This window comes from Leptosomus discolor, chromosome 3 (genome assembly GCF_034619465.1).
Source record: "Leptosomus discolor isolate bLepDis1 chromosome 3, bLepDis1.hap2, whole genome shotgun sequence".
NCBI classification, from domain to species: Eukaryota; Metazoa; Chordata; class Aves; order Leptosomiformes; family Leptosomidae; genus Leptosomus; species Leptosomus discolor.
Genome location: NC_141393.1, coordinates 85667705 through 86244420, shown reverse-complemented (window position 1 = coordinate 86244420; position 576716 = coordinate 85667705). Strand labels below are relative to the sequence as shown.

At 42.2% G+C, this 576716-nt stretch overlaps 6 protein-coding genes and 2 long non-coding RNA genes across 11 annotated transcripts; 3 read left to right on the top strand and 5 right to left on the bottom strand.

Annotated features, from left to right (window-relative positions):
- Positions 1-51400: 51400 nt before the first annotated feature.
- On the bottom strand, positions 51401-52846 carry LOC147415909 (endogenous retrovirus group K member 8 Gag polyprotein-like). The gene is given in 4 exon segments (XM_086463070.1): positions 51401-51563; positions 51565-51696; positions 51698-52137; positions 52718-52846. Coding segments are annotated over 4 exon segments (864 nt in total).
- Positions 52847-54094: 1248 nt separating this feature from the next.
- LOC147415908 (uncharacterized) lies at positions 54095-55477 on the bottom strand. Its single transcript, XR_015183418.1, has 2 exons — positions 55223-55477; positions 54095-54746 (listed from the first exon to the last, which is right to left on the bottom strand). It is a non-coding gene; the product is annotated as an uncharacterized LOC147415908 (long non-coding RNA).
- An 8671-nt stretch (positions 55478-64148) lies between these two features.
- On the bottom strand, positions 64149-72956 carry LOC147415907 (uncharacterized). 3 transcript variants are annotated; one of them, XR_015183438.1, is made up of 11 exons: positions 72918-72956; positions 71344-71492; positions 70891-70989; positions 70454-70509; positions 69005-69067; positions 66541-66739; positions 66231-66340; positions 65130-65164; positions 64850-65016; positions 64696-64748; positions 64149-64582 (listed from the first exon to the last, which is right to left on the bottom strand). It is a non-coding gene; the product is annotated as an uncharacterized LOC147415907 (long non-coding RNA). The 3 variants fall into 3 exon arrangements; XR_015183437.1 differs by having other exon boundaries at positions 64149-64748; XR_015183439.1 differs by lacking the exons at positions 70454-70509; positions 70891-70989; positions 71344-71492; positions 72918-72956 and adding an exon at positions 70040-70266 and having other exon boundaries at positions 64149-64748.
- Positions 72957-78385: 5429 nt separating this feature from the next.
- CFAP57 (cilia and flagella associated protein 57) lies at positions 78386-87165 on the bottom strand (the record flags this gene model as incomplete). Its single annotated transcript, XM_086461977.1, is given in 12 exon segments — positions 78386-78462; positions 82169-82203; positions 82205-82246; positions 82248-82330; positions 82940-82983; positions 82986-83083; positions 83085-83149; positions 84007-84120; positions 84511-84627; positions 84935-85081; positions 86868-86943; positions 86945-87165. Coding segments are annotated over 12 exon segments (1119 nt in total), but the record flags the coding sequence as incomplete, so codon positions are not given.
- Positions 87166-87374: 209 nt separating this feature from the next.
- Positions 87375-92991, top strand: LOC104341352 (putative rRNA-processing protein EBP2). Its single transcript, XM_086462920.1, has 9 exons — positions 87375-87437; positions 87565-87648; positions 87904-88061; positions 88667-88790; positions 90826-90915; positions 91129-91204; positions 91476-91566; positions 91859-92021; positions 92711-92991. Exons 1-9 carry the CDS (start codon positions 87375-87377, stop codon positions 92759-92761), a joined length of 900 nt encoding a protein of 299 aa, XP_086319046.1. The 3' UTR covers positions 92762-92991.
- A 19151-nt stretch (positions 92992-112142) lies between these two features.
- ST6GALNAC3 (ST6 N-acetylgalactosaminide alpha-2,6-sialyltransferase 3) lies at positions 112143-346985 on the top strand. 2 transcript variants are annotated; one of them, XM_086463569.1, is made up of 6 exons: positions 112143-112200; positions 169397-169413; positions 231888-232082; positions 274696-275105; positions 343026-343133; positions 344805-346985. In XM_086463569.1, the coding sequence occupies exons 1-6, from the start codon at positions 112143-112145 to the stop codon at positions 344989-344991; spliced, it is 975 nt and encodes a 324-aa protein (XP_086319695.1). In that variant the 3' UTR covers positions 344992-346985. The 2 variants fall into 2 exon arrangements, with proteins under 2 accessions (XP_086319695.1, XP_086319696.1); XM_086463570.1 differs by lacking the exons at positions 112143-112200; positions 169397-169413 and adding an exon at positions 122779-122994.
- A 69042-nt stretch (positions 346986-416027) lies between these two features.
- ST6GALNAC5 (ST6 N-acetylgalactosaminide alpha-2,6-sialyltransferase 5) lies at positions 416028-488729 on the top strand. Its single transcript, XM_086462900.1, has 5 exons — positions 416028-416093; positions 416733-416951; positions 475665-476074; positions 481207-481314; positions 488498-488729. Exons 1-5 carry the CDS (start codon positions 416028-416030, stop codon positions 488727-488729), a joined length of 1035 nt encoding a protein of 344 aa, XP_086319026.1.
- An 8088-nt stretch (positions 488730-496817) lies between these two features.
- PIGK (phosphatidylinositol glycan anchor biosynthesis class K) lies at positions 496818-563038 on the bottom strand. Its single transcript, XM_086463069.1, has 11 exons — positions 562967-563038; positions 561407-561460; positions 559093-559184; positions 554278-554413; positions 552884-552995; positions 552461-552557; positions 552021-552138; positions 551120-551230; positions 546148-546320; positions 518572-518647; positions 496818-496958 (listed from the first exon to the last, which is right to left on the bottom strand). The coding sequence occupies exons 1-11, from the start codon at positions 563036-563038 to the stop codon at positions 496842-496844; spliced, it is 1158 nt and encodes a 385-aa protein (XP_086319195.1). The 3' UTR covers positions 496818-496841.
- Between the last annotated feature and the right edge of the window lie 13678 nt (positions 563039-576716).

The window sequence follows — 576716 nt, the reverse complement described above, 5'->3', positions numbered from 1 at the left end:
CCTAACCCTAACCCTAACCCTAACCCTAACCCTAACCCTAACCCTAACCCTAACCCTAACCCTAACCCTAACCCTAACCCTAACCCTAACCCTAACCCTAACCCTAACCCTAACCCTAACCCTAACCCTAACCCTAACCCTAACCCTAACCCTAACCCTAACCCTAACCCTAACCCTAACCCTAACCCTAACCCTAACCCTAACCCTAACCCTAACCCTAACCCTAACCCTAACCCTAACCCTAACCCTAACCCTAACCCTAACCCTAACCCTAACCCTAACCCTAACCCTAACCCTAACCCTAACCCTAACCCTAACCCTAACCCTAACCCTAACCCTAACCCTAACCCTAACCCTAAAACCCTAACCCTAACCCTAACCCTAACCCTAACCCTAACAACCCTAACCACCCTAACCCTAACGACCGTAACCCTAACGACCGTAACCCTAACCCTAACGACCCTAACCCTAACGACCCTAACCCTAACGACCCTAACCCTAACCCTAATGACCCTAACCCTAAAACCCTAACCCTAATGACCCTAACCCTAACCCTAAACCCTAACTCTAAACCCTAACTCTAAACCCAACCATAACCCTGAACCCAACCCTAAACCCTAACCCCTAAGGCCCTAACCCCTAAGGCCCTAACCCCCTAAGGCCCTAACCCGACATCCTAAAACCCTAACCCTGTAAACCTGGTAGCCTGATTGGGGTTGTGTAGGTGTGCTGTGGTGGTAGTTGTTGGGTGGTGGCATTTGGTTATCTGGGTGGTGGAAGAAAAATTTGCATCTCATTTGCATAATTATTTGGTTAATTTATGTCATTAATTGTGTGGGTACTCTATGTGTCAGGTGGGGAATATTTAATGAGGTATGGGTTAGTAAATAAAAAGAATAAAAATAATAAAAAATGCATGCAGCAGCAGGGCTTGGCTTGCTCCTGGGGCGTAGTTGCTCCTTAATAATTTATTAATTTTCTTTAAAACTTGTAACAACTATGCCCCAGGAGCAAGCCAAGCCCTGCTGCTGCACCACTTTACAAAAAAAGAAAGAGACACACAAAAAAAGACAAACACCAAGGAGTAAAAACTCTTTATTAAACTTTTTCCTTTGCTGCTTATTTTCTTTATTTCTGTCAAACTTGACCTCAATGACTGTAGCTCTGCAAAGTACTGAGCTCACAACAGCTACAACACTACATAACTCAGGCGCAGAGCCTACAGCAGGCACAAAGTGTACAGAGCTCAGGCGCAAAGCGTACAGAGCTCAGGCGCAAAGCGTACAGAGCTCAGGCGCAAAGCGTACAACAGTACAACACATACATAGCTCAGGCCCAGAGCCTACAGCAGGTACAAAGTGTAGGCAACTAAGTCATGCCCAGAGCATGCTGAAGACACAGAGCTTACAGATTTAAACCACACAGCACAAACAGCACAGATTTCAATCACAGAGGACCAAGCTTACAGTTTACACACTCAAGGGCACAGCTTTACAACACTGAGTACAAACTGTACCCGCCGTCTTTCCCATCGGACGCTCTCACGTACACGGGGCTCGCATCCCTCGCTTGGCGTCCGTCCCTTTTCCTCTTTAGAGTGACTACTTCTCCAAAAACTACGATGCCCGGGCAAAGAGCCGGCTGGCTCTGCTCCTCCTGACGGGACCTGGCCTTTGGCACCTGCATGCAAACAAACAATTTTTAACAATACCATTACAGCAAAAAACACACAGCCACAGTTAAAAGCCTAGCCATTTAAAATACAGAGAGGCCCACTTCACAACCCTGCCTTCCTCAAAACAGACTATCTAGCCCCTCTCACTGTACCTTTTTATTGCAGGATCCTCAATTGCCTTCCTTAGACACTCATCTAAACATAGCACCTTACAATAACAGAGAAATAGCCACATTCCAGACCGGCTCTCCTCAGGAACAGCGTTCCCGGGGGCCTCCAAAATCACCCTGCCTGCGAAAACCCCGGCCCTAGGCCCTCCGCCGCCCAAACTTTGGCGATGATTGTCGCCATGCGGAGCGACCGGGACCGGGGGAAAAAAAAACCCAGCCGGGGGAAAAAAAAAAATCCCCCGACTGGGGTTTTTTTTATTCTAAGTTGTGGTTGGTTAATATTTTTTTTTAAAAAAAATTAATGCCTGGAAAAGACAAAAAAATCTCAACTCCATATGCAGCACACTAACAACTATTACATACTAACACACAACCATACAAACCCACACACAGGCACAACGCTCGCTCGCCTACCCAACAAACCAACCCTCCCTCTCTCTGCTGCCCGCCGCCCCATCTCCGTGGCTCTCCTCGGGAACGGGGTTCCCGGGGGCCTCCAAAATCGCCCTGCCTGCGAAAACCCCGGCCCTAGGCCCTCCGCCGCCCAAACTTTGGCGATGATTGTCGCCGTGCAGACCGACCGGGACCGGGGGAAAAAAAAACCCAGCCGGGGGAAAAAAAAAAAAAATCCCCCGACTGGGGTTTTTTTTATTCTAAGTTGTGGTTGGTTGATTTTTTTTTTTATACAATGCCTGGAAAAGAAAAAATCTCAACTCCAAATGCAACACGCTAACACCTATTACATACTAACACACAACAATACAAAGCCATGCACAAGCACAACACTCGCTCACCTACCTGACAAACCAACCCTCCCCTCTCTGCTAATCCCTTCGCCCAGCACCACGGGCCATCGCCCCGTCTCTGCGACTCACTGACAATGGCGATGCCGGGAGACTACAAAATGGCCTTCTGTGTGAAAACCCTGGCCCTAGACCCCTCGCCGCCCAAACTTTGGCAATTGATGGCACCCTACAGAGCAATGAGGACCTGAGAAAAAAAAAAAAAAAAACAAACAACACACAAACACCCAGCCAGGGAAAGAAAAACAAAACAAAACCAAAAACCCCCAGCTGCTTTGGTTTTTTACTTTCCAGTACTCTCAAATCAATACCTTACTGTCAACATTATATCCTACCTGAAATAAAAACAAACAAACAAACCACATTCACACACCCGTAAGTTTACACACAATAACTCCCATTCGTTCGTTCGTTCATTCATTCAACTCCCATTCGTTCGTTCGTTCATTCATTCAACTCCCATTCGTTCGTTCGTTCATTCATTCAACTCCCATTCGTTCGTTCATTCAACTCCCATTCATTGCTCCCCTCCTCCAAACATCTCTGCTTCACCAGTGACCTTCTAAAATAGCATATTTCCCCCAATTCCAGAAGCAGCCCACAAATTGAGTCACTAGGATCCTCCAAACAACATCACCGCTCCACTCGAGGCCAAAATGTCAGCCTTCATAATGGGAAGCACAGGAAAACGTCACATCGCGCTTGAGACCCGGGGCAATGCGGAGCCGTATCGTGTGACACAGTCTCACAACACGCTCCAGACCTGGGGCAATGCAGAGCCATACAGTGTGACGCAAGACCCAATGCAATACAGAGCCATAGAATACTAGGCAGTCATAGATCACAGTTGAGACCAAGCATAATACAGACCCATACAGTGCAACGCAAGACCCAGCGCAATACAGAGCTATAGAATACTAGGCAGTCATAGATCACAGTTGAGACCAAGCGTAATACAGACCCATATAGTGCGACGCAAGACCCAGCGCAATACATAGCTATACGGTGTGATGCAGTCTCACATCACACTCCAGACCCACAGCTATATGGAGCAACGCAGTGCGACGCAAGACCCAGCGCAATAAGGAGACAAACAGTGCGAGCGCTCTTGAATCACAGTCAAGACACAGGGCAATACAGAGCCACAGAATACTACGCAGTCTTACATCACAGTCGAGACCCAGCACAATATGAAGCTGTATGGTGCAACACAAGACCCAGCACAATGCGGAGCCATATGGTGTGACACAGTCTCACACCACGCTTGAGACCCAGGGCAACGCGGAGCCATAGAGGGCGACGCAGTCTCACATCACAGTCGAGACCCAGGGCAACGCGGAGCCATAGAGGGCGACACAGTCTCACATCACAGTCGAGACCCGGCGCAACGCAGAGCCATAGAGGGCGACACAGTCTCACATCACAGTCGAGACCCGGCGCAACGCAGAGCCATAGAGGGCGACGCAGTCTCACATCACAGTCGAGACCCGGCGCAATACAGAGCCATAGAGGGCGACGCAAGACTCAACGCAATACAGAACCAAACATTGCGACGCAGTCTTGAATCACAGTCAAGACACCGTGATACAGAGCCATAGAATGCTACGCAACCTTAGATCACGGTTGAGACTCGTTCCTTTGCCTGGCCAAGCAGAACCGACTGTGGACAGCCCTCTCCCCTAAGCTAACTTTAAAATTCCCTCGCCAATATTCCCAAATTTATCTCCCCCTCAGTCCCACCCCCCTCCCTTCAAATACACATCCCAAAACTTAGCTTGCAGAGGGCCGGGGGGCGCAAATCCATCCTCAGCAAAGGAAACACATTGGCCAAACGGGATGCTCCCACTGTCTCCAAACTCCTCCTTGTTGTCTGGAAAATCCAAAGAAAACAACTAAATATTGCTGGCAGACAGCACCGCACCGCTCACTTCCAACCTCTGCCACAACACACGCACCCAACCACCGCCAAGAAGGGCCGAGGCGTTCCACTCCTCACCTGCCCTGCACCGGTTCCAGACTTGGGTGCTGTGGCCCTCAGCGCTCGCCGCACCTGAGATACCAAGAAACAAAAATCACTGGTGCGCTTGTGAGAAGTCACCGGCTCCATGATCCTCCTCCGCCTCCCCCCGGCTCACCTCAAACTTTCATCCTATTCCAGAAGCAGCCTGCACTTCACCTGCAAAAGAAAAGGTAAGTGCTTAAATAAGCTGCCATGTAACACTTGGCTCATAGCCACCGAGGCAGCCCACAACAGCCTCACCTTCTCCGATTGCTCATCGACATGAGGCTTCGTCACTCCCAGCCCGTGTGTGGCACCTGTTAAACACAAAGCAGAAGACACATTTTGAGTTACTGCCCAAAACCAATGCCTGCCCGCAGCGATGCGTACATCCCGCCTCCTGTACCTTGCCTGCTCCCCTGTCCAGCCTCTGTCATTTTAGGCTGCTGCAATGAGGCTTGCGTACCACCTGTAAAACACAAATAAGAAGGAATGCTTAAAACTTCATTGGCAATACGACAACTGAAAAATAACCGCTACTTCAGCCCGCTAGCCATGGCTCACCTTGCCAGAGTCAGCACCAGCACCAACATCCCGCTTTGCGCATCACTGGGCACCTTCAAATCAGAAAAAAAAACCCCACACAACCCATGATGTAGTCACATCGCCACCGGTCACAACTTCTCTCCGACACACTGCACTGACTCACCTTCTTACAATGCTCTGCTCAGCCGCTCACTATGGTCTGCTCACCTCCTCTGTTGCTCTTCGAAGCGCATATTGTCCCTCTGCATCGGAGAAAACAAAAACCCCAACCAAAACTTGTGACATGGGGCACCCAGGTGCTGATCAATAGCTTCACAATTCCAGAGCTCTCGCCTCCATTGCGGAGTAGCACCTAGAGGCAAAGGGCAGCCTGCCATTCAAAACAACACACCGACATTCGCGGCCCACAGACACAGTCCTTTACACCTTTGAGATGCAATCTGCTTCACTCCCGCTCAACAGCCCCTGCCCAGAAGGGTCCCAGCCTCTCCATGAAACACTCCCAAAATGACTGGCCGCATAGCCTGCCAACAGCTACTCAACCAGAGATGACTGTACAAACGTTGCCTAAACAGTCTATGCATATCATCAAGACATTAACCAGAGATGCTTATCGCTATAACACCTACCCCTGACTCTACAGCCCTGGGCAGAGCAGCTCCAAGCCACACACACACACTCAGAGAGCAACGCTACACAACTCTGCAACCAAGAGAGTTTGTGCAAACAAGGCGACTCAAAGAGGAGGGAAAACTCCCAGCAAGAAGGATGACAGCCGATTGAGTTGCGCTGTCGGGCAAGATGACATACAGAGCCGTAATGCAAGGCGAGGGGTTCTATGGCAGGCCCAGAAAAAAAAGTGGCACGAACTTAATGGCCCGTTCTGAGAAGTTACGGTCAAAACCGAGATGACTGATGCGCAGGAAGCCTGCCTTCAAGACCTATGAACGCAAGGATGCAGGGAAGAATTCTCAGTATATAGAAATGGACAGCTAGCGAGCAGAGCTGCTGGTGCAGCCCAGAACCACACCACAAACGAGGACAACCCGGAAACTTCCGAGATGCAAGACCGATCCACGCTAGAAGCTCGTCACGCAAAGAAAAAAAGAAATGCCCGCGTGGCACTACGCCAAACAGCACAGGCATTCGAGACCACAGGGATGGCGCCCGAGATGTCTGGCTCGCTCTCGAGCGCAAAGAGGAATGACGACATTGAGACCTCAGAAATCTGTAAGACACTGAACGGACTAGACAAACTACAGAACAACACAGAGACAGGCTGGAACTGCCCTGCCCGTGCTACTCCGGTGCCAAAAAGTAACCCGCTCCTTTATCCGCCCAAGGAGAACTGACCCTGGACAGCCCTCTCCCCTAAGCTAACTTTAAAATCCCCTCCCCAAAATTCCCACATTTCTCTCCCCCTCAGTCCCACCCCCCTCCCTTCAAACACACATCCCAAAACTTACTTTACAGAGGGCCGGGGGTGCAAATCCATCCTCAGCAAAAGAAACACGATGGCCAAACGGGACGCTCCCATGGTCTCCAAATTCCTCTTACTCGTCTGTAAAATCTAAAGAAAAACCAAAATATTACTGACAGACAGCACCGCACCGCTCAATTCCAACCTCTGCCGCAACATCCCCACCTCCACCAAACCACCCCCACCCCCAAGAAGGGCCGTGCCATTCCACTCCTCCCCTGCCCTGCACCGGTTCAAAAGCTGGGCGCTGCAGCCATCATTGCTCACCGCACCTGAGATACCAAGAAACAAAGTTACTATTACGCTTGTGAGAAGTCACTGGCTCCGTGATCCTCCTCGCTAATACCCAGCTCACCTCAAACTTTCATCCTATTCCAGAAGTAGCCTGCATGCCACCTGCGAAACAAAAAGGTAAGCGCTTAACCAAGCTGCCATTTAATACTTGGCTCTTAGCCACTGACCCAACGTTCAACAGCTTCACCTTTTCGGATGTCTCATCAGTGTGCAGCTTTTTTCCTCCAAGCCTGTGTGTGGTACTTGCAAAGAACAGGGCAAAAAAACGCGTGCTGAGATACTGTCCAAAACCAAAGACTGCTTGCACCGATGTCTACGCCCCACTTCTTTACCTTGCCCGCTGCCCAGTGCGACCTCTGTCATCTTGGGCTGCCGCAATGAGGCTCAGGTACCACCTGTAAAACACAAAAAAGAAGGGATGCTTAAAACTTCACCGACAATACGACAACTGAAAAAATAACTCCTACTTCAGCCCGCTAGCCATGGCTCGCCTTGCCAGAGTCAACACCGGCACCAACATCCCACTTTGCACATCGCTGCGACCCTTCAAATAAAAAAAAAGAAAACAAGGCATGATGTAGACATGTAGCCACCGGTCACAACTTCCCTCCGACACCCTGCACCGTCTCACCTTCTTACAGGGCTCCACCCGCCTCCTCTATTGCTCTTCAAAGCACATCTTGTCCCTCTGCAATTGAAAAAAAAAAATTATCAGCACCTGGGTGACTTGTTTAAGTAGCTTCACAATTCCAGAGATGTCATCCCCATTTCACAGTACAACCTAGAGGCCAAGGGCAGCCTGCCATTCAAAACACACCGAGCTTTGCAGCTCAAACAAACATCCCTTAAGACCGTTGAGATTCATTCTGCTTCACTACTGCTGAACAGCTCCTCCCAGAAGGCTCCCAGCCTCTCCATGAAACACTCCCAAAACAACTGGCTGCACAGCCTCCCAATGGCTACTCGACCAGAGATGACTGGAAAACCATTGCCTAAATGGTCTATGCATATCATCGAGACATTAACCAGAGATGCTTGTCGCTATACCACCTACCCCTGACTCTACAGCCCCGGGCAGAGCAGCTCCAAGCCACACATACACACTCAGAGAGCAACGCTACACATAACTGTGCAAACAAGGTGACTCAAAAAGGAGAGAAAACTCTCGGCGAGAAGGAGAACACCCGAACGACACAAGGTGTCGGGCTAAAAGACCTACAGAGCCGCAACACAAAGCGAACAGGTTCTATAGGGCAGCCCCACAAAAAACAAACCTCGAACGTAACGGCCCGTTTCGAGAAGTTAGGGTCAAAACCAAGATGACTAACGCGCAAGAAGGCTGGCCTCAAGACCTATGAACATAAGGATGTGGGGAAGAAGTCTCAGTCCCTGAAAGCGGACAGCTAGCAAGGAGAGCTGTTGACACAGCACGGAGTGACGCCACTAACGAGTAATGGCCAGAACTTGCAAGATGCGAGACCAATCCACGCTTTAAGCTCCTCATGCAGAAAGAAGAAACGCCCCACTGGCACTACGCCAACCAGTACGGGCGTTCAAGACTGCAGGGATGGCGCCCGAGACGTCTGGCTTCCTCTCGAGTGCCAAGAGGAATGAGGACATCGAGACCTCAGAAATCCGCAAGACACAGTAAACACACTAGATAGACTACATACCACAGAGACAGGCTGGAACTGCCCTGCCCGTGCTACTCTCGTGCCAAAAAGTAACCCACTCCTTTATCCGCTCAAGGAGAACTGACCCTGGATATCCCTCTCCCCTAAGCTAAATTTAAAATTCCCTCCCCGACGTTCCCAAAGTTATCTTCCCCCTGAGTCCCACCCCCCTCCCTCCAAACGCACGTCCCAAAACTTAGCTTGCAGAGGGCCAGGGGGCGCAAATCCATCCTCAGCAAAGGAAACACGTCGGCCAAACGGGATGCTCCCACTGTCTCCAAACTCCTCCTTGTCTGGAAAATCCAAAGAAAACAACTAAATATTGCTGGCAGACAGCACCGCACCTCTCAGTTCCAACTTCTGCCACAACACACGCACCCAACCACCGCCAAGAATGGCCGAGGAGTTCCACTCCTCACCTGCCCTGCACCGGTTCCAGACTTGGGTGCTGTGGCCCTCAGCGCTCGCCACAACTGAGATACCAAGAAACAAAAATCACTGGTGCGCTTGTGAGAAGTCACCGGCTCACCTCAAACTTTCATCCTATTCCAGAAGCAGCCTGCACTTCACCTGCAAAAGAAAAGGTAAGTGCTTAAATAAGCTGCCATGTAACACTTGGCTCATAGCCACCGAGGCAGCCCACAACAGCCTCACCTTCTCCGATTGCTCATCAACATGAGGCTTCGTCACTCCCAGCCCGTGTGTGGCACCTGTTAAACACAAAGCAGAAGACACATTTTGAGTTACTGCCCAAAACCAATGCCTGCCCGCAGCGATGCATACATCCCGCCTCCTGTACCTTGCCTGCTCCCCTGTCCAGCCTCTGTCATTTTAGGCTGCTGCAATGAGGCTTGCGTACCACCTGTAAAACACAAATAAGAAGGAATGCTTAAAACTTCATTGGCAATACGACAACTGAAAAATAACCGCTACTTCAGCCCGCTAGCCATGGCTCACCTTGCCAGAGTCAGCACCGGCACCAGCATCCCGCTTTGCGCATCACTGGGCACCTTCAAATCAGAAAAAAAAAAAACCACCAAGCCATGATGTAGTCATGTAGCCACCAGTCACAACTTCCGTCCAACACCCTGCATTGACCTTCTTACAGAGCTCCGCTCACCTCCTCTGTTGCTCTCCAAAGCGCATCTTGTCCCTCTGCTTCTGAAAAAAAAAAAAACCTAAACAAATCTTGTTACATGAGTCACTCAGAGGCTGATCAATAGCTTCACAATTCCAGAGCTCTCGCCTCCATTGCGGAGTACCGCCCAGAGGCCAAGGGGAGCCTGCCATTCAAAACAACACACCGAGCTTCGCGGCCCACAGACACAATCCTTTACACCTGTGAGATGCACTCTGCTTCACTACTGCTGAACAGCCCCTCCCAAAAGTCTCCCAGCCTCTCCATGAAACACTCCCAAAATGACTGGCCGCATAGCCTGCCAACAGCTACTCAACCAGAGAAGACTGTACAACCGTTGCCTGAATGGTCTAGGCGTATCTTCAACACATTAACCAGAAATGCTTATCGCTATACCATGTACCCCTGACTCTACAGCCCCGGACAGAGCAGCTCCAAGCCACACACACACACACTCAGAGAGAAATGCTACACAGAACACTGCAAACAAGGCGACTCAAAGAGGAGAGAAAACTCCCGGCAAGAAGGATGACACCCGAACCACACAAGGTGTCGGGCCAAAAGACCGACAGAGCCGCAATGCAAGGCCGAGCGGATCTATGGCAGCCCCACAAAAAAGCCTCGAATGTAATGGCCTGTTATGAGAAGGTACGGTCAAAACCAAGATGACTAATGCGCAAGAAGCCTGGTCTCAAGACCTATGACCGTACGGATGCAGGGAAGAAGACTCAGTCCGTGGAAACGGACAGCTAGTGAGTAGAGACACCGTCGCATCCCAGAGTGACGCCGCAAATGAGGACTGCCTGGGAACTTCCGAGATGCAAGATGGATCCACGCTTGAAGCTTGGCATGCAAGACAAAGAAACGCCCGACTGGCACTACGCCAACCAGTACAGGCATTCAATACCACAGGAATGGCGCCCGAGATGTCTGCCTTGCTCTCGAGCGCAAAGAGGAATGAGGACATCGAGACCTCAGAAATCTCCAAGACACAGTAAACAGACTAGACAGACGACATAACACCACAGAGACAGGCTGGAACTGCCCTGCCCGTGCTACACTGGTGCCAAAAAGTAACCCGCTCCTTTACCCGCCCGAGGAGAACTGACCCTGGATATCCCTCTCCCCTAAGCTAACTTTAAAATGCCCTCCCTGAAATTCCCAAAGTTATCTTCCCCCAGTCCCACCCCCCTCCCTCCAACACCTGTTCCATAACTTATCTTGCAGGGGGCCGGGGGGACACATTTATCCTCAGCAAAAGAAACACGTCGGCCAAATGGGATGCTCCCACAGACTCCTAATTCCTCTTCACCGTCTACAAAATCTGAACAAGAAAACAGTGTTGGTAGACAGCAACGCACCGGTCGATGCCAGCATCTACCACAACACACACACAGCCCCAGAAGGGCCATGTCATCCTACTCCTCATCTGCTCCTCATCAGTTCCAAAGCGAGGGGCTATGGCCATCATCGCTCACCCCGCCTGAGATACCAAGAAACAAAATTACTGTTCTGCTTGTGAGAGGTCACCGGCCCCAGGATCCTCCTCGCTAATCCCCAGCTCACCTCAAATGCTCGTCCGACTCCAAAGGCAGCCTGCACGGCACCTGCAAAAACAAAGGTAAGCGCTTAACCGAGTGGCCACGGAATACTTGGCTCTTAGACGCTGACCCAGCACGCTAACACCTCACCTTCTCGGACGGCTCGTCAGCATGAGGCTTCGTTCCTCCGAGCCTGTGTGGGGCACCTGCCAAACACAAGGCAAAAGACACCTGCTGAGATACTGCCAGAGACCAACTCGTGCCCACAGCAATACCTAGCTCCTTCTGCTTTGCCTTACCCGCTCCCCTGTCCTGCTTCTGTCATTTCAGATAGCTGCATTGAGACCCAGGTACCACCTGTAAAACAAACAAGGGATGCTTAAAAGTTCACCGGCAATACAACACCTTGCCCGAGTCACGACTGGTGCCTGTATCCCGCTTTGCTCATCGCATCGTGCCTTTAAAATACAAAAAATGACCAAAAGATAATGTAGTCAAACAGCCACTGGTCACAACTTCCCTCCCAAACCATGCACCGACTCACCTTCTTATAGTGCTTCGCTCGCCTCCTCTGTCGCTCTTCAAAGCGCACCTTGTCCCTCTGCATCTGAAAAAAAAATAGTAACAAGAGCCACCCAGGTGCTGATCGATAGCTTTACAATTCCAGAGCTCTTGTCTCCGTTTCAGAATACCGCCTAGAGGCCTTAACACCTGTGAGATGCACTCTGCTTCACTACTGCTGAACAGCCCCTCCCAGAAGGCTCCCATCCTCTCCATGAAACACTCCCAAAACAACTGGCCGCACAGCCTGCCAATGGCTACTCAACCCGAGAAGACTGTACAACCGTTGCCTAAATGGTCTAGGCGTATCCTCAACACATTAACCAGAAATGCTTATCGCTATACCACCTACCCCTGACCCTACAGCCCCGGGCAGAGCAGCTCCAAGCCACACGCACACACCCAGTGAGCAGCGCTACACGGAACACTGCGAACAAGGCGACTCAAAGAGGAGAGAAAACTCCCGGCGAGAAGGATGACACCCGAATGAGACAAACTGTCGGGCAAGAAGACCTACGGAGTCGCGACGCAAGGCGAGGAGGTTCTACGGCAGCCCCACAAAAAAAGCTTGAGTGTAATGGCCTGTTTCGAGAAGTTACGGTCAAAACTGAGATGACTGATGGGCAAGAAGGCTGGCTTCAAGACTTATGAACATAGGGATACAAGGAAGAAGTCTCAGTCCGTGAAAACGGACAGCTAGCGAGCAGAGCCGCCGACGCGGCCCGGAGGGACGCCGCAAATGAGTAAACGCCCGGAACTTTCGAGATGCAAGACCGATCCATGCTTCAAGCTCGTCACGCAAGACAACAAAACGCCTGACCGGCGCTACGCCAACCGGTACAGGTATTCGAGACCACAGGGATGGCGCCCGAGATGTCTGGCTTGCTCTTCGAGCGCAAAATGGAACGAGAACACGGAGACCCGAGAAATCTGCAATACACAGCGAACAGACTAGACAGACTACATAACACCACAGAGACAGGCTAGAACTACCCTGCCCGTGCTGCTCCGGAGACCTATTCCTGGACAGCCCTCTCCCCACTATGCTATTTTTAAAACCCCTCCCTACAACTCCCAACCTTGTCCCCACCTCCCAGAACACCCTCCCAAACACCCATCGCTCCACTTAGCTTTCAGACGGCCGAGGCTCTGAATCCGTCCTCGACAAAATACCGCATCGGCTAGCCAGGATGTTCCTGCAGCTGCCAGGCTCATCTTCATCTGCACAGAACCAGTACCAGCAGTAAGCATCGATACAGACCTCTTCTACTACACCCTCCTACTCAAATAGAATGTGGCCTTCTGCTCAACTGCAGCAATTCCAGCGTTGGATGCCAGAGACATCGTTGCTTGAGGCACCTAAAATACCGAAAGACAAAAGATTGCTGTTGCGCTTGTGAGAAATCAGGTAATTCACGATCTTGTGACTGCGTGCCAGATATTTGCCCTAGCCCCTGCTAGTTAACCTCACCATTGGTCCTATTTAGAGAAATAGTAACAATTAACTCGGTATACACTAAAACTAGTTCCATTTCAATAGCTAGGAGTTCCGAACAAACACAATAGACATAGATTAAAAGAAAAAGCATGCTACTTTTACCAGCCCAGAACAAAATTTTTGACCTAAAAAAAGAAAATTTGTATATAAGCATACTTTGTAAGATAAATGCAGCTGAACTTCAACCACTCCAGAAGCTCCTACCTCAAAGAGAGCCCACTGTTTCTTTAAGCGTCAAGGCATATCTGCCAAAAATAGCTTAGGCAGTTCAAAAACTACTAATAACTGAAGGCTCGGCAGAACACTGACACCAAAGAAGCCCCAGAGCAGAATGAGCTCCCTGAACAGAGCCCGAGGCTCATATACTCCAGGACCCGCCCACCACCCTTCCCACAATCCCCTGGGAAAGAGGCAGGGTCTACCACCATAACACATAAAGGCACCCAGAGGAGCAGCAGGGACTTTTCTCATCTGCTTTCAGTTTACAGGATACAAAGCACTGAATAGAGAAAGCCACCTGGACTAGAAGTTACTCTTCCAGCTCTTTTACTGTGGCTATATCCATTACATCAGCAACGTGACCAGGTAGGGAATTCAACTTCATTTTTCTGGGGTGTAGGTAGAAAAACATAGATGCCTTACTAAACTATGGAGAGAAGTCACTCGTTGATTATAACGGCAATATTATTATCAAAAATTATGTCCTTTTACTTTACCGGTTTAAAAAATTCCATAATGGTAACAAAGGGAAACCAAAATAGGTCGATAAGAAGGAAATGTTAAAAAGGAAGGAGGGAAATAGGGTCATCAAACTACAAGAATGAAGATATTGAAACAAAACGTAAAAGGTGATGAAGATGAGGATAGGCAGGAAGACAAAAAAAACCCAGCAGGGACTTGGATAAATAGAGACACGAAAAGAAAATTTAGAGAGAGACCTAGAAATGCTGTTTTCACAATCAACAAGGAAGAATGAAATAAGAGCCGGTGGGCAGATAGAAAAGGAAAGACATAGAAAGAAAAGGTAGAAGGTGACAGTTGACAGGGCAATGTTAGCAGAAGAGGAAAAAGCTTTGGGGAAACAGACAGCCTGAAAAGGAGAGGAAGGCAAGGACAGGCAAGGAGGCAGGCAGAGATCTAGAGAACTGCGGCGGGGATGGACCCCGGCTAGAGCCCGTAGGGAACAGAACACCCTGGGCCCACGGCACATCGCCCCCTCCTCTGCGGCCCGGCGGCCGGAAACGCATCCGGGATTGCAAACAAGGCGGTGACGGTTTGTGCCTTCGTGCCCTTCGGAAGTCCCGGCGGTGAGTTCGCTACGAGGATCGATGTCTGCAGGCAGCAGGAAAAGAGGAATGAGGAAAGCAGGAGGCAGGCCAGAGGAAAGGTAGGGGTGTGGGACGGGGAGCTGGGAAATGGGATACCGGGAACGAGACGGGGACGGGGAACTGCACGAGGGTGTCGAGAGAGAAACGGAGCTCGGCAAGGAGGAGGACGGAGAGGTGCGATAGAGAGGGATGGAGAGAGCGAGGTGCCCGCAGCCAGGAGAAGAAGAGAGTGGACGGGGGGGTTGTGGATTTTACTACAATAGGGAACCGGATAGAGGGAGATGGAGAGAAAACTATAAAAGAGGAAGAAAGCAGAAAGAATTCTTTTTAAAAAAGACAGCTGCATACCGGCATAGACAAATTGAAAAGCGACAAACCTGGCAAAAAATTCAAAACTAGAGAACGTAAGATGACTGGAGTAACAAACAGAAAGGGAGCGGAATTGGGGCAGAGCGGCGATGAAGGAGACTCCAACTTCGTAGCCTTTTTCTAGGTATATTCTTTAATTGGCACGGGCGTGTGGCATAGCAAAGGAAGCTCTCTCGCTTCTCTTTTTCAAGCAACTACATAGAGGTCTCTCATGCCCGAACTATAAAGCCAAGCAGGATGTTTTATATTCTTCTCTGGCACACCCACGCTCGTGACTCTTTTCAGCCATGTCTTTTCTCATGCACGATCCCGGGGGGGTTTCCAGCCTGGCCTTTTCATGCGCTCAAGTCTCGTTCTCCTGTGTGGAGAGTTATTGAGAACACCTGGTCTTTTATGTTTATTCTTACGTATTGAGTATTAGCCTCGTGCTTCTCTTTTAGTCTTGGTCGTTCGTCCGTATGGCACCGCTCCCACGTCTCCCCCTCTTTGTTTTGGAACGTCGGGTTCACGGCAAGAGCGGCAAGGAACCTCGACTTCCGTTCTTCTGGGATCTTGTATGGTTCCCCAGATGATTCTGAGCGCTACAAGTATAAAAAGGACACAAGTGTGGCCGAGACCAACAATTGCCCAAATTTGTAAATTTAATCCGGTAAACCGATTTTTCTGGGGGGCTTTGGCCGCGTCATGCTATCAGAGATGTCATCCGATATGCTTTTATGTGCTAAATCTTGTAAGCGCTGCCACTTGTCCTTGCAAAGCGAGGGTCAAATCTTGAACCGTGCCATCTATGTTAGTTGAAAAAGCATCTTGAATGTGCTGTTTAATATGATCCCACGTATATACGCTATCGTTCCATACTAATGGAGTAATGCATAACTTTTTTCTTTACATTCCCAGTCGCATTTGTAATTTCATTCGATTAGCCGTTGCATTTTACCTATCGCCTAACCGTATCGCTGCCGCTTCCGATACGTCTAAGTGCGTTAATATTTGCCGATCGATATTTGCTTGCGTAGTTAATTCTTGGCTTATGTTACTCAATGTTCCCGCTACTTTGCGTGCGGTGTGTACAGACTCTGCTAAAGCTGTAGCGGTAATAGCTGCGGTAGCTAAGATATGGATTGCGGATATTATAAAAGCGATGACCCGTCCTATACAGAGTTTTCTTCTTTGTGGAGGTTGTTTCAGTGCCTTTGCTAACCGACTTAGGCCAGAATCCCCTACCCGTTGTCGAGTCGCATTTACGAGAAGACGTATCTCGGCTTCTCGTCTCATTGGTATTGTGGCAGATACATTTAATTTAGAGATTTTTGTGTGTGTAATGCAACTGAAATGATATGAGTTCTGTAAGGTGAGTTCAAAGGTATGACTTGTTTTTGGAAATATTAATCTCAGATGCGGCCACAAAAGCGTAAGGATGCGAGGTACAAATAATAAGAGTCATTATGAAAATTGGTCAACTGTAAAGAATATTAATTATTATTTTTTGAATAGACTCCACGTGCTACGTGTCTGAGTTTAAACGGCGAGGCCGATCAGCAAAGCTTTGCAAAATATGAACTAAAACTCTCCTTAAACTGAGCCTGTAGCACGGGTCCTGAAAGACCTCCTTCTGACCGCTTCGACTCATTAGTTAGTGCATAAAAAATTTACATCCTTCGAGGAATTAGTTATGAGGTGTCCGTGGGGACCCAGGTCCCAAAATATTAAATGGGTTGTGTTTTGCAGCACAGGTTTTTGGTAGGCTATGAGGTGTCCGATTAAGATTTGTTACATCCTTTGTCATATCTCTGGGGATCTTACATAAAGGTAAGTTAACAGGGGGAATCGTGGTTGCATTTTGACTGACGACCGCGTCGGCTATTCCGGGAGCAGAGCTGAATGTTAAATGGCTAGTTGCTCCTTGTCTATTTTCCCATGTTGATAGATGAAATTTTTCTCCCGTATTAAGGCAATTCGGTATTGGCTCGTTTGACGTGCAAATGGGTGATAACTCGGTATGATACTGATGGGTGTCGTTACTTCGTATCCCGTCCTTGCCTTCCATTAAAGGCCCTGAAGGGGGAATTCGGGTTCCCTCCGTCCATTTTGAATCGTTATCTGAAATGGGAATTTCCGGATCCCACCAGGTATTTCGTTTAAATGGCGGTGAGGGGTCCGACACACGTGCCCGATACAAATGTCAAGCTCGAGTAGGATGACGTATCGCGTAAAGAATAAGTATACGTCCTTACCGTACTGGTCCTGGCGATGACGGCTAAGTACGCCAAAAAAGGTGTTTGCTGGGGTAGGCGATGCACCCGCAGATGCTGTCGTTGTACTTGTGCTATGTTGTAGTTGCTTCAGTTTTCCCCGGGCGACAGGATCATCTTTTGTTGTTCTCTTTCATTTCCGTGGTCTCTTATTTTCATTTGGGTTCAACTTCTCCATCTGAGGCGCTGGATTCCGGGTCACATCTTTGCAGCTTGCGATAAGGCTTGATATATCGTGCCGGAAACCATTGCGGTCCTAACGGAAGAAGAACGTGCGCGTACCCCTCTCCCCCACGTGATCGATTCGGCGGAACGGTTCTGTCGGTCGTTGGCGCTGGGGCCCCTGTATGTAACCTCTGGACGATGCGATTGTTTCTCTGAAATTGAAAAATGCCTTTCTGCGGCGGTCGTGTTTCTGCCAGCAATATTCTTGCGCTCGTAAAGGCAGATAAAGGATTTTGGGATCGTATCCTGTCTGCGTCCGAATACAATGACGCCCTTTTGTAATTAACCATGTGACCAGTTCTAAATAAGGGGTTATGATTGTGTTAAGCGCATTTGGTAAAAAACAACTGTTCTAGGTAAAAAAACTCGCTTATTGTCTACCGACAACTGACCCACTGACCCGATGGGTTGACGTTCGGTTCTGAGGATGAAAAGACCCACGGGTAATTCTGGTCAAATTCTGTCGGCTTGAAGCTCAGATAATTTTTGTGCTACAGGGTCCAATTCTTTCTTTGTTTCTGCTGATAAGCAGCATCCTGAGGTAAAGTTGCTATCCCCTTTCAAAGGTGCAAATGAATGACACTTCCCAATTAGAAATACCCGGCCGAGGGCGTAACCAATTGGTGGTTCCTAATAACTTCTGTAAGTCATTCAAGGTCTACTTTGTCTTGTAAGTTTTAGTACATTTTCTGATAAAATACACGCCGGCTATTTCCACAGTGGCAGTTCGTACTTTTTAATCAGCGATTTGCAATCCATGAGACTTTATTTCATCTGGCATATGATGCAGGATGTTTTTCAAGTATCCTTTGGTTTTTTACACAGACAAGAATGTCATCGGTGTAACGATATATCGTACCGGATGGGAAATTTTGTCTCGTCGATTGCGGAGCGGTCACGACCGCAGTCCGACAGACGGTTGAGCTGTTCGTTGTGCCTTGCGGTGTAATAAAGAATGGCTAACTGGCTTTTAGAAAAGTGCTGCTGACCAGCCTTTAGAGATAGGGAGGGAGGCCGATTTGTGCTAATCGTTATGCATATATCCATTGTGGACTAACTAACAAACACTTTAAAGATAAGAACGAAGCAGAATCCGCCAAGTGAAGGACACCAGGTGCAATCCTCCAATCAGACTGTGGGGCTCAAGGAACACAGAAGACTAAGCAGGAGAGATAGGGAGAGCAGCTAGCAAGAGCTGGTCCTGCGGTTTGGAAAAGACCCAGGATGGTACAGGGCATGCGCCACAGGACAAGTTTAAAAGTTCAACTGTGAGGAAGACTCGGACCTTCATCCCCAATGACCACCAACGACCCCTGACGGGGGGGCGTAAATTGGGCGGACTGGGGTGGGACTATGGGAAGAACTTAAGGAACTTATGTTAACGAATTCCTGGAAATAATTAGAATAACCCAACCTTTTCTTAGAAATGTAATGAATAAACATGAAAGCTGTAAATATAAGGCAAGAATCCTAACGCTTGAGCGTGCACGTACGGAAGGAGCTATCCCCTGTGCTGCCTGGCGCCGCAATAAAGAATACCTGCTTAATAACACTTGGTTGTGACTGAGGTTTCTTGGCTTCAGTGTTAATACTGTCCGGCAATATCTTTTCATGGGTTTTGTCAAATTTTTACTCTTGCGCGTCTGCCGCTTTTCAGGACGCTCCTGGCTTGTATGTCCTTGTTTACCACAATTAAAACATTTAACAGTGTTCCGATAACTTTGCAATTTTAACAGTGTTCCGATAACTTTGCAATTGAGATAATGTGGCGGTGAGAACTGATACTCTGTGAGTCTCAGTTTCGATGTTTTGATGTACTTTAATATATTCCCCTACGTCCATTGCCTTTCCTTTCAATAGTAGTAGCGCTGATTGACAGTCACTGTTAGCGTTTTCAAAAGCCAACTGGAATAACAAAGCTTTAGCGGCTTCAGGATTATCTACTTGCCTTTGCCCCCTGCAGTATGTCTTCAAATGTCAGAGGGCTCCCGAGAACCTCATCTTATTGTCATAAAAGATCCCGTACGATGTCCCGACTTGTGGCGGATGAAGGGCATGGACTCCGATTGGGGATGAACCGAAGACCTTTATTGTTTCTTACTACCATCATTATATACTTTTCTCTATTAGCGCACGCACCACTACGTAAGCTATGATTGGTGTACAGGCATGGTTCACGCGTCGCTACTGCTAACTCCCTTGGCTGCTATCCTGCAGGCTTGTGCTCCTCTCGGACCTGATGGTCTGCACCTGTTTACTTCCCTGTTATCTTTCTTTACTCTTATTCAAGGCTCAGGGCGGGACGTGCCTGAATCCTGTTAACTCTTTCCATCCCTTCTCTCCTTGTTCCTCCTCACTGACCCAGCCGGGCTTGTTCAAAAGCCCATCTATCCAGGGCTATTTGTGCCTGTGTGCTTATATGTTGTCCTGTGCCTGTACGCAGACCCTGATGAATCGGTATTCCTGCACTCAAATTATCCATCGCCTGCTCTGTTACTAAGTCATAATATTCTAATTGCCAAACCTCACGGCGTGCCGAAAATAATGTTGTTTTCGTTAATATTTTCCAAACCCGTGGTGTCATGATGTATGCCACCCGCACTGCCTCTGTTAATCCTACGGTGAACGTATTTTGTAATTCATTTTCTGTAATAGTTTTTTTTTTAAGCTCTTTAGAAACCTGGTAAGGCAAACCCTCATTAGCTGGGGACCGGTTTTATTTCTTTATAACAGAAAGCAAAAGTAAAATTAGCCTGTTTTATAGATGCTTCTTTACATTTCTGCTCTACCGACTTGATCTTGGATAACTCCTTCAGAAAGGGATTAGCAGGTACCGTAGACAATATAGAACGTAACAGCGGTGGAAGTGAAAATTTCAGTGGGGGGTGGGGGAGGTGGGGGCGGTGTCTCTAATGGCTGAGGAGGTAATGGTAATAGAGGGTATAAGTCTGGTTCCCCCTCTGCACTAAGCGGCCCAGGGTCAAAAGGGTCTTCAGTCTCAGAATTATTTGGGACATCTGTAGCTCGATCATATATATTTTGGCCCTTTGGCCCCCGTTTCTATCTTTTTTCTTTTTTTTCCCTTTTTCTAACAATAGCCTCTAAAGGTTTGAGCTGAGCCAACATGGAGTATAAAAACTGCCGTGTCACAATAACAGCATCAGGAATCTCAAAACCTAGCCCTTTAGGTGTCTGTAAGCATTCCCCTACTCGCTCCCACATAGCGCTATCAAGTGCGCCATCTACTGGGAACCAATTACAATTTTTTTTACCAACAGCAGCGATCACATTAGATGGGTTTTAGTTACACGGTAACCAGCAGCACGCAATACCTGTTGCGGTGCTTTTTAATGTAATTTAGCTCTTGCCAAGCCATCTGTCCCATTACAATGATCCTGTAGTTTTCCTGTTCAATGGGTGCAGGTGTTCCTATTTAAGGAATGTAGCCACAAAAACCTTAGTATAACTATAAAAAGCAAACTCGCCCAGAGGTTTTCCCTCACAAGGGGCACCTATCTGCAGTGATGAAGGAGATGCAGACTTTGTAGCTTTTTTCTAGGTATATTCTTTAATCGGTACGAATGTGTGGAATAGCAAAGGAAGCTCTCTTGCTTCTCTCTTTCAAGCAATTATACAGAGCGCGCTCATTCCTGAACTAAAAAGCCAAGGGGGATGTTTTAACATTCTTCTCTGGCGCGCCCACGCTCGTGACTGTTTGCAGTTACGTCCTCTCTCACGCACCCTCCCAGGCGCTTTCCAGCTTGGCTTTTTTGTATGCTCAAGATTCATTTTGCCATGGGGCTTGTTTGGAACACCTGGTCTTTTAGCGTGTTTGTTCTTACATGTTGAACACTAACTTCACACTTCTATTTTAGTCTCAATCAATCTTCCATATCGTTGGCACTGCTCCCAAAAGGTAGCAAATTCAAAAACTTGTTAGGGGGAGATTCAAAGCGGAACATAAAAAGCCATGGGCTAAAGTTTCTAGGACAGGAAACTCGGTAAATGATAACAGAAATAAAATTTTTAAAGCAATATGGTACAGGACAGGAAAAAACTAAAACAAGGGAAAGGGAACTAGATAAATGGAGACATTAAAATAAAATTTAAATAGCCAGAGTAAGGAAAATTTAAAAAGAAATAGGGAGCGCAAACTGAATAAAGGACAAGAGAGTCAAATGTGACTGGGTATGTAACAGACAAGAAAGGATTAAAACACAGGGATAGTCAGCTTACCAAAACGAGACAGAGAAGGAAACCTGAAAATGCAAAAAGCTAAGGTATGGTCATCAGAGAACTGAAAATAAGAGACGGCAAACTAAATTACCTGTACAGGTGTAGAAACGCTTTTTAAAGCCAAGAGATTGAGAGAGGAAAAGAATTCAAAAACAGAGACAACAATCTAAATGAATAGACTTGTGGAAAAAAAAAAATCATAAAAGAAGCACAGGCTGCAGGACACATGGGAAGGAAATAACAAACAAACATGTTAGCTGGGATAAAATTAAGCACAGAAAACATAAAAAGCCATATGAGGCAAGACAAGCAAACCTAAAAAATAAAGGCTGAAAAAGAGACGCACGTCAAAAGTAAATTCAAAAAGTGACCGGGTACTCAAGAAACTGGAAACTATTAAAAATAAGGATAGAGAGCTGGGTCAAAGGAGAAAAAAAAAAAGTGACTAGGTAGAGGACAAACAAAAAACTTAAAAACACCACCAGCAAACTAGATAAAAGCAGGCACAGAAACAAAATTTTTAAAGCCAAGAGACTAAGACAGGAAAGAATGGAACAATAGCCAAAATAACAAGAGAGGAAAGAACAAAGAGCCACAGCAAAAGAAAATGCCAAGGTAGAAAGAATATCTAAATAGTGAGGGCGCAGAGGAATGCACAAAATAATTTTAAAATGTCTCAAAATTAAGACAGTAAATGGGATCTAAGGAGACAAAATTTTAAAAGGAATTAAGACAAGAAATTTAAACACAATGATGGAGAACTAAAATGGATTTAAAAAAGTAAATGAAAGAGCACTAAGGAAAGAAAGGAAATAATAAAAGTAGGCATAAAAAAAGAATAAAAAAGGTATGGTTACTAGGGAAATGAAAAAATTATTAAATAGGGACAGCAAACCAACAAGTAGAAAGAAAATATGAATAACATCAGCACTAAGGAAAACTAAGAAATAATTTAAAAAAACAGCAAAGGGTATAATCACTGCTACTCTCCATTTCTTTCTCCTCATTTGCCCCAGTTCTCCCTCGTTTCCCCATCTTTGCCTCCGTCGCCCCTGGTCCCCCTCCCTTCTCCTTTTTATCTGTTTTCCCCCCATTTCCCCCCTGTCCAGTCTATGTGGTGCTGAACCTGGGCCTTTCTCACAGCTCTTACCTGGAAAAGACGACTCCGGTTCTCTCTGTGACTAAAGCCCAATGCCCGCACATCCGGCCAGCTGCGGAGCTGCCACCACCAGTGGAGCACCCACCCCAGAGCAGAATGAGCTCTCTGACTTACCAAGAGCTCCACAGCGTCCGTTGGTCTTTCCTTAACCCCGCCGTCACTCTTGCTCCATTCCGAAGTGCACTATGGCTTCTGCCGGACTTTCCCAAAGCACACCAAGCTCCCTACTAAATCGCCGAGCGTGCTGTGTCTTTTCCCGGCTTTCCCGAGGCCCAGCAGGGGACATGCCACTTCTCCGAGTGTGCCAGGGATCCTGCCGGGCTTTTCAAAAGCCCACCAAGTACCCTGCTGCCTTCCACCATCCAAACTTTGGCAGAAATCATCTCTGTGCAGACCAATTAGGACCCAATTAGGTTAAAAAGAAAAAAAAAAAACAAAACAAAAAACAAAAAAACCAGCAAGTGGAAAAAAAAAATCCCCTGACTGGGTTTTTTTTCTTATTAGAATATCTTGGGTTTGGGTGGTGTGTTTGTTTTGGGGTTGTGGTTTGTTGCTTTTTTTTATACAAGGCCTGGAAAAGAAAAATACCTCGACTCCAGCTATAACATGTTAACAACACTTACATACTACCGCACAACCAAAGCCACACACATGCACAACTCTCACTTCACCTACCCTGCAAACCACCCCTCCCTCTCCGCTCTGCCCTTCGCCCATTGCCTGCCACCACAGGTCTGCGGCTCTCCTCAGGAACAGGGTTCCCGCTGGCCTCCAAAATCGCCCTGCCTTTGAAAACCCCAGCCCGAGACCCTCCGCAGTCCAAACATTTACAATTAACAGTGCCACACAGAGCGATAGGGACTGGGGAAAGAAAAAGACCCACACAGACAGGGCAAAAGAAAAAAAAAAAAAAAAAAAAAAAAGAGAGAGACCCGGCACCGTACGGTGCAATGCAGTCTTAGATCACAGTCAAGACCCAGCGCAACACAAAGCCATGTGGTGCAACGCAAGAGCCAGAACCGTACAGTGTGACCCAGTCTTAGACAACAGTCAAGACCCGGCGCAATACGGAGTCATAGAGTGTGATGCAAGACCCAGCGCAATACATAGCTGTACGGTGTAACGCAGTCTTAGAGTACAGTCAAGACCCGGTGCAACACAAAGCCGTACGGTGCAATGCAAGATCCAGTGCAACATGGAGCCGTACGGCGTGACGCAGTCTTACGTCACAGTCAAGACCTGGCGTGACACATAGCCATAGTGTGGGATGCAACACCCAGTGCCATAAGGAGCTGTATGGTGCAACACAGTCTTAGTTTACAGTAAAGATCCAGCACGACACAGAGCCATAGAGTGTGATGCAAGACCCTAGGAATGGCACCCGAGGCACGTGAAGTGCTCCTTGAGCACAAAGAGCAACGAGGACATCGAGACCCGAGAAAGGTCCGATACACAGAAGACACGCTACACAAGCTACGCAGCTACAGGCTGGAAGAGTCCTGCCTGGCACAAGCTAGTATTGTGCCAAGAGCAACCCGCTCCCTTTACCTGCCCAAAGGGGATGGTTCCTGGACAGCCCTCTCCCCACGCCAATTTTGAAACCCCTCCTTACAGCTCCCAACCTTGTTCTCTCCTCCCAAACATCAGTCCCTCCACTTAGCTTTCAGAGGGCCGAGGCTCTGAATCCATCCTCAACAAAATACCACATCAGCCATCCAGCATGTTCCTCAGTTACCAGGTTCCTTTTCCTCTGCACAGAACTGGTACCAGCAGTAAGCATCAACACAGACTTTGTCCACAGCATTCTCCTGCTCAAAAGGAACGTGGCCTTCCTCTCGTCTGCTCCAATTTTAGCCTCGGATGCTGTAGCCATCATCGCTTGCAGCACCTAAAATGCCAGAAGACGGAAAACTACCATTGTGCTTCTGAGAAATCGCATAATTTGTCATCTCACAGATGCATACAAGATGTTCACCCTAACCCCTGTTAGCTAACCTCACCATCAGTCCTATTATAGAGAGAAGGTAACAACGATTAACACAATATACAACAAATAGTTGTATAGCTCGATAGTTCCATCTTCAATAAAGTCAGGAGTTCCAAAAAAGCATGATACACCTAGATTAAATTAAAAAAAGGCACACTATTAAGCCCTCTTGCCAGCCCAGAAGACTCAAAACAAAATTATTGACCTAAAAAAAAAAAAGCTGTATACAAGCATACTTTCTGAGCTAAATGCAGCTGAACCTTGACCAATCCTGAAGCTCTTACCTCAGACAGAGCTCTCCGCTTCTTTAAACATCAAAACATATCTGCCCAAATATTTTAGAGAGGTCAAAACCTGCCATTACCTGAAGGCCCAGCAGAGCACTAACATCAGAGAAGGCCCAAAGCAGAATGACCTCCCTGAGCAGAGCCCGGGGGCTCATATACTCCAGGACCCGCCCACCACCCTTCCCGCAATCACCTGGGAAAGGGGCAGGGCCAACCACCACAACACATAAAGGTGACTGGAGGAGCAGCAGGGAGTTTTCTCAGCTGCCTTCAGTTTATGGGGTGCAAATTGTCAAATGGAGAAAGCCACCTGTACCAGAAACATATATTCCTGCTCTTTTACTGCAGCTACATTAATTGCATCAGCAATGTGACTGGATAGGGAATTCTAAAGAAAAAAAAAATATTTTTCTGTGGTGTAGGTAGGAAAAAAGATAGATGCCCTATCAAGCTGTGTAGGGAAGTAGCTCATTAAATACAACAGCAAGATTATTATCAAAAATTATGTGCTTTCCTTTATCTATAAAACAAACAAAATGGAAGCAATAGCAAATTAAAATAGGCAGATAAAAAGGAAATTTTGAAGGAAGGATTAAGAACAGAGCACGGCAGGGGAGAGAAATAGGGTCAGCAAACTAAGTAAGTGAAGATATTAAATAAAGGTGACGAAGGTGCAGAAGACATAAGCCACACGAACACGGACCCGGATAAATGGAAACACAAAGAGAAAATTTAGAGGGAGACTTGGAAATGCCATTTTCACAAGCAATGAGGAAGAATGAAGTAAGCTGGTGGGGAGACAGAAAGGAAAGGTACAAGGTGACAGTTTACAGAGCAATGCTAGCAGAAGACAGAAAAGCTTTGGGGAACCAGAAAGCCTGAAAGGCAGACAGAGGCCGGGACAGGCAAGGAGGCAAGCAGAGATCTGGAAAACCACGAGAGGGATGGGCCGGGACCCATGTGAGGCGACACGTGGCTCCCGGCACCAACGGCAGACCTCCACCACCCCAAAGCTTATCTCTCTGTCTCTGCCCCCTCCTCCTCCACAGTGCCAGCTGCCTGACCTTAGGAGTAGGCAGTGGGTGATTCAATGCACCTCTCCCATGATGTTTCCTGGACACGCAGCAGCTCAAGTGTGTGGCCGATGGAGGCAGCAACATCCTGGTGTCGTGTGTCGGTCAGGCGCTCTGTTGGGGATGGCTCTTTCCTTGCCACAGTGTAACGGGTCTGTGTGGCAAGGTTTTGGTAGCAGGGGGGTTACAGGGGTGGCTTCTGTATGAAGTTGCTAGAAGTTTCCCCTATGTCGGATATAGCCAATGCCAGCTGGCTTTAAGACGGACCCACCGCTGGCCAAGGCCAAGCCAATCAGCAACAGTGTTTTTCGCCTCTGTGATAACATATTTAAGAGAGTGAAAAAGTTGTTGTGCAGCAGTAATTGCAGCGAGTGAGAGGAGTGAGAATATGTGAAAGAAACATCCTGCAGACACCAAAGTCAGTGAAGAAGGGGTGAGGAGATGCTCCAGGTGCCAGAGCAGCGATTCCCCTGCAACGTGTGGTGAAGACCATGGTGAAGCAGGTTGTCCCCCTGCAGCCCATGGGCGGTGGAGCAGAAGACTGCCTACACCCCGTGGAGGGCCCCCACGTCAGAATAGGTGGATCCCTGAAGGAAGCTGTGACCCTGTGGAAAGCCTGCACCGGAGCAGGCTCCTGGCAGGACCTGTGGCCTGTGGAGAGAGAGAAGTCCACGCTGGAGCAGGTTTGCTGCCAGAGACCCCGTGAGGGGGGCTCACGCTAGAGCAGTTGGTTCCTGAAAGACTGCACACCATGAAGGAGACCCACAATGAGGCAGTTCATGAAGGACTGAACCCGTGGAAGGCTCAGGCTGGAGAAGTCACAGAGGACCTTCTCCTGCGAGGGGGACCCCACATTAGAGCAGGGGAAAAAGAGTGAGAAATCCTCCCCCTGAGGAGGAAGAAGCAGCAGAAAACAACAGTGTGATGAACTGACCCTAACCCCCATCCCCTGTTTTCCCCCCTGTGCCACTGGAGGGGAGGAAGGAGGAAAATCAGGATCAAAGTTATGCCCGGGAAAGGAGGGAGGGGTGGGGGGAAGGTGTTTTAAGATTTGGTTTTATTTCTCATTACTCCTCTCTGAGTTAAGTGATAATAAATTACATTTCCTTTCAGTTGAGTCTGTTTTGCCTGTGACGGTAAATGCTGAATAATCTCCCTGTCCTTATCTCAACCCCATGAGCCTGGGTTTTTTTTGTTGTTTTTTTTTTTTCCCTCTTCTCTCTCCTGTCCAGTTAAGGAGGGGCAGTGATAGAGTGGCTTTAGTGGGCACCTGGCATTTTGGCCAGGGTTAACCCACCACACACCAGGACTGGCTGCTCCTTGCTGGAGGCAGCTCCTTGTGGAAGCCCCTTTGTTTGCCTCCTCAGCCAGTTCCTGCAGCTGGGCATGCCCAGGCAGTCCCCTTCATAGCCCACAGCAGGGCCAGCCCTACTGTCAGCCTCACTGGCCACACCTGCCCAAGCTCCAGCTGGAGTCCATTAGGAACAAGGGCCTGGCAAAAGCACAGTGGCCCCTCCCTGGCACCTGCCCACAGCCACAGGCTCTGCACCCAGGGGCTTGAAAGCCATCCAGGGGCACAGGAAAAATTTACTCATTCCTGCTCAGAACAAATCCTGGCACCGAGTCGGCTACAAGGCTTGGTGCCCAAAGGCAGCAGGACAGTAGGAGACAAGAGAAGAGAAAAAGCAGGAGGAAGATAGAGAAGAGGTGGGGGACAGGCAGCAGGGAAACCAGATGCTGCAGATGGGAGAGGGACGGGAAGCGGGGCAACAGTAGAGAGAGAGGAGAGCTGAGAGATTGAGCAAAAAAAAAAAAAAAAACAGGGAGAGATGGAGGAATATATAAGGGGTGGTGGGGGTGGGGGGTGGGAGGAGGGAGAGGCCAAAGGGACCAGCAGGACAACAAAGTAGAGACAAGACAAGGGACAAAGGAAAAATCTAAAGTGATAAGGGAAAAGAAGCAGAAGCAAGAACTAACACATAGGATCAGGAAGAAAGAAAGAGGGAGATTTAGGACAGTGAACTGCACTAGTGCACGTAGTAGATACATGGCTTTCATTTCCATTTCATTTTATACATATAAATGAGTATTATTGCCTCTATACATATATATGAGACATTTTTTGCTATTTCAACACCTCACACCCATATTTACATGTTTTAATATTTTTTTAATCCCCCCTCATGAATTTTCAGGTGGTTTTTGGCTATGATCCCCCCCCTTTTTGGGGGAACCCCACAACCCCCCTCATCCCCCACTCACCCACTACTCTGCTGCATCATCACTCCCTGTGATACTTAGAAGCCCAAGTGACATCACACACACAAACCCCTTTTTATTCACTCAGAAAAAAACAGTCACAAAATGAGGGAAACTGCCCCAACCAGCAGCTCATTAACTCTGAGAACACTATTTACATACGTACAAATCTCCACCCCATAAAAGGGGAGCTCTGCTAGAAAAATAAAGGGGGATAGACCCCCCAGATGGCTGCAGGTCCCTCCCAGCCCCTATCCCACAGGCTGGCGGCTGCCCCATGGTGGGGCAGGGAGCGTGCCAGAGGATGGTGCCACTTTTCTTGCTCAGGCTCTGCTGTGCAATGGTCAAACCCAGGCTTGGAGGGTGATCGATTGAGCACCACAAGATGCTTGCAGACACACATCCAGAAAACAAAAACCCCAAATATATTGCAGCATATTAAAAAAATAGTACAGAAGAAAGCAGAGGAATTAGTTCAGAATAAGGGATAGGATAGTAGTCAAGCTAGAGGAGGATTCTAGGTAAACAGGGCAGCTCAAAACACAACACATCCTTTAAAAGCCATTTGAACACTTAAAAGCAGTATTAAGACTAGAATCATTGAACGGTTTGTGTTGGAAAGGACCTTAAAGACCATCTAGTTTCAACCCCCCTGCCATGGGCAGGGACACCTTCCACTAGACCGGGTTGCTCCAAGCCCCATCCAATCCGGGCTTGAACAATTCCATGGGAGAGGGCAGCCACAGCTTCTCTGGACAGCCTGCTCCAGTGCCTCACCACCCTCATAGCATTTCTTCCTAATATCCACTTGGCCTGCCACCACTTGGCCCAAAAAAAGACGGTGACAGGTGGCAGGCCAGAGGGACAAGGAAAGACAGGAGGAAGGACAGAGCAACATAGAAAACAGGTGACTGACAGGGAGCCAGAAAGCAGGAAACTCTGAAAGAGTCAGGGGCGCAGGGAGCTGGATATCGAGATAGAGAGATGAGAGCAACAGAGCATGACAGGGACAGAGGTGAAGTAAAAATAACAGGAACAGGGAGAAGCACAAAGGGTCAGAGAGAGGAAGAGATGAACAGCAAGGAGGAACGGGACAGTGAGATACAGAATGAAAAACACAGCGACAGTAAGCAAGACAAAGGGGCATAGAGACACAAGGAAAAAAGAAGGAGAGCTACCAGAGGACTGAAAAAAAAATTCAGAGTTTCCAAACCCCCTTGCTTTCTAACACTTCTCACAGAGGTGGGAGGCTAGGTGCGGCCGGGTAAGGATTCTGAGATGAAAACTCAATAACAAGAGTGTTATTAAACAGGCATTCTTTATTGCAGCACTGTGGATTGCTCCACCGGAGGGGTTTCACAAGGCAGTTTAAGTACAGTTTAATCCATCCACATTCAATACGTATTCAGTACTTTCCTAGAATTGATTACTACATGTTGATGATCTTGGAACATATTTTTCGTTACCCCGATCTCATGGTTTACTTGTGCATATTTCCAAGTTCCTGTTGTTTACATATGGTGGTATACCTATATCTTCCAATCACCAAAGGTCATTTTTCTTACTTGGCAAAAACGCATGATAAGTTCCCTATCTCTTTGACTGATCTCTGACAGACAAATTAGGAGGGACGTCTAGCCAGCTGCACCGCCCAGGAGAGATGCCACCGAAACACACCATTGAAAACCAGAGAGAAATAAAGTACTTCAGAACACTCCATCCAAACATGGGGAAAAACACCCCTAAAATTCAGCAGCCTCTCTTTTTAAATGTTTAGAACAAATACTGAGCTGCTTAAATACCCCTCATAAATCACACACTGCGACTATTTGGCAGTTACAGTTTAAACCATGCAAGCCCATTTGTAAGTTACACAATTTTAACTTTTTTTTTTTTCCTGTCATAAATCAAACTTATAAAAAGCCAATGAGATAAGAGATCCCCCATATGGTTTCACTTTTTTTGGAAAAAAAAATATAGAATCGTGGAATCATTGTGGTTGGAAGAGACCTTTAAGATCATCACGTCCAACCGTTATCCTAACACTGCCAAGCCTACTACTAAACCATGTCCCTCAGCACCACACCTATAAGTCTTTTGAACACCTCCAGGGATGGTGACTCCACCACCTCCCTGGGCAGCCTGTTCCCATGTCTAATCACTCTTTCGGTAAAGAAATTCTTCCTAATATCCAATCTAAATCTCTCCTGGTGCAGCTTGAGGCCATTACCTCTTGTCCTGTCATTAGTTACTTGGGAGAAGAGACCAACACCAGCCTCACTACAACTTCCTTTTAGGTAGCTGTAGAGAGCAATAGGGTCTCCTCTCAGCCTCCTCTTCTCTCGGCTAATCAATCCTAATTCCCTCAGGAGCCCCTCATAAGACATTTTTTCATGACCCCTCTGCTTCATTCCCCTTCTCTGGGCCTGCTCCAGGACCTCAATGTCTTTCCTACACGGTGGTGCCCAAAATTGCACACAGCACTCAAGGTGGGGTCTCACCAGTGCTGAGTACAGGGGCACGATCACTCCCCTGCTCCTGCTGGCCACACCATTGCTGATCCAGGCCAGGATGCTGTTGGCCTTCTCGGCCACCCGGGCACACTGACAGCTCATGTTCAGCCGACTGTCAACTAGCACCCCTGGGTCCTTTTATGCTGGGCAGCTTTCCAGCCACACTTTCCAAAGCCTGTAGCGCTGCATGGGGCTGTTGTGACCGAAGTGCAGGACCTGGCACTTGGACTTGTGAAACTTCATGCAATTGTCCTCAGCCCATCCATCCAGCCTGTCCAGATCCCTCTGCAGAGCCTCTCTACCCTCAAACAGGTCAACAGTCCCGCTTAATTTTGTGTCATCTGCAAACTTGCTGAGGGTGCACTCGATCCCCTCATCCAGGTCGTTGATAAAGGTATTAAACAAGACCAGCCCCAATACTGAGACCTGGGGAACACCGCTTGTGACTGGTCGCCAACTGGATTTAACTCCATTTACCAAATCTTTCTGGGCTCGGCCATGCAGCCAGTTTCTAACCCATCGAAGAGTACACCTGTCTAAGCCATGAACCACCAGCTTGTCCAATAGGATGTTGTGGGAAACGGCATCAAATGCTTTACTGGAGTCCAGAGAGACAACATCCACAGCTTTTCTCTCATCCACTAGGCAGGTCACCTGATCATAGAAGGAGATCAGGTTGGTCAAACAGGACCTGCCTTTCATGAACCCATGCTGGCTGGGCCTGATTCCCTGGATATCCTGCACTTACCTTGCGAGCACACCCAAGATGAACCGCTCCATAATCTCGCTCGGTACCTAGGTCAGGCTGACGGGCCTGTAGTTCCCCAGATCCTCCTTCTAGCCCTTCTTGGAGACGAGCATCTGTCTTGGTTTGAAAGACAGGTGTCTGCGGAGGAAGGCAGGAGCCTCCCTTGAAATGGAAAATGCAACCCCCTTCCCTCCAAATTATTATAATTTTGAAGTTAACGGGCCTTCAGGCAAAGATATGGGGAATAGGAATAACAGTTCTTTAATTATATATATATATATAAAAAAATAACACAAGGCAGGGAAAAAAAAACAACCCCCTGGTTTACACTGACAGAGTCAGAAATACAACCTGACACCCTGTTAGGGTGGCAGTAGCAGTCCGAAAAGATGGTGGCTGCAGTCCTCCTGAAGCGATGGATGTAGTTCTGTTGAAGCAGCGATCTTGGAAAAGGGTCTGGTCTTCCTCCGAAGGTCCAGTGGTAGGTAGGTAGCTCTTGTCCTCTGGAACTCCAGTGGGGGAAAAAACTCCTCTGGGAATCCAGTGGAAGAAGGCTGCTAGGGTGTTCGAGATCTCAGTTTTTATTTAGCATGGTAATAGAATACTTTTTTTTCTTTTGGCACATTTTACACTGTAACCTAGGACAGCGTCACATTGGTAAGCCTCCAGTCTTCCGGGACTTCTCCTGTTGACCAGGATTGCTGATAAATGATGGACAGAGGCTTGGCAAGTTCCTCCGCCAGCTTCCTCAGCGCTCTCGGGTGTGTTTTATCCGGCCCCATAGACTTGTGAGTTTCCAATTGGCAGAGCAGGTCATTAAGTACCACTTCCTGGATTATGACGGAATTCTCCTGGTCTCCATCCCTGTCCTCCTGCTCAGGGGGCTGATTACCTTGAGGGTAACTAATCTGACTATTAAAGATTGAGGCAAAGATGGCATTAAGTACCTCAGCCTTTTCCTCACCCTAATAACAAATCCCCAGCGCTGCAATACCTAAGGCTACCAATCAGGACTGGTAGATGTACTGGGGAAAAAAAAAAAAAAAAAGAAAAAGAAAAAAATAACCTTGATCACTCTTAGTACAGATGTCAGTGTCTCAGTCAGATTTTCACATACCCCTAAAAGATACTTTAAAAGCTTACAGACTGAAAAAGCATAAAGCTTTTATTGTGAAAACAGTCCGTTTCTTCAGAACACCCGAACTGTTATGCACAGTTTCTTTCCTCTTTGAGTACAATACAACTCTCACAGAATCATTTCTTAGTAAGCGCACAGAAACAGAAGAATACACACGCTTGCAGGAAGAGAAAATAAACAGAGGGAAGTACATTTTCCTTTGGCCTAACCTGCTCCAGGATAGACATTATTTTATTTATCCAGTCACGATGGAGCAGTGGGGAAAGCGGCAAAAGCGAAGACAAACAGCAGCAATGTTAAGTGAAATCCAGCTTTAATTTTGATCACGTCTTTAAGAGACTCTCCAAGTCTACACTTCAGTCCTACGAAGGACAAGCTCTTTTTTGGAAGGACAAGCTTTTTTTTTTTTTTTTTTTTTTTTAAACATAAAACTCCTAGACTGAGGACTCCACAGAACAGAATTTACTCACCTCTGCCCAGAACAAACCCTGGCATTGAGCTGGCTACAAGGCTCACTGCCCAAACGCAGCAGGACAGCAGGAAAGAGAAAAGCAGGAGGAAGGTAGAGAAGAGATGGGGGAAAGGCAGCCAACAAACGGGATGCTGCAAACAGGAGAGGGACAGTGAGCAGGACAGTAGAGTAAAGAGAAGAGTACTGGGACACTGAGCAAAAAACCCAGGGAGAGATGGGGGAATACATAAGAGAGAGGGGGAGCAGGAGAGAGAGGCCAAAGGGACCAGCAGGACCACAAGGCAGGGACAAGACGACGGACAGGGAAATATTCTAAAGCAATAGGGGAAAAGAAACAGAGACAAGAACTAACACATAGGGTCAGGAAGACAGAAAGAGGGAGCCTTACAAAGACCATGTAAAAAGTGACACCATTTCCACCCCCTCTTGACTTCCACAGTTTCCCTGCCTTCGCACCCCATCTCAGCCTCCACTTTCTTCCAGCCCTGCCACACCCCGCCCCCCCCCCCCCCCCCCCCCCCCAGCTTGAGGGGAAGCCACGGTGCCCTCGGAATGGCAGCAGGGTGCCTGGCAGGCTTCCACAGCAAAGGGGCCAGGACAGAAAGCCATTGTCGGCCCTCCCCATCCCTGGGCAGCCCTTTCCCCGGCAGCGGAAGGAGCAGCAGGCAGGGCAGCAGAGATGGACCAGGATGTGCATGGGAGAACGTGTGACTCACCCCAGCTCCTGGCACTGGCTCAGGCCTTCAGCACCCCAACACTTTTCTCTCAACACCCCTCCACCGCCAGGCTGGCCAGCGGCTCACACACACAGCCGATGCAGGCACCAAGCTCCCAGCAACGTGTGCTGGTGGTCTGCTCCGTCATGGTCTGCTCCATCCTTCCTCACCACAGGGACCAGCCATTCCATGCTGGAGGCACCTCCAGCTCCCTCCTCAGCCATTTCCCCTTTACCAGCTCCCTCAGGCAGCCCCTTTATAGTCCACAGCAGGGCCAGCCCTCTCATTAGCCCCATTGGCCAAACCTGGAGCCTATCGGGAACAGGGGCCACAGGCAAGAAAAAACACCCAGGGACAAGGAGCTCAGAAGAGGGAGATGTAGGAAGAAAATGTAGAAAGTAATGCTGCTTTTCAACTCTCCCACCCACCCCTGCCCTTGGCAAAGCCTGTTGGAAACCATGAGGCTTCGGGGTGCCCCTGCTGGGTGCCCCCCATTTCCCCTGACGTCTACTGGTGATGGCATTTTGGGCCTAAGCTTAGGGATTTGGGGCCCAAGGAAGTGCCAGAGCAAAGTTTGGAATGCAAACAGTTTATTGGTGCTGTACATCTGGAGCAGCAGTTCTTGTGGGGGCAAGGCAGGTGCATGGAGCAGGGACAAGGGGGGGGACAAAGCATGCCCATGGGAGGCAGGTACAAGGCACACCCATGGCGGGGGGGGGGCAAGACAGGTGCACAGGGGGAGGATAGGGTGTTAGCTATGCACACCCATAAAGTGGGTACAAAAAGCAGGCAAGGCACACCCATGGGAGGCAGGGACACGAGAAGTAGGGCCAGGCACACCCACCCTTGGCAAGGCCACCAAGTTGGGGGTGGCATGGGAAAAACCCCACCTGCAGGCACGGACAGGGGGATGGGCGGGCATAGACAGATGCAGACATGGTGCACATCCTCATGGCTGCTCGATAATCTAACCTTCAGTCCTAGGAAGGGAAATAGGGTCAGAAACACTCCTCACAAAAACCAAGTTGCCATCCTGCAGGAAGTTCAGAATTCCAGGAAAATCCAGTGCACCTAGAACAAAACAAAAGCAGCAGCAAAAAAAAATCAGTTAAAGCTATGTGTTTTAAAACCCTCTTGTCACCCCTGGACACTCCCTAGGAAACTGCTGACGGAAAATAAAAAAAAAAAAAAAGCCCAAGCTGCATCCCAGAGCATTCGCTCCTGTGGGTGCTGCTGGACCCTACCCAGTCCCACAGCTCCCGCCTCGCACAGAAGGAGCTCCCTGGGCACAGCCCGGGGCTCATCTACCCCAGGCCCCGCCCAACGCCCTTCCCACCATCCCAAAGGAAAGGGGCGAGCACAGGGCACACGGGGGGAGCACGTGCAGTGCGCAGCACACCCACTGTAGGCGGTAGCAGCAGAGCGCGTGGCAGCGTGCCGCCAGGGCTGCAGTACCGCTTTATGGTCACACGTTGGCCGCGGAGAGGGCGGCAGCGTGCAGCCGGGGCTGCTGTACCGGCTTTTGGTCACAGGGTGGTAGCAGAGAGCGCGGAAAGCGTCTTCGGGGCTGAAGTACCGCGTTTTGGTCACAGGGTGGCAGCAGAGAGCGCGGAAAGCGCCGCCGGGGAAGAGGCTGTAGAACAGGAACCTCTTGGTCAGGTTGCCCGGCCAGCGGCCAGAAGACCAGGCACGGGAAAAGCCTCGCATGGGCAAAAACCTCTCACGGAGGCATGGACAGGTGGATAGGGAGGGGCATATACAGGTGCATACATGTTGCACCTTCTGATACCTAATAATCTCACCTTCAGTCATATTAAGGGAAAAGCTGTCAGCCAAACTAGAGAAAAAAACAAGGTTCCATTCCGCTTCTCTCCATGACTAAACCCCAATGCCCACACAGCCCAGCCAGCTCGCGAGCTGCCACCGCTGACAGCACCAACAGAACACCCACACCACAGCAACCTCAGAGCAGAATGAGCTCCCTGAGCAGAGCCCAGGACACAAATAACCCAGACCCCGACCACCACCCTTCCCACAATCACAGGGAACTGGTTAAACAGAGACACGGGGAGGGGGAGACCTAGAAATGCCGTTGTCACAAGCAATGAGGAAGAATGAAATCAGAACTGGTGGGGTACCAGAAAGGAAAAGACATAGAAAGGAAAGGTAGAAGGTGACACTTTACAGGGCAATGCTAGCAGAAGACAGAAAAGCTTTGTGGAACCAGACAGCCTGAAAGGCAGACAGAGGCAGGGACAGGCAAGGAGGCAGAGATCTGGAGAACCAGGGCAGGGATGGGCCCGAACAAGCACGAGGCGACATGTGGCTCCTGGTGCCAACGGCAGACCTTCACCACCCTGAGGCTTTTCTCTCTGTCTCTGCCCCTTTCTCCTCCACAGTACTGGCTGCCTGACCTTAAGAGTAGGCGGTGGGTGACTCAACACACTTCTCCCACAAGGTTTCCTGGACATTCAGCAGCTCACATGTGTGCAGCCAACAGAGGCGCCAAGGTCCTGGTGCCATGTGCTGGTGGTGTGCTCTGTTGGGGACGGCTGGGAGGGATCCTTCCTTGCCACAGGGACCATCTGGAGACAGCTGCCTGTGGAAGCCCCTTGGTTTGACTCCTCAGCCAGCTCCTGCACTTGGGCATGCCCAGGCAGCCCCCTTCATAGGCCAAAGCAGGGCCAGCCCCATCATTAGCCTCACTGGCCACACCAGCTGGAGCCCATCAGGAACAGGGGCCTGGCCAGAGCCCCACAGCACATGGCCCCCTCCCTGGCACCTGCCCGCAGCCACGAGCTCTGCACCCAGGGGCTTGAATACCATCCAGGGCCACAGAGGAGGCAGGAAAAGTTTACTCACTCCTGCCCAGAATAAACCCTGGCACTGAGCTGACTACCGGACTCGGTGCCCAAACGCAGCAGGACAGCAGGAGAGAAAGGAAGAGAAAAGCAGGAGGAAGGTAGAGAAGAGATGGGGGACAGGCAGCCAGCAAAAGGGATGCTGCGAACAGGAGAGGGACAGGGAGCGGGATAATGGTGTAGAGAAAGAAGAGATGAAAGACTTAGCAAAAAACCCAGGGAGAAATGGAGGAATACATAAGAGAGAGGGGGAGCAGGAGAGAGGCATGGAAGGGACCAGCAGGACAACAAGACAAGGGACAAAGAAAGATTCTACAGCAGTAAGGGAAAAGAAACAAAAGCAAGAACTAACACATAGGGTCAGGAAGATAGAAAGACGGTGACTTAGAAAGAAAATGTAGAAAACCGTGACACTACTTTTCCACCCTTCCAGCTTGTCTTGACTGCCACATTTTCCCTGATTTTGCACCCCATCCCAGGCTCCACTTTTTTCCAGCCCTGCTACCCCCTCCTTGACTTGAGCAGAAGCCCTGGCACTCTCAGAAAAGTGGCAGGGTGCCTGGCAGGCTCCAGCACCAAAGGGAGCAGGACAGAAAGCCATGGCTGGCCCTCCCCATCCCTGGGCAGCCCTTTCCCAGGCAGGGTGGAAGAGATAGACCAGGATGCACATGGGAGAACCCTCAACTCACCCCAGCTCCTGGCACCAGCTCAGACCTTCATCTCCCCGAAGCTTTTCTCTCAACACCCCTCCACTGCCGGGCTCGCCAGTAGCTCATATGCATGACTGACACAGGAACTGAGCTCCCGGCACCACATGCTGGTGGTCTGCTCCATCACAGACAGCTCAGGGGGATCCTTCTTTGCTGCAGGGACCAGCCATTCCATGCTGGAGGCACATCCACTCCCTCCTCAGCCAATTCCCCTTTACCAGCTCCCTCAGGCAGCCCCTTCATAGCCTATAGCAGAGCCAGCCCTCTCATTAGCCCCACTGGCCACACCTGGAGCCCATCAAGAACAGAGGCCACAGGCAAGAACAAACACCCAAGGACAAGGAGCTCAGAAGAGGGAGATGTAGGAAGAAAATGTAAAAAGTGACACCGCTTTTCCACCCTCCTGGCCTTGGGAAAGCCCAATGGAAGCCTCGGGGTTTGAGGATGTCCCTGCTGAGTACCCCCCTCTTTCCCCTTGGCATCACTGGTGATGGCATTTTGGGGGTAAGCCCAGGGATTTGGGGCCTGAGGAGTTGCCAGAGCAAAGTTCAGGGTGCAGACAGTTTATTTGTGGTCTGTGTTTGGAGCAGCAATACTTGGAGGGGTGGGGGCAAGACATGCCCATGGGGCAGGGGCACAGGCAAGGCACACCCAAGGGAGGCGGGTCAGCGGTGGGACCAGCACATGCACAAGGGTGGGTACCACAAGAGGGTCAGGGGCAGCACCAACATGCCCCCAAGGGGCAGGATGGCAAAGGGCTTGGGGGTGGTGCCGACACACCGTGGGGGTAATTTTGATGCAATCCCAGGGATTTGGGGCCCAAGGAGATGCCAGAGGAAAGTTAGGAATGCAAGCAGATTATTGGTGGTGTGCATCTGGAGCAGCAGTACTTGGAGAGGTGGGGGCAAGGCAGGCACATGGGGTGGGGACAAAGGGGGAGACGAAGCATGCCCACCTGAGGGAGGTGCAAGGCAGGTGCACAGGGCGAGGACAAGGGGGTGAGGTGTGCACACCCACAAAGTGGGTACAAAAAGCAGGCAAGGCACACGCATGAGAGGTGGGGTTGTGGGAAGGGGGGCTAAGGCACGCCCATGGGGTGGGTAATTGGGAAGGGCACGAGGCACGCCCACGGGAGGCGGGGCTGCATGAGTCAGGGGTGACAGGTACACCCACGTGGGCTACAGGCCCACAAAATAAGCACAGTCTTGATGCTAATAAACTCGGAAGAGCTTGCCACGAGGTGCAGTTTTTAGGGACAATGTGGTGCTCTGCAGGTGACTGGGAAAGGCAATGGGCCTTCTCAGACCCTGAAATACACTATGCTTTATGTTGCTGCTGCTATTTTGAAAAATGCTCAAACTCTGTATACAGATGCATACAAGGTGCTCACCCTAACCCCTGCTGGAAAACGTGACCATCAGTCCTATTAAGAGAGAAAATCAGCATAGATTGAAATATCGGCAACTTACAGAGCCTACAGCAAAACCGGTGGGAAAAAAACAAGGTTCCATCTTTCATAGTCAGGAATTCCAGGAAAACACAACACATCTAAAATAAAAGAAAAAAATTGCACACTATTAAACCATCTTGCCACCCCCAAACCCTCAGCAGAAAATTACCAACCTGAAAAACAACCAAAAACTGCGTACAACGGTAGTTCCTACTCTATGTGCTGCTGGACCTTGCCTTGTCCCGCAATGCTTACCTCGGACAGACACCTCCACTTCTCTCCATGACCAAAGCCCAGTGCCCGCACATCCAGCCAGCTCCAGAGCTGACACCGCCGGCAGCACCGGCCGAGCACCCAAGGCCAAAGCCTTGACCCATAAACTTTTGACCTTGACCCTGTGGTCTTTGAACCTGTGACTTTTTGACCTTGATCCTGGGACCATTTCCCCTTGACCTTTGACCATGTGACCCCTGGCCTTTTGACTTTGACCTTTGACAGCATGGCCTTGTGACCTTGACCCGTGCCCCTTTGACCCTGTGACCTTTTGATCGTGGTACTTGACCTTTTAAAATTCAACTTTGACCTTGTGACTTCTTCCTTGGCCTTTGACCCTTTGACCCCATGCCTTTACCTCTGGCATTTTGACCTTGACCTTTTGACTGCTGACCTGTAACTCTTGGCAACTGACCTTTTGACGTTTGACCATGTGACTGTTGATCTTTGACATATGAAATTTTTACCTTGACCTTTGACCCCATGACATTTGGATTTACCATTGACCCCATAACCTCCTGACCATTGACCCTGTGACCTTTTATCCTTTGACCCCCTACTTTTGACCTTTTTGAACTTGACCTTTCACCCCCACTACCTTTTGACCTTTGATCCCTTGATCTTTTGACCATGACCCGCGACCTTTGATCCATGGCCTTTTGACCTTAACCTCGTGAACTTTTTGACCTTGACCCCTTGACCTTTTGACCTTTTGAATCTTTGACCTTGATCCCGTGACATTATTACCTTGACCTTTTGACCTTGACCCCATGACATTTTTACCTTGACCTTTTGACCCTTTGACCTTGACCCTGTGACCTTTTAACCTTGGTCCCTTGACCTTTTGACCTTGACCCCTTGACCTTTCGACCTTTTTACCTCGGTCCCATGACTTTTGACCTTTAACCTTGACCTTTTTCCTTTGACCTTGACCCTTTGACCTTTTGATCTTTAACCTTGACCTTTTGGCCCTTTGACCTTGACCCCATGACCTTTTTAGACGTTTGTCCTTGACCCGTGACCTTTTGATCTTGACCCTGTGACCTTTTGACCTTGACCTTTTTTTGCCTTTGTTCTGCTCTTTTGACCTTTTGACCTTGACCCCGTGATCTTTTGCCCTCTTGCCCTTGACCTTTTGACCCTTTGACCTTGGCCCTTGACCTTTTGACCCTTTGATCTTGACCCCGTGACCTTTAAACCTTGGTCCCTTGACCTTTTGACCTTGACCTGTGACCTTTTGACGACCGCTTGAACTTTCGACCTTTTGACCTCGGTCCCGTGACTTTTTGACCTTTAACCTTGACATTTTGTCCTTGGCCCCTTGACCTTTTGCCTTTGACCTTGACTCTTTGACCATTTGACCTTGACATAATGACCCTTTGACCTTTGACCTTGATATTTTGACCCTTTGGCTGACCCCGTGTCTTTTGGCCCTTTGACCTTGGCTCTGTGACCTTTTGACTTTGACCCCGTGACCTTTTGCCCCTTTGACCTTGACCTTTTTGACCTTTGATCCTGACCTTTTTGACCTTTGACCTTGATCTCATGACCTTTTGACCTTTGACCTTGACGTTATGACCTTTTGACCTTTGACCTTGATCTCATGACCTTTTGATTTTTGACCTTGATCTCATGACCTTTTGACCTTTGACCTTGACCTCGTGACCTTTTAACCTTTGCTCTCGACCCCGTGACCTTTAACTATTTTGTCCTTGACCCCATGACCTTTGACCTTTGGTCTTGACCCCGTGACCTTTACCTATTTTGTCCTTGACCCCATGACCTTTGACCTTTGGTCTTGACCCGTGAACTTTTGCCCTTGGCCTTTCAGCCCTGTGACCTTTTCACCTTGACTCTGTGATATTTTGACCCTTGATCTCTGACCTGTGGCCTTTTGACCTTTGTCTCCGATACCTTTTGACCGACCATGTGATATTTTGACCCTGCGACGTTTTGACCTTAGCTCTTGAGTCGTGATCTTTTGAACTTTGACCCCGTGACCTTTTGAGTTTGACCCCATGACCTTTTGACCTTTGACACTGCTATATTTTGACCTTGGCTTTTAACCACATGACCTTTTTTCCCTGCAACTTTTTTTGCCTTTGACCCGTGACCCTTTGACCTTGAAATTTACCACCGTGACCTTTGACACGTGACCTGTTGACCTTTGGTCCCGTGACCCTTTCACCCTTCTCCCTTTTAACCTTGACCTTTGACTCCATGACCTTTTGACCTTTGACCCTGCAATCTTTTTGGCGTTTGACTTGTGACCCTTGGTCCTTAACATTTCCCTGTGCCCTTTAGACCTTGACCTTTGACCCTGTGACACTTTGACCCTGACCTGTGACACCATAACCTTTTAGCCTTGATCATTGACCACTTGGCCCGCCGCCACCCAGAGATAAGGAAAGACAGAAAAAAAAAAAAAAGACAGTGACAGGGAGCAGGCCAGAGGGACAAGGAAAGACAGGAGGAAGGACAGAGCAACATAGAAAACAGGTGACTGACAGGGAGCCAGAAAGCCGGATACTCTGAAAGAGACAGGGGCAGGGAGCCAGATACCCAGATAGAGAGAGGACGAGAGCAACAGAGAATGACAGGGACAGAGAAGTGAAGTAATAAATAGCAGGAACAGGGAGAAGCACAAAGGATCAGAGAGAGGAAGAGATGAACAGCAAGGAGGAACAGGACAGTGAGATACAGAATGAAAAACATAGCAACAGTGGGCAAGACCAGAGGGGCATTGAGAGAGAAGGAAAAAGGAAGGAAAGCTAGAAGAGGACTGAAACAAAATTCAGAGCTTCCAAACCCCCTTGCTTTCTAACGCTCCTCACAGAGGTAGGAGGCTAGGTGCGGCTGGGTAAGGATTCCGAGATGAAAACTCAAAAACTAGAGTGTGTTATTAAGCAGGCATTCTTTATTGCAGCGCTGGGCAGCACTGGGGATCGCTCCACCAGAGTGGTTTCACAAAGCAGTTTAAGTACAGTTTAATCCATCCATATTCATTACATATTCAGTACTTTCCTAGAATTCATTGCTACATGTTGATGATCTTGGAACATACTTTTCGTTACCCCGATCTTATGGTTTACTTGTGTATATTTCCAAGTTCCTGTTATTTACATATGGTGGTATACTTATATCTTCCAATCACCAAAGGTCATTCTTCTTCCTTGGCACAAACACATGATAAGTTCCCTATCTCTTTCACTGATCTCTGACAGACAAGCAATGTAAATTACAAACACAGGGCATAAGGTCAAACGGTTCTCAAAGTCTAAACTACATAGCTTAAAACAACCAGGGCTCGCAACGTTAATACGGGAAAATCTTAACCAGAGCAGGACAAGGACATGGAACAGCACATACAGGTGCAAAGAAGAAAAGAGTGCCAGGAGACAGGCCAGAGAAATGGGGGGGTGTGGGGGGTTTGGGGGGTGTGGAAAGAGAGACAGATGAAAATCAGGCCAAAGAGACACAAAAAAAGGGAAAAACAGCAGTGGGCTACAGGGCAGAAACAGGATGAAAAAAAAGGAGAGGGAGCAGGAAGAAGTGCAGAGAAAAAGAAAAGAGAGTAGTAGAACAGGAGAGAGGAAGGGAGAGAGGAAAAGGGAGCAGGATAGAAGAGAAGTATAGGGAAGAAAAACCATCACAACAGCATGGGAAAGAGAAAGGGCTAGAGGAGGGGTGGGGGTGGACTGGGATGCACAAGGGGTGACAGGGCCCCCCAGGGCCCAGGACTCACCACAGCTCTCACACTTGATGCTGCCAGGAGTACTGTCGTCTCGTTTGCTCAGTCAATAAATCTGAAGAGTGAAGTGTAAAACTTTAAATAAAAATAATAAAGTCAAGTTTAAAACTTTCTTTAAAGAAAGAACAAATCTCAGTAATTTGCTTTATACTACAAAGGCACGTGGGTGTTTATGTACGTCCAATAAAAATGCTTACACTACAAAATTAATTGATTTTCCATCTGCATTAACTGAACTTGCCTAGCTGTCAATGGATATCATTAAATTACCTGGCTCCAAAATACACCGTTCCGATCCAACTAGGGGTTTTCCTGTGCATTACACCATTAGGAGGGATGTCTAGCCAGCTGCACCGCCCAGGAGAGATGACACCGAACGGCCAGGGAAACACACCATCAAAAGCCAGACAGAAATAAAGTACTTCAGAGCACTGTGGCCAAACATGGGGAAAAACACCCGTAACATTCAGTGACCTCTCTTTTTAAACATTTAGAACAAATACCGAACTGCTTAAACACCCCTCATAAACCACACACTGCGGCTATTTGGCAGTTACAGTTTAAACAACACAAGTCCATTTGTAAGTTACACAATTTTAATTTTTTTTTTTCCTGTCATAAATCAAACTTATAAAAAGTCAATGAGATAAGAGATCCCCCATATAGTTTCACTTTTTTGGGGAAGAAAAAGATAGAATGACAGAATCATTTTGGTTGGAAAAGACCTTTAAGGTCATCAGGTCCAACCGTTATCCTAACACTGCCAAGCCTACTACTAAACCATGTCCCTCAGCACCACACCTATAAGTCTTTGAAACACCTCCAGGGATGGTGACTCCACCACCTCCCTGGGCAGCCTGTTCCCATGTCTAACCACTCTTTCGGTAAAGAAATTCTTCCTAATATCCAATCTAAATCTCTCCTGGTGCAGCTTGAGGCCATTACCTCTTGTCCTGTCATTAGTTACTTGGGAGAAGAGACCAACACCAGCCTCACTACAACTTCCTTTTAGGTAGCTGTAGAGAGCAATAGGGTCTTCTCTCAGCCTCCTCTTCTCTCGGCTAATCAATCCTAATTCCCTCAGGAGCCCCTCATAAGACATTTTTTCATGACTCCTCTGCTTCATTCCCCTTCTCTGGGCCTGCTCCAGGACCTCAATGTCTTTCCTACACGGTGGTGCCCAAAATTGCACACAGCACTCAAGGTGGGGTCTCACCAGTGCTGAGTACAGGGGCACGATCACTCCCCTGCTCCTGCTGGCCACACCATTGCTGATACAGGCCAGGATGCTGTTGGCCTTCTCAGCCACCCGGGCACACTGACAGCTCATGTTCAGCCGACTGTCAACTAGCACCCCTGGGTCCTTTTATGCTGGGCAGCTTTCCAGCCACACTTTCCAAAGCCTGTAGCGCTGCATGGGGCTGTTGTGACCGAAGGGCAGGACCCGGCACTTGGACTTGTGAAACTTCATGCAATTGTCCTCAGCCCATCCATCCAGCCTGTCCAGATCCCTCTGCAGAGCCTCTCTACCCTCAAGCAGATCAACAGCCCCACTTAATTTCGTATCATCTGCAATGTTGCTGAGGGTGCACTCGATCCCCTCATCCAGGTCGTTGATAAATGTATTAAACAAGAACAGCCCAATACTGAGCAAGTTCCTCCACCAGCTCCCTCAGCACTCTTGGGTGTGTTTCATCCGGCTCCATAGACTTGTGAGTTTCCAATTGACAGAGCAGGTCATTAACTACTAAATCCTGGATTATAACAGAATCCTCCAGCTCAGGGGGCTGATTACCTTGAGGGTAACTAGTCTGACTATTAAAGATTGAGGCAAAGGTGGCATTAAGTACCTCAGCCTTTTCCTCACCCTAATAACAAATCCCCAGCGCTGCAATACCTAAGGCTACCAAACATGACTGGCAGAATTGCCAGGGAAAAAAAAAAAAAAAAAAAAAAGAAGAAATAATAACCTTGATCATTCTTAGTACAGATGTTAGTGTCTCAGTCAGGTTTTCACATACCCCTAAAACATATTTTAAAAGCTTACAGACTGAAAAAGCATAAAGCTTTTATTGTGAAAACAGTCCGTTTCTTCAGAACACCCGAACTGTTATGCACAGTTTCTTTCCTCTTTGAGTACAATACAATTCTCACAGAATCATTTCTTAGTAAGCGCACAGAAACAGAAGAATACGCACGCTTGCAGGAAGAGAAAATAAACAGAGGGAAGTACGTTTCTCATAGGCCTAACGTGCTCCAGGACAGATATTATTTTATTTATCCAGTCATGACGGAGCAGTGGGGAAAGCGGCAAAAGCGAAGACAAACAGCAGCAACGTTAAGTGAAATCCAGCTTTAATTCTGATCACGTCTTTAAGAGACTCTCCAAGTCTACACCTCAGTCCTACGAAGGACTAGTCCTTTTTTTTGGAGGGACAAGCTTTTTTTTTTATGTAAAAGTCCTAGACTGAGGACTCCACAGAACAGAATGTGGACTGAACCACAGGACAAGCGGTCATCAATGCTCTAATGAAAAAAACAAATCAATTATAAACCAAGTTTAAACATCACTTTCCATCCTGTTTCTTTGGTTACATTTCTACCGGCATCTAGGTGCTCAAAAGTTCACTGTGCTGACACCACAGGTTACTGACAAGGTACTTGGGCATCGAAAAATAAAAGGCCACCTCCATCTCACCCATAAAATTAGGGTGAACCAACAGAAGAGAAACAGACAAGGTAACAGGCAGTTCTTACTTTAGCACAAATGAGTCTTTTCCTTTACCTGGAATGAAAACATTTCAAACTCCCAAAGGCCCCCTTGAGGAACAAGCCGTGCTCTGTTAATGGCACTTTGTCACCAGCTTTTCTGCCCTGGAAGCAGATGGGCCGTTTTCCAGGCTTGAGTGGGGAGGGGCGGGGTGAGGTCGCGCAAGGACGGACTGCATACCAACAAATATGGTTTCAAGCAAAAGCTGTTTATTGAACGTTTGGCTGCGTCTTATATACTGTTTTATTTCCGCACATGTGATCATGCATTTTCAGATTGGCTATCTCGCTTTGTCCACCTGCCCAGCATGCAGTTACCTTACTTACGCGATTGGTTACTAGTTCTATGTGACAGTGTCTGTTAGTACCTACTATTGACCCCTTATTTCCTCTATGTCCATATTAAGTATGCTCTCTCTCTGCTAGATAGTCTCCTACAATTCCCCCTTCTTTTGTTTGTAAAGCAAATACAGAAGCTACAGTGTGCTCGAGCGCTTTTCCTACACAGCTTAAAATCACAGGTATTAATGATAATATTAAAAGTACAACGATTAATAAAACAAGCCCTCGCACCAGTAACCCTTTAAGCCAACCTGGAAGATTTATTCCCCATTTGCCCCATATTTCGTCCCACCATGTTGATTGTCCACTGTTTCACAGATATACACTTGGAACAGTTCCCAGTTGTTTCGCCCACCTTCATCCGGGCCCCTCGTAGGGTTACGGAACTGCAGATCAGGACTCCACACTCGCTTCACAGTAGCACTGCGTCTCACTCACTCACACATTCAAATACAGATAACCGGTTTTTACGCTATCACACAAGGAGCTCCTTTACACCATTCACACAAAGGACATAAGGGGACACTTGCAACTATGATTACTACAATAGCAACTATAGCATTAAACAGACTAAAATCCAGTATCATACATGTGTCAGACAAGTTCCAATTCACGTAGTCAAATATCAATGTCAGTGATCAAAGTACATGTTAACATCAATGCCGACCCGGTTCACAGTGCGAGCACTGAGCAAATTACAGAACCAGATCAGAGCACATTCCAGATCAAGTGCTATGCATTATCTTGCCAGATGTACAGTGCCCATCATAGGATGTCTCCTACGTTTTATGGACACCTTCCAGAGGGTATACCTGAACCAGAACCAGAGAGAATACCTTTTTCCGTAGATGGTCCTTGTCTGCCCCTGCAACGAGCCAGATGAGTCAGGGAGTCCCTCCGAGAAAAGGTCCCGGGGCGCGCCTAGGAAGTCCCTGTCCTCAGTGGCTTCTGCAGCCGGACAGAGATTGTCGCATCTGGGTTGTCAATTGAATCTGAGAAAACTCAATAACAACTCAGTGTTATTAAGCAGGTATTCTTTATTGCGGCACCGGGCAGCACAGGGGATAGCTCCTTCCACACGTGTGCCAACCAGACAAGTATGCCCGGGATTAATCTGATGAATGGCTGAGCTACCAACTACTCCTAAAATGCCCCATATTACAAACTTTAAGATCCTCATCTTTGATAGACCTGTTGTTGCTTCTCGCATTTTCGTCGTTTTTCCTTCTGTTTCTGCTCCTACCTATGCTTCCAAACAAGCCATCTTTCCTTTTTTGCCTTTTCCCACTGTCAAGGCCACACTGACCATAATACCGGAACCTTGATCTGACTTCCACGCTCTACCCAACACAGTCCACATGCAACCAATACCCAAGTTCAACACTGTCCTTTATGTTCCGGGCATGTAGATGGCTTCGTCAATGGTGACCAATGGTGTTGAACCGCCAGGTTGTTCTTCTTCTGAATTTGATTCCTTCTCTATACGATTCTTCCACGGCCAGACCCACTTAGCAGGTATCCATCGTGGACCGCTATTTGTAGAAACACAAGCGTATCCCCTTCCCCACATCAATAAATCAGCAGGTCCTTGCCAAGCATTCGTGTTAACGTCCTTCCATAAGACTTTCAGTTTCTCCTGACCCCAATGCTGCTTTTCTCCCATTAACCCTTGTATATGTATTATTGCTGGCGGAAATTCCCTCTCATTTGCTAATCTTAAATAATTTAATACATATAACATCTTATCTATCCGGGCTAATGGCGATAATCCTCCACCCTCCCCCTTCTTTTGTTTTTTGAGGAGGGATTTCAAGGTTTTATGGGCTCTCTCTATAATTGCCTGTCCGGTTGAATTACATGGTATGCCAGTAATGTGTTTAACTCCCCAAGTTTGCAAAAAATGTTGTGCAGATACAGCAACATAACCTGTCCAATTATCAGCCTTTATAGCCTGCGGGATGCCCATCACCGCAAAGCATTGTCACCAGTGTCTTATAACTGCTTTAACATTTGTGGATGTTAAAGGGGTAGCCCAAATCATTGCCGAGAAGGTGTCAATAGTAACATGCACGTGGCGCAAACAGCCAAATTCTGGGACAACAGTGATGTCAGATTGCCATAATTGTAATGAGTGTAATCCCCGCGGGTTAACTCCTGGGCCTGCTAGGACTGATTGTCCTTGGCAGTCAGGGCACATGGCCACTATTGCCCGTGCATTAGATAAAGGAATCTTATATTGCCAGGATAGTACTTTAGCAGACTGATGAAAAAAGGCATGTGAACTTTTGGCTTGAGTGAGAACATCTACTGATGGAGACACCGTCGCCCATGCTGGTGCTACTAGTTGGTCGGCTTGCTCATTTCCTTCTGCCAAACCCTCCATGATGCCAGAGTGACTGCGAATATGCACTACATAATACAACTGTTTTCTCTGAGCCAAAAGCTCCCATAGTGTTGTTAACAAGTCCCAAAGATTCACATTAAGCACTGCTTGTAATAAAGAACCCTCAAGTTGGGAAATTACTCCCGCCACATAAGTGGAGTCTGTAACAATATTGAGTGGATGGTGAGGCCATTTTTGAAAAGCTCGAACCACAGCTCGCAATTCCAATGTTTGCAAAGAACCCTCCCCCACCACCAGCTCCTGATGCCATTGTTCCTCAAACCATACTAGACCCGCACGTTGTCGTCAGCAGCCGGCGTCTGTAAAAATTGTGAGTCCGGAGACAGGTATTGGAGATAGCCGCGGTGATTGCTGGATAATAAGGTTAATATTGAACAGGCGGTGTTTAGGATAATGGTTATCTATGTGTCCAGAAAATCCTGCCAACGCTATTTGAAAGCTTTTTTCATGTTGCAATAATTGTGACAATTGTTCCATGTCATATGGGCAATTAATACATGCGGGATCATTTCCACTGATATCTACAAGGCGCTTGGGGCCTTTAGCGATACACATTGCGACGGCTGCTATTCTGGTGGTAACAGTTCGAGGGAGCTGAGTTAGTAAAAAGACCCATTCCAGGACTACCAAAGGCTCTGATAGCTCACTATTCCATTGATATAATATTCCTGTAATGAACTTAGCCAAATTTAATACATCCAATTTTATTGACAAATCTGGATAAACTCGACCAGAATAAGCCACCGCAATTTTTTCACTAATAATTGGTATTGCTTGGTCCTGTTCCTTTGTTAAACTCCTTGGCTCATTAGCTTGAGTGCCTCCCTTCAACAAACTCAACAATGGTTCTATATCTTCGTTCATGATACCACACAAAGAACGCACCCATTGTATATCTCCCACTAATTTCTGTGCATCAGCTAACGTTTTAATGTCTGTCTTTATTTGAAGTTTCTGAGGGCGGACCTTAGCGTCCGTAATCGTCATGACAAGATATCGATATGGTGCCTGGCGTTGAATTTTTTCAGGCGCAATTATCAAACCACCGTGACCTAATTCACGTTGTAAGATGACAATCCTTTCATTTATATCCATACGCTTTCCAGCTATCAAGATATCATCCATATAATGATAAATTATCATGTTCGGTAACTGAGCCCTAATTGGTTTCAAAGCCCATGCCACATAAATTTGACATATGGTAGGTGAGCTTTTCAGCCCTTGAGGTAGCACACGCCACTGAAACCTTAGCGCTGCTGCTTGCTTATTCCTAGAGGAAATTTCTCCTTATCATCAGGATGTAATGGGACAGTAAAAAAGCAATCCTTTAAATCTACTATCAAAAGTTCCCAATGAGCCGGCAGCATGACAGGCGATGGCAACTCCAGTTGTAAGGGTCCCATATCCTGCATGACTGCGTTGATTGCTCTTAAGTCATGTAAAAGCTGCCACTTCCCTGATTTTTTCGGGATTGCAAAAATAGGTGTGTTCCACGGACTAACAGAGGGTTCTATATGGCCCTGATCCAATTGTTCCTGTACCAATTCTTCTACACGGGTGAGCTTTTCATCTGATAGCGGCCATTGATCAATCCAGACTAGCTTTTTAGACACCCATGATAATTTCAGGATTGGTCGCCTCTCAATGGCCGCCCCACAAAACCCTCATTAGACATTTGAATGCCCCATTGCAACAACACATCGCGCCCAATTAACCATATTGAAGTGTTCATAACGTAAGGGCGAACCTTAGCCCTGTTCGAGGGTTCCTCCTCAGGCCATACCATTACAAACTCATCACTGATGCAAGTCAGCTGTGCTCCGCCCACTCCCATTATTGGTGTATTCAAACTGGCCAGGGGCCAATTATGGGGCCATGCCAACCTGGGAACAATGGTTACATCTGCCCCGGTATCCAGTAAGGCCGCATTACAGTGCATGGTGTTTCCATCCGGCCCCTTAAATGCTACCGCTTTTACAGGCCTCTTTTCGGTAATTGGCACAGTCAAATATACCTGAGGAGATCCCATCGAACCAAATGCTCCATCCCCTCTAGTGTCCACTTCCGGGTGAGGCACACAAGCGCGGAAAGGCACAAGTTGCGCTAGTCTCGTCTGCTCGGGAACGTGAACTGGAGGTTGTATCGCCTGTACTATGATTCCTATATTTCCGGTATAGTCTGCATCGATTACACTAGGGATTACTAAGATACCTTGCCTGGAAGTAGAAGATCGTCCCAATAACAAAGCGCTCAATCCATTACCTAACGGCCCATTAGCTGTGGATGGAACTACATGAACTTGTTTGTCTTCTATGGTGATTGGGACGGCAGTGACCACGTCCACTCCGGCACTTCCGGCTGTTGCGGATTGCATACCGGCCAGGCAGCCTGCCCTTGAGAGGGTATTGGTGTCATCGCACTCCCTCTCCCTGCGCTCGTTTTCCAGTTTCCCGCCCCCGAAGCTCGCGGGGCAAGGGGGGTCCCGTCCCTTCTAAAACGCGACCAACATTCATTCTCCCTATGCCCAAGTCTTTGACACGGATGACACGCCCCAGCAAGGCCTGTACCTGCCCATGGTCCCCCGTTGTTGCTGTTAATTGTTGGTTCCTTTTTCTCTTTGTTATTGGGACACTCTCGCCTAAAATGACCTCTTTGTCCACAAAGAAAGCAATGTTGTGACCTCGGTCCCTTATCCCCTTTTTATTTCGTTATAAACTGCTTGAGAGCAATGGCCAATGCCTGCGCCTGAGCCTTGACATGCACCATTGCTCTTTCTTCCTCTTCTACCAATGAAGCCTTAGAGCAGGCTTCTATCATGTCTATTAATGTAGCAGTTTTGGGAAGGGCCGCAATTAACTTTCGACGTGCTATTTGCATTGTGGGTTGCCAATTCCATGTCAAGTGTAGCCTTCATGTCTGCAGTTAGCCCAGGCACCGCATCTAATGCTGCCCTCAAGTGATCCAAAAATTCTACAAATGACTCCTGATCCCTGTTTAACGGTTGTATATGGTGGCCGTGGTTTTCCCATTTGTGGGACTTGTTTTATCGCAGCTGTGGCCAGAGCTTGTGACTGTTGCAAAATGGCAGGGTCGAGTTGTGCCTGTATCTGGGGGTCAGTAAATGGACCCTTTCCTAACAGCATATCCTTTGTGGCCACAAACAAGGGGTCATTTGGATTGCGGTCAAGATTTCGTAATATTGTAAGATCGACTCGAGACTCCCAATCTGCCTGCCACAACAACCGTTGCGTAGGGGTTAAGAGCATTTCAGTCAGCTTAATACAGTCAAAGGGTGTCAACAACTGGCCTGAAAATATAGAATCCACTATGGCTTGTACATATGGATTTTGTAAACCCCACTGTTGAATTGACTTTTGTGCCTTGCGGACGAGTTTCCAATCCAATGGAGCCCACTGCCGATGTTGAGGGCGAGCTCTCTGGGAAAGCATTAGGAACAAATTTGCCCTCAATTATGGCTTCTCTTATTATCCCTTGCCATTTCTGAGCAGGATCATGGTTCAGGAGGGCCACTCCTGCTTTCCGTGTCGTGTCCCCCCCCATCCCCCAGCGTCGTTGTCCCGTCCATGTCCGTCGTGTGTGTGTCTCCCCCCGCCAACCCTCTGGCTGCTCTTTCCTGGGCGGAACAGTTAAGCGGCGCATTCCTGAGAACTTAGTTGTTTCTAAATCTAAGTGTCTGCTTGTCGCTCCCCCCGCACCTTTCCCAGACAGATTGGTTAAGCAGCACCTTTCTGAAAACTTAGTTGTTTCTAAATCTAAGTGTCTGCTTGTCGCTCCCCCCGCACCTTTCCCAGACAGATCGGTTAAGCAGCGCCTTTCTGAAAACTTAGTTGTTTCTAAATCTAAGGGTCTGCTTGTCGCTCCCCCTACACCTTTCCCAGACAGATCAGTTAAGCGGCACATTTCTGAAAACTTAGTTATTTCTAAATCTAAAGGTCTGCTTGTCGCTCCCCCCGCACCTCCCGCTCCCCCAACTAATTGTTGCACCATCTGCATTACATGCTTTAGTTGTTCCTTCTGCTGTAAAAACTCCTCATGTAGCTCATGGTTAGTAGGAGAAGCAGGAGAAGACAATTCAGGCTCCTCTCGTATCAGTTGTAGCTTAAACTCCTCAGGCTCTGTTTCCATCGGTGCATTCTCCACGGGGGAGTCGTCTAGCGGCGGCGCGAATGGTAAAGGTGGTGCAGGCACGGACGGTAAAGGTGGTGCAGAAGGAATTATTTCATAATCTTCCCCCCCCCCCCCGCCTGAAAAATCATCAAGCATCCACAGGATACGCTCGCAACTCATTAGGACCCTCGGCTTCTGGGGTCAAAGCCTGCTGGGCCGAAAGCACTACTCGTTTTTCTGTTTTAATATCCTCCAAAACGGTCTTAATCTGTCTCCAGATGGGAGCGAGATTAGCTGCTTCCTTCGAGCCAGCACTGACAGAGTCCCACAAGTCCCAACCCATATCGGCCCATATTCCAAATTCAAAGACATTGTTCGGGGTTTTGAAAAATCTTTGTCTTTGTCCCCAATGCAACAATTTAGTCACAGTTTGTTTATCAATCTTCACATCTCTCTTAGAGAGTATAAGTAGCAGTATTTCCCGAACTTTATCTTCCTCTTTACTTAGAGGGATTCCCATTCTTCCCGGTCACCCACCTGCAATTTCCCAGGTGATTCGTGTGCACACTTCCCATCTCTCGGATGCCCGGAGAAGTTCGTCTTCTCCCGGCTGACCGGCCCCTTGCCTGCTTCCGATGTGCGATCAAGCCTCCTTAATTGTTATCACGTCGTGGTCACCAATTGTGGTCGCGCAAGGACGGACTCTGCATACCAACCAATATGGTTTCAAGCAAAAGCTGTTTCTTGAACGTTTGGCTGCGTCTTATATACTGTTTTGTTTCCATACATGTGATCATGCATTTTCAGATTGGCTATCTCGCTTTGTACACCAGCCCAGCATGCAGTTACCTTACTTAAGTGATTGGTTACAAGTTCTATGCGACACTGTCTGTTAGTACCTACTATTCACCCGTTATTTCCTCTATGTCCATATTAAGTATGCTCTCTCTCTGCTAGATAGTCTCCTACAGCAGGGGAACCCTTCCACTCGCCCCGGTGCCTCCACACACACTCTCCCAGCCCCACATGGGCCATCGCCCAAGCAACGACCGCAGCCGCTTGCACAGGATTTCCCTTGTGGGACGTGGAAGGTGACACTGGGAAGAGGCGGTGGAACAGGAACCTCTTAGTCAGGATGCCCGGCCAGCAGCGATAAGACCAGGCAGGGGAAAAGCCTCACATGGGCAAAAACCTCATGGAGGCATGGACAGGTGGATAGGGAGGGGTGCGGAGACGGGAGTTGGAGAATCCACAAAAGACTCAATATGAGTTATATCAAGAAAACTCCTTTTATTGTGCAGATGCACTTTCTTATATAGCATAATTTTCCAAAGTCATCATGACTTGCAGTTTTTCATAAACTCCAATTGTGCTATACATACATCAGTCATCTGCTTCTACCTATCACTTTACTATTAATACTAATGCGTTCCGCCTCATACGGATGTTAGCTTCTAATTCTTCTATTCTGACCCTCAAGGTCAAAGCGTCCTTGAGGCCTACTATATTAGTTTAGACAAACTGTTCAACAGAGTTTTCCCTGTGCAGGCCCTCTAGCATTCCATGCCTGTTTTCAGCGAGCTACGCTCCCACAATTCCCCCTTTTTCGTTTTGCACAAATAAAACTCTGTGAACGAGACTCGATATGCCTTTCTGCAGCAAATTCCATACGAAGCCTAACCCTAGCAATAGCAATATAATTATAATAAGCCATCGTATGCTTTGTTTGATTAAGCCTAGTAACCAAGGGGAGAGATTTCCAAAGATGTTTGCAGCCATAAGTCGAACAAATTCGTATCCTTCTGAATCTTTTGGCTGTGCTCCTTCAGCCACCGCAACTGCTGATGAATCAATTCTCCATGATCGCTCAGGTTGAAGCAACACATCCCTTAGACACCTTCACACCCATGATCTTGTGCTAGAAGCAAGAAATCAATAACCGCACAGTTCTGCAAGACCACATGTCTTAAACTAATTTAATCTAATAGCATCTATTCTAATCTGTTCTAGGATTTGCGTAGTTACACTCGACTGCTTTTCTGATCAGCAAGCTAATTTCTCTATTTGCTTGCCTCTTTTTTTTTTTTTTTTTTTTTTTTGGTGTGAAAAGAGGCAAAGTGCTGTTAACACTGTGTCTCACTCACTCACTCATTCAAATATTGGTAACAAATTTTACACTATCACACAAGGAGCTCCTTTACACCATTCACACAAAAGATACAAGACGACCTGTAAACATGATTACTACAATATCAACCACAGCACCAAGCAAACTAACCCCATTCACATAGTCAAATATCAGTGCAAGTGGTGAAAATACACATTGACATCAATGCCGATCGGTGCACAGCGTGAACATTTAGCAAACTACAAAAAACAGACCAGAAAGAATACCTTTCTCCGTAGATGGATCGTGTCTGCCCCTGCAGCGAGCCAGATTGAGTCAGGGAGCCCCTCCGAGAAAGGGTCCCAGGGCGCGCCTAGGGAGTCCCAGTCCTCATTGGCTCCTGCAGCCGGACAGTGATTGTCACATCTGGGTTGTCAACTGAATCTGAGAAAACTCAATAACAACTAAGTGTTATCAAGCAGGTATTCTCCATTCCCCAACGCACTTCAAGAAATCTGACAAAAGTTTTTATATCTTTTACATAGAACTCCCTTTTTCATTGTGGTTTTTTTTTTTTTAAACAACAAACAAACAAAAAAAAAAAGAAAAAAGTTTTAAAACAAGGACCTGCTTTGACCTTATTGTAACGACTGAAAAATTAAGTACTTTTTAAACCTGCCTGGCAAACACAAACCTACAGTGCAATTAGAATTTGGTACGCCGTGTAACTGCGGAGGTTTGATTTACAGAGGGACTGAAATGAGTTTACATTGGCTCATAAAGTGACCCGTTGTCCCGTAACTGAAATATCTCTTTTGCTTGCCTCTCTCCTTTCTATCTATGAGGGGTTGAACAGCACTGTATACAGCAGCAGCAAGTAAGAATGCGATACCATTGATGCGTTCTATAACTTCAAGCATATCAACTACTTGTGCATCTCTGGGTAGGGTACTTAAAGCTCTTTTTGTTGTATCATTAGCATTCTCAAAGGCAAACATTTTAAAAACCTTTTCCTTCATTCCCTCATCCAAATCTGGATAACTTCTAATAACCTGATATAAACGATCAATAAAAGAAGGAAAACTTTCTTGTGGACCCTGCTTAATATTGGCAAAGGAATATGCCTTTCCTGGTTCCCCGATTGAAATTATTGCTTGGTAAGCTAACCGCTGTGACAATTGTAATACCTCTCCTATAAAACCTTGTTGTAAAGCCGCACTCGCAAAAGGACCTTGGCCTGTTAGCATTTGTGCTTGTACCCCGTACAATGGACCCCCTTGCTGCCTTGGTCGTGCAGCCTCCTGGTCACAGAGTTGTTGCAGGCCTTGGAGAACATAAGCTGCTGAGAAGGGGACAAAAGAATGTTAGCAATCTGTTGTGAATCAAGTGGCAACATAACACCTGCTGTAAAAATAGATTGTAATAATTGCTGAGTATAACTAGATTGAAGCCCATATTGTGATACTGCTAAACATGCTTTTTCAAGGATTTTCCAATCAAATGGTTCCCATTTTCTACCTCTTGCCTGATCTGTAACGATAGGAAAGGCAGAAGGAAGAAAATTTCCTTCAATTAGGGCATCACGAATAACTCCTTTCCATCTTCGTCCTGCTTCTTGTTCATTTAATAGTGTATTTGAAAATGAAGTACTTGGCACAGGCATTTGCGACAAAGGCACTGGTAGTGATGACGGTACAGCAAAAGGATTATGAGTTGCAGCGTTTTCTGGATTCTTCTTGTTGCTGTCCGCTGCGATATTGAGTTCCGATAGTTTGTTTATGAGTTGCTGTAGGACTTCATCAAACAGTTCCTCTTTCTGCTTTTGTTTTGACATGATCCCTGGAGAAAGAGAGTCTCCCTGTAGGCGGGTCGTTGTGATGTGGGGATAAAGGCGGGATTCTACTGGTTCACGTACTTGTCCCTTTTCTTTGCCCACGCCCTCTTGTAGTTTTTCTGCGTTCTCCGCCAAGTCCCTTGTTACTGCGATCGGGTCGGCGCCATTATGGCGAACCTTCTCCTCCGAGGGTGCGGTCCCCGCGGAGGCCCCACCAGCCCCCGAACTCGTGGTCTGTGTCTGATCGGGGTGAGATTCCGTAGTCGTTTCACGACGAGGCGCGCGCCTTCCTTCTCTCTCCTCCTGCCTAGTAACTATGTGAGTCACCGCTTTTCCTCCGGCGGTGCGCTCGGCCCCCCCGCAGGGTACTGCCCATCGGGGGGGGAAAAAACGGGGGCGCAAGCGGGAAGACGTCAGACCCGGGAGACATCCGGGGTTTCGTAAATACCGACGAACTCTCGACCGCATTAAGTCGTCTCACGGCGGCAGCCGCCACCAATAGTTCCATTTTATACTTTTTCAAACAGTTAGTTACTTCCCGCCATGGCGCCCCCAGCCTTTCTGCCGTTCGGTCCTTATCAATAACCACATCCCATAACGAGTCCCCACATCTACGCCACTCGGACACATCAAACAATGTGCTTGAGTCCGAGAAATGTCCTTTTACATATCCCCAAGTATAAAGAGATATTAAAGTCTTTTTTCCAATATTTACACTCAGCTTTCCCAGAAAGCTTTTCAATAGTGATAAAGTTACTTCTTTTTCCATTATCTTACCGCAGTGTCGAGTTCCTTTTTTTTTTTTTTTCCCCCCTCCGGCTTTCCCTGACGGGCCGCCTGTTTTCTTTTTTCTCCGGCTTTCCCTGACGGGCCGCCTGTTTTCTTTTTTCTCCGGCTTTCCCTGACGGGCCGCCTGTTTTCTTTTTTCTCCGGCTTTCCCTGATGGGCCGCCTGTTTTCTTATCTCCTTTTCTCCGCCGAGCTCCAACTCTGCTGCAGAGGTGAGCTTTTTCCTTAATTTCCCCAAACGTGAGTCCTGCTCATTCTTCGGGTCCCTGTTCGGGCACCACTTGCGGAGAAGGGAGTTGGAGAATCCACAAAAGACTCAATATGAGTTATATCAGGAAACTCGTTTTATTGTGCAGATGCACTTTCTTATATAGCATAATTTTCCAAAGTCATCATGACTTGCAGTTTTTCATAAACTCCAATTGTGCTATACATACATCAGTCATCTGCTTCTACCTATCACTTTACTATTAATACTAATGCGTTCCGCCTCATACGGATGTTAGCTTCTAATTCTTCTATTCTGACCCTCAAGGTCAAAGCGTCCTTGAGGCCTACTATATTAGTTTAGACAAACTGTTCAACAGAGTTTTCCCTGTGCAGGCCCTCTAGCATTCCATGCCTGTTTTCAGTGAGCTACGCTCCCACAGAGGGGCATATACAGGTGCATACATGTTGCACTTTCTAATACCTAATAATCTCACCTTCAGTCATATTAAGGGAAAAGCTGTCAGCCAAACTAGGGAAAAAAACAAGGTTCCATCCTGCATGAACTCCAGAGTTCCAAGAAAATCCAGTGCAGCTAGAAAAAAAAAAATTCAGTTAACAAAAATTCTGTGTTTTTAAAGTATCTTGCCACCCCTGAACACTCAGTATAAAATTGCTGACATCAAAAACAACAAACCAGCATCCAATGGCACTCTCTATGTGCTGCTGGACCTTGCCCAGTCCCACAACTCTTACCTCACTCAGATGCTTCCGCTTCTCTCCATGACCAAACCCTAATACCCACACAGCCCAGCCAGCTCCTGAGCTGCCACCACTGACAGCACCAACAGAGCACGCACACCACAGCAACCCCAGAGCAGAATGAGCTCCCTGAGCAGAGACCGGGGCTCATATACCCCAGACCCTGACCACCACCCTTCCCACAATCACAGGGAACTAGATAAACGGAAACACCGAGAGAGGGAGACCTAGAAATGCCATTGTCACAAGCAACGAGGAAGAAAGAAATCAGAGCTGGTGGGGTGCCAGAAAGGAAGAGACATAGAAAGGAAAGGTAGAAGGTGACACTTTACAGGGTAATGCTAGCAGAAGAGCAAAAAGCTTTGGGGAAGCAGACAGCCTGAAAGGCAGACAGAGGCAGGGACAGGCAAGGAGGCAGGCAAAGATCTGGAAAACCAGGGCAGGGATGGGCCCGGACACACACGAGGGGACATGTGACTCCTGGTGCCAACAGCAGACCTTCACCGCCCCAAGGCTTTTCTCTCTGTCTCTGCCCCTTCCTCCTCCACAGTACCGGCTGCCTGACCTTAGGAGTAGGCAGTGGGTGACTCAACGCACTTCTCCCTCGAGGTTTCCTGGACATGCAGCAGCTCACACTTGCAGCCAACAGAGCTGCCAAGGTCCTGGTGCCATGTGCCGGTGGCGTGCTCTGTTGGGGACGGCTGGGAGGGATCCTTCCTTGCCACAGGGACTGGCTGGAGACAGCTGCCTGTGGAAAGCCCTTGGTTTGACTCCCCAGCCAGCTCCTGCAGGCAGGCATGACCAGGCAGCCCCCTTCATAGGCAAAAGCAGTGCCAGCCCCATCATTAGCCTCATTGGCCACACCTGCCCCAGCTGGAGCCCATCAGGAACAGGGGCCTGGCCAAATCCCCACAGCACATGTCCCCCTCCCTGGCACCTGCCCACAGCCACGAGCTCTGCACCCAGGGGCTTGAAAACCATCCAGAGGCACAGAGGAGGCAGGAAAAGCTTACTCACTCATGCCCTTAACGAATCCTGGCACTGAGCTGGCTACAAGGCTCGGTGCCCAAATGCAGCAGGACAGCAGGAGAGAAGAGAAGGGAAAAAGCAGGAGGAAGGTAGAGAAGAGGCGGGGGACAGGCAGCCAGTAAACGGGATGCTGCAAACAGGAGAGGGACAGGGAGCAGGACAGTAGAGTAAAGAGAAGAGTACTGGGACACTGAGCAAAAAACCCAGGGAGTGATGGAGGAATACATAAGAGAGAGGGGGAGCAGGAGAGAGAGGCCAAAGGGACCAGCAGGACCACAAGGCAAGGACAAGACGACGGACAGGGAAATATTCTAAAGCAATAGGGGAAAAGAAACAGAGGCAAGAACTAACACATAGGGTCAGGAAGACAGAGAGAGGGAGCCTTACAAAGACAATGTAAAAAGTGACACCATTTCCACCCCCTCTTGACATCCACATTTTCCCTGCCTTCGCACCCCATCTCAGCCTCCACTTTCTTCCAGCCCTGCCACCTCCCCCTGGCTTGAGGGGAAGCCCCAGTGCCCTCGGAATGGCAGCAGGGTGCCTGGCAGGCTTCCACAGCAAAGGGGCCAGGACAGAAAGCCATTGTTGGCCCTCCCCATCCCTGGGCAGCCCTTTCCCAGACAGCAGAAGGAGCGACAGGCAGGGCAGCAGAGATGGACCGGGATGTGCATGGGAGAATGTGTGACTCACCCCAGCTCCTGGCACCGGCTCAGACCTTCAGCACCCCAACACTTTTCTCTCAACTCCCCTCCACCGCTAGGCTGGCCAGCAGCTCACACACACAGCCGATGCAGGCACCAATCTCCCGGCAACGTGTGCTGGTGGTCTGCTCCATCATGGACAGCTTAGGGGGATCCTTCCTCACCACAGGGACCAGCCATTCCATGCTGGAGGCACCTCCACTCCCTCCTCAGCCAGTTCCCCTTTACCATCTCCCTCAGGCAGCCCCTTGATAGTCCACAGCAGGGCCAGCCCTGTCATTAGCCCCACTGGCCACACCTGGACCCATCGGGAACAGGAGCCACAGACAAGAACAAACATCCAGGGACAAGGAGCTCAGAAGAGGGAGATGTAGGAAGAAAATGTAAAAAGTAATGCTCTTCCACTCTCCTACCCACCCCTGCCCTTGGGAAAGCCCAATGGAAACCATGAGACTTCAGGGTGTCCCTGCTGGGTGCCCCCCATTCCCCCTGACATCTACTGGTGATGGCATTTTAGGGGTAATGTCAGGGATTTGAGGCCCAAGGAAGTGCCAGAGCAAAGTTTGGAATGCAAACAGTTCATTGGTGCTATGCATCTGGAGCAGCAGTACTTGGAGATGTTGGGGCAAGGCAGGTGCATGGAGCAGGGACAAGGGAGGGGGGGACAAAGCATGCCCATGGGGGGGGGGGGGAGGGGGCAAGGCAGATGCACAGGGCGAGGACAAGGATGTGAGCTATACACACCCATAAAGTGAGTACTAAAAGCTGTCGGGGATAACCTGACTGAAGAAGATGAAGTTGACCTTGACAGCATTCCAGTATACCCTTGAAAAGACAGAAGTTGATGAAGAATGTTGTAAACAAGTTTGAGGAAGTGATAAGAGACTGAGCAAGAAGAGACTGAACAAGTCATTACCACAGAGCAGAAACTCTACAAGAGAACAGTAGATACAGTGGGAAATACAGTAGGAGCTCCAGCTAATCAGTATGTGAATAAAGGCAAATGGACAGAGCTATTGAGCGAATCATTTTAGCAGCCTTAGTGCATGAACAGGTGGACAGATAAAAAAGGTTATAAAACGTTATGCTTTTTATGCTGCGCCATCTCGGCCATCTTGGCTTTTGCAACTTTAAATAAAGACTACCTTCTTACATATATTTTTGTCGCTGTCTGTCCCTGCTGTGACAAAAAGCAGGCAAGGCACGCCCATGGGAGGCAGGGACACAGGAAGTAGGGCCAGGCACACCCACCATTGGCAAGGCCACCAAGTTGGGGGTGGCATGGGAAAAACTCCACCTGCAGGCACGGACAGGGGGATGGGGCGGGCCATAGACAGGTGCAGTCATGATGCACATCCTCATGGCTGCTCAATAATCTGACCTTCAGTCCTAGGAAGGGAAATGGGGTCAGAAACACTCCTCACAAAAAACAAGTTGCCATCCTGCAGGAAGTTCCGAATGCCAGGAAAATCCAGTGCACCTAGAACAAAACAACAGGAAAACTATCAGTTAAAAAGCTGTGTGTTTTAAAACCCTCTTGTCACCCCCGAGCACCCCGTAGGAAACTGCTGACGTAAAAAGAAAAAAAAAAAAAAAAAAGAGCCCAAGCTGCATCCCAGGGCACTCCCAACCGTGGGTGCTGCTGGACCCTGCCTAGTCCCACAGCTTTCACCTCGCACAGAAGGAGCTCCCTGGGCAGAGCCCGGGGCTCATCTACCCCAGACCCGCCCACCGCCCTTCCCACTATCCCCCGGGAAAGGGGCGGCCACGGGGCACAAGGGGCAGAGCGTGCAGTGCGCAGCACACTCACTGTAGGCGGTACCAGGAGAGAGCGCGGTAGCGCGCACTCGGGGCTGCAGTACCGCTTTTGGGTAAGAGGGTGGCAGCAAGGAGCGCGGAAAGCGCCGCCGGGACTGCAGTACCGCTTTTCGGTCACAGGGTGGCAGCAGGGAGTGATGCAGCGCCACAAGGGCTGCAGTACCGCTTTTTGGTCACAGAGTGGCAGCAGGGAGCGCGGCAGCTCCGCAAGGGCTGCAGTACCGCTTTTCGGTCACAGGGTGGCAGCAGGGTGCGCAGAAAGCGCCTTCGGGTCTGCAGTACCACTTTTCGGTCACAGGGTGGCAACAGGGAGAGCGGCAGCCCCTTCGGATCTGCAGTACCGCTTTTCGGTCACACGGTGGCAGCAGGGAGCGCAGAAAGCGCCACCGGGGCTGCAGTACCGCTTTTCGGTCAAAGGGTGGCAGCAGGGACCATAGAAATCGCCTTCGGGGCTGCAGTACCGCTTTTCGGTCACACGGTGGCAGCAGGGAGCGCAGAAAGCGCCGCCGGGGCTGCATAACCGCTTTTCGGTCACAGGGTGGCAGCAGGGAGCGCAGAAAGCGCCGCCGGGCCTGCAGTACCGCTTTTCGGTCACAGGGTGGCAAGAGACCGCGCGGAAAGCCCCGCCGGTGCTGCAGTACCGCTTTTCACTCACAGGGTGGCAGCAGGGAGCGCCACAAATCGACGGCACCGCACACCCGCGTGTACCAGGCTCAAGCACCCAATTCTAGTGAAATGGTGGTAGTAGAGAGCGCCGCAAAGGTCCGCCAGCGCGCATGCGCCTATCCCGGCTGCGCTACTGCAGCCCCCCACGCGGAGGCAGCATAGAGCGCCGTTACACGTAGCACCCCTGTGCGGTCACAACGGGGCAGCAGCACCTGCGTCCTTCTCTAACACCGGGGGTACAGGTGGACCCGGAGAGCGGTGGGGGACGACCGACACCCAGGGCTCCCCCCGGCATAACACATAGCCGAGCACTCACCTGCCACAGCCCACGAGACAGAATCCACGCTCGATACCTGCCCCACGCTGGATCATCGATGCCGGCTGTTGCACAGCAGAGGGGCGGGGTCATCCGCCAAAGGACGGTGCCGTGGCTCTTGCTTGCACTCGGCTCTGCCACATTCCCCCTCTCGGACCACGGCCGGATGGGCCCCCCAGACCAGCAACTGCCCCTTTCCCCACTGGACAGCCGTGGCTGCTGCACCTGCGGGGCAGCCCTTGGATGGAGACAGAGCTGGCCCTGCGGGGCAAAAGCGCTGGCGACCGGGGGGCAAATCTGGGGGGCAGGTGGGGGAGCTGCTGCGCAGCACTGGACACTCACAGCAAGAGATCGGGAAACAAAGAGCCCCAACCGCAGTTCAGCACGTTAGAAGAACCACACAGAAGAAAGGAGAGTAATTCAATACAACGAGGGACAGGAGAGCTGTAGAACTGAAGAAGACCAGCCCGAAATACAGACGCATGCTCTACAAACCAGAGTGATTTGAATTCTTACACTCCATAGTAAGACAAACAGATACATTTTCCAACACACTCTTAGCAGAAAAGGAAATGCTCTTGCTCGTGTTTGACGCCCTTCCTTACAGCACTGCTGCAGGACAAGGCTGTACACCCCCATCTAAACCTATGCTTACACCTGTCTCCAAAACACACAGTTGTTATTTGACTCTGCTCCCACTCTTTGTTCTATTGTGTCACATGATTAGAAACGAAGTACTTCAGAGCGCTCTGTCAACACACGGGGAAGAAATCCAGTAACACGCAGCTGCCTCTGGCTTGGAAGAGTTAGAGAAACCCCTGACCGCTTAAGTACACCTCATAAATTACACGCTGTATTGATTCTGCAGCGAGTTTAAACTGCATTAGTCATTCTGCCAATTATACAATTTTAACTTTCTCTAGAGTTTCATGTATGATAGGAAAAGATCAGTGAAATAATAGATCCCCCACATGGTTTTACTTGTTAAAAAACAAAACAAAACAAAACAAAACAAAAAACCCAGAAATTCAAATCCCCAGGGCTGCAATAGGTGAGGCCACCGAACGGAACTGGCAGATGCGCTAAGGCTTCTGGCTGTACCAAAGCACGCAGAGGAACATTTTTTAATTGTATCTCGACCGTTGCAACCAAGAATCCAAAGATCAGCGATGCCACCCACTTTTGGAACACCTGCTGTGCTTCGGTCTTCAGAAACAAATTGACTTTTCTGTTGTTTTGTTTTTCAAAAGAGGGCAAAAAGTCTCGCTGCTCATGACTTCTACAGCCAAGCACACAGACTCTGACAGGCAGTTTGTACAATGCAATTTCTTTGAAGGAGAAAGACTTCCATTCCGGGAAAATCTCTTTTCCAACTGAATTCAAAGTTACGCACTGCAGGACAACGGTCCCCGGGTCCCTCAGCTTCACTTCCAGAAGACGGCCGGCGACCCGCGTCCATCCTCCACAGAAACCACATCAACTAACTCGATTACTCCTGTAGTTGCCACGTTCCTCTTCATCGCCTGCAGAAAAAAAAAAACCCACACACCGCTGACAGCAGTAGATGTCACACGGGTCAACACAGACCTCCTCCAAACACCCTCCCCCTCAAAAGGAACGTGGTCTTCCACTCAACTGCTCCACACCCATTCTTGTGTTGGACGCTGCAGCCCTCATCACTTGCGGCACCTAAGGCAGGAACAGACAGAGAAATACCATCACGCTTGGGAGAAATCACCAGCCCCACGCTCCTCCTCACTGCTCCTTAGCTCACCACCTCAAAAGCTCACCCAACTCCAAAGGCAGCTGCCTAACACCGGCACAACCGAACAGAAACGCTTGACCGAGCTGCCGCAGGACACTCCACTCTCGGACGCCAGCCCGGCTGACAACCGCCTCGCCTCCTCAAGCCACTGGTCGGTGCGCGACTTCACCCCTCCGAGGCTACGTGTGTGACCTGCGAAAGCCAGAACAAAAGGCACGTGCTGAGATACCGCCCGAAACCACAGCCTGCCCGCGCCCATTCCCCTCTCCTCCTCCTCCTTTACCTCGGCCACCCACCCACCCTACCTCTGCCGGCTGCCATGTTGAGGCTCGGGTACCACCTGTAAAACACAAACAATAAGGGACACTTATAAACTTCATGAACAACACGACACCTGAAAAGTAACTGCGCTGCTGCAGCCCACCAGTCCCAGCTCGCCTCGCCCCAGCCACCTGCGGTGCCAATATCCCACTTCACTCGCTGCTTCGCGCCTTCGGAATACAACAAACCTACCAAGACCTGTCAGCTGCTCACACAGCCACCGGCCGCATCTGCCCGCCGACACTGCGTGCTGACCCGCCTTCTTACGGCTGCTGTCCCGCCCCTCCTCTAACCCTTTGCCACACAGCTCGTCTCTCTGCATCTGAAAATGGCATCGAACAAGTCACCCGGATGTGAAAGCAACAACTTAACAGTTCTGGAGGTCTCCTTTCCACGTAGGAATACCCTCTAGACTCCAACAACAGCCAGCCAGCCATCACAGAAAACCAAAGCCAAAGCAACACCTGGCCCTACGCATACAACCCTTAACACCTCTGAGATTCAACCCGTGCAACTACCGCTCGAGTGGCCTCTCCCAAATACTCCCCCTCGCCCGCTACTGGGGACTACCTGCTCTGAGGCGGACTGCGCGGCCTGCAGCCGCACGGTCGAGGCCCATCGACGTTCCCGATCGACTCTGACTGTCGCGCTTCCCTCGACTAACATCGCCACGCGCCTGGCAGAGCGGCTCCAGCCCAGACCCGTGGGCAGACCAACACCACATGCAAACAAGACAGTCAACTTCACCCGGAGATGTAAAAAGACTCTCTGCAAGATGACTTATTCCCAGAGGAAAGACTCCCTTAGGGGTGAGAAGACCTAGAGGGCCGCGAGGGTGAACCTACGGCCGCCCTGGAAGTCAAATGCCACGGCCCCTGACAAAAAGATACGGCCGCAACTGCAACGGTGGACGCACGAGAAGCCGGGCCCCAAGACCCAACATCCACAGGACGCGGAGAAGTCGCCACCCCAGAAGAGGGCTCCATGAGAACAGAGCAGCATGTGAAATATGGGGACAAGGGAGGGACAGGGAGGGCCTGGGACACACAAGTTGGGCAACAGGGCACCAAGGGCCCAGAACTCACCGCATCTCTCACTCTCAGTGCTGCTGGGAGAATTTGCCAGTTCAGACACTTCCTTCTCTTTCTCTCCTCCCTTCCTCTTCTGTAGCTCTGGTCACATGGTGGTTCTCCACCTAAAAGATTACATGGCTGTCTCACAGCTCTTGTGAGACAAGGCTTCCTAGACACGAAGCCTCGCTCGCTCGTGCGTCACACGGCCGTACCGCACCGTGGGTTACACACACGGACCCTCCGGTGCACACTGGCAGGCTCGGTCTTGCCTGCAGCAGGAGGCAGCTGCCAGCCAGATGGCCTTCGATTCCTTCTTCTTTACCTTTCTCTGGCCTCTCCAGCTTCAGCCGCAGCAGCTCCTGTCCACTGCCCACAGCCAGCAAGCGCTCCACCCGTCCCTTTTTGCCCCCACGCCGCGACGAGAGCGAGGCCAGGCAGAGACAACCCAGGCAAGCCTGAGGCGGGTGCAGACAACAGCATCCCCAGGGGAGGAAGCGACACCTGTGCCCTCAGTGCAGCCTCTGGCAAAGGGAAAAGAGAACCGGCGACCGGTGCTATAATCAGGTCTGAATTTTGAATAGATAATTACCTTTCATTGATAACTAATTGCTTTTAATGAACTTCTTAATTGCTTTAATGAACAACTAATGTTTTGTATTAATTTCCTGATTCAATCAATTTACATTACGGTAAGAAATACACAAAACCTCACTCATGCTCAGAGACAGCAGCTGCAGCCCTTACGAAGATGGCCAAAGCTAAAGCTGCTGCGGATTGCGAAATTGTACAGAACACAGAATAGGGAGGCAGATGCAAGGAGTGAAATTGTACATTCTCAGCTAGTTATTTTATGCAATGAAACCGTAGAAACAAAGAAATGTTGCTGTGAAGACTCTCACATCCTCCCCATCCTAATTTGTATATCAGAGATTTTAATCAGTAAAATAACCAATGATTATATTAGTATAAGAATATTAATAAAGTCATATAATAGGGTGGACCAATCATTGTAAATGTCAAAATTAATAGCGGGCATAACGTGCACGCTTACGTTAAAATATGTTAAAGATCATAACTTTGCTGAAAAAGGATATAAAAAATGTTGAATTTTAATGTAACTCTGAAGCACGTCAGGAGGAGCTATTCCCCGTGCTTCCCAGCGCTGCAATGCAGAAGTGCCGGCTTCTCTGCAACTGTGGAGATAAGTCTGTCGTGATGGCGACCCTCCATCAGCACCGCTATCGCCACAGATCGTCCCTGCCCAAAGCCCCTCCCCTTCCGCAGGGGCTTCTGCGGGCACCTCTCTGTCCCTGCACGACAGCTAATGCCACCCACATCACGGAAGGATCGAGCCCGTTCCATGGCCGCCACGCTGCCGTCACGACAGGGCTGCAGGGGGGGTGACCTGGGGCTGCGAGACAGGCTGCAGGGGAGGTGCTGGAGCTGGGGACAGCTGCGCGGGCGAGCGGGGCCGGGGGAGGCTCAAGGGGAGCTCTGTGAGTTGGGAAGGCACCCGGCGCCTGGAGGGGCGTCCGCCTCCTTCCCCTCTTCCCTCCCACCAGCTCCCGGGAGCTCCCCGGGGCTGCCCTGAGCCGGCTCGCCCCGAGCAGACCGGCAGCCCACCGCAAGCACGGGTTTTGAGGCTTCCCGTCCCGCCGCCCCCGGCGGCCAGCGGCCAGCAGAGACCCCGCCACACCCGCCGAAGGAGCTCGCTCGACCCACCGCCGCCCTCGGCCCTCACCCGCCGCCATGCCGCTCCTGCACATCGCGCATGCGCCGGCCGCCAACGGCGCGCCGGAAGGTCCACATCCGGCGCGCGACCGCCGCGACCGCCGGGCGGCGCGTGCCCGGGGCGGCCCCAGCGCTGCAGCCCCGCGCGCCGAGCGCCCGCCGGCCCCGCGCCCCTGGGGCGGCAGCGGCGCGACCCGACCGGGAGGCAGCGGCCAGCGCCGGGCACCGCCCTGCGGGCACCGCGGCGGCGGCGGGAGGACACGCCCCCGGCGGGGCAGGGCGGGTCTGAGCTTGGGCTGGGGGCGAGGGGCAAGTCGGGGGGTGCAGGCGGCCCCCGAGGTCCGGAAGCAGAGGGGCGGCAGGAGGGCGGTGCCGAGCATGGCGGGGCGGAGGGGGCACAAGGTAGGAGGGCAGGGGGTTCGGGGGGCACGTCCAGCAAAAACCTCCCATGAGGCAACATCTCCGTGGGAATCACTTGGGGGGGCAGGGATGTGCCGGGCGGGGGGCAGGGGACAGCGGGGAGGAGACCGTCTTGGCCCCAGACTCTCCCCACCGGACAGCCCCGACTGCAGCACCCGCGGGTCCCCGCTGGAGACAGAGCCAGAAGCCTCCGGCCGCAGGGCTGGCGCCGCTGGCCGAGCACGCTGAACGGCCGGCAGGCAAACCTGGGCGGGGGCAGCTGCCGAGCAGCACCGGACACAACACGACAGCTCTAGAACAAAAACCCCAAATTATGTCTCAGCGTATCAGAAAAGTAACGCAGGACAAAGCAGAGGAATTCAGTAAGAATAAGGGATAGGATAGTAGTTGAGCTAAAGGAGGTCAGCTCAAAATACAACACATCTTTTCAAAACCAGAGCCATGCGTACGCTTAAAAAAAAAAAATCAATATTAAGACTCATCGATAGGATTTTGAACGCATTCTTGGCATAAAAGCAAACACACTTGCTGGTGCTGGAAAACGTCTCGTCCCTTTCTCACGGCACCCCTGGGGGGAGATAACAGCCCCCCCACACCAAGACCGCAGGACGACCTCGTACCGTCATTGGACTCACCGCAACAGCTACAGCCCTTGTGCCACCACCGCTGCTGCTGCACGTCTTGCTTGGTCAACGAACCTGCAAAGTGAAATGTAAAACTTTAAAGAAATATAATAATGTCAAATTTAAAACGTTCTTTAAAGAAAGAACAAATCTCAGTCGTTCACTTTATACCAAAAAGGCACATGGATGTTCACATATGTCCAACAAAAATGCTTACGCTACAAAAGTAATTGACTTGATGTTTGTGTTAACTGAACTCACCTAGCTGCAAGCAGATACCATTAAATCACCTGTCTCCAAACTACACCGTTCCCATGTGACTGGGGGGTTTCTTGTGCGTTACACAACTAGGAGGGCCGTCTGGGCAGCTGCACCACCCAGGAGAGATGCCACCGAATGGCCAGGGAAACGCGCCATCAAAAGCCAGACACAAATAAAGTACCTTGTAGCGCTGTGTCCAAACATGGGGAAAAACATTCAGCAGCCTCTCTTTTTAAACATATAGAAGAAATACCTGAAAGAGCTAAACCCTGACAACCCCTCACTAAGGCCTCACTGTGATACATAAAAGCTTCACTCCCATATTTTTGTTTGGTTTCGCTTGTGTCTTTGTTTTCCCGAGTTTTCCCTCCCCTACATGGATGGTTTTAGCTATTCGCTGAGCAAAGTTGATACATAGGTCACATCTTGCCTGACACCAAGGAGACAAAGCTCCAGACATTAAACAGACACTTCCAATACACAACTGATTGTTACAAAAGGTTGCATCAGAAAAGGGGCCCTGGCTGGTGCTCAAGAAGGAGGATTCAACTAGAGGACAGGACAGTGTGAGGGAGACTATGAACACCATGAACTCATCACCATAAGACTGCCCTTCTCAGGAAATCTAATGAATATGTATGACTTTTGTGTATATGAACTGATGTGTTTTGCTAACCCACTGGAGCACTCCTGGTGGAACATCCCCAGTGCTGCCCAGCGCTGCAATACAGAATGACTGCTTAATAACACCCTGTTGTTATTGAGTTTTCATGTTGGAATCCTTACCCAGCTGCAGCCAGCCTCCCACCTCCGTGACGAGTGTTAGAAAGCAAGGGGGTTTGGAAACTCCGGATTTTGTATGATACCGAACTGCTTGAACACCCCTCATCAATCATACCCTGCGGCCCTGAGGTGGTTACAGTTTAAACAAGGCAAGTCCATTTGTATATTTCACAACCTGAACTGGTTTTTTTCCTATCAGAAATGAAACAAAAAAATTAGTAAGATAAGAGATCCCCCATATTATTTTACTTTGGGGGAAGGGCGTGGAAATCAAATCCCCAGTGCTGCAGTACTTAAGGCTACCAAACAGGACTGGAACATTTGCCACAGAGGCAGGGAAAAACACACAAACACACACACAACAAAAAAACAACCACACAAACAAGAAAACCACAAAAAAACCCACACCCAACTCACGACTTTGATTGCTCTTAGTACAGATGTCAGCATCTCAGTCAGGTTTTCACGTACCCCTATGAGATATTTTAAAAACTTAAGGACTGAAAAAGCAGAAAGCTTTTATCTGGAACACAGTCTGTTTCTTCAGAACACCCAAACTCTGACACACAGTTTCTTTCCCCTTTCAGTACCACATGATTCTCAGAGAGCCGTTTCTCCACAAGCGCACAAAGCAGAAGGCTACACGCGCTCTCAGGAAGAGCAAACAAACAGAGGGGACTACGCTTCGCACAGGCACAACGTGCTCCAGAACAGACCTTACTTTATGTTGAGTGTTTCTGTTAAGTATTTCCTATCAAAACTAGAGAAGGACAGCTGGCACATTCTTCACATTCACTTTAAAGTTCGTACTACAAGTACCCGGGGAAAAACGCAGACACACGTGGCAGACGTACCTTGTCCTTGCAGGCCACTCGGGATCTTTTCCACCCGTCTTGTATCTTCACAGTAGAAGAAAAGGTCACCATGGTGAAAGGCTGCCAGTTGACATTCTGCTGAGAGAGGAAAAAAAAAAAACCCTTTAGCACAAAGCGGGCTAGGAATCGAAAGCTTCCTATTTCGGTGAAGGTTTGCAAAGACTACAACTGAGTGCAGGAAAAAGCATTTTGCATCATCTTTGGTACAGCTGTTGTGACAGGCCACTAGAGATTTTGGCTTTCATAGAAAACTGGGCGCTTTTTGCCTTTCTTTTTTCCTTCTGACTCATTGGCAGCTTCAGTCTCACCGGAACTCCATTCCCTAGATCCACACAGATAACTACGCACATTTTCTCAAGCCTACATAGAGCCAGGGTTTCCTCACCCTAGGCGTCCCAAGATGAATATTTTCCTTAGAGTACAGCGACCCACCTGCCCTCGTCAACAGTCTCCTTGCAGAAACTGCCCCTTCACAGCTCATCCCCATCTCAGCGGATTGTCCTGCTGGAGGATGAAGTGCAGAAGATCCGTATGCCCAAGACATTTGCCTGTGAGGGTACATGTTCAGAAATACTCCGGATCTGTAAGACAGACAGACACACATCATTGCTGTGGTTTCAACCATCAGAACTCAATTCTAAGGACTTCCACGTTTGTGAGGAAACAAACTAACTCTTAAATGTAGGGTCTCTACACTACAGTCCTTGGGGATGGGGGGAGGCAGGGAGAAAGGCATTACAGATTGGAAAAAAACAAGGGCATGATTCGGAGTTCCCAAGCATGTCGGAGTGGTGGGGACAGTAACAAAAGCAAAGACAAACAGCAGCAATGTTAAGTGAAATCTGGCTTTAATTCTGATCACGCCTTTAAGAGACTCTCCAAGTCTACACCTCAGTCCTATGAAGGACTAGTCCTTTCGTGGAAAGACAAGCTTTTTTTTTTAACGTAGAAGTCCTAGACTGAGGGCTCCACGGAACAGCATGTGGACTGAACCACAGGACAATCGGTCATCAACGCTCTAATGAAAAAAACAAATCGATTATAAACCAAGTTTAAACATCACTTTCCATCCTGTTTCTTCGGTTACGTTTCTACCGGCATCTAGGTGCCCAAAAGTTCACTGTCCTGACACCACAGGTTACTGACAAGGTACCTGGGTATCTAAAAATAAAAGGCCATCTCCATCTCACCCATAAAATCAGGGTGAACCAACAGAAGAGAAACGCTCAAGAAGGCAACAGGCAGCTCTACACTTATCACAGCAGAAAGTCTGTTCCACGACCCGAAAAAAAACCCACTCCCGGCTCCCAAGGGACCTCCCGGGGAACGAGCCGTGCTCCGTTAACGGCGCTTTGTCACGAGCTTCTCTGCCCCAGCAGCAGACAGGCCGTTTCCCGGGCTTGGGTGGGGAGGGGTGGCGAGGCCCTTCCACTCGCCCCGGTCCCTCCGTGCTCTCCCAGCCCCACACGGGCCATCGCCCAAGCAACGACCACAGCCGCCCACGCGGGATCTCCCTCGCGGGACGCGGAAGGTGACACTGGGAAGAGGCGGCGGAACAGCAACCGCTTGGTCAGGTTGCCCGGCCAGCGGCGAGAAGACCGGGCAGAGTTCTGCCCGAGGGGCCGGGCGGTGTCGGCCGGTTTCTCTCCCCTTTGCCCGGCACCGAAGAGACCCTGCCGCCCCGCCCCGGACAGCGGTGAGCACCGCCCGGCCCGCTCCGGCGCACCGGCAGGGCCGCCCGGCAGCGCCGCGCCCTGGGACCGCCGCTCCCGCCGTGCCGCGAGAGGCACCCGTCCGGCTTCCGGCCCTGCGAGGACACCACCGTCCCACACACGGCGCGGCTCCCCCCCCGCCCGGCTCCGGGCAGCCCCCGCCGCTCCTTCCCACACGGCGCGGCTCCGCCGCAGCCCCTCCGCTCTGCGCCCCCGACACGGGCCCCGCGGCCTGGCCGTCCGCCTCACGGCTTTCTCCGGAACCCGCCGGTCGATCGCCCGGTCCTCACTCACCCGCTCCCTCGGCGGAGCCCGAGCCAGAAGAGCCCCAGCCGCAGCCCCAGCCCCGCAACGCTCGGCGACCGCCGCTCCTGTCGCGACTCGCACCACCGGGCGGGGCACCAGAGAGTGCAGGAAGCAGGAAGTCACGCTCCCCGGGGAGGCGGGGAGAAAGGCGGAAGCGACGCTTCCGACGGGGCGACAGGATGAAGATGCGGCCACGCGGGCGGGGGGATGCGGCGAAGCGCGCCCCCTGTCGGGCGGGGGGAGCACGGGAGACCCACCCCGGGGCGGGCGGGAGCAGCGCGGGGCAGCGCCAAAGCACGCGCACAAGGGGCGGGGAGCGAGACGACGACGACTCGCTCGCCTCACCAGTGGCCTCGGCCCTCTCCCGGTGCGCCGCCATGCTGCTGTCGGGCACGCGCTTGCCCCGCCCACCAACGACGCGCCGGAGGGGCCGGAGCCGGCGCGCGAACGCCGGGCTGCAGGACCGCGCCTCGGGTACGGGGCGAGGGGCGGAACGGCAGCGCCGGCCCCGCGCCCGCGGAGCGGTAGCGGGGCTGCCTTACCAGGAGGCAGCAGCCAGCGCCAGGCAGCCCCCGCGGTGTCGCACGGCCGCTGCGGGCGAACGGCACCGTGGAAACACCGAGCATGCGCGGGTCGGGCCGCAGTACTGGCTTTTGATCACAGGGTGGCAGGAGAGAGCACGGCAACGCGCCGCCAAAGCGCATGCGCGGCTTTCAGGCTGCAGTACCGGCCTTTGGTGACAGAGTGACAGCAGAAAGCCTCGTAAAGCGCCGCCAAAGCTGCAGCATCGCCTTTCGGTTACAGGGTGGCAGCAGAGATCGCGACAACGCGCGGCTCCCCGGCAATACTCAGTTTTGGTCACACGGTGGCAGCAGGGAGCACGGCAGCGCTCCGCCACAGCTCCTGTGCGGGTTCCCTGCTGCAGTACCGCGCTCTGGTCACAGGGTGGCAGCAGAGAGGGCGGCAGCAACTGCTCTCAGAACTCGAGCTATTAAAAGCAACGGGGATTTACAAAATAAGGAAAATTTTGAAAGCAGCAATGGCGGAGTAAAATAGAGATGGAGAAAATTTGACTGCAAGGGCACCAAGGAAAGGCAAGAAATAATAAAACACAGCAAAGGAATAATCAGCATAGAAAGAATTATTAAAAAGCCATGGGTATTAGGGAAACAAAGGACAAAATTCTGAGAGAGGGCCAGTGACCTAAAATGAACGAAAATTTTAAAAGCAACAGCACTAAGGAGAAACAAGACGATTAAAAAACAGCAAAGAATAAAAATAGGCATAGGAAAACACATTTAATAAGCAATGGGATTAGGAAAATGAAAGAAAAATATTAAATAGACACAGTGAACTAAAACAGATGTAGAAAGAAAATTAAAAAGCAAGGGTGCTAGGGAGATACAAGAAACAAAAGAAAAGCCAGCGAGAGCAAGACAAGCAAATGGGATAAAAATCGACTGAAAATTTTAAAAGCAATGGGGATTAAGGAAACGAAAAAATAAGTTTGCAATAGCAAACTAAAATGGAGAAATAAAAAGAATCTGAAAGTGAAAACAAGAAGAAATAATTAAAAATAGACACCAAAAGGCAAAAAGTAGACATAGAAAGAACATTTTAAAGGCTTTTTTTTTTTTTTTTGCTTAAAAGCAAAAATAAAGGAAAAATGTCTAAAAAAATAGTGGCAGCAAACTAAAACAGAGACATTGAAAGAAAATTTGAAGAGGAGGGCAGTAAAGACAAGATATAATAAAAAAATAAAGACGGGAAGCAGGATAAAAGTAGACAGAACTTTAGAAGCAACAGGATACAAAAAACCCAGAAAAAAAACCCACAAAAAACAGGGACAAGGAGATGGATAGAAGGAAATCAAGAAATAAAATTTTTGAAGTGACAGTGTACAGGATGGAGGAATTAAAAAAGAGGAACAGGACACCAGAGAGAAGGAAACATAGGAAGAGAAATTGAAATGGAACAGGTTACAAGAAATACAGGAAACCATTAAGAAAGAGGGAGAGGGAGCCTGAAAACAGAACACTGCAAACAAGAGAGGATGGGGAGCAGGACAACAGTATAGAGAGGAGAGCTGAGTTTGCACACAAAAGAACAGGGACAGAGAGATGGAGGCGCAAATCAGAGAGACAGGGAGCGAGGCAGAAGGGACCAGCAAGACAGAGACAAGACAGGGGATGGGGGAAAATTCTAAAGCAATAAGGGAAAAGAAACATAAGCAAGAAAAAAATAGAAACAGGGACCCAAATAGTAGATAGAGAATGAATATTTTAAAAAGCAACAGTGTACAAGACACATAGGCAAGAACTAACATGTGGGGACAGGGAGATAGAAACAAAGGAAGAAAAACTAAAGAAGTGATCAGGTACAGGGCACAAAGAATTAAGAACTAGAGACAGAGAGATGGAAAGAGGCAAACATAGGAGGAAATTTTTGAAACATGCAAGAATTTAAAAAATAGGGATGGAGAGACAGTGTTTCAAAAGCGATTGGGTGCAAGAATGAAAAAATAGGAACAGTGAGCCTGATAGAAGCAAACTGTGCTGGGTTGACCTTGGCTGGCTGCCGTGTGCCCAGCAAGCTGCTCCATGGCTCCCCTTCCTCAACCAGACAGAGGGAGAAAATACAACAAAAAAGCTGATGGATCAAGATAAGGACACAGAGATCACTCACCTGATCTGAACTACTGCCACAGACAACACAGACTTAACTCAGGGAAATAATTCTAATTTACTGTCAAAATATTTATTATCAAAATCAGAGTAGGATAATGACTGCGAGGGGAGAACAGGCACACCCAGGGGTGGGGCCACCACTGGGGGGGATGACACACACCTCGCAGGGGGGCACAGGTAGGTGAGTAGGCAGGGGCACATGCAGATGTAGACATGATGCATATCCTGACACCTGCTAGATAATCTCACCTTCAGCCCTATTAAGTGAAATGGTGTCAGAAACACTCATCACAAAAAACAAGTTGCCATCCTGCATGAAGTTTAGAGTTCCAGGAAAATGCAGTGCACCTAGAATTGAAAAAAAAAAAAAAAGAAAAAATTTTGTGTTCTTAAACCATCTTGCCACCTCAACTACTCAGTATGAAATTGCTAACATCAAAACCAATCTGCATCCCAGGGCGCTCTCTACTGTGGGTGCTGCTGGACCTTGCCCAGTCCCACAGCTCTCACCTCCCACAGATGCCTCCGCTTCTCTCCATGACCCAACCCCAATGCCTGCACAGCCCAGCCAGCGCCTGAGCTGCCACCACCAGGAGCCCCAGCACAGCACCCACACCACAGAAGCCCCAGAGCAGAATAAGCTCCCTGAGGAGAGCCCGGGGCTTATATACCCCAGGCCCTGCCCACCACCCTTCCCACAATCCCCTGGGAAAGGGGCAGGGCCAACCACCACCACCCATAAAGGCCACCGGAGGAGCAGCCATTTTCTTATCCACCTTCAGTTGGTGGAGTACAAAAGGATGGAACAGGGAAAGGTACTGGAGATGACCATCCCTGCTCTTTCACTGCAACTACATCTATTGCCTCACCAATGTGACTGGGTAGGGAATTCAACTGAATTTTTCTGGGGTGTAAATAGGAATAGACAGATGTCTTACTAACCTACATGAGAAAATAGATTCTTAAATACAGTAATATTATTATCAAAATTTGTGTGCTTTAGTTTCCTATTAAAAAAAAAAAAAACCAACAAACAAACCAATAGGATATGGCATTATGCTTCATTCCAAGCAAGACCACGCACGCTACCTTAGCAGAACCAGCTGTAAGTGGCTTCTAGAAACCCCCCTGGCTCCAAGTCTGACCTGTCTGGCCAAGGCTGAGCCAGTCAGTGACAACAGAAGCGCCTCTGAGATAACATATTTAAGAGGGGAAAACTTGCTGGGCAAGCTTTTTGTTTTGGGAGCAGAGAAAGGTGGGAGATGTGACATGACTGTGAGGAAGAAGCGGGGAGGTGTGCCGGAGCAGAGACTCCCCCCATGGTGGGATGGCAGGCTGGCCCCGTGCAGGACCCCACCCCAGAGCAGGGGGCTGTGTCCCAAGAAGGCCGTGACACCAAGGCAAGCCTGCACTGGAGCAGCTGGTCACTGGGAGGACCGTACCCTGCAGAAAGGGCCCACGCTGGGGCAGTTCCTGAAGAGCTACAGCCCCCTGGGAAGGGCTCGCATTGGAGAACTTCCTGGAGGACTGTCTCCTGTGGGAAGGATGCCACACTGCAGCAGGGGAAAAACATGAGGAGTCCTCCCTCTGAGGAGGAAGGAACGGCAGAAAGAACTTGTGATGGACAAACTGACTGCAACCCCCATTCTCTGCCCCCCTGTGCCGCTGGGCAGGAGGAGGGAGAGAAATTGGGAGCAGAGCTGGGCCCAGGAAGAAGGGAGGGGTGGGGGGAAGTTTTTAAGATGTGGTTATATTTCTCATTATCCTGATCTGATTGATAAATTGGTGGTGGTGTTCAAATTAAACTGCTGTTGCTTTCCTAAGTCGAGTCTGTCTTTTGTCAGTGGACAGTTGGTGAGTGAGCCCTCCGTGCCCTTCCCTCCACCCTTCAGGCTTTTGCTGTATTTTCTCCTCCCCATCCTGCTGGGGCAGGGGGTAGGAATGAGCAAGTGGCTGCATGGGGTTTTGTGCTGGCTGGATGGGCTTTCACCAGGGTGGGCTTTCACCAGTAGTCTTTTTTGGTGCCCAAGGTGGGGCAAGAAGAATTCGAGAAGATAGCATTTTGGAGAGGTGATGGGCAAAACATGGATGGGACTTGACAAGGTTATTCGAATAACTATGGGAATTTGGGTTGTAATTGTGGTGGAGGGATGAGGAGTGGATTGTGTGTAATTTGTCTACTTTTGTTCAGTATTGTGATGATGTTATCTTAATTCTGGTGTGAGGAAGTCTTTTTGTTGACGCAAGTGAAGTTTATGAAGTCTGTGTGATTAACGTGGATTGTAATGATAATTCTTAAACATGTGACTCGCAGAGGCGAGGGGTGCGCAGGGGTGGCAGTGGCGCTCCCTTACCAGGAGACGGCAGTGGGCATGGCGGCACCACCCCGCAGGCACCACAGCACCGCGTGGCATCTCCTGGCATGCCTCGGGAACACATGTGGCTGCCCGGCAGCCCCACGCCCTGGGACCACAGCTCCCGCCATGCCACAAGGGCCTTCCTGCTCTCTGAGCCCACAGGGACACCATTTCCCTCTGCAACACCACCACACCCAGAAACCTGCTGAGCCCCAAGCGCAGCCCTGTACTCCCCAGCGCGGCTCTGGGCAGACCCCGCTGCCCTCCTTGGGGCCTTCCCGGTGACCTGCTGGTCGATTGCCCGGCGCTCGCTCACCTTCTCCCTTGGTGCACCCACAGCCTGCTGATGCTCGGCAACTGCTCTGCTCCTCCATGGGGCAGGGCAGCATCCCCTCCACCAGCAGCCACCCCTTTACAGGGAGGAGCTGTTGCCATCAGCCTCACTGCCCCCACCTGGGACTCCTCCAGCCCCAGCCCACACCTGGAGCCCTGCAGGAGCAAAGAGACATTGCCAGACCCCCACAGTGCACCACCTCCTCCCCCGGGCTCCCTCACAGCCCTTTGCCTGCTGTGAATGGACCGTAGCCAGGAGGGCAAAGGAGACCGCGAGTGTGTGTTCAGTCACACACTTAACAAGTCCTGGGAGCGAGTCTGCTCTGGGGATCGGGGCTTGCCTCTGGGGTACCTCGGCAGTTGTTCTCCAAGACATGCTCGTTGGCCTGGCAGGAAATGGATAGTTGGTCAGTCAGCTCCTGGAGCAATGGGCTGCTGGGCAGAGGTTGAGGCTACCTGTGCTGGTTCTGGCTGGGATAGAGTTAGTTTTCTTCACAGTAGCTAGCATGGGGCTATGTTTCGGCTTTGTGCTGAAAACAGTGTTGATGAGGCAGAAATGTCTTTGTCGCTGCTGAGCAGGGCTTACACAGAGCCAAGGCCTTTTCTGCTTCTAACCTCACCCCACCAGCAAGCAGGGTGGGGGTGCACAAGAAGCTGGGAGGGGACACAGCTGGGACAGCCGACCCCAACTGACCAAAGGGATGTTCCATACCACACGACATCAAGATCACTGTATAAAGATGGGGGAAGGAGGAAGCGGGGGACGTTCGGAGCAATGGCATTTGTCTCCCCAAGTAACCGTTATGCGTGATGGAGCCCTGCTCTCCTGGAGATGGATTAACTTAAATGGATTAACTTAATCACACAGAAGGCCCAAATAGGGAATCCCAATCGTCCTGGAATCCTGGAAGTAATCACCGATTGGCCAGAAGGCAAAGCCTTTATAAGACCACCAGAAGAAGTGATGACACCTTCTGCCGAAGCCTCACCATATAATAAACTATCAGAAGATGAAAAATGGTATGCCCTATTTACTGATGGATCCTGCCGCCTTGTAGGAAATCATTGGAAGTGGAAGGCTGCTATGTGGACTCCCACACAACGAGTCACAGAAGCAGCTGAGTGAGAAGGTGAATTGAGCCAGTTTGCTGAGGTAAGAGCTACCCAGCTGGCCTTGGACAGTGCTGAAAGAGTAAAGTGGCCAGTACTCTGCCTCTGAGTACTGACTCATGGATGGCAGCGAATGCCTTGTGGGGATGGTTGAAACAATGGAAGCAGAATAACTGGCATCGCAAAGGTAAACCAGTTTGGGCTACTGTGTTGTGGCAAGATATTGCTGCCCAGCTGGAGAAACTAGTTGTAAAGGTACGGCACGTAGACGCTCATGTACCTAAAAGTCAGCAACTGAGGAACATCAAAACAAACAGAGAGTGGATCAGGCTGTGAAAGTGTTCCAAACAGACCTAGACTGGGAACACAAGGGTGAACTGCTTCTAGCCCGGTGGGCCCACGATGCCTCAGGTGATCAAGGAAGAGATGCAACATACAAGTGGGCCTGTGACCGAGGGGTGGATTTAACTATGGACACTATTGCACGAGTTACCCATGACTGCAAAACACGTGCCACAATCAAGCAAGCTAAGCGGTTGAAACCTTTATGGTATGAAGGACGATGGTCTAAGTATAAATATGGAGAGGCCTAGCAGATCAGTTATATCACACTTCCTCAAACCTGTCAGAGTAAGCATTATGTGCTCACAATGGTAGAAGCAATGACCGGATGGCTGGAAACATATCCTGTACCTCATGCCACTGCCCAGAATACTATCCTGGGCCTCAAAACGCAAATTTTGTGGCGACAGGGTACTCCGTAAAGAACTGAGTCTGAAAATGGGACTCATTTCAAAAACAGTCTTAAGACAACTGGGCTAGGGAACATGGTATCGAGTGGGTGTATCATATTCCCTATCATGCACCGGCCGCTGGAAAAACTGAATGGTACAATGGGCTACTAAAAGCTGCTCTGAAAGCAATGGGTGGTGGAACTTTTAAAGACTGGGATAAGTACTTAGCACAAGCCACCTGGATAGTTAATACCAGAGGAGCTATCAATCGAGCTGGTCCTGCCCAATCCGACCTTTTACATACAGTAGAAGGGGATAAAATCCCTGTAGTGTGTGAAAATAATTTGTTAGGGAAAACTGTGTGAGTGTCTCCTGCTTAGAGCAAAGGCAAACTCATCTGTGGGGTTGCTTTCGCTCAAGGACCTGGTTACATTTGGTGGATAATGATGAAAAATGGCGAAATCCAATGTGTACCCTGAGGGAATTTAACTCTAGGTGAGAACACTAGGTGCTGAGCTTTCTGATCAACAGTGTTCAATGAGTGTCTTTCAGGATAACATAATGATGACAACTTGAGCTAGTGTTGTTGAACGGTGTCCAACAACTTCCTGAAGATGGACTGACAATCTGTGGGCATGAACCATGATGATGTTTGTACCATCTTTTCCTGCCCTGAGAGACTGCAGCGATACACGGAATCCACCAGACTTGACAAATGCAATGAAACTTTTAGACAAATAACCTATGAACAGAAGACTGGTAACTCTCTATATATATGTATAGAGGTACTGAAAAATGCAAAGAATATTAGTGATGTGGGCATGACATAAATGGTATGGGCTAAGGGGTGGAATGATGTCCTGGTTTGGCTGGGATAGAACCATAGGCTAGCCATTGGCAGGCTCAGGCCAGCCAGGGCAGCTGACCTGAGTTAGCTAGAGGTGTAGCCCAGACTATAATGTCATGGTCATTACAAAGACAGAAGGTTTACCGAGGAGAGCGAGCTCCCGCAAGGTTATTCCTGCTGGGTTCCTCCTGCTCCTCCTCTTCTGCTGAGGACTACTCTGACAACAGCATATTCATTTGGCTAAGTATTTTTGGTTTGTACTGGTGGTGGTTTCATTAAACCAGTTGTACTTTCACCTACGGGTCCTCTCTCCTTTTTCTCGATTCCCCTCCCTGACTGGTGAGGGTTCATCAGGTGATAGAGCAACTGTTACATTTATCCCCAGGAACAGGCTAAATGTAGACAAACAGATGGCTAAACATTTTCTTTTGAATCTGCAAATAAGCCCACCAAGAACTACCTAATAATAACTGCTGCCACCTCCTCCAGACCTCCTGTGACTGTGTGTCCTGGCATAGAGCACCTGGGAGTTGTCACAGCTTAAGAGTGAGGTGAAAGTAGAGTTCCATAACTGAAGTTCATAGCCTAACGTTGGACTGTGCAGCTCTAAGTCAAGGTGCTGTATTTGACAGTGATACTTAAAATGCAAAAGTTACAAACAGCTTTAACAAGACAGAACATGTGACTTCCTGGAGAAAGTGCCCTGAAATGTTCCATGGTTGCAGGCTCTACTCACCATATCCCCACCTTTCAGATGCTGTTCGTTAGCCTTTTAGAAATACATTCTGGTTAACAGACCAGCACTGTAATCTCTTCTGCTCTGTACCCTGACAGCAAGCTGCTTAATACATTTCTCTCATTCCTCCTTCCATTCTCACAAGAGGTTTTCAAGCCTGCACAACTTTATCTTCCACTTTCCAGAAAGACCTATATCAAAGTTCTCCAGCAGGGAAACGCCATGTTACGTATCCTGGTGCAACCCACTTTTTAGCCAACAACAGTGACATCTATTTCTAGAGGCAGGACTTCTATGAATGCTGCAATATTCACACATCCCACGCAGGCTCAACCTTAGGTTTAACATATTATGCTATGAGATGGGAAGGCGAATCAGCACTAAAGGAGACCAGTGTGCAGCTGGTATCGTAAGGAAATGAAAGTCCTCAGTTACCTTTTGTAACAGCACCTGCATGAGCCTGATACTCTGAAATCCCTTGTCAAAGGTAATGGGTACTTCATAGCTGGAATACAGAGATGTTCCAACAAATACCATGTACCCAGAGGGAGAAAGAGCTATTGCAGTATAAATACCACCAAAAGCAGGCACTCCATGCTAGATCTAAAAAAAACCTCAAAACGACACAAAACCCTCACATTACATTAAGTTCCCCAATACTATTTGATTACTTATTGCATGAGCAGTTGTCATACCTCTGCTCTGCAAATTATGCAGTTAAAAGAATCTACACGCCTATAGGAGTAAAGCTATGATCAGTGATTAGTATTAAGCTTTGTAGATATGCACTCTTAAAATTTCAAGCCAAGTTCCACACACTGATCACTTCTAAAAAGTAATGGTTATCACATACATTTAGTACTTTTCTGGGAAAAAAAAAAAAAAAAAAAAAGCATGTAGCTTACAGTGATAGATGCAACACACTTGTATTTCAGCAAAACAGTTGATATAATATTGCTAAGTTAGTTTATCAGCTGGATTAGAAGATTTCTAGGTAAATCCAAATAAAGTTATAAAAATACAAAACTACAACAAAATTTTAGGTTTCATAGTAAAGGACATAAGAACACAAGAAAAGTGTCAGTAAACACTGCAGCTATCAAAACCAGACTGATTCCTACTTATCAAATGGCTGACAAGGAAACCAAAGCACTAGGTACCCTCCCCAGAGGACTTCACAAAATCCCAGAGTGCTCATTAGCTCGCCGAAGACTCTGAAATTTCTTTGAGAGTTTGGTCAGATCCAACACAAAGACGATTTTGGCACCAGAAGACAGGGCAATGCTGCTGTAGATGCAGGACTTGAGCACACACTCTGACTCCCTTCTACCTGTCAACAAGTTCCACTCACACATGGTGATGTGTGTCACAGGAGACTAGTTTAGGATGGTCTGCACTCCATTTAACTGTGTGTGTCTGGCAAAAGCCAAACACGCGATGTGTAGGTTACAGACATACAGCATGGCATCATTTTACTGATAAATCCACGACAACTTTGGAATCATACTTCTAAGTTTTACTTAAAAACCCCTACATGTTTCTCAAGTAATTCCATTTTAGCATTTTAAAAAAGAAATCGGTAAGAACTATGTTATGAACACACTGTCAGGAAAAAGCTCATTTCAATAGTGAGTAATACATTTTACTTTTATAATTTATTACTGGGAGTTTTTTCCTGCTTCAGCTACCTGCCAATCATTCACTGTGGGGGATCTCAGCTGGACTGAGGCCCCTGGACAGGACGACTTTGACCTTGAGAGGATTCCAGTCTACCCGTGAGAGAACAGACAAGAGCAAGAAGAGCCGCAGCTGCAAGATAACCAAGTCCTGAGAAACTGTCGACTACAAGACAAGGCGTACATGTCCTTTTGGCAGAAGAGCTATAATGAACTGTGCAAATAACAACTGTAAGATTGTATAACAATTCTGAACCAATTAGAAAGAGACACATCTGGGACACCTAAGGGGAAAGAAAGTATAAATGAACAGGCAATAAAGGCTTTGGTGCTACCAGGCTTTCAAAAAGATTTGTTGTCTTGTCGCTTTGTCCATCTCAACCACGACAATTCGCCTTCAATTTAAGGACAGACTCTTTAGATGCATCTAGTGGACATGTACATTTGACTTCTGACTGAAGAAAACTGAATTAGTATTTCTATTTTTAATTTTTGGGCCCATTTCTGATCCAAAATTGTACTTTACCTTTTCCAAATGCATCTTACCAACTAGTTTATTCTTTAATGAGTTGGATCGTATAGGATTTGTTTAATAACCTTCCCATTATGCCCTTTCAGGTTATTGATATTCTCAAAAGTGATGCTGGAATAAATTTGAATCACATTTCCATTAACTGCCGCAAAAAGATGGCCTCTGTTACTGAATGAGCACTACAAAAAGAACATAACCACCCATTACTGTAGATGCAGTAGATAAAAACATTCATGTATTGAATTCCAATGACAGCGCCTAATATCGGAATGTTACACAAGAAGAAAACTCCATGACATAATTAGCCTCACAGTGCTTTCTTAATTGGTGCTTTCCCCTGTAAAATTCAGTCCTTGAGTATTTCTGAGCAAACTACCCCTTCTGCTGCTTCCCACGTCCACAGTTACGCAACGACCTCCAGGCTTATTTTCCAAGTCATAATCCTTTTGTCTATGTGTTGATATCCTAAATCCTACCAGGATCTACTGGAGAGGTTTCTACCTTCTGTCATGTTCTTCACCACTCTGCTCCCTATAACTCCCCAGTTTCATTTTTGCATCACTCCCTACCCCTCTACGCTTTCTCACAGCAGACTGCTTTGAAACATGCATGTCCTCATACAGTAGACTTCTAAATCATAGTTTGTCAGAAAACCCAACCAAGCAAAAGCAGCCAGTGGGATGAAGCTAAAAATCTGTTAAGGCCTTACTTAAGTGGTTCAACAGTGACACGCACCCTTGAACACTCTTAATCATTCTGCTGAATAACATCAGGTATTTCAAATATGGAGGGATGCCTGAGCAAGGGGCTACTGAAATACAGCTCTGACAGAAGCATGCAGAGCGCTTCATACCATGAGCTTTAAGGGTTCAGATGCTATTTGATGGATTTTATGAGAATGCATCATAGAAAGTGACAGTGAATAGCCTGTGCCATTACAACACACCCCTTACTGTATGTGATGGCTGTGGAATGTGGTAAGATTGCACTCACCTTCATAAGATCTGAGAACATAGTAAACATGTAAAGGTGATTTTTATTTGTGTTAACGACCATGTTTTCTGCAGAAGGGCCAAAACGTACACATATGTCCTGTCTGCCTGAATTTTTTGGCTTACTGCTGAACAGGTCCTGAGGAAGCTGCATAAGAAATGCTTTCCATGGGATATTCCAGGTTTCCATGTTTTAGGTGTAGGTGTGCGCACACACACAAACTTTTGCTGTAATGCTACTCTAATAAGCATATACATAATATCAGTCAGACAACGTGGATGTTTAATAGTACATAACTACTGCAAGGCAGGGAATAGAGGACAATATAACCTAACAGCATCTATAGCATTACAGCTGAAAAAGTATCAGTGGACATCTCAGCAGTAATCTTAAGTACTGCACTAAACAACAATGAAAATGGTAGCAGAAAAACATTGAGGAAAAAACCTAGCAAGTGTCAGAATGAAAACTGCCTGAAAATTGTGGTCTCAGAGTAACAGTTCTTTGCAGTGTATCATTTCAGGCTGGTAAGTCTTCTTACAGGGTCTCACGCATAGGGAAGATCTGAGCTTTTAGGCCCAGAGTATGAAGGCCTAACCAGGTCAGCGTTAGATGTTCTTACCCAGAGACTGCAGTAAGCCAACGGAAACAGCTCACTATAGAACAGAAATCTTACTAGATTACTTAAGAGTACACAAGTCTCATGACAGCTATAATAAATATCCGAGGGAAGAAAAGCTTTGCCTTGGAAAAAAACAAGTAGCCTAGTTTTTCAAAACTCATGCAGACTACTTCTTAGCTCCAGAAGTCTCATTAAATAAAAGTTTCTTAAAGGTTTCCTGAAGTTTAGCCGCCTCAAAGCATGTGTGAACGTGCAGAGTTACCTTGCAAAAGAACATCTGTCACTGATTTTTGACTCCCTTCATTATGACAACAGCAGAGTAGTCATCTCAATATCCAGTGTGAAAGAGAGCAGGGGTAGTTAGACCTCATTTTCCATACCTAACGGGACTTTAGACAGCAGTTGTCTTTACAGTCATTGTCCTCTCTTTACAAATTGAGCTCACGAAGTCAGTAGTTCACCCGATCTCTGCCTGTAGCTGTATCCCAGAAAAACTGGCAGCTAGGGTCCAAGCAACCTAGGTACTGGAAGCCTCTTACCTCCCTGCAAGAAAGACAATAAAAAAGGGCACCCAAAGCAGGATGCAGGAATTGTCTGAATGCCACCAGCCTGCTCCTAGCCACTCTTCCTGAGCTGCTACTCTGATCTGCATGTAGAAAGACTGCAGGAAAGAAAAGGTGCACGAGCATGCAGAGAACTTCCAAGATGCGTTACACCTACTAACACACAGCCAATACATTTAACGAGAGTGTCTGCAGGGACACAAGGGACACATTGAACGCTCACCGGCCGGCTGTACCAGTCCCATACCATAGATCTCATGTGATGTAGGAATATGGACATGAGAATGTCCACTATGGGTCAAAGCAAAAATTTATTTAGCCCAGTCTCCTATTGCTGAAGAAGGGCAACAGCAGATGCCAAAAAAGGCCACAGAAACTATATAAGATCTACAGTCCGGAGCGCTCTCCTCCCTCGGATAGAAGCCATGTGGCCACAGGAAAACGTACTGCACACATACCCTGCAGACTGAACCTAGCTGCTGCCTGGCACCCAGTAGTTCTTGAACTAATGTTCGATCACTTGGTCCACCGTTTTCAAAGAACGCAATAAGCTCCAAACCAACCAGTAAACTGTGAATCAAAATGTTAAAAATAACCCGCAGAGACGCTGGCCCAGCTCGGTTTTGGAGGCAGGCGTGTGCACCCCCATGCCCTGGTGAGGCCGGGGGGAGCCGCGTGGGCCCGGGGCTGGCACGGTGGACGTGGGGCCCGCGGGGGCCCCGGCCGTTAGCTGGCAGACTACACTGACCGGGGCCTCGACGCGCACCGCCGCCATCAGCCGCTGCTTCTCCCAGAGTCCGCAGGTGAGGTGCCCCTCGGGGGGCCGTGGCGGTCACCGGGTACCGGCAGCCGAGGGAGAAGGCCAGGACAGCCTCCCGCGTCGGCAGCCAGGCGGTAGCCAGCGCCCCCCGCCGCCGCGCCGACACGGGCGACAGCTCGTAGACCGTCAGGGCCGGCTGCTCCGCCACTGTCTCTAAGACGGCCAGGTACGGCCGGTTGGGGCCGGCGGCCCGCGCCTGCACGCCCCGGCTCTTCCCGATGCCGGAAGGGAGGGGAGGGCCCACCTGGGATGAATTTGTGCCATTTCTGTTCGAGGTGGAGCTGGCGGCAGCGCGGTCTGGTCCTCCAAGAAGCAGACGTCGCTGGTGCACCGTGGCCACACCCGCCGCCATCAAGCCACTGCAACCGCGGCCCCGGCACCGCCGGAAGCGGCGGCGGCGCGCGCGCGGCCGGAAGGGGCGGAGGCGGCAGCAGCATGGCGCGGAGCGTCTGCGGGTCGGAGTCCGGCTCGGAGGACTCCTCTCTCTCGGACTCGGAGGTGAGTTCGTGGCCGCGCTGGCGGGGCCGGGGCGCTGGCCCAGCGGTGAGGCCTCCCCCGGCAGCCGCGGGGTGGGGCTGCCCGGTGCCCCCGCCGGCGGCATGGCCTTACCGCGCCCTCTCCGCAGCTGCAGGAGGCCTTCCTGAGGGGCGCGCTGAAGCCGGGGCTCAACGTGGTGCTGGAGGAGCGGCCGAAGCGGCGCAACGACGCGGTGAGCGCGGCCTGCGAGGAGGGACGGCGCCTTCCCGGGCCAGGCCTGAACCGCGGGGCGGGGAATTCCCGGCAGGGACCGGGGCCGGGGCGGAGGCAGGGCGGCCTTCTGGGGTGCCCGCGCTGCCGCGGTGATCCGGGGTATCGCCCAGCGGCCCCGGCGGGGCACTCCGCGGTGTGAGCCGGCCGTTCAGCCGGGCCAGCCGTGGAGCGCTGGCTCTGTGCTGTGGTATGCGGAGCTGCGCTTCTCTCGCAGGAGGGCCTGAAGCGGTGTCTGTCCGAATTCGAGCAGCGGCTACCATGGGTGGAAAGGCTGGACGTGACTTTGGGGCAGGTCGTGGACCCCGTCTCACAGAGTGCTTCTAGCAAAGATGCTGTTGATCCTGAGAATGATTTCCAGAGAGAGATGAGCTTGTAAGTGTCAAAAAGGGAGACTTCTTCTAGTGTCTTGACACGCTGCTGCATGCTTGGAGTTGTGTTTGGCAGGCGTGCTGCAGACTGCCACACTGACCGTCACCAGTATCATGTCACTTTTGGGCCGTATATATACATTTGATGCCTCTGAATGTTTTCCAAAATAACTATGAATTAGTTCTGGTATATTTAACTTGTCTCGTGATTGGAAATAATGTCTGTTCTTGCAGCAGGCTTCCATCCTTTGCTGAAAAGTTTATTTAAGAAGTTCCTTGGTTGCAGCACTATGGCTTTAACACAGGATATGTATTTTTCTTTGTGGATTACGGTTCTCTTGTTTTGCCTTGCCTTTTATAATCCAACATATAAAACTGTAACTGGAAGCTAGATAAATGTGTATGTGCAGGATATAAGTGTTAGTATTGTACTGGCATGTACTAAATTACTTTTAGTAGCACTGAATGCTGTAGGGCACAGCATGTTGATATAAATCTAGATTAATGCTTGTTGGATCCCAGTGTCAGATACCTTATGTGAGCAGAATTTCTGTCAGCGCGGTGACAGTGATACCCAGTGACAGAGCTGGTGCTCTGCTGTCTCCCTAGTTACCGGCAGGCTCAGGCGGCAGTCCTGGAAGCCCTGCCAAAGTTGCGTAAGCTCCAAGTTCCTACTAGAAGGCCAGATGATTACTTTGCAGAGATGGCCAAATCAGACCAACAGATGCAGAAGGTATGTGCAGTGAATAATACCTTTTTTTTCCTGTATTATGTGTCGGTCTTAGCCTGTGTTAGGGATTAACTTCAAGGTGTGACATGTGAGTACTTAACCTTTATCTCTTTGAGAAACATCTGTGATGCTGTGTTTGAAATTTTGTTTTGACTTGCAGTCAGTTGTGGCATTAATGTGATCCTTTTTCCCTGTTTAAGTATCACCATTTGTTTACACTTCTATGTTCTCTGTGATTTTAAACTGTGTTACTGAATTAGTCTGTCATGGTTACTAAGTCAGATTTCTGTAGGAAGTAGGAATTTCACGAACTTGCTTCTCGATTGTGGTCTTTGTTCAAAATGGAGCCCTATTTTTTGTTTTAGTTTTGGAAAAAAAGACTACATTGTGTAAGTTAAGTGTGACCTGGAGTCTTAGTTAGGAGGTTCATATATGACTTGGTCACTGTTTTGATGGCTGATAGAATCTTCCTAGAGAAGTTGAGGATTAATAATTAGCTTGTGCCAAGGCTTAAATCAATTCTGCACGTTACTGTTACCTTCTTTTGCTGGCTTCTTTTTGAAGAACAGAGTTTTTATTTCCTAGTGGGTTATAGACTGAATCCAGAAGATCTGTGTTGAAATCTTTCTAATACCTTGTAATGTAGCATCCTTATAGAAATGTTTGCGAACAAGGAGGGAATGAAAAAGATGTTTTCTATGGCATGGAAGGGTTGTTGACTCTTCTTCAGTGCTTTAGTTTTAATAATGCCAAGAAAGAAACTGTCGAGTCTTCTACATGCACCTCAGTAGACTGACAAGATGTGACAAGACACTCCTGTTTAGCGGTTCCGTTAGAGCCCATTATAGGCTTTTGCTTGTCTTGTCTCTGTGTGAGTTTTCTCTTTTTAACCAGATTTTGGCTATGGATCAGTTCAGGAGTTTCTGTAATAACTTGAGTTGAGAGAACATTATGCCTTATAAAGCATTATCTGATTGAGAGATATTTTTGGTTTTACTCTCATTGATAGTTCACATAATTATTGATTTCAGGACTGCACAGCAATCATAAAATTCTCGTCAATGATCTGTATAAGGGAACAGAGTGCACTGTTGGCAAATTTGCTGATGACACAAAACTGGGGGGAGTGGCTGGCACACCAGAAGGTTATGCTGCCATTCAGCAAGACACAGGCAGGCTGGAGAGCTGGGCGAGGAGAAATTTAATGAAATTAAAATACAACGAGGGCAAGGGTCGAGTCTTGCATCTGGGAAAGAACAACCCCATGTACCAGTACAGGTTGGGGACTGAGCTGTTAGAGAGTAACGTAGGGGAAAGGGACCTGGGGGTCCTGGTGGGCAGCAGAGTGACCATGAGCCAGCAAGGTGCTCTCGTGGACAAGAAGGCCAATGGCATCCTGGGGTGTATGAGAAGAGGTGTTGTCAGTAGGTGGAGAGAGGTTCTCCTCCTGCTCTACTCTGCCCTGGTGAGACCCCATCTGGAATAGTGTGTCCAGGTCTGGGCCCCTCAATTCAAGAAGGACGGGGAACTGCTGGAAAGAGTCCAGCGCAGAGCCACAAAGATGGTTAAGGAGGTGGAACATCTCCCTTATGATGAAAGGCTGAGGGAGCTGGGTCTCTTGAGCTTGGAGAAGAGGAGACTGAGGGGTGACCTCATTGATGTTTACAAATACGTAAAGGGAAAGAGTCAGCAGGATGGAGCCAGGCTCTTCTCGGTGATGGCCAATGACAGGACAAGAGACAACGGGTGCAGGCTGGAGCACAGGAGGTTCCACATGAACATAAGGAAAAGCTTTTTCACTGTGAGGGTGACAGAGCACTGGAACGGCCCAGAGAGGTTGTGGCGTCTCCTTCTCTGGAGACATTCAAAACCCGCCTGAACGCGTTCCTGTGTGATCTACTCTAGGTGGTCCTGCTCTGGCAGGGCGGTTGGACTAGATGATCTTTCGAGGTCCCTTCCAACCCCTAACATTCTGTGATTCTGTGATATTTTCCTTTGTGTTACTGATAAATTTTGTTTTTTTCTGTCCCCTAATAAGATTCGACAGAAGCTTAAGACTAAGCAGGAAGCAATGGAGAGGTCTGAGAAAGCAAAACAGCTCCGTGCAATGAGAAAATATGGCAAGAAGGTGAGGAGGAGCTACACAAGGGGCCTATCTATAAGAATCTGGAGCCTGAGTGAGGAGCGGTGAAAGTGAGACCACAGGAGGCTGGCTAAAAATATATGGAATCTGTCTAGTCTTCTGTCTTCCTGCTTTGAAGGAAGACAGAGCAAAAAATTGAATACTTTAAAGTATGGGACACTACAAAGAACAGCACTAACATTCTGTTTCTAATCTCAGGTGCAAACTGAGATTCTGCAGAGGAGACAAAAGGAGAAAAAAAATATGTTGAATGCAGTCAAGAAATACCAGAAAGGTAAAGTCGACTTGTCTAAGAGAGCAAATGTGTAATGGGAATAGCGATGTGTGAGCAATGTAAGGCAGTGTGATGTGTGGTGTCAATCTGTAGCGCTGGGCAGTGAGCCTGAAAGGCTGCTGCTGTGCAGAGTCATATGCCAGTGGCAGCGAAAATCCTCCCAAGCAGCTGTTCTTCAGTGAGGGTGACTTGTCGCTATTACTTGCTTAGACTGAAAATTCGTATTTTCTGCAGTGGTAGCTGAGCAACTGTTATGTCTTCGCTCTTGCAGGTCTCTCTGACAAGCTGGATTTTCTAGATGAAGAGCAGATGTCGTCTCAGGGGAATAAAAAAGGCAGTGCAAGTCAACGGATAAAGAAGGGGTGAGACCAGAAAAGAAGGATATTTAAATGCAGAATCTCTGATTATTTTTTTTCCAGTCTTTTAGGGGGTCATTTTGTGGAACAAGAGAGCTTTTCTGATTAATGTTTGTTAAAATAAGTCTGAGATGGCTTTCTGTCCCTACAGAGGAGGAAAACGATGGCCAGAATGGAACAAAGTCTGAAATATGCTAGTTTCTGTCTCTTCAATAAGAAGGGAAAGGTTTATGATGGCTTCTTGAGAGCTTCCTGAGGAAAGGAATATAGGTGATGATGCTGTTCGGTTGTTTTTCAGACCAAATGCCAAAAGACGATACAAGAATCAGAAGTTTGGTTTTGGTGGGAAGAAGAAGGGCTCAAAGTGGAACACGAAGGAGAGTTTTAATGATGTATCCAGCTTCCGGTCAAAAGTGGCTCACAACAAAGGCCCAGGAAAAGGAGGGAAAAAAGCCCTCAATGTAAGTAAAATGTTGCATGCAAATGATCCTGGTTCACTAGGAAGCCAGCCCTGGTGTGGGAGGGAGAGCTGAGTACATGATGGATGCCTCCAGCATCTGGAGGTAACAATGCCTGTCTTTGGGAGCTGAGGATAATTCAGTTGCAGGCAGAGTTGAGGATGGTGGTTCAGTGTCTGAGCAGGAAAACGAGTGGGAGAGTTAGCCAGTACTCTTTGTTGCTAGCTGTGTCCCAAAATCTCCATCTCCAGAGGTACTGCCAAATATCCTCTCCTTGGTATCCTCCCCAAGCTATAGAGCTAGAACAAAGATGGAGGGACATGAAAGTAAAGATCTGAATCTGTCCTGAGAGGAGACCTTATCGCTCTCTACAACTACCTGAAAGGAGGTTGTAGTGAGGTGGGGTCAGTCTCTTCTCCCAGGTAACTAGCAATAGGACAAGAGGAAGTGGCCTTCAGTTACACCAGGGGAGGTTTAGATTGGACATTAGGAAAAATTTCTTCACTGAAAAAGTAGTCAAACATTGGTGCCCAGGGAAGTGGTGGAGTCACCATCCCTGGAGGCGTTCAAAGAACATGTTGATGTGGCACTTCTAGACTTGTTTTAGTAGGCGTGGTGGTATTACGTCAGTGGTTGGAATTGATCATCTTAGAGGTCTATTCCAACCTTACAAATCTCTGATTTTTTTGCAGAAGAGACCTGGAAAGAGAGCAAGGCAGAAAATGAGGAGCCGAGCACGATAGGAGGACTGTGATCCCCAGTAGGATTCCTGTGTTTCTGTGTGTCACAAGATGTTTTTCTGCCGTCATCAAGCAGCTAACTGCGGAGCAAGCTGGATGCTTCCAAGTGGCAAGAAGAAAGTCAGTGGAAACCAGTGCCTTATCACTAATTTCTTCTTAATGTCTGTTTTGTTGAAGGATTGTTTTCTGCTTAAACCTTTGGTGTGTGAACGCATTAAATGGTTTGCACAGAACTATGTCAAACTTGTGTTTAGCTGCGTTATGAATGGTGGCTGAAGCCTGCCCTTTGTTCACTTCATTCTGACGGCTTTTTCCACAGGTACTGTTGATGTGTACTTGGTGAATTTGGGTTCTGGGTCATGTTGCCGATATCAAAATACGAAGTCTGAAGCCTGTCAAGATGTTAAAGTGTTTTTTCGACTATTTATATAGATGGGTTTGGAAACGGCAGTGAGATAAATGTAGCAATCTTATAAATAGGTTTATTTCTGTAACTATTGTCAGGCTGCAAATCTGGACAGACTGAGGTTCTCTTTTCCCTTTTCTCGCTACCTTCTCTGGCCAGAAATCTACTGGACTCACCTAAGAGCAAGCAGGACCCCCATTAGATGTCGTTAACTGCTTCTATCTAAGTTGTATGGCTTTGCCTCTCTGCTCCTGCAGGTTCTCAGACTGCTCCTCGCCGTGCCCCATGGCAGCCATTTATTTAGTGATAATGGTTCTCCGGCGTGGGAAGTGGAGTCTGCAATCAGTATGGTCCATGTGAATCTGGGAAAGGAAAATGAATAGTCATGTGCTTTTACTAGAATTAGTAGTAGTAGTCCCTCTTCAAAAGAGTGATGCATGCTGTTCTTGCTGCTGAGAAATGCCCAAGTGACAAACGAGTAGGGTACTGCTTACCTGAGAATATACTGTTTACTGCTAAGTTACGGTAAAACCTGGTGAAGAAGGAAAACCTAACATGAAACGGCATTATGAGTCATGACTTTATAAATGTAGCTCTCTTCCGTACATGCAAATTTAGTTGTCTTTTTCCTGCCGGTGTAAAGCCCTGCTGGGATGTCTTATCATCCAGCTTTATCATGAGTAACTAGTTTACCTGAAGTGTAATATGAAAAGTTGCAGAAGTCTATCTTATTTTCTTGTTTATCTTAGTTTGCTTTGTAACAGGCCAAAATTAATCAGGCCCTCATTTGCCTTTCTTGAAACGCTAATTACAAAGGTCAGTCATCATCACAGCTATTCATTTGTCAGATGTGCTTGCTATGTCAGCTTGTTAATAAGATTGATTTTCCTTCTGCTCATTCAAGCTTCCCCAAATGAATTCTCACTGGTGTATTCTGCCTCAGGTATACTGAGCTGATTATTAATTTTATGGTTCTGCTTGCAGTTTGAAAGATACTGTACAGCAGAACATTTCTTTTCACAGTACGTTTGTGTATCACTTCACGTTGCTCACTACACCATTTCTCATGGCTGAATGCTTTAATAAACAGCTGTGACTATCTATGTGGCATTTGGCAATATGCTTGGGGTCAACTGTCATTGTAGATATTTTGCAGGCAAGTTTCTCAGGGGAAGTCTACTGTTTCTGTGTTCCCAAGCCTATGCCAGTGGAAGAGTCCTCTTAGGTGTGAATTTTAAAATTAACGGTTCTGCTCATTCCTAGTCATTCCCGTTTTCCATGTTTGTCACAAATTATTTTCTTGCATGAATATCTTTCAGTGTGATGGGCTGAACATCTCTGAATCCTGCAAAGAGCAGCGTCCTTAATGCCTCGTGCTCATCCAAGGTGGCATGTTCCAGCCAATTTCTTGGCTTTCAGTTTGTGGCTCTGAATATTTCTTTGTTACCTCCAGGGCTGCATGGTGAATAAGGTTCAGAAACTCAGCTATTGGTTTGAGACACAAATATAAATGAAAGAAAGTACGTTTAAAAAGCAGTCGGACATGGTTGTATGTTAGAATGGGACATCCTAACAAACTACTCTAGGTGGTCCTCCTCTGGCAGGGGCGTTGGACTAAATGATCTTTTGAGGTTCCTTCCAACCCCTACTGTTCTGTGATTCTGTGATCCTAACACTGTCCAAGCAATAGCAAGAAAGCCAAGGCTGAAGGCAACTTCTGTGCTTGTGCAAATGATCTTGTAAGAGAATGCAGGGTGAAACTTCTACTCAAATTTATTCCAATGTAGTTTCAAGACTTGCCTGCCTATACCGTTCTGTTAATTCTGTCATCCCTGTCCACTGTATTGCAGCATCTTACTTTTCTTATACCACATATAGTCTCAACCAGCGCGCCACGTTAGCATTCGTCTTTCTCAGTTGCCTGAGACCTGCTGCCTTTCCCTGTTTTGGTGTGGGTTTTGTTTTTTTTTTTTTCTCTTATTTCTTAAAAGAAATTTTTTTTTATCAGCAGGTAGGTGAATATGTATCTGAATCACACCTTCCATCTACTCTTCCCAGGTAACTAGGCTGTATCAGTTTTCTGTAGGTATATAATACTTGTTTTTCTTTTCCAAAATTATTATTAACACCCTGAGGATTATAGGGGGATTTGCCTAAACTTTCTGTTGGGTGTTGGGAGTTAGTCCAGGTCTTCAAAGATACTGGATCCTGCTTTCCTTATTGAAAGATGTGTGATTCCCTATTATCAAATATCAGCTGAGAGGTTGTAATGTGTTTTTTGCAGATGATGCTAGACATTAGAGTAAAAACATAAAGCTTCAGCTTCTTAAGATTATTCCAGTAGCTAATAATTCACAAAAGCAAGATTTTAAAAAATCTTTTAATATCTCCAGCTGAAGTCTGGACAGACTTGTTAAATATAATAAATAAAATACGAAAAACACTTATGTGGATTAATATAAGAACAACTTCGTTTAAAAATAGCTTTTAAAATTTGTAATTTATCTTGGAAGTAGTACGTAATGATCATCTTGGTCTTTAAATTGTTCTATGAAAACGTTCATTGAGAGAAGATAATTGATGATAAAAGCAGGGGGAGAGCGCACTTTTTGATCTTACATGCTATGTAAGTGACGTACTGTCAGAAGAAAACTGCATTGCCTGCTTTAGCTGACTAAACTTTGATAGCAAGCTGAAAGCTGCTGTTATTTTTCTGTCAAAAAGGTAAGATTTTAAAAAATCAGTTCTACAGCTTGTAAGCAATATGGAGGCTTAATTGTTTCCTTATGCTTCATTCTACAAATATACTAAACATTAACAATCAATTAGCTACTGGTGTGCCAGACTGTTCAGTCATACGAAATGTCTGCTGTGTCTTAATTTCTGCCTTGAACAGGTATTTTCACAGGGAAGAGGGGTAGAGTCCTTGTTGATTTTTTTTTTTTTTTTGCAAGCTGTATCCTCCTTCCCTGAAAGATGAGATTGCAGTATCCTTGACACACACATTGACACAGCTACAACAGGTCTAATGACCGCACTTAAAAACAAAACAAAACAAAACCCAAAAAACCAAAACAAACAAAAAAACCCCCAACCAAAAAACCAAAGCCCCACCAAAAAAACCCCAAACCCAAAAAAAGCCACACACCAAAAAAAAAAACCAACCCCAAAAAACCCCAAACCAACCAACTCTGCAAATATTTTGTGTCCAGTTTCTTTAACTACAGTTGGAAGAACTTTTTACCTGATCCGTCTTAAATTTACTCACCTTTAGTTTAGCAGATATTTCCCTGTACCCAGAATGTTAGGGGTTGGAAAGGACCTCTGGATATCATCTAGTCCAACCCCTCTGCCAGAGCAGGACCTCCTAGAGCAGGTCCCAGAAGAACATGTCCAGGCAGGTTTTGAATATCTCCAGAGCAGGAGACTCCACAGCCTCCCTGGGCAGCCTGTTCCAGTGCTCTGTCACCCTTAAAGTAAAGATGTTTTTCCTCATGTTCAGATAAGATCCCCTCTCAGTGTTCTCCAGGCTGAACAGACCCAGGTCTCTCAGCCTTTCCTCATAAGAGAGATGATCCAGTCCCCTCATCATCTTAGTAGCCCTCCGCTGGACTCGCTCCAGTAGTTCCCTGTCTCTCTTGAACTGAGGGACCCAGAACTGGACACAGTACTCCAGACGTGGCCTCACCAGGGCAGAGTAGAGGGGAAGGATAACCTCCCTTGACATGCTGGCCACACTCTTCTTAATGGACCCCAGGATACCATTTGCCTTCTTGGACACAAGGGCACATTGCTGGCTCATGGGTAACTTGCTGTCCATCAGGACTCACAGAGCTGCTCTCCAGCAGGTCGACCCCCAGCCTGTACTGGTGCATGGGCTTATTCTTCCCCAGGTGCAGGACCTTACACTTGCCCTTGTTGAACCTCATTAGGTTCCTCTCCACCCAGCTCTCTAGCCTATCCAGATCTCGCTGAATGGCAGCACAGCCTTCTGGTGTATTAGCCACTCCTCCCAGTTTTGTATCATTAGCAAATTTGCTGAGGGTATGCTCTGTCCCTTCATCCAGGTCATTGATGAGCGTGTCGAAAAAGACCGGACCCAGTACTGACCCGTGGGGAACACTGCCACCCACAGGCCTCCAGCTGGCCTCTGCATTGCTGATCACAACCCTCTGAGCTCTGTCCTTCAGCCAGTTGTCAATCCACTTCACTGTCCACTCATCTAAGCCACACTTCCTAAGCTTACCTATGAGGATGTTGTGGGAGACAGTGTCAAAAGCCTTGCTGAAGTTGAGATAGACAACATCCACTGCTCTCACCTCATCTACCCAGCCAGTCATGCCATCATAGAATGCTATGAGATTGGTCAAGCATGAATCTGTGTTGAATACTTCTGATGACCTTCTTTTCTTCCACATGCTTACAGATAACAGCCAGAATAAGCTGTTCCATCACCTTTCCGGGGATGGAGGTGAGGTGGACTGGCCTGTAGTTTTCTGGGTCCTCCTTCTTGCCCTTTTTGAAAATTGGAGAAGAGCAGCATAATTTTCTTACCACATTTCATTTTCAAATGCATCAGTTAAACCCCTTTCTTTAAGTTGTTTAATGTGACTAGTGTTTAGAAAGACATGGATTCTCTTGAGTATGGCTGCCTTCTCTTGAGTTTCAGTTGGGGCCCTAGCTACTGGGCAAGGTGGATCAGAGTTGTATGCACTGCAACTGGGAGCCTGGGTGCACAGAGTAAGCTAAGTTATCTTCAGTCTGGTCAGACATAACCAATGTTTAGACATTTACTTCTTATATTTTAAGCTCAGCAAGTGTAGTCTCAACATAGTTTATTACTTCAGTGATTAGCTCCTCTGGAAAGTGTGAATATTATGACTAAACGACATGTAAACATCACCTGTAGGTATCAATGGGAGTTTTGCACAAGTGTTTGCATGCAGTTTTATGATCCAAAGTAATTATTAATCACACGCAAACTTTAATGGCACCACTATTAAGTTTTCTTTTATCCTAGAGAAAGCGGTTCATTCTAAGTATCTTTGCTTACGTTTATTGTCTAATTATTTCTTTTCCTCCAGTTTCTTACAAGGAACATTCAAGACATATAGGACCTGTAGTCCATTTCATCCAAATTTACGTCAAAGCATGTGAGAAGCTATATATCTAAGGATTAGACTATCACAGTATTGTTTTTTTTCTTGCAGTTTTCACTAGCAGCTGTTTGAAAACAGTAATAGCCAGTGAAAATACAGAAAGGCATGTGGAACTTAGGGCACACTAAATACAATGTTGATTAAATTCATAACAAGATCACTTCCTGGCCAGGAAAGCTTGTTCAGCCAGCCACAGAAAAGAGGAAAAGACAAATATTCACCCTGGCTTTATTTTCAGTACTCGAATCTTCAACCTCAAGGTTCAGCAGTGTGTTTATACCAAAGCTTTATCAGGATCTGTATTACTGAAAGCCTGTCCTGTAGAGAAGCTCACATTACCGCAGCAATCACCCCTGACAATGGAAACTTAAATGCAGCTTAATTGCATAAATATAGCCAAAACTCAAGGTGTCTACATGCTGCATCAGGGGTAGCTTAAAATAACATGTTCACAAACCTTTCAGTTCTGGTAACAACTGGTAACCAGCATTACTGAGTAACACAGCAAAGCGATTATATACGTTTGTATGTATCCCCTCTATACAAGGAATCAAAAATGTTGTTCTACTGCAGTGTATGAGACTTGGCTAGATGTTGGTGTGATGAGATAAACTATTTAATTGGGGCTTTAGCACACTAGCAACTTATCTGTCGCGGTACTTGGGATTCAGGGACTAGGGAGCCATTGAAGAATATCTTTCCTGAAGCACTTGAAAATGGCATGTCCTTTCCACTTGCTTTTCTCTAAGCTGCTTCTTCTGAATATCCTATTTACCTTTTGGAATCTCCCTCTTTTTCTCTGTGTCCAGTCTCCGAGGGGAAGCTTATCTTGGAGTTGTTCTCCCATCTATTTCTCTAGCCAGATGAAAGCCTCTACTTATCTAAAGGAGTCCGAGGCTGTATTAACTTGTGCTTTTTCTCCCTCTACAATACACTGCCTGCATTCAGAAGGCAGCTACAATCAGGGAGGCATTGGGAGTTTACTGCTTGAAAGGTTTACAGTGTGGATTATGCTGCAAAAAAAAGAGGAGTTTCATGTGGATGTCCAGTGATTCTCACAGGTTCTGGGAGCATCCCACTTTCCAGATGTGTGCGTTCCAACTTTTCTTATTAAGTGATAGGAAAGGTGGAGACACTTATCTTAAACAAACAAAAAAACAGAAGAGCTACGAACTAGTTGTCTCTCCCAATTTTATGTTCTGCATCCAATAGAAGGGGCACACTGTTACTGCTGCATACTGGTTATGGTCCAGTTCACTCAGATTGTCTCTGCATTTCCAGAAGCGAAAAAAAATGATCACAATAGAGAAACAGCAGCAGGATACAACTGAGGGCAATGCCTGCTGTTACATGGTCATGAGGAAGGGTAAAGGAAAAGTTAAATAAGAGGCTGAGCACTGAATCTCTCTAGTCTGATGAAATAGTCTGAAATACATTGCTTCTTTTTCACATGTTTGTGTAGATTGTTGATCAAGTCCTGAGGCTGCAGTTTGACACAACTGGGAATGTGTTAATTTACAAATTGAAAGTGCTTGTAAAGTTTTGCTGGTGTTTAATATACATGTATTCAATTCCTCCTTCGTGGTTACCAAAATATCAAGCTTTATTCACATTTCCTTTTTAGTTGGTAAGGAGAAAGAGTAGAGCGTGACATGTTTTTAGTATTTAGTAAGCCATTTAGCATTTTAATACTGTGTACACTGCATAATGAGTATCACTAGGATAGTCTTGATAGATCTGTAGCTGTCAGTGAGTGAGGCAATTACTAAACGAGGGCATAGAAAAATTCTTGAATCAAGACTGCAATAAGCTGTCATTTTTCTAGGTACTAGAGAGAATATATTTCACAGTAAAATATAATTTATTATATTTATTCGGATTTGGAAATTGCTGAACAGCTGGGCAGTCAAGTTACAGGGCTGCGTTTGTAGGTGTCTGCTTGCGCTTTATCTTTTGCACGAGTAGAAGGATTCCTACACCATCCATTTGCAGAGATGGGTTCTGCCAGTCAGAGAACATAATAGCCTTCCCTTAGATACTCCCACCAAGCATCTGTTTAGCAGTCACCCTAAAAACTCAACTCTGAAATGCTCTGGATTCTTAGAGTGCTAAGTTTTATGCCCTTCTGAGCAGTGGGACACAGGGGAGATTATTTTGTTGGCTTCAGCTTGTTTTTTCAGAATGCCTGACTCATGCTGACAGTCATTGACTTCCATTCTTTCATCCCACTGCTAGGCTTTCTGTGCCTCAGGATAGTCTTTAAATCGAAGAGCCTGATCTTCTAATGTGCTGATTTCCTACTATTCCACCTGGCTTCAATTGGCATTGTGAGTGCTCAGCACTAGTGAAAATTAGCCTCCAGGTGTGTAACTGGTAGCATGTGTTCTTTGTTAGCACTGGCTCTGCCTTTGCTACTTCAGTAATTTTGAACTTTCTTAGGTCACGGATTTACAGTTCATTTCCTATTGGAGTTTATTGTATGGGAAAAGCTTTGTGTTGTGAAAGAAAAAGGGAAAGGACATACTGGATTTGTGTTCCTATTTGTTACTCTTTAAGTTAGTGACCTGAAGGGTAAAGGTAAACTGTTATATAGAAGTAAAATATTTTGTTTTAAACTCCTTTTCCGTGATGTGACAAGTTACTCATCACTAGTATTTGTATAGGCTTATTTAAGTAAGAGTATTAGTGGCTACAGCTTAACACAACATCCTTCTGGGACACAAGACAGATGCCCCTGAAGTTTACCCAGGATAGAGCAATTTGCTGGTGTCCAAACAGGCCTTTTTAACACAGCACCATGCCAGTCACTCAGCAGACTGTATCCTTTGGAGCAGCCTGTACACCCAGTGGTAGATTTGGCATGGTAAAATTCTCCTTCATCTGTTCTTTCAGGTAAGTTGATGATTAAGAACACAAAAGGCAAGAATATAGTAGTGCGTTACTAGCCTTCCTAAGGTTCTTGTGAGCAAAGGCTGCTCGTGAGGTATGCCAGGTAAGCATGTTTGTCTACCTGTCTCAGCTGTATTCCCTTATCCAGCACCATTGTTTCTGCAGGAGTTAGTTGTTTTGGCATGCTATATAACTGCAGTATTTCAATCACATAGCATAGAGGACGTAAACTAATGGGATTCTACATTCTTTCAATAAGAATTACAGAAAATGGAAGATCACAGCAAAATGGCAGTGGGGCAACTGTCTGTAGCTATGGAAAAGAGATGGTGGGACGCACAATAGCTGTCGTGATTGCCTGCTTAGCATACATTGAAATAATCCATCTTCCCACGACTTTGTCCTATGATGAAGGCAGGTTAAACGATGTTGCAAACACTGCTCAGAGAGAGAGGTGGCACTGTAGTCCTCTAGCTGTGAGTGCCAGCAAGGGCAAACTGTGTGTAGAAGCTGGGAAAAAAAGTAACCTTTAATCGCCATCTCATCCATTCTATTTATCTATTTCATCTAAGAACAGTGCCTGCTAACAAAAGCAAGATAATTTCAGAATAGAATAAACCCAGCATGGACTCAAGTGAATACATAAAAGGTGAGTTGAGGTTCCTATACCATAGAAACACATTAGGGAAAAAATGCTCCATTTCTGCCCCCTGTTAATCCCCCAAAACATCCTTTATTTGCGCTAGAAGGGCTTTCTATTGTAGTATCAAGTGGTCTGTGATTATCTGTTGAAGGAAAAAGCTACAGAACACTCAAGTGACAATCTAAAATCAATGCATCAGGTACTGTGGTTGGACTACTTCTTGTCCTCCATGGCTGTTTGTGGTGGTCGTGGTAAAAAAACTTGACACTTCCAAAGCAATTAATGTCATTAGTGTGCTATAAAAACAATTAATTAAGCTTCACCAGGAAAAAGATCTGTGACTTTTGCTTCCCACATCTTTCCCTTTTGCAGTCAAATTTTCAACCCTGCAGATCTGGGAGACAGTTTGTGTGAAAGAAGTTGGGAGAGATTATCTTATGTAGCAGGTACAACTGTCAGGGAGGGCTAAAAAGGTCTTTATGTTATTATTTCCTCTTACATTTTGACTATTGAATAGACCAAAACAAGGCAAGTTAGGGGCTAGTTTGGTATATGGCTGACTCCACAGTGATTTTCTGTGAGTGGATTTGTGGTTAAAAGCAGCATTCAGCACTGCAAATGCAGCCCCAGATGTGCCAGCCCTGACTAGTACCCGACCCTTCTCTGTGGCAGGAACTGGCTAGGCTTGTTTCGTCTGTCCTAAATGACTCATTTATAGAGGACATTTTCTTCCTATGGGCTTGAAGCTCCTGTAACATACTTGTATCTTTCCAGAGTATCATGTGACGGAGTGAGGTGGCCTTGCTATGTACAGCAAAGTTGTCTTTGCTAAACTTGGGCCGTTTCTGAACTTGAATTAGAAATAAGAGTTTCTTGTGGTCTCTATAGGAAAGTGGTCGGGTGATGGCGTCATCAGCATAGTTTGACTACCTAAATGGGATTCCAATTGTCTACCTTGGTTTTCTAGCATCTACTTTAAAATTAAATGTGAAATGAGATAATGAATGGAGTCCCAGCAATAAGCAATAAATGGGAATGGATTTGAACTATGTAAATCTAACATGATGGAAAAAAAGAAGACAATACGTAGAGAGAGCGCCAGGGAAGGAAAAAAGATACTGACTGGAGGAAGTGACACAAACGAGCTGTTTGTGCCAAATCCTCAGACTAACTCTAACTGGAATTGGGAGATGACAGATTGCACAGAATTAAGGGCTAGAGCCACAGAGATAATTAGATGTGCCTCTGGTTGTAGTAAATGAGTCACATGCCTGAAAACCTGGTCCTTAAAATGCTTAAATGTGTACAGCTGTTGTAGAATTTGCAAACCTCCCGTAGTAACTAAAGAAGTGAACACGTAGGACATGACAAGCACCTTGGCTTTGGCAAAATAGCTGCAGAACAAAAGCTTCTGCCAAACTAGTCACAGCTGCCTTGCGATTACCCAGGAAAGGTGGGGTGGTTTCTTTACTGCTAAATGCTTAACAAGCAGGTTGACCTCTACTGCTAATATAGTAGTTTATACTATATATTTTTTATGTATAAAAACCCAGGTGAAAGCTAATTTCTAAATGGACAGCATTTCACTCAGGGTTTGCACTAAGGAAAGCAAGTTGAGAGTTTGATGTCGGGGAAGTGTGGAAGGAGTTGGATGTGCTCATTAAGGTTGGTTCACGAATGAAGCTGTATTGATGAGGTGTTATCAGTTGTCTTTGTTCTTAAAACTCTGTGTGCAGTGCTGGCTTTCTGATGCTAACGCATTTCAGAATATTTTCAGTTGTGTGGGCTTTGCTGTCTCTAAAGCGGGCCTACTGCTTCATGATATCTGCACGTTCAGGATACTGAATAGATGCTGTATTTGTTTCCTTTTTTGGAATAATTTTTTATTTTGTACTCAGTGGAAATTCTTTCTCTTTGTTTTAAATTGTTGAACTAATGTGGACCTTGAAGTGTCATGAGGATTAGCTTAAATATTTGTACAGTGCTTGCTTTGAAGATGTAGAATACTATTTAAGCGCTAAGATCTAAATATGGGCTCTGAAGAAAGTGTTGCTGATGGAATTTTCAGAGGCAGCTTGTTAAATAACACTGAGTTTGTTATTTAAAGGTAAAATGAAAGCCATAGGAAACTTTTCCAAATTATGAACAGTAGCAAAAACTTCTTAATGACTTTGCAGAGATGAATATGTTTGTTTTATGGTACTTAAAAACTTTAAGGGCTCAATATGGATAAGTAGACTTCTACAGAATATGTAAGGGACTGTGGTGGGAATGGTAGTCAAAGCTCATCATTTGGCCTGGGACTATCTCTTGGGTCACTAATGATGCCAGGAATAATTGACACTTCATAGTTTTTTGTTGTTTTAAATTTTGAACCGTGTATGCAAAACAAATGGAACAAACAAAGAAAAGCTTTACTTATGTGCACTACAGCCCAGAGGACAAGGAAGTACAGATGGGCAGGCCTTAGAAGGAAAAGTTGCAATTTTCTTCTTAATGAAATACTATTCTGCAGAAATCTACAGCATAGATACGAATGGATTAAGCTATTCTGTTAAATATATTGTCAAGGCACCAGAAAAACACCAGAATTTAATTCAAGTTTTCTTCAGGGAGGAATACAAGTGTATAGATTTTAGTGTTGATTTCTATGTAGCTGGCATAAAATCCATCCTGCAAATTTCCTTTCATTAATAAATAATTATAATGGAAACTTAACAGTATATGCGCATAAGAATTTATGTGTTTCTAGTTTTTCCTCTTCAAACAGCAACCATTTTGAAGTCTGCCTGAAAAATAATATTGATGACTCTTTTGCAGAATGTGCAATATACACTTAAAATGTTTCCTCTGTTAGCTTCTTATGGAGACATGTTTCAGAAAGTTAAAAGCTTTAAGTATGAAAGGCCTTCTGACTTGAGTGAGAATATTTCAGACTAACCTGAAAGGAGTTTTTGTGTTCCCCAAGCAAACTACAAAATCAGTTATTTGCATAGTCTTCATGTGTATCATCTGCTATTGTGTATTCTCAGGAAGACAGTACTCCTCTGATATGCTGGCACATTTTCAAACAACCTAAGTGATAGCTTGTATTGGTTTGATTCTGGGACTTACCATTTCAACATAAAGATGGAAGCAAATCTATTTTCTATTTGTTTTGGCAAGAAGCTTTGTTTCATGCAGCAGTATTTTACCACACCTCACCTGACAGAATAGTCCTTGTAACACATTCTGAGTAGCATGCTGTAAGCATATTTCAAAAGAAAGGGAAAAATACATTCTCAGAGGGACCTGCACTTCTGATAAGAATGAAAGGCCAATGAATAGTTGTTTAGGATTTCTGTCTCCTTTTTCTTTACCTTTCCCAAGAGATTTCACAAACATATTTTGACAAAATATAGTTATCGGCGCTGTGAAACACGGAATGACTGTACCTTGCCAAAAATATGATGTCATAGTGCAGAAGCTGTCAAGAACAAGATGTGTTTTCAATTCTGGAGGACTTCTTAAATTACAAAATGGAGTGAAAATCTAGATTTTTGATTCAGTGTAGACCTAGGCATAATTTAAGCACTGTTTTTGCTGATTAGCTAGAGAAACAGATTTATCATGTGAGAGTGTGCTGGATTTGGAGAACTAGTAACTGAGGTAAGAGTGTTGCTGCACGGAAGCATCCAGGGGTGGCTAGCACTGGGCAGAAAGCATTACATTGGCTAGCAAAGCCAGGTATCAAAACAAGGAGAACTGTATACAGCACATATCTATTTTGTACTTGGTAAGCTGATTTTTGATCCTTATGACATGATGGACATTTTCCCCAAATCAGAGGTTCAAACTCTTACTTTCACGGCAAGGTTTTAGTTTGAAGTTACGAGTCAAGGTAGATGATCTGACTTGCTGTGCTTTGCATCTGGTAGGTAGGTGCACCCTTTATGAGGCTTTGGCTAGGGATATCTGTTGTTTTCCCAGGGTCTTGCCTGGCATTGATTGCCTTAGTATTTGAGTGCTTCCCAAACATTAAGTGACTTGTATGCAACATGCGTTGCTTTGCCAGCTGCAGCCAACAATAAAAGCTCCTGTTGGAAGCACTTGTAGGAAGAGAAGAACACTGTCCAAGCTTTGCTGATGCATGTTGGTGACTTACATCCTAGTTTAACTTTTCAAACTAAAGCAGGTAAGCTTCCAACTACTTGGTTATTCAACAAAGTCTGCAGAAACAGTTAACCACCTTAATGCAGTACAAAGCAGCACAGTAGATATGAAGAGGGTGTGAATTTTGATTTCTGTTCACTTGCTTATTCTGTTGCAAGCCATTGTTATTTACTTTCCAGCACCATGTTACACGATGACCAGTGGACAACACTGTGCCATTAAATTGCTGCACATGAATTTCAGCTATCTGTACTCATATTAATATGTTTAAGTAATTACTTAGCCCTGTACGCAGTCACGTCACAGTTTGTGCATTGAACAACAATGCCAGTGAAGTAATTCACTCTTCTCCAAGGGGTTACCTGTATGTACATCATGAACTGCTGCCGCATCAGGACTGAGGGTGATGGCAGGTGCAAAGTCCAAGTGAAACAATAGATCAACTTCAAGGAATTTTGAAAAATTAAATGGAGAACATAGGGAGACAATATGAGTGTTTCCTTAGTATAAGGAGCCAGACTAGAGCATTAAAAAAGGGTGGTATCTTCTTGCTGCTCATCTTGCATCACATTTGGCTAGTCATAGTATTGCCATCTTTTGTATCCTCCCCCAGCTCTGCAGAAAAGGCAGTCATCCTTCAGAAACTGAAGGATCCAATTTGAAGCATGACTCTGACCATTGAAGGCTTATTTATTTATTTTAATATATTTTAGTGGTCAACATCAGCCGTTTCCAACTGTTAACAGAAGTGGGAAATTTAAATAGACAAGGCCATTCCATTATTTCATTCCAACAAGAAATAGTAGACTGGATCTTGGTCAGTGAGAGTTGGTTCAACATGCTGCTGTTATTTGCTCTGGGACACCTGATAGCTATTTTTCCTTTATTCCTTTTCCTCTTGAAACTATAAGGCAAGACAGGCCTAAGTGATCCTGCTCACCTCTGTGTGTCCGAGACAGTTTTTGCTTTACGATCTTCTAGCTATATAATATAACATTACATGCCTGTAAATCTTTTTTTTTTTTTTTTAAATAAAAATAAATTGGTTAGGCCACAAGTAATATAGGAATACAAATGCAGTGTCTGGTTTAATTATTATAATTCTCTAGATTTGTGGAACTATTTGAAAAGACAAAAATACTGTTTGTATGCAGTGATGTTTAGATAAATCAGGCTGAGTTCACATCACCTGTGCTACCAGAATGCTGCACTTGAGACCAGTAGAAAAGAGAGCAGCAAGGTTACAAAGGGCAAGTTAGAAAGCTCTGACTCAAAAAAGTAATTCAATCTTCTCACCTGCAGTGTCTCTGTTAAGTACAAGCTATGAATTGCACTGTTGTAGTTCTGGATGGTATTTAAGAACTGCAGTGAGCTGTTGTACTGAGCCAAATACCATGAAGGGGAAGGGAGGTCAGTGTCTGTGCTTGGGTGCCTCTTGAATTTGTCACTTTAAAAGTGTTCATTATCTGAATACTACTGCATGCATGCTCCTAAGCAAAAGTCTTCAGTGAAAATTGGAGAGCTGGATGCTAACAAGTTCATTCTCCAATGTTATTTTATGTTTCACTGCCCTTTGCTGAAATCTTGACGAAAATGTACTACTTTTTTTTCTATGCCAGTGGTTTGCCTTTGAAGCCACAAGAGGAAGGCCGCGGCTATAGGAATTTGGGTTAGAGCACTCTGTCTAAAAGCACAGCATAACCCCATCACAAACATTCTGCCTTAGAGGTCACTAATGCCAGATTTTAGTATTGTTCTTGTGCTCTGCTACTGCTAGAGTGCTGGTTCACTCCAAATTCTGTTTATTATACTTTCAGGAAGGTTTCTTCTCTCATACTTCCCAACACAAACAAATCTAAGTGTTCACTATTTAAGTTCTTACTTTATTAGATAACTAAGCTGTTGAGGTCTGTGAGACAAATACCATAAAATAATTTTGAGGGGTAATGTGAAGAAATTGAAACGTGTTCACAGCCACAGAAAGGAAGCTAATAATATGAGGATTTTATATACATACACCCACAGGTGCACATGTGTGTGCACATGGACACATGTACGTACCCATGCTGGTGGCTAATTAAGTTGCAGATCACTTAATAAGCTCAACTCCTTTGGATCTACTTCTGGGTTGCAATGTCCATATAGGAATATCTGATGTGAAATTTGACAGTCCAAGGTGAAAAAAGAAACCCTTGTAGCTTGTCATGACATGCACCTAGTAATATTTCTGTTATGAGTCTTACCTGTATTTCAAATTTCAAGATATTTTTAATATAAAAAATAAAATGTTTATAGCCTCTTTTCTCCCACAGTTCTCTTCCTGCCTGAAGACCATCACTGGTTGCAGTGTTGTGTAAATGCAGATGTCAGGCTTTCAGAGCTTTGGTTAGTGTATCTGCCATGTACTCCGTTGCACCATCCAGTAGCCTGTTCAGCCTCTGGTCAGGAGGCCCTGCGTTGTGCCTGAAGTGTTTCATAGCAGATCAAAAACCTATTATAATGCCACTTCATTTTCTATTTTACAATTATTTTCCCGGCTCTTTCCAGATGAAGCTGGTTTGTCTTGTATGTATGGGAAGATGGTTTCATGCAGTTTACCAGTCTACTGTCTCTGTGACTGGAGAGAGGTATTTACAGTAAATAGAACTTTCAGATAGAAAATCGATTTTTTAATTGTGGTTTGTTTTTTTTTCACATGGATCTTCCTGCTTTCCTGTTGAAATGTGCCAAACTTGGTACCTGGTACAGCTGCTCTTTCTTGTATCTTTCCTTTCTGCAATTCTGGGTTCTTTAGATTAACCTTCAGGGGCTTTCCAGCATCCCTTTTGTGTCCAGGGGCCTGGAACAGGACTCTAATCCATACCTGTTGCTCTCAGTTAAAAAACAAACTCTCAGGAACTAATTATCATATTTGCATAGTTAATATGCATGCAGCCTGGGTCTCTGAGGCGCTTCCATGGGGGTCTTCGGTGGCCTCTGGAGGCCGTTGAAGAGGTGTCTTTTAGTGTCCTTTCCATGAACTCTGAGTCTTTCTTCTGTTCCTGTAAATAGATTCATGTTTTGTTTGAGAATATTTTCCAGTGATTCTAGCATATTATTGAATTTTTTTTGCATGGCTTTAGAAGCAAACTGCAAATGTGTGCTAAATGGCTGAGCCCCCCTTGCTATGTCAAAATTACTGTTTTCCAGTACTTACTTATTTGCCTGACTACATTAATATTATAAGGTTTTATATACGTGGACAGTCTCCAATGCTATTCTAGCTTGGCTGTGGTCAGTCATCCTTGCTGCTGCTTTGAGCTGGTTTGGAGAGAGGGAAGTGTGGGCAAAGGAGAGCAAGAGCGGGGGAATAACCCCGCACCTCTCTGCAGCTGTTCTCAAGGAGAGACCGAAGAGCACGAGAACAACTCCAAAAGCTCTGTTCAGAGCAGAGCTGCCGTCTGAGACGCGTTCAAAGCCCCGTTCCCCCGCTGTGGGACGCTGGGCTGGCTGATGTCGAATCGCGTAGCGGGGGTCGACCCGAGCGAGGGCCGGCTGAGCATCGGGCGGACCCGGGCCTAGGCCGGGGCTGCGCCGCTCGTCCGCCTCGCCGGGAGCAGGGCGGCCGTAGCGCTGCCGCTCCGTCCGCACCGGCGGGGCGAGCCCGGGGCGAGGCGGGCGCCGGCGGCTCCGGGGGAGCCAGAAGAGTCGCCGCGCGGAGCAGCTTTGCCCTGCGGTGCTGCCCCCGCTTGCTCCTCTGGTCAGCACCGCGACGAGCCGTGTTAAGAGCCGTCCGCACACGGTCGTGGACTCGGTCCCACCTCACCCGGGTTATAAATCCGGCAGTTTGAATCCTCCGTTCTGAGGGCGAGAACTCCAACTGCCGGGCGGGCCGGTGGGCCTGGACCCCTTTCCTCCCCAGGCAGGAACACCTACTTGGTGAGAGTCACGATAATCGGTTATCGTGCATGCTTAATCTATGCTCGCTTATTGTAGTGCTTTACTTGTTATGGTGTATGTATAATTAATGGTAGTCAATAGAGATGTGCGTGAGTGTTTTAGGGTGGCGTTTATATTTGTGTGAGACAGTGCATTCCACAAGGGCAATTCTGGACTTGTTACATCTGTTGCCTTAATGAATTACCTGTTTTTGCAACTTTGCGAAACTGTTTCAGCGAAAATCCTTTGAGGATTCTGGGATAGGATTAATAAGACCAGAAAAAGGAGTCTGGAAGTTGTACACCAACACTGCATACATGTTTAGACATAAACTGTCGACCAGGACTGGGACTATGGGTGTGTCAGGCTGCACCTAGGCTCCTCTCTGAGGGGAGTTTGGAGAGCGAGGGGCAGTCCAATATCGGAAAGATTAGCATTGAGCTGGGTCCTGTTTTTCACAAGACACGGGGCCCATTGTTTTATCTGATGGACCAGGCAGTTTGTCGGCAGTGCCTGCCTTACTAACCATTGTGCGCTGTAGTAAGAACTGAAAGACTGATTAGAGAGGAAAATGCTACCCCAAAAGGCGCCACAAGATGGACGAGTGCCCCAGAGGCATGGCGTCAGTAACCTTCCACAGGAACAAATGTGGTATAGGCAAGGACAACTAACTGCTGAAAAACACTTTCGAGGAAGGACACCCTTGAAAGTATGTAAGCTAATTAATTTTGAGTTTACTTAGTTTTGAAGTGGTTGGCATAACAACAGATACCCTCTGAGCATGTGTAATAATTGAGCAAGTATGTAAATTACTTGGGAGGTGTCGAAGGTGGGGAAGACTGCAGTAAGAGTGTATGTAAACTGCAGCGAAACATGGAGGGATGCTAGCTTTTTGGAATTTCCACCTAGCACCCTTTTCTGCACAGAACCAAAATAAATAAATATCTTTGCTCTGTGTGTACGATCAGCTTGTTGCACAGCAAGTACCAGGCCCTGCTTGTGGGACAGTAAGGGGGTCTGCTCTGAACCTCCAGACTGGACAGGGGAATCTCCCTGATCACAGACCCGTCTCCTGTCCTTAACGCAGCACCCATTTCCTTTCTCTGTATCCTTAGTCATAAACTGTTGACCAGGTGTGGGACTAGGATGGGATCTAACTGTTCTCTCTGTAGGGGTTTGGTGAGTAAGGGCGTCCTCTCTGAACCTCTGGACACAACAGGAGGGCTTCCCCCCATCCCCTCCTCAGCCTCATGCTCCTTTTGCAACACCTGCCCCTCCAGTAAACTTATTTTATGTAACTGCGTGCATAAGAAAAGCTTCAAGCAATGCAAATAATGGCCGCCTTCTGAAACCCAGATAGAAATAAACTGGGCACACGGTAGAAATTTAAATGTCACTAAAATCTCAAGTGAGTTTAAATACTGCTTTGAAAATTCACAAACTTGCTCTCGCTTACCCAGGGCTTATCTTTGGGAGACTATGTTAAAGGAAGACAATTTGGCTTTAGAAAAACAGTTTCCATTTCTATTCGTGAAAACAGAATTAATCACAAATCTGTCAGCTATTTACCTAGCCCTGATGCCAGTCTATTTGACTATGCCAGCCAGTGTCCGTGTGCCTTTACCTTTCTAACACAGAGCTGTGTCCCCTTGGGGGAATTGCTGATGCTTCACTTTGTGGAATTTAAAAATAGTAACCAGGGAAGAAAGGAAGGAAGGAAATGCTCTCAAAGTTGCAATAGGGGTAATTTCCTGTCTGACTGCCATTTTTCTGTATTCCTCCTCTGCTCCATATTATCCCAAGGCCGTGACTGAAACCTTATTAATGTTACAGCCCTTAGACTATAGCAACAACAGCAACTGCATGGCTCACAGAAGGGAGGTGTGACTGCAAAGCCTGATGTCCTTCTTGACTGTTGCAGAAGGGGAACTCTTTACTGGTTACTATTATATTAGACTAAGATTTTTACAGGACCACAGCAATCTGTGGTTCTCTTTATTCTTATCAAGAGAAGGTAGATACATGTTAACTTGCAAAGCAAATTGTCCAAGAATACAAAGGGTATGATGGAGCTATGACTTAAAAAGCTGTCCTTTCTGGCACTTCTGAACCAGTTGCCTCTCAGTTGTTCAGGACCTCACCTAACAGTCAGGTTTATATCTTTCTTCTAAGGAAAACTCTGTAAGGGTTGTGATTTATACCAAGATGAACATAAATATGGTCCTGGGCAAAGTCCAGTGGATCTGGCCATTTAGTCTGTGGCATCCACTTCTGGAATGATACTTCATTAAATGAATTAAAGGACAGTATTAGACCGATATAATTAAATCTCCCTCTACCCCCAGCTCCAAAATTATGCATCTCTACTTTAGGACCTTTAACTGCAAAAAATAGCTTTGTTGCAGATGAATAAAATAGAGGAACTCTGTGTTTGCAGATAGGTGTTGCATTTAGTCTCACATTAAAAAAAAAAAAAAAAGAATCTAGGCTATCCATGTACTCTGACACTTTCTGGTGTTAGCAGCTGTCCTGCTTGTTGTGGACTCCAGAATTTAAATTGAACTAGTCCCTAAAATCTTTATTTTACCTTGTCCTGACAACTCCTTGCTTCCATGACTGCTATACAAAATGTCTAAACGGGCATAAAGTCAATCTTGCCTCCTGGTGTGTATTTTTTTTCAGTCAATGACTGCTGTTTCTCCAAATGCTGCTGTAAATTTTATTAAAATGGAAAGCCAGACACAGTAAGTTTATCTCCAACTATAAAGTATGTTCTTTATCATATACTGCAGCATTTTAGAGACAACTGAGCTATGGGAAGACTTCTGTCACATCTTGATAAGGAAAATCCTGGAAGGCTTTGAAAATAATGAAAATGTTACAAGATGTGTTATGGTACACGTGATAAATCATGGACTACTTTTAACTTTGATACTTTCTGGTAGATTAACAGAAATACTGTAGTTTTATTGAGATTAACACTAATTCTAGTAGTAAATCTCTGGGGGAAAATGAGATGAGGAGCAATACCCACCTGAGGATGGTTAAAATTTTTTTTCCAAAATGTTTTCTGTTTAAAATGTGTCTCTTTTATTACCTCCTTGCTGTTCACATAGGACGTTACTTGCACTTTTGTTTGCAGGAGAATCAGGGTGCTATGTGATTTGCAAACACTAATGGCTATGCTATCAATAAGAACAAACATAGGAAAATGATATGCTTATAACCATCTTGAAAATACAGGGGCAGGAAAGCTCTTGCACATTAATGTTAAAAATCTGCATTACGAGCGCATTTCACATAGACGTTCTCAAATGGTTTTGGCATCAAATTCTGATTGTACTGAAACTGCTGAGAATATTTTTACAGAGGTCTTTAAATTGTGGTGAGGGAGGAATGATAGCTATAACGGTTTGTAAATGGTTGTGTGATTGAAGACATGGTAAATTTCTTCTGGAGATAGGCAACTTACTTCCAGTGAAAACTTTGCAAATTGAATTATCTTTGCAAAACCTGGTATTTTACACCAAAGGCCACTGAGTCAATAAAGTCCCTCACTGGTTTAGAGTGATGTATGGCAGGATTAAATTGCTCAAAAATTGGCTTTTTAAAAATAGTCAGACCACCAAATCTTTGTGTTTTACCACTATAATAGATCTTCCACTTTCAGTCTGGGGAAGCTGTTAACAGAGGACTTAATGTCTTTTTGAAATTTCATCAGGACCACCAGAAGTCATAAATCACCAAAATTAGCATACACGCCACTTTTCTAATTGTCCAGGGACCATTGTATGAACTTTATTTGGACCATTAACTGGATTTACTCCGAGACTTTTTGGTTCTTAAGATACTGGGACTCTGAAAATAATGTGAGGTTTTTAGCTGGCTCTTAAAATAATGTGGGTTGTTTTTTTTTTTTCTTCTCAGAGTTAGCATTACAAGGACATACAGTCTTTCTGTGGCTTCTAATTGAGAAAGTATGTGTTGATAGTGACAAGTTGTATCCTATTAAATGCAGAGTTGGTAGATTCAGCAGTAGGTATTAACTAGATTGGGGTTTGTCACAGGGCAGAGTCTTGCCTTTCTTTGCTGCCACCACATATCAGGGAAAGGTTGTGTCTTGTACTCTAGGTCAACAATTGACTGCTGTTGCGCGAGTTGTTGGTTTCTGAGGAGTGGTGTCTTGGATGGTCCTGGAAGTTAGAAAACTTTACTGGCAACCCTATGAGTGCCACTGTAATGGCAGGAGATGGAATTTGTGCCTCTGATTTCTAGGATACAAAAATAAAAATAGTATTAAATAACAAGTCTAGATATTCAAAAGCTTAAAATGGCAAGCTGATTACCTCTGCAGTCTTAATTTGGTCAAATTATCTCCTAAACATTATGCATAGTTTAAAATAACATGATCAATAACATGGGTTTTGTTCTAATGCTCCTGACGTGTTTATGTGCACAGGCTGGCCAGGGGCAGGTGTGTCCCTGTTCGGGCGCCACTTGACCCGGAAGTCACGGACACAACATGCACGACCAATGTGATAAGTTAATGCCACTTTATTAAGGGATACACAGCAATTTATACACTAGCACAAGGTACGCGCGTTACGTCCTGATTGCTAATAGGTCAATGCTGCTTGTCCATTCACCTTCTGCCTTCTTATGATTGGTCCTGGTGTGGTGTCCACCCACCGTGCTCTGTTTTCTAGTTTTTGCAGTCCAACTTCCTTATCTCTTTGCACCATATGCAGTTTCTTAATCTCCCTGACCTTGCTTATGTCTGCAACAACAGCTGCAGCCTGCTGTTACAGTGAGGCCCCTTGGTCTGGATCGTGTTTAATATGTCCGTTTTCTTTTCAGCCACTCCACACAGGTGGACAGCAGCTCTTTATTATTCTGTTTGCTCCTTCTTGCCAAAGTGTGGCCCTGGGCCACATGTTACTTCACGGCAGTGAAAGCATTTCCTGAAGACAGGATGCCTAATTTCCTGATGGACACTCTTATGCCATTCACTGTAATACGATGTATTCGCATAAAAAATGATTACTGTTTTATGGGAAAGAAAGTCACAGAAAAAATAGTTGAAGTGTCCATTTGTTCTGCTGTCCAATATAGGGTGCCTAAGATTTCTTTTTTTCAGAGTACTTAGTATTATGTGTCAATTAATATGCTCAAAATACAACTCCTACTACCTTCAGTTGCAGCTGCAAGTACGCAGTGCATCATTGAAGAAGCCCTTGTGGTTTCAATTTGGGAGCCCAGAAAATGAGGGAAAATAATACCTAGTGCCTAGCTGTTAATTCAGAGAGCATTGCATAGCATTTGTGTTAGAGACAAGTTTGGAATCCACCTCTTCACAGCTGCTTTCAGTGATTTAAACTGTTGGATTACTTCGGCAGTTTTTCCTTAAAACTGCTTCTCATTCACTATATAAATTTTATTTTTTTTTCGAGTGAAGCAGTGATCCCGTAGGAAGCAGCATATTCACGTGTTTCTGATTCATCTTCTGCAAGTTTCATCTTTTGAACTAGAAAAGGGAGGAAAAATGAAAAAACAAACAAACAAAACCAAACACCACCAAACCTGAAAAGAAAAACCCACCCCAAAACCCCACAACCCCAGAACTTCCTTTGGAGAAAGAATTGTGTGATCATGTAATTTAGAAATTCTGAGTTAGGTATATCCAGGCTGAATTCCTGTTTTTCTTTATTCCTGTGTTCAATTCTGCAACTCTAATTGCATGTTTTCAATAATATCATTTATGTGTAATTCAATTTTTGTGTTTGGAACCCTAAATCTTTAAAGTCAGGGTTGCTGATTGTTCCAGTAAGGCAATATCCAAAAGTTCTCTCACTCACTAAGCACCTTAAAACCCCTTATAACTGCATATTTTTCTTGTCCGGTTCAGTATTTCACCGCAGCATAGAAAACTGTCAGAGGCAAGCTCGTTGTCAGTTACAAACCTGTAATGTTGTCTCTGTTAATTAAAAGCATTACATGGAATAATATGTTTTGTTAAAAGTCTGGTCTGACAGCTATCGGATGTTTCTGATTTTGTTGAGAATATGTTTATAGTTTGAGATAGACTCTTCAAGGCACAGCTAAGTTTTGCTACTGGCCATTTTCATGGGTGAAAATAGCTTTAATAAGAAGGTAGATGTATTCTCCTTAGATCCAGTGAAGCAATGCCTGTTGATGTTAGGACACAGCATAATGGCTGGCTAGTGCCTCCAAAGGCTTCAGGAAGAGTGTGGATTTAATAGGGCAGTAAGGTATCAGAGGAGAAAAGCTGCTGATTCAAGATCTGTAAGCAGCTTTTATTGTTTCTGTTTCTCAGGCTGTGGCTAGGTAAGACTTTAGATATGCCAAGAAGAGAATTTCATTGAGAGAATTTTAGTGGAAGGAGTGGAGTTGGATTTCAGGATGATAGTTGTATTGGTTTAATAATTCAGGAATCAAGTACAGAATGAGGTTTAAAACCAGGAATGTGTGGATTCTAGTGACTTTCTGACCGTCTCTGTAAATCTCTCCATATGATACCTCTGTTAACAAGAAAATATTGCTTAATTTTCTGGTGTATAAATAATATCTTTTTGCTGCATGTCTGAACATTGGGGCCATAACTGAATAAAATATATCCAAGACAGAAAAAAAATCTGTGAAACAAATTTTTGTTCCTAAAATAATTGTCATCATGTTACAGTTTCATTTATAGCCTATATATTCTAAAATAATGCCAATTCATAACGCTCAATGAAACAAGACCCCAAGTTGCACTTGGTGCTAGTTTGTGTCCTGTGCATGCTGCTAGCTTTGGTACAGGCAGCGCAGGTGATAGTGTTGCAGAATTGGACCCATTTCCCATTATCTTTGCCTGTTTTTCTGTTGAAAGCCTGTAGCTACAAAGAACTCTAAAACCTGAGTCTGAGATTAGAAAAAAATCCTTTGAGTGCTTTTGTCTCTCTGTTGTGCTAGTTTTAATTAGCAATAGAAAGTTCTGGGCCATAGGCCAAATCTGCCTTCACAATTTTATTTTTCTGGACCCCAGCCACGTGCAGCCTCTGTCCTGAACTCTATCCTGCCTGTTATGCTGCTCCCTTAGTCTCTTAAGATGATGCGGGGCAGAGAATCTGTCGTCCCTGGTGGCATGGCATGTCCCTTGGTGGCATGGCACATTCCTCTGGCTTTCTATTTGTGGCACAGCAGAGCCTGTTGAGCAGTGGCTGCTGCTGCTGCTGTCCCCACTCAGAGCCCTGTTGCTGCCAGATAGAGCAGTGGAAGACCTCCAAGAACCCTCAGAGGATGCTGACAGGGATGGGGTCTACACAGTGCCTAAAAGGAAAATGTATGGGACACTGGGTAGGCAAGGTGAGCGTCAGGGGCTGTCTTTCCCCTATTTCCCTATTTTCCAGCCTGTGAAGTAGAGATGGGTCCTGTTCTTCACCCCTCCCTTGCAAAAATAGGATTCTCAAGTTCTCATCTCATTCCCAGAATACAGATGGACTGATTTATTTAGTTATTTTCCCTGGAGGACAGTTCTTCATTCCAGACCAAGACTGGGCTTTGGGATTCAGAGTATCGTGATGGTATGATGTGTAGCAGGATGTTGTGGAGTAAGGTGGCTCAGATTTGACAGTGCTGGGGCTGAGCCCCTCTAGATATGTTACATGAGTGGTCAAAAAAACCCTACACACTCCCTCTGCCCCTGAACAAAATTCACTCACTTCTACATTAAATACATCTATCTTTACTTCTGCGCTTTTAAGGTTTTCCTTTCAAGCACAAAGGAACATTAGATAAAGCCTGGGGAAGGGATAGGGATAGGGACAGGATTTTTTTTTCAGAAGACAGGCAGTTTGGATAATGACAGAGCTTAGCCTGTAAAACCAGTACCTGACTGGATCTTTGGAGGAAGCACGGCAGGGGACAGTCCCCACTTCTCCTGCAGTTCAGGAGGAGATATTCACCTAAGTTGAAATGATGGATTTAAATTTTCTGTTCCGATTTAGAGCCTTCAATACTGTGATTGAAGTCGTTGCTGGTTCCTTTTTCTAAGCTCCTTTTTGTGAACAGCTGTATTCTCCAAGATAAAATCTCGTTAGAGGGTAATGTTTTTGTGATGTTAGAACTGGACGTTATAAAAATAGTGGGAGTGTAAGGCATTAATAATAGGCATAAAGAATATAAAAATTAATAGTGGAAAAGCCAAATACATCCTTGGCTGAAGAACTTGCAAGAAATGCTTATCAACCAAGCATATGCTCTAGTCAGCAACATTACTTTTAAATGAGTGCCTTTTCAAACACACCATTTAGCCTTTAAATGCCCTTCAGAATATTATTGGTGGGTTTTCTTCTCGTGGAGACTGCAGTAAGTTATTCATTCATTCATCTTACTATTTTTATACAGGCAAAACAGCTGGTGGCACAAGCAGACACAGCACTCTTCAGCTTTACTTAGTCTGTTTTAATTAGAGGAAAGCTGCCTGGGAAAATGGACAGTGTTCTTCTCTGAGCATGTCTTTTTGCTGCATTTTAAATTCCATTTGTTCTGTTAAAACAAATTTACAAATAACAGATATGACACACTTTTTCATTAATATAAAATAGAACAATCTGTAGTTCAGTGTAAAATGATTACTTTTAATAAACATCTTCAAAAACAGAAATGTGAAGCTCCCAGATGAGTTTGGACTGAAAATAAAATGACAACATTCTGAAAAGATTACTAATTTTTAGGGTTTGCTTTGTTCCACTTCCCGGAACTTCTACAGACCTTTGTGTTTTAATCTCTGAATATACATGCATTTAAAAATATTGTGGTTTTTAATTTTCTTTTAAATCACAAATATTTATTGACAACATTGTGTGCTTTGTATAAAAGCCATATATTACAGATATAGGATAGACTATATCCTTTATATCCTATAGATATAAAATAGCATGGTGTTTACCTTATTCAAAGATTTGTCTTGTGTTAGAGAATCAAGGGAAAATTTTTTCCTAAAACTGTTAGGTCTGACTGACACTTGATTTTTTAATTTTTTTTTAAATTTGGGTTGATATAGTTTTGGTGTTTTTTTTTTTTTTTTTTACAATATTTAGTTGAAAGAAAGTTGGGAGTTACGGCTTTGAGAGTGTCTGTATGTGTGTATTACAAAGGGGCTGGGAGGCGTGGGGGAACTCAAGGTTCTGAAAGTGCTGTGGGGCTATGCTAAATAGTTACCATGGCTCTGAATAACAGCGAGGTGATGAGCTGGATTTCTAATTGCATTAATGGTGCTGAGCAACCCTTGTCTCCTGCCGGTAAAACATTCAGAAGTAGTGCACACCAAAACCTTTTTTTTTTTTTTTTTTTTTTTTTAAATGCATCATGTTTTTCCTGCAGCTCGGTAAGTACAGATGGATTGTGCTGAGAAGGAAGCTGGCTGGGGCAAGATGTACTTCCGATTGGGCCCTTCTGTAATGTGTATGTGGCATGTTTGTTTTAAGCTGTAAGGATTTTCTGAAAAGTAAAGGTAGCATTCAGACTGTGTCAAGCCCCATGTGTTCTCCTCTGCTTCTGGACTGCAGACAGAGTGTAGCAGGAGTTCGCCTCTGAAAAGAAGCACGCTGGCTTGATTTTGCCTTTTTTCTTACCTGAAAAGTCAGGCTCATGAAAAGGTTTATATTAAAATGACATGTAACCTTTGGCTAACCTGATAAGATTTCCTGTTCAAATCATAGCCTGCTGTCTCCCTATCATCCCATCTTCTACCTCTGTCATGCCGAGGTACATGCTGAATAGCTTGTATTGCTTACCTCTAATGGTGAGTTACACGAGGTAAGGAAAAATGGATACAGAAGGCTTGGAAGATGAGATGTCTGGGTAACAGTAGATCAGATGTGTTACGCCACCACTGCCTCAGGTTGCACCGGAAGGGTGAGAAATACCATCTCATGTTATCCCTGTCTGACAAAACTTTGCAGTGCTAGCAAGCGTAAAAATAGTTTCTTCCTTTTTGGCATGTTTTCACTAGATGAGCCAGTGTCTGATTTCAACAGTTAGTGAGATGATAATCGTTTTCAGACTTCCTCTAAGCATGCACTTTAAAATACAGAGTATGGGACCAACAAATAAACTTACACATTGTTTCTTACTTATTTGTGAGGTATTGGCTTTGATGTTATTATCGTAGGTGAAAGTACAGCCTCGTCAGCTACGTGATGTCCATTCACCACCAAACCTGCTGAGCAATAGTCATGGCAGAGATTAGCCCAGCATAACTAGCCATATTGGCAGTACAGAGGAACTCTTACTTGAATGCTGGTATTGTGTAGCTGTTTTAATCTTTGCAAATTAAAGTTTAGTCAACCTTCTCCACAAAGGATTGATTTATTATGACAAGAGTTCGTTTTTTAAGACCTAGAATTTAAAAGGGTTGCTGCCCAAACAACTGTATGTTCCCTGAGGTTGCATCTGCATAGGAATGTATTGGAAGGGTTTGAACTAGATGGCAAATATGCAAAGTATTTGTCCTCAGAACCAGAAGTAGTGACTTTGTGTGGCCTGTCATGATGGCTCAGACTTGAAAAGCAGTTTCATACTGCCCTTGACACCCCTACCAGGCAACAACCCTGTTAATTTTGGATGAGAGTTGCAGGCACAACTGAAATTTGTGTGAACTATGTTTGACCTAAAGCTGATTTCAAGAGCATTTTAAGTTCAAGTAAAACACTTCATGAGGCTTATGGAAAAGAAGTGCTTACAATGTTTGTTTGCTTTTAACATTTGGTGGATGCATTTCTTAATTTTGTTTCTCTGAGGTGAAATTAGCTCAGCCTAGGGCTGGGCTTTCTGCTGCTGTTTACAGTGATCTCGGCTAGAGTCACACCTTCAGGTCTTGTCCCTAGGAGCAAATAAAGTGGAATCTCATATCCCTCCATAAAGAAAGGTGCATATTTGTCTGAAAGGCATGGGTTTAGGTTTTCTCTGAATTAAGCTCTGGAAGAAAAAGTTCAAGCTTTGCCTGCATCTGCGGAGAACTGACACAGTTTCACATGGCTCGCTTGCAAGCACCAGCAGAGCATTTTCTGAAACAACAGCTACTGCTGCTTCAGGGTCCTGGTGGGCTGGGAATGGCCAACAGGAGCTGTGGGGGACTCCCTGTACTCTGTGAGCAACTCATGGGCACTTAGACCACTTTTAGTATTCCAGAAGATCTATTTGACTGTATTTCACTAAACTAAGAAAATTTAGAGGGGCTGTAGCTGACTGTTGGGCAATCTAAGAAATTACTTTTGTTCTGCCTTTGAAAAGGTGTCACACAGCATCCCAGCAGGCAGGTGAATAAGAGGTGGTTGGATTGTGGTGAGTCACAGAGGGAGGGAGGGAAGGAAGGATGGCTGTTGCCAGAATGAAGTAACAATGAAGTATCTTTAAGGTAAATGTCCATTTACAAAAAGTCTAAAAGTTAAAGGTCACCATCTTTTGTCTTCTGTGGTGTTTAGAATCAAAGCATGTCAGAGAAATGCTTAAGACACCTGCCCACATCTCTGACTTTCCTTAAGGAATATCATTCACTGGAAATCCCTCAATGCTTTGGACATATTGAAATGGTTGACCTTTGAAAGGCCAAACACAAATTGGCATCGTCTTTGGAACTGTGCAGAAAGGCAGCCAAGGAGTGTGAGCTGGAGAAAGCCTCCCTACTCCCTTTTTGTTCTGCTCTTGGGGTGATTTGCCCCTGCATAGGAATGAGGACAGCTAATTCCTTTAGTTTCAATGTACTTACTGTCTTGAGGGATTGCACCTGAACAGGAGAGGCTTGCTAGGCAGGGAACAGTATTGGTTCTTAAACTTGCAGCACAGTATTAACCTCTTCTGGATTCCACATATTAAGGAGCTCTGTGGTAAGCGGTTTCGTAACACTGAATTTATTGGCTGCATGTAAACAAGGTACCCTGAGTCGCTGCAGAGGGGTTGAAGACATCCACTACAAGGAATTTATTAAGGGAGAGGTGTATTAAAGCAGCGAGAATGAAGTAATGTAGCACAGAAGGAATACAGGGAAGGTGCCAAGGACAGAAAATGCAAAGCGTTCCAAGATGTAGTAATGAAAAGTACTGGGAAAGTGTAAAAGGGGGAGAAAGAGACTGCAGAAGTGACAGATAGGAAGCAAAACCTTTCTAATATAGAGAATATGATACATAAGAGAAGAATTTGATGAGATGATGTAAAGTGAAATATTTCTTCAACAGCTGAATGTATTAATCTGTGGTTAATCCCACTGCAGTGTAGGAAAGCCCAAAGGAAGTTCAGAGAGCCTTTATCAGACTTGGCAAATAAAAAAAAAAAACCACAAACACCAAACCAGAAAAAACCCAACAAATCAACCCACACTTTCCATTCGCTGAGGTGTATGCCAGCCCTTTACGCAAAAAGGCATGTGCAGCAGAATGCAAGCACCTCTGGTGGGGTATTTGTGGTGGTTGCTGATAATGATTCTCTCACAGGGAAGCAGTTGCAGCCTTCAGACAAAGGGAAGCCTGCTGTACAATGAAAAGGGCTGAACACAAAAAGATACTTCACGCTAACAAGCAGCATAAGGATTTTTAGAGCCTGAGTAATAGAGAGTTTGGACTTTTCTGATCAACTAGCAGCAGCTGTCTTCTGAGAACATTCAGAGTTGCACAGGAATTAATTATAAACACGCAGCTTGATTTCCACCCATTGCAAAACATCTGCAAGGTATAGATTGCCTATAGTACTGCACGAGAGCGCCCTGGAGCTTACAGAAATACATGCTGGAGCCATGAATCAAACTCGGTCATGTGATGGAGGGGAGGTACTGGGCTGGCTCCCAGCCAGTGGTAGGAGCTGATGGGTGGAACGAACGGGGCATAAGAAGGCTAATATGACTAACGGATCCTGGATGCGTGGTACCCTTCTTTGGATCTACAGGAATGTAGGCTCTGGCAGTTCTGCAGCTCTACCAGCCTTTTGCCTGACACTGGAACTGCTGCTCACAAAGTAGAATCCTGCTGCTCTGTGGTAGGAACGATAGAGAAAGAACATGGCCTGCATTTTGAAGGTAAATTTCTGTCTGTTGCTTGAATGCATTGTTAGAGAGCCCCTTGCTGCTCAGAGGCATGGATTTGGTATGGTCCTATTGCATCTTCGTTGTCTTTTTGAATACTGGCTTTGTTTGGCAAGCGAATATGGAGAGATTCTGCAACGTACAGACGTGCTCTGCTTCCCTCTGCCATTCTTTTCCTCTTTCCCTGCATTGTCAGAACTGCAAGCTAGCGGGAAGGGAACTGTGTACTGAATGAGAGGAGGGGGGTGAGGGGCTCTGGTTTGTCTCAGCTGACTCTGTCTGAGCTGAATTCCTTCAGGAGCAAGAGCACTCGGGCAACAGACTTTCAGTGCAAAGGACAAAACGGGGGAAGCTATTTTCTTTTTCTGACCGTGCAGCATTTACTGCTTTTAAAGCAAAGGTTGCAGATGTACACAGCTGTCCCAGTTTCTCCTTAAGCACATGCTCCCCTGCTGAATTTACCCAAGATCCACATGCTCCACACAATTAATAGGTAATTGTACTTGCTAATTAAGTGACCTATTTGATAGAGGGGTTTTTCCCCTTCATGCCAGCGAATATCAGCATAAACTTCCTGTGTGATCATATGCTTTCTCCAGGCTGCTTTCCTCACCAAGATAAAAGTATTTGTAACCAGCATGTCATGGAGACAGAGGGAGCATCGCTATCACTAAGTATTGAATGAAAGGGGAGGAGGCGGAAGTGCAGTCAGTGGAGAACAAACAGCGTTTGTTCCCTTGCACTGTTGTCACTTGCAGGGAGTTGCTCTCCTGTGCCTGGCTTGGAAGTGGTGTGTTTCAGATTCATTTTCTATCTGCCTTGCTCCTTTCTGTGTGTATTTTGAATACATTTGCACTCTGTTCCTTTTAGTAAATAATCTGTAAATGCTTTATTTTCAGTCTGATCTTCTAACAAAGCATTGATTATCCCAAACTTTGGGATGGCCTCTCATAGCAGTTGCCTTCAGCGTATCAGCAAAATGGATAAATTGCAAAGCTTCAAAATAGTCCCCAAATAATAAACATTCATATGTCTCCTTGAATCCAACTCTTACAACTTTTTTTTTTTTTTTTTGGTATTCAGCTTTAGAAACAGCTTCTTATTTTGCTGCACTGTTTTCCGCTTTGATTCATTCCCTACTAGTGGGTCTGTGGTACCTGGATGTTTTTTGAATTTTCTTTTGTGAGCATGTAGATTGTGGCAGCTTATATTAATAAATATAGCAAAGTCTGCCTCAAGTGCAGAAACTGCCCTGAACTATCAGGTTCTGCTTGGAAATAGATGGCAATGAACTCCTTTAAGAAGACGGCACTGACGCAATTGCGATTTAAGTTGTGACTTGGGATGAGGACGTACGAGCTCTGTGAATGGAGCCTGACTTCACAAAGATAAGCATGTGCGCTCCTTTTTAAACAGGCGCTGTATGACTTAGCTTGGCTCTGCAAGTGATCAAAAGACAGGATTTCTTGACTTCTTTTTGACTGTGTGGAGAGATCACATGCAAAATCTTCTCTCTGGCCCTAATTGTTAAATAAGAATATCCTTTTATAAGAAATCTCCAGTGTCTGTTTTCCACCTCCCAATCATTTCATCTGCACGCTGTGGTGACACAGGCATGACTGCTGCAGGGCCTTCCTTCCTTTAAGAGTCCGAATTATAACACCTTCCCTTTGCCTAGGCCTGGAGCTCCATTTGGTTGTAAATCTGATGATTAAATCAGTAGATAAATTGGTATTCCTTGACAGACAGCCCTCTGCCAGCTTAATTCTTAATCTTGTTAATACAGGCAGGTGCAAGGATAAGAAGTGAAACAGATATGTGAAGATTAGCTTTGCCATGAGGCAGGCTGGACTTTCTCAGACAGACATCCCATAGGAGTAATTTACATTTCTAGATCAAGGTACTTAACAGTATGTAAGTTTCTATTGTAATGCCTACAGGTACTCCTCAAGCTTTTACCTTAACAAGGAAGTTCAGAATAATACGTATATTTTGATTTGACACCAGGCTAATTCCTTCCTGAAAATACAAAACTGTTAGCTATACCCTCCTCCTTTCTCTTAGGTTTGTCCTGTCTCATTTGTTCAGTCAGTAACCTGTGTGAAAACATTAAAAAAAAAAAAAAAACAACCTGTGCTACAGCTATAGGTTTTAACTAGGTAGTGGCATAGTGGATGGGAGGCCAGAACAACTGTGCATCCTTGCCACTTCAGCCCTGAGTGCCTCTGTTCCTCAATTTTTAAATCCTCCCCTTCTTACTCGTTCCCAGCACCCGCCCCTGCGCCCTGAGGATATTGAGACTTGTGGAATGTTGAAGTTCTGTATGCGTAAGAGTTTAATACAAATGAGATTGGGTAGAGATGTCTGTAATGTGCAAAGAAGAATGGCGGCTATTAATAATTAACTGGAGTTACTTGCAGTGGTTAAGAGCATATTAGAAAAAATATATAACCTTCAGAAACAAAGACCTCCTTTTATTACGACTGCTGCATGAAATCTCTGTGTGTAGCCCTCATAGAAACTCTGGGGAAGGTGATTCTTCCCAGGGTGAGTGCTGTCTGTGTGGTGTTTGTTGTGCACTCTCCCTGAGTAAGACTGGCAGGGCTGTCACACTGGTCATGGCTCCAGAAACTTTGTTTCCCAATCAGTAGTGGCACATTCTCATTAAAACCAGTGCAGCTTTCTTCTTCTGAGGTTTTATCTCTTCTGTTGAGGAAATACAGAGAAGACATAGGGTGTGTTTTTATTTTTTCCATCATGTCTTTAAAAATTGTGGCAGCATAGCTGGGTGAAGTGTAGGCATTTCTTAGAAACAAACAGTTGATCTTATGCTTGTAACTATGGCAGCTACATGCCACCTTGCTGATTACTAGATTAATTGAGTGATTACTATTTATGTAGTCACTATTATCCCTGAAGATGTTGAACTCCCTAACTTCCATGGTATAAGCCACTGACCCTTTAAAGTGATGACAGATGTTATTCAATAAATTACTTCAAAGAAATGCTAGTTTTTGCATAATTGAAAAATTATACTTGAATATACCTGTGGTCTTACAATAAATACAACATGAATGATAATGATGCTCTGTAAAATGTTGACATCCTCCACTGAGGACTGGACCATGATATTTTAAAGCAAATAGAACAGGTAACTTAGTTCACATGTGCTGCACTTTGCAGTGGATTATGCCTTCCCCTATTTACAAACTCTCCTTTTTAAATGGAGGCTTTGAAGAAGATGATGGAGGTGGATTACGTTGTCATTGTAGTACAATTTTAACTGCGTAGGCTTAATGTGGTAGAATTTAATAAAAAAAGTCCATGTGTGATGGGCCCATACAGTGGGGACTAAGTGTGAAATCTAGAAAGAAGTTTCCTTCTGTTTTGTGTGCTGTGTATTTACTGTGCAGTGAATAAGAGATTTCATGTGCCCATAGGCTGTACGTGACCTTCTACCATCAGAGATCACGAGTTGAAACCTTCAGTGAAATTCTGCGGTCTAAATAGTATTTGTATAATGTGAGGCAATGTTCTTATTACCACAGCTGATTGTAAGTTCTTCTCTCAAAGTAATCAGGTAGCAACTAAAACCCGTAGCTTCTTTGGTATTTTTTTTTCTATCTAATTCAAAGATTGAAAGAACTGTTTTGCAAAATGTAACTTACAGGTTTCAACCAAACAAAATCCTTCAGCATGTGCTTATAACAGTTTTCTGCAGAATGCTGTCAAAGTTGACCATACCTGTGTGTTCACCTATGATTGTTTTGCATGTTTCTTCTCTGTGGTTATCTCAGCTGGTTTAATTAAATGCACAGGTTGCATTTTCCCCTTAGTTCACATGGGAAACCGTTGTTTGTTTTTTTTTTGTCAGGAATTTTCTTTGAGAGTTTTCTCTGAGTGTTCAATGGCCTGCTTCTGCTTGGGGTCTTCAGACACTGCAGTAATACAGATAACATTACTATCTCCATGCATATTCTCCATCTGCACTTTTGAGACTAAAATAGCAAAGCTGATCTCATTATATTAAATTTTCCACGCTGGCAAGTAGCTGTTCAGAGGGGAGAGTCAGAGGGCCTAGAAGGATCTGGTCCTGGTGTTTGGATGTTTGTCATTTTGGATATATAGTTATCAGTCTGATTTTTATGCTTTCTTAACCCCTGTGTAGATGACAGAGATGGTAGATATTTCCTCCCAAGTTTCTACACCATCAGAAGCACGTTCCTGGTTTCAGTTCGTCTCTGTTTTGCAGGGTAGGCTTTGTGTCTCACCATAATTCCATTCACTGCTAGGGATTTGCAGGATGCAGGGCCGTCCATAGAGATGACCTCTATATCCTGCTTGAATTGGGTCTATGATAATTCACATACTGCCTTGACTGTTAAACTGACTGCAGCAATGTTTATGCATGGCATCCATCCGTTTTCCTGTGCTGAGAATTGTACTTGCATTCTGTTTGATTCTCATGCTGTGCTCTTTGCTCTGACATGATGAGAGATAGAGGGATCCTAGGGAAAGGAACAAAGGTGGCCTCCCCTCCTCATGGGAGGATGCCCATGAGACTGCTCCTTTCTCAGCAACATCTAAATTTGCTGCAGGTTCACTGTAATGCGGGCTCTCTTCTCAGCCTGTCTTAACCTGATGATCAACAGTTTTGTGGGCTGTAGTATTTCAGTTGCAAACTGGAATCATTCCTAGGAGTATATGGTTATATCTCTAGGGATGGAAGGTGTAAATATGCAAAAGAGCCCCTAATGAGATATAGACAAATGAGTTGGAAAATAACAGGCGGGTGCAACAAGGAGTTACAGGGAAGAATCAGGATTTCTGAGGCCAGTTAACCAGGCTTCTTGTCGGATCACTCCATCCTTATTTGCTATGGCTGATTTTTTGCTGCCTCCTACCCCCCGCCAAACACAACTAGCAGAACTCCATAGTTAATTTTTCCTGATGCTCCTTCTAGACTGGATATTTCTATTTTAAGTACACCTCTTAAAATTATGCTGTTTCTAAGTAAAAGACTTCTCTTTTTTTGCTGTTCTACATTGTTTACTTCCAGGTTGCTCCAAAGTGAATGAAGCTGCATTAATGAATCTGGCAATGTGCAGGGCTGGGATTTGCTGGATCGTGGTCCAGTGGTGCTTAATTACCATGTAAGGTTTTATGGAGTGTAGTACATGGAATTTTGTAATGTGTTCTTTATTATGTTGGCTTCTTGAAAATTTCAGGAAAATTAAATTCTAAGAAGCATAAAACCACTCTTCATTCTCACTTGCAATGATCTTAAAGTAATTATACTTTAAAGATAATATATTAGACCCCTCCCAAGCAGAAGGAGATGGTAGTCTAGTCAGTCTACTCCTACAAGAGCACTTGCTTTGGTTGAATGAATTTGATTTTGGTGCCCGAGTAGCTAAACCAAGACAATCTCCAGCGTAAGCATACTTCAGTTGGTTTTAAACTGGTGTTTCCTGTCTGAATTCGTTAGATGTGTAAAAACTAAAACCGCAAACGAGCATGAAATTAGGAGCTGTCTTACACTAAGAGTCTGACATTTAGGTAGTTCTGTAATAAAGAAGTAATGAGGGAAAAGTTTTTGGTTTGCAGTTCTTATTTAAGCAATAAAGCATGTGTCATCCAGGTGTTTTAGGCTTCCCCTCTGCCAGGGATAAACAATTGTTGTGCACATTATCACAGGTATGAAGTTGCATATTAAAGGTAATCTTCTCAAAATTCAGCCTCTCTGTAGACTTGTGTGTGGGCTTCAGTGGTCTTGTTAATTTTTTTCCAGTTTTCATTTTGACGTGTCATGGATGCCAGATACCTTGGCATGTCATAGTACGATATCAAACATCATAGGAAGCAGCAAACTCTTATACTTCGATGTAACATATTAAACCTCTTGAGATATTAGGATGTACTCCTCACTGTTTCTAGTGAGATGGCAGCCAAAAGGAAAGTATACCTCATTTTGTGACAGCCACTTAACATTCATGAGTAATGTAAGGGGGTCTGAAATGCAGCCTAAAAGATCCTGGGTTTTGTTTTATTTTTTAGGTTTTAGTTACAACTATCACAACATCTGTGCAACTATTTTGAAAAAGCAGAGCTTCCAGCGTTTTTTCTGTTCCTTCGCCATGTTTCATTCCAGCAGTATCTGTGCACCTTCCAGAAGTGTAGTACCGAACATGGTGATTTGCCCAGGGTTTGTTCTTTCATCTTTTCCCAAGGAAGTGATATCTGTGCAGCAGGTTGACTTTCTTTGTGTGTATTGCTTAAAGGAAATTTTTATTTTTACATATATATATATATATATAAAAAAGGTTTCTGTGTGTTTGAAGAAAGTAAAGGTCAAATGCTCACACATGGAATGGAAGGTGAACAACTTTATTTTCCTGTGGTTATTGGATGAACGTAATTGTTGGACCAATCTCCTCTCCAGAGTGGCTTTACTATAAAATAAAGATGTATTTTGTGCAGAAAAAATAAATTATTGATTGCAAATTTATTTTAGATTTTTAGTTTGACTTTCAGATATTAAACTGATAATTTATTTTGTCGTTGTTATCTGTGACATCATCCCAATACCTTCCTCTGCCTATGAGTTGCTCTCCACGGTTTGATTCGTAGCATAGAAGGTTAGATGCGTGCATGTACATTGCAAAGAAGAGGTGGAGGTGTGTTTTATATTGCTAGTATTTGAGACCACTCCCCAGGAGCTAGGAAGAATTGATCTTTGTGGGGATCTGTAAACAAGGTGGGTAAAGGCGGCTCTATTGGATGTACTCCCAAGAAACAAGGCAAACATCTGCCTTGGTCACAGTCATCTCTTAAAGCTGAGGGAGCAGTTGCCTTACTGTTGTCAGCATCAGGTACTCATGTGGGATGAATTTTGCTATTCCTGTGGAGGAGAAACTTCATCTACTGCATTTTGTGTGGTGGTTCTTGTAAATATCCCATGCACTGCTGAGGTAAGAAAGATCACCACCTTTCTAGTGGGTTCATTGGTTTCTCCAGAATGAGAACTTGAACTAAAAAAGGACAATGTGTGGTGTAATGTATGTTGTGTTCCTGAGTCTGAGGTCAGAATAAAATATGGCTGGATGAGGTGTGAACTGCTGTATGTCAACTCAGAAAATGCTAAATATTAAACGGAATCTTTTCTGCGCACCCCACCCCCCCTTCAAGAGCACCCAATATTTATGCAGATATTGCCTTTACACTGTTACAAATATGATTTTGACAGCAGTGTCACAAGTTTTATTGAGTATGATGTACTGGTGCATTCATATGCTTTTCAGGAGCTGTAAAGGTATACCACTTTTCTTTTTTAAAATCGACCAACCAACTGAAATTGTTATCAGTACAAAATTTATATAAATGGGATTTGTATTTAAAATCATGACAGTTATTTTGCTTCTGCTCATTGTAGCAGAAGCACCTGGAAAACATGCTAATTCTCTGTTTATATATTTGAAATTGATAAAATACTATGTGGGATATTCTTTTTCATCTTTACTATTGAGAAGAACAAAGCTCAAGTAAGGAACTTTTTTATGATGAGGGTGATGCAACACTGGCACAGGCTGCCCAGAGTGATGGTAAGGTAGAAGCCCCATCCCTGCAAACATTCAAGGTCAGGTTGGACGGGGCTCTGAGCAACCTGGTCCAGCTAAAGATGCCCCTGCTCCCTGCAGGGGGTTGGACCAGATGGTCTTTAAAGGTCCCTTCCAGCCTAAACTGTTCTATGAATCTGTGAACTGAACTGGAAGGGTTTGGGAGAGGAAATCTAGTAAGTGATGCCATTAAATAGTAATGGCTTGTGTTGTCTAAAGGCAGTCCTGTTAAGCAGTTCTTGTATATCTGTATAGCGTGTCTGACATTTTAAAATTAACATGGGAGCACCACACTTGCTAATAATGAAAGGAAGCGGTAGCTTCTTATGAAAGGTACATTTCGCAGCAATTTCCATTAACAATAGGCAGTGGAATGCCAGCCTAGGCAGGTAAGATGCAGATGTGGAGCATTTGGAAGTAATCAGAAAAACGTGTGTATTTCATGGCAATAGAAATTTGTACAGAAGAAATGCAGAACGAATTATTTATGGATCCTGTCTCTTCTAATGATGCATTCCTTACGTGTTGGTTTGCTGCAGGATTAGGTATCTACTGTCTCCTAAAATTCTTTTCCTTAAAATTATACATAATCTCACTACTAGCAAAAGTTTGCCTAGTCTTTTGGCAAAGGGAATGCCCTTCTGAGCAAGTAACAACATGAGATATCATTCCATGAGGTTTGGTGGTTTAATTCTGAATAGGAAAAGCCAGAAACCAAATACCCCCCCCTTTTTTTTTTCCTTACAAGTTTCACAACCGTTTGCTAATCATAAGTTTTTAATTTCTTACAAATCTGTTGTTTACTTGGATTTAAATGTAATTTTCTTCTTGGAATGATGGGATGATGTTACATTTAAGAAATAACAATGTGTATTTATTAGCTCTTTAGTATACATATTGGTATTACTACAAGCTAAATCGATCACCAACTGGTGTACTTTGAATAATAATTATTATTTTAAATTATGAAATTATGTGCTTGTGGTTTATGTATGTACTCCTCTACATTCCTAAGATTTGGCCCTTTGTCATGAGTGGAAGTCACTTCATTTTTTTGGATTAATGCAAGAAGATTAGAATGTTTTAATGTGTTGTGTTCTACTTTGAGGTGCAGTTACACTAGAATAAAGTTCCTATACCATTTTGTTTGTTCTGATTTGGCAGAGGAATAAAGATTTTTAATTCCAGTTTATGTGTGTCTACACTGGGGCTTATGTGTTTATTGATATTCATTTTAGTTTTACTGAAATTTTTTTGCCAGGTGAATAAGCTATTTACAAGTTACTGCATGTCAGCTGATCTATTCTAATTTTCCTGTGTTTGCTTTCATCTGTGGCAAGCTAGTCAGGTAATTATTAACTGTTAACAGAAGAGAGCTTTCTATTAGTGCTTCTTGTGTGGAGACAGAAAAAATCGCCTTTGCATTTTAAAAAACAGAATGGAGAATGAGACTGACTCATTCTCCTGTGGGATCCTTGGGAGCCGTGGAATGTGTAACATGGGGAACAAAAACTGGTTGAAGACACATCTTTTGTAATTGGGATATGGAATCTTTGCCAAAATAAAAGCTTTTGTAACTTTTTTTCCATATGATTAATGAGAGAATTTCAGACAGCTCTCTCTGCGTGTCTCTGTCCCTCTTCTGTCTTTTTAAAATTTCCTTCCACAGGGCATAAAAATATTTTTAACAGAAAAATTAGTTTTACCTTACTAAATGTTTTTCTTGAGTAGAGAAAGGGGAAGAGAAAAGAGGCACTGAATGTTCCAAACGAGACAAAACAAATGGCATCTCTAGGAATGCTTCCTGAACTGTGTCCTTACTTCAGTGTGCAAGTTCCCTCAGCTGGCACTAACTGCGCTGTACCTGTTGTTGAGGCATGGCAGTCTGTCTCTGCCATTCACAACTCTCACTATGAAATGCAATTCATACTATCTTTTTCCTTTGTGTTCGCTGCCACTTGCCCACTCATATTTCATTAAGCCAATTAAGGTATCTCAGTGGTTTTACCAGGTCACTTCAGATGAAACCCGAGAACTGAGGACCTTGAAATGCCATAGAAAGTTTCCCCATCTAACCACACTTCCTCTTGAGAATAGTAATTGTAGAGACTCTATCTCCCTGTCTGTAACCGCAGCCCTAACCATGCGAATAGACTCTGATTCAAATCCATAATCCAAGAGCCAGATAAGCAATGTGTGGTTGCTGTCCCAGGGAGCAGCACCTCTCTCCCTTTCCTCAGTGTAGCTCTGGCTTCAAAGACTGGCGCCTCTGACAAGCCACCTGCAGCTATTTGCTTCCCCCTCTGTTGTGCCAGCATAGCTGTGTGCGGGGCTGCGGTAACAAACAGAAAATGGAACTGGATTAGAATAACTCTCTTTGCTTTCCAGAGGGTTGTATTTAAGGATAGTTAGTTTCCTGAATATTGCAGAGGTTGCATCGGGCCCATCTGAGGAGGTGGTGCGAGCATGACAGAGTAGCCTATAAGGGGTCAGGAAATCATTATGTGTGTTCTACTACCAAAAAACTTGCTGCAGTAGTCTGAGTTCATACTGTTAACTGCCCTTCACTAGGCAGCTGCTTGCCAATTTTTAGGCAATAAGCCTAGCCTGGATCTAGCCACTATTTAAATGGGAAGAGAAGCTATATGGGAGGTTCTGTAGCAGAAATGTAGCTTTATTATGTGCGTGCCCCGCAGCCGTGAGTTATGAAGGCGGCAAGTCCCCTTGTCCGGTCTGATAAATGGGTGCATTCTGAGCACTGGAATATGGTTTTAGTGTGCCTAGAATGGAAAAAGGGAGTTGTTCCCTGCTTCATCTAGTCCTGACGGAGATCATTGTTTATCCTGGACTTGTAGATGCCTCTATAGCCTTTACCAGCCCTGATCAGCTGAGCTGGTTGCATGCTATCTAGCTTTGCTACCTCCGAACGACACTCCTGGGCCATCACCATCTCCTTGCCTGCAGTCCTGCACAGGCTCCAGGTACCACAAGATACTTGCATTGCTTAACTTCTGCATTTCACTGTAGATAAGTCTGAAGGATTTAGGAAGCAGTAGTGTGTTCTAATAGCACTAATGCTATAGTTTTAGATAGTAATTGTACTCAAATAGCCTAACAGACAGTTAGTGACCATGTCTGTTGGATTTCGGCACTTAGGCCCTTTATTTCTTCAGATGTGGTCTCTTCTTCAGCATATAAGCATATATATATATATCCCTAAAATGTTTTTGGTTCTTTTCTGCTTCCTATTTCTGCAGGTAATATATTTTGTTTCTATCACTGTGTCCTGCAGTTGATTTTTCTTTTTTGGTGTAATTAAAAGAATTATTATCTATAAATGTATCAGTTGGAGATCTTGAAGAAGCCATTTGAAGTCTGCTCTACTTCAGTCTGTTGTGTAATATGGCCAAATAAGACTAGACAAAATTTTCCCTTGTTGGATCCTGTGAGAGCAAGAGACAACAGTGACTGCACTCTAGCTGGTCGTTATTTAAAGTATGATACTGAATGTCTGTGACATACAGAGAGAATATTAAAATTGCTCCTGGTCTTGCATCTTGCTGGCCTCTGAAGATACTTTGTTTCCTGTTGTTTTACTAAATACCATCAGTATTCCAAGTTTGACCATGCGTCTAGAAGGCAATGTGTTCGTTCGTCTACTGTCTCCTGGGGGGTGCTTGTACTTTTGAGGTACAAGAGGTGAAACTCAGCTGGCATTTTGTTAAAGCTTTGCTTGTGTAGCTTTCTTTGCCTATTGGTGCGTCTAGTATTTCAGGTGAGGGTTGGAAAATGAATGTTTCTAAGATTCAGCTCTCAGTATTTGCTGAACCTAATGTTATGCTTGATGGCACTTACGAATTAACCACAAGATTGACTGTGCATTTTCCCCCACTGAGGTCTTGCGTAAGACCTGATTGCTACTCGCCATTCATTGATTTCTGTGGGAGAAGCTGACTTTGGTGTACTTGTTCTAAATGCAAACTGCAGGAGCTGTTAGAGCTACCGACCTCTATTTTACCTTTTACCTCTGATCATCCATTTCAAATCTGCCCGAGGCCATTGCAGTGAGGAACAATGGTAAAGTGAAAAGTTCACCCCCTAAAAGGCAGATATCATGCAGGTCACAGACATGTGGAAGTGGATTGTAGCTGATTTTTAGCTTCAAAATCTGCAGGAAAACATTATCAGTGACACCGAAAAGAAAATGGAGTTTTTCAGACTTGCTCCTTTTTAGTTTTTCCTGTCTTTTTGCCAAATCTTGCTCTCAAAAGGAAGTTCTCAGCCCCTTATGAATAAGGTCAGAGTGTTAAATTTCCTTTTGGGCCTCGAGGCAAGGTACCATGGCTTGTCCCGATTTGCTAATGGCACCATTAAGCCACTGTTGTTGTATTTGTAAAGTGTCTTGTGAAGCATTGCATGAAAGTGCTCTAAAGCAATTTATGGGAAAATGTAATCCTTGTAAGAAGGAAAATGGAAAGAAAATGTAATCCTTGTAAGAAGGAAAATGGAAAACTCATCAGTAGTTTAAGTAAAACTGTGGGAAGTCTACGGGGGGGTGGGGGGGGGTGGGTGGTGGTGGTGTAACTATAGTATAATAAAAACTGAAACATCCAATTGACTTAAAAATTATTTACTGGCAGGAAACAATTATTTTATTGTACCAAACAAAAATGAGTTTTGAAATAATTGTTCAGTGTTCAAGGTCTATGGCTCTACCAGCCTGAGATGTCTAGTCATATGTTTCTTCACCTAGTAAAGAGTTCCATAAACAGCTGTGCACCCTATTATTATTGTTTATCAGTATTTTATTACTAAAAATATCCACAAAAAAAAAGATGCTATTTTCACAGACTCATGGAATGGTTGGGGTTGGAAGAGACCTTTAAAGGTTATCTCATTGCTTGGACCAGAAATGGTATGATAACATAGTATTTCCCTTCAGTGGACATGGGATTGTTTTAACCTTCATTCAAAACATTTTATATAAATGAGTTATGCTTTGTTTTTCAAGTCAATACTTGAGAGCTTTTCATCCAAACGAAATGGGAAAAATTGCTTTACTTACATAGCACTACCATCTCTTTATCTTATCTTTCCTACTGTCTGTAGTTGGAAAAAAAGTTGGTATTAAAAATTTCAGAGAATGAGCCAGGTTTTGCTGATCTTGTGTGAAAGTTCCCTCCTAATATTCCGTTTATGTGATTGCAGACTATGATAATAACTTAATTAGTGTGATACATGTACAGTATTGTTATGTATATGTAATGTACTTTCTTAGCAGTTTCTTTGGTTTTGTACTTTTATTAGTCATCTATTTACCATGCAGTCCATGAGGAAAGGTAATGAAACATAACAAGGGCTGTGTCCAAAGCTGTGGAAGGAAGTAATTAAACTTAATTGCAGTCATTTCTTTAAGTATAATAGCAGATGCGAAGGTCTAATTCAAAGCAGATTTAGGCAATGCATGCTTTGAAATGCTAGCCTGCAAATAGATAAGTATTGCCGTTGTTTAAATAAAGTTACATGAAACTGTCTTCTGAAACCTGAATCTGGAGATCAGGTCTAGTAACAGACACTTGGGTTAAGTTTTGATAAGGAGTGTCGCTTTCCTGATTTATTACACTCTCCCAGGCAGAACTGAAATCCCAGAAGTGCTGTCCACATGTTATGAAACAACTGCAATAGAACTGGGAATTAGCCAGAGTTGTCCCTGAAGGTATTCTATGATGGCAACTTCATCATCAGCTGTGATAAGCCCTCAGTTTAAAATTATAGGAAAAACTACAAAAATGAATCTGAAATCAAATTACATTGTATTTAGAAATGTAACCTGAGAAGGTATAAGATTTCTTGTATCTTTTTACTGTAATGTTATGGATTTTAAAGGTTCAGACAGTTTTACATGAGGAGCTTGTATCAGGCTTATTTCAGCAATAAACAGGAAAACATACGGGAGAACCTCGAACATAAATCTGAGGTTTTGTTTTCTTACTCTTTAGTGCTTCAGGATTGTTAATTTCTTCCCACCTGTACAATGATTCTAAATTAAAAAAGATGTCAAATATCTCAGTGGACTAACTGCCCTGTCAAACTCCAAAGAAGCTAGATTTGAGTATAACCTTTCCTTCCCAGACCCACAGTGGGGGAAAAAATATAGGAATAAGAGCTGTGAAAGACTGTCCCTCTCTGAATTCAGGTGATGGTCCAAGTGCTGACGGGCTGAATGTGGTGGTAAGAGCAAAGAGGAAAAGCAGGGGCTGCCCCTGGCTGCATATGGATGGGGAGATAAAATTTTCCAGCACTGAAGTGGTAAAATGTCACTAGCCATGTACAGACTGGAAGATGCCTACCATTAGGAATGGCAGTCTGGGCTTTTTTCTTTTAATTTCATTGTTGTTACTGAAGCACTAAACAAGTGTGGGTAAGTAGAGATTTACCGCAGAACTGCAAGAGGGACTGCACTTTGTGTTTTCTTGGGGTTAATTTGTGTCTTAGACTGTTGGTAATTCATGCTGCAGGTGGGGATTTTGTGGCAACCTGTGCATAATGCAATAGGCTGCATCACCAGGCGTTTCTGATCTCTTTTCCTTGTGAGAGGAAGGAAAAGTTGGCTTCTCCTTTCTGTGTTATAACACTAGATTTTTGATTGTTTATTTTATGTGTGTTGGTTGACAAAAAAAAGGATCCAAACAGTTTGTTTGTTGTTCTGCTGAGAGAAACGTTGTTCCATGAAAAGCCAGCTGTGGGAGGGCTGGTTGTGACATCAAATGATTGCCTCGCTAGCAGTGCACATGCTAAGGGATCTAGTGCTGCTTTGCCGTGGGGGCAGGACCGTGCAGGTATTGCTGCCTCTCTGAAAGCCAACAGTGGATTGCACCTGAGCTGGCTGAATAAGTGGGGTGCTTGAAGGAATTTCTCATAATGACAGCCTGTCATTTGGGCTAATTAAAGCCTCTCTTCAAAAGAGAGGTCTCTGCTGTATGGATTTTTAAAGCTTGTCTCTTCCCTGGTAAATATAGGCGCCCAGTGGAGATCAGGGCTTGTCCCTGTTCTTTTCCTGCCACAGACCAAGAGTAATTCTGAAGTGTGACAAAGCAGATGGAAGGGATTTGTTGGATCAACCCTAGGCAAGTTTGCCCCCCATCCTCATCCCCTAGAACAAATGGCAAGTATGTCTGTGTGTATGGGAAGTTGGCGTGTCTGTAGGAACTAAAATTAAAAGCGAAAAAATCCCTATCTGAGGTTTCTCCTTTGCAAAGAGTAGTAGGAGGCAGATAACCACCCACTAACGTCCTAGTTGTTAGAACAGGAAAATCTTACGAAGAGGGTCTGAGGGAGCTGGGTTTGCTCAGCCTGGAAAAGTGAAGACCTAGGAAGTAGCTTCTAGCAGTCTCTAACCCTGCCTCTGGAAGGGTTAGAGGAGATTGAGACAGGCTTTTCTCAGAGGACCGTAGTGGAAAGTGTCAGCAACCACAAGTTGCAACAAGGGAAATTCCAACTAAATAAAAGGAGAAAAAATTTACACTAAGACTGGAATAATACTGGCACAGGAGCCTAGCACAAACAGCCTTGGAAATATTCAAAACTCAGCAAAATGAGGCCCTGAGCAACCTGATGTGGCTTTGTAATTAGGCCTACTTTAGGCAGAAGGTTTGACTAGGTGACATCTAGAGGTCTCCCAATCTTAATTATTCCATGATTTTATGATTTCTACAATGCTGCTGTTCGTGATGTTAATTGTGGTGTGCCATATGTAGCAGGTTTATTGAAACGTGGCTAATAGTTAACAGAATCTTCCTCATCTATGGGTGGGTCAAGCATTTTTCTCTCTTTAATCTTGCTGAGGTGGCATAGCGTTATAGCACTAAGGTAAAAACATTGAAAGTTTAATTATTTTACATGTAGAGGAGTAGATTGAAGAGCTGGAAATGGTGGCCTTTCAATCATGAAGTAGAGGAACCATTTACTAATTGGCTTAGGGCCTGAATAAATTATTGACTGGTTATCCTGAATGCAGCATTCTTGATTCTTTGTTAATGTCTCTGCAATTAAGTGCAGGCTTCTGAAAGGAATTATAGTTTGCAATACTCTTAGGAAAGCTTGAAGGATTGTATTTGGCAGCAAACTTTAATGTGGCAGGATTTGGTTTTTTGTGGGTTTTTTGATTTTTTTTTTTTTTTTTTTCCTGGAGCCTGAATTTAATTTGTTCATACATAATGCACTCAGTTGAGAATTTTCTGAAGTGATGGGGCATAACTCTTCTTCTTCTGCCTGTGTTCAACTAGACAGGAAAATCTAGTTAAACCAATAAGCTTCTAGTAGTTTCATGGTTTGTGAGAGAGCAAGTGAAAACATGGTCTGTCTCATTTCAGCTCTTCTTTTTGCCAGTTCACTGGCTCATCTTTCCTTGTTGTTCCCAAAGGCCCTATTTAAAACTTGTATTTGTAGAATCATAGAGTGGTTTGGGTTGGAAGGGACCTTAAAGATCAGCTTGTTCCAACCCCTGCCATGGGGGCAGGGACACCTTCAACTAGACCAGGTTGCTCCAAGCCCCATCCAACCTGGCCTTGAACACTGCCAGGGAGGGGGCAGCCACAGCTTCTCTGGGTGACCTGTGCCAGTGCTTCACCCTCACAGTGAAGAATTTATTCCTAATATCTCATCTAAATCTTCCCTCTTCCAGGTTGAAACTTTTACCCCTCTTCCAGGTTGAAACTTTTACCCCTCGTCCCATCACCACACCCCCTGATCAAGAGTCCCTCCCCACCTTCCCTGCAGCCCCCTTTCAGCACTGGAAGGCTGCTGTAAGATCTCCCCGGAGCCTTCTCTTCTCCAGGCTGAACAACCCCAGCTCTCTTAGCGTGTGCTTACAGGGGAGGTGCTCAACCCCCTGAGCATCTTTGTGGGTCATTCATATTCTGGGTTGTTATTTTTTTCACCAAAAAAGTAAGCTTTATGTAATTATACAAGAGAGACTACCTGGAATGAGGTTTATAACTTACTACTGGTATGAAAATTCCATGGGAGTTTTTTGGTATTAAGGATACGTGAGGGAATGTTTGATACATACGCCTTTAATAGAGTGAAGTATGATGAACAAGAGTGATTTATTCCAGCTGTCTGTTTCTGCTGAAATCCACACCTTTTCTTGCTTCTCGAGGGTTGCAGTGCAGGCACAGTAAACTTGAGTTCTGCTCACCCAAACCGTGCATGGTAAGGCTGTGCTATTTGCATTTCACATTATTTTTACCTGAATGGTAGAATGTATGATGTTGTTCATGAAGGTCTACTGGATATGCCCAAACATAGTCTTCTAGGTTTCAGAGGAGTTAGAGAAATGCTTTGCTTTGTTCTTATCTTACATTGTTCTTGAGGTTTATGATGCAAACGTATTGTCAAACTTTCTGGTTTTCCTTTTTTTCCTATTTGCCTCTTGTTCACCATAGCTTAAAATCAACTGTCAGCTAAAACACTTACTGGTACAATTACTCTAGAAAGTTTGTAGGAAACAAAGGTCGAACCACTGGTGCCTGTAAAGTGAATTCATGCTAACATTATGGTCACAGATCTCTACTTCAGTGTGGTTGTGGCCCTCTGCTAGCAATACTTATTTGTCATTTGGAAAAGTTCAGATGATCATACTGTGCCTAGTACGCTGCGATGTTCATCTTTTTGGATTCAAGGCTAAACTTAGTCCAGCTTCTCAGCCAAACCATTTAACTGGTGGATGGCATATGCTTTGGAACCTCTGACTCCTGAAGTAAATTACATATTTTTACTTTGGTACGAAGGTGGAAAACAAATACATGAGTTCTAGAGATTATTGCAAGCACCCCACAGCCCCAGAATCTATTTTATTACAGGGAATATTATTGCAGGCACACTATCAGTAGCAAATATGCACAATTTTAAATAGAATGCTGTTTGCAAGTCTTGCCTAGAATGTGTGTTTGCATGCATGTCCACATTCTGGTGGACAGAGGACAAGGGCAAATGTAACTATTGACTTTGTATCTCATACCATCTGTATTTCTGGATGTAGTTTCTGGCTTTTCAATACTCTTCCCAGTTCCTAAATTTTCTTTCTTAGACATCTGATACGGACACAATATTTTTAATATTTTCTGTTTGCTAGACTGGAGGCCATAAGTGGATTACTACGCATGACTAAAATAAAGCTTCATTTTCAGCAGTTAGGACATCCACGTTCAAAAGCAACAAAATATTCCAGCTTTTTCAAGGGAAGGGTCTGTGTTCCATCTTACAGAAGCTGTAAATAAACAGTGCTTTCTGTCAATTTGTTGGTTTAGTTGCTCTTACTGTGCTTAGCAGATTAGAATTTTTTCTGCTCTGGCTTAAAGCAAAACTCCCTGTTGGGTTCTCTCCTCTGGAGCTATAGCCAGAGATTTTGATACTGTTTCTACTCTCTCAGGAATCATTTAATATCTCCTTTTAGTAAAGGATGTAAACAAAAGGACAACTGAAACAGCTCTGTTGCCTGTATTAATTTACACCTTGATTGAGCAATACTGTTGTCTCTTTCAGCACCCTCTGGTATTTTAAGGAATAATTACTAAAAATAATCTGACAAAATAATAAGCAGAGACTGGACATAAATCAGAATAATGTCCCGTCTTAAATCCAGTTTATTGTCTGTTGTTTGGTTTTTGTCTAAGCAAAACAACAGTTTAGTGCAATTTGCCAAGTGGTTGTATTAAATCAAGTCTAACTTGGCTGTCAAGGACAGTATCTCAGAAGGGTCTTTTTGAATAATCTGCTTTCTGAGACATCTAGTTGAATTTAGAATCTAGGAAAATAGGAGACTGCAGATATTTTATTTACTTTTTTTTTTTTTCCTAATGGAACAGGTATTTTTTTACTGCAAATGGTACAACAACAACAGAAACTTCTGATCAGCCGCAAGAATTTGGAGTCTTAATCTCTTCTATTAATTTGAATTTCTCTTGTTTAGGGTTTTGCATATTTCTGTGAAACTTGTGCGAGGTCAACTCTTGACTGCACTCAAGTGGGGTTAATTAGTCTTCTTTCTGTGCAGCTTGATCTATACTGCGTGGAAGAAAGGATCGATCTTTCTTAAGCACTGCTTTTTACAGGAGTATCATAAAGAGCAGTGTTAAAAGTTTTAAAAAAATAAGTTTAAAAAATTAATGCTCTCGTGGCTCTTACTCAAAATCGTTGAATTGTCAGGATTGCCTTACTGTAGCAATGACTTTTCAGGGCAGATCTATGGATTCTTTAGTTTCAGTAACACGACTACTGGTGGTCCTGGTGTAAGGAATTTGGTTTGCTTTAAGCATTTTACTAGCCATACAGGATTATGAAGCCATTTTATGTTGTTGTGTTGCTTTTGAAGTAAACTCTGTTCTCCAGAAGACAGAGTGAATTTTTTGTGTGTGTTGTTTTTTTTCTTTCCAACAGGAAAAGAATAGGGAGAGAATGGTGTTGGGACAGAGAAATAAATACAGCAGGTCTTTTGAGCAGTACTGAGTCACCCTGCAGAGGTGTTGCAAATAGGCTTGGGTGCTTCTGTGAGCCAGAACACATCATCAATGGTATAAATGATGCAGCACAGAGCTCCTTCAAATGTAGAAGACAAAATATGTAAAGCAACAAAGTTTATCTGCCACCAATAACCAGATTTCTAGATAAAGTGGCACAACTTCATTAACATCAGCAAGGGTTCACTGGAGTAAGAAAGAACAGAATTGAATTCTGCAGAGCTTCTGTCATTATTGAAGCTGCAAAGTAACAAGGTAATGCTCTACATAGCATTTCCAAGAAAAAGCATAGCTTAATTGATTTCAGGTATAGTGACAAAGGTATGTCCCAAGGCAAAGGTAGGTGGTGGTCAGTAGTCAGGAAATGTAGCAGTGGTTGCATCTGCATCTTTTCTTTTGGGACATGAATGACATTTGAATAAAGAAGAATCAAATTCTTACATGCAAATCATAATTTTACAAAACAGAAAAAGGTGTTTAATTCTGCCTTACTTGATGGAGAAAAATGGTTTTCTTGGTTAACTTTTTAAGCTGCTTGAAAGTGCTGGGGTCTTTGACCTCTTAACTGTAATGTAAGTGTCCTATTTAAAGGTACTGCACTAACTCCCCTTCTCACACTGAGACCAAAACACTGCACACTGCTAAGTCATAAACACATTGTAGAAACAGTATGTAAGCTTTGAAAATCTGAAAGCGAAACTAGCAAGTCTTAAGGTAGTTGCAGAAGTTAGAAGACATGTAAGAACCAGCCCCGTGTTTTAGAGGATCCTTCCAGGACCAAAGAAAGCAGTGATTTTGCTCTGGAAGTCCCCAAGGGCATGGTGCTCACGTGGTATTTCTCTACCCCTGCTGTTCAGTTCTGCTAGATATCCAAATGCATGTCCTCTCTAATGTCTTCTGTGTTAACTCAGGATAGTCTATAAATTGTTAATACATTTGTCGTAAGCTGTGAAGTAGTTACTGTGTAGAAGACCGGTGCTATTTCAACAGCTGTGAAAACGTGTGTTTTGAGGGCTGCATAACTCGGAATAAATGTTTGATTAAATGTGTTACGAATGATCTATTGAACAACTAGACAGGTCAATAATCTTTAGAATTAAATCTAGTGGGTTTTTTAATTAAACGTTGTCTATTTCAGTGGTGAATAGTAAGCACGTGGCGCTATAGACAGATACTTCATGTGGTCTGTTATGAGTGCTTTATTAAATAGCTAGTCGATAGCTGCATTTACCAAATGAACTTAATTTATTGTATTCATTTTTTCTAAGGGTTTCACAGTTCATTATAAATGATTTATTGAACATATATAAACCAGTTTAGTAAGAGATGTTTTGTCTCTTAAAATGAATGCGTTGCTAGTAGGCCTTGGTATTGCTAACACTGTGTAAATTGTTTGAGCGATGTTTATAAGTTACGGAAACATCATCAGAAAATGTTTATTTACGCACAGCTCCTTAAAGTCATCGTAGATGACTTTAAAACATCACATTAAGTCTGTAGACTATGGTGCTGTCTGCAGTTCACGCTTACTGGTAAAAGCAGTTTGTGGGGATTTGTCCCATATACTATAGTGTTGTTTTCTTAGCAACAATGCATTCAAGGTTGCATGTGGAACTGACATTTTGAAAGTTACCCTGCCTCATGTTCTGGCCTAAGATGGGTGCTTGGTGTGTTTTAAGACTGTGATTTGGAGGTGGGTCTTTGCCTGCCAGCAAAGAAAACAGTTTTCTGCTTTAGTGGCTGGATCGATGTTTAGTTAGAGAAAGAATAAATAGGGCATATTCCTACATTAAAGGTGATCTTCAGGGTTGTTGCTAATGTTACTGGTAGCTGGGCTGTGAATTATCTGAAAGAGCTAGTTTGTCTGGCAGAGTTACACTGGTGAACAAGAACCTGGAGCAGAGAAAGTATCTATAAAAAGTCAGAAAAACAAGGAGAAACTGTGACTGGGAGCTGTCTGGTGACTGCTTTGGGCCAAGGTCCTTATTCCTTTCTAGCACTCACAGCTTTTTGTTTCCTTTTCCAGAAGCGTCATGAATTAATATGTTCAATTTTTACTTTCCTTGGCTGACCATCAAAGTATTTCGGTTCTAAGCCAGGTGGTCTCATCACTGTGCCAGTGTGCCGTTATCTCACTGCGAAGGCTAACTGGGTCTGATTAAAGCTCCATGAATGGGAGTTTGTATGCGGGGGTGGCATCTCAAATAGAGCTTTTAAGCATACACTGGATGAAAAAAGTGGTTTTGTGGACATGATAAAACCCACTGAAGGGCTTTGACTGAGGCAAGGAGAAGGGACTACAGAGCCAAGTATGGGTATTTTTAAGTAGTCTATAAAATAGAAAAAACCCCTCACACTTCTATTTTGATTGTTGTTCTGCAAAATGGTGGTATATCACACATTAATAATTAATATAATTGGAAAGCTTAGCTGAAAGTATCTTCAGAATGTGCAGCATGTGAAGTCCCCCTTGTTTTTTCTTTTTTCTAAAAAAACCCCAAATGCGATGAAAATTCATTCAGAGTTGTAGTATGGAAATGTAAACAAATGTCAAAATGCTTTCTCAAGGACTATATTTGGAGAGAGCATACAAAATTGGAAGTGTAAAATACTAAACTGTGTGCATGACAGAAGAAATAAGAGTAAACATGAAAAACATTTTGTCTTTTAACATTGCCTCGGAAGAAGAGGGAGGCAGCAGACAGTGATAGTGTTGGAAGCGTCATATATTGCACTGTTATCGCTGAGAAAGAGTATGGAAGAGCGGGAGGTTGATCACTTCAGATGAAAGTGAAGGTGCTTGTATTGGCAGGTTATGTTAGAATTCAAAGCATGGGTGGGCAAGATGAATCCATTTCTGAATGGCCTTTGGTGCTCAAAAACTCGTTTACAATCCATAAATTTAAGATGAATAACGAGGTATTAGACATTTTTGCCTCTATCTTGTGGTTTCCTAAAAAGCTCCAAAACCAACCAACCAACCAACCCCCCTCGTAATTGCATTAAGTAATCACTGTGTGTTTGTAGGATCTTCTTCAGCAGCTTTTGCTCTCCGTTTGATTTTCCTTCTTTTTTCTGTTTCCTAAGTAAGGAGTTGCTGTACAGTGTTGCTAGTACAAATTTTCCGCACACTTTGTTCGACTAATGACTAGACTGTGATGTCCTGAAATCTACATACAGAAAAGTGCTTTAAGTACAATAACATTGTAAAAGACTGGATTCCTCCTCTAAGATAATGAGTTAGCTCAAGCATGGAGGAGAAATACTCTCTCTTGCACAGACCTCTGAATCCTAGTTTAGCTGCACTATTACACCCGCTCTCCTTGCAGCTTTGTAAGAAGATGAGTAATTATTAGAGCGGTTGTTTGTGTTAGTCATAATTTGAATTAATCCATAACATCCTTTTCTGCTCCTAGTACACTGAACCAAGATGTCCAGCCTTAAAGAGAGTCTGATACCAAGTCTCATTATGCATATGCAAGACTGGCTTGTTCTGTGCTGACTCCCTTCCCCCTGCCCCTTCTGCTGGAACGTAAAGGCTGCATAGGTGACTTGGGCACATTTAGAGTCTTTAGGACCCCTTAGTATATTCCAACATGCCAATTCCTGAATAACTCAGTAATTTGGCTTGTAAAGGTCCAAAATTAATTCTGTCTCTTCTCCTCCCAGCTGTTTTCTACTGGTGTTAGTAAAATCTGCTTTCTCTCCCATTCAGCAAATGGATATGCAAAACACTGGGAAAACTTTCTCTTTTTGACAGGGACAAGATGAATACTGTAAACTCTACATTGGCCATGACAAGTACGGGCTTGAGCCAGAGCTCACAAAAGTCAATGGAAGAAGCTGATGGACTGGAGTGGATCTTAACTCAATCCTTGTGCTAGCAGAAAAGGGAACGAAATCAATCGGATAAGAAGTCGTGCATGTCTGATATTGCATGAGAAAATATTTGTGCCTAATATATTAGGAGATTTGTCAGCTTTTGTTATCAGTAGTGTTAATGCTACTGTGTGCATACCATTCTTCTCAGTGCATTGACGTTATTTGGGTTAGATTTAGCCTTGTGCCCTATATTAATTTTGAAAGAGTTAAACCCCTGACAATCCCTGACTAAGATACATAAAAAATTTGCTTGCATTTTTCCTGAGTTTTTCTTCCCCTGCAAGGATGGTTTTAGCTATTTGCTGAACAAAGCTGATAAATAGATAACATCGTGCCAGACATTAAGGAGACAAAGCTCCAGACATCAAGGAGACACCTCTAGTGCACAACTGATTGTTACAAAAGGTTGCATCAGAAAAGGGGCCCTGGCTTGTGTGCAAGAAGGAGGATTCAACTAGTAGACAGGTGAGGAAGACTCTGAACACTGTAAGACTGCCCTTCTCAGGGAATCTGATGAATTTGTATGATTTTTGTGTATATGAACTGATGTGTTTTGATAACCCGTTGAAGCACGTATGGAAGGAGCCATCCCCCGTGCTGCCCGGCGCCGTAATAAAGAATCCTTGCTTAATAACACTTAGTTATTATTGAGTTTTCTTTGCCTCAATTTCTTTGCATCCATCTCGGAAGCCTCTGATCCTTCTTGTATGCTCCTGCCTTGCTTTCTCCCCTTTTTAAGACTGTGTGGTATTGACAGACATTACAGTAAGATTCCTGTTTGCTACAGACCAATCTCTTGCAGCTGTTGTCACTTTGATTTTTCAGCAGCTCTGCTCTTTTTCCTGGATCTGGTTTGTCTATTACTTGCCATATTTCTATCAAAAACAGACAAACAAGCAACCCCCCCCCCCCCCAAAAAAAAAACAAACCAACAAAGAAAAAAACAGCCAAAAAAACCCCCACACCTAAAAAAGGCCAAACCCAACCCTGTGATCCTGCTTTTTTACAATGCAGGAATTAACCAGGTTGGTGATGACTGGGAGCAAAGTCATTTGATTCCTGATGGCAGAGACCACATAGGAGCATGGTGACACCCATCGTGTGAAAGCTTGGGTCCCGTTCCATAGAGTATAATGGCATAATCTGTGTTGTTCCTGTCTATCCAGTTTCTAGTACATGCGTATCTGTGTCACGATGGCTTCCCTTCTGCTATGGAATGGCCCAGATGATGGCTGGCAGTGGTGTCAGTCTTTTTGAGTTACATAGGACACATCTCATAGCAACTGCAATCTCTTTTTTGTTGGGTTTTGGGGATTTGGTTTTTTTTTCTTTTTTTTCTTTTTTTTTTTTTCTCTCCAGTAATCCATCAGCCATTTTTGCCAGACAGTCTTGATACCAGGTAATGGATGGAAGGAGTTGTGGGGAAAGTGAGGGGGAACAGGTTTGGTTTTTTCCTTTTTTGTGAATCTGCCTCTGCCAGTCACACATCCGTTGCTGTCAGAACAACTGCAATCCAGGCCCTGAATCTTACAAATGAAGAATATTGACCAAAAAGACTAATCAGTTCCAGAGACTGCTCTATGGATATGTTTGGGGTTTTTTTTGTGGTTTGCTACTGTCCTCCAGGAAGCCTGGTTAGAGGCATAAGGAGGTGTCTGAGGTAGTGGCTATGCAAACCCAGCGTGTGCTGTTAATCAGGCAGCTGAAGAGGAGCCACATCCAGATTGCTGCCAGATGTTTGTCTCTGCACAGATTCTCAAGCTGTGAAGCTGGGTCCCTGCCAGGACTGATAAGGCTAAGCATAAAATATTGGAGATGGCATCATGTTGGCCCAAAGGGTAACATTTCAAAAGCTTGTCATGCTTGGGATTTAAGAAATTTTTGCAGGGTTGCTGGGACTTGGTCTCATTTTTGAAAAGCAGTTTAAGCATTTGGGCACACAATAAGGAATATACTTGGTGCCTGATTTCTGTTTCTTTGCTATCAGTGAGAATTTAGGTCATAGGAATCTGTATTATAAGGATCCCAAGGCTTCTGAGTTGCTTTTCAAGCATCTTACCTGAAGTGGTGTTTATTTTGGAGGACTTAGCTTAAACAGGTACTTGTAGATACGATGAAGCATTTTACAGCTGCTGTGTGGGGTGAGCCCTCCCACTCCTGCTTCTGTGCAGGTGCTTTAGGGCTACCAGCGAGGTATTGGTCCCTTTCATGTTCCAAGAAGTTCTAGTCCTGTGCTCATCCAGCATGATGCCCCGATCCTCATGAGGACTTTTAAATATTATTGTAATAATAAGGATGTAAATTGTACTAATGCACATATAAGACTGGCTGTGAAAGGTGAGACCTAAGGCCTACTTGGCAGAAGTAAAAGACCAAAGCAATCATTAGACAGTGCTTCCCCTGCTCTCTCCCAGGTCCCAACGATCTGGGAGGGAGGACCTCCTGAGCCAGCAGTGGTTTCTGTTTACTCCATAACCCTTAACAAACTTCTCTCATGAACTTGTGCAGTCTTATCTCGAGCCCACATAGTTTTATCGTGTACTGTGGCAAGGAGTGCCACAACTTAAGCCACATGCACAGAAAACACCTCTAACCTCACTTGATGCCCCTATTTTTTTCGTGAAAGGGACAATGAAAAATGATTCCTCCTTAGCCTCTCCATACATAGTGGTATTTATTTCCCCAGCTACTGGGGGAAGGAAGATTTTCAGCATAGTCCCTCAGTGCAGCCCAGAGAAGCCTACCACTACATGAAGTGAAGCTTCTCTTTTGCTAAAAGACACAGTTGTCTGGAAACTTTGAGTGTGGAAAAGAGTACTGTAGTGTTCCGTAGGATTAAATATGACGCTTGTCTGGATAACATCTCTATGAGTTATGTATGTCTGTTATGTTAAAAGAGGTTGTTGCTCTTTAAAGCCAAAACCGTGGCCAGTAGAGATGTGAAGTTTGTTTGTTGCCATGTTAGTAACCCATATTCTGATTACCTAAGTGTTGGGCTGGGAGATGGGAATTCCTGCATTTTAATCCTTAGTCAGGTTTTTTTCCCAAATGTGAGACAATGTGCTTGCATTCACTTTTCTCGCTTTCTAAAAAATTGAAATATTGTTTAAAGAATAATAATCTCTTTTACCATGAGAATCAACCAGCCAGCATTTTGTAAACATGTAAGAGCATTCCTTAACTAATTTTCTATCGCTTTTTTAAAATTATTTTTAAATATTAGTGTTTTCATTAATGCGGATGTTAAACTACTTGCACGCGTGCCTGCATTAAAAAGACCTTGTAGTAAATAGAGCACTGTGAAGGCATTACACTGTATTACATTTAAATATTAGTGAATACTTCAAAAGGCATTACTCTGTTGAACACTCTTGCAAGTAGTGTCTGCAACCTTCAAGCTGTATCTTCAAGTCCCATTTTGGTTAGGAAGATGAGATTGTGGTATGTAATGGTTTAGATGCTTCAGTGCTGGATGTAATAGAGATAAACTTCGCTATCTGTTGCTTGTGAGCCGTGCTTCATAGTCTCATTGTCTAGAAAATACATTTATATTTTCTCACCCCTTAAACTCTGACTTTCTGATCTTTTTTCTAAGCATTCCAAAACCTTAAGTTTTCCGGACAGCACATAGACGTTATTAGGCATATACGGAAAATTAAACTCTGCTGTGAAATCAGTCTTTAGCACTATACCCACTAGTATTGGATCACATCCCTGGCTGAGGAGTTTGGTTGATGAAAAATACAGTCCAGAAACAAGGATGATGCGAGTGTCTTTGAAATAATGCAGAAGGGCTGTGGTTAACTGAACAGATCTGACTATATGCTTTTTGAAGCTCACTTGTCCACAACAGATGTTCTCCATTCCAGGTTGATAACACTGTATAGCCGTGCATTTATTCTATTGCCCTGGCAAGTTTAGGTTTATTAAAATATAGCTCTAGACCAAGGAGAGGCATCCTTCATTCCCACAAAAAAACCCTGCCTGCCCCCCCCTTCACTAAAAAAACCCATAAAGAAACCAAACTCCAAACAAATGTCTGAGAAGTTTTGAGAGAATAGTTCAAGATCAGTGCAAACTCATAGCTTCTTTCCATCTTGCTTGTGAGCAGGCTGAAGATCCTTTTCACAGAGTCCATACAGAATGGCATGGTTTAAAATCATATGGAGCACACCAAAGTCTTTCTATCACTTAAATGTCTAAACTTTTCATTGCAAGGTGTGACCTAGATTTCTTACTTCTTGCCCACTTCAAAGCTTTTCTCCATGGCACATAAACTCAGGGTTCAAGAGAAGCTGCCCTTTAACCTGTCCTTGCAGTGCAGATCCCCTTTGGGAGGAGTTCTAGAGGTGTCACAGGCCTTCTGATGAGGAATGGGCAGCAAGATTCTGTTTTGTACTGCAAAGAAACACAAGGAGCACAACAGGCTTTATTGTTGTGCTTTCACGTGGTAAGCGGGACAAACTCCTGCTGATAATCCAGGAGCCTTTGTATGTACCGCGCTCGGAGTTCAGAATTTTTCTTTGTTCCTGTTGCAGGTAGTGGGTTTTGAGGTATCATTTTTCCACCAGAAAAACTTAGATAGCTGTAGGAGGGTGTTCCCCTCCAAAAGGGCACAAGCAATTAACTGTTAACTTATAGGTTTAATTGGGGGTTGCGGGAGTGGTGGGCGTGGCATTGTTTTCATAATGTGCTTAAGAATTGTTAAAAGGCTGTAGGTGAAAGAGCTAAAGCCTGACAATCCCTGACTAAGGCCTCACTGTGATACATAAAAGCTTTACTTGGGTTTTTTTTCGGTTTAGTTTTGCTTGCGTCTTTGTTTTCCTGAGTTTTCCTTCCCCCACAAGGATGGTTTTAGCTATTTGCTGAGCAAAGTTGATAAATAGATAACATCTTGCCTGACATCAAGGAGACAAAGCTCCAGATATTAAGAAGACATTAAGGAGACGCGTCTAGTACACGGCTGACACAAAAGGTTGCATCAGAAAAGGGGCCCTGGCTTGTGCTCAAGGAGGATTCAACTAGAGGACGGCGTGAGGAAGACTCTGAACGCCGGGAACTCATCACCATAAGACTGCCCTTCTCAGGGAATCTGATGAATTTGTATAATTTTTGTGTATATGAACTGATGTGTTTTGCTAACCCGCTGGAGCACTCTGGTGGAACATCCCCAGTGCTGCTCAGCGCTGCAATAGTGTAATACAGCATGCCTGCTTAATAACACTGTGTTGTCATTGAGTTTTCATCTCTGAATCCTTACCCAGCTGCACCTAGCCTCCCACCTCCGTGAGGAGCGTTAGAAAGCAGGGGGGTTTGGAAGCTCCGACTTTTGTATCATAGGGACCAGTTAGGACACTTCTAAATAACTGGGATTTTCGATTACCTCGTTCAGTCCACGTTCCAGGATAGGGAATCCGTAAAGGTACTCAGAGCGCTAACGAAACACCAGTAGCTGATGTTCTGTCAACAATCCTGTTAGCAGCTCTGATTTCTGAAGTTGTGATCGGCGTGAGATGTACAATGTCCACATGTATTTGTAGGTCAGCTGGAGCTTTGTGTTCAGAGAAGTTGAGCAGAGGCTGTTCGGAGCAGTTCCACAGAGCAGTCTGTAGTCCTTTCTGGGACACAGAATTGGAAGGTTTTACATTCCTGCTGCAGCAGGAAGGAAAGTGGAGTCATGCATGTTACTCTCATTTACTGTAACATGTCTCAGCTTGTAAGTCTTGTGTTGCTTCCAGCCATTTGTAAGGCTAGGGGACACCTGCCTGTAACAGCAGCTATTTTCTGTCCTACTAGAAATTTTTGTGAAGTCATTTTTGTTGCTTCAAGACAAACTCTAAGTAGACTGTTGCATGTAGGATTTGGAAGGATGTTATTTTTCAGCTAACTTTTCTATTTCCACTTGTCAGCTTTAATACAGCCTTTGTCCTAACCAGATCTTAAGCTTTTCCTGTAATTCTTAACAATTGAATGTTTCATCCTTTGGAGTCATCTGACTTCCATTCAGTTTCACTGACCTAGATTTTGCTGGTTGGGATTGATTGCTGGGATGATCTAAGCTGCTGCCTACTAAAGCCTTAAATTCCTTCCTTTTTATAAAGGGAACATTATTTCTTGACTCCTTGTTTAAAGTATTGTCAGGAGAGACAAATTCAGGTGGTTTTTAACATCAATTTTTCCTTCCTGGGGAAGTGATCCACCTTGGATTTCACTTAGTAAATAAACATATAAAAGTGTAAACTGAATTTGCTGAGGCAGCAAACCTACAAGCGATGTGACAGCTCCGTGCTGCCTTGCGCTGCAGGAGACCCGAGGCCAGCGAAATTGTTCTTCAGGCAGTTGTGATGTTAACGAGTGGCAGTGGTGCTGCTGGGCTTTAAAATGTTAGAAGAAAAAGTGGTGGGTGCTGCTTGCAGTGTGCTGTCGGTCAGTCCCCGAAGTCCTGGAGGAATGTTACTGTGGGTTTGGAGACATTTCAGTAGTGCTGTGTGGTGAAGAGGTGCTATTTTTGTGCCCTGCCCCCCCCCCCCCCCCTTTTTTTTTTCCTACTACTGAAGCTTCGAGGGGAATAAGAATGCTCCACAGCTGAAGATAAATCACGAACTACCATATGTGGGAAACCATTGCATTTCTTTCTTTTTTGACTTTTTTTGGGGGGGTGTGTGTGTGTGGTTTTTTTTCCTTTTTGTTGTCTTTTGTCTCAAGCTGTAAGTAAAACAGGAAGCTATTTCAGAGGTGTATTAAAATATTGCTATGGCTTTGAGGTAGCTAAATACCTGATTTTGGCTGGGACAGTTAATTTTTTTCATAGTAGCTAGTATCCCGATGTGGGAGGAGTGAGTGAGTGGCTATGTGGTGCTTAGTTGCTGTCTGGGTTTAAACCATGACAATACCTTAGCAAATACAATTTGAAAGTTCTGAGGACATGATTTACTGTTTGGTAAATGGATTGAATTTCTGGCTTGTGGAAAAAAGCAAGATGATAAGTTCACTAATAAAAAAATGAAGTTTCCCTATTTCTGTCAGAAATAATTTACGTATGTTATTATCTGCATCTCAGTGTACATATGTACATATTGCCATGGTCTGGAAGAGTAGTAAAGGAGAAATGATATGTGTATGAGAGAAGGGGAGGTAAATACCTTGCCTGGTCCCAGCCCACTTTTGGCTTGCTTGCAGCACCGAGGGTGTGGGTACAGAGGAAAGACTGTGTATGAGTTAACAGTGGCACACATGCTTGATTAGGATTCTTGCCTTTGCAGGATGAGAGGAATGTCTTAGTGCCTTGGCTTACGGCCAGCAATGCCAGCAGTTATTATAAGATTTAATGAAATTTTGTGTTATTAATGCAGGACTCTGTAAAGGCAGTAAGTAGGTCTGGCATATGGAGACACCTGTAAAATAGGTAACACCTTTTGTTATAAATAGCTTTTAATGCATCTTGATGTTTACAGGTAGTATTTTCTCTCTGGGAGTCTCACTGGTGACAGACAGGCCCACATCACAACGTATTCTGGGGAAGCTGTGCATTATTTTTCATTAGATCCAGTCCGTGTACACTGTTGGCTGTAGCTGATCATTATTCTGCATGTTCATTCTGATGTTAAAGGGCCCATGCTCAGTTGCAGTTGTCTCCCATCTAATTTTCATGAGTAGCCTCTTGCATGGAAGGGTGTCTGTGCAGTAATTTTGTCTTTGTCTGGTTTCATTGCCTTTTTTACACAGCTGAATATCAACAATGGCAGAACTTTCATTTTCTTTTAGCCTTTCTTAACCCTTTACCAGTGTTCTGCAGCATGACAGCCCATTTAACTCTATTGAGGATAATCTAAGCAAAGTTAGAAGTACTGATGTTTCATATTTGGTTTTATGAACACTTTTTGCCTTTTTTTAAAAACTTTCTCCTATAGAAGCCCCTTGAAGGACAAGGCAGAAATAAAGGAGTTGCCATTCAGTAGGATAGCTTAGCATTCTAGTTCATGTGTCTCAAGAATTTTCTTCAAGATACACTCCTCTTTCACTTGTAATGGATGGTAACATTTCTAATAACAGTAGATTCTCAGTCACATCAAGGTTTTTAAAATTGTTTTGTCAACATATATGCAGAACTAATCACATGAAGATTTACTTTCTGATACCTGAGAAGAGACAAAAAAGCTAGCTAGCTGTAAGAGACAAAAAGCATACATTTTTAAAAATAATAACAAATAAGTCCTCTGGAAACATCCTCACCTGACTTCAGGACCCCTTGTTAAGTGTCTACATAGGGAAAGAGGTCATTATTACTATGAAGTCTCTTCATAACTGAAGTCTTATGGTGCAATTTAGAGCCTACTATTAATAGTATTTTTTTTAATGTAGTGGTATAAACTTCTGAATGACATCGGTTGCTAAAGATTCTGTAATTTCGAAGATTGAGATGCTTACTGGGTCCTAATTCTGATGCATTTTCAGTTGTTTCTGCATTCATATGATAATCAGGCTGCTCACAGTTGCTACTTGTTTCCAGTGTTGTTTAAAGAATAGAGAGCAAAAGCATGTCTGGCCAGAAGCTTTCATAGATGTAAGCAGTAAGATGATAAAGCTCATAAAATTCACAGCCCATCATGTGCAGGATAATGATTAGAAAGCAGCTAAGCCTTTCTTGTCAACGTTCTAGCTAAAAGGAGAAAAAGTCTATGTTGTAAGCAACATGTTAGCATTTTAACCGAGATGAATGTCAGCATTTCCATAAATCTCCAATTTAGAAAATTAAAATACTATGGGGACCGTAAAGGGCTGAAGCTGATGTCTAGTTTCAGTTCTGTGATGCTGCAGAAGACAGACTGTCAAGGACGTTCAGTTTAATTGCTTGGGGAAGGCAAGCACAAAATTAAAAGAATGAGTAACGCAAGTGATGAGCGTTTCATGTTCTATGTGGATTCAACTTGTAAACGCCTTTCCTCTCCCTTTCTTCTTTCATCTTTCTAACTTTGCTTTAGGCCTTTCCATCTGCCTCTCTCCCTATTTCCTTTTACCCACTCTTCCTCAGTAGCGCAGTCTACTCTACTTTTGGTAGTTATGGCAGCTTTAACAGGCAACGTGTGCATTTTCCCTAGTAAATCTGGCTTCACTCTGGCTGCTTTTATTTGTGCCTTTTAATGAACACCTGTCAATTTGAAATCTGTGGCGTTAGTCAATACGTTACCCCCAGGCAAGTGGCTGTGATGCCTTTAGGTTTTCATCTTCCTCTGTGCCAAATGATGCTTTCCTGTTGACATTCAAGTGTAAATAGGACGTTATTTTCTGGAAGTTTCCCATTGCAAACTGTCTGATTTTAAGATGCACAGGGAAAAGCAAGCCGAGTCCCCTGCTCACTCACCTCTCAGTTACGTTTTTTTTTTTTTCAGTTTTCTCCTATCAGCTTGAAAATGTTGGCTGATATTTTCTTCTTATTTTTATTAGGGTCTGGTATGTGTCAGTGTTGCAGCCTGGAGGAAGTACCGTTGCTGCAGAGCTGAGTAGGGAAACACCGGAGAAAACTGTATGAGACAAAATAAGGAATAGATTATTTTGCACTGATTTGGCTTTGACTTTGCCTGCTCATGTGTCTGTGAGAATAGAAATCCAGTGAAACAGGTTGGAAGAAAAAAAATCTACGTGTCAGAAATAGGCAAGTAAGGGGGGGTAAGAGGGAATGAAATTACCGTGTTGCAGCCTTTAAACCTCCTTGCATACAGCGTAATGTCTGGCAGTTTTCACACAAGAGGGCGCTCTTGGAATTGTAAAAGAAATACTAGGCTCTATTCGGGCCTTTTTTACATGTATATCTTAACTTACCATTTTCGAAGCTGTCATGATTTACTAAGGTTCTGTCTCGGAACCTTAGAAAGTGGTGTCTCCCTTCTATGTTTACCATCACAGTGATTAATACAAATAACCATGCGATATATTACAACTTGTAACCACTAAATCCACTCAGTGAGAAGGGACGATTGGCAGCAAATCTGAACAGCATAACCATGCAGATTTTAATAACAGCTATGTAAATAGTGGGTGATCACTCTTGTGTAGGATGTAATATTTGAATAGTGTCAGTCAGATATATGTTTTAGTTTACTGATAAAGCAAATCCTTGTATTAGGAAAGTATTATTACATTTCTACTGCCTGGAGAAAAGCATCTGTATTTAGGCTAATGTAGAAAAAAACCCCAATGAGAAACCAGAATCTCTGCAGCAAATCACAGTGGGAGGGTTGTTCTGTAAGGAATTTTTTTGTTGTTGTTGTTTAACACACTAAAGAAGTGTGTTCAGCTGAGATCACTGTCTTGGGTACAGCCAAAAGAGGGTAAGAGATCTGGCCTGTGTTGCAACGCAATAATAAAGTATGGTGATGCGTTTGTGAAAGGTGGAAATTTTATTTCCTACTGAGTTCATCTCGTCTGTTGCCACTTAGGTATGATGGTTTTTGAATGCTCACTAGCCTGGTTATGATTTGAACTGAATGATGTGAAGCTGCAAGGCAGTGTAGGTCATGAGCACTGTGCTCTGATACCCAGTTTCCATGGTAAGAAATGTTAAATGTTGGTGAGAGAACACCAACTTTCTGGGAAGACAAATGCGTTAAATCTGGTTCTGGCTTTCTGGAGCTTCTGGGAGCAGGTTCTTCCTGTTCCTTGGAAATGCAAACACTTTTCCATGACTTCCTTACCACCTACCTACACTGTTTTTAAAAGAGAGAACACTTGCTAAGCAGATTACAAACCATAGTAAACCAGATGTTAATGCATTGGTTTTGGAATGCAGCGTTATCCTGGTCCTCTTGTGAGTATTGATAGGCAAGGTTTTTCTCTTAATATCTGGGCATGCAGATTGGTGCTGTCTTTTAGGACAGGAAATTGTGGAGGTAATCGGTCTCATCCTCGCTTATGTTCCGAGTGAACTATTCTTTGTGTTGCAGAATTGCCATATAAACAGCCATAAATAATCACCTTACTAGTGCTATAGCTGCACAGCCCTGGGAAGTTTGAGGATATTTTTCAGTGTCTATAAAAATGAATGATTGCTTTTAGTAAGGTATTTAACATTCAACCTGTATGTTTCTGTGCTAATGAATTCTATGGCCTGGTAAGCTACTGTGTTAAAGAGTATTTGCTGTTAATTTACTTGTTTTGCTTCTTATCTTCTGTCTTTCAGATTCAGTGACTGCTCTAGTTCTTCCACTGTTCACAAACTTACAGGTCTGGAAAGGACCTCCATGATCATGTCTGTGATCTTGCCCTAAGGCAAGGTCAGCTATATTGGTCCTTTTGGGTGGATGATTGTCTGACTAGTTCTTAATACCTTCAATAAGGCAGACCTTGCAGGCTAAACTACTGTATTTCATTACTGTTTGAAAATGTTGTCCTTACTGGTCTTGCTGAAACTTAATCCCTTTACTACTTGTACTGTCCAGCAGGCACGAATAACAGTAGCCTTTTATGTATTTGAAGCAATCAATCCTTTGAATTAATCAAAGTGCTTACTCTAGCCTTTCCTCATCTCTTTTGAAATCTCCAGTCTGATCATCCTCATTGCTGATCATTCTCTGGATTCCTCATTTCATTTCCATTTTTGTGATGTGTGATGCTCAGAAGCAGGAATGATATTTTAACTGGTATTTTACAGTCTTGCAGTAGGACAGGAGTATACTTCTGTATAGAGATGCTATATAATATTTACCTTTTTTTTTTTTTTTTGCAAGGCAAACCAAGGCATTTTAAATTCCAAAGTAATTTTTTGTGTCTTTAATAGAAATATATTTCTTTTTTCTTATTTTCATGCTCTGAATCATAGAATGGTAGGAGCTGGCAGGGACCTCTGGAGATAATCTGGTCTAACTCCCCCGCCAAAGCAGGTCAGCCTAGAGCAGGTCACACAGGAGCGCCTCCAGATGGGTTCTGAATGTCTCCAGGGAAGGAGACCCCACAGCCTCCCTGGGCAGCCTGTTCCAGTGCTCTGCCACCCTCAGAGTAAAGAAGTTCCTCCTCATGTTCAAGCAGAACTTCCTGTGCTCTAGCTTGTGCCCGTTGCCCCTTGTCTGTCACTGGGCACCACCGAGAAGAGCCTGGCCCCATCCTCTTGACACCTGCCCTTTAGGTATTGATGTTAAGGTCCCTCTCAGTCTTCTCTTCTTCAGGCTAAAGAGCCCCAGGTCTCTCAGCGTTTCCTCGTAGGAGAGATGCTCCAGTCCCCTCATCATCTTTGTAGCCCTCTGCTGAACTCTCTCCAGTAGTTCCCTGTCCCTCTTGAACTGGGGGGCACAGAACTGGACATAGTACTCCAGGTGTGGCCTCACCAGGGCAGAGTAGAGTGGAGGGGATGACCTTCCTCGATCTGCTGGCCACACTCTTAATGCACCCCAGGGTGCCGTTGGTCTTCTTGTCCACAAGGGCACATGGCTGGCTCATGGTCGTCCCGTTATCCACCAAAACTCCCACGTCCCTCTCTGCAGAGCTAGTTTAATCAAACTGCCAGCCTGAGTTCAGTTTTAGGTTTCCTCTGTAAACCAGCTAATCCCAAATTTCTCAATTATATGTGCTCCAGTCATAGAAGTCCAGTTCTTCTGTTTATTGTAAAACAGGGGTGTCAGAACTGACTTTGTACCACTTTCTGTCAGTTTAACAGCATCTTAATACTTTCAATAGTTGCCACTCCTTGCACAATCATTTTATTTATCTTTAATCAGTAATCCACAGTGAACAGGAACTATAAAATCCGGGATTTTGTTTTGTTTTTTGCCCTCAGTGCTTGTAGTTAACCTGGAAGCTAGCAATAATAGTTTGAATTACTCTTTTCTGCATATATTACACACCTCAAAATTTACCTTCATCTTGATGCAGAGTATTGAGTTCATGACTAAAATTTCTGTAGTCCCTAGCCATCTTCTTTGCTTAACCTAAATAATTAGATGCTATATTCACATGTTGCTGCTCTACTCTTTACGTAACTACTGTTCTTCCCTTTTCAAAGGAGTTTTAAACATAGCAATAAGCACAAAACATAGATTTATGGGTTTTTTTGAGGAGGAGGAGACAGAAGGTTTTCTAACTTCTTGGTTTGTCAGATCAAAGTGGATCTTGTTAAAAAGCAGCTCACCTTTTCCTATTTGTTTTACGTTACTTGCCTTTCACTATGAATTGCACCAGTTCTCTTGTTTCATGTTTCCTAAATCTTTATTTTCTACTTTTCTCTCTGAGGTCCAGGCAAGTGCAACACATGAGAAACAATCAAAATGTTAATGTAATTTTAAATTACTTTAAGTCCAGCCCTAGTGTTCTCTCTTCCTAGAGAATGACCTTCATTTTTGTCCCTGCTGGGAAGAAATCTTCCTTTGGCAACTGCAGGCTGTAATATGCCACTGTTTTTAAGCAGAATTCCCCACTGATTTCTCCAGGGAGTTCCACTTAAAATGCAACATCACGGCAGAGCTCAGCCTAGTTACATATATCAAACGGAAGGATGCAGTTCACATGCATGCTTGAATCCGGTGTCCAAGCTCCAGCGGCCACTAGAGGGAAAGAGAGATCCCAGACTGTTTCCATGTCATAAACATTTTTTTTTTCTCATTAGTTTTAGTCTCGTCTCTAAGAAGTAACTGCTAATCTATATTAGCTCATCTTTTTTTATGATAAGAACATTAAGCATGTGCATAAATGTTTGTATTTCTTAACTCCACTATGTGTTTTGTAGCTCTTCAACAGAAATCAGATTGTTCCCACAAAAAGACTTGCAAACCATCAGTACAAGAATAAAAAAGGGGATTCTGATTAAAAAGGAGCGTTGTTGTCTCGTGTCCCCCCCCTCCCCCCCCAAGCTCTAGAGCTACTGGCAAAATATTGGATTAGGGTTGCAAACTGCCGGGGCCTTCATTTATAATACTGTCAGACTGTTTATGCCAGACACTAATGACTACAGCAGAGTGGGCATTTTATGTTACTGAAAAATCTAAATTACATTCCAGACAAGTTGACACTGATGCTCCAAAGACCAGGTTTGCAAGATGATAATTCCTAATCTCAGTAGAAAAGAGGTGTCAAATTCAATTTTGCTGAGGGACTGATGGTAATTTGCCTTTTAACTCTAGGATGCTACAGGAACAATCCACTTGATTTGGCTTTAAGAAAGTGTTTTCACTTTTTGTTCTGCCTGTATGTAAGCATAGTGTACATAAGCTCATGTGTCCCTTTGAGTTTCTAGTTACCCATTCTGTGTAAGCATGACTTAATCTTACGTAAACTTAAAACTTTCTGTCTTTTAGCTGTCATTAATCCTGAAGATGCGTCGGGAATTGAGCATGGGGATGTTTGAAATAGATTGGTGCTCTGAGAAATGGGGATTTCCTGGGGGTGGAGGGGAAGTAGTATGATTTAGGCTTGCAAGAGGGTTAACAGGACAGGGAGACATCCCCCCCCCCCCCCCCCCGCCACCCCCCTTTCTGGATTGAAATATGTGTCCTAAGACTCAGTAAAATCTCATATTTGTTTGAAAAATCTGTGGGGAAATCTAGGGTTTGAAGGTTAGAGTAACTTAGAGCGCCCTACATGTGCTTCCACAGAAGCTAATAGAAGCATGTGTGTGAATAGGAACTGCAAGAGAGGCTGTTCATCAGTGTGAAGTTTGTCCTTCACATATCCAGAATGATGATATGCTAAGTGGTTTAGGATCCTAAAAATCAAAATAATAATCCGATGTTATGTTCTACAACATCTTTTGAGGTTCATACAAATTCTAGTCCCAAAGCACCTCAAAGAATAGACATCCTGAGTGTATAATACAGCTAATGCAACAAACAAAAACCTTGTTTTAATGCCCCTTTTGAAGGGAGATGAGAAGGAGTGATATTGGGGTGAAAGCCCGAACAAAAAAATCCCCGTAATGAGAGATTTTGGGGTGTTTTGATAGCAGCTAGTGTTAATCATGAAAAGCTTTGAGCATACTGTTACAGCCTTTTCAAGATGGATAATGTTACATTTAAAAAGAGGCTTAGAATGAATTTACTGATAAAACAAGCTTCGGTATACACAGTACCTACTGGTGCTGGACCAAATGATCTAAAAGAAATATGTGCGTGCCCTAAAATAAATAAGTTTGGGCTCTCTTATGACTTTCAAAATACATACTAATTTAAGAAGAATAGATCTAGATATCTTTTGTCCTGAAATAACTCGCCTAACCTCAGTATTTGTACAGTGTATATTTGGATCACTTGCTAATATTAACATGATCCAAATTGCTACTCTGTGCAAACATTTACTAAGGCAGTGTGAGGTATAGTCCGTAGTTTGATGGAACTTAAAATGCCAATTAAAAATGATGACTTATTTAATGCCAGCAGGCCATGCCCTGCAGTCCTTACTCAAGCAAAATTCTAATTGACTCCAGTGGGAGGTTTGCTGAAGTAAGAACAGTGAAGAGAGGAAGAGGCATAAGCAGAGGCACAACCTCAAATATTACTCCAGGCATCATAAGGGGAAGCATTTGTGTTCCCTGGCACCAGTGAGGAACCTGCCTTGCTTATGGACAAAGATTGGAAGAGCAGGGATTTCTTTGCCTATCCAGAACTCCCTGCAATAGTAGCTCCCTTTAGGGAATGTTTTTGCTGAAAGCTGACTTTTCATTGAAAAATACAGACTTAATGACAGTGAAATAACTCACGAGCTTGTATGTGTTTTCCCAAATGGACCTGGGATGGTGGAAGGGGAGTAGGAGAGGAGATAGCGTTAAAATGTACCTGCAAAAAGTCAATTTTTACAAGAATCTTTTTAGTTTTGGAATGTCCTAATTTAGAAGTTTTCTTTCAATTTTATGAAGTGAAAGCCCATAAATATTTGAACTAGAGACAAGGTATCTTAAAGAAAACATGCAAGTGAACAAAAAAAAAAAATTTCCATCCCTGTTAGGCTTTTTTTAGGGGCTTTCTGGTTCTCCATGTCCTGATTCTAGCAGTCAGAAAAACCTGTTCTTTTCATTGTGAACTAGTAAGGTAGAAGGAGCATCATCTGAGTGATTGTTCTGTTTGTTGTCCTTCTCTGTCCATTGTTTGACTGTTACTTTTATGTACCTTTGGAACTCAAAATAAACTGTCTGTGCAAGTTTTTGGTTGCTACTACTTGAGATGTGTTCACTAGACAGACAGGTTGGAAGGGTTTCCTTTGGCTTCATCACTGGATTTATTCCTAAATGCTTTTGACAGTACCAAAAACCCTAGAGAGCAAACCTGATTGATTACTATTGACTGATGGATTAGTTGGTTTGTTTGGGTTTTTTGCAGGTAGTAAGTTACTCTGTATTCAGTGTGTACCCATAAATTGTAGTGTTTTAGTTACCTTTATTTTTAATAATTGCTTTAATTTAGTAGACTCCTTGCACGGCTTTACTAGTATTACATTTGAATCAGCAGAACGACTTTATTACAGACTGATACATAATGAGAGGTGTGGTAAGATGCTGAAGCAAAATAGTAATAGATACTTCTTGAAGTTTTGAAACCTAAGACAGAACAATTTCATAGACTTGACTTTTTATATCTACATATGTCTGAGTGATGTAAGCTTAAATGTGGCTGACAAATCCATTTACACTGGATTATATACCTCTCTAGTAATTTCTGTGCTACCTTCTCCACTTTGTTCTCAGAAAACAGAAGTGTTTTAAGAATGAGGAGGAAATGAAAGTTGAGATTACATGGTCCTTTTGAAGAACTTTGGCATTTATTGCCAGAAATACTGTCTTTTCTTTTAATTTACTCATTGCTCATTGTGAGCAAGTGATGTCTTGCTCTTATTTACTGTCTTTGTGACTTTATTTTTAAAAATGCCTCTTAAATTTTGTTAACTGTCCCGAGGGATAATTAGATTATCTATATATGGAATAAATAAATTGCTCTTTAAGTGCAGCTGTTGTTCAAGCAGTTAGAGATGTCAGCTGTTGTTTTGGTGGTAGAGGGTTTAACCAGGCATGGGCATGTCAGAGGAACAGGATTGTTAAAGGCCCATGTTCACTGCAAGTTCACTTTTTGTCCTTTCTAGTCTCCGTACAAGAGGCAAAATGGCAACTCTGCATTGGAAGGCTGAGCATTAAATTTAGAGAAGGAGCAACTGTAAATAACAACTCTGTCATTATTATTTTATATGTGAAATGTCCAACTTGGTGGTATCTTTCTAGCACAATGAGTATTGAAGCTGTCTGAAGCCCATTTGCCTTTGATAAATCTTGGGTTTTTTCTTCCTCTTTGTAATCTTGTTCCTTAAATGGTAGATACTTAGGAAGGAGTGTTCATTGATTTAGAGCTCTTTACTCAATGCCATCTCAGGTTAAGTTTAAATCACTGGAAATTTTTGCATTAGATTTTGACATCAGCAGTGCTGTATTTTGCAAGGATTAGACTCTAGTAAGACTGTGTCCTACATCACTGCTAAAAATGAGAGATGTGTAGTTACTATGAATGTTTTCCTTTAGTAGTATGACACAACTTCATTGTGACTAGGACAATCATCATGATACCATATATAATGGTAGCAGTAATAAATAAACTGAACAATAACCCTATATGGATTGTGTTTAAAATATAATTTTTGTACTGATGTGCCCCTGCTCCCAGGCAGCTGCTTTAAATGATACCAAAAATTTTCTTAATGTTATGCAAGTCTGTAACATTTACCTGGCTACATTTAGATTTTAGTATTTCGAATGCTAAAAAAGCTAGCAATTTAAAAAATCTAAACGTTTACCAATGAATCCTGTGATTACAGAGAACTAATTTTAAATTAGTATTTTACTTTTCTGACAGCACACTTTTTTAATAAAGGTTGTAGTTTGGTTTTGGTTTTCTTTTGTACTTGTGATGGGAAGCTTCAAATTTTCATGGACTATTGAGAATATTTTCCAAATCATGAGGTATACTGCTTATGTTAATTCATGGAGTCTCTTGCATAAGGAGAGGTGGGTTTGGAATTTCGCAGTCTAATGAAATTTGGCACCGTTAATGTAGAGCACTAAAATACAGTGAAAACAAAAAAAACCCACCCCACACTGAAATTTAAATTCACTTGTGCTTAAAAAAACACAGTGATTTAAATATTCTTTCTCCTAATCTTTTTGTTGGTACCTGTAATTCAGTAGTGCAGGTGAACAGATGAAAACTGTGCAGATGTTTGGTTTTTTGGTTTTTGGTATTTTTTTTTTTTAATGGTTTGCTTCAGTGTAAACGGTATGAGATTTTTTTTTTTTTTTTTGCCTTTAGTTATAGCCTTTACTTTCAGCTAATTTCCGCTAGTGTTCTTTGTGCAGACTGTGTTTGAGTGCATATTCGAAGACTTAACCATGCGCGTGGTTGTCTGCAGGGCAAGTGACTGCTGCAGTGCTTCTGCTGGCATTAGAGACCCCTAGTGATCGTAAAATCAAGGGCAGTCATAAGTGTCTTCCAGGTCAGGAGCAGATGTTTCTAGGGGCTAAAATATATCCAGTTAAAACATACACCTTCTGTAGCTGTATCTTATGGAAGGTCTTATGGCCACTCAGCTAGGAAATTCTGTTTAAAAACCACTTGAATGTTGTCACATAAGCAGCCCTGCCTAGCTGATCACTCAAGTGCAGAGGACCTTGGGTTTCCAGAATACCTGTAAAATATTAGCTAAGCTAAACCCAAAGATGACTAGCCAATATTTTATAAATACTTTTTTCCCCCTAAAACTTTGCTTCTTGGTAAATATCCTGTGTGTGGCCCTTATAAAAGATGTATTTGTTAGCAAAAATGCCTTTAAGTGAGTTTGCTCTCCTGAAATGCAGCCTGTTTCCAAGACCTATGCCAAGTGAAACGTATCGTACCAACAATGACTGTAGGGAGAGCAAACAAGTAAAAGATTGAACTGTGCTTTTGGCAGTCATTCATCACAAAGGAGGGCACACATGGAGTTTATTCTCATTATTACTTTTACAGCTTGGACGCTGGTGACTGTTCTCTTCTGCTCTGGTTGTGTGCTCTTGCTGTTTGATCTTTCCTGTGGAGCATCCTTTTATGTTTCTTAGAGATTGAAAATGTTGTATTCTAGATTTGTTCAGTTTAGTGAAGAATGATTTTATCTGCTTCATAGCAACTATGCCCTCTAATCCATATTAAACACTGCAAGTATACACATAGGCTAGCATCCCCTCCCCTGCCCCTGAACCCCTCCTGGAAATTCTGAGTTGGTCGCACCCTGTTGTTGTCACCCTAATCCCGAACTCACATTCCCAACAAAATTATACTTTTAATTGTTTGCAATGCCATTGTGAAGTTTATCATGCATTCCAAATGATTTAAGATACTTAAATGGTATTGGAACAAATTACTGCCTTCATTATGACAGGCAACAGATGAGTACATTATGCTACTTAGTCTCAGCTTCTTTAACTAAAATATGTGATTGTTTTCCATCCAGTAGTTCTGTAAGTACTTTTTCTTTATGTTCACTGTAAGAATTAAGATGGCTGGGTTTTGTGGTTGGTTTTTTTTTTTTTTTTTTTAAATGGCACAATCAATATAAATCTTGGGCATTGTTAGGAAGATGATCAATTATTTAATTCCTTTAAGCATGAATGTGAGTAGGATGGTGATTTAAGCTGGGTAAAATTTGGCAAACATACTTTGCTACTTTCTATAACTACCTTCTTGGTGCCCCTCCCTTTATTTCGTTGATTCTGTTGAAAGATTTCTTGTAGTAAATTTAAAGAAGCTGAGCACATTTACTAGATATAGCTAGATCCTATGCTGATAGGATCTAAGCTTTTAATTCTGAGGAGTATCAAATACCCAGCACTTTCATCACTAGGTGCCCACTTTGGCTTACTGGTTAAGGAAATGCAAATTTGATGCCTCTGTTAAAGAAAGGATCAACTGAGGTTTTAGTTAATATGAGTTGGTACGGGATTCTCCCCTTGGGGTTTACAAAGATCAGAAACGGTGTCACTGCAGTTTCACGCCATCCAGAAGGGTGTCCACAAGAATCCATTGTGCGTGTGTTGTTCAGCTTTATTCCTGATTCCAGTCTGTCACGGTTTGAGGCTGGGCCGGCCACTAACAAATGACAGATGCTCTCTACTAACCCCTCTCCCCTCCCAAAAGGGAAAAGGAAAGAGAACAAGAGAGAGAGACTTTACGGTTTGGAAAAGAAAACTAAAACAGCTTTAATGGAACAATAACAATAAAAGAAAAGATAATAATAAGAATAAGGAAAAAATGAAATATATACAATATGTACAAATATATACAAAACCAATACCAAACCCAACTCCCCCTACCCTGATGACAATACGTCACCACCACACCGCAGGGCTGGCACTGGGGCAGTCCTAGACTGGACTCGGCAGCAGACAGGGATGGGATAGAGGAGCTGGACTCAGGCACTGGATTCAGGGATGCATGGATCGGGATCGATGACAGAAGAACAGACAGAGTCCTCCTCAGATGTTGGCCATCGAAGAAGAGAGGAAGAGACGAAGAGAGCAAGACCCTCATGATCTCTCAGCTTTATACTGAATATGACGTCTATGGGATGGAATACTCTGTCGGTCAGGTTTGGGTCACCTGTCCTGTTCGCTTCTCCCTGTAGGTGTGACCCTTTTCACTCCTGGCACCCCAACATGGAGTACAAGATTTAGAAGTGACCTTGGTCGCCATAAGAACAAGTATAAGCAAGGCCCTCTCTGCACACCATTCCTTGGTACGAACTATAAACACCAGGCCTTATCACTGCTAGGAGCAGTCACTGTCTGGAAAAACAGGCTGCTGTTTCAGAAAATGCCGTTAGTTAGAGGAGACTTAACTGAAAAGTTAAAGCACTAAAACAGAATTAGTTCTGATTTAGCCCAAACCAGGACACAGTCTTTCCAACTGTGCTGTTTTGCTGCACATCTGGGTGGATGTTCCACTGGATCACATCTGATGTGTGGGAGGTGGTCAGCTCCAAGCAGCTCTACTTTCATTGGTATGTTGAACAATTTCACATTAATTTCAGCTCGAGTGCAAATAAACCAGAAAATTTTGTATACTGTGCCATGTTCTGTGAGGGCCAGTGAAGACACGGTGTCTAGAGGGCCTCCATATTTTATTGGTTAAAAAATGATCTAAAGTTAGTGCACTGATAAAAGATGATATTTAAGAAAACTGTGATCTGAATTGGCCTCTGTGCAAGAAAGAATTTGTAAACAAAATTTTTTCAAGTATGTCCGTATTTCTAATGAAGTGTTTGGAGTAACCAGTACATGCTGGGGCAAAATGACAGCATTTTATGTATGTGGGATTAGATACCTTTGTGAAGACAGGTATTTAATGACATAATGCTGTTATTTTATCAGTGCTTTGCTTTTGAAGGAGCTCTCGATGAGGTAATGCATCCACATAGAGCTACAAGCACAGTGGCTGTCTGAAGCAGTTGAACCTGTGACTGATCGTTCCTTCCACTCGATGCATGGCCTGCACTGGGGCTGTGTTTCTGCTGGAGGCAACTTCTGAGGATGTAAGCAAGGGCGAGGATGTGAGGGAGAAGGGTATGCTGTTCTCCTGGGATGCTGAAATGATCCCATGTCATCAAAAGAAAAGTGTTTTCATAGAAGAATTGCCGAGAAAAGAAACCGGTACTTAATGTAACCATGTGCTATACACACTATAGACTATTCCAATAAATACTAGATCTTAGCTCACAGAAGTCTCCAGAAGTCTGATATAGTTAAACACACTTTTTCCAAGGACTCTTTGCCATTGCTTTGAATTGCTCCTAAGGAAATTACTTAAAGGGCTTGGAGAACTGAGATGTTAAAGAATGTAGTCCAGAAATAATTGATCCTCCTGGTTTATTAGGTTGTGTCCCTGTTGTGGAAGTTTTGTCAATAACAATAACATTGTAGAGATGTCTGTCTGCAGTTAGTCTGTAGCTAGATCAAACATTTCATGGAGTTCTAGCTACATGATTTCTCCTTGAAGTAGGTGATGTATTGCTTAATTTGGAACTAAGTCCGGGGACATCTTGAAGCACAGCATTGTTATTTATCTTTGCTATTCCAGGCAAAATCCACTGGTTGTATACAGCACTAGCCTGAGTTTGTGAAAATCTGTCTTGCATACTGTTGATAATGATTTTGGAGTATTTTCAGAGCAGAATTAAATATGTAACTTTTTAATTTGATTTGAAAGTGTAGGGTGTTTGAAGGAAACCTTTCAATATAATGTTTACTGAGCTCCTGCTTGCAGTTCTTAGGCAGTAATTTCATTTGTATTTCATAATTTTGAAAAATGCATTTGTTTTTAAATACCAGTCCAGCACAAGGAAAATATTTCCTCAGTAGGCACCAAGACACTCCCTCTTGTTTCTCTAGTGATGATAAAGGTCTGTTTGCCTGGATCCAGCACTGAGGTTCTGTGTTAGCTCACAATTAGCGAGCAGTCTTGCTTAGAGTTACTCTTTATAATTGTTTGGACTCTGGACAGTGTTGACATTCTAAATGTTTTGGCAACCCTATATAAAAATCTGTTGCTGCAATTGGTATGCTAACATTTCTGCATTAGTAACATCGTGCAGTGCAAAGTAGTCTCTGATGATTTCCTTTACCAACCTTCACATGATGAATTAAACCTTGAGTTCTAAGTATCTGTGCTGACCTTCACTTCAAGGAGGCTTTTTATTTAAGCTTTTAGCCTTCTGACAGACAAACACTACCGTCAATAAAAAAAAAAAACAAACCACTTATTCTTGCATCCTCTGCTTATTGAACAGGAGTGTTCATAAATGTATATTAGTTTGGCAAATACAGGCAGTCTGTTGACTATATTTACATTTAAGAATTTACTGCAGTGAGGGTCATTCCAATTAGAAAGAAAGTATTTGGTAGATGAGTTGGCAAGCAGAATGACTGTAGTGTTTGAAGGAGCTTTGCCAAGAACTGGCTGGAAAATGCTTGTTGTCTGTTTGCACCTTTTGAAATGAGAAGGTAGAGAAGACATTTGACTTTAGTAGAATAAAATATATGAGACTGTCTTAGTCAATGAAGGAGCTGCCATATTCTGGGATGTAATTAATTGTGACCTCTGCCTTGAAAATGTGAATGAAGGAGGAAGAAATTTGATGACCAATGGCAATGGTGCTAAATTGTGTAAAAGGGGATGCAGCCATAAAATAAAGTTACTTTTATGAATTACTTTATGGAAGTTTCAAAACCCTTCTCCTGAAATGCTAGTATAATGTAGGCCATATAGCATATTCAAAATATACTCTGCATAGTCCAGGACAATAGTGAGAAAAGTCATGCAGGAAATTAGGACATCCAAAGATGGTGATGGACCTGGAAGTTTACTTCTCTCACTATCAGTCAAGTAGTCGTGGGATGCCAGTATTTTACCAAAGTGCTACTCTCTTCATCTCGGCTTCTTGCAAGTGGGCTCCAGTGAGCTGTGCTCAGTGCATCACATTCTCAATATGGTTGATGCCCCATTAGTGCAGTGGGGGAATGGGGCCTCTGGCCCAATATTTGTATGACACTGTTAAGAGTAAAGCAAAGGAAAGCTTTGAACTGTGTGCAATTTACATCATATTTGTAGGAACTGGAGACTGGAGGTAAGTATTTACATTTGTTTCAGATTAACTGTTTCCTGTCCTTCCTAAAGGAAATAATCTTTCCCTGCTTTTTCCTTTATACAGCCATCTATTTTACTTTTTCTTCCACTTTCTAAGAGAAAAGCAAGTAGGAGGGAAAGAGAAACCTTTGTTTTGCAAATGCTTGGGGTGAATGGACACTTGCATGACATGAGTAAGGAGCGCACTCTCTTGTTATAACTTGTGGTCTACATCCAGAGTAATCAAAGGAACCCAGAGTGTAAAAGCTCAAGGCTGTTCTGAACTAGAGAAGATGGGAAGATGGTACGGTCCAGAAGCAAAAAACTTTCCCAGAAATTTCCATGCCAAAGTCCTCTGCCACTTACAGTAAAGGAGATTTGGTTCTAATCTGCCACTGTGCGAGGTTTATTTTGGTTTTGTTCTTAATGAGCATTTAGCCTCACATTTGAATCTGGTTCCAAGATATTTCTGTGGTCAGACTGGCAAAATACTTAGGATAAGATTAAATTTTTAGTCAATAAGAGTGCTTTTTTATTAATTAAAACAAGATAGGACATCTCTATGAAAAGAGTTGATAAACCCCATGTTTTCTTAGTTGTGTTGTGCAAACCAAACTGATGATTTTTGTGCTTTAAACGGCTGAGAATTAATACCTGGCAGTAAATACTAAATGTGTGTGTAGGGACCGACAGATTAAGCACTAGGGATTCCAATGGAGATTAGACCACACATTCTGAAAGTGCAGATGTCAGTACTATTTTACGTCACAGTGCTGAGCTTAGCTGCCTTGTGTTTCACATAGAATCAGGGGCTGTTATATCACCCTTTTTTTCTTTTTCTTATTTTTTGGTCTTTTTTTTTTTTTTTTGGCCCCATTTTCTCGTTTTAGTCGCTTCACACTGGTGCTTTTGGCACTCTTCATCCTTGCAGAGATCGAGTGATAACTGATGCAGCAGAAACGTGAAAGGCAATGTAAGGCTGTGAGCCTACTACATGAGTTAGGTGGCCTTTTTGTTGAGTCTGAGAGAGGAGGAGAAAGAGCTAGAGGATTTGAGAGTGGGAGGTGGAGTGAGGCAATTTAGTGGCAGAACAAAAGTAGGAGAGCAGAGATGGAAAACTAAATGAGACATGACTTTGGGAAAGCTGTGTTGTATGTATCTGATACTTGTCAGAGCTGCCACCTTTCAGTTGTGTTGCTCATAGTTTGCTAGCACTCACATAGTTTACTAGATAAAGTGCATCTGAGATGAATGTATATATACACATTACGAGTATGCATATGAATTCATGTAGAACAAGTAAAAGTCATAAAAGAAATATGTCCTGTCCTGAGGCCTTAAAATCGATGTGGGGAGAAGTGGGCTATGGGCATAAACCCAGCAAAGGGAGAGAATGAATTCACTTGCACCAGCTAAAAGACTGCAGCCAATTCTGAACAGAATTATCTGTACGTAACTGATCGCCACTACTCAGCAATGCAGCGGGATCTACTGAACAGTGACAAATGCTGCTAATAAGTCTAGTAATATTATCAAGAACAGACTTAGCCTTTGTAGCAAACATGTCATTACTGACTCTTGCTAGTTTTCACTGCACTCAAGGGATGGAGCGTTGGAACAGTGCCCTAGGAAGACAGTGGACTTGCATCACCATGAGTATTTAAGGAGAAATTGGCTGCTTCTCTTGAAATATCTACTTTGATGCAGTTTGGGGAGATGCTCTTTACTCTGTATGTACTGGAGGTGTGGAATTAAAGGTTCCTTGGCCTGTTTCTTTCCTTCAGTGAACCCTGAAAGGAATTAGGGGTAGCTTTTATTACACAGAACTCTGCATTAATATGATGATTATATTATATTTCATGCATCAGGGCTTCTGCTAATTGCCTTCCACGAATGAATTCCTCTTCTGCACTCTGCCCATTCCTCTTACGTATTTGAGCTTTGGTGAAAGCAGGGTTTCTTGTGAGCATCAAACACAGGTCATAGCTGGCATCTGGATAGTAAGTAGGTCAGGTCAGCATAATCTCCTGGAAGATGGTGCAGAGAATTCCCTTGTGTATCTCGACAGCGATTTGCTTGCAGGCCTGTGATCATTCAGGTTTTTCTTCTGGCTTAGCCTGGCCGGAGCTCTGGGAGTATTTCAGCTTTGTAATGCAGAGGTATAGTTTGGCTTTTGGAACTGTCTGGACTTCCTTCTGCTCATTAGTTCCTGGCCATTGCAAAGGCTTTGTGTAACATTGGTGCTTTGGCTTTTTCTTGCCTGTGGTTATGGTAGATTAAAAGGTGTAACTCAGGTCTTTCAGCTTGATACAGGTTACTTGGTGAAACATAGTTGTGCATGATATAGAGGTCAGACTGGATCAGAGATCAGAAAGAATCTGTTTTGCCCTGGCCAACTAAGATGTATGCCTTGCTATACAAAAAGAATTCAATGTTTTACAAGTCTGACTCTCAGTGTTCAGGTAGCTGAAATTAGAATTAGTCTCTCTCAAGCAGCCCCCTGTGTCCAATCCTTATCATAATTCCAAGGACAAAGTTAATGTTTTGCCTGTGTTTTCTCCAGACTGAGATGTCTTCAAAGAATTATTGTTTTGCACTTGACTGTAAAGCACAACAACTCCTCCAGCAACTTAACCAATAATATCTGCCAACAGAGGGACTAAATTAGCAACAAAGGAGGCTAAGAAACCTATTTAACTTTTTCAAATAGAAAACCATGTCTTACGCATTCCACATTGCTTCTGAAGTTGCCCTTTTCTTTCTTCCAGCACTACAGAAGCAATTTTGAATGGATGAGAACCAAATTGCTTCAAAAGGAGGAGGATCCTCTAACACCATAATAATATTAAAGGGATAGGAAATATGATAGTTGTAGCTTCTTCAATTTTAAACTCTCAAACCTAGTCCTCTTGCAATTGTGCCACATGCAGAAGGTGGAGGACCTGTTGGAACTTCTTCTTCAACTCATGCTTTTGCCTAAACTGTTTTATTTGGGCATGCTTGGGAAGTATGGCAAGGTGATATTTTGTCTTTACTTGGCCCTCCACAGACTTCAGGTTTCTTGCATAACAAATGACTTTTTAATATTATAAAAGAGCTTTGGAAAAGATGTTAGATTTCTCCACTTGTGGGCTGCACTATTTATGTAATCTAGTACTTAGAAAATGAGATCTTAAACTAGGTAGTATTAGTGCTATAAGCACATTCTTGGGACACAGCCAGACTTCTTGGTTTCCCCACAACGTTTAGAAATGCACAGAGCAGATCTTTGCATGATTAAGTGAAGTCCATTTTCTTGTAAATCTTCCATATTAGTGTGCTTTAATAGTTAGTCAGTGATGTGAACAGAAGATCCCTGTGGACTGATGAGTAATCATAGAATCACAGAATGGTTTGGGTTGGAAGGGAACTTAAAGATCGGCTTGTTCCAACCCCACTGCCATGGGGGCAGGGACAACTTCCACTAGACCAGGTTGCTCCAAACCCCATCCAACCTGACCTTGAGCACTGCCAGGGAGGGGGCAGCCACAGCTTCTCTGGGCAACCTGTGCCAGTGCCTCACCACCCTCACAGTGAAGAACTTCTTCCTAATCTTGTCTAACTCTCCCCTCTTCCAGGTTGAAACTTTTACCCCTCGTCCCATCTCCACACCCCCTGATCAAGAGTCCCTCCCCACTTTCCCTGCAGCCCCCTTTAGGCACTAGAAGGCTGCTCTAAGGTCTCCCCGGAGCCTTCTCTTCCTAGGCTGAACAACCCCAGCTCTCTCAGCCTGTGCTCACAGGGGAGGTGCTCCACCCCCTGAGCATCTTCATGGCCTCTGGGCCTGCTCCAACAGGTCCGTGTCTGTCTTGTGCTGGTGTCCCCAGAGCTGGATGCAGCCCTGCAGGGGGGTCTCACCAGAGCAGAGCAGAGGGGCAGAATCCCCTCCCTCGACCTGTTGGCTGCACTTCTCCTGATGCAGCCCAGGATGCCGTTGGCTTTCTGGGCCGCGAGCGCACGTTGCCGACTCATACTCAGTCTTTCACCCACCAGCACTCCCAAGTCCTTCTCGGCAGGGCTGCTCTCCATGCACTCATCCCCCAGCCTGTGTCTATGCTTGGGACTGCCCTGACCCAGGTGCAGGACCTTGCCCTTGGCCTTGTTGAACCTCATGAGGTTTGCCCGGGCCCATCTCTCCAGCCTGCCCAGGTCCCTCTGGATGGCCTCCCGTCCCTCCAGCATCGACCGCACCACACAGCTTGGTGTCATCGGCAAACTTGCTGAGGGCGCCCGCAATGCCACTGTCCGTGTTGCCAACAAAGATGTTAAACACCAGCAGTCCCAACACCGACCCTTGAGGAACGCCTCTCATCACTGGTCTCCAATTGGACATTGAACCATTTACCGTGAGCCTTTGAGTGCGACCGTCCAGCCAATTCCTTATCCACCGAGTGGTCCATCCATCAAATCCATGTCTCTCCAGTTTAGAGACAAGGATGTTGGGCGGGACGGTGTCCAATGCTTTGCACAAGTCCACGAGATGATGTCGGTTGCTCTTCCTTTATCCACCAATGCTGTAACCCTGTCATGGAAAGCCACCAAATTTGTCAAGCACGATTTGTCCTTAGTGAAGCCATGTTGGCTGTACGAATCACCTCCTTATTTTCCATGTGTCCTAGCATGGTTTCCAGCAGGATCCACTCTGTAATCTTGCCAGGCACAGAGGTGAGACTGACTGGCCTGGAATTCCCAGGGTCTTCCTTTTTTTCACCCTTTTTAAATATGGGGGTTGTGTTTCCTCTTTTCCAGTCGTCAGGAACTTTGCCAGACTGCCATGAGTTCTCAAGTATGATGGATAGTGGCTTAGCAACTTCATCCGCCAGTTCCCTCAGGACCTGTGGGAACTATAGCTGCTGTGAGCCATAGCTACTTAAAGGATAGACACAGTGTGGGTCAGCAGGGACTGGATGCCTCTGGCACCCAAAGCACCATCTATGTAATTCAAGCAAAAGAGCAATTCCCCTAGCAGTAGTGAGCTGTTGTCACTAACTGCTGCCAACAGTAGAGGATGGAACTGCGCTTGTGAGACCCATGCTGCAAAGAGAGGTGTGGTGGCACCTGTGATCCACGATCTACAGTGGTGATACACCGATTGGCAAGACCATACACTACTCAGGTTTTATGCTTTCCCATCGTTGAGCCCTGTCTGGAGATGGATCCATGTACCCTACCATTAATGCAGCCATGCTACTCTACCACAGCACTGTCTTTTGGGAATCTGTCCTACCCTGCTGTTTAATCTGAAATGGCGGTGCTGAGAAAAACGCATCGTTCATTGACTCTTAATTACACTTTTAAAATTTGTCTGTATATTTATATAATAAATACAAGCGAAGGAAAGGCAAAACAAATTGGTGCTTTAATGGCTGGAAACCTGTCTGCTTTTGAATGTGTTAATCTTTCACAGTTTAATTTGTGTTGGGAACTGCTAGTGACACAATTTTTTTTTTTTAACATTTTAAGCATATCTGAATCTTTCTTTTCAGACAAGAAGAAATTCTTGATAGAATAGGATTTTAGAGAACTTTACCATTTTCTTTTGTGATCTGCTGATCAAGTCTTAAGAGCATATTTTGTCCTCTTCAGCGGTCCCAGTTATGACTTGGTTTGTCATGAATGACTCGCGTTTTTGTAAAATATATCCTAGTCCTCTGCAGTTTGTTTATGAACAAGTTAGTGTCTGTTAAACAGATGTAGCTTTGCTGCCATGCAATTCACCTTGAATTACTGACTCTGTCTTCAAAGGTAGTTGAAGTTAGGCCACCTTCTTTAAGGCTGACATGCAACATAATGCCTTTAAACAAAGGAATGTAAAAATATATATATTTTTGTTCTAATTTTTGACTTCTGGTTTTGGCTTTGCTACTTGCCCAGCATGGAGCAATTTTATAATGTCTGACTATTTTGCTGGCAATCTGTAGGGCCCTTCCTACATTGTGCTAGTGTCTTGTCTTTTGCTTAGACTGGACACCGTGTATGAGTTGTTGATGTTCACTGTGTGTAGCATCCATTGTTCATATCACAAAAGATGTGTGAGTTAGTATTTAGAGAATTTCTTTTCTCAGTGATAATTTCTCACTGAGATCCAGCCACCACCATATCTAATTGTGCCTTGTACCCTTACCTCATAGCTCTGGCATGCAGGGAAGGAAGGTCTTTCTGTTCTTGGGAACTTGTATGACTGGGAAGGAGCATCAAACTGAAAAGGTAGATCTAAGACTGAGTAAGCTTTTGTTCTTCATGATTTCTTTCATTCATTCTACCATCTCCCTTGATATGGGCATAAAACTGTTTCAGCTGAGTCTGTCAAACTGAAGAGTTAATATTACTGTTGAGCTGCCATATTTTGATGCTGCAAGGTTGAACTGGAGATATACATATCTGGGAAGTCAGTTATGTATATCTCAGTCTTTTTTTCTTGTCTGTCTTTTATTTTTTTAAAAAAAAACCAAACCAACAATAACGACAAAAAACAACACAAAACCCCCAGCGCTCTGGTGATTTATGATCTCTTTCCACTAGAATGGCTTTCTGTCCTTGAACCAATCTTTTCACATGCAAACGCTACTCTTAAGACATTTCAATTAGGTGTATAGTCTTCCTCTGGTGATGATGACCTTCATGCACAAGGTACTGACTGTCCCTTTTATAGGACTGAACCTTCAAGCTCCATCTTACTGGCATTGTGTTGTGTGATTGCCTTTTCATTCATGTAGTGCTTCAAGGTGGGATGGTTGGTAATAAACTTCATCTACCTCTGATGGCTGTATCAAGTTGAAAGAGGCATATTCAGGCTGCATCTTTATTTTGCATCTGCTGCATCTCTCATAGGAATACTTTCCTTGTTTTAGCATTGCTAGAAGCACCCATTCGGTTGTTACAACTGAAGGCAGTGATTATGTTGGCTGTACTTTCTGAAACTTCAGTGTGTGTATTTATTCTTTGGTGGTTTTGTATATAATTTACTTCGTTCAGTTTCATGATTATTTAATTCAGTTTGTCTGACCATAGCTTTGCATTATATTCTTGTGTAATTGTGAGGAAATTTGCATGATGTAGTACATGGACTGATGTTCATATTGCATTTAATTGTTTGGACTTTGTCTATGTCTGTCTTTTTCTCTGTACCTAGTGCTGTCTCTGCATTGCAAACGGGGCACTGCATTAGTGTTATACATGCAAAATATTATCTTCCAAGCCACTGATACCTATTGCTCCCTACTTCAATATGGAGCATTATCTTCTTGTCTGGAAGCTGTGACATAATTATTCCCTCTACCATAGTTAATGCACGTGACCTGTTATACAAAACATTGCTTTACTATCTTGGGTATTTTTCTTCCTGATTCCCACATGTCTTTGTATTAAGCTCACCTGTGTTTTGTACTTGTGCATTTGCTTTTTGCTTGCTTTCTTACCTTCTACTTTCTTACCATTCTTGGATGAATGGGCTCTAAGCCTATACCACGCATATCTCTGTTTGGATGTGGCCTTTCTCACTAGCTTTGCATGGATCTGTAGGTCTTAACAGAGTCCCAGAGTATTCTTTTTGGTTTCCTGTATTTTTATGTCTCCTTATTAATCTATTGCACATTAGTTCATCTTTTTGAGATTTCATAATAGCATGACTTGGCCGTTTCATGCAGACTGGCAATCTACCAATCTGCTTTTTCTCCAAATTCATTATTATGCTTTGTTGATGAATGACGGACGTTGTGGATTGAATATGCTTCTAAAATTTTATATAGATCCTCGTCATTTGTGCTGAGAAATCCAAATGCTGTTTGTAGCCTGTGGTGGCCATTGCCTATTCCAGATGATGATGTGGCTGCTCTTATTCTGGTTCTCTTTGCATTCACTGTGATTTTTCATTGTGATGAGAAGGATTTCCAATTTCTAACTAAATTCTTCTTGTGTCTGTCTGCTCAGAGACAGGACTCTGGTACATTGCCATCATCATTGTTTGCTCTTTGTGTGTGTGTGCAGGAGGGAGATTCAGTATTCTTAGCTTCTGATATCAGGCATCTGAAGGAGCTAATTCCTTTCTGTCACCAAGTTCACTGCAGGAGAATAAAAGATGGAGCCTTCTGTCTAACACTTGAGCTTTTTTCCTTTCTGTTTGTGTACTATCCTATCTCATCAAGTACTCTTTAAATGCAGAGCTCTCTAGATGTTGCTTTGTATGTGAACATACCATGAAATCTCCTATTGGGTAGCAGTATAATCGTAAAACAACAAGCTTGGGAAACCAGCTTTTATTATCTTCTTCTTTTTTTTTTTTTTTTTGTTAACTCATCTTAAAATAAGTTGAAAAGAGTTTGGTTTGAAAATTTATATAATCCTTGAAGATTTGTGAATGAAAAACTTGATTGAACTGCAAAGTTTGTGGTAGTGATGGCTGGTTTTGTTCACATTTGGCTTTATTATTGCAGCTGCACACTGAGCCGTTTCCCCTCCTTGCCCGTACTTGAGCACTTTCTTCTCTGCACACAACTCAACAAAATGTCTCAACAGTTTACATTTCTTCAAAGAACATAAATGTGTTGCTCAGTTAGACCAATGATACACAGCCCATCGCTGTGTTCCAATGGTAGCAGTACTCCATTGTAATCCCCAGCATGCACCATCACTGTCTTAGGGATGTTAGAGGTATGTTTCTGCCTCTTTCCTGTATAATCTGTTTATGGACAGACTTTTGCAAAAATTCATTCTCCCTTTGCTGTAAAATATATTGGTTGAAGCTTATCAGTATTGAACTGCTTTACTATCTATTAGCCTGTGCAACTGCTCTTATATCATCTTCCTTCTTTTGCATGTGATATAGTTTGTAGTGCTCACTGATTTATGACTATTGAATATTTTAAAAGTAAAATCTTCTTCTGCTCCTACCTGTTGTGTATCTAAAACTTGATACCCCACTTGACAATATTGATCCTAATTCCACAGAACGGCTGGATTGTGTTGGGCATAGGTTAATCTCCAGCTGTTTCCCCAGTGATTCACCTGAGCATAAAGGTGGAGTCTGTTGCAGTGTCTACGTTCATCTCTCTTGGCTTGGCCCCAGGGTCCCTAGCAGGGTCCTGCCTGTAGGCTGTCCCTGCTCTGTCTGCTGTCATCAGTAGTTCCCAGGCACAATGCCTTCCATGTATTCCACACAGAGATATCACCGATTTTGGCTCCCTTGGGTTGGAGGCCAAGGTGACCCTATGGGTTCTTCAAGGGTCCTTGTGCACTGCTGAATGAACACATCTTCCATAACAATCGCAACATACAATGGAAGGTAGACAGCTTTTGCTGGAGGATATGATCCAAAGTGTGTGTTCCATGTGCAGAGGCCCTGATCATAGTGCAGAGGTGCAGAGAGGACACTGTATCTCTGTCTTCCTATACTAAGCCTTACTCGGCTGCCTGATCCCCATTGTTTCCCACTGAGCAGGGCTGAGTCTGTATAGGTCCTCTTCCACTTCTGGTCACGGGCAGAAATGGGAAAGGAAGAGATGCTGTTTTTACTAACAGTTTGCTTACTTCATAACCTTTGGCCATTCTCAAATTTTAAAGTTAGTTATTCTCAAAGATAGTTCCCTGTCCTTGTAATTAAGCTCTTACCTTAAAGCTCACCTCAGTGATGTTTCATTCTTTTTTTGTTAAAAAACAAATAAGTTGAATTATTCTGTGATTTTCATCTTGGCAGTGTCATCAAAGAATCTCAATTGATCAGAGACAAGCTTTTTTTTTCCCTTCTGGAAATAGATCAAATTTGTTTTAATCAAGCAAATTCAATTTCGTTGTTCCTCTTTTTGATCTTAAGAAAGCACTTTCCATTAATTCAGGTTTGTCTAAACTCTGTGATTCCCTAGGGCATATATGTAAGCTTGTGTGATAGAATGACACTTATCCCTAACTCTAGGAGTCTTACTTGGCCTGAGCCTGTTTAGAAAAAAATATCTCTTCGAGTCATCTGGGTATCATGACTTAGCGCCCTTCTAGATAGGTATCCCTTAATTTTAAATAATATCTTCAACAGTGTGTTAGAAGTAAACTGGGATTGTCGTCTTTGTCACTGAAGACATTTGCTTTAACCTTACCTTGTTAATTAAGTACCTGTGTTTCGTACAAATGTCTTAGTTAAAAACCCTAATTGGCTGTGGCTGCAAAATGTGCACGTAGTTGGAAAAATGTGAATGTCATTCATAGTTTCTGGATTTCTCCCACTACGTGTACTATGTGAAGTGTCTTTATATTCTGGATTGCAGGTTGAAGCTCTCTACTGATTTCATTATGCTAAGGCTTTATCCATCTAAACTGAGGTGGTGGTAACAATTATGTTTTATTCTTGAAACTTAAGAATCTTAATTAAGGACAAGAACCTCTTGTTCAAATTTGTCTTCAAATAAAGAGCGAGGAGTTGCAGTGCTTGTTTCAGGGGGCTTAACAGCAAACTTTTTATACTTAAACTGTGGAGTCACAATATGAATTTCTTAGCAAAATTCTCTTCATAGGTGTGCAAATGTTTGGCTTCTACAAAAAATATTTTCTGACGAGGAGCAACTCCTTAATATATTTACTCTGTTTATTCCCTTTTTTGTTTGCTTGGTTTTTGGTGGGTTTTTTTGGCTTGATAGAGGGGAAAAAAAAATCAGTTCATGCCTACTGAAGAGTATTCCCTGGGCTGGATCACTTAGTTTTGTCCAGGATCACTTAGTTTCGTGCAGGCATTTGATATTGAAGACATTATTTTCAGGTTTGATTTGTAGCTCGCTTATGTTGTCAGAGGAGTTACATGCTGTCACTTCCGTTCTCTGTCCCTATGACAGTTTGAGCATTCCAATGCACGCATGCAAAGACAGACTTTGGTTTGTACAAATGCTGTTGTACGCAGCCTTGAAAACTGCAGGTTTGGGCATTTTTTTGCTAAAATTTCTGTGAACAAAGATAATCTCTGAAATTCTGACAGAAAGCAGAAGAGCTAAAGGGAGACCAAGTGTGGCTGAAATGATCTTATTACAATTGGAAGCTGTGAAGATCTGGCATGACTTAATTACGTGGGGGAGTTAGGGGGTGATTTTTTTCAATATTTGACCTCTGTGTAGAGACAGAGCAAGGAACAGCAGGTTGGGAGTATTGGAAAGGGAAGGAAGACATTTTACTTTGTTTCTATCAGACAAGGCTTTGTAGACCTCTGCTGTGTGGAGTCCCAAAGAGATGAAGCAACAGTCGGATGAACTGAAAGTGTGTTAGCAGCCCGCAAGCTTCTGAAAGAAAAGGTGGGGTGAACATTGCAAGGAGAGGATGAAGTTGGCTTCTGCAGGGTGTAACAGCAGCTTCTTTTTTATTTGGATGGAAGGGGATCCAATGAAAATAATCAAAGCAATAAAAGCCTTGGGGAAACTAGAAGATGTATTTGGCAGCAGCTTTTTGGGGCATTTGAAATGAATAAATTTTTAGCAGCTGTGGGAAGGGAAAATCATCAAAACTGAAATAATAGGGACCCAAATTAGTTTGCACTGCTGTGCACACAACAGAAGAATGTGCTTTGGAGATGTTATATAGGAAGTAGCCTTGAGACACTGAAAAGGTTTCTTGAGAGGGAAGAGTCAAAGGTGCCCTCCTGACTATGGGCCCAAGTATTACAACTACAGTCGTTTTTTGTAGAAATATTCCACAGTTTTAACCAAGATCTGTTGATTATTTCTCACACATGTACTGTGGATTCAGAGAGTGAGATGAACAAGCCCTTGTTTTTCTTCTCAGCAGAGATGTCAGGGAACAAACTTTGGCTACCTTTACCAGAATTTCTGCTAGCTAAAATAAAAAGCAGTGCTTTAAGGGAAGTGAAAATCTCTGTAAACTAACGAAAAGGAAATGGAATGTGTGGGTTTTTTTTTTTTTTAAATAAGTCTTGCTTTGTATTTACTATATATGCCTGTGCAGCAGTATCGTTTTTTCGGAAATTACAAATAACAAAGTCACAAAGTTGGAAAATGTGTTCAAATCCACATTATACTGATCGTAAATTTTATTACCCTTCCATTTTCCACTAATACTCACATTGCAAAAGAGATTATATTAATTGGTTGATAGTATGCAACAGGTGTTTTCAGGGTAGGGAGGTTAAAGGTAATCCAGAACTGGTTTGTAGATCATCATAACATTATTATTTCAAACAATTTGTGTACAAAAAAGGTCAATAATGCGTTAGAAAATTATTTTTAATTTTCCTTTAAAGTTTTAAAAAAGTATGTAGTGCTTTGTCATCAGTTAGCAGCAGGAGGGCAAATTAGAGTTACATTAAACTGTGCTCGCTATATAGATCACAAATCTTGTTAGCAAAGAATTAACATCGTAACTGGTAATTTAAAAACTGCCTTTAGCTCTGAATAAGGATTGGCTGTAGACATATTTTAATGGTACTGATGAAGTAAAACTAGATCTCTGTCTTGAAAGAGAGTTTCTGGTGGTAGTGAAATTAATTATCTGCTGTTTTATGAAGTGGTAGTGTCTGTCTTAGCCTTAGCTGTGAAATGGTAATGAGCTATAGAAAAGACCGGTTATCTTTTCCTTGATCCATGGCCCTGATTCTAGATTTAAAAAAAAAAAACAACAAAAAAAAAAAATATATAATAATGGAAAGACTTGGTTATATCACCAAAGGACACAGACATCTAGTTTTCTCACTTGTGTTGGCTGTTTGGGTACAGATGCATGAAAACTGCATGACTTCTCAGATGCGGATTAATAATAAGGAAGTCAAGAAGAGAGGTGGTGGGGTTTTTTTCCCTCCAGCGTATCAAATATGTTTGGTGTGTTTCCGAGACAACAGACAAATTGCTGAGTTGCACGCTCCACGACTTTACTCCTGCAGGCTAATGACGTAGAACAAGACATAGAAGAAAAATACACCTTTCTCATTGCTTTGCGGTATCACATTAATTTTCTTGTGGATTCTTTCAGTGTATTGACAACCTCAAAATGGAGCCTATGCAAACAGTAAATTGTAGTTTGCAACGTGTGTTGGATTTTGGTTTGTTTTGTTGGGTTTTTTGTTTGGTTGTTTTTTTTGTATGTTTTGTTTTCTTTTCCCTGGGGAGCAGCAGGAGAGTAGTGTTATGCATGGCATTAATGCAAATTAAAGGCGGTCTGCTTATGCTGAAGGCATTCCCTTCTTCCTGTATTCCCTTTGTGGTTTCACTTGATCAGTCTCCTTTTCTTGCTGACCTCATGCCCGTCCTTCTCTCTTCCTCGCAATAGGTTGGGAAAAGCTGCACAAAGAACACCTTAATCTTCAAAACCAGTTTATTTTAGTGTGAGTCTTAGCATGTTGTATCCTTTCTTATCCTAGTACATACCTAAGTCAGTTCATGCTCTTATATGCTGTGAGGTCTTCAAAAGCAGTTTAAGACTGTCTTCCCTTACTAGGGCTGGTAGCTTTGGTTGAAAGAAATATGTTGTGCAAGTATTTTGTTGCTCTCTTGTAATAATGCTGCTAATTACTACTTAAAGACTCTTCCGAATTTGTTGCAGTTAGGCTTGATCAAAGACTGATATAAACAGACATTATGGCTGGACACTAGTGTTTATTTAAACTCTTAATAGCTTAGAGAACTCAATTAGAAGAGAAGAGCACAAAAAGATTGTGTGCAATGCAAAAGAATAAAATAAATAATTTCCATAGCCTCTTTAATTTTTTAGGTACTTTCCATTTGGTTAACAGATGTGGTGTTCTGTGGTTCTTCATGCTATTTCAAATTCTGTTAATACACTTTTAATGTTTCTGTAAGTCACAATGTGTAGGCATTAGATACAAAATTCAAATTCGTGCTCTTGATGTTTTAAAAGAGGGACCCATATTTTTCATGCATTTCTTTTTTCTTGTTGTTTTCACTTAACTGGTTTATTTTGACATTTGGAAGGCATTTAATGCAGCCTTGGTAGGGATGAGAGGTAGATGTCAAGAAAGATTAACTTTACGGTAGCTTGGACCTGTTTTCTTTGTCAGCAATAAAGAGGTCCATAACAGAGAGTATTCCTGCTAGCATTTGTTTGGTTTAGTTTGAGACGATTAAAGAAAAAGATCTCCCCAATATTGTATCAATCCCAGACAGTCATAATGTGTTGTGCTGAATGTATGGTATTCCAGAGCAGAAACTATATTCTGAGTAGATCCTTTGAGGAAAAAATTAGATATTTGAAATACCTTGTTATGTTATGCCTTGCATTTTCTTGTATATGTGGTTGTGAGGTATCAAGTCAGCTTTTTGGTATGATCTTGTGGGATCACAGAATCACAGGATGTTAGGGGTTGGAAAGGACCTCGAAAGATCATCTAGTCCAACCCCTCTGCCAGAGCAGGACCGCCTAGAGCAGGTCACACAGGAACGCGTTCAGGCGGGTTTTGAATGTCTCCAGAGAAGGAGATGCCACAACCTCTCTGGGCCGTTCCAGTGCTCTGTCACCCTCACAGTGAAAAAGCTTTTCCTTATGTTCATGTGGAACCTCCTGTGCTCCAGCCTGCACCCGTTGTCTCTTGTCCTGTCATTGGCCATCACCGAGAAGAGCCTGGCTCCATCCTGCTGACTCTCTCCCTTTACGTATTTGTAAACATCAATGAGGTCACCCCTCAGTCTCCTCTTCTCCAAGCTCAAGAGCCCCAGCTCCCTCAGCCTTTCATCATAAGGGAGATGTTCCACCTCCTTAACCATCTTTGTGGCTCTGCACTGGACTCTTTCCAGCAGTTCCCCGTCCTTCTTGAATTGAGGGGCCCAGACCTGGACACACTATTCCAGATGGGGTCTCACCAGGGCAGAGTAGAGCAGGAGGAGAACCTCTCTCCACCTACTGACAACACCTCTTCTCATACACCCCAGGATGCCATTGGCCTTCTTGTCCACGAGGGCACCTTGCTGGCTCATGGTCACTCTGCTGCCCACCAGGACCCCCAGGTCCCTTTCCCCTATGCTACTCTCTAACAGCTCAGTCCCCAACCTGTACTGGTACATGGGGTTGTTCTTTCCCAGATGCAAGACTCGACCCTTGCCCTCGTTGTATTTTAATTTCATTAAATTTCTCCTCGCCCAGCTCTCCAGCCTGCCTAGGTCTTGCTGAATGGCAACACAGCCTTCTGGTGTGCCAGCCACTCCTTCCAGTTTTCTTTCATCCGCAAACCTGCTGACAGTGCACTCTGTTCCCTTGTCCAGATCATTGATGAATATATTGAACAGTACCAGTCCCAGTACAGACCCCTGAGGGACTCCAGTAGATACAGGCCTCCAACTAGACTCTGTCCCATTGTCCACAACTCTCTGACTTCTTTCCTTCAACCAATTCACAACCCACCTCACCACCCAATCATCCAGACCACACTTCCTCAGTTTAGCTGCAAGGATGCTGTGGGAGACGGTGTCAAATGCTTTACTGAAATCAAGATAAACCACATCCACTGCACTACCATCATCTGTCCACCTGGTTATGTCTTCATAAAAGGCTGTCAGCTTGGTCAAACATAACTTCCCCTTGGTAAAGCCGTGTTGACTGCTCCTAATGACCCTTTTATCCTTGATATGACTAGAGACAGTGCTGAGAATAAGTTGTTCCATCACCTTTCCAGGGACGGAGGTGAGGCTGACCAGTCTGTAGTTACCCGAGTCCTCCTTCTTGCCCTTTTTGAAGACTGGAGTGACATTTGCTTTCTTCCAGTCCTCAGGCACCTCCCCATTCCCCATGACTTACCAAAGATGATGGAGAGTGGTCTAGCAATGACTTCCGCCAGCTCCCTCAGCACCTGTGGGTGCATCCCATCAAAGCCCATGGATTTATGTATGTCTGGATTGCTTAATTGACCCCTAACCCAGTCCTCATCAACCAAGGCAAACTCCTCCTTTATCCTGACTTCCTCTGGGGCCTCAGGGGTCTGGGGCTCCTGCGGACAGTCTCCAGCAGTATAGACAGAGGCAAAGAAGGCATTCAGTAGCTCAGCCTTCTTTGTACCCTGTGTCACCCGCTTCATGGAGCAATAGAGCTTTCCTGAAGCTGTGTGCCAGAAAGAACTGATAGTGTTGAAAAAGACACTAGTTCTTAAACTGCTAAAGTAAGTGGATTTTGAATACTAAATTAGGTTGGAAGAGGATTAGCTTAAGTGAACTTTGACATCTTTTTTAAACAGTTTTACTAATCTTTTTTCACTTGTGGAAGATGTATTTAAACTTAGCCTTTTTCTATACTGAGCGTCCCAGACAAGGGTGGCTTTTATCTTGGAGTTAGTGGGGTCTTATCCCCACCAAAACTTTACAAAAGTGGCAAAAATACTTTCTGGGCATTCTGCATTGACAGTAAGGTCCCATGGTGGCATAATGGAGTGAAAACTAGAGAGAACAGTATCATAGCATGGAATAAATTCCATGTAACAACTTGTTATGATATTTAGCATTCACTACAGATCTTAGATACCTTTATGCTCCTTCTCCCTAGCCTGCAGTAGGATTCTCATGTTCTGTCCCCAGCCTTCCTGGGCTGGGCGTGCAGCCTCTTGGTCTGAGCACCAAGAGGGGATGTGTAGGGGAAAGTTGCAACATCTTCTGTAAAATAATGGATTTTTTTTTCCCCCCTCAGCATGAAAATATTCTGGCCTGTGCTATACCTTTTTGTATGAGTTTGTTCTCTTTAACATCTGTTGTATTACACATGCATGCATGTCTACTACAAAATTTGAGATCCCCCACCAGCTAAGAATTCTACAGGCACCACCCATTCTAGAATAAATTGAATTGTGACTACCACATTGTTTAATACTAAATACTTTGGACCAAAACTATGAATTTATCTAACTCACACAGACATAAATGGAACTGTGGAGGGTTGACCCTGGCAGGACACCAGGTGCCCACCAAAGCCACTCTATCACTCACCTCCTCATCTGGACAGGGGAGAGAAAATATAACAAAGGGCTCGTGGGTCAAGATAAGGACAGGGACATCACTCACCAATTACCGTCACAGGCAAAACAGGCTCGACTTGGGGAAAAAGTTAATTTGTTGCCAATCAAATCAGATTAGATAATGAGAAATAAAACCAAATCTTAAAAACACCTTCCCCGCACCCCTCCCTTCTTCCCGGGCTTAACTTTGTTCCTGATTTCTCTCCATATTTCCCCTGAGCAGTGCAGGGGGATGGGGAACAGGGGTTGCAGTCAGTACATCACACGTTGTCTCTGCCGCTCTTTCCTCCTCGTGGGGAGGGCTCCTCGCAGGCTTCCCCTGCTCCAGTGTGGGTCCCCTCTCATGGGAGACAGTTCTCCACGATTTCTCCAGCGTGAGTCTTTCCCACAGGCTACAGATCTTCACAGCGTGGGTCCCTTCCACGGGGTGCAGTCCTCCAGGAACAGGCTGCTCCAGCGTGGGTCCCCTGAGGGGTCACAAGTCCTGCCAGCAAACCTGCTCCAGCCTGGGCTCCTCTGCCTCCACAGGTCTGCAGGTCCTGCCAGAAGCCTGCTCCAGCACGGGCTTCCCATGGGGTCACAGCCTCCTTCGGGCATCCGCCTGCTCTGGCACGGGGTCCTCCACAGCTGCAGGTGGAGATCTGCTCCACAACGGACCTCCATGGGCTGCAGGGGGACAGCCTGCCTCACCATAGTTTTCACCGTGGGCTGCAAGAGAATTTCAGCTCCAGTGCCTGGAGCACCTTCTCCCCCTCCTTCTTCACTGACCTTGGGGTCTGCAGAGTTGTTTTGCTCACATAGTCTCACTCTTCTCTCTGGCTGCAATTGCTCCTGTGCAGTAACTTTCTTCTCTTTCTTAAATACGTTATCCCAGAGGTGCTACCACTGTCGCTGATGGGCTCGGCCTTGGCCAGCGGTGGGTCTGTCTTGGAGCTGGCTGGCACTGGGTCTGTTGGCCATAGGGGAAGCTTCTAGCAGCTTCTCACAGAAGCCACCTGTGTAACCCCTGCTACCAAAACCTTGCCATGCAGACCCGTTACATTCCACTCCTTGCCTCTGTGAATCATGCATTTAAGAATTGTCATTAAAATCAACATTCGTCACACAATCTTAACAAAGTTCACTCACATCAACAAGAAGAATTCAAAATACACCAAAATCAAAATAACATCATCACAACACCAATCATCTTTTGGTCCATCTTTTATTGTCTTTCATTTTCGGTTGGTCAATAAGACTTGAAACTAAACATAGGACATAATCCTATAGGCCCTCCTTAGGGGGTTCTGCTGAGGGCTCGCACTAGGCCTGTGGTATCACTTAACACTTTAGCTGAGGCAGCGCTTCGCGTGTGCAGTCTGTGAACAAGAGTGGGTGGATGGGGTCTTTTCTGAAGAGACATGAACTTCTATTGCTCTCGGGCACATTTCAACCACATTGCTCTCAGAAGCAGTCAGATCATATTGTTTTTCTTTTCCAAGTTTCCTGTCTTTCAGCACATAACTGTTACTGGAACATGTAATGATGCAGAGCATGGTTGATGAGCCCTTGGTAGAACCATGTTCTTGTGTCATAGTTGATGAGGCGGGATTTCTTTATTGCTTTCGAACTTCATCTACCAACTCATCACACAGAGCTACTCTATTTGCGGTATGTTTGGGGTATGTTCTTTTTTTCACATACTTCTTTTCTTTCTTTCTGTATTTTTTTATTCCCAGTGACACAAAAACCTTAAGCAGAGAGTTCTTTGTGTGGTGCTTTGTTTTTGGGGTTTTTTTTTGATTGTTTATTTTACTCTAGTCAAACTAGCTAAAGGGGAAATGAATTTCAGATCGTTAAACAAGTTGAATAAAGTGATTTGGGAGCAGCTAGAAAACATGGAGGAAGGGACTTACGCTTCCTTGTGGATCATCTGTTCTCCCAGGATATGTGTGTCTATGTGTGTTTCTTTACACGTATAGATCCTTTTGAACTACTTCATAACTAAATTTACTGACAGTATTAGCCATGGGAGTAAGTTGACCTCATACATCATCAGCGTTATGACGCTGTTATGATCCCACATTAAGAAACTGAGGCAAAGAAGTTTAAATGATACTGCCAAGGCCAGAAAAGGTATTGGTAGTTTCTGGTTACTGGTCTGCAGCTTGGGCTCATTGTCTCCTCTGAAGGACTCGTGGGTAGGAGTCACCTAGTGTTCTTTTGTTTTAAAAATCCGTGTTTAATTCTAGTGAAGGTTAATAAAGCCTTTTTCTATTTGCTGAGTTTAAAAAAAAAGGCAAGCATAACAGATGACTTCTTTGATGCACATATATTATAGCTGCTTTGACATTTATGTTTTCCATGCTGATAGATGAATGATTTCTGTGGAAGTAAATAATTGCACCAAAACTAGTAGTACAAAGCACCGGAGTCTCCCTGGTCTAAGAGAACAGAGGTTTTAAAATATTTTAAAATATAATTTAACACATTTCTTTTCTAGAAGAAGTTGTTAGAGCTTTTTGGTCCTAAAACACACGTGACAAATTGCAACTTGGTGTTTAGTGTAAACATACATTCACATTTCAAGGAGCTGCTGAGCTTACTTCTGAACAGGAGGTTAAGAAACTCTCTGACTTCTTCCCAGACATTCAGTGTTCCCTTCTTTACTAATTCACTCAGCTTTCTTCTACCTAACTCTAAATAGTCATCCTCAACTTTCAGTCAAACTATTGTTACTTGTTGCAGTGTTTTCCAGCCAGTAGAATGCAATCACTTGTTATTATTAACAAAGTAGTTTTCTAAGGAATGCATCTTTTAAATATTTCCTTGCAATTGCTTGCTTATAAAACACAAAGGCAAGTCAGGTGTAGAAAGAATGTGCTAAGCATCATAAAGATTTTGGAGAAAACATTAGGTAATTCAGTGATTAATTTCATGATTGGGAGTCAGGAGAAAGCATTATTATGTATTATGAGAGAATTTGTAGGAAAGGTATATAAAGAGATTTTGAAAAATCTGTACCAGTACTCTTGATGAAAAATTTTACTTTCACAGAACAATTTGAATAGCAAAACATTTACTTGGTTTCACTGGCCCCCTGTGGATTCCCAAATGATTATTGCATCTTCCCTAACTGTGAAACAACATGAAATACTATTATTATAACCATCTACTGTTGTAAAATAGCACTGACTGATATGTAAGCCCAAGTGAACAGTGAATTTATAGGATACACCACTCTTAAATCTATAAGCTTGATATGGTCTTTGGAGAATCTGTCCTTTAAGACAACAGTGGAATTAAAGTGTATACAAGGAGTACCTAAAGCCCTGAGGTTCCTCTTTGTCTGTCCTGACCTGTGCTGAATTTAGAATAGGTCTTATCAGACTGATATAATTCCCTGCTTTGGGAATATCTGTACTGAACAATGGGGTTCAGTTACTTTAACACAGGTGCCTAATTCCATTTCACACGTACTGGGACAACAAAAGCTTGCACACTCACTGGTAGGTATGACACAGCCTTCCTGGAAATCAGCTGGAGACCAAGGCTTGTAAAATAGTGGTAGACATGTGTGTAGTAGGTGATGTCCAGCTAATTTGTCTAGAGTATTTGTCAGAACAAAGATCATAGACTCTTAATGGGACATAGCTGACCAAAAAATCGAAGCTGATCAGTCAGCTTTGGTATCCAGCATATGCAGTTGTAACAGGCAATGCTGATCTGAGAAGATGAAAAAAAAGATATTCGTTTCTTCTGTGGAGGGGGAAAGAAAAGTGTATAAGGACAAAGAAGGACCTTTAATTATTTTCCTCTTAGAAGCATTTTTTTATTCACCCTTCCTTAAGTTCTCCCCTATTGAAACATAGCTATGGGAAGGAAAATGCAGTCCCTGTGGGAGTTCTGCTGATTTCAAGGAAGAAAGCTCTCATCACTGTACGTATAAACTATCTACTTAGAATAAAGAAGTCTGTCCCTTACTCTGACATGTGTGCCCTTATGGCTTATTTTTGTTGCGTCTGTTACCATAAAACTGGATGCTTTCAGACAAGACCTTTACAAGTATATCTTTCTTTTTATAGAACTGACTTCCCTACGGCAACCTTTTTTTCAGATGATGTTTATTCTGGCACCTTTTCGGTCTGCTTTCTTCAAAACCGTGCTGGTTTGGGGCACTGGATGGCTAGTTTCTCTGTTACAGAGATGGCTGGATTTCAACATGCTGTAAGAATATAGTCTTTAAAGCAGCTGGCTTTAAGATAAATAAATCATAAAATCATATATAATATTTATGTTGTTCTCTTGGAAGACTGCTCAATGGTGCAAAGTTCTACTAGTAAGAATCTTCAGTATTGAGGATTAGGAAAATTTCTGAGTAGCTGTTTTACACATTTAAGTATGGGTTTTTAAATAGCTATTTTTCACTCTAGCTAGATGTTACCAATCAGGAAAGTGACATAAAAGAATGATACTTAAGCTAATGCTCTTTGGAGTTTCACTGTGTATTCTTACTGTGTATTCTGTCTCACATAGATTTCTTCAAAATAAGCGCTACAGATTTCAGAAAATCTTGTTTACATCCACATTATTTTCAGAATTAACTTTGCAAAATATGTTGTCTCCTTAAAAGCAATGGCAATGCAGCTTTCTTCTGTGGCCCACGGTTGTGCGTGTGGCCTCACTGGTAGCAATAAGGTACTTTCTGAAGGGACCTGACACCAAAAGCAATGAGCTGCCTTGTGTTGTCACTGTTATTCGCAACCTTTAATTCAAAGGCGTTGCAGTAAGAAAGTGGCACCATCAGCTCAAATAGCATTTTGCGCATTCCCTGCTTAGAAGTATCGTTTACCTGTGGGGAAGCTATGGGATGACCAGGCAGTTGCAATACAACACACTCGAAGGCCAGAGTACTAACATATCACTAAATGTCAATGAATACCTTTAGGTATTGGGATTCAGAAAAGGTATCTTGTTTTCAAGACAGACTGAAGAGAACAGAAAGAGGCACGCAGACCTACGGCAGAGGCATAGATCAATGGAGGATGCTTTTTAAAAATGTATAGGCCTAAAAATCTTTTCAAATGTCTTTCTGGGATGAACTGGGAGAGTTAGTAATTAATTTTGCATTGACTGATTGTAAAATAAACACAATTAAGGGAGTGTCTTCAGCTTCCAGGTGATTAAGACTCAGGAACTGGAACAGATATGAGTAGAGGACCGTTATCCTATCGCTGCCAATGGTGTGAGCAGAACAGCCATTCCTGTGCATGGTGTCCTTGTACCAGCACAGAGCTTGTGGAAGGCAATTACTAGTTACAGAACTGGAGCACGGTTCCATTTTTACTGAAACCTCCCGGGGGATTATATTCTGCCTCCTAAAGGATTAGCCAGGGATTATGGATTGGAGACAGTTTTTATTCATTAAACAGTAGCAAAAATAGGCTTCCATTCGTCTTTTGCATTCCATGATAGGGCTTATTTTGTGTCTTATTTGGTGCCCAAAACATGTTAAGTGCAATAGTAAAAGTAAGCAGCAGTCAAAGAGTTTGTACGATGATAGATCTTGACACAGTGAGTAAGAATAGCTCCAGCAGGAGAAGAGAGAATAAGTTTTTCAAACTACTCATTCTTGCATTAATTTTTTTTTTTTTTTTCCAGGGTAGTAATAGTTTATTTGTTAGGCAGTGAGCTAAGCCTCAGTATTTAAATGAGGTCCAGACTTTCCCAAAGTTTGATGGAGGAAGAGCCCAACTTCTGTTTTTGGTGTTCTTTCTGGATCCTTATCAATAGTGCAACATCCTAGTTACAGGCAGGGCTAACTTTCAATGACGCTGCTTCTTCATTAGTAAAAAAGAGTTTGCATTTTCACGGACGTGAGTGGCAACCAAGCTTTGTTGGTCAAGGTCTTAAATGTTACCTTCTCAACTTCTAACTCTACTAGTTTCTTATGTTCATAAATGTAATGCCAACTTCTTTCTTAAACTCAAAATTTTTCTTCTTGATTTTTTTCAAGGAGCACACTTGAATAGGAACAGATGACACCTGACCCTTTCAAACATGAGGGCCTTTTCTAGAAGTGATTTTTAGCTGTGGCTCTTTCTGTATTTTGAGCATGTAGCTTTGCAATTTAGATAGTGTATAGATTACATCCATTACCTCGGGATCTGCAGCATGACCACACTGTCCTAACCACTGTCTGAGTTTGTGCAAAGATGTGGTCATTCCATTGAAATTGTAAAGTTTGTTGCTGTATATTGCTATCAGTTTCAGCAGAATGGAAAATCACATGTAATATAACACATAGGTGAATATTTAATTTGTTTTGATTGGTGCTGTTTTCACAGCTTCTGTAATCTTTTCCCAATTTAATTTTACCTTTTGTGTCTAAAGTCATGCAGCTCAGTAACAGTTGTGCCTGTACTAAATGGCTGAGTTAAAAGGCGGTATTAATGCTTGGGCAACGCACAGGGGTATATGCACATGTTCTTCTATTTGGATTGCATTCAATGAATTTTCAGAACCATATGGCAACGTACCTTAACTGTTCTTTCTGAAATAGTCTAACTGTTGCAGCCTTCTGTTCTAATTAGTTACATCTTCTGAGCTTTACCAATTCACTGGAAAAACTGCACACTTAATATTGCTTAAATTTTACACAAATGCCTTTTGTTCTTGTGGGTATATTTTAATGCTGTGCATGTGAAATGCGGAAAGCTTCTTAGTTACTCTCTTTACTTTTAGTCTCTCCCCAGACAATATATCACTATTTTAAAATGGTTTCCATTGTTTATTACAGTCAAAAGTATTTCTGCTAAATTGTTGGGATTTGATAGGTTGTGAAAGTCACACAGATATGCTTCCTCTGAAACCAGAAGAAGATTTTGTTGCAGAACTACAATGAAATACATTTGCTATGTCCATTCCACTGCTTTGGGGCAAGGGGGAGCAGAGCACAATGTTTCAGATGGAAGTGTGCTAGCATCACTTCCAGACATTTGAATATTCTCCTGGAATATGTTCTTCTTAAAGGACTTGGTGTCACGTAAAAGAATGGGCCATTTGTTTAACTATTTTTATAAGGTAGTCAAATCATTCTCACAACACAAGTAAGTAGTCACAGGGTTTTGCAAACTTTTCTTTTGCTCTTACATCTTTTTCTCTTGCGATGGCAAACACAGCAGCGCATTCTAGACCACTTAGCTCTGCTGCTTATGCAGTTTTCATTAGCAAATGTGATAAGAATGATATGGTTTGTACTATTCAGTTGATTAAAGGTGGAGCTGTGTCTGCATCATGTGTAAACTTTAATTCACCTCTTTAATGGGAGTATCAAATTTACTGGTTTTATTACCCAAAACAGTTCAGAAACTGGAAGAAGCACTAAAGGTTGGTTGGCATAAGTGTATGAATACTGCTGCCTTTTTTTTTTTTTTTTTTAGGAATTAGTAGGCTCTTTGTGTTTGTGTGTAGAAGAGAGGAAAATATCTACCATAGGACCTTTTCGTCAGTAAAAGAGAAACTCCATTCTCTTGTTCCCAAAGGCACTGTGCGAGTAGAATAATATAAGCTGTAATATCAAATCAATCGTATTTACATTTCAAAAGCATCCTTCATTAAAGTGCCCCAGAGGGCTGTATCTAGCTAATAAAAACACAAATAAAATAAAATATTCAGCAAGATATATCAAGCACAGGTAGGTTGTGCATGGTTTTTAAGCCTGACCTTAAAAATGGACAACAGATCAGAATTTTTCAAAGAAAATTTAAAAAAGAAAAAAATCGAATGTTTATAGCTAAGGACTAAAGCATACAAACACGCAGTGCAAGGAATCCATAGTATCTGCTCATGGATCAGAGAGGAAAGCCACTGAAAAACAGAGAAAAATGGTCATATGGCGTGAAATACCACAACACTGCACTGCAGAGCAGTTGTTTTGCAGGAAAAAAAAATAGGGCCTTCTTAATTGGTTGTTCAATATAGGACTAAGTTTGTGGGATCAGACACTGAAAACTGAAACACTTGCTTAAAATTACATTTATTCCCAGATTACCACAGCTGGTTTGAAAAGAACTGGATGAAGTGTGGAGATTTATGTTTAAAAAGGCAAAGAGAAGTGGCCTTGGATGGCCTTTGAGCCAAGGACGTTTTAAGCTGGCCTTTTGCCATAAACACTTTCATGCTATCGCTTTTCTTTAGCATCAAAAAGGTTCTGCTTAAAGGGTTTAAAGCAGGGCAGACCCACACACTTGAGTGTAATGTTACTGTCACTCTTTAGTTCCTTCACAGTCTTTTGGGTTACTCTCAGGCAACTTTTTTTTTTTTTTTTCTCCTTTTTTTTTTCTCCTTCTTAGGTGGTAATGCAGTATGTATTTTTGCCTTATATTTTTGCTACTAGATATTGTTCTGTCTTGGACTAAAACTATTGCTACCAATGGGGAAACAAGAGTTGCCCTTCATCTGGGAAAACCATTATGAAACAGAGATGCTCTTTGACGGAACAGATGGCAGAGTGATAGCAGCTTCCACTTCAAACATGAGCAAGCACAGGGTGCATGTGGGCAGAAAGTTTCATTGCATATGATTTTATGAAGGCTTGGATATATGGGTGAGAGAAGGTAGAAAGAGTACTAGAGCACTGAGAGAGGTCTGTATTTAAAGCATCGGATGGAGTCACAAAATCCTTGGCAGTCTAACCCAGAGGAAAAGACAAAAGAATCCTCCTGAATTGAATGTCAGCTGTAAAAGAAGTTTGTCACCGTGCAAGTAAAGAAAATACCTCCTTTTACCTTAATTTCTGTTGCATTCAAGGTAAGTCTGGGTTTTATTTTGGTTTGGTTTTATTAGCAGACATAACTGCATGAGATACTTTGTTCTATCATAAATTTCTCATTCTAATCAAAATGAACTGCAGGACTCCTGAGTTGGCTAATGAATTCTGTCAAAAAGGATTAGCAGAAATAGGAGTTCTGTGTATTTGCTCTCGTGTCTCAGTAAGCAAAAATCTTATACTTTCTCCATGGAAGCATTTTGTTTCCTGATAATAAGCAATGTATTTATGTAAAAGCACTAGTAGTCTTGTCTGACTTGTGCTGGGCCGTGATAAGCCCTGAACTTGTCTGCTACACGCACGTGGTGCCACTGGAACTTGCTTTATGATGGGCAATGTTGGACAGCTATTGCACTGCTAATAGAAGTCTGAGCGCTTTACTTGTGACCTTATGCAGATACTGAAATACCTTTGCATTGACTCATTTGTCTTATGGACGTATCGTTATCTAACCCTCTTAACGAACCTCTCTGTACTGGAAACAATCAGAACAGACACCAAGAGACTGTCTAAAGTGAGTTTGTTAATGAGCAAGAAGTTATTCCATCAGTAGTGGAATTCATACAACCTGGTTGCCTCGGGATGGGGATCTCATGTCATTATTGTATGCTTCCCTCCCTCCTTCCACCTCACAATATCTCTTGCTTTTCTGTCTGCTTCCTCTTAGCCTTTATGAAATGGCATCTCCTTGCAGTACCTCTGATTTTATTCCTCTGTGCTGTCTAGCTCTTTTCCTTACTAGCAGGGTGCTTTCAAATCAGAGCTGTGGCAGATCCTGAGCTCCAGGAGCCCCTGGGTAGTTGGCTGGTCTGTGTGTATTGGTATGGACCAGCAGTGCAGTGACTATGGATAACTTTTGAGTATAGAAGCAGATTTTCACAAAACTTGTAAGGAAATACGATTATTGAATGTGGTGAATGGACAGGCAGGACATTGTTGTCTCTGACTTCTTTTCTTCGAACAGCAAGCTAAAAATAACAAATGAGAGGGAAGATGCTGGAAAAATAATGGGATGCTGCTCACCGCTTCTAGTGGCCTATCAGCTGAATCTCATGTGTTAGTGCAGGTTCGATCAGTTCCTTTTTGTTTCATGCAAGTATGCAGTGCCTCCTGTACTAGTCAAGGTTGTAGTGACAGACCTGTTTTTGTAACTGATGGTTTCATAGAAATGGTAGGGCTAGGTAGGACTCATGAGTTTTCTTTATATTTAGCAGCCAGGTCCAGTGTGGATATAGTGACGCATCCACCAATTGGCGAAGTAATGATGTCCTTCTCTCTGGGCATCCCTTCCTTCTCCCCTCTGCATGCATGTATTTCCTTCTCTGTTTTCTGATGATGTCATAAATTCATACTTCAGCTTCTTTATTCCTCAAGCTAACTTTCAGCCTAGTTTGCTTTTTGACCTTTTTGTATTTGCATGTACGTGTGCAAATTCACAATAGACATTACTGGCGAATCTGTACCTCCCCCTTCTGAAGACAGTGTTTTGTTTGTATCATGGCTTTGCCCCCAGGAGTTCTCACCCTGTATATGTGTGTCTGCTGTCAGCTCAAACACAGACTATTAGGATCAGGGAGCTTTTTACCCTGGAGTGTTCTTTTGGTGTCCTACAGTATTCTACACAACATCAACCTGTAGTTTGTCTGACCGTGTTTGACTCTGCGGTGTATGAAATTTAAGGCCTATTAAGTTTTTGCAGCAATTGAAATTTTTGCTGGAAGTGGTCTTGGGTATTTTAAGCAATATAAGGATGGGTATAAATAGACTGTCATTTTGAAGTTTTGTTTCACTTAAACTCTCATCTCAGTTGAATTACAGTAAAACTGTAGCAAAACATTTCAGCTAATTGTTAAATAGTTCAGAGGCAGAGCTTGGTTTTAGATGAGATTTGCAGAATAGGACAGCTCATAAAACAGGCTTACTAGGGGTGAGGCGTAGATGTCACTGCAAGTCTTCCTGTGGTTGGTACAAAATTCAGTCACTGGTTTTGAAACAATTGATTAGAACCAGTTGATCACAAATTATCTTCCACAAAAGGCTTTTGTTTGAAAACAGTAAGAATATAAAAACCAGTTAGAGTCTAGTTTTTTCTTCAGTTTATCTTGCATTATATAGGAATAGATAGCCTTTCTCACTTCCTTTGCAATTTCTGTCTCTTAGTATGTGTTTTCAAACCAGTGAAGTTTTGGAACAACTTTTAAAACAACGATAAAAAGTGGTGTTTAATGTTGGAAGGGATGCCTACCTCAGTCAACTAATTTAAGGGTGACATCTTCGGAGGCAGTCTCCTGTGCTCACCTCATGTTTGTGTAGATGAAGGGCTGCTGTAGTAGAAAAATATTTACTATCAATTAACAAAATATTTTAGTCATGAGAGTTCCTGGTTGGGAGTTACGAGGCTACAAAATTGGCACTGAGTGGGTCTTTGGCTTCTGAAATAGTTGTTTGCTTACTTGCTGGATGCCTTTTTTCTGACACTCAAGCCTTCATGAGGGAAAGCTTTCCTGAATTATATGTACATTTTAATACTGTGTTTTAGCCATAGGTTACTTTCTTCTTTGCTTGAAGTATTCTGTTCACGTGCATTAACTTGTCACTTGCATTTGAATACTTTGGAAGTCTGGGAAAAAGATGATCAAGTGGATGGTGAAAAACTGAGGTATGGAATTTGGCTCAAACTTTGTCCTTGTTTGACACTTGCTTTCTGTATACCATAGGCTTTTCTTGAGGAGAGGATACAGGAGGGAAAATACTGATACTATGTGCATCTTTGACAAAAGTTGAAGGGAAAAAAAGTAAACTGAAAATATATGTTTTAAGGGTATGGAAACATATACTGTTTTTTTCAGTAAGGGATACATTTGAGGTAATTTGCTCTTATCTCAAGCAATGTGAAGCAAGTGAAAGGGAAATGAAAGGATATTCATTTCACGACTTGTTATCTTTTATCTACTAACAATATCCGAAGGTTTCTCTGAACAGTTGAAGTGTTAAGTGGTGCAGAAGCCTTGCTTGCTCTCTTATTTGCTAGGTAGACATAATTTGAGTATTTATGGCAGGGACATTATCCTGCATGATAGATTTCTACCTTCCTTTTTACTGTTTATTTACAAGCCAATAGTGTTACTATAAAGCCAGCAATTCTTGGCCTTGGAAAATATAAACATTTTAAATTTTTGTCTTCCTGCTGATAAACAACTGGGGGATAGTTCCCAGCAAATTTATAACAAGATGCTGTTTGACTTAAGTAATTTCAGACTCTGGGCCAAATTAAGTTCCAGTGAAGTGGATAGAGTTTTGGCAGAAGCGTGCAGGGTCTATGACGGTTCTGGCATGTGCAGTTACTCTGAGCATGGTATAGATGGGCTCCAGGCAGAATCTTAGGAGCAGTTTGTGACTCCAGATCAGCATTCATATTCAAAACAGTCACTGCTTTGCCCTGAATTCAAGCCACAAAGGCTGGGCAACTGAGGACCCCAGATCCCTTATGCATCTTTCATTTGGGATTTGGATTCTGCTAATAACTGTAGTGCAGAGGCAAGTGTGGTTGTTTCTTGCCAGTCTCTGGAGTATGAGACTAACAGGTACAGTAGAGTTGTGGGCTGGTCTACAGAGTTTGTCTTAGATTTGAATGCAGATCGGTCTCTAATTACTATGGGGTGCAAGTTTGACTAGGAACTTTATTATTTGTCTTTTGACTGCTCCATTTCTCGAGATGCTGGGAAAAAAGGGAGGTACTGCCCTATAGTTTTAGTTTAAAAGCAGCATGTGTGTACAAATACCTGATTCTGTCTGCCCTGGGAAAGGTACACAGGGTGCTTATTGTGATTAAATCCAACATAGACAGTAGAGAATGCTGAAACAGGGCTTATGGTAGCTATAACTACACTGCAGGAGAGGCTGTGGGAATCATACTACATTGCTAACATGCTAGTTTTTGCTATGAGGGACCGTCATTCCAAAGGCAGATTAAAACAGTGTGTCTTTAAGGCATCTAGATGGCTTTGAAATTTCTAATCCCAGTCTGCTTGCTGCAGTTTAGAGCTATGTCAAGTTCAGCAACACTCAAAGACCACTACTAGGAGCTTTTATGCATAGTGGGGAATAGTTACTGAAGTGTTAGTGGGACTTCTACATCAAGGGTGTGCAATCTAGTGCCCATTCTATTTAAATCACAAGACAGGACATTAATTGATGTAGAGAAGACTAGGGTTTGCAAGAATGGACATGGCCTGCCTTATCAGATGAATTTTTGCTTTGGTACTCACCGTGGTATTGTGATTAATACCATTTAGTCTGAGAAATTGGTGCAGAAGTGTCTGTTTAAAGAAAGAAAGAAAGAAAAAAGCTTGCCCCACCAACAGTATGTTTCTGAGCATTTTATTTTCTTTCTTTTTCTCATCTTGGATTCATTTTGACGAATCTGATACTGGTCCAAAACCACAGAATTTGTGCATGGCAAGGAAGGGTTGGTATCTGGTTCACACAGCTGCAGTTTTTAGTATGTCCACAGGATTTAAATACAGCAAATAATGCTGCGTGCCTTTACATTTTATGTTGCCCTGCCCTATATAATTATATGCATTATATCCTTTTGATTTCTTAGCTTTCATTAGCAAATGGAACAGGGTGCTAGTATGCCTAGCCCACAGTGCATGACACATGATTTTTTTTTTCTTTAGTTTTCAGAAGCTTAAGCAGAAATCATTGTCTTGATGGTCTGCACTGCTGTTTGTATAGAGTACTGCTTTTTATTTCTAACTCTGCAGAACCAGAAATTGTGAGAAAGTCCTGTGACCTGTCAACAAAAAAATGACCTGAAAATTTATTTGGCAGCAACAGAGAGGCTGTGTTCTGAAAAGAACTGAATGGAAGTATGCTGCTCGCACGTGGGCAGCAATGACCTTTAAAGGAATGCCGAGTCACTTTGTAGAGATCCTCTTTATAGGCTATGAAAATGACATGGCATTTTGGCCTCCTCTTGATTCACCAAACTTTAATTTACCGAAGACCATTTACTACTTTATTCACCCCCAGTGTAAATGTGCACAGGAACTAGTCCCCCACTGAGGAACAAACAGCCCCAGCAAGTAATACTCATCCCTGACATTACACCTTCCTTCCAAATATAAGATGCTTCAACTGAGCTTTCTCTGACATAAGTGCTGTGGCATTAAAAGAAACTCTAATGCCTGTAGCTTGTCTTTCAGACAGCTGATGACAGCAAAAAAGGCCAAGTTTACTTAATGTGTCTCTTGACAAATAATAAATCAGTTTGAGCTCTCACCCAGAAATCTAGTAAAGCTCCCTTGCTTGGTGCCTTTGGAAGTAGAAATTCTCCATCCATGAGCATGGAGGAGAAACTTTATGATTGCAATACTTCCCTTTTAATCTGAAAAATACCAGAACAACACTATGATGAGGTAGTGAGACAATATTCTGGGGCAGCAGTTTACCCCACTGTGTTTTCTACTCCTATAAAAATAATTATCTCGTTGATAAGTGGGTCCTCAGGTGTCACTGTAGGCCAAGCATCTCCTTTCAGATCAGCCCCCTGTGCCAGTAGTGCTTTCTTGTTCTTGCCTCAAGTTCTGGCACCTGAAGCAAATTAGTGCTGCAGATAGCAAATAAGGGAGGTTCTCCTGGCTTTCACTGAGGGCCCTGACTGCTTCAAAATGGTCACTCTTCTCCAGTGGGCACTTGCTAGCCTTTAGGACACAGGCAGTCCTGGTGCTACAGTGAGCTCTTTAAAGGATTAGGAGACCAGCTGGATGAAGCTCACTAATAGCAGCATTTCCACTTTTTCCCTAATGAAGCACACAAAAGCTCTGATTTTCCCTCAGAAATGTCTTACAGCTAGACTGCATGATGGGCACACACAACTGTTTCCCTGGGGAGGAGCTGAGAAACAAGGAACTGCAAGTAACATTGTGCCTGTTAATGCGCTTCAGGAGAGTATTCACGTGCCGTAGTGATCATGTTAGGAGAACCTGTGAGGAGCAGAGCAAAGGCATGGCTTGTGTATCACCTTTTCTCTGTACTAACTGGAGGGAACTTAATGGCTTATGGAGAATGCGGGAAGAAAGTAATGAATTTAAAAGCAGCATACTTGCTTTTAACCCCATCAGTATAGATCTAGGGCATGTTTTAATAGCAGAGAAGCAGAGCTAATGGCCATATAAATAGGGTGATACTTAGCTTAGTGACTGTGCTCTCAGACCGAACAGCTGAAGGAACTAAGATTTAAACCTGGTTCCTTCTGCACGACAATGTCTAACAATAAACCAACTCCACGACATGCTGAAATCCGGTAACCTTAAACAAAAGCTAAGTATATACCTTTGAAGAGAACAGGCAGAAAGAAAAGGAGGCCTTGACAGGAGAAAAATAAGTAAAAAAGTGAAAATAAGACACAAGAGAATGAAACCAGAAAGCATGAAACAAAAGGAAAACCAAATCTGCTAATAAGAGAATTGTCAGACAGGAAAAGAAAAAGAGAACAAACAGAGAGCAAGACAGAAGTAATGAGACGGGGGAACTCGGATTCAAAATGAAATCTGGTAATAAAAGAACTGTCAGACATAAAACAAGCTAATGTATGACAGAAAAAAAAGCTAAGGAGACAGAGCAAGGCACTTTTTGAAGACTTAAACTAACCAGATGTGGCCTCCAAAGGTAATTTGAAGACATGTTGATACTACTCCTGATTTCTAATGAAAACCTAACTCTAAGAAGCACATTTCTTTTATACTCTAAGGAAAAAGTTTGAGTGGGTTTTTTTTGTGTGTGTTTTGTTTTTTTTTTTTTTTTTTTGAATAAGGAAGTATACAAGAGAAATCAGTTGTTTGCATTACTTTTACACCAAGGCAGTTTTGTAGCTAAGGCCATGCTGAAAGTGATTAAACTAAGAAATTGTAATGGATCTTGTGGTTTTTGTGCTGAATCTGGTGTGCTCAGATGTTCACCCTTATCTGGGTTACTTAACCTATCTGCATTAGTTTCCTGCATTTCAAAACTCAGATTGTAATATATATGTGTATATATATATATAAAAATTACACACACACACATCACTAGGACTGGAGTGGAACAGAATTAAAAATGTTCATAAAGGCTTTGGTCGCAGGAACCGTTTTTTACCTTGACAGAATTTATAAATACTTTTAAGTGTAGTAAAGATCTTGACAGTGGAAGCTACTGAGAGAATTTGAGTTTTTCCTCTGAAGCCAAAGGCGAAAAGAATTCAGTGGAGAAAGTGGACTATTTTACTCAGGCAGAATAAACTCATTGAGTTCAAGAGATCTAGGATTTGAAAGAAAGACCACTGTTTTATTACGCTAGCTCAAGAAACCCAGAAGTCCCCTTAAAATGTTTGTCATGTTGGGATTCTCAAAGCTCCTTGTATCCAGAGGGTTATACAATAAAAAAATCAAATGCCCATATTGGAAATGCAGTTTCTGGATACGTACTGCCTGCTTCACAGCCACTCCCTACTTACTAGCAGTAATGTCGTTGGTGATTGCCTATGGAAACAACCGCTTAATGCCCTGTGAAAACTCACCGTGTCTTTACTTACTGGGCTTTGGATCAGATTCTAAAATGGGTTCAGCTGAGCTGGCATCAGCATTTTCATTCTGGAATCTTAGAATGCTTTCTCGCTTTTTGCCTGAGAGATCTGAGGATATTTACAGAAGGCATTTCTACATTGCAGTTGCTTTCTTTCACTTGTACAAGACAGAAAGCTTTTTCTTACCATTTTGGGCAAACAGTGCATTCTTGTCTGTGCTGACTTATCAGTGTTACTTACCAGTAGTTTAGCCAAACAGTCTCTTGCTTGATGTAGAGTATTCCACTTGACAACTGCTTGTTTTACCTTGTTTTTCTTTCTTAGCTGGATGGCTAAAACTTCTCAAGTAGAAATAAAAACTAGTATTAACAAGGAATATACGTATTTCCTCATGTACAAGAATATAGATATTTGCACAAAGTGTTGCTGTTTCTCAGATATGGATTTTGAAGGGAAATACAGAAATAACAACTGAATCACTAGTACAGGCAAACTGAGAAGGCAGTCATGGACTGAATGCAAGGTCAGGACCGCTGCAGAAAAAAGTTGACCCATGCCTTCCTATGCACTTCAGTGACACTTGGAGGAACCTCTTTAGAGTTCTAGTGATGTTAAAAGTAGCTGTGTTCATTTTATCTACTTTTAGTTTTGAGGATAACATAGAAGGATGTACTGGCTCTGTGGACACAACTGGGTTTATTTTTTTTCTTTTTCTTCTTTTCCCTATTGTTTTTCTTTAGAAGAAACTAATGCATTTTCTGTGTATGTGGAAACTGAACGTTTACACTGGGATATGCTTGAAACAGTATTTCTAGCCACACATGTATGTAGCTGTGTGAAAGTTAGTGGGAAGGTGACATTTGGAGAACTCTTCTGAGAACACTCAGGGTGACAGGAGGGAATGAATAATAGAAGTGGTGCTTGCAGAGAGTTTTCTCTTGTGAGATTTGTCACTTACTGAGTTATCGTGTTTGATGCACTCAAAGTAGTAAGTTACCTCAAGGTACCTTACAATTTGCCACAATTGTAGGCTAATCTGCCTGGAAGGTTTTTGGGGGGGGCTGGGGAGGGAAATGTTCAGAATGTTTGTTTGGTCAGCTGGAGAGAAAGATTCAGAAATGCAGGTTGAGAATATGATTCCATTAGGTAAATGTTTGGGTTTGGAGATATTTTCATGGTTCTACTTACAGTTTAGAAAATAGTGCTTGTCTACAGTATAGTCTTCAAGTGAAAGATCATTTAACAGAGCTCTTGAAAATAAGCTTAAATATAAGAAATGTGGTTTCCACACTAAAGTTCTGGATCTCAGACAATTCCTCAGATGAAATGCACATCATATTTGGAGATGAGGTTAATAATTTATACAACCATACTGGAATTAAACTACCTAGGGCTTCATGTGCTTATAAGGCAACTGCATGCAGAATGATGCCTTAAGGATTAAACTTGTGATGGCAGCAATAAATAATGTAGAAAATTCAGATACTGAATGCAGAAGAGACTTCAATCGGGCAGAGCCTTGCTGAGATTTCTTTTCACACTGCTCTGTTCGTATTCTTTCCACTGTTGTTCCTAAAACTAGTGGGCCTCCTCTTGAGAATTTTATTGTGAGCCATATGTATGCTTTGGTGCAGTTTAAAAACGAATACTCAACTTGAAGGCAAAATGAAAATGCAGGAGGATGGAACACTACCAGGGTCAGGTCCCAAGGTACACCTCAGTGCATTTCACTGAACAATTTCTACCCTGAGAGTTGTCATGTAAATGATAATACGATAATGAAACTCCGGTGGGATTTGAAATCAATAGGGCAAGAGTAGGAATACACATTTGATGCATTTATTTTTATTTGTTTTAAGGAGGGACCTCTTTTATTAGATTGTTATCCAACAAATAACACAGCTACTTTAGTAGGTAGTCCAGCTAGAAGGTCCTATAAACATGTTAAAAGGAAGATGCAGAGACGAGAATTCAAAAGCTGAAACATCAAGCGGTGACAGAGTTGGTGAGCTGTGAAACCTTTAACTGTGTATGCTTTTGGGTTTTCTTTATAATGGAGCCACTATAACCTCCATCTACCTGTCAGCCATTATTGTTTGCAACAAGAACTAGGCTCAAACTCTGGAGCTTCTATGTAGAAATATGAAATAGAATTATTTTGTGCTCCTAATGAGTAACCTGGGAAAAACTTGAGCTTGCATGATGGGTGATGTTTCCCCACTCACACAAACCGACTTTGGTAGCATGGTTTCTGACTTTTTAATAAGTGCATTTCTTAAGAACCCCTTTACTCTATATCTGCAGAGATAAAACTGTGGCTAGGATTTAGAAAACTCTGTAACAAACTGGATCATTGCATAGGTAGCATCAGGAGCCAGGCACTCATAAGAGTATAGAAGCCAGACATCCCTTCTGTAGTGTCCGAGCCTAGTCAGTGTCCTTCTCGGGGGATATAAGGGCTTCTTTATTGAACTTGTGGACAAGCCTCTGGGGAAGCCCTGTGCTTCTGTGTAGGACCTAAACAGGCATACTACAAGTGTACCAAACCATTTTGTTTGGGATGGGGAATGCTTGAACACGTGGACAATTAACTACCTCCTCAGCACAGTTGCATGCGTGGTTGCTAACTCTTCTGAGAAATACTTTGTCTTAGAGACAAAACCACTCAATTGTAATGAGAGAAACCTTTATTAACCATACTGAAGTTGCTGAATGGTGTCTCTTGCCTTCCCAGTCTAACGTGACAAAACTTAACAGTGCTGGTATGTGTCAGTGGTGCCATAATGCTGTTCCCTCTGAAAGGTCCCCAAGACCCTCATAAGGGACACTGAGGAGGTAATTGCACGGTGTTGATCAAGGGTCTGCATGCTCCATAGAATGGACAAAGCGCTTGCTGAAGTCTGCAGTTTGTTCGTTTCACGTGTACGTTCCTATCAAAGTCTATTCTTTCAGTTTACCTTTGATCAATGCTCCGTAGGAAGGAGACGTGAGGCAGATAGATCCCTCCAGTCCTTCAGGACTGTGTGTTTCTGTGGCTGGGTAACACACAAACGGCTGGACAGAGAGGCAAGGCTGCAGATCACTGGTGTTGCTGCTGCAGTCAGGCTGTACTTTTGCTGTTCACATACAGCTGCAGCTAGTAGAGTGAATACAATTATGGATAGATGCCGCTGCAGATCCAATTAACAGTTAATGCCACTTGCTTGCATATTTTATCCCATACCTCTTGATGTCAAGTGGTCAAAGTTTAACTTTTTGTTCATGACTTTCTAAAAATACTCTGAACTTACTATTTGCTGCAAGATTTCAAAGCACAGCTGGCCACTTTTCTAACAGTGTTAATCGAAATTTTTCTGTCACTGAAATTTGCTGTAACTGAAACACCACCAATGTTGGGAGTGGCCCACTGCGTGTTGCTTCTCTAGATGATGTCAAGTTGGTAAGTGTTATTTCTGTTGAAATACAAAGTCATTTACTTTTCATGTTCCTTTGCAAGCAGTTATTATTGCTGCTTGGTTACTTTGGATACTACTTTTAATATATTTCTTTCCTGGCAAAGGAGTGTAATCCTTGTAACATAGTATACCAGAAAACAAAAAACAACAGGCAGAAAAGGCTAAATGTGAAGATCTTTTAACAAATCTACCTATAGGCTATAGCTGACTGCAACTGCCATGGAAAATTCAGTTTTGTAGGTGCTATGGCTACAAAAGGACTAATGGCTTGCATTTGATGAGAGAAGGATTTATTCTATCTGAAGAGTGATAATGGCAGAAGAGCTCAGGAACAAATTCTATTAAAACACTATTTGACTATGAAAATGAAAAAAAAGAGTATTCTTTTTCAGCTGCAGAAGCTGAGGAGACTGGGTGCTGTTGGAGTTTAAGAATGTGTATTTTGCACAAGAGTGCTAAAGTGACAAGAGTTGATTCACTTCACACAAGTAAAAACCGGACAGTTCAGGAACAGTGTTATGAAAAAGGTGTCTGAAATACAACTGCAGGAAAGCCAGAAGGAAGTTAAAAGCCAAGCTTCTGTGAAAGAGTGGATATTCCCACTCCTGGGATTAGAATCTTTAAGGATTTTGAAATGATAGTTTGACAATTCCTTATCCAAAAAACATATTTGTTTTAATTTGGTTTATAAATTGAAAGCGATATTTGCATAGGAAATAGTCAAGGAGGCTAGTCGTCTTAGTTTCAATAGGATTTGTGTGCAGTCATGGCAGAAACTATTTTGAAGTTGCCAAAGTAGAAGCAAATTCCCAGGCTGTATTACTGGGAAAAATATTTAGCTGGCATTTTATCAGCTACAAGCAAAAGCAGCACAGGCTAAAAGGATGTCTTAGTGGTTAGCTGGAGCTCTGTGTTTGAGTTGAAGCATTGTTTGTTTTTCAAGACCCAAAGTATGTTCTAGACTTGCAACAAGGAAGGATGCTATTCTGTTCAGTGCAGGTGACCTCCCTGAATGACAGCACTCAGAGAGTAGTGCAGCCTTTTAAACGAATAATCGTGTTGCTGATGAGACCATTGTGAGAGCAAAACAATGGAAATTGTGCCACGGAGTTCAAGCAATATAGTCCACTCCTGTGAAATTGCTATATGCAGAAAATGAGCTGATCAATGAAGCTGCAGCATTTCTTCCCGAGGGAAAGAACTCTCCAGAGGCAAGCCATTGAGAATGGAACTAAATGTCAGTTAAATGAAAGGTGTGAGAGTAGGAATTAAAGCAGGCTTTTCAGACAGATTGCTGATGCAATGGCAGAGGAAGGAGGCTTGCAGACAAGCAGCCAGTTTTGTGCATGTTCCAAGAATGCTGCCAGTGGAAATGCTTTTAGGGTTCTGTGTGAAGAAGGACCATGTAGGAAACGTGAAGAGGCAGCGGGGGGGATACACCCAGGAGACAAAGGCTGGCAGGCAAACTCCAGTGCTCCCAAATTTTGTGCTGTCCAGGGTAACTATAAGGTTCATGTGAGCAAGGTTACTACAGCATTTGAGTTACAAGGACTGAGTTATGCTTCTTATTTATCTCCTAAGTAACAAACCCAGACTAGCTATGCATGTTGGCATAGTGTTCCCTCACCACACTAAGTACCCAAGTCCAGTGAGGTGTTAAATCCATGTGTGCTGTTTCTTGAGTCTGTGGCTAGACAGTGATTTCACCTGTTGACAGTTAGAAAATATGAAGAGTCACTGGAAATGGAAGGTTGGCTTGTTATAACCTTGCCTTATGTTGGATATTACTGATGAAACAGGAAGGGCCGCTTATTAGAGAATTAGGAATAAAATCCTCTTAAAGCAGAAGGCTTATTTTTTCAGTTTGCAGAAGGCTGTCTGAGGTCCAGAGTGGTACATATTTTGAAGTCACATAATTGTAATTGTTTCTAGTTAAATATTATGGGACACTCCCGTACATCTTTACAGTCCACAGTGTGACTACAGATTGACAGTCTCCTCTGTGGTCAGTGTATTTGGTAAAAACCTTTTCAAATGTTAAGGGATAGCTGCAGTTGAGTAACTTGGATCATAGAAAGGCTATACTTGATTTTTTTCAGTTTATCTAATCCTTCAGTATAGTGAAATGCAGTTGGCTTAATTGTAGATTTAGATGCCTCACCCCATGCATCCACTCGAAATGTAGTTGAGTCCGGTTATTCTAGTTAGGCTCTGAGTAGCAGGACACAATGGCACTGCATTACCCAGCTGGTACAGAACGATAGAAAGATATTACAAAGTGATTACTGGACTACTAGACTACTCATCCTATCACTGCAGGCTCTTGTAACATGAAGGCTGGGGAGGGACTTTTTACAAGGGGTAATTATTGGAACCTGGGAGACGGCAGGTTTAGACTAGGTACAAGGAAGAAGTTCTTCACCCTGAGGCTGGTGAGGCACTGGAACAAGTTGCCTAAGGAAGTTGTGGATGCTCCATCCCTGGAAGTGTTCAAGATCAGGTTGGATGGAGCCTTGAGCAACCTGGTCTAGTGGGAGGTGCCGCTGCCATGGCAGGGGGGTTGGAACCAGATGATTTCTGAGGTCCCTTCCAACCCAAACCGTTCTATGATTCTATAAAAACTTTGTTATTTTTACATTTAGAATTAAGACTAGACCCTCGGTTCTATAGTCTTACAGGCATCTTGTTTAAGTCACTTATGATTCAGTATTAGTTATTTCTGGTTTTTTTTTTTTGTTCCCCCTTTTGCTTTTTTGTATTTTCACTTCTTTATCAATGTCAAAATCTGACATTAGCCTACATGTGCACTCAGGCTCACCAGGGCAGAAATACTCAACATGCTTTGTGTGGAACACATTCCAGCATTGCAGCAGAGACATGGGTGCTGGGATAATTGAGATCTGAGAAGTGCAAGTACAAAATTCTTTCTCTACTTCCAAACCCGCCCCTCCTCCCCCACCCCAAAACCTCCTTTAGTGACTTTTATTGGAAGTTATTGACTGCTATGTAGACTGAAAGCCTGATTCAGTGTTCCTTGGTGAGAAAATTACAGCAGGTTATCTCACCATCTGTGATACTCATGTGGACTCTTCAGAGAAATGGCACAGTTGTTATCAATCAAATTGCTTTATCAAACAGACCTCTGCACTATCAGAAGAGTGTGTTCACAGGACAAAATAGAGGAAAAAATTACATAAGATACTACTCTCCCCTTTTCTAAGATGCTTGGGTCCTTGATTTACTGCTGTGTAGGAAGGCAGGCTTGCTGAATTCATGTGTAAAATTTTAGATGCACATTGTGTACGATACCTTTCACTCAAAGGTGCCCTCCAGCAGTTGTACAACTCAGAAATGTAAGTCTGTAGGTTGTAATGCTTTGACACAGCTTTCTCAGTCTTCTGGCTTGAGGTATAATCAGACCATATTTCTGGAACGTGCTAAACCAGTCAGGAGAAGACATTTTCCTACACGTTAAATGGCTTTTTCAAGATGGTCTTTTTGAAATCTTAAACCAAAATGTTAATTGAGCAATATCAGATTCTTGCATACCTCTAAATCTTTTCCTTTGTTTAAACTGAGTTTAACAATGGAAGTGTTTCTGAAGCTAGCTAGCCAAAGCCTGGGAATGCAAAACAGTTGTCTCTAGTGAATTTTCTGTTTTCCTTTCCTTAATTAAATATTCAACATTGTAGCATCCTCATTTCTCACTTGTTTGAACTGGATCAGCTTCCATTCTCAGAACATTTCAATGCACCAATTCATTGTAATCACGTTGCTGCCTTGAGAATGTATTTAAGTGCATCACTGGGAATAGAAGCTGTGTAGGTCTATCCGCATGCATTGTCTATCCCCAGATTTCAGGATTTCAGTTTTTTTTTTTTCTTTTGTTCACCTCCACCCCATCCCTGGCTTTTTGTGTAAGCTTCCCCTGCACCCAAACCTCATGCAGTGTATTTTGCCTACCATCTCTAGTGAGATGCCGGAATAGCATGATTGTCTAACAATGTATTTTTGTCTATTTATCAGTTTGTAAATTTTACCATTCATATAGAAGATAACACAGTCCAATAAAGATCAGTCACTTACTAAATCTCTATTATATGCATCTTTCAGCCTCTCATCTAGTTCATGGGATTTAAAAAACTTAATTATTGCTTAATCTTGAACCGAATTCTTTTCGCACTGATGAAAATCGGGGATAGTTCAATTGACATGAATTGTAATACTTCACATTTACTGATGTGTATGAAGAGAAAATCAGGTTCTGTCAGTGCAGTGTGATTGTGGAACTATTTGTATTATATGATTTAACAAGTATTTGCATTTTCCAGCTTTGTTGTGTTAAAGCATCTTCTGAAGTAAATTTGAGGTCTACAAGTATAATGGCACATAAGATTCTTCTAACTTCAGCTAATCATGTCTGAGATACTGAGAGAGATTTAGAATTTCTTTACAAGATCGGTGATAATTGAGTAAGCACCTTTTCTCCGTGAGTGGTCATCTAATGTGCCCTTTATCTTCCTCATACACTCCTGCTTCCTTCCTCTCTCTTGTACTCTCGGCATGCAAGATGACAAACGATCTGTTAAGTCTGAAGCTTTGGGTGTACACTGGTCAGCCAGCAAAATGTCAAGCAAGATGTTGAATAGCTGAGTTGTGCCTATCTGACCTCAAGTGTGGGTGCTGATCTGATCAGCTGCTGTTTTTTCTCTTGGGAATGTAGTTACCTTTGAAATAAGAAACCAGGCTGGCACTCTTTCTGATTTTGCTGAAATTTGCAAATGCATACCCAAGTTGCTAGGGGCAGAAGGGAGGGATAGCAGACAGATAAGTCACATTTAAGTTGCTAACAAAAAACTAAACAAACCAAACCCAAAGACAAAAACCACCCCACGCCCCCCCCCCCCCCAACCAAAAACAAAAAACCAAAAGCAAACCAAACAAACCCAACCATCGTTATCATGTTTTCAGCAGGGAGTTCTTTAATATTAAAGTTATTTACTTCTTGTAGATCTTACTTTTTATGTAACAGTGAACTAGTTAATGATTATATACTTCCAACAAATGGAATAAAATTATGTAACATGTACTTGTTTTTGGCAACATTCAAGAAAAAATCCTTTTTGGCTTGGAAGGATTAAAATCCATCTCAGTTGCTTTAAAATGTTTTGCTGGCCATGCTGCTCAATGTGGTTACAACCGTGAATTCCTGCATGGCCCTGGATTTACTGGAGAATTTACTACAGCCAGCATGGAACCAGAATTAGAGTATTCCAGCCTACTTTACTACATACATCTCTAAAGGCCTTTGCTGTTACAGTGTACTTAAGTACTACAAAAAATGAGTCAACACTCACTAAGTTGAATCCTGTCTTGCTGTTCCTAAGAAGTTAAGACTGCCAAGAAATGCCCATAAATGCTTGTGAAGAACAGGTAGAGCATTGATGTTCTTTCTTATCCTCAAGTTTGTAGATAAGTGAGAAAAATCCATACTTTAAAAGTTGTTCAGTCTGTCTGAACTTATTATTTATTTAAAAATTGTGTTGTGCAAGAACCACAAGGAAAGAACTAGAAGGATAGTCGCTATTTAAGTTTCATTGGAAATAATGCTTATATAGCCCTGGTGCTTACCCGCCTGTTCATCTGTCTGTCTGGTCCTCTTTTCCAAATAGCTTCTGCATTTCCTGATCATCTCAGAGCTACTTATGTTCCTAAAAGTTTTGTGAACGTTAATGACCATCTAGAAGAGGAGGATCCAAAGTAAGGTCCCAGATGAAGGAAAGGCAGGCAAAGCTGAGCTGTAACACACACTCTTCTTGGCGGCATCTGCCAGCTAATCAATGCATATATAATTTGTTAATAACTTCAGTGTATGCTGTCTCTGGCCTGGGGAGAGTGTCTTAGAGGACATAGTTTCATCATTTCCATTATTCATGGAACATCTTGTAATGCTAAATGATGTACAAGCAATGGGAAGATGGAAAACTCATCTCTGTTTGATCATAAATGGCAGAATCCTCCAGGGACTAATGAGTATAATATTGCTTCATGCTATTGCCTAGGCCCGATGACAAGCAGAAAATCCACAGCTAGATGTAGATGAGGAATCATCCATCTGTATTCTTGACTATCTTTGATCCAACATTACAGTTAAGTAGTTGCAAAGGATGTGTGGTGTATGTGTGCATGCACGTGCACGTACCTACATGGATATCTTAGCTCTGGTGCTTGTTCTTCTAATTTACAATCCACATGAAAATTGAGAGCATGCCTTACCTCCATTAGTAATGTTATAATTTCTGTTACATTCTGAACAAGTGTACTGTTTGTAGTGATACAAAATCTTCCCCATGAGACTCTCCTTTTTTAAATATTGTACTTTTGTGTGAAACAAAAGACACTTTAAGTTTCATTTTTCTTTTACTTCTGCCTCCTTCAGATGTTAAAGAATAAGGTATCCTGTTAATTCTGCTTGTAGGAATTCGTTCTGCTCTTATAGGACCAAAAGCGCATCTTGAACCATACATGTGTTGAGGGTGTATCCTCCTTTGTTCTTTTAGTCACTGTGCACCAAACTGTTCTATTACCAGAAAATGAAACATTATGCCTACAATGTTTTTATCACACTGTCTAAAAGACCAGCCAGGAAACCAGTGCATCAGGAATAAACAAGATCAGAAACCATACAACAGTTTGGGTTGGATGGGGCTTTAAGGACCATGTAGTTCCAACCCCCTGCCATGGCACCTTCCACCAGACCAGGTTGCTCCCAGCCCCATCCAACCTGGCCTTGAGCACTGCCAGGGAGGGGGCAGCCACAGCCTCTCTGGATGACCTGTGCCAGTGCTTCACCACCCTCACAGTGAAGAAGTTCTTCCTAATATCTCATCTCAATCTCCCCTCTTCCAGGTTGAAACCATTACCCCTCGTCCCATCTCCACACCCCCTGATCAAGAGTTCCTCCCCACCTTCCCTGCAGCCACTTTCAGCACTGAAGGCCGCTCAAAGGTCTCTCCGGAGCTTTCTCTTCTCCAGGCTGAACCACCCCAACTCCCTCAGCCTGTGCTCACAGGGGAGGTGCTTCACCCCCTGAGCATCTTCGTGGCCCGCTCGAGCAGGTCTGTGTCTTATGTTGGAGGCTCCAGAGCTGAATGCAGTAGTCGAATAAGAGCCTGTTGTGTTTTTGGATAGCAATGTGCTGCTATCCAACACCTTTTAGGTCTGGTTTCCAGCTCTCCTACCACTTCTGCTTCTGTTGAAAGATGACTTAGGGAACAAATCCATATGGTGAGCTCTGGATGATCAATGCAGGAGAAAATAAAAGAAAAAGCAATGAGGACGTGAGTTTGAAAGAAAAGGATGGAAAGGGGGAGGTGTAGATAATTTTTTTTTAGCCTTATCTGCAGGTCCCAGTTTCAAATTTCTTTATACTGAACAGTCAAAGTGGGCTACCAGCAATATATGGCTTTTACTGGAACAGCCTCTAGTGAGCTAGAATGTCTCTCAGAAGTTAGGAGAAATGTTCCTGTTCTTTTGACAAATTTAGGATCAGATTTCTGTAGTGGCTGCTTACTGCACCTGCAGATTTCTGGATGCATGCAGGCTCCTAGAGTCATTGTGTGTGTTGCCAGTGGAGTCTGGACAGAGATTGATCTTTACCCATGCTGGTATTTCTTTGCAAAAAGAAAATGTGCAACAAATAAAAGGCATTTTCAGATGGTTCTATCTATGTGGCTTGCTCTCCATTCATCTCTTGGTGCCTCGTGCTTAATAGCCTCACTAATAAAACAAGAAAATCAATTTCATTTCACAAGATTTCCCACGGAGAAAGCAGAAGTATGGGTGGTGTTTTTGGTGGAGTTTGTTCTTGAAGCTTTGTTGCAAAAGAGCTCTAGGCCTTACTGAATGCTTCACCAAATACTTCTGACTGGGGATCGAAGGCCATACTGCGAGGTCCTTCTGCTGACTCTGGTGCACACATGTCATTTGAATTCAGCACATTTAGTATCTGCTAAATAGTCTGTCAGAACCTCACATTATTTCCCCAAGAAAAAAGAGTTCTTTGCTTGGTCGTAAAATTATAGCTAAAGCAGTGATTTTATCATGTTCTGTTCTTCAACACATTGCACTACGTAAGAGGTAAAACTAACTGGCAATTCAAGGAATGGGAGGAAGGTTCTTTGTCTTCCATCCAGCCTTTCTTTGTTTAGTCACAGTGTTATAGATGTACATCCTTTAAGTTTGATCTTTACTGAAGTCTTGGGATGCATGATTCTAGGTTTTTCAGTTCAGTGATCTGCTTTTGTTCTGCTGGTGTCTGTGTTAAAAGCCTAGATGTTTTAAAACATGATACACGAATCATCACGTGGGGGAACGCTGTCGTATAGCAGAATAGCACTTTCCATCTGTCCATGATTACAGGGTGTTCCGGGGATTCCGTGTGTGCATGAAAACAATTCTGTCCTCTTTTCAGCTCTTGAAACAGAACACTTTGGTAGCCTCTCAGTGTATTGTAAGGAGGTTTTAACAAATAAGAGCTCCATCCATCGCAACTCAAAATGTTTTACTATTTGTTAGACAGATAGGGCAATGTGGCGTATAGCTCATCAGAAAACTCAGTGACTAATTTCTGTTGAAACTTTACATGCGAATACAAGATTCTAGTCTTTATATTACTTTCCATTCATTGTTCAGTGGATGCTATTGCTGCCATAAAGACCTTACAATTAAAATTTTAAACCTAGGACCTATGAATCAGATACATGTTTGGGACAGAACTAATTGACAATTGTAGAAATTGATTTCACATGATGGAAACGTAAGGAAAAATTTAAAACCTATGCTTAAGTATTTTATTTGCCTTTTTTACTCTTGTAAGGCTTTGTTCTTTGTATTTACTGTCAGCTACTGCTTAGGGTTAAATACGTGCCCAAGGCCGTACAGTTTGCCAGCAGAATAGGTTACAAATGAAATTACTTGTCAGACATGTTCTTTATGTGGGACTCTATTATTTGAGTGACAGAGTCCTTCTCACCTTGAAGTTCTAAAATTCAAAGAATTTTACTCATATCCACTTTTAATTCATGCTCATGTTAAGCAATACTATGGACTACATATAACAACAACAATCTACTTAGATTTTTTTTTTTTTCTTCTTACAGCACTCCTGGAGTTTCCGTAAGATGATGTATTCTTAGTTAGAATTAAAGTCTAGTGACCGTAAGTTCAAGGTTCTCATCTGCTGAGAATAATATTCCTGGACTATTGCCTATTAATTATTCTCTCACCATAGCTTTGCAAGCAAGTATCATGGGTCAGGATGATTTAGACTTCCTTAAAATTACTCTAATTAATAGATAATTTTACTATTGTACTTTCTAAAGAGATGATAAAGTTAAACAATAATGGACTCTGCTATGGATTTTTCTATCTATTAATATCATTATAGATCAAATTTGGTGATCAAATTAAGTCATAGATGGATATTAAAAACCTTTGATGAAATGGTAACTTTGTTTTAATCTCCTTCCAGTACTGTTGTAATTATACTGCATAGGAGGAGAGAATAAGATGAATCAAACCTAATTTATTCATTACTAGACAATAGTATAACTAAAAAAAGTCAAATTTTGCTTTCTTAGTGATGTGATTACCTTACCCGGTTTGAATCTTAGATTTTTCAGTTGGAGTAACTGGCAAATTCTGAACTGCTTTGCATTTTGATCGGATTGTTTTGAATGTGTGCTTTAGTGTACTATTATTGTATCATTTCTTTTCTTCTGATGCAATTTTTAATGGGCTCTTAGTTCAGCTTATTGACCTTGACTATTTAGCAGATGCTAAGAGCAGCTTTGTTTGCACTTGTATTGGGTTCACCATGTGCTTAAAAGAAGAGCAAACCATCTCCCCCTCTGTAACAGAATAACCGCGGCATAGCCTGCTGTAGCATGCTTTTGCTGCAGGTGGCGAAGGGCTTCTTTTAAGGTCTTTATGTTTTCATGGTGCAGAGGCGATTCTCTAACTGAGCTTGTATACCAGGACTGGTTGTTCGATTGCTGTCTTTTTTTTTTTTTTTTTTTTCCCGCATATTTGATTTATCGAAACCTCTCTGCTTTTCCTTTCTCCTAGGTCTCTGTGCAGTAAAATAGTAATTAATCCACAATTTTTCTATGCATAAATATGTAGGCAATCTATCCTGTGGTCAGGCAAGACAGGGAAAACTGAGTTTTTTAACCAATGCAGAGCTTTCCTGTAGATTTCAGTAGTCTCTGGATCACCAAAGGGAAATACTTTGAGTGTAAGAGAGGAAGCTGCATTGCTTCTCCGTTTCTGTAAGCATCCAATAACAGGAAGAAGAGACAAAAGTGAAAGATGAGCAGCAAATGTCTTTCTGTACTTATTTAAACTGATTTTTTCATCTTCAGTTCTATGATGCCCCCAAAATCTCTTTTCCCTCTCACTTTAAAGGGACTTGTCAGCTGCTGTCTCTTTGAGGTGACAGTATGAGGCTTTTAGGAGATGATAGCTCTGGTGCTCAATAAAAATAAGGCAGAGGAATGGAATAAAATGTGCGTAACCCTAGTAGTTTACTTCATCCTCTAATGCTTTGTACACTTTTACCCTTCAGTGGACCACATATGACACTCCTTGGTGCAATCTTGGTCAAAATTTGAGAGGCTAAATTATTTAGTGTGAAAACTGTTTTTAACTCTGTTTAAAAGTATAGTGAATGTCCTTATGCGAAGTGACCTGACTGTGGTAGGTTTTCTGTTGTGGTACAGCCAGTGCACAGTGAGTTTCTGTAAGACACTTCCAAAGGAATGTGAGTTGAGGTTGGCCGTTGCAAACTGGTTTTGACATAGTGTCTAAAGATTTAAAAATAGATTGAGATGCTGTTTTCAAGACCCATTTCTATAACTTCTCTGTCAGAAAGGGGAGAGCACTTTAAAAAAATCTGACCCTAAACACAACAGCTCCTGTTATTCTAGATGCTACAGCCTCTTCTGTCCTGCTTGGCATTACTGAGACCTGAGCTTTTCTGAAAGTCTTTTTTGTAAAAGTTTTCTGGAGGTTGCTTGGCTCCAAAGCTATAGTTACGGAATACTCCGGGGATGTTCTGCAATGTAAAAAAAGAAAAAAGAAAAGAAAATATTATCAATTAAACAAGCTCTAGAAAAACAAAGAAATCAAGCAGCCACTGTGCTTGATATACTGGCAGCTCATCAGCTGGAAACAAATGACATAGAACTCATTATGGGTATGGTGATCACTCACAAGATGATCAGGAATCTAAATAAAATTGAACCACAAAATACCTTAGTTCAGGGAAGTTTTATAGCTGATACGTGCACACTAGTGAGATCCCTTTTGAAAGACTGGTTGCAATACCTATAGTCAAGGAAGATGACCTGAAAGCAGAAGAACAGGGGTTGAGAAGCTAGTGTACTGGGAGAATGGAGGACCTGCTTGTTGCAAGATACAAGAAGAATTTAGTTCAGTTAGCTTGTTAAAACTAGTTGAGAGGAGATACATCAAAGGTAAATTTCTGAGAATGGATAGGACTAAATAGATACGTTAAATGCAGTGTGTTGTTTAGAAAACTGCTTCTAGTCTACTGGCCTTTCATTTAGATTAATGCTTTTTAGGCAAATACATTATGAAAAGGCGGTGTGTCCAGTAATTCCCCAAAGCACATTCTTTCCCTTTAGCGCTGTGTATTTCTAACTGCATATTCCTTGCCACGGAGGGCACCTTGCGGGCCTAAGTGGAACAGTACTTTCTTTTTCTGATAAAGCAGCAATCAAAACATCTGGATCTTGGTGTCATAGGCTTAAGAATATGAATAGGGCTGAAATACAGCAGCCCATGACCATTACAGCAGCCACAGGTGTGGTATCATCACAGAAAAACGAAGGCTAAACAACAGCAGGAAAAAGGTGCACATTACTGGTCTGCAGTGGGGAAGTGACGCTGTTTCGAGAAAGAGAGAGGGTATTTTATATGATAAAAAGAAAAATTAACGTGAGATGAAAGAGGATGTTCTCAGAGGAATTTAGGATGGAATTAGTCAGCTAGACAGAGTAATATATATAAATGAAGAATAGTTAAGTACAAGATTCTTAAAAGAAATTATTAAAGGGGAAACTGGCAGGAAGGTTTAAGAGTTGAACAGGAAGCTGGGGTATAGCTGCAGAAAAACTATGGGATTAAAGATGGCGACTCCTTAAGGTCAATAAAAGAGGAGAATTTATAAACAGTGTCATTAGATAGCTAGAAGTTGTTGAAGCAGAGGCACTCTCCAGCACAACAAAATGGGGAGTACTGCATGACTTTTTGGGGGATTAGAATATCTAAGAATGGTCAGAGGGTATAAAATTAGATGTTATGACACTCAACAAGGTAATAAACTTTCAGGCAAGAGGAAATGGAGTAAGACCAGCTGAAACTTGGCTGGTGACATTTGTGGTGAATGTTGAGTAACTAAGAATGAGAAATTGAAAATACCAGGATTCAATGTCTTGGAACATTAACATCTGAAGTTGGATCTTCTAGACAAAAAAGTTGTTGGAATCCCAACAGACCGAGGGTTTAAACTGATTAAATCTATTTTCTAGCACTGTGGGGTTAGTTAGAGATGCAGAAGCAAGGAGATTGCAGAGAAATATTCTGATTGCTCACATACTCTGTTTCTGATTTAATGAAACAAAGTATAAAAAAAGAGATTTAATGAAAAAGGAAGGGCATCATTAATTTTGGCACCTAAAATCAAATGAAAAATGATCAGCTGATTATTGATGTGCATGTTGTTCTTTGAACTTCTTCAATAATGTCTGAATGTCACATTATATAACACTTACAATGAATAAACCTGGAAATTAGATAAGTTAGGATGGATCTTTGTGTTCCTCCCCTGACTAGTGGACAACTTATCTCATTAATCCGCATGGCAGTGTTAAATTAAACAAACAGCATTATTTGTTGAGATTTATGGCTAAAAGACTTAGAGGTTCACTGAGAAAATCTTGTGCTGCTTTTTCAGAGCACTGGGGTAATTTTTGACTTGTAGTGATTGCAGCAGATCATAAACTCTTATAACTTGTAATGACTGTACAAACTACTACAAACCCAAATACTCTGACAGAGAGCATGGGCATCATGAAAGGTGGTTGGCCCCATGTGGCCACAGTGGGGTGCTCTGGCCTGTCCAGATTTGTTCTTTTATTACTGTTTAAGCAGCACTGGGGTAAAACTAGAGATAAAAATTGATAACTATTACCTAAAAATGAAGACCTTTGAGAAAAATAATGGAAAATATTGAAAACAGATGAAACAGTAAATATAAGAGTAACATTACCACGTTCATTATGCCTGCTTTTTGAGTATCACAGATCCTAGGCACTTGAACATTAAAAATAATGCTTCCTTTTAGAAATAACTGAGTATGATTCTGGTTCTAAATGAACTTTAGGAAAACCTAGCTTTGCCTAATACTTTCATGGGTCTTGGGGCACATCATTTAATCTCACTGGTGTCTCTGGCAGATTCTCTGATGGAAAGGAAAACATCCTTTTGGATGTTTTGGATTGAACCTCTGGGACAGATAAGTAAAACAGTGCATGAAGGGAACAGTGATTTGGAATATTTTCTGCTATCTGACAGTCCCTCTATATTTCATGGACTAAAGGATGGAAACCTGTGCTAGGTGCACATTTGTGTCATATTTCTTCCATCAAAATGTCCTGGATCAGCTCTGGTACAGTGGCTAGGAGTGGATTCTTTTCAGTTCCAGGAAGCCATAAATAGGATGTATTTGCTTTTTCACACGTAGCACTTTTAGTTTTTAATATGTATTCATGTCCAAATGTATTTTTATTTAAGCTTTATTAGACAGAGTTTGATAATCTTCTGTATGAATTTTCCATAACGTTTTCCTTGTGCATGTGCTAGTTCAATGATGCTTTTTCATATGAAATACATAAAGCCTTTTTAAGCAAAAATAAAAGCACAGAAAATCCAAATCAGTTCAATTACACTTGCAGATTGAAATAAAACTGTAATATATATCTATTGTATCGAAATGCTAACTCTGTGAATTTTTGATCTGCTTAAAAAATGTAAATCTTGGATTTGATTAGATTAGCTCCAGAGTAATCTACACTGAATAAATCTGTCTTCCTTTCATGTGATTTGTCAGTGTTTATAGTATGTTTGTACACACAGCTTTCACCATTATTTTCTAGGCAATAAATGCAGCCATGCAGAAAAGCCACCCATAAATGTCAGAAAACAGACATATTTTGTTGCATTCCAAGGGCTTTGAAGGTCAAGTTCAATTCAGTTAGCTCACCCAGCGTGAGAGGAGTGTGATACAATGATAGAACGTGTGTTTGGGTAGGATATATATGTTACTGTCCTGTACTATTCTATCAGGATAACAGATCAGTGAGAGATTAAACTTTACTGCTTGGAAGAATTTCTTTCAGAAAACTGTCAATTTTTATGATTTCCTCTAGCTCCTGTTGAGATGCTCTGCAGAAATAATGAATCCAAAGAATTTGTAGCTTTTGGTACAGTGGGGATTGGCTCCTGATTTTGGCTTTTGGGTGCTGTTCCACTGCAGCTATACCGTTCAGCTGCGTGTATTCACAAAATAGGTCTCAGATCATGGATTTTACTGTAAATGTGAAATTGTATTTTGCTTCCTTCTGATAAAAACTAGTTCGCATAAGGTTATTTTCCCGATTCCTAGAAGTGAGAGGTCGTCATAGAAGGCAAAGATTGTCCATTGTGGCTTTGTCAGCACAGCCAAGGAGTCTGTTCTGCAGTGTCCCACCAGGCCTTGCTCCAGGTTCAGTGCTTCGTGGACAGCTTCTTTTTTTCGTTTGTAAAGAGAAGACATAGAATCATTAGGTTGGAATAGACCTCTAAGATCATCAAGTCCAACCATGGACCTAATACCACAATGATCAATAAAGCTCATAATTAAATTGAGGCTACTGCCTTGATCAGTGCTTTTATCGAGTTTCGGTGCCCTGATTTAAGGAGCTCCCTAGTCAACTGAGGGATATATCATCAACTTCTTGAGCAGTATGTGAGCACTCATTATGTTCTGTGACTCTAATGCTGCATATTCTTTGCTATCTGGAGAGTCTCCCTTGTGGCAACTTCTGATAACTTCTTGCTCACGTTATCCAAGGATGAATAATGAACAGACTCTTACACGTAGAAGGGATACAATTGTACTCAACAGTCAAGAAATTTTGTTTAAATTCCTGCTGGTTTGCAAGATTTTCCGGTGATTGTATCGGGAGAAGTGAGTAAAGCGGTGTTAAATCATGCCAGTACTTGAAAGGAAAGTCTCTGCCAAAAATGTGTAGGCTGTTTGCCCCTCTCTGTCGGTACAGACACTGCATTGCTCAGTGCAGCCCCTCCTACAAATGAGATTTAAAATGTAGGCCTGCCTTCTCTTTTTCCTTTGTATCATAAAATTGTTGAATCTGCTGCTATGAGCATACAGTGTTTAACACAGTTGATCTGCATCCTAGATGGAAAGCTCTATGCTGTAGTGCTGTGATAATAATATGATTGTTAATGTATACTATAAAAAGTGCCTTGCTGAGTTCTGCATACCTTCATCCAAAAACAACCCCCTAAAAACCCACCCTAGAAGTAAATTTGATGTATGTCCTGCAGATGGCACGTTGCTCTTGCACTGGAAAATTAACTCCTCAGATAAAATGAACCCTAATGTGACCATCCCAGCAAATACCGCATCCTTCATGTGCCTCCATTCGCTCAAAAGTTTGCTGCGCTGGAGGGTTGTATGCCACAGAAATAATTTGACATCTACATCTAAATTTTGGCTTTGAAGATCTCATCAAACATGACACTGCCATGCTGGCGTCTAGCTTCTTTATCAATCCTTTTTCAATATTTTTTCCCAAAGTCCCTTTTTCTAAGCTTCCAATGGAGAAAACAGCATAAAGAAAATAACAAGAATTAAGTAGGGAAAGTGTGTTTTGCTCACTAAAAGTAGTATGTTCCCAGGTATGTGGCAGAAAATTTGAAATTCCTGTTATGAAATATGAAAGTCTAGGTCTCAGCCTAGACTTCTCTGTAATTAGGTCTTGCTTTTTATCAGCTATGATTATGCCTATTGAAATGTTACTCCACGTGCCAGAAGCAGACAATCCTTGGAGGCATTGAACAATGTATTTTACTTTTCTGATGACATACATGGTAACTATGTATGGATGAGGTAGGCTAGAGCACGTTTATCCAAAGAAAAGAGGGAGATTCCTGGGTCTGATGAAGGGAAAGGGCCTTGCCAAAACAATTTAAATTCCAGGTTTACTTAGTTTATGTAAAAGGTCATTGATTTGCCTCCTGCCAACCCAGTACAACATGGCAAGAAAGAAGAGGCAAAAAAAAAGGAAACTACACAACTCAAGGAACAAAAGACCTCCTGCAGGCTGGATGAAGAGCATCATCTCCGCTTAAGAATAACTTCTCTCTAATTCACGGTAGTGTTCTTTTTTTTGTTGTGTTTTTTTTTGTTGTTGTTGTTTTTTGTTTGTTTGTTTGTTTGTTTTTTTCCCCTCCTGGAAGCCCAGTTTGAAAAAACCTGTCTTTCTACTCTCCGAATTTGGACCTTTGCCTGGTGGCTGTGAAGGAGATCTCTAACCCTTATATTCAGTACTTGCACCTTCTTATATTTCAGAGCAGAGCCCAGCATTCAGCCAGGCCTTGAAAGAGCCCATATGCCTCCTCACACTAAGCAGTGCTTGCATCCCTGCCACTGGAACAAGCCATTAGTCTGTGTTGGGTTAGGATGCACTGGCTGTCCGAGGGTGCCTAGCACAAGACTAAAATGAGTAATGACCACCTGCTTCTGTTTTCCTTTTCAAGCTTCTGAATATCCATGCGCTGCATGCACTGAGACAGAGAGAACATCCAGAGCAACCTTCCAAAAGTGCTGGCCTCCCAGAGAACAGCATGAGATGAAGCTGATGTGAAGGGCCAGAGCAACAGTCCTGCCAAGTGACAGTCTGGGCAAGATCTCTTTTGTCTTTCAGTGTTATTTGGCCTTCAGAAGGAAACTGAAGCGTGGGGCCAATTTTTATTAGCTTCAAGTCCAGCATGGCAGTCAGGGATCTTTACAGAGGTAAATTCAATGGAGGAAGTTTGGGCTTGTCGAGATGGTGGTACGCAATTACATTTCACTTGTGTGAACTTCTGGTTAAGCAGTTTTTTTCTCTATAGCATAAACTTTCCCCCACAGGTAGAAGTGAGCTGCGGGCAAGTGAAGGTTTCCAGCAAAAAGCATTTTTTTTCCACAGATGTGCAGACTGAGAATACTGAGAATATGGGGTTGTTACAACATTTTATTTACTTTCATTTCTTCTGCCCCTGGGCTGCTGTCATATGTTTAATTTTGTTTGATTTTTTTTTTTTTTTTCCCTTATCTGGAAGTTAGTACTTCTGGAGGTTACATCCCAGTGTAGTGTTTGCTAAACATATAAGTATGTGATTAACATCCATTCCTCCTGCTGCATCCCAAATGCACTGATGATTCTACTGCTAGGAGCAGAAATTGAATTTATCTCACTTTCACTTCGGAAGGCATGGCATTCCCTTTCCTGTGAATTTTCGAAACAAGAAATTGAGTATTTCTGATATTTCATATAAAATAACAAAGAAATGCAATAGGCTTTTAGTAATTACATCTTTTTTTCAAATATAGATCTCTGCAGACCAGAGGTCTGCCGGTATTTTATTGTTTTCTAAGAATCTTTCTTTATACATCTGTGGGGCTTTTTGTTGTCGCTTTTCTTCTGGTTTACGCATTTTTGAATCTATTTCTGGTTGAAAGAAGCAACTTTTTGAAAGGGATTTTTCGTGAAAATGTTGGCAACTATAGGGTGTCTTTCAGAATGCTTGTGAAAAACTGTCCAGTTAGATATTCATTGTTATGATGTTGCCTATCATGAATCTTTATGTATTTCTGTAGAGGAGAGAGAGAGGTCATGTATGTGAGGTGTATCTGGCAGGTTAAGAGTTAATACTCACATATGGGTGGTTTTTTTCTTTGAAGTTTTTTCTCAATAGGTGAAAAATAGCTACAATCAGGTGGTACTTCAGTAAGTAGTAACAGCCAATTGCCAGGTTGAAAGATCACGAATTCTTGTACCAGCAGTTCTATTATAGGGAAACGTAAGTCAGCCTCTGTGTGTGTCTGAAAGTGTGCCAAGCTATTGATAAGAAGAGCTGGGCAATAATCCAGAGTGTGAAAAACAAACAAAGTACCATTTGAGAGCTGTACTGCAGAGGCTTTTTTTCCTTTTTAATACTGCTTTATCATGCAAAGACTACGTTAGTATTTATATAATGTGCATCTGCAGTTACTGATGAAGTTCACCCTAGTTGTGAAGGACGTTGATGAATCAGTAACAGCAGTTTTAGATTAAATATTCTTAAGAGATCTTGTAGAATGAAAAATAAACCACCTTATTTAAAGTGTGCTTCTCTGCCATGGTCATTTTAATAGGCTCAACCTTTGAAGCTACTGGACAGCTTTCAGTTGCAGTATAAAATGAAGTAGCAGACTGGCCAAAGGCATGCCTTGCTCAGATGTTTAGGTTGCCTTAGTGGTACTGTGACTTTCTGGTTTGTGAAGGTGGGAACTGTGCTAATGATGGGTTTGTGCCTTGCTAGGAGTAGAGGCTGTTTGCGTAGGGAGCCCTAGGCCAGAACTAGACTGCTGAAGGAAATACAAAATCAGCCTTGACTAAGCAGGAAAGGAGTGGGAGAAACAAGTCGCTGTAGGATACAGAGAACTCAGAGTGCTGGAAAGCCTGAAATCACTTTAAGGGATAAGAGTATCTCCAGACCAAAAAGTGCTTCTTCTTGTCAGGCTTTGAGTTTAGGGCAAGAGGGAATAGTGGTGCAGACTAATTCCTGAAATCTGGCAGCACTTTACGGTTTGAAGGGCTCAGAATCACTGGGGCTTTTCAAATGCAGGAACTTCTTACGCATGCTAGCATATGGGAGACCTTCAAAATACTTCAGCAGTTACTCCTTGAATCTTTGAAGTTCTTCACCTGACATAATTTCATATTACTACCCAAATATGTGTGTTATTTCTGAGGGGAATGCTGTATGTAATAAAGTTACACAGTTACCTGAGACTAAATGTCAGTAGCAATAATCCTCCTATATGTAAGCAGTGAAGGCTCTTAATAGACTGCTGCTTCTGCTGCAGTTGTTTGGACAATACTGTGCTGATTCCTGGCTTTGTTCATCGCTCAGGTCTTAACCCCAGTGAGCCTGAGCACTCTTTGCGGATATTTTGCCTTAATGAATGAGGTGTTTGAATATGTTTTATTTTGCTGTGAAAAATACTATGTTGAGCTGTTATGAACCTAGATACACCACCATTCGTAAGGAACTGCATTGTGAATCATGGTGGAAACTGAATTATGTAACAAGTTTTCAGCAAACGACAACAATAAAAGAAGTACAATGAGCGGCGTTCTTGAGAGCTCTTCAGCTGCCTTAGCTATAAAAAGGCCAGAACTCCTACAGAGAAGGCACACAAGAAGTAATGTGTCTTCTATTCATGCCTTCTCAAACATCATAAGCTGTGAAAACAGTCCTGATTCAGAGTATATTGTTAGCAAAAACACTTTCTAGGCCATATGAAAGGCTAGAAGTCATATGTTTCTTTCATTGTATTTCTTCTATCTATTTTTATGTATACTACATTTCTTGCCTTGCTTCTCCATCACTGAACTTTATTTCTGCTCTCACTCCTCATCTTCCTGGTAGCTTACATTCCAGTTTACCAAAGGTGCCCTTTTCCAGAAAAAAAAAAATTAAAAAAATTGCTTTAATCTTTAATTTTACTGGTTTTTGAACCCAAACCAGATTTTACTTCTGATATAACCCCTTACCTGCTTTGTTTACTTCTTCTGAGGCAGAAACATTGACAGCCATCTCCTGTGGAGCCTTTGAACATGTTCAGGTTAACTTTTACTTCTGGAGGAGACTAAAGTACATCTTCAGCTACCGATTTTATGCAAATGTTGTTTGACACATATCTATTTCTAAAAGGATCTTTGTTACATAGTCTTGCTCCCTCTTTGAAAACTTCTAGGACCCCTGCCTGAATATCTCTCCAGCAGCCCTGTTAGAGGACAAAAGAAATAGCTGGAAGGCATATTTATTTCCGATACCAGTGAAATCAGTAAGGTATATTGAGCTTGTGTCCTGAAAGAGTATAATTTTATGCTCTGTTGTAACAGAAAGTGGCCTTCGAAGAGGATGCTCAACTATAAAAGAGAAAATGAAATAAAACTATTTTTTACATAGTGGTCTACAAAATAAAACAAAATCAGGAGGTGTAGTGTAGCTATTATTATTTTCAATTGGTGTTACACTTGAGTAAAAAACCTGAAACCCTGCATCAGTTCTATAATAAAAGTAGTATAATGTGCAGAGATATTAAAAAAAGTGATTGAGTTATTCAGTATGCTTGTAAAGGTAGGTATTGTGGAACTAATACAATATTGCTGCATGTTGTGTCATCTAATAGACTCAAAGCCCTTATGTAAGTCTTTACCTTTGATTTGTCCTTCCAAGCACAGTGTTATCATGTATCTATGAAAATAACATAAAAAATTAATACTGTAAAACATAAATTTCTGAAAAAAAGGTTTATTTTCAATTACTTTTTGGGAAATGGAGCTTGACTGGTTCCAAGGGTTCTTTACTAGAATCTTCCATAATATCATATTCAACTTTGGCACTTAATTCAGGCACTTGGTTATAATAGAAACAATAAACCTGAGGAAGAACGTAGTTCTAGAATAAAAGTTTAGGAGTAGCTTCTGTTGATTTCTTTGTGATCTTAGGGAAGTTGCTTTCAGCCTCAGTTTATGCATCTGTGAAATGAGTCTTTACTGTCAATCTCACTAGGCTGAGGATTTATTATTTCTTGTGAAGTGATTTGATAGTCTCTGCCATATAGTACCTTCCAAGTGGCAGGATGTTGCTCTTAGGCTAGAAAGTAGAATGAAGATACTTAGTACCTACCTCAGTAAACTTTACAACTTAGGAAATTCTCTTATGCTGAAAATATTTCCTTTCTTCCTTACTGCTAGACAACTGTATACAACACAAAAAAATGTTTGTGTCTTATTATTCTGTCAGGCTTTATCGAACTATAAAAAATGGTCTTGTCATCTTGCACTTCTGAAGAGATTATGAAAGAAAAATTACTAAAACTTGTTCACTGTCAAGTTTTTGCCGAACTGAAGCTAATGAATCACCTTTGCACTAGTAAATGGCCAAAACCAGATGATATGAAGGTTATAAATAGTGTTAGGGACTGTATTGCCAAATAGAGGTCTGTGTACACATGAAAATACTGTTGTTACTGTCTTATTTCCATGAAATTTTTAATGAAACCAGCGTAGTAGTATGACACTCCATTCAATTCTTGTTTTAACAACATAAATACAAATTGAAGCCCTTAGAAGTGTGAATTGTGCCTACTGCTTATTGATTTTGATATGCACGCTAGGCACAATGAAGCTGGCATCTGAGAAGTAACTGAAACCGAAACTGGGACTATATTATTGTGGGATTGAGTGAAAAGAGTTGAGAAGAAACTGTTTAGTTCTAGTGTGCGCTGCCCCAGATATTGCAGTACATGTACTCTGATCTGAAGTGTGTCCACTTTTATCTTTTTTTTTAAAAAAAAACCTGTGAATGAGCAGCCTCTTAGCCTTAGTGTCATTAACAAATAGGAAACTCCATCACTCTGCTGCTATAGGATCTTCTCTTTATAAGTATAATTTTCTTGTTGCAACTGTCATCTAGACTAGTCACTTGCTATAGCAAATGAAATAAAATATTACAGAAGCTAATATACCGTGCAAGTCATCCAGCTAAGAAACCATTTAAAATATGCCTTATTGTTTACTCCTCACTAAATACACATAAAAAATGTTTATAACTGAATATACATTTTTATTTAAATGTTAGAAACCTCAAAATATCTACATTAAATTAGCTAGAAAAACAAGGATTTGCATGAGATTTATACAGGGGACGTTTCCACGTTAGAGAAACATTTCTTTTGTTGAAAGACTATTTGCATTCATGAGAACTGAAAATTAAGAAGGAATAAGATTTGTTTCTCTGCAGACTTGCTAATTACTGTTGGTTTAGCTCTCCCAAATGGTAGGATGTTTAAGTATTCGAAATGTTGATGGAGACAGACTTTGAGACAAATTAGAGTCTGGTCATGGTATTCATCCATGTATATAGCGTCCTAGTTCTCTGTCATATCCTAATGTCATGTAGAATTCCTGGAGTCTCTAATGCTAAATTTTATCAGAGGAAAGATAAAATCTATCTGCAGAATGGGAAATTTTACAAGAAGCACTTACTGTCAAATAGCACCTGTATTTTTTTTTTGAGAGATGGAGGAACTTAAGAAGAACAAATTACTTTTAGAAGTGCCCTTTAGAATACTCTTAGCCACTGAGCAGATGGCCTTACTTGATGCTTAAGAAGGTTAAAATTATAAGTATGTGCTTTGTTGTTTTTCAGTATTTTTACAGTGAAATTTATAGAGCCACTGAAATTCCAATTCGCAAGTCTTTCCCTCTGCAAATGCATGTTTTTGGGTCTCGTAGCTTTAGCAAAAATTACAAGGGAACTGAATCCTGAACACAAGCATCCTTTGTACAAGTTGATAGTAGACATTGTGTTTGCATATGGCTAGATTTTTTTTTTCCCAAAACAATTATAACAGATGCCTTGTTTCCTTTCTGTTGTAAAAATTCCTTTCTCTCATTGCGCTGTTCTAGTTAATGCAGGCTCTTTCTGGCTAAGCAACACACAGAAAAACCTCTGCTGCTTTCTTTTTCAAACAATATTTTCTTATGTAAGAAAACAAAACAAGGCCACACTCTTTTCTTTTCCCCAGTAGTACAGCGTATTTAAAGAGAAGGAATATAAAACTTAGATGGCATCCTAATGAAGGCCAGGAAATCTAGCTATACAATCTGAATCTTCTTGAGGCAGAGGCTCTTTAGAACAGCTCCCTGTGAGAAGCACACGAAGCTGATTGAAATGTTTTCAAGTTCAGAACATATCTGTGCAAAATAAAGGAAGTTAAAAATTATATTCAACAGACCACGAAGATAGAGTATGTGGAAATCAGGTAGTGGCATCATAAGGGGCTGTATTGCCGCTTCCTGCTGTGAGCGCTTTGATTGAAGCATGCTCATGTAGTGGAGTGAGACTCTAGATTCCCCTTTAAATGTCTGCAATATTTTAATTCTGATTTGCAATAAATAATATGACTAATTCACGCTCCTCATTGCTTTATGATTATCACTTCCACTGCACATCTTGGCTGCTCTTAACACTTACAAGGCCCTGATATATAGCTAAAGATTTCTGACTCCATCTGGTATGAAGAGAAGTGACAGAGAAGTGCTCCCCAGCCAGTTTATCGCAACTGAATGCAAATCTGTTATAATGCAGCTGATGAAAAGTGCAGTGGCTTCCGTGAATTCTGCAAGCTGTGATTGGGTTGTGGTGCTGCACTGCCCTCCGAAGATGAGCTGGGTTTAATTTTACATTGCAGAGCCATTAGCTGACTAGGATTCCTCACTGGATCACGTTGCCACAATACTTCTCCTCTTCATCATCCTGTTCCCGTTCTCCTCACAGTGACCTTGTTCACCTGAGTTTTCCATCTCAGGCTTTCATTGCTTTTATCTCATATATTGCAGCTTTGTGATACATCAAAACAAATAGAGCCATGAACTGACCCACACAATGTACTGTTTTGTTAACTCTTCTGTGTGGGAATACAGTTAAGAGCCCTTCCAATTTGCTGATTGCTCTTTGTGGTTCTTGCCATTTTCGGTGTCCGGAAACTGAACTAAAGCTTGGCAGCAGTGCCTGCAGGCCTTGTACAGGGGCTCACAGGCCTTGTGAGCTCATGTTCAGTAAAACTTTGTCTATGTCTTTCCCAGTATGTTTGCTGTGTAAATGTTGTTTCTTCTGCTCAGCATTTTGAATTTTAGTTTCTGCGGACTGTCAAATGAATCTCCAGGCAAAGAACAGATTCATCTTACATGGCTGCAATCAGAGCTCACCCCTCCATCACCAGAGCAGCATGTGCGATCTTATTGCCATCATGTGCAAAAGTGGTCTTAAATGCATACTCTGCTGGTTCCTGCTAGTTGGTGGTATTTGTAGACATGAATTGGGGTCATCAGATTCTGTCATCCAGCATGAAGTGTTACCATATACTTATGTAGGCCCTTAGGCAAATAATTTCCCCCTCTCTATTTTCTCTATATATTACTGTTTAGAGGGATAGAATTACATTCAGTAGGGTGATTAAACTGTGGCAAATTAGGTAAAGCTAGGATGTAATTAAACTACAGTAAAAACACCTGTAAATGATCACAGTTCCATTCCCTCAGGGAAAATTTTAAAATAACCTTTATGACAGAGTATCATACTTAGAATCTTACATATGCCAACTAACATGTTTTGCCCTTAAGTAATTTGTCTAGAAGTAATTGACTGCAGTATTTAAAAAACAGATAAAAATGAGGGGAACATCATATTTCTTCTGCATTTTTCTCCCGTAGACTGGGGAGTTATGCAGGGAAAAATTTGTTATATTTCTATGGTTACATTCACCAGCGCAACCAACTGGATAGGTTAGAGGTGGAAAACAACGGCTAATGAAATACAGGCTTCAGATCTGTTATGTTATTAACAATGGAAGTCATCTTGTCTGAGATAATAACGCCTCACTTTGTATATTTGTGAACATGGAATAAGGCAGAACGTTGTTCTGACTTTGCCGACCATTTATTCTAAAATATTTAAGGTTAGAGTGTGAGTTCTTTTGCACGGGAACAATTTAAAATTGATGCACAATAAATACAATCCGTAGTGATCATCATCTTCACAATAAACTTTGTATGGTGTGGCTGCAGATGGCATTTTCCCTTTGTGTGTTTGTCATGTGTCTAGAGCACTGATGATTTTGAATGGAGACTTTGGTGTGGATGTTTACATAAAATCTTCATTCCAAATACAAATAAAATTTAAAACTGATAGATGTTTTTTGAAACTTTAAAAAAAAGCTGACTTTTTTGGAGAAAAACTGATTAATTTCCAACCAGTTCAAAAAGGAACTCTCAAACCTTTGAAATACAAATTTATTGAAGCAAAATGATCCAGTCACCTGTCTCCTTGTGCTCCTGCAGCAAGGTGACTACCATAAAAAGAATTTCACATAGAGTTTTCTAAAGTGTTTTTTCTTCATCCTACAGTAGAAGATATTTCTTATCTTTTTTTATCAAATTTTTTATCAAAACCTGTTCTTAATTTTAATAATTGATTTTCTTCTTTTCGTTACAGAGAAAGTCCATTGTTGCTGTGAGTTTCATTGCAGCGTTCCTCTGTCTGATCATTGTTCGTCTTACAAATGAAGTAAATTTCCCTTTGATCCTAAACTGCTTTGGACAAACCAGTGTCAAATGGATACCATTTTCCAATGGCCAAAGGCAGCCTCTGAGAACTCATTATGGATATATAAATGTGAAAACACAAGAGGTAAGACCTGGTGTCAAGAGCACAGCAAAATGAACCAGGAGACTTCTCTTTCTCTGATCCCACGTCACTGCTTTTCTACCAACCTGCTCAGTGTAAAAACTAAACCAAGCAATGTTTCTGACCAAAGTGTCTTTTTTGAGTGTGCTACCATTTAAATGGCCATTGAATTTTTTTAAATTTCTGTCATGTCTGCAGTGCGAGAGAGCAGTGAGCGGGCCTCAAAAGCATGCTTGGTTGCAGTGAAAACTGTTGTTTACACAAGCAAGGGAATTTTAAAGATTAATTTCAAGCCTTCAGTCCCTTTAACTCGAAAGGAAATTTTCTTGTGTGTGTTTGTATTTGAGTCTAAAAATGTTTAATTTTGCCTGGGATGCCCAAGGAAGAAGCAGTTTATTTGTGTTTTTTATATGCACGGAAAAGGAAATGGGAATGACTTGTGAAATGAACATAGGGGAGCATAGAAAATTTATAAAGCTAGAGGTTTACTGGATTTTTCTGAAACTATTACATTAACAGTTGGTAGCTATTTGAAAGCTAGGTATGTATTTGCAGTCTGTATTTTAAAATGCTTTGGCCTGTATCTGCTTTGCAAAATATTTGCTATGTGAAAAAAAACCACTTGCGGGATAAAATTAGGTTTTACAGGGACTCAGGCTTATAACTTTGTTGGCAAAATATCTAATGACATTGTTAAGTTTTGGTGGTAGTGGTGCCTTTTCCCCAGACTCTCCCCCCGCCTCACCTCCCTGCTGTTTGTAACAGATGCAAACTTGCAAAATAAGCTAACATAAAAAATCAACTCTTTCTAAAAGTTGTTGCTGATCAGTTACAGCACTGTCAGTCATGAGAAATACTATCAGTCTTCCACTTCTTATTTTTCTTCATCAAATTGCAATTATAATATTCATGAACGAAATTCATCCACAGAGAATGAAAATACCACTTCATGATATTCAGACCTATAAGTGTATTGGACAACTTGGTTATAATTTTACCTTTAGAGTGTTAGATAAGAAAATCAGAATGATAGAGGGTTATAGTTTTTAGGAGACAGCTTCTTTTAAATTTCTGTGGCTTTTAATTGTTGCCCGTATATTGCAGACCAAACTATGTTGTCTACAAAGCAGAAAAAGGACAAGCACCCGAAAGGAAATCTGTCTGAGGCAGGATGTGAATCCTAGTCCCAGTGAAGTGAATGGGAGCTGCCATTGAGTTCAAAAGGGCTAAGACTCAATCTGGCATATCTTAAATACAAAAGGATGAGGAACCCACTAAAAATGAGAGGGCAGTGTGTTCTGCATGTCCCTGGCTTATTGCCACAGTGGCAGGCGTGGAATCTGAATGAGGTAGAGCTGCCACGGTCACTTGATCACTATCAGTCTGAACTGGTAAGTGAAGAGGAGAGGAGCATGCTAATCAGTTTTTATTCACCATTGCCTTCATCAGAGCTTTGATCTAGCTTGTGGGAGCGTTAATTCATTCTAAATTTGATAACACGCTTGGAAGTTCTAACAGTAAATGGAAATGGATGTCTTGAAAGTTGGTGACCAGTATCAATTAGTAAGACGTTGGTCTTAATTTAGCTTTGGTCGTGAAGGACTCATTGAACTTAGCAATTTTGGTTTCCCCCTTGTATTTGCAGATTACATTAATATTTGCTCATTAAAATGATAGTGAAGAAACTGAACATGCCTTGCTAATTGTGAATATCTTCTGACTTAATTACTCCCTGTGTGAGGGAAGTTTTATTGTGCTGCCCGTGTGAAATGCTTTTACACAATTCATGTTCCTAACTCACACTCACAGCTTTCTTAGACTACAATTTTTATAACACAGATTGTTTTATAAAATGAGTGTTTGTATACAATTTGTATTCAAATGGTCAGCAATGCTCAATTGTTCATAGAGATTAAACTCTCAGATCTCTCATTTCTGTAGAAGTGCCAAATACATTGAATTTCTTCTCATTTCATAGAACTAGGATATGCTTTTCTAGTTGTTTTTTTCTTATGCTGCTGTGGTATGTAAGATAAGCAGAAGGTCCAGTCTCTGAGTGCAGCTAATGCCCTAAACAAATGTGGCCAAGGATTTTGCAAAATGGGACACATGCTATCTCAACAATGGGCAAGGACCAAAAGGTGAGAAACTATACTGTAATGGATTATCAGAAAATGATGTGATCGAAGGGAAGATAGGAGAGAAGGCTTTTAAACACATGAATTTTGGCTTTCTCTCATCTCTTTTGTTGAGAGCATCTTTGCACACCTGTTGAATGTGTTCATAGTCTTCTAGAGTGTCCTTTGAAATCTGTCACCCCACTGGGTCCTACGTGTCTCCTGCTGTCTGATAGCACTCCATCCTGTTCCTCAGCCACTTCCAACATCCTTCTCCTTCTTTTCTTCACATTTGTTCTTTGTTCTCCTTTACCTGTTTCTCTCCGGCTCCCCTCTGAGACCTGGCTGCATGTAGTATGCCAGGGCTCTCTAATTCCACCTTCTCAGCGTACTTAAATAGTACATATACAGGGTCAACAAAGCAGAGTAGTTAATGTACCACCAACCCAGTCACAGGGAAGCTAGAAAATCTAGATGAACTCTACTACTCTACCTTTCCTGTCCCTCCCTTGCATACTTACTTTCTGAGGACAAAAAACCTGCAAGACTTTAATCCATAGGAAAAAAAGTTGAAGTTAGAAGATTATTTCTTTTGTGGTGAGGCTGAGTGGGATGAGACTTTAAAACCTTATGAGATGATGGAAAATCAATTACTTTGTGGTCAAGGATGAAGTGATTAACGATTTGTATTAAAGAAGATCAGGAAATATGCTTATATGAACATCTGTGTTTATCTCAAGTGAAAAACAGTGACGTGTATATTATTCATTATGATCAGAATAATGCCGTAAAGATTTATTTCAAGGGTGTTGTGTATTTGACTTGACAGTATAATACTATGGAATGTTTATTATTAAAAAGTCCAAAAAAGAATTAAGATTAGTATAACTAGATTATATGGGAGTATTTAATATAAAATGCAAAGAGAGACATAACTTAATCCCTAATTAAGGCTGTACATAATACAAGGTTGTTGCTATGGTTCCCTTGATTTGTAGCTATAGCAACAGCTTTGGAAAAGCTGACTTTATGTACAGTAAACATACTTTATTTAAAACATAAATAGATGTGAAGTGTTGTACTATACTGACCCATTATGTCTAGACACATTATAGTTTGACTCCTGAGATATTTCTGAAATAGGTAATTCTTCGCCTAGAGAATTTACATCCAGTGCCTGCCCTCCCTCACCTCAAAAGAGGAGGATTCCTTAGCAGTCCTCCACAATGGATCTCTTTTCCCTTTTCAATGGACAGATCCAAGGGGACTCCCTGAGATTTGCGAGAGACTATGGCTGCCTCTTTTGCAACATCGTTCTCTTGCGCAGGTACAGGAATTTTGACCTTTCAGTGAAAAGGAGGTGTATGGGCAAGATGACCTTTCTGTCCCTTGTTTTCTCCACTTCGTACCCATGGATTTTTGGTGATATGGTCCCTTGAAATCCATCCTGAAGAACTGTCATGCCTGTTATGGGTTAGTTACTTTTATCCTATTGGTGGATAGAAAATATTCCTTTGATAAAACTCCACAGTGGTCACCTAGTTGAAACCTATTGTCATTTGAGTAAATGTCACCCCCCCACCCCAAGCTGATGTAATGAATCTTCTTACGTATCAAAAATAGGCAAGCAGATAAAAAAAAGCAGATATAGAAAATATAACATTCCTCCTTCTTTCATACCCCTCCTACTCTACAAAGAGTTCTGGCAAAATTAATGAACATCATGTATTTAAATTGCAGCATTATGACATCAATTTAAAACCCATTAACAGTTTGAAACTTTATGCTAGGCAAGTCTAGTAGTGTTCTTGGATATTTGATTGTGCTTCCTGAAAGGTGAATATTGAATAGATTTTTACTCTACTGTCAGTATTAAAATAATATAGCATTTTCTTGCATATGTAAAATCTGAAATATAGCTGCAATAACACTTGAAACATAATTGTAAGAGGTAGATTCAAGTACTATACAAAGATTAAAACTGTTCTTGGAAAAGGATAGGTCGTGAGATGACCTAAAATCGCTACGTTAGACTACAACTGTAAGAACTAATGGCTTAATCTAAAATGAATTCTGAGAGAGAGGAGACCCTTTGTGTCATGAGCATTGAAGAATCTCACAGTATAGTGACAAGCACTAGACAAAAGGAACATGCATTGCAGTAGTTAAGATTTTTTTAAAAAATCCTATTGTAACTGAAAAATTCATCAATGCTGTGTTGATATTGAAGAAATAAATTTGGGTCATATTATCACATACCATTTTGTTCTATAACTGAACAAACTGGTATACAAGCATTAATTGCTTGCCAGTTGTGGCACACCCAGCCACATACATGTGTGAATGCACAGCCTAATTTCTGACACATTTGTGAGTCTTTTCCTTTGGGATCTTATTCATTGTTATAGCTTAAGAATTCATAGGATATTTTGTTAAGAAAAGGTCATCTGTTTCCTGTTTCATACTCATCATTTATACCCCATTTAAGACACAATTTTATATCAGTTGCTTAGTTAGATCATTTCAGCCTTAGTAACCACATAATAATAAGAATACTAATAATAATGGAAGTAAAACTAAACATGCCATGTATTCTTCTGGATATTTTTCTGCTTCTGCTCTGTAAGTTTTCAGGAACAACTTCTCTTGGAAGTATTACAGAAGGATTGGCGACATAAAATTTTTAATAACAATCACATTGCTTGTTACACTTCTGAGGGAGATTTTATGGTGGGTTGTTGGTTCCTGTCCCCCCACACCTTTGTGTTTGCTAACTATACCAGAGCTCCCATTTCTGGCTCTGTGGGCTGTAGGGACACACTTGAGAATAAAATTCCTGCCAAACACCTTAACCACCAAATGAGCCCATCTTATATTACGGAAATAGACTTCACTAAACAAATTATCACCAGAGTTCCCAATGCCCTCTTCCTCTTTCCAGCCTCTTTTTGCCTGGGAGAAGAGGGAATACCAGAATAAGCTGCAAGGCCCACTTGAAACCACTCAGGCTGTTATGAACCTTACAGGAGGGAGGTGATGTGTGTCCTCAGTAGAGTAAATCCTGCCAGCTCAGCCTTTTTCCTTCTGTATATATGGAATTAGCTTAGGTTTTTAAAGCTGTCACAAATCTGATGGTGTCTCATGAGAGAAAAATCAAGTGCCAGGATAAATATATCAAGTATTCTATACAAAGGAATTAAATCTGCTCCACACAGGCCTGAATGTGATGACTCAAGCAGTGCTGCCTGTGTGGCAGCTCTGCTTTTTAAAAAAAAAAAAAGACTAAGGGACTTGAGATTACCATCAGCCGGTGAGCTGTGCCATCAAAAGTCAATCCCTAAAGAATCTGGGCTGGTAGAAATAAATGTCTGCTTTGCACAGCCATGGGCTGGATTGATCTGTGGAACAGAGCTTACAGGTTGTTCAAGAAAAGGGGCCTGGTGTCATAGATTCGCCATACACCTTGGTTATATGTAATTTCCAGAGATTTCTCCCACCTTCTGGAGGATTTTTTTTCTACTAGCAAAGGGGAGGTTTATATTAAATAATGGTAGACTCTCTACAAGAAGGTGCCAGTTGTTTTTTCAGTGTGAGAAGTGTGAACAATGCCTCTCCAAATGAGAGACATGACAACATGAAAATTGACTTGAGACCATTTGGAAAACAGAGGCAAACCTACGTTTTGCAGTTAACCAGCTTGACAGACAAACTTCTATCAGCAAAATTTTTAGTTAAATGGCAGATGGACCAGACAAAGTGAATGGAATATTCTTTGGACTGGTAAAGAAAACAGCAGAGACGTTTGGTGTAATAGCTTCTTGAATGAGACCATAGGAAAGGTGGGGTCGCTGGTGTAATAAGTAGATGAGAGTGAGGCTTGCAGTCAAGGGGAGGAAGAAGGAACTCTGGATGAGAACATGAATTCATGATGTGACTTCAGCTTTTGTTAATAATGGTTGCTAAATGATGGAGGGGCTGGTTTGCCTTAACAGCAAGCAACGTGTCTCCATTTCATCAGTTGGGAGATCAGTGCCCTGTCATTTATGTACTGAATAGCCTTCCACTGCTGCTGTTTTAAAAATTAAGATGCTTCCATCGTAAGAAGTTCAGCGTCACTCTCCTGAGTTTATACCTGGAATCTATTTCTTGTAGAGGTTCAAGGTATCCTTTGCAGCAAAGTGTTGCTAGCTGTGGTTGCAGTGATGATGGCTAAGGTGCACTTTGGTGTATAAAACACATTACAGAGTAAAAAGAGCCAGTGAAAATGGAATTTTGCTCAAATGATTGTTTCGGCAAAAGAAGTTTCTGCTGACTATGGCAATCAGTGCTTTCAGCTCTTTGAGCTCTTGCCCAGCACAGCTATTCTGGCAAAGATGTGCAGCACTGAGCTGACCCGAGGCTGTTAATACTTCCCTGCAGGGAAGCAGTGTGCCAGCCACACGCACAGAGTCACACATACGTGCATGGGTGTGCACATAAACACAGCATCTAGCACTTGCTCAAGAGACAGACTCCTAGCACTGACAATCATGCCAATTACTAGATAGTTTTAAACCTCAGCCATCTTCCTTGAAATCCGTTGCTTTCCAAGTTTGCTCCCATGGCCATCTGTCATAGCCTGCCTTTGGCAGCTTCAGGTTCTGCTGTGAGGCTCTGTGGATTGAATACATAGTTTTGTATTTTTTTTATTGTTCTCTGAGTTGGTGGAAAGTTTCTACCAAACAAGTCTTTTCTCTTAGGCTTTTTGTTAGATTGAAATGTGAACCTTAAATGCATTTTTGAGCTGTTAATCTGTTCTATCTGCTCTCAGACCAGGCTGGAACAGGTGGACTGGTGTAACTGCTGGGTAAAGAGAAATGAGCTGAGTCCGCCTTAGAGAAGATGCAGATTGCACCAGCAATAATTGCTTTTCTTGGGATAGCCTCACTTGTCTGGCTGAATACATTAATCCATACTACCAAATATGTGTTATTTGGTCTGTAAGAGGGCCTGTGTGACTGTCATATGAAAAACCTCATGCCCCTTGCTGGAATTACTATGCTGGCACTGTGTGCATCTTAGAGGTCTACTTGATAGAGTTACAGCATCTGTAACAAGAAGCTACGCTTTGTGTGGGTGTAACTGTAAATTTTGTCTATTCATCATAAATAGTTTTTGGACAACCTCTAAACCAGTAAGTGATATTACCACCAACATTGAAAAGTTGATGGTAAATTGTGTCCATCGGGCTGCACCCTAAAATGAAAACCAATTCAGTCTGGGGACGGGTGGTGAGAAAATTAAGTTCTGTGTTATTTGCAGTATTTCTTTCCTTCATCTTTATTTTTCCTTCTCTCCATTTGATAAATTTTTCATATTCAGCTAGTCAGAGATTACAGTAATCTGTAGTTTCCTGTCACTCAGAAAAGCAGTTGGCATGCCCATTAGATGAATAAATACAGTGTTTAATGAAATTCCCAAAACGAGTGCAGAGAAATTACTAGAGTGATTTTGGGATTGTCCACTTAATAATAACAATTCATCCTCCATTTTTATCCCCAGCTGCAGGGGTGCACGTTACCTCCTTTACCTTTTTCATACCAGTAAAGTCCTCCTTTCCACAAGTAATAGAATTATTTTTCAAAGTACAGCTTCTTGAATTTGTCTTGAAGAGTCTCTTGTAGTTAGGACCCAGAGTTCCGGATATGAAATGGATGGAAATGCCGCAGGTCTTAGATCAGTATTTCTCCAGGGGGCAGAAGCTTCTTGCTCCAGTTAGAGACTGCAAAGAATCCTCGAGGGCTTCATATTAATATTACAGCAGCCCAAGTGCAAATTGGTTTGGGTGGATTTCCCTGGTTTGAGTTCAGTGATGCTACCACCCTCCCTCCCTTCTGTCTTTTTGAGTACTGGGTGCCTCGGGTTCACATTGGTAAAGAGAAAATATAATTTCTGGAATGCATCAAGTTGAAAAAGTGTTTTTTAAAGCTTTTCTTCAGGTGGCTTCAGAGTCCTGTAAAATGCATGACTGCATGCACAAGAGTCACCCCAAAATAGTTCCAGGGCAGTACACTGGAAGCTTAGATCAGCACTAGCAAATATCCTACAATAGAAATTAAATGCTAAGGTGAAGGACAAAGTTTGGCCTTTAGGTAAAAACAATAACCCTATATTTGATGACATGCAGTGTATTATGGAATTGATCAATGACTGGCAATTTTGTTCTCAGGTACCTTTTGTGTAATTAATTTTATTGATTTATTAACATTTTCTAGCTTGCAATACAGTTTCTCATGTCATCTTTTTTCTGACATGTAAAAGAACTGTAATATCTATCCTATTGCCTGTTAGCTCTTCCTTCTTAGTTCCAGTGCATGTCATCCAAAACTGCTGATTTCCTTCTTCAGCCTCCTCGCTGATTTGGCTTGCCCTTCACTGCCCAAAATTTCTTTCACTAGATCATCAGATTACCTCTTCTCCAAAAATGCACCACTGTTCAGGACAGCTTTGAAGGCATAGCTTGGAGATTTAGGAGATGAGAGGCTGTTCTTAAGCCAGCTACTGCTGCATTCTGCACAAGGTTTCATTCCTGGATGGACTCAAGACGTAACCCCAAGATGAATGCATTATGTTGATCCAGTCTTCTGGTGACAGGCTTTGAAAGAGCAACTGGGAATAGATTTCAAACCAGAAGAACCTATGGCAAAATTGTGTCTCAGGTCAGGGCTCACGTGCATTTTTAAGTTTCTTTCTGATGTCTTTACAAGCATAGTTTCTTTTTCAAATGGAATGAGTCCCTAAAAATTTTATTTGCAGCCACGCCAGCATCTTCCAAAGGCTGAGTACAGGCCCTTTTCAGTGGTTTTGAGGCTAAACTGGCTGTCTAGTTAGAAGCCAGAGAAATGTAGTTTTTCAAAGACATAGTAGATGGTGTTTCATCTTGAATTCTCCCGATGGCAGATCTTCAGGGAGTCCCCCAGGAGAGTGCCTTGGAGGTAGAGGGACTGTCCTGTGGGATCCCCCGTTTGGGTGAGTCCGCTCTGGAGCTGTCCTATTAATTTCTGATCCAGCTGGTTCTTGATGTCAGATACGCCTTGTCATCACCAGTATCAGTGACAACTGACGGAGCTGATAACATTACTGTAAGGTAAATGATGATTAATGCTGATCTTTTACATGGAAGAGAGCAGGCGGAGGAACAGGCTGGAACTCATATGACCTAGCCTCAATTTCTGTTCTGCTGCTGGCATGGGCCAAAGTATCTTCACTGCTTGAGGTTTACATCATGTTTGTAAAGGATTCAAGTTTGTGAAGAGCAAGTAGCATTTTTGGATCAAGTTGCTTCTGGTCGTGTTCAAAAAGTAAAATGGGGGCAGTCAGATTGACTGTCATAAAATAACTGTTAATCTACTATCCCTGATAGATTATCACTTGCTACCATTATGTTACAGCAGAACTTCATTGTCAGAACAACAAAAATAATCTTTGCACTACGCTGATGCTTTATTCTGATTGACAAAGGACAAAGAAATCCAGGTACGCTGACAGCAGTGTTGGTGTGTATTATATAATGATATATAGCAACTTCCATAGACTGTCATTAATTTCTGCATGAATTTCTGCCTGTCTTTGATAAGCATGTCCAACTCCTAACAAATTATTTTGGAGCTCAGCACAAGAATCAAGGAGAAATGGACTTTTGTAGGTATGGAGGCTGCTGATAGCTGAAAGTGGGAAGGCAAAGCTGACAGATAACTGTGGAAGACAAGTCATTTTCAAGCAATGGATGGGGGTGATATTGTTTCCTGTTTAAAATTACTTACCAGCTCGGCTGTCCACGTGAGGTAAATTCTGTCATGAAATCTAAAACATTTGTTATGTTCAGGCTGTTGATAATCACACAGTAACCAGCATTGTGGAGCTCCCTCCACTTCCTCGTAAATGGTTTTCTCCCATTCTGGTGGGTGTTATCCACTATTCATTTCGTGGGGAAGAAATGGCTTTCTGTGAGGTCGTTTATCTGAATAGCGCAGAAATAATTTTCTGCAAACCTAACTATTATCATAACAGAATCCTTAAAAAAAAATTACGGTGACACTCTGAAGTTTCTGAGATTAGTGTCTTCCTTTAAGGCCTCTATTTCCTCTGGTATTACTTCGAGACCTGTTCAGTGAAACTACAGTGCATGTCTACCACGAATAGCATGAATAATGCATATATTTTTCTGTGAGTTTCAGCGTGTGCTAAATCGTTGCATATACAAAAAATAAAATCTAGAGCTTAAAAGAACCAATTAGCTGCTTATCTCCCTGCTAGTATGTGATTGACCCATATTCCACATTAACTCAAATTTTAACCTGTCTGCTTTTATATTTACGATTCTTGAGCCTTTGCCCACATCCCTTGGAAGATCATGGGGTGGACTGTTAGTCCACGACTTCACTTTTTTCCTCTGAATGAAGTGTGGGAAATACTACAGCTGTTTATACCTCTTTATTTCCTGCTTCTTTAATGATCTTAAATATTTCCACTTCTCGTTCTCTTCTTTCTTCCAGTGTATACAGATGCTTGCAGTTCCACCTTTTATCACCATGTTATTAAGAAAAATTCTTCCTTATTTTTCCTAGTTCACCCGTAGCAAAAGCCCACCCCCTCCTCACTTGTCACTGTCTCAGTTTTCTGTTTCCATGTCTGGCATGGGATTCAGCTGTAATGGAAGAGAGGAGATGACATAACGTTACTTCTGCTTCTAGATATCAAATTTATTTTTCCTAAAATGTCTTGGATGTTTTTTTCATGAGACAAATCACTTCCTGGTATCCCAATAGGATGCGCAGCTTGTTACTTTCCTCATGCTGTTCCACTCTTTCTGCAAATATTGTTGATTTTCTCCTGAAGATCTTTTGTAAAGATAAGGCAGATTTAATGAGGAAAAGTTCACAAAGATGTTTGTTCGCTGTATGAGACCAATTAAAAAAGTTTTAGTACTAAAAAGCAAAGTGATTTTTTTGTTTGGTTTGTGGGTTGTATTTCTTTATTGTTTATTTGTGTCAGTCCAAATGAGAAATCTTACAGTGGTTTGAGTGATTCTTGGAAAAAGGACTTATGGCCATAATTTTTACCATTCAGCCTGTAGTAGCGTTCTTACAGTTTAAATGTGTTTGTTCGTTAGAGGAATAGCTTTCATAATGGAATGTGCCAGATCTGTTAAGAAATTAGCAGTTAATTTTATGTTCAAAACACCTGATTTGTATATTCAGATTAATTGTCCAATTATCTAGGAAGTAGTATTCTGAATTCCTGAAAATTGATCTTTTTATCAGTCTTTACTAAATGCAAAAATGCCTCTAGTAATTTCCCTTCACTCACTAAGCATGTCATTTTTCTTTGAAAAATCTAGTTTATCTGGCAAGCTCTTTATAAACATAAATATAATTTTAGCAACTACATATCACTAGCAGGCATTTCTACATTAGATGTGAGTGAGTAGATATTATTGCATAATATGTTTTAAAATCTGTTTGAATTTTTAAATTTCTAGATGATTCAGGCATGAGCATTTTTGTTTCTTTCTAATAGGAGTATCTGTTTGTATAACCATTAGTTAATCTGGATGCAATGAAGTGTTTGTCTACCTAAGGATGCCCTAGTTTTCTGTGACTTTTTTTGTCGTAGAAGTATTTGAGGTGTTGTATTTAAGACACGATAATCTTTGAAGTGCTATATACAGAGGTAGCGTCTACTATTTAACGATCGAAGTGAATTGGGAGGGCAATTGTGTTTCTAGACAGCTTGTTCAGGTTTGCTTTGTGGAACCTCTGTGTGTCTGGAAGACTCCCTGTTAAATAGATGTGGTGTTTTGTCAGGTTCACAGCTCACCTTCTGTTGCCCTTCGCAAAGCAGTGGTCACAGCTTCCTGCAATAGTTTAAGAGCAAGGGAGACTGAAACAAGGCGAGGAACCACCTGCGTATCGGCAGCTGTTATGCCCAGCCCTATGCTTGGTGACATTTTAAAAACCCATGTCTTGCCCCATCGTAACCGAACTGTTTATGGTAATCAGTAGTATTTGTGGCTGTAATATCAATTCTACTGTGAAAGGATGCCTAGTTTCATTTTGCAGCAGAAAATGGACTTGATGTGAGCTTTGGTCCATAGGTAATAGGTTCTTGAAGGCTCAGTGTTACTTTCAGCAAAATGCTAATCTCACAAATTGATACATTTAACAGTCATCCACAAATGTACGTTTTAAGTCATCCAGAAAAACACCCTTTTGTGTAATATGCAGTTGATCGTAACAAGTATGGGTGCTATTTAGTGGTGCCATCCTTAAACCTTCCAATGTGATACTACCTAGAGAATTTATTACTGATGAAATTGTTGTGGTGTTATATAAATGAAATAGATTGCTACCAAAATTACTCTCAAAATCTAATTGTAACTTCAGTGGAATTTTTCCCATGATGGATGTTAAGTATATGTATATTTCTTATTTTTATATTTATAGTTTGTATACTTAATTTTATTTCACTACCTACTATCTGTATGTTATGTTTTGCTTCTCATTTTAGTTACGGTTAAAGATAACTTTAGTCCAGTTTGCCTTTTATCTGATACTCTTACTCTTCTATTTTTATTTCTCCTGTCACGTAAATGTACGTATAAAGCAACGTATTTCCTTCCTTGGGACCTGACTAGGATTGCTCAAATTAACACAATGAAGAGCCCTGTTTTATCAGTACCTGAAATGATGCAAGTCCTCTCAATTTCCTTTTGAGGGCTTCCTTGGAAAGAAAAACATGCTTTGTAATTTCTTGCCTGCAAATCAATTCAGATTCCTATTATTATTTTTTTTGCATCAGGTCTCGTGCTGTACCCGAAGGTTTCTTTATAGGCTTGTGATTCCCCCTCATCTTTGGTTGATTATAGTCCATGAAGAATAGGTGAAATCCTTGATCGGAATGGGAGATTTCTGTGACTGCCCGAGATCCTCAAGTGCAGTGCCCCAGACTTCCATGCCATCCTGTTACGTTATCTCTGTATTGTTCTAGTTCTTATTAAAAGACGTCATATTTCACCACTTTCAGAGTGACAGCCTGACATCCATCGGTAGTTGTACCATTCCTTCTTTCTTCTCTTGATCTTACAGTATAGATTGATCCTATGAAAGCTCAAAAATGCCCATGTCTGTTCATCAGATTCCTGCCCTGTGGTCACAAAGCTGGGGCACAGAGGGAGTAGATGGCCACCAACCACCACTTTTGTCACCAGCCGTAGAATAAACATGGCTGCTGGGCTCAGAGGAAGATGGCGCAGAAATAGCTTTTACTTGCCATAATCTTATGTTTCTTGTGTTTTTTCCCTCTTGCTAAAGCAGCAGACTGGCTGAATGATACTAACCTAGTTTGATAATTATCATTGCAAATTTGCCTTCAGGAAACTGGAAATTCATCAATTCGTGTTTCTAAAAACTTACAAGTATATGCTGCATCTATACAAAAGGTGTTAATGTGTACTTGGACTTGGTACTCTCACTGTACTTAGAAGAAGGCTACCCTTCCTCTTAAGCAAAGAAAGCTTTGCAGAATAAGGAGGGCAGTACCATTGACATGGTTTGGGTAGTCCCAGGGGTTTCTAGTATTTTGCTTAACAATTGCTTCCAAAGAATCTCAGATACCAGAAGCTATTTGTTAGGAGCAAATATTGTTAAGACCATGGTGCTTAAGTCCTACTGTTGTGAAAATTGCCATGGGATTAGTGCTTTTCGCCCAGGTTGACCCCACTGATGGGCAGAAATGAACTTGATTTTATGTCTTATCTGAAGGCAGGCAGCTCTAACAGTGCAACATCACCCAAATGCTCTGTTGCAGCGTCAGCATTGGATACAAGCCCATGTCTCCGTCAGAGATGTGCATCTCTGACCTTCTAGCATAGAGGCAGTAGTGCTGCCAGCTGTGTTATGCTGACAGGCAAAGGACTTGTTTTTGAAACCCAGGAGTAAAGAAACTGAGTTAAACACAACACAGACTTCTACTGTTGAAAAAAATGTGTCAATAAACCCCAGACAATCTTCCCTTCAGTTTCCAAATTACTTTGTTTTCCAGGTTGCTGGGAGTAATTTGCTTCATTAATGCAGTTCTGCAGCATGATCTATTTAAATTTTATCCCAGAATGAGTTCTTTTAGTTGAATAAAAGCCTTTTGGAAAACCTGATTTATGTCACAGTCACAGCATTAGAGCAATTCTGGTTCAGTGGCAAAGCGGTGGCATCAGGGTCTGTGGTCCATGTTTTCTAAGTGCTGTGTGTGGATTTGCATGCACGCAGCTTACATTAGCACTAACACAATTTGTACATGTGGCCCCTGTGCAGCACTTTGGGGATGTAGCCCTCAATAGAGAAGATATTTACAGCACTAAAGCTCATGTTGGGAAATATGAACAGCTGTGCTCCAAACAGAAAACACACATCTGAAGTAAGACAAGCATACTGAAAATTATGTCTTGGCAGTTAACGTTTTTATTTGTACGCACTGCTGTGCAAAACTGAAAGGAAATATCATTCTTTCAGGATTAATATGATTTACAGGGCTAATAGGAAAAAAAGCCTGTCATCAGAAAATATTTTTGCTGATTATAATTTTTTTTGCTGCAGTTCCTGTAGTGTTGGTACAAAAGAAATACGATTAATAAGTAAAAGCTATGTCACTCTGCTAATTATGTTTTACTAGCAGAGAGATGACCTCTTTATATTTTTGAATAGTCGGTTGAAATCATTCCTGTAGAACCTATATTTACACAGATTTTTAGATGATACTATTTTAAATTTTTGGTTCTAATATCCAAGCACTTACTGTGCACAGGAAGCGAGCACCCAAGAAAGGCTGCATTCCGTTGCAGGATCCCTGTATGTACTCCACCATGTCTAGAGCTGGCCGATAGCTAAAGCCACACCAAGCGAAGAGGGCTTTGCAAAAAGAAATTTTAATCCATTTTATATTCGACTGATGGTGTGCGTGCCAGTTCCTCCCCCCTCTGTGCTTCCCTGGAACTGATCTGCCCATCTGTTCTCCAGTCCCCGCAGGGTGACACCTGGAAGGTCAGAGGTGTGCTCCTCTGGTTTCCATGCGCAGGGAGCAAATAGGGCTTTTGCAGAATACATGATAATTCTCTACCTAAACGGACCATGGTAAATACTTCACTTTCACACACAGTTTTACATGTGGAGAGGTTTGAGGCTTTTTTTCAGTAACAGTAGTGTAACAAGTCCATACAGTTCTTTTTGAGATCAAGTATCAGTCCCATTTTGCAGTTTTGGAAAGTGAGAACTTGAGGTTGTTGTTTGCCTGAGACCACAGCACAGGTCAGTAGCAGGCCAGACCTCAGCTCAGGCTTCCACAGTTCAAGGCTGCTGTTCTGACCTCTAGACTTTTAGTTTACTTTGCTAGCGGGGTGGTGGGCTTCTATGTCCAGGGAATAATTTGTATTCCGGAAAGGAGAACTGGTGGGTGAAAGACACAAAGAGCAATTTAGAACATATTCTTGTTAAATACCTCTTAATAGTTTACAAAATGAATTTTTGAATATGGCTGCCTGTTAAACTCAAAATTTTGGATGCTTCTTTAATATGAATATTTTATTTCTTAATGACATGTTTGTTGGTCGGGGGAAAATGTATTATTTTCACTAGAACTGGTTGGAAAAATATTTTCCCAGTAACAATCATGATGTTATGATTAGAAAAGAAAAATAGTGTGGCTATTGAAGTAGAGGGTGGTGTTCTGCTGCTGCCACTATTACTGCCTTGGTTGAACTGACCAAAATCTGTGTTGTGGATAGGAAGGTTCTGGCCCTGCCATGGACAACACAGGCATCACTGTCATGCTGTGGACAGATTTCTTGGGTTTTTTGGTATGCTTATGTACCTCAGGAACTGGGAAACGCCATAATTGGAATCACCTGTCCACTTTTGATTCAGACTTCGATGTATTCATGGCTGTGCATAGTGGAACAGCATCAGCCTTATTCATTGTCCAGATTTTACCATTTCTGGTGCCAGCTGCAAATGTACAAAGAAGGTTGCTGGAACTGCTGCACCATTTGCTGAAGAACTGGCAAAGTGTGAAGGAGTCAGGACATCACAGGAATGGAAGGCAAGGCTGTCATGGTTAAGCACTAATGCTAGCTGCTAGATTCTATTCTTGCTTCTGTAACAGATTTTCTGTGTGATTCCTATCTAATCAAGCCATATTTTTACTAATGGTGCATTGTTTACTCTCTGAATGCTTAGTTTGAGACCCTTGGGTCTGATTTATGAAGCAGTAAGCAGTGATCTTTCACCGAGATAGCTCAAGTCAATGAAAATTATTTGAATATACAAATGACCACAGAATTCTTGTTGCTCCAGATTCTGTGTGTCTGTCAGTGTATGCTTCTTAATTTATAACTTTCACCTTAATTTCTCAGACTCCTTCTGCTGAAGATGGCTAATACAGTCTGTTTCTGTCTTTCTTTAGGTGGTATTTGAGAAGTGAGGAGCTACTATAATATAAGTACTGTATGACAGTCCAGGCAGAAATTAGTAAGTCTCAGAGCAGGGTGTGAATAGCGCTCAATAAATGAGGCACGGGGACACATTGACTAATAACAAGAAAACAAAGGCATTGAGTAGCTGCTCATTATGTCAGTCAGTGCAGGCAGGGGTCCAGTGGAAAAAATAGTAGGTGGTCGGGTAATTAAAGACTGTATCATAATGTCTGCACGCAAGGTTGCCCAATTAGGGCTGCACAGCAACCTTAATTCTGACACTTCCCTAAATTTTCAATGCTTGATTTTACATGTTTAGTGTTCCCTAGCATATTTTTGGTGTATTTACATATATATGCTCCCCATTGCCTCATTCATTGCCAAACTGTTAATTAGGTAGAACTACTGAGAAACACAGTTAGCTGGATAAACAGGGGTTTGCAATGAACCTTGGATGTCATGCTGCAGAGCCGGAAACTTCGGGCTGTCAGACCTTTGAAGGGTTTTACATCAGTAGTGATGAATTTGTTTTCTTTGCTTAATTATTTTTAAGAATTTAGTTTTGTTTTCAGTGCAGTCTCTTTTCTTACACACTATGTTACATTATTTCTAGTTCTGCTTCTACATTAATTCTTCATGGCTCATTGATGACGGTGTGGATGAAACACCTTTTTAATGAGAATTGTGTTCCTAAGACTCTTCTCCCTTGGGCGTGAGCTGTCTTTAGCTATGGCCCTCATTTTAGAAGATCATTTTATTTCATCCATTTCTCCTTTTGGGAAAATATTCCAGATATTTTGGTTCTAAAGTGCAGCTTCCTAATTGGTATTAACTGCTTGTGTGATTTGGAACTTTTCAGAATATCGGTGAAGAACGATAAACATAAAATTGGAAAAATGGAGAGACTGGGACAGGAGAATGATGGACAAGGAAGTGAAGAAGGCTTATCCAGACTTGTTCTCCTTTGCATGCAAATAGATTATTTCAGTGGTTCAGTGATGCTACTCTCCTGAGCCATGCCTCTACGATTGCACTGTAAGTGGTCCACTTGAACTAAGATGTCGTTATTCTGAAATACGCCCTCACCTGAATACGAATATAGCCAAGGGTTGAGCAAGGGCTTTGTTCCCTGTGCTTCCTGGTTGAGGTGAGATGCCTAGATGTCTAAATTGCTGCTGTCAGATGCCAGGTCCCCTTTACCTACCTGTCAGAGGAAAAGGGGGGGATATTGGAATGTAAGGATGTCTGAGTTAGAGCCACTTTTGCCAGCATGCGTCCCTGAAGGCACCTCCTTTGCTCCAGTACCTGTCCACCTTCACAGTCTGTCCCTAAGAGCTTGCAGAGTTAAAGCAGTCTTGTTGCCTTGTACAACTATGTTCTTATATTCTTACTCATGATAAATATATCTTCATACCAAAGGGATGTTGTTCGGTAATCTTCAGCATTACTAATAGTAACAAAAATACAAACCCAGGTGATAGGTTCAGGATTAGAAAGCCTGAAAGAGTCAGCCTTTTTTTCGTGTTGTGCTCTCCACAAGCTCATAGCTCAATTATTTTCCTCCCCTTTTCTAAGATTTTACCTGAAATAAAAAGGTGTCATCATAGGGACAAGATATCATGAATTGACATGTATACATTATATATTAGGCCATGCAGTCATCATCTTTAGAGCACTATTTGTGTTTTTTTTCCAGAACCAGTAGTTCTTGGACTTAGAGTCAAATGTGCTATAATTAAACATTAATGCACAGGAATGAAGGGATTTTTTTTTTCTCCTTTAAGGAAGTGAATTTAAGTTGAGTAACGGAACAATAGAAGCATAGTATGATTTTTTTTTTAGTGACAGAAAATAAGCTACAAGTGACCTTTTACTTGCACTTAAGTACTTAGCATTTATTTTAGTTTTCCACTGGAATTGTCTTTAGTTGCATCTTTTTCTTTTGATTGTTTAGCATTCAGGAATGATGCATCTGTAAGGTGCACCTAAAAATCTCTAAAACCATGAAAGCCTTTCACAAAATACCTAAAGTAGTAGTGAAAATAGATGGCTAACTCTGAAATTGTATTGACTCTTTTATTGCAGTTTTCCTATCAATTTTAACACACTTTTACAAATCTTTCTATTCTTATAAAGCTTTCTCTTTTAGAAACTGTGTGGAAAACATTTGCCAATGAATTATGCTATAGCATAGCCTAAAATTATTGTTTTATCTCATACTGTGATGTCCTTTGGAATCTTTTTTTTAAGACTTAGGTTGGTACAGGCTCTGACAGTCTTGGAATATATGTAAATTACAGAAGCTTTTCAGATGCTTTGTTATATTAGGCTTCATATCTGAATTTTGTTACACATTGCTCACTTTTCTAGTTAAGGATTTGTTTTCCTGTAACACCCTGTTCGTGTGAATTAAAATCAGAAACACGGCGAACTCAGAGGATCAGATGATAACAAATCAGGATGACAGATCAAGCCAAAGGACATGTGAAGCTCAGTACTTGCCCAGACCTTATAATATCTTCTGCTGCTGTATTCGGGCTTCTTCAAGAAGCTGTTCTTGAAGTGTCCAAATGGTTAGACCTTACCTTGTTTACCACTTAATGTCTCAGATAGACTAGTAGCATTTAATATAACAGACAGAAATGATTTCTGTGAGATCTGTGTTTCTCTCTGATACTGGTTTAGCAAAACACTTCAGCTCATGCTTAGCACCAGGTATATTTAACAGGGGCCTCATCCAAAACCAGCTAAAGACATTGATTTTTCATGTATTTTGGAATGGGTCCCAAAGCATTTAAGCACATGCTGAATTACCTCCAATTTGTAATAGATAAAGTTTTAAAGGGAGATAGTCAATGGGAATACAGTGAAGGCGGCGAAGCTAAGAGACGTTTGTACTACATGAGAATATTTCCTCCATTCTTCTTCTTTCTTTTTTCCTTTTTTTTTGGGATTTGGCACTATAATACTCTGCCAGTGTTGCCTAGTGATTGCATACAATTTACTGATATTTTTTTCCAAAATTATGACTTCAGTTCTCTGTAGTCTTGCATTTAAAAGCAGCTCCTGTGGACCTGAACCTTCCTCTCCGACTTTCTGTACAAACACAGCTTATTGCTAGTTCTACGCAAAAAAAATAAAACCCAATAAAATACATTTAGCAGAAACTGTAATATGTAGAGAAGACTTGACTTTGTTTTTATCTAAGTGCTATTTGCATATCTAAGATATATATTGCTGATAGTTGACAGAAACTACATGTTAGACTGGAAATTACCTCGCTATGTCTAAGAAAGGCTCACTGGCTAGCATAGCAGGTTGCAGTTCATTTGTTTCTGCTTGGCAAAAGGTTTTTGTTATCCATTTTTGTTTTTATGTTTGACTTACATTAGATGCCCTGAATGATTTTCTTTGTAATGGTGACAAATGGTATAAAGAAAGCTTAAGTGGTTCTAGTAGATACTTGTATGGGACTACACATTCTCTACATTAAAACCTTGAAATGTTCCTTTTATAGACATCCTTGTTTTCTTCTTTATGGAAAGATTTATAACCTGCTCTATTTTCTGTCTTTCTCAATGCCATGCTTTCCCACTTTAGAAATCAATCTGTTGGATGAAGCAGTATCAAATCGTTTCTTGAGATCCAGAAAAAATATGTCCAGCCTTACACCTTTTTCTTTGATGAACAGTGAGAGGATTTCAAGCAGGTTTTTTTACACACAGCCTTCCTCTTTTTTTTAAAAAAAAAAAAAAAAAAAAAAAGCGCAAAAGCTCTTGTGACTGATCTTTCAGTCTTTCAGCTCACTTGGGGTTGATAAAGATACTTGCCTCTGGGTTTTGAAACTCCGGAGATCAACTACTTCAACCTCCCTCCTCAAAGCAGTCGGCTACAGCAGGTTGCTCAAGGCTTTGTCCAGTTGTGTTTGAGAGCCTCCGTGGATGGCGACTCCACAGCATCACTGGATAACCTGTTCCAGTGTTCACCCACCCTCACAATATAAACGCTTTTTACATGTTTGAACAGAATTTCCTGTATTTCTGTTCATGCCCACTGTCACTGGCGCCACTGGGAAAAGTCTGGTTCCACCTTCTTAACTCTCACTCACCCCAGTCAGGTATTTATACCAGATCCTTGAACAGGACAAAGTCTTGGTGTTGCTGTTAAAAGTTGTCAATTCAGATTTGCTCCCCTGGGCCAGGATCTACAAGGTCTATATTGTTAACTGTCCTTTAGACTTCAGCTCCATATGGACTCTGCTGTCCCTGTCTACCTTCTGCCTTGTTAAAGTTCTGTTGCCATTTCTTTCTCCCTGAATGTATGTGGAGTCTCCCCATAGGAGAGAGCAAATGTTACACAGCATAAAAATGAATGTTCCCTCAAACTGCAGTATTCTGGGCTCTGGTGAAAGTAAGCAATAGCTTGCTCCAGGAATAATGCTATTAATTGTAGAAGGCCTATTCAGAAGGAAGCACTGCTGAAGGTCACACTGTCAGGCTTAGAGTCTAAGGGAGCGTGAGTTATATGCTGGTCATTATGCATTTGCTCCAAGACTAGAAAAATTTATATTTCTTTGAGAAATAACTTGATATCAGAAATAGCCCTGATGGCCACTCCACCAATTTAGAAGTTCAGAAATTGATATGACTGCCAAAGTTCAGACTCCTAAATTTGAAAATGCACCCACAGCCAGACTCAGCCTTTTCCACTCCATGCTGTTTATTGCCTCTTCACAAGGAGTTGTTTCATTACCCTCCTAGTTACCCTTCATCTGTACTCTTATGTACCCCTTTAACAATACCACCTATTTATTACAAAGGTCTTTTAAACAAGTTGATCTTTGTTTAAAGGGTATCTGTATTTATTATTATTTCTCATGTATCGTGCTTTTGGGGAAGAGATTTGGGATTTTTTGTGCTCGGTAACAAGGACAAAAGTAAAAAGCACAGTTATAAACCAGAAGCAGTATCTTCCCTCAGCGCGGCAGTTTTTCAGCAGAAACTTGTGCAGTCTCTTTACCTTTCTTTGTTTAGATCTCTCCATAGCGGGTTACAATTCACAGGGCAGGTTTCTTATTTCCGCCACTGGCATAAATGGCTTACCCGGGATTTCAGGTTTGTATTAGTGTGAAAGGAGAATGAGGTCCTCTGTTCCTTTTCACTGCAATGAGACTGTGTGCATTAGCAGATTCATACAAAGTCAGGAGGGGTTTTTTTAATATTTTTTTTTTGTTAGTACCAGTGGTATAAATCTAGCCCTTGTCATAAGTAAATAAATAGAATAGTGGTCCAAAGGTTGCATCATAGAGAAAATCTCAGCATCGGTGTGCTGAATACAGTGACCTTGTTGTGCTATTACATTTAATATTTACAAGCGTAAAGTCAAAGACAGCAGAAAAAAGCCTTAGGAATCTGGCTCTCACATCTCAGTGCCAATAATTGAAGCACATCAGCTTCTGCAATCTGTCTTTCCCAAGCCTTTAGTCTTTATTTTGCCTTATAACCTTTCCTTCCTATTGTAGCAGAGCCCTCCCGCTGCATAGCCGTGTGGAAGTGGTTCTGTTTCGAGTAAGCTCTGGCAGCCTGCAGTATTTGCTTCCAGTAGGGGAAGTGGAGCAGTCAGCCTGTTCTCTGTCAGAGAGTTGTTCAATGCTTAAACTGGTTTGCCTATATTGAGGCCAGGCTGTAGTTCACTGAACAAGTTCAGCTGTAGTGATGGACATGGAAATCTACTGCAACAGAATCTCTACGTGTGCCTTTCCACAGATGATGGGTTTTCTTTGATTGTGAACTGAATGTCACTGTTTGACAATACCTCTCTGATGCAGGGAGCATCAGAGATTATGCTCGATACACTCATGTTTTATCAAGGGTTATTGCCATTGGAACCTCATTGTCTGTTTTTTCAAGTGAAACAGTTACTTGGTCAGCATGTAAGCCTGCAAGAGCTTGCAACCAAGCAACACGTGAAATGCAGATTTGATCTGTGTGATGTAGGTCAGTAGGCTCGGTCACTTGGCAATGTTTTTAAAGCATTCATCATTATATATTTCTTGAATAAATTATCAAATGTAGTAGCCAAAAACTAGCATTTCTTTACCATAGGACATGTATGCTGCCTCTGCAGTAAACAAATGTATGTTTGCCTTCACGGGACAATCCCACCAAGGAAATTTAGAGCACAGCAGGCTAGACTCTGTCTTCAGAAACTTTCTGCAGAAGATTCCTTCAAGGCTTCATTGCCCGTGAGTGATTTGTAGTGCCTGATTCATTTTCCACTGGCAGCTATGTATGAAGATGAAGCTAACAGTATGGCAAAGTTTTGGAAAAGTGATAGTGAAGAGTTGATTAGAAACATGTGAAAATGCACACCCTCAGATTGACTTTATAAACACAATTTTTTTACTCATATAGAAATTCTTATACTTGAAATATGCATTTAACACCACAGTCAGTCTAGACATATCACTGTTCCAGACTGGGGTATGTACACTAGGCAGTTTTTGAAAACTAACTCATACAAAGTGTTATTTATTTGCGTGACCTTGAAAGCAGGGTCTAATTGCTTATCATTTTACAGACCTTAGAACAGAAGAGAATTTGACATCCTTACTCACAATGAGTGGTACTTTATTCCACAATTACTCCTATTGTTTCTACAAAAAAAAAAAAAAAAAAAGAAGATAGCAAGTCTAAAGCTATCATAAACTAAGAAGAACTACAGCTTTTACTCAAAGACAGCTTTATATCTACTGATGTCAAGAAGCAGAGCTTTGCTAAGAATACTTCAGGTAACGTTTGAATAGATTTAGAGGAAAGAAAGGTTGACTGCAACTCTTCTGTTGCATTTAAGCAGGATTTCAGCAGAAATCTTAGAAGGTGATGGGCTAGTGAATACCTCCATTTCAGTTCCATTTTGCTGTAGCTTGAACTTTAAAGTCAGAAGTGTTTTAAAACAACTGTTAATATTTAGCAAAATATTCTTGACTTTCTAAAAAGTTGGAAGTTGTTATTATTGCTGCTACTATATTATGGAGAACTAGATTTGTTCTCATTTTACTGATTTCTCGCTCTGGGGATTAGGATGTGTCAAATTGCAGGTCACTTTACTAGTATGTGAGTTACAGTCATGTACATGCATGCACACACACAGCTGTCCAGCTACCTTTTTGCTATAGGGTACCTGGGTAGCTCCTTTTCCATGTAGGGCAGAGCACAGTGCTGAGCTAGAGACCGGTACTATACGGCACCCAAGACGGCTAAGTTGTGAAGTGCTGTACGTGTATCAACCTACTAAAACTCACTGAATCATGGAAAATAGGATAAGGACAGACCTCAGGAGTTATCTAGTTTGTAATTGTGCCCCTGGCAAGATTGTTTATAACTATATTTTAGTGTATTACTTGCTAGAAAGCTGCTTAAAATCTTACCTGCATCTCTCTTGCTACCACCTTGCTTGTGTAGAGCAGACATGGAGAATCCTTTTCCGCATGTTTTACATATTTGGAAACATTTCTCATTTCTCCTCTCGTCTCTTCTCTGCACTAACCCAGTTCTTCCATTGCTGGTTAAATTTTCTAGGGCATGGATTATTCTTTTTGCTTTGTCTGGCCTTTCAGCAGCTGATCCAAATCTGTGCTGAAGTCAAATGCCCAGACTGAATTTGCTATAGTTGCTGCTGAATAGAGTGAAAGGATAATTTCAAAACCCTTTATGTATGTCTCAGGATTATGTTGGCTTTTTCAGTTATTAAAAACTGTATTGATGATTTTGCTGCCACTGAGCACACATTTGTGACTTGTAGCTCAGGAGATGACTGCCATTGTCAGTAAGGTTGCCCCAATTTAGAAAGTTAATGCATCAATTAAATTAGCTAAATGTTTATATTGCTGTGATCTGTCCAGCAGAACAGATACATCTTTTTTTTGGAATAGAAATCCATAGAAATCAAAGGTCATGCTCACAATAAGATTATAGCATCATAATCTCATTACTTGAATTGGGAGGGGGATGTTGAGATTAAAAAGAGAGAAACTGAATGAAGTATACACCAAAACTGATACTTGTTGCAGAGCAAATGCAAAAGAAAGAAGTTAGAGGAGACATGCCTGATTTGAACATCAAAACAGTGAAAATAGCATTTCATTTCTATTTTTATTTCAAAACACATCCGAGAAAAGAAATAATGTAGATGGAGACAAAAAGAGACTTCTAAGTGCTTTTCTTTTCAAAATTTGTCCTAGTGAGAGATGGATGGCAGGGGATTTTGTGCCCCAAACAGAACTTATAGGTGCTTTTGCTTTTTCAAATACCATCCTTAGTCTGAGAAAAGGAGAGGAAGAAACAGACAAGGTGCCCTGACACATCACTTCTAAGTGATTTCTGTCCCGAAAGTATTCAAAAGACTGATAGAAGATTTTTTTTTTTAAATATATTTGTTTTGTTCTGTGACTTGGCAGAAATGAAGTGGGAAGATGAAGGGAAGCTCTAGTGAATTTTTATTTCCCAAGGTCAGGAGAACAAAAGTCAGTTTTTCTCCTCTTTTTTTTTTTTTTTTTTTTTTTTTCTTCTCTCTCTTCTGATTTGATAGAGATGCAGTAAGGCTTCTTTTGAGGAGCTAAGGTAAAACAGAGATATCTTCCTTATGTTTTGTAACAGTAGTGGCAGTGAAAAAGATACAAGGGTGGGCTCTTATTTTCAGCATAGAACAAAACTCTGTGAGCTTGTGATTAAAGCAAAAATAATCCAATAGTATAAGAAAAAGAACAGCTGACCTTAAGTGTTTTGCAGCATCAGAACCTTAAACTGACATGACTTGCTGTGGGATCACCCAAAACTATTGTGCAGAGACATAGTATCCTCAGAGCTGAACTCAAACCTGAAGGTAACTGCATATAGAAAATCTCCCCCAACCCTGAAAGACATGTTTCTTCATCTACTTCTTTAGAAATGGTTGTCTGTAGTGTTCTAGACGGTGACCTAGCCTTCCACCTCCTCCAAAGTGCGGGGACTGGAATTTTACAATGCAATTACAATGTAGCTGTGCCTTTTCAAAACCACAAATCATTCCTTCATGAATCTGGAAAAAAATTATGTTCTATTACCAGCTTTTTCAGTTCATGTTCAGGTAATAATATCATGTTCAGGTAATAAAATTTTGTCATCTCTATCGAGTAAATGCATTGCATGTATGTTCCTAGACCAAGCACTCCAGACAGCTGTCACTAATTGGTTTCCCTACGAGAAATCTTCAGAAATTAAGGTTCTGTTGAACTGCTCCAATTTCTAGGTGAAGCCGGACTGTTCTTTAGCTGCAGCTGGGATTAGGAGGAGTTTGTTTCCCCTCTTTCCTTCTTTTGAGACAGTTGAAGATTTCGCTGTGTTCCTGACTGCTTTGTAAGGATACAAAGACCCAGCATTTTGGCTCTGAATTCTCCTGTGTCATAGCCAATGAGCTGTCACTGGAGAGACTACAGAATATTTCATGGTAAGAAAAACACACGGTCTGTTATAAGGTGGGAATAGTAAAAACAATGAAATAAAGAAGCATGTCTTAAAGGTGCAAGTGTACATTAAGTTTCTGTGTTGAGCAATGAACTTGGAAATGCCTATGGAACTGTGTTCCTGAGCTCCAATATCAGCAGGTCTCCCATGTTCACATATGCCAGCTGGTATTCTTCGAACAGGGCTCTAAATATGAATCAGTATCCACATCAGAGCCTCAGAGCAGTCACAATCTGTTCTACCAAAAAAAATCCCCAAACCCCAACCCTCCAAAGAAAGCAGTATCAGAAGGCATTTAAAACAAAACGATGAATTAAAAATAAATATTCACCGCAATCAGAAGATTTTTCATTTAAGAATTCTAAAGACTCTGAAGAAAATGAAATGTCTCAGCATCACAGGGAGGTTATCCTGCAAGTTAGCTAGTAGTGTGATAGGAAATAAAAACTAAGGACAAATGGTCTATTTTTACTTGGTGGCAGGAAGGGAGAAATAAGATCCAAAAAGATCTCTGACAGCCCTTCTCTGATCTCATCTGCTGGATTCAACTTTTTTTACAACAAAGTCTTGTTCCTGGATGTCAATGGGATGGAGGTTTTGAATTGGTGCCACAGGAAGATCCTTGCCTGGACATCATGTGCAACTTCAGCTACCAAAGAAACATTTCAGTCTAAAAAGGAAGTTATCTTGCAAGTCTAAGGCTGAACGTGTGCTAAGGAGTGGGGATTGTAAGGGTTTGCATTTTTTGATTTGTCACCTAAAGATCACCTAAATTTCTTTTCAGATTTGGCCTTAGATACATCAGCATTTGTGAGGTGATGAGGCAATGTTCATAAGATCGTGGAGGCTCTACAAATCTCAAGCGCAAACCAAGATGTTATCTAGTTCTTGCCTGAGAGCTGTTATTCCCCATTTTTGGGGAAAAAAATTATTAATTATTTATTAATACAACACCCTCCCCCACCACCACCCCCCCAACACCAAGGAGGATTTGGCTGCTTAACAAAGACCCTGAAATATTTAGCCAGTAGTCTCGTGTTTGCATGCTGAATGCAAGCCAAAGAGCTCTTGTTTGTGGAACAGTATTAGTTACCTGACTGTAGCTTTAGTTGTGAGGGTCATAGGCAGGATAACTGGCTCTACTTGGAATGGCATGCTACAGAAAATTATTGTTATGTTTTATGTGTTTCTTATTGTGGGGCTCCTGTTCCAAAGTATGTAGCGAATCCTACCTGGTAAGGTAGTAAATCCCAAGTCAAATTGTCTCATGCATAAAGAAAGACAGTTTAGAAGGCAGGAGTCATTAGAGGGAAAGGATTTTTCATTTTAGTTATGAAACTTAATTTCTTTTCACTTTCTTCCCTCCTTTGCCTCTGTAAAATATTGATATAGATTATAATATCTGACAGCAATGTTGGTTGTAGCATGTAAGTAGTATCCAACAGCTGGAACAGATGGTGTGATATTGTGATGGGGTCCATCACGTAGTGACAAGATTGGAAGGTGCAGCTGAAAGAGTGTATAATTTGGCATAAATGAGAATCTTGAGTCTGAACACTCCTGAAATTAGAGAAAGTTCAGATCTGAACACAAACTTCACAGCGTCATCCCAGTTCTGAATTTCAGCAGTGATTGTTCAAGTTGGGAGGCTGAGCAGCAGTGTGTGATCGTAGAGATGGGGATGAGAAGGAAACCTTTCCTCAGCAATATAGCACAGTACCAAGGAAGCACATGGATTTTAGTCCTGCCAGAAGATGGTTTTGTCTTATGTTGCTTCACAGCAGATCCTGCCTTTCCAATTTTGGATTGCTTTCAATCCATGTCATTAGTGATGGTTATCATCAGACACCTGTGGTCTCACTGTGATGGCTGATTGATCATAGATGCAAGACAGAGAAACAACCTTGCAAACCTTCAATCACTGTTCTTAAGTAGAATATGTTTTAGACATTAAATTTGACTCAAGGTTTTTAGGATCATGGACTGAAGGTTGCTTTCTCTTTGACAAAAGTTTCAGAGTATTTGAAAATTGGGGAAACTTTCTGTGCATGTCTATGCTTTCTTAGTTCGGTTTTTTTCATTAACCTTTTTTCCAAAGCAGTTGGGTTTTTTTTGTTGTTGGTTGGTTTGTTTGTTTGTTATTCTTGAAGTTTTTCCAGCTGCTGATAGTGTTCAAATAGCTCCCTGCTACTTGGGATCAAAACAATTTTGGCAACAAAATAAAGCACAGCATTAACTGGTTTGTTTCAACAATAAAATGGGAAATAAATAATTAATTTAAGAAAAGAATTAAATTATTGGGTAAGCAAGATTCTGGAATTAATTTGAGGTGTATTGGTTATCTACACAGTTAATTACATTTTGATTTGAAGTGCATATGTGTGGAAGTAATCAGCAATGTGTTCAATAATTACGGTATTTGGGTCGCCCAAATAGCATTTAATCCACCCCACGTCAAATGGTTTGTGGGTAAAAAAGTGTCCTGGGAATATCAAGGCCCAGCAAGATAACAGCCATGCTCCTTACATTTAACTTATTAATCAACAGGTAAGAGGAAGAAATGGTTTGTGTCTGGTCAGCTCTCCATGAGCAACAGCCAGATGCTTTGCCCTTTCCAAATGTACTCTGAATAAAATGAAACCATGCAACTTGTTTTGCCCATTAGATAGCATTATCTCTGTGGAATGCCAATTCATATCTCCTTGTGCTGTGTGTGGTTCTCACATATGGGATTTTAATAACCTTCATGCTGTGCTATGAATTCGTAAACAGGGCTGATAGAGGAAAAGCACCACAGGACTTTATTTTTTCATTATTGCTCTTTTGAAAAACAGGGTCTGTAGGATTTTTGCAAGGATCTTGTAACAGAACTAGCTATGGTTTTGCTGCTATAGTGGGGTTATTCCAAGGAGAGGGGATAAGTACAGTATTCGCTTTTGATATACTTTTCCAGAATTTATTTTCATCATCCTACATTTGGTAGCTGCTATAATTCTGCTGTATTATAGTTGGAGCTTTGCAGGTCTGATTGTATGGGAGTTTTTCCCATTTTTCTAGAATGCGATGTGCATTTGATTTCCTGCAACACGCCTCTTCTCCTCCCCTCTGCCCCAGCCTGTGAAGCTACAGCTTACTGCTCAGTGGTCACATGACAGCAGTCTTGACTTCTGTTTTGGAAAAGATCATTCATTCTGGATCAGTGGCCTTTTTTTCTTTCTTTTTGCCCCGTTCCCATCCCCAGAGTCTGTTAGAGCTACTGCTTCTGCATCTTGGCCATGTTCCAGTACTGGTGGAGGCACCACTGTTAGTAGAGCTGAAAGTAGTAACAAGAACTCACAGCGTCAGTTTCCAGGCATGATGTGATATATCTCACCTTGTATTCATTGCTAACAGGCCTTAGAAAGAGACCTATGAGGAGGACTCAGCTAAAATTTACAGTCTCTACAAATATCCTATGAAGTAATGAACCTAAACTGTTTGAAACAGCCACTTTTAGCAGTCCTGGAGGTAGTTCACGTATGCTAGGAAGGAAATTACACTGTGTTGCCCGCCCGTACCCTGTGCTATGCTGGCTGGAGTGCACTTCTGGTTATGAGCTTAAGTCAATCTGGATTCCAGTCTTGTAACTGTGCCTAATAACATTGTATTTGGAATAAGATTTATTAGGTGTAGGCTCTGTGCAGGGTTGCGATATGACATGCAGATCATATCTTATCATCCCATTTTCATTTTAGGAATGTTTCTCTCACCTGCTGTATTTTATGTGGCTTTGTATGTGACAGACAGTAGAAAGAATGAAGAACAGACAAGGAAAGAGTAATTTTTCACTAATTATTCAACTTTCAGTCTTGTGGGGTTTTTGGGTTTTGTTTTGGTTTTGGTTTGGGGTTTTTTCCATTAAAATTCACCCAACTTCCCTTTGGCTATTCAAGTGATAGAATTATAGATTTATTGAAAAAAATAGGTTGGAAAGAACCTCTGGAGTCCACCTTGAACAACGTCATCTATAAATAGGACTAACATCAAGGTTAGGTCAGGTCTGTGCCTTGTCAAGCTTTGGAAGTCTCTGGGGATGGAGACTCAAGAATCTTCTGGGCACCTGTTCCAAAGCTTAATTGCCTTCTGTTACAAAGGTGCATTCCCTGAAGAAAGGGATCTTTTTTCATAGGTCATGTAGCCCATCGGTATTCCTTCCTCAGCTCATCTCCTTTGGTCCTTTTTAGCCATAAGAACACTGTGCATGTCAGACCATGTGTGATGTGGCAGCTGAAAACACACATTTTTCTTTCTAGAATTCTGCAGTATTATGACTCAGAGAGAGAAGATGCTGAAGCTTTCACATTTGCTTTGTAAATATTTTCTTAAAATGAAATTAATACATCATCTAAACTCTCCATATCTTTCTCTCGCTCTTGCAGCTTTTAATTTTGTTAATACATATATATATGCACTTTTTAATAAAGTCACTAAGCAGACAAAAGAACATAGAACTAACATGATTATAGAAAAGTTTTCCAATATATATATTGGAAATATACTGTTCATGAAAATGAAGAAATGCTATGTCTGTGCAAGCCAAGGTTCATTGCTGTCTTCTGGGCTTTTCCCTCGACATCAGCTGTAACTGGGTGGGCATTTCCTTTGGATGTTTATTTTATAATTAGTTGATGACTTCAGTGGAATGTTTTTGGTTTTTTTAACTATAGTCCCTCAGACCATCTTTATGGCAGTGGGGTGGAACTTGGCCTCTGAAGTTCCCGGTGTGCAGCTATGAGCTGTCGATAGATAACTAGAGGTGCAACAGAGCCTGTGGCACTGAGCAGCATTGTTCTGGAAGAAGGAGGAAAGAGAAGCACAACCTGTTTGCTATAGAAGGCCGTTGTCCATCTTCCGTTATCTCTTACCTTGCTAGGCCATCGGTTGACAAGTTATTTTGCCATATTCATAGTGACAGCAAGCCAAAGTGGTCAGAGGGCGGATGCTATCAGAGGGCACCTGGTTTCCCTCTTTATTGCTGTCCCCAAGAACCTGTTTTGTCAGAACCACAGTAGTCATTGCTAGATCAGTTTGGAGTTACAGAGCAGCTGATGAGCTTTGGTGTTGACCTTTAAGATTGCTTTTCAAGTGTCAAACAATAAAGATCCTGCTGTCATTACAGTCTTTGGAAACATGAGGAATCACAAGCTTCATTAAAGTCAACAGGTTTAAAAAAAACCCACAAACAAACCAAAAAAACCCCAAACCAAGCCAAACCAAAACCAAAAAAACCTACACAAACCCTGTGCACTCACAAGCAGGGTTGAAATGTAGAATCTGGCTCAACCTATTCAATGCCAGCAAGAGCAGGAAGCTAACACGGCCTTGCAGCTTTCCATCCCAGAAGTAGACTCAGGGGGGAAATAGTTTCAGTAGTTACCAGGTAAGTCATTATAGCACGGAACATCAGTACGCATGCTCACGTACGAAGAAGGAAGGCTGTCATCCAGCTGTGTGAGTAGATAGCTTATGTCAAGAAAATACCCTGACTCCTGTTCACAGGTTGAAGTAGAATCGTAGCTGAGAGGCCTCTGCTGCTGCCCAGGCCAAGGAGCAGCACCATGATCTTGTAATCACACGTAACATTTTTTTCTGAGCTATTTCATTTTATGGCCCATGTCTAAATTTATTCTTCAGAGTAGAGGATATCTTGATGAGCCTAGCCCTGCACAGATTCTCACCCCAAGCTGGACATGTCACATGAGAAGTTTCCTTGCTGTTTCTCTTGCCGCTGAGCTGAATCTCTTTACAGATAGAAAGCTTTTCCATCTATGAACTGAGAATCCAAGTTTCTCTTTCCAAAATTCAGACATCAGGCGAAGTCGTGCCTCCAATGATGTCAGTGGGACTGTATCTGACTGTAGTGGAGGCTATGAATGTGCTGTAGATTTTCCTAGAAAGTCAGTGTATAGGTACATTGCTGAGGTATTTTTCTCCTTAGGATGTGTGAAGGGCTAAAAATTAATTTATCTCTTAAAAATTTAATTTATAGGTAGAAGAGGTATATACTGACAATGATATAGCTTGCAACTATATCATTGTCAGGCCAGACTACAGTGGAGAAAAGATTGAAAGGGATGATTATTTTCTTTTTTTAATAAGATTTTGTTTTGCAATTACTTCTAGCATGCTTTGCCTCGTAACTTACCACCTTGTGTGTGTGTGTGTGTGTGTGTGTGTGTGTGTTAGTTGTTCAGCACCTCCTCAGGCCTTGATCTTGTTCTGGGCTCTTTAGTGGTGGTGCATGGACCTGCCCAAGGCCCTGTTGACTTCTGTAAGATTTGGCAGAGGCCACCATGCTCAGGGGCTTTTCTTTAACCAAGGCATTTATGTGAGGGGGAAACTGGGCTGGTGTGGGATGTGGTAGTAGCAGAAGCTACACCATCAAGCTCCATGAGGAAGGGGAACTGACACAGAACCATCTTTGAAGTATTTACAAACCATTTAACCCAGTAGTTCCCACTTGACTGTGCTTGCAAAGTTATCGCAGGTGATGTTAGTCCATGATACAAACTGGTGCCTGCAATGAAATCTGCACTGATTAACATTTGGTTAGCGGACATACATGCTGAGGCAATGATGTAAAAGCAATCAGAAGAGAGTATATGTGCAATGATGTTTTCCTTTGAAACAGGCCTTTAACTTCAGAGTTTTTAAATATGTATCTATGCTTCAACAGCTTCAATTAATGACTTGAAAGACCTTAAAATAAATCTTCCTAATTATTTACGCAGAACTCTCCAATCCAGTTTGAATTTCTGTCCTAGTGTCCAATGCCATCTGAAAGTTCAGATATCTGAAAAATTTTGATTTAACCTTGTATCTTTCTGCAGCTGAAATGATTTAAGTACCTTCAAATAAAAGATATTTAAAACAAGTTAATTTTTGGACTAGGACCTTGTAAGCAAAGTTTTAACATGAAATAAATTTTTACAGAAGATTTTAAATGTTTGTAAAGCTGACAGTCTAAAGTGGTACAGCAAATATTCCCAATATACCAATGAGGGGAAAAGAAATGCATGTGGCCAGAAGAAAGTATGTATTCTTTTTTATATAAGGCATTCTGCAATTAGAAACATTAGACTCTGAAAGCTTCTTAAGGCTTATTTTGTCACATGAAAAATGCTACTGGTTTTATTGTTATTGTAATAAACCTTATTGTTATTCCTGGCGTGGATATTATTTTTTTTATTTCAGAAAAATGGATAATTAGCATTTTAGCTTATCACTTTCCTTCCATGCGTACAAATAATTTCACAGATAGACCACCAAGGGAGACAAAATTAAATAATAGGTCTAGACAGCATGGAACTGAAATAAATTAGAGGTTAGGCTTCCAGCTTGTTAGGTAGATTTTCGTGGGGGAAAAAAGAGAATACAAGGTAGTTTTTCTGAGAGTTTTTGCTGCTTACCTCAATATTGTTTCCTTGTATCAGATCCCAACTAAATTGACTTGAAATAAGATGTGAACTTCATATTAGAAGTCCCATAATTTATTTGTGTGTAATTTTTTTCAAATGTATTTAGATTAGGGGCCTAGCAGCCATTCCTGCATCTGTGATTCAGCCAAATAAGTTCCTAGATAATGGACCATGATTAATGGTGAGTGCTGATAATAAGAGGTTATTAAAGAAAGCAAACTTGGAACAAATCTGCTGTATACATTATATACTTTACCGCCATCTGTGGGTATTTATAATAAATACAAATTAAAGTCAGCGGTTCCAGAGTAACCAATGTTTTGCACATGTGACAAAGAATTCCTTAGACATAATCTTATAGTAGTCAACTTCATAGTGAAGAATTCTCATAATTTTTTTTGCACCGATACTTATTATTATTTGCAAAGAAAACCCATCTTCTGTGGACAGAGTCCATTGGGCCTCGGTTGCTTTCAGGGATGTCATTCCAAAGTCCACTCTGTAAGGAAGGGTTTGTGTTATGCGTTACCTGTGCTCTGCTGCCATACACTGTGTTAGATGTGAGAAATTGGTTTTGTCCTTTCGTTGTGTGGTTCATTCGCTGTTCAGTCAATGTGCTCACAGTACATTCCTCTCTTTTATGTCTGCTTGAGTTGTATGTGACATTTTACCTTTTGTATTGTTCGCTGAGCAAATACGCCTGTATAGAGAAGAAACAAATTTTATCTTCCTTATTGCTACATATAAAAAGAAATGCAATGTAAACAGAGAATTGCAGCAGATAAAGTAAATCTGGATATTATAATACCAATAACTTACTGGATCAAGTGATGACGTTTTTTTGCTGGTGACAAAAGGGATGCCATAGTTAAGATCAGCTGATTGTGTGGTGTTTGAGGTTGTGTATGAGGTTTGTTGGACAGTGTCTGGTTTAAATTGTGTTTCTCCAGCAACCTTTGTGCACAACATTCAAGAATCATCATGTGCTAACGAGGGCAAGTGAGCAATGTGGTGGATGTTAAGATACATGACTTATTGGATTCAGCATTCCGCAAGCAGCATTTGGTTGGAAGAATTCCCGGCTTTTGAACTATTACAAAGCCATGATATTTCAAAGGCTGTGTGTTTGCAAATGAGTGATACATGGAGTGTCACAAAAGTTCTGGTTATTTATGGTCACCAGCTAAACCACTGGGCTGAAGGTAGGGGTAATCTGTATAACTGATGTAGTTTGTTTGGTTTTCCTTTTTGAACAACTGGGAAATTAATTTTTTCACAGGCTGTTTTTCAGAGTGAATGTTATTTTAGTGCCTTGTCTTGTGAACTTGCTGAATAGGGTGTGCATGATGGAGTTTGCCACACCCCTGTAACAATTAAGCATTAAATCCTCGACTGTTTGACACGAACGTTTCCACGTACGTTCTTGGGCATATTTGTGTTTTTATCCTGGTATTCTGTATGCCAAAGAATATTCTGCTTTTCTCTCCCCCACCCCAATTCAGAGGTGTTAATTATGTGGATCTGGAGCTGTAGACATCTGTATGTCTACAGATGTCAGGGTTTCTGGTTACTTACAAGCTGTAGTTCTATATGCTGGAGTGAGTGTATTGGTTTCCATTTGTTTTTTGCTTGGGCACTTGCAGTTCAAAGGAAAGAAGTTATTCTCTCTGCCTAACGCTGAGTTATTTGATTGACATGTCTGATAAAGGTTTCTTTGCAACAATTAGTTTATACCTTAACAGATACCTCTAGGTGTTTTAGTTCTTCTGTTTTGCTAGATTTCATTCCCAAACATCATGGTTTATCTTACTGGCTATATGTCAGTATTTCACTTTTCCTCAAATCCTCTTTCCCCTTACATGTTTCTCTTTTAAACACTAAATTGTGTTCTGCCTTTTCATAGCCTGTTTCAGTTCTCTGAAAGTTTTTCTGTCCTCTCTTCTCTTTCGATACCCTGCTTCTGCTTATTTCCTTCCCCTTTTGCCACACGTTCATTCACATTAGTAAGCGCACATCCCTTCTGCCATCCTACCTTGGGAGAGGAGAATTTAGCAATTGCCTGAGACACAAACTAAACTGCAGATTCTACTGATGGAGAGTGCAGGTCCTCACACAGCCTTCAGGCAATGCCTTAGGGCATAACTTTCTTCATCTGCCACTCTCAGTGCTCAAAGTCCCGCAGGGCTGCTGACCATCCGTCCTCCAGTGCTCGGCCTCTGCTGGGTCTGTCTGCTGGACTTGCAACAGTAAATCTGCAGCTTCTTCCTTCATTAACCCTCCATGGAGAGACAGAAAAGTTTCTCCTGTTCTTCATTTACTCTCTGCCACCTTTCTATTTTTGCAACTTTTTTACCAATAGAGCCATCAATCTTTCAATAGTTTATTATTCCAGAAGAAAATACTGGTGTGGGCTTATTTAAAAGGTGTCGGTTTCAATAAAGTTTCATCTGGAAATCAGGAAAAGAAGGAAAAAAATGAAAGGGACTGTTCTGTTAATATGAACTACCATGCTTTAACCTTTTCATAATGCAGAAAAATGTTCAATTGAAGGAGCATTTTAATTCCATTTTAGAAAACTATTTAAATATGATTTTTAAAAAATAGAAAGTTAATGTATTTTGATCAAGCCGGACCTGATTTTACTCGAGTTCTGTTTCTTGGGATCATCAAGAGGGGTATTATCTTTGACATTTCAATTTTTGCTTTATATTAGAGTACAGGAAAATACATAAAAAGACCTGTTTGTCTTCTTTATAGGTCATATACTTGACTGTTGCTACTCAGAGTTTTCTCACGTATATTTGAGGCATTTGTTTTCCAGCTTTCAGTTTCATGAGATGTACTTGATTCTTGCCTTGTTTCTAAGCTGTCTATATTGTTCCCAATAGCAGTAACAAACTCTACAACATTCTGGTGAGTATTTGCTCTGCTATGTCTTGAAAGAGGTACGAGCTGGCATGGAGTAACTGGAGCCGTCTTGAAAGTGAGAAAGATGACACTGCATCGCTTTGCACTGTGGTTCATGTTCAGAAGGTTTGGGTTTGTGGGTTTTCTTTTCCTTTCCATGAGAAAGAAATCTAAAATGTTACAAAAATGTACTTGCCAAATGAAAGTTTAGATGGTGCTGGAGACTCTGACGTGCAGGTTTCAACCTCTGCCCAAAGTCTGAGCTCCCTTCCCTGTCTCTTTACCACTGTTATCGGGAATCCACGAGACACTTGTTCAAGCAAAGGGCTGATACAGCCCTTTTAAGGAGCTGTAACATGAGCTGCAAATCAAAGAACAGCAGTCCTGTAACAACTGGGGCAGCGTATATAGAAAGAATTTCAGTGATAGTTATTTATTCCATCTCTTACTGTAAGATTAGTCCCATTATGTGGCTTCTATGCATTCCCTTCCAAGTCATTCAGTTTAAATACAAACTTCCTGCTAGCACTTATGTACATATCAGTGACAGTCATCTCAATAAAATATCCCAAGCACTTGAGTCTCGGGAACAGTCTTATGAAGAGGCAGATCATATTCCATTTATTTGGAAATGGGATGCATGTTGACATAGGGCTTATTTCAAAATAATGTCAAAATGTTAAAAATCTTTATGAAATCTTAACATTAAATTTTATGAAGACAGAGATGTTTGCTGGAATGTGATGCCGAGGGCTAGGACAACTACCTGAAGATTGAAAAAACCCCACAACACTACCACAGGAGGGAAGGGGAAACAACCAGAAATGCATGATAATCAGACCTGTGGGTTTCCATCATTTTTATTTTTATTGCTTGATGTTAGTTATATAATGTGATTTATATATAGTGCTTCTAAGTGCTGTATTAAATTGATCGCTCTTGCTGGGTGAACACACAAGTACGATCTTTCTTTTCTTTAAATGTGCTGAATTTTGTCTGAGAGAAGCCTGGCAAGTCTTTCCTCCCAGTCAGAGGTCTGAAGAAAGTAAGTGTAGATAAAACCAGCTTGGTTAATCATCACTGAAACACAGGAAAAATTAAAATACATTTTTTGCTTGTAAAGTAGAGAGAAGCAATAAAAACAATGCCAGACGGTTAATGCCTCTCTTGTACCTTTCATTTCAAAGACCTCAAAAGAACAAGAAGAATAAAGGCACAATCTATTCCCTATTGGCATCATTATAAATGTTGTATCCTCTAAAACTCTAAAGACCTCCAAGAAGAGTAGAAGAATAAATGGCGTTGAAATAAAGAAGGTCTCTCTGGAGCTGTGTTCAATCGGCTTTGTTAGAATTCACTCAAATAGGATGATTATAAGAAAAGATCTCATTTGTTTCAACATTAAAGGAGCAAATTAATATGTGGTGAGCTGCTAGTAATTGCCTCATTATGTAGTGAATGAGTATTGCATCCAATTTACAAAATTACAGTCATATTGTTAAAGTAACAATTGGGAAAGTTTAATCTGAATTTCCTACCTATCTGTACAGTTAGTTGTGGGATTCACAGAGTGAAGCCGAGTTGGTGGTCGGAGTGAGCTCTCCAGCACACCACCAGCCTATAGGGCTAAGAAATCGCAAGAGAAATTCAGCTTTTTATTACTGTAAATTACATCTGTGTAAGTCCTGAGCTAGGTTTGATCCAACTGAAGAGTGAATCTAGGAGTCCCTGCTAAGACGGGAGCTTGGCACCTGACTAGTCTGCCGAGATACTGTTTTATTGGACTCTGCTGACTTGTGCTAAAGTCTTGGCCAAGAGATTGAGAGACCTGGTCTGAGATCATCCCTGCTTGGGACTTCAACAGACCTACAGGTCTGTGGCTGGGAAACGTGCCGAACCAGGGTCTGGGCCATTGGGAAACCCACCAGTCCGAACAGTCCCATAGCTGAAATTCCAGTCTCTTGGTGGAGACATTTGCAATGGTGAGGGAGTTGTTTCAAATTGGAAAGCAACCATCTCTTCAAATATTGGAATCCTCTGTGGAAGAGAGTCATGTTTTGTGACCTACTTCTAGTTAGATTTGCTTGTGACCTTTTCTAATTCTGGCTGGTTTTGTTATTTAATGATTTGACCTTTGATTCTGTGGAGCCACTTCAGTGCTAAATGCAAAGATTTAATAACTAGACCTGTTTGATAAGTGACCTTTATTACACAGCTATTTCTCTTTGCTAGAGAAACAGCACTGTTTTGCAAGTTCTAATTCACAGTTTTAATTATCTTTTCTGTTGTCTGTAAGCTTGCACAGGAAATGGAAAGGTCAGACATTTCGTTTTCTTTACTGATTAAAATATAAGTGCTTCTCAAAAGTTACAATGTATCATTCAGGAAAAAGATGGGGCAATTTATCAGAATCGTGCCCAGCTGCTCCACTTAGGACTTCTACATCCTTCTGGTCGGCAGCAAAACGTGTAATTTTCTAGAAGCAATAATAGCTCAGCCCCCATGGTGTGTAGAGGTGAAATACGCCTCTAAATACATGAAAAGAGAAGAAAAGGTGAATGGTTCCCAGTGTTCTTTTCTTTACCTCATATATCCACAGTGCAAGCCAATGAAGATCTTGTGCAAGGCAGAGGAAAACCCTTAATGGTGTTCTTGGTCCAGAGAGCATAAACTGTAACAGCGTAGGTTTCTGCCAATCTGTAGAATCCCGTTGCTGCTGGACCATCTCTACAGATGAGAGGGCAGCCTGGACTGCCTGCCAGACCCATTTTTGGTTTCTCTGATAAGGCTGCTGATGAGTTAGTGTTTAATTGCTATCCTGATGTTTATGGTGTGGACGCCTGTAAACAGCTACTGTTAATTGCAAAACAAATCACCAAGAAGGTGCCTTTTCTCTAATTCTCCAGTTTTCATCTCGGTATTCCAGTTTCTGTGTGTAAGAATTGTCTCTCTGCTTCTGTTCATCCTTGATGCAAACAATACAAACAATACAGCAAGTTATATGGAAAAGTGGTAGTTTCTCATACAGGTTAGGGCTATTGCAGGCAACATTGCTGTCAAAAATCTAAATAGGGGAAAAGAGTGCAAGGGACGTAGGACCCCAGAGTATGGGGTGAGGGGGAGACAACAGCACATCACTCCAACTCCTCAAGGGTCATAAGGAGCTGTCAGCTGTGTCCTAGTTCAGTAGCAGCCACAACTACCAAGGTGCTTCCCAATTCTAGCCCCTTGGACACCCAGATCCCTGTGCCTGAAAGCTCCTGTGGGAGCCACCTGGCAGAGGAGCTGCATTTGAGCAGCTTTTGAGTCTTAAAGTGGTGGGACAGCTGTAACTGAGCTAGGGTGTAATAACAAACAGGAACATCATATTAAAGGAGGAGAATAAGAAAGCTGTTGTCTATGGGTTACTGAAACTGCCCTTTTTGTCTGTGGTACTTATAAACCAACACCACAACGTGCTGACCTGTCTCCGTATGAGGGTTCAACAAACGAGTATTATCATAGAATCATTTTGGTTGGAAAAGACCTTTAAGATCACCAAGTCCAACCATTATCGTAACACTGCCAAGCCCACCACTAAACCATGTCCCTAAGCACCACATCTATACATCTTTTGAACACCTCCAGGGATGGTGACTCCACCACCTCCCTGGGCAGCCTGTTCCAATGCCTGACCGCTCTTTCAGTAAAGAAATTTTTCCTAATATCCATTCTAAATCTCAGCTTGAGCCATTACCTCTTGTCTTGTCTTTAGTTACTTGGAATGTGTGTTTTCTCATTTGTCGAGGAAGATATGATGCAAAAAGATAAGAAGTCAGTGGATGATTCTGGAGTCAGTGGAATGTCTGTCATGGGTCTCAGTCAGTCTCCTAACTCCCTCTGGGATCTCTGTCAGGTAATATGCATATTAGGCCATGTAAAATTTCTCTACATTGTAAAAAATATTTATTATGAGATGGGGCTTGGAGCGGTTAAGCCTCTGCCTCTATTGAAGAAAAGCAGATTATATGTTGACCTAGTGCAGGCATTCAATATTATGAAAGGGCTTTATAAATTCGAACAAGATAAATGAATCACAACGAAAGAGTTAGAAAACCAGGGGGGACAATTGCAGGAGTGAGTGTACTCAGTTTATTCGAGCAGAACAGTTACCCTCAGTGAACAGAAGATGTGCCGTGCATTTCTAAGGTCAGAAAATCAAACAATTCCAAGTTTGAGAGAGGAGCTCCATTTTAATGGAGAAGAATATATGTTGGGGGAAAAAAAAAAAAAAAAAACCCCACCAAAAAGCAACACTGAGGTTGAGGCAAATTTAAATCGGACCAGATTCTTGACCAAATTGACTTTTCCTATCTAGCAATTTCATATTCAGTATTTGTTAGTTTGAAAGTTCACCCTGTAAGCTATAAATTAATCTACTGGGACTTTAACAATTCACTTCATGTTAGGATGTGAGTTATGCTTATGGATTTGTTTAGGTCACCCAGCCGTGTCCTCATAATGTATCTTAGAGAGGATTTCTGTAACTAAGAGGTAAACAGAAAGACTGTTGTGTTCAGCTGCATCTCCTGGGATTTCATCCCGCCTGTCAGAGAGCTATGCAGAACAGCTCTCTAAAACTACAACAGCTATAAAAAACCCCATAGTGTTCTGTAAAGAAAATGTTACCAGTGCTTTTGCATGCAGTCAGGCATCTTTAACTCCTGATTAAATGAGGAAAGAAGTTTTTCATGGACCACTCATGTAGAGAAATGAAACCAATCCCAATAGAGAAATCATACCTTCACAATTGTGAGATTTATTGCAGGAGTTTGGCAGGATGCGCCTTAGTTCAGTACAATATTTTTCACCTGAAGATGAGCTATTTTAGCTGTTATATTTTGGCTTTCTTCAGATTTTTATCTCTTGTCCTTATATAATGCACCATTATCTAAGAAGTTTGATGTTTTGTCAGCCACCATGTACTATGGTTATAGTGGTCAAATGTAGCTGATACCCATATCAGCTAAATGAGGTGTGATTTTGAAGGGAAATAACCACAAGTCTGATCAGAAAAGCACCTAGCATCCTGTCAGGCTTAATGTCTGAAGAACATAAAGGAAATTATTCCTAACAAACATTGAACTGGAGTCACTGGCTCCAAATTGGGAGCATAACAGAAGATCACGTCTGTGACCATACAAAAAATTGCAGATGATCTATGGCTTGGACCGTCTTCTGTAGGGTTTTTCACTGGATCTAGTTTTCATTTGATTTACATTTCTAACCAAACTTTTCATAGAATCCAACTTAAATACAGGGCATTTCCTTCTAGTCTGTTGGTACAAAATAACCAAAAAGACATTTACTGTTTATACTCAGACAGGAACATCAGATGGGTCCCTGTATCTCTGTTAGACAGATAACTGTTCCTATTTGCAATTCATACTGGAGAAATAGTACCCTAGAACGCGGTCAGGAAATACTGTCTGTGTCTTCAGTTTGCCTAGGATTAAATTCTTAGTTCATGTGTCACCAGTCCGTCTGCCTCTCATTTTTCATGGGTCTTAACCATCCTCTGCAGAGAACAACATATTCCTCTCTCTACATCTCTTTTCCAACTGCAGGATTTTCATACTACTAAATTGCTTTTCAGGGTTACATCTCAGGTTTGACTTCTGTCACAAATTTGGGAACCGTTCATTCAGACACATAAACACAGTCGATGTATAGTTAAATTTCTGGCATTACTTTTTCTGTACTTTTTTCCTATTGCTGACAGTACCTTGTTAAAAAAGAAGGCGGCATTGATCTAAATATTTTTTTCGCTACTTCTTTCTTTCATTGTTTTCTAGTGGGAAGAGTAACATTTAGGGGGAAAAAAGGAATGATTATTTTTCTAGTTGAGTTTGCAAAGTGGAAAACAAAAGAGAAGATTGGAACTGCCAATTTCAGTAAAAAAGAATTGCATTCGGAGCTTTGTAGTGGTAGGGTTTTCTACCAGCTCTACCACATGGAGATTGTTAGGTTTTTTTAAAGGGAAGCATTGCTATCAATTTATTGTACTGTGCCCATCTTTCTTTTAGCTGAATTTTCAGTCTTCATGTTTTACAGAGAAAGACTTGCCACGTACTTTTGTTTTCTTTCTTCCAGCCTCTACAACTTGACTGTGACCTCTGTGCCGTTGTTTCGAATTCAGGACAGATGGCTGGCCAGAAGGTGGGAGCTGAGATAGACAAGTCCTCCTGCATATGGAGGATGAACAATGCTCCCACAAAGGGCTATGAGGAGGATGTTGGGAAGAGGACAACCGTAAGAGTGGTCTCTCACACAAGTGTGCCTCTCCTACTCAAGAATCCCGAGTACTTTTTCAAGGAAACAAACAACACTGTTTATGTGATCTGGGGACCTTTTAGAAACATGAGGAAGGATGGAAATGGCATTGTGTACAACATGCTGAAGAAAACTGTTGACAGCTACCCAACTGCCAAAATCTATGTGACAACAGAAAAGCGAATGAGTTACTGTGATGCAGTATTTAAGAAGGAGACAGGAAAAGACCGGTAAGTCCTAAAAGTGAGGAACAATTGTAATGTTTGACAAAAGATACATGAGAGAAGCCCATGCCAGGTGCCAGCTACTAAATGAGTCCCCAGATACGTTTTTAAAGGATTGTTATATGGTTTTGACTGTTAGAAGCACTTGATGAGGCAGCAGCTAGGCCAATTTACCCCACCTACGCTACCTTCTGTTCTTTCCATTTCTGTTGGCTTGTGTCCCAAAAATATTGGATGTCTTCCTGAAACGTTTTCAAAGCTGTGTGTTGTTTTCAGCTCAATTTACTATTGATTAAATTGACATTTTATTTGAAGAGGATAATCCTACACAAACAACATTTCCAAATGCACAACCTCAGGATAACTCTGGATATTGTATTTTCTTCTCTGTTGAGTATCATAGTAGCTGTTCTTCAAACACAAACCTCAGGGTTATGCATTATATCTATTTCTTGGTAAAATGGATTATCAGTGATACTCTAATAGATTTAGGTTTTTACTGGAATTATGCTGAAATTCTGTTTTCCATGCCTGAGAATGTGTGTTTAGGCTGCTCAAGTTGGGGCTGTAAGGAGATGAAAGTGTGACAGCTACTGTTTTGGCTAGCACGTTCAGATCAGAAATTGGATTTGTGGAATTAAGACCACAAATTGCAGCATCTTGTAACCAAGCTGCAAGAATTCTCATCATCTCTGTCTTGGCGTGGAAGAATACCTGTCATGCCGGCTTGCTGGAGCTAACTAGGAAGGAGTTTCCAGATCACTGCTGTGCTTTAGTTTAATTTTTGAATTTGCACATCCTGAATTTCCAGTTATGAAGGGCTGTAGGTATTCTGACCAAATTAAAAATTCAGATATTCACAAACAGTTTAACTTAGTCCGAACTTTTGACTTAGCTTTGAAGTAGACCTTTTTCTCTCAAACTTCCTTGATTTATTATTAAACTGTCGGAATTTGGTTAGGGTTGATTTTTCCTTTTTTTAAAACAATGAAAACCCCGGGAAGAACTTGCCCCTCAGCTTGTTCACCATGTGCACATGTTGCTGCTGCAATTCTGGAGTCGGAGGGAGCTCCTGTATGTCATAAAGGTGTCAAGGGTGTCATGGCTTCTTTAGTTTAACTGAACAGCTGATGAACAGAGGCTAATAGAGAAGATATGCAAGATTAGTTCTTCAAAAATGCCCTTTAATAATCCAAATCATCCAGTTTACATATTAATCGAGCTAAATATGATCATGGGTACATTATTGCATTGCTAAACATAAATTTGTTTATATTTATGACTCTTCTATGTTAACAGTCAGCCAGGCCACAGTGACTTGATAATATTTCATTATTGTGAGACCAGAGCTTAGTATATCCTACCAAGAAATCTCATCATCCAAAGTCAAGGTGTCCTCATCTCCAGCCTAATCTATTCCTCTTTCACAAATTAACACATCTCCAGGTTTTATTATTACGCAGTTAACACAATACAAATGCTTCTTTTCACGTCAAAGGCAGATTGAACTTCTATTCTCCCAGTGCTTATGAACAAATTTCATAAGCATCCTAAAGTCAAAGTGGCCTGATTCCTTTCTCCTTAATCCATTACAATAGCTAAAAGTTTCACATTGTAAACAGTGTCCCATGGCAAAGAGCCTGCCTCACAACCCACAGCACATTGTGTTTGCACGTGCCTCCCTTTAACAGTGAGAAAAACCTGCCACTGCAACTTTCATTTTTAGTCCTACTTTTCCACATCAAACACTAAGTTGTGTTTTTAACATCATTTAGTGCACTTGTCAGCCAGAAACAAGGGAAACAATTGACATGTCACCAGCCAACACCTTCTATACCACAAGAAAACATCCTGCAGTTCCCTGCTAATCAGGGAACCCCAGTTTGGAAATAGTTTCATTTTCTGTAATACCTTCAATTCGCAGGATCCATCTGCTGTTTCTAGGGAGGATCATGAGGCTGTTAGAGGTATATAGCATTTGTGGAAACAGTAAAGAGAGAGCACAAGAGATTTGTGGGTGATGGAAATAGTTTGGTGTGTTGTGCCAGACTATTATGATGCTGAGACAGACTCAGGTTCCTCAGCCAAATATTCCTTCAGTTCCTCAAAGAAACATGAACTCTTGCTTGCAATATTAGGTTGAACAGAGGTCTGTTTCAGCATGTTCCCAGCAAAAATTCTGGAAGGAAACCGAGTTCAACTCATATTTTAAAATGTGCTGAGTGGATTGTAACCATGTCTATTTTAGTTTAATCCTAAAATACTGTCCTTATGTACAGTGTATGCTACTAATGCTTAGTAAGATTGCAACAGATTTCTGGTCTGTCAAGACTTTAATGAGCTTTCTATTTCTACTCTTTGATGTACCATCTTTTTAGATAATTAGTGGGACTTTTCAGTAGTTTCATCCTAGTGGTGCTCAAGTTTTAAAGGAGGTTAGGAGAAGCAGCTAACAGGTATGTGCTGCAGTCACTTCTCTACTGCAGAAGAGCTCTGGTCCTGCACCACTCATGTTGGAGCTTCATCCCTGACTTCACTGAGTGCAGGTACAAAGCCCACAACATTGGTATTGACAAATGTTTTATTATTGGTTCATGGAAGAAACAAGAATTGCCTGTAAATAACTTCCAACAAACAAGTTTTATTTTGCAATGAAGCATTTTTTTATTCTACAGCAGTACAAAATACCCTCTGATATGGGCTATCCACTCTGTAGAATTAACCTTGCGTGTGGTGTTATGAATCTGGGGGACATACATTCTTTCTGGGAGTCTTCGTTAGTGAAGCGTTTGAATTCAGGGTGGTGAACGCTCATCCACTTTGAATTGCTGTACCTAAATAATATTCATTACCAGACATTCACAATTTTTCATTACTGCATTTTACTTGATACTTTCCTAGAGGGAGCGTAAAGCTAGCAGCTTCTTCCAGTACTTCACTAATATTTTGGTATAAGTATTGAGTCAAGTGAAAGGATTTAAAGAAACATTAGGTAATTACTAAATGTGGCATTTTCGTACATACCTCAATCCAGGTAAGTGGTTCTAAAGCCGTCTATGTCTTTGCCATGCATTAGAAATATAATGCAATATGATATAACAACGTTTAATTGGTAATGACAGCAAAAACTATAGTCTTCATTAAAGCAGCAGAGCTAATTCTGGTCTGATGAAGTGCACTGAACAGCCCTAAATAGGTTTTAATTAGCTGGCACCAAAGCTGTACCACCCTTAGGGAGGGTAAAATTAATGAAAACTAGTAGCAAATAGATCAGTGCTGCTGGATGTTATTGCCTTAGGTGAAGGTGATGAGGAGGAAGAAAGGAGTGTCTTTTAAGAATCATTTAGAATACAGTCTGTATTAAAAGTCACTTTCAAAAAGCAGTAATGAAATAAATCTGTGCTAATATCAGTGAAACAGTCTCATGTCATCCAGACTGCAGACTCCATTTGTGTTTGTACTACAAACATCTCAGGCTAACCACTCAGCATGTGCGTCTGAGTAGTGCCTCCGCTGGCTCATCTCCACACCCCTCTTGGGGCTGACGCTGTGATCAGATGGCTCCTGTCCCACCGCACGCGGGGGACGTCCAGCCCCAGCATGCAGCCAGTGATGCAAGTGCTGATACCACTCAAAGCACAGCTTAACCTGGTGTTTGTAGAAACTCTTCTTGTGAATAACTACCGAAAAGAGCCTGCTGAGCTTTGCTGAGGCAGTGTATTCTGAGATCCTAAAATTGCTGTTAAGAGACATGAGATAATGTTCTGAAACCCAGCCACTTTAGTAGACAATTGACTTTCCACACATGCTGTCTTAACTCTGACAACACCCATCCCATACCCAAACAATTCAGTTCAACAGCATTTTATGGAGAATATTAGCTATACAAGCATGTCTACAGGAGGCAGGTTACTGGGCCACATTTGCAGTCAGATGACTGTTTCTGAAGGATTTTTGTTAATATCTTGGACAATTCTGAAGAAACTACATTGCTTTTGTGCTTCTCTACCAGAAGTTCATAGTTGCCTCTGTTCATGCCGGATGGTGCTATGTGTTGGGTTGTGAGGCAGGAAGATGGATCATTCTGATCACTGACTTTTGCACCAAGATTCAAAATTTGTGAGTGTGCTTAACCTGCTATTTTACTCAGTTCTGCTCACTAATTATTTATGACTTTGGCAATATACGAGATCTATATTCTATCTCCATCATTTAGAGCTAGCAAATTATATTCATCTAAAGTTCAGGTTGACACTGTTAGACAACTGCAGTCATCACAGCTTCACCTCAGCTAATATGTGGGTTTTGATGTGTCTGACTAATCTACATGAAGTTGTAGTCTAGCAAAAATATCATTGGAATGAATAAATGAAATTACATTCCCTGAGGCTCAAGTAGCTGCAACTTCTATTGTTTGGTGATATTGCCTGTGAATTGAGTAGCAAAGCTGTCAGGGGCCAGAATGTCAGAGTTTTATGCCACAGTTCTGGTTGTTGGCTTGAATGAAATATTATAGTTTTGCTATTTTTGTTTTTGCACTTGCTTACATATATGTATTAGTTTCCCTATCAAGGCAATTCAGAGAAAATAGAACAATCTTAGCTGGTGTTAGGTAATATTTGCAGAAAGCTGTTTTTCATTGGGAAGCTGTAAACATTGACACTGGATATGGCTCAGAGTTAGATTTTGGGACTTGGGAAGTACTTCCCATCGCTTTGTATTAACATGCTTTTTCTAAAATAAAATAAATTCTGGAAGATGAGTAAAAGTTCATTTCATTTTGTAAGGAAAATGAGCAGAGTTAGGGACTATCAGCATCTTTAAATTATGGAACTCTTGGAAGAAAATAATGGAAAAACTGATTCAAACTGACAGAGGAAGTGTGAAATGCCTCTTGAAACATTTTTAAGGACAAAAATGAATTGTAGTTTACATTTTGATACAGTCTTTATCATGATGATGTAGTGTGTGCTGCTGCACCAGTAAAGCCAGCAAAAAGTTCTCAACTGCCTCTGAGCATCACAGCAAACCCCAAAATATGCATCTGATAGAGTGGCCGTTTTTCAAGTGCTTGACAGTGGATCTTTCTTGAACCATTGCTTGGCACTTCCATTCTTTCTTTTTATAAAGTAATTCCTTCAAAAAATGCTAATGGATTTGTCCATGTTAATTCATAGAGGGTTTAAATAGCTTCGTTGTCAGCTAAGACTGCCTTATTACCTGAAAAAACAAGGGTCTAAAGCATGAGACCTTAATGAAATAAATAGATTTTTCATTATAAAACACTTAAAACCTCAGCTTCTATTGCTGTTTGTGGTCAATCACTGGACTGCTAACAACTGTTTTGGGGTTTATATTCTCTCTTCCTAGTAAAAGACCAGTTGTTCTGAGTGTCCTAGATTTATTCCCTGCAGCCCATTAGTAACTTCATTTATATGTCTTTATGAAGATTTTCCTAATTAAAATGAACATTTTTCCATATTAGACGGATGGAACTGAATAGAGGAAGTCTGGGTTTTGTTAACATGCCAGTAAACGCTGTACAAAGCACCAGCATTTCCATTAAGAAACACTGCTCCTACTACGTTACTCTAATTACATAGTGAACTGAAACTCTAGTAAAAATATCAATACTAGCTAATATTTTGTGGTAAAGCTGTGGCTGCATATAGATTGGTGTGGGTTCAGAGACCTGTTGATTCTGTGGTGAATGCTGACTTTATCCATGGAGTTCTTTTTACCTAATGATTTATGTCAAGAAATACATAATCAGGATCTACTTTATCTTTTTTATCCATTTTCACATGTTCTTTGAATTAATCAAACACCTATTGCTTTTAATTTATCACATCTTCTTTAAGTGCAAATGATTCTGCTTTCTGCTCCTGACAAGCTGTATGTTAAATCTTTATACAGTGTTTGGTGTTGTCCTAATTACACACACACCTTTGCTATCCTTTAAATATTCTGCAGCTTTTATGGTCATGAGAGTATTGCTGATGTCTCTCATGAGCAACACTGGGATTGCACCTGTAGGTGAGATTCTGCTTTGCATCCTGTGAACAAACACCTTTTGAAAGGATTGTGTAAGTCAGTGATTCATATGCTAGCAATCCTGGTAGCACTGTGGACCACAGTGGTTCCAGTTTTGCTGCTGGTGGTGAAGATATTTTATGGTTACAAAAGCAGAAGTCTTGGAGGGAAAAATTAGCAGAGGCATAAATTTTGAATGAAGCCTTTCATGTTCATAGAAGCTTCACTAGATCATCTTCCATAGTTTAACATTTTTGATTTTTCAGATCACAATGTTTAAAATAGACCTTGATTTTCCTAAAGGAGCTTAAAATTGTAAAGGAACAGAATAAATTTTTTAAAAATAAATAAATTAATCTATTGTTTTAACTCACCTTTGCTGCCAGCTGTTTTAAAAACACAGAGTGATTACTATTGAAGTCTCTACTTATCACGAGTTGTCACACAGCAATGCTTTTCTAAGATATATTAAATAGGTTAGAAAATAAATGCAATGTTGCTATTACTTTGTTCTGGTACCTGTCCGTTACTGATAACTGTGGGCTTTCTAATGGAAGCTCCCTAAAGTGCATTGCGCAGTATTTACAGTGTTTAGCAAAAGACAATGTATTGCAATCAAACTGCATGAGATGCACTGGGAGATTTTGTGCATAGAGTTACTGCTCGAGTGAGGATAGCAACTTTAGGAGGGAGGGAATAAAACACTACAGTGATTTGTTGCTTCAGACAGACAAGAGTTTCCTGTACACCTGCCCACCCACTAGCTAGTAAAACTAACTAGAAAAGACTTTATAAGAAAAGGAATATGAGAACTAATTTCAAATATCTTACTGAATGATGTCTAGAAAAGATTGTCTTCCCAAAGCTTTGAACAAGTAGGCAACACAGCAAAAGTAAAACTGTTTGGAAGTAGAAACAGTTTAGCCTGAAATGAAGTTGGAGTATTTTACCTTAAAATGTAGAAAGATTAGTAAGCAAATAGTGCACTGAGAATTCAATCAAGCCTGTGTGAGACCTCATACAAATAGATGTGAGGAAACTGGGGGAAATGGTGAAATTTTGTGTCATATTAAATTAATTTAGAACTCACTGTTAACTAGGCCCTTGCTTATGCACATCTTCAGTATGTACTTTTACCATATGAAAACAAAACAGATGTTCTACATTGTTTTATTTATATGTCTGTTATCAAGTATCCCTTATAAAGAATTCAGGCTGCAATTTCAGAACAGTGACACTGTACAGATATATATATATATGTGCACGCATGGATTTATAGCACACATCTTTGAAGGCGGCTCAGGATTCACAGCCACGCTTCTCAGAGAACTTGATGTGCTATTGGGATATGCTACAGCCTGTGTTTAGAAAACAGTTGCTGACTACATCCTGTGCAGTTCCTGTGATACTCAAATTCTCTGAGCTTTTAACAGTGAGGCAGCTATGCATTTAAAGAGTAACATGCACAAGAGCAGCATGTACAATTTTTCTCAGGCATTCATGTCTTCAGCAGGTTTTGGAAGCTATAACAGTTTAGAAAAACATAACTACAACTCTGGGCATTTATTATGAATCTTGAGGAGTGTGCTCACATAGTTTGTCTGACACCTTGGATACTGATCCACATGTAGCTTATTTTGGGTGTGAAGGGGAATAGTTTTTTTACACAGATGTTCAAAGATTCAGCCATTCTGTTTTCAAGATTTTGTAAGGAATTCCTGTTTGCAATAGCATTCAGTACAGTTGGGACCACATACCAGAGACACAACTCATCTCAGAACCTGAGCAACCCTAGCCAATAATTTAGTATTCAGTAAACATGCAACTGCAATAGAAGAAGAGGTTTCCAAATGCCCGTATTTGCTCTTTGCAAGTTTGCTCTTACTATCCCATTCTGATCTTTGGAGGCTTCTTTTTCTTTGTTTCTATTTTTAAAAGTGAGTCATCCGAGCAAGCATATCCTGTCTGCTACGGCCATACTGGTTACAGAAAGGAGGCTTGAACTCCCTGTCAAACATTCTCTACATGACTCATTAGAACTTCCAAAGTACAGGATTTATCATAGAACGGTTTGGGTTGGAAGGGACTTTAAAGACCATCCAGTTCCAACCCCCCTGCCATGGCAGGGACATCTTCCACTAGACCAGGTTGCTCCAAGCCCCAAGTCTCCCCGCAGCCTCCTTTTCTTAAGACTAAACAGCCCCAGTTCCCTCAGCCGCTCTCCATAAGACTCATTCTCTAGGCCTTTCACCAGCTCCATTGCCCTTCTCTGCATTCTCTCCAGCACCTCAATGTCTTTGTTGTATTGAGGTGCCCAGAACTGCACGCAGTACTCGAGCTGTGGCCTCACCAGTGCCGAGTACAGGGGGACAATCCCCTCCCTCGACTGGGAGTGCTAGCCACACTTCTCCTGATGCAGCCCAGGATGCCGTTGGCTTTCTGGGCCGCGAGCGCACGTTGCCGACTCATACTCAGTCTTTCACCCACCAGCACCCCCAAGTCCTTCTCGGCAGGGCTGCTCTCCATGCACTCATCCCCCAGCCTGTGTCTGTGCTTGGGACTGCCCTGACCCAGGTGCAGGACCTTGCCCTTGGCCTTGTTGAACCTCATGAGGTTTGCCCGGGCCCATCTCTCCAGCCTGCCCAGGTCCCTCTGGATGGCCTCCCGTCCCTCCAGCATCGACCGCACCACACAGCTTGGTGTCATCGGCAAACTTGCTGAGGGCGCCCGCAATGCCACTGTCCGTGTTGCCAACAAAGATGTTAAACACCAGCAGTCCCAACACCGACCCTTGAGGAACGCCCCTCGTCACTGGTCTGCAATTGGACGTTGAACCATTTACCGTGAGCCTTTGAGTGCGACCGTCCAGCCAATTCCTTATCCACTGAGTGGTCCATCCATCAAATCCATGTCTCTCCAGTTTAGAGACAAGGATGTTGGGCGGGACGGTGTCCAATGCTTTGCACAAGTCCACGAGATGATGTCGGTTGCTCTTCCTTTATCCACCAATGCTGTAACCCTGTCATAGAAAGCCACCAAATTTATCAAGCACGATTTGTCCTTAGTGAAGCCGTGTTGGGTGTCACCAATCACCTCCTTATTTTCTGCAAAACTTCAAAAATTGCTGCAGATGATGTCACTAGTGTAGAATAAAACAGAGAAAGGAAAGAAAGTGGCAGCAGATTAAATTGTAAGAAACAAACAGCATGCTTCTATCTTAACAATAAAAACAGTGATAAATGTCAGAAATATGTGCTCTGTGTTCAGTTTGCTCTCCATATGTTGTTTTGGAGTTTTTCTTGAAATGATGCTAGTGCTCCTGTCTCTGAAGAGCATCCCAAACATTTTCTGTGGGGGCATTTCCAAAAAAATTGCAGATGTCACTTAAGCCTCAAAATGCTTTTGTGAGGGAAGGAATATTTATCCCCTATTTACAACTTGACTTCCCTGAGAAAAGGACAAGCAGAAAAAGGGGGGAAGTAGGAGCTACTGCTGTACAGAAATTCATGCCCATAGGGCTTTTTGAATGTCATATGCTTACCATGAAGGCATTTCAATCTCTTACAGTGCTAATTTTTGGTTAGAATGGCCTGGAACTGCAAAATGGAACCAGTTGCTGCTGCTCTATAACCTGTTTTCAACCAAACACGGTAATGTTCCAGCACTTCCTTCTACGTGAAGTAGCAGTAGTCTCTTGACTTTCTACAATCAATCAAAACATTAAGGCAAGAAAATAATCTGAAGAGTATTTACAGAGCAGTGTTCCTGTAAAAGAAGAATTTTTGTTTCATTTCTTTCCAGTATTACTTGTTTTCCTATCCTGTATCTATCCGTCTTAGCGTTGTTTCCACACCTTCCTCCGGTCCCGTTAAGAAATGTGACTAGTGTTTGTCATGTGTAGCTTTCTCTTTTATCAGGGGAAAATTGTATCTTTGCTGGAGCTTAGTGGCTGTGGTTTTTTGCTCTCTCTGTCTGTGCTGCTCTGATTTTGTATTAGTGATGACACTGTTGAAAGGTGTTTCATATTTGGAGTAGGAGAAAGCAATGGTGCTTAACTCCTCTGGGCTTATGTCATGGTCTCAAATTGCCTTTATCTCCTCTTCCAAGAAAGAACAGTGTTGAACAGAGTTGGATTTCAGCTCCACTGTACAGATCCTGCCAGGGACTCTCAGCTGCAGTAGCGTCCCAGAGCCGTCTCACTCCTCGAGGTATTTTGGGTCTCGCTCATGGAGTGCCTTACGGATATGAAACTTCATTTAATTTTATATAGAATATCTGCAAGCTTTATGTACTGCTTAGACCTGCCTAAGCACTGGTGCCTTCCTGCCAAGCTACACTGCTTTGCTTGGTTAGGAGAAAGGCAATGAATGGTTGAGTAACTACGTCCAGTTCGTTGTTTAGCAGTGGGAAATAGAGTATTTCAGGCAACATTTCTGGATATGGTTTAGGATGGTACTCGGGGATGATAAATTCAGGGAAGACTTATTCCAGTTTCACCTCCAAGCTTTTAATTCTGGATCACTTAAAAGTTTTCCTCTGTTTTTGAAGTAATAACCACTGGTTTCATATGTATTTGACCAGCTTCAGGATAGCAGTAGCAAGAGCAGCTCCACATGTTTTCCTTAAAGAACTTCTGTGTACCAGAACTGAGGCTGACATAAAATATACATATTTTCTTCATTATTACTTTACATTTTTCCCTGAGGCTATCATACTGATTTCAAAACCATTGTCACCATTGTACTAAAATGGTGGCTTTAATACATTGATCTCTGTGGGTAGATTATAATAGAAAGTTTCAAAATCATTGCCTACTAATACGAGAGGTGGAAGTATGTATAGTATTATATTGTTTGTAATGTAACCATTAAAATCACAATTATGTGGTAATGAAAAGACTCATTATGCTTTAGTTTACCTTTATATAATGTTAATAGCTAATGAAAACAGGGAAGATTATATGTGATTACATTTTACAATACTATTGCACTTCCTGTAAAGAGAACATTTAGCAGAGGATTGTAGACTCGCATGCTTCAGTAAGGTTTGTGTCCACTCTCCATGTACTTCAAAATATGACTATTTTAAAATCAATGGTTACCAGTTCTTTTTTATCAAATGGTACGTATAGTCTTCACAAAGAACATTTTTGAAATTAAGTTATTGGAGGTAGTCAAATCTTGCAGCATGGCTGCATTGAACAAAAATCTAAAAATAATTTTAGGTTTCATGTGTTAGGAAAAAGAAGGTAGCTTGACTCTGAGGCTGTAGACTACCATCTCTCTTTAGGTGAATGAGAAATGTTGTGTTCATTATCATCTGTGGCAATTTTGGTATAGTATTGACTACTGCCAAGTAGTATTGTCAGGGACATGAACAAGTTCCTTTTCTATTGTATCCAGAGGTGGAACATGGAAGAAAAAATAGAAAAACAGTGCTTTGACAGGGATAGAGAAGCCTCTTATTTTGTATGTTGGGATACTGAGCTCAAAGTTAAAAGTGCTTAGTTCAGGAATGCGTAGGAGAGCTCCCAAATTCTCTTAATGGCAAGAACATTAATTAGAATTAAGACATTTTGGTATTTGCATATCCAGATCAGACTACACTGATTTTAAATATGCAGTAAGATTGTCCTCCAGTTTTCAATACTTTACATATTTTCTAAACATATTGATGTAGCTGAATGTTACTCGTGGAGGTGGGAATTACATCATCGGATCCATTTCACTCCAAAACAAAATTAACAGATATGAACTAAGCAGTTATGAACTAGGCATTAAAAATACAATTGCATTGATTTTTCTAGGTATTATGCCAAATGACATCAATAGAAAACGTCTTTGGTCTAACAGTGTGATATTTAATTAGTTTATGTTAATTGCCTACATTTCAGAAACAAATGGCTTGATTTCTTTATTCAATGAATGAAGGAATGGCTTGGCCTTCTGCCATTCCTCCACTGCCCAGTGTCCTACCCCCCTGTATACACGGGGCGTGCTCTGGACCTGACTGGGAGGTATAAAGATGGAGACAGAAGGGGGTGAGGAGCGTCACAGATACAGCTGGCAGCCTCACCACTGCCAGAAGTCCACAGCAGCCTGGCCTCCCCGCCAAGGAGTTATAGAAGCCATTCTCGCCAAGGGGAGGGGATTGGGGACTTCCACCTTTCTACCACATCCCTGCTGCTCTTGCCTGTAGCCCATGGGAAGGCTAAGGCATCTCCAGGCTGCTGGAGTGGGAGCGCTACGGAAGAGAGTAAGGCTGGAGGCCAGCTGAGTTATTTGGTGCATCCACCTAAAGGATTGTCTCCTTGGAGGTCACAGTTCTTGTGTCTTTGCAGAGGTAGGCTTTAATTTTCTGTTCCAGTGAGCTAAATGGTGGGTTGAATTTGTGAGCCACAGTGTAAATAGTTGTTTGGTGGTGTTCAGAGCCTGGTTACTGTCTGAGTCTTTGTTCAGATGCCAGGAGAGCTCAGTACATACTAAGGCATACGTTGTCTGTGCGGCCTGAGGCCTGGCCCCAGGCAATTCCTGAAGCATTTCAACTTTTGTGCCTTCTCCTTACACCCATCTCGGGCTCTTTCATTTGGATTAGCTGACTCAAATCACAGGCTGTAATGTTGTCACTGTACTTCGGTCACAAACTCTTCCTTGTTCATGTTCCTCTTTAATGGGATACTGGTTTCCATTTGGCATGTTTCTTTCTTCCCTTCAAATATTTTTTTCCTTCTCTATCATTACTTTACTGGTATTTACCTCATTGATTTCCTACCTCTTTGTTTGTAACTGTATCATCTATATAGTTTTCTTCTTTTGTCCTTTTATTGTGAAACATATTGCCTTGAACACACCTCCTGTTTTCAACACCATCTCTTTTAAAACATCTCACAGACCTGCAAAGTATCTGATGAAGAACAGTTCTCCCCTCTGTGCCCTTGCCCCTGAGCTTGCTCTTCGACTTGAATCCTGGAGCAGAACACCTGAATGTCTGGTCTGGAATTGCAGATCCCAACTCAGTACATCTAGTACTTAGAAACAAACCATCACAGTGGGATAGAGAAGCTGTGCATGATTATTTATTGATGATTGTTGGTTACAGGAATTAAAACAGCAGGGAGCTCAGATTTTGATCAGAAGCCAAGTGATTTTTCTGTACAGTTTTTATTGTAAAATGTGAATATAATATAAACCCATTGTGCTCGTGCTGTTAAATGCTAAGCTCTGGCATGACCTGCTGTATGAACAATGCGTGTCCCCCGTTACACGAGTGTGTAGCTCTATGCGCATGTCGGTGCTCAAGTGTACCAAACACCCAGCACAGCGTGATTCCGGTGTGAAATACAAAGGGATCTGGTATGGGTCTGCCCGACTGGAGCTAGGACAGCCTTTCTGTGAGCTTCCAGCATGAGAGGTGTTCACACAGCGACTCACTTCATGTGTTCTGTAGTGTTAGCATTAAGCAAGGTCCTTGTGGTTTGATTTGGCTTTTTCCAAGTACTTTTCAGTTATGACAGTACAAGATAGCCAGACCGGCAGTGACTTTTAGGTCTTTATGTGCTACAGATATAATTTATTCACTTTTAGTTTTTGTAACATCCCCAACTGCTAGGAGAATTGATGTTTAATATGTTTCTAAATCAGTAAAACTAAAGTATAAATAAATAATGCCTGGTTTATTAGTCCAGGTGTTTTCAGCATTGCCGAAAGTGGTTTGATGACAGTCACCAGCATGAGCAGTGGAAAAAATCCTGATTTCTCAGTGATTATTATCATTATAATAAACCATAATTGAAAGATTACAAAAATTGATTCTTTTAAAAATTAATGTTGCATGAGTGAGCAGGCTCTGTGGCATTCAGATTTTTTTCAGTGTTACTTGGAAGGAAAATGGCTTCGTTTATTTCCTGGCAGAGAACTGCTGATTTTCAAACAATCACATTAGAGAAAACAGTCCCAGAGGGTTACAGGAGACAACAGACCTATGTCATTATGCTTCACCCTTTCCTGATGGGTTCGGAGAAGAGCCAGAAACAAAGGAAAGTTACATTCATTATTGAGAGAGCCTTGGGAAAATCTGTTTGGCCAAGCAATTTTGCATGAAACAAGTGAGGAAATATTTGACTGCAGTGAACATAAACTCCTTCCATCAATATGCAATTTTCTGGATCCATTTGCCCAAATGATTATTAAGAACAGTTTCTAAATTTGTGGTGCTTTACAACTTCAAAGGGCTGTGAAAGCATTAACTAGTTAAAAGGATGCAAGTGCTTTTTAATAAAAAGTAATAAAAAAAGAAAGACCAAAGTCAGTTGTCAGACAGTTTAAAGTTCAAAGTGTTGAAAACAGCAGGAAATTTGAGGACCTGGAATACCAATCATACAGTACCATCCGCCCCAATCAGGAAAGTGGAAACCACAAATTTATCTTTGATGATTTCCTGTAAATATGCCCTTTGAGGACAGATTGCCCTGCCCAGTCTCGTGAAAAAAAGCTGGGAGTTACATCTCTTCTCACCACAAAATACGGATCTCAGCAAGCCCTGGTTTTCCATTTCCAAAGTCATTCCTCAGGTGCAAAAGTCTGAGCAAAAACATAGTGAAATATTGTTGCAAAAACGCTGGTTAGCATCCTTCAAACCTGGTCAGTTTAGCCGGAAAACAGCTTTCTGAGGGTTTTTTTCCTGGCCATTTTCTTTTATAAGGTCTGCCCAGTTTACCAGACCTTCTGCTACCTAGGGGAAGTGGGTTTGTTGTTTTCTTTCACTTCAGAATACCATGTCTCATTTTCCCCTGGGATGCAGCAGCATAAATAGCTTTGCTCCCCCTAGGAGTGTAGCAGTTGCGCTAAGGGCTGGGGAAGGTACACTTGGGTCTGTCTCTGAGTGCCCCCACCTGCACACTCTGTAAAGACTACATCTGCTTTGTGATATTGTTAGCAGGATGGCTGTTCTGTGTTTTCAGGGAGGCTAGTGCAGACACGGGGGTCTGATCTTACTTCCTCACTACCTCTTTGTAACACTTAGCCTCTCCTGATGTCGTGTTACTGGGTCTGAAGGTCTGGGATCTGGGCTGTGGCCAGCAGTGTTGCATCTTGGTAGCTTGGGGTTTCCAGCCCGTGCCACTTCCCACATTCATGAGACACAAACATCAAAGAAGCCCATGAAACTGAGTTAGCTGTGGCTTATTCTTTTCGCTTATATATCCTGAAGAGAGCCCATACTATTCCATTGCAAAGCTGATGTTTATACACTATTTAACATTGTCCAGGTAGTTTGTAGTCTCTGAAGAAGTTTTCTGTGCTTGAAGTTACACTAGACATATAATCTACCACATTTCGTATCTGTGCTGTTACTTGATGACAATGTCCTACTGGCCGTAAGCAATGTTTTATTAAATAGAGGGACACTTCCCAAGCCCATCTTCCTTCCCAAGATTGAAGTCAGTGTTCTTCCTCCAGTTAGATTTCATCAATAATATTTAGCATTTCATAATGCATATCATCCACAGACCTTAAAGCACCACAGGACATTAAATCAGTTTTAATTTCCCTGTTTTTTCTGCTTGCAAAATTCATGCAGGGAGTCATTTGTCAAGTTGTGCACAGATATCACTCTGCAAGTCTGTGGCAGAGCTATGAAGATATCCTTCAGTCAGGGTTCCCAAATGGCCCCTGATGCACTGCCCTGACATTCAGAAAGCACAAGAGTGTATTCTTGCTTATGGAAGTTAATGCTTACCTGGGAAGATGTCCTCGATGACCACGTGATGACCAAATCCATATCAAGAGCCTTTTTATAAGCGGGCAGAAGTGGAACTTCCTAAGTGAATTCACTAGAAGTTGCACATTTCGTAAAATTCTGTATGACTAGACCCAGCTCTTGTGTCTTGGCCTCTGTGCAAAGATAGGCTTGTATTGCTCAGCTAAGCCCTGTTTAAAGATCACACCGTGCAGGAGGGAGAGGTGATCATTAGATTTGTGAAGTAGTCTTACGAGACACGTCGGAGAACACTGCATCCGAGCAGTTGCATTCCTGGCACTTTCCAGCAGTCAGCACTGCCCATCAAAGAAAACTGCTAAATAGCTCTGCTACATCATTCTTCATTTGCATTAGAAATGGCTCTAAGCAATAACAGGATTACAGCCAAAAAGTGCCAGCACTTTATCATTCATTTATTTGATTTAATATATAGAGGTACCTATTTGAAACAGCATTTACTTTTCTTGAGCTCATCATAAAACCCACTCTGAATGGAAGTGTTTAAGGTAATGATGACTCCGATTAATTCCCTTAGAACAGCATGACTGGAATCAGATACACTATTTCTCTTTTCATTAGGCATTTCTGAGCTGCTATGAGCGATCTTATAGCATGAGAAGAATGAAATTAGCTGAAGAAAATGTGATGAAAATAGTCCACAATACACTGCTATTCTTCTTACTTAACATGGTAAACTGTGAGCTCAGATGTTTTTGCAGTGGCATCCAGATAGAATTCATAGAAACTGATGCAAACTTTCCTGTCAGGAAAGGTGGAAAAGCTGTGCTTGCTGTGTGCTGTAGATTTCCCTTCATCTGCACTGTGATTGAACACTGTTACAGCTTTCTCATCCAGCCATTACCACCTTCTTCCCCTCTCCTCACTGCCACCAAATCCTTGTAAATCCAAACTGAACAGCAGATCCATAACCTGGTTTTCAACATCCCCCACCAAAGTCAGGAGGTCAGATGTTGTGTGGCACTTTTGTTCACAGACAGGATTGCTACATGAGATGGGGCATCAGGAGCTGATTTCTCTCTTCAAAGTGAGGAAGAGGTTTCAATTTATTCTAGGAAATTTGAGAGCTGGCAGCTGAGTTTTGCCAGTGTTTTATTCCTGTTTACATTTCTTGATCATCAGTAACTACTGATAATCAGTGGACATGGCACAAATAGAGGGAAAAACATTTTCCAAAGCACCTCCTTGACCGAATGGGTATTACAACTGAAAATGAAACAGTTCCTTGAGTGATTTAGGCATCATTAGTTATTTTTTTTTCTACTGAAGTATCTGGAATTCCCGTGAAATACCTAGAAAGCAGAATTGTGAACGCTACTGTAGGATGTTTTCATTAGTTGGAGAAGCAGAGATTTTCTGGTACCATTTGTCTAAATCTCTTGTGCTGTTTTTCCTAAACATAATTATGAAGTTCTGAATGATTGCTGTTGTTGCGGGTATATTAGTATTGTAGTATTACTATCTTAGTAGTAAATAAAAGATGGATATGCTGGGAATATACTGAAGATGGAGGTTTTGCAGTATGTCCTGTCCATGTCTAAAAGTAATGTACTCCAATATGACAGCAGAATGATGCATTTAAATATCTAGATACTATATTTTAGGCAGAAAACATTATTCCTAAGGTCTTGGTCTCTCTGCCCATTCATTCCTTTTTAGGCTGCCATGAAGTGTACTTTGAAAGGCTTGGTAATTTTGTGATATGAACATTCCCTACTTTCCGCAACTACAGGCAAAAATTCATCTTGCATGCAGTTGGCCATCTAGTAATAACTAGACTTTCTGTCCCTGTAAACTGGGCTTAGATTCCTGATCTGCTTGGGCAAGTTGTATCCTTCTCACTCTCTGAAAATCTTAGTTTATGTATAAATAGCTTGAGTAATTTGAGCACCCACGAAAGTGACAGACTAATGTCAATACCCCAGAACCAGGTAAAACCTTTTCAGTTTTGTGATTTTGCTTGTCTCCTGAGCAAAGATTGCTGGTCCAACTAACGTAAACTGGTCTTTTACTACATACATGAAGTGCCACAATGAACTATGAGGTTACACCAGTTTGTCTAATCTAGATTTAACCTTAAATCTCTGGGGTAAAAAAATCATATAATAAACCAATGCAGAGGTTTATTGTTTAGTAGTATTTTTAAACAGTTTGAAGAAATATGCAGTAGCTATGCACACAGTTTAGTCATTGCCTTAAAAGTGAAGGACTCCAAAGTGTAACTTGATGTCCGATGGGCAGAAGCAATAAGTCAGAAGGAGTGGGCAGGAAGGCAAGATGATACAGAGAATCTCAGTTGAAAAACTGCCTAGAAAATACTGTTTAAAGTCAATGTTACAAAGTGCATGCTTTTCTTCTGAGGACCAAACCTATTGGTTTTAAATTAAAGGCTGACATAGAAGGTGTATCTACTGTGTCTAATATGCAGTAATTGATTCTTCTAATTCCTAGAGGAACTCTCTCTGTTTAAAGTACAATTGAACTCCAAATTACAAGGTTACAGTCTAAGAAGTTGTATCAGCCTAGCGCTGAGCGGTACCAAATGGGCTGCAGATGCACACAGAAATTTTAGACCCTTTCCACTTCTTTGTTTCGTGCCCTTTGGATGCTAAGTAGTCTGATCAGCAGCCTCCCCACCTTGTACTTAGTACATGCTTTCCTTGTTTACGTTCCTGTGCGTGGCAGCAGAACAGGAGAATTCAAAACGGCATGGTTTGCTTTCATTCAGCCTGGCTTATGGGTTGGGTTTTCTCTTCTGCTTTCTCGTCTGAATCCTAAAAAAACCCACATGTAATATCAAGCCTAATACAATGGTCTGATTTTCATCACTGTTTGAATAAATTTTCAGGAAAAAGTTAGAATTCTGCTAGACCATTACCTTATCTATCAGAGGAAAATTTATTTATAAGCCTCTGTGTGGAAGATTATATGAAGGTAAGTTGTATCTCATCATGTGATCCACACTGTTAGGATTTTAGATCTACTGGTCTTACAGAATCAGTTTTTAGCATTATTAGTGGCTGTAACTTTAGTCGTCATTTCTACAAAAGAGTCTGGCTGCAACTAACAAACTGTGTGTATCTGTATTTATAACGATTGTCTTGATAGTTTCACGTATCCGTTCAATAAAACATCTTCCACTCAGGGGAGACATTTGGGCAGGAATATCTCAGTGACATCCTTGCCATTCCCATTACCATCACTACAAACTCAGGGCAATGTATGTTTTAAAAATTGATTGAGTGTGTATTTACAACATAGATCATGAGACATGATTTTTTAATGGTGAGAAACTCCCAATGATGCGTTCTGTGATCTCTAGCATTGGTTTGGATTCTTTGATTTTAGTGCTACAGAATAGCCATAAAACTTTTAAACCCTTAATGTCATAGGGTGCAGCTTCTTGACACAGATGCTGATGTAAAAGGAGACAGCTACTGCAGGTGAGAGCTCCCAACCCAAAGGCTTGCATTAAACATAGTTAACTGACTGAATTTGTATTCTTAACATACTAAATATAAAATATAGAGAACTTTATTGAGATCACATAAGGTTGAGATGTAAAATCCCTGATGCAGGTAGACTTTCAGAGGGTCGCTTTGGCAGTGTGGAGGCTAGGCATTTGGTTTAGGTAGTTCCCTCACCGTCCTTCAGGCAGTTTTCAGTAAGCACCTCCGAAAAGAATTTTTCTGAGAGAGTTGTCTAAAGATAGGTGAAGTGAATTTTCTGCCCCTTCTCTGTTGTCTAAAGGGAGTCTAGATGCCTGACCTACACGCTTACCTCTTCATTAGCAAAGAAAGGTGAGGTAAGTAAGCTTAAGTGTCTCCTGGTTACATGTTATATCTTCTCATAGGCATGTGCAGTTATTCAGCATGCTATTGTACTTAGTTCAAGGTTTTGGTAAAGACAGAGGTGGTATCTGTCATGTTCTTAGTACAGCAGAAAGTTCATCTGCTATATCATACTCTTTTCGGTCTGGTTGCCATCCTGGATCTTAAAATTACTTATTTCTGGCAACATAAAACTGGGTCTAAAAATTCATTCCACCCTGGGACAGAGGAAAAAGTGAGAGAGGTACCAAAAAAATCACAGAAGTTTGACCAGATAGCTGGGGTGCTTTTTCCAAGTGTAGGAATGATAACTGTTGAGTATTTTTCCATGGAAGTGGTTATAGTGAACAGTACTGGGAAGCTGTTAATTGTTTCACAGAAGTCCTATAAAGATCCTAGATGCATTAGAGTTCACTTGGATGTAGAAAAGTCCTGACATTTTTCACTGCACTGAGATCACTCTCCGAAGTTATCTGGAATCCTTCCAGTGCAAAAATTGAGTTTAGATATGTCCAAAATCGCTTTGTTCTAGTTCTGTAGTGACTAAACGCAGCTGGGACATTCAAGCCAACAGTACTGTGGACTTCATGTGTGTGTGTTTGGCAGCTTTAGTTGACTGCCTTTTTCTTCTAAAATTCATTCCTCCCACTGGTGCGATGATATTTGGTCTTCTCAGTTCTTAGAGCATTGGTTGAACACAGACTACTTTTCATTAAATTTGCATTTTCTTTTTAAGAGAAGAGTGAAAAGCTAATTGTGTGTGTTTGGGGGAATGCCTTCTATTTGTGACAGGCAGACTGAAGTCTCTGCACTGAGAAGTGCCTGTTTCTTTAGGGACTCACATTGTAAGCCTGTAGTACGCCAGTAGGTTGATAATTTGGCAATGTGAGCGTGGACAGAGCTTGCTGCTTCTCTCAATGTTGTTACCTGTTCCCCCGTGGCATGTGGGACCAAGGGCAGAGCAGTGAGCCCACTGGAGGGAATGGTACAAAAGAAACTCTCTTCGCAGAGGAGCAAGATACCTTAAGCTGATGCTCGATTGACCTGTCTCTATGGCTAACCTTTCGTGGTGTCTGCCGTCCAGGAGTGAATTAACTGTCCCATCTGTCATGAGCAGATGTCACCTCTGAATGTGGCTATTCCAAATGTTTCCCGATGCTCACCAGCAGTAAAGCTGTTAACAAGAGTGTGCCCACTGGCCAGGCTGGGGCCCCGGGAAAGGCTCGCAGTAAACCTTCGCGACACTGCTGCCTTCCCTGCACATGGGCCCAAGACCCATACCGCCCACCTCCTCACGTCGCAGAGCCATTGCTGGGTTGTCCAGCGAATGGCAGCTGCCCCACTGTCGTTTGGGATACTTGAATCTCCATCACCTTCCCGTGCTTTTGGGAGCTTCAGGTTCGTTGAATGGAGGGGATCCAGCTCTAACAGCCTGTCTTTCGTAGTTCCAGCTGTTCACAGCTGCTCTACAGCTGATTGAAAAGGTATTTACTCCCCTCATGTGAATAACCTTGAGGGATCAGGAAGTCAAGTGCACAAAGAACATACAGTCAGTGCAAGATGTGCAACCAGGAGCCACGGCGAGGATGCTGGCATTCAGAGGAGCTTCTTGGTCCCCTGAAGGGACTGGTAGGCAGCTGCAGTGACTCAGGAGAACTTAGAGCTGGTGCGAGGGGTGCAGAGGTTACCTAGCACACAACTAGCAGTGTTTTAAAAGCTCTATTTGCACCTCCTTTCCAGAGCAATACTGAGTATACGTGCCTTGTAGCTTCTAGTCTGTTGGTTAGTCTGTGAATGGAACAAACATTACTTTTATTGTATTTCATTGGTTCCATCTGGTGCCAGAGTGGGGAATGGAGACCCTTTCTTACCTTACGAAACATTACATACCTTCCCTGCCAAGCTGCTCTACTGAACAATAGTTAGAGCCTGAGGCTAACTCTAAATGTAAAGATTGGGAATCGTTTCTCCATTGGTCTTCCCACAGATGCACGCTTGGCTCCCTAGATCTGGCCGCTGTCTAAAGAAATTAAGACCAACAGTATTTTGTTTAAAGCAGTAGTATACCATAAGTAAGGCCAGAGATGCCCTGTGTGATACCCGCAAAATTAGGTATCTGTCTGGTTCTTTTCTACCTTTTAATCGATAAAAATATGATTTCCCCCTAGTTCAAAGGAAATTGAATTTTCACATAGCAGGGGAAAACAAATGCCCTTCAGCATTAACTATCAGTGAATTGGGGCACCAGATGTCTTTTAAACAGGTCCAGCATATTGTTTCTCCATTTCCAAGTCACTCTTTTATGCTTCTGTTTATTGTAGGCAATTATGCTTTGACCCAAAGACATAATCCTAGTGGATTTAAAAACCATGTGCCCTCTTTGTGTAAAAAAGCTGAGTCTGATTTTTATGGAAAAGAAGTGTAGAGAATGAATCTATGGGAAATTAGGCCGTAGTATTTGATGACTGTAAATGTATTTATTTATAACAGCTAATCTTGGGGGAAATGAAGAAATAAGATTAAATAATTAACTTTACTATTTATAAAAGAGTCTGTTTTATCCCATGTGAAATGCAGCCACCTCTAGGATGAAATGCAATGGCTGCTAAACAACATATAAACATTTAGCAATGGAAGGAAAGAACAAATGTGCATTTTGACACAGTGGTGAAAATGCAACGTGGAAGGAAAATGTTTTCATGAAAATGTTGCCCTTTTGTGTTGAAAACATGTTTTTAACTGGCTCTTGTAATTATTCAAACTCAAATTTGGTCGTAAAAGTAAAATGCCTGTGGCCTTGCAAGATGTGCTCTGATATTTTTAATAGCTCCAGTACTGAAAAGCATTTACAGTAAGAAAGACCACTTGCTCTCTGAAAGATAAAGGGCTCCATTTTCCTCTCACTGGTCTCAAAGACCAGTTTTACTGATGATTTCACCGGAGTCACTGCAGACCTAGAACAGTGCAAGTGCAGGAGGAATCAGGGCCATTGCTCCAGCAGCACCAGAACAGAGGTAAGAGTGCTGCCTACTGAATTAACAGCCCTTTTCATAAAGCCGGGGAGTGAAGGAGTAATAAAGGGGTTGGCTGGCTGTTGGTGAATTCTCTGACCGTATGCAGTGCATCCTGGAGCTCCAGTTAAACCTTTATATATCTCAAGAGAGAAAGAGAGCAAATGATATTGTAAAGAGCACTTTGCCAAATAAAATGGAAAGATCCCTGGGATTGTTACGCTATTACAAATGTCAGCACACAATTAGGAGTCAGTTTATACCCATAAAATGTTTTACTGAGCTGGATGTGTGAAGTTTACAATTTATATCAGGAGACGTATTGAAAGGTAAACCACCACACACCATCTGTGATACACGTACTCAAAAATGCCCCTGCTTAAATGAGATCACTAAATTTAAGTACAATACGTGCTGTTTCACATATAACTATTATCCTCTATCCAATCCACTTTCAATCAGTGTTATTCAACTTACATGCTGACTGAATGTTGGAGAGAGACTGAGTCGTGGCAATTTGAAAAAAGGCAGCAGTGATTTTAGTATCTTGGCACTGGTGATTAAATGTGTGAAGCTAACTAAGAAAATAATCTGCGAGGAGAGATGTTGTGATAGCGGTCACGTTGTGTCATCGATTTGTATCAAAAGCTAGGGAAGAGAGACAACTGTGAAGATTTTCTTTTCATTATGGTATGAATTGATGTTCAGGTACTAAAATGAAGTAGATTTGCATAAGAGTTATGACTATCAAAAATATTTGGAATTTAATTCTGTGCAGAGAAATTAATATTTTGAGTGATTATGTGAAAGACTTTCTCTTCTGAAGCAAGGTTATAAAACCACAGCTTTCCCTTGTCACTGGATCTTTAGATTAGGTGAAGTTCTTACTGTTTGTTTTATCTCATCTCAAATGCTTTTTAAGTGACTTGCTGGGTTAATATCATACTAAATTCAAGAAACTATGGTGATGGAACAGTATGCTTGAGGTTTTAACTGCATGTAAAGATATTCAAAGTTGTAGGTTGTACAGCTAATGCAAGTCAACCATCTGGGTGTATACACACGAGAAACATTCATTTCAGTTTATAAAAGCAGTGTAATTGAGTACACTGGGCAGATACACCATTAGCTACATGTAACAATACTGTCTGATCTGTTAGCAGCAGCAGAACACTCAAAATGCAGAATCTCTCGACATTCTTCATTCGTTTCCATAACAATCAACCACTCAAACCACTCAGTTTTGGAGGAAATAATGACGCTGCAAAAGGACTGATTTTTACAGCATGCTTTCAACATCCTGGGTTCAATTAAAATGGAAGAATATATTCTGAAATCATGAGACTTGTCCTTTGAACTGGCATCTGCAGATGAACATGTGTGATTCCCATTGTCCTAGATTTCCCAGATAAGCTTAACTAAATCTTGGAAAGCAGAGCAATTTTGAGAGGTCTCAAAGTTATGACTGCTGGATTTCAGAGCTATGGTATTTTACAGCATTTGAACGTGCCTAAGGTGGTTGCTGTAGGATTTAGGGGCCTATTGTTATTACTGCATGCTAGAAATAGAGACTTTGGCCATACTGCTTTATCCTTTTAGAACTATTAGAACAACCAGATAGTGGAATCCACAGCTTTATACCACCCATTAGGAAGATCCTAATGGGCATTGTAACTGTGGATCTGAACGACTCGGTCAGCAAAGAGCTGTCAGATAGCGATGCAGCATAGAACGTGCATAGGTAAGCTTTTGTGCATCTAAAGCTTTTAGCCTGATTTTGCACTGTTTGCAGCTATCATCTGTTTTAAAAGAAACAGTAAACCAACAAAATTGCCCACTTGATGACAGAATCAAATATTGTTTTGCATGAATGTAATCAAATGCTGAGATAAAAGCACAAAATGTGTGCACTCTTTTGAATGAATGCCCACTCAAATAAATGCACTTGTGTTTTCTCTTCGGAAAGAGTTTCTAGACATGTAGTAACAAGCCTTGCATTTTTTTCACTAGCATGCGAGGTCACAGCTTCAGTCAGTTGTCTTACCTTCACGTCTCAAAGTGTGTTTGTTGGTTTTCTTGCTTTTTGAGCTTTGGCTCTTTGGTGCAGTGGAACAACACTGTTGGAAAAAACATCAGATGCTACAAGAAGGTGTCTCTTTGGAAATGGCACATGCGCTCGTTGTCCCATCTGCATTGACACAGACTATGGAGCTTCTTTGAGTCCCTGTGTAGATTCTGGGCCAGGAACAGGAGTTTGTCTGAGGTGTCTTAATGCCATCATTCCCGAGTGTTGAAGGCTGGAGCTGAGCCTCCCAAGATGATGAGATTTCAGAAGGAGGATAATCGTGGAATTCTATGAATTTGTGTTCTTGTTCTTGGGCTTCCAGAGACTGTTTTCCAGCTGTTCTCTGAAATCATGATGGCTAGAAAATTTCTTCTGTTTTAGCAAAAGTGGCACCTCCCACCTAGTCAACTGATCCCAGAAAGTGGGGCTCAAAGAATGATAGGTATTGTAAAACTTACAATAAAATTGTGAAATCTCACAGCCCTAGGGCCTTGCCATCAAAGCAAAAGATGTTTAGATCAAATTTTCCTGTATCTGCGTGGATGGTTTACTGCTCTGTAGAGGATAAGACATCCTGGAAAATGGTCTCGCTATGTTTTTAACGTAACAGCCTATATTGGATTAACTCTCCTTTTTTCGCTGCAGTGTCATTTGAGTTAAGGTTACTACTGGCTTTTGCCCTGGACTCTCAGCAGAGGCAATGTGAGAGGCAGGCGCAAGGCTGTTCAGAGATCCTTGAGCTCTGCCAAAGGTTCGACTCCCCATGCTTTTCAGGCATGACTATGCTGCTAAATTTGCATTCCCTTTCGTCTTAACTGTAGCCTCTTGGACAACTTGCTTTATGGGCTTGCAGCCAGCACGGCATCCTGTGAGGCTGAGGAAGGTGTTACAAAGACAATACAGCAAACTAGAACCCTTCAGTCCAAACAGTGCAAACTTTCTCAGGAAAAAACGGGCTTTTAATAGCTCCAACAACACGGTGCCATCTCGACTCTGCCACACCAGTTACTGGTGATAATACAGTACAGAATAGATTGACAAAATTGTTCCAGAGCTCAGACATCAATACATTTCATCGGTAGTAGCTTCTCTCCTTTTGTCAGCTCAGCTGTGTTTAATAGCTTTATACTCAGATGGCAACTTAAAGTGATACTAGACCATTACTTTTGGATTGTGATCCAGGGACCTGATGAAAGAGAAACTAAAGTGTTAAACCGTTGGAAGGGCAAATGCATGCACCTATGCAGTCGAAAATACATTACCGCATCACATCCTGATGACAAAAGTAACCATAAACAAACATGAAACAGACCATATTTTTTTTTCACAGACTTTGCCAAGCAAAACATAGAGGCCTGTATAAGAGGCTTTTAAAAAATCCTGTTGTTTTCTGGAAATCTTCAGGTGCTCACTCAGGGACTGTGTTGCTGAGATACTGAATTGGCAGTGTCACTTTGGCATTACTGGGGAACCTTAGGGTAATTTTTCCTTTCATACCTACCTTCCAGGGTGAACTGGTCCTTTCTGATGACATTGGAGACCGGCTGAAACTGAACACCAACCTCACATACTTTGAAAACAGAGCCTTAGATAGGCTACATCTCAGTGGCTTACGGTGCTTGTGTTATCATTGTGGCACTTGAATTTCAGCTAAGACAACCTACTGTAATTTTTGTACCTAAAAAAGGCTGTCTGAAGTTAAGTCTCCATATAGAAACCTAAAATATAACCCAGTTTTTCAAAGTACCTATGCAGCAATTCCTGTATTTTAAAACCATGATTTTTTTTCCTTTTAGTGTCATTCAAAAATAAGGTGAAAATTAGGATGATAATTATACAGTAGAATGCATTGGCTACAAGTGCCTGGTGCTGAGTACTGAGCAGAAATACACTTCTAAACATCCAAGTAATTAATTTGGAGGTAATGTTTATTGATTTTATAAAAGGTTCCTACAAGTCGATCTAAAATGTGTTGTCCAAAGATGTATTGTTAGAAATACGATAGTGAGCTTTGCACTGGATGTGCAGTGAGTGTAATGTTTTTTGAGTGATCCCAATTGCATTATTTATGTATCAAGTCACCTTAGATTTCACAAAGATAGTTTCCATGAAGGACTGAAACTGTGGCAAATAAAAGCCTGGCAAACCTAGCCTTTGATAAGGTGTCACGGTGGGGAGATCTCCAGAGGTTTCTTTCCTCTCCCGTGTAGCTCTTTCATCTCCAGTGACAGGTTACCTGGGCGCCTCTCCCGGCGCAGGCTGGCACGGTTCTGCCCCAGATGCCCCCTCTCTGGAGTAATCGTCACTTTCAAGCCTGTCAGACACGGTTTAGAGCAGAGTGACTGCAGCTGTGGCACGAAGAGATGGTGCACAAGTAGCAGTTAAAGTCTTGAGGCATTGATGGACGGTGTCAGAGTTGCCACTCTAAGTGTGCATTTAGTGCACCTAAAACTTGAGATTTTCTGCTATCGCCCCCGAGGTGGGGGTGGTTGTGCCGCAGGCATTGCCACAGCAGAATTGTGGTTCAGGAGTTCTTCAGGAAAGTCAGATTTAGATTTCAGCCCTTTCCTCCTTTACTCCCAAAAGTATTCCTGAGGGTTTGATTGTGAATGTTTATTATCCTTACCTCTGTTATAGCTGGCTTCATTCCTGTGCCGAAGAATTTCTAGTTTCAGGGATATCCATGTTTAGTGCAGCCCTTCTTGTTAGACTCTAGATGCACAGCTGAGAGCAAAGTAACAGCATTAATCTCCACAATGAAAATGTATTTTGGGACATTAGCACACATATGGTGTGAATTTTTTAACCTCCATTGCTGTATGTAACTTTGCAGCTTAATTAATGAATTAGTGTTAGTGCAGTTTGTAATCGAGTCCAAGAGTGATTGATGCACGCCGTATTAATTGCAGCATTCACATGAAGCATGTCATATACACGGTCATTTTACAGCTGGATTTCACATTGGGTTGCTCATAAGCACTTAATGGCAGGAATATTTTAGACTTGCAATCAGGGAAATTGTATTGCATGATATGCTTTATATGTTGTACCCCCTGCTTAGAGAGTAACTCCTCCGTCACTGGTGTATCCTCTCTCTCCTCCCTCCTGGTTCGATAGTTGGCAAAGTAGTCTGTTTTCAAAGGCTTTCCTTTGCTGTGGAACAAGAGGTATAATTAAATTGTATCCCAGTAGTGAAGGTTTCTAATGATGATGAGCCAAAACTAATTGTATTGATTTGTTTATTACTGGCTTAGGAAGCTCATCAAACAAATGGACTGAAACTATTTCCATATTCTTATCTGTTTGGTAAATGAGAAACAAATAACTCTTCCATATGTCTGCTGCATGGTGTCACGGTATTAATACTAATTCTGCAGACAGCCTCAAGCGCAGGAAGGGAGGTTATCCCCAGTACAATGTTTCTACAGCTAGGAAACACGACATTTTTTTCCACATTTGTGTTCTGAGATGAGCAAAATGATGTTATTTTCTTTCTTTTCTATTCTTTTAGTAACAAATGTTACTACTAATGAAGTTTTTCTGACTGGCACAACTGGAGAGTAGCAGCCTATGCCCAGAAAGTGTAAAAGATTGGGGCAAAAGAAAGGAGACTGGTATTATGTTCTTGCCTCCATGCATGTTTGTTCCTTGGTCTCTGCATTAAACAAAGCTGGATGAATAATATGAACTAAAAACTTCTATGAATATTCATTTTAATTTTTGAATTAATTTACTTCACATTCTCACACTAACTCTGCAAACAGTCAAGCAATCACAACTGGTATAAACGTTTGCAGAAAGTAAATTTCAGTATTTTATGTGGGAGTTTTTGTAGGAACAGAGTTTTAATTTTGAATGCACAAAAATGCATGTTAATGCTCACGTAGTTGTGGGCCAGACACAGGTTTATCTGACCTGGGTGAAAAATTACTTTTGTAACATAACAGCTTAAAACTGCTGGGCCTTTTATTACTAAATTTTTGTGATCAATTCTTAGAGCAAAATGCTGTCCAAGTTCATTTAAACAGGTGCTGATCTGAAACTGTTGAAGCCAGCGGTGGTCATTCATTGGCTTGGGTGTGGTTGGGATCAGTCTCCTCATGGACACAGTTGAGAAAATCCAGAGCTAGGAAGAAAGACCAAGTTAATTGAACAAATTGTTATTTTAATTGAATTTGGGGGAGTGATTGTGTTGGTGCTGTGGGAATGTGGATTCCTCCACAGTGACACGTTGACTTGGGCCGTGTTTCACTCTTACAGTAATCCAAGTGGCTACCCTAATCAAGTTAGAGCCTGAATCTGCTTCCAGTGGAAACAAAACCAAGCCTTTGAGTCTTAGGAGCTGGGTAACATTAGTGAAAACTGCTATTTATACATGTGGAACTATCCCATTTGTTTTCTGAAATACAGCTAACTTCCTCTTGCACTCAGCTGTGTGCTTTCAATTACAGATGTTCACCACATCTCACATCTTTTATATGCTGTAGCATATGACACGTCGTGGCAACTTTTGTTCAGCTAGCAGGTTTTGGTCCAAAGAGGATTCAATGAAGTTGGAGGGTGAATTACCCTTACATCCCTTGAGAAGCTGATCCTGTCAGCTTGGCAGAGCATTGCTCGAACTACTGCACTGCATACTATGTCTAGATTCTGGATAAGTTAATAACACTGGTAGAGATAAGGGTAGAGGGAATTAAAGGCCACAGTTATTAAACTTGGACCTTTATGATGCTTTAAAATCATAAAACATTTTAAAATAGCTATGCTACATCCCGGATAGCGCTACTGTCGGAAAAACTGCCTCTCAGCACAGCACACAGCATTTATATCAGCACCTCTCTTCATATTCCAATTTCTGCATGTAGCAGTTAAGGACTGGTAGCGCCACCTTCCTTCTAGTTGGGTTGTCTGTGGAGATCTGCCGTTAGAGATGAAATCCGGTGTGCGGCGATGTGGAGCATCCCATCCTGTTTGTTCTCCTTTTGTACAGCCGTTGCACAGTTGCAGTGCTTTACAGGCTTCAACATCAGCCTCGTGGCCCTGGCGCCGGTGGATGGAAGGGGCACCAGCTCTCCCATTTTGCAGATGAGAAAACTGAGGCACCTGCTTTTTTTCAGGCGTAGGTCTTCTGGAATGAGCAAAAAACAGAAGTGAAGCAATTTAAACTCCTACTCAGAAACCTACATTAGAAGATTTGGCTTTCTTGCTCCTTCTGTATTCATTGGAGAGAAAGCCTCTTTCCACAGCTGTTGGAGTCCTTTCGAGAGTCACTGGAGAGAGAGGTGATTAAAAATAGAGGCCTGCTTAGGGGCTCTGAGTTGCCTTGTGAAGTTCTCTCTCTTCAATGGCTGTAGAAAGCCTGGGGAAAAGTGTCTCGATTAAGCTGTGTGACTACCCTCTCTCCCCACACTGCACCTTGTGCTCTAGTCGTAAGACAGCCTTTCCTCCCTGTTTGTTGCATTGTTCTGCACAGGGAAGAAACACAGGTATTGGGAAACAAAAAAATTCAAACTCTAGACCTCTGATTTGAGCCCACCTGTTAGCAAATATCTCAAAGGTAAATGTTTTTCAGAGTCAGAATTTGGATTTGGCTTGTTTTAAAGATTCAAGACCCTTTGCAAAATGTGAACATTTCCTGGTTTAGATGTCATGCATTGCTGTCTTTCCTCATCCACACAGGGCTGAATAAGCACTTACTGGTCTCTGGGTGTCAGAATTCACCACCACACATAACAAGTTGACATTCACAGAGGAAAAAACGTGCTTTTTTCTTGGCAACAAACACAGAGTGCTTTTTTTCCCAAGCTGTCTGAAAACCTGCCCATACATTGGTGCACACACCGTTATTTTGTTTAATATTTAAAAAACTTACGGAAGTTTTTGCATTTAAACTTACAAAATGGTAGGTGAATCAGAGGTCTTAAAAGCACTCAGCCAAACCTGAAGGAGCCATTTCCATATGTCACGTCATTTGACTGAAGTTTGAGTTCAAGGAAAAACAAACTCTTAGCCTCTTAGTATGCAGACATTTGCATGTGCCCTCCAGTTGCTAAGCTTTGCTCCAAAAGTCAGCTCTGTGGCCACTCCACACATTCACAATACAAACTTGGAGACTTCTGTTTTGTCTTTTGCCTTGCAATAGCAAAAATGAAAAGATGAGATTGGTCCCACAGGTACGAAGTGCGTGCATTGAGCGTTGGAGACCTAAAGCAACAGGAGGAGTGCTCAGCACCAAGCAGGGGGCAGCCAGCACTTGCAAGATCAGATTTTCTGCATGCAGTTGAAAAGATCTAGTCTCATTTCATTTCAGAGCTGTTAGCAGAGCACAAAGCAAAATCTTCAAGCCTTTGAATAACACTTTTGGATTTTTTGCTTGCACTGTTTTTATGCTTTTGCATCGCTTTCGTGTTGCACAGCTGTGATGTTGGAGTGCAAAGCGGTTCTCAGATTTTATGAGGCTGTTCACTTTGCCCGCTGCACCTCAGAACAGAAGACAGCTACTGGCAGTGCCTCCTTGTAATACTGAGGAGCAAGAGGGAGAGAAGTTTGTCACCTGTCAAGGCTGTGTAGCAGAAATGACCTTCTCCATGCTTCACTGGAGAGCAGCAGATATTCCAGGGAGAATCTACCCTGTGGAACAGACATCCCTGTGGCTAAGATATGAGCTTCTTATGGTGCTTATTCCACAAACATTCTTGGGAAGAAAAACCTTGGAGATGGGTTTCACTATCAGCAAAGGCTTATCAGGGCTTCCATTAGGTAAGGGGTGCTTTTATCTCTTGCACTAGCAGCAAAGTAAACAATCACCTAAATGCTTTTGAAAATCCTTTCTTTTGATGCTGGGATGTTTGTAAATATGCAAACAAAGAGAGATGAGAGTAGGAGCGGAAGTGTCAAGGGATTTTATTTATGAAGTTGTTGACAAATACCTTTTGCTCTGTTTACTCGCCTCTTCCCTTAAGGAGAAAGTAGATAATGCCAAGGATCTTTATGAAACCAACTGAAATTCTAATACAGCACCAAAGCCCGGAATTTGTCTCTTAAATTTCACTACGATTGATCTGCTGAGCATGGGATAGTGGAGGAGACATGAGAAAACAACAGAAAAAAACCCTGAACACAGGGGCAATTAGAGATGGTAGACAGTGTTTTAAAGATCGGATTGGTCTGAAAAGTAAAACACTTCAAGGTCATGGAAACCTGTGAAATGAAAGAATCCAAAGCTAATATTTCTCCACTCTTGCTATCATAAAAATTAATTTTCAACTGCCCTTATTGTAGCTACTGTCAGTGGGAACAGTTCAAATTCCTGTACCCTGCAGATGAAGAACACCAAATTGCCTCTTCCTAAGCATATCCTCACGGATAGCTCAAAAGCTGGATAGCCTTCTGACGCTCTCAGGTGCAATTGGCACAGTCACCGGTCACTATACCAAGACCGGCAATGCTTCCTCGTGCTTGAGCGCCCATTCCCGGGGATCACAGTGACTCCTGATGCAGACTGCATAGCGAGGTGCATGAGGGCAAGCCTGGTTTGGAGGTGACCTGTCCTCTTGCAAACCCAGGAGGATTCACTTGCTGTCAGGGCAGCCTGTGCAAAGCCGGAAACTCACTTTCCTAGTGAATCAGCCACTGATCGTTCTTTCGCCATCTAGCTCTCACTGATTTGTTCTGCAAAAGAGTGAACGCTAACGCTTTCTTTACCTTCCTGTCGCAGAGGAGAAATCTTGGCCTCAAGTCACAGCTGCACGGCTCTTTTCCTCTTTATTTTTTGTTCTTACCCAGCTTTCTCCTGACGATTATCCAGCTTTGCTGCTGTAGGTTGAATAATTCAGGTGGAATGAACTGTGATTTGAAATAAGTAGACAATGTTCCACCACTTGTCCACTTAAGTTATTCACAGATTGTCTTGAAATAGGACCTTTGCTCTGTGTTTTAGGTAGAGTTATGACTATATGGTAAACAGCTGTGTTCAGTTTCAAATACTCAGGCACGAAATACATTCACATTTTTTCCTTACTGTATAACTGAACATGTATTCTTTAATTTTAAATGCTATTTTGGCCTGACACTAATGAGTCATGTCATTGCACTACATTCTCTTATGCTTTTTTTTCAGTGTTTCTTCAGTGCACTTCACATTATTAGCTTCTCGCATTAGTTCCTCCTGAAGTTCCAGTTACCAAGCTCGTCTTAAGCCAAGTTATGTATTTGAGTGTCATAAGTCAATGTCCTATTTTCTGAAAATCTTAAGTTCCCCCAAACTTCCATCAATGACATCTTTAAAATCTATTTGCAATGTAAATGACTCAAAGTATAATCCATTCTGCTGTGTTCCAGAACACTTTCTTCTTATTTAATTGCCATAGACACTTTAGTTACTAATTAAACTTTATTGTTTATGATGTTGCATTTCATTAATAGTTGTGATAAAAATTGCATGTTCCAGCAGATTTCTTGCATGTTAATGCCACTAGTGGGGTAGAATTCAGAATTCATGGGAAAGAGCTCATCTCAGAGGTTTCAAAATTGCAGTCTTAAAACTACGTAGTGAAACTGCCCCACAGCATGATCTTGATAAAAGGGGGTGCGTGTCTGGAGTGTAGAGTCTTTCCCTTCTCGTGTGATGGAAGAAATTAAAGCTTACTTAATTGTAATGAAGCTACTGGAAATGTCATCACAGTCATTTGCAGAAGAAATGTTTCAGGTTACAGGTGTGTGTTTATAAGTATTTGAATGACAAAGTGAATGATTAGGAAAGGTTGGAACAGAGTTTGAACTAAGAATTTTTTAGGCTCAAGAGCTACTAAGCCCATTCACCCCAAAACTGTAATTAAAGATATGACGGAAAACATAAGGCTGAAGCTTCACCACTAGGTACAAGAAGCGAATGGGAAGTAAATTTGATGGAGGGCAGCCGAGAAATCACTGAAAAATAATATAAACTCAGTTCTGTGATGAGGAAGCTACCTTAATTTCTGAATAGATGAGTTTTGCACCTCCCAGTCCCAAGGTTTAAGGGAAAGGATCATTTAGGTCCAGAAGCTCTGAAGCCACTCATTATGGGACCTCTCTGTCCCCACTGTTTCACCTCCCTCCACAATACCACTATGGCCCAGTAGCTTTAGTTCTATCTCTAGCAGTACTGAAATAGCACCTGGCCTGTGCTGGATCGCCCAAAGAAAAGGGTGCAGTGCAGCACCACTGGTATTTGACGGTACAGAAAGCCACATTGATCCAGGTTACTTTTTCCAGCAGAGCATGTTTCTACCAGGATTTTGTCCTAGTGAAGCTATGTTTGCTTCCATGTGCAGAACAGAGACCCTGTTTCTTCTGTGACTCCTGCACAAAAATCCTCAGGGACAAGAGCAATGAGAATCACTGGTTGTAATCTCTGCTGCTTCCCACCCTGGAAGGAGGAGCACAGGCAGAGGTTTCCCTGGAAGACCCTCCCTCAGTGTTGGATGCAATTACAACACATTCTCTCACTTCCAAATTTCAGCTGCACCTGCACTTGAGTAAACAGGCTTGCTGATTCGGGTGTTATTTCTTGATGGAAACTGATCCTCTCTTGCAAATACAAGAGGTAGATGACTCCTCTAACCTGCCTGGGCCAGGTATAGGAATACAGCCAAGTGAGACAACTAATTTTGTATACTCTTTCATACCCTGTTGCTCCAGACCTCAAGTACTCACAAATAGCACATTCAGCACCATTGGCAAGATGCTAAACAACTGGCACCGTCTTACCAAGAAGTTTCTTTTTCTGGATCCAGAGCAATTCTTTCAGGTTGAAGCTGTACTGAACTGATCGTGTGAGCAGAGCCAACCGGTGCTGGGCACTCTGGCAGTCTGCAGAGTGCAGGATTTGTCCTGCAGCTAAACAATAGCGCTCCTGCACCTCCGCATCTCTCATGATGCAGCCCTTTCGATTCAGAAGAGAACTTTGGTCTCCTAATGACTTGCAAGTCTAAGCTGGCTGTGTGATTAAGACTTATTTCTTTTGTGCCGTCGCAGAAAAAGAATTCAAATAGATGTGATAATAGTGTTGCATTCAGCACATAAAATCTTTGAATGTAAAGGTGGAACAGAATGTACTTCTGTCTCACAGAAAATGGCATTTAGAGCTTGATGCTGCTTCACTGCTTTTGTAGTAATGCTTCAACCTCAGACCTTGGATCTCAACATGAGTATGTTGGCGTTTTACACAAAGGAGTCAGAGAACAGCTATTGTCTCCCAAAAGCTGAGAAATTCTGGAAGGTGCATTAAGACACGATGGGATTCTTCCCCTGGTGACTCCCAGAAAATCACAAAAAAGATTGTTTTGGAGTAACTAATTTTTAAAGAACACTTTATGTAACAGGATTATGTCATGATGCTTTTTGCGCATGCCGGCAGGGCCACAGATCTCCTGCAAGAGGGAAAGAAAGAGAACTGGGGAGAGAATAAATGCTGAATTAGGAGTTCTGACTTCAGCATTGCCCAGAAGAGTTACTAAGTGGCACCGGAAATGAATAATTACTTTTATTTTGTCAGCCATTGTGTATAAAACACAGTGAAAATATGACTAAGATTTGCACACTTAGGTACCAAAGGTTAGATGTTCACTCCAGAGTTTGACAGTGATGAGATTTCCCAAGGTACACTTGGCATTTCTGCTCCCGTAACTGGATGTTTTCCTTGTGAAAATCTTCCACTTAATAAATAGCTTTAGATTAAATGAATTCTGAAGTGCAGCAACTTCACTAGTAGCTTCTGGGTATTCATTACTTTAGAAGGTCAAGCCACTTGGATAGACATTTCTTGCACTGTTCTATTACTGTGCAGACAGGAGACAGAACTTGTTTGCACTTCACTCCTCCAGCTAAAGTTGAATATCTGTATTTTACATTGCACTGTTTTGTGCTGCAATGGTGTACCCTTCATTCAGAAAAGCAGAGGAATACTGAGTATTAATCAGCCATATCTATTTTCGAAATATAGCATGATTCTTGTAGGTCGTATTTGCAGTGCACTCAAAATAGTGCATAACAGACTACTGGTGGTTTACTGGAAAAATAATAAATGAAAATTCAAAACTAATTTTGAAATGAAAATTTAAGGATAAAAAGCGGCTGATGACACAGCTTGTAGAGTTCTGCTTCGGAAATTATCCTTATTAGTTTGCAGTGAAATTGAATTTTGCACTGTCAAAAATGCCCATAAAATGGGAATCAAGTTCTGGCCCTGTCTTTTTGTTCCAGCCCATCTTCATCACTCCCAGAAAGACACCTTGTGGGATGTGAACTGGCCTGACCATAGCTCTTCTCGTTCTTCTGGATGATATTGCACAAAATAAGGGTGCTGGGCAATTTGCCTTGTCCAGACTGAAATGCCACTTTGAAGTAGAGTGATGATTCTTGCTTGGCTCTGTAGATTTCAGCAGTTTTTAAATGAACATTTAGGGGGGGAAAAAAACTCAAATCTATTTTTATCTTAATCCAGCTACTCTGGTAGTTACAGTAAGATGTGTTTTAAAGACACGAGGACAGTATGCTATACGCACATTTTATAAAGTTATTCTTTTAGGTATAAAAAAATCCAACAAAGTAGTGAGTTGAAACAGAGTGTTTAAGCTGTGATACCAGCATGTGGATGTCCTTATCCATTCATGTACCAAATATGGGCTTTTGTCCTTGAAGAGGTACTCTGCATCAGTTTGAGCTAAGGCAGCTTCCTAATCTGAAATCCCGTTCTCATCCATTCGAACCCCTTTCCTGTGCACAAGCTGGTTCCAGCTTCCCACACCAGCCATCCTTTGCCACCTCTCCTTGCTTGTAGTCACACTTCCAGCATATGCCAGTAACTTACAGAAGATCCTGTGGGATACAGGCTGTCCTGACAGTAGCTTTTCTCTTTCTTTAGGGAACAGAGTGTCTCATCTTCTTCATGCCTCAAGCTACCAGTATCTAGAGTCCCCTGATGCCTCCCAGAGGCAGTTCAGATTGGGTTAGCAGCTGAGCCATTAGAATGACAGCAGAAAACAGACTGGTTTAGACAGCATGAGAAGTGTGCAGTGATACACAGTGACCTCCTGAATACAAATATGTGTGACACCTTCATATTCGCAGTTTTCTGAGGAAGCAGCAAGCCAGGTCATTGTAATGAACTGGTAAACGTCACACCGTATTGTATATGAAATTCATCTGCTAGAGCTCAGAAGCGGGGTGTTAATGCAATACTATGAAGTTTGCTTTGTGATATTGGTATGATGCGGTCTTCTAAAATATTCGTATCCTAGTCATACCATACCACTGTGTTATTAGCCTAAATTTATGAAGACAAAAAAGACTGGGAAGGAAGTTAATTTCACTTTTGGTTTTCAATTCTTACGGACTGTAACAGAATGTGAATAACCTCATTACTGTACAATTTTTGTGTGTCACATAATGACCTCTATACTAAAGACCAAAGTTTGTGTAATTGAGGAGAGACTCACCTACAACAGCATTAGAATTCATTAGCATAAGGCTGAAATAATGCTAAGGAAATAGCTTTTGGTATCACCTACTTAAAATGAAGCACTAGGTGTTTTCTTCCCTTTGGACTTCTTAAAGGCATATGCTCATGGTGGGGAACATAACTGGTCTTACTGAATCTGGCAAATTGTGGGAGGTGATCCTGTAACTCACTCATCATCCATTTACATAACACATGGAAAGGGGCTGTTCTTATGTAGCTTTAAAGTTTCTTGCAAATATCAGTGAAGTACATGTTACTTAATAGATTTATTTTTATAGGCGATTTATTCATATATTTATCTTGACTTTTAAGTGTTCATCCTTCATGCTAGGCTCTCTGTGGCAATTAAAATATACCATAAATCATATCCACTGTAATTACCAAAATATACTGTAATTGTCTGACTATCTTTTGCGCCTATTAAATAACTATTGAGATGTTTCAAAGCTGAGTTATTTTTGTATTCCTTGAGACAAACTTACTGCAAAATGTTGGTAATTCACTTAATGTTGCAGCATAGATCAGCTCTGGAGTGTTTCCTATCTTCTCCCCCTCTCCACTGTAATGTTATGGCAATTCTGTTGACTATCGTTTTGTTAAAAATCACATTTATGAATGACACTGGAATCCTGAATGCTATTCCAGCTGGCGACAGTGTCCTGTGGTATGGAGTTATCAAGGATCACTCTGCAGGCAGCTATTCCTTTCATCCTGCGCTTTGTCTTTAGCATGACTGCAGACAGGAATCTTACATGAATTGAGGGAATTCAAACCCGAGTTGGAAAAAGGAATCACTCTTATCTGAAACCTGCAGGTAGTTAAACTACTTCAGTGCACCTGCTCAGAATGACAGTTGTGAGCCCAATGGTAATAAGCACAAGTGTACAAAAACAACCTGAAAAATGGCAAAGTATTTCTGCTTGACTTCAATGGAGGTATAAGTATCCATGTATGAACATGCGTAATGTAGGTTTCATGAGCCTTGGGACAGATTCACCTGCCATTGCTTACTGCAACATTTCCCAAGCTTTTCCCTTTTCACAAGTATTAATTCTAGCTAAAACACAGGAGTCTTGCCAGATTTTTTTAATATTACCCATTCCATGGTTGTATGAGAAGTATGAGGATGCAATTTGCTGTAGTGTTACATCAGAAATCGAGGTGGGCCTGAGTGGAATTACGTAGGTGTCGGTTAATTTTCTTACTCTTCATGGAAAAGCATTACATCAGTTTCCTGCAGGCTTGAATTTCCACTGGTAATATCTTGCAGACACAGGTTGTGTGTAACGTAGCAGTGGTAAATTCTTGTCTTCAGAGATCTGTGCAAGTCATTGTTTAAAAATAGAGATCTAGGAGTCACAGCTGGCTCATTGATCTGTACCAGGGAACGCAAAGTGCCTGGCCTTTCAGGTATCCCAGTGATGGCTGAGTAAGCTTGCAGTCCCATCAAATTGTTGCTTCTATGGTGTTTCTTTTTGTTTCTTTTTTTTTTCACCTTTTTTTTCACCTTTATTTTTTTGCTGTGTAAAAAATAGGTGCTGAAACAATCAGCTTATTGCAGACACAGTTTTCAAATAATTGCATGGATCTAGTTCAGAATTAAAAATGAGTTAGAAATAACCGGCGTACCTCTTTCCATGATGGACTGAAGATTTGTTCCGCATAAGCCTGTCAGGAATGTAACCAGCCATGTGTCACTTCCAGGTTGTGTATGATACAAATTTACCACTGCAGTAATTCAGCCTTATTACCCCATATTACCGTGTTTTGCTTTTGGTCTTGTCATGCCGTTCTTTGACATCTACTGTCACGTTGCATTTAACTTTAACAGCCCTATGGCCAAACCTGAAAGCTGCCCAATTGTTAAAATAAGACCAAAACCAAGATACATTCTGTTTATGTCAATATTAGAGTAATTCATACTATCAGTAAATAGAAAAGGTAAAACCATGTGACTGTAATAAAAGTGGGGATATGCAGTTCACAGGAGTGGCTGGGTGTTGTGGTACCCCCTCACAGCCCAGAATACGGCCTCTTTGCTTCAAACACACCGTTACCCATTATTCGTTTAGTTACCAGTAACTCCAGTGAAGAACTAAATGAATTATATTCTTTAAAATGTATGTATCTATTGACCGAGGTTATCAATGTCTATGTAGGCAGGAATCACAGTCTTTAGCAAAAGATTATGTATACCTTTTGAATTTCTGTGCTAAGGCTTGAATTTCTAAAACAGCTGCAGGGAGGTTTAGATCTAATTGGAATCGCATAAATAAAGTAAGTATGAGAAGGAGGCTCATGTCAGATCACGATTCCCTTCAGTGGAAACGAGTGCCAGAACCATAATCTTGCTGAGTCCCACACAGGGTAGTGGAGCTGAACTGAAACGGAGGTAGCAAAACACATGGGTTTTGTGTACTATGGTAAATCCGTCTAAACTTAGCAAGTATGTTGTTACTTTTTGAGCCTCTTTCTTCTATATGTTTACACAAAAAAGTCCCCTCTTTCCTGTAACCTCTTCCTCCCCGCAGCAGAAAGCCTTACAGGTTTAACACTATTCCAGCATGTTCACTTTCCAGATGAAGGCAAATGTGTTTACTGGCCTCTGTTCCCGCAGCTGTTTGGAAATACAATATCCCTGGATCAGGAGACAAGGAATAACAGACGCCTTACACCAGTCAGCCTCTATGATGCGGAAAAGAAAGATGGCGGTGCTCTTAATCAGTTTTATGTCTAGCAAACTCAAATGACAACACCTCAATAATTGCTAGTTTTTATTCTTTATCTGAGCAGCATGTCCTGTTTATCTCACACAATGCCACTCTTCCCAGTATAAGACTGAGATGCTGTTATCTTAGTCAAATCAGATGATTCAAATGGCTTGTTCTAACACAGAACTGTGTGAAGCCTGCTGTCTTATACCCAAGCTATGTCGCTGAGCAGTGCCAAGTGGCAACCATAACCAGCTACCCCATTTAAAGATAATTTTGGTCATGTAATTAGATGCAATTGTTAATGTGTTTTTTCTTAGTTAATGCACAGTCTTAACAGTTTGTAAAGTGAAGCGTAGTACATAGGGCTTTCCTGTATTTTAAATCAAAATTATTAAGGTCTTTCTTTGGTTCTGTCAGCAAGAGTTGTCATTTGATCCAGAGCAGATTTTTTACCTTACTATTCCTTAGTGTCAGATGAAAGGAAGAAAATACTTATGTAAAGTTATTCATGGATCTGTAGGGCAGAAGTGAGAATAACACTTTCTCTTGCAGAATCCTTTCAGGAGTACCAGTAGGCATTGTGCTAATTATAGTGTGACCATAACTATCTGTAGGGAGGGAAGAACTGATGGGTAACACTAACAGGGGTGAATAGTTTTCCTTTTCTGTCTGCGTGGATTTAGTCCTATGTGTCAGATTTGATGGAAGGAGACTGCTTAACGCATGTGGGAATTGGATTAAACTGTCCTTGCGATGCAAGGCAAACTTACCTCAAACTGTGCTTCTAGTGTCCTACACTAGTATTTGTGAAGATTTAATTCCCTCACCTGTCTGCATACCTTGATGACATTTTTACAATATTCTTTTTGTCTAATGTCCTGTGTGTTAAGGGCCAAATCACGTGAGATGCTGAGTATCTCCCATGAGTCTGTGTAGATATTGGCTAGTGGTGATATCTAGGTTTATTTAATGAATTCAACTGTAATAACACATTTTCTAAAAAAACCCTGTGGAGCAAACCGGGATGCTTGTCTTTTCTAAAGTGCTAGAGGAAATCTGGTATGTTGCTGGCTGCCCAACATAGGCAGACATATTGCCTTTTTTAATAGTAAATAATATTTCTACCATTTTATGAAATTCAGCTTTCTGTGACATAGCTGATCCATCTGGTGGAAACCCAGTCCAGAGTGGCCTCACAGGGAGAAATGCTGAGCTCAGTAATTAAGACTAGGAAGACTGACCTACACTGTATGCCTTCCTTCCATTCCTCTCTTTTACTTCACTCTTTGCTCTGGAGCAGTTATGACAAGTCTTATGTAGCCTAATGTAAACAATTCTGAGACCAAAAGACCAAGAAATAACCACAAATAATAACCAGAAAATCTTTGACCAGAGGTAAATTTGTGCATAAATATTATTCAGACTCATAAGATGAATCATGACATGTCTTGATCTGTTAGTTTTAAATCATCTTGTGAAATTAGAGCATTTAAATTAATCCTCAGAGAGATACGCTACAACTCCCGGAACCTTTTCCTGCTGGTGGAAAGAGAGAGCTCAGAATGACCTCTGCTTACATTTGTTTACATTTTATTTGTGAAAAATGCAGGGAGGAATGATACAAAACTCTCAGGAGTTCACTCCATGATTAACCATGACGTAATTGACTGAGGAAAACAGCAACAATTCACACAGCCGGTAATTAATCTCTAGCTGTATGGCCTACATTTGCCAATGGTCTCCATATTTGATGGAGGGAGTGACTTGCTGAATGTGTAGTTTCCTCAGTGACAGCTAAGGCATGAAATCAGATTCGAAGATAAACATCTTCTGTGGCTTCTGCTTACAAAAAGAGTAGCCAATTAAGTATGCTTGCTTAGTCCTTGCAAATATTTGCCATGGGATTGACATAGGAAATGGAACGTAATTCCCTTTCCTAGGTAGGAGCTCCGCCTCACTAGCTGCTCACCCCCTGCAGTATGTGCTCAGAAGGATTCCTTGTTCCATGCACATGAACCATGAAAGTATTTTACTTCTGTTCTTCTTTTTTTGCCTCTGTGTGTTAAGGGCCAAATCACGTGAGATGCTGAGTATCTCCCATGAGGAGCTGCATACCCTGGTGGGATGTGAGCAGTTTGACATGTCCCAGGAGAGGATTTGCACCTCTTGGGATTGGCAAAACAAGTAACTCGGAGAGCAGGCAGTGAGTGGTTACAGTGAATTCTTTCCAGAAAGATTTTCTCTGTGTACTGAGGGGAACAATTTGTATGTGCGTGGTTTTCATGAACAGGCCAACTTGCCTGTCTGACCCACACCACACACTGCTGACCTGCAGGAGAAAACTTCTCCCTTCTGCTCTGCCCTGAAAATTTGACAGTCTGTCCACATTCTGCATCCTCTGGACAAGTCAAACAATCTGCAAACAAACCGACAGCTGCAGCACAGAAATAAGAGAGGAATTTTGCCGTAAGAAAGAATTTAAACTAGTGTTCTGCTCACCTGCATTTGATTTTTAAACTAAATACACTTGAGATGTTTCCCATTTAGTAGTATTGAAAGAGTAGTTGCTTGACACCGTTTCATACAAAACAATCAGGAATGTGGACTCAGGCAGCTGTAAATGTAACAGAACTGTGCTTGTCAGAATCCCCTTTATTAAGTTGGAGTTGATAAAGGAAATAGATCTATTTTTTTTCTTTAATGTGCTTTTGTTTTGAACTTGTCATTTTGATGTGCCTGTGAGCTTTGTTTTGATCTTCCTTGAAGATTGCTGGTAACAATAATTGTTTGCGACGGGAAGATTCATGTGAACTGACTTCCGTTTTAGACTTCGGTTCCTGTAAAATGAAAGGGGATTGCAATGTGGATGTGAGCAGAGAGGACCGATGCTTCTATACAATGCACTTCTGCTCCAGCTGTAAATATATTTTCATGATTAATAAAAAAAGAGTAGTAGGCATTGTACTCTGTTAGGGTTTTATTGATGGCCGTTCCCCAGCATACTGAAAAGATGCTATCGATACTCCTGACACTCTGCTTAATCAAGATGTGACCCTCCAATGGAACCAGACAGTATGCTTGCTTCAGAGACAGAACGATGCTACCAGATAGGGGAGAGGTGGTTGTTGTTACTTTTGGTTGATTTTTTTTTTGGTAATTTCATTAAAATGTAGTTGGTGACATTAAATAATATTTAATGCCACTAAAGAGCTGTTGGACACAAATAGGAAATCTATCAGTTTGTTCTCTAGTTCAGTGGCCTTCAGCCATGTGAACTGCATAGGTCGCTCAGGGGGAAAGGCTGCACCTTGCACAGTGGACCAATTCAGATCAATACTAGCATGTTCGGTTTAGTTTTTTAAATTGCTTTTGCTTGGAATGTGCCAATGGGCACATTCAATACCAGATATCTGGGCTCGGAACAAGAAGTTTTCAAGTGCACCCTTATTGTTTGCAACTTGCTAAGTATTTTTGTTCCATAGGTGCTGCACATCAAAAGCCAAAATGACAAGAGTGGAGGTTCCCCTGGGCAAGCTGGAAAGACTGTGCCTACTGTCAAATATACACCATGACCTCTTAGCCCGGTGGTGGAATTAGTCAGGCATGCTTCTTGATGTGCTTTGCAGTTTGAACAGGAGGTAATCTTCATTGGCTCGGTGCTTTCGTCCTCATTTGTGTGCAAAGATGCGTTGGTAAATGCACCCTAAGAAATAGGTGGCAATTGAGATAGGTTGGGAATTGAACCACGCTCTGGCCTCTGTTACAACCAGTCCCTGGTGGGTCAATGGAGTAGGGTAGTTGCCTCTGAAGGATTTAAGAGGATCCCATTAACTGCAGTGGATATTTGTTCACATTCCCTACCCCTGGGGGCAGGGGGAAAGGATTACAATCAGTAGCCCCTAGCAAAGAACTCTGCTGACTGTTAGTAATGTCTTCATAGGACTGGGGAAAACGGAGCAATTCTGTAAAATTTTAAAAAATCCAGACCAGAGGCTTCTGTCTTCCTTCAAAAACTCCATGTGAGGTGAGTTTTCACACGAACTCAAACTATTTCAAACCCTCCCGCAGGGTCTGGGCAGAATGCGTTTGACAGTTCCTTGCGGCTGTTTAACTCCAACATAATTGCCTTTGAGATTTCCTTCCTGATTTTTCTGTGTAAGATGCATTAAGCTATGTAGATAAGAAGCAATCCATACATTCTGTGTATAGGAGTAAATCAAATAATATAATGCAGATGGATAACAGCAAGCAAAAGACTCAGTTCTTGTAATTTAAAATACATTTCAATCTGAATCCCACTGAGTTGAAATATCTAATTTCCAAGAATTTCCTGGGGCAGGAAGCATGAGGTCACTTTATTCTGCACCAGTCACATCAGTCTACAAATTAAAATCTAATGAAGCATGTTTGAAACAATTGCACACACCTTTTCTGCATTCTTCACACAATAAATTTATACAAACCGTTGAATGACTAGCAATTGTTGATGACAAATATGATAATAGTTAAACATGATGCTACATAATTGTACTGAAAATGTGGAGGGTTTTCTGCTCTCATCGCACAAAGATGGCTTAATCAACTTTCTGTCGTCTATAGGTGACAGATAGAAGGAATTATTAAGTCTGTCCCTTTTGGATGTAATTTCCCTAGATACTGAATCCTCCTCTACTCTATGGGCACTTTAAAACCTTGCCTTACTGACAGTACCGATTCCAATTGTCTTTTTCATATAGATCCTAAATCCTAAATGACACATTGAGATATTCTTGCCAGGGTCTTTGAGTACTCACCCTGTTGGAACAGAGCCATGGGCTATACAAACGACTGTATTAGACATTTGGTCCCTGACAGGTAGGTGTGGGAACAATTGAATATGATTAAAAAAAAGAAGAGGGAAGGAAGGAATGGTGGCAGCTCGGATCAGAAGAAGAAGGACTGTGTTAGTGAAGGGGAAGAACTGAATACCTTGCATCCCCAGCTCAGCCATATCTAATCCCCACTCTCCTCTAAAGAAAAGCAAGATGTGCACTGCGTGCAGCTGGAAGAGCTGTTCAAACCATGCAGTATGAGCACGTTGCTCTCTTTTGTGAATTTAGTTCCTCACATCATCTTCATCCCAGCGTGAGAGAAGTCCGTAAGCTCAGTGCAATCGTATCATCATTTGGATCTCTACAGGAGACTGAAGTCGTGTCACCGGAATGCATGAAGCCAATGCATGTGTCGATGCACAGCTACATATCCACACAACAGTTCCAGGCCCATGGTGACATTTTTCAAACTAGTATATTGACAGGAGTGCCAGGGTATTTTTTAAGCATATCCAGGAGGAAAAAGAGCATTACAGTGAGGAAGAAAACGCAGCAGAACACTGACACCCAAGTACATTACTTAGTGTGCAGTTGCATTAATGAACCATTACTTCAAATCTCAGGTTTGCCAATAGTGTCACTGTTCGTTTATCAAGGCAGAATCATCCTGGATGTGAACAGAACGCCTGAGGAATAGATAACTTAGTCCTCCCATACCATACATTTCCTTGAGCCCATTACAAAAGATTTATTTTGAAATAGGAATCTTTTTTTTTCCAGCTGGACAGAATGAGACTGTTTGTTGAACAAACAGTGTTCAAATCCCCAAGGGTCTGACTTACTTCAGTAACGACCAAGACTACTGCTTGAGCCAGCTGATGGTCTTTTAATGAGCACTGCTTGTCAGAGGATCATATCTGCAAGTTCTGTATAAAATAACCATTTTCCATGAGTTCATAAAGCAGTCTCTCTTTTGAAATGGATGAGGTGTTGTACCAATCTCTGCAGCACAGAACAGACACTTGTTTGAACTGAAAGGGGGGGACGGACACCCAGCCCAAAGCATATGACAGGGTTTTTTTCTTCCTTTTTTTTAAAGTTGTTTTCCCTGTCTATGGCAGACAGCTTTGTGTTTTGTACATAACAAGCTCAACAGATTCAAGAAGAAAAATGCTGAAATACAAGCTTCAGAATGAATTTCAGCTTTGGCCTGAGTGAATTAATACAAGTTTGAATTGTTGCTTACTTAGCAAACTGGGTGGACAGTGAGATAAAGCCTTTTCATATGACAAGACATGCCAAAAAGGTCTCTCTTTGTCCCTCGTAAGGTTTTTCAAGGCAAATCAAGAAGGGACTCCCAGACAAATCAAAATGACAAGTTCAAAACAAAACAGTTGAGTCCTTTTTCAAAAAGGATCATCATCCCCATACCAAGCCGAAGCTTAGCAGTGTTGATTTGTGACAAGCACAACCACTTTATCATTTTGCCGAGTCTGTGGACCTGATTGTTTTTAAATAAATTGTACCATGTAACTACTGTACTGCTACTAGTACTGATGGATTCAAAGCTAAGATCACGCAGTAAAAGAACAGCATTTAGTAGCCCAGCCATCAACCTGTTCTTTTTAATATACGTGTTATTTATGGCTGCAGGTTAGGTTATACCCTTGAATATCCCATTTCTCACCAGAAACAGCAATGAGTAATTACGTACTGCAGGGTTTAATGTGCAATACTGAGTCATTTTGATTAGACCCATATTTTATCACTTGTGCTATTAACATCAAAGGTTTTTTAAACTACAATACTCTATACATTTGGTTTTAATGTGAATTAAGGAAATCAGGTTCTAACATACTCAAGTGCCTTCGGGTTTTTTTTGTCCCATGCATATCAAACCAGCCTAAGTCACTGGTAAAATTCAGAGTGCACTTGTGTGCACACCAACTCTGTCCTATGAAAATGAACCACTGAAGGTAATTCAGATTTGTTCAGAGCCTTGGACAATATAAGTAATGAATCTTTCAGACAGTTAATTCAAGCAGAACAGAAATAGATTCCACTTAAATGTTACTACTGCTTGGATTGAATCTTACCAGCCTGGATAGGTCTGAAGATCCAAGTCTCAGTGGATGAGATCTGCAAATCCTGACTTTGACCACAGCAAAGAGAAAGGTGATGACCTGGTCTTTGTTCATTCAGTGAAATGACTGCCCTAGCTTACTTTTTGACCTGAAACATAAATATATAATTCTATTTTGCTCTAAAAGTAATTGTTACATTTTGTAAACCTTTCTCCATTTTGCAGATCTTACATCCAGGCTGATAAAATCGTGAAGTGGGAGTAATAGCAATTTCTTGCACAGAAAAATGTGTATGTTAGAGACCTTGGTTGAATGTTTCACCTCTATTAACCTCTCTTCTAAACCAGCAGAGAAGTGGGAATATTTACTTATCATACAAATTCAAACTAAGATGATCTTCCTGTGAGCAAAAATGCTCTCGAACTTTATTTGCAAGGGTAAAGTCTTGCGTGGTTTGTGCATATATTACCTTCGCTGTAGTTCTTCAAGTTGTTTCGTGTTCTTAATATTAGGCAGATAGTGAGAAACATTCCCGCTGGTATTTAACTTTTTACTTCAAAACTGGTTAGACTTTTACTCCTATCTGTCTGCCTCAAGTTGTCACAGATTTTCCTATAGTAACTAAGTGGCTGTGTTATGATTGGGCTCTATACATGATATTTAGCATCCTGCTTCTCTTTAGTGTTCTAGTCTGCATAGAAAACAGCCTCTAGCTTATTAACTGCCTGTTTCACCTGAAGTAAAACAAGAAAGCATTTTAAAAGAGAAGTTTTCCCTTGTCACTTTTCCTGCTTGTACTGTATATTATTAGAGCCTTTTCCTCCTCATGTAAGCAGAGGCAGATATAGAGAAAAATGTGTTCCTTAAACCATGGGAACACTTTTCTTTGCTGTTCTATTAATATCTGACTGAAATAAAAAGGAAAAATTCTGAATAAATGACTACAGGCTTCTTAAAACCTGTAAAATGATTTTTTAAACAGTGCTTTGGCTAACAAAAATGGGATCTGAACATGTGTGTAATGGAGCCAGACTCACAGAGGAAAATGGTAATTTCTTATGTCTGGCACCTGTCAGGTTTCTTTAAGTCTAAATGCATGTGTTATCACTGATAACTAGCCTTACTCCCAAATAGCCAATCAAAGCCTAATTTCCAGAAGTAAATCTTGGAGACTTTTCAAAGTCCAATTTTGAAACATGATCCTGTGTTATCCAACAGAGGCCATTCTCAACTAGATTTGTTTGCACCAAATGTAGCTTTGAAGGATAGCAGTGGTAAGAAATCAGAGACAGTCTCTTGCAACACTGAACAACGCGAGGTGACAGCGTAAGAAGTAGTACTAGTCCTAAAACTTGCCTCTCTGCTCCAGTGGTTTTACACCAGGGGTTTAGAGATGATACACAGAGCCTCACAGTTGTGATTCCGCTAAAACCTATGGTGAGGTACTAGGAGCAGCGTTCAGCGCAAGTAGCAATCATATTGCCTTATATATCATGATTAGGCCAGGACAAAGAACAGATGGCCTGAGGAGGAGATGGATTCCATGAATATGGAGTGGGTGGCAATTGTAGCTGGTCCAAGCTCCGAGACCTGAGAGTGGTATTGGCAAATAGCGATAAACGTGAATGTGTTGGTTTTTGGGTATTACAAGCTACAGAAAGACAGAATGGAGTTGTCAGCTGTCTGACAACTAATTTTTATACAAGAGGGTTTTTTTATGGCTGCTTTTATTCTGTGATGTGTTGTTTCATTTGTTTGTTTGCTGCCAGGCATTCACTGTGAGATTTTAGGATTCCCAGTTTATGAAGAGGTGGCTTTGTGTGGGAAAAGCCTGTGAGACCAACCAGGGAAGCTGTGGTTTCACAGTTAGGAAAGATGAATTCACAACTAGTAGTGAATTTTTAAGCCCTGGTTTTCGGGTAAATGAACACAAGCAAATACATTTGACTTTCCTTTGAGTTTTGTGCCACAAAGTGAAATGCTTGATACTGAGTTTTTATTGATGGTTCCTTTTCTGCTCTGTAGTTACTGTATCGGGAAGAGGGGTGCTCTGAAAGCCAGGCAGAAGAGGAAAGTACTCCAAAGGAAGTTGGACTAAGTCTCCTGAGACACCCAGTATATAGATTTCTTTGCCTTCTTACGAAAGACACATCAGTCACACTTCTACTCAGGATCAAGTCTAGCCTGTTTCTGAGGCTTAGTGTCATAGGCGGCAAGTAAGAACTCTACAGTGGAGAGATGGCATGTTTCAATGGAGATGCCAAGGTGTAAGCATGGATTAATTCAACTGACTACTTCTAGATGCCTCAGAAGGTGTCAAATGACTCAGCAGAGCCCATGGGAATACATCCGGGATTTTAAGGATTTTCTTTCTTTGCCCTTACAAATTAATTAATTAATTAATTGCTGGTTTTTATCCTTTCAATCCCTGTGATACTCATTTTTATTCCAGAAGAAACCAGAAGGGTAGTGTTGTACAGTTTCATGATTAGAAACTGTTGACTAGATTTTTTGTTACTGTTTTCTTAGGAGAGTTTATCTCTGTGCCTAATACATACTTCAGCGTGTAATAGTTATAGACTTTCAGAAGATTTTTACTTCTCTTTGCAGGAAAAGAAAATGAATTTCACAGTTCCTCACAGGAAAGCTATAAAATATTTCTGCTTCATGCCAAAGCAATATTTGCAACATTTTCAACACTTGCACTGTTTGTCTTCTAAGTAATTCCTGCCTTTTCTTAGAACTCAGAAAAAGGCTCTTGGTGCATTTTTTCTTTAAGAATTATTTTCTATTATATAAGATTGTGTTTATTTCAGGTGAGGCTTCAACTTCTTTGTGGATGCCATATAGGTTAACGTTAAGATACTGTTTCTGAGTGATATAAATTCTGTAAAGAATAATGGTTATTTTCCTTTGGCTTCAAAGTTCATTACTTGCCCTTTCCAGAGCAGTTCATTTAAATTTTCGAGGATTTATTCAAACTCTATTGAAAGGGACATTTTGGAAAAGATGGAGAACAAGAAATACAAAACCAGCAGGAACATCAGGTCAATTAATTGAAGGGAATTCTGCACCATTTTGGGAGATGGGGTTAAACAATCTCTGGTTCTTTCCTATTTCCTGTGTGTAGGAGCCTGCATTCGGTGGCATGGCAGTTGTTTTGATGTCTGGTTTGTAGTATGGTTGCACTCCTTAGTGCGAGGAATGTGCGGGGCTGGCTGAGAAAAAAACCCTCTGTGAGAATTTGAGCCAATGAAGGATGGCACTCTGGGAAATCAGCTTCCCTGTATTTCAAACCTGTGTTCAGTGGACAGACAGTCTGCACAGTGAGGCACAAGGGAAGAGGATTTACTGGGGTTTAATCTTGTTAGAAATGCTGTACTTTGAAAAGTTCTCTATGCATTCAAGCCAGGATGAAGGGTTTTCTTCATATACACCCCACTTAGATATTTACGATAATTGGGGGAATATGTTTTTTCTAATAGGGGGTCATCAGGTTTATCAGGTCTGCTTGAGATTCAGGGGCAGAAGCAGACAGGGATTTTCACTTTTTAAATGGGCCTCCAATTGCTTTTCCGTCAGAATTGCACGGTTACTGGCACATTGTCCACCTGTAAGGGAGACACTCAGGAACTGCTGGGACAAGTTGTATAGGGGTAGTCATGTTGCAAATGCCTGCATCCCCCTTGTGGGATGTGCCATAGTAGCTATTGCTTTGTGCAACTTGTGTTTGCCAAGCACGTTGTCTTCGTGTTGTCCTGTAGTCTACTATGCATTCTTAACGCAATTGATTGAGAATTAGATTTATCTTTTGTTGATTTACTGCTTACTCTGGGCTTGATCCTATGACTGAAGACAATGAGAACACTGCTGGTGGTTTCAATGCAAGCAAGAGCAAGCCCTTTGGATATCTCACATAGCTTCTGTGTGCTTCAGTTCGTAAGTTAGAATTCCTGCTTAATTTGCAGGTGTACTAATAGTTGAATTCATTTGGCTTTCAGGAAGTACTTTGAACAGAGACTGAAAGATTGCTGTTTATTTCAGAGCACTCCAAAATGTGAAGGCAACTTAATAATTCAGTACAACTGTGTGCAGATGCTGGTTCTTCACACTTGGGCAGCTTAGGCCCTCCATCCACGAAGGCATTTGGATATGAGCTCAGTACAGTGTAATGTCAGACCAAAACCCAAAAGAGATCACAAAGAACATAAATAATTTTACCTTCATTTTATGACATTTTTGGAAAAAAATAATTGGATTGAAACTTTTTTTTTTTTACAAACAGGAGGAAAGAAAAGGATAGATTGTTTTCTAGAAGGTGCATTGAACTCATCCTCCAGCTGCTGCTACTCTATGAAAATCCGCAGTAATGTAAGCCTCCACCCAACCACTCTGTCAAGTATCTTTTCTGCCTCTCCTCATGATTATTTTTGAACAAAGTTAAGCACCTAAGGCAAAGTACTGAAAAGCTCTCACCATTATTTACTTAGGGAGGAGTGCTTTACTAGTGTTCTTGTCTCAAGTTGGCAATATTCTGTTGCATTGTCTAATATTTGAATTGTGGGGGTTTATAACCACCATTCAGGTAAATGGCATTGTGGTGCCAGCTAAAAGATACAAAAAGGTGAATTGAATGATATTTAATCATAGCTGTGTCTGCTACTCAGGCTCCTGGAGTGGACTTCTGGAGTGGCAAAGCAATTACCATTACAACAATGATCTTTCTACATGGATACAGGCATGCTTCAATCCAGGCTTGAAAAAGATGTGATTCAGATAATTGTCTTTACAGGCACAAAGTCTTTTTCAAGCTATTTACTTGTCTGTAATAAAAAAAATCAGATATTTTGCTCTCCTCAGACATGTTTATTTTCCCGGTTGCCTATTAATAGAAAATGCTAGGAAGCTGCTCTGTCAAGGCTCATGAATGCACGTTCCCGGAGGGTCAAGATACATATTCCTGGCTGGACTGCTTTAAGACACAGCCAATTCCTACCTGCCCAGCGCAAAGTCAGCTGTCTGCTGTTGTACTTCCAAGGTACACGAGTTAGTCTAGTCTGGCTATTGTGCTTGAAGCAGGTTAGAGACCTGCATCATGTGCTGCCAGAACCAGGGCATCAGTAACCTCCAGTTGTTTAGTGGTGATAAACAGTTGGAGCAGTAACATCGATTCAGGCGGTGTCTGACAGGCTGTAACATCATCTACCACACAGCTAGATTCAGGCGGTGTCTGACAGGCTGCTAAGCATGAGTGAGGATGGTATGTAAGCTCAGCATAGATCTAACTGAGCTGTGTAGACCTCAGCTTTGTCCACCCGAGTCTTAGCTTTTCTGCTTGTTGGTAATATTTGTCCTTGCATAACACTGTGAGGTCTCGTTTACTTGCAGTATTAAACGGCTTAGAAAGCACCATGTTGGCAATGTATATGTCTTCTGGATTGCAGTGTAAAATGCATTTTTTCCCATGGTTAATTTTCACGCATTCATGCAATGTAGAATTGCATTTCATGCGATTTATGCCCTAGGGAAATAAGTTATCAAGAGGAGATAATTTTGTATTTGTTATGCCTTCACCACAGACTCTCTTCTTAAAGGGAAATCTTTAGGAAAGTAAGTTAAAAAACCCTTCCTGGGAGAAATGAGGTTTGTCTTATGTATTCATTTACTGTGTTTGAGGACTGAGGCAGATAAGATCTAGCATCTTTTCAAACACTGCTCTGTACAAAACAATTCTGTTCCAGCTGCTTCTTACAGCCTCTATAAACTCTGTTTATATGTGATGGAAGCTGTCTAGTCTTCATCGTAGTCTGCAAGTTAGTTTTAAATGAGGAACTTATTCCACAGTGTGTGAAAACAAGCACCATTGTTCTCTGGTTGTCCTTGTAGAAGTAAATGGCAAACTAGAATGATCTCAATTGAAGATGTTCTCTCTTCTTTCTCCACCTGTATTATTGTTCTCAGGTCTTACAAAAGCTTTTGCTCTTGAACAATTGCTGAAATTTATTGTCTGGGTCATTTTAAGGAATGGTCTTCACAAAATAGTTTAATTTATATTCCTTTGCCACACAAGTAAATTTTTATTTCTATGCCCTCTTAGGAACAAATTGAAGGAAAAGGAAGTCATAATGTCACAAAACCATTCAACGTTTACAAAGAGTGATCCTTTAGTATATAAAAGATAACTCATTTGCTTTGTCTTGTAAGCTTAAGGAATACCTGTGATAGACCTAGGTGCAATGCATGTCTATGGTATCAGTAAATCGGTTAGCTTAATCTGTGCGTGTTGTGTACACCTGCAGAGGTAGTGCATGACAAAGTGTGTGATAATGGATACTGCACAATGGAGGACAATACTACACAGCATAAAGATAAAGGATAAAGACATCACTCTAAAATAGCAAAGCCCTAAGCAATGCTAGGAAACCTATGAGGAAATGTAAGATGTCTGCATTGTTCCGTACGGTAATAATCTGTGTATCCATGTAATTTTTCATGATGATAGATGGATATAGACTATTACATGAGCAGTTCAAGAAGAAACTACCTGTTTAAATTGCATAATTTACATATGAGTGGTTTAGGATTGTCGGTTTTCTTGCTTTGCATTTCTGAGGTCTGCAGTTTCTTTCTAACACTGGCTTCTTACCACAAACTTGCAGCCATACAACCTGGTCTCAGATCAAACAAGCTAAACGTAGCCAAATCCGGTCAATTCTTAGATGAACGATTTCCAAGATAATTCAAGAATTCATTAGGAAACTGCTCCATATCAGTATCCGTCTCTTGACAGCACTGAACAAGCATCTCCGATGCTTTTGGGGAGTTTATTTGATACATGGCTCTTCGTCCTCATCCTAAATTGTCCTTTATCATTGCCATGCTGTTAAACACCTTCCACGTTCCCCCACAAGTGGCTGCATTTGTCAGGGTGTATGTAGTCTACCAAGAGCTTTTTGGGATGAAGGGTACTACATAAGCAATGGTGACAGCTTAGACGCTATATTTTACATCAGATTTCTGCACCCTGATTTTAGTGTGTCCTGACAGAATGTTAATTTTGAAGCACCATTTAGGTCAGCCTTTCACTGAAGAGTACAGAGCACTGTTTCCTTGCCAAAAGTTCTTATGCAGAATCAGGAGAAGTGCTGGCATATATCTGTCAGAAGAGCAAGATAAACCAGCATCTCTATTATCATCTTCTGTGAGATAAAACAGAATAATCATGGCCATTTTTTATTCCTTGGTAAGCTGTGATTCAGTTGGCTTATTGGACTTAACTGAAAGCTGGACCTGGACATTGCATCTTGAGTTTTCCGTTTGCTTTTACCCTAAGCCAGTTGGCATTTCTGGATCTGGCTGAACACGTAAGGTGAAATCTCACACTGTGCAGACTTCTGCTTCTTCTCAGTTTTGTGTAACAGCTACAATTCTACCTCTCTTGGGGAAAATGTATGGGAAGTCCATACACGAGGACTGAATATTGTAATAGCTAAGAGCTACGATAAAGAATACCAACTCACTTGTAATCATCAAGCTATAAGCTAGCAGCAGTGCAAAATGAAATAAGAGGCTATCAAACTTATTGGCAGAGGAAAATAAAGATTAAATACAAATAAACACACAATACAGCTGAAAGATGTGAGTGGACTTGTATAATGAGAAAGAGGGAGCCCAACAAGCTGAGTAGCTTCTTTACTGCTTAGTATCATACTCCAAAGACAAATATTACAGCTAATTTTTCAAAGAAGAAGTCAGGCTTTTCTTCTGTATTTTTCCCTGAATAAATAGCAAACCATGGAACAATTTCCTTAACGGAATACACAGAATGAGACATGCAGCAAAAACCCACTACTAGTGTGATCATGATTGTGATTAGGTAATCACAATTGATTTTTTTTCTCTGAGACAATCATCATCCACCATTTTGAAGGAAAACAGTGTGTGGCATAATCATACAGGAACTGTGTATATAATAAAGAAATCTCTGAGCCATGAAGCTAGAACATAGATGACATCTTCCCACAGGTTCAGGGTGGGCCCTGTACTAGGGGGCCTCATCTCCAAAAGGCGCTGCTGCCCCTATACCAGACCATACACCAGTCTCACAGAAATTCAGCTCTGGCAGAAGTGGCTCCAGTGACTTCAGTGGCATTCTGCCTGACCGCACCAGAAGTGGATTTCACTCACTGCTATTAATTCGGGGATTCAGTCTGTACACTGTGTCAAAATGCTGACGCATGCGCTCTGACAACTTCCAGTGAACACATCTCTTTAGAGCAAGCAGTAAAATGAAGTGAGGTGTCAACCATTCATAAATCTCTTGTATTTGTATATAAAGCTGCGTAGGAAATCTGATTACATATCAAAAGTATGTACACTTCCAGAAGGAACAAAGGAATGAAATCTCTCTTTGTTATTGTTTTTTCTTCTGGTTTGGAAAAAGAAATATTTTCATAAACATTCTGGATACTTTGTAACATGCACTGTCTACTGTTTCCTTCCTTTGGTGCTAAATGAGGATGCTCGTTTCCAAAACCTCTAAAACGTGGACAAGTTTGCCTATGACTTTTAAATTTGGATTTAGGTAAGGAAGTCCAATTTATACAAGCTTGGAGAGGTTGTGTTAATACCAAGCATATCTGAATATGCCTGTCTTTGTACCTTTGCAGGATTTTGCATTGCCTAATATAATGTTTGTCATGGTTTTAATTTTTCCTCATAATGGATCTCTTTTATGTCTGCTATTTACCATCCTCGTGAGAGTCATTGAGCACAGGAAATTCAGTATCTACAAGATGCAGAAACTGCTTTCTGCCTCACACTCGTGTAACAGGTAATGGATGGTTTTAAGAAAGGATCTTTACTCTACACTTTACCTATTCATGTGTAGGATTTTGATTTCATTCGAAATGAAAGGCATAAACCTCAGGTCTGGAAACTAATAGAATTTCTGCATTTACCTGCTGATCCGTAGCCTTTAGGTTAGATTGTGTGTCAGCCAGCAGTCAGCTTGTTGAATGAAGCAATACTTTAAAACTAAAATGAAAAGATTTCTGTTATACGTAGCCTGACACCAGATACGAAGGCAGATTTCTGGTGGCTTATTATTGGAAATATTTTCCAGTGTGTCTGATAAGTGAGACTGAACAAGCCGGAGGAGGTAGACCTAATCAGATAATGCTGACTTGCAGACTAGAAAAAAGAGAAGAAATATATTTTGCCTAAGTGCTATGCCTTCTCTTGTCAAGACCGAGGAGAAAATGTCTGGTGTAGTGGCAAAAGGCGCGGTATTTACTTAGATTCATTGTCTGTATTATGGAGAGTTTCTGTCCAAGGGTTGAGTGAGTTGGGAGTCTGCAGATGGGGCACATAAAAAGGACTGGGAGACCATCAGACTGGATCAGCTATTCATTTTTCAGTGATTCTGGGTGTTTTTTAGGACCTTCAAAGGCATTTAAGATGTGGACTTCTGAGCAGAGTCCTCCTCTCAGTCCGTTCAGATCCTTCATGGAAATACATTTGCACACTAGGGATATTCTCAGGATGAGCAAATTCGCAGTATGATTTGAGGACCTTTCATGATGTTGCAGGATGGAAGACAAAGGAAGGTCTTGTAGAAATGGTTAGAATGAGTTCCCAAAGAACTGAAGCAAAAAGATTCCTTCATTGTTTCCATGCCTAAATATGAAGTAGTTGTTACCACGGATTGATATCTAACACAGAAAGATATTTACCACAGCCTCATATTCTTTCATCTGTTCAGTTTGCATGTTGATAATAATTACGTCAAATGCAAATACAGTCAGTGGTGCATTAATATTGCATGACAAACATGCATACTTTTATTTGTTGGCCTGGACACTGTTTTTTAACTATTGTTGGAAGCTCCTGTTAGTTCTAAGTTTTTTTGGAAACAGCTCAGCTCTTGGCTTTGTACCTTGAATGTCTGTGCTCAGGGAAAGAGGAATTTGATTGAATAAAACCTACTCTGCACTGATTTTTTACAAACTACTCCGAGATTAAAGTTTTAAATGGAATGAGTGTCTCTGTAAGTATATTCACATTCATACATGTCTGGAGTAAACATGCCATCTGGAACTTCTGCTTTATTTTTCTTACTGTATATTTGGAATTCAAAAAAAGCGCTTTTTGTGAGGAAAAACCAATAAATCATTTCAGTTGTCCCACACTTTGTATTACTAGTTGTAATTAGTATAATGTCTGTTGGCAAGGGCTTATCAGGCAAATAGCACAAAGAGGCAAAGAAAAAGCCTCAAAAAGAATGATGTTATTTTGTGAAGCTAATTGTGACACTATCTCTGGTTTTGTGTGTGATTGAACTCTTAATTTATAATCTGGTACTTCTTCCAGCAGTGTAGCTACTAGTGTTACCTGAGGTTCTCTGTAATGTAACTATATAACAGATTTTTGGCAGTTTTGAATTTTACAATTTGGTGCCAAAAAGATGTAGTCTTGAGTCATCTACATTGTAACACTGTTGTTTCTAGTAGTAATGAATTGGCTTGTTTTTATGTTTGTTATGCAAATCTTAGAGATAATAATTCAGTTAACTGTGAATATAATATACGGAGGAGAAATCGGAGTGTTTATTTATAAAGCAAAGGACCACTGTCCTGCTTCATGAATGTGTCCTAATAACTTTGCTTCACTGGAAATATCAAATCCCTGAAGCTAACTGAATTCTTCACCATACTTGATAACTAGTCATTAGCTTATACTGACAGCGAGCTGTTGAGATTAGTCTGATAATTCTTGAGTTTACTATTCTCAAAAAGCTGGATTGTGAAAGACTCAGAATGTTAACTAATTTGCTACTTCAGTTGATAGCAGGGAAGCCATAAAAATTCTCTTTCAGAGCATTTCACTGCCATTCTAACAAGCATGGAGATTTTTTTCTCCAGCTTCCACTTGTATGATTACCCTCCTGCAGTCTGTTCAATGAATATGGGAAGAAAATACTCTGAAATTGTCCGGTGTTGAAGGAACTATGCAGTGGGCTAGAAGGGAATCTACTCTGATCCACAGTTCTTCTTCCTATGAGATTCTTCTTCATTTCTAAGTTGTTTGCTGTATCACGTGTTTTTCTAAAGGCTGCCATCTGAGAGAAGAAAATGCACCATTCCTTGTCTGTTCTGCCAAATATGTCTGTCTGACATCAGCGTGCTGCCTTCAGTGTAAATATTTGTGTCAGCAGCTGCAGGCACCTGGCCTTCAGAAGACCCAGCTGCGTAAATGTAGTGGCTCTTGGTGAACAGAAGGGGAAAGACAAAAGCTAATCTTGAATGTCCTGAGGATTTGGGACCCTGTATTTCAAGTGGGGCTTTAATTAGACCTCAACCTTTTCTGTTCACAATGTACATCAGCAAGAGGGCCCCATCAGAAAGCCAGCTTCTATGTAAACAGAGCAATGGAAAAGGTAGGGGAAGTTTCAGTAGCCCAGAGGCTAGGATTATTGCTTCTTTCTGGATAGCTGGACAGAGGTGAGTTAATTAAGAAAACAGCGAAAGACTAAAGACATTTGGTTGGAATAGAGAGAGTAAGCAAGACCATGATATTGATACCAAACAGTAGTATGATACCTATGTGTGTGTCTGTTTCATTAAATCGTATGTCAAAAAAAGAAAAGGAAAGAGAAATATTTTGTTCCTTTTTTACATTAAGGAAAAGTTCGTCTGGAGAAAGTTAAAGTAGTAAAAGGGAAGGCAACATCTGTGTTAATTAGCAGTTCATCTTCAAAGCTTGACTGATGGGTTACATTATGGCCTCTTGCATTTGAATTAAAATTCAGACCCACGCAAGTTCTATTTTTACCTCTTTTTTTTCAACATCAGAATAATTTGTCTGGATTTAAGATTTCATTTTTGCTAAAAATGTTGATGTTCCATAATCTAAAATGAACTTTTGGGTTGTGCAAATAGGCAGTGTAGAGAAGAGCAATGTGGCTCCGGATTCAATTTCAGAGAATGTGGCTTTATAACACAGTGCAGTATTGTAGGAAGTTTCTGTGGAACAGTACTAGAAGGTCTTGCATTTATTTGATTCCATTCTACCTGCTATACTTGGTGGAGAAACTTTCACATGCATGTTAAATGACTACTAATATACATGCCTTAAATGTAACGGAGGAAATCTCAGTATGTATCAGTTCCCTGCGAGAACTAGGGATAAGGAAATGTACGTTTTCCAAAGAATCTGTTTCTCTTGGTTATTTGACAGTTGAGCTCTTTGGGTCAAGGACCGTCACGTGTGGGTGTATAGTGCCTTGCACAGCAAGGATTTGCAGTGCTACTGTAGTGCAAATAATCAGTGAGTAATTTAGCAACAAATTAGGAATTAATTTTAGAATATCTGGAAACACTCTTATGAATATCGCAGCTGGGGAGGGACAAGTTGTTGATAGAGGGATATGTACCAATGAAGGTCTTATCTGTGGGGTCTGAATTCTCTTTTTTCAGTGAATATTTTCCTTTCAGAAATGAAACTTCCCATTAATACTAGGGCTGGCCCTCCATAAGCTTTTTTTGGATGAGCATCCATCCTGGTTAAAAGCAAAGTTCTCAGATAAATGTGGAATGTAGGGAGAAAAATGTAACATTGCCTTCCCTTCCATGTTAACATTGAAGAGGTAGTGATTGAACTAGCACAATGACAGCAGATTGTAGAAAATGTAAAAGGATATCAGCTGATGTACATCAGCGTGGTTTCTGTCGGCTGAGTATCTGGTTCAGTGTTCTCCCCGCTCAAATGAGCAGAGTTAGGGTACAATCTTGTGCTAGCTCTTCTTTCATTTTCACCATAGTAGTAAAACAAATTACCTTTATAAAAGCCTCTGCTCACATCCCAACATCACAGTCATACAATGTAAACCTTTAGAAAGTTGTCTTACATCTTTTGCTTTAAACGTTAAAAAAAAAAAACTAATAGAAAATGTTTTTATGAAAAATTTAAGCTGCTTTCAGCCAAGGTTAGATGAACTCCCTTCAATATCTTGTCTTGACAAGGTAAGAGCTAATCAAGAAATTTGTGTATTCACCAACAATAGATTTCAGTAAAATATGCAGCTAGGAGTAGTAAGTGCCCTTTAATACCAAAAGAAAAGGGTGCGAAAGCCTTAATTAATTAAATATGTTCAGGGATCCTGGATTAACTGCAGCACTGTTTAGTTTATATCCTCCATGGAGAAAAATGTGCAGACCCAAGACAGCAAGTATTGATTTAAACGTAGATGCCGGAAAAAGTGACTGTTGTGGTTTTTTCTTCCACTTGACACACTTTTGAGTTTTGATTCATTTTTGGTTACATAGGATGAAAATCTAAATCCTTCTCTACTCCCTTTCATGCTGTGGGAAGATGTTGAACCAGCGCTGAGCAAACTGGATGCAGCTACTGGTGAAGCGAACTGCACATAAACCTGCCCTGCAGAGGCCGTGGCACAAGTCATGACACTTGGTTTCAACCGTCACTCCCTCTGTCGCAGCCATCAGGGATTGCAAGAAGTCCTTGACCTAGCATAGGCCAATCCAAAGTGCAGAATGGTGGGATAGGAGTACACCACGGTGCCACAACTATCTTGCAGGCTTGAATACTGTCCAGGGAAAGCAGATTTGACATCACCTCCCATTTGCTTCAACCACGGCAAGCTTAAGTAATCGTACTGTGGAGCAAGTGCTATGCTGGCGTAGACCAGAAGAGCTGCATTTCCTGATAAGCTCAGTCTTCCTAAGGGTGGAGTGAATTTTACTCAGGTGATTTTTGAAGAGAAAAATGTCTGCGTAAAGATGCGAACAGCTTAGCCCTCAACTCTGCTTATGTGAGTTAGTTTCCCTTCATTCCAAACATACTTGTATAGTTGTAACTGTCGACACTTCCATGGCTCCTCTTCTGATTTAAACATCCATTTGCTCATCAGTGAAATCCAAGTGCAAATGGAGACATGTGGATCCATACACTTCTCTTTCTGCACAATACATCTCCAGTGGGTCAAGGTTATCGGTAATCATGCATAAACTACTTGACTTCAGATCCCAGGTGGCAACTGCAACCAGGGCACTTAGAAAAGGCATCTTTTACTAATAACTTAAGCACACATAATAGCATGGGCTGTCCCTCAAGCCACAGTTTGTACTTAAGAAAGGGAAATAAAGAATTCTTGGTCCAAGAGAAATCAAGAGAATATGTATGTCTGGAAACAGGATGATTAGGGAAGAGAGTGGGAAAGAAAAAAGATTGGGATTGGAATTTACTGTTCTGTCAACAGTTTGCATCAAGAGCACGATTTGTATTTGGAGTCAGTGCAAGCTGCAGAAGCCCAATAGCTGTAAGAAATTTAGCTAGCAGCTCTTGTTCTCTAAGGCAGATGCCATTCAACTTGAAAAGATTAGCACAGGTTTTCCTGCACAAGAATTGCCTTGAAATAATACATATATATCTATATCTGTATACCTGTATCTCATCTGGACGGCAGGGTTTACAGTTATAGTTCTTTATTCTTGTTTCTTTTCTGTGTGCTTTGCAGCAAGCTGGACCTCTATGATTACTCTTGATAAACAGGAATTCTCCTTTTCTTCTCTGAGCGCAGCAGCACAGGCATCTGAAGGAACGCTCTCTGCTGGATGAAATGCCTTCCTCCTCTTGTGGCCTGAGTTCATGACTGAGCTGAGAAGCATCAAAGTCATGTCAAGGAATCAGAAATAAGGAAACTAGAGAAGCCTGGGCAGCAGAAGTCAATTTCTTTAAGTTGCTTTTTTTTTTTTTCCTCCCCCCACTTTGTTTCAGGTTTGCACATGTACATTGCATAGAGCAGGGAAAGAGAGGAAAGGAAAAAAAATATGTACACAACACAAAGACTGGAAAGACATGCACAAATTCCATACCCAAGCACATGCTGCATGGATTTCAGTAATTGCAGTTAACAGATTCTTCCTTATTTCTAATATTGGTTTTGTCTGTCTTGCCAAAAATTGTAAATACTAAGTTGAATAGTTGTTTTGGTTTTTTTTTTAAATTAGATGCAGTTAAATACAAAGCCATCAATTTCCTCTGTTCCCTTTTGTGATCTCTCAGAAGCGTCCTTCCTGTCTTTTTTACAAGGCCGTTTTGACATAGGATTTATCAATTGTTACATCTCTTTTAAAATGAGATTGTGAGGGGAGATTCTAATGGGCTAGTTTATGACCGAGGAGTAGCCTGTACTGCGGGTCTGTAGCAAATTCAACTGAAATGGAGTCTCGCCCTCTGTGTTGCATTAGTGCAGTATTAATATAGATAGAAAACTTATACTTCTGGATATTAGTTGGACAGTATGCCACCTGACTGCAGTTTGTTTTCAGAATTCACAGTAAGGATGATCTACCAAGAGTCTGGGCTGGCAGGAGTGCACCACTCTTCCACTCCTGGGGACACCTTGCTGGGCACAGCCACTGTCTGAGCCTGGAACATGGTCTGTGCTGTTCATAATGCATTCCACTTGTTTAAGCTTTGCCTAAAACCGTACATGATGGATAATAAAACATCTGTCCATGTATAAATGTTTCACTTTTCAGAATGACCTGAAGCACCGTGTGGGCTTTTGAATGTGTGAGACAGTCTGCTCACTGCTAGAGGAAAAGGGTGTTTATTATTAGATGTCCTGCATCATTATGGCATGGAAAGCAACCATGTGCGTGCACACACACACATACAAAAGAATGAATAATTATGATAAACAACTGCCTAACAGGTATCTTTATAATGCAGAAATAGCAAGCATTTTTACCAGGTGAAATCAATTCTCTGTGCTTGCGTCTTCATTGCTCTTGTGCTATTTTTTTTCTGCGGAAAGTATATAAGGAAATTATTAGCCACAAAGCACTGAGTCTTACAGAAAACTGTATTAAATCTAGGCTAGCGCTAATACTCTTCACCATTTAGAGTCCTGCTGTTCTCCTGTACCAAATGTACTTCCTTTTCTCCTCTCAAGAAGACAGCTTTCTGACATGAGAAGTATACGTGCTCCTCAAAGGAGAGGTGCTAGGAAAATGAGCCTTGCTGTTCTGTCAGAGGTGGGGGCATTTTTCTGTCAGCTCGTTCTAATCTGTCATTTACGAATCTACTTTTGATATGAAGAGGAAGGCATAGACCAAACCTGTTACTTAGGGAATGTGGGCGTTTAATTTGGCAAAGAAGTAGAGTTGTTCAGCAGCTGTATTCAGAGATACTCCCTCAGAAAAAAGAGAAATCTCAGTCAACAGAAGTACAATGGTAGCATTAATTTAGTTAGTACAGAATTAAGTAACGGATCAACAGTTTATGCTGGTAAATACATTTTCGATATTTTTAGTCTGTTATTCAGCAATGCAAAAACCTACAGTAACCCAGGGAGAAAAGGAGCTGGTTGTCTTTAACAAGGGAGTGCAGAGGGGACATTATGAAACCTCCATTCTGGGGATTACAGGTCTCTTAGTTTGTTTAGACCAATACCCTTATTTATACGTATTTATTAATCAAGAGGCCTGACAAGCTGCTGCAAACAAAGCTGCTGCTGATTCAGTAGTTTGGTAGGAGGGTCATCTGAGGATTAGAGTCTATAAACAGCCTTTATAAAAAGATAATTTTTTTTGTCAATTGGCCTGGAGAATCTTGTCATTTCAATCTGTCACTGTTGAATTTTATTTTACTGCAATATTTTGAAATGAAGCAAAAAAGGAAACTGTCTAGCTAATGCATTTGGCAAGCTCTCTGTTACTTAATAGCTTCTTGAAGTCCTAAATTTCTTCATTTTTCATCTTAATTAACACTCTTAATTGACCTTCTGTGCTCTTTAATTTCTCCCAGTAAGGAATTAGAAAATAGGCTTCTAAATTCTTTTCTGCAGTCAGATTGACATGAAATTGCTAGTCTACAGATCATCTCCGCCTTAACAAACTTTTTTTTTTCATTTTTATGTTTTTACCACTGAAGTTCCCACTGGAAATTACAGTCCATTGAACCATAGACCTAGAATTGATCGTGCACATAAAAAATCCTGGAGCAATTGAACAAAGTAAAGAACTCCTGGGATTCTATGGTAAAATCAGAACCTAAGTGACAACAAAACTTTTACCCAATTTGAACTCACCTGCCGTTGATCATTAAGAAAATATTTGATGTTCCTCCATTTTCCCCTGATGAGAGAAGGAACTAGTTTTTCCTTCATTTAGTCCACATCAAAGCATGGTTATAGATGTCAAAGAAGATGAATTTCAGTCACCAACAATTTTATGAGGCACTCTCTATTCCATCTTCTTTCTATCAATTTCTTATGCTTTTTTAGAATATTGGAAAGCTACGGCTAAAGAACCCTGTCTAATTGCTTTTCTTTTTAATTAATTTTTAATTACAGCTTTATGTATCACACATTACAATTCTAGCAATCCTAAACGTGTTTTTTACCATTTCCTTCTAAAATATAGAAGGCATGTCTCCTTTTTAAGGTTGTGAGAAACTATAGTCAGTTCTTTCTACTGGAGTTTATGGAAAGCATTACTAAAAGTGCAAATTCTGTATTTTGAGACTGGAAACTTGCAAGTTACTATTAATTTTGGAGTTTACTTTTATATTCTGAGGTGAAATAATGTCATTTTAAGCACTTAAACCTTCACTAAGAGCAAGATAGGCAAGCATATACTTTGTCTCAAGCACATTAGTTGATTCCATTGTTTTCATGTGTTTAGTGTTAAGCATATGCCTATGTACTTTTCTGAAATGCTGGATGGTACTTAGCAGAATGAACTACATCCCAATAACTAACATTTCTTTAAGAATCCTAATAATGTGAGTAGTAAGCAAAATAAGCTTTCATTTTCAAGATAAACAAAGTAACTTTTTGTGAGCATTGGCTTTTTATTGCTGCATCCAGCTGTAAACCTTGAAAGCAAAACCATCTTTTTAAATACATTTTTTGAAAAATAGTGCATTATTTTCTCCTGAGCTGTTGAGACAATTTTCTGCCTAGATCTGGTGCCCCATTAATTTTAAAGTGTAAGAAAAAGTCACTGTGAGCCATAGGGAACAATTTTGGATTTGCTGCACACTCACAATAGATCTGCCTATAGCAGTTCTACGGATGACGTTTAACAAACTCCTGTTTTCCCTATTTGAGATTAATGTCCCATTTCCCTCAGATTTGTGCAGTTAACATAGCCTTATGCTACACATAAATGGAGGATTCTTTTCAGTGTGTAAAATTTGAAATTTGAATGCAATTACAGTAACAAGAGGAACTCTTTCTAATGAGTCTCAAAAAGCCGTGTCCAAAAACCATGTAAAACTCTCCTGTAGAGGAAGAAATCGAGTGCACAGTGTTGGCATAATAGCAAGGGCTGAGACATTGCTTTGCACTGCAGTTTTATGGGATGTTATTTTAAAAGGTATTCAGAGATTTATGACTTTTTAGGGACAGCTAAAATTGTTTTCACATTTCTAATATTGCTTTCATTAGAATGTTGAAAGTATGTTTACAGTATCAGATTGAATTCTAAGGTGTTACCAAATCATCCAGAATCCCCACTGCTTAAGTATATTCGCTTGTATCCTGATGTATCTTCAGAGGAAAAAATGAAAAGAATGTAAGTGCTCTCTTTTAAAGTATATGATCTGTATTCTGTCATGTACTTCATCTCCCAGGGAAGGTATCTGGGAACTCACTCAGCTGTTTTTATTTATCCTGCCAGTGTAGTATATAGATGAGAGGACTAAGGTCCAATGGTGTTAAAACAAGACATGAAATATTGATTAATTCTTTTTTTAAAATTCCTTTTTCCTCCTGAGTATAGCAAATTTCAGACGCCACTGTCAATATAGTACTCTCCAATAAACCTCCATTGTTGGAAAGGTCCTGATATTCATAGTGTTCTTATAAATGGTTATTATGATTCTAAATGGCTTTAAAAGTTCAAAGCTGGTGGTGTTCTGGTGCAAGAGCAGAAAGCAAGTTAGAAGCAATGCAGCTTTTTATCACGGCAGAATGTTACTCTGAAATAACATGAATCGGATTGGGCATTCTCTTTGCTAGACAGTAGCAGAACATTCTGTTTGAAGAACTGAAGCTCCTAACAGGACAGATAAACAGGCGTACGGTTCCGTGGCCATAAAGGTGTCAAGGAAAGGAGCCCAATTATAGTTGCTGTCCACCTAATGAAACACAGGTATTTGACACCCTGCCTTTGTTCCCACTGGTCATTTTCCAGTGCTAAGTTAACCCTTTATTTATTGTTTCTGGAATAGTCCTTTACAAAAGCAGCTAAACAGATACTTAGGAGTTTCCCCAAGGAAAAGGACATTCAGGAAAGGTAGGGATAGAAGTTCATACCAGCTAACCCATGAAGGATGATAGACATGGGCAAGGCAGAGAAGATGTAGCCCAAACTGCTTTCAGTGTTCTTGAGTACAATAAAACTCTCTGGTAGTTGAGGTAGTTATTTTAAACTAAAAAAAAAAAATAAAATATTTGTTTAAACTGGAGCGTACTGGAGTTTCTTTAGGAATGTAAAGCTCTTGGAGCTTTTCTACTGTCCGTAATAAAAGCTATTCATCAGAGATGGAATTTGAATCTCAGTCCTGTATGTGTCAGGTAAATGTTATTATAAAGGTTGTACAACTACATTTTTGCCCATTGTCTTAATTAGTGTTTAATCAAACTTCATCAAGAAAGAGCAAGGAAGTAACACAGAATCTGAGTGAAAAGCCACTGATTGGCAGATTTACCTGGAGGCAGGAGACCATAATACGTTCTTGCTCTGAACCAGGAAGAAACACCTGAAGTTGGTTCTTCTGTCTCACAGGAAAGTTGTGTTTTATAAGCTGGATAAGTTGCTGTATTGGTTTTTTTTTTTTTCCACATGAAAGCTTTATTCCTAGCCCAGGATGAAAATGTTTTCACAAGATTTTGTTGGTGGGATAACTGATTCATACATAGGCCTACTCAGGAGTTCTTTTGCAGCAAAATTTAATTGCGTGCAAACTTTAGGCTACTTTAACTTATGATGGAGAACAGACTACTCCCTGCTGTATCCAAAAGCTAAGAGATGTGGCATAAAGCTAAATTACCTTCACTCACTCACACCCAACTCTCTCATACTGAGCCAAAGTTGGGGCTCTACTAAGATGGTTTTATGACTTTTGTGATATCTTTCTATGGAAACTGGACAAGTTATTTATAATTTTCAATTATTTCAGTCAAACCAAAAGCAATACATGCACAAAGCTGGACTTCAACCAGTTTGTGAGCAGTGAGTGCTAAGTGTGTTCTTATTACTTGGAGGTTTTAAAGCAGCAAGTCTTGGTTGCCCAGGTGTGTGGGTAGCTCTGTTGAGGCCCGTCCCCCATTGGTAACACCTGCGTGAGTGGACGGAAGAGGATTTGGTCTGTAATTAACAACACCTACGTTTGCTCACATGGCCAACGTGTGAGCCAAATCCTTGCACATGCCATTTGTCCTCACTCATGCAGGTAATACGTTTGGACTGATTTAATGCAGCTAGTTATTTGAGCAGAGTTTATTAATCTGTGCGCTGTCCTTTTGTGGTTTTCTCTCTGCTGAGTTATCTTAGAGAATGATAACACAAACTTATGTAGTAAAGGGATAGGCACAGAATTTTGGTTTTCAGAGCCTTGCATTAGATGGTTTTCTGCCAAAATATCCTTAAACATTTCAATACAGTGTGAATTTTCAAGCTGAGAATAGCCCACTGCAGATTGAGATTTTGCTTGAGGAAGAGGATGGTGCATACTTACATGCACGCAGCACAAACTCTGCCAGCAGTTTATCTCATTTTACACACTCTATTAGTTGCTGTCTTTCAGATGTAAAAATAAATTATTTTCTGTTTTATGGGAGATGCATTGTTTGACTTCAGATACTTAACATGGAATTTTTTCCGTGGACAGTAGCTTGAGGCAGGAAGAATGAGAGCATATCTATAAATAATTCAAAATAATTGGAAGGTTTTGACAGACTGTCAAGTTGTTCAATGCCTTTTGTCCCAGGTAATGAATTATATTTCTTTAATAAAGTGTTGATAATTTCTCATTGCAATTTGTTTTGTGTATGTTGTATTTTTACAGAGTCCAGTCAGGTTCATATCTCAGTACGGGTTGGTTTACCTTAATTTTGGCTATGGATGCCTGCTATGGAATTCATGTCTATGGGATGATAAATGACACCTACTGCAAGTAAGATCACAGGAAATTATTTTCATGCATCTACAATGCTGATGTCTTGTCAAAATGTCACGATTTATTTTAATATCGTAAATTCAAAAGATGGACCAGGCAGACATTTCCCAGTGTTTTGCATTGATGTGACACTATTGTCAGCATATTTAGACCTGATGTGGCATTTGCTATTGATAAAATAAAAACATTCACAAATGCCAAGATCAGGTATCGTAAGGAACTGGTTTTAATCAAAGTTCTTTTGCAGTTTCTCATTTAGCTGGAAACAAAGTATGTTCATACTCTGCTGACAAAATGTACTTCTACTGCTAAAACAAATCCATAGAGGAAATACTAATGTATTAGTTCTCTGAATAACAAATACACCTGGAAGTGAGAGAAACTGGTTAGCCGAGGATAGTTACCTGAAATCACATTTCGCCACCACTGAGCAACACGTTTGAACTTTCTAGGTTAGATATGGCTTCCTTTGAGGAGTAGGAGGTTTCTAATTAGATAATAAAACAAGTCCTGCGAGCTTTATCACAGTAAACTGATGTAAGTTCCGACCAACTACTGTTAGCGACCTTACAGTGACAAAGGATTGATCCTATTGTCAGAAGTATCTCTAAACACAATTTTTAAAAGTCCAAGTTAAATGCTTTCATCTACAGTGTATGGTAGAAAAATATAAAATGAAACTATTCCTCATTCAGAAAAGCAGGAAATGTCATAAACAATGTATGATACTAGTACAAATCTATGCTTCCGTACCTAGGCTGGTTCAGGTCTTGCGTGTAATCTGTCCAGTGGGTCCGCAGCTCCTAGACTAAAGTCTCTGTGCAGACCTTACTCCACATTCTGTGTATTCCACTGTGGGACTCATTCCTGGCAGACCCTAATAGAAAAAAAGGAAAAAAAAAAAAAGGGAATTTGAGATTTGAGTCACAGCAGTTTAATTAGGGTATCTTAACAGTAGAGGCTCACTTTTTAGAGCTTGCAGATCTCACCAGTTGAGTCATCCAGATGGAATGAACATATGTTGTTCTTTGTTTATGAAAACACAGTAGGCACCCTGAGATGAGGGGTGACAGGACTGAAGTTGTCCTCACAGAGTTCAGTCAAGCTGGCATTGCATAGCCCTGATGTAAAACCAGTAAACAGCACGGTGGCACTTCAGTCTGTTGGCAGCAGAGAAGGATGGTTTCCTTAAAGCTGCAATTCTGTCTGCATTATCTACTTATAATGTATACAAGTACATTATATACATATATATACACATTATATACATGTAAACATATGCAATGTATATTATTCTTATAACTGTCTTATTCAGCTAGTTCAAGAACCAGTTTTAAGAGCTGGGACCATCCAGTGCGAAGACTTTGCTTAAGGATGAGCTTTATGGACTGAGTTCTCCCAGGTTAAACAAAACATGCAGTATCCATAAGAGCCAGTCCACCAGCTTCTTAATAACTGATAAGATCAGCCTATGTTGAGAGATACACTTAGCTTCATTTTCTATAGGAAAATTAATAGAAATCATGCTGTAATGAAAGCCCTTATACAATTCAGCAAAGGAGCTCAGGTGCTGACACATGGTAAGGATTTCAGTTAATTCAGATGCAGTATATATTAATGTTTTTCTTGGAGATAGTACTTACATGTATCTTTTTTTTTTCTCCATAGATCAGAAGGCTTTCGTAAAGTTCCCTATCACTATTACGAGCCAGGAAGAGATGAGTGTGAGGAATACTTTCTGCATGAAAATGCTCCATATGGAGGCCATCGGTTTATCACAGAAAAAAAAGTATTTGCTAAATGGGCCAAGAAGCACACGATAATATTTACACACCCCAACTGGACAGTGTCTTGATACTAGTTTTCTCTAATTTTCACTTAACAGCATATTACAAAAATGTCTCCGTTTACAATAATTTTGCTTACATCTGGCTGGCCTTTCTCAGCCTAGGTAACACCAAACTAAAAACTAGAAGACAAAGAGAGTGATGGTTCAGCTGCTAGGCAAAATTAATCAACTGTGGAAGGCAGACACACTGTTTGTTATTTCTTAGGGTTTTACTCCACACAATGCACTTTATAAACTGGATTTTACTTCAAGGCAGTAGCAGTTAAAGACAGATGAAATTTCCTGTATATACAGGTGCACACAGAGAACATGGTGGTCCTTTAAAACTTGTCCATCACCTTAGTTAATTAAAATTAGTGTTTGTGTCTCATTCGCAGTACTGCAGCACTAGTTCCATTTGTAGTATTAGTAGAAATTTTCCGCAAAAGAAATACGAGGAAAAATACAGACCTCTAAATGTTGGTGGGATAAGGTCTGAGTGAGTAAATTTTTAAAAACACCCGAATACATTGATACATGTGAACACTTGCGTGTATGGTAACATTAGAGATGAGCTCAACGTGTTTCTTGAACTGTGCACAACTTCCGCATGAGAAGATAGTGTTTACTCAAGGCTCCCGATTCATTCATGACTTCTGAAACGCAGCTTCCTTCTACCCCGGTCAGGCCACACTGTCTGGGATGATGTGTTTTGGACTTTTTGAGGCTGTTGCCCCACAGTTTAGCTCCAGCAGCATGGCGCTTAGCAAAGTCTTTGTTTTGCAGCCCATGCTGAACCTTTGGCTGTTGTGCCAAGCCTGCTGTCAGTACCCAAGCTGGGTAGTGTAAAGTTGTCTCATGAACATCTCTATTTACTCCAGTTGTGCCTTTGAGTTCCTCCAACATCCAAATACCAGTATTTTGACAGTATTTCCCATGCAGCCATCATAATTTATTTTAAATCTCTGGTTTCCCCATCTTTAAAATCAGGGATAGTAACTGTCTGCCTCACAAGAGAGTTGTGAGGATTCCTTTAAGTCCATAAAGCACTTTCCTGATGAGGAATGCTACAAAGCATTTATTATTAACAGAAAAACAATGGTACCTGTCATTTATTCTTCTCTGTTGGGTTATTTGAAGAAAATGACAGTGTGTCTGGATCTGATGGCAAATTGTTCTGTGCATCCGCTTTCCTACTGTGGGTAATTTGTAACACTGAGCTCTCTCAGCCTGCATCGCTTCGGATGGAGCTGAAAGAACTCAGCACCTCACAGTATTATCTGCACATCAAGAGGCAGTTCAGAAATTTTAAAATATACTTGGCTCTAGTTGAAATATGTATTTCTCATGGAAAGTTTTCAACTGCAGCAGACTCATTTGAAATACGAACATAAGTCAACTGCACATGTGAGTTTTATTTAAACTGTATTTAAATTAATGCTTTAAGTTTAGAATGTGTCCTACGCGTATTTTAACATCTGGAATGTCACATTCAACACTGTAATAGCCAATACTGTGAAAACTTGAAAGAATTATGTGTGGAACATGACACACAGGGTTTACTCACACTACTTAAACATGAACCAACAGGAAACTTTGTATGCTTTTGTAAATCATGAAAAGGGGAAAGTAAAAAGCTATTTTTACATGTAAGAATTTGTATACTGACTATTTCCAATTGTATATTTGTATATATAAATCTATATTTTATATGTTCATGGCATATATATTCTCTCAGCAGCAGCTGCAGCTCTTAGGATGGGGAGGAAATCTCTTCAGCATTGTTCCTCCTCCTGATCATTCGTTTCTTGTTCCTGTTGGTAGGTGATGCCAGTGTCATCTCTCTTGCCCCTTCTATTTTCTAATGTAAATGCAGCTTTCTGATTTTGTTTTTAATATAGCTCAGCTTTCACTGCTTACTTTAGTGCTGTAAGTGTTCGTGCTGGTTGTCAGACAAAGGCTGGGGCCATGCTTATGATCCTGGATAAATATCTGTGTTCAAATACAGGCTCTGTCCCAGACTTCTTGCATGACCTGATGTCTCACCGTCCTGCTTGGAAAAGGAGAACAGTATTTTCCTACTCTCTGTCTTGACTGACTTTCCTCAAAGCTCTTGAGACGGATATTCTCATTTGCAATGTATTTGTATGATGCCTTGCAGAAGAGGTGCCCAAAGTGTCTGAAGGCTACAGGCAATGCTGTAATATACAAATAATTTAAAGTGGCTGCCTCTTGTCTCTGGAGTTTAAAATCAATTGTAGGCATGGGATGAAATCAAGAGGGGGAAGGGTCACGGATGGATGTGGAGTTGTAGTAGCAAAAGACAGTGAGCTAGATTTATCGCCACATGCATATGCATCTTTTCAGTTCAGATGGATGGCTGGATAGATGGAAAGCTAATAAAAAATATTGTAATGCAGGATTTGAGGAATGCAGGACACGCAGAACTGGGGAGAACATTCCACACGTACTGTACAGGGCAGCCTGGGAAAACCTATAGCTCCCTGGCGGGAAGAGGAGCTGAAAAGGAGAACATCAGTCAAACTGAACTTGTATTTTGAAGGTCTTTGGATTAATAGAAAGTTACTATGAAAGTGCTGCACATGGAAGTGCAGTTGGGCTGGACAGACTTGTGTGAGGTGAGAATTGTCCTCATGATGCATAGTCTTTCTTCTCAATGAGCACAGCATAAGGATTCTGTCCAAGTTGCGTTCCCAGGTAAAGCAATTTTTAAGCCTGAGAAAGTTTTTAAGATAATTAAGCCTTGCCAAATCACCACAAATCTGTTGTAAAATATGTGCTTCATACTGAAGCTTCTTGTAGAGTGCTTGCAGGCTGTATGAAACAATGTCTCATGCAAAGGCCAGCTAAGAAAAATACAGCTCTAAGAACAGCTAAATGTACAGCAAAATTGACAACATCATTAAAGTGCAGTTGTCACAGAGCGAAGTTAAAGTGTTGGTCTCTGCTTGGATTTGCGGTAGGAGCAGATCCACTTTTAGAAACATTGCAGCAGGCTTCATTCACATTAGAGTAAAAGAACATCAGTTCCCGTATTTGAATGAGCCTGTCTTTAGCATAAACTAAACACATATTGGCGTGATTTTTATTATATGACTAAGGAGCTGTGACCACTGTGTTAAAGATGATTCGACAAAGAAACGACTTTGTTGAATCTGTTAAAGTCAGTACTGCGGTACTGGAGAAAGAATCTCAGTACTTGGCTGTGTAGTGAGAGACCTTGATGATTCACCTTCTGAGAGCAGTTAAGGCAGCAGCTGAGAATCATTTATTAATTCTTTAAAATAAAGCCTACCACAGTTTACCTGAATGTAATCAGATCCTAATTGCTTATTCGTTCAAGCAGTCCTATTTTAATCAACTACTCATGTGTATAAAACAAGCAGGGAGTTTACCTGAGGTTTTCAAAATAGATCTTTACATTGCTGCTAATAGAGGAATGCTCACAAATAATTTAGTGGGTTTTTGCCATCAGTCAGCTAAGCAGTCACCAAATGTTTTCTTTTATAGTTTAGTTAGTTTTTTACACCTTTTGAAGAAAAAAAATAAGGGTATTTATTTTTTGGCTTGCTGTAGGCTTGGTTTTAATAATGGTTTAAATTTTAATACACTTTATGTTTTATGTTGCATTACTGTCTGATTTAATTTTTTTTTTCAAGGAAAAAAGAGTTCTAAATAGGAGCAGAAATTTTCCTAAGAAAAAAAATATCTGTTTGACTGGCTAATTACTAATTCACAGGTAATTAACTAAATAACATAAAAAGCTAGGTTTTGTTTTTCCAGACAGACACAGCAGGTATGATCCCAGCTTTTTCATCCCCACTAGATGGTCAGATCACAACCCTCTGCTTATATCAAGGCCTCTTCACAGAAGTAAAAAAGTAGTCTATGTATCCAGCCAAATTCCCTCTCCATCTGGGCTGGGAGGCTCCATCTGCAGACTGCTCATGTCAGTTACATCAGTAAGTGGGAAAGACTGAGGAAGAGTTCTACTTACGAGCAGATGGTGTTCCAACTTCTAAAAAATGCCCCTAAAGTGCTTTAGGAGAGGAGGACCGATTGATCTCTCCTGGAAATACTTTACTGAAGTATTCTGTTTCTTCAAATGCCTTTAGCTCCTCTGTAGAACTATTGTCCTACTCTAGGAATTACCAGCAATGGGAAAACGTGCCCTTTACAGGGAAAAGTAGAGGCAAATTCTGTGTTGTTAAAGATTTCTATATAAAGAACACCAGGGATGAAGAAGTCAGCCTGACACAAATTACCTGAAGACTCGCTGATGCAGGAATCTCTGAGGACTCGATTCAAAACTAGTGGAAATCACTTTGGCAAGTTCATGAATACAGCACCCATCCCAGTAAAATCTTTGCACTCCTGGGTACTAAGGTAAGCAGTGTTTTGTCTGAGAAGTACTATGTGCACATAATGCATGTGTAGTTAATAAAGAGGTGCCCATCCAACACTTGGAGGGCTGATGCAGGCAGTCTTCACCTGCTCGTGAACTGGACAAAAGTAGGACCCCACTCAAAGATAGCTGGGAGCAGAGCACCGATGCTCAGCCAAAGGATATGTCCAGGTAAGTAGGAATTAAAGAAGTAATCACTGATGAATTATAACTGGATGGTGCCCTTAGTAAGTAGAAAATCAGAAGCACTTTACATATTGATGCTTATATTTTGCTAACTTTTTTTTCCTGCATGTATCTCAGAAATAGCATCTGTCTTTAGTTGTGCTCGAGCAAGTCTGGGATTTGTTTGTGAGGAACCTTAGGGCAGTCACAAGAGTGAAACTCCATTTCAGTGCCAAAAGTTCACGCAGGAGCTGACTGTGGGCATTATGATGTACTGCGTAAAACAAGAGTCATGTATTGCTAAAAAAGGCCTGTTTTTCCTGACTAGGCATAGTTCTTTGGAGAAGAAAGTGTTTCATTTTCAGCAGATGTGTCTCATTCTGTTCCTTCTTTCCTGAGAGAATGCAGAGGAATGTGACTTAACTGTTGGGGGAATGAAGAATCATATGGTAAATAGCCAACCACCAGATCCATATATATTTTTTCTGGCTGTTGCTGTGATGTATAGCCGATGAATGACACAGAGAAAAGCAAGCTTTTTTGTAAATCTTGTGTTGTATAATCTACAGAAGTCTCATATGTTGGTTCTGGATTAGCCTTCTAGGCCAACCCGCCAGAAGGGGGCTGAAGGAGAAAGAGACTCTCTCCCCGTTGAAAGATGGGGCTTCTGTGAAAGCCATGACAATCTGGGCGGCATACCTGCGCCTGCTCCCCCAGGTTCACAGGCTTCCCACCCAGCTGCAGCTTTGGGCCCTTTCCAGCTCCGTTGGATGAAGTGTGCTCTCCAGCTGCCTTAGGCAGCCTGTAGCTGCACCAAGTCTGCCCTGTCCTCCCCTTCTGCAGGGCCAGGGGAGCTGGGGTGCCAGCTTGGGGGTGAGGAGTGACAAGTGTCAGAGCAGGGACACTCCCTCAAGGCAGCAGCATGATCTTGTGTGGGGCACAGTCGCTCCTCAGGTGCTGAACTCAGCTTCTTTGAATGTGGTGGGCAACATATCACTGGGTTTTGTTATTGTTTGTACGATTAACTCACAAAGAGTCACCATTTTATGGGGGTGTCAGCTGATTTTGCATCTTGTTTGCATTGCTTACTGCTATTTCTGAGAATTCCTCAAGTTATGCAGCTGTCAGCACCTGCTACTGCTGCTCTGATTTACTGGCCATAAAGAGACTGTAACCTTGAATTAATGCATGTTCTTACCATGTATTATGCATGATAGCATGTTACACTATGATAAATAATGTAAGTTGTGTGTAAACTTAGTTTAAAGCAGCAGAAGTAGTGCTTTTTCTTTCTCTCATACCATGTGTTGCCCAGAGCACTTTGCTAGAGCTCTGTAAGTGCCATTAGCAGCTGGCAGCAAACAAATTGTTGAAACCAGTCGGGAAATATCTACTAAATTTGACATTTTTCACTGGAATATTAGAAATAGTTAAACTTGCTTTTGTGAACCTGCTCTAGTGCTCACAGTCACAAGTCTATGCTATAAGGAAATCTCACATCTGAGCGTAACACTGGGAATGACTTTATTGACACAGGTAGTGTCAAGATGTTGGCAGGGCAGCAGTCACACATTTTTGACATTTGTGGGAGTGTCTTTTTAACAGGAATTGCATGTGTGGAAGATTGGCTAAGATGCCTGTAGTTTTTTCATCTTGTTGGTGCTGGAAATACTATTTCTGAGGATGGCTGGATTAAAAAAATCCTGTGTGCTCACTGCTCTTTTGGCTGTTCATCTATCCTGTTCTCATACACAGACTCACACACACACATCTGCAAATGCCAAGAGTACCTACAGGGAAAGTCTTTTTTTTCCAGATAGTGGCAAGTAAGAACAAATAAGACTGATTTACATGGTAAATAGAGGTTATAGTACTTGTTGATTCGTGCTTATGCTGTGTATTTCCAAAGCCTATGTCTACATTAGCGAGGAGTTAGCTCAGCTGGATCAGATCTGTAGCCTGAAACCGTTGGTGCTAAGGACCTGATCTCCACACTATGCGTGGTCTCTAGTTTGGTCCCGCAGGCTGAATGCCACTAGTGATTGGAGCACATCTTTTAGTTTCATCCAAAAGAAACCTAGTTCACATCCTCAGGACCACTCCATCATGTAAGCTAAAGCTTGTTAAGTGAGGCCACTATACTGGACTGCCCCACAGGAAAGTGAAATTCCTGTTAGCCCATCTTTTGGCTAAATAGAAGCCCTTTGTTGTCCCCCCATCAGGCTTTGCATGGGTATTATTTTGCATGGGTATTTTTCTTTAAAATCTGAGGTCTGATTCCTCCTGTCAGATCATGGGAATCAAGGACTCCTGACTCCTAAAATTAGCATCCAAATGTGCTCCATAAGGTAAGAATGTGGTATAAAACAGAGTAATCCAGCATGGGTACAGCATGAAAAGTGCTTAGTTTGATGAAGAGTTAACTCTGATTCTACTTGTGGATGTGGTTTTATCATGAACATGCTGGATGCTTGCTAATGCATGCATTGTTTTTATATACTGCATCACACATAAAACTTCCCTTCATCATTTTTGCAGGGTATTTTTGTCATTGTGGCCTTCCAGTTGTATCTGTATATGTGTGCATATGTGCATTCATATACAGTGTACAAGCATTCTTCTGTTCTTAGCCAGTTGCTACTATACGCTGCTAACATCAACTTAGGTGGAAAGTTCATGTTACGCTATTTATTACACGCATTCTTTGGTTGCCTTTTTGTAATGCTGACAAGTGTATTCACAGTAGATATCACTGAGACTTAGAAAACTTTCATACTATTTATACTTATTTTAGATGTTCTGCCATGTGTTTTCTTGCTATGTGCTACTTCGGTTTTGGCCCATTTGGAGAATGTGCTTCTATGTACTTGCAAAATTGTGCCTGGGTTATTGTAAAATATGAATAAATGTATACGATTTTCCAATTGTGTGGCATAATTTATACATGATTTTGTGCTAAACAGTTTTCTTCTTGTTTATGTATGTGCCATTGTAATGATATGTGACAGTTCACTGAACTCAAAGAAACAAAGGTCTCTGTTCTAGAAAGTATTATAATGTGCTGCACACAAATATAAACTATGCCTAAATTATTTCTTAATTGACTTTAAAGACATTTTAAGGCATCTGTCCTAAACATATCCAGTAATGTTGGGTAAACTCAGCCACAAAACCTACACTTACAATAACTCATATTTTTATTTCTGTCTGTTAAAACACGTTGCACGCACACTTACACACAGAAATGGAGATCTGTAGGAAAGGTACATTGGTTCCTATCCACCAAGGGTGTGTCCTTCAATCACTCTCTCAGACCATCGCGCTCTCAGAAGTCAAGTCATTGGAAGCCCTAGGAGTGGACTTTCAGCACATCCTTGAGAGCTGTGTAAGACTGAAGGGCTGTGGGAGAGATCGCATCTCATAAAAAGGTGTGAACCTCTACTTGCAGCTATGATGTTGATAGGAGCATGAGGAGGACTTAGATTAATTGTCTTCCATCATGCACTGGAACCCATGGTGCTAAGAGAGGAAAGGAACTAGAACTCCTCTAGCCTCTAACTAACCTCAAATTTTCCTGTTTTATTGCACAGCTAAGAAATTGATTAAAAAGCAACAGGCTTCATGAGTAAATTTTAACTTGGACTATGTGCTGAAATAAAGACATAGAGACTAACTGGGTTTGTGAAAGGACTGGAGATTCCAGGTGTGATTGTCAGCACTGGCATATATAACGCAGCAACTGTTACCATCTAATTTTGGGCCAGATTCTGGTACTCGGGTACTCATGGCACAGAGATTTGTTTCCTTTATGAACTGGGCTATTTTGTCAGCCACGGCAACGAGGGGAAGGACAAAGAATTTCTGTGGTAAGACTAAAACTAAATAAAGGGAAGAAATGCCATTCACATACTCAGCTTTGAAGGTACTTCAAATCTGATATGCTGCCAAGGGGATTGTTAAGAATTTGTGTGTTATTTTTTCAGACATACTCTGAACATACTGTAATGTTCCCCTCAGAACCGTTACAGCGTGAGCTGTGAATGCATATTAATAGCATGATGTAATATGGATTCATATCATCCTTTTTCCATGCAGGTTTGATTATTTTTTATAGAACCAGATACTCTGGTAAAAAAAAAAAAAAAAAAAAAAAAGTTTAATTATTGAATTATCCCCCTTAGACCTTTTCAAACCCTTACAGAATAGCCAGCCTATCCCCCTGAATTTTTTGTTCCTGTGGCTTTAAATTTGGATCTTTCTTTATTAGTTTGCAACAGATCACTCAGTAATCCTCGTCAACTAGTCTCAGTGATCTTTTTATTACCAACTTCTTCCTTAATGACTGGGTCTTCTGCAAACCTTTGGGTTTTCTTCCAAATTGTTAATAAAAATGTTAGCCAGGAAGCTATCCCAGCAGAATACCTATTCTGTGATCGCTCCCATTTAAATTCACATTTTGAAATGTCAGTTAACTAGTTTTTGATTCATTTAATGTGCAACATGTCAATTTTGTGTTGTCATGGTTTCTTAACTCGAATGTCATGAATACCACATCAAATGTCATGTAGAATCAAAGTATATCAGCACTGTTGTGTTTTGCTTGTAGTCACAATTGGAAAAAAAGCCAGCAAATGTGTTCGACAGTATCTATTTTCCATATTGCACTTAGATTGGCATTTACCATATTTCTCCTCTTTAATTAGTTAGTAATTGAGTCCCCTGTCAGCCATTCCATTACTTTGCTCCAGATGAATTTCAGACTGACAGGACTGTAATTATCTAGGTCATTAAGTTTATCCTTCTTAAATATTAACACAACATAAGTTTTCTTCCAGCTTTCTGGGACTTTCCCAATTGTTCCAGGACTTAGCAAAATGCAGTAGTAACAACAGAGATTCCTCTGTCAGCTCCTTAACAACTCTTGGATACACGCTATCTGAAGTTTCCTATGCAAATATTTCTTACTTCAGTAGCTTCCATTTAATGTTTTTCTTTGCGTTTTCTTTTGTTGCCTGGTAGTTCATCATCCTCAGAGAGCATCACCAGTTGTCTGTCTTTTGCTTAAATACCGAACACGAATACTTACTGAACACTTCTTTCTTGTCTTCATTACTCTTAACAAATCTTCTACTTCAATCTGATAAAGAACTGGCACTGTTGTCAGGATTCCTAATGTATTTGAAAAATATAGTCCTTAATTCTCTGGCCATAAGTTTCTCCTTACGACTTGGCTACACTTACTGGAAGAATTATTTGTTATTCCTTATTTCTACTCTACATTCAGTGTTATCAACTTCCTTTCTTGATTTCATTGATTTACAATTATGTACAGGCTTTCATTAACACTTTGAGCTAGATTTTTTTTTTAAACACATACAGCTTGCTTTCCTAATTTTGCAGCTACTAAATATTTGTATTTTCCAATTATTGATCAGTTCTCTTTCCTAGCCGATTCTCCTTTACAATAATTTTTGGTTTGGTAAAAACTGAACTGGTTTTCCACATTACTGTTTGGGCTTCATTCTTTATATGCCCTGAAAAGCCTTCAAGCTATCATAGCCACTAACATTTAGTTCTCTTACCAAGTCCTTTGATGTCTTTTTGTTATTTGTGAGATTGAATCTCACATAAAATTCTCATTTTTGGGGAGTTTCCCCTTTTGTTTAAGAAATCTTCATATATAATGTTCAAAAATTCTGCAGAGGTTTTAGTACCAGCATCATGAAACTTTAGGCTTATGTCAGGCAGACTGAAATCTCAGATGACAGTGCAGCTTTTTTGCTCCTACACATTACAGAAGGTGCAAAAGCATCCAGTCATCCTGCTCTCTTCTATGATTTGGTGATTTGCAGACAGCAGCTACTATCCCATCTAGTGTTTTATCTTTCAGGGTATTGATCCATTGCATTTAAGATCATTTGCTTCTGAGCTGCCAAGGTCCTGAAAACAGTGTCTTTTTTACTGTAGGGTTCCATTCTTCTTCCCCTTCTCTTTGCTTGATCTTTCCTAAATAGGTTATAACCATTGATTTTAATATTCCAGTTACACAGTTCTTCCCATCTAGTGTCAGTAATACCAGCTACACTGAATTTATAAATAGGTAATTCTGATTCCTTTCCTTTTTTACCCAGACTCTTTAGTATTGGTTTATAGAAAATCTACTACTTTTACAGCCTTGATTAATTTTGGAGTTGCCATCTTGATTTCATGCTGAATGAGGACTCATCTGGGTTTTTGTTTGGCTGAGTTTGGGTTTTTTTCATCAGTTCTGCTTTTAGCATTCATTTTCAGCCTCTTCTCTAGCAGGCTGTTTGCCTTTCTACTGAACAGGAGACCAACCACCCAAACTGTGCCATCCTTTCACCTGCATCAAAAGGCAGTTGCTCTCCGTTCAGAATATTTTTATTTCCTGTCTTCCTTCATTTGCCAGCCAAGGATAATATCCTAGAGGATCATGCAGACATTTTTCTCCTTCAGCAACGTTCAGGGTTCCCTGAACTTGTCCAAGGTCTGTGAGACAACCCCTGTGAAGCAAAATCACTGATGCTTAATGCGTAGTCACTGATGATCCTTGCTCACTGACACTGGACGTCTGTTCTATCTTAAAGACATACCTTGAATCCAGGCTGTGCAGGAACACTGTACTCTTTTCTACTTTTCCTTTGCAAAACAGTCTTTCCAATCATCTTTGCATCTCCAGCCTTTTCCCCAGATTGGTTTGGCTACATAAGATCCCTGACTGTCCTTTTTTGAAAAACACTTCTGCCTGTGGAGGGTTCTGAAATTTGGGCAGGGGTGAATCAGAGATGGGGGAAAGCCATCTGTTTTCAAATGAAAATGTAGGCTGTTCTAACACATCTGCTTGGGCCCTTCTTTTTGTTGCACAAAGAAAACAGCTTTGTGGGCAGCCCAGTCGCTGGGCTAGCAGCTCCCATCTCTCCTCTGGATTGGCAGAATTTGGGAGCTACAGAGTCCAGGTTCTGAGACAATATGCAAAGTGAGCAGAGGAACTGTCAAAAAATGAAACAGATTAAGAACTGGCTTGTTTTCATAGAATCATAGAATGCACTGGGCTGGAAGGGACCCCCAAAGGTCATCTAGTCCAACCCCCCCTGCAGTGAGCAGGGATACCTTTAGCTGGATCAGGTTGCCCAGAGCCCCATCAAGCCTGATCTTGAATGTCTCCAGGGATGGGGCCTCCACCACCTCTCCGGGCAAACTGTTCCGGTGCTTCACCACCCTTCTGGTAAAGAACTTCTTCCTAACATCCAATCTAAATCTTCCCATTTTTCGTTTAAAACCATTGCCCCTCGTCCTATCGCTATGTGCCCTTGTAAACAGTCCCTCCACAGCTTGTCAGAGGATTGATCAAAATCTGCGTCTGATTTAAATGACAATCAGCTAGCATTCTTCACCGGAAAAAACAAAACATTCTACCAGGGAATTTCTGATTAACTCTTCTCCTGTCCGGAGGAGAGGTATCTAAATGAATTGTCTTTGACAGGTGAGGTCTGTCCTCATTTTGGTACAAGAGATGAGGTACTGGTTACAACACATCTGGGTAGACTCACACAGCTCTTTAATTACTATAAAAGTACTTATCACAAATGTCTTGTAAACTGAGTGTCAATGGAGTTTGGATTGCGGCTGCCTGGCCATGGGGTTTGACGACTTACCTGTTTAATAGATATGATGAAACATTATCCTGCATTCTGTGACCAATTTTGTCTTCATCCTGTTGTTATAGTGCCTATAGTTCATCAAGCGCTACTGCTCAGGCCTTGAAATAAGGCTGATCAAATCCATTTAGTCTCATGTTGCCTTTTTTTGTCAGCACTTCAGAGAAGATGTTCAGTTCGTTGTTCTGGCGTGCTACAAGTTGCATTGCTTCATCATGTTAGTGACTTGATTGATGAAAGACACTTGATGTATGGTGGTGTCACCTAGCAAAAAGTGTGATTGCTTCTTTGTCCTAGGTATTAGTCCTGCAGAACTAGGAAGAGAGCTGTGAAGATACTGTATAGAAACCAAAACCACCAGCACCTACCTTTGCAGAATATGTCCATGTGGTACAGTAAAGACCATGCCATGCAGAGATACTCTTGCTGGCTCTGAATGAACAAAACGTGTCTGCACACAAATGGCATACCTTTTGTTAGATTTTTGTGAGGAAATACTTTAAAAAAAAAAATGACAGAGTATAGCTTCAGAGGTCTTCTTAAAAACCTAGTTTCTATGGCCTGTGCTGTGACGACAGGTTGTGTTGCTTGGAATTGTGAATCACTTTTGGTATTGTGTTGATTAATTTACACACTCACACATGCAAAATGATGTGGTAAAAATTCAAAACACCATAGATCAAGTCACTGCCATGTACTTTTTTTCTGAAAGTGTTGTGGAAGGAAGGGGAGAGTGTAGAGTTTATACTTGCACAACTAGCTGAAATCTGTATACAGTAAGCAACTTGAGATCATCAAGTGATTGTGGGGGAAATTACTGTGAATGCTATAATGATTTTATTTTTTGTTATTTCTTCATGCTATCTTGAAAAAATCAATTCTTTTAATCAGTACCTCAAAGATTCTTCCCAAAAAAAGTATGAAGCAGACTGACAAAGAGTGTCTGAAAGCGGTTTTGATTACATGAAAGGAAGCAGGAGGAATTTAAGAAAGGCAAAGAGTGAATATTTAAGCTAAGGACACTGAGCACTAACACCCCCAGCGTTTTTTGTGCCATACTTCTCATTGCCATCAACGGGAGCACCTACTTAAAGCTTAGTACAGGACTTGGGGTTTTCCTTTGTGTCTGCAAATGGCTATAAAGCACAGAAAAAGAGGGCAGTCTTTTTCTGGTGATGAAGCCTTTGTTTTATCTTTCCTGATACTTGAAATGGCAACCAGCCTCAGCGATGGTTCAAATCAGTGCCAGGATACACTTTTCTCAGAAAAAAGGAGGGCCAGGGAATCAAACTGCATCATTTTTCAAGGGCAGCTTTGCAATCCTTGGGACTTCAAAAATGTGGAAAGTACCGCGTTAATTTGAGTGTATCAGTAGTGAATGGGATAATTTAATAGCACCTTCCGCTCTCGAGTATTTCTTTCCTTGAATAGATTATTAGACAGCAAGGGTTGAGGATGCAAACCTTGAATCATGAAAGCATGTGTACATGCTGAAGAGGTGTTACAATGAATTATAAGCACCAGTAATTGTTTAGGATCCAAAGGGCTGGCGACCTTTGCTTTTAAAAACATGCTTTAAGTGTTACCATTCTACAGCACTGCTTCTCTACTCTTTATCTCCTAAATGCTTTTGGACACACAGACCATGGGATTAATTATATACTGCAAGCAACAATTCATGAATATTTAACACACTCATTTATACTTAATGAATAAATTTGCATTTTGTCAGTGTTATTTAAAGTGGTTTAAGGAAATACCGCTCATTACCTTTCAATTTTGTAGATTAACAGAATGTAATAGGGATGATAAGGTGGAGGAGAGACCGCACGATTTCCCCGCGGTGGCTCACGGGGCCTGTTTCCGCGGGCCTGACCCAGCAGCCGTGCGCTGCGCTCGGGGCAGGCCCTGCGCTCGGGGCAGGCCCTGCGCTCGGGGCAGGCCCTGCGCTCGGGGCAGGCCCTGCGCTCGGGGCAGGCCCTGCGCTCGGGGCAGGCCCTGCGCTCGGGGCAGGCCCTGCGCTCGGGGCAGGCCCTGCGCTCGGGGCAGGCCCTGCGCTCGGGGCAGGCCCTGCGCTCGGGGCAGGCCCTGCGCTCGGGGCAGGCCCTGCGCTCGGGGCAGGCCCTGCGCTCGGGGCAGGCCCTGCGCTCGGGGCAGGCCCTGCTCCATGGCGCCGGCCCGGCCCGCGGCAAGGCTGGAGCGGGGGGCACGTTCCCGCCGAAAGGCTGAGGCACGAGGCAGCCGCCTCAGCCTGCCCCGCCCTCGCCCGGCCAGCTCCTGCCGGACGGAGAGCTGGGCTTTCATTGGAGAAGAGGAGTGTCACTCTCCAAGAAGGGCAAAGGATTGGCTGTCCAACACTGGCCTGTCGTTGGAGGAAGCGGTCCTGAAAGGGAAGGCAGGTCCCTCAGCGGAGGGCTGACAAGATGGAGGCTGTGATGGTCGAGGGAAGCAGCTCTGATGCAGCTCCGGCAGCTGACAGGGACCGGGCCTTCTGCTGTAGGTGTGCTGACAGCCCACGGGGCAGCAGGGGTTGTTCTGGAGAGCGCTAGCCAGCCATTTCTGCCCCGGAGCTCCGTGTGGAGCGGCTGCAGGCCGAGGGCGGCCCTGGTGCCCTGAGAGAGCTTTCCTGACCTGGGCACAGCTGGGAAGGATGGTGCTGGGGACGTGGCACCCTTGTAGCTCTTGTTCTTCGAACTTATGTGCTAGAGCGCTGCCATCTCTGCTCGACACCTCCTGGCAGCAGGAGCGCAGCGTTTCCAGGGGGCATCATCCAGGCCTGCCAAGGCACATGGCGCTGAGCTCTGGAAGATGTCATATTTCACAAGATTTTGCCATTAGTTCCTGAAGACCTGGTTCATATGAGAACTCCCTTCAAAAAGGAAAAAAAAAAAAGAAAAGGCACAAAACCCCTGCAGTTCATCTTGCAGAAAAACCTCAGAACTGGTCTGCGTACATTTCAGTAGTTGGAAAGCAGAAAGAGGTAAAAAAAAAGATTTTTGTTTTTTTCTTTTTATATTCTTAATTTTTAAGCCTATCTCATGATTTGGGGAAATGGGAAGCAGCAGGGAGGAGGAACAATTTTTATTTTTTTTTTTCTGTCAGCAGTCCTCACATGGAAACTCTCCCATTTGAATTTCTAGGATTTTTTTTCCTCGTGTTTTAATAGGACTAAGTATTCAACCTCTGTACTTGGGTGTCTTTGCTTTGCCTTTTAAGCACATATTTAAACAACTCAAATGTTTCCTTAGGGCTAGAGATACCCTAAAGATTTCTTAGACAGTATGAATGAAAAAGTCTGAAATAATCGGAAGTAAAAAAGGAATTGTCCAGGACTTGATGGTCTCAGCTCTTTCTGTACCTGAACAGCAATGTGCACAACATATCCCACAGGTTACCTGTGTTTAATACCAAGGGCTGATTTAATAAAACAGTTTTTAAAGTTGCCTACAATTTGCTTCTTTAACAAAGTATATGCATTGTTTCTGTTTGTCATTTTGAAGTGCCACATGGTGGCAGATACTAATCCACAATATGTTGCCATAGTTCTCTCTGATCACTCTTGAAAACAACATAATTACCCAAATGGAGACTTGACCTTTCATTCAGTTTTAGTGGACTGCTTTCTGAGCACATTTCTAATCAAAAAGAATTGCATGAAATGTTATTGTCAAAGTTGGCTACATGTATCTTGTCTGGGAAGGAAAAATAATTGGGCCAGAATCAGGCTATACACCAGCTGACTGTTCAGCACCCAGTGTAATGATGTCTTGGTTCTCACAGAGAGGCTTTGGAAATAATTTTGATGCTAAGCAAAACAAAGATTTGAAATGTAAAAACTGTGTTGACATCCTTCTCCTCTGGGCAGCAATGCATAAGCAAAGCTGGCCTATCTGTGGCATGCCTCTCATCCTGTGGGAGTGTTCCCACACAATATTAACAGAGGTGGATGTACTGGACAATGCTTGGATCTATATTTTGGGATTCTTCTCCCTTAAATTTGTAAGGCTTGAAATCTTATTTACTGTTTTGACTACATCCGGCCAGCTGAGAGGCCTATGATTTAAACTCACATTTCAAAACTGTCTGGGTCTCAGTGATGGTACATCACTGTACATTTCCATATCAAGAATTATGTTTCAGTCTGCCAGTGACTTAACGTATTTCTGGTTTTAATATATCAGAAGAGTTGAAGCTCCTGGTGGAATGCATGGGGCAAATCTAGGGGGATTTCCTGCACATGGTCTCTTTTTTACTTCATATAAAATGCAAAAGACTTGTCAGGGGCAAAAGAAAGTGTGTGCAGGCACCAAGGTCAGTTGTTTCCCAGAGAAGACATGCAACCATTTTGTCTGTCTGCAGTAGTGCTGATGGGCTATGTCGTGGGCTAGGATATGCAGGTGCTGCAAAGGACAGCTGCAGAACTCTGTTCCTCCTGACTGGGAAGAGGGGTTTAGCCCTGGTTACAGGTTTTTGTTCCTGTCTTGGTCACAAAAATGGTCGATGATGTGTAAAACAAAGAAACTAACATTCCTTTGAGTAAATTTTTTGAACACGTGTATTGCCCTTTTGGTCTGGAATTTGATAGCCTGCCTGTTTTTTCTCTCAAAGCAGTTTTCTGTCTGGAACGCAGAATAGATCTGGGCTTAGCATGCTGCCATAACCATCCTATTGGTAGTGGTAAACCCTGAAATTTCTAAGAATGGCAGGGCTGAGCCCTTAGTATATTTTCCAGGATATTTGTTGCTGAAAATGGTGTGGCTTGCCTCCATTTTGATAAGGCATGAAAGCAATAGAAGTCTTATCTTTAAAACTTTTCCCACTGAGAAATCTTGGATTTGTGCTTACAGTGACTGATTATATGCATCACGAAACAAAAATGCATGATTGAACAGCAGCAACTGTCTGAAAATAATCCAGTATTTTAAACAGTTGAAGGCCCCAGTGTGACAAGTCACCAAGTATTTAAACTCTCTTCCTGTGATCAGTCTACATACTAACTAGATAAAAGGTATTAGCTGTAAAGGCTTGAAAGAATCAGTTTAATTCCTCCCATGCCACACCTTTGAGTCTGCCTAGAGTCGTGTTTGACATGAGCACAAAAGGCATGTCAGGTATACTTTTTTTTTCCCCAATATTGAAGGTTTAAAATGTCTGGAAACAAAAAGATGATTCAGGATAGATTAAGCTTGTCTTCTTACTTTGGTGATCCAAATTTACTTGTGCAATTTAACTCAATGATATTTTGCCTGAGAATACATGTGAACTGGGAGACGAACAAGTAAAGAGTCTGTAACTTTTCCTGAATTTTATTCCAGATTTATCTGTTTCTATTGAACAGGTTTGCAAATTGTATTCAGATACTTGAGAAATATGTACAACACGTTTGGTTTGGTACAAATCAGTGTTACTCACATCTGAGCTATACAGAATCAGTACATTCATAATTCGTAATGCATGAGGAGTAGTTAACATCAAACTCGTTGGCTATAGGAACCAAGCCTGGGGGCAATATTTAATCGGACTCAGGGTCACCCATGTTTCTTCTGGCAGCAAAGCAAGTTAACTTTTCTGAGACGCAGAAGTCACTCTCATTTGTATCCTGTGCCAAGGGTCTTTTAGCCCCATGGAAACCTTCCTCTCTGGAGCATTCTTCCTCCCACTGCTGTATTTTCTTTTAACAAGATATTGCTCTCATGCTATTAATGTTAATGAGAGTACTAAAATCTCTTAATAAGAAAATGTTTGAATTAATAAGGACATTAACATTGCTGTTCAGGATCAACCTGATTCCATATGCAGAGAGTTCTATGGACAGTTTTACAAATGCCTTTATTAGGCCTGGGCCAGGGTCCTCTGGAAGCCCTATGCTTTCCGCAAACAGCACGTATATTGTAGTCAGGCTATTTGGAAAGATAAAACAGTACAAATTTTATCAGTAAATTCTGTATATTATCTCAACTTTAAAATGTTGACACCTGAACAGGGCAAGTGCTGATACACTCATTTGTAATTAATTAACTAGACTTGCCTGAGCTTTTGAAGGTTATGTGACTGCATTTATTGATCTCGTTTCACTGGTAACGATAAAAGTTGAGGTTTGTTACCCCATAAGGCCATTCATGCCATTGTCTTTCAGATTCACTCGAAGCTGTTGACTTTGATCTAGAAAGCTAAATAATCTGTGTGACTCCTTAGAAGAAGCTCTGTCTGATACGGTTGCTGTACTTATTGCCAGTGAAGAGAGACAAGCTATAGCCCTATTGCTAGTTCTGGGAGTAATGAAGTCTGGTTAGCAATGGATTTGTCCTTAATAGTCTGCATTTCTCCATTGATTTAGCTCCAGATTCCCCCATGTCCCTTAAAAATCCTCATACTCTGTGATGTCTCTATGTCCTCTATCTTTTTGCACACTACCCCTTCCTGGTGTCCCCAAATGTACTCTCTACTGCAGTAACTTCTGAAGTTAAGGTGGCTTCAGAGCTCCTTCCCATATTCTCTACCAACCTCTGCCCTGTCTGGTGGTCAAAAGAAAACATACTTTGGCTGGTGTAAACTTATGTGTCCTTCTGGTCCGGTTAATGAATGTGTACTGACTGACTCACCTGTTTGCCACGTCTTCCCAGCCCTGGGCAAAGTGAACAAAAGAGGGACAATGTAAACGGCTCCTGCCTTGCCTTCATTCAAAGTGCTAGTAGGGGCTCTCCCCTATTAGCTGGCGCTGAGCTTCATGAAACTTGTGTCTCAAATATATTTGAGATTTTTGTTTATCTTTGAAATTAGTTTTAAATTACCCAGTGAAATCTAGAGTTACTAGGTGGATGCAGACAGACTTGCCATCAGAACGTCTGTGATCATGTAAGCTGTGACTGCACTGGGACATTAGGGTTAAACAAAAGTGAGTGGGAGGTGGGAGGCAGCACCTTCACGGTTCCTAGGGATATCTTTGTTAACGTTCAGGAGCAGTTGTGAGGCAGATTGCTTGTCTCCCCTTTGGTCACAGAGCTAGATGGGCTGAGAGGAGGAAGCAAGAGAATTTTAGTGAAATTGTTGGAGGCTTGTATAGCTTTTGCTTTAGGTGTCTTTCTTGTTCCTATCTGACCATATGGCAAGTGTTAGTCATGTGTTTTCTAAGAGGTTGTCTAGATGCCTGGAGAGCTGGAGGTGCCTGAATTTTGATGTATTAGTACTAGAACAATAAATCAGAGTTGAGAATAGAAGTAAAGTGTGCGGGGAGAGGCTGTGTAATAGAAAACTACGGGAAGAGATTTGGAGAGATCTGGGCTGCCGGCTGATGTGGAGGAAAGAAAAGAGCAGCCTGACCTTTCCGTGCTGCCCTTATAAGAGGTCAAAGGAATGAAACAGTAATGGCAGCCTTCAGTCTCGAAAAGGGCAGCAGGAAGAGAAGGGCAGCAGCAGAACGCAGCTACTGCTGTATATTCACTTAACATTTGCTGCCCACAATCCCACAATTTTTCACTGAGTAGGAGCCAAGATAAAAGCCATCCTACTTGGTGTCCATTTCACAAACTGAAATCTAATTAGTAAAATATTTAAAACTTAATGAACAATACATGATGTCAGAAAATATGTTCTAGTGAAGTGCAGTCCTCTCATACAATCACTTGTGCTGTCATAAACTCTTATTACATAAGTAATATCTCGGTGTCGATGCTAGTAAAACACCGTAAGTAAAGGGCCAGGAAGAGTGCCATGCAAAATGTCTAGCCATCCCTTTAGAGGTTCGGCTTTAATGTTAATGAAGGCTCCCTATAGACACATGCATGAAAGGATTTATTAATTTCTGGGGTTTGCCTGCCATTCATACCTGTTACTACAGAACATGGGAAAATAAACCCGTGAGGATGTTTTAGCTAGGCATGTGGGATGTAAGCAGGCACTGTTTTACTTTTGGACTGCTGCTTTTAGATCGGCGCAGTCTAGCTTGAGATACTTCTCCAAGAAATGCCCAGAAAAAAATATTTCTGGGAATTGTCTTATGAGCTGCAGATATCACTGGAGTTCCCGAGAGGTCCAGCTGACAGAACATTTATGTGGCAGTTAAGTACTTGATGCTTGAATATGGAAGTTGGAATATTACATTTTGGGTGCTGTAATATCTCCAGACGAAAATCTCTGATATGAGACTAAAATTCAATATTATGTAATATAATATTTTACTCCTACACAGTGAAATTTCAGCACATTCGTCTCTGGAAGAGTTTCCAGGAAATGTTATGCATCTGTGGGAAATGCATCAGAAAGGAAACGGGTATTGAAGGTCTTTGAGTTTGCACATGGAGACTGAGTCACAAATTGTCAAGCGAAGAGGCTGAGTTCATTGGTTGCATTTTAGAGCTTTTAAACACAGAAGATTTTTTTTTAAATAAAGAAGAGTTTCTTGAATATTAAAAAAAAAAAAAATCTTTGAATCAGACAAAGCCAAACCTGTTTAAAAAAAAAGTACTGGGTGCAATAGCACTGCAGAGAACTAAGCCAGATTGTGTGTGGGAGTACATCGGCATTGCTCCATTGAAGCCAAATGGAGGATCTGGCCCTGAATATTGAGTCCTACAAGGATCTTAGGTGATTTCTTCCTGAGCCTCTGTTCTGCTGTCTGCAAGCCGGTCAATTGCACTTTAATAGAATTTAAATACTATAATTTCAAGTGTGTCCTCTTTTTACAACAAATATTCATGAACATTAATTTCAAGCTCTTGTTGTGTCAAGATCTAAATACAAGTTAACATCCAACTAGGACACAAGAGAACTATAGTGCAAAGCCTTTTCTCATTATATAGCTATCAGAAACAGTCTAAAAAACTACAGTAGGAGAGACATTCTCTCCATTGTGATCTATGAGTAATTATATAAAACAGGTTTATAGAGGGAGCTGCAGAATAATAGTTGCGTGAATTGAAGAGAAAGGAACAAAAGGTTGTAGTTGGAAAAATGATATTTCTCTTGAAGAAAAAAATGTGAAAGAAAAATGAACCTCCAACAAAGGAACTAGATGTGATTAGAAAAGATATAAAAATGATCCCTCAAGACTGGAAAGCAGAAGAAGCCTCTTAAGGTGGCTGAAGGGTAGGGAAAGAATCAGCTACCAGGCTTCTCTAGAGGAGTTATTCATAGCAAAATGCTGAAAAAAAATGAATATACTAGAGACTTGCTGTGTTGTATGTATGCAGACTCAGATAAATATTCACATTTCACACCCCTTCCAAGAGTAGGGCCTGTGAAGATTTTAACTCTAACTTGATGTTCATCTGTATCAGGTATCACAGTTATCTTATTTCAGACTCCCTGAACTAGGCTGCTTTTTGTTTAAATTGGCAGCTGTGGTTAGGACGAAAATCCATGTGGATGAAGTACGAATACATCCTACTTCAAATATGATTGAGTGGATTTGCCACTAGGAGAACATCTTATGGCTGATTTTGATTTAAATGTCATACCCTTTTACACTAAGTGGTGCACCAGAACTAGGGCATTTGCTGTGAGGTGGAGCCCAGGAAGGATTCAGCGCGAATACTACGTTAGGATGTTGCATTTCCACCAGTCCTTCACCCCAGTGCAAGTTCCTGTATCTTAGCAAGGATTTCTGCAGCAGTGTTTTGCCAAAACAACCAGCAGTGGTGCTGGGCTGGCCGCAAGCAGCGGATGAGGGCATGGTGTGGAAACTTAAACAAGCACTACCCTTTACTGCTCTTGGTTGAGTTGAACAGGAGCAGAACTGAGCCATTCAGTGCTGTATGGATGTAGATGCTCCTTCATATTTGAACACCTGCCAATTTTTATGCTGTCTTTACATGCCTAAGTAGCGGTAATGCTAGAGCTGTGATACTAGATGGAAGACCATTTTGAAAAGCTTTCAGAAATCATTAAAGAGTTAAAAGCTGAGAGACTGTTTTTTTTTTTTCTTGTTGGGGGGTGGGGGGTGGGGGGGAATGTGTGTAGCATCTGGTGAAGTATGCTGTATGTGAATAATGCAACTGTCCGTGCCCCCTGCCTAGGGTTAGACTGGATTTGATAAGAAAGAAGAAAATTTCAGGACAATTTTTTAGTTTTAAAGCTTGTGTCATGTCAGGATTTTTTTGAGGTTGGGTTGCTGGGGGTTGTTTTGAGCATCTTGGTGGTACAGTTTACAAAGATAGAACACTGCTTATAAACACTTGATGTTTACAGCATTTCTTCTGCTGTACCAAGAAACTCAGTGGGTTTTTCCCCTTGGCTGGTCAAATATTTTGAACAGTTTTATCATTTGGGTGGGATATGAAATTCGGAAAGGAGAATGTGGCCCCTTTTAATTGTTTAAACCACTTCCCTCCAGTAAATCAGGTAAGTATCTTTTATTAATACCATTGTTGTTAAGATAGTCAACACATTTTCCTGTGGCTTCCTCATGGGCTTTTTATGGTGTTGTCCCTGTTCCTTGAGTGAATGCCCACAATGCTTATAATCAGAAAGTGTGCCTTGGTAGGGCCTGTTGTAGGGTTTACTGCCTTAAAAAAAGGAGAGACAGCTGTGTAAAGGGGAAGGGCAGGAGATACACAGGCAAAAGCTACAAACGGAAGAGCTTTCAGAGGAGCACAATATTCTGTTTGTATTCCTGAATATTAGATATTAAATAGTGAATACGGCCTACCTACCCTCATTGTTACCTATACAGTAGGTGTATTTAATTTACAGATATTTGTCTTTAATTGTTCTTTCTTCAGTGCCCCTCCAAGCTCCTCTCAGCCTTGCTTCTTACAGACAATGTCATAGGTGGAGATATAAGATTTTCTGACATAATATGTATTTGTGTGTGAATACACTTAGTGAGGGTCCATGAATACTGGTGTGAATGAGACTACATTTGTACATATGTGGAGAAGCTCAACAGAAGAGGAAAGCAAAATGCCATTTTACCTTATCCACGGTCTCTTGAGGCAGGATGAGCACACTAAGAACAGCCATGACAAGTGTATTTCTAAATTCTTGTAACAACAGGCAATTCATTCATAAGGGCAGGTTCTTATTTGGTGTAAACGATATACTTCATTAATCTTGCTATGCTGATTTTCACTGAGAATCAGCTCCATCATTTTCAGGGTATCATCCTGTATGTTCCTAACCCAGAGCGCCATATCACAGGATGGTCAGATATGATGACAATGGGTATGGTATAAATAGACAGAGACAGATATCTGTAGGGATCATTTTGAAAGAGCCAGATGGCAACAACCAATTTATTTTTTTCCCAGCTTCACAAATATGCTTTGCAGTAGGGCTGTGCCTTTTCATTCCAAACAAACCCAAACAAAAACCCATGTATCTTTCCTACGTACATTTCAATTCCTGCGGGAGACATCTGTGGGCCCAATTATACAAAGTCCAAGCATCATTTTACAGACTTACCATTCGGGAAATGCAATGACACAACCAGATTGCTTATAATTGCGGTTTTTTAAATTGGCTTCCCGAAACATTAAAAAAAAGCCAGTGAGAAGCGGAGTTACTGATGCTAGGCCCCATGCATACCACTGCTTTGCATGAATAAGCCTCTGATTAATTCTGAGATCCCTTAAAACACATCTTAGTCACCCTAAAAATGCAAACAACATTTCTTTATTCAAATTAACATCCGCATCACTCATTTAGTAGTACTTTGCCTCCTACTTTCCTCTTTATATTCTTTCAACTTCTCTGCCAGTTCTTCCGTTCTATCTTGGTGTTACTCATAAGTTCATACCTTCTCCTTGATACTTTTTGTGCACAGGAGACAGCAGCTTGCAAATAAATAAAGTCGGTTTCTTTTCCCTTACTATGTCTATAACCAATCAAAAGCATTTCTGTCTGTAGTGGAGGTAACACTACACTGTCCAGAGTGTGTGTACTTTCAGCCCTAAGGAGCACACGTGGATCAGATGAATCAAGAGACTCATTAACTTGGGTGTAACCACCCTCTATAAAATTCTGGATTCTGGATGTCTAAACTTTGTTACCAGACACTGGACCACATGTGTGCCTTTTCTGCTTTTGCCGAGTTTTTAACTAATTAAGAACAGCAGTACAGTTAGATCCAGCATTTTAGGATGTCTTCACTGTTTTGTTTACCATTTTTTACCTGACAAAAATTGCTATTTATGGTGCTGTAACGCAGCAGGGAGGAACTTCCCGATCCCAGATTCCCACTGAAGCACAGCTCCTGTTTAGTTCAGAAGGTGGAGGAGATAAACCCAGATTCCTTTCACCTGCCCTGCCCTGGTGGTTACTTACACTGGCACTAGCATGGGTCTACACGGCTAGCTTTCAGAATGGAGTTTAAGGGTTACTCCCACCCACTCTGTGCTGTGGGAGCAGCCTCTCCCCTATCTGTAAAGTATTTGGAAAGCTGTCATCCCATCTGGGATGTTTGTTTCCCCCTCCTCCTTGCTGTGAGCTCAGTTTCTCCTTCAATGAGGAGCTGTGCAGGCAGGCAGAGAGGTGCTAAACCCAGCAGGATGACAGAGAAATCTGCATTTTGCCCAGAAGGCTTGACGCTGGCATGTTCAGCCTCAGACCCTCCCTTTCATAGGCACCGGCTGAACACAGGCTGCGGGGGGGACAGCCTGAGCTGGGCAGCAGATACAGGCTTTACAGTCAGCTCTGTCCTGTGATTGCGCTGTCGGCCATCTAATCCTTCAGTGTGTGATACTGTCCTGAATATGGTATTCTGTGCACTGGAAAACAAAGGAAAATCCATTTCTCTTTATTTTCAAACCATTTTCTGAACGGGGAGGCAAATGATTTGGGGATTTTTTTTTTGTATTTTTATTTCTGCTTGGGGAAAGGCGAGGGCCATTTTTAATCCAAGTTTGTCTTATATTTGGGGACAGTAAACTAAAGGAAGCAATAAACCTCTGTAAATAGGGTTTGCTGGAGTACAGTGGCAATGGGTACTCATTAGTGATAAGTGCACTGTTGTTCCTGATACCTCTGTGAAGTGGAGGCACAAACATTTTACACCCTGGTAATCACTCACTTGAGGATAACTTTTGGTAGGAATTTATGCTCAGCTGTATTCTGCCCTATTTCCCAGTATTTCTGGTAAATCAAACTGGCACCTTCAGCACGTTTGCCTTTGTACTTTGAATGGATTGTCACTTCAGAGATGACAAATCCTTTAGACAAATTTGAAGAATAACAAGCTCCGTGTGGCTTTTATATTCAAATTTGTTTATAAAGATATTTGCAAATAACTATTTAAGTTACCCTGGGTTTTTTTAATCTGATGATGCAGCCAGTAGTTTGTTCTGTTCTTGGAGATATATTCCTTTCATTATGCTCATTAATCATGATTGTTCTGTAGTTATTCCTACGCTGTGGGTATCCACCGCATTCATTAAATATCATTTCATAAAATTGATGGACTGTGGCTGCCACAAGTTTATCTATAACATTTTCAAAGAGAATATGTCATGTAACCAGCTTGTAAGATAAGCTTCTGAGTTATACAAAATATGCAGGTTTATTATTAATTTCCTGTTTGCATTGCTCTGTCACCTCCACTATTGGAGGGAGCACATGCCTCCAGGCCGTGCCTAGGTGCCTAAAGACTCTTGGAGCCAGTACTTGGTTCTGTTACACTACTGAACAAGCTGCTGACATGCAGCAAGCCCTCTTTAGGATTTCCTCTCCTGTGTGACCTCATGCATACTTCTGGAAAAATATGAAGTTTTCAACTCTTGTAATCATTGTGTTCTAACCTAATTCCTTCTGCTAGTTCTAACAAGGGAAACTTCTTAATTTCCTGTATCAAATATTTGTGATGCATTTTCAGTGTTGCACACCCATGTCTCCATGCAGGAACTGTTCATGGTTTAGAGGCTGCATGAACACTACCATATGCAGAAAAATACAAACAGTTTTGAGATCACTAGGGTTTCAGTTTTGTATACACATATAGCACAAAATTGTTGTTGCTCTGGTGGTCTAAGAATACAGATAAGGCAAGGTTTTCAAGAAAAAGTCATATACATTATTACAACAGCTATTATAATTGTTGAGGGGGAAAAAACTGTCACCTGAAGGAAAGCCTTGTGCACCCAGAGCTGGTCTGTTTGTCCTCACTGTATTTACTTCTATAGTAAAAGATATCACCTCTCCCTAGTGTGTCAAATTTACATTTTTCATAACAGCTGACTTTCCTTTTGTATTCAGCAAGCTAAATTTTCTCATAGCCACCAGCTTTTTTTTTGTGGAAAGTGTGACTGCACTATAATAATGAACTGAAAATTACATAGCAAGGCAATTGTTATTATAGTGGCCAATACAGCTGAAACATGATGGCTCCTGCACCGATCACTGTAAAAGTAAATCGCAGAGGGTGGGAAGTCCTGTGATCATCTGATTACACTAATGTGGTAGTACATTAGCTTAACGTTTTGAAGGTCAGGAAGTTTGCATCTCAGTGGTACTAAACCAGAAACCTGCAAAGTGTAATATAAACCAGCAACAAGTACCATAATTGATTGTTGTTAAGAAATTTAGCCAAAGAGAACTATTTCTAAGCAGTAGTGAAGAGCAGAAAACTATGGACTTGTATGCAATTTTACAACAACCTTGTCTCAAGGAAGGTTTTGTTTGCCAGGTGCTGGTCTTCCTGCAGACACATTTACAATAGTTTTTACTTATTCATGTTGGTCACAGAAGAATATCCGTGAAGAAATCGGAAATAAGGGATCAGAGCAGGTGTTTGAACATTGGTGGTTAGTAATAATTCTCATTCCATCCAGAGTATTTTGTAGGTCAGGCTTGTATCTCCTAGATGAATGTATGCATAAATCATAAATGGTGGCAGAAGAATGCTACTGTGTGGGTTTTCTGTCTGTTTGCCTAAAGCCTATTGCTGTTGTGATCTTATTTTCCAAGCCTGGAGGAACTACAGCGCCTAGGAATGCGCTCTGGATTCTGTGAGCACACAAATTTACTTGACATCTCACAAATGCTAGAATATGTTAGGCTGTTCTTTTTTGGATATGACTTGGCTTTGTTAACCTGGCCACTAATAGACATAAGAACGTATAAAGGGAAGAAAAGACTTAATTGATTTGCTTTGCACTGATCTTCTAACGCACTGGAAGACATGACAGAACCGGAGAGCCTGGCAACTTCAGTATGTTCATGGTTGGTACTGAGGCAGTAATGACAAAACCATGCTTGGCAAAGGGAAAATGTCCCTTTATCCTAGGGACAGTTTCTCTCAAAGGGCTTAGGGCCCTGAAAACAAGAAAATTCTCTTTGATAGATCTTGCTTCACCTTTGATTCTCATTCCACTTAGCACCCGTGGTCCAAATAGATACCTCCTGCCTTTTCTTCTTCCAGCTAGTTCTGCTTATGAGTTGCAATAAGATAGCTTTCACTTTTCAGCCAGCTCCTCAAGCTAAGTGTTCAGGTAGACAAACTGCAGCTTTCAGAGCAAACCGCTGGAGAATTTAACTTCTTTACCATGCAGGTTTCTTTCCAGTGTCCATTCAAAGACTTTACTACTAGGAAACTGTATTTCAGTGAGGAAGAGTCGTATACAGTTGAGATCCCACAATGACTCTCGAGTTTGTAGTGGTTTACACGGTTTCTATCTCCCTGCACAGTACGGGTGGTTCAGTCGTAAATGGAGCTTGTAATGCAACAAGCCAATGACAAAACATTTGCCTTTAGCTTTCAGTACAGACCATCCTCTTTCAAAATGGGCAAGTTGGAAATGCTGATCTTGATGTCAGAGTACTTCTGAATGTTTTTTTGCAGTCAGCAATGCTTCTACTAAATTTCATTATTTTGCTTTAGTGACCCAGCAATTGAGAACTTTAATTCTGTCCACTGTAATCTGAAACATGGTGTGGCTGTCGACAAGCCTACAGGATTCCTTAGTTTGACAGGCGGAGGATTTTTACACTGTAAATACCATGAGTCCTTTCCCAGGTTTTACAACTGCATCGTATGTGTTTCCATGTCCAGCTACCATGTTGCTGTTAACTTCTGAACTGATCTTGAGCTGAACGGGAGCTCGGCTTTTTTTTGTTCTTTTAGCAGCCAAAATAGCAGTATGCAAAAACTAGTGGTTAGAAATGTTCCAGAAGCACAACATGGTGTCCTGGTTTGAGCTAAAACAGAAGTAATTCTGTTCAGTGATTCTACTTTTCAGTTAAGTCTCTTCTAAGCAACTGCACTTTCTGAAATCACAGCGTGTTTTTCCAGACAGTGACTGCTTCTAGCAGTGATAGCGCCGGATGTTTGTATGTAACACCAGGGAATGGCACGCAGAAAGGCTCCTGCTTATACTTGCTCCTATAGCAACCAAGGTCGGTGCCAAATCTTGTGCCCCGTGTTGGGGTCCCAGAAGTGACCAGGTCGCAAGTGCTTGAAAATGTCGCACCTGCGAGGAGGAGCGAACTGGACAGGTGACCCCCACCTGACCGACTGAGCGTTCCATCCCGTACGCGCCACGTTCAGTATAAAGCTGAGGGGTCACGAGGGTTAATCTCTTCTTCAGTGGCCGACATCCGAGGAGGACTGCGTCCCTTCCTCTGTCTGCCATCCCGATCCGTGCAAGCCTGGATCCAGTGCCGGAATCCAGCTCCTCCGTCTGGTTCCTGTCTGCTGGCGTGTCCAGCCCGCGACTTCCCCAGTGCCTGCCCTGCAGTGTCAGCGGTGACATATCCTCGCGGGGGGGTGTTGGGTTCGGTACTGGTTTTGTATTTATTTGTACGTACTTCGTTATCTCCTTACTTTTGGTACTGTCTTCCCTCTCCTCGGTATCGCTTCACCACAGCAGGTTATCGCTTCTCCCCCAGCCCGTCAGCCTCCCCTCCGTCTCTCTCCCTTCACCTCCTGGGAGGGCAGAGGGGTCAACAGAGAGCGTCCGGCTTTCGGTGGTGGCCGGCCCAGCCCCAGCCCTCGGCACGTAGCTACCTGGTCTGACGGTTTCCAAAACAATATTTTGGAAGCGCATATTCCTGTTTTTCTTTCCCCTTCTTGTCTTTAGCCCAAAGGATGCTGTGTTGCTGGATATTTAGTACATTACTTTTTGTGATATAACGCTGCTTAGAAAGATGCACAGCAGTACAAATGCGATGGGAATATGCAAATGTAATGCAATATGACAGCCTGTGCTACAGTGGAAGAATGCAGACACTGGATCTCAATTTTATAACAAGGTGGTTTGTTTTTTTTTAATGAGACCATTGGGTGGAATAAAAAGGGTGTGACTTTTTTCTTTCCTCAATGTAAATGTATCTCTCTGATGTTCCTTATTCTCTTATCTTTGGATGAGCTAGTTACAACAGGGGCCCTCAGAGTGCTTTGTATTTTTTGAGCCTGCAGTATCTTCACATCTGTCATCTGAGAAATCATCTTTCTTTTCTTATAAAAGACTTATAGCCAAAGCATTTATCTTCCTGGCCTGTTAAAGTGTTTTTTGAGACCTATTCTGTTTGTCTAGTGGCCAAAAGAAGTCAGTCTGTCACATTTCCCAGTAACTCTCCTACAGGCTGAAACACATCCTACCTCAGAACGTTCCAGTCATAACCCGGCGTGCAGACATTGCCACCTGCTTCCCTATTTCATCACTCATTGACAATTACATGACTCATGCATGCAAATTAGGGGTAAACAATTCTCATGAAATTTTAGTTTACCCCAACTTTCTAAACATTTTCTGATGTTTGCAGATGTACTTGAAGTTTGTGAGTCTTTAGGAGCCATGATTTGTTTTTTCTTTTAAACAACGTCTTGATGCTAACTATGAAGATGCCAGTCCAGATCTAAAGCATAGAGGGTTTCCAAAACCTAAGTAAGTAATGTCTTTGTCTTATAAATAATACAGCCTGTTTGCACTCTCACGAAGTCTAACAGTGCATAAAGAGTTACCTTTCACTGTCTGCAAAAGTCCAGACAGTCATCAAAAATATGTGAGCTAATTATTCATATTTATTTCTCCCAAGTAGTGACAATTCAGGGGTTTATAAGTTTTTCCAGTCAGGAATTTGATGTCATAACCTGGTGTCAGGGAATGTTTAACTGCTTATGGACCAGACCTGAGTGTTTCTGTCACACAGTCAGCGCCATTTCAGATGATGTTTCCCACTCATCTGACCGAGTAATTAATGGCAAGAATGTTGGGGATATTCCACTTAGCCCGTTCAAAGCATTTCTTCACTCTGCACTGTGGTCTTCACAGATACACCTTCAGATGCATTTTTAGCCATGTTGACAGATGTATCTTACATTGTAGCGTTTCTATCTTACACCTTAGAAACACCTACAAAAGTGTACACAAAGCAGCTTGGATCCAAAACATCTTATCCCCTCAGTGTCATAGCAGGGATTCTCAGCTTGGTCACAGGGCCACTTGTTCTGCTTCCAGATCCAAGCTACTACGTCTATATGGTGCTGCTACCAGCCTTGGATTGCCACTAGTACGGAGACCTGTCCTGTATTTCACTGCACAGAGCTGGCACACCCCAACATGGTAAGCAGAATTTCTGCAATTTTTTTTTTTTTGTGAAAAGAGGATTTTTCTTTGAGAGAAACCTCTTGGGAAAACAGAGCAAATCCTTGGTTAGCAAGCTCTTATACTCTGCTAACATATTTAATTTAGAAGGATACTGTAGAAAGAAGACACTTGTAGACAGTTAACCGCATAATAAAACCATATTTGAAGCAGAGAGATGGAGCTAAATGAACCAGGAAAACCTACAGCTCATTTAAAAAGGTCTGATGTAGCATGAGAATTAAACCACACAAAAAAAAAATCTAAGCTTTATAGGCTAATCATTATCCTGAGTGTCTGTCCCTAGTGTATTGACTATCTGAATGGTAATTTTTAGAATTCAGGAAATCAATTATACCACCATATTCAAGAAGATTCAAAATTAACCAGTCTGGCTTTATCCTTCTGTATAGTACCTGTATTTTTTTCAATAGTGACTTTCTGTAGTATTTGAAAGATAACCATGCTGCAAAAAGCATGCATATTGTAAGAACTCTCAGAAAGTGTAGAAGCAAGGGCTTTCTCTCTGAAGGAGAGTGAGTATAGGGGCACTCAGATGAGTGTGTACAGCTTGTAGAGAAAAGCACAAACTCCTCTCAGCAATTTCTGAGGAACAAGGAAGTTAACAAGAAAGAGAAATTTTATATAAACAGACTGTCTTACTCATACAAATGCTGAATACCAGCAATTAAAACATTTAAAAGAAAGATGGCACTGCATGTTAATGCTTCTTCAAAGACAGTCTCTATTCTTCTCTAGTCTCATGTAATATGCTTCATCTCTGGGAAGCTAAGTTTGAAGGCAGGTCTTCAAATTACTGCTCCTCCTTCTGCAATGAATCACTCCTTCCAGAGACGGTTAACTAATATCATCCATTTGCCATAAACCAAATGATAGACTAAACTCGATTATAGTAGCCATACACTTTTCTGTAGCAGCATTTCAAAGCAGAGAACATGAGGATATGTTTGTTTATTACTTGGTGAACAAATATATTCTCAGCAGATGACAATAACATCCTGCTTTAATGGTGGCTTTTCGTGGCATGGTTCTCCACTTTCCTACAAACTCACCTTCTTGGTTTTTCTGTTTGTTACTAGTTTCTGATGTATGCATCAACGCTAATCAAACAGGCTATGCTTTTAAAGCTACACTCTAGTCATACTTGGGTTGAATGTGCGAAAACTCTCCCTTTCCAGCTGGAGACACTGCTGATACATCACAGTCTAAAGAGAAGTCTATCAATTTAGACACTGGTAAAACAGCCACTTGCACATCAAAAGATGTAAGTACAACTTGCATGCTGATGCAATACACTGCTAGTGTAACTATGGTCTAAAACCTCTACAGCAGTGTCTTGGGCAAAGATGAGGGAAACAAGGAGGAAGTATATGTGGGAAAATAAATCATTTATAGTATCATGACATTTTGTTTGGCAGGCATGCTTAAGGAGTGATGGTATGAGTGTCACTAACTTCAGGGTATACTTTAAAGTAAAAAGAGTATCTTTTTCAGGGGAGTTATTATACTGTATTTTCACACTATAGCACCTGCAAGTCATCTGTAAATATAGGTACCTATTTACATATTTTAAGAATAAATAAACAGCCTGCATTTCAGAAGTAATGGAGTTCTGACTCTGGGCAAGTAATACAAGGTTATGGTTACCTCAGAACTCCTTAGTGGTCTTTTCTGCTTCTGCCTCTGTCATGTGGTTCTCCATGGCCTATATGGTCCCCACTCCTAAGCTTCAAAGGCCTGTTTTCTCTAGGCTGGTAGCCCTCCTGCTCTGGCAGTGAGCTGGGGATGTATTTTCAGGAACTGACAGTTTCTGAGGTAAGTAGGCAGGGCATACGTCTACTAATGAGTTAATTCCATAGAGTGGCCAAAGTATGTAACAAAAAAGTACCACATCCAATATCCATCTTGCAGACACATTATGAATCGCTTGATTTTTCATTTCATGTTGCTCTTAACCAGAAACCTTTTTAAGTCAGTAGGTCAAATTTCAACATCATCCCTTTCATTCTCAAAATTAATTCCCATACCAGGAAACTATAACCATAGCTCAAAGAGACTTTTCCATATCCATGTTCACACACTGGCCTTGGGCCTAAATGACCTATTGAATAATTTAGAGCAAACTGGAACATTTTTATGGCCCCTTAGAGCAGTTTTCCAGCTGCTTTGAGCAGCCGCAGCTGCATAAAGGAGCCAAAGCCAGTCCCAGAACCAGAACCAAATACACTTAGTTTGCTAGTCATGCTGTTTAAGCCAAGAGTATTTTTGTACATAGTCATTTCCGTGATGTAAGCAAGCTCAGGGCAAAGCCCTTGATGAGAATTTTGCTAACTTTTGCTAACTCTTTGATTACTTTGTTTCCTGGCCTTATGAAGCTATTCATATGGCACTGTTTGTGTCTTGTTTAACTTTCCACAATGCTTAACGTAGAGTCACCAGTTAAATCATTGACCCGGGCGAGGTTGACACTGGTATCTTCTGAATTTCTGTCAGATTGGTAATTATGTAGACAAGCAACACATCCTGTATTATTTACTAAAACTTTCATGGGCTTTCTGCCTGTAGTTGTTGACTCTGGCTATCTGAAGGAAACTGACATTTTAAAAATTATGTATGGCTTTAATCAAATATTACACTTCCATACAAGACAACTGAGGCTTGCATCTACAGTCTTCCTTGTCTCATCTGTACCACACTTTACTACTTTGCATTCACTGATACCCTCACTGGGATGTGTACAGCTGAAAATTAAGCAAGCCATGAATCCCAACGTGGGAATTTTGTAAGCTGCCTAATGGGTCTGGCACCTAATCTGTCTTTATGGGAGATAACTAACCTTTAACATTTCCATTCATGAAGAGTAGCTACTTAGACTGCTTAGAAGGTACCTTAAATTTTTGCATGCTATTTATTTTTCATGTGTGTGTGTTCTTAAACATCTTCCTCTGTCTGTTTGTTGGCTGATAATTCCAGCCGTTATAGTCTTAAGAGTAGACATCATTTATACCTAGAAAAGTATATCTGAAAATACATTACCTTTAAATAGCAGGATCCATCACATCTGAGCTCCCATGTCTGATAGCCAAAAAGCTCCATTTCATTTCAGAAGAAAAATTGCTTCTGTCAAAGTAAACAGAATGCATTATCCCCCTTTAATAACCATTTTTAAGCATACTTCTGTATTACTTTTTTCACAGCTGTATTGCAGTAAGCCTTAGAGTAATTGCCAGTTCTTCTGTCTAATAGGTTCATTATTCTTTTCCCATAATTGCAGCCATTAAATGACCAATTGTTGAATTTCCACTCCTACATCTACTTAGTGTTACATTTTATAATGGGGTATGTCGTTACAGCACCCCAGTGGCTACAGCTGTTGTTCAAAGTGTTTCTAAAAGTCAGTGAAATCTATTTGAGATATGTCTGTGTTCTTGATTTTTCAGATTCTCTCCACTGCACTATGTGTGTCATCTTTTTTTAGCTTTTTCAAAGGTGGCTGCATTTAGGTACCCTTTACTGAAAGTTTAAGAACCTGACCTATTCAAGAAGACATAAAGCTGTGACTTTAATATTTCTAAAGCCCTATTTTTTCACTTTTATGAAATGATTCATATATAACAAGGTGATGGAGCAAAGATTTAACTAAGGGAAATTAACACTTATGGCTTAATAGCTTTTTGAGAGCGCTGATTTATCTTTTGTCATGTTGAATTTGTTGGGCTTTTTCTTTGTTGTAAAAGAAGCCTAGCGCCTAGTGTTAGCTATAGTCGTGGTAATAAAAACGATCTATTTAATGCCTCTTGCCTCATTACTAGATAATAAGTATGCTAGGGTTTACTTCTTAGTTGTGTGAGAGAGACTTGTTGATTTGAAATGTTACATTTAGACCTGATGTGTAAGCTTTAATAAAAATAAGTACAGTAAAAACCCTTACAATTATCACTCTGTCTATAATCATTAGTAATCCTCTCTCTTTCATAAGATACTCATGATCTCTATAGTTTCTGTGTGCTACCTGGTCTCAATCAGTCTTTTTATAATGACAGTGAAAAAATGTTTTGAAACACCTATACTAACACTTGCGTTGGTTTCTGTTGCTGATAAGCATGGAGGAGCGGTTTTGGAAATTGCTGGTACCAACAGTTGTCAGCCCCAACCAATTTCCTGGGAAAGTTGATACTCCATGCCTAATAACCCTATTTGTGAGGTTATCTAACCTCTTTTTACGATATAACTTGTGTCACTTTAAAACTCTCATAGGCAGTATGTTGTTTTTATTACTTAGATTTCACACTCCTCCATAAGGGGTTGATTAAAACTGCATTTGAAATGTATATCACATAAGGGTTTTTTATATACCACAATTTCATTCTTAACCTCATTATCAAGCTATAGGTTTTTTCAGTGATTAAGCTAAAATTGCAGCATTTCATATCAGTGTATGCAGTATTTCTTATCTTCTACCTCCTACATTATCACCATACAATATTATTTTGTTAGAAAGATACTTGATTCACAGAAAATAAAGAATTTTATTTAAGTACTTTTAAAGAGAAACATTTTTCTCATCCAAATTCCTTCCCATATTGTAGAACATATACTGAAGATAGAAACATAAAAAAAAGACGTCCCCAAAAAAAAATTACCTTGTTTTTTTCTATATGGAGGTAGACTTTCCACAGAGGAAGGCAAAATAAAACCCTCATGTTCTCTACTTCCAGACTGAGGTTCAAATCTACATCATTATCAAAGCAGAAAGTTGTTACCACATCATATCTGTGTACATGCGATTTATATGCTTGTTATAATCATGTTTTCAGTACTGAGGTACTGGGTGGTTAATTCTTTCAGTGTCTGGTGCTAGATTACAGTTACACTAGATATGCCAGGGTGTTGAAGATGCCATTCAGATGTTCTGTTCTCTTGTGGGGGAGTTCTTTTTAAGCAAAGTAGATGTAGCAAATTTCTACTGTAAATGTCAGGGGTTTTTTACAGAGCAGGCTTTGCTTTCCAGGATCCCTGGAGTGTAAAACTCAAGGAGTTACAAAAGCAGAGAGAAAAAAATCCTCCAGCTAATAAACTGGAAGAAAAAAAATAATTTACAATGTGATTAGTGTTAATGTAAGCAAATAGATAGCAGAAAATATTTATTTCATTAATTTTACCATGTTTTCAGCTCTTTGGGGCACTGGGTAGAAGAAAAAGTAAACATATTCTTTATTCACAATCCAAGCCAAACCAGAGTTTCACAGTCAGCAGATTGTCAGATTGTGAATTTCAGATATTTCAACGAGATGTACAATTCACATATAAATCATAAGTCATTCCGCAAGCCGTACAGTTAATAAATATAGTATGTATTTCACACAGGCTAGAAATAATTCCCATTTACATTTTTCATTACAGTAGTTACAAGTATCATCATCATCTCTGTTATACCCCAAAACCATCATGGCCACAACAGCACTATTCTGCAGAAATCATCTATTCAGTAGTTTGATTCTCTCAGTGATCTTTCAATGTTTGAGCCAATGCCCATCAACATTAACTGAGAAACGTGTATCTATGACTGTATGGGGAATTATGTAGCTTCAAAGATATAGTGAAGTTATAAAACTGCTGTATTTTATTTGGCAGTATGAATGAGTAAACCAAATTGCTAAAACCTGTTTTAGCACGTCTTTCCCTCCACACAGGTAGCTGATGTCAGTTAGCGCTTAATGAGAAGTTTATTAAGGCGGAAAGATGTTGGGAACAAGGTAGCTGACAAAGTTGTTTGATAGGGATAGATTGCAAGGAAGCATTTTGAGTTTGGAGCAATGGAAATTTACCGAACAGAAAATTTAGATAAATTACTAATTTGGAGGGTCATATGAAAGGAAGCTCCAGGAAATGGTGTCTGGAGAGATGAAGAACAGAGGTGCCACAGTAAGATCTGATTTAGCTGCAGAACCAGCCAAGGCTACTAAGCAAGATAGGCTGAAAAAGCCCCATGGTTATAGAAAAAACGTGGGTTACTCCATTGGGCTTTATCCCAGACAGTGGTGAGAAAACAAAGACATTGAGGAGCACGCAACATTATTTTTGAGCACAAATCTGAACATTTTTTATGCTGTTAAGTTAGAGACAATGGTTTCAGAAGTGTTTTGCAAAATTTGTGTGAGTTATATTTACCATGTAAATTTTCTGTAAACTGGATAAGTGGTTATCTTCCAGTGGAGATTTCTGAAAAAGGCTGATTAAATCCCAAATGCTCGTGAAGGGTCATTGCCAAGTCCAGGGGGCAAGGAGTTCAGCTATGAATCTGGCTGTTCAGAGAGGTTTTTAGAAATAGTAGCTACCTCACCAGGGTATATCTGGGAACTCTGAGTGCAGTGCCTTCACTCTGCTTGGTGAGAAGTTGATGAAGTGACTAAATAAAACCCATGAGATTGTTTTAAGTTACATTAATGACTGAAGCCAGCTAAGGAAAAGAGATGTTTTTTTCTGCCTGCGAGCTTAAGTTTTCATAAAATGGATACAGATTAAAGAACTTGGTACAGAAAGCCTTCATTGTTGTGTTCATTAATGGTGTACTATTAACTGCAGTCACCTGATCAATGTCTTTGGATTTTTAACAAGTTTAATCCATTTTGGAAAACCCAGCCTTTGAATACCGACTTTTCTTTTGCTATGTTTCACTGCCAGACATCCTCACAAGTGACAAGGAATGGAATTGATATCAAAATCTGGAGCAAAGCGGAAAAACAAACAAGCAGAGAATATAGTTCCTGATCAAGAAAGCTGGGTGCAGCCATACCTGACTCTATTTTACAGGTCAAAATCTGAGGCTTCTTTCCTCCAAATATCCAACCCAGAATGGTGCCTCCTCTTTGCTGAAAGCCCTGAAAGCGTAGTTATTAAAAGTTTAATTCCTGTTGATGTCCTTTGAGAATAGCAAACTTCCCATGTTATCCATCAGGTAATGGTTATGAAAGCTTCCAAAAAGGGGTAGTACTTTCCCAACCCTGTGTGGAATTACCTACTTTGTTATTCAACTCTCCACAGAGCCAGATGTGTGCTGAACTCAGCAGTGCTATCAAGAAGAGGCTGCACACCCTGAAACTCCTCCTAGCTGGCTGTGCAGGCCATAAGCTTGTCCAGGCTCTTTAGGCTTTTCCTAACACTCCAAGAAGTGGTAGATAGGCTTAGGAGGTTGGGGGCTTAGTTTGTAGCATAATCTGAAAAGTATGGCAAGGCTTTTGCACTGTTTTTCCACACGTGTATTAAAAGTTACTGTTGTTTAAGGCTCGAGTGTACAGTTCATAGGTCAAATTTTGCTGAAGGAGTGGGACCATTCATAAGCTAAATGTGAAGGCCAAGTGCTAATTAAGGTGAGGACCGGAGTGCTGTGTCTTTGGGGTTTGAGTCCTGGATAGGGATTTGGAAGGCCACAAGCTTTAAAATGTGCTAGAAAAAAATGTCTAGGGTAGGCTCTATTCTGGCCAAGCGCTGTGAAAGTATGAAGGATTCTGACTGTGGGAAAGGCTTCTCCTTGACTTTGTGGAAGATGTAAACAATGGGTATTTTCCTACCAGGTAGCGCTGAAGTCAGTGTTGAAAGGCAGAGATGAGCCTACTTTCATGGGGACAAATGAAGACACACAGCCGTGGTCTGGGAACATGCTTCTGTGACATTCATGGCTGCCTAACACCATTTTTAAAGCTTTAAGAGCCAAAGACCCCTGAAAAGGATGTGCTTTAGCATACTGCTGGGGCGTGGGAGAGAAGGGCATGTGTAAATAGGCATTATGTTAGCTGAATGGTAAAGTTGTGTAACAAGTTGTACTTGTTAATACAAGATGTACTTCTTAATAGAACTGAATTATGTTTCTGGGGACTTAATAGGACCTTTCTGCTTTCTGTTCTTGTTCTGCATGAACACCATCAGCTACATTCCAGCTGTAAAATCATTAGTAATGGAGACAGAAAAGACAGAAGAAATGTAGTTTAACTTTCAGATCCTGAATTATGGCTCTTGTTCACATTGTATTCATTGCAAATGAGGCCAATCCTTGCATCTTCTAGACTGTTAGTTGGAAAAAATCTACTGTGGCTTGGAAGTTGAATGACTTTGATATGGTATCATTGGTGTAGACTGCCTCACCCACAATGGATCTGCTCTTGCTTGTATTGAAGTCATCCCAAAGTCATTATTACAGTGACTTTTTCTGACTGTGATTGTGCTTTCACTCCTGCTGTTCTTTTTCTTTTCTCTCAACAGTACGCCAACATATCAGCTTGAGCGTGAAATAATAATAACATTTTAGATCATTTATGACACAGTTTTAACCTTCTTTAATAGCAGTTTCATGTATTCGATACTCTGCTGCTCTAGTTGGTTTGCAGTCTTTCAGAAGCGCTGGTCACTAAATAAAATAAAGTTCATATTTATTGCTATGTGTCATCTCAAAGCAGTCACTCAAAACAAGAATTGCAAGATCTTCTACAGATGAAAATGTTTTTGTGATGGAAGCTGGCAAGGCCAATCTGTTATCATGAGGCATGGAGAAGAAAGGCCACTGTTCTTGACTGTTTAGTGAATGCACTTCTTTTCTTTTTGCAATTTTCATTATGGCAAATTGTTTGACCTAGCAGAGAGACATCCTCTCAAGGCTGGGATCATATTGTTTTGCCAGTATAATTCCATCACAGTCAACAATGGATATAAATGGAAAAATGAGGCAGAAAGTTACAACAGTATAGAATGGTATGTTTTCAGATCAGTAATCGGTGTCTATTTAAAATAAAATAGAAATATATAAAATGCGATGTTTTGTCTCCATTTTATTAAGGTGAAGTTTTATTACTAGTGTTATGATCAAATGAAGGAAAATAGGGGTAGTGAGAGCTAAGCAAGCTGCTAAATTCTATTACATTAACCTAACAGTTCTTGACATTCTGTGAGGTCATTGAGATGTGATTTTTCATCCAAAGCGAAAAAGTTTTTGTGATACTCTTAGTTAAATAAAAAAGCAAAATGGGAGCCCCGTATATTGCATATTATCTCCATTGCAGGAGACACATATGTCTGATTTTCTTTAGGGTACTGTGAAAGAATAAAAAATGCAAAATTTATAATCTAAATTCTAGAGAATAAATAGCAAAATAATAGTAAAAATAGCAAAAATTACTTGCAGAATAGTAACTTCGACAAACAGAAGCACTGCTTTTTCCCTTACCTTACCAAATCACTATGGTGGCATTTAATGGAGTGTACATATTCTTGCTTTCTTACATATTCTTGCTTTCTTTTTAAAATGGTTTTGTTTGGTTTTTGTTATATTTTTAATGTAACGAAAATATCATGCCTAGGGTCGTTTGTTCTTGAATTTTGTAAGTTAGTAAAGATTATTTTACAGTATAAGCCAGTATGTGAAGGAGCAACAGCCCTTCATTTATGCTTTTGCAGCCCAATACTCATGTGTAGTTACATTGGGCCAAATTTGACAGTACAGAAGGAGGAAAACACACATAGGTTGATCTTACGAACTTTTAAAGACAGGAGCCGCTTGCTCATGTCTGTAATTCCACAGAAGTTAAATTGAATTATTATGCAAATAAGACCACATGTGTACATGCTGTCAGGTTCCAGTTAACAAATGGCCTTAGTCCTCTCTTGTTTTCATGAACTTTACAAAAAATATGCTTATGTAGACACTTCTTCAAAAAATATAAATAAGGTTTTCTATGAGATGATAAAAATAACAGTATTTAATTTGACTTACTGTGAATCAAACTGCAAATAATAGTGTTTCACTTTCTGAATCTCTGAACTGTTTTAATTACATTATGAATTTATCTTCATATGGATGTTGACATGCATCGAAACCATGGTTATTAGTCATCTGAATATGTACTGTCCTGGTTTTTGGTGGGGTCTGATTCTAATTTGTATGAAGTCTTGGACACCTGTGGAGCAGTGAAAAGGAGTCTTTAAAAAGATCTGCTTAGCTGACATTTACAGACTGATAACATGTGCAAAAGCAGGTACAGTCGCCTTTGTGCAAATGAGAATCAGAGCCAGTACTTCCACGTTACCTTTATTTTCGATCCTGGCATTGCAGGTGTAAATGCGTATGCATGTTACGAGAGAGTGGACAATTAATATAAACTTGTGATCTCCAAATGAATCCCTACTTATGTACACACATATATACGTATGTACATACATACAGGACCGAGCTTTCCGCGAACATGAGTGCCTTTCAGAATTTAATTAGCACAGATGCACAAGGGTTACGATAATCCTCAGCAGCTTTGCCAGCTTGCTTTTGCGATACTCCTCAAGCATGTGGCTCAAGCACACTCACAAACAGCCTAGCTGTAGTGCTTTGCCTCACATGGCCTTTTTATCACCAGTGATCTGGTGCTTTGAGAGATGCTGAGGAAGTCAGATTACTCTAGAAGTGAATCGAGCCTTTAGTCTTAGTTTCATCTGGATGTGCAAGGAGAATAAGGAGATACGATAAAAAGAGATCTGCCTTGCTGTGTCACGTTCAGGCTAGTAGTAGCTCAGACTACTGCAAACGACTCAGAGAAACCAGAGGAAATACTGTTTTACCCTTTCTGTCAAATCCCTGGACTGATTTGTTTTTGACTAGTCCTACAGACAGAGGTGGCTGAACATAGAGCAGAAATTACTGCCTTGAAATAGTGAAGTCTTAGTAAAATAAGGTTGTTTTATTCAGTCACTGCTTGCCAAGATACTCCTTTAAAATACAAAATTTTAATTTTTATTTTACTTACGCTTTTTAGAACAAGGTGAAGGCTTTTTGGTTTGAGACTATGACAAATTCTGTTGTTTCACAATGTCTTTTTTAAAAAGTTATTTCTGACTTATGAATTACAAATCAACTCAATCTTTTTTATTCCCTGTTTCATTTTTGAGATATATTGATAGTGATGAGTCATATGAAAAAGAACTCGCATATGTAAGTGGTTACTGGAATTGTTAATACATTCAGCAATGATTTGCCACAGCATTGGATAAAAATGTATTTATGGAAAAGATTTGTAAGGTCTCTGAGTGGGAGCTCAGTTTGCATATACAGTAAAGAGTCTCTTGTCATGTTTATCCCATCTTCCAAAGTTTTGGGAAGTCTGCTATCGTTAATTTGTAGAACACTTAAAATGGTTGTAAAAATTGCATTTAAAAAGAGATCGGAGAGGTTTTTTTCCATTTTTCTGAACACAGTGACTGACAGACTGGCATCTGAGATTTACTAAAGAACCCCATTTAAGCTACAAGAAGAAAATTCCAGTTCACATTTTCACTTTGCTTCAATTCCATTGACTTCAATGCAGTCAACTAACAGAAAGATGCTGAAAACATACATACCCATGATCTCGTATCATTAGTTTACTGCTGATCAGACTCTGTGAAGTCTGAATATTGTCTGTAGGATTCCTACAGCTGTTTCCTACATCATGTTGCTTTAAGTCTGATGTAAGCAAATAACTAACCGCAGGCATTCAAAGGGAGCCCTTGAGTAAAAGATCTTGCTCACTTACTTGTTTAAACGATGTACTAAGTACACTGCTAATTGAAGTAATAGTGAGAACAGAATCAAGCTTACTGGAGTGTTTTTTCGGTGTTTATTAGGCTGCAAAGACTGTGAATATGCTTTTCTCAAATATTAGTGAGGATTCCTTGTCATGTGCAACAGGGATAATCCAGATAAATGTGCTGTCTGCTAATTTGCCATTCTACGTTCTCATCTGAAAGCAGTCGGGGGAGTGAACATTTGGCCTAGTCTAAAGTCAGTGCAAGCAATCAGTTATTGACAGCATTTATCACATATTTTAGGAGAAAATATAGTACCAAATGGAGTAATTAAAGTGTGGCTCCTCTGTATCTTACAACTTGTGCTTTTGCAGAAAGGTATTTATTTTAAGAATCCAAAATAAATTGAAATTACTGCATACTTCTGACAATCCCAAATCCTAAACTTTCCAAAATTTGATTCGATTTTATCTTCTTTTTAGGCTTCAAGAATGATATTATAGAAGCTGTTTTATTTAGCAAACTATTTTATCTTCATGTCTGAGAGGCTTTTTTGAATCAGCTGAAATTCTTCAAGAATGCGTAGAAACTATTTTCACAATAATTCTGTTTTAAGTATATTGATAATTGTGGCAGCAAGCACTTGTGACTATGTAGCAATAGATGACAAAAGAACACTCTGTGCTTTCTATTTATGTTACCATTGAGAACAGATGAACTGCCACAGCTTTAAGCGACGAAAGTCACGTCCACACTACTGAGATCACAATTAGCCAACTTTGAATACAGTCCATTTGTCAGATTTTAGGTAGCTAGCGCTGCTGTTAGCTGGAGGCAAGAGACACTTCTCTACAGGTAGAGCTATTACTGGCATAACACATGGAAATTTTCAATTGTTCTCTACAAGCTATGGCTTTTGTTTCATTAGCAAGTATGGCGGAAAACCTGGCCAGGCTTCCTGCCTAACAATTGTAGCACAGCTTTCTCTCATCTGGCTTTGATACCTTTGTCAGAGATGGAGAGCAGTCTCTAGATTTTGACATTGCAATTGTCATGTTCTGGCTGGGGCAGCCCCCCAGCCACCCCGCGCTGGGTAGCCCCCCAGCAGCTCCAGCCAGCCAGGGCAGTGCCCTGGGGTAGCTCCAGGGGCAGCCCAGCCCGTCAGCAGGGGCAGGAGAAAGGGGGGAGGTTGGTTGAGGGGAGGGGGCTCCTGGGGGCTCCTGCTGGGGTTCCTCCTGCTCTGGCTCCTCCCGAGGACTGCTCTCCTGTGAGGTGTGATGGCTGGGTGTTCATCTGGGTGAGGGTAACTGGGGGGGTCTCTGGGGGGGTTGGGGGTGTTTCACTCAATCTGTTCTCACTTCCACCCCCGGGTCTGCTCTCCTGTTCCTGATCCCCCTCCCTGCCTGGTGAGGAGCTGTTGGGTGATGGAGCGACTGTTGCAGTTTACCCCTGGGTACAGGATAAATGGAGACACCAATTTAATATAACTCAATGAAATCTCTTAAACAGATTAAAATACTCTGATAAGTTACACCTTTTAAATTTTTCTTGATTGTGTGACTGCTCCAGGGCACAATATAAATATTAATGTATCAGGTAATGCAGATCTGCCTGCCAAAGCACACAACTCTCATTCTTTCTCTCTGTTTTATTTCCACTTGTTTTCTCTGTCAACAGTGGTTGGTGAAGTACAGAAACAGATGTGTACCGAATCTTTCTCTGTGTTTAGGTCTTTCAGGAAAATGTCCACCAGTAAGTTGTGTGAGCTTCTTCAGAGCTATGATTGAAGCCAGTTATTTAAAAAAAAATTCATAGGATAGGGTTTTAAAAAATGAATAAATATGTATGGACCACAGATCAGCAAAGTACTCAAACATACACATTTTCATAGTCTGATTTAGATTTTAAAAGCTGATTCATACAGTATTTTTGAAACAACAGGTTGTAGTAGAAACAATGGAGATACTGGAAAGTGATTTCTTTCATAGAAGAAAGGATTATGTGCCTTAATGAAAAAGGTAGTACTTTTCTCTTGTTTAACTATTTTATATATGTTCTCTGAGCCTCCATTTAAGTCCTGCACTGGTTACTTAAGTTATTGCTTCTTTTACAAAAGGCCAGATCTTGAAGGCAAAGAATACTTGCAGACGTTTTACTCTCGGTGAGAGTGGCCCAACAGGATGTACCATGCTACCCAGACTAAAATGCCAATGTTACCAACTATTTGCATACTTATGTGCAGGCCATTCTTTCTCTTCTGAAAAATCACTGTGGAGAAACTGGGCTCTGTTGTGTTGTATCAGCTCTGGCCAATCTCTCTACTTGGCACCTTGGGCTAGGGACCTTGTTAACACTTGTAACCAAATTATATTATCGGTTCCTCAGGCCTTGTCCCTTTATTTGTTTACAAAACACCTGACACTCTTAGGGTGCAATAATTAAAAACATAATAGAAATCAAAATACATGTCACCGTATATTGATCTCCATCTCACTTATGAGACAAGATCACTTATAGAGCAAGGAAAGGGGTATAATGCATAGATTTAAAACTCCATTTCTCATTTATTTGGTAGGATGTTTTTTATTTCAAGTTGAAGTAGGTGAGCTCACCTGATATGAGGACGAATATGGTTCTCTTCCACTGAAAGTACCATTTGCAGCTTTTTGCCTCAAATGTGTGGACTATTTCACATGCTAAATGTGTAAGTCTGTATGTAGACATTCCAGCAGGTTTTAGTTCCGTTTGCACAGGATGCTTGTTAACAGTATGAATTGTAGATCCAGATAAGTTATTTTGAAAATAGGCAATCTCATAAAGAAGGATGCAGTTCAGAGGAATTCTCAGTGAAGTATAAAAAGCAGCTCAGCTGCTCGGACAAGAACAGAAATAAATATTCCATTTTTCCCTTAACAGTAGCAAGCAATGATTATTTATTAAGTCTGAGAGACTAAAGATAGCAATTTTGCCTGACTTGATCATCTTTCACTGCCTTCTGGAAAAGTTTACTAAGAGATCCTATTTTTCAAACTCCATACTCCGAATTGAATCTGGAGTCTAGCTTCTGATATGGCTAAGTGAGATAGAAGTTAGATGACACTCCGTCATATGCTTAGAAAGTCCATTAAGATGACATCCATTTCCTGGCTTTTGTCAAGTTTCTCAAGGAAGTTCTGTTACTGCTGACAAAGGGAGTTTCATTAATTCCTGGTAGACATGTACCTTGGCTGTGGAGTTAGGAAGCTTCTCTTAGTATTCTGGTTGTGTTTGCTTTTTTGCCTTGATTTTGTAACTCATTATTATGATCCATTGTATAACTGAAAAATTTCACTTCTTCCTTGTCAAAGACTTGTAGAAGTAATAATAGTCCCTATGGTCATTTCTTAGCAATCTTAACGTAGTTATTTGAATCCTTCTTCAAACGCGTCCTCTCTAATCTATATGTAATCTCTCAGGGGGTTTTTCTGAATTATATAGTTCCCTGACACCTTTTCAGTACTCGAGTGACAGAAGCTATGTGCAGAATTCTATGTGCAGTCTCACTGAAGCCACAAGGAGAAAGATGGTCACCTCATTGGGCTGTGATGCAGTATTTCTACAACCCAGAGTCAGTTGCTGTTTTGGCTGCTTCAGCTCTTCACTGTACGCTTTAATTTGCCATGCTTGGCTGTCTCTTTGGACTTCCTAGTATGTCCTTTCTATAGAATTGCAGTGCTTCAAAGCATGACTTTGATTTTTAGATGAAGAATTTAATTCTTACTATTTTTACTCTTATTTCTAACACTTAAGAGGGTTCTTTGGTATGATTTCTCTGTCTTTGACTGGAATATAAAAGTGCCAAACTTATTATGAAATGCTATGCTGGTATATGAATATATGAAATATGTTCTACTTCCTTTAAATTAGAACTGTTCTAGATAAAGCATGCTAGCCTCCTGTTTGTAGCGATTTTTGCTTGTATCCTGTTGCTAAGCCAGTGATCATATCCAAGATAATTTCAATACATTTTTAATAAGAGTTTGAGAGGTGTTTTGCTATGTCTGTTGGTACATCAGACTCTGAAGACATAACAAGTGGAATCCCACAAGGATCTTTCTTATGTCTGGTTGTATAAGCATTTCACTACTGATTGAAATTGTGAAACAGAGGGTAAAAAAAAGAAAATATGCAGATGAGATCAAAAGGTGGGGAAGATTAGAACTGAAAATGATATGATAAATGGGAAAAACATTCTGAATTCTGAAAAAAATTCATTTCTGAAATGAAAGGTGACATCTGATACAGACAGATCTCTAGATGGAAACACCAACGCACTGTGAAGTGATTAGCTATGCAGAATCACTGCAAATAATTATCTGGCCATAAACTGACTGCACAAATGTGGTGCTGGATGAAAAAAGCAAATGCCATTCTGAAGCATGGAACAGGAGTGTGATCCAATTATATCATGTTTTTAATACTGCTGGGGCTCTCCAGGACCACTGTGCTCCATTTGCAACCTCACACTTGAATGTGTGGACAATTCTGAGAAAGCTGAGAGAATGCCAGCAAGTGCAATACAAGGTTTAGAAATGAAAGGTGGATAGAATTCATTGTTAAAGGCAGCTGAATGTAATAATCACCTGTGAGAAATGTTGTCATGAAGTGGACAGTGATATGGGTTTTTTATTTTTGTGTCTATTTACAATAAGAAAGAAGAAATGGGTCTGTTTGAAACATAGAGTTTTTCTGATGTTGGGAAAACCTTTCGATTCGTAGGACGAAAGGTTGGGAGAGGGCTACCTCTGGAAGTTTTGCAAGCTTTTCCCAGAGGATTTTGGGAAAGGGAAAATAGGCTAACTATTCCTAATTCTGTCTCAGAGCAAGGAGAGCTCCTCCTAAGGCCTTGTCTAGCTCCATATCTTCATATTTCTCTATGCACAGTGCTGTTTGCACCTTCCAGAATTAAAGCAATACAAACTGTCAGAAAGGGCTGACTTTACCCCCTCAGCCGGGCTCAGGACTTCTCTTGCAAATGTTAGTGTAGCTGCTTGTAGAAATACAGTGAAGTCAAATTTCATTGATAACAATGGCTCACTGAAACTTTTTGGGTCCAGCAAACTCTCCCTGAAGTGAAGGTAGAGATTTGGGGAACACATGCCTGCCTCCAGGTGAGTCTGCGCTCGGGAAGGGTGGTAAAAGCTTTTGGTTCCTGAGCCTGCCATACAGAGATAATAATTTTCTTTACTGCTTAACTATCTGTACCATGTTTTCTTATTTCTCTCTTTTTACAGACCAAACTTACCAGAAATAAAACCCAAACCCACAGTGTAGGCAGCTCATTTTTTTTGACTCATTAATAAGGTAATCCTCCTGATAATTTATTACGTGGTCTAATTTCTCATTAGTGTATTTTTTCTTCTTGATGTCTTCAAATATTCTTTTATTCACTGTTTCTTCTTTAACTAAAATTACCTCAGTGCACATTTGGTTGCTTTTATCTTTGTCCAGTTCTACTCATACATAATTCTCTCCATTTCCAGAACATTTTTGCTGCCCTCCATTCTTCGAGTAGGCACTTGGGAAGCTGTACTGGCTGCTTGGCATTTTCCTTTCTTTATCAGCAGGATTATATTGTGTCCCAATACCTTTCAGGAGTCTGAGGTCTTCTTACATTTTTGTGTCAGAAAGCAACCTTGAACTTCAATATCTACTGCTCTGTGAGTCCATTCTTCAGCACACACTAAAGGACTAATGGCACTACTAGGGATCATCCGTATTATTTAAAGTCAGTTTATAGTATTAAAAATTGTAGTGATGAAAGTTAGATCCATAATGAACATTCTTTGTCTAGAATCTTGACTCAGGAAATTGTCTTTTGTATAATTTAATTTTCAGATTTAGAGTTAAACTCCATGAGGCTAGTTTTTTTAATTATTTTTACCACCTTGCAAATGCAAAGGATCTATATCCAGGACCTATATAGCCTTATATACATGTTTGGGAACTATAACCAAGCCCTAGAAAATATTACCTATGTATAAAGAAGGTGAAGAGAGAGAGATTCCAAAACCACGCTGCAGCTTGCTTTAGCTGTCACTATTTTGTTCACAAGGGTAATAGGATTCAAGTTAAAGCAGTATGAAGAAGTAGTCCTCAGCCAGCTACCAAATGGGGAAACTGTGGACCCTTTTTGCATTTTTCACACTCTGTTTTTCAAATGAACAGAAATCAGAGACCCAAATGGAGAACTAAGGCTGGTTATTAATTTGCACCAGTCATCCAGAAGTGTTTGGCCAGCTTGAAGTGTTTATGTATATGTTACTATAACCCTCACTGGATCACTTCATTAGTATTACAGATTTTACCTGAACTCTTCTGTGGCCACCTCTCAGCTGTACTGAAGTGCTTTTTACAGCCACTACATTTGTCTGTCCCCACTCCATTCCCATGAAGCCACTGTTACTGCTTTCTAAATAGAAAAATGGAGTGCCAGGTAAATGTCATGCCTGAAGTCACACAGAATGGTAGGAGCTGGCAGGGACCTCTGGAGATAATCTGGTCTAACTCCCCCGCCAAAGCAGGTCAGCCTAGAGCAGGTCACACAGGAGCGCCTCCAGATGGGTTCTGAATATCTCCAGGGAAGGAGACTCCACAGCCTCCCTGGGCAGCCTGTTCCAGTGCTCTGCCACCCTCAGAGTAAAGAAGTTCCTCCTCATGTTCAAGCAGAACTTCCTGTGCTCCAGCTTGTGCCCGTTGCCCCTTGTCTGTCACTGGGCACCACCGAGAAGAGCCTGGCCCCATCCTCTTGACACCTGCCCTTTAGGTATTGATGTTAAGGTCCCTCTCAGTCTTCTCTTCTCCAGGCTAAAGAGCCCCAGGTCTCTCAGCGTTTCCTCGTAGGAGAGATGCTCCAGTCCCCTCATCATCTTTGTAGCCCTCTGCTGAACTCTCTCCAGTAGCTCTCTGGAAAAAAAAAAGTCATAAAGGTTGGTGGCAAATCCTAGGTCTATAGGAATCCTAACTGATAGTAACAAAGCAATGACATATGCAATACATCTTAGGTTACTTCAGATTATTGAGAGTTGAAATACCTGAAGATGGAATTAAATTAAATAACTTCTAAATTCAACAAAAAAATTTGATTGTATGTGGCCACTGTGGGACCTACTTCTGTCCCCATGAGAAGCAGCAGGTGGTTTCTGCTCACTGTCAATTTTGTCAATGAAGGTTGACAAAATCAGCAGATTCTGAATGTTCCCCTCAGCTTTGTTTTGAAATATCACCTTTTTAGCACCTGCAGTCCCTTTGATGAAACAATGTCAGTCAATTCTGCGGAAAACAGGACATAGCAGTCCCAGCTAATAAAACCTGGAATTTGTTGGGACTGTAGATATAGAAGTTCATGACTTGAGGGTTTTAGAGAGTGAAGTTTTTACTTGCCCTAGGGATCCATGAAACGACAAGTAGCAAGAAAGATGAAACTATAAGATGCAGAGGTATATGTCATCAGGTACTGATGCAGACATGGGTAGATGCAGGTGAATGGAGCTGCTCTACTTCTGATTTAAAATTTAATAATAGACCTTGTTAAGAACTTCTTACCACATTTGTGTTTACCATTATACCATTGTCTGTGAACTTAACACATGTAGTACTTCTGGAAACTGGGATTTTACGCCTGTGGTAGCCTTCACTTGCAGGACAGTAGCCACACCACATTTTTACCTTGTCGGCCTTGAAAATGCCCCTTGAACCTTTTGATTTATGGAAGTTATTAAGCTGTAGAAATGTAAATAGGCATACAAGGGGGAAATTGTGAACTGTATTGCAGTCTTGGTTTACAAAAGCGAAGACAGACTGGCAAACAGGACAGATGCTGCCTGTGCGTTGTCTTATGGCAAGATCCGTGTGTGTTGGATAAGGGAAGCAATACCCCATCGTCCACTTTTAAACCAGCTCTTGAGAAACACGTTACAGCTGACACAGCCAGAAAGAGCTATGTGGATGAAAGCAGGAGATAGCGGGCAAAGGCTGACACAGTCAGCTCGTGAGCCGTGACATTGAGTGTTCAGAGAACAAAGCTGAGACTGGAAAACACAATACAGCAACAAAGCGAAAGCCATGTTAAATAGTTGTCTGGAGTGAGGTGGACTTGCAGGAATAAAAATTGCTCTGCATTTGAGACATATAATGCACCTCTTTCTTCAGGTGATCAGCTTTGCTGCATTGATCACTGTGTATATAGAAAGAAAGAGAAAATACTGTCTTCATTGTACACTCTGGATGTAACAGGAAGGAAATAACAGGTATGTTTAAATGAACTATTGTATTTATTTTTCTTTGCATTGCAGTGACTGTTAGACCACCCAGTCAAGGCACACGTGAGTGGTAAGTGGGAACTGCAGATCTGCATTGGCTCTTACATGTTTTATCTGTTCAGTCATACATATGACTGAAATATCAGGTGCCTGCAGATGAGAACTAATTCTTAGTATATTACAAACTCAGAGTCATCTAAGGCTAAACGTAGAGCCCATGGGTTCCTGTTAATTTTAAATGAAAATTATTTCCTGTACAGTAACAGGGGGAGCTAGTGCAGAGATCACTCTGAGTTTTGCATTGGAAGGGTAAAGGAATATGGAGCCACTTTCCATGGAGTCTTTCAGATGGTCGGGCTGCTACACAAAAATGATGGAGCAAGGAATCGCGTAACATGTGGGTTGTTTCAGTACACAGGGAGTCCTGTATGTCTAGGTTTAAAAAGTTCCCTTTTTCCTATTCCAGTCTTAGTGCTCCGCAACCCTTAGGCCTCTGTGTCTCTTAGAGCGCTCTTAGCCATTCATTTTAGCTATTATCTTTCTTTGTGTTCTCAACCCTGAAGTTGTTCAGCGCACTGGAATGCGATCCCAGACAGAAAAAAATTATTTGTGAAAATATTAACTTGCGTTTAGCTGGTCATGAAATTAGGTGAAGGAGCTGACTGGGGAGGGACACTTTTTTGTCCATCCTCTCAGCTATCTTTGACCTGTTCTTTCCAGACCTCATAAACTCTGTAGAGTTCCAAGCTCATAAACTCTGTAGATCCCTCAGTGGCTTGCTTTGAAGGACCCAGGCTAGATGTCATACTTCACAGGGCCTGATGGGAGCTCCAGATTCAGACTGGGGCACAGATTGCGGAATTGCCAAGGAAGTGGGCTAATAAAAAAGATACTGCCGTTGATTGCTTAGTCACTAGGTGAAGTTGAGACTGTAATTTACGGGAAAGCTGAATGTGTGTCCTGCTACAGGAATGAGCAGAGTGGAGGACTCATTCTTGTGTTAAAGCATGAAAACTGTGAAGACGGATAACTTTATTTTCCAAATCTCTTGAGTGGAACCCTAAATCAGTCCCACTAAGCAGACAGTAAATATCGTAAGATCTGATTAGTGTGTAAGCTGATGGCTTTATAACCCTAAAGAACTTTAGGACCCATCTCTATAAGACAGGAAGGGTATGTTTTGAATTTGTCCTGGATTACAATCTACAGTTACTAGAAAATGGCTGACAGCTTAGCAAATCAAACCAGCAATTTTTTTTTTGACGCACATAGGTGTGTCTGTATGTGTTTAAGTCCATAAAACTTAAGAAATTTCAAAAGTAACTTGAGCACTGTGTCGATCAGCTCGTATGCAGATTTTATTCAAACCAATTTCCTGTTTGGTTCAGAAAAATTGGGAAAGGATGGCAAAGTCCTGTCCTTAATCATCAGAATAGCATACGTTGCACTGTAGCAATTTATGTCCCTGGCTGATCCACGTGCAAAACTCGTGTGTGTGTGTGTGTGTGTATATATATATGTGTGTGTGTGTATATATATTTGTATATCTATATATATCTATATATCTCCTTTATCTTCCTGCTGGGATCCGAGTCCTGGGAAAACCCAAGTTGGCAAATGAGTAAAACTAAAAGTAATTTTCAAATGCTTTGTTGTAAAGTAATTTATCAATATTTAGGGGCCAAAAGTAGCTTCAGCCTGTTACTGCAGTTATAGTTCTGCTGAAGACTTTCACCAGGCTTGACTCTAAGCACATCAGTCATCCTCTAAATATAAACATGTCTGCTAAATTACAGAAGGCAATATATGTGTATTCGTCCTTGTGGGATGAGGGCTTTGAACCATGGGTGAAACTTCACAAACTCTTTTGTCACTGCATTGTTTTACAAGAGTTTATAAAACACCTTAAGTACCAAAATGAATTCATTTACAGCATATGTTAATTGCAGGAAACCTTGCTTTTTATACAGGGCTGTAAGACCTCAAAAACATCTTAAACCAACTGCGTAAACAGTGTGAAAAGGATGCAGAAATATTGCAGCTGCATGCCATTCTTCAGTCATTTTTAAGCTCATTATTACTGCTTATTTATAAATCCCTAGAAATAGGTGTTTCTAATAGATCTGCTGATGGATCCTGAACCAGAATGACACAAATGGCACACTGTAATTAGACAGGGGGAGGGGGAATGAATCTGATGTTCTGCCAAAGCTCATTAAAACGGGTTGTGCACTCCAGTGCACAGAATATCGCTCATGACTGATACAGAGGAGCATACAACTAGCTGGATAGGGAGGAGAACGTGAAATTACATTTCTAAAAACTGGGGGAAATACTGGAGAAGAATGGAGAAGTAGAGACGAGTGAGTCTATTCCTGTTCCTGACCATATGTTGGTAAACCAAAATGCCATTGTATTTTACCACTTATTAGCAGGGCAAAGAGGTGCCGAGGCCAGAGTCAGTGTCTGTACTGCCTAACCTGACTGACATTTATTTGACAAGGTCCACGAATTTCTTGGCAGATGTGGTGGTTCTGCTTGCTAATCATGCACTGTACATTCCTGTGCATTTATGTTTGGCAGTATAAAAAGGTGTATGTGGTGCCTGGAGCTGCCACTTCTTATTAAAGCTGATGCAATTTTAGAAAGCATTTGACTTTGGGATAAGGTTTGTTCATTTTTAGTCATCCTTGCTTTCTAACAGCCAGGTTTTGACCCTAAAGGATGCTCTTAATATGTAGATAACACACATCACCACTTGCTCCAGCAATGCCAACCAAAACACAAATTGCTAGCTGGCAGCCTTGGCTTTGCTGCATTTACTTTGGCCAGACAGAATGGTCGCCCTGCATGTGGTGGAAGAGAAGGGGAAAGATATTGTTGAATGCAGCAACTCGCCCGTAAAGCTTATTCTGCAAACAAATGTTCTGTAGTTCACAGAAAGGTAAAAAGCAATGACACAGAGGCATGTACAGCAAAATAGCCTCAGGTGTATTGGATACCCACTAAAAAAAAAAAAAGAAGAAAGTAAATATTTTATAAAATACTAAGAAATGGTGACAAATGAGAGCAGATGTAGGCTTGAAAGTAAGAGTGAGGGTAAGCTATTTAGGAACCAATGAACAAAATCAGTGTAACAAAGCTTTCTGTTAAAAAGGCAAGAATATTTCCCTTCTGCTGAGTCCCACATAAGAGGAAGCTTTGGAGAGTTTGAAGGTTCCTTCATTCATAGCATGTCAAGGCAGGAGGACAAATTTCAGTACCTCTTCTGTGCAGGTCTTGAGGGAGAACATAGGTCTTTAAAGGTCTAACATTATCTATTAGATAGCTCTTTGGCTTTCATAAACTTTGTCTTAGCCAGTATGAGATGTGTTATTAGTCTGTAAATCCTGTACCAAGTAAAATATCATTCCCATTTATATAGGGTAGGTGAGAGGATTTGTCCCCATCAGCTACTAGATATTTGGTTGAGCTGAAGAACTGAACAGAAATCCCTTGAGTCCTGGTTCAGTGTTCCCTTGGTAAATGATATTTCCCAGCAAACTAGGTTTGGGGTTCCTTGTTTGGATACAGTTCCCATATTCTATGGATATATTGTGCCCATATTACATGAACAATGTTAGCCCTGTTCATTACTTATTGATCGGAGACAATAAAACTCCCTGGAGCCAGGTCTGATTTCAGCTGTAATCCTATAAATCTAGTGGAAGAACAAAGCTGATAACTCTTTTCTGAGTAGGGATGGGGGAATCCAGACAGCCTGCCAGCTGCTCCTAACCCAAATCATGAACAGATGACCACATGCTAACATACTGGAGTAAGACTATATATGGTGAGATGAGGTACTGACAGAAATGCTGATTAAAAATAAGCCTTCTCTATTCTGGGGAAAGCAAAGAGCAGAATCCTCTCTAAGGTTTGCTTTGTTAGCTGCTCTGGAGTTGATGGGCCTATGTGGATTGACATTTGCTGAGAATCTGGGTTAGAGGGTCTCCTGCACTCAGTAATTTGGGACTGGAGGTTACAAACCAAGACAGCCGTGGAAATCATAGCCATTTGGAAATGAAACCGTTCAGTGTCTCTGCTTCTGCCGCTGTGTTCTGTTCTCAGCAAGAGTCATAACTGCTTTGAGCTATGCCAATGGTTGGACAAGCCTTGCAAATGCATAAAAAGGTTTTCATTACAAAAACCAGGGAATGGCAGAGGAACATCCTGGGAAAAGTGAATTTTCAGGCTCTGGTGAAATGGAGCAGCTAGCTGTACTATCAGCAGCTCTGGACTGAAAGATGGCAGAATTTTTATGATGTGCAGCATCAAGAACAAGTTGTACAATTTGTTTAAGGCATCATACAAATTCACAACTTAGAATGACTGAAACCTACAATTTTTCCTAATAGTAAACATACAAATTAGTAGTAAAGCCTGGGAATATGTCCAGGCTTCTACAGTATTTCCTATATTTACATTCTTCTTCCTGCACAGACAGTTTCTCTTTGTAAATGGATGAATTGGTGTTAAGATGGACCAGTAAAGAGGTTACAGAATATTAGTTGCTGCTTTGAAGTGTTAGCTTTAGGGGCAGTGAATTAAGACAAAGAAACCAAATAGTAAGTCTGCTCCTGAGGCAACCGGTAAGACTTGCTTGGAGAAGTTTCAGCACCAAGTGGCCCAGCAATTTACTGCTGCTGAGGGCGGCAGAAGTAAGGTACGCAGCCAAAGGCTGGCCTCTACCACAAGCGGCCATTCCTGAAGCCAGGGACGTATTTAGAGGGATACTATTTTCTTAACAGGTTCTTCTGAAGTGTGTAGTTCAGAGCTGTTACACCAGATCTTCACCAGAGGACTATTCTTTAGCTAGCAGAATCTGCTAAACAGGTACTATAGCTGTTTCTGTGCCATGTATCCAGAGGGTTGGCACATTCTTTGTGTGGTAAACTTCTGTCCATCTGGATAGTTGAGAGTTGCTTACCTGAGTAAACTCCTGGGATGCTTGGTGGCACCTCTGTCCCACCTGGGATTGCACTTGCAACCTTGATGTTTACATGGCAGGTGAGTGAAGTCTGGATAGCGGCAAGGAAAGAAATCTTTCTCTCTGCTGCGGTCAGGAATAATTTTTCCATCAAATTCAATGGTACTGGAAAAAGATTTTATCCAGTATATGTAACTCAGACCTTTTTCTTTTCATTGTAGGGTTCTCTTGGGCTTAGTTGCATGGCATGACCCATTCAGACTCAAAGTGTTAGTGTTACTGGTGTCAGTTGTTGTGATGAATTCCCGAGGTATATTCCAAGCTCTGGATTCCCTTGTTAGGTTTTGGTTCTATTAAGTGATTTTTGTTCCAGTTCTGGGATTTGACATCTCTTATTAATAAATGGTATTTGCAAGACAGTGGGCATTAATATTAGAGTGGGTAGGAGCTTTACTGACCCTGACATTTGATGAAGACCTCATCTGCCTCCATAAATCAGCTTGGTTACTGGAAGACTTTATGATGCATTTATTTCTGAGCAATAACACAAGACAAACAGATGCATTAGTAAAGTGAAAGAAAAAAAAACGTATCAACAGGAGGCTGAACAGAAACCAAATACTGATGAGAATGGAACCTTATCTCAGGATGCAGGACTTGGCATTCCTCGCTGCCACCAGCTTTCACAAACCAAAGAAATGCTTTATAAAAATTATAAAGGATTTGGAAGACCCCCTTAGATAACTATCCACCTACATGTAGCTGTCACTGAAAAACCAAACACCAGGAATAAAACCCAATAAATTTTTGTTCTTCAGTATGACCAAGTGTCAGCCATGGGGTTCCAGTGAAATGAACGTGCTCAGTCTTGTGTAAATACATATATTAATCGCTTGGAGCTGCACTATCAAAGAAAACCAGCTGAACAACAGCACAAGAAAACAAAGCTCTGAGGCCTTCCACTGCCGTCAGCAATAATGCAGTTGAAGATGAATACTCTGCTCATTTCCTTGCTGAACTAAACTCAGTCTTCAATATCATCAATGTCATTACTTCAACTGCTGCATGAGTTTGATGCAATAACTATTAATTAGGCCATTTTGCCCTCCTTTGACAACAGCCCTAGTGCTTCAGTTCCTAATGGAGTTTATCTTATTGTATTTTGATTTTGCTTGGAGCAGCCTTTCTGAATTCTAAGTTACTGTAAGGTAATTGAAAGTACAGCAAAGGTTATAGAATACCCTTCATACTTTACTAGCTCATCTGCTTCACAACATTACATGTCAGCAGCATAAACAGCCAACTCAATAATGAAGAATGCTGACATAAAAAATAGTGCCCTACAATCACACACTCTTAAGTCTTTTCACTCCTCTCCTGGTGGTCAGTAGGGTGAACAAGATTGGGAATGTCAGATCAAAGCGAGAGCGCAAACTTCTTTCAGAGGCAAGAACTATTCATCCTTGAAACATCACTAGCCATTCCCTTTGTCTTGCACCATGAAGGTTGTCCTGTACACCTCTGATGCTTTTGGATTAGTCAAAATCTAATAGTTTCTTTTGTCAGCCTACAGCCATGCTATCTAACTTGCTGGTTTAAGTCTTTCCATTGGTACGTGAAACAGCAGTAAGTTAATTTGCATGCTAGGAGAGCAGGTTGCTGCATCATCACTCTGTGCAGGGACTAATGCACATCTGCCTGTACTGACATTGCTGTGGCTCCTGCCTCCTTCAGTTATTGAGTACAGATAGGTCAAGGAATACACGTCTCTTCTTATCTAGCTCTGTCTCATCTGCTCTTTTGTGTTTTCATCATCCCCATTACAAACAGAGCTGGGCTGCTCTGCTTCAGCAAAATGAAAAAAGAAAAACTCAGGGTATCTTCTGAAAAACCCAGCTTCTTCAGTCAGTTGCAGTCACAAAAAAGGTTGCAAAGATTTCCCGATATTCTGAACAACGTTCAGCTAGTTCCCTTCTCCCAATCCGTGGAGATGACAGTTGTCCACTAATTCATGAACGTGTAAAGTGATGTTTGCCTCTAATTTTGGGACAATGGGTTTTATTGATCATTGCTATTGTAATCCTTGCTGCTACTGTGGGCAAGTTTCTCACTCAAACAAATTATCTAAAGTTTAAGAGCTAACCCATCAGCCAAGGAAGTTTTAATGTGTATACTCACATATGTGTACATATATAGATATACACACACATATTACTGTGTATGATAGAGTCAGCTATTCTATGAAATTGCTCCGTTTCCTCCCTCTGGATTGGGGTATATTTTCTAGGAAAGCACATTCTGGTCAGATTTAATGTCAGAAATTAGTGAGATATGTGAGTTTTGGCGGTTTTTTTAATGGAAAAGAAAGTTAGATGATACCTAAGTTTTTGAAACTACAAAATGTTATGCCTCATATTTGGTTCTAGTTTCTGCTTTTCAGGTTTATCATAACCAGCATGCCAACATATAACTAGATCGTATGCATCTGATCCAGCAGCTTCTGTGCAAGCAGAATGCCCATTGACTCCCACTGACTTAAGGAAAGCTTCTTATTGCTACTGATGATGAGCTTGTGTTCCTACAAGTGTGAAGCTTTAAGTCCAGATGTGCTGAGAGGCTTAAAAATGCCCATGAACGGAACTACAGATAATCAGTGTTGCTGAAATGTCAGAGAAGCAACTCAAAAGTGTCATGATGCAGTTTCCTTATCACTGAAGTTATCCCTGAAACGGAAGAGGACTACAGGGGCTTTCATAATCTTTTTATAACATCATTATGGCCTCATCCCTTTGGGACAGTTGATACTCTTGGCTTCCAGGAGTAGAACACGAATGAAGTGAGCATATAGAATACTTGGCAGTATCACACGCTTGCAGTCCTGAAATCTTTGATTTTGAAGTTTGGTGCAAGTTTGCCTAAGTGGTTTGTGAGGTCAAGGCTAGGAAGGAGGCTTGAAGATTTAGCCCTGTATGTCTCTCTGGTTTGAGCTCATAGGTATTTAAAACTCTATTATTGTTTTAGTAAAGCTGTGTAAGAATTTGCTGAAAACTCTGTCTCCCTCAATTCTTAATGTCTACAGGATATTCTTTATGATAAATATTAATAATTTGCAAGGACATGGATGAATGCATTTTTATAATTATCAAAAAACAGACAGACTGGTTCAGTGTTTAAAATTAATTATAGTAGGGAAACTAGCATTCCATAAGGGAATTACATTAACTCATCAGAGTGAGTTCATTTTGCCTTTCAATTTACCTATGTTAAACTTTATTTACTGATTTTGTATTTAACTTCTGCGCACTTAGTGAAATCTCAATTTTTGCACTGGAGGGCTTTATTCCTAAATGTTTGATTTGAGGTGTATTTAATTTACATCACCATATAGAGCATAATAAGAGTAATGAATTTTCAAAAAGTTCCTTCAGTTGCAACATTCTTCCTGGTGTGAGAATGGAAAAGTAGTATTTAAGGATTTTAAATTGGTTTTCCCTCTGTAGATGCCTCAGTTTACCATGTTTACTGCAAGGCAAGGGTTGCCAAGAACTAGTGGCAGTTAGACATTGCTGATTTCAGGGCCAACTAAATGTCCCATTACCTTCTCTGGTTCTCCTGTGTCCTACCATAAGGATCACATGCCACCCAAGCAATCTATTTCCTTGTCTATGCAGTGTTATCTGCAATCTTTTTTACTGTGGGAATGACGATCTGCTTACACTTCATTGCAGAAGTCTGTGATGAATTGGAACCAGCTCTTTAGTTAGTTTCATCAGGTACCTGTCAGTGTTTCACCCTTGCTTTGCTGATTTCTCTGTGCCAGAGGGACTAATTCTAGCTTCCCAAATCTGTAGCATTGAGACTGGTGTGGAGCTTAGTTTTAAGTGAGCTGACAGTGGAAGGATCTTCACTAACACCTATCTGCAAGAAGCTCTGAGCTCATCTAGTGCGTGAGAGAACAGTAACAGAAACTAGGGATGGGAAAGACTCGAGTAAGGGTTGACGTGTGCTGGAGAGCACCAGTGTGGGAGGATGTTCTCTCAGCATTACTGATGTGAACATAATGTAGGAAAGCAGTACAAGAAAAGTCTAAGACATCATAGAAGAGGGTTCTGGCATGTAACATGGGGGAAGCATGAGGCCAGGAAATGGAGGAAGAGCTTGTACCATAGTTGTTCGCATGATGCCTGGTTTGACTGAAGGTATTTTCTTTTTGTTTGTAGAGACAAAGGCTTATTCATTTTAATACTTCTGGCATACTTCTGTCAGACTCTTTCAGAACACTGAGGAAAAGTAATAAAGAAATTGTATAGCCCTTTGAGAATTCATGAGGATTTTCCCTTTTTCTTCATGGTGATATGCTTTACTGCAAGGGGAGGAGACGCTTCTTCCTTACATCACCCCAGTGATCACAGCATGGGAGAACAGTCCATAATGTTTCTAAAGAATTCTTCCTTCATAAAATCACGTGAAAATCCAAGCCTGGAGTAAAATAATTTTTCATTTGAAGCCCCCCTGTGCTCCATGCAGGCCACTGTGAAGGTCCTTAGACTTGTGAGTTATCAGTGTAACGAGCAGCGAGACAGTGGTTCCAGAGCTATCCTCATTTCAGCTCCAAAATCTTTGGCTGAATCCTAATTCGCTGCACATCTGGGAAGTTGTTTAGGAGCGACTGCTGCCTGCAGAATCTGTTTTAGAGTCTGCAAAGGGTTACTAATGTATAACAAAATGGGATGCCATTTTAAGGGCAGTTCTGCAGATACAAGCTCTCAGCTCTAATGCTTGCTATTCTAATCTCTGCCCAATCGCCTTAGTCTTTTAAAGATTGGTTTGCTTCCATTAGCAAAAATAGCATTGAAAGTGGGCACCCTTGACTAGTCTCCCTCAAAAGTCAAAACTGAGATAGTATTGTCACATTAGTATGCATCCTTGCTCAGAACAGTGTAACTGATGCAATACATTTACAGCAAATTCTAAAATTTCCATCATAGTAAAGAGAAACTGCCATTCAATCCAGTGAAATGCTTTCTCGGCGTCAGAAGATGCTATTACCACAGGACTGGCATAATTTTTCATCTTAAAGAGGATATTAAATAAGCACAGCAAATTCGTGCAGGTGAGCCTACAGTACTAAACATCAAATAAACCCACGCATTGTTCAGGATGAATTATTTTAATGCTTATACTTTCAGTCAATTGGCCAATAACTTTGCCAACTTGTTAATACCTGCATTTAGGAACAAAATGGATCTGCGTAACCCACATTCCTATATGTTCTGGCCTGTTTCAGTGTTGCCACAATCAGCACCCTGCAATCTGCGAGGTAACTGCTGGTCAGCACCTGGGTTGCATAACCTAGTGTCGCGGTTGGGACGGGACATGACAAGAGTATACGTAAGAAGGCAGTCTGTTAAATTACAAAAGCCAAGATGGCTGAGATGGCGCAGCAGAAAAAGCATTCCCTTTTATAATCTTTCTTATCTGTCCACCGGTTCATGCACTAAGGCTGCTAAAATGATTCGCTCAACAGCTCTGTCCATTTGCCTCTATTCACATACTGATTGGCTGGAGCTCCTACTGTATTTCCCACTTCATCTACTGTTCTCTTGCCAAATTTCTGCTCTGTGGTATTCACTTGTTTAGTCTCTTCTTGCTCAGTCTCTTATCACCTCCTCAAACCTGTTTACAACACTCTTCATCCACTTCTTTCATCTTCTCACGGGTATACTGGGATGTTGTCGAGGCCAATTTCATCTTCCTCAGTTAGGCTATCCCCGACAACCTAGTGTTACAAAGATGCAAAAACCAGCCAACATCAGCTTGCAAAAAAAAAGATGTTCCCTTCTTGAAATGTGAAGTCTAACCTTGTCTAATGATTAAAAGATTTATGAACAATTCAATAGCAATAGACTAGAAAAGTGAAAGGTCAGTCCACAAAGACTGAGCAGCTTTGGGTGAGATGAATGATAAGACAAAGAGCCAGCTTAGATCCAGAGCTGTATTTTCGGGACAGCACAGCATGCTGAGAAGTAACGTCCTCAGCACAGAAATACTTAGGTTTGAGTTTAGAAGTATACTTAATCACCCAGATTTTAACACACAGTCTCCCTTTTCATGGATCTCGAGTTTCAAGCAAGGTGAGGCAAAGATGTTATTTCCCTTTACACTACTTCTTTGTTAAGATTTAGAAATTATATTCCCCTTATATTTGCTGTGGTCAGAGAGCAGCCATTGCATACCATGCTTTCCTGTGTGCTGTTTTCTACGTCCTTTGCTAAGTCCTAATTAGCTGGCTGGGAATGTCAGCAGCCCAGGGCAGCATTTAGGCCCCAAAGATTTCTCTTCTGTTTGTGTGAGTGAAACTGTGCAGATCAGACTTAATACTTTTTTAATATCTCTTTTGACTTCTTGACTGTCTGTGATGATGTCTAAGGCCTTGTTTATCCCTGACATACCCCTCAAAGTGCTCCCCACCCTGTACTGTACTCATAGTTGCTGCATACACTTTTTCTGCCTCACTCTAATCCTTTCCCCTTCCTCTCTCACCTTCAATTACGCAAAGCTGCGAATAGGGCAGTCTTTGTTCCACATGTTAGTTAATAATACCCAGACCAAAACTTAGTGCTGCATTTCTAATTGATCAAAAAGACACGCTGTAATAATATAGCTACAGATAAGTAGCTGTGCTAGCAATCACCCAGTGCTCTGTTGAAAAGCTACTTGCCAAGCAGACCCATCATTAGCCAGTGACATCATGGAGTGCTGCATGGATTGAGTAAGTACATGGTGGAGCAAGAAAGAGTAGCCAGGGAGGAACCAGTCCAGCTACTCAATGACTGGACAAGGGACAGTTAAAAAAAAAAAAAAAAAAAAAAAAAAAAAAAGAGAGAGAGAGAGAAAGAAAGAAAATAGAAAGAAAATGAGTGCAGGTGGTTCTGGTTGAAGATGAGGGTGGGAGGATTTGAGAAAGGTTTGTGTCAGGTGTTAGTTGCAGGTGTACTGTGTTGGCACAATCAGTACAGGGTAATTTGAAAGTATAGCATGTCCTGGGCTCCTGGACATTTCTGGATCATAGTTTCTTGTAGGTCCTTGAGCCTTGCTTGCCGGAGAGGTGACACGAAGCAAAAAGGGCTGAGCAAAGCCCTTGCAGTAGCCGAGAAAAGGAAACTGAAAACCAGAGCTGGACCGTATGTCTAGCACACATGCTAATAGAGGCTGGCCCAGTATCTCACGAAATGAGCCTGTGCATGGTCCATCTTTGTCTTTTGGGGAATAGTGAAGAAGACATGTTTTTTTGCAATGACACATTAGTCTCCAACGTGTCTCATCAGCTGTTGATAACTGCTGATGGTAATTCAGGAGAGACTGTGAGGTTTCGTACCTCCTGTGAGGTAGCTAGAAATGTGCAGAATCAGAGAGTCAAGTGATGTTCCAAGACAACATTTGTATGGGTCATTTTCTGCCCAATTATTTTTGAAACTTTTTTGACTACAAGCTGAGATGGGAGATGTTGCTACCACAGCAATCCTCAGGTGATGCTGAGAAATAAGAACTCTTGGGTTTGAGAAGTCAAGAAGGTTCAGATTTCCAAGAGAGGCTTCTAATTTTCAGTGCCCAACATTAGGCTTTGTGGGCTTCAATACCCAAAGTACTAAATATTCATGGCTGTAAGGTGACAGCTGGAGCTGAGTGAGCAGCATTCCTTACCTTCACTACACAACTATCTTCTGTAAAGAGAGCTGAAGCCACATGGATTTTGTGAGGACTAGTGAGTGTGTAGACAATGCTTGAAGCCAAATAGTGTTTGGGATAAAAGTTTTGAGGGTCCTAAAGAAATGGACGAAGTCTGTAATTTCTTTGATTAAAATGATTGAGCCAGCTGCACAAACAAGACTGACAGATAATTCCTTCTCTCCTCACTTAAGAATAAAGTCCAACGTTGTCCACTCGTGCTTACCAGCAGGATAATCAAATTACATACCAAAAATACCTCCACAATCAGTGGCTGAACAAGCACTGAGCAACTATTATGTTATTTTATACTAATGCATCATGCCCATTGTTTTCACTTCTCTGGTAAGCTTTTGTTCTTTACAATTTGCAGGTTCTTGAACTACAACCCATAGTGCTTCAACCTAGCAGACTGCTAGTGAGTTGGAGCTGATGTGCAGATGGACCCGAGCTCATCTGCACAGGCCCCAAGCTGGGCGATGTGAGCCAGCTTTCTCCCAGAAGGCTTCAGTCACAGTAATGCAGTTCTGTGCCTGAGTTAGTGTGCCAGTATAGGCACGCTTTTGGATTCCAAGATCACTTAGAAACAGAAAAGCTCTCATTTATCAATGGACAGTAACTGAATCCGCCAAAATGGTGTAACCATTGTTGGAGAGTGATTTGGGATTGTGACAGAGATGAAGCGGTAGGAGATCAAGCAGAGGAGACTCATACAATGAGCAAGAACAGCTTGTGTCACGTTACCACCTGTTCCTTTGACACCTGAATTTATGGTCTAGACCATAAATGGCCTGAGGCCTCATTTATTTGAACTCGGGACAGAAAACAGCACATGGCCTACAGAGCTTAGCTTCACATTTCTGGTACTAATCACAAGAAAAACTGAATGAACCTTACAGAATTTGGGGGCTTTTGGTAACAAATAAAATTAGGTACTTACCATACAAGCAAAAACTATTGTAGAGAAAGAAGGTATGAAAATAATCCCTTCTAAACTGAAATAAATCATAAAGAAAAAGGAAAAATAAAGCAATTAGATAAATATGAGTGCTTGATTAGAATGCTTTGGTCTCTGGAGAAATTCAGCCAAACAAAAGGTCAAATGTAGTTTCCACCAAGAAACTCTTCAGAAGGCAGTAAAAGTGCAGCAGAACTCGAGTCAGTATGTTCCTGGAACTGTAGTTTATGAGAAAGAATAGATATACAATAATCACCTTGAATAAAATATTTACCATGATTGGGAAAAGTCTAGGATTTTTTAAAGTTCTCTCACTTGAATCAAAAGCATGAGGCAGAGGGTGGTAACAAAGGCTAGGGAATGTGATAATGAGTATTAATAGCAGTTCAAGGAAAGGAGGGTACAGCTGCTGCTGCAGGAAATGTTGGATCCAGCTCTGCAGCTGAGCTGAACTTGGTCTTCTGCCCTGAAGTGTAAGAAAGAAAAATGAGCATATGTAGCCATGGATTTGCTCTAATCCATGATTTGAGGATGCCAGTGGACACCCAAGATATCTATCCTGTATGAAACAGAGAAGGCTTGTTTTCTGTATTTGTTTAAGAGTGACAAATATCAGGAATATGGCAGAAATGTTTAAACAAGGACACAGCACGTCGCAAAGGAAGGCAATCCATCTATTTCAGCAGCTGGTTTGAAGCATTCAGTTAGGTGTCTGTCGCAGCAAAGAAACTCTCCCACTGTTTCAGGCTAGTTTCTACCATGCTTATTCATCCTGGCTAGAAGAGTTGTCTAGGGTGGTTTGCAGTACCAGATTTGGACACAGGAAATAATTTCATAGCCATTCTGTACTCTGTTGTAGGTCCAGATTCCATGTTCAATTGCAATTAGCTAAGCAAGCTACATAAACGTGGTCACTATCTCCATACCTTTAAAATGACTTCACCCTCGGCCTGCGATCTCTGATATCTCCTAGTAGAGATCTGTCACCATCTGAATCTGCAAATGGCTAGAATCAACACCATCTTTAAGAGGCAGCTTACTCCAATGCAGAGACCCTCCTTCAGTTCCTGTCAGCCGGCTCAGGAAACAAAGAATACTCAGGACCTCTCAGCAATGAGCTCAGATCCCCAAGACTTCATTTAGGTAGCTGGGTCTGGGGTATGCTGGGTAAATGGGAGAAATTCGTACAGAGCAAAGGCAGCCACTACATAATTGCAGAAGCACAGGGGACGTGAGCATATGAAGTTACTGAGCTATGGCAGGAGTCACTGGTAGCACTATACATTAACAAATTCATCACTCTGAATTTGCATATATGCTTGTGTACTACCGTACTATGTAAACAGTAAAGATGATTTCTATAAACCTCTAGCTAGAAACAGTAGCAATTACCAAAATAAGATATATAGATATATAGCTTGGCCACTGAAGGACTTGATTCCATGACTGAGACTTTTCAGTTTGATGGTAATGGATCCCCTTGTTGCCATAGTTGTTGTTCAGCCTGTCATTGTAACTGATGTTTGTGTTAGTAATAGCAGGAGAGTTTTCTGTCGACTCTCTAATAATACATAAAAAACTCCAAACCAATCCATAATGAGCACTTATCCTTCTTTGCTTTCTTTTTTTTTTTTCCTCTAATGCTTCATTTCTGATATTTGCTTGGTAAATTTTTTAGAAGTTCAGAAATTCTGTTCCATTTAACACTTTGACTTCCTGTTGGTATAGTTTTTGTCTGTCAAGGAACAGACATATGTACACTGAAAGCTGAGCCGTTTGGGATCCTGTTGAAATCTCTTATATTACAGCACAGATACCCCCAGAATATTCAAATGTATGCAGTCTCTTACCAAATTGTAGCAATTATGTCCTCAGTTGCTTTAGTCTGTATGTTAAATCTGTGTTCTGTTTATAGAGATTATGTATCTCTTCCTTCTTTTGTTTTGGTGGTGGATGGTGAAACAAAAGGCCATGAAGAACAGTTTCTGGTCATGCCTGTTGGCTTCCACAAGTGGTACGGGGTACCCTCCATCTGCAGCCTCCTGTGCTAATCTCTTAACCTTCAAAGCTTCTGACTTGAGATGTGTAATGTTGAGTATGCTGTGTGTTCCAGGATGTGCCTTGTTTAAGTTTGTCCCCCAAAAAGTGATTAGAATGAAACACAGTGTCTCACTTGTGGTCTTAAAGCAGATGAGTCCATTCAGTTGAGCTAGACAGATTGTTTCTGAAACATCCAATACCTTTATTTATGCTTCCTAAATTGGGGAGAAAACTAAGAAATAGAAAAGAAAAAACCCAGCAGATTCAGCAGATCTTATCGCACTATTTTCCCCCTTCTGTTTTCATTTGCGCTTCTATTTCAATGCAATATTTCATTTTTTTTTATGCATCTGTCACTGTTTGCTTCTGTCAGAAGTTCAAAGGCAGCCTGTTTTCACAAAGGAGAGACAGTATTGACTGATCTGTAATATTGTTGCTACCTTTTTTGACCAATCCTCAATGCGTATTTCCAGTTTTGAAAAGCATTTCATGAACCACTGGGCAGTTTGAAAAATCTATAGTGTAAGCTCATTACTTTGCTGGCTGCTGAATGTTTTCCATTGGTTGTGTTTGCGATGCGAAAATGCAGCCCTTTCTCTCAGGAAAAACAGGTTAAAATTTCACGTATACATAAATAATGAAACAACACATGGAGGTGACATCAATGTGATGTATTTCTTTTCCTATATACCTTTGACTGCCCCTCCACCCTTTAATTGACACAAACTGTCATCATATTCCAGCCTCCTTAGAACCTTTAGTCTCATTTTTCTAGCTAGTCAGTCAAAAAATGCTTATTTCCGCCCCCTGAAATGTGGCACTCCCAGCCCTCTTCCCAAATGTCACTGGCTAGAGGCTCAGGACAAGCAGTATTCTGTTCTACACTGGTGATCACGGCTTAAGCTCATACTTCATGAGGTTGCAGAGCTGGAAGTGGGAGCTTTTACTTGCTAGCGAGCTCCTTGACCCAGCAAACAAAGAGAGAAAAGATGTACAGGAGTTAATGTCAGTGGGGCCAGCATTTTACTCTTCAGGAGACAGATCCAGGGCTTCACAGACCACAGAATATAATGGAAATGACAAAATGATGCAACTTTAACAGGAGCCACTTTTAGATTAATACTGTATTTTTAACAAATATTTTTTCATGCTTAGCCACCTATAGAATCTTAGTAACACAGATTCTTCATTTCAAAGACCTAAGGATATCAAAGTGGTCCTGATACAATTAACCTCCCCCCTCCAATCTATTTTAAGCACTTCTATTACCAATATTTTTCTGAAAAACATCTTTGTACATGTGGTATGATGGGAGTGTAAGTGCTTTCAGCAATCCTGCGGAGTAGCATGCTGACCTCAGCTAAAGTTTACTTACATCACACCAGATCCCTTTTCTTCTCACTCTTTTGTGAAGGGTAGTACGTAAACAAAAACCGCATTTTCTTACTCTCTTCAAAACTGAGCACAGATCTAAATCAGTTCTCTAAAACATTCTCTTTTGCGCAGCATGGAGCCACACTGCCATCAACGAGTCACAAAATAATTAAACATTTAGGACTGGGCTTTTGTTCTGAGGAGGTGACAGGGCTGGAGCGTAGCTGCAGCTTCCCGTTTGGAGGTGTTCTGTGTCCTGACGGCACGTGCAAACACCCTGCTCCGGTTATGGTGGACAGGAGAGAGGCAGCAAGGTTCGGAGCAGGGTTTGCTGGAGTCACACAGGTAGTAGCCAGTGTGCTCAGGGAAAACATCCTGGCAAACATCTCAGTCATCAGCAGCAGTACTAGCCGTTGCCTTCATCCTAACTCGCACTGAGTATTTCAGCTACCAGTTGCTGAGATGCACTGGCATAGATGCAGTGAGAGGCTCCTCCGCTCAAGTACTCCTACCAGGCCAACCGTAATGTGGAAAGTGTAATTGGTCATTATATTAAGGTATAGATTATGCTGCGTTGTCTCTATACGAACTTCATAAGAAACCAGTTATAGTTTAAAAGCTGGTTTATATCCATACAAGGAAATCTGAAAGACAGCTGGGGTTAAAATGCGTTGTAAAAAGACAATTATTTCATTCATCCAGACAGCTCAGGGAAAGTTGCTGTTTGAGCAGTTTTATTTCAGAATCAGTGAAAGAGCACTGTTGCTCCAAGTCCATTGTCAATTTTGAGAAGTTTGTCTCTATCTGCATCACGACTTGTTACATGGTTTTCTCGCCCTACATGGATTTTTATTTTGTCATTTGCATCTTAGGTCCTCCTGAAGCTGCCACAAGCAGATTTTTATTTAATGCAATTGTTTTGTCAGCCTGTAGCTACCTGAAAGGTGAAAGTGAAAAAGTGAAGGGTAAATTGGAAGAGGGGACAACCCAGTCCCTTCCATGAAGATGAAAAGCTCTCCTCAGTCCTACTTTGTTGTAAAAGCTAACCAGGCCCTGCCACTTTTTCTCCTGGGCTAGGGAAAGCAGCTGTTCATGTTTTAATCTGTCTTTACCCCTAGCTCTGAGGGACAGAAATGCACGGACAGTTCGGTATCCCTTGCATGTTGAAAATAAATTGGTTGAAGCAGGAAGTCAGATGGACTTCAAGATTTTCTCAGTACCGACTCACTTCCAAGTTGATTAAATGCTTATGAGTTCAGCCTATGCTTTTCTTCCCTTTGCAGGTTGAACTATTGGGTATACAGATATATACAGCACATAGATTCTAATAGCTTTAAAAAAACAAACCTCCAGATAGCTAGAACTATTAATTCATAGGAATTTAAAATTAAATTAAATAGCTGGGCTGTTTTCCAGATGATTTCTAAAGTTCCCATACTTACGCATAAAAACCTCTGTAGGATTTACGTTACACTACTGTATTTGTTTCAGGGAGCATTTGCCTGCCAAGAATACGGTCTATGACCATCACGGCAATCTAATTAAATATTTGACGAGCAGAAAGCTGGACATTATTCAAGTCAAGCATTAAATTAGAAAATTTAGTCTGTCTCCTTTATCAGTAGATTTTTAAATCAGCCTATTCTACCAAAACCCGTAAGTTTAATGAATTTGGTCAGACATACTGTGTAACAGATGTCTAACATACAGCCATGAGCCTAAATTATAAAAACGATGCTTCAGTTTGGCATGGCAAAATATATTAGAAAGGCTGAGAAAGGTCAGTCACCAGCAACCTGCTTGCTGATAGTTGAGAAACAGCACTGTAAAATGCATGAGCTGCCTTTTGTAGTCTCTTGCAGGAAGCCTTGGAGAGCCACAGATAATTTGCTTTCAATGATTCATCAAGTTGGCCCTTTGTTTCACTAATTTGAGTGTCAAGTGCAACCACATAATAAAGAATTACCAAGACCCGATAAGATTCTTCTGCTATTGCTTCGTTTGTCTTAACAACTGGTACTATTGAAACCAGACCCACGAATTGAATAAACAGCAAGCGCGCGTGCAATATGGCATTCTTCTTTGAAATGATAAAGCACGTTTACTGCGCTGCCCGCTGGTGTACCATACATTCTTGTTCCTTTTTACTTTCTTAAAAGGCACTAAATGCTGCGTGCTGTGCCAATGCCAGAGATGGCATTTGTTTCACTCTTAGTCCTCCAATGAATTAGTAAAGATAAAAAATGGATTTCAATGTCAATTCCAGCCTTGAGAAAGCTGCTACTGTGACCACGGTTGAGTTAGCCTGCCGATCGTTTTCTCCTTAATGTAATCTTTAATGTTATATAGCTATAGGTTAGATATGAAGCCATATATTAGAACTACTATTTCCATGAGTAGTTTCAAGAGAAATATCTTCATGATTAGAAGATAGATTTTTTTTTTTAAAATGCTATGCTGTCAGTTTAATAACTTTGTAAGAATCAACCTTAAAATGGCTTGTTTTGAGAGAGCCCATTTATAAACGTGGAATTCCTCGGGCAAGAAATCTGTGTAATATGAGGTCTGTTAATAAAGTTTTCACAACCAAACTGTACACCATCCACACAAAGAGAGAAATAATAGAAAACTTTAGAAGGCTGCTTATGAGAGTGGGAAAATATCTATCTTCAGAAACCAAAAGATGGCACGGGGAGCAAGCCTGTGCTGTTTGCTGTGAAAAATGGAAGAAAGCTTCTGCCAAAAGGTTCTGAAACCGGTTTTCAGGGCTTGGGAAAGGTTGTGTGAGAGAGGGCGTTGCTAGCGCCGCATAAGGAGTTGAGGGGGTCGATTTTTTACGAACATGAATTTAAAGTGTTGCCTGAACGCTGCCAGCTTCAGGGAACCGAGCTTGGGAGAACGGCGAATTTTCCGCTGGGGAAAAACGCAAATGCTGTAGTGTGAGGGTCGTGCCCCGGTGCGACGAGCAGGACGGCAGTCTGGGCCGAGGGAGGGAGCCCCTGCCCGCCCGGTGCCTCCCGCCGGGGGCGCGGTGCCCGCCCGCTGCCCAGCCGGTGCCCGCCGCGGCAATCCCCGCCGTTCGCCGCGGCCGGGGTGAAGAAGGCGTTCAGAACCGAGGCCGGGGCCCGCCTGCGGAGCAGTGCGGCCGAGGCGCAGGCAGAAGTTAACTTCCCCCTGCCCTGAAGCCGCCGCGACGCCGGCAGGAGGAGGCGGGGGCGGAGGCGGAGGCGGGCGGGGCGGCCGAGGACCCGGCTCTGGCAGGCTCCGAGGGTCCGGGCGGCTGTAATTCCCCCGTAATCCCCGGCACGGCGGCGCTTCCCTGGCCGAGCCATGTCTGCGGCTTCCCCGCCATGCCGAGCCTAGCGGGGAGCGGGAGGACTGGCGGCCGGGAGGCGCACAAAATGAAGACCCTGATGGTAAGCACGGTGTCGGCACGGCTCATCCCGGCTCCGGCGGCCGGGAGGAGAGGAGCGGCGCGGCGCGGGGCTGCCCCGGGCGCCCTGCACACGCTCCAGCCTTCCCGGGCTGCGTCCCCGCGGCTTCTCGGGCTAGCAGAACCCCGGCGGCGGCGGCGAACAACTTTCCGCCTGCTTTCTTTTTTTCGCGTCGCTCGTGGTTTGGGGGTTTTCTCTGTGTGTGTGTGCGTGCGTGCGTTTTCAGGAGCGTATAGAAACGCGATCTGCTTAAAGGACGCGGCTGGAGGTGGCCGCGCCGTGCGGGGGAGTGCTACTGTCCCCGCTGTAACGCGCGGATGAGATGCTCGAAGGGGACCGGCTGCGTGGGAACGAGAGGCGCGGGGGAGCCGGGCACGCCGCGGGGAGAGGAGGCAAGGGAGCGGGGCCGTGGGGGAGGGAGGCAGGGGAGCGGGCCGGCGAGGCGGCGGGAGGAGGGAGGGGTTCCCCAGTGCCCTCCTCGCACTTTCGCCGGGTCTCCGGCGGCGTGGAACTTGCGGGCGGCGGGAGTGCGGCGCCGGGCAGCGGTGCGCCCCGCTGGGCCCGGCGGCGGGGGGAGCCAGCTGCCCCGGGCTCTGAGCCGCCTCTCTCTGCCCCCCGCAGCGCCACGGGCTGGCCGTCTGCTTGGCGCTCACCACCATGTGCACCAGCTTGTTGCTCATGTACGGCGGCATCGGCGGCGGCGGGGGCCACCCGGAGCCGCGGCGGCAGCAGCAGGTGACGGCGGTGCCCAGCCGCCCGCCGGGACGCGGCCAGCGCCACCCGGCGCTCCCCGTCGGGGCCGGCCTCCTGGAGGGCTACATCAGCGTCCTGGAGCACAAGGTGAGCGTCCGCCCCCCACCCGCCGGCGGCGGGATCCCGCGCTGCCCACTCCGTCTGAGGACCGGCGCGGCGGCCGCCCTGCCCCCCGTGCGCCGGCCGGGCCCCGGCGGGTCGCGGCCCCCCGCTGCTTCGCTGTCGGGGCGGCCTTCCGCGGCCTTGGGGAGCCGTCGCGCCTGGCCCGGGTGGTGGCTTCACGGGGTCGGGACCCGCTGTCCAGCCTGCAGTCAGGCCTCTGTGGCGTCCTAGTTGTCGCCTCCCTGGCCCAGCGGAAGGTGGAGGTGGAGCGTTTTGTCCCTGGGGCTGGACGCTGGAGCTGCACCGCGAATGTGTGTTGGCGGCGATGTTAGGAAGGGTTAAAGAAGGAAGTTTAGTTACTGGAAGGGAAAGTCGGTAGGAGGGTGTTTATTCTTGGCTCGTTTTGTCTTGGGAGACGGAAGAGAATTGCATCTGCTGCACAAGCGACCTTTTGATCCCCCTCCTGGGAAGCAGAAGTTGCCAGCCACAGTCTCCATTCTAGAAATTGGGGGCACCCCTTCAATGGTGAACAAAACGATGTCCCTCCCCCTGACACGGGAATTACAAGGCTGGATTGTTCAGGCTGTAATACCCGTTTACCAGAGGTAGGCAGACTAGGCTTTGCTATCTCACCGGACAGGCGTTAATGACATAATGTGAGCAAGGTGGCGGTTCCATGCTCAAGAGATACTGGGGCTCCAGTAATTTTCTCAGAAGGCAGATGTTTCTTGTGCAGCGGTCAGTTTGTTGCATTTACCTGGAAACTCCAAGGACCCCATCTGCCAAAACCCCAGATAATGCCTAGTACACGCACTTCTTGCATTAGAGAAAAGCAAGCGAAGTGAGGATCCTCAGCTTTCACATGTTTTCACATCCAGACCGACATCTTTCTGAAAGATAGGTTGTCAAACAAGTTACTGGGCTCAGTTTAGAGGTACTGTGTGAAGATTGGTGACTTTGATATACAGAGATTTTTATTGTTCCTTCTGGCTTCACTTTCTATGCAAGAGTTATCTGTAGAGCTCTCAATGCAGAAAAATAGCTCGTGATGGTCCCTCGTAGGCTTTATTTCCTTTCTTACATGGTTCTGCTGGAAATTCTCAAATGTAATGGCTGTATAGAGGGAGCAAGTTTGGCCATGGGACTTCTACGTGTGAGGCATTCTCTTGTAATTCTTCCATTCTTCTTGAACACATCCATAATGGTGAGGGGTAGAGAGAGATGCACATGATTTTTGTAAGCAGTAATAATTGAAAAGGCATCTGTGGGTTTTTTAGGGTATATATGTGAGGAGCCCTCTGACACTGGTGACCCCTTACGTTGGTTCCTCCTGACTCCCAACACCCCTCATTAACAGAACATACTTAAAATCACTATGCTGTGTTTATTGTTTTCCAGGGTAATTTTGTTTTCCCTGTGTTCTGGAGAAAGCTGATTCTCTGGCTTTTGGATGTATCGTAGTACGGGCCAGAGCGCACAGATACTCCTTTCCGGAATTTCGTTTCCCACAGGTCATGCCTCACAGTAATAATCTGCTGAAGGTTTAATAACTTTTCCACATAACTTCTCTGGGTCAGAAAGAAGATTGTGCAGTCCCTGCTGTGTTCCCGGCTTGCTTTGTCTTATTTTAATGCACATGAGATCATACAGAGAGCTGTGTGCCACTGTGGTATGCATAGCAGTGACGACGCTGTATTGCCATAAGGAGATGGTGGGGGAGAGAAGGGCTCTGACTCTAGGTGGTGTGTTTGTGTTAGTAATTTAACAGACCCATATGTTTAACATCGATTATTACAATCCCAGAATACTTGTGTTTCCTGCAGAATAGAAAATGGAGAATGCTAAAGATGGCAGGCATTAATGGTTTGGAAAAAGAAGGATGCAGGATCAGTGGTGATGAGAACGGGGAGAGAGATTGCAAGAACTGGAAATAGTGAAAAATTTTCAGAGAACATGTATTTTTGGTGAGATGCTGGAGACTGCAGAGAAGACATCTTGAATAGCGAGCAGCATAAAAGTCCAGCCCAAAGAGAGAGGAAATGAAGGAACTGGGGAGGTTTAAGGAATATTAAAGAAGACAAGAGCAAAATAAAATTCTTGCTGTGAGAAGGACGTGATGTTTGAAGAGACAGGGAGGTCTGGAAGGAGAGGAAAAGTACCTGTTGTTTGACGACAGCAGGCTTGGAAACGTAAGTGAGGAATGACTTCAGCCATCACAGAACGGTAGAGGCTGGAAGGGACCTCTGGAGATCAGCCTGTCCAACCCCCTGCCGGAGCAGGCTCGCCCAGAGCAGGTCACCCAGGACCATGTCCAGGCAGTACATGTTGTTTTGGTGGCACAGAGGTGATGGTGTGAAGTGACAATGGATGGGAGATTTTTCACAGTACAGCTTCCTTAATTTCCCATATAGAACCTTGGGATTATCTGTCAGGTTGAACGGCCCAAAGCTGAATGACCGTTATATAAATTCATCCTTGGTATGTGCTCATGCGTGGGTGACAATGAGCAGTAGGCTAAGCATCTGGATCGTTCAACCTTAGGAGCTGGAACACGTTCTTACCTCTAGAAAGACTCTGTGTCCCCTGGCTTGCTTTAACAGGAACACCTCGCTCCCCATTTGTGTAGTGTACCCGTTCTGATTCATGGGGTGAGAGGAAGCGTGCACGTGTTTGTAGAAGCTGTAAGGACTGAAGTTATCATTGATCCGTAATTACCATATGAGTATTGACACATGCAGAAGCTGTGTTACATGGTGGTATGGACATTTCTCTTCAGGGATAAAATCTAACAATAGTCCACATTGTGAAATACCATGTATTACAAATGTCTGTCACTACCAGCAATACGGCTCATTTAGTAGTGCAGGGTGATCATGCATGGAGACTGTTTGCCAGAAAATCAAGGTACTTGGCAAAGTACCAATGATTTTGAAATACAGCTTGCAATATTGTAATAACCAATTATTTTCCTCTTTTTATTTTATCTTTAGTAAGAATTGTAGTTCCTCATCCATGCTGTTGAGATAAGCAGGCAGTCTCTGAGAATACAGCTAAAATATATAATGTTCTTTTTACTGGGTTGAAGAGTCTTTTTGCAGGAGTCTCCTGTTACTTGGTCAGATTTGTGATGTTTTGTTTCTTACTGCCTTGCCTTCATGGTTTCTGCAAGCCCGTTTCTCCCTGAACCAAGCAGCAGAGATCAGAACCCATGTTCTTAGCTTGAGCAGCCTTTCGCAGTTTAGCAGCACAAACCTCCTCTTGGTTGAACTGAACTCTTTTAAATGAGGGAAATTCAGAAATGCCGTGGGTGGGTTCGGAGTTGGTTCTTGGCATTTTGCCTCTGCACGCCCCAGAGCAACAGCAGTCAACAGTTGCTGTTGATGGATGTTTGAAATGAATGAATGATCTCTTGTTTTGTTCCCAATGACTAGATGCTTTTATCCTAAAACCTCTTGCATTTGGAACAGAAAACATGGTTTGCTGATAGTTGCTGTCGAGAGGTCAAGGACCGAAATGAAGCGGAGAAGCAGCAGCTGCCCTTGTGCTTGGGGGAGCTGTTGCCTCCTACGGAGGCGCGTTGGCAGAGTGTAGCACTGTTCAGCTGCCACATCTGGGCAGCAGGTAGGAGGGACGCGAGTCCCAGACTGTCAAACTAACATTGTTCATGAATTCTGTGAGTGTAATCCTGAAATTAAAGAGGTTTTGTCACTGGCGTCAAGGGAAGCAGAATTACGCTCTTCCGTGGGGTGGCATGGGGATAAGACTGTTGATTTATCATAGTGCTAGCAAGAAATTACAATGCTAATATTTTTAAAGCAATTACTGCATACAAATAAGAGCCTGTTAATGAAAGGAGGAAGCCTAGCACTATTCCAGGACTGGTAAGAAATAAATATTTAGCCATTATATTGCTATTCTGAAATGAATGTAAGAACATGTCTCTGGATAGTTGAAAAGCTTTTTACCCAGTATTGACTCAACAGTTGGTACTGCAAATAGGATGTGAGTTTGTCACATATGTAATTGAATAATGTTTCAAGCCATCAAGGATTTTGTTTCTTAGAAAAATAAAAAAATAATTTCAAAATCAGTCTTGCAGACGAAATTTATGATTCATTAGAACCACTTTTAATTACCTTAAGAGGGCATTGAGATCAACATGGTAGTTTAGGTGATCACAGTGATTTCTTAATTTCTGATAATGTAAATTATCATACACAGAGCAATCGTTGTGATCCCTTCAAATGAATGCAGACCAGAGAAGAGAGTGGTTGAGGTGGTTGAGGCAGAGGCATTCTGCAAACAGAGCTGTGGTTCTTTAACCTCTGGGACTCGGCGAGCTGTTCGGGGTGACGCTACTCTTCCAGGGCGGTGAACTGTGTGTGTATAAATGGGGGGAATCCTGCCATGTGGTGTGTTATTTTTAATAAGGATTAGGTAAAAGAGTTTGCCATTTGATTTTTGCCAAAGCAGTTGGACCATTGGTGGGTTTGGGCTGAACAGAGGTGGGGTGTGGAGGGGTCACGAGACCTCCCTCGGGAGTGGCTTGGGCGGGGGTGGGAAGGAACGGGATTAGTTTGAGGGGTTTAGTGTCTTCCAGGCCGATTTACCGCAGCATTGCAAGGTGTCCTGCCGCGGAGCAGCTCGGGTCGAGCCTCCGGCTGAAGCGACCCATGTCCCGCCGCGGCGGTGCGCGTCCGGCGCCTCCGCGGGTCCGCCCTGCCGCGGCCTTTGGGGGCCGCTGTTCCTGCGCGGGAGCTCCGCCAGGGGGCGGTGGGGCTGCGGGACGGCCCGCGCGCGCTCCGCCCGGCGGGGCGCGGGGGGGGAGCTGCGGCCGTTCGGGGCGGCCCGGCCCGGGGGCCCCACCGGGGGCGGCGCTGGCCGCGGGGCTGCTTTTCCGTTCGGAGGTGCGGGGGTACCTCTGACGGCGGCGGGCTGTAGGTCTTGTCAGAACCCTGGGAAATTTAACAGGAGAAAAACGAAAACTGGGACTATGACGGCCCGAGGGTGCGACCGGGCGTGCACAGGCACAGAGCAGAGACAGTTGTTTCACCACATTGACCCAGCGTTGGAGTAATGGCTGTCTCGGGTTTACATTCCCGTGCTTCTGAGCTACTGCAGCAGTGTGCTTTTCGGCCTAAGAAATCATAATGCTGGATTCAGTCATTTCGATGACCCTTGTCTAACGTTTCCAGCAGCTTCTGTGTGCTGTGATAACCCCTGGTGTGCGGTACGGAGCGCACAGCGATGGTAGGAGGTGGTGGTACGTTTCCCTGTTTTCCAGGTTTCTTGGTGCCTCTGCAGAGAGCTAGTCCTAGCCTGGCACTGTTCCTGCTTAGAATATCCTGAAGTATTTCCAAATGTTTGCATACAGGTATCAGTTAGCTGTACAGTTTATGCGTTTATTTTATGAAAAAGGCACTATTCTGTAGTTGGACAAATTTTCTGTAGAATTCTGACGCCGGTGTCTGCTCAAGAGAGGACACAAATGTTCGCTATCAAGATGATAAAAGCAAGTAATATTTTACAGTTATCATTGTTGCCTAACTCTCTCGAAGTGCTCTCAAAGCTGAAATATAACTAGTAGAGGTGGTGACTCCAGGCAGAGGTCAGGCCTTGTTGCTTAAAATAATTGTCTAAAAGGAGTACAGGTGCTATTAAATAGTCAGATAACCCTGAAAATTGAAAGATGTTTGGTATGCATCTAATACATGGTGTTATTGCATTCATTCATGTGACGTGATGTATAAAAACCTACCCAACCACAAACTGTCCGTGTTCTGGTTATTTCCTGGTTATTCAGAAGATAAAGGAGGGCAAATCATCGTCGTCATGCTGAAAACAGAGAAAATATTGGAGTTCATACCAGGTGAAGGTCGTGTCCCATGTAATTTGTGGCATTTTGTGATGTAGCTTTATTCTTTCATAGAAACTGAAGCAAAAATATTATGTCAGAGACTGTATCACAAAATCTTGATGATTGATTTTGGTACAAACAGAGAGTAGGGAGATGGTCAGGTGAAGACAGTTAATGCGGGATTGTGTTTTAATTTTCTCATTTTAAAAAAGTCACGTCTCACAACAATATCTGCTACCATGAAGTTGGTCAAAATACGTTACTTTGTTTTTACAACTGACTAAGACAAAGGTCTTTTCTTCTGTTTGTTTTGTGCGTTTTTTTCTTTGTAGAAGAAAGATTGCAGAAGCATGAAGATGTTTTATTTATTTTGCGCTTTTGTTTTTTGATTGATTCTGGATTACAGCCTTTATCCTGAATTGTGAAAAGTGAAGAATGAGTAAATACGCTCTTTCCTGTTTTATGATATTCTATGCATCGTATTTCAGTAAGTGGGTGCTGTCTGTTTCCCTTGTCTGCTTCTCTGTCTTCTTTTGTGAACATGCAAAATTCTTCACTTGTGGATATGCAAAATATTTTCATGCAGGGAATTGGTGACACTTTGCTGGTGAGATTTGTGGGTCTCTCATGCAACCCCCCCTCCTTTTTTTTTTTCCTTTTAATTTTCATCGTTAGCTTCAATGACCACAACTGTATTTCTAGTATGTGCTAAAGTATATTCTATTTTATAACAATTCAAAGTTACCGTATTGTGAGCTTTTTTCACACAGTCTTTCGTTGTGAGCATTTTTGGCTATTTTCATCTTCCCATGAAGACAAAGTGTTCTTTGGAAGGGTTTTAATCTTTAGTGGAAGCAAGTCTGAACTAAATGAGGTTTTCAATGACAGGAAATGTAATTTTTGCTCACAGCTGATGGATATCTCTCGATAGAGTTCTTTAAGTTCTCCCTTTCTGCTTGTCCTGGGGCATAAGCTGATAGTGAGTGTCATCCTAACTATGTGATGTCCCCAGGACAATAGACTGCAGGTAGTTTCCTTTTCCCAGTGATCTTCCCTGTTCGTTTAACCTGTATTGCTCTGTAACGCTCCGTAGGAACATCCTTGGTGCTGAGGTGGCATTGATAGGAAGAACTCAGTGTGTTAATTGAACTTCTAATTAGGGCAATTATGATGAAATCAGCAACCGTTTGGTGCTGATATAAGCAGATGTGACAGCACAAAAGCTACTCTGAGGGTGAGGTGAAGCATCATGATGTTCACCTCACTCTTTCACCTCATCCCTAAGCAGACTCTGTTAGTCATCACTCTTTTGCTGTAATAGTTGAAGTGAAAGTGTTAAGACCGTGTTAATTACTGAAGTTTCCCGTCAGCGGTAAGAGCAAATATTTTCAGTTCAGAAACTGCTCTTAATTATTCTCCGTTGTCATTATGAAAATATCCAAATACAGTTAAGAATAAGTCACATGGGAAGTGAGGGGACAAGTCAAAGCTGAAATCTTCTGCCTTCAGAGAGTCCGTTTGCAACAGAAGTGCAAAGTACAGATGGAGAAGTGAGCTCTGAGGTGCCCCTTGATGGTGATGACAGAGTTGCGCGCTGAGAAAGAGCGTTCTTGTAGGGAATGTACCACATCTGAGCGGAGGTTAGGCATACCTGGTAATACTGTTAATGCCTGGAGCGTGTTCAGAGAGAAGCACAATGTGTGTATTAAGTGCAGTAAGAAATACTAGAGTCTTACTAGAACCTTGTAAGAAAACTTCAGAATAAGGTTGGGCTATTTTAAAACATGGAGACGGCAAGTTGGTATCTTTAACAGATTGCTAGAATATTTTTTCATAATAGCAGGGAAGTAATGCAAAACGTTCATTTTCCAAGAAAAGGGAACAGTAATGGGTTTATATGGTGTACAGGCAGCATAGATCAAGTTTTCTTAATTCAGATTTAGTAATCTGGACTGTTGTAAGTAACATAGGACAGCAATACATAAATATGTAGTTTGTCGTTGAATACAACACATTAAGAATTCATTGCAGCTGTAGAAAAGAATTCCATTACAGAATGGATGGCTTAGTAAGAAATAATCTGGAAAGGAGGAGAAGAATGTTTCTCAGTAAACAGTCAATACATTTGAAATACGCATTTTTGTTAAGCAAAAATTCTGGTTTTGATTTTAGTATGTTGTTGGCATCCTCAGGTATTGGCATGATGTTAATATTGCAGAAACAAAATATTCTGTAAATTTTGTACTGTTGGACAGTATTAAATTAGAATATACCTTGCCCTCAGCTATAGCAGGTCATAAAAGTAGATGTAATAACACTCAGCAGAGCATCAGTCTAAGAATTATCTCTAAGGAAAAGAAAAATTCTGCAGTGCCAGTTTGTGCAAATATACGTCTGTATCAAGCTTTGTGCACAGGAGAGTTAAAAGGGCTGTTGTTGCGCTTAAGAAATGGCTCGCTGAGAAATAGGCTTTGGGAGACTGCACTCATCACCCAGTACGTGCTGCTTACCAGTTTGCCTGCATGGGGTTAAAGCCTTTTCTCCCAGTCTGAGACACCAGGCTGTGTGTTGTAGGTAGTGACACGAGTTGCATTCAGGCTCTTTACCTCCTAAACTTTTCTCGCCTGCATTGCATTCTCTGTGGATAGACATTTTTATTCTGTTTTGATGAAATTCATCCTTGTGACTTGTACAAAACAGAAGCGCCTGAGGAAGCCCACGATCGAGGCAACTGACAGGAAGGTAGCAGTGGTTAGGGGCTAATAAAAAGTGTGATACAGAGATCCAGAGGTAATGGAGGCTGGGTCAGCAAGTCACACTACATCTAAGCAAGTAAATCCTGGCCTTTGGCAGGGTTTCTTCAGGAGCTGGGCTGGCTCTGCTCTGTACATTCGGGGTCAGAATAGGCTGAAGCTACCCGAGGTGCGTAGGGGATGGTGGTAAAGATGTGCCCAAAACACTTCTGGACAATTCTCACGTGCACTGCCAGGGACTGAAACTGCATGTGAAATACTAGCTGTTCAACTTCAGCCATCCAAATGATACACACTTTGTATTTGCAGAGACTGAATGTTTGGCCACAGCAAAGACATGTTTAGAAAACACTGATTTCCAAGAGTTGTCCATAGTTCCTGTGAGAAAGCTTTTGGCCCGTGCAAAGAAGCAGTGCTCTCTCAACCTTATCCTTGGTCTTTATGCAGAACGCAGAGGCTGACAGGCAGTATATGTGCCATTGTACAACCTGTGCCATCCCATCCCCGCTCTGCTCTAGCTTTCAGCATGGCATCTTTGGGTCAGTCCTTCAGACACTTGGCTGAATTTCATCCTTGGAGATTAGAATAATGACAAACGTGCTCCTAAATTTTGTTACTGTCCATTTTATTCCTAATGCTACTGTAAAAGGGTTAGTTTTGCACATCTCAGCACATTGGTTGACTCTAAAATAGGAATATGAAACCTCAAAATACAGCTAGTGGTTTGACTGCAGCTGCCAGAGTGATGCAGAATTAATACTGCCTGTCCTTCCTCAGCTCATCTGCCTGTGCCTGGGTAATTGCATTTTAAAATCAAAACATAGCAGAACGCTTTTGTGTTTTATTTAGTTAATTCCTTTCTTAATGCTTATATTCCACAGAATGGTCATTATTGATATGATTGATAACTATCCAAAATATATTTTACAAATTAAAAACCTATGGCAAAGTCGCTGCTCTTTCCATTTGTTCATCTACTTGGGTATTCTTTGTCACGCCGCTCCGGATTTCTTTCTGTTTTTAAAAATGATTCTCAGCCATAGGAAGACTGAGACAGTTTGACACAATATTGCTGACATTATCCATGAGAACTACCTTGGGCACGAATGGGACTGTCCATAATAACCAGCCCTTCAGAAGGGTTTCCTCCCTCTCGCCGTGTGCCAGCTGACAGGGTGTCGAAGCATATGTCTGTGTGGGATTTTGCCAGCAGACGAGAGCGTGCTCTGCCCGCCCTTTGAGCTGGCTGGAGGTGCACCAGCTCTGCTCTGGCAGCTGCGTAGCTGCAGTTAGCATGCTGCTAAGCCAGAACTAATAAGCTTGACTGAGAGGCAGGGTTTATTATCTTGGGCTCAGCAGCATATTTAGTGTGGTTATATAGCTTACACCATAGAGCTTCTATGTGTCCTACCGGGCAGAGCTTGCTTGTGGGTGGTCGTATGGAGCACGGTCCGTATTTGCTTGCATCTCACTGCAAAAACCTGCTGGTCCAGGTCCGAATGGTTTCCAAACCCTGCTCCAGAGGAGTGTTTTCAGTCCTCTGCCACACCACCAAGAATTTCCTACCTAATATGACTGGAGAATATAATTAGAGCCTACAGATTTATTGTAAATCGTACACTTCTCAGTGTTCAGTCAGAAGTCTTACATACCTCACGGTACGCTTGTTACTTAAATTTTGATCATTAGATTGCCACGTGTTTAGTACACTTAACAAAAAAGACTATTTTTCAGCATTTCTCTTGCACAGCAGCCTAATATGATAGGTGATGTGGTGGATCAGGTTTTCAGAGTTTGTAATGAGACCATAAATTTTCACAGCGCATGATTTAGTCATCTAAGTCACCATTTATTACAAAATCTGCTGTTTTCACTGGGCACATACTTATTAAAGAAAATATTTTAATTGCTTTGCTTTAGAACATCATGTTTGAGAATGAAGCTAAGAGGCTTTTTTGCTTGTAACATGGCTAGTCCTATATACATAGGTTATTTAATTTGTAATGTTTGTGGTTTTGTGTTTTCTGGTATTCCTACGGTGTGTACTTCCTTGGAAATGTTGACAACTGTATTTTAATTTTGGTCAATGAATTTCTGCTGGTAGGACATTTAGTAATATCTTCACTAATGTAAGACTGCTGAGCTTTAATGTTACTCTTTCTGTATGTAAGCTACATATTAATAGAATTAATTTTGATTTATCTTTTAATTTTTATGAATAGCCAAAAGCTCTGGTTTTTTACAAGTAGACTCAAAGCTTGAGCTAAATTCTTCACTTTCGCTGTATCTGCTTTATGTCTCAGTAGCAGCGCAAAGAAGCAATGACTCTAGTTACAGATATGCTGAATATTCTTTCTCAGGAGTAGTGTTGGTGTATTCCTGGTGGTTTAAGGGCATAAATGAGGTACTTTATGCAGCTGGTAGGTGCAGAGGAGGGATATCGGAGCCAGGAGGGTATCTCTGTTATTAATGTGTCTGATTTCTTCCAGCACAGTGATCCCTTTTGATCTGCAACAATTTCTGCAATACAGAACAGCTTTCAGGGTATCTTTGATTACGCCTGTGGACATTTTGGCCTGGAAAGTTCAATGAGGCTTTAGAATCACCTTTCACTCCCAGCTGTGGTGATCTGAAACTTCGCACAGCTTGTTACCTGCCTGTGAGTGCAGGATCGTGTTTGTGCTCGCATGAAGGACACTGAACGTGCAGCGTCCTGGGCTTCAACAGAAGGTGCAGCTGGCTCTCAGCTGCTGTCGAGTTGGAATAGCAACATATCCTGTACATACATACACGTATGTCCTGTAATAGCACGCACTTCAGCTCAAATCTGGGTTTGCGACAATTCACAGGACCTGAAAACCTGGCTTTGAGGTTTCATGTTGAGACAGAATGCAGTGAAATGGCTGTGTTAAAGCACATTGGAAACAGAGTTTATGCTAAAACTGGACAAAGCATTATGCTTATATCGGTGCTCTCAGACACATATGGAATAAATTAATTGATGATAAGATGCATCAGCTTTATTCAGGTTTCTCAGAAATTATATTTTATCATTATGCCACTTCCTAGGGATATTTTTCAGTGTGCTGTGAAGATGACATACCCTGTTTATAGTGCATAATGAAAAAAAAAAATCGTTTTAACGTGATAGTTGGTGTCCTAACATTTGAACTTTCAGGTACGATGGTTATTTTTCACCATCTATAGCAAATAAAGAAAAGAAGATTAATCCCACTTGAAGGTGCAAGAGGTGATCTTGGCCATGTCGTACTAAGTCCAAGGACAACAATTGTTGGAAGTTCTCAAGACTTTTTAAAATTGAGTACATTGCTCACAGGAAGAGTGTGAAAACCTTGTGGCTGAGATCAGAAGTAAAACCAGCTGTAACAGAGCAGCATCTAAGCCAGTTTAGCTGAAATTTTAGTCCCATCGCCTCTTGATTTTGGATGATGAGGTTGCATCTGCTTGTCTTGTTTTTATTGGAATTGCTTTTTTGTGTAGCACTTTGTGCAAAGCACTGAGACTTGGAAAGTCAAAAGAAGAGTGATCTTTAAAAAAATACTAAGTTTTCTATTTCCTTTTTGTTTCCCTTGGAAAACAAATAGGTCTGTCAAATTTTTTTTGACTTCACATCCTATACTTTACATCAGTAAAACTACTGAAAATTACATTGCACTGTGTATATTAAGATTGTGCTCCTATGCAGTAATACACATAAGACATCTTATGCTGCCTTAAGGATTAAGTTAAGCTCCTTTGTCAAGCCTGTTGGTATGGCAGGACTGTTAATCTTTAACTGTCAGAGTCTGGTTAGATCCTTCTTTAGATTGAGGCCATGTCTAAGTGCAAAGAAATTAAAACGAATCAACTCTCCTAGTATTTATGCCTTCATATTTTTGCACAGAGCAATCAATAAAAAGAGAAGCTATGTTAGACATACATATTTCTATAAGAAGATTGTGTTTGAAGCTTAGAAGCATCATAATTTGCTTTATGTTTATGCTTATGAAATACGAAGACAAAGGTGACAGAAAGTGTTCAAAATATTAAATTCATGGAACTAAGATGTGCGGTGGGTGACAGCTCATTGAAAGAAGGACGGGAAATTTTGTGAACCTACATTTCCTAATTAAAATTCAATAGACTTGTCTACAGTATGTTCATGTTTTATTACATCGGTAATTACTCTTACATTTTCCTTTCAAATTACAACATCAAGTCACAAAAGAAGAAATGTGCTATAGTTGCAGTATATTTGGAGAAGGCAAGACTTGAAACAAAACTGTGTGAAAAGACTTCTTCGCTGTGAGGGTGGTGAGGCACTGGCACAGGTCACCTGGAGAAGCTGTGGCTGCCCCTCCTTGGCAGTGTTCAAGGCCAGGTTGGATGGGGCTTGGAGCAACCTGATCTGGTAGAAGGTGTCCCTGCCCATGGCAGGGGGTTGGAATGAGGTGATCTTTAAGGTCCCTTCCAACCCAAACTGTTCTATGGTTCTATGATTCTATGAATGGTGAAGCTGGGAGGCAAAGTTAAATTCATTGTGAAAGATAACTAATATTTTAGCCCCAATAGGTATAAAACTGGCAGTAAAGAGCCACAGTATTGTGCTATAGATAGCAGAGGTTTATATTTCACTGTGGGTGTCTGTACTATTTAATTAGTGTTATCCTGGCTGAAACTTGTGAAGAGGAATTTTTTAATGATTATCTGATAATAGCCAACTAGTGCAATTTGTGCAAATATTTGTTTGAAGTGGCAACATAATCATCCAATGAAGTGATGCAGGTTGTATGTTGAAGCAGTAGGTAAAACGTACTACAAACAAGCTTTTGAGTGTGGTAGATGCCTAAATTGTACTTTTCTATTCAGGCTATATTTTTTAAATAATAGGAAAAGAAAGCCCCAACAAGTAACAATTTTCCATTCTCCTTCAAATGTAGTTTCAAGTGGCTGTTTTTATATAGTACACACACATAACCTTCCCGTTTTCTGAAATGAGGTTCCGTCCCTCAACTCACTAAATAGTAATACTTACCTATCACCTTCTTCTGAGGATCTCCAAGTGCCATAGAAGCGTTACGTGGAGACTCTTGCCTTAAAGTACAGGTGTATTAATTCCTTATGACATGGGGTAATAGTGAAACAAAAAAGTTCAAACCATAGTTTTGACCTTGAGTGTCCAGCGAGGAATTTCAGATGGGAGTGTGAAAGGTGCTGAAGTGTTGAAAACTGAGGGGACTCAACCTCGGGGTATGTGCACAAGCAATCACTTGAGATACCTGACTTTCATGCATGACTTGGAAGTGAAATTTCAGACCTCGTTCTATGTAATGCTAAAGTTACATACAGTGGATAGGTAGAGTTATGCACCTGAAATGGATTTGAGATACCTGTTCTGCTGTGTAGAGCTCCCCAACAGAAAAACACTTAAATGCACTTTCAGTCCAGCCCTGCTGCTTGGACAGGATCATGGTGCAGGATGGTTTAGCCCAGGTAAAAGATAACGGAAGAGAATGCAATTTGTGGTCTTGAGTGGGGGATCTTGCGTGGAAATGGTGTGTAAAGCATTTGAGTTCCTGCTTCCAGAAGCTGTTAAAGCACGTATTTTGAGAAGTGCATGAATTGGAGATTACAGCATTACCTTGGAGCTTTCCAGAGAGCTTCCCAATCTGTTTTACCAAACTGTGTAACTCCCCCAGCTTCATCTAAGGTGGCAACATTCGATGTCCTGCGAGGCTGCAAGATGTAGCTGCTGTAATAGCATAGTCGGACACCCAGAAAGAGCAGTCCTTAAGCACAGGTTTAGATAGCGGCTGAACAAGGCTTTTGAAGACCACACTTCTGGTTTTGGCTTTCAGGTTCTGTCAAAGTGTCATTGACTGTGTCTGGGACACTGAGATCTCACTCTAGATTAGTATACAGGCATGTAAATAAATGAACTGAGCATGTTGAACCACATGTGTTTTACAACAACTCTGGTGACTCAGGGCAGGTTAACTCTTTAAATGTGGTATTTGATGGGTGCAGCAGGGATGCACCGTATTTTGGGCTCTACTGTGATGGGCTGTGCAAATACAGGCACTGAGCAGTGTTAAATAGGCACCCTGGGGTCCTTAGGGAAACTGTATTCATCATACTGGCACCACCTACTTACACAAAGTTCATTAGTTGTTATGCCTTTAAAATATTTGATACATATTTTGTATTGTATTATATTGTGCATTTGGTCTCTATTATATGACATTATATTAAAAATGTGTTTGTTTAAAAATCAAATACATGAATTTCATTGATGGGGAGAAGCACAGCTCAGATATCTCTTAGCATATTCAAGTAATCACGTCATATTTTAGTGTAAAGAAAAATAAAGTCCTTGCCTGACTGCAGAGGGCAGCCACCGAACAGGGTGATTTAAAATGTATTTGAAAGTACCTGACTGATAGTTTTGGAGTATGAAGTCTATCATAGTCCTGTGAAACAAGAACGGTTTGGGGAGAGTAGGAAAAACCTTGCCATATACTCAGAAAGATCATCCTTAAGAGCAAAGAAGTAGTCTTTGGACTGCCAGCTCCGTCCTTAACCTCTCTGTGAACGCTGATCTGAAGGTTCCTTGGGCATTGAGTTGTGGCAAAATTACTTGTGGTGTGACTGCATTTGATCTAGCAGATCTACTGTTTGGTCTAGTAAATGTCTCCTGAAAGTCTGTGGACTGTAGGGCATCCATTGTATGCTTAGCGTTTAGACAGCCCTCTGTTTTCTTTGCCTAAGATTTGCAAAGTCTAAAGAGCAAGTACAAAAATTACAAATACAAGAATACAGGTAGAAAAAGTTTCAATTACTTGCTGAATAGCAGTAGTGAGATAGGAGCAACTGGGCACAGAAGTACGGAATTTATGGAGAATCATCTTTGAAAAAAATGAAGGTCCTCTTTCAGGCTCAGCATTAGGTGGTTGAAGTATAAATGACCTCAGTTTTCTTTGCTTTCTGTGGATTAGGAGTAAATATTTTTCTCTTCCCTTTCAAAGGGTAAAAATAAAGGTAAGACTATTCTGTGCTTCTCATTTAGATTAGGAAAGTTGGAGAAGAGAACTGCAAGTGGTGAATCCTGTTATCATGGATAATAAAATTGCAATAAAAGCTGCGGTGCACAGCTTTCACAGTGGCCACGTACGAACCAGACCGTTCTGGTTACACACTGAATACACATATTCCTGCCTCAGCATTGTGGCTTAAGGTAGATACATGACTCACAAATGGTGAACCCTGACAAGTAATCCATCAAGCGATGTTGAGACTCTGTCAGGTAGGGCAGCCTCAGGCAGCTTTTTTTATTCCTTTATTATAATCCGTCACTTCACATTGTGCATCTCCTAACAGTCTTATATGGGCAGACATTCTTGTAACTGAGAACAAAAGCATAGCTTGAGTGGCGAGGCTGTTCCCGCATGCTGCTTTGCAGAGCTAGGAGAGGCACACAAGGTCAGGAAACACTGCAAATGAAATAGCGTTTTTCGAAGAGCCCAGCCTTGCTTCTGCTAAAACTCTGTGGAATTCTCCCCTGGAAATCAGCGGAAGCAGGATTGGTGCCCAGGGCTGCAGCCCAATCAATGGTTATTAGCAGAGTCTGCCAGTGCTGCTGGCGCAGCGCTGCGAAGTATTAAGCATCAGCTGCTGATCCCGTAACAGAGCACCTCTCTCATGCTGGTGCACGGATGATTTCCTGGTTCTGCTCTGAAGTGTTGGAAACCTATAGGTCGATAAAGTTTGAAGACAGAAAGGGCAAGTAGCATGAAGGGTCAGGCCCTCTCTGCCAGATTCGTACAGATTAGGGAGAAGAGTGGGAGGCTGCAGTCTAGGGCTAATAGTTGTCAGGTCCCAAATACTTCCTACGTTGTTTCTGAAGATCTTTGTATACGGGTCTCGTCATTAAAGGAGCACGAGAACGTAGAATGCCACAGAAGAAATCGGAGCCATAGTGTTAATACAGAATTGGGATTGGGGAAATAATTGTATTATTTTAAAACATTTTTTAGGATTCTCTGCATTAAAGGGTGACAGCGATAGAAAGTGACACTTATTTTTCTATCGACAGCTCTAGGTTTTAATGAAGTATAGACTTTGGCGAAGCTTGTTGTCACATCTTATTCTGATAGTGTCTGTGCAATGACCATGTGTAAGGAATTCCCATTTGAGGTTGATATTTCAGTCCTCAGGTCAGAGGAAATCTGTATGATTTTACGAGCGGTGCAGGATTATGCTATTGAGGGACACTGAATCTCTGTCTTTCCATTCTTGAAACCAGCATTGAGCTCGAGTCCCAGTGGCGCCCTGAAAGGCCAGAACTTCCTTTCATAAACCACTGACCTTTCTTCTTGATTATCTTTGTGAACTGGTGCTGTCTTTCAGTTAATAGAACTTTGTAATTGGGGAGCTAAGAGAGATAAAATAGAAGTGACAGTTTTTGCTGCTGCTCAGTTGTAAATATGAGTCCTGAATGCCTTTTAAGTATGTTATTCTAAATCTGAGGAAGTGGGGGAAGAGCACTTGTGTGTATTAAAAAGGCTAGGAAGACAAACAAAAAAGCCCATTTGTCTGATGAGGTTGAAGGATGTGTCACGCAACTTGAAACTGGAGATACAGGTACAGAAACCCTTTGTGAATGCAAAAATACAATGCCTTATTATACTTCCGTATGCTTTCTTGTGAGTTTTACTATTTTAAATATAAATCCCGTTTGTAAATATTACTACATTGCAACTGACTGCTGGTTTAGTCCTGCAGTTGAGACTGACAGAGAAATTCAAACAATAAAATATTGCTGGAACTGGACTGGCCCCCAGTGAGAGTTAGAGCAGCTCCATGCTATCTCTAAATTTATTCTCTCTCTCCTTTTGGTATTATCCTTTGTTGTGGTAAACAGAATAGTTCAATTCTGTACTGTTTGCTGCAGCCTATACTTGTGGATAAGGGAAAGGCTGGTGTGAACTGTGGACACTTCTCAAGGTCTGCCTGCTTCAGCACTCCTATATAATATTTGAAAAGTATGAAATGGGCTTAGTGTAAAATAGAACCGGGCTAACTAGTTTTTTAGTTTGAAATCTTTGTTAAACTCCCACCATTTCAAGATGAGTCTGTCTGTGTCTGGACATGCCCCAGGTTTCAGAGGGGGTGCCCCCTCCCAAGAAAATCAAGGCTCCAGATCCTGAGATATTACATCTTTCCATCAGTAAGGCATATGTTGGTAACTTTGTAGAAGGCATTAGCAGTCTGTTTTAGGTGACGGCTGAAACAGTGGTGGTGAAACTCCACGTATCCTAACCTTTGCTCTACCTCCCGTGTTTAAACATTCAACTATCATTCCTGCAGAGGCTGTCGAGAAACAGTGAAGATACAGAATAAATGCTATCAGCACCCTCATCTGACTGCAAATTCAAGAACCCCAAGGAGTGCATTTTGCTACATTGAGCAAATTCATTTTCAATTCGTTCAAACATTTCTCTAAACACTCACTGTGGATGTATTCTTCTAGGAGTGATGTCTTCTGCAGGACGCACCACCCATGAAATGGTGCTTACCTAATGCTTTGTCTTGAAAGCAGCATTTAGAGAAGGCAAATTATATTTTGGCTTTAGCAAGTGGTGTTTGACAGTTCATTTGCTTTCTTAATAGAGATGAAATTAGTATGACAGTATGTGAGAAATTGTTTATTCAAGGCCGTACAAGAAAGAGACAGCTACAAACAGACCTTGCTGTTGTTCCTGGCAGTGGACTAATTGGCTCCGAGGGCAGTGCAAACAGGACACAGTTAAGAATAAGGTTTTTATTTATGATAACATTATTGCTTTAAGCCTTCTTGCAGAGCAGGCTCTGAGGTGCCCCGTGGTTTCAAACAGAGGGCAAGAAGACAGTCCCATTCTATTGATTGTTCTTTTAGCATGATATATGTAGCACTTGCATAGCTCTGCCTCCTGCTTTGAGCCCTTAGGGTAAGGAGTGGGTCAGTATTATGACTCTCATTTTAAAGATGAAAGGTGAAATTCAAAGTGATAATTTCACTGTAAACTATGCAGCCTATGGGTCTGAAGTGATCCACAGGGCTGCTTCTTAGTCTGAAAGGCAGCCTGCGTTGTTTGCTTGGACGTTCTCTATTTCTTGGCCAGCGGCTGACCGGGAGTATCCTGACAGCAGGTCGAGAGGTACAGCTACAGCCTGGGTAGCTAGAATAAGACTTACTCAGTTCACATCTGTCCCCACACTTGTTGGGCCTGCTGCGTGTCTGCTGTGGTTGGTTGATGAAAGGCAGCAAATTCTTACCTGTTTAAGGGCGCTGACTTGCAGCCATGAAATGGGATAGAGAGTGAAATTAGGTGTTGTATTGGGTTTGTGGGGCAAGGTTTTGGTAGCATGGGGTGCTACAGGGGTAGCTTCTGTGAGAAGCTGCTAGAAGCTTCCCCTATGGCCAACAGACCCAGTGCCAGCCGGCTCCAAGACAGACCCACCGCTGGCCAAGGCCGAGCCCATCAGCGACAGTGGTAGCACCTCTGGGATAACGTATTTAAGAAAGAGAAGAAAGTTACTGCACAGGAGCAATTGCAGCCAGAGAGAAGAGTGAGACTATGTGAGCAAAACAACTCTGCAGACCCCAAGGTCAGTGAAGAAGGAGGGGGAGAAGGTGCTCCAGGCACTGGAGCTGAAATTCTCTTGCAGCCCACGGTGAAAACTATGGTGAGGCAGGCTGTCCCCCTGCAGCCCATGGAGGTCCGTTGTGGAGCAGATCTCCACCTGCAGCTGTGGAGGACCCCGTGCCAGAGCAGGCGGATGCCCGAAGGAGGCTGTGACCCCGTGGGAAGCCCGTGCTGGAGCAGGCTTCTGGCAGGACCTGCAGACCTGTGGAGGCAGAGGAGCCCAGGCTGGAGCAGGTTTGCTGGCAGGACTTGTGACCCCTCAGGGGACCCACGCTGGAGCAGCCTGTTCCTGGAGGACTGCACCCCGTGGAAGGGACCCACGCTGTGAAGATCTGTAGCCTGTGGGAAAGACTCACGCTGGAGAAATCGTGGAGAACTGTCTCTCATGAGAGGGGACCCACACTGGAGCAGGGGAAGCCTGCGAGGAGCCCTCCCCATGAGGAGGAAGGAGTGGCAGAGACAACATGTGATGTACTGACTGCAACCCCTGTTCCCCATCCCCCTGCACTGCTCAGGGGAAATACGGAGAGAAATCGGGAACAAAGTTAAGCCCGGGAAGAAGGGAGGGGTGCGGGGAAGGTGTTTTTAAGATTTGGTTTTATTTCTCATTATCTAATCTGATTTGATTGGCAACAAATTAACTTTTTCCCCAAGTCGGAGCCTGTTTTGCCTGTGACGGTAATTGGTGAGTGATGTCCCTGTCCTTATCTTGACCCTTTGTTATATTTTCTCTCCCCTGTCCAGATGAGGAGGTGAGTGATAGAGTGGCTTTGGTGGGCACCTGGTGTCCTGTCAGGGTCAACCCTCCACAGATGTTTTCATTTTTGTGTTAAGCATTTGTCCTGCAAAGTTGTGTAGCTCAAATGTTAGGTGCTGAATGCAGGTGAAACATCCTCATCCTTGGAGAACTATACAGAGCATCATAACCAAATGTCTGTATTCTGTATGCGATTGTCATGTTCTTTTTTTATGGAATGATTCAATGGTGTTCATTGTTATGTTACCCTGTGTGGCATATCTGACTGCAAAAGTAGCAGGCGTTCTTTGCCGCCTTTGCCATTTAATCCAGTGGTATGTGTGAAGTCACCAGTTTTGAAGTTCTGAGGGAGGGGACACCAGGTTCAGTATTTTCTCACTGATAAAGCTTTTGGAAAGATTATTCCAGCTGTTGAAGTGTCTCAGTTGTGCCAGTTCAGATTTGCGTTCAGAATACCAGTGAGGGTATGGATGGGGTATATAGTGTTGGGTTTGGGATGGGATACAGATGGGATATGTAATTCACCTGTAGTGAATTTGTGATACACGGTGGATTTAGTTAAAAAAAGAAAACGTTTGTGCTTGGAAGCCCAGTGATAACAATATAAATCAGTTATATCATAGCTGTGTTATTTTGAGGTGCCAGTGCTAAAGTGGGGCGTAGTGAAATGTTTGATCACAAGTCAGAGAAACTAGCTCCTTGATCTTCTGTCAGTAAAGGTTAGTCCTGTGTTGGAAGAACAATAGTCTCAAAAATGCCAGTTGTACTTTAGGTATCATCTCAGTGTGACTTTTTTTTTTTTTAAGTTCTTTTTCCTGTGTGTTATTTCCTCATCTCATTGCATCTCAATGCAGTCTGTTGCAGTGCATTCAAATGAAGTATACCATTAAGATATATAATACTGAAAGCTTCTGCTCTAAAGTCCAGTGAGACACATTTTCCCTTTTACTAGTAGATAGTGATAATGTAAGTCTCTAATCTCATTAGTTCGAAAGAACCACCCCATAGCACTTGGGTGCTTTAAAAAAGCAAGAAGTGGAAGAGCCATGATTAAGTTTGTAGAATTGGAAGGAAAATGTTTCTTTTGAGGTAACAGTACACTTGCGCTAGTTCAGTATTAATGTTCTGGAAGACAGTGGAAGAGTCTGAAGTTAATTTGCCTGTGTCCTGCACGAGAAAGCTTAGTGTTTTACATTAGTATGTTCGTGATACAACTACAAAATGGCATGTTGATACTTTTTACTGTTTGTAATTTGCCTTTCTGTCAATATTCTTTGTGTTTATCTTTGCACCCTCAGTGAGAAGAGCTGGCAACTCTGCTTTTATTTTAGCTACGGTGTTTATGATTATTCTCAGGTGTGTGTTGCGACTCTTGGCAACCACAGAATCTATCAGCTCTTCATAGACATGTTTAGTAAGTAGCATTATTATTTTATTCAAGCATTTAAATTTGACTGATGAATTCATCTATATGGTTTTTACAAAAGTCTGTTAGATCCATTTATCTGAAATTCTGATATAATTGTCTGTGCTTGTGTTAATGCTGTTTTCCAGAAGATTAAGCACATGCTATAGAATCTAAATTCCAGTTTTTGAAAGAAAAGTGATGATGATTTCAGTGTTTGATTTAGATAGAAAACCAAGTTTGATAGGAGAAATACAAGAAGCAAATGGTAAGAAAATAAATGTCAGATCAACTCTTCAGGTGTTTATTACTCACCTGAACAATTTTACTGGCTGGTTTTTAGGTCCATCCCATGCTTCTGGGTGTCACAAGTCTCTTACTCCTCTGTACTACACTTAAATGGAAGTGTCATCTTAAATTTCTCAGGCTGTGTTGTTAAAACATGGGAAAAGGCTAAAAAGTCAATCATATTTATCTTAATCACAATTATTTTCAGTAATTGTATTTTCACTCCTCATTGATTCTAATGGGATATATTATATGTGCCCTTTAAATATAAAATACAGAGTACTATTTATAGAATTATGACTTAAAAAAAGAGAAATACTCATTATTATTCATGTAAGGCAGTATGTGTTTTATCAGCTGCACAGTATAATTTATCAGATATGGTACATTGAACCCCATTGAAATCAGTGAGAAATGGATATGTGACTATTCACCATGCTCATTTACTGTAATGTTTTGGTTATTTAGAGCTGCTAAGGGTTTATTACCAGCAGTGTATTTTCTGTGTACTGCAGTTATCCTTAAAACTTACCAGGTAAATTAGCACTCAGAATGGAATAATTTGCTGTAGCAGCATTTCTGATAGATATATCATGTCATGTCCTGTTTTGTCTTTCCTCCCCTTCCTGTCCTTCGTTCTGTCCTGTCGCATATGTATATGTCATACATACGCATTTAGAGGGTGGTGGTGATGTTGAGGGGGTTGCACATGTGTAGTAGCGTAAGGTTGATCTACTCACTTTGGGCCTTGCTGTGCAGAAGAACTCAGCTGCTCTGTAGGTAGTGAAGCAACAACCTTTAGAGGTCCATGGCAGGCAGTGTGAAGACTTCCTGTGTATCCATGTGATCTAAGAGATTTATGGTACAAGGTGAGCCGTATTAAGAAACAAGAGGAAGGACAAGCAGTAATCCTAGGGCTAGTGCCATCACCTTGAGTTTAGTTATTGACTGTACACTCCTCTCCAGAAGGACAGATGCTTATTTAACATGTTCATCGGGTTAGAGAGAACTATATCATTAGTTGGAGAGTTACAGTCTTAAACCTGCTCTTTCTCCATGCCCTTTTGGCAAGCTTTATCTTGTCACTCTGAGAAACTGTTCGCCTGTAGGTACCTTAGTTATTCATCTCTTTTGATAGGAGTGCATATGGTGCCATATTCTGCCCCCCTGCTCCACCTCCTGTGAGGTGTTTCTCTAAAATACCCTGCTTTTCCAAACTGTCTACTCAAAGGCGTCCTTCAGTAGCGCATACTTCAGTAGCAGTTGTGTCTTCTGGAATGTTAATGGCTAGTTCTTCCTTAGGGTTATCTTAGTTTTCATCCTGAATGTCAGGTAGCCCAGTATGGTGAACACATTAGGCATTCCAGGAATGTAGACAGCACTTTCATCTTGTACTTGGTTAGAATTTATTAAATGAAAATGTCTTTCATTGGATTCTGATGTCCTGGAGTCAATACCAAATTCATCTGTGACTTCTATGGGGCAGCTTAAGGGATAGTAATAAATACTGAAACGTATTCTGTGATAGTTTGCTATTCTTTTTGTTATTGACCAAAAAAATATAATTAATTCTTTACTTAGGGACAGGCAATCTCTTGTCTCGAGGAAGCTAGGACATTTCCTTTTGCTTCGTTTCCCAAGAACTTCCAGTTACGTAGAATTGGAAGCCGCAGTCCTGCCAGCATGTATGCGTCAGTTCAGATGTTGAGCTGTTCTTGTAGTTGTATCAGTATTTTAGTTAGTAATGTACGTGACAGATATCAGAGCTTGTACTGCAGACCCGCAGATTTAAAACGAAAGGATGCTGTAGTAGGAGCTTTTAGTAGGACTGACTTGCTCTAGCTTGAGCTGTAACAGGCTAATACCTCTGGTAGAATGTGTTTTCACTGGAGAGCTATGTGGGGATATACATACTATATGTGATCATATAATACATTATTGTAATTTGCATACCAAAAACTATTTCGGTTCCTAGAATATGAGAAAACCTGAAATATGGAGGAACTTGTGTCATGAATCTTAATGCTATAGCAGAGGGGTTCTTGAATTAGAAACTTGACTTGTTCATATACCAGCTACTCACAGCTCTTAAGTGAATTGATTAAATGCAAAGTGCATTGCCTGTCTCCCATCCTGTACATTCATTAGCATAACCTCTGGCTTTTTGAAACCAGAAAATGATTGAGGTTTTGTAGTTTTCCTTCCTTTAGGAATAAAACTATGATCTTTTTTTTTTCCCCTGCAAGATTTCAGTTTAAGTTCTCAGCTGATCTCAACACAGTCTAGTATTATTCGGTCTTTTGAACACTTTTACAGGATTGGTCAAGTGATTCCTGCTGTCTGCACGTAGCTGGAACTAATACAGTTCCCATTCTTTCCTCCATAAGTTAGGTCTCTCGCTTCAGGTGTAAGAAAAAGCCTTTTCAATGTTCCTGCATATTCTCTGCGAGATTCCAGTGGTGATACACAAGTGTGTGTCTGAAGAGGTGGTGTGCCCTTGCACTGACATAGTTCTTGGTATTTTAACTCTCCGTACAGCAGTGTGATACAGGGTCTGTTTTTATGCACGGATTTGAGGAAGAGAAGGTAATCCAAGCACTTTGTAATCAGCAAGTGTAGTTTCATTACGTCTGATAGCTCATTTACCCACTGATGGTTTTGTATTGTAGAAGATCGGGATTGAAATTTTCCTCCTTACAGCTGTGGGCTGAAAGCAGGCTGCAGCAGGGTGGCCCCTGAAGAAGACCTCTGTGCTTACCATCATGCTGGGGACCGCCATGCTTGCATCCTGTGGGGGTTTAGTGGTACCCGGCCCACGGGCGCTTTCGCCCCATAAGCACCTCGCACTGTGTTATCTGAGTGGGTGGTAGGTGAGTGTGCTTCTGATCACCTTCCTTTCTTCACCAGGTTTTGATGTCAGAAAGAAAGTTGATCAGTGTTATTTGTTGTGACCTCCAGTTACAATTGGGAGATGTGTTTGGAGGACCGTTGAGTTCCATTCCCACTTACTGCAGAAATTTTCTTTAAAAATTGTCTTATGTCATTATCCATTGTATTTTCTAGTATTATCTTCGAGACTTTTGACTTTTGCCTGCTCCATAAGTGTAGATTTCTTCTTTCATATTGCAGTGTAATGCTCTTATGAAATTCCACGTTTTGTTGCCTTTAGACCTCCCTTCTTCTTTGCTTTCTGCTTTCTCCTTCCTGCTTGCTTAGTTAACCCTGTTACGTGTTTTGTTTTACTTCTGCCTTACCATTTTCCCAGATTTCAGTTGTATTTTTGTGCTAAGTACATCTTGGAGGCTTATGGTACCGATCAGGGCTTACGATGCCTGTTTTGCCTGTTACATGTAAGGATCAATACCTCAGCTTGATTCTACCTGTAGGGACTTTAAAGACTTGCACGTCTTTAAACAGGAGTTAGGTTTGAGCCCCATACCTGTAGCTAATGCTAGACATTGTGTCTGTAGTCAAACTGCTACAGACGGCTGGCCTGTCAGAAGCAGATGGGGCTTTGGAGGACTGTAGCTCCTCCATGACCACTGTCAAATTTCCTGATACTCTGAGCTCAAAAAGTCATGCCTCTCTTGAGTAAATCCAGTCGGGCATCCAGCCTGGAGCTGTGCAGAATGTCTTGGTCATATTTAATTATGCAGGTCTATATTTAAATTATGTTTCTTCAGGTGTGTTACTTTTGTCATAGAAAGCCTTAATCCTAAAAAAAGGTGGTTTGAATTTAAGCATTGAACAAATTTATGGTTAATTACCTCCCCAAACTAGGCCGTAATAAAAGTGAAGTTAAATTTTATGCTAGGCACCCAGGTCTTTATGTTAGTAACCAAATAAAAGCTACCTGATACGGTCCGTTATTTGCAGCTGTAAATATTATTTGGAATTATGTATCAGGTGTTTTTATTGATAGCTTGTTTGTTTGAGTACAGGTATAGATATGTTCTAACAGCTGTGAACATTCGTTTTTCCTGTGTAGGTGATTGCATGGGGAACAAAACTTGCCTTCTAAAAACCTAATGATGTTGAGTGTCGGGAATATTGCAGGATATAACAAATGTTATTTTAGCTATTTATTGGATAAATTAATAGCCTGCACCTTGGCATTTTTTAATGGGCATTCATAAATAACCTATGGGAGAGAGGTGATCCTTCTGAGCGTTGCTATATGCTGTCCTAAAATGAGGCTGTGGCTTGGTGACAGTGTTTTGTGGAGGAATTGATGATATTGAGTACACAAAAGTACTTTAATATGCAGTATATTTCCCTGTCTTTTGAAGATCAAAGAAAGCATAAACATGAAAACAAATAGGATCTATTTACTTATTTCACTCTAAGATAAAAAGGAATCCCAAATGAAATTAAATTTATTTTAATTACTGATTTAATATCAAATAATTTACATGGTAAGAGTGTTTCTTCAGTGGTTTTTAAGTGAAGGGAATGGATCTGAAAGGGTTGCATATAGTTCATATACGTTATGTGTTTACCGGTGAGCTATATTATAACAGTAAGGAGAGGGTGAGTTTCTTTTGCTGTTCTCCCATACTATACTGTTTATAAAGGGACCTGCCTTAAAGAAAACATAGTTTCATATCTGTCTTCTTTCTTAGGGAGGACCTACCAGAAAATGAAAGCGTTTTTAAAAATTATATTAAGGTGTGTGTTTCTTTCATTTTAGATATTTCAAAACCAGATTTTCATATTTTATAGCAACATATTTTGATATCTAGAAAACGGTATTTTTAAAAAACTGTTGCATTTAAAACTGAAAAATCGCATTTTAGGAAAAGCAAGTAAACCTAATACTGAGGGAAAAACACTTTTCAGGAAGCTTACAACTTTTTTTGAAAACTAAAATTAAAAATTTTCAAAACAGAAGTGTTTTCAAAGATTTTCTCTCTGTGAAGAGAAGCTGTGTTCAAATGGTGACCATCATTAGTATTTTGCTTTTTGTCTAAAGGAATCAGTTAGTGATGGCTGTGATGGGCTGTTAGTTTGAGAGGTAAAAGTGTGCCATTAAGAACTTGCATTTATCCTGACAAATCATTTATTGCCTTTCACACTGCTGTTACAAGGTTGTAAGTTTGACCATTTGTAGAAGTGAAATACTTCCTTGCATCTGTAAGTTGTCAGACCAGGTCCTATCTAGCTCCGTCCAAGCAGGTCTCCTTCCCCCTCGGGTAGTGCCTTCACTGTGCAACTTCAGGTTCTTAAGAGAAAACAAACCCCTGAAAACCCAAAACTTCCTTGATGGTCGGTTACATTCTGCTGGGAACAAACATAGAACACAGTCACTGAAGTTCCAAGTTCCAGCAGCAGCGCTGCGTGTTACAGTGTGTCAGGGGTTCAGGGGGTAGTTAGAGCAAGTCACATTTCTCTCTAACAGATGTGCTATCTTCAATTGTACCATACTTTCCGAACTTTTGTTTAATGATGAGGCATTTAACTGTGTGTTCAAATTCCAAAGATTGTGTTTATCACGAATTATTTACTAGGATGAAGGTTTTATTCCATTTTTTGGTTCAATATAAAAGATTTTAGGAAAGGGGACTTCAGAATCGTTTTTTATGCCTATTTAATGCCTATATCACTTCGGCTTTCTATTGCTTCACAGGCCCTTGGGGAGGCATAATGTTCAGTCAAATAACACACACTGCTGTATGTTAGAAGCATCTGTATGTTAGAAGCATCATGCGTCGGCTCCCTGAGCACGTAGGGGTGCCGCATGCATGGGATGGAGCAGCGGGCGAGCACTAGCCCACGTGATGCTGGGAACCTACCGTGACTCTGCTGCTGAGGCCCCCTCCTTTCGGGCGCTGTTCTCAGTCCTGCTCGAGAAATGGCCATGGGCTTTGGAGACTCTTTATTCAGTGATACTGAAAGATACTGGCGGGAAGAGTAGACCATAATTACAGCTCTATTTCAGTGAGGTGCTTCAGTAGGTGAGTTCGTCTGTTTCTTCAGTGAGAATAATTAAACATTTCAGCATGTGCCTAACTACCACGCTGGTGAAAGCTCCAGTCCGGTGTCTTTGGGAACATGGGGCTACTGAAGTCTGCATGTGGGTGGCTTTTGGTTACCCACTATCAACAGGATGTAATCCATAAAAGTGGCGTTAGTGCTTTTGTATCCAGAACTGCAGCCCTTGGCATAAAAAGGGCTTCTTCTCCCCCACTTTCAGTTTATTGTTGTACCTTAACGGTACCTAAATGCATGGATTTTTGTTCATTTACGGTCAGAGTCTGTTTAAAAAGATCAGAATAAATGTCTGTTTGTCTACCGCAGAGATCAGTTGTTACTCTGTGTAAATCAGCATACACTCCACGAATAGGTTGTAGAGCGGGGAGTTTTTAAGGATAGTTAAATTCTACTTACTACATTTGGCTGTGTGGGTCAAGCTGTGCTGAACTGCCCTTTTTTAGAGGTGGTAGTTTGCTGTGAGTGGAACATACAAATGTGCGTTGCTTTGGCCTGAGAACTAGAAAGAAATGAGCACTGAGGCATTGTTGGTGAGGAGTGACTCCAGGGAATTGCAGCAGAGAATGTTTTCTGTTGCCATGTGCGTATTTTAAGGCACAGGCAGGGAACCAAGTCTAAGTGTGCCAGGAACTCTGCAAACATGTAACAGATAGATGGATTCCCAGACCTAAAGAATTTGAGTACTAAGATGAAAGACAGTAGGTAAGGCATGAAGTTGCAAGCATGAAGTAAGTCAGGTGGCTGTTTCAGTACACCTGCATCTGAACTATGAGACGTTTTTGTAAGTGCTAGAAGTGTTACAGGTACTGTTTATCTCGTATTGGTACAGTTATATGGTAATTTAAATAAATAATGTAACTGTATCAAACACCAGAAAAAAGTCAAGAGGAAAGTTGAAGCATCACAGGATAAAGTAAGTAACCGAATTACCTACAGATTCCTGTGCCGCTGCAGTGGAAGGCTCCTGCAGTACTGCAAAATGTTTTGAAGGCTCTAAACACCTGTGATCCGAAGTGATCTGTCTGTTAGTAGAAATGAGGCTCTCAACACAAGTGTGAGGATATATGCTTCTCTGTGTCACTCCTGGTTAGGCTGAATGTGTATGGTAGATAAAACAGAACAAAATGTTTTACAGCGTTTAAAAATAAACTAGATGAGATTAAGAGTATTACCTACTTACTGGGCTGCAGAGCAAGGTTGAAATCTTTCTTTAGAGCACTGATATCAAAGCAACATATCTGATGCATGTGAAACATCCACCGTGGGGATTACCTCATATATCAGGTACATTGTACAATTAATGTGTGCGTGCCTGTTGCTTTCTCAGATCAAGCATCTTGTGTCCTTGGGTTGGTTCTGATCTGTTAAGAATACAAAAGGCCGCATTTTTTACATTACTCCAGCGTGTGTAGAAGCATCGCTGCGGCCAAACAGTGAAAGTAGGGTATTTTGGAATGTGCAGTTCAGTAGTGGCATATGAATAATATTAAAGAATTTTGGTATGACACAGTTAATTTTTAAAGTATATTCTGAAGGAGAGAGCTTAATATATAATAGAATATATTTTCAAAGAAAGATTCTGCCCCATTTCAGTTTGCTGTTGTGACGCTGCGCTCATCAGCTGTTGTAACACTGTAAGGTACTTCAGCATCTGTCAGACTTGTAATCTGATGAGCTATACTTGGAATAAACCTGAGTTGATGAAACAATCAGTGAACCTTTGGCACTCTCAGAAGCGATTAGTGAAAATCTAGCCAGTCTTTGCTCATGTGACACATAACACTGCACTGTATATGCTGAGGCTGAATCATCGAGATTTTCCACCGTGACTGACCATTACTTCATCCTAATAGCTGCTAGGGGCATGATCACCTCGTTTTAGAGAGATCATACAGCCTTTCGAACATAGTAGAATTGTGATTAGGTAGATACTTCAGTATTTGTTGACAGGTAACCACCTATTGTGGGGTTTCTTATTGGTATTCCAGACAGCTCTGGTCATTTTTCCGTAGATACCAGTAGTGCAGTGACTGCTAAATGCACAGGAATGATTGATTCAAATTTATGCGTGTTAACTTTCAGACTCTCCGTCTAGACTTTGTAAAATTAACCAGTCATCCACTGAGATATAACTGAATTTCAAGGTACTGCCTGACAAACTCTGTCGACAGCTCATGTGACACACCTCCACAAAAAGCAGCAACTACTTGCTGCATAGCTGATGTATGACACGTATGATACCCTATTCGGAATATAATGTTCCATGCGTTACGCCTATAATAAATGCACTTAACATGCTTCAGGGAAACAAATATGCACTTTTCTATTTGAGAAGGATTTGTACAAACCAATTGGTGTGATCACTCGCATGTATCAGATTATGGGATTGGTCCTGGAGTCTGTGGATTTACTTGAAAAGTACAGTCAAGGTTTGTGACCTTTGTCTGCAAGCAAGCAAGAATAATACAAAGTAAACTGATACATACAGCTATGAGCGACTTGAACGAAAACCTGCCTAATCACAATTCTGTGAAATTCAGGAATGTCTTTGGCACTCTACATTAGTAATTATCTCCAGCTAAGATGAAATGAGGGTCAAGACTGATTCTGGCTATTAGACCTGGAGTGTTGCTTGCTTTATTGAACACATTAATTTAAAGCTGCTTTAGGAAGAGGTGAAAAAAAAAAAGGTTCTCCAGATCTCCAGAGTGAATTTCATAGTGACTTTTTTGAAAAACTGGTCACAGGTTGTTTTTAGAAGTAAAAAGAAGGGGGGGCGGAAGTGTAAGAAGTTTTTTTAGAAGTAAAAGAAGTAAAAGTAAAAAAGAAGTAAAGTTAATTGCTGTTTGCAATTAACTGTATGATGGTTGGATGAACACAAGCTGCCCTGAATTGATACTAGATGACTATTTCTCGTGTTGAACTTGGTATCTCACATTTAGGGCTCTTCAATGGAAAGGTCTCATCTCTTACTATAAAATCATGACACCAGGTTTATAATTAGGCATTTTGTAAAGCTCATCGGAATGATACATAAGGGAGAAAGATCATAGCCTGGTGTCTTATCCCGAGGTGCCTTAGACTAGTAAAATGGTAAATGATGTTGCTTGGTCAGTGTGGCTTGGTGTGGCCATGCTCTTATGGAATCATTGCACCCAGGAGTGATGGGCGATGCCATCTAAATGTTCTGCCTGGTACCCATAAATATTATAAATACTATAAATACTGCTTGGCTTATCTGTCCTTTCTCTGATGCCTCATTTCAGATCACTAGATCTGAAATGGACGTTGCTGTGGACTGGATCTGAAGCACAGAGGGGTGCTGGGACCTTCCTGCCCAGCCTTTCCTTTGTGACAGGACCCTTTCCTAGCACAGCTGTCTTCTTCATCTGTGTTCTCCTGAAAAACTACAGATTCTTTTTGGATGAGTTGTATAGCAGCTCTGCTTCTGCTTTGGAGGATGTGAACTCATCCCAGCCTGAGGCCATCAGTCCCTGCCCCGGCGACACCGACACCAACGCCGAGTGCCAGGCTCCAGCCCTGCCGCAGCGCAGCGTGCTGGCTGGGCCCAGACCACGGGCTGGCATCCTGGGCCTGGCCTCAGCACATCCCCATCCCCAGTGGAGGTGCCTGGTGCTCAGGGCTGGGGCTGCCCCAGCTCTCATGCTCCCTGGCTGGGATGGTGCGGCTCCCTCGGGAGCCCCCACTGCTCCTGCACCCCTGGGAGCTGCAGGACCTCACTGGCACACAGGTGCCACCGTAGCGTAGTGGGATCGACGCCCAGTAGTTTTAGTATAATTCAGTATTTCCTGGATTTAGAAGCCCGATCTGACAGCGATATCAGCATATTAGCCATCATGGTAGGAAGGGATCAGGCTGCACAGCACAATATTAGTGTTTGAAAATGTTCAAAATTTTAATATGAGATCATTTTCTTCAGTGATGAGGGTGCTGCAAACCTCAGCTGATGGATTTTGTGACTAAGCCAATTTCTTTCCTATGTGAATACATTAACTCTGATGATAATACCCTGAGAAATTCAGAGGGCCAGTGCTTCAAAGGTAGTTTGATGAAAATTCTTTCATTTTGAACAGATTTAAGTGTCTATGTGTTTTAAAGATCTAGGCCAAGATATTTTAAAATCCCCAACATTAAATAGGAATAATGGCAGTTAACGTCTTTCGACTGTGACTCAGTCTTAGGTGAATGTATTGATTACCTGTTCACCACTGCTGTGATTCTCACCTAGCTCTTTAAATTAGTATTTGGAGGTTTGTTACAGTTAGTTTTTCATAGTGGCCCCTGTAAATCCAAATATAAAAATATATTCTCAGTTGTTTATATTCCTTTCTTTTAGCACAAGATGAATGCTTTAGAGTATGAATTTGCATCAGAATAATTCATAAAGCAGAGTTTGTTTCAGGGCTATTTATTTCCTCCCAAGCCCTCTCACAAAGTAGCCATAGCAGAATGATGGATATTGTGATCGTTTTGTGAATTACTTGTACAACTACCCCAGGAGGGCAACTTGATGCTGGACAGTGGTTTAGTAGATGGGTAGTGGGTGCAAGTTAGGTTTGCAGGAGGCATTGCCCAAGAATGCAGCTGGAGAGAACAGTGCTCAATGCTAGGGGCAACACAAAGGTTAACATAAAGTCTCCAGCTCTGTAGAGCTGTTGAAGAAATCCAAGCAGAGCAAGATGGTATGTATGTTCGTCCTAGCACATCACAGGCTGCTGGGAAGCATACTGTTTCAGCTCCGAGGGGAAAAAAACCTACGTGTATGTTGGTGTCACAGCAAAGTGTTTCAAGTATGTTGGTGTCCAGAAGCTATCTGCCCACAGTAGGGGAAGATGTAGCATTTTTACATTAAAAGTAGTTCTGGTTGTACTCATGAGTTACTTTGCTATTTCAGAGGAACGTTTCTGGATGGCAGGTAGGATGGTTCTGTCACTGTGAGACCTTTCAGATTTACTAGTAGATATTCCCATCTGAGCACCTGTCCTGCAGAGGTCTGTTGCTTTGCTTCTCAGACAGTTCTGTGTTGTAAACGTTTTGGTTCTTATCAGCCCTGTCAGGAAGCAGACAGTTTACTGCTCTGTCTATACATTAAATTGTATTCTGAAAATGGAAATATGTGGAACACAATGCTCTGAATAAATATTCCAAGCAGCACAGTGATACAAAGCAGCGAAAATAATAAAAATGCTAGGCTCAGACGTGCAAAGTGATGACTCCATTGAAAGCACCTCATAACTGTGGGTCTATTTCCATCTTCTATAATTACACAATGCAGAGAACTATTAGTGGGGAGTCTGTATGTGCAAACCCTGAGGAGGGCATCAATGAGAAGCAGTTTCCTTTGTGTTGATAATGGTGTGCCTTTGATGTACAAACAAAAGATAACTGCTTTTGTAAGCTTTTTTTATCAAGAACCCCATTTTCCCCATTTCGTTAAAATGTGCCTTCTTTTGTTGGGACAGGTCTACATGCAGTTTTTATTCTATTATGTTCACATCCCTAATGGAAATAGTTGTTCTGCCATGGGCATAGATGTATAGTGTCAAGATGCCTTATCCTAGAAATGCCTTTTATTCTTGTTTTCCAAGACAAGCTTATCACAGAACAAACACCTTTATACCTCTAAGTCTGCATCCACATTAAGACAATTGTACCACTTTAATTATACTTTTACAATTAAAATGATATGAGTTCTGCATGTGCACTCTGTTTCAGTGAACACATTGCTTTTGAAATGTTTTTGAAGATAGCTATCTGATTCCTAGCATGTATGTGTATAATCCTGCCTCACTACCAGTAGTCTATTACGTGTATCAAAGTCCCTCATGGTGCATTGTATCCTCAAGTCATTTAGCCCTTTCTCTGTTCCTAATGATACCACTGACCCCTCTGAGGCAATCCCTTGGAAGGAGATAACAGTTTTTCCTCTGCCCTTGACCAGTGGCTGACTGTTGTGTTCAGCTCTCCTGAGGACAGTGTTCTGTTTCCCTCAGGAATGCGAAAAAGTAATTTCCGCAGATAACAGCCAAAAACCCAATTAAGCTTAGATTAAAGAAAAGGGGGATTTATTGGCATTTTATGGAATAGAGAGAAAAGGAAAATAAAGATAGGAGATATTAAATTGCCTGAAGTGGAGACACAGACTGTCCAGTTGCCAGCATTACTCCTCGGTTTACAGAATGATCAGTGGATTTTTAGCCGGTTTTGACCATATAACAGTAAAACGCTGTCTCTCCCACAGCCCCAAGCCATGTCTGTCTTTTTCTGTCAGAGCTGGAAAGACTGTGACATGCTGTCGTTGAAACACTGTGTGTGGCTGGAAAACCCCCTCGGTGGCTTGGTCTCTGAATTTGATGAAGGTGTCAGTAGTTACAAAACATGTTTATTTTCCCAGTGGGATGCTAAAATACATGCAAATTGGGCCAAGTGTACAAGATTTTAATTTCCGCTTTCCTAGTACATTGCATTTTAGCACATGATTTTTTAAGACCTTTCGTACAGTGTATTTCACATCTCATTGTGATCTTCCAGAGGATCCATTGTCTTCTCATCACCTGTTTAAATGGGACACTAGGTACTTCCTAGCTTGAAACACAAGAAAACAAATTATTTGCATATCTTTAATTAACCCACTTTTTGTGTAGATTAAGGTTGCCTTTAGTAACTGTCAGGTTTCTTGGCCAGTTAAATAAACAGCTTCTTGCATGCATTTCAATTACTGCACTTTTGTATTGCTAATGAGACTAAGCAACATTTTGTTGGAGGCAATCTTAATTTCACGATTTCATTCACATTTTTATACAGGTACAGTACTCCAGCTATGTAATAAATGGTGCCATCTCCGCTGTAGAGGTGGACAGAGAATTAAAAATCATCATGACAAATACATCAGGTATAATTCAGATTGTGAAGCCATGTTATAACAAATTATTTTCATACCGCAGAGTCCCAGACTGCTTTAGAGAGTCTGTGCAGACTATACATAGTACAGACCATTCTGCCCTCAGAAGGCAGCAGCCAAGTGCACACAGTACCTGACTTGGGAAGGTTTAGTCACGGCTGGAGCATGACTCTTGTGGGTAAGACATGGCACCTTCACTATTGGGAGCCGGCAGGACTTCAGGGCTTTTATGGCCTCCTCAGGAGGGTTTCCTCATGGCAAACTCAGTGAGCATCACAAGGTGGAGGGCTGAGCTCACTAGTCTTATTAATATAGCCAAATCCTCCCAAAACCAATGTTTGCATGTACAGTTGTGTATTTTGAAGTTTCAGCAGCGTTCGTAACGCTCTACAGGCAAAGCTGTGCTCTGATGGACAGCTGCAGAAGCAGTGGCATGAACTGCAGTAGGATGATTTGTAAATGAGCCTTTGGTCTCCTGTAGTCAAGCAGAGGAAACTTGATTAGGAATGACTCTCACTATACTATCAAAACTAGCGCTCAGCTTTCTGGCCAGATTCCTTCAAAGAGGACTTTGGAGCTATTGCACTGGGAAAGCAACCAGAGATATTCCAGGGTCAAATGGTAAAACAGCATCAGGGAAGGTTAGAGGGATGCATTTGCAAGTCAAGAAGACATTGAAGGGGATCTAATTATAGGCTTAATTGCTGTAGGTAATGAGACAATTCAAGCTACTATATTTAACATAGCTGGATAGTATAACTGAGGTCACCCAACAAATGAATCAACAAATGCAAAGCAGATTTTCAAGAAACATTTAGAAAGGAATGGGAAGTCTTAGACCCGCTGAAGCCAAGAGGACTTTTATCAGAGAGTCAGGTGTTCGAGCAGAGCCCAGACTTCACCCTGTGCATAGGACTGTGTGGCTTTGTTTCAGAAAACATCTTCAATGCGATTATTCATAAATTTCTAGTAATTAACCTAGAAACACTTCTTAGAGCTGGAAGTTGAGTGAGGGTGCTATGGTCACATTACCGAAACCGTCGCTGGCTTGCGTGGTGACTTTGGCTGAGGCACGTGTGAATGTTTATGATTATTTGCTCCCCAGCCTCTCCCCATCTAAACTACCTACCTGTCTTCATAAAAAGCTTAAACATCTATGACGAGTAGTGCTATGTAAGTGCAGTACCTTGGTGTTTTCAAGGAGGAGACAAACAAGGGCCAGTGAAAGAGCTGACTTAGCTGGGTGAAGGTAGCTGGATTCTCTGCGTTCCTACTTGTCCGTATTTGTAGTTCACAAAAGCGGAAACAGTGCGGTGTTAAGTTGTGGTCTATAAAACAAAATCACATTTTTAGTCTTGCATTTCAGTTGGTCTTACTTTTATGAACTTTGCAGTTGTGTTTCACTTGGGATGTGTTTGGCTGCTTGACAAAGTGACTGGAGATTTATAATTCCTTATTAGTAACTCAGGGCTCTAAAGGGAATAACAGAGTACTTATTTACTTTTCTAGGTCAGTCTCATGATGTAGGAATTTAATGAACTTCTGCTAAACAGGAATTGAAGCAGAATTAAAATCTCAGAGTGCATCTGTCCAATAAAGTTACTCATCTTATTTTCTACAGGTTAGATATTTTTTTTCCCTGTGCAGGGCTGTTTCGGCTGCACTTTCTAAGTACTCAGCCAAGAATATGAGACTGTCATATAGAACCTGGTGTTAAGTCAATGCACTGATGTGATTTTGCTCTGAAATTCCATTATGTCAGGTAACTGTATTTAGGTATCAGTGTTCAGGGCAGTAAGATCCCAGTTCAAATGTGCTGAAAAAGAGTTTGTGATTCATGTTAGCAGCTAAACTATTGCTGCAGTTTTGATGCCTCTCAGATATTGTTGAAATCAATAAGGTGAGCACTTCTCTGTCAAGAACACATTCAAATCTATGTTCAAGAAACAGTGCAGTGTCTTGTGTTTCCCTGTAAATATGAAGGGAATTCAGTGTTTCATGTTCTCCCAGGAGATACACATTGGGATTTACTTGAAGTTACAAAATTAGTGACGAACATAAAAATGCGTGGAAAAACCCACAAAAACATGTTATGTAAACATGCCATGCTTTGCACTGGACTTATATTGCAAGAAAGAATGTCTCTTCTTTCTTGAAGAGTTTGTGTTACATTCAGAAACGTCTGAATCAAATGTAAACCACTATAATACATTTGAAGATCCTAAGTATTTCAACAGATACTGTTTCAGCCTTGGAGGTATAACTGTGTACCCACATAAAATGCCAGTCTCCTTGGTTTATGCAGTATTTAGTAAATACATATCCATTAATGTATGTTTAAGACAGTACGCAATTATTTGGAACAACCCCCACCAAACAGCAAACCAAGGGGTGATAGAAGTGAGTGAGGGGTTATGTCTTAAAAAGCCTATCTTCATGCTTATTCATGACTCTGAAGAAACACCTTCCTTCATGCTGTCCTAAATGCTGATCCTGAAGTAAGTTCCTCTGCCCTTTTCACAAAAATCAGAGATCAAGGTCACCTTTGCAAAAAAAGAGCTAGTCCTCAATTAAACAAGAAGGTCTTCTGCTTTGCCCTGGGGAGTAGCGTGGTGGTTAGAATGCCTGCCTAGAACACAGAAGGCAAAACCTTCATGTCTTCCTTGGTTGGAGGTGATTTACAATTCTTTCTCTAAGGATACAACCCTAGTCTCTGAACTACAAGCTAATGTGGAGGTCAGAGTACTTTGTACTTCTTGTTGGAGCTCTGCCTCTAGGCACAAAGAACTGAGCAAGAAGGAGGGCTAGCTGAATGCTGGGGAGAGCTTGGCTCAACCGCTGCTCCTCTTTCTGCATGTTGCCCGATGACCATTTTACACAGAACCGATGGAAGTCCTCGGAGCATCTTCTTTAGCCTTCAGGCAAGCATGTTGTACAGTCTTTGTTCACCATTTCTTCTCATTATTCACTTTGGTTGATTTCTGCATTAAGTGATGGAAAGGGGTATTGGACTTTGAATTCCTTTTCTGCCTTACTCCTCATCATCAACCAAGTTGCCAACTGGCAGAGAGTGCAGAATCCTAATTACTCTCTGCAAAATAACCTAGCTTGATGTTCAGAACTCGGGTGCTAAGAGATACATGGGAGAAAACCAAAATGGCCTTTTTATTAAACAGATCTGGTGTGGAAGAGGGGGGGAAGGATTTTATATTTGCTTTTCTGGTTTTGACCAGAGAATACTCAGCTCAAGAGTAATAAACTAACGTTATTCTTGCTTGTAAAAAGCACTTAAGAAGCAGGACTGCAAATAGTAAGATGAAGTTGCTATTTAATAATAAGCAAGCAAGGTTGTGCCCGTGTGACCGCTAAGCAAAAAAGTGAACAAAGGAAGCTTTTAAAGACTTACTGGTCAATCTCATTTTGTAGCTGATCAGTAGGAGGGCCAGGTGCAATTGTCTGTTTGCCAAAAAGAAAGGCTAAAGAAACAGGGATTTCTAGAGCTTTTGAGAGGAATGCCATATCGAAATGGCAGTGGAGGTTGCTGGCTTCTTTAGGATGTGGGTAAAATGGGAATAACTTTGTCTGTGCTACTGATGATGGGGAAGGGAGGAAATTGGATTCCAGACCTGTGCTAAGGAGCGCTGTAGGTGTTCAGAGAGGAGAGAAGGTGTGATCGTGGACTGCCACAGTTGTTTTGGAAGAGACTACTGTAGAAGCATTTGTACCCATAAATCTGGTAGAATTTTACTTGATTGTGAGGGGGTGATGTAACTTGCCTTGTACAAAGCAGTTTACCGTATAGCTCTGTCTCTGCTAGGACTGGGTTTTTGGCATAGTATAGTTGTTTTGCTAGAACAATAACGTACCTCTAGAATAAAAGTGATCTAAGAACGAGAGGGGCTGAATACAGAGGTAAAGTGTCTCCCTTTCTCTTTGGGAGTAGAGACAATAATGTAATAATAGCATTCCTATCCTATTCATTGATACGCATTTTTTTTCACTAAGATTAACTAACTTGAAAACTGGGTCAGCTTAAATGCTGTCACAAATGCTCATCACCAAGTGTATATTGCTGCATACCTGTCACACTCAGCAGCTGGAACGAATTTCATGAAGAGACTGGGGTAAAAGGTGAAGCTTAGCAGGATTATTGGCTGTGGGGGAATCACACTTTTGCAGTTTGGTACAAAACAAAGGAAATGAGGCAAAATTAATACTGATAAATACAAATAGTGTTTGTCTTTTTGTTTTTAAACATATTTTTTTGCTGGTCAAATTTATTTGCATACGTTTGGGAAATGCAGTATAATTCTCATGGTGGGTTATTCTTACTGCTTAAGAGACTGAACTTACTGACATATCTAGACAGGGAAATTTACTGGGAATTGCTTGAAACCCTTCAGGGGCTGAAAGCTTTAAATGGAGTTAGTTTCAGTGTAATAATGGGTTTGTTGGTGATAAATTACAGTGTTACATATTTACTACTAACCAAGGAAGGGCTTTTTAGAAGGTACTCTTTCTTTTATGCCAAAATGAAGTTACATGGATGAAAGCCATGGTGCCCTCTCATGGCATGTCTTTGCTCCAGCAACTCTTGGTGGTTGTAGTTCACTGTAGGAAATTTTGGATTTGTGCTGGAGAACTAGAGCATCTCGTCCTAGTTGAACGGCTCAGTAACACTTGGAAATGATAGCATGTACGATTGATGTGCCCCTGTGTTGCACGTTAGGTGGCTTGCCAGCCTAGAGCCAGCCAGCGTCAGGACTCAGGCCTGTACTGTCCTCACCGTATTAACGCAAGTGGAAAGCGTCCTCTGAGACAGACCATAAGCTTTCCGCTGTGCGTAGGCAAGTGGTAGGGAGCAGTAGCTAAAGTTCAGGCTAGCTCTGCAGCTAAAGGGATTCCCATCTGCATCTGTATCCCTTCAGTCCTTGGCTTTTTCACTGACCTGCCTTCAGGATGCCAGAAGGCGGTGGTGGCTTTGTGATGCAAATCATTCATGCCAAGCCTGACTTACTAAGAAGGTGGCTCATTCATTCGGGATCAATTTTTAAGGCAGCTTGTAACATCTCTCTCATTTGGCATGAAGGATTTTGCTGAGCATTTCAATGAGACAGTTACAATCTCACTCAAATGTTTTTTAAAAAGATTTCCTTTCATTCATATTGTCACTTCAAGTTGTATGTGAGTGCCGAGAGCTGGACAGAGACTGAAACACAACAAATTCGCTCTCCCAGGGTGAGCAGAAATTTTGCCTGCAAGAATGAGTTGAAGAATTGCTGGGTTTTTCTCGAAAGGAAGGAAAGAGCAGAGAGGACAAGAGTGGTGCAAATGACCTCACTGTTTTTACCAGGGCGTATGGCAGGTGACTCCTCAGTGGCCTGTACTTCAGAAGGAGAAGTGGAGGGGAAGCAGCACACTAGAATATTTTGCTGAAGTGTGAAGCGTAAAGCAAATAGAGGCTCCAGGGCATCTGTTTTGAGAGGTAGAGAGTAGGGATAGCCACTCTGAAACGTGTGTGGCGTGTCCTCGTGTACAGTGATGGAGCCAGCAGCGGGGTGGCCAAGCAGAGAGGAGTTGCTGTGATGCTAAAGGCATGTTACCCTGCAGGAGCTTTGTGTGTACAGGGCATTCTCAGGGTTTGCTGCAGAACTGATTTTGGGGAGGAGGACGTGTTAAACTGAGGCAGAGGAAATGCTGGGCGTAGTTGGAGGCAGAGCACCTGAAGCACTGTTCTCCCAACCCCTGGTGGGAATCCTGGCACTCTCGGGGTTAAAGAGCAGAATGTGATGTCACACTTCCCAGTTAGGACTACTGGAAACTTCTGGATAGAGAGTAGGTACAGATTAAGCAGCAGTATCTCAGTTGTGATAACTACGGACGTCTGAAGCGAGTACCTGTGACCGTTTCCTAGGTATCATAGCTCTGGACAATCAGAGTCAAACAATCAGAAATTGTGTCCAACTAATACATGGGTTTAAAAATCGTAAAGACTAATACTATATTTGGAGTTTATTTTTTCCTTTGCCTTTGAAGTTTCTTTGTGTACTTAATGCTACACTTTTCAGTTTCTCAGCCACTCTGAGAAACTTGTTCTCTTCTAATCCCGCCACTCCAGGAGCTGGAGATGTAAGAAAAAAATGCAATATTATGAAATGTATAATAAAACTGTAACAAGTGGCAATATGGTAAGAAGTGTAAATGGATCATCAGTCTAAGACCACTCTATGTAGTAATTCATCCTTCTCAGTTGGTGATGCCTGAGTCAAGAAAAGCCTTATGTGGTCGCTAGAAGGAAGGTTGTCTGCTAATGTCCAGAAATGCTGTTAATGGGCAGGTTTAAGTCATAAGCAACCATCACTGTATTCCCAAGAGGAAAAAAACCAGAATGGACACCCTGAATTTGTAAATATATTGAAGTAAATATATTATTATATTGTAAATATAATAATATGCTTTATTAAAGTAATAACTATACGTGTTTAACAAGTGACGAATACATACAGAAAGCACATTCTATAAACTGTCCATGGGTTGCAGTTTGTCCCTGCAAAGTCTTTGGTAACCCTATGCTGATAGCAAAAGCAAAAGAAATAGAAAAAAGACTGAAATCTGTAGCATGCCCAGCTGCTTTCTGTAACATCCTAAAATTCACATTCACATCCTTGATTTTTGATGCACTCCCTTCATCCTTCAAAATGGATTTCAGGGCCATTTCAAATGTGTTCCTAATTTACCGTATGTTGTACCACTGCAATGGCAAATATGTGGCATAGAGATTTTAGCCTAGAAAATAAAGATATACTGGGGAGCAAGCAACCATGAAAGGAAGGAAAAAACACTGAAAAAATAGTGAGTGGAGAGGCTTGGTGCAAAGGAAGCAGCCTGGATTTGAGAGAGAGTTTGGTGATGCCAGCCTCCTGCTGAACGCTTGCTGAAGTGTTTAGACAGTTGGAAACAGAGTTGTGAAGGGGAAATTTAATCTCCTTAGAAGACAGCAAAATTTAACTGATGCTGAATAAAGGGGAACCTCCTGTGATGCTGTATGGCTAACTTTCACAGAGAATGTTTATTCTTTCAGATACTACAAGGCTGCATTTATATGGCATATGTGGCATGTAAATAGAGCTTCAGTATAAACAGAAATTGCTGCTTGTGAAAATCCATTTAGTAAATGTTATTTTGGAGAGTGTTGGCATCTGATGCAGTACTGAGGATTCTTTATCTACTTTTTACATGACCTGCTAAACAAGTTTTTCTTCATTCAGTAAGCTTTAGCTGAATTAAATACCCTACCAATTCTTAATAAAATAGCCAGATAAGAAAAGGCATGGTATTAAGGTGAATGGTTAATAAGTGGAAAATTATTCAAGATAAAAAAATTCTGCCTGCACTTCTATTAATTTTACCAGTGCATATATAGTACACAGTTGTGGTATATAAGAATTATGTACACCCGTGTGCAGTAGACTGCATGATATCTACCAAATCTTTATACTGTAAATAGTTTGCATTTATTGCCACGCAGAATCAGAATTTTCCAATCTCAGAGGAAAATAAAGTCTTGTCAGCCCATGATGTTGTCATTATCACTGAGTGCCTGGTAACCATTTCCACAGATGGAAAGTCTAGACATCCTACCTCTTCTTGGATGAGATAAGTTGATTGATTCCTGGAGCCAGTTTGCTCAAGATGCATCTGTCTTTCTCAGACTTGATGTAGCATTTGCTCTGGGTGAGAAGAACAAAGAGAATGCTAGTACTTGTTTGTGCTTTGGGCTAATCTGGAAGGTGTAGAATATTTTATTTTACATTTTATATACCCCTGCTACTAGTCTTGCTGGCAGGGAGAAAGGAGGCATTTTTCTACTTTGGTACTCACAGTGCTTAATTAATACTTACCAGAGCAAAGCCCTGTAGAAAACCACAGATGAGGTTTTTTGTTCTCGAAAAGAAGAGAGGGGCCAACCAACTACTCTGACCCAAATTGCCATGGGTAGCACAGGAAGTACACAGTTATTTCTGATGACGATAGCCTGTTAACGTTTTGTCTGTCTGTGGGCTTCAGTTGGTCATTCCAGTCTTTTACTCAGGAGGGACAAACACATTGTAAAATACTGTGAGGAAATATTGGATTACTGGTCTTCAAATAGGGTTGAAAGGCATCATTAAGAACATACGAGGAAAGCTGTTTCAACGGGCAAAATGCACAGAACCAGCTTGCTCCAGACTGTATTCATCTGCAAATACTGAATATATACGTGTAATTTGCATGTCCATAGCAGGCGTTCGCGCACTGCACAGAGCTTGCGTAGGCTGGGCTTCATAGGCAACTACTGTTGAGGGAGTTCAGGGTAGCGATCAGTCCAACTTGTGTCACTGCCCTAGTTTGAAAATCCTGTTGATAGAGAGTTGCACAAGAACGCTGGCTTGACATTAAAAGATACGTATTAAACTTGAATATATAGTTTGTCTGTGATACAAGTGCTGCCTCTGTAGTGCAGATTTCCTCTCAAGAAACATTCACTTCAAAGTGTTATGCAAACTACTGCTCTACAGCAGCAGCCATAGGAGTACACTGCAGCATGTCCCAGCTATTACAAATAGCTGGTGAGCACAGGGATCAAAAAACCCAGCCAGCCAACAAGCGCTGGGATCACACTGGTACGGTATTTTCTGCCAGTTGAAAAATAAAGACCTAGGATAGAGTTGGTGTAATGTCCAAAGGAAGCCTTTTGTGGCTTCCAAGCTGTGGCATTATGCTTATAACCTGCTGTCAGCCCAGAAGGAAAGATGTATCAGTCTTCTTTGGATTATCTGAGGTGCCACTACCTGGCAAACCAGAAATGTCTTCCATTTATGCACACGAAAGTGAGCACTAAGCAGGACATGTCTTTATTAGCTCTGGGAAAGAGCTTTCCTATTCTTGTGTTAGCAAAGGCTAGGATTTCTTGCAACATGGTGTGGGAAGAAATTAGTCCTTCATGATCATAGAATCATAGAATGCACAGGGCTGGAAGGGACCCCCAAAGGTCATGTAGTCCAACCCCCCCTGCAGTGAGCAGGGACATCTTTAGCTGGATCAGGTTGCCCAGAGCCCCATCAAGCCTGATCTTGAATGTCTCCAGGGATGGGGCCTCCACCACCTCTCTGGGCAAACTGTTCCAGTGCTTCACCACCCTTCTGGTAAAGAACTTCTTCCTAACATCCAATCTAAATCCACCTGTTTCTAGTTTAAAACCATTGCCCCTCATCCTATCGCTATGTGCCCTTGTAAATAGTCCCTCCCCACCTTCCCTGCAGCCCCCTTTAGGCACTAGAAGGCTGCTCTAAGGTCTCCTTGGAGCCCTCTCTTCTCCAGGCTGAACAACCCCAGCTCTCTCAGCCTGTCCCCACAGGGGAAGTGCTCCAGCCCCCTCAGCATCTTCATGGCCTCCTCTGGGCCTGCTCCAACAGGTCCGTGTCCTTCTTGCTTTGAGAGCCCCGGAGCTGGACACAGCACTGCAGGTGGGGTCTCACCAGAGCAGAGTAGAGGGGCAGAATCACCTCTCTTGATCTGCTGGCCACGCTCTCCTCTTGATACAGCCCAGGATGCAATTGGCCTTCTGGGCTGCAAGCGTGTGTTGTTGGCTCATCTCCAGCTTTTCACCCACCAGTACCCCCGAGTCCTTCTCGGCAGGGCTGCTCTCTGTCACATCATCCCCTGGCTTGTATTGATTACGAGGATTACCCCGGCCTTGTTGAACCTCATGAGATGTACAGTAGGATATTTTCTCTTTCACATGGTTTTTCCTTTTCTGCCATGTAAGCCACCAGCGCTTTCTTGCATTTCAGGTGATGTATTTACATTTTCAGTTTGTACATTTCCCTTTCTGATTTTGATCTTCATTGGCAGATAAGAGGGGACTAGACACGAGAATTAAGGGGGAAGGTGGTGAGCACATCCACAAAGTCACAGCAGAATGGTTTGGGAGGAAATGGTGTCTTCAGATGTTGCTGTGGCATCTGGATACTTGGGAACTACATCCGTGCACGTGAACTAAACATAGACATGCCAAGGTGCTTATGAAGGGCCCAGTCTCGAGTCGTGTGTCATTTTTGCACTGAATGACTTGAATTGTATTTGCAGTTGACGCTATTTGGGTCTGAGATAGAAAAGTGAATGTAGTATCCCTGTTTGCTAGCGGTTCAGACTTGGGGCTGTAAAGTGTAAGGTCGGGCAGTGCCTCACCCAGTCTAATTTATGTCTTTGGAACAGCTTGTTACACAGCTGGTGTGGGACTGGGTGTTGGGAGTGGAGAAACCCCCACCTTTTCCTGTGCCCGTGCCCTGACAGCCAATTGCCTGGTCTGCAGAGCTCTGCTGCATCAAAAGTAGATTAAATCCTTACCTAAGAATCACAGGATGGTGATAGTGCTCTTAAACAGTAGCTGCTATTAAAACATCAGCATTGCTGTCAGTCATCAGCAAGTACCTGAGTTAGCGCTGTTTCCTCTGAGAATGGAAAATAGGCAGGTTGCTGCTTAAAGTGAAGTATTATAAATGAGGAGCACTGATTTAATCCTTTCTGATATGGCTTGTTATCCACCTGTAAGATTAAAAATGTATCTTGCATTACTTCAGGGGTTGCACTGACCTCTAGATTTCATGCTTCTGGATTTTACTACTTATGTACCATTATGTTTTTATTCCATATTTTGGCAATATCAAGGCTTAGTCATATATGTGAAAGAAACTATAAAGTTACAGATAACATGGTAATTGTCCATTTTATGAAAACTTTAGGGCTTTGTCTTGTGAGCATTGTGCAAAATGGCAGATATTGATATCTTAACTAATTATTCAGTCAAGGATTTGGCGGGTCAGTCAATGGGAGTGATGTACAATGCACTAGAATTGATCACACTTCATTTCCCATCAATTGGCAGAGCAAATGGTAGTTCAGATGATAAGTTAGGATCATTGCCAGTCGTTTTTGGGCTCATGCCTTCTGTTTTTTCTTTCTTTTTTTTTCTTCCAAACAAGAACCCCCAGACTATTTGGTGAAAGTGAATGTCCTCTGATGTTGGTGAATAAAGCAATGCAGAGTTTTTGTAGCCTCTGAGGGATGTGAGACTGTTCCTGGCTCCATAATTGATGCTGCTGCATAGTCCTATAATCACCTAACCTTATTGAATTGTCCCCATCTGAAGATTTGATTTCAAATTTAGTAATCATTATACATCATTTATTTTCACATAGATTACAGGTTCATTTGTAAAGTGACAGAATTTCACCCTAGAGCTCTTCGGACGTTCAGCTCTTCACTTTTACTCTTTTTGGATATGCTTGTGACACTTCCAGCTTTGGTGATTTACTAGTAATTAGTAGGCTTCCATGACAGATTTATTGTAGGCTTCCGAAGAGCGATGAATCAGGTATGTGGCTGCAAAGAAGCGGTTCCCTAGAACTTCTGTTTAGTATAGGAGCACAGAGGCACAGAGTGAGATCCCGTGAAGAGCTTTGGTGCATAAAGCAGGACTTAACCCAATTAAAGTGCCACTCCTAAATGTAAAACAACAGCTTAAAAAACTCCTTTGCTTAGCTGCTGCCTAACCCCGAAAGCCGGTAAACCGAGGGGCTGTTTCCTCATTTGCATTTCAAGTGAGCTGAATGCCCACGCTTCTTTTTCTGCATCTGCCAGAGTCTTTGCCCGATTCCTGTACACAGCTGCTCAGGAGCTGGAAAGCGGAATTTCTTTCTCCCAAAGGTCTGCCTGGTTTGGGGGACCCACTCCGCATCCGCACAGCCGGCCGTGCCTCTGGAGAGGCAGCTGGAAGGGGTGCTGCCGTGGGCCCGCAGGCGCTGCTTCTCCCTGTCACTGTTGGCCAGAGGGGTGTTCGTACCTGGTGTGAGGCTTTCGCACGCATTCCGGGTTCTGGGGGTGTGTTGGTTTGGTCCTGTCAAAAAGGTGACATACAGTTTAGCTTTTGGGATAGGGATTGATTCCTTTGGAAATGGTGAAAATTCAAAAATAACCTAGTTGTGACAGGACAGAATGTTTTTGCATTAACGAGCTTTCTTTTGAAAATACATTGATCTGTTCTTTTTATTTGCTTTCCCAGATGCCTATTGCTCAATACTGATTGAAAAACATATCTCATTTCTGATGTGGAACCATCCACATGCTAAACAAATACATATTGAGCTGAAATAAGCTATTTTAATAACTTATTTTTTTAATTAAATGCAAATGTAGCATCCACTGCAGTCTGTTAAAGCAAACAAACCCCCCCCCCCGGCGCATTTAGCATGTTAAAAAGAAGATTTTTGCTGTGTTCACAACGTTACACAATAATTAAAAAGGAAACCAGCTAAGCCTTCAGAACCTGTCCCTGTCTATAGAATGTAATTAATTTCTGTTTAATTATAATAGTAGGGCTGTAGTGTGATTATTTTTTTTGAGGGTTAGAAATCCTGCATTGTTGCTGGTTTTTGTGTTTTGGGAAGCAGAACACATGGCAAAAGGGGAAAGATTTGAACCACGCTCTAGCTGTAATTAAATGCTGACCCATCGGTGGAGTTTGGCTGCTCCTTTCTTCAAATGTGGATCTCTGGGACGGAGGCTGCTTCCAGCTGCGTGGCGCTGGCAGGAGCAGCGGTTTCTGCCGGGAGGATGCGGTGTTTGCTGCTCGGACATGCAGATCCAGGGAATGGGCCGGCCGGACACCGCGCAGGCACTGCCCCGCTCCAGGTGGAATCCCCACTTGGTTTGCATTGGTTTTTGGGGTGCCAGTGTCCTCGAGGGCTGTCCCTTGCGAGTAGTTGGACACTGCTGGTCTCGCCGTCCTGCGCCCGGGCAGGCTGAGTCAGGATTATGCTCTTCTCTCGTGCCATCCCCCGGCACCTCTCCGCACCGCCTCTCCCTTCTGCCTGGCCTGGCCCTCGCAAGGGGCCTGCCACGGCCTGCCAGCTCTGCGAGCCCAGCGTGGCAGCCGGCAGGGCCGCGGGTGGCCCTGTGTGGGCACCGCGGGGGATCGGAGAGGACGGCGCGATGCAGGGCCACTGCGCAGAGCCCTGCTGGGGGTGCCGCAGGGCTCGGATGTTACACTGGTGCTGGGCGCAGGCAGCGAGGTGGCCACGACTGCTGGGCGCCGAGGGGGTGCTGAGGGTGAGAAACGCAGAAGGGCCGGCAGCACCTTGCCCTGCCAGCGAGGCTGTGGGGTCTGGGCAGCTGCAGGCAGAGTCTCCAGCCCGCTCTGCTGCAGGGTGAGGCAGCCCCTGCGGGCAACCCACGGGCCGTGAGATGAAGACAGGATGGACCACCTGGTCACATGTTTTTTCAGTGGAGTGGAGCAGTTAGATATGATGAGTAGCTGGTCTTCCTCTTAAAAATTCTTTGCTGAAAGATTCCCATACAAAAAACTTGTCGACACTTCAGTGTCTCTCCCCTACAAGAAGAAAATACCCTGCCATCTCTCCTGAGAGTTGAAATTGTGGCTCTGGAGGGGTCTAGGCTTGTCCAGAATTCTGTTTTGGTGGGTTAGTGTTATTTGGGGCAGGAAAGCTGGAAAGATGACTTACATGGCCGGTGCAGAAAAGCTGCTTCAGAAGTTGCCTGTTGCTCTGAAGAAACTGTTTGACAGAAGTTCATTCGCATGAAAGAAGAATCCTGGGCTGCAGCCAGGCGTGGTACGGACACCTGAAAAGCAAGTGCTGGTTGCAGAATTTAGAATTTCCTGCTGACGGGTATCAGTTCAATGTCAAGGCATGCAGTAATGGTGACTTGAAACAAGGAAGGATTAAGTGATACTTTGGAAAACCTCTGCAGCGTGACACTTCTTGGTCGTGCTGCCATGTTCTCTTTTCATTTGTCCATGACCACCACCACCATCACCCATCTTCCTGCAGTATTTTGGGCTGAATTTTCTGTACATTCAGTGTCACTAAAGAAAGCAGTACCATCCAGCTGTCTTCTTTTTTTTTTTCCTGCCTTGTTTCTACTTCTCTTTGCCTCCTGTTCCCATTGTGAAATGGATCCAAGGAGTGATCCAGTGAAATATACTCCCCCCTCAACCCAGGGAGGGGTGAGCAGGAATTGTTTAATGTCACTACCAGCTAAAATGCACTTCAAATGACACACATATCACTTCCAAGGAGTAAAATTTAGGACTAGTAATGTAAAATAAAAAGCAGATAAAGTGTATAAAGCAGCCACAAATCCCCTGGGACTCTGGTACTCTGCATTTCACTTCTTTGCCTGCAGGAAGGTTTCCTTTCTGCTGCTGCTCGCTGAAAGATGATTCCTGATTTCTGTGGTATCTGTTCTTCAGCCCACCTCTTGCATCCTCTCTGTGGCACACCCTTCTACACTTCAGATTCTTTGACCAAATGGATTGGGTAACTGTGCATTTAAGTTACATCATTTCCCCAGTTACAGATGAGCTGCGTCTTTAAGCAAGGAATATTACTGATGAGTGTTAGCCAAGTGCCTGGGACTCATACTTCACTCAGATCACTTGACGGTGAAACATAGATAAAAGCCTTTATGTGCCACAGCCACAAGAGATGGCACAGTTATGGATGTCTGTGAAATACATAGATACAGAAATAGACCTAACTCTATTTCTAGCAAGGTCAAATCCCCTCTCTCCCTGTAATTAGCTGACTTGCTAGCAGCTCTTTCCTGGCTCAGCTTTGCAAGGACTCCCTCTTCTCATTTGCCCTGCAGCTCAGGGTGCCTTCCTCCAAGAGAGACCTTCCTTTCTCTCCAGCCAGCTTTTTCCTCTGGTTCCCCCAGAGATTACAGTTAACCTCATCTTTTCACCTGAACTTATTTACCCCTAGCTTGGCTGCATGGCTTTGACGTTCTGCTGTAAATTGAAGGGCATCTCTTTGGAGAAGTGATGCCATGTTGGCAGACTGTGCCATCTCTTGTACCTGATTGTTTAATTAACCCTCAGTGATGGGTGCATTTCAGTGCTAATGTTTCCATCTGCCGAGTATTTGATTTCATATTAACCTGCATACAAATAGACTTGATACAAACATCCTGATCAGGTAAATGTGTTTATTTGGGGTTTTTGTGTCCTGATCAGGACTGTGATAAAAATAAACAATTAGAGAGACATGCATGGAACGCCTGAGACCCTTTAAATAAACCCCCAAAACTCAAAAGAGCTGACCCCTTAATTCAAAGGATTATTTTTCAAATTTAGTTGTAGTCCAAAAGCAGTTAAAAATATAGCGGTACATAGCTGCAGATACAGATTTTCAGACATCTGTCTTCAAGATGTTTTCTTTTCATCTGGTTTTAGTCCAAAACTGAATATACAAATATTTTAGCCCGAAACATGCTCTCTTCTCTACATATGTGCATGGGAGAAATTCCCAGTGACTTTCTGCATCCTGTAGCTATTGAATGAAATGGATGTTTTGACCATTTTTGCTGTCAGTACCTGTTTCCAGCATGTGTCTTTTGGGTCAATATGCCAGTGATCATGGAGGCTACCTTGGGATCCTGCTGGGAAGGTGGTACAACTTTGTGTATTGATGAACCTAATCCAGCCTTAGAAAAACATTTTAAACACAGATGCAGTATCTTCTGGGGAGAAAAAAAAAAAAAAAAAAAATCTGCTTTCGTTGCCTGATTTCTGATGTGCTCTGAGCTCAGAGAGGCGGAAGTAAGAGCATACAGAGCAGTCTGGTGTAACATAAAGTAAAGCTGATGAAGATTACATGCAGATAGCCACATGAAAATCAAAAGGCCTTAGAGAACACTGTGAGGCTGAACATTTTTGACAGTTTTTGAAACAAAGACCTTTGAACAACATATTTGAACAAAGACCTTTCAAAGGAATCAGGAGCCTTGTGTTTTATTTCAGTCTACTTCAACAAGATAGGAACATACAAAACCAAGTATATTTTAGAGAAAATTCTCAATGGGGTCATTAACTTTCTAATCAGATGTTTTGTCTTAAATTTCATCTGGCCCGTTCTAGGGACTTTGCATGCTGTGTTGAAGTTGTGTTAGAACTGGATCCATTGGAAAGGCTTGCCTGTGTCCTTGCAATTGCTATCACATGATTGCCTTGTAGTGATAATACTTGCAGTGAGAGTTTGGATGCACTTGGACGAAACCAAATAGTGTCACGGAAAGAAACAAGGGCTTGAATTTGAAAACTTGTGTACAGACTTCAAGGACCAGTGATGCTTAGCTTTAAAGCTGTGTTAGATAAAAAAAGTGACCCTGTAAAACTTGAAGCTCGGAAAAAAAATCTTTGCGCAGCCACAAGTCCAGTGAGAGCAGCTGAGGGCGTATTTCCATGGAGCATTTAAACTGGAAAGAATGGCCAAAACACACCAGAGCAGATGAGAGCAGTTGACGTGAAAAGTTCCTGAAGCAAAAATCCAAACTGTCCAAGACGTTGTCTGTAGGCCATTGAAATAATTCCTGTCTCTCTGACACTTCAGTGGTAACAATTTGCATAGTTAAGACACCATGCTTGTGGCTTTATTGCATTTTAGTTCAAGTACTTCAGCTGCAGAACAAAAGTAAAACAGTTTGATGTAATATGGATGTCTATTTGCAGTCCTTTTAAGATAAACATTAGGCAATAACCATTTCTTTAGAGCCTGTATATTGTTCATATGATTCTCTCTCTTGTATAACAGCTCATGTTCATCAACATGATACATTCCTGCCCGATTTTCCAGTTCTGTCTTTCATTGAGGATATTCTTTTCATTCTGTGATTGCTTTTTCTTCTTAGACCATTACTCTAGTTGATAGCTTCAGGTTATCATTGTATCCCATCTCCCTCTCCAATAAGCCTATGATTGATACTAATCTTCCTCATGGGGCACGTTTATAGGATGCAGGATGGAAACTACTCTCTAAATCTTAGCTTTATATGCGCTGACAATTTGCAGGGTTGCACCTTATATTCACTTCAGGTGGCTTAGGGGAAAACATCAGCACCTGGTAATCATGCTCCCAAATAAGAAGAGAAATGCGCTTCATATACTAAAAGTTACCCTGCTGTTCAGTCTCCTGTGCTGCTGCTGCTTCTATTTCATGTAAGCAGAAAGGCTTGGTTTCTATGAGTGGTCAATGTCCTGTAACCAAACTCATGCCTTTTCTTTCCAGTGAGAGGAGCCATATTTTAATTAATCTAATGGAAGCTTTGACTAGCAGGCAGTCCTCTGCCGAAGAGTTAATGTGCTGGAAAACACTTCACACAAGCAGAAGACTCTTCATTGACTAACGTGCTTAACAGTACTTTTTCTAAGGAAATTATCCCAGCAGAAGCTTTATGGAGTGCATTTGTTTTTCTGTTTTTCTTTTCATAATACAGCCTCATGTTTTGAAATTGAATTAGATACGTCTAAGGACCTTTTGAAAATAGAATGACTATGTTTTTACTACAGGTTTTGCAGATGCCCATCAGTATGGTATCGTGGAAAACAGAAATACTCTGCTCCTTGGAGGAATAAAACCTGGGGCACTGTAATCACTAGTGTGATGAATGCATTTGCTGAAGTTTGGCTATTTCACTGTTTCTGCTTATCAAGTGTCTGAAGGCAGAGTCCAGTTATATAATTAACTCCAAAGAATCAGTGGGAAATGAAGATGCTAATGTGACCACAATATTTGCATATTGAAGCTCCACAGCCCAAGAAACAAAGAGAAGTAATAAGAAATTCATTTGTTTTATCTTTTTAAACAGACACGCATTTATCTTTATGAACAGACTTGCCTGACCTTTTTTGAATTGCAAAGTTTTGCTGCAAATACTTGTTATTTGGATTTGCATAAGGATTAACAGTGTTGGCCAAGTGGTATCTCCTAACCCTTTCTGTTTACTTGTGTGGTATCAGTCACTGGGATACAGTTTTGAAGGCAATTGGTGCTTTTAGTTCAGTGAATAATGCGGTTTGTTTTCATGGCAGATTCTCTAATGTTCCAAAAGTCTAGTTCAACAAAAATTATAAATGTATTTGCTCAGAGGATTTTATTTCCCCTCTTTAAAAAGCTCTCTGTACCTGCTAGCATAAGTTAGTTAAAGAATGAAAATTTATGCAACTTGAGGGGAAAGTCTGAGCTGTCATGCAGAGTGTAGAAATTAAGCTGCTCTGCTTAGCTTAACATCTGTGTGAAAATGTCATGGTCAAAGCAAAATCGTCTCTTAGATCAGAACTTGGCACCACAAAATCAAAACTCCCAGAGACTTGAAAAGGGCGTGTACCACAGCAAGCTGAAGTTTGTTGAAGTTCAAAACTCTCATCATGCTTTAAGTGTTTTAGTCTGGGTTTTTGTTCCAGCTTTTCATACACAGAAGTGTTACCTAAAATATCGCAATGGGCGTCTGAATGATTTTTACTGTTCAGAGAAGACTGGTTTGAAAGCATCATTTCATAGTGTGTCAGGTAGATAGGACTTAAGAAATACCAAAGCAAACCCTTTGTGCTTGTATGTTTTTTCATTTTTGCTTCTTTTCATGTTATTATGAAAGCACTGTTCCAACATCAATATATCGCAAAGCGAAAATTATCAGGGACCTTGCATTATTTGCACAGGATCATGTCTCCCAGAGTACTTGCGTTGTGGAAAGCACTTCTAACGGGCACAGCTGTACTTCACTAATGAGACAGCTTGAGCCCCACAGCTTGCTGCGTAGGCTTACAGACAGAAGGTGCTTTGCAAATGTAAAGCTTCAGGGTTTCTATTCTACTTTAAGGTGATTGTTGGGAATTTCTCAAAAAAAAGCAGATTTGGCCTTACAATCGTCAGTCTTCTAGGTAAGATACTAAGGAAGGAGGCACACTGGCAGAAACTGTATGTATAGCTTGCTGGTGAGGGGTGCATGGAATGGCAAGGGAGGCTTTATACCTGGAGCAGTGCTGGATGACAGGGGCTCACAAGAGCTGGAGCAGCTGTTTGTGATGTGCCAGCCATGGGCTGAGGATGCGTGGAGCTCCTGCAGAGGCTGGGGTGCCCGTTGTGATGGAGGGATTGTCCTCAAGGCCTCTGGGAGAGGAGGACAGCCAGATGAAATTTAAGGAGCAGCCCGCCCAGTGGAGCAGGGGTCCTGAGGCAGCAGCTTGTGAGAAACCTCAAAGCTGCTCAAAGCTACAGGACAGTAAAAAGCTAGAAGTGAAGCTGCCGGAACAAACTACTGTGTTACTGGCAATGCATTAATTGATCAGTGTTGTTGCTGGTGGCTGATGACCCAGCAATCAAGAGCAAGCCGTAAGTAATAAATTACGTTGAACATGGGGTGAACACAAGGTTCATTAACATCACGTGTGAAATGCTGATTAAGTTCTGTGCACAAGGCAAGGAACGTACAAAGCAAATACTGAGGTAACGTACAGTGAGGGTTTGCTGTTGTGCTTAGCCCAGGCACAATGGGCACTGGGTGGGGGAGACATGAAACGCCTACCAACAACATTATCTGCTTTATAACAAAAAGAAAAAGCTAGGCTGCTCTGGAATAAGTTCATTTTCTCCTGAACCAGTAAAACTGTGTCTTGTGTTTATGTATGCTTTTTCAACTATTAGTATAGCTCTGTACTGAATAAATTGAACTGAAAATGGAAATAGGTTTGCTTCCCTGTACATCAGTCTTCTTATTTCTACCGCTGCTTTTTACTTTATCAGGCACTCTGCGGGCTCTTGCAGAGGAGGTGGTTGGTTCAGTAATATGGTTCAGGTAGTTAATACAGAGTGAAGAAGCCTCGCAGCTTTTCATTCCAGATCAGACAGAAGACAAGCATGCTGGCGCTGGCTAATAAAATGCTGTATAGATGTTGCAGTGCAAGAGAAAAACATAGCTGTCAAGTACCTTGCTGATATTTTGCCCTTTTAGTCTCAAATGCTTAGTTAAAGGTCATTCATCCAAAAGGAATTCAGATATTCTTTAACCTTTCTTGGTCTCTCTTGCTCTCTCTCAATATTCTTTGAAGTCGTCTGTAGTATTTCCAGATGTAGCTATGAGGAATGCTGGCGTTCATTAAGTGATTTTCTGCTGAACTCAGTAATGAGCTGTTCTTCACTCCAGAAGGTTCTTCTTCATTCGTTTGTTTGTTGGCCAGGTCATCATTGCCAAGATAAAAATACTCTATCTTTTATTTTATGTAACGGAAACTACTGATAATGAAGTGATCTGAACCCAGGGGTCTTGAAAGTAGGTCATTAAGTACTCAGTACAGAAAAAAGTGTGTTTTCCAGTGTTCCTGAATTTACTGGGGGAAACTGTCTTGTTTTCTAAATCTCTGCTCTTTAAATCAAAAGACTTCTACAAGCCAAAAAAAAAAAAAAAAAAAAATTAATCACAAAGAAAATAATTATATCTAAGAGTAGCGTCTTTTGAATCAGGAATAACATTTTTCCATTGATTTTTTTTCCAAGCAACAAAGTGTCAGAAAATAACATTTTTCTATCGTTGGACAACATAGATTTTAAAGTCAATAACAGAGCAGATTTGCCTCAAATTGGAAAATACAGAAACAACTGTGGCGTTGTTTTTTGTTACCGTTTGTCTGTCGGTGGGTGCTAGACAAATCAGAGGTATGTGATACAGCCACAGTAGTTCTGGGCTATAGCCTCTGCCAGTGAAAGTTGCCAGCAATCAGTTTGGCCAATGGCACTTGCAGCAGGGCAAGGTTGCAGTCATTTGCTGTGGCCACCAAAGTGCTGTCATGGGGTTTACGAGAAGCTGCCAAGGTTCACCTGCTCCCTTCATTCCCTTGGGGTAACCCATCTATCCTGGAAAAGCACCAGCCAATTTTGCCGTCTTCTGGCACTGTTCTAGCCCGGTGAGCTCGCTGTCCTGTAACTTCTGTTCTCCCTCTCACCGTGTGTATGTTCAGGGGACTGGAACTAAGAGGTAGTTTGGGCGGCTCATTTGGCTGATGCTTGGCTCGTTCACTGTCTGAGTGCCCCGAGTATTGATACAACTGGTGGGTGTTGTAGATGTGGCCACACGCTCTGCTGTGTCGTGCGAGGTGCTGTACACGTAGTTCAGGTACACGTGAATCCGTGGCTGCGTATTGACGATGAGTATGATTAAACGTCAGCAGCTTTTACATGTGTGATCCGTTTCAAGGTAATTAATAGAGATGCTGTAAAACTCACCTACCTCTCGCCCTGTCCCTTTTCTGGGCATTTTGAAGCAAGGCTCATGAAGTAAGGGTTGAATCGCCTACCTAAAATACAACCCATATGTCATGGGTTTGCTTTTTTTCGTTTGCTTTTTTCCCCGAATATCACTGTAATAATTACTGTAACAGAGAGCTTTCTGTGCAGTTAATGTTCTCCTGGCTTAATGGCCCCTGGTTATTCTCAGGCCATCAACTTTTCCCAGCTGGTCATCAATCCCAAAGAACTGCCGTGTGCCTCCATTATTATTGCTTAAGTGGATGACATTTCTGGTGTAACCGCTGCCTCCCGATGAGATGATACTACAGCCAATAGCTTTCCCCCCCTTGCTTTCAGTGTTGTCAAGGCATTGTAAACAGCTGTAACACCAATGTTGTGGCTGTTGGCTGTGAATTCCTCTGACACTCTCTAGGTGCGAGTTCTGTAGGCTTCAGCTGAAAGAACCTGAGCGAGGGGAGTGCAGATGACTTGCCTGGAGCAGCTACACGGGCTCAGCCCCCATGCATCATTCAAGCAGCCAGGCAATACCTGGATGTTTCACCGTAGAGACTTTTTCCCAGAAGGAAGAGTTTTCAAACAAGGTCTGGGACAGATGTTTTGCCGGGCGTTAATGTTTATCATCTAGCAAATGCTGACATCCCCTCCCTCACCTCCCTCCCCAAGTTCCCACAGCTCCACTGATGGTCGTGTTTCCTAACAACTGATGGATTCTCTGGCAGACTTTTAAAAGAAACAAGCAAGTTGTAGCTCAGTAGGCCAGAAACTAGCAGAGATCATTTCGGTGAAAATGTCTGGCTATGTGGGTATTCAAACCCATGTGAGTTAACATTGGTGCTGACTACATTTCCTTTAGCCTCATTAGCACTTCATCTTGCTTTCCCAAGCATGATGGTGGAGCAGCTAGTTCACCTTAGAGCCTTTTGCTAGGCGATTCATCAAAGCAGCAGATGAAAGCTGAAAGGAAAATGCATGTAAATACTGCACTAGGAACCTTGGCTCACAAAGGCATGAACATTTCTACTCATATCATTAGCTCTGGATTACAGTCCGTGTATGAGAAAGAAAAGGGACTTTGTTGTTTGGGGAGGATGGACATACAAAGTTTACTGGTTGTATCATTATGTAACCTGTATAGTTTAGTTATTTTGCCTTTAATTAAAAAGCACTTAGTCGTTCATTAGCTATTCTCATAGAAAAAAGCTCAGACTGCAACGGCTTACTACCTTCAAAATGAAAACCAAGATATTAAGTAAAATACCCCCTTCAAATACCAGGGGCCAAAGCATTTTCAAACAGGGGCCTGAGATTATCACAAACATTGGTGATGTCTTCTTCTCAGCTTCAGTGTTTTCAGCTGTGCCTCACTGCACACTGATGCACCATTTGATTCCTGTAGACACATGGTTGAGACGAAGTGTAATTACATGTCACCGTAACTTCTCCTCGTTGCTAGTAAGCCCACCAGGTTTACACCTGGAGACACACTCGCTGTGTTTGTAATGGCATGAACAAGGAGCTGCCATGGAGAGCCACAGCGTTTCATCTCAGGGTGCTGACGCCCTCGTAGAGCTGGGCGTAGGGTGCTAGTGCTCTTCAGAGCACTGTCACCTCCTCGGTGTGCTACAGGATCGGGCCAGTGCCACAGTGCAGGAGACGCCTGCTCTCAGCATCTTGTGTGCCCGATCCGGAGCCTCTGGAATTCAGCAGGCCTGTGACTCACCAGGAGGTACTGGAATGCCGTTCTCTGTGGTTCCCATGAAAACAACATGCTAAGAGGGACACCCTTAGGGAAGCAGATCAGTAGATCAAAATGAGCATGAACCAAAATGGCCTTCCAAGGACCCTCAGACCAGTGAGCCAGCACAGTTCAGTCTGCCTTTTTTTTTTTTTTTTTGCCAAGAAACAGTAAGATACACGCTGTGTATGTTCTGTAACTCTATGTTACTGGTGGTAAATGCTACAAGATACCAGTTCATGGAGGGCCACCGAGATACACCTTTGAAGCGTCCTCACCTGCCGGTTTATGGTATTCCTGTTAGAAAGGTGCACTTTGGGGATGCTGTTAACCCTTTACCCCCCCTTTAGTTCTCATGCTGAGCAGCAGATACACACCCCCATTACCAGTATCTACATTGGTGTCATACTTCTGTAATACCATCTATCATGCATTTTCATTTTCATGAAAGCTTGTTTTACTCTCCTGGTTCCATTCGGTTGGCCACTCGCTGAACAGGCGCCTCCTGCTCCATTTTACTGTGTAACTTCTAAACATGACCTGACAAGCCAGAAAAAGTTCAATGTGCTCACTCACTGTCGTGTAAAGTAAACACAGGCGTTCATGACCAGCTCTGGCTGCTGAACCACAGTGGAGGTACAAGGGTGCTGCGGTGGTTACAGCACCAATGTGGAAATAGCGTGGAAGGACTAGACCGAGGTATAACTCTTTCCTTTGCAAAATGTCCTGACCCCAAGGTTGAAAGATGATTCAGATAAGCTGTGCTTATGAGGACTTAGGATTGATTATTTCCTGAAAAAAAATTGGGAGAATAAAAAAAAAAGTACTCCAATTATAGCTCATTTATGGCAAGTGGAAGAAGTACAATCCTGAGCGGCTGGGTACAGTGTAGAAGCTGTTGTGATTACTGTATGTGAAGCAGCAGTAGAAAGGAAGGTTTAAACAGTGGACTTAACTCCACAGAGGAACTTTAAGGGCTGTACACCTATACCACATTTTCCCCATCTACAAAATATACAGGTAATGTCCCCCCAGTTTTTTGGGAGAGATTTATGTAAAGTCTTCTGAGATTTGTCAAATATGCCATGTGCAGGTAAAATATAGTTATCATGTAGCGCATGGGAAGATGTCTGCAGCTAATTTTGAAGTGTGTATGTCTTTGCAGCCTTTAAAAATGCACTGCAAGAGTTGTGCGTTGGTAACCAGCTCTGGACACCTTCTGGGAAGCAAACAAGGCGACAGAATCGATGAGACGGAGTGTGTAATACGAATGAATGACGCACCTACCCGAGGTTACGGAAAAGATGTTGGAAACAAAACGAGCCTCCGAGTCATTGCACACTCCAGCATTCAGAGGATTTTGCGAAATCGCAACGAACTCTTAAATATGAGCCACGGTGCCGTGTTTATCTTCTGGGGTCCGAGCAGCTACATGAGGAGAGATGGTAAAGGCCTGGTGTACAATAACCTGCAGCTGATGAATCAGATACTGCCTCAGTTAAAAGCATATATGATTTCTCGCCACAAGATGCTTCAGTTTGATGACCTTTTTAAACGGGAAACTGGGAAGGACAGGTGAGAACTTAAGGGGATACATTTGGGGGATGTCATACAGTAGTGAAATAACGTAGTTGATAAATCCCGATTTCGGATCTGCTCAGAGGGACCATCACACCCATTAAATCGTCTGCTTCATGAGCTGTAATATGGTGTGACATGCCAAATAACATCACTTGTAACATAAGAAAAAAATATGCATCAAAATAATTTGTATGGAGTATTGCCTCATCAACTTCGAGCAGCAGAATCTGGCTGTACTGTTTATACAGCCAAGGAGACAGGAGCGTTTAAATCTCACGTTGGGGTAATCTACCTGAAAGTTTTTTTACCGATTCTGAAAAATCAGACTGGATAGGTTATGTTTTCTTATAGAGGAAATGCCACCATTCAGTGAATTATAATAGCTGTTTATTGAATTTAGGCATTCTTGGAACATTGCAGCTGTAAAGCTTCTTGTAAAACAAATAAACATTAGTCATACTTTAGGTGCTTCAGAACAGTTCATCTTATATTTCCAACTGGGAAAAGGAAAGTTATTATGATAGTTACATCTTTATGAGACTGTTTATGACTTGTACGCTGATCTTCAAATCAAATCTTTAGTGAGTGACCCACTGCAGGATTTGGTTTAAATGCCTGTTTTCAAACACTGTATGTGAAAATGCTCAAATTCTAGCAAGAAATACGTTTATTTTTAATGAATGCCTGTTTTTTACTTATTAAATATGCTACTGTAAAATGGAAGAGGGCCCCCACTTAGGTACAAATGAAGAGGTAGGTTTATGGTGCAGTAACTCCTAGTGAGATTTTCCAGCTTCGCAAATACTGTATGTACACACCAACGCCTGGAGCTGGGCTCGATCTGCTTGTGGACAGGCAGGACTCGAGCACAGACTTTGTTTTCTGGGCTGTATCACAAAGGCAGAATTGGTGTTAAGAGGAAACGTGTCTCCTCTTAGCTGACGGTGACTGTGTCTTTCCTTGGCATTTGCCGCCTGGTCACACCCCACATGGTTTGCTTGCAGACCTCTGCTCAGTTACAGGGATCAAACTATGTGCCTGAGTTCTTCACTGACTCCCGCTGACACCAGAGGCCACAGTAACTTAAGTCAGCTCCTCGCCATTAAAGGTCTGTGTCTTTTCATCCTCAAATCCATGTTTGTGAGTCTCTGCCAGAATGAGAAGGGGCAGTTAACAAGGGGAGATACCCTGCCAGTTCTGACGTGTTACGGTCTTTTCCAGGGTTGTTCACCCAGAGTAGAGCAAAGTGAGAACGTGAATTAAGCATTTGAACCCTTCAAGAAAAGCACAAAGGATGGTGTATGCCTAGTGTTCACGTAGGCGTGAAAGTTAACAAAGCTGCGTTTGCCCTGTAGCGTGGGCCACCTTCAGCCCCACGGGTCAGAGCCTGTACACAGGGACTGCATGCTGCCACCTCCTTTCCTGGATTGCTCTTTCAGTGTAGGATCACACACTGCCAGCAGTCCTGAGGGACAGTTCACCTCCTGCTTCAGCCTGGCCAAGTCTGCCATGGGAGCCAGGGTCCCGCTCCTTCCCCGATACCTGCTGTGCAGTTGCAGGTGAGCGGCTCTTGCTGGCTCTGCACCGCCCATCCAGAGCAAGAGGCCCAGGGCTGTGCGTGTGATGAAAGTTTCTTTTCCTGCACACAAAGACAGAGCGTCTTGGCCCCTGAAATACACTGAAGGTACCTGAGACATTAATGACATTATAACAAGTTGCAGTGGACGCAGCCATGGGCACCCTGAGTTCCCTGTGTGACTCAAGGGCGCGTGGAGGCCAGCAAAATTAAGCCTCACGAGCAGGTCCTGTTGCTTTTAAGAAAGTGCAGGCTCTGCTGTGTGTGAACCACTCCTTCAGAGGGCAGATACAGCATACGTGAAGGACTATGAAGATTAACATGGAAGATGAAAATAAATGAATAGGCAGCACAGAAAAAGAGAGGGAAGATGAAAAGAAACAACGGGTAGGAAGGGATTTGTAAGGCAAGAAAATGTATGTATCTGTGGGGGGCAGGAGCAGAACATTGTACAGCCCAGAGTGTTGCTGTTTCCTGGGAGGTTTCTGCTGAGCTCTTGACGTTAGTGCCTGCAAAAAACAAAGGAGGGAGAGAGAGAGAGAGAGAGAGAGAGGCCTGATTGCAAGGTTGCAATAATCAAACTGTTCATTTCTGTCTTGAAAATGATGAGAAAAAAGGTAATTTGATATATTGTGTTTGTGGAGAAAAACCAGATTTTGAAATGAAGCGAAACCTTCAGAAAACATTGTCAGTTAAATAGTTAGGTGAATGACAAAGGCTGCAGAACAATATACTTGGTATTATAAAGTAACTATACTTGAAAATAACTTTATAATTGAATAAGGGTACATTAAGAAAATATGATTCAGACCCAATATTGCAGTAATTAGATAAAGGAAGCATAAATGAAATAACTGCAGGAAGAGTATTTCCACAGAGATTATAAATGAGATTTTGGTGGAGCAGAAGGGCCTTCAATTCTAATTTTGTGTGCACTACAAACGTATCGGCACAGTGTGTTAGTTGATAGTATAAAAGAATATCTGATCACTTCCCCTAATAGGCACATGACAGTTCTTCATATTCTTTCATTACAGCTGATTAGGTATAAAACCAGTATTCTTTTCTGGACTCTTGTTCAGATCTTTTATGAAAAGGCAAGACACTGTAACCATATTTCTATATTGCTGTCCTACAGACATGGTATTTACACAGGCCAAAATGGTACTTGAGTAAGTTTTTAAATCTTTATTTCACTGTTTAGCTTTTAAGCTTGTTTATTTAAATTTAGTTATGCTCCTGTTTATTGAAAACACTAAATTACAGCATAAGTGTATGTAAGCAAAAACAAACCCAGCCCAGCCACAGAGCCTGGCTGGTTGCCTGGCCTGTGCACAGCCCAGCCACTTCGGTCGTGCTGCCTCAGTTTTGGAATGTAAGGTCTTGGGCACCTTGAACGGTGGCCTTGTGCAGGCTCCAGCGTACTCCTTGCCTGAATGTGTTCCTGAATTACCTAGCGATTCATAGGCTCAGGAACTCTCAAGTGGCAGGAAAGCAAATTTTTTAGGCTTTTCCCTACCTTCCCCTTTCGTAAGAATTTCGAGCCACAAATTATTATTTGTTTTGTATTGTTGCAGTGCCTGAAGGCTTCTGCCTCTGCCAAGCTTATGACCTGTTCGGGCGACCTGCAGTCTCCTTGTCTTGGTTTGAAAGACAGGTGTCTGCGGAGGAAGGCAGGATCCTCCCTTGAAATGGAAAATGCAACCCCCTTCCCTCCAAATTATTATAATTTTGAAATTAACGGGCCTTCAGGCAAAGATATGGGGAATAGGAGTAACAGTTCTTTACTAATATATAACACAAGGCAGGGAAAAAAAAAACAACCCACTGGTTTACACTGACAGAGTCAGAAATACAACCTGACACCCTGTTAGGGTGGCAGTAGCAGTCCGATAAGATGCTGGCTGCAGCCCTCCTGAAGCGATGGGTGTAGTTCTGTGGAAGCAGCAATCAGGTAAAAGAGTCTGGTCTTCCTCCGAAGGTCCAGTGGTAGGAGGTAGCTCTTGTCCTCTGAAACTCCAGTGGGTGGAAAAACTCCTCCGGGAATCCAGTGGAAGAAGGCTGCTTGGGTATTCGAGATCTCAGTTTTTATTTGGCATGGACTGCTTGGCTCCTTCCCCCCGGGCGGAGCATCTCACCATGGGATGGGGAGTTGTGAGGCAGTTCCTTGATGGGCCATGAACAGGAGATAGTCCAGGAGGGAGTTATCGATGGGTCAGGCGATAAGGCATTGTTGTGCCCATTGACAGGAGATAGTCCAGAGGGGGGAGGCAGGGAGCACCGCCCCACCTGGTCTCAACAGCTCCTGAAGATGGTCATAGAATACTTTTTTTCTTTTGGCACGTTTTACACTGTAACCTAGGACACTCCTCTAACCATATTTGAAAGGAGACCTTTTGGTGAACTTGGAGCAAATACGCGACTTCATGTGCCTCCGTTTCTAAGAGAGGTGCCTGACTGGGTCCTGTAGGGCTGCCCCTAAATCTGTCCTTACGACACCTGTAGGATGTGCTCCTCACCGGCACTTCCCTGGCCCTCCTGTTCCAAGACTGCCAGCTCTCCCCAGTACAGGGACTTAACACCGGACTGGGACATCAGCGCATGTGCCAGTAACCATTGTGGTACCCAGCTCTCGCACACTTATCAGCAATGACAAGCAAGTACGAGGAAGAGGGAACATTACTGCTGCCATTTTGCAGATAAGAAACTGTGATACAGCAAAATATAAGCATGGCTCGTAAATATCTCACATCTGTGAGCAGCGACATGGGGATACGGCCTATTTTGCATAAATCATGCTGGGGTCAGGCGCGCTTCTTTTAAAGATTTCTCCCAGCCTGCAGAGAAGGCCGGGGAAGGAGCTGCCTTAGAGGGCTCCCTTGCTGCACTCCAGTCGTATCTGGAGGTCCCACCAGGCAGGGAGGGGACTTGGGGCAGGCAGAGGGGTAGCTCCTAGGCTGAAGGTTTCCTGGGCTGGCTTGGGGACAGGCACAGCTGCCTCTAAGAGTTTCCTGCAGCAGCCAAGTCACAGGGAGCGGCCGGGAGCTTCTGGAAACCACTTCATGGGTGGGGTGCAAGGAAAGATGGTTGGACCAAGCCCTTGAGGCCAGACCTGGCTCCAGCAGACAGGCTCCGCGCTGTGCTGTGGGAGGCAGCACTTCAAGCAGCCCTCTTCATCCCCCGTGATGTGTATTCCCGAGCGCTCAGTGTGTAAGCTCCATTAAGTGATTTGAGATGTTTACAGCTTACTAGCAGAAGAATATAAATAGAGAACTTGAAGTTTCAGTCACTTGAAGTAAACTTGCCAAAAGGTCAGCTAAATATTAACATTGTTGTGCCCAAAATCAAGTACAGCAAGGGCAGTTTCTGCATAGAGAAGTCCACTGACAGAAGACACTAGCAAAATCATTAAAAGATGAACGAGCAAAGTAGTCTTGGTTGCCCAATTTTCATAACCTTTCATGAGAACGAAAAAAATGCCCAGAAATGGCTTCAGGTATCTCAAGAATTATTTGTCAGCCTAGAAACTTAATTATGTTTTTGCTTTCAGGAAGATATCCAACACTTGGCTGAGCACGGGCTGGTTCACAATGACTATCGCATTAGAGCTCTGTGACAGGATAAATGTTTATGGCATGGTGCCACCGGATTTCTGCAGGTAGGCTTTATTTTGGAACCGTTATTAGCCAACAAGGTTGAACATTTCAGATAAGTATCTGAATCTTTTTAATTTTTTTTTCTCTGCAACATGTCTTCAGTTCTCTTAAAGCAATTAATTAACATGTCCCAAGATCTGATTCTGAAAACAACAAACAGCATCTAATTATGTTACATAAAATATTTAAAATTTGTGTTTGTAGTGGGGGAGAATTAATCCATCTTGTTGGTTTCTTTTAGTCTCTGAATATTTAGCAGCTAAAAGTAATGCAGTAATTGGCATGGAATTAATCTGAAAAAAGGAGTACTGGAAAACATTGCTTTGAATTTGTTTCTAAAGTTCCAGCCCCCCCCAGTTAACAGTGGAATGGAGTTCTCACAGTAACTAGTTTCTAAACTGAATCTTCTATGGAACCCAAATTAGGATTGTTGTACCTCTGTCACATGAATCCCAGTCTTCCAGTAAACTGGCCTCCTAAATAATGCCCACCCAACCCCACCCCCCGAATCTGGACCCACAGAACAATGGTCGGTGCTGTGACCACCCATTTGGGGATGCAGGCTGTGCGCCGCTAGTGGCAGCAGCAGCGCAGAAGTTCTGGCAGCGGAAGCTGCACCCATGCTGTCGACGAAGTAACCGCTGGGGCACGTTTTACAGCCGCTTGGGCCTCCAGCTGCGCTCAGGACCGAGGTGGTGGCTGAGGTTTCCCACTACGGATCTGTGATACAGGGAAAGAGTCTTCAGCACTTCTGGTACTGGACCAAATCACATTAGCCACGTGATGCAAGGTACCGATCCAGCATAAATTCATATAAATTAATTTTACACCACAGTCTTTATGCTGGCTGAAGTATCACCGGTCCACCCGTGACTGGGCCTCGCGCTCTGCCCTCTCAGAAGGACGTGGCTGTGTGGCGGCCCTAGTCCTGAGCTCGTTTGCACTGCTGGGGACCAGCAACGCACAGAGCTGGTGTTGGCGGTCTCGAACGAGGGCACCAGTGCGATGTTTCACCACCTGCTCACGAATCCCTCTCAGTAAGAAATAGGTGCATGAATCTTCAGTGGCAAACTGAGTGATCTACTGAAGTCTGGTTCTCTGACTAGTTCAAGGTGCCGGTCAGGGCAAGGGGAGCAGGGCTGCAGGCAGGCATGAGCTCAGCTACCAGAACAGGACTGCTTTGACTTTCTTCTGAGCACTGGAAAGGATCATTCAGGAATCTACATTTGCCCTGGGCAATGCAGTAGAAATCCCTGAAGAAATTAAAGTATAAACCGTCAATACTAAATTCTACTTTGTGAGAATTTCTGCAAATTATAACAAAACACTGATGATAGATGTTGTGGTGTACTGCCAGACTTCATCGTGAGCTCTCCAAGGAAAACAGCAAACTAGATCAGATATTCCAGACAACATAAATACCTTCCCCAGCAGAGTATTTCGGTTCCCCTGTCGTTTCAGTTGGCCAAGACACACTTCTCCACTTTTGTAACTGGCTGGTCTCTCTTAGACACACCAGAAGTGACTGTGTTCCAGTGGCACATGGAAGTAATTCTTAAATAAACTGATGATCTGAAAATGCAGAAGACAGCAATTCACTGCAAAGCAATGTGCAATCCTAACTTTTCAGGCAAAGTCAGATTAGTTTAGATACGTATACTTAATCTAAAAAAAACCCACAGCTGTTTTTAGAGAGGCTAAAATTGTCACCAAGGCCATATGAAAGGCTTTCGTAGAATTGATACACTGAAATCAAACGGATGTAATACTAAATTATAACACAAGAAAGGCTGTACTCAATCTTGCCATCAATAGATGCAATAATGCTTACAGCCTGCATAAAAAAAAACCCTTAACATAAAGGTGCACTCACCTGGTCATAAGAAGGGAAAAGGTAATTTCTTAACCAAAAGACTATAAAGTGTCTTTACTTCAGGCTTATTCTGCAGATGAGACAGGGGAAAACTGTAGTTGCCAGGCCTTGAAGAAGCTGTCTGTGAAGATCTATGAAAGGAACTGCTTGCCATAACACATTTAACCTTCTTAGGGTGTTCTTCAGCCGCTCATTAAGAAGTTGAACAGTGCTTCCTTTCAAAGAAATAAGGCATAAAATAGAATAGCAGAGCGGAAGAAATAAATACTCTGTAATTTTAAGCTGTATTTCCTAGTTTTCAGTCAGAGAAAATACAAATCTACCATCTAAAATAAAAAAACAAAACATGTGCATGCAGGATGGTGTAAGTACTTTTAACGGTTAAGATTAAAAAAAAACAATTAATACTCTTACTTCTGCTCAGAGTTAATGTCACCAAATCTACAACTTCAGCAGATACCCATTATTTTTTCAGTATTAATTTCTGGAGTAAGTAATGAGTGTGGGTGATCACTGTCGTGGAACTAAATTAGCATCACATCTGTAACGTGAAGGACATCTCAAAGGTATCGTGAAGATCACACTGTTGATTCTGCTACAAATTATTAGCTTAAGATCATTAACCAAATTGCTTCCCACCCGTGCAGGGAAAACAGTCTAGTGAAGGCATCTGCATACAGACTAAAAGATCTGTCACTATTAACTGCAGCAACGTGGTTTGGGTTCATTTCTGTTTACTTTCAGTGGACATTGGTTTTTACAGCTGAACTGGAGTTGGTGACTGGATGATTACCTGATAATTTCTAGTGCTCTACAGCAGCTGTGAGTAACATCCAGTCCCTTCACTTCGTGCTCAGGGTTCACGGCTTTGACGCTCTCTCAGGCTGTTCAGTACATCCGCCGTGCACATTCTAGAGCAAGGCGAAGGCTTGTGCTTCCATGCACATGGCAAGGATTTGGGAGAGTGCGGGCGCCTCTCTCTCCTCTCTGGCAAGACCGATAAGCCATCATCCTGCTGGGGCTTTCCCAAGGCCCGGGGATCCAGCCCTAGCCTTCGCTGGAGCGAGCCAGCGGGGGCGCAGCTCCGTCTCCGCGCTCCTTGAGCAGCCCGCGGCGCGCACAGGACCCACCCTGCACTGGGGCAGGAGGGCTTTCCTCGTGCCTCCCTCCGTCGGCGCGCTCGGCCCGCCGTGGTGCCGCGCAGCAGCGCCGCTGGGAGGGCGCAGACAGGCCTCGGGCGGCTGGTGGCAGCGCCAGCGGGGCATCGCCGCAGGGGGAGGTGGTGCCTCGCAGGTGCCTCTGGGTGCTCCTGTGGGCAAGGACAGCTCCAGGCCTCTTTCACCCCCCTCCTCTTCGTGGGCCTTCTGGAAGTCACAGAAACTTCAAGCTTAATTCAGAGCCTTATTTTAACTAATATGAGTAATTTTCACTCCAGTTATGGAGCTGGATCATTTTCCTGTAAGAATCCTCATTTTACTGCCAGGCCATTTCCCATCTGTGATAATTCGCCTGAAAACTGGCATTTGAAATCCTTTAATTTATTCCTGTGGGTACAGCTTTTAAATCCAGTGTTTTCATGCCTCCCTCTCCACTTTCAGCCACTTCCAATGATGTGCAAAAAGCACTTGGGGCTGGTTAACGTTTTGAGGGGCTTGACGGAAGAAGGGGTGCTCACAGGGCTGTAAGCTGTATGGGAGACAGTCACGTCCTTTGGTCCGTATGCCTGAATCTCACCTCATTACCTTAATAATTTAATAACAAAATGCTTAAATAGTTCAGAAAACGGGGCTAGTATGGAAGTCAAGGAAATGGGATCCTGGGAATAGAAGACAAAAAAATTATCCAGAAACCTTGATGGTCCTGGCACAGCACGTTGCCCATCACTCAACATATTAATGACACTTTATTCACCCTTCAAAACATGAATTATTTGACAAAGCGTGCGAGTACCCATCATTTTAGTGGGTTGATTTATAATGGCTCTTCATTTATAAAGGAAGAGGTTGACCAGACTGTGATAGGGGATGGCCTTGTTTTTCTGCCTTGTTGCGTTTGAGGCAAACGCGGTTTGCCGTATTTTCAGTTTTCGCTGTGGGTGGCCACCATCTGTGGGAAAATGTGCACTGAAGTGGCAAACAGTCGATAACTGACACCGGGTACAGGCAGTTGCACGGTCGCCATGCTGGCAGGCTATTCGGCAGGAAGCACAGTGTGTTTTACAGAGGAGCTTTCCGAGATTCCTCCCCACTGTGGTATTAATATGCATGCAAAGTCTGACAAAATACTGATTAATGTCCAGTATCAGTCAGTGATAAAACAGCATCTGTTTTAACATTAATAAATGAGGTGGCAAGCAATTTCCGCATGGAAATTACTCATGCATTTCATCTGCTGGTGACATGAGCTAATTGCGGAGTTAGAAGATAACACAGTACAGTTAATTTGGGTTATGGGGTAGTTACGCAAGCTGGAGTTCAAACCCAAACCTTGCTGGCATGCAATCTAGGGGAACGCAGAGCTCCCGCAAAGGAGGAAGACTTCAGAGAGATGTCCTAGGTATCTGTCTGCCTTTCAGAGGTCCTAAATCCAAAATACAACATTGGGGATTTTGCCTCAGTCAGTGGCAGAGTAGACTTGGAGAGGTCTGAAGCCACCAGCATTTTCATTTTTGCATTGAATTCACCTCCATTTCAGCCAGTAGACTCGCATACAAGCCTTGACAGCACCCATCAGGGACGCCTGAACCCCAAAGGGTGCCCGGACCGCACTCCTCTGCTTCTCTCGCCTGCCAGGCCCAGGGCAGGAACTGTTTCTGGACTGTAATGACCTGTTACAGCCCCGAGCTAAGGGCATCCACTTAGGATGGTGTTAGCTTCAGACACCACTTAACTCTGGTGTTAGCGGCAGAGCCTTTGAGGTCATGTGGAATCCCCGTCATCAACAGGGAAATCCATTGCTGAAACACACACTGGTAGAATACCAGTAACGTAAGCGGTTCAGCACTCGCTGGGAGGCTTCAGAGAGGCAACAGAAGATGGTTACCTCGGGTAAATACCGAGTTACCAACTGAGGGAGAAGACAGAGGATCACTGGCAAGCCTCCTTCCTCTCTCTGTCTGATACACACGTCCCCTGGACCTGTATGCCTTGGGTTCTGTGTGGAGACAAAGCTGACCAGCATTCCTATGGATCCTCTGCAAGGAATCTCCTGTCAGTTTCCACATCATCCGTTGCTAACTTCAGCATGCAGCAAAGGGACAGGGAAGAGCCACACGGCAGCTCTTTTCCTGCCTTTTGCCCTCCCAGCGCACCTTCTGCAAACCCAGTGCAGGCCCTGGGGTGGGCCAGCGGAGCGAGGGCCCAGCCAAGCCTGCCTGGAGGCATCAGGGCCAGCAGCCTTGCCCACTCACCGGGCAGTCCCACGCCCCCAGCTGTCAACTGATGGCCAGCGGACAGCCTTTGTTCCGAGTCCATCGGATGCAGGATTTCAGCCCCACTGATCCAGCTTCAAAGCAGTAACTATACTGAGCAATACAGGTTCACCCTCCGGAACCAGGGGACAGCAGTCTAAATGAGCAGCAGAGGCTATTTGTTGAGTAGTTCATAAGAAAAAAATAAATCACATTAAAACGTATCCTGCTAGACTTAAGAGTAACCACAAATGATTCACTTGAGAGATTGTAATAAGAGGGCCAATGTAGAAAAAAAGTATATGAAAAATTAATTGAAGATTGAGATCTAATACTTGTCACTAAAAAATAAAGTATTCAATTTCTATGTGAACGGTATTTTTTACATTACATTACAAATATACTTTCTGTAGGTGAGGCTTTCTTTTCACTCTTATGTATTCCGGTGAGAACATATACAGTAAATTCCGAATCCATCTTATTCTAGAAATGTAATTTTATTGCTATTCTGGTCTTGTAAGATTGATCACCATGTTGCGTTACCAAGAAGCTAGATTGATTGAATTAAAACGTTAATCTAAGGTACAAATGGAAAGCAGCAGCAATATCATACATTACCACTGCATATACAATATGGATAATGATAAAATAAGAAAAATTAGAGAATTGCGTAGGTGACAGAATTACACAGTAAAAATAATGACCAAGACAGGGTACTGACAGATTGTGGATGCATTCAATTGAAAGTGAGCTTAAATACTAGCTCTTCAAAATGAAAATAATCAACTCTGTATTGGAGCTGACGGCCCTGAATCTGCGTGAGATTCCTTCCTCCGTACTAGAGCCCTGTTCGGCTCAGGCTTTAATAGAGAGCAGTGCCAGGGCTTCAATGAACAGCAATATTTGGATTCACTTTTCTGCCACTACAAAACAGTTTGTTGGTGGAAAACACGGAGATCAGTACAATTGGGTTATTCTTTCTGGGACACTGCATTTATGACAGAGATGGTTGCGCGAGGTCTTGCCCGCCCCAAATGCCTGTGCCCAAAGTAAAAACGTAATGGGTACAGTTTAAGGTAGAGCATAAAACCAAAGGGGAATTAATCACTCTGGCTTACTGTTAGCATAACAGAAATGTGGCTTTTACAGAATGTAACGTCAAAACATTGGGTTTAGAACTGCTAAAATGAACTTTATCCTAAATATCCAGTTGGTCTATGGCACATCCTGCGTGTCACCACACGGGGACTCGTCTCCTGCTGCTTAATGCTGATGGGCTCACAAGGTCAGAGGGATACAGTAGGCAAATAGTTTTAATTTTTTGCTTAGATACGTGAAAGTTGCCACTGTAACATCAAAAAAGAAATTTGTGCATCAGACGTTTGATTATAAACCCAGCAACAGCAGACTGAAACGCTGACCTGACATGCAGGGGCTCACTGAAGGTGTGCACTCAGAGCATGCCAGGAGCGTTCATCGGAGCTGGTGTGACACCGATAACCACTTCCCCTCTGCCTTCCCCTTCCCTTTCTTCCCCCAGTTCAGTAAATACCTCTGCAAGGCTTTTCACAAGTCACAATCTAGATATAAATCTCTCCTAAGCAGCTCGCCTCAAACTTCAGAGCAGCAACACAGCCCTTCAGCACCCTCCCTTGTTGTGGAGCTACTGCTGTCCTTTATTGAACTGGGAGCAGGGGATTAAAGGAGAGCAAAAGCAAAAGCAAAGCAAACACCTTTGCCCCATTGCGATGTGTTACATATGCAAGAAAAATACAGCTGCCTAGCAATTTGGTTTAACTGGGAGAAAAAGTGGATTTGAACCCACCAGCTTATTAAAGATAGCATCTTTTCAATCAGTAAAAAAGAACATCTCGGGCTTCCATCTATTTTCTTTCTTCCACAGGGATCCTAATCATCTCTCAGTACCTTATCATTATTACGAACCTCTGGGACCTGATGAATGCACAATGTACATTTCACACGAGCGGGGACGAAAGGGCAGTCACCACCGCTTCATCACAGAGAAACGAGTCTTTGAGAACTGGGCACGGACATTCAATATTCACTTTTTCCAGCCAGACTGGAAACCAGAACCACTTGCTGTAAATCACGCAGAGAGTAAACCGCTGGTCTGAGGGATGAATGCACGAGACCACAGCCACAATCACCTGCTCTGTCAGCCTTTGGGGTGCTGGACCTTCTGGGAGCGCACGGCAAGCTAGAGGAGAAGGGACACGGGATGTGCAGCTGGGAACTGCACCAGCAGCCAGAAGGTGACGAGGAAGGAGCAGGGCATATCCAGAGTACTTCTGTCAAACTGTGCGTTCATCCCGTGTACAGCCTGTTTTGGCCATCTGACTTCTGTATGTGTGTGACTTGTGAAAAACAGCTTCACTATCATTAACGGATGGTTAATTTTTTAAAGTACAACGCCACTAAATTTTCATAGTGAAAACTTACAGTATTTATTTAATGGAGGTTTTTATGCAACCTAGGCCAGTATTTTTCTAACTCACAGTTACGTGCTTGTTTATCTTTCATAATCTTCCAAATCCAAAATGAATACTGCTGATGGTTTGAAAGGCCTAGCTTTTCATTTATAAAATTTCTTTGGAAAATACGATTCTACATAGCATGTAATTAATATTTGATCTGGAAATGTTGCATTTCTTTTAAAAATGTTGGGCTCCGATCCAGCCTAAAGCCTTTCACAGCAAGAGTGGTCCCATGTGCAGATCTAGCTAACTTCACGTTCCGATATCTCATGTTAATACGAAAACAGTCGTGAAAATTCTGTTTGATATTACCGTGTGTTTGCTGCTGTGCTATCAAGCTGCTGTTTTTTAATTAGGGGTGGGGGGAAGGAGGGCAAAGTTTATCCAAAAAAATGACTGGCTATAGCAGCATGCTTCTCAGTGAAGAGCCCAGGCTAAGGCTGGAGGGGTTGGGTTCCGTTTTGCCTCTTGTCCTGCGAGGGGCTGGAGGAGCAACCCTTCCGAGGCACCAGGCTGCAAACCAGGCAATGGCTGCTCGAAACAACACGACCGGATTCCTGAAACCCAGAGACTGAACTACCTACCAGGTACTACAATCCCAGCCGTACTAGAAGGTACTACAACACTAGCCAAAAAGAGTGCAGCACTGCACCTGCAAAGATCTCTGCTTTCCGCTGTTCTGAGGTCATCACCGATCTCAGAGGTCCTGGATCGCGCTGAAGTCGGGATCTGAACAGCGTTCCACGCGTACAGAAGTGTCCCCTTGAAAAGAGCAGTTAGACCTGGCAATTCTTCTGTGGAGCACACGCACGTGGCAAGTCCCTGTGAACCAAGGGGACGGACGATGCTCGTGCTGGACGTGGAACCTCACAGCCTGAACTGCTGCGTTATGTTTGGCTTGTGAATAGAGAAGATTTCAGTTGCAGTATTATTTTTCCTTTTGCCTCACAAATACCGAATCTCTAATTTCTTCGAGGTAATCAGTAGGAGTAACTATTGCATGAAGCGTTTTACCTCAGGAGATGACCAGTGTCTCTTGTTAGACAAACACGAACGCTAGAATGAAGGTAATACGGAGGCGATACGTGGAGCCGGGACCAAACCCACTGTCATTTAAACCCACGTACAACCCACAGTCTTCCTCTTTCCAGAACTGGATAGCAGTAGCTGTGGCTGCCTCACAGATCCCCGATTCTCTGGGGACGAAGCACACTGCCCCGTGAGCTGCCCCTGTAGCACTGCCCGGGCTGAAGAGCCGCTCCGTGCCGCAGCCCTCCCTGCTACCAGAGCGCAAGAAGTACAACACGTTCTGCCTTACAAGCTCTCTTTGGTGTTCTTCCTGGTACGCGCCGTTCGCTTACAAACCGAATGCAAAGTTCTGCCATTGCCAGTGGCTTGTAACCTGTCCCTTGTCAGCTGGTGTTTAACTCTCCCTCTCTCACCAAAGGTGTTTTACTCCTTCCACTTGATTTCACAGCTCTCTACAAAAACCGAATGGATTTTGAACTAACGGCAGTTTGAACGTCCCTTTCAGCATGTGTACGGGGTGTGTATGCAGCACGTACTGCTCACAGTGACGAACTCCGTCAAACTGATTTACAGATAATTTCTAATGTGACTGCAAGAGATGGTACGGATCGCAGTAGGTCCTCTGATGCCACCATCCTTTTGTTACCTTATTAGTGATACAATAATAAAACGATCTTGTCATTCTGAAATAGAGTTCTTAGTTGTTCCATTAATCGGGGGATGCAGGATGTGCATGCGAAGTGTTTATGTTATTGTTAAAACCAGATCATTTACAATAGATTACACTGATCTACTTTCAGCGTTCAGCAGAAACGTGGAGGCTTGCCAGACTGCGTTGTGCTCCACAGGCTTGTTTCCTGTCTGCAAGGCTGGTCAATACCCAGATGAAGCATTAAGAACGGGAAGAGGAAAGATGTGATAAACGGACACTGAATCTCCTACCTCCTCACAGAGTGAAGCTACGGATTGTAAACATTGCTGCCTCAGTTTCTGTTGACAACAACTGTGTGTTCTTGTTGCCCTTACACACATCCAGCCTTTTAAAGAAAATAAACCAAAGCTCACTTCAGTCTCCTCAGCCTCCCGTGAAGGAGCAAGTTCCCCCATCTAACTACAAAAAGCACGAAGGAGTATTTTCGAAGAGCAAGTCACACCTGTATATACATACACAAAGCTCACTGCAAAAGGAATCCGATGAAGCCACAGAGACAGTGAGTTTTAAATAGAATTGATCACCCAGACTTACATGGAATATAAATCCAGTCCAAAAAGCACAAGTTACAAGAGTGCAAAAGAAATGTGAATTATTTTTAAAGTGCTGCAATTTTAATTTACAAATTACCGACGTATTTTTCTGTAAAAGCACAATTTTTGAACTACTGCGTATCCTGCTACATTTCAGCCTGAAGTAAGGTTTTAGTTACAAACCAAACAGATTGATGACAGAAAACGCTGTCAGGCCAGAGATAAGTTGTACAGACCGAGCGCTGCTGCCATTCTCTGGTTTATGCTGTCTGTCACCTTATGCTCTTCCCTGTAACTGGATCGATTCACGATCTTCAGCGCAGGCCATCACACATACTAAAAACTGTTGCAAAACCGTGTTTACAGACATCAGCAATTCACTACAAAACATTACTTTAGTTCTGAACTCCCTGCATACCTTACACCTCTATGCTTGGCTTCACCAGAGTAGCTGTTTTTCATCTCGAAGAACCATAGCTCTCACGCTGCGATACACGCAAGTGGCACCGAGAACAACAGAGTAATCCCTCTGCAACTCAGAACGGGAAAATGCCACCGTTCTTTTCCTGTAACTTTGGCACGGCGGCTGCAGGACGCCCAGCCAACAGCGTCACAACAGACAGCGCGAACGTGGTGCGCTCCGAGAAAGGTTTCCAGCCAACGTGTTGTTAAAGCACCTCAGAACGACAAGTTACTGCTGTTAGTTCCCGGGTGAGGAAGCTGAGGAAAGGGAGGTTAAGAACCTTACTGAGACCAAGCTGCAGCCTTAGAACTCAACTGAAAGGAGATTCAGGTCTGCTGACAACTGCCCTGCCCTATCCAGCAGAACGCCCAACAGCAGCTTCATGGGTTATAAATACACACACAGGAACGGACGTGTGAACAGGTAACACTGCAGGAGGTGCTTACCTGGGTCTTGTCCCGCGGCGTCTCTCAGGCAAACTTCACAGGAAACAGAGTGATTTTTACCTAAAATAACTAACTCTAAGGAGGCAAGGGCACGATAATCTAAAATAGCTGGAAAAACCCTGGGGGATGGGGTGAGTGGAATCTAAAGAGCAAGGAATGAAACACGGTCTGTGGTGCCTAGCTGCAGTCCCCCGGCACACGGAGATGGAAGTCAGGCTGGAGCTGACTGCAGAGCTGTGGCTCAGCAGCAATGGCTGTCCCACAGAAGCTCTTTTCAGTATTCTACAAATTGCTCACATGTGCCACAAAATCTCTTCTCAACCACCACTTCAATACTTCTATACAGTAATGACCATAACACGTTTTTAAGTGGTGAAAGGCAAATTTAAAAAAAAACAAAACAGTAGAGAAACATGTTTCCCACAGAAGATACTATCCTCTGCTGTGCACACTCTGCTATTATTTCTGCTTTCCCTCTTCCCCTGAATTTTTAAAAATAATATGCTGTAGGGGAATGCATCTTGAAAGCACTGGTGGTTTATGATGAAACCTTGTATAGGCTGCATAACATACTCTGAAATCAACATGTCAGTGCTAATTTCACTTGCAAAATCTTTAAAATTAGCTACCTTTTCCTCCCTTAATGAGGATTTATGCCTGAATTAGTGATTAAATTGGTAGCGTTTAAGGTTTCAGTTCAAAGTTTATGAAGATGTACATCTACTGACGTTTGATTGTGCCACCTCTTCTTCCCCATGCAAATTTTAGCTTTAACCTTTTTTTTTTTTCACGTATATGCGCAGACCAGAAACTTAGTTTTATTCCTTCCCTCTAAGCACCCATCAGAGAAGAGAAAGAAGCTCTTGAGCTTCAAAAAACCCATGAATAACATGCTGGTACCAGGACTGCCAGGGCCCCCCGCTTTGCTTGTCTGCCTCAGTGGGACAGTCCTTCCAATCTGAGAGGAATCCAGTACACCCCCTCCCTGACCTCATCACCCTGAAAATCCTCTCCACTGCTGATAAATTCACAGCTGAATCTGGTCTCCGCTCCTCATAAATCACTGATTCAGCACTGCCTGCAACTCAGCCCTGCTTTAGCCACAGCGATGCCCATCTGAAGGCCCTTCCAGAGGTCCATTCGCTTGCAGTACATTTCGTGGATGTTGTACCAGAGCACGGACATCCCCGACTGTTGAAACAGGAGATGGAAATGGGCTCCGTTTGCAGACAGGCAGCAACAGAATTGGAACCAGATTACATTTGCTTTCCTGTAAGGATCATGGAGGGAGCTTCTAGGGGTGAGCTTCAAAAAAAAAAAAAGCCTACACTGTAGAAGAGACACACTGTCACTAACAGTATTTGTAACGGTACTTCTGAAGGGTCTATGAGCTTTGCTTAGGCCAAGACGATGGCATTTCTTGGCAACATATATAAATGTAAATATAATATGATTTGGCTGGCAGAGGCCAATGAAACACTGATTGCTTCATCACTGCTCAGGCTTCTTTCTCCACTGATTTTTGTGGAAACCTCCCTTTTCAGTCCGTTACGGAAGCGTAGTCTGGAGTCACACATTTGTGTTAACATCTGGGCATGGTCCTACAAACGTGTACAGCATTTCACAGACAGTTCAGAAATGCACGAAAGTGCAGAGGCACAAGAGGACGTGTATGTGAGCAGAAACCTGCTGCTGACTTACACTTCAGGTCAGCAACAGCACTGCACTCCAACAGGCGATCCTGAGAGAGCTGAAGAACTGAACCGCAACAACTTAGATATTTATCAGCCATGGTACTAGAAACCCACTGCCAGACCTGTCAGTGCAGTGATACACTATGGGGTGCAGACACAAACGTACCAAATCCTGCAGGCATGGGCACGCTTGGTCACAGACCTAGCTGTGTAGACTCGCAAAATGCTGAAATTTAATTCTGCTCTACGAGTGTCTATGCAAAGAAACATCAAGAAACTGCCATCTGGCTTCTTTTCTGGATTCCATTAAAACCATCATCTGTGCACAAGGGAGGAAGCATCTGTACTGCACAGGCAGACTGTCTGGCCTGCAAAACCCAAATGGTGGGTGAGTGAGAAGGACCTGGCTGGTTCCCAGAGCCCAGACCCCAAACCGGGATTGAAGGGCTCGCAGGGAAAATGAAAAGATTACTAACATTACAGACATAAATACACAAAACACGCTTACAGACAACTCTATGAAATTTCTGTACTTGCTTTCAGACTATTCAAGGAATAAAATTACCCCAGTATAGAGAACGCTGCCTTGTAAGCGTAGCACAGGCAACTGTGGTGACTCTGAGAACGATCCATTTCAACTCCTCACTTTGTGCATATAAAAACGTTAGAAATGCCCAAAGCATGATTTGCTGCACTCCAGACAAACTGTTGTCCTCACTTCAATTTAATCACCTTCACAGGCACACTTACCGAGCGCTTCTGTTCATCAACCGTGTTTTAGTAACCCACCTAATTGCCTCCATTTCCCCAAGCAGATAAACTTTTTAAAAGACAGCATCTTTGGGATCTTCCGCTGCCTGCAAAATTCAGTTGAGTTCTCTACACATTTCTGTCTTTCACTTCCTGCAAAAGGTGGCTGAAAGAGGGAAGGAGAAAAACTGAGTAACGCCTGAGGAGTCTGCATAAGTGTAACCGCAGCTGAAGCGAGGCACAAAGCTCTGTCAGCTTCACTTCAGCCACTTCTTAAAGGCTGACAAAACATGCCTATAAAATAAATATTTGATTAAAAACATTTGTTACAATTGAAAAAGAGTATCAAAGGCTGGATTAAAAAATGAAACCTAAGCATATCCTCTAAGGAATTCTGTAGGATTCATTTCTATAGTGTGTCTGCATGTTTCTGTCCTGTCTCTGCATTTCTATACATCTGTCTAGAACAGATCCCAGTTGACCGTTGCATTAGAAATAGCTGGGGGGGTGGAGGCGGAGTGTCTCATTTTAAGAAAAGTCACCACTGTATCAGATTTTGGATACGAAGTCATTGCTTATGAAGGTGCTATTGAAAAAACAACCCCCAAACCCAGTACTCTGTGAAGAGATCCAAAGATGCAGCACTGTGAACGCCGCTCAGACCTGTTCAGCTCCTCTCTCTGAGGGAGGCACTTGCAGCAGACAGAGCTTTTGTCTTTCACATGAAGGTGCTGGCAGGAGATACCTGTGCATCAGTTACACAGAAATTTCTCATCAGCAAACTGGGAAGAAATCTAGTATTATTTATCACAGAATATCAGTTTACAGAGCTGTAAAAACAGTGGTGTAGGAATACTTTTTTGTTTTAAATACAGATTAATTCCTATTCCTGGTGCTTATTCTAAGGAAAACATATTTGCTCTGACATGACATGTGATTGCAAACAATTCCTAATAACTTTGAGAGATATACACCTAGCATTGACACCACGTATGCCCCGTGTAAGCTTTATTATGATTAAGCTAGAGAACAGGTTCCAAACGCACACTGCAAAAGCTTCTCCTTGCCCACAGGCTTGTCTCTATACACGCACAAACCTGCTCTTTTCTTCACTAGTATCAGTATCTGTACAGGCAAACCCTTTTAGCATGCGCTCATCAGCAAATGTCCAAGAACAACACATCAATACGCCATTTTACAAAACCCGGGTGATAAAGCTCACCTTCCAACGCCCAGAAACTACGGAATGCAATAGTACAATTTATAACATTTTTCATCCTGATGCCAGAGCTGGTTTCCTCCTGTGCAGAAACACAGGGCACTGCAAGTCCTGAAGGCATCCAACCCCATACTACAGGGCATGAAAACACAACACCTAGGAAGGGATCCTAATGGACAGGGTGAAGTCATAGTTTCACTTTTTTGGGGGTTTTTTGTTGGTTTTTTTTTTTTTTTGACATAGATTCAGTGAGGTCATCATATATTTTGGTTTCACTTTCACCAACTCAGAATCCTAGACTCAAAACTGCCTGAGGTGAAAGGGCTGATCTAAGGGTTATATTTAACAAGGAAAAAAAAAAAAAAAACAAACACAACAGAGTAAGAAAAAAAAAATCAATATATGCTAGAGTGTTTCTATTTTTGTGAAGAAAGCTTTCAATACGTCACGCCAAAGTCTGCAAAGTGGCCTAAGTTCTTATTGATAAAATGACATCCTAAATAACGTTCTGCACAACGTCTAGTTCTTTAGTGGCAGGCTGACTACTACTATTTTCTCTGAAGGAAGTACGGGGGAAAGAATTTGCCCATTTACAATTCACAGTCAACCTCAGAAATTCCATAACTGTTTAGGTCCCTCCTCTTTTTCAAGTTTAACCAGAAAGAAAAACTGCTCAGAAAAGCATTAAAAGGTTCAAAACAAGACAAAGTAAAAATGTCAGTGTAACATTAAAACCATTTGTTAAGACTCTTTTCAGGAAAAGGGGCAGAAGAGACGACTTCAGAACCTTTAGAAGTGAGATCTTGACACTGTTGTTCCGTACAGCCACCAGACACCTACAGAGAACTCGGCTGACACTGGTGAGCCCAAGGCAGCAGGCGATGCAATCGTCTTGCTCGCTCCAGTTCAGAAGATGTGCTTCATGTGCTTGATTCCATACGTTTTGAAGAAAACCATGATGATCAATGCCCAGAGTCCTAAAATAAATCCTCCAGGAGGATGCCAGTCTTTTTGCTTTGGTTTCTGCAAAAAAGAAAAACCAAACAAAAAGAGAAAAACAAAGGATCCGTACTCGGTTTTCACACTGAACAGGCACTGTGTTTACCGAGCGCCAGAAAACCCCAAGCCCTTGCAGTAGAGAGAAATACCAATAAGCTGTGTTTCTGCATGAAGTGGAAGTGTCTTTCCTCTTGATGAGGTGGAAGGCTGACGGGAGGGGAGCTGCCACTCGAGCAGGGAGGTTACGCACAGTCCAGGCCACTGGAACCGGGCCTGAGACACTGCTTTGGCGGTGCCCATCAGCCTTGTGGGACATGCTCCAACTCACCTATTTGGACAGAATCTCTCGTATTGGGTCTCATGTTAATATGAGAGAAAAATGCTGCAAGTATGAAAAACAGTCCCTACGAGTGAAAATGCGAAAGAGAAAAGACGGTGTTGTTTTTCCACTACCTAGAATGCTTTCTACCGCTCCTTTTGTACTCAGAATGATGTGAATAAACAGGTATCTAACCACATAAGAAGCTAAGATTCATTATTAGAGGAATACCATAAAACAAAATAGGATTTTTTTAATGTCAGTCACATTTCCCAGGGGCCTCGTTCACTCTTAACTGCCTTCCCTTAACGTAGAAATATATTTTGCAATTCAAATGCCTGTCCCTTCAACAATTTTTTCACCATCAGTAAAAAGCAATACACTGCAATTTGTTAAGGCCTTTTCTATCTCACACTTAGCAGTAAGACAAGATAAAACTTGTCCCTCCTCCTCCTCTTATTTAAAAAAAAATCTCCGACGCTCCATATTCAGTGAGAAATGGATTGTAGAAGGTAAGAGCTGCTACGTTCCCAAGATCTGTCTCTGGGGCTAGGAGTAAGGTGAAGCCACATGAATGCAAAATTTTAGTTAAGAGTAGCATGACAAAAATACCCAAATTACAGTATTTGGAAGTATAACTCAGTCCCTCATGCCTCTCCCCGCTCTCGCCCTCAGCAGGTATGTTTTACAGATCCTCTAGGCAGACAGAGATGATTTACTGTCACAATAACAAATACCGAAGCGCTTGCTGAGCTTACTCCTGCCTTGCTGAAAGATTTGCAGTATTTTATCCTTGTACAGAGTGAGACACGAGGGGCACAGAGAGTATTTTGGGTTTGTTGCATTCAAGTCAAATTTAAAATTCTCTTTCTGCCCTGTGAATAACTATGACAGAAGATGGTTCTGTCTCCATTTCTGCATGAATCTGCGTACGGAAGCTTGTCGCTCTCCCCTAACCGTACCAGGTGGCTGGTGAACTCTAATGCAATGAGAACAGTTTGCAGCATCTCTTCTTTCAGAGCAGCTTTCCTATCAATGAGAAAACAGTGTTTGTTGATTGCCTGGCTCCCATTTTCTAAGCTACACGGTTTTAGCTTCAGGATTTTTCTTCAGGTACCATGCTTGTAATTAAAAAGTGTAACAAACAGCCATGTCACCCGAGACATGCAAAGAACGTGGCCCTCGGAAATGCCTCTGATTTTACTCTGATACAGGAATCCACCAGCATTGTTAACTCACATCAACAGCACAAAACCAAAGACAGGAGCAGAGATGTCTCTATATATGCAAATCACTCGCCTTCCTCAGAAGCACTCCTCAGCTGCAGCGTACGCGCGCTGGGTATCTGCCACCTCGCTGACACTCGCAACCACACATCTCCACGTAAACATCTCGGAGAACCAACTCCGCCCGTTCAGAGAGGCTGCCAGCTCTCCTTGCCTCTTGAGGTACCAACACGCAACACTTCTCTGCACAAAGGAACCTTCTTCTTTAAATGCTCCTAATTAACCCATAAGTTGGTGTGCGCGTTGCAGCGCCTGTTCATCAATCTCTTTGTACTATCCATCTTGCCCTTCTTGGATCGCAGACGAATTCCTTACCACAAAGCGGCACCTGACCCTTCGAGACAAATGACTTCAATTTGCAGTCAGTGACACTAAAAGCCCCTCTCCCCCATTTTGTATAGAACATGTAATTTAATTTCTTTAAAGAATTTATATGAATAAATATTTATAGGGTGATCTATGAGCATGGTTTTACATTTTGTCATGCCATGTAGCAAAGCCTGCATGGAATTCTGCGAGGAGACGAAGGCCAGTGTGGCCATGGCTCCGCGCTGGGAAATCAAGGGCATACGTACGGGCGGTTTAAAGCCATGGGACTTTACCTTAAAACTCAAAGGATTAAAAACATGAAGGCATGACAAAAAATAAATATGAGGCTCTACAAGAACTACATATTTAGTAATCTTAATGATATATGATCTAAACAAGAAAGATTTACAGACCCAGAAACTGAAATCTACACATAAACATTAAACCACAATAGAAGGGCAAAGAGACACAACTCTACTCAACATCTGTACGTCAACGGTGAGGTTAATCAAGCACAAAATTATACTGAAATATGCTGGTATTTTCCACTAGGGGCATACAGCCATCAAAACCTTATGAATACCTAAAAGGGTTTACATAGATTCACGTTTAAACCTACAAAGTGTACCTGTAGGAGCTGAAATAGGTAATTCTCTTTAAATTAACTTGACAACAGATTCCCAAGGAAGTTCATCCCTGAGTTAAAAATGTAATTAGCTGTTGAACTGGTACGTTCACCCTTCTAAAATCGTACCAAATACAACACAGAAAACTTGAGTAGCAGATCCCTGCCCAGCTGGACGTGCCAGCTGAGCAGCAAATGGCACTGGAGCTCCTTTACAGAACGCGGCACGTCGCGCCTGTGACTCACACCCGTCCCAGGTGAGATGGAGCCACTGCCCCCAGCAGCCCCGTCCGCACACGCTGCAAGGGAGCCTTCGGCCGTGCGGTGAACAGCAGACCCAGCGACCACCCCGGCGGCACAACCGTGTCGCTGCCAAGGCCCCGCCGGCGTCCCTCCGCGGTCACAGCTCCGCCGGCAGCACTGCCAAGGCGCGACGCCCGTCCGTGCCCACGCACGAGCCTCCGCTCTGCTGCTGCAGGAGCTGCTTTGGCTTCTTGTGCGGGCAGGCGGGGAAGGGTCACAGAGATCTCTCCTAGCGGGAAAAACTACTAAAGTGAGAAACAATCACTTTAATAGCAAATGAAGAAGTTTCCTTTTCAGATCCACCTACTGGAAAAAGGTTTAGAAAAGACGTAATTTTTTTCCATGCTTATATCAGTTCTGTGGTGGTAAGAAATCCCTAGATAACTTGTACCAATTTTAGGACCGATCAGGAAGCATTAGTGAATATACAGTTTTTCCCAGATTCCTAAAAAAGTTTTTGGTATTTACCCTGCAAACACTGCCTAGCTCAGGGTCTTACTCCAGCAAATTTCCGTGGAAGTCAGGCAAGTCTGGAAAGTCGGGCATTTTCTCACTTGCGAGAAAATGCTAAATGGACAAAAAAAAAGTTAAGTGTTGCAGTATTTTAATTTGCAATTAATTATGTATCTTTATTATGCCTAAATTGGCGTGAGAGTGTGCACTGTTAAAAGACTACAGATTGGCTGCAATACTTAGGAATTAGGCATAACTGCCCCGTCTTTGCGCCTGACCCGGCGGCGCAGAGGCCACAGCCCTTTTGGCTGAAGTCACTCTGCCTTGCGCTGTCGCAGCACCCACCTGAGAACCTCCCGTCCCTGGTGCTGCCCACGGCACTGACGTGTTTGGGTTTGAGATCTGCGCCACAGCACACCCCCATTGGAAACGGCCTCTTCATCCCTGCGGTAAGGGCAGTGACACACAGGTGAAAGGCACACACAGAACACATCCTGTGCCACAAACGCACGCACTCAGCAGCCTAAGGGCTAGCCATTACCGAATTGCTGGGGATCCCAAATTAAAAGGACAGGTAGCCAAGCAACAGCAGCCTTCCTCCTGTGAACAGTTTTCTCTGTACGCTCTCTCGTTCTTGGAGACTCATTATCCTGCGGCACTCAGAAACAGTTAACGGAGAGTTGCTCCAAAGACTGTAATTAAGGAGAGGATAAAACCATGTATTTTCAAACTGGATGGGTCTGTAGGGACCCGAACAGAAAGTATCCAAGACTTTCAGTGAAGGTGCTTCATAAAACATGCAATGCTTGTTACTCCAATTAAAATGAGTTTTATGCAAAAAATAATAAAAAAGTATTAAAGCTGAAGCGGCAATTAGATTAAGAATGGATTAATTTTAAAATGTGACATCAGAACAGAAATACGATTTAAAACACCATGTATTGGCATTCCATGCAGAAAAGATTGTGTTAAATACCATTATAATCCAACCCTACAGTCCTCGTCCAACAGAGCTCCCTTTGCATTAGTGTCATCTACTAAGGACAAAAATACTGGTACAGAAAGCTTTGGGTTAAACTCAGACTCGACATTTGGATGGCAGCCGCAGAGAAAAGCAGTGCGTACAGTCAGAACGCAGTTAATTCCCAAATGGAAAAGGGATATGCCAATTCTTCAGTCCCCTCCAGTGCCTTATTCCACACAGGGCTTTCAGAAAACAGGCACAGCCTCAAAAATGAGTGCGCACATTATCCTTGCTGGGGGGGATGTTCTCCCCAGCCTGAGGCACGAGGGCAGAACACCCGTATGTAACCGCACAGAAGCAAACCGTTGCGAGTGCTGCGTCCCAACGAGCCTGTAAGCGGCAGCCGCCGCACCCCTCCTCAATCCCTGCTGGTTCCTCTCTGGGGTTGCCGTGCCGAGTGCCCTGCCCCAGTCCTGGCCTACTTACTGCGGCACACGGGGTACGCAAGGCCAGCCAGGACGGGCTGCCAGCGGCAGCAGCAGTTGCGGGGAATCCTGCGCACGCCCCTCCGGCAGTTCCAGCGCTGCTCGCGCTCGCGGGGAAGGGAAGCACACTTGCTGCTTGTCTGCGCAGAGCTCGCCGGCACTGTTAGACCACTGCCATGAGTTTTGTGTGTTTTGGGGGGTCAATTTCAAGGTTGTCTTCTTGGTCATTTTCCATTTAAAGGAACATTTCTATTTCTGCCATTACAATACTGAGGGTTTTCTTTCCTGTTTCTCAAGAGACCTGATTTTATGTTGGGGTCTGTGTTACAGACAGTATTGAAAACTGAAAAAAGAAAGATCCACATTTGAAAGCAGGTCTTTGAAATCCAAAGCCAACCTCAGATCCAAAAATTAAACAACCCACCTGCTTCTCATCTCACAGGCCTGAAACTGAAGGCCAAGGAAACTCCTTGGAAAGCCAGGTTCTGGTACACAGCACACCACGCCAACAGCACGTTATACACTTCCCGGATTCCCGGAGACACTCCATTACCGTCCAGGTTTACTTGCAATTTCAAATTCCAAACTGGGCATTCCTCTCAATTCTTGCGACAAAGCACCCAACCAAGTTTATGAATTTGTATGTATCACAAGCAAACCACAGCATAAAGTACATCCTCAAGCTTTTAGTGGAAGCATGCACTTCTAATTTCTCCGTTACAGTTTGGATTTGGGGTCCTCGCGGGGGGGGGGGGGTGGGTGGATCAAATAACTCCAGCCATCTAGTAACAGCTTAATCCTCTTTTGTGCCCACAGCAAGATTAAAGTTGTAAGAACTCCAACATAAACGGTGCCTGTTAATCTGCAAAACAATTTAAAGCACTTTTGCCTAATCTCCTGGTTTGTATTTATTAACCGCAGTGCCATGATTACTGATATCTCCAATATTAATAAAATAACGAAGAAAGTTCACTCATCAACAACAAAAACTCATGAAGGATACAGGAAAGAACAGCAGTTAAACTAAATTAACATATCAATGCCAACAACTGCATTTTAAGTGTTTACTTTGAAAACTGTATAATCACCGCAACAGAAACTCCAGTACTGTTACGATAGCTTCAGTTTTTCATTTCCTTCTAAAACACGTGTTCTACAAGGGTTTCTAGAATTGAACTTCTACTTATTATTCTCTACTTTTCAGTCTTATCTCAGCATTACATAGCACTTCAAAGTGCTTTTAGTGGTTTAACAGCTACTCATTAATCTTCCAACCTGTGACACAATACACTACTACTGCCCGAGGGATCCCTCCCAGTGCCCGGGATCCCAGCCCCGCCAGCGCCTGGCCAGCGCCTGGAGGAACGGGGCCCACCGGGCAAGCGCAGCTGGGACGGTGCCGGGGACCCCGAACCAAGGTGCGTGGTGTGCGGCACCCCAAGCCAACAGCCCACCTCCGCGCTGGCAGCGGCGACCGTTCCTGTCTGCCTCCAGGGATACGGGCACAGCAGCTCTCGCCCCTGCCGAGGGCCAGGGGCTGAGCTCTCACCGGCTCCACTACCAGCGAGCCACCTCCTGGAACTCATCTATGATTTAGGGTGCAGATGAAAAGTCACAATATAAAGCTGTATTTAGAAAATAAACCCCAACTACATTGAGTTAAGGTATATTAAGTAAATTGGGGTTTGTATTTTAATCAAATTCATACTCTTCTGTGAAGCCACGATCATAATTTTTCACAAAAGGGCACCCAAGTCCACAGCAAATACACAAATTGCACTCGCAAACCCAAAGCTTCATGCCCACGGAAGCATGCAAAAATAGAATATGAGCAGCTTAATTAAGTAGACTTGGTATTCACAACTTGGCCACCACCAGTTTGAAAAGCATCCTTCTTTTTTAATATGTTTACATTTCACTAATTTAAACAAGAGGAACACTATTAGCAAAACCAAGGCTAAAGGCATCCAGCGCACAGTGCCGTGCCACAAACGGGAAGATAAACTGCTTCAGGGCCTTACGCTGGAGGGGGTCAGAAAACGACAAAACCACGCGCTGGCGAGGCAGACCTCAGTGGAGAGGACCCCTGAAGATGATCAGATACAAAAGCAACTCGCTGCTACCAAAACTTTGGGTTAAGCAAACAGGAACAGCAGCTGCAAAGAAGAAAGGAGGTGAAAAGGGTGTGCAGAGGCTGCTCAAGGGACAAAGGTGTTTCATATTCACAAAAAGTCCAGCTGAGCCAAGTGGGCCGCGCTATTCTCAGAGCACTGTTTTTCCAAGCAGCATGCACCGCTCGCTTGCCCCGGGACAAGATTCTCTCAAAGCCGTGTGTGGCGCAGGTCTTGATCGCACAAACCCGATGTCGCGTCGCCGGCGGGAGCAGAACCAGTCCCAGAGCCACCCTCGGGCTCTGCAGGGACACGGCAGTACGTGCGCGACGGCTCCGACCGCGCCCAGCCTGGGACGGTCGCTCCAAGGAGCAGCCTCACCCAGCCCAACCCTTCCACGGACCCAGCACTCCCACTGCCTCCTTGGAAACGTAACTGGGATTTCCCACAGCGTCCCTCTGGACTGCCAGGTGAGTCTATTCAAATGTGTTTAAATCAGTATGCTCTGAGGCAGGTTTTTTCCCTAATCTCATAAAATTAATTGTACGCCTTACAACTTCCATTATGAAGTATAATTTTGATCATTCAAATCCAAACAAAGTTGTTTCTGTTTATATGGAAGAACCCTGACGTTCATAAATTATTATGCTATTCCCTTCAAAGTAGTAGTGACCCTTCTAACTACAGATTTTTTTCCTGGCTATCCCATGAGTATCTATTAATTTACTTCCAGGTGACAGGCTGTATTAACAACAGATGTCAGACAACATTCGATCTTATACTCAATATGCCATACTGAGTACAAGATCTAACCAAATATCTCAACAGCTACATTTTAAGAAACTGGAATCCAAATAAATATTCCTTATTCATGTAGTTTTTACTGCTTATTTTTTAAATCTCTAGAACTGTAATTTAAAACGTTCTCCTTCGCCCTGAGCTGTGTGCTACATTATACATGGGTGCAGTAGAGCTCCACATTTTCTAGCTCCAGCTTGCACAACTCAAAACACCATTACATTTAAGAGGCAGGCATGAAAAAATGGATGGAGGGAGAAATAGTGCCGAGGCAAAAGGCGCCTGCACATTGATACGAACAAGATCAAGTATGGCTGTGTTTTTATTGCAAAACATTTTCATTCTCAGTGAGAAACCAGTGTACTGCAGCTGGCAATAGATTGGTTTGCTCACCACCACCAGCCAGCTTTTAAAGGCGATTGTTGTAGTCAGCAGTTTTGCACTCATACACCAGACAAGTATTGTCACCCAGGCTCACGTTGTACGTACTCTTCACGTGAGCAGGGAAAGAGGAAAAGGACAAGAATTACTCTGAAATACGAACCTCATACTTTCGGCTACTCTAGCTGCTATACAGCCTCGAAAACTCATCATAAAACACGGACACCACAGTAATACAGGCACTTCCTGCGTGGCTGCACGTAGTCACAGCTACACCAGAAAGCCGTTTCTGATATGCTCGGCATGTCACGGAACAAGGAGTCCCAGAGAGCAGGCCCATTCCTGCCAACAGTTTCTGTAGGCAGCTGCCATGAAGAAAGAACGGCAGATTTCTGGTGTCATCCACAGGCACTGCTCCCACGCGACATTTGCGTGACGCTGGGTTCGTCAGCTGAATGCTCTGTGGGGCTCAGCACAGACCAACCTTCTGGAAGAACAAATGAGGGTTGCTGAGCAGACGCCCTCCCGGGCTGCCACATGTAACACGTACAGCATCAACTTCCCTCTGGAAGGGCAAGTCTTTAAGAAGATCGCACACTGGTGGTCTTACCCAGTGGCAAACCAGTTGCACGTTCCCTGCCAACCACCTCAACGAACCGCAGGTTACTGCCCCGATGATGTCGTGTTGTCACTCGGTCCCCTGCAAGTACCGCTCATCCCCCACCTGCCAGCCACGTGCCGTAGGTGGTCTGTCACGTTAAGCACTCCCTCCCGACATGACGCGATCGCTCGCTAACTCACAGGGCCCCGCCGCTGGAGCCAGGCTTCGCCAGGAACACAGAGCCAGAGCAGACCACCGTCAACGTGCTGGGGGCTGAGGGGAGCAGAAGGCTGGCTACGGCAGGGTGCCGCGCACCCAGCAAGAGAACCAGTCACCACAGAAGTCGTCCCTTGCGCAAAGCTGAACCACCACCTCACACGAAACACTTGCGCAGCAGCGACGATGTGGGATGCTGTCTTGCCTGTCCAACAGTAGGAACACACCCGCCCCATGACGGGTCTTCGTTCATTCACCCCTTCCACTCATTCTTCAAATGGAGATGATTTCATCAAATTTCAACCCTCTGAATTATTTAGGAAAACAATTCTAGACAGAGCACTAGAGAACAGCCTGCCAATATCTCTACCTCTGGCCATTCATCAGTCCTGTCAAGAGCCTGTGAGTTACACTGCCATGCTCCTCACAGCGTGCTGTTGAAGGGTAAACAAAATAAAATTAACACAAAAGAAATCACAACACCACCTCACTGAGTTTACATGGTTAAGTGGGATAAACATGTGAATGTATTTGGAGGGAACAGGGCCTTCACCTGAGGAAAACTGTTCAGAGAGGTATCTGCCATCACAGCACTGCAAAATACGTCAAGCTAAGACTGACAACATTTATATTTTTCCCTTATCAACATGAGCTTATTGGTAACAGCTACTGTTTATGCTGCATAAGCTCAGAAGAAATATAGCAGGCAGAAGAAAAAACTAGCAAAACCGTTACTGCTAATTTTACTACTCACTGAAATACCATTTAAATAAACACTGTCTATCAGAAGCTTTCATGTGTAAACAATAAAAAAGTAATTATTAATAAAAACTGTACAAGGTTATGTGAGAAATAAGAATGTTACAGAACACTGAACTGACACTAGAACACGGAATTGAATCTTGCATCTTGGACAACCTACTCTAACATACTTCAGTAATCTGCTTTATATAGAAAGGTCCTGATCCTGATGTATTTAGTGACAGTAACACAAACTAAGTCAAGAATTTAGTCTTGTGCTCAAAGCATACGTGTGCTTACACACACGCTAATGGTGTTTCTACACCCAGTGCAACCAGTATCAAGCAGTGAAATAAGGAATAAAGACTAAGGAATACTCTGCCCAAGGATCCAACAGCATCCCCTCCTTTCCCTCCACCCCACGCACACACCTGGGCATGTGCTCAACTTGTTTAGTCCCAGCACTGTTCTTCCAGGGACTCAAATACGGACCACCAGAGCCCTGTGAACTGGAGAAGTGCTTTACCAGCCAGAACGGCCACTGACCCTCCCGCCCAGGCCTCATCTCGCAGAACCCGCACCACCACGCTGTACTTCTGCTCGGGTAGGTCCGCCCGCAGCTCTGGGGGAGAGGAGAGCCCACGAAGGAACGTGGTACCAGAAACGGGTACCAGAACGTGGTACCAGCAGGTCTTGACAGAAGCCACTCGGTGGCGTCAGGAAAAGGGATAAATTAGCAGAACACCCTCATCCCTGCCACACAGCAGGTCTCTGTCTGCGCTCCAGTTTCTACTGCAGACGAAGCCAGGAAGATCCTGACAAGCTGGGCATCACCTGGGGATGCCAAAGGTGGCTCTTTCACAGCCCAAAGAGGCTTCTGCAGAAAAATCAGCTGAGAGCTGGGAAAGAGGTCCTTTCTCTGCACAGAAACACAGAAGGGTTACTAATGAGGGACCGCTCAGGAGCACCGTTTGCTTCCACACTGGCCAGCGAGTCTCGTTCCAAACGCAAACCTTGTTCCACCAAAGACTCTTCCTATGGAACAGGAAACCCATCACCAAAATGAAAGCAACTCTGGAGCAGCGTTTCTTCTGCTAGATACCGTATCCACTCAAAGGAAAAATGATTTCATTTACCATTAAAAGGTTTTGCTAAATCAGTTTTCCTTTAATTTGCAAAGTCCCAACATTTATTTTAGGTCAAGCATAACTTTTAAATTGCTACCCCGGCACTTTATAGGCTGTTATGATATTGACAAGATTTAGGATTTTTTAATTCAAGAAAGATTAACAAAATAAATGTAGCAGAAGCTCTTCATCCCATGTATTTTCATCTTTTAATTTACATTAAAAGATAATGAATAAAGTTATTAAGTAACGTTGGTTTTTACTGTAAACTTTTACTGCTACTGTTTACTATAACAATAACCAACATGATAGTCCCTACAACCCCAAAATTCTACTGCTAGGAATTACGCTTTCTCACAAAGGTTTTTGTGGTTTAATTGTCTCCATGTAATATTGATATTTGGTACTTGGCTGTAATTAAGAATAGGGGAACCATTCTTAGAATACTATTCCAATCCATTAGGCACATTTTCTCACTATGATATGAAATTTTTCATCTACTTAATTAGCACACCTACTTCTTCCAAGCCTAAGTGCACCTAAGCTATGTTTTATGATGGCCCAAGGAAAAAAAAAAAAACCCAAACCACAACACACCAATTATGGCTCCACTGAATTGTACAACTATTTTAAAATGTGTGAACAGTTAAAACAAAATTGAAAAATTACCATAATAAGCTTTTGACACTTCCCTGCTTAAGCAAAAATTAATTCTCCCTCCCTGTTTTTATGCAAAGCCTTTATAATTTCTCTAATCTGGAGTTCCCATGAGAGAGAACACAATACTTTCAAGTGCAAGAGTGTGAGGCTTCTCTTTTTAGTTATGCAGTTTATTTGATGGAAGTCTAAACTGCTAAGCCTCCCTTTGTGCTTAATATAAGCTATCCTCAGTGGAAATACAAGTTAATTTAAGTAAAATGAAGTTTTAGGAAGAATGCATTCTTTTGCACAGAAAATGTCACTAAAGCAAAGCTTTGTAAATGCAGCATCTGTTTCCTGAACTGCTCTAGAACCTGTAATAACAATAAACTAAAGAGACACAAAATTTTTAAAGGGTACTTTTACATGTGAAACATCATAAACATAAAAACAGTCTACTTATCATTTTACTGTTTGCTTTCCAGTTTCATCTTGCGTCACGCATGAAGACGCCCTACCGACGTAATGAATTAGCACCTTCTAAGCACCTTCTGTTTTATTAATGGTGACTATTATTAAAACCTCCTGCTTACGTTGCAGAAGTACATCAGCTGCATCGCTGGCACGCACTTCCCCACACAGCAAGGTGTGCGGATTGTGTTCTGAACTCGCAGAGTTCTCTCGTACGTTTCCACAGCTGAAGCAGTTGTACATCCGATGCTCTGCTGCAGCAGCACATGGTGTGTTATGATGCCTACAAACCTATTAAGGTCACAGAAAGCTTGTGCATATATTTAGTCTATTCCCATGTGAGGCAGAGGTATATTATTTGCATACCATTATGCACTGAAAACCTATTCAGTTATCCACACTGGAGGCAACTCACCACAGTGACCTAAATAGTATTCACTTTTCCAGCACTGGAAGGAACAGCAAATAAATGGTACCCAGTGCAGACAAATACAAAAAGACTCAGAGCATCTAAGAATCCAGGCTTAGAAATGACAAATGCAAATTCATGCAGACCAGTGTATCACAAAACATCTCACGGAAGCAAAGAATGATGAAAAAAGTGAATTATACGCTTCATGGAGGACTACAATGCTGAGAGTGAAAATGGCTGGAGAGATAATTTTAGCAAAAAAAGCTCTGACATTAGCCAAGCTTATTATAGCCACAAAGGAGAGCAAAGAGTCTCAAATCACAGAACTCACTTAAAAATAACACCCTTACATTTGCAGCGACAGCAGCAGTTCTAGTATAAGGTGCCCAAAACAAAGAGAGCGAGCTATTGATATTTTATCTATAGCGCTGTGCAAGAATTCACATGACATCAGCAACTGAGACCCACGGGACACGTTCTTCAGCAGCAGCTGTAGTATCGTGCGTACGTTCTGTAATCACGTACGTGTACTAACATGCCATCATTGTTCTCATTTATATTCCCCCCACAATTACAATATTTTGATTAAACATCTACCAGCTGCTGCTCGCTCCCTTTCTAGTTACCCCTCCTGAGTTCAATATAGCAATACCAAATGAAGTAGCCCTGCGCTCTGTGCAGACAGTCAGAAGAGGTTAATGTTACGGTCCCTTATGGCCGTAGCCTACCCATCAGAATCTCTCCCTGTTAACCTTGTTTTGCTTTTGGCCAACGTGCTACGTAAAGTCTAGTTTAAGCTGTCAGCGTTTCTGAACCTGTCTCTGCAAAGCTCTGGGCATAGCTCCAGCACAACAGAGGCAGCCACCACAGTCTTGAGATGACGGCCGCAAGCAGGTCGTGCAGCACCACAGAGGGGGGTCATGGCACAGTCCAAAGCCAAAACAAAGACACAGGAGGATCAATAGTGCATATTGACAGGCTTGTGTGTGCAGGATCTTCAAACACATAGCTGATTCAGATGGGAAAAAAGCACAATTTTATTATTTTTTTTAATCTAAGATAGATAGTAATTTTTAGAGTTCGTGGTCATACAGCTACTACCGACCCTTCAAATGCAGGTATCTGAAGTTCAGGTGAGTAAACCACAAAGACCTACAGCACTCTATAAAGCCTGACACGGCACAGTCACATCCTGAACCTCTTCCTTCATATTACATCTTGCTTATCAAAAACACACGATTACAGGAATTACCTCTGAAAGAAGCTGCAAATCCAACGTGGCACCTCTCACAACTATAGCTACTATAGAGCCAGGGTATCTTTTCAGATCTTTCTTTCATAGGACATCTGACAGTTCTGTATGCTGGTGGGTACGAACCTGATGCCTCACAACCCATGAAATGGATGACGCTACATTCACACGTAACGCCTTGTACTACCAGCATTCCCAAGCGCAAACTGAGCACTCCCATGATCGGCACAAAAGCCTTACATTTATTTCCACTTCAACTTTCCAGAGTAACAAATACTTTCACTCCCTCTCACCTGCTCATGAGAAATATAAACAAAAATTTTCAGAGAATATATATATATATATATATATTATCCATTTTGGCTGATACTGCCTATTCTAGCTGGCTTTAAAATTCTATAGTCACGTAAACAGACAGGCTTAAAAGTGCCTTTTTTTTTAAGCAGTGGTTTTCAGCTCACTGCTGTGCTTAATGAGCACAGACCTCTATCAGGAACAGGGGAGAGTGGAGGGCAGCCCCTAGTTACATTACCCCAAGCTACCTGCCAAACCAATCTCCCATCCCGTGCCCAAGCCAAATGCAGATACGATGCCGATCTTTGAATGTGAGGGTTTGCATAGGGCAGGGAGAGAGAGACACGACCTCAGAAAACGGACCAGTTTGGTGCTATACTTTGTCCAAACTGCAGGATCGGTACAGCCCAAAACGGTCATTTTGGAAACACGGCATCAGTTGTCTCCATTTCTGCTCCTGCATCTCCCTGAAGAGGTGACTGGCTTTGAGGGAGAGCACGGTCATGGGGCCACCGTCACCTTGCTGAGTGCCGCTTCTGTGAAGAAGTGGTAAATTCTCATTCAGTAGAGACCGGACCCTACCGATGCCCAGACAAGCTCATAACATGCACGTCAAACAGAACATTTTGGTAACTGCTCAACTGTTCTTAACAGGGCTGCGTAATAGGAAAAAAAGAGATCAGTTTTAATTGGTTTTAAAATATACTTTGATTTCATTTAAAAAAAAATGCAAGGGAGGTAAAGTTACACATTTTAATGCATAAACAGGGAAGACAGGTTGGGCCATCCATACAACATTTCTGGCAAGAAAAAGCTACCACTCTCCATCTGCAGTGTCTCTGGGCAGCTGGAACAGGCCACGGCAGTTTCCCCCTCTCACCTTACAGAAAATGTTCAGTGTAGTATTTCTAGCAGGAAACAGTTAAACAAGAACCCCACAACTGACTGTTCAGGTTCCTCACGCAAAATACTTTTTAATGCATTTAGTTATTCAATCCATTCACTGTATTCAGCTATAACTGGAAGAATTTAATTCTACATTCAGTTCCTCCCTAATGCTTGGTCAGCAACAAAAAGCACTCATGCTTCTTTTCTGGCTCTGCTGAGCAGCGTGGTGTGCAGACAAAAGAGAGTTCCCCATGCATGAATATTTCGGTAGTCCATCCTTACAGAAAGGAAGTTCCTCACAATTACAGCTAAATTTTTAAGATTTGGGAGGCTGCATTTGAAAGAAAAATAATTCTAAGATATTTATCTTTACTGTGTCTTGGAGACTAAGAGAAGAGATTCCACCTAATATTTCAACTTAACAAAGAGATAAAGAAGCAGAACTTTCTCTGTGGTTGAGAAACGGTAAAATTATGATCCTGGATAAGCAGAGAGTGATCACCCACCACAGGCCTCTCATGGGAAGACAGAAGAAAAGAGACTGCTTTACTAGGTCTCCGATTCCAGAGGGTTTCCCTCACGCTCGGATGAAAAACATAACAAAACAAAAGCAGCTGCGCCGTGTCTGTAAAACCAGATCATCAGTAATTCATGCTAACTCCACATCATTGCATGCTGTGATTGGAACGGACGGATGAGAAAAACAACAGCGCATGAAAAAAAATGGTTTAAACGCTTTACAGAAATACTTTATGCTACACTCAGAATCTGGTCTATTTCAGGAACGTTACGACTTCGCTTATGAGATTTCTACTTTATTTCTGAGTAAGAAGAGAGACAACCTCATTGCTTGTGTGGACTACCGGCTTACATATGAAGGTCCTGAATACCATCACTGCCTCTGCAGTAGTTCTCCAGGTGAAAAGATGCCTGAAAATGTTTCTGGTTTAATGTTTTGCCAGTAAAAGATCTGTACCACCTACAACCAACTCAAGAATGCGTTTGGCGATTTGTTGAAGTGAGTCAGAGAAATGTGGGACTATTCCATTCTTAATTTATTATTTACAGAAAACAGTATTATCAAAACAATTAAGCACTCATTCTCTCAATTTAAAGGTACGCATTGCATACATTACATGGCTCACAGCAAAACTCTGCTACTCACAGGTTTTTTTTAATCACCCTTAATATTAGAAGAAACACTAGGGAGTGAACTTCACAGTACCTATATGCACCACGCAGCACTCTGTGTCAGCAGCAGTATCTTTGCTGCTCTGTGACATACTTGGTTTGGTGGCTGGCAAAACTGTGCAGTAATAGCTCTTCACAGAATGTCTGGTTTGCTCCTTTTCAGCACAAGTTTTCTACTAGGTAGCATTCAATTTAAAGGAAGCCCAAAATTTTTAAATAACCTCTAATTTATGCAACAGTGAGAGAAATTAAATCCGCATACTGCATATAATTTAGGGAAGGAAGCAAGTTCTTATTTACTGGATAACATCCAGTCACGATTCCTTCTTTGACATGAAGAACTCAGTTTTTGATCATTCTGAAAAATTCTGTTCTGACAAAGAAAGAAAAGCATTTCTGAAAAGACTTCCGTCTGTGTTAAAGGTGCAGCAGAATGGTGCACCTTTGGTGAAAGGTCATGTTTTATCTCTGACACCATGTAGCTGAATACCACAAAAAGCCAACTATGCTTTACAGCTATTTTCAAACACAGCTACAGGAATGGATTTTCAGAGAAATGTATGAATAGCTCTGTCTAAAACTTTACACATCCAACCTGACATATCTAAGTATCACAAGTTGCTTTTGAACCTCTCAGCCTGTCAAGACTCAGTAAAATGCAAGTATGACTTACCAAAGTTCTTTAAAACTTTTAATAAATTATTATTCATAAACCAAAATTTCTGTCTGCACGAAAAAAATCAAAATCTGGGCTACTGCTGTGCTACTGAACACCTGGCGCACTTGGCCAACTTTCTGAACAGCCCTAATGGTTGTCATAAAACGCAAATAGGAACCAAGACTCCACCATCAGGACAGATGCAGACAGAGCGCAAGAGGACCTCTTGGAAAGGAACAACTGCCCAAGGGCAGCTACAAGGCAGTGGGCAAGGCACCAGTGCGAGCCCTGAAAGTCACGCTTTCAAGACTGTACCGGCATGTGACGGGTTACTTTTCATATCGAGCATTTCACAAAAATCATAAGCCGCATAAAACGACTTTAATGTTTGTGAAAACATTTAAGTCTGAGAGCTAAAATTGTTGTGTTATAGACAATCACAAAACACTTCAAAAAATCTATACAACATAGCGTGTTCTATTTTCTTAATACTGTTTCAACAATTTCTGCCAAATGCTGCTAAAGAAAACCTCTCTCAATTAAATCAGCATGAAACAGGAATAACATCAACAAATGCAATAAACTCACACCCCTCTACTATGTGAGAATGAGGTCCCAAGAATGAATAAAAACTAATCTTCAAAGCAAAAGGATTTTTGGGGGCGGTGAGGGGGCAAACTTGTTACAGAAGCACAGAAATTACGGAAACAAAGACCTTCTTGCAAGACTTAATACAGAATTGCAGCTCTACAGGCATCTTCCATGGCCATCAGCCTGCACATTTATAACTCTGGAGATCCCCCTCCCATCTTCTTTCTTAATTTTCTTATTTAATTTCACTTATTGTGGACTGCAGTCAATTTGAACCAGACTGGATGTGGCAAGTCCCTAACGTCCTCCTGAGTTTAAATTCAGCACAGCTAATGGTCGTTGCTCAACTGGAATCTGGAAGAGAGCTGTATTTACTCATCAGGGGTAGCATGACCTCCCAGTAATCTCCTGAGATGACAGAAGGCACTTTCCACTGAGGCTTCTACAGAGAAGCTACAGAAATGCACTGGTTAAATACTCTTCAAAAATATTAATAAGTACCTCCAAAAGGAAACTCAATCTAATTTAATTAGAAATTACATCTAACATTCCCCCATGCATTCCCCTACATGAGAAAATAACCTAGGAACTCTTTATTTTCAAGTAAATAATGGCAACTGTAAGCCATGTCAAATTTTAAGTAAATCGTGCAATTGCCACTGTGGGCTGGAAGCTGGTTTCCTGAAATACCACCCTGTTTCAACAGCACCTTAATTTATCTGCTTAATATTTCACAACGAACTAAAATAAGTGTGCGAGTTGACCGCGGCCTGAATTTGCTGGTTCACTGTGTTTTCAATAACAACATCATCACCAGGCGATCTGGCAGTGACCCAGTGAGGCGTGCCTTTCATCAATAAAACATTATTCCGTCAGTAAGACACCGGTAACAATTTAAGTCTCTCCCATATCCTAAATCCCAGTTAGGCAGAATACGCTAACACAGAGGGGCATTCAGAGCCAGAGCACTGGCACCGGAGTTGGGTACTGTTATTAAAGTACTTTGCTGAATCGAAGGCCAGCAATGGAAATACCCTTTATGATAAATGAAAACAACCTTCTCAAACGCGGCTTCCCCTGGTCTTTCACCAGACCCGTTTCACCTAAAGACAAGTGCAGAATTAGTCTCTCCTTCCCCCCTGCCTTTTTTTTTTTTCAGCCTTACTATTCATAAACTTATTCCAAGTCGCAGCATCGTGTGCATGGCTGTACACAAAGAACCTCATGAAAAGGCTGTCTTATGTGGGTGTTCTTCTGAAAGCTCAGCTTTTGCCATTTTAGAAGTTTACATTAATGACTGCATTCCTCTACCGAGCACTAATGTTTTTTTACTTCAGTTAAAAGCACAAGCTTTTGGTTTTGTTTTTGAAAACAGAGAAAGCTACTTCACTTGCAAATGTCTGACTTTGATTTGTGTCTGAAAACTAGTGGCTTAAATGTTAGTACTTGTTTTCATTCTGCTATTTATTTTCATTTCTTCACATCTGTCTTTTTAATTAACCATGGTCTAATGCATTAAATATAACACATTTCTGAGAATTGAACTGTCAGCTTTATATGGTTGTCATTCTTTTGTTTCTATACCGCTATAATAATAAATAATTATTAGTGCATGAAGTTTAAGATCAATCCCAAAATCAGATTCTGGGTCTCCTTTTGCTAAGCAGTTTAGGATGTACCAAGTCTTGTGGAATTTTGTTGTGGAATAATCGCATTAGAAATGAAAAGGTAATTTCTATTCATTAGTACAGTATTTTTTTAAATAACAGAGATCAAGTACTGAAGAGAATGTCAGAAATCACATGTAAATGCCCAAGGAAAACTGTAGACTTCTAGTAGTGTTCAGGAGAACACACTTACAGCGAAATTTGGACAGAATGAGTTGGCTGCTAACTATAATTAAAACATACTTTGGCATTATACTGATTTAGGATAATTCTCTGTTGTTGTGAAATTTTAATGGGTATTTATGCTATAAATAAACATTACAGATGCCTTTATTTCCACCTAGAGGTAAACAAAACTTGGGTTAACATGACAGAAATCGTACATGGGATACAGAACCAACACAATGGCCTAGACTAAAACACAGCGATTACCTGCTTGGATGAAGCATCATAACGTCCCAAATACTATTCACTGGTTTTACTCATGTTATTTTTTATTTCTTATAATTTCTGTCTTTTTTCTTAGAGCCTATTTGTTCATATTAACTGCACAGGGCCCCAGGTCCCTCACAAACGACACGCTGCGGTCTCTGCAGCGCTCATTCAGGGCATGCTCAGCTACCGCCGCCCGAGGGGCTGCCAGGGGCCTGCCTGCCAGACAGACTAGGGCACAAGGCCCAGGGCACGAGGCCCGGCTCCCTGGCAGGACAGCTGAACAACGCTCCGTTCATCTGGTTCTCCACATCGGCAGTTCTGTGGGTCGGGTTCGCCGCCCTGGGCAGACCACAGCTCTACACCACCAGTGGACTGGTCCCAGCAAACAGGCAGTCTGTAAGGAACAGGTCTTTGCCTTTCCACGGTGCCATATGCTGTTGCAGTACAGCCCACAGTAGCCAAATGAACACTCCGTGGTTATTACCCACCTAATGTTGTACAAAATATTACGATGACATTTCGTCTGGTCGACCATTTTAAAGGTTAATTCTGTTTCTTATTTGAGATTTTCCTCTAGGTGAGCCACTCCGTGCACTTTCTGTTTACTGATTCCAAACAACCCCCAAACTGTTTCACTGCTCACTCTCACTGTTAAGAACATATTGACTGGCTGCCTGCTCTGCTGTTTAATTCATTTATGCTGAGAGTCAGGCATGAAGACAGAATTTTAAATGTGACATTTGCAGGCTGTTGGGTCATTTGAAGCTCTGACAACACCAGGGAGTTCCTGACATACAAACTGGTCCTGATTTCCAATCTTCCATGTTCTGAACACATCAGAGATTCTTCCCGGAGGTGCAGATTTCAGCCAAAAGTTTTAAAATCCCTCGTGTTTACATCTTGCAGAAAAGACTTGTACACTTTAAAGTTTTAAACTGAAGCTTACGCTTCCTTTAAGGTAAAACCAGCACTGCCTGCAGCGTGCAACTCAACTGCTTAAAAACACTAACGAAGGTATTCGGAAAGATCTACAGTAATAATTAATACTAATAGCATCTTGGACATTCGGTGGACTTTGACTTGTTCCTGTTGATCTTTAAGCATTCAAAACCAGCTCAGTCTGAAACCATAGCTTTATCTAACGTTGTCTATCTGGCTTATTGCTACCCTGACCAACACCAAGTCCCCATTCTCAGGCTGCAAGTTTTCTTTATCTCAAGGCAGCAAATGGACTGTACCATTCTGTCTCCCATGATGAATTGCCATTATCCACCCCAACTTTCAGGTCAATTTTTTAAGAGGATACCGGATTACTTGGAAGGTTCTATACTGCCAGGGTACAATTAGGAAAACAGTAATCTGACCTATTCAGTCCTGACTTCGGAAAACTGTAGTTACTGTCCCTGAAGCAGGACCTACAAAGTTAAAATATAATATTTTTTTTGAGAAAATCCCAAATGACTGCAGTAGAGCAAGTCTTTTTGCTTTCTTTAAAGCACCACCAAGAAGGGAGATGGCAAGTTTCAACACTCATGTCATACAGTATCACAAGTTTTATGTATGTTATTTAGCCATGAGCATTTCCACAAAACAGGCAGAGCCCACTGTGGGTAACCGTGAAGAAAGGCGAGACACATGAGTGCAGTCTGGGCACCTAATCTACCGGCAGGACGGGCTGGGAATCAGACCTTGAACTCTGAGAAAAGAGCAAGAAGGGAGTATAGAATCTTGTGCACAGAAAAGACCTCTTCCTCCTCCTTGCCATAAATTGGAAAATTACAAAAGCTGCAGCCTCCTGTTCAGTCCCAGCTCAGATGTCCACATCATCCCTCATTTGTCTACCTATGTCAATGGAAGAGTATTGATTTTAAAGACAGACACACTCAGAACGCACAAGCTAGGCAGAATCTCAATCTCTGTGTTTTTCATTGCGCAAGACAAAAAGCAAACAAAAAACCCTGTGCAAAGCAGAAAGAACAATGACACCGCTCTAGTCAGAAACAGCGCTAATTCAGAACTCTATTTAGGAGGGCAGACTGTTTTCCCTTCTCAACTCGTCACGACAATTATTCCCCGATAATTATTCTATACTTTGGCTGCTTTTTCAGGAAGGGGAATATGATTTAGGTCAAGATGCAAATTTGAAGGAATTAATGGATTTATTTTTTTCTTTTATATCAGTAAACAAACAACAATTTTAACAGCAACCTCTGAAGTTTTAACTGTGTCATACAGCAAGCATCTTTTCATTGCCATGTTCAGAATAAGACTTTTATAATTTAATAGTTGTCATCTGAACGGAGTATGTTGTTTTTACATACTTCCAGCATAAGGACATTGATTCTGTGTGACCTAGAAAAGCCATTTAAGTACTACAGATGTTTATTCTCAAAGGAAATATTCAAAATAGAAAGACTTACCTGGTGTATTATCTGAGCTACAGGAAGTTGTTCAGCATATTTTAGTGGTTCCGTTGCCAACTCATCCTTTGGAAGCCTGGGAAAAAATGAAGTTACCATTTATCAAACTAACACATTAGTACAGTGTTTACCAAGTTAAATTACTGAAATTTAACAGTACTTTTAAAGGCGTGGCACCTGGGAGATTATTTTGCTTAAGATGAAGAAAAAGTGTATTTTAAGACCTTAATTTAATATATTTCTTACAAAGCTGGGTGAAAGAATAAATTTAAAGTAAACAGAAACGTGAGTATCAGCGTGGGTTTCTTCCCCGACCAAAGCACATAAAACACAACTTTAGCAGCAGAAACCTAAGAAAGCCTTTAAATCTGCTTTTAGACAAACAAAGTGCTGGCGAAAGCTTGACTGAAATCCCCATAGAAAAAAAGTCTTACACATTTACCGAGCAGATTCAGCACTGTTAACAATACAAGCTTCTTCACTCAATCCTGCCAACATAATTCAAATATGACTATCTCAAAAGGCAAGAGGAATTATTCACCGTTTCCCATTTTTGCTGCCAGTGCCCGCTGGTGTCCAGCCATGGTCGAAGCTCTGACACCACAAGCATTTGTGCGTTTACCAGCACAGCTGTGGGCACTAGTGGTTTCAAAAAAGCCAAAGAACTAGTGTGAACAGAGAGCAGAATAGTTCACAAAGAAAAATGCATCACATTTCTTTAAACTTTGAATAAACTGTAGTTACAACTGAAAATTCAGAATCCATAAGCAGTCTCTTAAAAGAATATTTAAATGATAGTAAATTAATATGAAAGTAAGTTTTAAACCCTTCAACCATACTGCTTTCATCTACTGGAACTGCACAGCATGTGCTACATTTTCAAAGCAGCATTCAAGGTTTTCATCAGCCATTCCTTAATCTTTCTGAAGAGTTCTGCATACAGGAATTTGAGTAATAGGACAAGAAATTAAGGGGGGGGCGGGGGCAGGGAGAAGATCCCTACAAAACCAAGGCCTTTCTCTAAAGTTCAAGCAGAATTACTTTCGAACAAAAACTGTAACCAAGACGTTTTCCAGGTTCAAATTACTACCTTATACCCATTCCAGGCAAAAATTATACACGCTTGCTGGGTTAATTCACCTGCAGACCAGCTGCCAGGTAAGAGCCAGAAACTACAGGCTTAGCCTCTGCACTGGGAGCCAACCGGCTGTGGTGAGAGAGGACAGTAAGTGCACATCTCTTCCCTTTTCCATTTCTGAATTGCTTTTGCGGTCTGAAATGCTTTTAAGCACCAAATGAGAGCCTGAATACCCAGAAATTTGTAATTAACAGAGCACAAGGAAGTATGAAAGCCTTCCTGTGCAAGACATTTAAGAGCAGAGAATGGAAGAAACATGGCAGTATTTCAAAGATCATAGTGACAGCCCGTCTAGAACCATTTTGCGTGCTCAAGAAAAAGTAAGCGAGCTCTGACCCAGAGCAGCGGGTCTACTGAAAGAGCTCCTTTACTTATGGGTTTGAGAGGTTTTGGACTATTACGGCAACGATGAATTTGCACTCGCAACCTGACATATGCTGCTGTTAGAGCCCAACACAACCACCAGAGCTCAGCTGGGCTCAGCAGCCCCGCTGCAGCTGCAGAAGGAACCTGTCCGCTCCTTTCCTTTCTACCGTTTGCAGAGTCCTGGCTGGCCAACACCCCACTGCTTACGTACCCGCAGGCAGTGGGAATGTGACAGGGCTCCCGCTCTACTGGGAGCCTGGCAGCTGACACGGCACCGTGATTTATGGGTACCAGCTACATCAACCCCTTTCTTGGTCATAGTTCTAGATATGAAACCACTGTACACAGAACAAAATATTCATCAATGTCTTGAACACTTATCTCTACAGTCTTTACAGGGACACTGCAAATCTGGAAACAGCGCCCCAGTATCTCAAATCCTAAAATTAAATACTTGAAGTTGCAAGGAATAGCTAAGATGAGTACACATTGAATGTTAGCAGGGGTAAAAAAAAAAGAAAAGGCTTGTCTGTTCTATCAAGGACTTTGTGCGCTTCACAGTGTTTTCTGTCTAGACAGAGTCAGCATTCCCTTGCATAGTCAAACACCCTTCTTGCCAACTGCAGAAAAAAAGAGCTTTCTTCAAATGTCAAAGGTTTAAAAAATATAGACGAAAATTATCAAGATAATTTTGAGCCTTAGGAAGCTTTACTAAAAAAACAGAGAGGGGAGAACAGTAGAAACATGTGTTTTAAAGTAATTACATTTAAATTGAAATTAGGCTGACAGGAGCCTTTCAGCATCAAGAAAGACAAGGGTTTTTCTTCTAATTTATGTCCTGAAAAAAAAATAAAGTCAATTGAACTACACTATGTTTTATACAGATACAGAAATTATAAAATACAGAGAGGTGGATATTATAATACATACGCATACACATGTCTACATATATATACCCACACTACAATTATGTATACACGCGCACACACAGAGGTATTTTGGAAGAAAAGTCAGAACTTTTCTCTCAAAATTTCTGCCTAGATGCCACGAACTTCTTGTATATGTACTCAACTGATGTACTAGCTGTCAAGTTTTGAATTCTTCTCTCCTGCAGATAAGCCTCCTCAACTAGATGAGCACGCATCCAGATCTTTTATATGAAACTGCATAAATTAAAAGCATGGAAGCTCAACACTCTTGACAAAACAGCTGTGTGAAACACTGCCCAACTACATCCTCTACCCGGAGCAAGTCATTAACTTGAGCCAGTCGGTATTATAAAGCAGTGCATCAATAAGCTTTGGGCACTTGAGGTTACTAAATGAAGTGCAAAAATAACTCCCAGCAAATGATCTTTCCAAATTTCACAGTAACAGCGTAGTCTTCATTATTACGATACTGCAGTGCTCTCACCTAAAGCCGCTGCACGGCGCGTTGCCAAGTGAGAGTTCGTACCACCTCCTCCCAGTACCACACGCTCAGATCCGTGCAACAAAAATTCTGTGAGAACGATATGCAGATGATTGAGCCAACCTAAAATATCAACAAGCTCTTACTGATTTTTTTTTTTTTTTTGCCTAAATTCATAAGCATACATACAGCTTCACAAAGGTTTTCCTGAATGCTTTGTTCCCAGCTCTTTTCTTTAATCAACCATCAGAATATTTCAGCATATTTTTCTAGGGTTATTCTCATACGCTTTTACTTGTGGTTCTGACCAAGAGTCAGATCTGAACTGTTGTTATATTCACGGTTCATAGCTATTGACACATTGGAACATTAGAAGCACCTAATACTAGTGACATTCTTTTTAGCTAAAAAAGGGAATTACCCTAGAAGTTGTGGGGTTTTTTAAAACAAATAAAAGTTAAAATTTTGTAAGGAAACCACTTTTTTTGCTGATTTATCTTTCTAATTTTCCTATCAATTAGGAAAGTGTGATGATACCTGTGACAGAAACGGAACTTTATGACAAAGGCCCCTTCCAGACCTCAGATTTCAAGTACTTACTTACATACAGTCAGTTTGGAAAACGGTTCAAAGTGCTTCAAAACGCCCAGCACGCTAAGTTCTACCAGTGTAACTATGTCAGTTAGCCACACCACCTTCAGTACTCATTTTAACAGGGATCAGCAACACAAACTCCTTTGAAGAGAATCGCATGACTATGAAGGCTCCATAGATCTCATTTTCAGTTTTCAGAGCAAGCACCAGTTTACTTTACACGTATAAGGCAACTTCCTCGAAATTTGGTTTTGCTTCTCTTATCTTACCAACAAAACCTGTTGTGCAGTCATTCCTTCCATCAAAGGCTGGATGATGCAACAAGAAATTGCTGCCCTATAGCAGCACAGAGGATGAAACACGGCATACAAAAGGCTTCCATGAAACAGCATCCATCCTGAAAGCTCCAAGAACGGGAGTAAAGTCAAGATTTGTCTGTCCCGAGAAAAGGCTAGAAACGGCCACTGGAGCCTAAAATCCCCTGCAAGTGGGCACAGAGGCTATATGTTAAATAGTCTTTTAAATAAGAACAGAGGCAGCTCACTGCCAGTAAGACTGGGCTCACAGCTCACTGCTACACGGCTGAATTCTCTCCCCAAAGCGGGGCGGCATCCAGAACTGGCTACTTTCGGCACGTTTGCCCCGAACCACAAGCACACGCTGCCCAGGAGAGCGCTAGCTGGCCTGAGCCTGCACAGCATCAGGGACCGTGTGCACAGCTGAGGCTGTACATCGGTCTGTCTAAGCTACAGGCACAGCAGCAGCTGCTTATTCTGCCGTTAAGAAAATCACGTTGGCTAGCTTGGTCGGTTTTGCAAGCGGATCAGCAGTCCAAGCAAAGCCACAAGCAGGGCAGCCAGCACCAAGGAGAAAGAAACTTGCTGCTAAACTGCTACTGCATTTTACAGCAGCCCTAAGATTAGCAGCCCACCAATGCTGGGCCTCCTAGACTAGCAGAATTACCTGTAAAAGGCAATTCTCTTCTAAAAAGCATAAGGGATATAGGAAGGCCATGACTAGAGAGGAGAAAAAGGTCAGCACAGAAGAGGATGTTCTACTTCCTCCTCTTTTGCAGGGTGGAGGAAAAGACCAGGTCAGGAGAAAGATCATCTCCATTACAATCATCCTGACCTGCCTCTCCCTTTCACAGAGGGATACAAGTGAACCGGTTACCACTTGCCTTCCAGAAATAACTGCCAGATGCCAGGGGTGGCATTCACTTTTGTTCAAAGCCAGCTATGGCAGGGAAAAAACAAAGCAAAACCAAACCAAACAAAAATCTCTGTTGATGGAAATTGTGCTCAAATCATGTGTGACAATTTGAGACTGTAATTCCACAAAATCAGCTGACCTCACTGTTTAGTTCATTTATATTTGACACTCAAACTTTTGTAAAATTAAGGGCTAATTTGCTGTAATACAGACTTCTTTGTATTTCTTTGCTCAATTTCTTTCAAAACAATTCTATTACAAAAACAAAAGTCTTTTTTCATGAATTAGTTTTCCAGTAAGAAATGGTCCTTTCTGTCTCAATTGAGCATGACAGCAGAGTGCTGCCAACAGTGCCAAAGCAAGCTAACACAGTGGCATATCAGCATCACACCTGACAGCTGGTAATGCAAAGCATAAGGAGATCTTGATTTTCAGGGAGAAGACTAGAAAGAAACATTAAATCAGAAGAGAAGTGGGAAGCAGTAAGAGATAGCAGAAGAGGAGGATCTCAAAAAATTCAATTTAAAAGTTATTTTTATACTGCCACTGTGACTGCTCTCAGATGAAGGAAAGTAAGCATGAAACAGAAACTGTGGAAAGGGAATCTAAATCCAGTAAAATGTGTCAAGATATTTAGTGAAAAAATCTTATTTGTTATTTATATTTGCATGCTTGCTCTTACGGGAAGAATCCCGAGAGAGTCAACGTGTGCTGACGAAAAATAAATCCCCAGCATCAAGAGGCGGCACATTTTGCACAAGTGCTAATCCAGCCTACGGTCTGCTACACAGAATAGCTGCAGTGCCTTTAGGGCAGAGATAAAATATATCCCATGCAAGTATTACAGAAATACAGGAAAAAAAAGAGCAACATCTGATCACTAACTGGTTTGCTCATGGCAGAAATGGAACATTGAGACACTTGGAGAGAGAGAAAAGTCTAGATAACAGGACAAGGCATAAAACCTGGCTCTCCGGGCAAACACAAACATTCGCTAACCATAGGAGGCAACGGGACGAAGGCCATCCTGCTTTCCTTCCTATACAGTCTCTGGGTTGGACACTTTGGACAGCTCACATTCTTTCATGCGTATGACCCATGATATATAGGCAATATCGCACCTCTTTGAAACTACTGTTCCTCGATGGCAAGCCCTAACACACAACCACCCCTCTTGGAAACCACACAAAGTCCAGGTCAGCGTGTGAAGAGGGTAAAGAGGAGGACACCCGAGACAAGAACGCGTTATGGAGAAAGCGGCTGGGGATTACCTTCTTTACTGGCTGCGGGCGTACGCGACTCGCCCTGCTCCCCAAGTGCAGCCTGCTTTGTTTGACAGGCAACTCCTGAGCAGCGTGCATGGAAATACTGCAACAGACTGCCCCACTGCTAGAGGCAGCTCGAAAGCAGCACACTGCACCCGATCAGACAGTCGGTGTGTGACCAAAGGGTGCAAATAACACAGCAGTGGCCTGAATCAGACACCCCAGACTGAAAGGCTGAAATTATTAATCTAAACCTGTGTATAGCACCGATAGCTTTATTGACTGTAAATACATGAACACGCTTGCATCCGGCAATAAAACCAAAACAAAATACCAGAGCTTTATGCACCACATCAGAAAAAGTTATTAGGTTTCCTATTAAAGAGAGGCTGAAATGGGCTATGTCGGGTTTGAGTGAGTAGTTTTTAAAACAGGCCATTGAGAAATTTATCTACCATGCCCATACTACAGAAGATTAAGAATTAGGCCTTGGATTAACGCCAGGCACTTGGTCTATCTGCTAAATCCTGACTTCACACATATTTAAGAATAGGGTATGTTTAAACAACAGAAGCACTAATGTACATGGCAAGTGCCAGTGCTTGAAGAGATGAGATCATGGTTAACTCTGCTCTTCCCCAAAAGGTGTGCTAACCGACCCTTTTCTTTCTAAAGGAATGCAAGATTTGCCTATAAGCACGTTTACCACATGGATAGTCACAAGAGAAGCAAACACTCAAGACAATCATTCCAGGAACCTCCTCATGTCTCCTTCATGGCACCAGTTTCTCCAGTTAATGGGTCAAAACAAGTCTTTCGGCTACTTCAGAAAACATTCAGGGTACGCTTTGTTGCCACAACCTTTGCTCAGGTGAACGTGGATGTCCCCCTCTAAAAACCTGACATACCTCACAGTGCAAACAACTTCATTCACCACCACAGCACTGAGCTTTGGTAAGCCGGACAGCTGGCAGCTTACCTTGGGAGACCTTGCAAGACTGCCTAGCAGAATGCTAATGTGCCTCCTTTGCAGTTCATTGCTGTGAAGTCTCAAAGTCATGTCTGTGAGCGGGTGAACGACTCATGCATATTCAAAGATGAGGAGAGGAGGGAGCCATGCCTACAGTGGATATATGCAGGCGTTTCACAAGCACAGCCAAGCACACCAAGGTTTTGGTCCACAAATGCTGTGACCTTCACTTCGCGATGCTTGCGGAACCTAACGCAGCAGGTGGCACACCATCGAAGACAGCTTAAAAAGAAGATTGCACAAAAATGAACAATATGAGATGGAGATGGAGGAAAAAAATAAAACTGAAGGCAAAAATGATCTTTGATGCGATGAAAAACTAAATCATGTTAGACACAATCAGATTTATAATTATGTGAAGAAGGAAGCTACTGACTTGCATTGCAAAGAAAAATGTTTTACTTCAGTGTGCCGGCCTTTACAGAGAGATAGTCCTGTAGAATAAAGCAGCAATGCATCTTACAGTTTAGAAATGCAAAATGCTTTCTGTAATCTGTTCATTTCTCTTCAAATAAATGTGAAAGATTTTGACCCAAACTAGTCGTACAGACTTATTTCTGGAGTTCAAAAAATACCTTAAGTCTCTGAACACCCACTGATTTCTGTTGGATCTGATTGTAAACAGGTCTGCTGGTGCTCCCAGCATCTGCCGGACACATCGAGTTACAATTTGTTGCTTCATAAGCTGGATAAAACTAGACGGTAACAAATGTCTCCTCTGCCTTTCTGTGATCCACACGTAATTTCTTATCTAAAGAATTTCAGTGATTAACCTTTGTCAAGCCACATGTTCTTAACCGTCCCAAGGTCCTAAAAAGAGCGTGTTTTTACATAAGTTGACCAATATTGTCTCTCTGCTCTTTTCTAGCCAATGACTTTTGTCAAAACATGTTTAGTAGCTGAAGGGGCTCTCTGTTCTTCCTGCTCCTATTTTATACTTATGCAAGGCACAGGAAAGGAATTAAAAAGAATATTAGCTTAAGTAAGCAGAACTGACTTTGCTGCTACTGGAAAACACATGACCTGTAGGGCTTCATTTTGTTATCTCAAATACTCCACATTTTAGGTAAATTAGAAACTCTCTTGTGCATTAATTTAAACTTCAACATGATGATGCTGCTGAAGCACAAAATGCTAATCAAAAATTGGAGATAAAACGACCAGCTAAGTCTCTCCTCTATCACTGAAAATCACCATTTGAGTCCACAAATAAAAGTAGGTACCCATTACTTAATGTTAATTCATTCTCAAAGCAGGCAGGGTTTTGGGGGGAAAAAAAATAGAGAATAAGTGTCTCCAAATTTCCCAAACTCGGGGCTTTATGCGGACCTTCATTATAATGTAATAAAGCAAAAGCTACTTCTATGAAATGTTGAGTTTCTAAAAAACTAAGTGGTACATTTCTCAAGAACACCTATAGGGGTTGGACCTTGCCCACAGTAAAAGTATATGAGCTAACAGAATTACTATGCTAACAAAAATGTCTAACAAAGATGAACATTAAATAGTTATTTTGGAAAATGGGACTTTACTAAACCTTCAGTATTCAGTCAGAACATGCCCACACTTAAGCTGACCATGACCTTCTAAGACTGCCTTATGGCAGTAGAGTACATATATTAAATGGGTTGATCAGGTTTTACTTTCCAAAACTACAACAAAACACAGAAAAAAAAAAATATCCACTTCACTCTTATCAGAGCATTGTTCGTGTTATTAATTTTTTAAACAAATGTAAGGGTTTACATAAAAATGATTTGCGATTTTAACAAAGATTGAAGCCCTAGTACTATTAACCTACTCTTGGTCTTTATCTCACGCAGTGGTAGGTTCTTCCATTATTTAAAAGTCATTTCCTGCAACTGTGTGCAATCTGCAGAACTCTGTATCAGTAGCTCTGAACATTAAGCATACATTATCAGTCGATACTACCAGCAACAGACTGCGTAAAGCAGAAATCATCGCAATGCAAATCTGTCACTCAGCTTTTAGAACTTCAGGCTCTCAATACACCCTACATGAGAGAACAAATTCTCCAATGCTGCTGATGTCCTTCACAATCCTATATACAAATACATGTATGTGTCTCCGTGTGTGCATACACACAGACAACTAAGGCAAGAATTAGAAGTTTCTTGGTTCATTTAGTACAGATAACGAGGCCAGATTTCTCTTGCACCACCTGCATACAGAATATCTAACAGTTACAGAACCAATGGAACAACTCCAATTGCACAGTAAGATGCTCAAGAAATAACGCAAAGTGAGGGAAGTACAAAGACATGCCATAGCCAAAAGAAGATTTCTTTCTACAAAATTTTGCATGCTATATACTATGAAATATATGAAGTCTAGTAATGAGTTTACATCCAGTCCTGCTCCTTTTAACTTTGTATTTTACACGTTTGTGGAAATCAAACTTGATTTCTAAGTCATCCAATTTCTCTCATGTTCTCATGAACATTCAACATATCTGTCACCAAAACTGTTAGAGTACTTTGAATGTAAGCACCATGGTGGCAGGTCTGTCTCTGTCTTGCATAAGCTCCTTGCTCAGCTACAGTGGATCCTCATTCATGAGTGGGGCTCCCACACACTATCGCAATATAAGTGACCAAAACAAAAGGCACCGATTTGTTTCGGCAGGAATATCAAAGTATTTTAATACACTTACTATGAAGCCCTTCTTGATATAATTCTACCTTGGTTTTGGAGTTACTGATAACCAAAAGCGTATGATGGTAATCAAGTACGCTGGTCCTCTATCCAAGGAAACTGAGAAAAAAAAAAAATTTTCCTTCTGCATTTTAAGTCTAATACCTCTGCGGCAATTTCTCTATGTCTACCCTATAGAGGCTATACATTCTAACAAAAAAATCTTATTGTAAAACTCAGAGTACGTGTTGACTATTTGTGGCTAGTGTTATCTATTCTTTATGGCTGTTGGTAAATTGAGATTTCATGGGCACAGGCTTTTTGTACTTTAATGATTCCCTGCCTTACTTGCTAAAAACCCCCACCAAAACAAAACAACCCCAAACCAAAAACCTGCTTCTGCTCCATTTATCAAGACTGGGATGAATGCGGCAAACACACCCATCCCCACCAATGAAGATGTAAGTCACTTAGAAATGAAACATTTCCATTTCGGTAAATATACTGCACTGTAAAGTGCTGAACTTTCACTAGAGCTGCTTAGTGCCTGCAGTTAATGTCTTATGACCGAGCCCTGGACCGAAACGTGGTCATCCAGTATTTATAGATGCACTATATTCATTGAGAAAGGCCTGGACGAGAGCTGCAGAGGGGGAACAGCAGTCAGAACACCCCCTGCTCGCTCAACCCCACTGCTAAGCAGCCGACGGCGTTTTCGCTGCAGCGCTCGCCCTCCAGCATGGGCAGGGGTTTCCGCACTATCAGGGCAGAAGGATGGCGCCATCACTGCCTCCAAAGAGTTGGCAGCCTGGGGTCCGCTGGGAAGCCACACAAACACTGGTAAAATATGATTTATGACAAGAAAACAACAGTGCTGATGGCTCTTCGTAAGTGGAAGACCACAGGAATTTCTACTTGTCTCAAGTTTTTTTGTTATTCAAACACTTTTGCTACTGATCTTATGGCTGTAACAAGAAGCTGACCAACTATTGGCCAGTGCATCTTAGTAAAGCCACCATGACGCAAGAGGTCTTTTCAACAGGGAGGAGGAGGAAAAGAAAAAACAATTAAAAAATGAGCTATTGAGAGATTATATAGTCTGAATTCAAGTCAATGAATGGTATAGCCACTGCAACACAAACTGATAATGGTATTTTATAATCACCTCCAGGAGTACAATGAAAGAGTGTTTTTAGGTTGGGGGTTTTGTTTTGTGGTTTTCTGAGGGTTTGTGTTTCTTCTTTTTTTTAACAAAACATAATAGAACAATCGATCTATCAGACATACTACATCAACCCTCACAGAACAACTGCATACATTATATTTCAAAAATTATTTTCTACTGGAACCTTATTCACTCTGCTTCTATCAGGACAGTAAACTGACAATATACCACTGTAACTTACTGTTTGTTTTTCTCATAAACAAAGTTTTAATTAGATGTATGCAATACTGCTGTAAAAGTAACTGAAGTGAAACTGGCAGAGGATAAACCGCAACAAGAGAGATCCTGAGAGGGAATTCTCCAAGCAGATGACAGATCTGGAAACGCCTCAGTAAGCCCCTAGGATGGATATTATTTCACAGCAGCCACCTCTGCTAGCACAGCTAAACACAGTGGAAGTCCTCTGCTACTTCCTCTGTGAGCCACCATCCCAGCCATGAATATGGCACCGTGACACCAGCCTATGCTGCGAGAAAGGCAGATAGGCAAGTCTGAGCCAAAACCACAATGCTTTTTTTTCTCATGTGTGAGGAACTGTCTAAGCCAGTTAAATGTTACTATTTTAATAACTATTGTACATAATCACACATGAAAAAAGACTATATTTGAATCTCGTGAAAGACACCCTTTCCCCAAATTTATTCGTCTGGAGAGAAGCATTTTGCAAGGTGATTTATTTGCTTGCACCACCTAGTGGGGTTTGGTTTAATCTACCAGGATAGTCAAGAGTTCAGTCGTGTTCCTACCTCCCGACATCAGTGACGGACCGCATCTTCTCACAACATGCTCAGTATTGCAAGCCTGAATGACCCACTAACAGCACTACACTTGTCAGTTTGCACACAGGTATAAAAACATAGCACAAAAAAATTGCTAGAAGACAATACCTATTTTGCTTGTGTTTTGTTCTGCAGGAATCGTAGAACAGTTTGGGCTGGAAGGGACCTTTAAAGACCATCTGGTCCGACCCCCTGCAGGGAGCAGGGACATCTTTAGCTGGATGAGGTTGTTCAGAGCCCCGTCCAACCTGACCTTGAATGTTTCCCTCATTGTAAAAAATTTCTTCCTTACATCTAGTCTAAATCTGTCCTCTTTTAGTTTAAAACCATTGCTCTTTGTCCTATCGCAGCAGGCCCCGCTAAAAAGATTGCCCCCACCTGTCTCACAGGCCCCAAACTTAACAGAGATGTCGTGGGAAACTGCTTCACAACGCCCCGTGGAGGGGCGTGAAGTGCGCGTCCTCAGCACCCCCCCAGAGCGCACCACACGCCACCGCAGGCGTCTCCACAGGCCGCGCCACGCTGCAAGGCTGCACACCGAGATCCGGAAGGTTTCACCCAGGCTTCGGATCCAGCCTCCGGCAGAGGCAGGCAGGCGGCGCGACGGGCTCTGCCTCGCCCGGGAGCAGCAACCGCCTGCGGCGAAGCCCTGCAGCGGCCAGAACGAGCCCCCCGCAGCCTCCGCCGTGACGGCTCCCGCTGCCCCGCGCCAGCGGCGCCCGCAAGCCGACAGGCTGCTTTGCCACGTGCTGCCCCCGCACCAGACCTCACCACGTGGAGTCCAGCCATGCTGGACAAGTTCTTTTCTCAGGTCAAACCCCAACCTGGTAACAGACATGAATTTATTACATATGCCATTTAAGACTCGTCCTTAAACACCGAACTGATCCAAAATACATTTTTTTCATAGTTATTCCTAAGGAAAAACTCCCATACCATAGTAAGAAGTCTGCTGCATTTAATCATGAGCAGAAATCATGCTATATAGGCGCTACAGAATGTTTTTCAGATGGGGCAATTAAATAAACAAGAGATCAGTGCCAAAGTGCTTCTAGATCTCCCACCTGAAGTTTCCAGAGTAGGGACCTTAGGCATTTACAGAAATTCACACCACCTCTTTTTTACAACATTCGTTATTTCACGGTTTCAGCTTCATCAGTTTCAGTTCTCACTTCAGTATAGACACATATTTGTAACTCATACAATATCAGAAGAGGAAAACCACCATGCACACTCTATAATAAGGAACTCATCACAAACGTTTCATCTGAATTCACTGGAAGACTTGGGGGAAATACGCCAAACTTTTTACCCTTCTATAAACTTCTGTACAAGAGAAGAGGAGAGGAAAACATTTTCATTTCACAGCGGTTTATAAAATAGCCAACATCTGTTTACTCAGAAACAATGCCTTTTTTTTCCAGAAGCAGCAGGCACTGGTAACAACTGCACCGACACCAGGCGATAGTGCTGTCCAGGACAGGCAAGTGCCATCTCCTGCTGCAGAATCGCATTTAACAGTATCAGAAGATAGCTGTGCCACCACCGAAAGCAGACACCGACACAGTCCTTTGAAGAGAAGGCAAGAAGCGAGACAGACTGTATTTTAAAGAAAGGATAAAGTGGGTTTTGTTTCCCTTTTTGCACTGAAGCTTTTCAGTTGTTTCAATACTCGCTCTCAGGATAGAACGTTAAAGTGCATTTTTCGTAGTTTTCTTATGTGCTTAAGGTTCCAACATGGGGCATTTTGCTCTATGAGGACTAAGATCAAATTTAAGACATAACAGCTGCATGGGAAGTAGGAAAGAAACAATACTTGCAATTTTATCCCATGTACGTTTGATGTTCAGACACAGAAAATCTAATTCTGCACAACTGCGAAGCAATATAGAGGCAAAACACTAGACTTCACACCCAATACCAAATCCCTGCAGAATGCTGACTCCATTCAAACAGACAAAAAATGACTGAAAAACCAAGCTCAGCCTTGAACTGAATCACTGGTATCAGAACACAGGTTCAGACACAAAGGCACAGGCACCTGACTGCACGTTATTTTACGGAAACCTGTTACGTAGGGGCAACTCACGCCCCTGAACGGCTCTTTCTCGAAGCGCTGATGTCCAAGAATTTTAAAGCCGCCTTTGCTACTCCTGCACTGAAGGGAGTGCCACGCGGTCGTTGACCCAGCACACCGTCCTGTGGAGATTCCCACTGCGGGCACACCTTCACTGGGAAGGGTCTCGGTCACGGTGGTACCGTGAAAGGCTCTTTCAGAGCCCATTCTACCACGCGGGTTTAGGACTGCAGTTACTCAGAAAACCATCTGCACAGAAGAAAAAAAGAAAGCACAGGGGGAACAACCCCATTCAAAATTTCACCCATTTTTCACCAAATTCACAGAAGTATCTCCATAATAGGGTCTAACGAACTCCAACACTAAAACTCCTTTATTAGTAGTGATCCTCATATTTTCATTTTAAAGACCATCTGCTCCTTATCAGGGATTTCTAAGTGATAAAAGCTGAGTTTTAATCATATTTGCCTTAAAATTCCTTTTTTATTTTTTTAATGCTTTATGAAATGGCCCTCATATTTTCTGTTACGTTTCTCCTCTTTTTACTCAGCTTCTGTCTAAAGCACTGGTGGTTGCTATGGCAACTTTGGCTTTTTTCCCCACTGTTCATGCAGGATTTCATCAAACCCAATGGCTTTTTTTAATCTTATCTGCTCTATAACAATAGTTCCTTGACTAAGGTGCTGTATATTGTACAAGATGAGAATCCTGGTATTTCACAGTAGTAACTGGAAAAATGACAAGTTTTGCTAAATTCCGAAAACTAGCAATTGCAGTGGGTTTTTTTAGGGGTTTTGTTTGCTCTTTGAATGTCTGAGTGCATTTCTTTCCTTTAATCTGAATATTATTCACGTAAAATATAATAATTAACACACCAGTAAATACAATTTTTAAAAACAGTAACACTTAAGGAACAAAAGACCCTCGTGCGGTAACTTTGAAAGAAAATTTAATCACTCTTGTTTCATGTAGACTAAGCAGGACACAGCTAAACAAAATGAGAGCTGAGTTATTTTCTGCACTACCACTGCAGATTAACATCAGTTCAAATCTCCCTGTCACAGGAAAAAATCCTTCTGATCACTTTAACAGAATATTTCTTAAGATTAGCACATAGTCTGTTACCAAGTTGGTCTATAACCTACAGGAAACAAACTGCATATGCCAACAAACAGATGAAGTATGTGCAAGGGCTTGAGACATTTCCAAACACTCTTCACTAAGACTGCATTTTAAATGTAATTTTCCAAGGATATTTAAGTTTAGGACTATATTCTTCAATGCAGATTTGTTCTTGAAGGTTTGCTTTTCCTTGAACTATTGCAAAGGAGATGCTCTCTTGGTACTTTCTACAGGACAATGTCATCTTTTTCTGCTCCAGCTAGGAAGCACCTCTCGGGAGTACTCACCACCTCACCCACACAAAGTAACTCAGACGGACTCTGTCGGACCGAGCTGATTAAACAATTATGCAAAATTCACCCAATGTGCAGGATGGAACATTACAAAGACGAATCCACACCAAGCTATTAGAACAAACAGAATAACTGCCCCACTTGCTAAACAAGGTCTAAAAGCAGCACTCCCGGACCAAGTTTTACTCGAACATGGTCACCTGAATCTGACCCCAACTTTACCCTGTAACAGGCCGCGCTGGAGAGAGCCTGGTCTGCTTCAGCAGAGCAGGCCATTGAAACAGCCTCTGGTAAAATCAACTCTCCTTTAATGCCGTCATCCTCCCAAGCAATAGCAGTAACATGAGCAAAAACGAGACAGGCTTTACAAACTAAGAAAATTGCCATTTCATAGAATTCAACCCTGAGAATGATTTTGCAACAGTCTGTTTGGGGATGGGTTGCTTTCAATATCTGTTTGCCTCCACAACAACAATTCACCTTTTTGTCATATACGATGGGTACAGACATTTTCCCTGACTTCAGGTTTTATAACCAGAAACACATTATGTTTTTTGACTTGGGTAGGCGACTAACATCTATATTACTGTTATTTCTCATTATATTGGTTTCCTGATTCCTTCTCCTATGAACTTTTTTTTTCAATTCAGTTTGAAAGGAAGCATACCTAAAAATTACTCTTTTATTTTACAAGGACAATTAGCAGTGAGAATAAATACAATTTGCTTCACTTCATTTCAGCCATTTCGTTTCTTTTCAAATTTCTGGTGAAGTTAGCTTTATTATATAATTATTCTTTTGTACAATTCTGATTACATTTAGCAAAATAATCTGATTACTAGATGAGCACAGTAGGCACAAAATGCATTAACACATTAATTATTCCCTGTTTTAATTTAAATTACAGTAGCTTTACCGAGACTTCAGCTTGTTACCACGTGCAGGTTGCATATTCCTTTGGCACACGAAACGATGGCGGGATACCCTCAGTAGGTGGGATTTCCTTTGTAATGGTATCTATATCAGCCAGCTTCTACAGCTTTCTCTTATGCTCACAGCCAGACAGAGGCAACAGTGGCACAGTGATTAGGTCTGTTCCATAGCTGCACTTTAAGATATAATCACTGACATGTAAAATGAGCTTTCCCCTCCCCCCCTTTATTTTTTTCCAGCCTCAATGTGTTTTGTAAAGGCCTTCATTTTACATCCACAGAAAGTGGAAAGAAACAGTGAGAAGCCAGTAAGAAACAATTATCTAGGATCTCTAGAAACTCAACTAAGAGCCTCTTGGGTGATGTACTACCATAAATAAATTCCATGTCCCACTACTGATCACCTTCTAAGGCATCTCCTGCACCTATTCTTACGAGCCGTAACACTCACATATGTGTACACAAAATTCAATACAGTGATAACAATAATCTTTTAAAGAACTGCACCGTAATTTTAAATGCTTTATACTTAGTATTAGCTGAATTTAAGAACAGTCATGATTTGGCACATAATTACCAAATGACTCACGTATACTCTCTCGTAGTGTTAAAAGAAATAATTAAGTTTGCATAAAACCCTGATAGTGAGATATAATAAGAATTCTGTGACCAGTAATGCAAGGCCTCTGGTTGCAGAATGTTTCCACCGCCAGTACGTTGTTTTTCCACACTCCATCACCAAACTGGAAGCATGTCCTTCTCCATGCTCTTTCAACAGCCACCAGTGCTGCTGAAGCATCCCCAAGAACGGCAAATGGGGAAGCTGTTTTCATGGTGGTACTTAGATGTTTGTTCATTGGTTACTGGACAGACAAACACACATCACTTAAAATACAACTATTACTGGAAAGTATGTGGAGCGTCCACTGACGTAAACCCCCTTTGAATCTATGGCATGAAAAGTCTTCCTGCCACAGCTAGCGTAATACTCTCTCTTGTCCTTCCCGAATGACTTTATAAACCCACAGACTAATATGCAGTCTAACATTTTTCAATAGTGCCATTATATTCGCAAACCACGTAGAAATACTGTGTTTTAAGGACAATTTCCTATCTAACCACGTTTTTTGTGCACATACAGAGTTTCCAGTTTTAAAACCTTACAGCAGAGTACAGATTTATCCATTTTACAGACACACCATATATTTTTATGGAGACATTTGTAAAAGCTCCTAAGCATCTAATAAGATAGAAGTAAGCTCAGAATATTTGGTAATAAAGTACCTATTACTAAACACTCTATCAGAGGGAAACCACACACAAAAGAAAAAGGAACTAGGGCACTCCATTTGACAGCTAAGGAAGAAACTGAGGTTACGTCTTCTATGGCTAAGATTTAGCGCAGTTTCACTTAGTGGCTGTTCTGCTCCAATTCCCCAGATAAAATTTAGACCTACAGCAAGAAGTCTTCATTCCTATTTTATTCTAGTGGGAAGTCATGGTTCAGACTCTTAAGTAACCAATAGAAAAAAAAAAACTACTCAGTGGGGAACCATGAAGCTTAAATATTATGTTACAGTTAAATTGAGATAAACCTTACTGTAACTACAGGGTTCATTATATTCTCACAAACTAAAATGAGTCATAAATCGCTAAATATGTAGAGATGTAACTTTTGTGTTACTGTTTCAAACAGAAAAATATTACTGAAATTTTAGAGCAGCTGAAACACGCCTACAGCAACATGTCTCACTTGCAGGTAAGGCAGGACCAGAAATCATCCAGGAATACAAGTAATCCTTTCTGATTTTTATCTCATTCAAATTATTTAACACAATTATAATATCATATGCACTACTGCACCCATCAAATTTAAACAGCTACTGTGGAACTACAGGAAAAACATACTCTTACCTGCTCCCTTCATGTAGTTTACACCAAAGTAATCTTTCCAACTGCATCGAAAACCTAACCATTCCTACCCTTCAGAGCCGTGCCGCTCAGGAGGAAACTCAGAAGAACAACCTGCACGCCAGCTTTGCCCCTAGCCGGGGAAAGCTTCTGCCAGCAGAACCGTGGCCCTGCGCTGCCACCCCAGGAAGGCAGCCATGGGGAAAACGCCCTGGCACCAAGCAGCCCGGCCCTCCTCGGCTCCCCCGAGCCCACCTGGGGTCTGTGCGCACTGGAGTGCAATCGTGCGCCCAGCCGGATGCCCACGTCACGCTGGTGAGCACGGCCTGCCCCCACGGCCTGCCCCCACGGCCTGCCCCCACGGCCTGCCCCTGCAGGGCCCTCTGCACAGCGATGGCCCGTCCGCTCGCCACGAGCCCACCCTGCCCAGCCAGGCCCGGGCTCTGCTGCGCCAGCGCAGGCCCGACAGGTGACAGCCTGCCTGGGACCAGCTGCGGCGCGGACCCCTAACGTGGGAGGTGCACTCCCGTGGCCCACTCCGCCAGCTGGGCTCTTCTGAGCCCAGGAATGAATGATTTTGGCTTAGGAACGTGCAACGTCCCGGGCCCACAAAACCTCTCTCAGTGACGGTTCACTTGATGGGGGTACTCGGATTCCTAATGTTACATGTGGATTCAAGCTTTTTTTCCGAGTAAGCACAAGAAGTAGCCCACTTTCACACACCTTCTGAACCTGCATGAACCCAAATGTCTGTCACTTACCATTCATCACCGGAAAACCAATAATCTAACAAATGTTTTTTTGAATACTGAGATAAGAAACATAACAAGAGCAAAAACACACCATCAGTTTCAAGATTATGATCTACAGAAGATTATTATGAAAGATTAGCAGACTTTTTTCCTTATCCTTCAGTCACAGTGTCTCAAAAACGTACCAATCCATGGCCAGTATTATTTAGTCTTTTCCTCTGCATCTGGTTGCTGCAGAACTGATTTCTTGGTATTTTTTACATAGGAATCACATAGAGAATTACACAGAAAATACCACTGTAAAATTAAAAATCCAGCAACAGGAGGAACGTGCAACATTGTTAATTGTTTCAGCTTCTGACCAACCATTCCCTTAGCATTGGAACAAATTTCTACGCCAGCGAGGCTTCAGCAATGATTTTTTTTAACCAGTAGGAACAGAAACTTAAAATAGCTACCATATAATTCAAGGAACTTATGCTAAAGTAACTGTGAATACCAATACTCAACATTTATTCTTCCCTTGCCTGTAGGAAAGGAAATCCTCGCCCCCATGGTGGTCTTGTGCTCTCTGGGGAACCACCAGACTGTCATGCCTGAACACCAGGCACGGGTGGGAGGAAGACACACTCTCCCTCTCCAAATTCGCTTCTGAATTCTCATTCCTGCCAGGCCCCAGGACGCCGTTCAGCCAGTTCTGTGCTCTCACTAGTTCGTACGGTGCACACGAAGTGAGAGGGGAACTCCCTCAACAATACTGATGGTTTCAATTTCTATTTTTTGGAAGTCAATGATTTAAACCATTCTCGCATCCATAAGAAACGTAAATATAGTTTGGTTATATAAAAACCTATTCATTTCAGTTTGCAACAAAAATGTATTTGTTCCATTTATGATATGAGAATAAACTGCTTTCAGTGGTAATAAATTCTGGTGCCATGTTACAAAATATGAACACAAATCTACACATATACACATAACAGGAACTTGCAGTTCACTTTATGAAAGAGAAACCCTGCCAGGTTCTATATTCCAAGTTAGATCTGACCTCTAGGCAGATGACTAAAGGGTTTTCATGCTTTTCAGTTCTTTTTCAATATTATGTAAAGTTGTGGCCAATTTCGCCTTGCGTTTTTAACAGTAACTGGCACAACGGAGATGGGCTGTCACCATTCTGTGAAAGCTGAACATCCACAGTTGCCACTGTATTCCCCTGCAGCCCCAGGAACCTCTACACAGTAACTGGAACCAACTAAATTAAGTTTTCTAGGACTCAAAAGACACTACAACATATCTAGCCCTGAATAGCTATTCTTCCAGGTCCCTTTGTATCCCACTTCCCTCTTTTTTTTTTCTTTTTCCGCCTGTGGGGATGTAAAACACTGGTGTGTTTCATTACTTTTTGTTTGTTTCTCCTGGTATTTACCAACACCAACCTTCCAGTAATCATGGTCTTCTGCCTGCAAAAATGCTGAATAAATCCCATTTTGCAGCAAGTTCTTTGTCTACAGAATTACTTTCTTTCCCTGAAAGATCAATCTTACCACATAGATAATATTCTGCTGTCCTACAAATTTCATACAATAATCTTAGCAGCAGCTTGGGCACTTTGGTAGATGTATTCAGCATCTGTTATTTCCCCTCCCACAGTTTCTGCACATTTCTGATACCCTTGACCAAGCACATAAAACAATCTCATTTTGTAAAGTAGTATTAAACAGTGTTCAGCAAGCCATCTGTAAATCCACCTCTTTATGTGATCAGAATCGCCTTTTGTAATCACCTCTAGTTTTCTTTCCATCCTTTGATGCAATTGTGGCTTCCTTGCTCTCCCCCTGCCAGAAATTCACACTAGTCTGTTCACACAGCTAACTGGATAGAAAAGAGATGCCTAGCAGGAACGCAATGCTTTTTTCAGAGATCAGCTCTTTTCCTCTCACAACTCACATTTCACTTTTTTGCTAAAGAACTAGGGCCCTCAGTATGCTCACTATGAAGTGTCACTTCTCTGAGTGTAGCCAGGCCTTCAGAAATAAGCAGTGCAGGGAAACATCTTACTACCTTCCAGAGCATCATGCAGCTTACCAAACTGAACAACAGGGCTTCAAGGACTTGTCTTTAAGTACTATATTTAATAGCTCTGTGACAAGAGCTTTGGTCCACCTGGCTTGAGAAAAGTCTCCCCTATCAGGAGGGCTGGGAGATGCAGATAGAGATCGTTTTATGGCCCTTTAGCCATCAGTTATCTAAGCGTGTTGCGAAGGCAGACTGCCTCTTTCTCCCCCACAGCTTTGGAGAAGACACGAATTTTCAGTGGCAGAAACCTCTGACCATCTGGAAGGTAATCCCTCAGGCACTCAAAACACAAGAGTAAGCTTTTTCACAATATCCAAACAGGGAAAGACTAAAAGCATTTGCATATGCCTTAATATCGTACCAAAAAAAGCCAGTAATGTTTCTTGAACCCTAGAGACTTAACAGTTACATGCCCAGATTCATTTCTGGGGCATAAGGGATGCTAACACGTGCTCGGCCATGAAATTCCAAAGACCTAGCAGTCCCATAATCACTGCTTCAAGCTGCCCGTTTGCTCTTTGCTCCCAGCTTTTCTACCTCCTAGAAATCTTTTTCTTAACCACATAAAAAGTGTATGCTAACAAATGTCAACAGCAGCTCTGGTACTTTTGAGAGGAAGTAAACAATAGTACACAGGATTTCATTGACATTATTATGCTATCTCAAAGTGCTGAAAACACGCCAGAATTACATGAAAATATATCCTGGTGAGACTTACGCCAAACTATAGCTGTTTGCATGGTCTTTTGAGCAGCAGCACACAGTACACGACTACAAGAACACCTCTAAGAACAGATACCACTTTATATTTAGCACCTGGACAGCAAAGCTGTAAGATCAAACCAGGACCTCTGTCTAAAGAGCACTAGAAAGACTAACGAGCACTTCAGGAGAGCAGAATTATACAGCAGCCACTCAACTGCAACAATAACAGCAGGTAAAGATCATCCAAGGCAGAAGAGGTGAAGAAGAAGTAACAAGACAAAGTAAGAATGCTACATAGGAAAGGTGTAAAAAGGAGTGGGTAAAGGAAAACTGAATAAAAAAACCTAGACTGAACGTTCTATGATTTCTGGATATTCTCAGCTACCTAGATGATGTTAAAATCTACTAGATTTGCTTAAGATCTCCCTCTAAATCTGCCATACCACACTTTTAGACATCACCTGTCCATTACCCAGCACTACGACACACACAAGCCAACTGGCATATGCGAGTCACTTAAGAACAGGCAGCTTCTGGGCTTGATTCAAAAGCCGAAGTTAATAAAAATATTGCCACTGACTTGCACGTGCTTCACAGCACCTCTACAGACCAAGCAGTCTGTTTTGATGTCAATGCCTACTAAAATTACATGTAGGAATAACTACATGGAGGTTCAGCAAAGTAGCGTTCTACTGAAAACATGACACAATAGAAGCACAACATGGTTCTAATAGTTGAAGGTTTCTCATACAAGAAATGCAGGATGCCACACAAAATCCCACTAAAAGTTGAAGGAAGAGGGAAGAAGTTGTCCAAGAACAAAGAAAACCAGACTCAAGAGCATATTTTTTAACAAAAAAACCCCAAACCCAACAAATCTGGCAAAGAGCATGGTCAAAAAAATCCTTTCAAATGAACAAATAACATACTGTTCAAAGCTGCTTTTAAAAGAATCTTGCTAAATAGGAACTATAATTACCAAGCATAGCACTGCGGTGTATTTAAAGCCTTCCCAACATTCCTACCTGCAGTCCCTCTTGGCATTGTCAGTCAGACGTATTTCTTTTATACTGATGTGATCCTAGTGAAATCGCATCCTCCTATGCAATTTTTCCTACTATAGCCTTCGTACTAATTTTAGTTGCGCTACCTCCAACTAATGTTCTTTACACGATCCCCGGTGTTCTTTTACACTACAGGCCCAGGAGCGGATGTCCATGTGCGTACGTGCACACCGACCTGTCCTCAGGCAGGCAGAGAAAAACCAAACAGATTTACGAAATACTCCAAGAAAGACAGCAATAATGTCTAATAGCAACATCAGCCCCCCCCCCCCAGCCAAGCCCCCTCCCCACGGGCCCCGGCCGCTCCGAGGCTGCCCCCTGCCGGTCCCGCCGCCCCGGCGGAGCCTCCGCACGGAGCGTAGGTGGGAGACGCGAAGAGGGAACAAAAAGGCCGGTGCGAACCCATCGCGGACGGGACCGCGAGCCGGGATGGAAATGAGAGCCGGGAATGTCGCGGAGATTGACAGCTTTCGGGATTAGTCCCAAAAAGGAGTTATGAAACTGAAAAGAAAGGCAAGTCTGAGGTGAAAAGCAAATGGCAACCTCGGGACAAACCTCTCCTATTTGAAGAAGGGCCCCCTGAGCTGAACAGCATCTACTGGCCACAAAAATCACCTCTTGGTTCACAGACTGGGTCCCCAGGACAGCACAGCAGTGGCTGTACTGGTCCCGCAGGTCAGACTGACAGGACCAGGGCAGGGCCACGAGAAGAGCCCGAGAACACCAGCCGTCCGTGTACCGCAGACGGGCCGCTGACAGCTGCCCTCTGCCACACCAGCATCCTTCCCAACACAGGCGGCCCATTTATTCCCTTCCAGGAATACAGATGCTGCCAGCAGTACCACAATTCTTCTAACCAAAGTATTAAATAGGAAGCCTTATTCTCAAAAGCAATGAAACTAGGACAGTTTTATGTGACATACTCTTTAATTCACTTCTTACTACCCTCAAGAGAAATATCCATCCCAATTTTCACCAACGCTTTCCGCTGATACATGTCTTTTCCTCATGGTGGGAGCTGAAAAGCAGAAAGCGTTCCAACTGGCTGCAGAGGCACAAGCCAAGTTTGAGAGACACACTCCTCTTATTAGATGTACTAACCTCTGCAAGGCTCTTTCTCCAAAGATGCAGGATTTCTTCTACTCCTTAATGCTTACTTTTTGCTCTTTCACAGGGATTTAGACAAAATGTAATCAGCTGAAACCCCAGAACTCCCAGACTGTCAGTTCTGCTGCTGAAACTGGCAGCTACAGAGGCAGCCAGGACCGCGGCAGCTGCGACGAGCCCTTTGAAGTGAACAGAGCTTCCACTGAAACTGCTGCAAAGAAAGGAAACAGCACAGGGTGGTTCTTTCTATTTTTTAAAGCTTTTACTCACAAATATTCACCTACTACTATGTGGATAGAAAGCAAGCCACTTCTTTTGGTTAATTAGCAGTTGTTCTTTGTACGAGCCTCAGCCAAAGACAAAGGAAACTTTAAAGGCCTCACTCATCAAATGCCACAGCTTGTGCTCAATGTGAAACTGCCAGCGCTGATGGTTGCACAGCTATAGCTCACGCTGAGCTTGGGAGTGGATCTGTATTACGAAGTAATTGCTAAGCAATCGTGTCACAGAAGAGCAAACTTCTTGCGAAAAGATTTGGCCAAGTCCCAGCGGCGGGTCAGTCCCAAACTCGAGCAGCCTGCCAGCAAGCAGGACGACCCCAACACGTGCTCATGCCTCACGTGAAGGCATCTTCCGTACCCCCCAGCTGTGTAGTCAGCAGTTTGTCTCTCTTGTTCATTTGGGTTTTAGTGCCCTTATCTGCACAGATGACACTTGCAACTTTGCAACAGACCCATCAGATCTAACCCAGACTGCCCAAGACTGCATCAGAGTTGAGGTCTGCTTCCCTTTCTGGTTATGCTCCGTAACACCAACGTTCTGTGGCATTCTACTGCCACCAGTGTGTGAAGGGAAAAGGAAAAAGGCAGCAAGCTGACACTGAGGGAAGAATAAAACAAAGAGGAAATGATTCATAAAGGAAAGAAGCCAAGAGACTGTTATCAAATATTAAACCAATAAAACCTCCGCAAATTATCTTTCAGGGGAAAAAAAGGTAACTGGAATCCAATACAGAAAAAAGGAAGAGACTTAAGATTCTGCATAGATTTTGTCAGAATAAAAAAAGACCTGCACACTCAGTAACCAACGTACCACATCAAAATCTGTATTAGCGGTATATATCTGTGATCTATCAGATAACTTCCTGGTAAATACTTCTTGCAAGCCCTTACAGGGCATAAGTTCAATTCTCCATGACTCTTCCTCTTCACAAAGGCTTCTAAAACAACATTAGGCATGAAGAAGATTATACATGACTAATTTGGAGAGATTATTCCTTTTTAATAAGCTTGCTTCAGATCTCTCCCAACGATACCAAAAGGAATAGACCAGGCTGTGCTATCCCCATCTTTCCCCGGCTGTCCTACGCGAGGGCACAATCCGGGGTGCCAACAGCCATGGCGCTCCCAGAAGGCACAGAATGCTTCAGCTAACACCGCGGACCTTAACAATATGCACTCACGTTCTTCCAGTCAAGGGTCATTCTTGTATTAACTGGGGACAATCTGGACAGTATCTATTCAAAGATCATGTAATTTGTGAAGCATTCTGACTTAACACCCTCAGAAATAGATGTAACATACATGATATTCTTTAAAATAGAGTAACTAGCTCTTGCAGAGCAGACCCTCCAAAAGTGCATTTTTAAAAAGCACTAACATTTTTAATTAGTAAATTCACTGCAAGCTCTAATTCTTTAATTTGTTATAGCGAAACAGACCTCTGTCATATCAAGAGGTACTGACCTCAGAATTCTGTTTAAGGAATTTAGTAAGTGCTCCACATCACTATCTGTGCAGCTATACTAGAATTTTCGAGCACTTTTCTACAAAGTCCATACTTTCTTCTCCACTAAAAACACACTCTCTATACAATCTTCCAAAGTGGTAACAAGAAACTGAGAACTGAAGTACTTTTTTTGGAAAATTGTATCTGAATATAGCGTAAGGAATAGCTTACTGTTTTACAGGAGACCACTTAAAAATGGCCATACACGGTACAGACGTGAGGCAGTGCTCAAGTGTACCGTAAGCTGCTGCTGTGTGCTTCCATTCCTAGGTGTACATGTCCTCAAGCCTCTCTCAAGCTAAAGGAGACCTATTTAGCTGTTAAACCAGCATGTCCCCACCCCTTCTAGTTTCACAGATTTACGTTAACCTGATTGCCATGATAATGTCATACAGCTTTTGTTAGGTACCAGAACATTTCACAAGGATAATACTCCTCTTTGAGCACGAGTGTCCATTTCTCAACATTGCTTCCACATGTCCAACTCAGCAGTGTGTCAACAAACCCTCATATATTGGTACTCAAAAATAAGAGCTGAAAATCTCAACCAGTCATTTCCTGTTTCAGAACAATAAAGTTGTCCAAAACCTGTTTCTCCTTTCAATTGTCCACAAATTAGAAACCCACAAAGGCAAGTTTTCATCATGGCTTTTGACTGGCAAAATGTCTGTTATTTGCCAAAAGTTTCTTTTACAAACAAATTTAGTGTCATTAAATGCTATTCTTAAATAAGGAGTCACAAAATTGGCTTAAGATATGTAGGGTTAGTACTAAAATGCATGATACAGATAAAAATACAGTATGAAAATGAAATATGAAATTTGCTAAACCACGTAGGATATTTTTAATTATAAGGACCAGAGTTACTGTTAACTTTAGAACAGAACAGGTTGTTTCAGTGGGAAGTGGCCCACAAGGACCCCCCGGTCCGACCACCTGACCGCTCCAGGGCTGACCAAAAGGTGGTCCCTAAAGCACGTTGTCAAGGGCATTGCCCAAACGCCGCTCGAGCACTGACAGCCTGGGGCATCGACCGCCTCTCCAGGGAGCCCGGCCAGGGTTTGACCGCCCTCTCCGTAAAGAAACGCTTCCTGATATCGAGTCTGAGCCTCCCCTGACCACTTAATGAAATTGCTATCCACTAACCTGTTCTCTGATTTGAGCAACAGCAAACAACGAGGTAGACAATAACTCACATAAACTTATGGGTTGAAAAATATTTCATTGCTGGTATAGCAGATTAGTGGAAGGTGTTCCTGCCCAGGGCCGGGGGGGCGGAACTAGGTGATCTCTAAGGTCTCGTCTGACCCAAACCATTCTGTGATTCTATTTCAATCCTTCTTTTTGTTCCCTTCCTAGAGGACAGCATCATGAAGTGTAAAAGATGCCACAGAAATGGAAGTACAATGACAAATGAACCCTACAGTACAAGCACATCTGCCTTTACATGTTCCCAATAGGTGGCAACAGAATACCAAAAATACAGAGTAGTTTACAATTCTTTCTTCACCCACCAAGTAACGGAAGCCCCGTTACAAGTTCTTTCCATGAACTTGCACCAGCAATTTCATTCAAATGAATCATTGCATCTCAGCAACAGAAAATCTAAGGACAGTTAATGTCAAAAGCCAGAGAATTCACAAAACAGAAACAAAGCATTTATTAAAAAGCTAGGTGTATCGAAACAACTAACTGATGGCTTATGCTCCAAGCTTAGCTGAGGGAGTAAACTATTGCAAGCAGGAATTTACAGTAACAAAATGCTTCCGCACATTAAAGAAGAAATGTTAAGGATGAAAGAAAATTTTAGACTGATCTTTTTTGTTGTTGATTATCCACACCTTGGTCTTTAGCAGAATTTATTTACAAGACTGAATAAAGGGGTGAGCATTTTTAAACAGAGAGTTCAGTGGACAAACCCCAACTTTATCAGCAGTAGCAGGACCATACCAACTCCCTGATTCTTTAGTAGAAATCACAGGAGATCAGAGTTGTTCTTCCCTTGACGGTTACACGACTAGTTTGTTTCTGTGGCATAAAGCTATGCAAATCAAGTCTAAATAATGACTACTTACTTGCTTTCAAAACCAGCTAAGTCACGGTTCAAAGAAACTGTCTCTGTCGTAATCTCCACCTTTCTCACACTGCCAAAGAAGTCTGTTATCAGAACGTTTTGCGGGTCTCGCTGAAAGAGATCAGTTCGGTGCCCAGGTGTGGAAACGCACAAACTTTTTGGACAGACCTGAAACTGGAAACCAAGACAGACAGTCATATCCTGTCCCTCATTCATCAATAGTCCCCACATACACCTTCCAAAATGAAATTGCTATAAAAAGATAAATGCCTGACATAACTTGCATTAATTTCAGTACAAGCTCCACAGCTGAAAAAAATGAAGAAAAGGCATGAACACCTTGATTATGCATTTCAGAAAACCTTTATCCTCACGGTTATGCCGTTTTGAGTTTAGAAATGCTCCTGTGAAAGTCATCGATTACACCTAGGTGATGAAATGCACAAATGTATTTCTGAATATAGATGCAGCCATGCTGCTATAACCTTCCAAAAAGCACAAGCAGGTATAAATTCTTCATATTTACCAAAGGGAGGCAGGCAAGATCAAACAAGCCTTGATAAGTAGTTAATAGTAAAGGCTTCATAAAAAAAGCAAGAATTTACATTTTGATTGGAAAGAAAAAAAATCTCTTAGTCTTATTTCTAGTTTATAGCCTGTGAATTAATGCAGAATTACCATCGTCAAATATCAAAGGTGTTTTACGTATATTAAGTTCACAGAGACAACCTCTAAAACCCACCCATTAGCTATATACCTTACTGTTTATTTTACCTACGTATTTTGTCTGCATACCAGACCCACTATATCTAGCACACACTACAACACCTGGAAGACAAGAACAGCGCTAACAAATTGTTTTCAATGGACTCAATTCTGTATAAAGGCACATTTGCAGAAAATAAGCAGGTATAATAGCAGCAGATTTGTTGTAGCACTTAGAATATCTGACAAGACAGCATGCCTGTTAACCAACAAGACTGTTACATACCCAGCAGATATTCAAGGCAAAAATCAACGTGTTTTGGACACGATGCCTTTTTGCACAAGTCCTACCACACTCACCACAAAAGTCTCTGCTATTCCCCATCTGGACAGATTCCTTATTTCAAGGGATCATGTAACATACATAATGTAATACAATAAATAATAATAGTGTTGTATTTTCATTAATAATGCTACATCGCTTAGAGTGCCATGAAGTGCAGCCCAAGGCCTCACTCTCTCTAGCCTCCCTGACGAGCTCAGACAGTCGAGTTCATGTCTCAGTCCCTGGAAGGCACCCCACAACCAAACACCGCCCCACTAGGCACAGGAGCTGGACGCACATCCCTGCCAGAGAGGCGCCAGCTCTGCAGCGCTCCCGACAGTTGTACGAGCCAATTCGTCCATTCGACTGCCTCACGGGCAACCCACAGACCACCTGGTAACAGCGCAGGCTACGTGAGTCCTTGCACGTTCCAGCAACAAAGAACATTTAACAGAACAGGTTAATACACAGGACTACGACGGGTGCTCATCTTCCTTAATCTTAAGTTCTCCAAGTGATTTTCACAAACAGCTCCATCAGTCACGGGATCTACAGCTCATACACCTAATCACACCACAGGTCAGCTCTTGGAAGGACAAAAATCACAGGTCCTAACTAGCTCAATGCAGATGCAACCTCAGTTATCCCAGATGACAACTGACAGAACCTGCGGGTTTCAGTCCGTACTTCCTAGCAGAAATTCTGTGCTCAGCCTGACCCAAAACACACGGCCTTGCGTGGTCCTTCTCTTAGGACAACAGAGCCCTACATTTAACAGGTTTCCCAGAGAGGAAACAATGTACCTGGCTTTTCTTCATAGAGGACAGATTCTATCCTCCCTTCTGCTCCATTACAGCTTCTCTTTCATACCTTGCCTTTTTTGCCTAAGCCTGTAAGCACACGGCATTCGGCTGCTGGCCCAGAGAGACTTCACCTCGCTTCCACCTCTGCCTTAACTGCAGCAAACAAGCACACATCTCCACTGAGCTTGCTCTTAAGGATTCCCAGCCCTCTTGCTGGCAGAGCATCACACCGCTACAAAAGAAAAGAGGGGCAGATCAAATCTTTCTGTTATCCTCCCTGTGAAGTGAAAATGAGCTAGACTGATCAGCATCACACGTCCCATACAAAGCCACTTGACAATGCACAGAAACCCTCTTAAGTTTCAGTTTCACCAAAAGGCAACCAATTTTCTTCAACTCTGCTCCAGCTAAGGGCAGAAACATAAAAAAATGCTCTCTGAAGTAAGCTATAAAAGCTAAGTATTTGTTTTAATCCCATATTTGATGCATAAATCTACGCTGCAGCTATACCATCAAGTCTCTCTGACACTCTCTTGAGAGCCTGGAAATGTCCCAAAACAACTGCATCAGCACTGAAAGTGGGAAATTGACACCCCACGCGGTACTGCCAACCTGTCCCACCACAATTCACTACCGCAAGGAGTTGAGATGGATCTTGAACAAAAATGTGCAGTGGCACTGAGAAGACGACTTTGGTATTAAAAATCTGCCCACTCAGTACCAGCGCGAGCAAAGGAGGACTGCAAAGCAATTACACCACAGGAGACCAACCCTACTAACCGAGGTCTTGTGACAAAAAAAGAAAAGGCAAACACTGGCTAAATGAAACGCATTTGTTCCTGTGTCAATCTTCCCAATTTTTTTTCAGATAAGGTATTATTCAAATGAAGCAAAACAATTCCCTAAAACGTGAACTTTGTTATCTTGACTTTTCTTAACAACTTTTTAGCTATTTTATGACAAATGGTATCTCATTTAGAAATTTATTTGAATCTTATTTTAAAAGTTCAAATGTGTGACATTTCAATTTAGTTTTTACTCTTCTGGAATTGTGATGAAACCAAAAGTCAGTCATTTGCACAGCTTTATGCTATCCCTTAGCAACACAGATGGAGCAGGTGGGGAGTAGGTGGAGTGGATTATGAGAAAAGATGTCTCATTCTTTGCAGGAATGCAATATCCAAACCTTCGGTGGATGTGAAGAAGCTGTTTTAACAGCAGCTGGAGAAAAGAAGAGAGGCGATGGGACAGAAGCGGTGTAACAAATACACAGTACTTCTAAAAGAACAGACATTTCACGTATCAGAAGATCAAACAACTAAAATTCACTAATAATTTTAAAGGTAGTCAGTGAGGCACTTAATACATTACCCCAAGTTTGGAAAGCATTAATTTTTAAAAAAATCAGACTTGGACAAGCAGTAGGTCTTTGTTCTTAAACCAGCCAGTAAATTCCAGCACCAAAGTATCCCCCGCAACTGCTGGCAAATAAACGGGCTTATATCCTTACCATGGACTAATCACGGGTCATTTTGGAGCTCTTAGATGAAGCCCTGAAAAGCACCAACTCGAAATCAGGAGGTCACGTTTGCTGAAATACGTTCATATTAGCACCCAGTACGTGACTCTCACAAACCATGACGTATTTGGGTTCGTTCTCTTCCCTCCCCAGAGCAACAATAAACAGATGGACGTAACATAAGGTGACTTACACGGTGTAAGGACTTTACCAGTATGGGATAACTTGCTGCAGCTTTCCTGAGTATTTGGCATATCAGCAAAACCAAAAATGCAAGGGAGAATGCGTATCTTCTCCGAAGAGCTCAAAAGGTAAACTACTTGGCCAGCTAACAAGCTTTCTACACCTTTCACAACAACTGGATTAATATCTAGCTGGCTGGACCAGTTATACAACTTCCCAGATGGTGTCTTATACAGTAGAAACCACTGGTTTTTACGACTTTTTTTAACAGCAATTCATTTTCTCATTTACAGAAGAGTTCTAAAGTGCTGTTTGAATGAACTGGCTAGAAGAAGAGACTTGATCAATAAAGAACTTGCATATTCTTCTTTAACAAGGTTTACTTTAAAGTTATCTGTATTCCATGATCAGAAGGTAGTAAATTACAGGACAGAACCTCATTCCCATGGTAGTAAAAGAATGTTGAATCTTAGTCACTGAATCAATTCTGCATCAACATAAAATCCCTCAAGTGTGGGCTGTTTAGAGTGAATTCTACTACCCATCTAGCAGCCATGCTAACAGCATCCTCTGTAGACAGAACGCGGCATAAAGCTTTTGAGCAGCTGCTCCTTCCACAGGAATGAATCAAAGACAACACGTTCTGCTAGCGGTGTTCTTCGCACGCCAGGATTTACAGCTACGAGGCACCCAAGTATAACACACTACTGCAATGAAACTAGAGTTGGAACAGGTATAAAGGGTTAACGCAATAAAGAAAATATGGTTGCTTTTTATATCACCTCACCAGTGCATACATTCAACTGCTACGGAGGCATTCTCATAAATTTTGTCATCAGTTATCTGGTTGGGGTCTTTTTTCCTCCCGCCTCATACCTGAAAGCTACAATTAATATTTACCCAAGATATAATTAACTCCAAACACTGATGGATTTGGATGCATCTTGCTCTGCAATCTAAGCAGATACACAGAGAAATTAGTCTCTGCAGGCATTTGCGAGTCCACACTTAGAACTTTAACTGTTTAATCACCTTTGCAGAACAACTTCAATGACTGCCTTTCCACACCTGCTAAGTGCCTGCTAACCATTAAGATGATTTTAGAAGCTTCCGACTATCATTTTTCATGCACAAATACTTCATTCTACTGAAATGAATATTTAATTAATACTTTATTCATTTTTCAATGAAAAAAATCTGGCTAATTTTGTATAATTTTTTCAGTAGGCAGCAAACCACTTTCACACTGAGGACAGCCTTTGAAGTGTTATGCCATGACTACATTTCATAATGGCAAAAAGACCCTCTCTGCAAACCTGCTTCCGAAAGAAACAGCAGGGGAACAAAAAAGCATTTGGAGAACCCTACAGACAAAAAAATTAGTTTTGAAACTGTTAAAGTCATTAGCATATTCATGAAAGTTGAGTGTTCTACTTACTAGGTCATTCATATTGGTCTGACTGGCTGGATGAATTTCTTCCAAGAACTCTAGCACATAGAATGTGTATCTGTCCATAAGATGAACGCCAATCCCAAGATCGGGTTGATGCTTAAAAACAACACACAGCAGTTACTGGGTAGTTGCAGGAGAGAACTCAGTATTTAGGAGAGGGAACAGAATGTAATAGCGGGTTACAAAAGCTAAGCATAATGGGGTTTTGTTCTCACGCAAATTACGCAAATAAAATGACCAGCTGTGAAGAAATGTATTGCTGACAAGCTGAATAATGCAGTTTATCTTCATTTTTCTGTATTACATCCTGGTCATCTCCATGTTTGCCAAAAAGCAGGGAAGCCCTTCTTCTTAATGGTTCCGTACAGATTTGTGGGCTGCCCCAAGCTGCTTTGGACTTGGAAAACAGGGCCGGGAGGGACAGCGTATCCTACAGCACTGTGCGGGTTCAGGTAATCCTGCCCTGCTGGGTGTGGTCGGGCTAGGATCTCCCTCCTGTCACTCCTTCTGAAATTCAGCTGTGATGTAATTACAGCAGGTGACAGGTAGTGGGTATTTTTTTTGTATATCAAGTGTAAGAAGTCCTAGATTAAATATTCCCCACACGTCTCTCAGCAGTCTTCCCATAACATTTCTTCCTATCCTAGGCAACACATAAATTGGCCAGCAAGCACTGAAATCCATCATTAGCCTGCTTCTTTGGGACAGTGCACAAAAACAAGCAGGAAAAGTACAGCCACAAGTTTTGCCAAAACCACACTGTGTAACTAAATACCTTACACATTCAGCAATTACAAGGGAAATTTTTAGTTAAAAGTCAACAAGACCTGTGCTTTTAACTCGGGCATTCTGAAAACTGTCTTCAGGATCACAACAATCTACTTACTGATAAAGAATCTTCTCCCACTTGGCTGCTAGCCAAGGCAATTATATTGGGTGAATAAAATCGCTCATACATGGATGCTCCTTGACAAGTATCAATAATAAACAACAATTCGTTGTACCTGAAAGAAATGAGACATCCTGCTTACCCAGCGCTCTTTACACAACACACACACACTCTGCTTTTTAGCGGCCAGGACCGCTGCTAGGAACCCAAGGAACTGATGCAAGATGCAAGTTTAGTCAAAGCAACGCATCTGAGCAGCTGTAACTGCAGGAAGCCGAAAATAAAAATCAAAGCTCTTCTTTCTGAATGCAAACTTTCATGCAATTTTATGGACAACAGACAGCATCACTGCTGAAGGTAAGCAAGGTCTACCGGTAAGACTTCATGCACACTCATGAAATGCAGCATTTAACCTCTAAATAATGCTTTTTTCTTACCTTCTTTTCTGCCACATTTGTTCAAAGGCATCAGCAAGTTCTACATTTGTGATTTCTTCAGAATCTTGAAATTTTAGGAAACCATTTCCACCATGGCCTGACAGAAAAACCAGAAGTTAGGCAAGTGTGTAGGTTAAAGGAAGATGTTCAGCACAGCTGACTATTTAAAAAAAAAAAAAAAAAAAAAAAAGGCAAGCACAATGCTCTTTCCCCAAACAGAATCCAGCAAAAGAAAGTATTAGTAGAGCAAGAACAGTACACATACATTGTCTAAACTGGAAACTATATTCACCAAGGACTGCCTTACAGCTCTTGTTCACCCTTTCGGTTGTTTGGACTCCTGATGGGATTTCATGCTCTCAAACAGGCTCAGCCAACTGAACAACGAGCATCGATAAATTGTATGCAGAAACCTGTATTTACCTGTCATATATATTAGAATATTGCTTCTGTCATCAGAAAGAAGACGTTTAGATCGCGGCGTGCTTGGTGGGATTCTTCCCGTTAACACACGCAAGAAGTTTTCGACGGTCACCTGTGAGCAGAAGCAGGAAGAAATTTTCTCAAGAGAACAATACCAACAGCTCTAAGGTGAGTTACATAAACCAGATAATGAACACTGAAACACGCAGTGTATCTAACCAAACGTAAGGCTGCACGGTATAAACTGCACGAAGATACCTTCTGTTTAACGCCCTACTGCGGGCTCACAACTGCACAGTACTTTTTACTCCAGCGCACTAACGTCAGCCTGCTGCTTTATTACATCCAGTAAGTCTACTGCCATTGTGATTTCCAAATACGCTTTCACTGCTCTGAAAACCTGTCAGCATGCAGCTTTGTTCTGCCAAAGCTGCTCACGTACTCACAAAACGCTCCAACATTACTGTGTTCCTACAGAAAAACAGTTTAAATTCCCTCTGCAACTCAGGAAAGGAAAAACGGTATCAACTTCAACCACTTAAGTCTTTGAGTGATCAGGTAAGACCCATCTGGACAGTGATTTTAAAACATCCTATAAATCCCCACTTCCTCTTCATGAAGATGTACACAGCTCAAATGCTAGCAACAAATCCATACTCAGCACCAAACATGACAAAAAGAACATATCTCTGTTTCAGTCTTGTCTCTTCACTTCTTTATACAGTGCTCCAGAGAAATAAAACATCTACTGTACACTTAAATATGCTCCTATAAACCTTTAGCGATGACTATGTAGCACTATTAAACCATGAACTTGTCCAATTTAAGATCAACTGGTAAAGACACTGTCTGTTTGAAGAAATATTGCACAAAACTGAAAAGGTGACAGAACACAAATCTATATATAGTCATCGCTTTCCAGTAATGATTAGGCTACAGCTTTTGTTTTATTCTGATAAAAGCATATGCTTAGGATTAGACATTTAAGTAGGTCTCCCTAATAAACCTTTCACTCGCACGCGAAAAGTTTCACAGTGGTGTTCAGTGCTTCCAAAGAAGAGAAATTTCAGTAATATGTATAACATTAAGTAATAATAGGACTAATAAAATTCCTAGCACATACAAGGAGTTACATATATTCTTTTAACTGTGGAGATTCCATTATCTAAACCAGATGATACACAACATGTTTCTACTATAATAAACTGCAAATACAAAACCAAGCGTCAAGGGGCGGAGGTGTGTGTGTCCCAAATCTACCAGCTGATAATAAAGGCCCATCCCAAACCCAGTAAGGTGAACAGAAAGACTTCTTCGGACTTTACAGACGTTGTATAAATCTTTAAATCAACATTAAAAACAAAGACCCAGTGATTTAATCAAAGTGCAGTCACCTCATAGCTTCTGTAATCCACTTCCACATCGTCTCCATAGACATTTAGCTCCATGTTTTTATGACTAAACACAGTAGCTGGTTTGGGATTTCTGGGATTACACGCCATATCATCTGCCAGCATCAGGACAATGTGACTACAGAAAAGAAGACAAAAACATTTCAGCCATTCTACTTTCAGGTAACACTCAAACAGAAATTAGAAGAACACTGTCCCGCGATTACAACAATAGCTTATAACATTAAGAAGATTCCTGGACTTGTAAGTGAAACTGCTTAGTTATACCCTATTTCCTTATGGACATCCTCACTCTTATAAAGGTACCACACACGGAAATGCAGTTAGCTTTTATGTATGTACAGGATTAAGTTGGCCAAAGATGAGCACAAGAGCAATCAACATTTGCAGCTTCACGATACACACTTGCCTGGACCCAGGCTGGCAAAACTCTGTGTATAAAATCTGGAGATTTTTATGGGGTACTAAATCATTTCCTGCAGCTCCACGGCAGAAACACCAGCCTGTTTGCACCTTCTCAGGCAGATCAATTAAAAACATTGTGATAATTTTTTATTAAGTTTGAGAAGCTCCTGAACATTTCTCAAAACATTATACTACATCTGATATGCTACTCTATGATTACTTGTGTTAAAGGATTTTCCTGGAGAACACAAGAGTGCTGACACCAGACATTCTGCCTTCTTCGTAGTACCAAGAAAAAACAAACAACCCAGCATTTCATAGTACCAAGATAAAAAACCCAGCACGTTATAAAGCTGTTCCAACCTGAATGCAGCCAAAGACTCACATTTCACCTGGCAGGGTCTGTTTTGGGTCAAAATATGAAACAATAAGTAGTCACTGGAGACTGTTAGCTCTAGGAAGAGTGTGCCAGAGATGTCTGGAACAAGGTGAAGTCAGGCCTTTCCTTGGATAACCCTGCCTGGGATCTAGTTTCTCCTGGACTGTGATCTTTGTGTTCTCCCAACAATGCTTACAAAAGGAAAGCTCTGTGTCCTGCTGCAGTGGGTTTGTGTCTGACGGGGTTTTGGAAGCAGGGCAGGGGGCTATGCAGGTGGCTCCTGTAAGAGGCTTCTAGAAGCTGACCGAGCTCCAATTCAGACCAGTCTCTGGCCAAGGCCAGGCCAAGCAGCACCTCTGCGAACAACCCTGTGTAAAAGAGGAAAAAGTGCTGGGGAAGGTCTTTGTGAGCGGAGGAGAGGAGGGGGACATGAGACACAGCCCTGCCAGCACCCAGGTCAGTGAGGAAGGAGCGGGGGGCTGTGCCAGAGCAGAGGTTCCCCTGCAGCCCTTGGAGCCCAGCGGTGGCCCAGCCATGGCCCTGCAGCCCACGGAGGGCCCCAGCCCAGAGCAGGCCGTGGCTCCGAGGCAGCCCACGCTGGAGCAGCCCGTCGGTGCAAGAGCGGCAGCCCCGGGAGGGACCCGCAGCCCCGCGGGAAGGACTCGTGCTGGGGAAGGACTGTCTCCTGCTGGGGGGAGGAGGCAGCAGAGCTGAGCCCAGGAAGAAGGTAGGGCTGGGGGAGAAGGTGTTTTTAAGACCTGGTTGTATTTCTCATTATCCTTGGTGGTCTAAATTAAATTGATGTTGTTTTCCCCAAGTTGAGTCTGTCTTTGCCCGCGCCCACAGCTGGTGAGTGAGCCCTCCCTGTCCTGGGTCTCAACCCTCAGGCCTTCTGGTTGTATTTTCTTCTCCCCACCCCTCAGGGGACGGGGTAGGGGTGAGTGAGCGGCTGCAGGTGCTTTGCTGCTGGCTGGGCGGGCTCAAACCATCACACCTGCAAATAATGCTGCTAATTCAGACTCTCAGGCACACAGCTACAAATTAAACCATGTCCTGCCATTTATACACCATTCTTGTGCTTGTCTTCGTTCACTGATACATCTGCATGAGCACTTTAGAACTGATAGGGTCCACACTGCACAAAAAAAAGAAAAGGAAAAAAAATAGATAGAAATGCTGTCCAAAATAACAAACATAAACCCTTAAAAATAAAGTAAATTATTTCAATGGGAATAAAGTGCTGGCATAAATATGAAGCTGTAATGAGAAAAGCCAGAGCAGGACAACTACAGAAGGGAAATATTTTTTTGCCCCACGTGCACAGCAGCACAAAACTATTTTTATAGCAGAGTATCATTAAAAGGGAATGAGTTAGAAGGAAGTGTTGTATATACACCTCGCAGATTTACTGAGACAGTCAGGTGTACACCCATTTTTCTTGTTACGCTCAGGAAAGAATATTCCAGACTAAGGCATCACTAGGTCTACAGTTTAGCACTGTATTTTTGCTAGGAACATGTCTCCTAACAAAAAGAACTAATAACCACACACACTCAGTAAAAGGTCCTGCATCGCAGTAGTACAGACAGGTGAGCACAAAGTCATCTTACCAGACAAATACATTAATGCTATTTTCATCAAGTAAAACTGTCTCTGTTTATCCCATACCCGGGGCTAAACTCCAACAGTCCCTCCATCACCCAACAGCCCCTCACCAGTCAGGGAGGGGGATCAGGAACAGGAGAGCAGACCCGAGGGTGGAAGTGAGAACAGATCGAGTGAAACACCCCCAACCCCCCCGAGACACCCCCAGTTACCCTCACCCAGATGAACACCCAGCCATCACACCCCCCAGGAGAGCAGTCCTCGGGAGGAGCCAGAGCAGGAGGAACCCCAGCAGGAGCCCCCAGGAGCCCCCTCCCCTCAGCCAATCTCCCCCCTTTCTCCTGCCCCTGCTGACGGGCTGGGCTGCCCCTGGAGCTACCCCAGGGCACTGCCCTGGCTGGCTGGAGCTGCTGGGGGGCTGCCCGGCGCGGGGGGCTGGGGGGCTGCCCCAGCTGAACCAGGACAAAAATGTATACCACATAATGATTCCTGGAATCAACAGGAATTTCTGGATTCATTTTGGCTTTGTTTTATTTTGTCAAACTACTTTTAGGAATTGGAGCATTGTGCCCGCACCACAACAAAGCAGAACAACTTACAGTTAGAAAACCACAAATCGTTTTCCTAATGACTTCTGCCATTGGAGCACAAATCTATTTGAACCACCAAACTGATACAGTTCCATTCAAAATGAGGCCATACACAAACAGCTCCAAAGGACCATCCCAAGAATCATGATGTTTATTTTTAAGATGAGATTTTGGGGTGGGTTTTTTTTAATCTTACCAATATTTTGAATGAAGTTTTGCAGCAAAGAAAGAAAAACAGGTAGTGGAAGAAGTTTGTCTAAGGAAGAAATCCACTCAAATGCTTTTAAAAATTGCTGCAAATGGGATAAAATAGGTGTGCGCTCTCTCTCTCTAGGTCTTCTCCACTCCAAAGTCTTATTCTTGACCTTAGTCTAAAGCATTGCTGGCTTTTTTGAGATGAATCTCCAGATCCATGGGTATGGATAAGAAATGGATCAGGGTACTGAACCACAGAAATCTCCCTCCATGCTGTAGTTTTTGCAGTATTTCAAAAACTGCCACCTATTTTGACCTTAATGGTGAAGATGGATGGATTCAGAGAAGATGAAAGTTCTCAGGTAAGGGCAGAACTAGTGAAAGAATTTCTAAGGTAGTGCCTAGGGTGCCTATGCTTCAAAGGCCATACAGGAGAGAAGATAGATGCTTCTCAGTGAGATGTGCAAAAAAAATATGCTGTATTTCTGTGGCTTTCAGCCCACAGTGCTTAGACAGTACATTCCCTTGGATTTATAGCCCCCAAATGCTTTCCAAAATTAGCTTTCAACATCCCCTCTTTCAAAACCCAAGAAGTCACTCTTCTTTTTCAAAATAAACACAGAAAACAGGGTGCTGCTGCCATTGCATTCACAGCTGAGTGGAAGCTAAGTGAGGACTCCAGATACTACAGCTTTGGACTTGGACATAAAAAGGCCATACAAATTAATCCATCAGAATATGCATTTTGCAACGATGAAGCGGGCCATGCTTCTTTAGGAGACATGCTGGGGAAACCACCAGTCCTCTAACCTAACATGAAAAATCAGGACTACCAGGATTTCCATAGGAGCCCACATATATACATACAGCCTATGATTCAACGGATGTCAGCGCCTACAGTTCACTGCCACAGCTCTGTTACAAGCAGACTGCATTCCAAAACAGCTGGACGGAACAGTGCCAATACCCCTAGAACTTCCAGCAGAAACACAACTAAAAGACTTCAGAACAGTTTGTTCACCTAGTTCTGTTGTCAAAGAAGGGATACTATTTGAACCACTGTGACGCTGCTAGAGAAGCACAAGTTGTATGGACAAAGCTTATGGTTTCTCAAAAACATCATGCAAAATGGATGTGTCAAGGCTACTTTTCAACATGTAGGAGCTGCTTTGTTCAGTGCCTTTGGTTTAGAGACGCTTAGTGCGGGAGCAGATGAGGAAGTCTTAACATTTCAGTACAGTTGGGGTTACCAACATCTCCAATCTGAGGGAAAGGGAGGTACAGCAAAAGCTGTATCTCAGAGTAGTACTGTCACTGCGGAAGGCATTTGTCAACTTTCACGTCACGCTTTCACAAATTTACTAAGTGGTACATCTTAGTGGCCAGATAGCTCCTCTGGTTTTTAACCTAATTAGCCTATTCCAACTGGAAGCTTTATGATACAACTTGTTGCTTTCCATTTGAACAACATTGCTGCACTTTTCAACACACTAATGTGATCACATCCTTCCTTTTTACTTTTAGCCAGTTGAACTGGGAAGAGAAATGATTTTTATACCGCTTCAGGCAACAGAACTGTAATAGCACATCTGCAAGGAACTGTATCCACAGAGATTCCCTCACCTATCAGGAATGCCCAGTCTCTTGACACTTCTGTATACTGAAAGAGTATTTGCCACATGACGGTAATTGAACCAGAATCGAGATGTACACACCTTGGAAAAAAAAAAAAAGCATATTAAATAGCGTGAAAGATGCAATATGCCAGGCCAGTTTGTATCAGAAGACCATGATCACAAGACTATCAACAAACTAGTAACAAATCAAGAAAGAACATAGCAACACCAAGAAACTCGTGATATAACCTGTATAAACCTTTGCTGTACCAAAGCAACACATACTGATAATAAAAGTTGAAAAAATGTTCTTAACGTACTGACTCATAAAAAAAATTGTCATAAAACCCAACTAAGTATAGAAAGTGGCACTTTAGGGAATAATTCAGCAATAGTAAGTGGGTAAGCGAAATGTTTTCATTTGCTTTCTCCGTATCAAATGTGAGAAAAACCAAAGGAAGAGTTTTCATCTCAATAGCAAACCCATTCTGGGAGCATTCTTGCACAAAGGCATAAGTGAATTCATGCAGAAGCCACAAACAGGGGAAAATACACTGAGGACGTTCGCATTTAAGGAGTCAAACACAATGAAGTAAGAGCCAAGCGAGCTCTAATCAAAATCTGAATACAAATTCTCATACATCTCAAAGGGGTTCAGGCTCTACTGCTATAATATGCGAAGAGCTGGGGATCAGCCATTCCTGTACTTTAACTACTCCCTAGGTCAGATATTTAATCTGTCCTCAAAAACTTCAAACCAATGAGATTTCAAAAACAATCAGAGGCAACCTGCTGTAGGTCCTCACCAGCCTTATCACTGTCCTTGCACAACTTCAGTCCACTACTTCTTGTTTATTCCACACCAAGGACACCTTTGCAGACATTTCCTTCACTTTTACAAGTCTTTCAAACAGACAAAGGAAGAGGCATTTTGGAAGAGGTGACTCTAAACCCACAAAAATAGAGAAGCAGGAACAAGCATTTAAGGTTTTTAATTTTTCAGCTTTAAATGTACACCTCTAATTTAAATAGAAACACCTTTAAGTTACACTATATAACATCTTTTTCTCTAGCCTTCTCATAAAAAGAAATTAGTAGCTTAAATAATGATAAAAATTCAGCCTGAAAGGATCCCCTCTGTGTCTCAATCATCCCATCAGTTTGGAATTTCAAAAAAGCCCACAGGAATCAGTCCATGAGAACATGTGCCTTTCAGCAAGATCTAAAGCTCTGAAAACTAACTATGGCTGATCCAGCGGTGACACTTCGAGGTATCACCATCCGCCCCTTTCCTCCACCACCTCCCCTTACAACACCGTGGAAAAGGTGTCTGTGCTTTAGACACAGCTGTTCACACTGCAGCACAGTAACTCAAACTGCAGACAAGGTGGGACTGCGGTATGATCCACAGCTTGAAGCACCTGACAGCAGTAAAACCCTCCCTATTTTTCTGCTTAAAAAAAGCAGCAATTGTTATAAAGCTTGATCATAAATTACTGAAAAAAATATAACCAGCAGAGAATCTGTTGAGGACAGAAAGTATAGCTCCTTGGACCTAATTATCCCACCTTCTTTGTGTGTTTTTATGGGTATTAATAAAAGCACACATTTGTTAATAGTACTAAAGTAGTACTGGATGTTAAATAGTATGTTGTAAAATAGAGAAGCTATTCCTTCTAATCCAATTAATTACTGTTAACTTTCCTTTTATATTGCTCAATTTTAGTATCTGGAAAACAAACAGCTGCTACTGAGTAATTACAATAGTGTTCTGAAACAAATTAGTCATTAAGACCCGAATTGTGATTAAGAACCAATTGTGCAGCATGACTCAAAGCTAATAAAAGACTTGTGGCAAAGAAAAAAATAGGATAAGAACAGTTGATCTAAATGTTATGTTGCCTGAATTTATTTTATTCTAAGCCTGTTATCACAAGTTAACACAGTAAGAATAGAAATCAGAAATAAATTGTACCTCTCTCGTCAAAGAGATATACTGCTCTGACACCAGAATTACACTTCTGTTCAGTATGATGTACGGTAATTTAACTCTTTTAATGCTGTCAGATCTGTTATTTTATGAATCTTGCCATGCAGCTAGATGTTTTGGACGCTTGAAATACAGTCATACTGAAAAGATAATTTTATTACAGTGTAATAAATTTGCAGGCAGGCACAATTTCAAATTTATTCATTTACAAGTCTTTCTCTTTCCATTTCTTTCAAATGAACAGAATTCTTCAATGAACTGAGTTGCAATTATGGGTCCTGATGAAAAACTGTCAACTTTATTGGAAGAAAACAACCTGGACCACACTTACCAAAACCGCCCAGTTATTTGTATGTCCACTTCTAAAGAACTGTTCTGCTTGATCCTGAAAGACAAAGAAAATAGATGTTATTCAGCAACAAGAAAGAAATGACCGCTCATATTTTTGTTGTTTCCACAAAACACAGTGTTCAATGCATCTGTTTACCACACTTCAACACTGAACAAACCTTACAAGAGCTTCAGGAGCCATAGTTTTTCTTCTCCAGTTTTGCACATTTCATGCAAGTTAATTGGTTCAAACCCTTCCCTGAAACTTGCTAACTAAAAAAGGAGGAAGAGCTATTAGTCACTTGCAGCTTAGTTAAAACAAAAAGCCCACACATCTCTACTCCAAAGGACACACTAAGAACAAAATAAAACGATTTACTGACTTCCAGGTTCTTTCTTAATGAGAAAAGGGGCTTGGATTCATTTCTATTTTCATTGTTCCTCTCATCTTTTCAAAAGCCAGTAAGTGAATCTGCAATTTTAACCCTTTTAAATCCAAGGTGGTTACATTTACCTTTCAAAATAAGGAGCTAAGACAACAACCTTCTCTACAACCTGTGTTATCCACAGTTCCCTTTTCTTCAACAGATAGCACAAATCAGGACACAGAAAGGGGTAAGACTTCCCAGAGGTAAGGGAACGAGTCTGTCACAGGTCAAGAATCCAGACTTGCTGATTCTTAATCAGACTGTTGGCTCTCTGAGGGGTACCGAGCCGGCGCCTGCGGTCTCACACAAACCGCACAGTAATAGAAAAGGTGTTTGTTAAAAGATATGTAAAGCATACTGTACTTCAAGCACCAAACAATCTGCAGTTTAATTAGTAATCCAAAGACTCTAAAAATATTTCTGGTTTTGTCCTATTTGTCATTAATTTCGAGTACAACCATTTGTCAATAAGGCAGAACTGAAAGGCAAACACCACTCCAGACGCAGCGTGGGCACCGCGCAAGCAGCACCGGTACTGACACACGAACGACTCCCACCTGAAGCAAACGCCAGCTCCTCCCGGGAGTGCCAATGCCCCGCACCTGCGAGGGGGGCTGGCGGCCCGCAGGCGCCCCGGCGAGCCCGGGCTGCCCGGCCGCCCGCCACAGCGCCCGGCGCCGCCCGGGGCTGGAACCCAGACAACCTTCGCACCCAGCCGCGGGGAACCAGAGCGTCCGGGCTGGAGGAGAACCCGGAGATCTCCCGGTTCCAGCCCCGGCCGCGGGCGCCCTCCGCTAGCCCCGGCTGCTCGGCCGGCGGCGCTCCGCTCCGGGAACACACGGCACCGGCCCTGGAAGCTGCGCGGCGCGGCCGCAGAGCAACCGAGCGTCAGGAACACGCAAACGTATTAAAGCACCGATTTGTTTGGTTTTTAACTTTGAACAGTTTAAACAGGTTACAGGGGCCGGACAGGCCCCGCAGTTCCCGCGGCGCACCGCGTTACAGCCGGCACAACACGGCTCCCCGCGGGCAGGCGCCGCCGGGGCCGAGACGGGGGAACCAGCGGCGCAGAGCCCGCGGGGCGGCCCGCCGCCGCCGCCCGCCCTCTCTCTCGCTCTCTCTCCCCTCCGTACCTGGACGCCGCTGGCGAGCGCTGCGCCGCAGCACCCCAGGAGCAGGGCAGCGGCGGGCACGACGGCCGCCATCTTAGCCTGCCGGAAGGGGGGAAGCTGGCGCTGCGCATGCTCCGTGCCGCCGCCTCAGCCCCTCGCCCTTCCCGCCGCCGGTGCCGTCCCTCGGCCCCGCCGTGAAGGCGCGGACCGGAGTCGTGCGATCATCAGCTGGAAAACACCTCTGAGTTCATCGAGTCCAGCCGTCAACCCCGCGCCACCGTGCCCACTGAACCACGTCCCGAAGCGCTACATTCACACGTTTTGTGAACCCCCCCAGGGACGGTGACTCCACCACTGCCCTGGGCAGCCTGTTCCGATGCTTGACCACTCTTTGAGTAAAAAAATTCTTCCTAATGTCCAACCTAAACCTCCCCTGGCACAGTCTGAGGCCATTTCCTCTCCTCCTGTCGCTTGTTCCTTGGGAGAAGAGACCGACCCCACCTCACTACAGCCTCCCCTGGGGTAGTTGTAGAGAGCAAATTCGACTTCTACCGAGCCGAGGCCGTAACAGCAGCAGATCCACCGCTGCCGTGAGCACGCCCGTTCGCTGGGGCTCTGTTGTGAGGTGCAGCGCGCCCTGCCCTGCCCTCGTCCATCCCTTGGGCAGGCCCGGCTGGCCACCAAGAACCCTGCGGCCTCGCACCTCGCCTTTGGCGTGGGAGGCCCCTGGGGATGTAACAACGGCCGCTTCTCAGCCGCCCACCAAAAACGCGCTCGAACGGCTGGGCTTTGTAAGCGCTCCCACGAGGGCAGGGGGCACGGCAGGCTGCGGGCCGAGGGGCAAGCTGTGGGCCGAGGGCGGCCTCAGGGCAGAGCTGCCCTGGAGAGCAAAGGGAGAGCTGGGGAGAGGGACCACCTTTGGTGGGGAGGAGAGGGGGTCTGGAAGTAGATCTGTTATCAAGGTGCCTTCCTGTGGCTTCGCCTCTGGTGCATACATCCCTGGGAGATGATGAATCATCAGATTCTTATTTCATCTATTGAACCACTTGGCATGATTCTTTTATTTCCACTAACTCATCCTGTCACCACTTTTGTTCAACTGCCTGATGCCTTCCACCAGCAAAGATTCACAATCTGCCCTGACCCATGGAAGCTATTTCCTGCCCTGCGTACTTGTCACCAGTAATGACTTTCTCAGACAGGAGCATATTTCCATGTATTGATGTTGGAATTCCAATAACCCTGTTTGCTGTTTGGAAGCATCACTGGTTTCCTCAATAAAAGTAATCGCCTGTAATTAGATCGCCTTTTCTCTTTGTGCCTAAAGCCAATGAACTCACTCCCTTTTGAAGACCATAGCCACTGGCTGCTGTTGTGCATGGACATGTCTCCCACGTGAGCCTTTCATGAACCTCCTGAAAAGTGCTGTGGGTGTCTGTGCCCCTTGGTGCCTGCTTGTCAGCCGCACTTGCTCCAGAAAGCTAAATGAATTTAAGACTAGGGCCAAGCTTAAGCTTTTTCCTTGACCTTTCAAATGCTTCCACTTAGGTCTCTGATCATTCTCAGACGAGTTCAAGATCTGTCAGTAATTCTAAAGGATGGGCAGCTACCTTTCAGAGCGTGTGTAAACTGCTGAGCTGATTTCATGCGCTTTGACTTGGATAGCTCCTCATTACCTTTCAGCTCCCACGTGGAGTTGGTCAGAAAACATGTGACAGAAGGACCCAACCTTTGACTGAACTTTCTATTAAGCTTAGTTCTTTGGCCTTTGCATTTATTACAAATATTCACCCTTTGGTATCAAGCATTTTGGCCAACAGCTTTTCCCATAGAATAATATCATCAGCTGTATCCTGATGGTGCATCTTTGAACCAGGCATAAGACCTGATGTTCATACTGAATGGAAAGTTAGGTCAAATGTTACCAAAAGGTAACTTCAGCTTACCAAGAAACATTCCTGACATGAGAAGTAATGAACATCTTTTCTTTGAATAAAACTTAAAAACAGCCCATTCACTCAAAAACTCCTGGACCTTCTGAAATGTGTATCATAGGTGACCTTAATTTGTCATTCTCTGAAATACCTGACTTTATAGTTTTAATAACAGTCTTTTAAGGACAATGTGTATGGTTTGCTACACAAGAAAAAAAAAAAAAAACTGACAAAATTTCTGTCATGTAGCATTGGGATGATGTAAACATAGGTTATCACCTACAGACTGTACGAGCAGACGCCTGCTACTTGTGCGGCACAATTAAGAAGTGTAGCAAATTTTCCTTACATGAAAATTCGCTTGTAAGGGATGAGACATTTGAAATACTAGGTTTCACCCACAGTCAGAGCAGTTCAAATGGACTTGTCCAGCCAATACTGCTGCTGTTTCTCATGGGTTACATGTAGTTGGTCCTGCAGTCTACAGGAAGATTTAGCCGGCTCTCGAGGTAAAAGCATAGCTGCAAGCTCGTCAGTCTTGTGTCACGTGCTGTCCGCTGCAGCGTGTGAGCAACGCTGGGATCAAGGTGTCGCTCTGATTGTAGGTGTCCAGGTCACACCGCTCCTTCCCACCCCAGGGCAGAGACGGCACCGAGTTAGGGCAAACTCCGTTCCGCAGGCTTACAGGAACGTTCCAAAAGACCTGCCGTTACTGCCTCTGGTGTGTATGCTGCGTAACACAGTGCGTAGTTTGCTTTCTGGGATCAGCGTTTGCCTTCTGGGCTCCCTTAGCTTGCTTGGGTGTACTTGGTCATGGATCTACTTCTCCTACTCCTGGCTTTTATTTCTTCACCTGCTCAGTCTCTCATGGGCTTCAGTAGGCATGAGACATACACGAGCGTGCCAGCGCTTCAGGCATGATTCCTGGAGGTGGTACCGCTTCTCTTTTTTTCCCCCAGTAACAAAAGCTTTGCCTTCATTTCGTTTCATCTTTATTCCCTTAGGCAGCTCTCAATACAGACTTGGTGTTTGCTCCTGGGCCTGTACATGATTTTTTTTTCTAGAAATTAAGCTCTATGCTGTGCGTCTGTTTCTTCGCTCCGCTTCCTTTTTAATGCTAATCACGGTATTTTTTCATGCTCTGAGTCTCCTTAGCTTGACCTCTGCCACAATGTTTCTTGTACCTCATGCTGAGTAATTAGAAAGGACACCAAACGTGTATCCCAAATGATCTGTAATTGAAACAACTGTTTAAAAAGCTGCTGTAACTGCAGCTCGCATTCACACTAGAGCACATCTTGGTGCCCTTCCAGATTCTTCCCTCCTCCAGCAGGTTGCTCGGGCCCTAATCCTCTAATCCATGCCCTCCAGAAATTGCCCTCTAAGAGCCATCTGCCAGCTCGCTCCTGTCCAGCATGGAGCAAGCCAGCCTGGCCTTCCTCTGCGGAGGGGCAGCAATCCCAAGGGCAACCCCACGACCTCCCAAGACAGGGATTTGTGCCTGCTAGAGTTTACGTGACACTTTTTGACCACAAACTTTTTTTTCTATACTAAAAATACCAATTAAACACCTTTAATTTTGTTGGTATTATCCTTGACTATATCACCTATATGTATCATAGTGTAGCTCTTCCTCCTCTACTCCTAATCCTTGTTCTGTGTTTCTTTTCCTGTTTTTATCAGGCTTGCACATACTGCCTGATAATTTTCTACTGTAGAAGATAAAGAAACATATCTTTGGATGTATTTATTATGCTTCCAAAAGAAAAATGAAAAGGAACTCTTGCAATGAAGTCAGCCAACAACACTGACTCTTAAGGAATCATCAGTAATAGCTCAACTGTATTATCTCACTAAAAAAATGCAGATGTATTGCTTTCTTCATTTTGACTGTCAATACAATAGATTTAAAAATTTGTACCAACCAAGCAAGCCTACTACAGTTTGGTATCTGAGCTGATGCAATGGCTGTCTTCAAATATGGAACCTGAATGAAACACAGTAATCAAGTTAACGACTGAAATTACTCGTTTGGGGTTTTTTCTGTTTCTGAGAGTGGAAGACTGGCTTGACTACAAAATGTTTGTACTTTGAAAAGATTTACAATAGCAAAGAATACCGATTAAAAATATGCAAAAAAGAATAACGGTGAGAGTAGTGGACACAGAACTTCCAAAGGCAAATGACTTGAAAGAAGTCTTGTCTCTTGTACTATCAAGCCAAAACAATTGTGCTGAACTGTGTTTATCGACAGATTCTTTCTGGACACGGGCTAAACACATTAGAACCTACACTTTTGTTCATCCATAACCTCAAGTTGCTTACCTCACACATCAAGCACACATCAAACACGACAATATTTTTTACTGTTATTTACAAAGTGAGATTATAGACATCGTTTTTTACAGTGCCTTCTGAGGTCAGAATAGAACACAGGCAAAAACCTTGAAACCTACAGTGAAGTTCAGTTGACATTTGTTCTTAATGAATTAACCATCTACCTTGTCATCAGCTCTGGTCTGTCGTTAATGACGCAAGTATCACCAGGCATGGAGTTTCCATAACGCTGAATTGTGCAATCACCCAGTATTTCATCTTCAGAAGACATGAGGTTACAAACCATTCCAACAGCTTATCCTGTTGGTAAAATAAGTAAAATATGAGAAAACAAGTTATGAAAAAACAGTGGCAGCTTGTTTACATAGTTTGTTAGGTGAATGGCAGCCATGGAGTAGGAATGCACATCACATTTGGGCTCCGTGCATCAATATTTTTCTCAATAGAAAACAACACTGAAAACTCCTGTCAAAACATTCTCGTTTATTAAAATAACGAAGTATGTGAAAACAGAGTAGCAAAAAAATCCTTTATCTTTTAAAAAATACCCTCTCCATTGCATTTTTCCACTAATATTTCAAAAGGGTTCATTCTCGAACGGAAAATTCATGGGCTTCTCAATTAGGAACAGGGTAAGAATGTTAATTACCTTGCCCTAAATGAAGCTACATTTGTAACCATAGTTTTGCTCTAGATTTCAAGCAGTGGATGTAACACATGGTGTCACAGAACCATTAACAAGGCATCATTTTCATTCCACCAGAGGTTCCGACAGCTCTGCGATCAGCCCATCGCCTGTCCCAGGCACCCCAAGTGCCCGCGTGTCTCGGGAGAGCCCTCCCAGCAGGGAGTGAGCTGAAGCAGTCTCAGCTCTGCCCATCACATTAACGCAGGCACGGGGCCGCCTTGCTGACGGACTCGTTTCAGCTCCCAGACCACTAAAGCTGCTGTGGTATTCTCAGAGTGCTCTGCAGCCTGCAGTCTGAAGGCAGCCTTTTGTCTTCATTCTCTTCATTCACAAGCAAGGGTTTTTTACTCCGCTGAGGACTACTCATCAGCTGCATGGAAAACAACCACAAAAGGTTTGAAAACTAAAGGCTGTATGCACAGCAGCTTTACCTGAAAAAATATTAGATTTAATATCATGAAAATTGTATTAGAAGTAATATCTACAGTGAGCACTGAGTCAACTTTAAAAAAGGTTACTCGTACACCAAGTACAATAACATTGATTAACATTAAATATTTGACCAGTGACTAAAACTGAACCCAGTGCATGGCCAGGAAAGGTTATGTAGATCGCTGTGTGGTGAGTACTGAAATGTTACTAGAACTGAGCAGATTGCACTCGAGAAGCAAAATTTAAGACAAATCCAAAACCAGGCCATTAAGAAATTTGAAGAAACACTCTCAACAGAAGGAATAATTTAATTTTTTTAAATGTAAATATGCACGGTTATTTCTGTTTTTCCAGGAGTTATGGGGCAGGGTACGTCAAAGCAGGCCAAAACATTTTTAGACAAAAGCTCACTTGTGCCTTTTAGAATAGCTGCTAGGCTGTGAACAAAAGTGGCAGTGGATCAGCAGGAACTTCCCTGGCTGCTCACACAGTGTAAAGCTGAGGGTCTGGTTCCCTCTTTAGCTTCATCGAGCAGGACGCTGTAAAAGCGGCTGTGGATCGGGTGGAAGTACTCATGCTGCACTACGCATGGCGTATCCTTCAACAGACCATAAATCCTAACTCGTGCTCTTTGAAATTAAAAGTACCTATTTCTTTGAGCGTATTTACTGGAAACTATTCCCAAGTAGAAATGCCAGAATGACTTCATAAATGGAAACCATAATGCTTGGCAGCCAGATTTTGCTATGATTTATAAAAACGCAATCTTGTTGAAATTTCCTTCTGTGCAGAAGGTCAGCAAAAGGCCTTTTCACCATTACAGTGCTGGCACTCGGCGCAAGGTGGAACTTTACTTCAAAAATTAAATGGGCTATTACTAAGCAGAAAGCCTGGATGAAATCAAAAAACACATTCAGCAGGAAAGCAAACTAGTGACTAGGCAGCCCCCAAATACGTTCTTAAAAGCCAGCTTGTGTGGCCTGAGCTGATCAGGACATTGTGCAAGGTGAGGAGAACTGCCCACACGAGCAGGCGTTTGGTCATGAAATCCACGAAGGCTTTTCTACATCGTTCTGCAGCTCTCTCACGAATGAAAAAAAATCCAAACACTTTCTTTTTACCTGCCTTTGTCTTTGTGAAGGAGCATATCCTGCTGAGATTCTTCTAACTGAACGAGACCATCACGGAAAAGTCCTGGTGACAACAGGAATTAGCAACGCATGAATATGTGCCTGCCGTTGCCATGTATCTGTCCTGTTCTGTGACCTGAACTAATTGCTTTAGCTGCCAAGTATTTATTACATGAAAATGGAAAAGCTACATTTACTGCAGTTAATGACCTTTTACATTTTAAGACAGGCGTTCAAATTTACATGTTCACTCGAGGTGATTGATTTTTATACGGAGAAAAGACGCCCATCAGTCAATCAGTGCCCTAATGGATGCATTTGCAAAAGTATTATCTCAGCGAAAATCACCTTCCTGCACTTAACTCTCTGACAGTTATCAAGGATTTCCTTAAACAAAATTTCTCTCATTATAACATTATGTAAATGCTGAATAAAAAATCTTGCGCTTTAGCTGCATGTTCGTATTAAATATATATCTCAGGAAAATAATATATATATATTTGCCAGGTACAGAAACGTATGCTCTATCAGTGGACTGCAAGAATTCCAGATTCACAAACAGTGCCTTAAAAAGAAAAAATTATGGTTATCCTTTTCAGAATAATGACATCAAATCAGAATATGAGGTCAAGGGTACACAACTTCACTTGCTGCTTAGCTTTGGAATAAAGATGATGATCATTTGACTTTGCTAAATATGAAAGCAATAAACGCTTTGTGTCTGTACAGCACCTCTTACCGAAGGATCTCAAAGCATTCAGCGTTAATTTCATGTCATCCAAAACCAGGATACTTCAAGCCCTATTCAAAAATTTGGGGTGTTGCTACTATATATTCATTTTTGCTCTTTCATCCAATTCTGTTTGCCTGCATATTTCTGCAAGATAAGGAAAACAATTTCCATTTTTTTTATTGTTATGTATTATCATGTTATAAGAAGGTTTTTTAATACAGAGTCTTTTCCATGGATGGCTTTTTATCACAAGATTCTAAAAGTGTATTTAAAATTAAGGAGGCTGAACATATTTTGCCTGCATTATAACCTCGTCCAGGAACCAAATAGTATAAATCCTCTTTTCCATTTCCTTCAGCAACTCTATACCTAGTTATGATGATCTAAAATTGCCATACTGGTTTTCAGGTCATTTTGTGAAATAAATTCATCCATTAGGCTATTTATCTGCTCAGAATTCTAGAAACCAAATGTATTTTCTCTCTCAGAGGAGGTCTTCATAGGTTCATAAATGAAAAATTTGTTTTGGAAAGGGAGTGTCTGTGTCTGTATTAGTAATATTGAATGGTAAAATCAGTCTTTTTCCCAGAAATTGCTCATAACACTGTTTCCATAAAAGACGTCAGCTAGGAAAGCTGTACAGCCTACGTCTACAAGTCATGATTCTCTCCTCCCTAGCCCAGAGGCTGAGGGAATAAAAAGTTTCAGTAGAAAGCCAGGAAAATGCAGCAGAGCATCACTGATTGTCAATCAACTCATATAGAAGAATAAAATGTCAGCTACACTACAGGGTAATTTTAAAAATTCTGTTCAAAACTGATGTGGAGGTGATTTAGCTGTATAATGTAGAGAAAGAAGTAATTCAAGAGATCTTTGAATATTTAAATCTTTTCCAAATAGTACCAACTCAGCTGTAAGCCCGCAACAAAACAAACAATAAAGGCTACAGGAAAATGCCTGAATCTGATCCGTTTGGTACACAGAATAAACTCGCTACAGGGAAAAAAGAAAGAATTACTTGCTTGGTGTTATTGCTAATAAATTCATTTCTGATTTATCAGACACAAAGTACTCAAACACGTAGTAAAGTTAATAATATCTTAGTTTCTCACTGTCCCAGTATCGTCCAAGAGCTGTGAAAGACATTTTTAAGACTGCAGACAGCCATACTTTCAAATTTTGTAATAAATCAGGACAAGGAACATACTAGTGATTCCAGTTTTATAAGATAACCTGGACGAAAGGAAATAAAAGATATTGTCAAGGCTTGCTTCATGAGCCCACTAAGATCCAGAATACATGAGGGAAAACACTGGAAGCAAGCGATCACTTTTTCAAATAAACAAGAGTCAAAATATTTAATTTTTTCCCCTGAACTTTTATAACTAAACACGAAAGCCGCAGGCACAGCGCTAGTCACGTGTACAGCTGGGTCGTTCGGTGGTAACCCGCCTCTTGGGATGACGTGTCCACACAGGGGCAGAGCTTTGCACGGAGTGCTCCCGGAAAAGCTGTCCTGAGAAGCTTCTCCCGGACCTGCCTCGTGCCCCGGCTCCAACACCCAGCCGGGGTGTGTTCGCTCTCCAGAAGACAACCGCCTCCTCTGCAGAGACATGAGCAAGGCAGGGCCGAGGGTCCCGTTCAGCGCCGCGGCTGAACAACTCCTTAGTTTTACTGGGTAGCATGGCAGGAGAAGAAATGTCTTGGTGGCTCAGGAAGTGCTGATGATTATTAGTAATTCCAAATGCTAAACGCTATTCGGCATCAGGCTCTACCCAAGAGCAGGCTAAACTCTCCTTCCATTTAGCCAAAAGTTTTCAACCCGTGCTTTGTCGAGTCTGAGTTCAAGTTCAGCCACCACATGACAGTTTCATCAGCTGTGCCGTTATCTTCGCTAATAAGCCATCTGGCAGGGTGTCGTCTTCTACCGAAAGCAAGTGCTTGATCCAATTCTCCGTTGTTATACTGTCAAGAAAGCATTCACCGAAGTTGGTGACTAAATTCAGGCAATGTTCTTGTACGTCAGCAGAAAGTCAGGATGAATTTCAAATTAACATTAAAACATTTCCATGGTTAAAAGTTGACAATTTCTCTCATGTCTCTCAACTCACTGTATCTTAAATTGCAACTTCCATATCTTGCCCTTGTTTGTATTATTACTTTTATCTAATTATGATGTGATGTGCATATTTGAAGCTCTCTATATTGTATTTTGTTCATTGCCATGCAAGAACAGAGTTACACAGATGAGTTCAAGAACCTTAGACTGCTGAAAAACAACTTCCCTCAGTCAAAATTAAAATTCTCCCCACAAAATCTTTGTTCCTTACAATAGAATTCAGAGTCATGAGCCAATACCTGCCTAAGTTATAGCCTTCCTGGGTTTAGAAAAGGGGTTTGGACAGCCATTTCATATTCCCACTGCGTTACGGAATATGAAAACCAAAGAGCTTGAGCTCTGAAGAAACTGAGCTCTTTAACAACGAACAACAAACACCAGTGGCTGACCGACATTTGACAGCTACTGCTTTGTGAATACGCACTGAAGGTGGAAATAAGTGACTCTGATTTTTACCAGAACATGACAGTTATTGCCATGATCCCTCTCAACAAGAACACTCGCCAGCGTCATTCCATTGTGAATCCCAATTACAAAAAAATTGCCATGTCACAGAACAAGGTTTTCCCCTTAACATTTATTTTATTCTTTGGCATACCTGTACAACCTGACCAAAACTCATAGTACTTTTGTTTGACTATAGTGAAACAAAAATCTCTGTGTGTAAATGTCCTATGGGCCCCTTCCTACGTGAAAAGAGCCCAGTTGGGAACCCTTGACCCTAGGTAAAAAAAAAAAAATTATACCAAACTGACTTGCACCTTTTTCCCTATGACTCGACATCACAACGTGTTGTGCCACTGTGAAGAACGTAAGCATCAAAAAACATTGAAGGTTTCTCAGTGTGAGCAATCCCTGGAACCGTGATAGGACTCTTCTAAGCCCTTCACACAGGCAGCTGGCATTGCTTTCAATTCATTGAGCTTTCCATTACAAAGAGGAGATCAAGAGGCTTATCTTTTCAAGAGCTGTACTTTGTATCAAGGTGATTTTCAAGTAGGGAAGATTTTCACTGTATGACTGAATAACAGGTTATAGCAACAATGTCATACGGCACTGGAATAAAACCCAAAGGAGAAGCAGCAGGGACTCACACTTTCTAACAATGGTACGCTCCACGGCATTCCCAAGACCAAGTCTAATAGCTGTGCTTGAATTCCTTTCTATTCCCCCTATCAGCACCCACAAGCCTATTTTATTAATTGCGTTTTGCTGTGTTTCTTTGTGGAGGTTTTCTTCTACAGCTACCCAAATCTCCTTAGTTCATAAAGGGTAAACGAGATGAACTGGAATTGCTTTATTGTCATTACCTATTTGGGGACAAGTCATAGATTAGAACCTTGAAATCTGTGGTTGGATCCTTAGGATGAAGAGGCAAGGAAATTAAGACTTTATTGGGAAAAAATAGCACAGCATTTCTAAGTCGTTGAAAATTCAGTATCAGATGATTTGGAGATTTATTAATCAGTTCCTGAAAAACGGCAACCGAGGAAAATAAAATAATCCTCCCCAAAAGCAATTTCTGTAACACTGGGGGGAGGGGGGGAGCATTTCAGGTTGCGTAGCACAAAATGAAAGCAAAAGGCATCAAGAAGCTGTAATGGATCAGGCTGAAAGGCTGCGTACACCCCCAGTCTGTGTTCTCACCAGTAGTGACCAGCCGCCTTAGGGACTGGGTTAAGAATGAGGAAAACCTCTGCAGGATCTCCTGCCTCCCATCCCGCAGAGGCTGAAGGACTTCCTGAGGTGGTCACCTTGAATCACTAGGGTATGTAACGCCTCCACAACAGCCTCATCCTAGCGAATGACTGTGAGCCAGGCCAAGGATAAGGACTTGAACAGAAAAATATGCATGATACTTGGGAATTTGTTAAGAAATGCTAACAGAACAGCCAAACCACTAACAACCTATGACTGAAAAGAAGACAGCACTGATTAAAAAGCAATTTGGCTTGAAAATAAAGATATGTAAGAATAAGAAGAACATCTATTACAAATACTAGAAGCTGCAAGAAATACGTGTGAGATTTAAGAACTGTAAAAAAAATGAGAGGGGACAGAAAATGCCATAAAGCCCAATGGCCAGGCTGGTGGAACAGCACTTAAAAGAGCAGTTTTTCTGAACAGAAGAAAGAAAAGGGTCCTCACAACAGTGTGGGAATATGCTTGCATAGATACAGCAAGAGCAACTGGAAGACTTGACTAAATATTTGCTCTGAGTATAGAGAAATAATCAGATGATGTCATTGTACCATCGGATGATGATGATGAAATGTTCTCCGTTACAATTGCAGTCGGGTAGGTTTTATAAACAGCCGCCACCAAGATCAACTGAGTAAGTCTGCGTATTTGGTTAAGATGTGTCAGAGTTCTAAGGCAGCTGGGAAGGACATTTCGGGCCTCTAAGACCCCTCGAAGTATTTGCATTCTGGGAACGTGTCAGACTGGCACTGCCAAAGGCTGGTGGCGCAGGGAGTTACAGTCCTGGCCATCTAACGTGGAACTTTGTGAAAGACCAGAACTGCTAAGAACATACCGGAATATAGTTTCTATGGAATTTAATTAATGCGAGTCAATGCCAGCTTTTGAAAACAGATCTGCTCCGATCTATCCGCAGACGTGTGTTCAAGGAGGTTTGTTTTGGCTGATGAAGAAAAAAGCGCTGATCTGTGGCATTTATTTAGTGCTGCCGGATATGTTGTTTCAGAAACCTAAATGAATCAAAACTAGTGCACATATATTTAATGACTAATTGACCGGTTTCAGGAATTAAGCGTAAATGGGAAATGTTAAGTTTCTGGTTCGGTCCCACGGAAACTGTGTTTTGGCCATGTGCTGCATAACAGTTTCACTGATCACCAAAAAGAAAAGAAAATCCCTGGTGCCACCGGCAGCTAACAGAGACGAGGGAAGCGGTAACTCACAGAGGGGACAGCTCACTGGCGCTGAGCATGCCGATTTCCTGGTAAATTGGCTGCACACAAGTATCTGAAGTTACATCGGGGCACAAAGAGCAGGTGGAATCGATGTGAGAAAAGAGAGCAGCGAGCAGGGCTGCTGGGAGTCTGCTGGCTGAAGGTGAACCCGCTGCCACACCAAGGCCGTGCACAAGCTCAGCCCGTCGGCCCGAGGAGCCCGAACGAGGCTGTGAGGATGTCCCAGGCAGGCTGAACCCCAGCAGGACCCGTTCTGGAACGGTGTGTCCTGTCTGCTGCCTTCACTGGAGATGCCTTTGGTGAATGGGGAAGAGCTCAGGGCAGGGTCACAACAACGAGTACACTGCAACTGCAAAACAAAAGCTACAGCTATTTAGTTTATCAAGACAGAGGTTAAAGAGTGACTTGATCATAGCATTTTTTAAGTGTTTTTTTTTTTTTCTCAGCAGCTTGAAATATGCATCCTCAAGCTTTTAAGTGGCACAACCTTCTTCCTTCCCTCCCAGCTTTTATTCATCTTGGTGTCCTCAAAAGTCACATAAAATGGCAGTTCTGGGAATCAGTGAAAATTAGATCCAGAGACTGGATTTTTCTAGGTAGCTTTTTCACTACCTTTCAATCAGTGATTCAATTCTTGTAAGTAACCTGTTTAGATATCAGTAGAAAATAAAAAAAAAAAGGTTTAGCTAAGCGGAAACAAAAGGGGAGGAGAACAGCAGGTTTTAAAGAAAGTTAACAACACATAGCAAAAGAGTTCAGAAACAGGTTTCTGATTAAAATGAAAAGATCATTTTAGCAACCTTGGATTAATTTACACCACACTAGGCACAATGCAGGCCTGCAAATAAGTTCTGCATTTACATTAAAATGCATGTTACTTCTGGATCAGAAGGATATAATTCAGTGTATTCTACTAAACAGGCTACACGTAGTTGTTCTGCTTACAGACTTTATCAATGCCAACTGTCCACATATCTTGCGCCAGCCTGTGTAAGTGCATCAGCCCAAGGACATCAGTGCTGGCTGAATACAGACAGCTAGCAGAGCAGCAGCGTACGTGAGAAACGCCAGCCTCCAGTGCTCAACAGGCACGGGACAAAAACCTGGAAGACTCTTATGAAACACTGGGGGATTCTGAAGTGCTTTTTGAAAAGAAAGGACCTAATCAAGCTTTGAAGGCTGTGGGCGTTAGGTGATCGGTTTTACCGAGAAGAGGAGAAGGCCCAGAACAGCATATTCCAGCTGACCCCATACTAATTTCTTAGTTCAGCTTTGTGGAATTGCTGGAGGAACCAACGAGAATGAGAATGGAATCGGCCCAATGGTGGAGGAGCCATCAGTTTTCAAGATTAATTTCCAGGAATGCTATCACTTTGATAGCAAAATGTTATTCTTTCTACCGTAGCTTCTTCCCCTCCAGAAGAGGCGGGGAGTGGCAGTACAACCAGGGATCCTTCAGCCT

What these genes read in the sequence shown, in the direction of transcription:
- LOC104341352 (XM_086462920.1), top strand. Translation starts at nt 87,375, where the DNA reads ATGGCGCGGAGCGTCTGCGGGTCGGAGTCCGGCTCGGAGGACTCCTCT. An exon ending in CGAAGCGGCGCAACGACGCG is followed by an intron (nt 87,649 to 87,903) that starts GTGAGCGCGGCC and finishes CTTCTCTCGCAG; the next exon opens with GAGGGCCTGAAGCGGTGTCT. An exon ending in CAGACCAACAGATGCAGAAG is followed by an intron (nt 88,791 to 90,825) that starts GTATGTGCAGTG and finishes TCCCCTAATAAG; the next exon opens with ATTCGACAGAAGCTTAAGAC.
- ST6GALNAC3 (XM_086463569.1), top strand. Translation starts at nt 112,143, where the DNA reads ATGGTCCTGGGCAAAGTCCAGTGGATCTGGCCATTTAGTCTGTGGCAT. An exon ending in TAAATGTGAAAACACAAGAG is followed by an intron (nt 232,083 to 274,695) that starts GTAAGACCTGGT and finishes TCTTTCTTCCAG; the next exon opens with CCTCTACAACTTGACTGTGA. An exon ending in AAGGAGACAGGAAAAGACCG is followed by an intron (nt 275,106 to 343,025) that starts GTAAGTCCTAAA and finishes GTATTTTTACAG; the next exon opens with AGTCCAGTCAGGTTCATATC.
- PIGK (XM_086463069.1), bottom strand. Translation starts at nt 563,038, where the DNA reads ATGGCGGCCGTCGTGCCCGCCGCTGCCCTGCTCCTGGGGTGCTGCGGC. An exon ending in CAAATAACTGGGCGGTTTTG is followed by an intron (nt 559,185 to 561,406) that starts GTAAGTGTGGTC and finishes TTTTTTTCCAAG; the next exon opens with GTGTGTACATCTCGATTCTG. An exon ending in TGGGAGAAGATTCTTTATCA is followed by an intron (nt 551,231 to 552,020) that starts GTAAGTAGATTG and finishes GTTGTTTTTAAG; the next exon opens with CATCAACCCGATCTTGGGAT.
- ST6GALNAC5 (XM_086462900.1), top strand. Translation starts at nt 416,028, where the DNA reads ATGCCGAGCCTAGCGGGGAGCGGGAGGACTGGCGGCCGGGAGGCGCAC. An exon ending in CGGGAAACTGGGAAGGACAG is followed by an intron (nt 476,075 to 481,206) that starts GTGAGAACTTAA and finishes TTTTGCTTTCAG; the next exon opens with GAAGATATCCAACACTTGGC. An exon ending in GTGCCACCGGATTTCTGCAG is followed by an intron (nt 481,315 to 488,497) that starts GTAGGCTTTATT and finishes TTTCTTCCACAG; the next exon opens with GGATCCTAATCATCTCTCAG.